This window comes from Puma concolor, chromosome D3 (assembly GCF_028749965.1).
Source record: "Puma concolor isolate L17-30 chromosome D3, mPumCon1.1.hap2, whole genome shotgun sequence".
Classification (NCBI taxonomy): Eukaryota; Metazoa; Chordata; class Mammalia; order Carnivora; family Felidae; genus Puma; species Puma concolor.
In genome coordinates, this window is record NC_141678.1 from 7,605,066 (window position 1) to 8,100,986 (window position 495,921).

The 495,921-nt window shown below is 48.1% G+C and overlaps 12 protein-coding genes, 10 long non-coding RNA genes and 1 other non-coding gene across 45 annotated transcripts; 10 read left to right on the top strand and 13 right to left on the bottom strand.

Moving 5' to 3' along the window:
- Positions 1-10,242: 10,242 nt before the first annotated feature.
- Positions 10,243-79,302, bottom strand: CFAP251 (cilia and flagella associated protein 251). Of its 5 annotated transcripts, XM_025933215.2 has the most exons (22): positions 79,150-79,302; positions 77,612-78,228; positions 76,544-76,927; positions 71,550-71,690; positions 69,424-69,533; positions 61,906-62,017; positions 61,568-61,648; positions 56,043-56,120; positions 54,479-54,529; positions 51,849-52,063; positions 49,271-49,465; positions 48,290-48,540; positions 47,791-47,942; positions 45,987-46,160; positions 44,601-44,785; positions 38,403-38,517; positions 37,386-37,549; positions 32,499-32,589; positions 32,146-32,289; positions 13,341-13,569; positions 11,831-11,932; positions 10,243-10,511 (listed from the first exon to the last, which is right to left on the bottom strand). In XM_025933215.2, the coding sequence occupies exons 2-22, from the start codon at positions 78,206-78,208 to the stop codon at positions 10,375-10,377; spliced, it is 3,708 nt and encodes a 1,235-aa protein (XP_025789000.2). In that variant the 5' UTR covers positions 78,209-78,228; positions 79,150-79,302; the 3' UTR covers positions 10,243-10,374. The 5 variants fall into 5 exon arrangements, with proteins under 5 accessions (XP_025789000.2, XP_086537733.1, XP_086537734.1 ...); XM_086681607.1 differs by lacking the exon at positions 11,831-11,932; XM_086681608.1 differs by lacking the exons at positions 10,243-10,511; positions 11,831-11,932; positions 13,341-13,569 and adding an exon at positions 27,264-28,619.
- A 706-nt stretch (positions 79,303-80,008) lies between these two features.
- Positions 80,009-101,337, bottom strand: PSMD9 (proteasome 26S subunit, non-ATPase 9). Its single transcript, XM_086681630.1, has 6 exons — positions 101,200-101,337; positions 96,438-96,540; positions 92,159-92,370; positions 89,914-90,015; positions 82,580-82,668; positions 80,009-81,631 (listed from the first exon to the last, which is right to left on the bottom strand). The coding sequence occupies exons 1-6, from the start codon at positions 101,335-101,337 to the stop codon at positions 81,604-81,606; spliced, it is 672 nt and encodes a 223-aa protein (XP_086537756.1). The 3' UTR covers positions 80,009-81,603.
- A 120-nt stretch (positions 101,338-101,457) lies between these two features.
- On the top strand, positions 101,458-123,128 carry LOC147575275 (uncharacterized). The gene is made up of 3 exons (XR_015242210.1): positions 101,458-101,625; positions 105,226-105,270; positions 122,781-123,128. It is a non-coding gene; the product is annotated as an uncharacterized LOC147575275 (long non-coding RNA).
- Positions 123,129-124,035: 907 nt separating this feature from the next.
- Positions 124,036-135,320, bottom strand: LOC147575276 (uncharacterized). The gene is made up of 2 exons (XR_015242207.1): positions 133,407-135,320; positions 124,036-124,279 (listed from the first exon to the last, which is right to left on the bottom strand). It is a non-coding gene; the product is annotated as an uncharacterized LOC147575276 (long non-coding RNA).
- On the top strand, positions 132,550-143,576 carry HPD (4-hydroxyphenylpyruvate dioxygenase). Its single transcript, XM_025933361.2, has 14 exons — positions 132,550-132,659; positions 132,777-132,803; positions 133,446-133,508; positions 133,864-133,968; positions 134,547-134,589; positions 134,787-134,869; positions 135,814-135,903; positions 136,922-137,025; positions 137,452-137,529; positions 138,097-138,259; positions 138,393-138,464; positions 140,586-140,708; positions 143,029-143,145; positions 143,237-143,576. Exons 1-14 carry the CDS (start codon positions 132,657-132,659, stop codon positions 143,345-143,347), a joined length of 1,182 nt encoding a protein of 393 aa, XP_025789146.2. The 5' UTR covers positions 132,550-132,656; the 3' UTR covers positions 143,348-143,576.
- LOC147575277 (uncharacterized) lies at positions 140,716-141,827 on the top strand. The gene is made up of 2 exons (XR_015242208.1): positions 140,716-141,368; positions 141,604-141,827. It is a non-coding gene; the product is annotated as an uncharacterized LOC147575277 (long non-coding RNA).
- A 4,387-nt stretch (positions 143,577-147,963) lies between the features above and the next one.
- Positions 147,964-173,553, bottom strand: SETD1B (SET domain containing 1B, histone lysine methyltransferase). The gene is given in 18 exon segments (XM_086681611.1): positions 147,964-150,651; positions 153,242-153,379; positions 153,458-153,577; positions 153,663-153,794; positions 156,065-156,231; positions 157,105-158,364; positions 159,720-160,217; positions 161,264-161,369; positions 161,463-161,827; positions 161,906-162,167; positions 162,555-163,133; positions 163,135-163,383; positions 166,923-168,161; positions 169,057-169,169; positions 171,477-171,747; positions 172,382-172,480; positions 172,738-172,925; positions 173,433-173,553. Coding segments are annotated over 17 exon segments (5,946 nt in total). The 5' UTR covers positions 172,912-172,925; positions 173,433-173,553; the 3' UTR covers positions 147,964-150,477.
- LOC147575278 (uncharacterized) lies at positions 173,095-177,996 on the top strand (the record flags this gene model as incomplete). The annotated part of the gene is made up of 3 exons (XM_086683331.1): positions 173,095-174,042; positions 175,908-176,013; positions 177,964-177,996. Coding segments are annotated over 2 exons (1,035 nt in total), but the record flags the coding sequence as incomplete, so codon positions are not given.
- A 1,953-nt stretch (positions 177,997-179,949) lies between these two features.
- LOC147575279 (uncharacterized) lies at positions 179,950-187,023 on the top strand. Its single transcript, XM_086681629.1, has 3 exons — positions 179,950-180,761; positions 182,387-182,496; positions 183,085-187,023. Exons 1-3 carry the CDS (start codon positions 180,068-180,070, stop codon positions 183,184-183,186), a joined length of 906 nt encoding a protein of 301 aa, XP_086537755.1. The 5' UTR covers positions 179,950-180,067; the 3' UTR covers positions 183,187-187,023.
- Positions 187,024-192,063: 5,040 nt separating this feature from the next.
- Positions 192,064-204,543, top strand: RHOF (ras homolog family member F, filopodia associated). The gene is made up of 5 exons (XM_086681633.1): positions 192,064-192,464; positions 192,743-192,830; positions 201,780-201,889; positions 201,977-202,111; positions 202,933-204,543. Exons 1-5 carry the CDS (start codon positions 192,339-192,341, stop codon positions 203,095-203,097), a joined length of 624 nt encoding a protein of 207 aa, XP_086537759.1. The 5' UTR covers positions 192,064-192,338; the 3' UTR covers positions 203,098-204,543.
- Positions 195,190-202,040, bottom strand: LOC147575280 (uncharacterized). Its single transcript, XR_015242203.1, has 3 exons — positions 201,917-202,040; positions 198,061-198,169; positions 195,190-197,595 (listed from the first exon to the last, which is right to left on the bottom strand). It is a non-coding gene; the product is annotated as an uncharacterized LOC147575280 (long non-coding RNA).
- On the bottom strand, positions 202,493-247,299 carry TMEM120B (transmembrane protein 120B). The gene is made up of 12 exons (XM_086681628.1): positions 247,098-247,299; positions 229,808-229,926; positions 228,012-228,128; positions 224,198-224,257; positions 223,440-223,535; positions 218,042-218,131; positions 210,156-210,221; positions 209,597-209,658; positions 208,326-208,418; positions 207,142-207,206; positions 206,725-206,793; positions 202,493-206,200 (listed from the first exon to the last, which is right to left on the bottom strand). Exons 1-12 carry the CDS (start codon positions 247,164-247,166, stop codon positions 206,087-206,089), a joined length of 1,020 nt encoding a protein of 339 aa, XP_086537754.1. The 5' UTR covers positions 247,167-247,299; the 3' UTR covers positions 202,493-206,086.
- Positions 247,300-256,000: 8,701 nt separating this feature from the next.
- LOC147575281 (uncharacterized) lies at positions 256,001-257,890 on the bottom strand. The gene is made up of 3 exons (XR_015242693.1): positions 257,775-257,890; positions 257,101-257,538; positions 256,001-256,501 (listed from the first exon to the last, which is right to left on the bottom strand). It is a non-coding gene; the product is annotated as an uncharacterized LOC147575281 (long non-coding RNA).
- Positions 257,891-259,204: 1,314 nt separating this feature from the next.
- Positions 259,205-263,493, bottom strand: LOC147575282 (uncharacterized). Of its 2 annotated transcripts, none has more exons than XR_015242197.1 (4): positions 263,359-263,493; positions 262,978-263,157; positions 262,513-262,597; positions 259,205-259,461 (listed from the first exon to the last, which is right to left on the bottom strand). It is a non-coding gene; the product is annotated as an uncharacterized LOC147575282 (long non-coding RNA). The 2 variants fall into 2 exon arrangements; XR_015242196.1 differs by having other exon boundaries at positions 263,276-263,492.
- A 6,188-nt stretch (positions 263,494-269,681) lies between these two features.
- On the top strand, positions 269,682-285,970 carry MORN3 (MORN repeat containing 3). Of its 3 annotated transcripts, none has more exons than XM_025933484.2 (7): positions 269,682-269,796; positions 272,178-272,350; positions 277,327-277,484; positions 279,268-279,427; positions 282,254-282,438; positions 282,740-282,823; positions 283,153-283,389. In XM_025933484.2, exons 2-6 carry the CDS (start codon positions 272,206-272,208, stop codon positions 282,815-282,817), a joined length of 726 nt encoding a protein of 241 aa, XP_025789269.1. In that variant the 5' UTR covers positions 269,682-269,796; positions 272,178-272,205; the 3' UTR covers positions 282,818-282,823; positions 283,153-283,389. The 3 variants fall into 3 exon arrangements, with proteins under 3 accessions (XP_025789269.1, XP_086537758.1, XP_086537757.1); XM_086681632.1 differs by having other exon boundaries at positions 269,685-269,782; XM_086681631.1 differs by lacking the exons at positions 269,682-269,796; positions 283,153-283,389 and adding an exon at positions 285,790-285,970 and having other exon boundaries at positions 272,018-272,350.
- On the bottom strand, positions 285,060-301,413 carry LOC112870113 (calcium release-activated calcium channel protein 1). Its single transcript, XM_025933192.2, has 2 exons — positions 300,872-301,413; positions 285,060-288,422 (listed from the first exon to the last, which is right to left on the bottom strand). The coding sequence occupies exons 1-2, from the start codon at positions 301,169-301,171 to the stop codon at positions 287,817-287,819; spliced, it is 906 nt and encodes a 301-aa protein (XP_025788977.1). The 5' UTR covers positions 301,172-301,413; the 3' UTR covers positions 285,060-287,816.
- Positions 301,414-301,638: 225 nt separating this feature from the next.
- Positions 301,639-454,127, top strand: KDM2B (lysine demethylase 2B). 14 transcript variants are annotated; one of them, XM_086681620.1, is made up of 23 exons: positions 301,639-301,787; positions 329,854-329,998; positions 332,990-333,068; positions 334,355-334,401; positions 358,744-358,922; positions 359,136-359,242; positions 369,888-369,981; positions 370,955-371,108; positions 379,660-379,775; positions 385,430-385,556; positions 388,148-388,632; positions 406,375-406,461; positions 434,704-434,928; positions 440,270-440,413; positions 441,815-441,901; positions 442,064-442,333; positions 442,540-442,653; positions 443,321-443,359; positions 443,479-444,158; positions 444,865-445,028; positions 445,114-445,275; positions 445,951-446,169; positions 452,834-454,127. In XM_086681620.1, the coding sequence occupies exons 2-23, from the start codon at positions 329,986-329,988 to the stop codon at positions 453,013-453,015; spliced, it is 3,774 nt and encodes a 1,257-aa protein (XP_086537746.1). In that variant the 5' UTR covers positions 301,639-301,787; positions 329,854-329,985; the 3' UTR covers positions 453,016-454,127. The 14 variants fall into 14 exon arrangements, with proteins under 14 accessions (XP_086537746.1, XP_086537744.1, XP_086537739.1 ...); XM_086681618.1 differs by lacking the exon at positions 301,639-301,787 and adding an exon at positions 327,695-327,834; XM_086681613.1 differs by lacking the exon at positions 301,639-301,787 and adding an exon at positions 328,471-328,825.
- On the top strand, positions 315,643-315,754 carry LOC112870536 (U6 spliceosomal RNA). The gene has a single exon (XR_003224491.2). It is a non-coding gene; the product is annotated as a U6 spliceosomal RNA (small nuclear RNA).
- LOC147575283 (uncharacterized) lies at positions 316,143-327,660 on the bottom strand. The gene is made up of 4 exons (XR_015242209.1): positions 327,528-327,660; positions 321,821-321,951; positions 319,542-319,627; positions 316,143-318,215 (listed from the first exon to the last, which is right to left on the bottom strand). It is a non-coding gene; the product is annotated as an uncharacterized LOC147575283 (long non-coding RNA).
- Positions 386,133-396,264, bottom strand: LOC147575284 (uncharacterized). Of its 2 annotated transcripts, none has more exons than XR_015242204.1 (5): positions 396,040-396,264; positions 395,457-395,518; positions 390,258-390,391; positions 389,525-389,868; positions 386,133-386,985 (listed from the first exon to the last, which is right to left on the bottom strand). It is a non-coding gene; the product is annotated as an uncharacterized LOC147575284 (long non-coding RNA). The 2 variants fall into 2 exon arrangements; XR_015242205.1 differs by having other exon boundaries at positions 386,133-386,988.
- LOC147575285 (uncharacterized) lies at positions 409,803-417,665 on the top strand. Its single transcript, XR_015242211.1, has 2 exons — positions 409,803-413,570; positions 417,193-417,665. It is a non-coding gene; the product is annotated as an uncharacterized LOC147575285 (long non-coding RNA).
- LOC147575286 (uncharacterized) lies at positions 423,455-424,458 on the bottom strand. The gene is made up of 2 exons (XR_015242213.1): positions 424,031-424,458; positions 423,455-423,866 (listed from the first exon to the last, which is right to left on the bottom strand). It is a non-coding gene; the product is annotated as an uncharacterized LOC147575286 (long non-coding RNA).
- Positions 454,128-457,287: 3,160 nt separating the features above from the next.
- On the bottom strand, positions 457,288-475,693 carry RNF34 (ring finger protein 34). Of its 2 annotated transcripts, XM_086681627.1 has the most exons (7): positions 475,541-475,648; positions 471,912-472,042; positions 464,647-464,865; positions 462,434-462,841; positions 460,812-460,946; positions 460,329-460,530; positions 457,288-458,250 (listed from the first exon to the last, which is right to left on the bottom strand). In XM_086681627.1, exons 3-7 carry the CDS (start codon positions 464,848-464,850, stop codon positions 458,060-458,062), a joined length of 1,140 nt encoding a protein of 379 aa, XP_086537753.1. In that variant the 5' UTR covers positions 464,851-464,865; positions 471,912-472,042; positions 475,541-475,648; the 3' UTR covers positions 457,288-458,059. The 2 variants fall into 2 exon arrangements, with proteins under 2 accessions (XP_086537753.1, XP_025789022.2); XM_025933237.2 differs by lacking the exon at positions 471,912-472,042 and having other exon boundaries at positions 475,541-475,693.
- Between the last annotated feature and the right edge of the window lie 20,228 nt (positions 475,694-495,921).

Consider the following 495,921-nt stretch of genomic DNA (forward strand, 5'->3'; position numbering starts at 1 on the left):
GGTAACAATCAGCTGGAACTGAGGAGCCCTGTGCCTCTCAAAGCTCTTCAGGTCACCAATGTGTCACCAGGTCACTTTACTCATTGGCATTATCAGATGGCCCCTGAAGGTATTTGTGTTCTTGATCTCTGATTAAACTATAAAGCTTTCTACAAATGTTCTTTATAAATCTAGTATGTCACTTTTTATAGTTCCCTGTCCCCTGCAGATATTTTTAACCTTTCTTTCAACAAAGCACAGTTGTGGTGTAGTCTGTGGTAATTCTAACATTTGAAGTACCTGAGGGTCTGTTTCTCCTAGTTCTTGCTCATGGTGTCCTATTTCCTTGTGATCTGTCTGGTTCTCTTTGACCATGCTGGACACTGTATTTTAAAATTTATTTAGAGGAATAATTTGAGGCCTAGGATGAAGTTACCTTCCTCCACAGATGATTTACATTTCCTCCTGCCAGGCTCCCGAGGGCACTGCTATTCCAGGACTATCTAAGTTCAGGGCTCATGGGTCCCTGGACCACCCTGATGATGCAAATATATGCTGCCCTATTGAGCAAGTCTGGTTTGCTTATTGTACCCTGGGGGGTGGGGGGGTGGGTGTCAGTGACATAAGCAGCTGGCTAACAGATCTGCACTTCCCAACTCTGAGTTCAGTGACCCTGTGTTGATGGTTTGAAATCAACTGTGGCAGGAGTATTTACACTTATGGAAGTTGGCAAATTCTGTATATAAGGATCCTTTCCTCAACCCCACCCAGAGCTGGTTGGTGAACATTTACCAGAATACCACTGGTGGAGCTCAGTAGGGTCTCAAATTATTGTGGGGGAAAGTCTCGTCTCCCACCTGGACTTTTATTTTTGGCCTCTTGCCTCAAAAAACCACTCACACTGGGGTTCGAATATGCTAGACTTGACAAATCTCTGCAGGGTTAAATGGCTTCTTTGCTGGGTTCTCCTCCAGGGTTCTCTTCTTCCTTCCATTTCAGCTACTCCTTACTATTTAGACTATTCCTTATTTTTAGATTGAGAGTTCATCTGAATACCTACCTAGTTACCAGAAACTGGATGTCGGGCTGTCTCTGAATATTAGTTATTATTCTAGAGATGTTAAAAAAGAGATCATACGGTTACAGAAGTGAGTTATTTAGTTATGGCTTGTGTCTTAGCCTCTCTTTGCCTCATCTGTAAAATGGGATGAAAAGAACACCACCTGCCTCATGGAGCTGTCATGAGAATTAAACACAGTATCTGTCAAGCACATAGAACAGTGCTTGGCACATAGTAAGTGCTAGAGACCGGAGAGTATTTGTTAAATAAAGGACCTGGGTGATCCTTTGCACCTTTATGACCTATACTAGGAACTGAAGTCCAGCTACCCCTCTTTCTGGGCTGCCAAATTCAACCCTTAATCCACTGTTGCACAGGGAGGAGGTTGGAGGAGGTTTCCACCTCTGGAGGGTGATACGAAATTGTGAGTGCAGGCCCGGCTCTTGCTTCTTGGCAGCTTTGGTCCTCACCTAGCAACTTGCAGGAGCAGGTTGTTTTCATAAACAGAGGTGCTTTGGTGTTTGGGGAGCAGGCCATTAGCAAAACCCAGCAAAGGGGGAGAACTGAAGAGAATGCTCCAACCACAGAATGGTTCCTCAGAGACAGGAGCCAAAGGGTGTGCTGCAGGGTATGAAACCTCCCTCCTATTATAGAAAAGGACACGAAAACTCAGAAGCCACACAGCCAGTTAGCAAGCAGGGTTCTGGCCAGAACCCTGCTCTCGTATTGTGGTCTCTGGGATTCCCCACTCCACATCCATCATAAAGTTGGTAGTTGGAAATCAACATGGCAGGAATGTTGACACGATGGAAACTGGCAAGTGCTTTTCATCAGGACCCTCCTGTCCCTCCTCTTTCCAGAGCTGGTTGGTGAACATTTACCAGCCTACCACTGGTAGAGCCTAATGGGGTCTCAAATGATCGTGGGGGAGATCTCCCCTATAGTGTGGGCCTTATGATAGACTGGGGAGACCTTGGAAAAAAAATTTGTTTTGACAAACCAGATGCTGCAATCTGCCTCTCCGTGTCTTTCTTCCCTAAAACTACAACTGTAAAAATTGTCACCAGCTCAGACACTAGTGAATCGGCAGTTTGCATATCCATCCATGCAGCCATTGGCTTGCCCAGAAGCTGAGTCACTTGAGGTCGCATAAAAATAAAGAGATAGTGGACATGAAGTGCTTTGAAACATTCATGTGTTCAAAGGTGAGTCAGTGTAGGCCAGACGCTCTTCTAACAACAAGTGATTAAACACAGGATGTCTGCTGAGGACCCAGTGACTCGGAACAAAGTTAGAGATCTGTCCACAAACAGGCTTGGTGAGTTCTCAGGTCAGGAATCTAGAAGGCTGCCCAGATGCCTTTTGCCTCCTTCCTGCATGCTGCCCAGCTTCTGAATATCCTTCCCAGTTTTGGGTGAGCCTTTGGGGGTGAAGGCCAACCCCTCCCCAGAAGCTGTCTTCCTCTTCTCCCAAGGTGTTAGGTCCTGGGCATGGGTTGCAACCTTAGACTGGTGGATGGTTTAGCCAGTTGGTGTTTTTTTTTTTTTTTCTCTTTTTTTTTCCCTATGTTTGTTTGTTTGTTTACTTTGAAAGAGAAATAGTGTGGGCAGGGGAGGGACAGAAAGAGAGAGAGAATCCGAAGCGGGCTCTGCACTGACAGCAGAGAGCCTGATGCAGGGCCTTGAACCCATGAACCCATGAGATCATGACCTGAGCCAAAGTTGGATGCTCAACCGACTGAGCCACCCAGCCGCGTCTAGCCAGTTGGTTTTTTAAAATATTAGTTTTATGGAAATATAATTAGCATGCCATAAAATTCACCCTTTTAAAGTGGTTTTTAGTATGTTTGTACAGAGTTGTGAAACCATCACCACAGTTATTTTTAGAACATTTTTGTCATCTGAAAAAGAGATCCTCTCTCCACCCAAGGTTAGAGGCAGTTACAGAAAGCCACAAATCTACTTCTTGCCCCTGTGGATTTGCCTATTCTGGGCATTTCACACAAATGGAACATGCGATGCGTCCTTTTGTGTTTGGTGTCTTAGCGTATTTTCAAGGTTCATTCGTGTTGTAGCGTATGTACTAATATACTTCATTCCTTTTTATGGCTCAATAATATTCCATTGCATGTGTGGATTTACCACATTTTGGTTATCTAGGCATTCACCGATGAACGCTGGGATGTTTCTTCCACTGTTTGGCTCTTGCGAACACGGTTACTATGAAAATTACCATACAGGTCTTTGTACAGATGTGTCTCTTGCCTGTGTATACCGAGGAGTAGAACTGCAGGGCCATATGGTAACTCTGTGTTTAACATTTTGAGCAGCTGGCAGACTGTTTTCCACAGCAGCGGTGCCATTTTATGTTCCCACCAGCAATAGACTAAGGTTCCAACTTCTCCACATCCTTGCCAACACTTGTTTTTTTCTTTTTTCTTTTAGCCATCCTAGTGGGTGTGGAGTGGATCTCACTGTGGTTTTTTTTTTTTTTTTTTTTATTGTTGAGGGAGTGTAGGGGCCGTGGAAAAATGACTTACAGCAAAAGTGGCCCCTGTAGAGCCCCAGAGGATTGGAGGCACTGAGCTCACACATCTGGCCTTTTTTTCGTTCTTAAAAAAAAAAAAAAAAAATGATTACTTTTTAATTTTTTTAATGTTTATTTTTAAGAGAGACAGAGCATGAGTGGGGGAGGGGCAGAGAGTGAGGGAGACAGAATCTGAAGCAGGCTGCAGGCTCTGAGCTGTCAGCACAGAGCCGGACTCAGGGCTCGAACTCACAAACCAGCTAAGTCGGCTGCTTAACCGACTGAGCCACCCAGGTGCCCCTGGCCTTCTTTGGTTCTTGCTCATTTCAGAACTTGCTCATCTTCCACTAAAGCTAACCAGCTTCTGATACGCTGCAAATCAAAGATCATGACTGATAGCATACTGAGGTTGCCCCTTAGTCTTTACACTTCTTTATGCTTCTGAATTGCGTCTTGTTGCAATCCTTTCCTTCTCCCCCAAATACCAGAATACTCTCCTTGCTGTTGTCCCTTTGCCCAGCCATCCCCTCCTGCCCATCACCCAGTCCTACCTCTCCAACATGCAAATGTAATCCATTTCTCCTCCTTTACTTTAATCTTCAAGTTTAACCTCCTTGTGCAAGGCCATCCCTAATGTAACCATTGCTTTCTCTGGGTTGCTCTCCTGCCCCCACTCCCAGAGACCCCTCAGATTGGCTTAGAGTGCCTCATTTATGTAATTTCTCCTCTACCTACCCTGATCTCCTCCTCCTTCCCATCCCATCTGCTCCGATGCCCCTATATCACGTCACAAAATACTGTCATTATCATTGGCATGTCTGTTTCCCTCACTACAATGTAACCTTCTTAAGGGCAAGAACCATGCTTTGTGCTACAGTGTATCCAGGGCTTAGCATGCTGCGTTGACCCTGGGGTCGCTTAGTGAGGATCTGCAGGCTGCAAGTTATTGCCATCCCAGCGTTTAGTCTACAAAAGTGGAAAAGGTAGAGGTGGCCAACAGGACACAGGAAGGGGTAAGTGGCATGCATTTGCTGATGCTTTACTGCATAGCAGGCTGCCTTCGGGCAGTTGCCAGCGACTAGGGGAATGTATAGTTCAACATGATTGTTGATGAAGGAACAAGATCACTGAGAAAACTGTGGTCATGTTTAAAAAAAATATTGAGGGGTGCCCGGGTGGCTCAGTCGGTTAAGCGTCCGACTTTGGCTCAGGTCATGATTTCACAGTCTGTGGGTTCGAGCCCCGCATCGGGCTCTGTGCTGACGGCACAGAGCCTGGAGCCTGCTTCCGATTCTGTGTCTCCCTCTCTCTCTGCCCCTCTCCTGTTCATGCTCTGTCTCTCTCTGTCGCAAAAATAAATAAAAACATTAAAAAAAATTTTTTTTAAATATTGAAATCTCTGGAAAACTAAGGAAGATGAAGAGATGCCAACTCGGGACATGAGGTTTAGGAAGCCAAAGCCCACAGTCAGCATTCCTACCTTTGGCCTGTGTCATGTGAAAGAATACGTCAGCTTCAGGGCTGGCTCCACGCGTGACCTCGTTCTGGTCTTCCCTGGGATCGTCTATCCCACATCGAGACTCTGGATAAAAGAAATGAGAGTGGCCAGATCTTCCATCTGGAAGAGTCGACTAGCCTCCTTCCTCCTGCGGCTTGTTCACATGAAAACGTTCCTCCTCCGGCTCCCAAGGAAGACCCACGTAATGGTAGCACTGAAGGAATACTAGAGATCCTTCTAGACCCCTGAGGACCTCGTCTCGAGCCCACATCCCCCTCTGTGTTCCCACCACACAAACCTTGGCTCCACTGAATGCTTCTGGCTTTGGTGCACACTGTCCTCTCTGTCTGGGATGTTCTCTCCTGTCTCTTTCCATGACTGGCTCTCAACATCGATGTCTCCTCTTTGGAGAGACCCTCCCTGACCACCCTAACTAAAGCACATCCCCCTCTTGGTATTCTATGTCACAGAGTCTGGGCCTTGTCTTTAAGACTCTGAGCATAATTTGCAATGACATATTTACGTGCTTGTGTAACATGAGCTCCCTAAAGACAACGGCCGTGCCTGTCTTGTTTACAACGGCACACCCAGTGCCAAAGCAGTGCTAGCATGCAGGAACTATTTGCTCAATTCATGAATGGACAAACGGATGCACGAAGCCCATCTGTGAAGAAATCAGGCGCTCACAGAGGAGAAGCGAGGCAGCAGCCAGTCCCTTAGATGGGACTCTGGGTTTGCCACAGCCCCACGTCTCCCCCATGTTGGAGCCGGTGCTCAGGGTGTCCTCTGTGCTTCAGACCCCAGGACCACGGTACCACCCAGTACTCCCTTTTCCGGGGCAGGTGTGCTGGTGGGCTGGGGGAACTCGCACCTTGCAACGCACACTTCTGCCATGTTGGAAGGGCTGGCAAAGGAGCATGAACTAGTTCCGAGGAACCAAACCTGCTCCCCTCCCAGAGAGAACACCCCCACTTGCTCTAAAGAGTAAGATTTAGAGGGGCGTCTGGGTGGCTCAGTTGGTGGAGCGTCTGACTTGGGCTCAGGTCATGATCTCAGGGTTTGTGGGTTCGAGCCCCACGTCGGGCTCTGTGCTGACAGCTCAGAGCCTGGAGCTTGCTTTGGATTCTGTGTCTCCCTCTCTCTCTCCGCCCCTCCCCTGCTCACACACTCTCTCTCTCTCTCTTTCAAAAATGAATAAACTTAAAAAAAAAGTAATCTCTTCCCCCAATGTAGGGCTCAAACTCATGACCCCAAGATCAAGAGTCACAGGCTCTACTGACTGAGCCAGCCAAGCGTCCCAGAGTGTTTGGTTGTTATTGTTGTTGTTTTGTTTGTTTTCCTTTAAGCTAAGCTAGCAGAGGGTAGTTCTTTTTAAAAAAATTTTTTTTTAACTTTTTATTTTTTGAGAGTCAGAGAGAGACAGCATGAGCGGGGGCGGGGCAGAGAGAGAGAGGGAGACACAGAATCCGAATCAGGCTCCAGGCTCTGAGCGGTCAGCACAGAGCGCGATGCGGGGCTGGAACCCACAAACCGTGATATCGTGACCTGAGCTGAAGTTGGACTCTCAACCGACTGAGCCACCCAGGCGCCCCAGGACACAGATCTTTCCAAAAAGACCCTTCTTGTCTGTAGTGCCTGGAAGCACAGCAGAGGCTCATGGCCACAGAGGATGGACAGCAAGAGGTAACACAAAAGCAACCAGCCCTGACTGGCTTCGGGAGTGTTTGCTTGGGAACAGAGAGGCGTAGGGCAGAGCACGGAAACCATTCCGGGGCGACTGACTCAGAGAGGTGGGGTGTGTGTGTGTGTGTGTGTGTGTGTATACACACATATATTTAACTTTTAATTTTGAGATAATTTTAGATTTACAGGGGAGTTGCAAAGGTAGGACAGAGTTCCCACGAGCCCTTTGCCAGTTTCCCAGGTGTGTACCCCCATGTAACCACCATATAGTGATCAAAACGAAGACATTAACATTGCTCCAATGCCGTTAACTCATCTACAGACCTCACCTGGAGTGCACGGTTTCCCCGTGTCGCCTCCTGTCCCGGACATCCCTTCCGGGGTCCCATTTTGCACTTCTCCACCATGTCTCCTTAGTCTCCTCCCATCGGAGGAGACTTGCTCGTCTTGACCTTGACGGGATTGGAGAGCATGTCGGTTTGGTCTGGTTGTTTGTATGGATGCACTGTATTTGTAAAACTCTGTTGGGATGAGGGATCCTGGCCTAGGGGTACGGCAGATGGAGTTTTCACTGCAGGTTAAGAATGGTTTTCACATTTTTAAATGGTTGAAAAAAAATCGAAAGAAGGTGATTTTGTGATAGGTGGAGATGATCGTAAAATCCAAATTTCAGTGTCCATTAAGTAAACTTGGTTGGAACACAGCCACAATCATTCTTTTCTGGATGGTCTGTCATTGCCTTTGTATTCCGATGGGCAAGTCAAGGAGTTGTGACAGAGCCATAAGGCCTGCAGAGCCTTGACATTTACCCTCTGGCCCTTTACAGAGAAAGACCCCAGTGGAGAGAGCCTGGCAGGACCTGGAGCTCACCTTTGCTCTAAAGCAAAGCCAGCTATTATTAAAGAGCTGTGAGTTCATCCATCCAGTCATTCCACGGATACTTACTGAGGGCCCATTGTCAAAACCAGCAGGCACCCCTATTCAGGCAGGTGCTAACAAAGCTAAAACTTCGGAACTGGAGGAGGTTAATGCTCATCAATCATCTGCCCAGGTCTCAGGTGCAGGTGTCCTGTAATAATAACAAGTCACTGCCCCATTTTGAGCTCTGCCTTATGCTGGTAACACTTTCCTTGCACCCTCTCCTTTAATCCTCTCAACCACCCAGGAGAATTCCAGGAGGAAACTGAGGTTTAAGAGATTAGATTAGCCACACCCAAGGGTGCATAGGGAGCCACTAAATGGCAGGAGCAGCAAATGAGCCCAGTCAAGCCCCTGGGCTTCCAGAGCAGATGGTGTCCAAACAAAACCCTCACCATGCTTGGGAAGAGCCTCGGGGTCTGGAGCAGAGGGAGTGGGGTGGGGAGGCTGCTGGTGGTTCCTGAACTCTAGAAGCAACAAACCAGGATGGTTTGGTTGGTCAGTAGCCAGAGACCCCATCTGAAATAGCGTTCTTCCCAAAGAGCATAACAATCTTCAGTCTTGATGTTCAAGCCCAACGATTATCCTTCTTTGGTCTTTTCCTCGCTCTTCTTCTGGCGTCGCTGCTCTGCCATGCACACCGCGGGAGAGTCTGGGTGCTCTGCTCACTTGGCAGGGAGGCTGTCCTCCACTCCCTTCCCTGAGTGGGGACACTGATGTCCTACATCCCATGTGGCCAGTAGGTGGGGCCTGCCAGGAATGGGAGGCAAAGGGCCTCCTGGTGCTGAAAGGCGCACAGGTCCTCTCCGTGTGGGTCAAACGGGTTGAGAGACACCCAAACAAAAGCACTTGCAGAAAGGGGCCCTGACGGTGAGAAGGGCGCCCCCTGGCCAAGCTGGGCTGGGAGCGGTTGGGAACACTATTGACATGAATGCTGCTGTCCCCTGGGGTTCTGGCCTTCCTGGGTGAACGTCAGAGCCAGGGCCTCACCCCCCCACCCCCACCCCGCCCCCCGTACTGACCTGGAGACGCAGGAAGCCGGATCGACACAGCGTGATGGTGGTTCCAGCTCACGGGTCCAGCCACAGTGGGTCCTCCTGGTCACTGGCCAGTTCTGCTCCAGACAGTGATGCCAGTACATGTAGTCGATCAGAACGAAATCAGTGTGCCGGATTTAATGAAAGAAGCCCTGGCTGGTGTCCGGACAGCATCCCATTCTGAGTAATTTTTTTGAAGAGAACAGTCATCTGAGAGTTTCCTGTTCCCTAAAATGTCCCCAGGAACTTTTTAACTGGCTTGGTAATATGTCTCCTAAGCCTTTAGCAGCTGCAAAATTGATTCATAAAGCATGTTTGGTTTTTTCTTCGGTCTTGTTTTATTTCGCCTTTTTTTTTTAAAAAAAAAAAGAACAAAATGTAAACCAGGTTGCAAAGCCCTGGCCACACAACCTGACGAGAAGGCGCCTGTGGGACCCTGGCCCACGCCGCCCGTCCCAAGGTCATGGTGACGCAGCCGGGTTTGGGGTAGATGGTTCTGTTCTATGTTCCCAGGCGTTCCAAAGACTCACTGAGGCCACGTCTCCAAGAGGACCCCACGCAGCAGGGAGGACGAAGCTACTGCCATTTACTTCTCTTGCATACACTGTGGTCCTTAGCAAGAAGGGCCTTTAGGGGGTCAGAGATGTCATCTCACGTGCCAGCGCCTGTGGGGAAGGGCCCGGTTTGGGTGGGAGGGTGCGATGGGCTCAGCGTGCGTACAGAACAACACCTGGCACTTGTATCTGAATGAGAACTCATCGCTGATAACAAATCTCTAAAATCAGACCATAACTTTCATCTGTTTGCACAATGATGATACTCTATTCTCAAGGTCAGAACACTGCTGAAAACTTAGCAGCGTGTCTTAAATGTCCCCCGAGCTGGGGAGCTGGGCCCCGTTTGTGCCCACTACGTGCTTGGGAGCCCTGTGGAGGGGGCGTAAGGCAGCGGCCGATCATCCAGGCCTGTGGGAGGGGTGTGGGGGGGAGGGGAGGCTCACAGACTCCAGTTGGCGAGTTCTGCCCCCACCCCGCAGGCCTGGCCGGTGGTTTCTGGTCCAGGTGCTGCACACACACCGGGCCCCAGGGGTGCTTTTTTGCATTCTCTCTGGCAGTTGCCACCGGGGTTAGGCATGGCCGGTGAAGCTCTCCATAACGGCCGCACACAACTGCTTAGTTGTTTTGCTGATGAGAAGGCACGAGCGGGAACTCTCAGGAGCTCAGAACACCCAGCAACCCCCCCGCCGGTCAAACAGCAGGCAGGGGCGATCCCCATTAGACCATATGATGCCAAGGGTCCGGGGAGGGGGAGGGAATAAGGCCGCACGTGTCCCTAGGAAGGCCTACGGCAGCTGGAACCCTTCTCTGCCCCCCAGGGACCAGCCACCTGCCTGTCCTGTTCAACCCCACTCAGGCAGCACTGCCTTGGACAGAGCAGACAGCCATCATTCTCCAGCCACCATTCACATCCAGCTGCCAGTGTGTTTTTTGCCTCCACCCACTCTTCTGTTTGAGAAACAGTGGAATGTCCAACTTCGTGAATTCCGTTGCTTAACCGAAATTTCCTTTTAATGTCTAAATGTTCCAAAGATTAGGGTGGGGGCAGGGAAATACAGGGAAGCAGTGCCTCTTGGGGGGGGGGGGGGGACCCGCACACACAAAGTCCTTTGTGCCTCAAACATTCCTCACAACTTCACTGACCAGAGGATCTTGTGTGAAATCTTGTGAAATGGTTAGGCCAAGAATGTCAGTCGTGAATATTTCTGCAGTGATTTCGTCTGGAAGTTGTTCTTCAAAGCAGATTTCTGAACCTAGCCAAACAAGAAAACAAAACAGATGCCTTCATAATGATGAGGTTTCTAACTCAGAAGCACGTTCCAAAAATACAAGGAACCGATACTGAACAAAAGTGAGAGGCGCTTTGTGCCCCGGTTTGTCTGGGAGTCCTTCAAAAGCCCCGGGTCGGTTTGGAGCACTCTCACCGAATCTCTGCAAACTTCATGGGAAAGCCTTAAACCACACGGTGTGGTTGATATACTGTTTGGAGACACCGAGGAACACAGCGTAAGTTACAGTCTGATGTCCTGAGGACACAGGGAATGGGGGAGGGGAGCTTGGAGGCTCGAAACGACCCCCTGGATACTGGAGTCTAGAACTGTCTGAGATCAAGAACTCTGTTTAATGTGACACTGGGATGGGCAATAACAGGAGAGGGAGAAGGAAGCCTGGAGGGGGGGGGTCTTTGCTCGTGACCCCAGTCTCGGTACCGGTGACGGGCTTTGACCACCAAGGGGCATCAGGCAGCGTCCTGGGCCTGGCAGTGGAGACACCCCCTCGGGCCCAGGAGAGCTGTTTACACTGGTTCCTCCAGAGCTTAAATTCCCAGCCTAACTTCAGGTCCATTTTCCTCCCTCCGGGGGACTAGAGAAGGAGGTGAGCAATCCTTAGGCAGGAAAGGAGGACGAGCTTTAAAAACTTCCAAGCACTGGGGCGCCTGGGTGGCTCAGTCGGTTAAGCATCCGACTTCGGCTCAGGTCACGATCTCACGGTCCGCGAGTTCGAGCCCCGCGTCGGGCTCTGGGCTGACGGCTCAGAGCCTGGAGCCTGCTTCCGATTCTGTGTCTCCCTCTCTCTCTGCCCCTCCCCCGTTCATGCTGTGTCTCTCTCTGTCTCAAAAATAAATAAACGATAAAAAAAAATTTTTTTTTAAAAAAGAAAAAAAAAAAAAAAACAACTTCCAAGCACTAGCAGCTCGAAGCTGGGCTTGTGCCTGTTTGTAGCCCTGTCCTTCTCTAAGTCTCTGACAACACGTCTCCTGAAACACCTTCCAAGCTGTACCTTCTCCCAGCGGCCAGTAGGCACGCACCCAAGCCGAAAAGATGCAGACCGGTCAGTGGAATAAAGGGCGGAAATAAGGCCAGAAGACACAGGATGGACAGCACACGGCAAACAAACGTGACCGCGCTCACTGGTCCTTCCTTGCTCGCGCTGGGGCCCCGGCAGACTTGCTTCGTTGTGGGCACAGTATGAAGGAGGATGGTTTGCACCAGTCAGGAGAGAGAAATACGCTTAAGTCTACGACAAATTAGTGAGCTCCGGCTGCAAGCCCGGGCAGGGTCAGGAACGGTACCTTTGATGGAGGAGGCTGCGGGCTCGGATTTCCACCCCTCGGGATTCAGTCCAAACAGCGTAGCAAAGCAGTCACACATCTCCTCCTCAGTCATGTGCTCACCTGAGTATCGTAAAACGAAAGAGCGTCCACTCCCACCCTTGGGGCTCCGCATAATGTCAGAGCTTAGCATCGTCATTCTGAGGTCTTAAAAGAGAATTATTCCACGATTTCCTTTCCTTGAGACACAAAAACAATCTACAGAGTCCCGTGTTAGACATATCCTTCCTTACACGGTGTTAGGACTAGTGTTGCTCATACAGAGAATAAGACAACTTTCTTTTTATTTTTAAGTTTATTTATTTATTTTGAGAGAGACAAGACAGCATGAGTGGGGGAGGGGCAGAGAGAGAGAGAGAGAGAGAGAGAGAGAGAGAGAGATTCCTAAGCAGGCTCCACATTGCCAGCGCAGAGCCCAATGCAGGACTCGAACTCATGAAACCGCAAGATCATGACCTGAGCCGAAACCAAGAGTCAGACACTTAACCGAAACCGACTGAGCCACCCAGGCACCCCAAAGACAACTTTATGATCAAGACTGTGCTCTGCTTCGTTTCATGTTCCCTCACACTAGAACCACCAGTTTGATGAAGAGGAAACTGTCACCCGAAGAGAAAGCCTACTTGACTTCCTCACATGCAATATTGAGGAAAACAGCAGGTAAAGAGGAAAAATCTTACACTGGTGTGGTTTTTATCTCACAATCACATCCCAGTGTCATAATAGCCCTGTGACATTGGTGGCTAGCACTTTCATTCATAAGTGAGGACACCGACTCAAGAGGTTCAGCAAGTTGGAACACAAATCAGAGTCTTAGGGGACCCGGGATGGCGCCCTTCCCATCACCCCGTGTTTGCCAGCTCTGTGGGTCAGCAGGTGGCATCCCTCATGGTTGAAGCCCCCGTCTGATTAAAGATGCCAGGGGGTCCAGGCACCTGGGTGGCTCAGTTAAGCATTGGACTTCAGCTCAGGTCATGATCTCATGGCCCGTGGGTTCGAGCCCCATGTGGGGCTCTGTGCTGACAGCTCAGAGCCTGGAGCCTGTTTCAGATTCCATGTCTCCCTCACTCTCTACACCTCCCCCACTCACACACTGTCTCTCTCTCTCTCTCTTAAAAATAAATAAACATTAAAAAAAAAAAAAAAAAGAGGGGCACCTGGGTGGCGCAGTCAGTTAAGCATCTGACTTCAGCTCAGGTCATGATCTCACAGTTCATGGGTGCGAGCCCCGCATCGGGCTCTGTGTTGACAGCTCAGAGCCTGGAGCCTGCTTCAGATTCTGTGTATCCCTCTCTCTCTGCCCCTCCCCAACTAGTGCTCTGTCTCTGTCTCTAAAAATAAACAAATAAATAAATAAATAAACGTTAAAAAAAAAAAAAAAAGATGCCAGGGGTCTGCCTCCCCAAACACAGTTCTCTCCAGTGGAAATGGCCCAAGAATGTGACAAGATATTCCCTATTTATGGATTTACCTTTCGTTAGAAGCAGTTTTAGGAAATCTTCTCTTCGTATAACCTTCTCTCCTTTTGAATTGGTAAAACCAAGGATGTCAAAGCTATGCTGAATGTCACGCATGGTGTTCCCGAAAGGTGGTCTGTGATTAAGGTAAACTTTGAAGAAATCTGGTAAGTTGATTTTGTCAATTAGCTTTCCAGTGTCTACATACTCACTAAATCTGATTTCATTAAACATATCTTCAATCTAGGGAAGAGATTGGAAAAAAAAAAAAAAAAAAGACCATGGTTAGCAGAAAAGACACTTTGACATACTTCTAAAAATTGAACAGTAACAGACAAATGTTTACAGTTAGCTGAAAACATATCTGTTAAGGGTTGATTATACCCCCAAGAAAGAGATGTTGAAGTCCTAACCCCCAGGACCTCAGACTGTGACCTCATTTAGAAAAAGGGCCGTGGCAGATGCAGTTAGTTAAGATGAGATCATACTGGAGTGGGACGGGTCTTTAGTCCATTGTGAATGGTGTCCTTATAAGAAGAGGAGAGAGACACACAGGGAGGGGATGGCCATGTGATGATGGAAACAGAGAGTGAAAAGATGTGGTTCAAGCCCAGGGCTGCTGGTAACCACCAGAAGCCAGAGGAAGTGAGGGAGGAAGGGTTCTCCCCTAAAGGTTTCACAGAGAATGTGGCCCTGCTGACAGCTGGCTTTATTCTGTGAGAGAATAAATTTCTGTTGGTTTAAGCCACCCAGTTGGTGATGTTTTGTTGCAGCAACACTAATATAGTGGTCAGTTTTTCAATACTATTAGCACGGCTACATTATTATCACCTCTTTCTCGCTTTGTGAGACAGATGTTAGTTTCGTTTAGAATTTAGAATCCTCACGGATTTGGAAATTAGCTCATAAGAATAAGCAGGGGCGTCTGGGTGGCTCAGTTAGTTAAGCGTACGACTCTTGATTTTGGCTCAGGTCATGATCTCAGTTTGCGGGATCGAGCCCAGCCTGGGGCTCCACGCTGACAGCGCACAGCCTGCTTGGGATTCTTGGTCTCTCTCTCTCTCTGCCCCTCCCCAGCTTGCTCTCTCTCTCTCTCTCTCTCTCTCTCTCTCTCAAAATAAATAAACCTTAAAAAAAGGAATAAGCAAATAATTCAACATGAAACTCAAATATAGGACCAATGGCCCTAATAAATTTCTTAAGACAATTAGCTGCACCATGATTTCAGTTTTTCACCATGTTTTTCCTTTTTCTCTTTTCCATTTTTATATATACAAAAGACTGTATGTAACTTATGGGGTATAATTAAAAAGTGAATACCTAAGAAGCAACCATTCATTGAAAAGATCAACAAAACTGATCAATCTTTAGCTAGAATAACCAAGAAAAAAAGAGAAAAGACTCAAATTACTAATATCAGAACTGAGAGAACACTAGTACCAACCTCTCAGAAATAAAAAGTATGAACAGCATGTTCAATTATAGTTCATTTCTATATATCTGTAACTGATGATGTTATAATGAGATAACTTAGATGAAACGAACACATTTGTAGAAAGACACAAATGACCAAAACTGACTCAAGAAGAAATAGAAACTCTGAACAGACCTATAACAAGTAAAGAGATTTAAAACTTCCACAAAGAAAAGCCAAGGACCAGAAGGCTTCCCTGGTGAATTCTACCAAATATTTTTTTAAAATACCAATTTTCCACAAACTCTCCCCCCAAAAAAAACAAAAACAAAACAAAAAAAAAAAAAAAAAACAGGAGAAAAGGGAACACGTCCCAATTCATTCTATGAGGACTGCTTTCTGATTTGGAAATTCATTGTGTATTTTCCAAATTTTCTAGGATGACAAAGAGTGCTGTCATGTCTGTGGATTCAAACAGAAATGTGGTGACCATTAATGTGGTCTCCACATCGGTCTCCTTATGTAACTGCCAGAACAAAAGACAGGGAGAAATATAAAAACAAATAAAACCACTCCTCACTGCCATCCATCTCTCTCTGTGCAGTATTTTTGTACCATGCACGTTGCAGGTGGCTGAAATTCAGAAACCCAAATTATACCTGGCAAAGGGCTAGAAGTGAGTAATTTATTTTAATATCTACATTAAAAAATTTTTTAACGTTTATTTATTTTTGAGAGAGACAGAGACAGAGCACGAGAAGAGGAGGGGCAGAGAGAAAGAGGGAGACACAGAATCCAAAGCAGGCTCCAGGCTCTGAGTTGTCAGCACAGAGCGTGACTTGGGGCTTGAGCCCATGGACTTCGAGATCATGACCTGAGCTGAAGTTGGATGCTTAACCAACTGAGCCACACAGGTGCCCCTTTAATATCTACATTTTATTAAAAAAAATTTTTTTTCAACATTTATTTATTTTTGGGACAGAGAGAGACAGAGCATGAACAGGGGAAGGGCAGAGAAAGAGGGAGACACAGAATCTGAAATGGGCACCAGGCTCCGAGCTGTCAGCACAGAGCCCGACGCGGGGCTTGAACTCACAGACTGTGAGATCATGACCTGAGCCAAAGTCGGACGCTTAACCGACTGAGCCACCCAGGTGCCTCTGTCTACATTTTAAACTAATATGTGTCCTAACAAGTTGTAGGGCTTGGAATTTTACAAAGAGAGAGAATAAGAGCCACAGAAAAGTAGGAAATAATTTTTTTTTTCCAGAACATGAACTCTGCTTTCATCTGTAGGAATGAATCAGGAATTGAATCTATACTTGTACACAATATTTATCAATAGGTAACCAATTTCTCCCTGTCCAATAAATTACATAGAAAAAAATCAGAAGAGCACCAGTTTGAAGAAACACCAAATATCAGACTGTCTGGGGCACCCTCATGTCTTGGTCTGGCCCCAACTATCAATAAGAAAATAAAAATCTTTTGCAGTCCAACCATCCAACCATAATTTCTATGAAAGATCTGAGGCACTTTCCATTTTTCCCCCATGGGTATAAAATATATATGTATATGTTTTGCAAAATTCTTATCATATATGTATATAATTTTGTATCCTGCTTCCCCCCCCCCCCCTTTAACACTGTATCTGAGTAATCACCTAGTATTTTCAAAGAAGCCATATATTTTCAATGCAACATTCCAGGAATGATCCTTAGACATAATATCATTGGTTACAGATACACATGAATTACAATCGATACTACGTACGTAGCTTTAAATTGTAACATCTTCCTATGGAATATTTATTGAGTTTATATTACGTACAGTTGCAAGTTAAATTATGTATAATTTTAGTTATAAATAAAACATGATCCACTACATATTATTTATACTTTGTACTATGTAATTTTAGTAGTATTATTATAAACATGTGCTACTATTTACTATGAGTCTCTACTCTGAGTAGAGACTAGGGCTAGAAGTATGACCTTTGATGATAGACCTAGGTTCCTAAATTCTGGTGTTCCCATTTTCTATGTGACCTTCTCAACTTCCTTATCTTGGAAAAGGGGGTAAGGGAGTTTTGAAGTTTATTGCAACAATATATTTAAGGTGCTAAACATAATGCCTAATACACAGTAAGCTCTCAACAGGCAGTAACTATTCTTATGATTATTATACTTTCTATGCCTTTGCTAATTACAATACATATAATTATAATATAAATTATAATTTATAGCTATAAATTACAAATTATATGTATAATCTATAATCACATAAATAATATAAACGATATATACAAATTATAAACGTAACATAACGATTTAACTCAATTCAGAACTATAAGGCTAACCCAAAGATACCAAAAAGTAACTCAAAAGTGGGAGTTACTCATACCCAGAGCGTTCCAAAGATCTCAGGGAACATTCTCAGCACAAACCATTGAGTAGGTGATTCACCTCTTACTCTCTTTTCCCATATGACTGATCAAGAATCATAGCTCGATGGGGCGCCTGGGTGGCTCAGTCAGTTGGGCACCAGACTGTGGCTCAGGTCATGGTCTTACAGTTCGTGGGTTCAAACCCCGCGTCGGGCTCTGTGCTGCCAGCTCAGAGCCTGGAGCCTGCTTCGGATTCTGTGTCTCCCTCTCTCTCTGCCCCTCCCGCACTCTCTCTCTCTCCCTCTCAAAAATAAACATTGAAAAGAAGAAGAAGAAAGAAAGAATCACAACTCGAAAAACAAAGTTGGCAGCTTCGGCATCATTGACATTTCTTTCCTGAGCCTCCTTTGCAAGTGTTGGTTGAAAAGGCACGTCTAAACAAAGTTCACGCTTGGGAGAGGAGCCTTGGAGATGGACTAGAACGCCGAGAGCCTTCCCTACGCTCCAGTGTGAAGCCGACCCCGCTGCCCTGCCTCTGCTTGGCTTCAGCCAGCCCTTTGTTGGCATTCTCACGCCGGCCCTCCCTCCACTAAGGCAGTGTTTCATTTGGGTCACTCGGGGACCTTTAAACATTCTGAGCCCCAGACCCTGTTCCCAGAGATCCTAAATGAATTCGTCTGGGGTAGAGTATGAGCAGTCATATTTTATAAAAGCTCCTCAGGGGATCTGAATGTATGGCCAGGGTTGAGAAGCATGGCTTTAAGGCAGGGGTTCTCAACTTTGTCGGGGGTCAAAATGACCAGGAGGGCTTATTAAAACAGATGGCTGGTCCCGCCCCCAGACTGATTCAGTGGGTCTGGGATGGAGGGGGAGGGGGGCAGCTGAGAATGTGCATTTCTTATAGGTCTTCAGGTGATGCCAATGCCCCTGGTCTGGGGGCCACATCATGGAGAACCACTGCTCTTAGACCACATCGCTTCTGCAGAGGTGATACTCGTGCCAAAAAGCCTTGTGATTTTCACTGGAGAGGAGTGGTGGCGGGCAGCTGTGAACTTGTTCTTGCTTTGGGCCCACACCTCTCTCCTCCATTAAGCTGTAGTGATCATTTTCGTGTCTATTTCCTCAGCAGCTTCAGAGCCTGGCAGTTGTAGGGACCAGAGAAATAAGAAAGAAAACAAAACAAAACAAAACAAACAATGCAGGCACGAGTGAGATCATGGGAAAATTTTTCTTTTTTTTTTTTTTAATTTTTTTTTTCAACGTTTATTTATTTTTGGGACAGAGAGAGACAGAGCATGAACGGGCGAGGGGCAGAGAGAGAGGGAGACACAGAATCGGAAACAGGCTCCAGGCTCTGAGCCATCAGCCCCAGAGCCCGACGCGGGGCTCGAACTCACGGACCGCGAGATCGTGACCTGGCTGAAGTCGGACGCTTAACCGACTGCGCCACGAGGCGCCCTGGGAAAATTTTTCTTAAAATATGCCAAAGGCTGGGGCGCCTGGGTGGCTCAGTCGGTTCAGCGTCTTGACTTCAACTCAGGTCATGATCTCTTGCGGTTTGTAAGTTCGAGCCCCACGCTGGGCTCTGTGCTGACAGCTCAGAGCCTGGAGCCTGCTTCGGATGCCGTCTCCCTCTCTCTCTCTCTCTGCCCTTCCCCTGCTTGCATGCTTGCTCTCCCTCTCTCTGTCTCTCTCAAAAATAAACATTAAAAAAACCAAAATATACAAAAGGCTTATTTAGAATAACCAGTTACTGCTCTTGTTAGTGCAATTTACTAGAAGTTACCGAGCATTTGGTTTAGTGCTAGGTGAATGAAAGGCAAGACACTTAGTGATTCCAGGATAGCCCTACACTCTAGGACTTTATGGTCAGCAAATATCTATTAAGCACCTGCTAGGTGCCAAGCACCGGTCTGGGCCCTGTGAAGAGACACGCAAGAGATCTTAGAATCTTGTTTCAGCATCGTGTTTTATAAATTATGCTTTCTAACCTCCCTGTTAGGCGGTGAGGAACATAATACATTGGAACCGAGGCCTTCCTCACTGTACAAGCGGGCTCCCGGTGTGGGTCAGTGTCTTTTGTGCTGGTTTTATAGGCTCGCAGGCTGGGAGGCCTCTCCCTGCTCCACGCGCCTGCCTCCCGACGCAGGGTGCTCTCTAGAACCTCCTCTGCAGGTGAGGAGCCTGTCTCATCACAGCGCACGTCTTCTCCTCTCCCGGGACCCCTTCGAGTGCTTCCACACTGCCCTGGGCAGGGAAGGAGGGGCACAGAGGAGTAGGGTTCAGGGCTGGGCAGCCTCACTGCACAGTCACATCTGGAGACACTCCTGCTATTTATGAATTGCTCCGTGACTCACAGCTGCCCCCCGCTTCCTCCAGGAACTATATTTGGACGACAGCTGCCTTTCTCCAGGAGTAGGACATGCCACACCCACTGGATGCAGTCCCAGGCCATCCCTTGGTGCGCGGCCACCACGCTTTCTCCCTGCTGTCTGGGGTGAGGTGACCCAGAAATGAGAACACCACCCATTCCAGGGCCCTTTATGGTGGTGACCTTCACTGAGCCCCTCATCGGAGCCCAGGTGTCAAACACTTCCAGGCACTGACTCCAGGAAATGGTTTTAAAGGCTTTCCAATCTAGATGACACTTTCTCCAGCTCATCCCAAACCTACAGTGAGGGCTTGTCAGCTAAGCGCTCACAGCTCTTCAAAGTCCTGCTTCCTTGTAGCTGTGCCCAGAAACAGGGGATAGGTCCTGGTTCCAGTCAAGAAATAGCATAGATGGAAACCAATCTGGCAGTCCTCAAACATAGGGTTATTGGCACAGCAATTCTACTCCTAGGGACGTACGCGAGAGAAAATAAAACATAGCTCTACACAAAACCTTGTGCACAAATATTCATAGCAGTATTATGCGTAACAGCCAAAATGTGGAAACAACCAAATGCCCATCATTTGATGAGTGCAAAAATAAAACGTGGCACATCCATACAAACGAACAGAATATTAATCAGTTATAAAAAGGAGTGAAATGCGGACACCTGTTACCACATGGGTGAACCCTGAAAACATGATGCTCAGTGAAAGAAGCCAGTCACAGAAGACCACATAGTATGATTCCACTGATATGAAACATCCAGAACAGACAAACCCATAGGGACAGGAAGGAGATTGGTGGGTGCCAGGAGCTGAGGATGGGGGGGGGGGCGGAGTGACTATTCACGGGTCACTGCATTAAGTGTGCTGATGGGTATGAGGTTTCTTTTTAGGGTGATAACCATGCTGTGGGATTAGATGGTGGTGATGGTTGCACAACTCTGTGAACAAACTAAAAGCCCCTGAATTGTACACTTTAAATGCATGAATTGTATGGTATGGGATATATCTCAATAAAGTCGTTAAAAGGAAAGAAAAATACGGGCGCCTAGGTGGCTCAGGTGGTTGGGTGTCTGACTCTTGATTTCAGCTCGGACCATGATCTCACAGTCTGTGGGACCGAGCCCCATGTTGGGCTCTGAGCTGATGGCGCGGAGCCTGCTTGGGATTCCTCTTCTCCTCTCTCTGCCCCTCCCCTACTCTCTCTCTCTCTCTCTCTCAAAATAAATAAACATTTTTAAAAATCTTAAAAAAAAAAGAAAGAAAAATAATACGAGGTGAAGTCATGGCAAAGGCAAGTAACAAAGTAAGTATTTTTTTAAAATATATTTTCTACCATCACTATGTTCTAACCTGTTCTAATCATAAAACCAGTAAAGATAGGATATGCTTGTTATAAAAAATTTAAGCAATGGAGATAGGGAAATGAAGTGCCCTATAATTCCCCATCTCTCAGCAATAGCCAGTGTTTGATGTCCCAGCTTTTAGGGTTTCTTCCTTGTTTGCACTACAGCACATGTGTAGAAACAGAACATGGGGTCTGGGCCCGGCCAGCTGGGGCGCAGACGCAGCTCTACCCTCAGGGGCTGTGACTGGGAAAGCTTCCTCACCTCCCTAAGCCTCACTTCCCCATCTGTGACACTGAGACAATAAAAGCATCTCCCCACTGTGGGAGGGAGGACTGAAGGACGGTGGGGTTAGCCCAGAACCTGGCACAGGGTGAGAGCCCCAGAGAGAAGAGCCTGGTTGGTGCTGTTGCCAGTGTTATTACGGTATTATGGTCACCTCCATTCTTTCTTGGTGGCTGCGTGGCATTTCAGGATTTCTTTCTTTAAATGCATTAAAGTGTGAACAATAGAAATCATTTTGTCTTGCCCTCATCTCTCTGAAGGAGAGACACCCTGCTCACTGGTGTAGGGACTCAGCTGACCGGGAAGGCCTCCCCACAACAGTGGGCCACGGGAAACAGCTCCTGACATTCCGGCTTCAGAGCAAATCCAACACAGTGACGGCTTCTTTTCAAAGTGCAAATCACCAAATTCCCACTGGGGTCTTTATCAGAGCAGAAATTGTGCCTATGACCACTGGCTCAGATTTCTCCTCCTTGTATGGGGAAGGCTGTGCTGCTTGGCCACAGTCCCTCCATCCCAGCTGGGACCATGGTTTAGCCACAAGATTAGCACAAACGGCTTTGGGAGGATTTGTTTGTTTATCTTTCTGGGTTTTGTTCTAGATACAAAAGCAACACAAGCTACATGCTTGCAGCTAAGAAAAATTAGAATAAATTAGAATACTACAGAAGTGTATGTATGAGTCCCCGCCCCCACCCCATATATAACCACAACTGTCTTCTGAGGAGGGTACGAGCCACTAAATAGGAAGTTTTTTCATTTATAGACCCTTGAGATGGGCTTATATTGCAGGTTTGGAAACCAGCTAAGAGCCCAACTGCCACGGCTGGCAGAGGGAGAACGTGGAGTTCCTGGGGGCGCACCAGGAAAGAGGGGGAACAGAGCACGGAATTCAGCATGGGGCCAGCAAGGAAGCCCCCGTCCGGGTCCTTGTCAGGACTGGGAAGAAGGTCTCAAAGCAGTTTCAGGTAAATTGCTGTGAAATGTGCTTACGTGTGACTCTTTCTGACGATGCCCAAATTTTCAAGAAAGTTGTCTTGTGTGTGCGGGCTTTTTGTTTTTGCGGAAACCAAGGAAAGAGCTGAGAGTATCAGGTCTGGAATGATGTGGGCTAGACAGAGTCCACACACACACACGTGGACGCCCCCCCACCCCCAGGGTAGCCCCAAAACTCTGGAACCAGAGCCAGGTTCCATCTGGTACCAGGGGCCTCTGTGGACATGGGGTTACGTGTACAGAGTGGGAAGTAAAAGTTCTCCCAGATCCCAGCCCTCAGAAATCAATGTCATTGAGCGTTTGGAGCATGTTCTTTCAGAGTTTTGCTAGGAGTGTACGAATATATAAATTATCATTAATGAGATGAGATTATGCTTTACATACTGTTTTTCCCTTTTCCGTTTAAATTTTTTTAATGTTTATTTTTGAGAGAGAGAGAGAGAGAGAGAGAGTGTGTGTGCGTGAGTGGGGGAGGGGCAGAGAGAGAGGGAGACACAGACTCAGAAGCAGGCTCCAGGCCCTGAGCGGTCAGCACAGATCCCGACGCGGGGCTCGAACCCACAGACCATGAGATCATGACCTGAGCCAAAGTCAGATGCTTAATGCTTAACAAGGCCACCCCAGCGCCGCTGCCCTTTTCCATTTAAATAACAAAACCTGAACATTCTTTGAGTCAAGAGATATAGGTCAGTTTCACTTGTTAAGGACTGCTAAGCGTAGGTCTGCCTAGTTCATTTATCCCATCTCTTACCAAGGGACATTAGGGTTGTTTTAACGTTTCATCATCAGGAAAATAAACGACAATTGTCCTTTCATATGCACATCACTCACATTTGTGTGAGTTTTTCTGGAGGACACGCTCCTAAAAGTAGATTAGGTGGGTCCAAAGACACGTAAAAAGTTAAACAATTGTTGGGGCGCCTGGATGGCTCAGTCGGTTAAGCGTCCGACTCTTGGTTTCGGCTCAGGTCATGGTCTCGCGGTTCGTGGGTTCGGGCTCCACATCGGGCTCTGTGCTGACAGTGTGGAGCCTGCTTGGGGTTCTCTCTCTTTCCTTCTCTCTCTGCCCCTCCCCTACTCATACTATCTCTGTCTCTCTCAAAATAAATAAATTAAAACTTTAAAAAAGGAAATAAAAAATCAAAAGTTAAACGATTATTTATTTCTTCTCTAGACACTCCTAAACAACACTTAAGTGCTGTTGTTGAATATACCGAATACTTCAGGGCTACTATTAACTACTCTGAGATCAAATAATAATGGCCAGGATTCTATTTTCCTTGTTGTCTTTGCAGCCACATATGACCAAAGAGTGTCCGTCATTCATTCATTCATTCATTCACTCACTCATCTGACCAATATTCGCTGAGTGTCTATTTATCATGTGAACACTTGCCAGTCACAAACAGACGTCTCTGCCAGGGTTGGCCTTACATTTATCGAACTAAGTGGTTACACTACTGTTAATTCACTGCGAAAACCTACCAGGGTTAAACACCGCTCTGCAAGCTAAATAGAAACGTAGCCACCAGTAACCAGGGAACACATGTGACAGGTGAGCCCTGCCCCAACATGATACTCCAAAGTCCTGGAGGAAAAGAAAACTTCTACAGACAGATGATGAAACTCTGTCTTATGTGAGCTCAACTATAGGAAACAATGACACGTAAGTTTTGGCTCCTTCTGTAACACTATGAACAGTGTTAATCTTTCATTTAAAAAATGAAGATGTGTGGGGCTCCTGGGCGGCTTAGTCGGTTGGGTGTCCGACTTTGGCTCAGATCACGATCTCACGGTTTGTGGGTTCGAGCCCCGGAGCTTGCTTCAGATTCTGTGTCTCCCTCTCTGTCTGCCCCTCCCCCACTTGTGCTCTGTCTGTCTCTCTCTGTCTCTCTCAAAAAAAAAAAAAAAATCTGTAAGAGCAGCCCAGCCCGATGACTTTGGCTGTGTTATGCCCAGGTACAGTGATCTGCAAAGGATGGGAGTGGTGAGGGATTCTTTGGGGAGGGTTATATTCTTGTGTAATTTGGCTTCAATTTACCACACTGACTAGAGTGAAATCCCCAAGCCAGTTAAAATGACATAAGAAAAATATAAATAATGCATAGCTTTGGTTGGGGCGGGAAGGCTGAATCTCTGTGACTGAGTCTTTTATGTAACCAAGTTTAGCCGGGCAGACTTCTTCTTCGTGCAACTTCTCGGGGGAGGGGGAGCAGCTGCGTCTCAATAGGAAATGTTTCATTAACCACGACAAAGACTGGATTTAAAAGTTTCAAAGCCCTGAAAACATTTTTATTGAAACCGCTATAAATCCAATGTGAAAACAAGAGACCAAAAAGCTCTCCCTGTGCAGCTTCAGACATGAACTGACTCATCAGCTAGCAAAGTTTGCACACTCACATGGCCACATCTGGATCGGGGGTCTTCAGAGAACATCGCCAAAGAGTGAGTGTATTTTTCTTTTAGGTGGATTAAAAACCCTGGAGTCCAAGGGATTAATGAAGGCATTCGAGCGGGGCACTGAAAGCCTCCTTTTTAACAGCGGGAGAGATGTATACAACAGCCATTGAAAACCTTGCAATCACCATTTTTATTTCTATTTATGTTTGTAACTAATGCTCGATGTCACTTTGTGACATTTGTTGAAGACTGACGTTTTTTTTCTGGGTACCTTTTACTCATCAACGAGACATGGAGAGGCTGTTAGGCTCTATTACATCTTGCCAATGACCGGGTAACTGCTTATGCCTTAGTGACTGCCCGTCCTTCTGCAGGAAGCAGGGAGAGGCTGGCCACTCTGTGTCCACCCTCCGTCTGTAGCAGTTCATGTGGCCGGTGAGTGATGGTCACTAAGGCTAAACGCCCAGAATTCCCTCACTAACCAGGCACGACTGCAGAGGAGGAGGACACGCTTATATAAGCTCAGGGCTGAAAATCGAGAATCCTGAAAGGAGTGCCTGGCTGGTTCAGTCAGTAGAGCCTGCAACTCTTTTTTTTTTAATTTTTTTTCAACGTGTTTTTAATTTATTTTTGGGACAGAGAGAGACAGAGCATGAACGGGGGAGGGGCAGAGAGAGAGGGAGACACAGAATCGGAAACAGGCTCCAGGCTCTGAGCCATCAGCCCAGAGCCCGACGCGGGGCTCGAACTCATGGACCGCGAGATCGTGACCTGGCTGAAGTCGGACGCTTAACCAACTGCGCCACCCAGGCGCCCCGAGCCTGCAACTCTTGATCTCAGGGTCGTGAGTTCAAGCCCCACACTGGGTGAAGAGCTAAAGAAAGAAAGAAAGAAAGAAAGAAAGAAAGAAAGAAAGAAAGAAAGAAAGAAAGAAAGAAAGAAAGAAGGGAGGGAGGGAGGGAGGGAGGGAGGGAGGGAGGGAGGGAGGGAGGGAGGGAGGAAGGAAGGAAGGAAAGAAAGAGAAAGAAGGAAAGAAAAGAAAAAGAAAGCCCTTAAAAAAAAAAAAAAAAGAAGAAGTCCTGAATGAGAAGCCTGCCATCAGTTTGATGACTTTCAGTCACTTAGCAAAGTGCCCTTACCAGATGAGTCAAGGAAACAATGAACTGGTTTTAGAAAGGAAATTTCGAGCAAAGAACCACACGGTCGGAGGAGTGTTCGTCTACAGGCCTTTCACAATCACACGTCCAGAGATGAGGACTTGAGGATGAAGACAGTAATACTGGATGGTATTTTCCGAAGACTTAACACGTGCCACGTCCTGCGCTACATAGATGCTCATTTAATCGTCCGTCATTCTGGGAGGTGGGCGCCACTACTATCCCAGTTTTACACTCGAGACAGAGACTCGGGAGAGATCCAGGAACTCGACCAACTCTTCACCCCAGAGCCCCTGACGTGGGAGCCTGGGCTCCCAGCAGCTATCGGGTGCTACATCCCAAGTAGGACGGCTTGGATCTGCGACCTTCAGAGAGGCACCGGAATGCTTGCCCACAGCACATAAGTGACCGTGAGCTGGAGACACCCACTGGGGGTGGGGGAGTGGGCAAGGAAGGACCCTCTCCCCAGCTGGACGACTGAGTAAGGGACACCTCAGTTCCAGAGGCTTCTCTGTGAGGTAGGAGTGCCTGGAACCTGCTTCAGAATAGGCCACAGGTGGAGAGGAAGTTGGGGGGTCTGAATGTAATAGGAGTTGATAATTGTTGAAGGTGACTGATGGGTACACAACAGTTTATTACACTATTTTGTCTGCTTTTGTCCATGTTTGGAATTTTCCAAAATAAAGAGTTAAAAATAAGTAAAGAGGGGGCAATCGCATCAACCTCTTAAAAAGAGCACACCATTTCAGGGTGCCCAGCTCAGTTGAGCGTCTGACTTCCACTCAGGTCATGATCTCACAGTTTGTGAGTTTGAGCCCCGTGTCACCCTCTGTGCTGACAGCTCGGAGCCTGGAGCCTGCTTCAGATTCTGTGACTCCCTCTCTCTGTCCTTCCCCTGCTCATGCTCTGTCTCTCTCTCAAGAATAAACAAACAAACAACAAAAAAAAAAGAACACACCATTTTGACAGGAAATACTGAAGTAAGAAGAGGGTCTGAGTAAGCACCTATTCTGTGTCACACTGGATGGGGGGGGGCGCTCCTTGGACTGCTGTCCTCAGGTCCTCATGATGACATACAAGGTCAGAGCTGCTTCCAGCCTCATCTGACAGATGGGGACGCAGGAACTCAGACTATAGTGGAAATGACTTGCCAAGGGAGCCAGTAGGTCAGCCAGGTTCTGCATCCCTGCCCTTCCTACAACATCTGCTTTTCCCTCCTCCTCAGTCTGGAAGTACTAGGCATTATGCCAGCCAATCCCTCGAGAAGATGGGTATTAGCTTAAGATAAATGTTTGGCTAAAAAAAGAAGATGAACCATAGATACAATAGAGAAGATGAAACGCAGAGGGAGTAGAGCCTGAGTGAGAAGTCAAAGGCAATATTTCCAGACTGAACTGAGACAGGTTTCCACAATCAGTCCATTTGGGGGGTGCTATCCTGCACGTATACACCTCACTTCAAGACTCCCAATGTCCAATAAACTTTTATTTTTTATTGTTCTTCAAAGTTTATTTATTTATTTTGAGAGACAGAAAGAGAGCCAGCTCACACACAAGTCGGGGAGGGACAGAGAGGAGGAGAGAGAGAATCCAAAGCAGGCTCCACGCTGTCAGCACGGAGCCCAATATGGGGCTCGAACTTGTGAACCGTGAGATCTCAACCTGAGCCAAGATCAAGAGTCGGACGCTTAACTGACTGAGCCACCCAGGTGCCCCTTCAGTAAACTTTTAGCGCCTCAGAATAATGGACGCATTTTTTTTTTTTCTATGCAGAATTCCATTTGGAGACCACTCCTCTGCCCCAGAATCCTCATGCTCAAGGTGGCTGACCCTGCCTCTGATTCCAGGTGCAGGGAGTATACAGGCCTGGCCAACCTGAGCAGCACCTGCCCAAGGACAGTGGCCAGGAGGCTGGGGGGTAGTCACCAGGGCTCTGGGGTTGTGCATGCTGAACATGGGCCAAGGGACCCCCTGAGAAGAAAGGCAACACGGAGGCAAGTGAGGCCCCGGAGGAAGGACACCCTCTAGGGGCGGTGTGAGTGCCCGGATGAGGTTACACTGGGTGTTACCGCTGCCTCTAGAGTCGGAGTGTGGCGACCCAAAAACTAGTTCGCCTTAGGTTTCTATAACCCGTAACCAAAGGAGAGTCCTGACCAATAATCCTGTTTCGCTGTGCTGAATCGTCCTTCCTCCAGCGTAAGTGGCCTCGGTAAACACCTCAGGGGCCAGTGTGCTAAGGCAGGGGTTTGAAACCTGGTGGGGGGCGGGGGGAATGCAGATTGCCAGGCCGCATACCTGGAGATTCTGATTGGCTAGACCCAGGATGGGCCCAGGAATCTGTCTCCTTAGTAAGTGCTCCACGTAATTCTGATGCAGCCTGCCAGTTTGGGAACCAATAGTCCAAGGAGCGTGCTTTGGAGCTACAGCTCCCAGGAACACTTTCATGTGGGTCGCGTCAGCCTCAACTTTCTCCCTGCCTGCTTCCATTTCCGGGCATGTACTTTTACCAAAACGTACATTGGTCAAAAGACCTTTTGATGGGGCGCCTGGGTGGCTCAGTCGGTTGAGCTTCCGACTTCGGCTCAGGTCACGATCTCACCGTCTGTGAGTTCGAGCCCCGCGTCCGGCTCTGTGCTGACAGCTCAGAGCCTGGAGCCTGCTTCGGATTCTGTGTCTCCCTCTCTCTCTAACCCTCCCCTGCTCATGCTGTGTCTCTCTCTGTCTCAAAAATAAAATAAAACATTAAAAAAAAAAAAAAGACCTTTTGAGGAGCTTGTTAGAATACCTGTTGAGCTTAAGGTGCTCTCCCTGGTCTCTGCATGGTTCTGTGGGCTCGCAGAGCTCATCTTTCCAGATGCCATGTGGAGAATGAAGGTCATCTTCCCGTCACACCCAGAGCACACAAAACAGGTGGTTCTAGGTGGGCCACCAAAGCTAGGAGAAATACCAGGGACCACAGCTTACACCCCTAAAACGCACCAAGCCACCAGTGTGGGCACCACATCTCAGCTGGGTCTCAGGCCTTCTGTATGCCTGACGGCGGGCCGTGAAATGCTACATTTTTGGAAAGCTGTTTGGCAGCACAGCCTTGAAGTTCCTATTCTCTGACCCAGTGATTCCATTTCTAGGACGCTGAGACTGGAAAATAATCAGAGGAGTATGCAAAAACTGCACACAGAGATGCTCATCACAACCATGTCTCTGACAGCCAAACACTTCAAGACAATCTACATGGCTGTCAGCTGGGGACCGGCTCAAGCAAGTACCCAGCCTGTAAAAAGCATGTTGTCTACATCAAACGAAGCTCCCGCCTGGTGGGGTGTCTGGGTGGCTCAGTTGATTGAATGAGCACCCAACTCTTGATTTGGGTTCAGGTCATGATCTCATAGTTCAGGGGATCGAGCCCGACACTGGGCTCCGTGCGGGCAGCATGGAGCCTGCTTGGGATTTCCTCTCTCCCCCACCCTCTCTCTGCCCCTCCCTTGCTTGTGTGTGTACACATGTTCTTTCTTGCTCTTGCTCTCTAAATAAATAAATAAACATTTTTAAAAAGCTTCCGGGGGCGCCTGGGTCACTCAGGTGCCTGAGTGTCCAACTTCAGCTCAGGTCACGATCTCACAGTTTGTGGGGTTGGGCTCTGTGCTGACAGCTCAGAGCCTGGAGCCTGCTTGGGATTCTGTGTTTCTCTCTCTCTTTGCCCCTCCCCTGCTCGTGCTCTGTCTCTCTCTCTCTCTCTCTCTCTCTCTCTCAAAAATAAATAAACATTAAAAAAAATTAAACAGAACATTAAAAAAAAAACTTCTGCACAACAAAAAGAAATTAGTAAAATGAAAAGGTGACCTATGGAATGAGAGAAAATATTTGCAAACCACATATCTGATAAGAGGCTACTCTCTAAAATATATAAGGAAAACATATAACCCAACAGCAAAAAAATAAATAACCCAATTTAAAAATGGGCCAAAGACCTGAACAACCATTTTTCCAAACAAGATATTCAAACGTGAAAAGGTGCACAATGTCACTAATCATCAGGAAAACACAGATCAAAGCCATAATGAGCTGTCACTTCACACCTGTTAGAGTGGCAAAAGGTAACTGGTGACGAGGATGTGGAGAAAAGGGATCCCTTATGCACTGTTGGTGGGAATAAAGAAAGAAAATGTGATTTCTGTATACATCACGGAACACTATTCAACCATAAAAAAGAAGGAAATCCTGCCATTTACAACAACATGGATGAAACTTGAGAGCTTTATGCTAAGTGAAACAAGTCAAAGAAAGACAAATGCATGTATATGGAATCTAAAAAAACAAAACAAAAAAACCACAACACCAAACTCATAGAAAATAGAGAGTGGTTGCCAGGGTACAAACTTCCAGTTATAAGATGAAAAAGTCCCAGGGAGGTAATGTACAGCATGACGACTATAGATTTTGAAAGTTCTCACCACACCAAAAAATTGTAGCTACACGAGGTGGTGGATCTGTTAACTGACCTTACTGTGGTGATCGTTTTTGCAACAACACATATATAAAATTACTAAACTGCATGCCTTAAACTATATAGGTTGTATGTCAATTTTGTCTCAATAAAGCTGGGGGGGAAAAGTATATTGTCAAGGAATTTTTGCCACCACGCTTACAAAACAACAGTTACTGAGAATGTTGACACAGGAGTGCCTGGGTGGCTCAGTCGGTTAAGCATCCGACTTCGGCTCAGGTCATCATCTCGCGGTTTGTGAGTTCGAGCCCCGCATTGGGCTCTGTGCTGACAGTTCAGAGCCCGAAGCCTGCTTCAGATTCTGTGTCTCCCCCTCTCTCTGCCCCGTCTCTGTCTGTCTCTCAATAATAAAGTAACGTTAAAAAAAAATGTAAAAGAATGTTGATACAAATATATACATATATATACACATACACAGATATGCCTATATATTCACACAAATCTGTACATATGTACATGTATATGCACACATCCTCTGTAAACTGTTGATATATATTGTCACAGACACATATAAGCCATATAATGCCAATTCCTTATTTAAAAATATAGATGTATCTATATCCATGCATAAAACAATAGAAGGAAGTCCACTAAAATGTTAACAGTGATTATCTCTGAGTAATTTCTATTTTCTTCTCTATAGTTCTATTTTCTTTAAAAAAAATTTTTTTTTAATGTTTATTTATTTTTGAGACAGAGACAGAGCATGAACGGGGGAGGGGCAGAGAGAGAGGGAGACAGAATCGGAAGCAGGCTCCAGGCTCTGAGCCATCAGCCCAGAGCCCGACGCGGGGTTCGAACTCACGGACCGCGAGATCGTGACCTGAGCTGAAGTCGGACGCTTAACCGACTGAGCCACCCAGGTGCCCCATATAGTTCTATTTTCTAAATCAGGGTAAGTTACAAAATTAAGGCATATCCTTTAAAAATCATGTTTTCAGAGAATTACTAATACATGGAAAATGCTTGTGAAATGACATCAAGAGGAAATATAGGATAAAAATATATATTCAACACAATACCAATTAGGTTTTTAAATTATATATATATATATACATATATATATATATATATGAAATATATATACAAAATTTTATATAGATATCCCGGAAAATACTAAAAACTGTTAAGTCTGTGTAGTGGGATTATTAGTATTTTCTTCATTTCATTTGTGTACCGTTTCCAAGCTTTCTTTCCTTTTTTTTTTCTAAGATTTTTTTTTAAATGTTTATTTACTTTAGAGAGAGAGAAGGGGGGAGGATCCAAAGCTAGCTCTGTGCAGGGCTCAAATTCACAAACTGCGAGATCATGACCTGAGCCGGAGTCGGAGGCTTAACCGACTGAGCTGCCCAGGTGCCCCAAACTTTCTACAATGAGAATGTGTTAACACCTCAAGTCTGAGAGAAAACCCAGTCAGTTGCATCGTAACCACGGTTTCTAAGGGGAGCAGTCTCCCTCGAGAGCTTCTGGTCCCTTGCGGCCGGGCGTGTTGTGTGAGGTCATGAGGAATGACTGTGTCTCCTGAGCCCACAGCACAGGATGAGCACCCACCTCCCAGAGGCGCCCCATTCACACAGGCCAGGTTAACAGCAACTACAAAGTGAAGGTCATCCCAATAACGACCATTTACAGGGCTTTTCCTATGCGCCTGGCCCTGTGCTGAGTGCTTTGTGGGCATTTCTCAGGCATCATCTCCTTGAACTCATCAGGGGCCAGTCTAATTCCAAACCCAGGCTCTTACTGGCATCAAACTCTGGTAAGGAAGAAGTCTTTAAGGACTATCTTTATGGTAAGTCTGTTTCTAAGGAGAGTGTCTGGGATGCCCATAATCTTCTTTTTGATCCGTTTACGTAAGAATAATGTTAAATTTTTACTTTTGACCTATAACTGTTGCTCCCAGAGGTCGTTTTCATGAATAACATGTCCCACTGCGTCTCTTGTTTTCGTTCCGCCTACCTTTTCTTCCGAGGGGTAAAAGCCAACTGCTCTCATGACAAAAGGAAGCTCCGACAGGCAAATGTGTTCCGACACCTTTCTGGTCTCCATTGTATCAATTCCTTGACTACGGAGCTGAGAATAGTAAAAATAGTCTTCCAGCTCCTATGTGCAAATACAATGAAACACAAGACACATTTTGGCTCAAGTCTGCAGCATCCATTAGGACTTCAAGGACATTTTCTAGAAAGTACGTTCAGAGCTCAGTGGGGAAAAGAGCTTTGGGAAAAAGGCAAGAAGGTTCATCCCGGGCTCATTTGTTTCACAAACTTAACTAGATGTTACCAGGAAGTGTTTACTCTGAGGACAATTACCCTGTAGAATTTTCCTTCCCTGCCACCAGCCACCAGACCGTAGAACGGGGTCAAGTCTTCGCCCCCGAGAGAAACTGCAGCCTCCAGAGCACTAGAACGGTGACAGAAACATCGCTGTTAGGGAGCGCTCGCGCCTGAGCACTGGCCAGCCCGAGTCCCGCTGGCACTGCGGACCTCGGCAGGGTGTCACGATGCCCATACAAGTAGGGTCTCGGTAAACTTGTCAGGAAAATTCCTTCTGAAATGAAGCCAAAAACGGAAAATTCAATTTCAATGTAGAACCTGGTGGTACAGGGTACCTGCCTTAATGGTAGTGATATTCTCTCGCCGATGACAGGGCAGGCGCTTGGCAATTTGTGGGCAATCTTCGGGGAGCACGGCTCCTCCCCTGAGGGAGGCAGGGAGGGGGGGAGGGAGGGAGGACCCCTGTGCACTGAAACCACAGTGCATCCCAGTGGAGCCGCGTCCCTCGTGAGATCTGTGTATGACCAGAGCCAAAAACCGGGGTAAGTGCAGGTACACTGCCAACACTAATTGCTTCCATAAAAACTCGGGAGGCCACAAGGGACCCATGCCAGTCAGATAAAAATAACCCTCTGCTCTCTAACATGGGGTCAGGTTTTCTAAAAATAGGCACCGTAAATGGTAAGAAAACCTACTTTTTTGTATGAGACTGACTCTGCCTCGCACGAAATACACGTAATAGGAAATCATTGTAATAGTCCACTAACTGGATTTCTGCTAATCAGGCCATTAGCCTCTTTGTGGAGTTATTAAAACACACTTCGGTGCAGACCACAGCAGGGAAGTGGTTAAGTATCCAGAATCTGGAGTCAGAGGGACACGCGTTGAGTCCTGGCTCTGCCACTCACAAGCAGTGTGGTCACGGGTCAGCGACAGCCTCCCTGGGCCCCAGTTTCCTCATCTATGAAATGGGAATAGTCACAGGTCTGCCTCACAGGGTTGTTTCGAAAATAAAGTGAAGGCACATAAAGGGTTTGACACGAAGCCCTTTGTTTTCCTCCGTGATGAGCGTTTGTTAGGTGTGGTGTTGAATCTGAAAGACCGGATGTGAATCCCAGCCCCACCACTTACTCCAGTGCCTGGGGGGGGGGGGGGGGGGGGGTGTCATTTAGCACCCTGGAGCTAGTTTCCAGATATATGGGGGTACCACCGTGGGGACATTGCCAGTCCCTGCCTCCCAGGATGGCTGTGAGCATGAAATCAGAAAATGGGTGGAGAGCAGTCAGCACAGGGCCCGGCCCAGCGAAGGCTCAGTACGAGGAGCGATTATTACTGTTGAACTGGGCATCACTATTCACCTGCATGGCTCTCCTCTTCAAAGAGTCAGCCACAAAAGCGTGCTGGCCCTCTGTCGCGGGAGCCCGCATAAGCAGGCTACCTTCGGGTCTGGGGGAGCTGGTGTATTCTCCAGGGGGCCTGAGGCCCCTCTCCGGCAGGGCCCAGGCTTCACCCAGCTCTCAGCTCTGGTATTAGCTATCGAGGCAGGTATCCAGCGGACAGGGCTCCTCCTCTGTGGCCTCCAGGCCTTGTCCAGCCCCAATCCCGACAGGCTCTGTGGGAGACCACTTTTAGCCACGTGGCCCTGGAACAGGGCCAGGTAAAGGCCAGAGGCGACACAGAGGAGCCTGTCACTACCAGGAGTGTCTGGGAAAGGCTCACAAGAGCTCCGGATTCTCTGGAAACAGCACTCTGGTGGTCAGGACCGTACTATGCACCCTACTTCCTGCCCGCCGCTGACTGACCCCAGAGAGCGAGAGGGACAGGACTGGCCTGTCCAAGCAGAGCTGGAGAAGGAAACCCACTCCCTCTGCGGTGAGAGCTCCAGTTTGTGAAATCTGAGGACGGTCAGTGGCCATGTTCACTCCGGGTGACAAAATCCACTTGTGCAGAGAATGAAGCCAGTAGCAGAGCCCCACAGAGAGCAAGTGGCGAGGGCACCGCGTGCACACGCAGTCCCTGCACCTCGTGCAGCATGGTTACCTGAGATGCCCATGACCTTCTCATTAATTCCCCTTTGTGCTTCAGTTGGGTTTCGAATACTTGCAATAAAAAAAGGGGGTCATTAGGGCACAAAGGGCAAGGATGCTTATTGCAAACCTACTGTGTGCCGAGCCATACTTCTGGGACATGAGCTCAGTGAGGAGAAGCAGTGAACACTGTAATCAGCACATGGTAAGTTTCAGCAAATGCTCCCTAGGGGAGGAGGCAGGAGAGGAACAGCAGCTGTGGTAATCTCTACCCTCAAAACACTGATGGTATTCCCATTTAACAGATGGAGAAACTGAGACTCAGAAGTTAAGGGACTAGCCTGAGGTCACAGAGCAAGCAGGCAGGAAAGGTGGTATGTGAATCTGGGTCTTTCTGCTCTTGTCTGAGCACAGCAGCAGGACCCCAGGTGGCTATGAGGTGAAGCACAAAAGAGCAATGGGGGATTTAAAAACGGGTGCCAGGGGTGCCTGGGTGGCTCAGTCAGTTGAGCGTCCCACTCTTGATTTTGGCTCAGCTCATGATCCCAGGGTCGTGGGATCGAGCTCTGAGTCAGGCTCCACACTGAACATGGAGCCTGGCTGAAGACCCTCTCTCTCTCTCCCTCTGCCCCACTTCTCCGCTCACTCTATCTAAACAAACAAACAAACAAACAAACAAACCAAACCATCAAAACCAAACAGGTGCCAAACAAGGGGAGGAAAAAGGCAGCATGCCGGCAAAGTCGGGGCAAAGGCACAGCACAGTACGCGTGGAATGAACCCTAGGAGAAGATGAAGGGAAGGGGTCTGCCCAGGAGAAGGTCAATGTGCTGCAGTGATCGTATTTGGGCCCAGAAGCACCCTGATTACAATCACGGGAACGTGAGCGGACTTAACATCTGTACTTCACCCTACGACTCACCGTCGTTAGACCAGCAGGGAATTTTGTTTGTTTATTTGTTTAGGGTTGTTACATTTCTTCCCATTAGTGAAGCACTGAACATATTAAGACACCAGAAACAGCAATGAAGTGCTAATTAGCTTATAATGATCCTTTGTCCCCACAACAGATTAAATTGAAATTCTCGGAAGCCTGGACTCTGGCCAGGCACCGGGAAGCCATTGGAAAGCGGGTGCCGTTTTTCACCCTCTAATCTCTACCATGATTATCGAGAAGAAGACAAAAATGAAAAGGTGTGTGTGGGGGGCGGATTCTGTTCTCTCAGCAGGGTGTGGCTCGCCTCCACTGTTCCAGGGACTGGCCACACACTCAGGAAGTACTTTTCTTTTTTTTTTTTTTTTTTTTCCAACGTTTATTTATTTTTGGGATAGAGAGAGACAGAGCATGAACGGGGGAGGGTCAGAGAGAGAGGGAGACACAGAATCGGAAACAGGCTCCAGGCTCCGAGCCATCAGCCCAGAGCCTGACGCGGGACTCGAACTCACGGACCGCGAGATCGTGACCTGCCTGAAGTCGGACGCTCAACCGACTGCGCCACCCAGGCGCCCCAGGAAGTACTTTTCAATGTGAGAGCTCACCTCTAGCTTCGGAATTCCCAAATTCCCACCATCTGCCCTTAGGTGAAGGCAGAGGTGAAGGTCAGAGTGACAACCGCAGTCTGAAGCCAGCGAGGATCCAGAGCAGACTTACCTGGCGAGTTTTGCTTATATTCAGGTTAAGGGAAGAAGCTTCGATGTCTGCCATAAAAGAAAGATGTACGCTTGGCAGATGACAGGGGGTACACTTTCACTGGGAGCCAGGAATCGGAGGAAGGTAGGATTCTTTAAGAGGGAAGGTGCCGCTGAGCTGTCTATACCCAGCTCTTCAACGGGACGCTGCCGGGCAGGAGGCCATCTGAGAGGCAGGGGCTGGGAGAAGGTGTTGAGGGACAGGCACTGGCTCTGCCCTGTGGCAGCTCAGTGAATCGGAGTAGATGAGAGGATTACTGTAGTACTTGCCCCCCTTTTCGGGAAAGCTCTTTAATAAGACCTTCACAAGGAAGAACACAGGAGAGGAAATAATGTACCGAGCCCTTAGCTCTGTGCTGGATGCCTTCCCTATATTAACCTACTCAATCCTTCTTACAAGGATCCTATTAAAGTCCCTATCATTACCCTCCTTCCCCCCACCGTTTCACAGACAAGGAGTCTGAAGATCAGAGATGGTAAGAAGCATGCCCTGGGTGTCACAGCCAGCAGAAAGGAGGCTCCACATCCAAACCCATGTCTCTTGGGCCCCCAGGTGCAGGTACTGTCTGATCCTCGACCCGGATTTTTCCAGCCTCGCCCAAGGTAGAGCGTCTCAGCTCAGGGCAGGCGGGTGTGAAGAGCAGAGTGGACACACATGTTTCAATAAGACTCCTACTATTTCTGTTACACGTGCTTGGGAGATTTGGGCAAGATCTTTGTAGCTGGTGCGAGTTTGCAGATGACAGAGTGGGAAGTATTTCAGGGGCCGCACCAAACAAAGTGGAATCACGCTGCCTTCGCTGCAAATAGTAGTGAATAGTAACCTTTTATCCGCACATCAGTATGGACAGATGTCATGGGGAGGAACCTGAACGCCAGGCTGTAGGGGGTTAACACCCGTCTGCTGTTACTAGTTAAGAAAAGAGGGTCTGGGGGCACCTGAGTGGCTCAGTCGGTTGAGTATCCGACTTCGGCTCAGGTCATGATCTCGTGGTTCATGAGTTCGAGCCCTGCGTCAGGCTCTGTGCTAACAGATCCTGGAGGCTGCTTCAGATTCTGTGTCTCCCTCTCTCTCTCTGTCCCTCCCATGCTCTCTCTCTCTCTCTCTCTCTCTCTCTCTCTCTCTCAAAAATTAATAAACATTAAGGAAAAGGCGTCTACACTTGACACCTTCTTTGTGGGGGTAGGTTCTTGCCTCAACACATACCTTAAGTTGATTTCCCATTGCACCACCGATCGATCATGTCCTCCTGCCGTGAAGGCATAGCAGCCGTCATAGGAAACGGTCATTCCAGCCACCCCGCTTGGGTGGCATATAATAGCAGATGTCTTATGTGGATTGCCATCAACAGGTAAGATCTGAAGTCCAACCTAGGGAGGAATATGTAATTGGAAATTCAGATTCAGACAACTGGGGCCTGGGCTAGGACCTCGCACATTCACGTGTTACCTCCGGTTCTGTTTACTGGAAGGACGTGTGCATCTGGAGCTACCCCACACATTTCACGTGGCCAGGGGCTCACATACACTGACCCCTGTGGGGCGTTCCCTTAGGAGAGAGATGCCAGGTCCCGGTAGAGACCCAGGAAGGATTTCACTGGTCTTCAGAGTCAGATATCCAAGGTTTTCCAGAATAATTCTGGAATCCCATGATTTTACGCTTTTCAATAGATTATTTAAGAAAATTTTTTTGAAATATTTATTTATTTCTGAGAGAGACAGAGACAGAATATGAGTGGGTTAGGGGCAGAGAGAGGGAGACACAGAATCCGAAGCAGGCTCCTGGCCCTGAGCTGTCAGCACAGAGCCCGACGCGGGGCTCGAACCCACAGGCCGTGAGGTCATGACCTGAGCCGAAGCCAGACGCTCAACTGACTGAGCTACCCAGGCGCCCCTCGATTATTTATTAAATGTAGGACTAAGTGCAACGAGTTTGCATGTCTTTATAAGTTTTTTTCCATGTAAATAAATCAGAGAGAAAACATCCTTTGGTGACAATGTGTCTTCGCACGGGTACAGAAAATATAGTTAACTCCGCTCAAAAATGCCTCCGAAGACCCATTTCCACTCATTTATGGCAAATTTCAGTATCACTGTGGACAGGGACAGAAGTCAGGGGCTGGGCTATGACACCCAGCATCCTAGAGTCTGATCCTACTTGGGGCTGACTGCCACTCAAAACCCACAGAGTCATCTCACAGAGGCAGAGAGCAGAGGCTCATACCTTGTCTCTGTTAATAAACACCATGTAGCGTTTCTGCAGTTCCAAGGTGCTCTTCACTGGGAGGATTTGTACCTGTTCAATGGAAGAACCATAAACTGGCCCAAGAAGCGTCTTTCTGCATGAGAAAAAAAAAAGAAACATTTTTTTTTCAGTTCCACAAATCTGAATGCAGTTTTCCTGACTAGCTACGTTTCATGATGCTGTATACATTTTAAATTCTGAATTTCCTGACCTGTCACTTGGCTAAGAACCTCGCTCTCAACTGCGGCTAACAGCTGCCATAAATAAGGGGCACAGCCTCAAACGGTAAATGCTCCAGGAAAGTCAGACTGTGAAGGATGCTTTCTGCGTGGAGGTTCTGACTTTCCTTCCTGACGGCTGAGTGAAGGGAACATTATGCCTCGAGGATGTGTACGGGAACAGGGGATGTGAAAAAGGCGGTGAATGAGAGGCACGCGTGGGCAGGAAGCAGGAAAACACCCCTTCCTCAGTGGTCGGCCAAGAGATTAGATGACGTGATACCTGTTGCTACAGACGCCTGACGCGCGGGTCCAAGTGCAACACACAGACTTCCGAAAAAACTGTCTGTGACTCAGACTGTAATGAATTGTACCTCCACAATGGTCAGACTTCTTTAACTCAGACTCTGTTAGGAATCTGATCTGAGGCGAGGAATTGACGGGATGTTACCCTGAGCCCGGAGCAGGACATTTCCTGAAGCTGGAAAATGGTAGCTTCAGGACTCTGGCTCACACAGGCATCTTCTGAGGCCTAGGAGGAGTCCTGGTGTGTTTTAGTCTTAATTATATACCCCCTTTTTTTTAACAGTGCCCACAAATCCTAACACACTTCATACCTCGCAAAACCTGGATCTGTCCCTGTGAGGCGAGTAGCTATTACAATCTTATTATAAGTCCCTTGTTGTTTGGATGTGTTTTCTCCCTGTGTCCCCTGTCCCCAGCCCATGTCTAGTGGGGACAGTACATACTCCATGTACGTGCACTGAACAAAGTACAAATCCATTAAACAGCCTTTTTTAAGGACCTTCTGTGCCAGGCACTGTGCGAGGTGCTCGGACCCAGACGTGAGCTCACAGCCTGGCAGGGACGACAGGCACGGGAGCACCGTGAGGGCAGAGGCATGGGAACAGGCAGGTTCAGGGCTCCGAGACAGCTCTGAGGAAGGAGACCTGTGAGCTGGGTGTGCAATGGTGAGTTGGAAAGGTGGAGAAGAATATGGAGGTGACAGAACAGGCAGTGGAAACAGGGGGTGCAAGTGCATGGAAGATGGACTGTTGGTGGAAAACTGCGGAAGGAAAATTCAAGGGGGAAGGAGTGGGAGGTGGAGGGCGGTGAGCTGAGCAGGGGAGCAGGGGCCAGTTGTGAGGGCAGATGCTGGCCGGGCTGCAGGATGCTGCAGGGGGCCGGGGGTGGGGGGGATCAGGTTGGATGATCCATGGTCAGGTTCATACACATGGAGACTTAGGTGAAATGTCAGAAATGCTAAACAGCCACCTGAGGGACCACACGTTGGTTAGCCACAAGTCACCCTGTGTGGGGATGTCCGAGGACCTTCCCCCAGTATCCCTGAGTGGACAGAGGTGGGGAGACCATGGCTAAGAGAAGACTGATTTGAATCCCACGTGGAGGACGTGGGGCTGTCACACACCACTGGTGGGAACGTGAGCGGGTGGCACTGTTTGGTAACCAGTCTGGCAGCTCCTCATCATGGTTAAACAGTTACTATGTGATCTGGCACTTCTACTCCCAGGTCTCTACCCAAGAGAAACAGGACACGTATCTGCATGGAAACCTACACACAAATGTTCATAAGAGCCCAACACAGAGACAACACCGATGTCCACCAACAGGTGAATGAATAGACAGATGAGGTAGACATTTTCTTTATGTTTATTTATTTTTGAAAGAGAGACAGAGCGTGAGCAGGGGAGGGTCAGAGAGAGATGGAGACAGAATTGGAAACAGGCTCCAGGCTCTGAGCTGTCAGCACAGAGCCCAATGCAGGGCTCAAGCTCACGAACTAAATGTGAGATCATGACCTGAGCCGGAGTCAGGCACTTAACCGACTGAGCCACCCAGGTGCCCCCAAATGGGATACATCTATAAAATGGAGTATTATTCAGCCATAAAAATGAACACTGAAACATGCCACACCACAGATGAACCCTGAAAACAGGATGCTGAGTGAAAGAAGCCAGACACAAAATGTCACACAGGCATAATTCCATACACACGAAATATCCATAATAGATAAATGCACAGAGACAGATGCAGATTGGTGGCTGTCAGGAGTGGGGCAGGAGTTGGGGAAGGAAGGAAGGAGGGTATGGGGGGTGGCTGCTAATGGGTGCAGGGTTTGTTTTTGGGGTGATGAAAATGCTCTTGGATTAGACAGTGGTGATGATTGCACAACTTTGTAAATATAGTAAAAACCACTGAAAAGGGGTAAATTTTATGATATGTAAAACGTATCTTGGTTTAAATTATAAGTAAGCAAAAAAAAAAAAAAAAAAAGGTCGAACTATTCAGCCTCCCGATGCTTCCACTTCCTCAACAGTAAATGGGGACAATGACAATGACAGCACCTGCCCCAGGAGTCAGTGGTAAACATTAAGTAGGTTAATATACATAAAGCACTTGGAACAATTTCTGGCACATAGTAGGAGCCAGACAATGTAACTGTCACCATTGTTAAGCATATCTGACAATTTCATAAAGTTAGCATCTTTTGCTTCTAATTAAAAAAGTATTACATATTCATTGTAAACAATTTCACACACTTAGACATGCATAAGATAGACAGTCTACCTAGACTCCCACATTGCTGCACTCTTTCATCCCGAGATAATTGTGGGTAACAGTCTGGTGTCTGAGACTTGAGAATTTCTTTTATGTATTCTAACCTATGTAATTATAATTTTATGTGAAAATTATATAAATTATGGAAACACCATTGTATATGAAAATATAGTATGTCATAGGGATAGTTGCATGATACTACACAGAAAGCTGATTTTTTTCTTTCTTTTTTTTAAGTAGGCTTCATACGTAGCACAGAGCTCAGTGTGGGGCTTGAACTCATGACCCTGAGCTCAAGACCTGAGCTGATCAAGACAAATGCTTAACCCAGCCACCCAGATGCCCCTCTTTTTTTCTTTTCTACAAGCAGTATCATGTTTCAGCGTAGTAACAAGCCATCATTTAACCAATCCCCTATTAATGGACATCTGGATTGTTTCCACTTTTGAAAATATTTTCAAACAAGACATCCTTTTACTTATGTCTTGGCATACTGGGTGAGGACGTCTGTGGGCTACATTCCTAGACATCAGACAACATGATGCAAATTAACAGCGGGCAACAATTGCTCTCCCAAAGGATGCCCCAGTTTCCACATCTCCCCAGCAGGCAGAGAGTGCCCACCCCCCTACACCTTTGCCAACACTGTGCACTGTTGGTCAACTTTATCTTTGCTAATCTGGTTCGTGAAAAATGATGTCTTGCTTTCATTTACATCTTTGATACACTAGTGAACATCTGCTCATAGGTTTATTGGCCTTTTTCTGCGAACTGCCTTTTTAAGGTCTAGATATTTTTTAATGCATTTTAAAATTGTTTTGGATTTATCATGAAAAGGCACTTCTTACCCAAGTAAGTGTGGTTATGAGGCCTTATTATTCCTACAACTTAAAAGATGCTTTATGCAAAGGGCTTTACTTTGGAGTGATGGAGATGTTTTGGAATTAGATACAGGTGGTTGTTGCATGACATTGTTAATGCATTAAATGCCAGTGAATTGTTCATGTTAAAATGGTTAGTTTTGGGGTGCCTAGGTGGCTCAGTCAGTTAAGAATCTGACTTTGGCTCATGCCATGATCTCACAGTTCGTGAGTTCAAGCCCCATGTTGGGCTCCGCGTTGATGGCTCGGAACCTGGAGCCTGCTTTAGATTCTCTGTCTCCCTTTCTCTCTCTGCCCCTCCCCGGCTTGTGCTCACTCTCTCTCTCTCTCTTTCAAAAATAAACAAACATTAACAAAATTAAAAAATAAAATGGTTAGTTTTTATGTTTTTTTAAATGTTTATTTTTTTGAGAGAGAGACAGAGCTGAAGTCAGACACTTAACCGATTGAGCCACCCAGGTGACCCTAGTTTTTATATTTTGTGTTATTGAATTTCACTTCGATAAATTATTTTTTAAGGGACACCTGGGTGGCTCAGTTGGTTAAATGTCCAACTCGTGATTTCAGGTCAGGTCGTGGTCTTGGGGTCATGAGATCAAGCCCCACTTTGGACTCCACACTCAGCATGGAGCTTGCCTGACATTCTCTCTCTCTCTCTCTCTCCCCTCTCCCCCTCCCTGCTCAGGCTGTCTCTCTGAAAAAAATAGTAAAAGATGTTTTATGAAAAGAAATTTTTAAATAAAAATAAAAAGATGCCTTATGCTAATTTCCAACTGATTATCAATGGCAGAAACTCCTCTAACTGTGTGGCTCTAGGTCTCTGCTTAGTAATTATTAGCAGGAACTTCGAGCCTGGGGGCCCTCCATGCCCAATCTATCTGCTTGGCAAAGTCAGATTTTCTCAGGACTTTCATATCTATGGGATAGTCCATGTCCAAAAGGTTTGTTTCCATTAAAGATCATGTACGAAGATTCCAGGATCGCCTAAAATTCTTTTGCCATGTATCTTTCAAATGTCTCCTTCCCAGTGTTTTAACATTAAAAAAAAGTTGTGCTGGATTTCTCTCCTATTCATGCCACATGACATAGCATTTCTCAGTCATTTTTCCTTGTACCCTTCTGGAAACAAATGTTTAAAAAAGGAAGAAGAAGAATATGATGGTGATCCTCTGAGGACCTATCTTACTGAGAAACATTTCAAAACGATGATCTTCCTCAAGCATAGGACCAGCTGCTATTGGCCAGTTTTCTCACTTCTTTCTCCCAGGTGAGGTCACTAATGAGTTCTCACCTCTGTGTTTCTCCAGCCTCCACGCCTCTGATCTTGCCAGCCATACCACAAGGCAGCCAAACCACAGGCAGAGAGGGGATGCACCCAAAGCAAGGGCTGCACCGGCACTCAGTGGTGTGAAGTAGAGGACAGAGTCAGAACTAGGTTCAAGGATTAAGTCTCATCCTTTCCTGAGCAGCAATTTCTGTTGCATGTCAGAACCTCAGTGGGATAATACTTGGGAGCGTTGTTGAAGAAGAGTGCAGAGCCCTGATGCAGGGACGGTGCACCATAATCTGTATCTATCAGGGGGAGCAAACCCTGGGGGCCGGGCCTAGCAGCACAAGTGCCAAGCACAGATGTAGACCTACTTCAGGATGGAGAGGCTGCTGCTCTGAAAGGCTCAGCTTTGAAGATGCCCTGGGCTTGGTCCTTTGGCCGCTCCTCTATACACTTTTCCCTTCTGGAATCTTCTCTCATCTCATGGCTTTAAAGCACCATGAGCTCCTGACCTCAAACATGGACCCGGCCCAGAACTCCCATGAACTCCACTCCCCCTCCAAGATGCAAATTCCATGGTGGCAGGAACAATGCTGTTTGCATCTCCACCTTCAGCACCTCGGACAGAACCTGGCTCAGGTAGGGGCTGGGTGAATACTGCGGGAACACACGAATGCCTTCAGGTAAACTGAAAAACTCCTTTAGGAACCAAGAGTAAGAAAAATTGCACAATTAGGGGCATCTGGCTGGCTCAGTCGGTAGAACATGTGATTCTTGATCTCGGGGTTGTGAGTTTGAGCCCTACGTTGGGTGCAGAGATTACTTAAAAAATAATAATAAAATCTTTTTTTAAAAATCACACAATTGGTAGTATTCAAGTGAAAATATCTGTTGTTATCCATGAGGGAAGGATAGGAGAGTTTATAAAGCATCAGCAACTTCTTGGGTTCCTTCACAGGGTCTCAGGCACTGAGCTCTGGGTCCCTCATCTCTGTGCAGGGCTGGGCTCAGAAGAGGGCTCTGGATTTGCATCCTGCCTCTGGCAACTTCCCAGCCACGTGACCCTGGATGAGAATTTCTCAACTTTTCCATGCCTTTCTTTCCTCCTCTGCAAAGTGAGTGTGAGTAAAGGTAGCCAAGCTGCTCATGGGTCCATGAGCTGGGACGTGAAATAAGCTGGGGGCTGAGGAACTGATTTCTGCATCAATGGGAGGCTCCTGCTGCTTACCTGCACATTTTCGTGGTGGAATTAAAAAGTTTCACTTTGTAGCCACTGTTGCAAATGAGCAGGAAGAGTTCCCTGGTGAGTGGTGGGTACCAGACCATACAGGTAGGGTAGTTGCCCTGATCGGTTCGGTGAATGTCCAGGACTTCCAGGTGGTCTTTGGAGCTCTTAAGAAGATTATACTCAATCTGCAGAGGAGCCCAGATATTCACACATGAGGACTGAGCCAAATGAAGTAAACCCACAGTCTTATTCTGGGGGAAACAACGTTGGGCCTCTTAAGAGAAGACTTGCTTAGACCCTTGCTCCTAATAAGCTGCCATTATGGAGCATTCCTTATGGGCAAAGACAGTGAGCTAAGCACCTTAAAAACATGATGCCATTTAACACTCATGACTTCCCTGTCAAGTCGTACCATTGTGCCCATTTTACAGATTAGAAAACCTGTTCAGAGTGGTTCAGTGGCTTGCCCAAGGTCACACAGCTAAGAACTGGTAGGGTGAGAATTCAAATTTAGGTTCCAACTGACTCCAAAACCTGAACTCTCACAGTTATGTTATACTGTCTCCCTTAACATTATCTTGGGAACTCTTTGAGGGTGGGAACTAATTCATATCTAAATCTCAGCACTTGACCATGATAAATTAGCAGCTTGCTGAATTTCACCCATAGGTAGATTTTGGTGGCCAGGCCAGGATGAATGAATGGATGGGTGGCCATAATAAAGGAGACAAAGGGATGGAGGAAAGGGAGGGAGCGAGGAAGGAAGTTAAGATGGATAGAAACAGAACTTCTTTGACTCACGAGGGGGTTACATCCCAATAAACCTATCGTAAGTCAAAAATGCATTTAACACACCTACCCTAGGGAACACCGCAGCCTAGCCTGGCCCGCCTTAGACATGCTCAGAACATGGACATGAGCCTCCAGTTGGGCACAGTCATCCACCACAAAGCCTGTTTCATAATGAGGTGTTGACTATTGCATGTAATTTACTGAATCCTGTACTAAAAGTGACAAATGTAACAGCCGTGTGGGTGCAGGTGGCTGTCCGTGTACCACCCGTTGACCCTCCCGACCGTGTGGCTGCCTGGGAGCTGCTGCGGCCTCTGTCCAGCATCGCGGGAGAGGGTGGGGCCACAGGTCGCTAGCCTGGGACAGGATCCAGATTCAACCTTTCAAACACAGCTTCTACTGAAGGAGCATTGCTTTTGCACATCCTTGAGACCAAGCATCGACCCAGAGATGTTTATGCTACTATGTTATGCTGTACACTCATTTTCTCCAACATGCACTGTGGGCCCAGTGCTATACCAGATGCCAGAGACACAACAAGAATGAAATACACACAGTCCCAGTGGTGAGATAAATGGACACTGAACGGCTTACCAAGAGCCTGTCTTTCCCGAGGCTCAGCAGTCTCGGCTCATTGCTGTCCAGATGAACCCCAAACAGGAGACTGCAAATGCTTTTGCGATGAGAACGAAGTCTTGCCAGATATTCCCAGACCCTGTGTCCATTTCTGACTACCACCACATAAACAGACACGGTAAAACATACATCCTGAATAGGAGCAAAAGAGTACAAGTCATTCCTTGCTAGGTTTTGTAACTTGAAAATCATCATCATGTTTTTCATACTAATGTTGCCGTTAGAATATTTTATCCAAGAGGCACCCGGGTGGCTCAGTCGGTTGAGCATTCAACTCTTGATTTGAGCTCAGGTCATGATCCTAGGGTTGTGAGATCAAGCCCTATGTCAGGCTCTGTGATGACAGCATGGAACCTGCTTGAGATTCTCTCTTTCTCTCTCCCTCTGCCCACCCCCCACTCTTGTCTGTGCTGTATCTCTAAAACAATAAAAAGAATAATAAAGAAGACTATTTTATCCAAAAATAAATTTTAGTCTATCAGACTAAATAATAAATAATTATTTATTTATTATATACAGTAATAAAATAACACCCATTTGGGGTGCCTGGGTGGCTCAGTCAGTTGAGCGTCCAACTTCAGCTCAGGTCATGATCTCTCAGTTCGTGAGTTCAAGCCCCGTGTCGGGCTCTGTGCTGACAGCTCGGAGCCTGGAGCCTGCTTCACATTCTGTGTCTCCCTCTCTCTGCCCCTTCCCCACTCATGCTCTGTCCCTCTCTATCTCTCAAAAATGAATAAACGTTAAATTTAAAAAAAAACAACAATACCCATTTTACAGAGGAACATATTAAGGTTAACAGTAGATAACCCACGAAGGTAATTGTTGGGGAGAGAGACACTGACACTGTGGCCTTACCCTTCTTTCTGGTCCCCACCTCTTTCTGTGTGGAAAAAGGAAACCCTGACTCTTTTGCCTTTGTCCTCCCTTCTCTGTATCCAGCTACACAAAACTTAAAACATGTAAGTTCTAAATAGTATCATGGCTGAGAGTGAACTGGGTAGGAGAGTGTGTGAGAGCAGCCTGAGGGAAGGGGGCGCCAAAGTCAGGTGCTGCAGGGGTGCGGAGGCTCAGCTTTGGGCCTGTACAGGCAGGAACAGAGGAGGGGCCGGGCACAGAGGCAGGGGTGGGAGAGCATCGGGGACATGGTGGCTCTTACTCCTCACCCCACATCAAGGCAAGACTTGCGCATTGCAGACCAGGAGAGCTGGCAGGAAGGGAGAGGTTAAAGGTCTCGGAAAATCTTTACTGAGCTTAAGAGCCCTATTCACAGAGGGAAGGAACAGAATCCAAAACACCAGGGAAGACTGTGCTTTGAGATGAATGAGAATGTCATCTTGTCAAAAATCAAAGAGAAAGATGAAAGGATGGATGCCGAGAAAGGGGTCCAGAAACCAACACACCGAAATGAGCTGTCAGGATGGCCAAATCCCAGTCCGCAGGTCCTGAGGCCCGGTCTCGTTTTCGAGTGAGAGTCTCCCCCACCCCCTTTACAGCGGCTTTGTGGAGATACAGTTCACACTCCACACAATTCACACCTTTAAAGTGTGCAACTCCATGGTTTTTAGTGTACTCACAGAGCTCTGCCCCATGCCACAATTTTAGAGCATTTACATGACCCCTCAAAGAACCCCGAACCCATCAGCAGTCACTCGCCAGCGATCCCCGCCCACTCCCCCCAACCCCTCCCCCCCCAGTCCTCTCTCCCTTTTGGTCGTAAACAAGGCTGCTAGACCACTGGATGGCACACAGTGGAAACACTTACAGCAGTTGCCATGTACTGGGAGTCATGCGAGAAGCTGACGTGAGTCACGCTGGTTCTGGAATATTTGAAAGGCTCCGGGATTTGGTTTTCTAAGGACATTGCATCGAGGATGTAAACTGTCCCTTCGGTGAAGCCGGCTCCAAGAAGGACTCCTGAAATCACAGGCCAGAGAACAATGCTGGAAAAGTACTTCACTCATTCAAGAAACATGGACTCCGGGCCAGGCCTTGTTCTAGGTGCTGAGGAGACAGCAATGAACATGACGGACAAGGACCCTGGATGGAGAAATAGACTGAAAAGCAGGAGTCTCTGGGATGAGTGCTCAGAGACTACTAGGCACCGAACGCTGCAGGGTCCAGAGGGACAAGGTGCGTCCTCTGGCCTGCTGGGGGGGAGTGCGGTCAAGGTGAACTTCCTGGAGCTGTTACAGCCAAGGGCTGCAGCCATTTGGGTCTGTTTTTGATTTGGAGACTAAGACAGGCTGATGAAATGAAAATACCTTCAGGGTTATAGGTTAGACTCTGGATGCCGAGCCCCTTCTCAAAGACCCTGCTGAAAAGGTATTTTTTCTTTTCATAATCCCACACTTTGATCATCCCACAGAGACTCCCAATGGCGAGGAGGGGTTGATACGGGTGGCAGGAGATGGCACAAATGGCATCCTTGGGCTCCACGAATAACTTCTCAAGTTTGGTCCCGTCTGTTGTTAAGTGGTACACTGTAGCGTCAGATGTTCCAATGATAAGATTCCTGTTTGCCAGGGAGAGACCAGACACTATCAGCGTTTGCAGGGAACGGGGCACGCCAGCTATTCTGCTTCTAATTGCACATGAAACGCCTCTGTCGTCTGTAATTTAGTGACATTATTAACCCACCATCTCCAAAAATATACTACCAATACCCAACAGCTTCCATTTGCAAGTGAAAAAGCCCACATTTCTACATGTAAATTGAGTCATTAAGTATGCAGATGGACAGTCAGTTGTACAATTAGCTAATCTGCACATGCAAATATTCATTTGTGTATGCAAATATGGAGTTTGGTGCACACATACAGATGTGCCTGCAAATACGGCAAGGGTAATTAAGCAGACTCGCACATAATTCAGTCTCGAAATGTTATGGCTATTAATTATCAAATGCCTTTAACCGCAGCGCTAGGGCAAACTCGGCCTGGAGAAGAGACACCAAGCTACAGCGAGGGACTCCAAACACAACAGAGATTAGAACTCAGGGATAAGCCCTTTCCAGCTTCCAGTCGCTGAAGAGTCTTAATACGAAAATAATGCCTCATTTTAAAAAATGATTAAATAGGGATGATAATCAGCCTTGGAGATCCATCTTCGAGCCCTGCAAAGGACTGAGCGATCCTGTTCTATCACATATGCTAGGAACAAGGTGAACATTCCACCGCATGCCAACTATAAGACATCAATCATTTTTTTGGCCACTCAAATGACTAGATTCATTAACAACTTACCTTACGATGAAAAGGTCACCTTTTAAAGTGCAGTCTGGAGGATAGTTTGATTTTTCGGTAGGCGGAGCTGCTGGGGTCTTTGAAAAGGACAGGGTCCTTATGGAGCTCAGTTTGAAGTGGCTGTACCAGTTAACAATGGACAGGGTGCGATCGTAGAACTTAATGTTACCTCTAATATCACCTGTGACAATATAGCTGAAATGGAGAAAAACGTGAGTTTGTTAGCTAACTGTAGTAAGGACCGGATATCTATTGAACAGCTAATCACATGTCAGGCTCTAGACTCTGGGAATTGTCAAAACTTGACTTCATACTACCATCCAAGGCTGATTTTACTGTTATTCCACTTTACATCTAGGAAACTCAGGCTCAGAGAAGTTGAGAAATTTGCTCAAGGCCTGGGTTTGCCAGATTTAGCAAATAGAAATGGAGGTTGCCCAATTAAATTTGAATTTCAGTTAAACAATGAGTAATCTTCTAGCTTAAGTATGTCCCAAATAACGTACGGGACATACTTATACAAGGCAACCCTATCAGGCCCTGTGGCTAGACTATGCAGGTGTACCTAATGCAAAATCGGTGCTCTTGCTTTACTCTCCCTGCCTTCCCAGATCAGCCATGTGCAGCGGCAATGGGCAGTGATTTACATTCTCTGCTGTGAAACCGTCTACCAGCCCTCCGATATCACCCAGCCTGGCAATAGGACACAAGCTGCTTTACAAGAAGGCACTGTTGTTAGAGCCATCGTAAAACCCTGTCCAGTCATCACAGCCAAAGGCAGTGCCGCGTGACAAAATGGCTTTTATTTCCAGTCCTCAGATCCATTCCAAATGGGCTTTTTTTTAAAAAAAGCCTCTAGGGGCGCCTGGGTGGCGCAGTCGGTTGAGCGTCCGACTTCAGCCAGGTCACGATCTCGCGGTCCGTGAGTTCGAGCCCCGCGTCAGGCTCTGGGCTGATGGCTCAGAGCCTGGAGCCTGTTTCCGATTCTGTGTCTCCCTCTCTCTCTGCCCCTCCCCCGTTCATGCTCTGTCTCTCTCTGTCCCAAAAATAAATAAACGTTGAAAAAAAAATTAAAAAAAAAAAAAAGCCTCTAACTTAATTCTAATTGTGGGGGGGGGGCAGGGGGATGAATTTCCTCTCATATATGCAAAGTGATTAAATGAGGTTTCTGATTAATAAGCGAGGCAGGTGGGCAGAGTAATTGGCTAGAACACCTTTCACTGCCCTCTGCTGGACAGAAAAGGCAAAACAAGCCAAGTATTTTCAAGACCTTTCCCTTCATGGGCTCCCTGGTCCCGTCTGGGTTTTATTTAACACGGAGAGAGGGGAACAGAGGGCTGGTCTTCACTGGCCCTAACCCCCAAGTAATTAAAGGTTGGTTCATCAGCAGCAGCAATTCCATCACTGTCTTCTCCACACCACTACGTGAAGACGGCAATTCACATTTCTCTTTGAAAAGCCATGCCAGACCCTCACTGCTCCCTTTATTAAAAGAAATGAAAATGAAAGCAGGGCTTTTGGAAAGCAGATGGCACAGTGGCTCCAATTATATGGTCATGGTCCTTGTCATTTGGCAATTTTCTCCATCACTTTTGGGAACTTCTCTAGCATACTAACTTTTTCACCTAGGGCTCCCTTGTGCCAGATGATGTGTTACAAGTTTTACATGCCTTGTCTCACAAAATCCCCATAAAATCACTCTGAGAGAGATAGTATTGTTATGCCCATTTTACAGATGGAAAGATGGAGGCTCAGCAAAGTCCCTTGCCCAGGGTCCCTCAGCAGGGAACAGATGCACCTAGGATGTGAACCCCTTTCTATCTGAGACTAAGGCTTTTAATGATCCTCTCTGAGCCCCCACAACCTCTCAAGTCAGTGAACTTCATAAAGGTCTGTTGTATTTCATCTTTTCATAATGGGTGAGTGTTATTTATTTATTTGTTTACTTATTTACTTATTTATTTATTCTGAGAGGGGTGGGGGGAAGAGAACCAGTGGGGAAGGGGCAGAAAGAGGGAGACAGAGGATCTGAAGCAGGCTCTGTGTTGACAAGAGAGAGCCATACACGGGACTTGAATTCACAGACTGTGAGATCATGACCTGAGCCGAAGTCAGGGTCCCTGAGTGGTTCAACCAACTGAGTCACTCAGGGACCCTGGTAAGTGTTACTTTGTAATCAGACAAAAACCCCAACATAGTTATTCACGTTATTTTCTTAAAATTAAAGTATGTAAAATTTAGGGTGCAAAATAAAGTCTAATTAGTGTGGAAGAAAAAACAAGTTACTTTATGTTTCACCAACACAAAGGGATTTTTAAAAGTAATATATGCCCATGATTAAAAAAATAATAATAAAAGCAAACCAATTAGTACAAATGAGACTATAAAAAGAGGTGAATCTAACCCCCACCCTGATCCTACTTCTCCATTCTTTTCCTCAGAGGCAACAAACATTCCCAGTTAATAACGAATTTCCCCAGAAATATTCTATGCATATACAAAATACATGTATACATCCAAAAGGGTTTTAAAATACTTTTGTAATCCTTGATAGCTACTTTTTAATTAAGTTAATTACCTATCAACTGTAGTAAGCACAGTGATGCCCTCTTTCTGCAAATGAACCAATTTACAAGGTTTGATATGAGGAAAGTCCAGAGAGGCGGAGGCAGATGATGGGGGGCGGTATATGTCCCAGACAACCAGCTTCCCTTCCATTGTTGCTGAGAGTATTTGTGTTAAATTCAAATGAAAGACTGACTGGGTTAATTTTCCCACGAGCTTGTTGAACGTCTGCATTTCAAAAGACAGATTACAAGTTACCGTTGGTAATACATATAAAACAAAACATTTATCAATATGACATTTTATAATATTACACTGAAATACAGTAGGAAAAAGATAAAATTTAAACAAAACAATCACTAACAAATCTCTCCCTCGTGGATTGCCGGGGTGCAGGCAGTTCTGAGCCTCTGAAGGTTTGCTCAGAGCCAAGTGAAGGGTTATGTACTGTGCTAATTAAACTGTTTGCTTAAATCAAATGAAAGAGTGGTTAATCACTTGTTTATACCTGTTCAACTTCTCTTACTTTCAGAGTAAGGGGTTTCAGAGACTGATAAAGAGACTAATGTCTGTCGTGAGCATGCTCCAGTTGTAAGATATCATAAAGTAATTATCCCAGTCTCATAATTATAGCCTTTTTTCCCATCAGTAGAAATTAAGTACCATACAGTACAGAAATGCCCCTGACTCCTTATGAAATGTGTGCTACAAAAAATAAGGCACTAGGCCATCTCTCTTAGGCAACATCTTAGAGATGAAGTATAGAAAGAACCCAGAGCAGTGAGTGGAGCCCCACAGTGAATATTTAACAAATGAGTAAATCAAAGAAACTCCACATTTTGTCATGCAAGACAGCATGTCTGCTGCCCGGTTCTCCCAACTACACAGACAAGACTCTACGGTTTACCTCTATTGCCCTGAACACAAGAGGGTCGGGAAAACAATAGCTGGTTAAGCAAGGGCGTCAAGTTCTTTCTAAGAGCAGCTCTGATTCAATACAAGGCATTTTCATCATTTCAAACTACAGACAATCCTCATTGTGGGTTCTGTATCTGCAAATTCACCTCCTTGCTGAAATTTATTTATAACCCAAATCAATCCTTGTGGGACTTTCAATGATCATTTGCGGACGTGCACATGTGCAGAGAGGCAAAAACACTGGCCTCTCCCTAGGCGCACGTTCTTAGCTGAGGTCAAGCAAGGATGCGCTCTGCCGTACTTCAGCTCTCAAATTGTAAACAAGTGTCCTTTTCGTGGTCTGTTGAGTGCCATGTTGTTTGCAGTTATGAGGTGCTTTTTGTTGGCGATTTCAGTACTTAAACTGGCCCCAAACAAGATACTGAAATGCTGTGTAGCGTTCCTGAGTGCAGGAAGGCTACGATGTGCCTTCCAGGGGACAGACCTGAGTTAGATAAACTTCATTCAGGCATATGTTCCAGAGTTGTTGGTTGTGAGTCAAAGTTAATGAATCAACATTACATATTAAATATGGTGTCTTTAGGGGCGCCTGGGTGGCGCAGTCGGTTAAGCGTCCGACTTCAGCCAGGTCACGATCTCGCGGTCCGTGAGTTCGAGCCCCGCGTCAGGCTCTGGGCTGATGGCTCAGAGCCTGGAGCCTGTTTCTGATTCTGTGTCTCCCTCTCTCTCTGCCCCTCCCCCGTTCATGCTCTGTCTCTCTCTGTCCCAAAAATAAAAATAAACGTTGAAAAAAAAAAAATTAAAAAAAAAATAAATATGGTGTCTTTAAACAAAAACATAACGAGGTTATGCATCTATCTGTTGACGAAAATGTTAATGACCAGAGGCCAGCAGGAACCTAATCGTGTATTTCACCTAGGAGCAATGACTTCGTATTCACTATCTGAGGTCTGCAGAGACTTGATCCAACGTAACTGCCATGAACAACGAGAACTGACTTTATTTTGCGAAAACTTTGATTTATGAAAAAGAGCTTGCAGACAGAATATTCTCTCCTTGTATTCATCCATCTCATATTTTTTTTTTGGCATGCCCTCTTAAAAAATAAGTTCCTATAAATCATAACAAGAGTGAAGAATGAAAGAAGAAACATCATAAGATGCTCGCTGGGGGCAAGTGACATGGGTGTCAAATGCAGAAAATGCTGTAGGAGACAGGACCCCAGTTCCACCTTGGACAGGACAGCTGGAGGCGAGCAGGCAAGACAAACAGTTTCCTCCAACCCCTGCTGCACTGCCTTCCCCCTGGTTCTTAAACCTCCCAATACCCCACATCAGGTTTTATTGCTCTGAAAACCGGGTGGCTTAAAAAGGATCCACTCATGTTCAACTATTATATCACTCCAAATTAATTTTCATTCTGTGTCTCTCACACACACACACACACACACACACACACACACACACTCACATTAGTAAATCTATCACTCTTTTGGATATTTTCTCAGGGTAGTCACCTATCATTTCCATAATATTTTATTTTGAACAAAAGTCCATTATTTTCAGCTGGCAATTCAATATGGTGAAGGACCCAAGTAAAAAATTCAAATGATTTCCCAGTGGTTTAATATCAAGACACCAAGAGTAGCCCAAAGCGACTAAGCTCACACATACATATTTACTCTGCACAAACTCTGACATATAAAAGTGGAACAGGCATACTCACTTTTTCTGTTAAATGTGGGGCACTGTGAGCAAGTATATCTCTCTCTTCACACTGTTAAGTACAGAAAAAATAATCACTACTAAAAAAAAAGACCTGGTTTCCAAAAGAAGAATATAACCACAAAATCAAAACAAATGCATCTAAACAGGCCCAGAGCTTTGCAATCTCTATAGATAAGGGAGCCTGCTGCCTCCAGGAACATCTGAAAACATTCTGAAAGAAAAGCAAATACATAAAAAAAAAAATGCCACAAATGGTTGTGACTTTAAATGGGAATGAATGCAAATCTGAATTCTACATTTGTAAGGCATTAAAGCTACAATAAATACTGGAAGTAATGACTACCACTGAAAAATCAGTGATTCATTCAATCAGTGTTTTCGTTTTGCATTTTTAACTGAGGTAAAACCCACATAACATAAAATTAACCATTTACCATTTTAAAGTGTGTAATCCAGTGACATTTAGTACATTAATAATGCTGTGCAGCCATCACCTCTCCTAGTCCCAGAACACTTTTATCACCCCGAAAGAAAGCCCCCTCTCCATGAAGCAGTCCCATGTGCGGCTCCCGGAGCCCCCAACAACCACCATTCTGTACTTTGTCCCCTGGATTCTCCTGGTCTGGACATTTCATATCAGTGCAATCATACAGCATGTGGTTTGCTGTGTCTGGCTTCCTTCATTTAGCACCATCACCATGCTTTCGAGATTCACCCACATTGCAGCAGGTGTCAGTGCCTCGTTCTTTTTTTATCGCTGAATCATATTCCATTGTATGGATTTGCCACATTGTGTCTGCATTCATGAGCTGATGGACAGTTGGCTTGCTTCTACCTCTTGGTTATTGCAAATAATGCTGCCCTATGAACATCTGTATGTGAGTATTTGTTGGCTTGCCTGTTTTACATTCTCTTGCATTTAGGAATTCCTGAGTCCTGTGGTAAGTTTATATTTAACTTTCGATGTTTTTTTAATCTCATGATTCCACCCTGTATCAGTATTGCTGATCTGTTTGCTAATTCCTATCTATAAAAACCAAGGTCTTGAAAAACCCTGCATTTTAAACCTGTTAAGTACATTTAAATGAATATTTGACTCATTACTTTAAAAAATTAAATGAGGGGCGCCTGGGTGGCTCAGTCGGTTGGGCGTCCGACTTCAGCTCAGGTCGTGATCTCGTGGTTCGTGGGTTCGAGCCCCGCATCAGGCTCTGTGCTGACAGCTCAGAGCCTGGAGCCTGTTTCGGATTCTGTGTCTCCCTCTCTCTGCCCCTTCTCCGCTCATGCTCTGTCTCTGTCTCTCAAAGATGAATAAACGTTAAAAAAAAAAAAATTAAAAAAAAAATAAATTAAATTAAATTTAAATTATCTGCTTCTGACTTAATACACTAATTTCCAGTGGGGCTAAAATAAAAACTGTAATTACATAAAAAAACATTTCAATACATATTTATTGCTTCCTAAGTAGACACTATATTGTTACATTACCAATATATCTGTACTCAGAGAATGAACACATACTTGTCCCCATATTTAAGACAAACAAAAATATTTCTACTTACCCACAAATAATATATTGCCTGTGTTTTACTATTGCTCACCAATTCTTTATTATTTGTTGGATTAAAAATAAGGTAGTTCTGAAATATAAAGCATGGAAATATATTACATTACAATAAATTTTCTGTTTCTCTCTGGCTAAACTAACTGTTAAAATTAAATAATATTTTTATTATAATAAATAGCTGGATAGGAATATAAAACAGAAAAGACATGGCATTTTGTAAACAATAGGAATATAATCTAAACATCGAGTGTTAAAATTAATGGTCTCAAATTGAAAGGGCGGGCCTACACCAGCCGACTCCATCTTGTTCTGTGTCCTTCACCTTGACCACACCTCCTCCCCTTGAGTAACCCCCCCTCACCTGCCTAACAGGACTCGGACCCTTCCCCAGGACCCTTCCCCAGCCAATCGGCTGAGGCCACAGCCATTACCTCACCAACTGCCCCTAGGCCCCAATAAAACCTTTGTCCTTTTGAAACTCGCTCTCTTTCCCTGGTATCTCACCGCTGCCTCGGTGCAGGTAGGGGATTGAGCTCGAGCCAGCTCAAATAAAGGCTCTTTGCTTTTGCATCGGACTCGGCTCCCTGGTGGTCTTTGGGGATCACGAATTCTGGGCATGACAAAATGTGTTCCCTTTCTCATTTAGTCTTATTTATTATAACTCATCATCTGTAAATTGGAACGAGCAAAAGTCGAACAATATTCACTAATAACCTTTACTCTGTGTCCTTTTGGACAAAAACTGCTGCATACACATTTCTAAATTTGACAAGGCCACAAGGTAACTTGGAATGAATGCCAAATACTGGAAGGAGTTTCTGATTCCTGCCAAGGCAGCGAATAGCACGGGTTGCCTGGCTCTCTTCCCAAAGAGCCCTGCAGCAACTATGGAAGCGAGGAAACCATGAAATGCAGGAACTAAATCAAACAGCAACAACACGGCAGAGATCCCCCGGGAGACTTAGGCACATGTCCTGCCAGGGTATGTATGTGGAGGGGGGAGGGGCTGGCTGCAACCTGGGGTGAAGGGCTGCAGCCGGTAGCCCTGGAAAACAGGTTCCAGAAACACATCTTAGGGGCACCTGAGCGGGTGGCTCAGTCCGTTGAGCGTCCGACTTCGGCTCAGGTCACGATCTTGCAGTCCTTGAGTTCAAGCCCCACGTTGGGCTCTGTGCTGACAGCTCAGAGCCTGGAGCCTGCTTTGGATTCTGTCTCCCTCTCTGTCTGCCCTTCCCCCCTCACTCTCTCTCTCTCTCTCTCTCTCTCTCTCTCTCTCTCTCTCTCTTTCTCTCTCTCTTAAAAATAAACATTAAAAAAATTTTAATATATTTTTTAAAAATTACAAAAAACAAAAAAAAAGCCAACTGTTGAAAACTAACAGAAAATCAAAAAAGCATCCAGAGTGGGGCAGGAGGGGAAGGAAAGACACATAACTTTCAAAAGAAGGAACAATAAGATTGATAGCTGACTTCTCAATAGAAATGGTGTAAGTCTGAAGACAGTGGAATAATATCCTGAAAGTATTGAAAGAAGATAACTACCAACCTAAAATCCTATAGTTAGGGAGAACAACCTTCAAAAACAAAGATAATTACCAGAAGAAACGGAAGCATATATCCCTACAAAGACTCGTGCATGAAAGTTCATGCAGCTTTGTTTTCAACAGCCAGAGATAGAAAACAATGCAAATGTCTTTCAACAGTGAATAGATAAACAAATTGTGTCATATCCACTCAATACACGACTACCATTCAGCATTAACTCAATAAAGGACACAAAGAATAATATAAAGGAATAAACATGTAACAACATGGATGAATCTCAAAAATTAAATTGAGTGAAAGAAGCCAGAGTCCTCCACAAAGAGTCCATTCCTGTACAATTCTAGGGTATGGAAACTAATAAAACATTAATAAACAGGAGGATAGATGTTGGGAGACAGGTGGAGGGGGAGTTTAAGTTTATTTCCATGCCAATGGGAAGTCACTGAAAGATTTTAAGAGAGGGATATAATTTGTTTGGCTTAAGAACTACTGCTCTGGGGGCGCCTGGATGGCTCAGTGGGCTAAGTGTCCGGCTTTGGCTCAGGTCATGATCTCAGGGTTGGTGAGTTCAAGCCCCTCATCAGGCTCTGTGTTGACAGCTCAGAGCCCGGAGCCTGCTTCAGATTCTGTATCTCCCTCTCTCTGCCCCTTCCCCGCTCGTGCTCTGTCTCTGTCTCTCAAAAACAAGTAAATGGTAAAGAAAAGAAAAGAAAAGAAAAGAAAAATAAAAACTGCCTGCTCTGGCTGCCACAGGAAGGCTGGTAGGAGTGTATCAAAACCGAACCCAGATCAGATGGGAAGATGTTGTAGTCATGCAGGTGGATGTGATGGCTGTAGAAACAGAGAAGGGAGGCAGGATTTCGGGATGTACCTGGGGGGTACACAGTACTTAAAAGCCATGGCAATGGATGAGAACAGCCAGGAAGAAGATGTAGCAAGAGGAGGAGCTCCCACAACTAAACCCTGATGACCGCCAACACGTAGAAGGTAGGCAGTGAACGAGGAAGAGCCCACAGAAGAGCCTGGGAAAGAAGGCCAGTGAGAGAGCCGGAAATGCCCACAGGCAGGGATGCACCTGAGGACTTAATAGTGCTCATCTGACCTGGAAGTACCAGCAACTGTGATAAGGACAGTTTCGGTAGATCCGTGGGTGGGCGGAAGACAGATGAAAAACACCAAAATCTTCATCAACTGTACGATAAATGAGCTGTATTGTACTCAAATGAGGAGAAACTACACAGCAGTGAGAACTGATGAATTACAGCTCAATAATCAACATGGATGAATCTCAGAAACAAGGCGGAGAGAATGAAGCAGTTATGAACTCCAAATATGTACAGATTAAAACAGGTGAAACAAAATAGGATAGTACGGAGGGCTACGTACATTGCTGGGGAAAAGTGTAAAGGCAAGCAAGGGAATGTGTAACACAAAACCTGGGACACTGGTTAAGTTGGGAAGCAACGCTGGAGATGAGATTGGGGAAGGGGGACAAAGGGACTCAGGGTTTGGATGATGTCCTCTTACTTGACCCATCAGTGAGCACACAGGTACATTTCGTTCTCTTCCTTAAAATGTACACATTTTACACGGACACCTTATTTAGCAATGAAAACATAAAGAGACCAAATGTTTGGGGCACAAAAAAGATGAAGGAAGAAAGCAAGTGCGGACAGTCATTCTCAGACGTTTTACTGTGAAGAGGCGCAGCGGGCGAGAGCTGGAGGGACATGAACCGTCAGAGGCGGCTTCTTCTCCAAAGAAGAGTGACACTGAAGCCCGTGTGTTTGTGGAGGGGGTAACCACCCAGCAGAGGGAGAGCTGATCACTGCAGGTGAGGGCCGCGTGAGTGGGGAGGGATCCAGTGCACCCGGATCTCAAGCAGAGAGAGGGATAAGAGAAGGTGGTAGGTTGAAGGCAGGTTGTAGGCCTGGGGGTGAGAGCAGGCCAGTGTTTGTATCCAATGGCTCTCAGTTTCTCAATGAAAAATGAGAGAAACCATCAGCTGAGAGTAAAGAGAAAGGACCAAAGAGGAAGGAGGAGACGATGTGAGACTGTTGTCTCTAGAAACCAAAAAGACAGCCTACTAGAATGGCCAGGCAGTGCTGAGAGCTCCCTCCACATTTGTGACTCGATGCCAAGTAAAAGGAATCGGCTTAGTTGGGTGGTTCTCTCCAGCCACGTCCAGCCTGCTCAGTCAGGACGCAGAGCAGGCTGTCGGGGGAGTCCATCCAGGCCTAGGGCTATCTGCAATGCTGTCCGATAGCACTTTACCTTAAGATGGAGACGTTCGATAATCTGCGCCGTCGAAAGCGGCAGCCACCAGCCACATGTGGCTAATGAGTACTTGGAATGTAGTGACACTGAGGAAATGAATTTGTAGTTTTCTTTCATTTCATTTGACTTAAACTTAAGTAGCCGCATGTATTCAGCAAAGTTTCAGGACACAAAATAAGCTGAGTTTCTATACACAGGACTAGCAATGAGGAATCCGAGAAGGAGATTAAGAAAATAAATGGATCCACGGGGGCGCCCGGCGGGGGCTCAGTCAGCTGAGCATCCAACTTCAGCTCTGGTCACAATCTCCCGGTTCGTGGGTTCAAACCCCACATCAGGCTCTGTGCCGACAGCTCAGAGCCTCGAGCCTGCTTCGGGTTCTGTGTCTCACTCTCTCTCTGCCCCTCCCCTGCTCATGCTCTACCTCTCAAAAATAAATAAACATTAAAAAAAATTTTTTTTTAAAGAAAAAGAAAATGGACCCACTTACAATAGCATAAAAATACTTCGGAATAAATTGAGGTGAAAGATTTGTACACTGCAAACTATAAAACACTGCTGAAGGAAATTCAAGAAGACATAAGTAAATGGAAACACATCTCGTGCCCGTGGATTGTTCTGAGAACAGTAACTACCCAAAGCGATCTACAGATTCCTTGCAGTCTCTATCAAAATCTCAGAGGCATTTTTTGCCCCAAGTGAGAAACCCACATAGGGGTGGCAGCTACCCTATCAGCTCAGCTTAGAAAACATGTAAAGAAGTTTTTTCACATAAGGGAAGGGAAACAAAAATAATATAAAAACAGGGAGGGGGAAAAACCAGAAGAGGCTCGTAACTATGGAGAACAAACTGAGGGTTGCTGGAAGGGGTGTGGGAGGGGGGATGGGCTGAATGGGGAAGGGGCATTAAGGAACCTACTCCTGAAATCATTGTTGCACTATATGCTACATGCTAACTAATTTGGATGTAAATTTTTAAAAATAAAAAAATAAAAAATAAATTTTAAAAAAAGGAAGTTTTTTCCAGGGAAGCGGAGGAAAGTTGGGGGGTTGGGCAGAAGGAGAGAAATGGACATAAGGCTGCGGTATGGTGTGTGCCTGGCTGAGCCTAGTCACCCAGACCCTCTGACTGGGTTCCAGGTCCTGCAAGCCAGGTAGGCGGCTTACACAGTGTCTGGTGCATAGTAGGCCCTCAGCAAGCGTGCAATGAATGAAGGATGCAATATGAGTAAGACAATGCAGCACAGCAGGGTAAACTTTGTGGGTGCCCTTGGCAAGTCACTTCAAGCAAACCGAGATTAATAACAACTCCTGGATATGAAGAGCAGCTAAGAGCATGCCTCTAGAGTAAGAATGGCTGCTAGCTGGTGACTTCAGACAAATTATCTAACAATAGTAGCATTCCACAGGCGTTACTAAAGTAACAACTCTGACGCAGCATGTTTGCATGGATTGTATTCTGACGCAGCATGTTTGCATGGATTGTATGTAAAGAACTTGGCAGAATCTGGCACGTAACAAGTGCTCAGAAAAATACTGCCACTAGCCTCAAAAATAAAAGGAGATCATGAAGATGAAAGTGTTTTGTTTTGTTTCTTTACGACCTCTAGTGCACTGTAACAAAAGTAGTAAAACAGAAAGTAGGTTTTGACCTGGGCTCAGCTGCGGGCAGAGCTTTACAGACTTCAATTGAGCTCACCTGAAACCCATACTCTTTGGGAAGGTCAAGAGTACACGCTGGCGTTTCCACTGCTAACGTCCACCTCCAGATGCAAACTTTCTGTAACAGCAGATAGAGGAGAATGAGAAAGTTCCTGAAGGCTGCTGAAGTACTCCACACCTCCCGTGGTAACCCTGTAACTTCGGTGAACTGAGGACGGCACTGTGAGCCGAGCCACAGGCAGAGAGCCCCTGACAAGGGGCCACGGAGTCCGGTCACGAGAGCATCACACACGCCGTGTGGCCTGAGCAGAGCTGCCCACCGGGACGCACGACAGGCCAGCCAGCCCGCCAAGGCCGACCCGAAGGGCCTTGTACCTGGATTTCAGCATCTGAGATGGTTGCCAGGTACTTGGCGTCCCGGGTGATGGCTATGGCCCCGATGCCGTTGCCTTCTGGGCAGCTGTCAAATATCGTGTGCACAGGAATGCTGCAAAACAGGACCGGGGAACGAGCATTTGCTGAGGTCTGCCATGCTTCCCAGACGGACTCATTTCAAAAGCATAACAGCTATGGAGAAACGAAATGTGGTCCAGGCATACAATGGACGGTGACTCGGCCCTAAAAAGGCCTGGTGCACTGACGCAAGTGTACCATGAGTGAGCCCCAAAAGCATCCTGCGACGTGCGAGAAGCCGGTCACAAAGACCATATATTGTATGAGTCCATTAATATGAAATGTCCACAATTAGAAAATCCATAGGGACAGAAAGCAGATCGGTGGCTGCTGGGGCGTGGGGAGGGGGGAACGGGCTTCCCTTTGTTGGGGGATGGAAATATTTTGGAGCCAGATACAGGTGGTGGTAGCACAACACTGTAAATGTGCTAAGTGCCAGTGGATTGCACACTTAAAATTTTTTTTAATGTTTGTTTATTTTTGAGAGAGAGAGAGAGAGAGAGACAGAGAGTGAGCGAAGGAGGGGCAGAGAGAGAGGGAGACACAGAATCCGAAGCAGGCTCCAGGCTCTGAGCTGTCAGCACAGAGCCTGACACGGGGCTCAAACTCATAAGCTGTGAGATCATGACCTGAGCTGAAGTCAGACGCTTAACTGACTGCGCCACCCAGGCGCCCCTGGATTTGCACTTTAAAATGGTTAATTTTAGGTGTGCCTAAGTGACTCAGTTGAGCATTCAACTCTTGATTTTGGCTCAAGTCATGATCCTAGGGTTGTGGGATCAAGCCCCGTATCGGGCTCCGAGCTGAGCATGGAGCCTGCTCAAGATTCTCTCTCTCTCTCTCTCTCTCTCTCTCTCTCTCTCTCTCTCTCTCTGCCCCTCCCCCCGCATGTGCATTCTCTCTCTAAAATAATAAAAAATGACAAAATAAAATGGCTAATTTTACATTATGTGAATTTTACCTCAAGTAAAAAAAATGAAGAAATAAAACTAACTCATCATCACGTAAATGTGCTATTTGCTGTTTTCATGAAGTTATTGAGCGCTGATTCTGTGCCAGGCACAAAGGATGAAAATATGGGGAAAGATGCCTGTGACAATCCCAGGCTCCCAGGAAAACGCGTGTCCTCCTACCTAAGTGGGAATGTAAATCAGCAAGCTTTTGGGATGGCAGTTTCACCACATCTATCAAAATTTTAAATGTATATGCACTAGGACCCAACAATTTCCCTGCTATGGCTTTTTCCCAGAAAAATAATAGCAAAAGTAAACAGAGATAAATATACACTCATGTTCACTGTGGCATGGCTTTAATGGCAAAAAAAAAAAAAAAAAAAAAAAAAAAAAAAAAAAAATCTGGAAACAACACCAATATCCATGGATGTAGAAATTGTTTAAAAATATTATGACAGGTGGGGCAGGGGGCGCCTGGGTGACTCAGTCGGTTAAGCTTCTGACTCTTGATTTTGGCTCCGGTCATGATCTCACTCTACATGAGCTAGAGCCCTGCATCGGGCTCTGCACTGACAGTGCGGAGCCTGCCTGGGATTCTCTCTCTCTGCTTCTCTGCCCTTCCCCTGCTCGTGCTCTCTCTCTCTCTCTCTCTCTCTCTTTCAAAATAAGTAAATAAATAAAATACAAAAATAAAATAAATTAAAAAGTATATTATGACATAACCGCATAATGAAAAACTATGCTACTTTTAAAAAGAATGAGGTAGGGGCACCTGGGTGGCGCAGTCGGTTAAGCGTCCGACTTCAGCCAGGTCACGATCTCGCGGTCCGTGAGTTCGAGCCCCGTGTCAGGCTCTGGGCTGATGGCTCAGAGCCTGGGGCCCGTTTCCGATTCTGTGTCTCCCTCTCTCTCTGACCCTCCCCTGTTCATGCTCTGTCTCTCTCTGTCCCAAAAATAAATAAACGTTGGAAAAAAAAATTTTTTAAAAATAAAAATAAAAAGAATGAGGCAGATGTGGGAAGGTGTCCAGGTTTTGCAAGAAAAAAAAAAAAAAAGCTAATTGTGAAACAGCATACGGAGCATCATCCTAAGTGAGGGAGGGAGAGTGTGCGTGCATTTATGTGCACAGAAAAGTCTGGAGGAATGGACTCCCAACTACACACGGGTGACTCTGAAGGTGTGTTTGGGTGAGGAGGGACTTCGTCTGTTTTTCCTCACTCACTTCTGCCATGTGTCACTGGCAAGACCGCAGAAGTGTAGGCAGCAGGCAAAGGCCTGTCACAAGCGGAATTTAATTAGATACTTAAATATGAGAGAGAGCCAAAGAAATGTAGGAGACAGCAGAAGCAAGGATGGGAGTGATGTAAGTGAGGGGCAGTCAGGGCTGGGGGGGGTCCCTGACTTGCCCTAGAGGTGAAGAGCAGGTGGTAGGGACAGGGACTAATGGTTCCCCATTGTTTTTCATTATAGAGCCCTTGTCACCCAACTGGCTGGGACCAAGTGTCTGCCCCGGCTGAGGACCTGGCCGCTTCCCTGTCACTCAAGATTTCCTCATCCTGGGAAGTACCCCCCAAATTCACTTGGGAGGCAGTCCTGTTATTACTACAAATGGCACGGCGATGCCCTTAGTGGGGAAAAGCGTCTTGTCCCTGTGGATATTCAGAATTCAACCTAGGGACGATGATGTTGGTCGGGCCTGTACCACAAACGTATCGGTGGTAAGAGAGTTTGGTCATTTTGTTTAGGAATGGGTGATGTTTAGGAGAACTTAACATCTCAGAGTCTCTGATGGATTAGATTTGTGATTCTAATTTAAGGTCTGTAGTTGATTTAGACTTACGATTTCAAATTCAAATCGCACTGGGTTTATAAACAATATTAGACTACTTATGGGAACTTAAAATTTGCCACAGTTATGTCTAATTTATTAGACTTATAAGAATTACTTAAGTACGGGTGAAGGGTTTATTTTTTAGTCAGACTACTAAAGAACTTAAAGATAAAACCAAATATATTCAATTTCTAAGTGCAGTTTAAAAATGCTTAAAAGGAGTTAATAATCAAATTTGTGAGTGGGGCCAAACATTAATCAAAACCCCCTTAAAGGCAGTTGCAAAAATGTGCTAGATTTATAAAAGGAGTAAGATGTATAAGTTGAGCAAAAGGCTTAAGGAAAAACTGTGGTTTTTAGTTTATAACTTTAATAAAGTGAACATTAACCCTAAAACCAAATAATCTTTTCTGGGCCCCAAAGTCATCATTTCCTATATCATAAACTCATATCGACATACTGAATTGCTAAGCACAGATGCACTTTACTTTGTAACTGGGAGAAAATATCGCTGCCAGAGCCGCCCCCAGTCTGGTGGGGGAGACAGCTTTGCAAGCAAGAGAGAAGCAAAGAATAAACACTGTCTAAGGGGCCAGCGGTGCCTGGGGAAGGGGAGCCGTGAGCAACGGCTTCAGAGAAGAGACAGCCACGAGGGGCCCCCCTCCTACCTGCGGACTCTCTCTCACGGGTTATAATAACGCTCCCTCGTGTGTTAAGGCAGATGTCCCAGTACTTGCAGCTCAAAGGATGTGACAGCCAGTCATACAGACGGGGAATTTCACTTTCTGGGGGACCTGTTCCCATGGCTATGAAATCAAGGTGCGTATTCCCTGTGACACAGGCTGGGCCGGCAATGGCCGGCCTCTGAATGGTTTTAAGCAGGCGAGAAACACAATCAGATTCTGTGTTTGGGAAAAGATCACACTCAAAATGCTATGGAGCCAGGGCACCTGGGTGGCTCAGTTGGTTGAGCATCTGACTCTTGATTTTGGCTCGGATATGACCCCAGGGTCGTGGGATTGAGCCCCACATCAGGCTCCATACTGAGCTTAGAGCCTGCTTAAGACTCTCTCTCTCTCTTTCTTTCTCTCTCTCTCTCCCTCTGCCATTCTCCCCAGCTCATGCTCTCTCTTTAAAAAAAAAAAAAAAAAAAAAGGAGGAGGTGCCCGGGAGGCTCAGTGGGTTAAGCATCTGACTCTTGACTTTGGCTCGGTCATGATCTTGCGGTTCATGAGTTCAAGCCCCGTGTCAGACTCTGTGCTGACAGCGCAGAGTCTGCTTGGGATTCTGTCTTCTCATTTTCTGCCCCTCCCCCACTTGTGTTTGCTCTCTCTCTCTCAAAATAAATAAACTTTTTTTAAAAAGGGGAAAAAAAGGGGTGCCTGGGTGGCTCAGTCAGTTAAGCGTCCGACTTCGGCTCAGGTCATGATCTCACAGCTCGTGAGTTCGAGCCCCGCGTCGGGCTCTGTGCTGACAGCTCAGAGCCTGGAGCCTGCTTCACATTCTGTGTCTCCCTCTCTCTCTGCCCCTTCCCTGCTCATGCTGTGTCTCTCTCTGTCTCAAAAATAAATAAACATTAAAAAAAAATAAAAAAATAAATAAATAAAATAAAAAAAAATAAAAAAGGAAAAAAAATGCCGTGGAGAAAAACCACATGATGATACATGATGATATCCGTATATGTGTATTTAAGACAATGGCAAATGTTCTGGAAGGAAACACACCAAACTGACTACCTCTAAGAAGAGGACTAAGATTGGAGATGTAGCCAAAGGAGATGTTAGCTTTCAATTAAAATGATTTTTAGGGGGGTGCCTGGGTGGCTCAGTTGGGTGTCTGACTTCAGCTCAGATCATGATCTCGTCGTTCGTGAGTTTGAGCCCCGCATCGGGCTGTGTGCTGACAGCTCAGAGCCTGGAGCCTGCTTCAGATTCTGTGTCTCCCTCTCTCTCCTCCACTCCTCCACTCCACTCCTCCTCCACTCATGCTCTGTCTCTGTCTCTGTCTCTCTCTCTCTCTCAAAAATAAATAAACATTAAAAAAATGTTTTTTTTAATAAAATGATTTTTAAGAGTGCCAGGGTAGCTCAGTCACTGGCTGTGTCTGACTCTTGATTTTGGCTCAGGTCATGACCTCATGGTTCATGAGCTCCAGCCTCGCATTGGGCTCTGTGCTGACAGTGTGGAGCCTGCTTGAGATTCTCTTGCTCTTTCTCCTTCTGCCCCTCCCCTGCTCACTCTCTCTCTAAAAAATAAATAAATAACCATCTAAGAAATATAAATGAAGTGATTTTTAAAAATCAACAGGTGAACAAATAAGCAAAACTGGTATATCCATGCAACAGAATCTTGAGCAGCTAGAAAAAGAAAGGAAGCATTGGGTCAAGCTACCACACGGCAGAACTTTGGAAACACGCTGAGAGAGAGAAGGCAGATGCAAAAAGCCACAGACAAGTCCACTGACACGAACTAGCAACAGGCAAATCTATGGAGACAGGAGGCAGATCAGGGGCTGTTGGGAGGGAGAAGGGGGAGCTCACTGGCACAGAGTTTCTGTTTGCGGGGGGTGATGAAAATGTTCTGGAAATGGTGGTGATGGGTGCATAACACTGTGAATGCAATTAATGTCACTGAATTATACATTTAAAAATCATTAGGATGGTCAATGTTATGTTATGTATTTTTACTACAATAAGACAAAATCAGTGTCCCGGAGGCTGGACTGCAGAGTGAAGCTGGAGAGGAGGAGGCTGGCCGGGCCAGAGAGGGTGGGCAGGGGCACCGGGGGAAGAGATACAACAGGGCTTGGGGACATTTTAGCAGGAGATACCCAGGGGATATCCAGGTGGAATGTTCTCCGGCAGCTTCCTCATCAGTGAAAACAGGAAGTATTGAGGTGGTTATTTTTTAAAATTTTTTTTTTCAACGTTTATTTATTTATTTGGGACAGAGAGAGACAGAGCATGAACGGGGGAGGGGCAGAGAGAGAGGGAGACACAGAATCGGAAACAGACTCCAGGCTCTGAGCCATCAGCCCAGAGCCTGACGCGGGGCTCGAACTCACGGACCGCGAGATCATGACCTGACTGAAGTCGGACGCTTAACCGACTGCGCCACCCAGGCGCCCCGAGGTGGTTATTTTTTAATGCTTATTCATTTTTGAGAGAGAGAGGTAGTGGGGGAAGTTCAGAGAGAGGGGGGGACAGAGGATCTGAAGGGGGCTCTGCGTTGGGAGCAGACAGCCCGACGCGAGGCTCGAACTCACAAATCCTGAGATCATGACATGAGCCGAAGTCAGACGCTTATCTGACGGAGCCACCCAGGTGCCCCAATATTGAGGTGGCATTGAGATGAAGACAGTGTGGTTTCAAGTCCCAGGTCTGCTGCTTCCTGGTTGGGGAACAATACCAAAGCATCCTCAGGCCGTGGCCAAGGAAAGGCCAGAGGAAGTGAGACTCAGAAGAGTCTGAGAAGGAAGAGGCAGTAAGTCAGATGAGAACCAGAGGACGTGGTATCAGAGAAGCCAAGGAAATGAAGAGTGTCAAATGCCACTGAGATGTCCAGTAAGATGAGGACCAGGGTTGAGTAACATGGCCCTATCCAGGTCACCAGTCACCTGGGGACCTGTGTCTTAGAAGATCCAATATAACTTTCCAGAACACTCCAGAGCATTAAACACACCTTCTTCCTAATCTAGCCCAACTGGACTCGTCCACTCCCAACCAGAGCTTTACAATCTTGTCAACTAATCCCGCACTGCTCTCTGCCTCTAGGACCAGGAATTAAGAAAGAAAACTCACGTATAAGCATCCGTCATGGGCCAGGTACCGTGCTCTACTGGCCTCTATGACAGTCCTGTAAGGTAAGTGTAGTGGGTTGAAGGGCCCCCTTCAAAAGTCATGTCCACCCAGAACCTCAGAATGTGAGCGTTATGTGGGATAGGGTCTTAGCAGGGGTAGTTTGTTAAGATGAAGTCCTACTGGATTAGGATGAACCCTAAATTCAATGACTGCTGAACTCACAGAAGAGAAGACACAAAGAGATACACCGGGGAAAATGCCATGTGAAGACAGAGGCAGAGACTAGAGGGATCAGTCTACCAGCCAAGGACTGCCAAGGGCTGCCAGCCACCACCAGCAGCTGGGAGACAGGCCTGGAACAGATTCTCCTTCGGAGGCCCAGAAGGGACCACCCTTGCAGGCACCCTGGTTTCAGACTTCCAGCCTCATGAACTGTGAGGGAGTAACTTGCTGTTATTTTAGGCCCCTCAGTGTGTGGTAATTTCTTAGAGCATCCCAAGAAAACTAAAACAGTAGGTATGATTAGCCTCTTCCTTTTGCAGGTGGGGAAGGTCACTTCACTTCTCTGGGCCTCCAAGCTGGGTTTGTGTGAGTTAACCTCCCTCAGCCCCGTCTACTCTGGGACACCGCCAAACCAAGTTTCTGGGCCTCGGGAGCCAAGAATCGTAAACGGGAAATTCACCAAGGTAATGTCACTCAAGGCAACAAGATGGCCAGCCTCCCCCAGGTCCCCTAGCCCCTCACCCTGCATCCCATCACTGGTTTCTGCACGCCCAGGCCGGATTGCTCGTCCGTCCTGCCCACAGTGGCAGACACAGGACACTAAGTAGGAGAAAGCATGGTGGCACCAAGCCTACCCTGTGAAGGAGTCCCATATAATTATCAGGCAGTTGGGCCCTTTGTCGGCCGTGGCAATCCACCGCCTATCTTCACTGATGCAGAGGCAGGAGATCACATTGGGGTGGCCCTGCAGAAATGGAGAGAAAATGTTTTGAAACCTCAAGGACACGGCCCAGGCTTGGCACTGGTAGGAGTGACTGGGGCCCCAGAGAGAACGGAGCTCCCCTTCCAGGTTCATCTGGCTGAAAATTCCATGCCCACTGGCTTTCCCTGGCATTTCTCCATAGCCAGTGGTGTTCAAATTTGCTCCCCCTCGAAACACCTGGATAAGCCCCACTGCCCACAAGAACAGGGGTGTCCTACAGGTATAGGCATGTCCCCCACTCTGAACCCAGGTTGAGAATAAATGTTGGGGTTCTGCCTAGTCCCCTAGAAGCTCCCTGCCGGCCTCATTGCCCTAAAACAGTGTCCACATCAGGTCACTGAGCAGCTCTGGAGCAAAAGGTTCCTCACTGGTCTATCTGCTTTCATTCCCAGCCCCCTATAATCCTTTCCCAGTAACTCAGGAATCTTCTGGAAACACAGAAAAAACGGTAGTGCTCCCTGCCAGGAAATAGCCTATTTCCACCCTTCTTCATTTTCCCTCGCTCACTCTGCACCAGCCATACTGGCCTCCTTTCTGGGCCCCACGCACAGGCCTGCAAACAGTCTAGAATGCTCCTCCCCAACCTGTCCCTGGTTGATTCATTTTCATCAGTCAGATCTCGGCATGAAGGGCATGTCTGCATTCCCAGGCAACCCAATCTGAGGTCCGGCTCTCACTCTTGACCTCTCCCCTATAGCATTCCCACATTTCCTTTGGAGTGCTTGTTATAACTCATAGTTACGTATTTACGAGACTATAAGCTCCATGAGGTGGGGGGGACTGGATCTGTTTTGTTCATGACTACAGACCCAGAATCTGCAACAGATGTTATGAGAAATATCTGTGAAATGAATGAATGAATGAATGAATGAATGGTCAAGGTCTTTCCCAGCCAGCTCACTCTGACCTGCCTGGCATTGTCCCCATTTCTCAGCCCCTCTGCCCACTCTTGCCTCTTCCTGACTCTGCAGACACCAGCTCTCCCTTCTCCCTGTGCCATTACCACTGTGTGCAGTCCCACACACTCAACTGAGCTCCGCAGAGTGGTGCTGGCTGGTTTCGTGTGTATTCCTGGCCTTCTAGAGAGCAACTTTTTCCAGCTGCACCCACATGGCTTGGATCCCTGGCACAATGGACTATGGGAAAATCCTTTGTGATGTTTTTGACCTAGGTATTGATTAAAGAAGGTCCTTATTAAAATATATGTCCATTGAAAAGGGTAACATGGAACTGTTCATCGGGTTAACGAGTGGAAAGTCAGAGAAGTCCAAGAAAGGAGGACATTTGGTCAGGTAAATGATGAAAATGTCAGGAACAGAGGAAGCAGAGTGGTGTGGGGAAGGCAGGCATGTGGGACACTTGGGGAGGCACAGAGGGCGCTGAAAACAAATAAAGGTGTTCAAGGCGGGGGGGGGGGGGGGGACAGGATAGGACAAAACCAACCTACTCAATACTTTCAAGTCAGGGGACCTGGATTCAAGACCTGGCTTCATGTGCAGGCTCAGGCAAGTCAGTTAACCTGCTCTGAGCCTTTGTTTTTTCTTCTGTACAATGGGAATATTAACACCCACTTCTCAGCATGATTGTAAGGATCAACGAATGCCCTTTTAAACCTGCAAAGGGTTAAAATCCCTGCTGAAGCCTTTTGTGTTCCCCCCGGATGTGTGGAGACAACATGATCTATCCTGACCACATTTTTAGGGAAATGCAGGAAAAAAAAATACAAATGCTTTAAATTCTTGTTGCTATAAAATTAAAATCAATTGCTATTTGTTAATTGATTCTGATTAGGATCAGACAGACAGTGAGTAATAAAATGGGTTTCTAAAGACAAGATTTGCTATAGTTCAGAAGAGAGGTAGGAAAACACGATGGTGATATAATGAAGTCAGCCCTTGCAACAAAAAACAAAATGCTGTAGTCTAGTGAAAAACAACCTCTTTTACTTGTGGTAAAAACAAAACAAAACGAAAAACAAAAACCGAAAACCTTGCGTACCTGAAGATGGTGCTGATTATTATTGAAAACGTTGTAGATGACCGCGGTGTGAGCACAGACATACAGAAGAACTCTCTGGTTTTCATCTCGAATATAGTAAACAGGAAGAGAACTGTTCCAGCCGAAAGACCAGGTCAAGGTCTGGAAGACAAAGGTAAAACCAGCAAGACACTAAGTGTGCCGAGGCCAGAGCTAGGATGCTAGGCGCTCCTGGCACAGTCTCTGGAGGAGAAAGATTTCACATCATCAGTCCAAAGAGGAGAAATCACTTCAAGAAAGTCCTCAGCCACGTGCTACAGTGTGGATGACCCTTGAAGCCATGACTCTGAAAGAGGCCAGACACACAGGTCCGCAGAGTGTGTGACTCCATCCACAGAGACAGAAGGTAGATGAGCGGCTGCGGGGCAGCTGGAAGAGGGGGTGGGGAGTGACTGCTAAGGGGGATGGATTTCTCTTGGGGGGGATGAAAACGTTCTGGAATTGCATAGTGGTAATGGTTGCACACCCTTGTGAACAGGCTAAAGACCAATGAACTGTACACTTAAAAGGTAAATTCTGGGGTGCCTGAGTGGCTCAGTCGGTTAAGCGTCCGACTCTTGGTTTCGGCTCAAGTCACGATCTCACAGCTCGTGGGTTTGAGCGCTGATGGTGCAAAGCCTGCTTGGGATTCTCTCTCTCTCTAACCCTACCCTGCTTGCTCTCTCTCTCAAAATAAATAAAAAAACTTAACAAAAAATACTTGAGGGTAAATTTCATGAGGATGTAGAGGAATCGGAACCATGGTGCACTCCTGGTGGGAACGTGAAATGGTGCAGCTGCTACGGACACACCAAGGGGACTCCTCAAAAACTTGAAAACAGAATTACCACATAATGCAGCAATCACACTTCTGGGCACGCACCTAAAAGAACTGAAAGCAGGGTCTCAAAGAGACATTCATACACCCAGGTTCATAGCAGCATCTTTCACAAAAGCCAAAAGGTAGGGCACCTGGGTGGCTCAGTTGGTTAAGCAACCGACTTTGGCTCAGGTCATGATCTCATGGTCTGTGAGTTCGAGCCCCATCGGGCCATGTGCTGACAGCTCAGAACCTGGAGCCTGCTTCAGATTCTGTGTCTCCCTCTCTCTCTCTGCCCCTCCCTGGCTTGTACTCTGTCTCTCTCTCTCTCAAAACTAAGTAAACATTAAAAAAAAAAAAAAAAAAGCCAAGCCACCCAAGTGTCCATTGACAGATGAACGGACAAACAAAATGTGAATATTATTCAGTCTTCAAAAGGAACGAGTTTCTGACACACTCTACGACATGGATGAACCTTGAGGACACCGTGTAAGTGAAATCCACCAGTCACACCAAGACAAATACTGTAGGATTCCACTTACATGAGGTCCCTAGAGGAGGAGTCAGAGCCACAGAGACAGAAAGTAGAATGGCGATTACCAGGGGCTGGGCTGGGGAATGGGGAGTTGTTGTCCAATGGGTAGCGAGTTTCAGTTTTGCAAGATGAGCTCCAGGCACTGGTTGCACCTCAGTGTGAAAGTACTTACTACTACACTGTATACTTAAAAATGGTTAAGATGGGGGGCTCAGTGGATTAAGCAGCTGACTCTTGATTTCGGCTCAGGCCGTGGTCTTACCATTCGTGAGTTTGAGCCCCGTGTCAGGCTCTGCGTGGACAGTGTGGAGCCTGCTTGGGATTCTCTCTCTCCCTCTCTCTCTCTCTGCCCTTCCCCCGCTCACTTGCTCTGTCTCTCTCTTGCTCTCTCTCCCTCTCTCAAAATAAATAAATAAACATTAAAAAAATAACAACAACAGATCAATATCGGCTCATCAACTGTGACAAATGTCCCATGCTAATGCAAGATATTAATGAAAGGAGAACCTAGGCATGGAGGAGGCACAAGGGAGTAGAAGGGAATTCTATTTTTCATTCGGTTTGCTATAAACCTAAACTCCTCAAAAATATAGTCCATTTAGGGGTGCCCGGTGGCTCAGTCGGTAGAGTGTGCAACTCTTGATCTCAGGGTCATGAGTTCCAGCCCCACACTGGGTGTAGAGATTACTTAAAAAAAAAAAAAAAAAAAAAAAAAAAACCAGTCCATTTAAAAAATTTGCTAACACCAGGCGCCTGGGTGGCTCAGTTGGTTAAGCATCCAACTCTTGATTTCGGCTCAGATCATGATCTCATAGTTTGTGGGATTGAGCCCCGGGTCCAGCTCTGTGCTGACAGCTCGGAGTCTTTGGGATTCTCTCTCTCTCTCTGTCTCTCTCTCTGCCCCTCCCCAGCTCACATGCGCTCTCTCAAAATAAGTAAGCTTAAAAAAAATTAACTAAGGCCAATTAATCGAATGTGGTGTTGTCTAAAGCGATGGCTAAGTGATTAGAGATTTTTAGTAACTCGTTCATTCGGTATTAACAGAACTTCCTTGTCAAGCAGTAGTCACATTAATTGAAACCACACAGTACAGTATTCATTGCATTTTGCACTCATGGTGACCAATCACGCAGATAGCCATCTCTTATGGCAATCTTTTCCTGTAAAACATGAAAACAAAACGTTATTGTCAAAACCAGATTTCACTACATTTGACAGTCACAAGATCCCCTGTCATAAATGCAGGATACCCTTCTTTCTTGGCTGGAGACAGTGTCCACGAGCCCCATGAGCCACTCCAGGCCTTTGGGATGAGGCAGGGGACCCCAAAGGAAACGGAGGGTGCCACGGGCACAGAGAGAGATTCAGAAGCACGCTCACTGAAGCACCTCTAGTGAGAACACGAAATCAGAAGGAACATAAATGGTCATCAATAATAGGGAAATGCCTGAATTTAAAATGAAGAAATGGGGGCAGGCACCTGGGTGGCTCAGTTGGTTAAGCGTTCAACTTCGGCTCAGGACATGATCTCACATTTCTTGAGTTCCAGCCTCTGTGCTGACAGCTCAGAGCCTGGAGCCTGCTTCGGATTCTGTGTCTCCCTCTCTCTCTGTCCCTCACCCAATCATGCTCTGTCTCTCTCTCTCTCTCTCTCTCAAAAATAAATAGACATTAAAAAACATTTTTTTAGGGGCACCTGGGTGGCTCAGTCGGTGGAGTGTCCGACTTCGGCTCAGGTCATGATCTCACCATTCATGAGTTCAAGCCCTGTGTCTGGCTCTGTGCTGACAGCTCGGAGCCTGGGGCCTGTTTCCGATTCTGTGTCTCCCTCTCTCCCTGCCCTTCACCCACTGTCTCTCCCTGTCTCTCAAAAATGAATAAACATTTAAAAAAATTAAAACAAATTTTTAACGAGGAAATGGATCTACATTCACTGATATAAAACAAAATCCTCCAAGATATATGAAGTAGAAAAATACTCTGCAGACATGCAGAATCTGTCACTGGTAAAGAGAACAAAAACTAATGGGTGTCATGGTGTGTGTGTGCACACACTCACGGGAGTACACAGCTAACAGGTCTGTAGATGCACAGAACAAGGTCTGGAAAGATCTACAGTTATACCAAACCGTAACAGTGGTCACCCCAGGGAACTGGGATGGGCGTGGTCAGTGTAAGAAGGGGAATCTGCTTTGTTTAATTTTTTTTTTTTTTTTAATATATGGAGCACCTAGTAATTTTAACAGAAAGGAAAAACAATACAGGAACGGGAAAAGAAAGAAGGTATACTCAAAGCGCTAAACAAGTTTGTAGAGAGAGGTCTGGTTCTGCGGTGAGCCCAAGGTTAACAGGAGACCCAAACCCCTGGCACAAAGGTCACTTGGTCTCATTAGTGATATTACATGATGTCTTATTAGCTGGCTAAATAAGACAAAAGTCTTCAAGGGCTCTAAAACTTACTTATTCTTTCTTTTGGACAGAATAATCGCAAGCTTTGACCTTGAACTCCACTGCTCAAAGTAAGCCAAATGTACAGAAAGGAGGCTGTCAGTTGTCTGCCCTTCTCGCTAGACATTTCCCATCATCCTCATCGGCATTATCACCACCACTGCCATCTAGCTATTGACGCTCAAGTGTGCCCTATATGTTCTGAACTACATTAAACGCTTTATATACATTCAGTTGCTTACAAATCTTCCAAAGGCCAGCTCTGCAGGGAAAAAAGAAAAACAGGAGATGAATCCTAGGAGGCAATTGTCAGAAGCAGATGGAGGAAGAAGGGGGAAAAAAACTTTCCTCTCCCTTCTCTTGGTAAATGATAATATTTTTATTCCTCGCAGATGGTGCCTCCCTGGAATACTGTCAGTGGCAGCAAAGGCAGATTCCTTTGGACTGCCTGGTGCTTTTCACAGTGGCTTTCACTTTTTTTCCATACCTTTCACTTTTTCTTAATTTTTTTTTAACGTTTACTTTTGAGAGAGAGAGAGAAGAAGGGCAGAGAGAGAGGGAGACACAGAATCTGAAGTAGGATCCAGGCTCCGAGCTGTCAGCACAGAGCCTGACGCGGGGCTTAGACTCACAGACCTGGAGATCGAGACCTGAGGCTTAACCGACTGAGCCACCCAGGTGCCCCAGTCCACACCCTTCACTTTCTGACCCATCTTGGTAATGGATAGTTTTAGGAGCCTGTAATGGTTTTAGGAGCTGGTAAAGCTATCAAGCAAGCTAAGGCAGAAGAGGTGAGGAGAGGGGGGAGAGGGGGAAGGAATGGAGAAGGAGGAGCACAAAGTGAGAAAACGGAGAGGGGAAGGGGAGGGGGAGGGAGGAGGAGAGATGGAGCTTGAGTCTCCCACCAAAACCAGCACCCCATGCAACAGACAAACCACGTCCGGAATTTCCTGCCTGCCGAGCAACACTATTGGACCCAGATGCGGCGTTCCTGTCCATAGTCTGTCATGCGTGTCCAGCTGGAGCGCTAAACTGAACTTTAAAACACACAAGTCTATTGTTAGTTTCAAAAGGACATTTCTGGTGGTATTTTTTTTTCCATGTGCATAAAACTCCCCTATTTCACAATGCTCTCCGAGCGTTGGAGGAAATCAAAAAGCACGTGACACTCACCAAAGGGTACACATTGGCTCTGTCATCCTTTTGAAACAAAATGTCCTCACTGGTGGCCACCAGTGAATCCTCTGGGATCTCTGTTTGGGGCTGGAATTCTTTTCCTTTTTCTTCACTTAAGTTTGATAGTCTTTTGTCTTGTATCCCTTCTCCCTTTTCTGCTTCCAAATCTGTCCCTTCTTGTCCCGATTCATCTTGGGGCATCTGGTGGATTTTCTGCCCAAGCTTGCTAGAGGGCTGTGAGTCAGGGGAACTAATCTGTAGTTCCTCAGAACTGATTTGCTCCAAATCAAGAAATCTTCGTTGTGAGCTCAAGTCTCTAAAAAGCTCATTTGTTTCTGAATGCTCTGATGCACGCTTTGACTCATCACCACTATGGGTTTTCTTAAAAAAGAAAGAAAAGAAGATTGTGATTCCAGTTACAGTATGTGCTGCCGTATTCCCTCATAAATTTTCCTTTCTATTCCTAATCAGCCAGTCAGCGTTAGCCTCACATGGGAAACATGAAGCACTTTAAAGAGGAGCCTGGGACGTTTTGTACTTAAGTGAGTCATGGGTGTGCCAGGTTTATTCCTGGCCTACCAGCAGAACCACACAGCAGAACCATTCTTCTAAGTGGCACTGGTCCTCTCCGAGGACAGACTCGGCACAGAGTCACTTCTCCTTGGACCACAGCTGAGTTCTCTTCCAGGATGAGTCTGTGGAAAGCCTCCATTACTATAATCACACTGACTCTGTTCTAAAACAAGCACACTCCAGCTAATCCCTAGCCCCTCTTTACATCAGCTCTGGTGCACACCTCCTCCAGGAAGCTTCCCCTGACCATCCTCCTAGCTGGGTTAAGTGTCCCTGTTTTTCTTGTTTTGTTTTTTAAATGTCTCCCTTGCATCTTTCAATCACTGCATTTATCATATTGTTTTATAGAGTTCAGGTCTGCCTCCTGATACTCCCTAGAATTCCTTAAGAGAATGGATTGTATCTTATTTGTATCTCCATAGCCTGGTATACAGTAAGCAGTCATTTAATGATTATGAATGAACGAATGAATGATTTACAATTACTACTTACTAGAAAAGTTCCCGACATGACTGACTGGGAATCAGTCAATGTAAGTTTCTCCAAACTGATCTTGGACTTGGTGATTTCTTGGGGCTTCACTGTGGTTTCTTCCTGTACTCCTGCAGCTACCTCCTCCCGTGCTGCTGCAGCCTTTTCCTCCGTTTTTTCTCTCACAGCCTCCTCCTTCCCACCTTCTCCCCCTTCTTCCTCTTCCTCCCCTTTCTCCTCCACTCCTTCCTCCTTCTCCCATTCTTCCTCCCCCTCCTCTCCTTTCTTCTCTTTCTCTCCCACTCCTCCCCCCTCCTCCCCCTGCTCCTCTTCCTCTTCCTCCACTCTTTCCTCCTCCTCCCAGTCCTTTCCCCCTTCCTCTCCCTTCTCCCATTTCTCCTCCACCCTGTCCTTCTCTTCCCCTTCCTCCTCTCCTTCCTCTTCCTCCTCCTGCTCCCCCTCCTCCCGAGGCTGTCTCCATACTAATATATCATCTTCCTTTAATTTCTGTGGCATACTTTCTACCTCTCTATAATATGAATTATAATCTTCTTCTTCCATTTCTGGTTCTCCATCTTCTTCTGTTTCTTCTCGTGGGTCTTCCCCTGCGTCTGACATTCCTCTTTGTGGAGTTTTCTCTAGAGAAATTTTGACCATAACAATCAGCAGTTCCCATTTTAATTTCCTGGTGCACTAACCTATCGATGAAATGTGCAATGCTGGCCCTGGTTCCTTTCCACAGCAATAAAAATAATTTCATACTCCTGGGAAAGCCTGTCCCAAATCTTCAACACATTGATCCCAGGGCCTCTCGCCTTTCTAGGAATAACTTTAGAGCCCTTTAACTCACTTTATATATATTCATATTCCCTCAGGCAGCAAAATGATAACCCCGACATTAACGACAATACTAATAATGTAAATAAGGGCAGAAGCAGTGTGCTTAGTGGTTAAAAGCCGGCTTTGCAACCGGCCTCTCCTAGCACTGAACCCTACCTGGTTCCACCACTCACTTGCTCTGTGACCTTGGGCAAGTCACTATACCCCTCAGAGTCCAAATTTGCTCACGGGCAAAATAAAAATGAGAGCCCTAAATTCTGGGGTTGAGATGCCATGTCAAATGCTCAACGCAGCTGCAGCAGAGTGGCTGAGAAAGGTGGCAACTGTTTACAAAGTTTAAACGCCTTCTAGCATAGTCTCTGGTTTATTCCTTCCGCCAAACTTGAGTGTGAGGCTCTGGGAGTTGAAGGGACTTATTCAGATCACACCGCTAGAAAGAAGCAGACCTCCCTGACGCTTGGTTCCTGCATCTCAAAAATCATTACTATGATTTCCAGCAAGGGGCCCTCAGCACGAGGCCTGCGTCCACTGCAAACTTTGCCAGCGCATCTTGATGCGCGGCTTCGGGGGAGGGGCGGAAGGAAGGTGTGGGGGCCTGTTGGGGGCACAACGCGCAGCTCAGGTCTCTCCGAGGCCGCCCCAGGCCCGGCCGGGGTGCGGCGAGCGCCCCCCGCGGGGCACCGGGCCCTCCCACGCCAGGGCCCCCGCCCCCGACTCACAGAGCGCGCCCTCCGTGGGCCTCAGTGGCCGGGCCGTCCCGCCGCCTGGACCCCTCTGTCACCTCCCCGCCTCCAGCGGCCCTGGCTTTCTGCACCGCGAGCTCCTTAGTTACCGTTGCCACGCAAGCCCCGTCCCCAAGGTAACCGCCGCCTCGGCGACGGGCCGTAAAGCGGGAGGGCTGGACGGTGGTCACGTGCCCAAGGCTCTGCCGTAAGCGGGCCGGCACGCCCCCTGGCGGTCCCCGGGGAACGGGCGCGGCCGCCACTCGGGCAGCGAAATTGGCCTTCTTCCTGGCCGTTTCTTTCCTCCTGTTCCTCCCCCAACTTTTTCCCCCAGGCGCCGAAGTCTAAAAAGCTGCAGCGGTGGATGCTTGCACTTTTGACTTTCTCAAGGCTTGACGAGATGAAGTGAAGAAGTATGAGCTGTTTGGCAAAATTCTCTTTGCCAAAAGCAAACTAAATTTCCCGGTTTCACAGACGCAGCACACAGATCTGCCCTCCACACTTTCTCTACGTGTTGTGTGCAGTGTTTTAGCTGGCTGGGATTACACGTTATATAGGTTATATGATCTTGCTGTTCTGATCACAAAATGTTTCTGCAAAACCTGCTTCGTTGAATCTACTGGGATCACTTCAAAGTGACTCTCAGAATCTCAAAGAGACAGCACACGTGGCCATCCTGAGGTTTCTAAAAGGAGACTTGGCAGGAAACCAGCCAAAGGCACTGAGGCAGAAAACTCTTTGGTGCTCTCATTTTAGGACAGTGTGAATGATGCTCCCTATCCCCCACCCCCAGGCCCCACCCAATGCTGGTTGATTAATAAGCATACATCTCAAAAAAAAAAAAAGGGGATCAAACTGATGGTACAACCTGTGTTTATTATAAACTAGGATTTATAAAAAGAGATTGGAAAACACACTTGAAATCAGAACACACAATTTAAACAGCAAACACTGGTAAGCGTGGCATGTTCTGTGCCTACAAGGGGGGAACACATGTGGAGGTACAGCTAGAATACAGTTTGGGGCAAGAACTCAACAGGAAGGCTTTCCAGTTGAGCGATGAGAATCCATGCCTCGAAGTACTGCCCCAGTACTGACTCCTGTCAAGGCAAGCTGGTTTCTGTATCCAACCCAAGCAAATCCACTCCCAAGGAACACAGGCATGCCAACAGAATGGGCCACACCTGACCTCTGAAACAAAGTGGTCTGCAAGAACTATGGAGATAAACGTGGTGATAAGGTGAAGAAAGAAAGACACAGGGTCACTAAGAATCACCGAACCCCGTGCTGTCACGTGGAAGAGAGAAAATAAAAGGAAGGAGGCTGATTCAAGAAGTCAGATTGGCACACACTGGTTCCCCTTAGCCATTGAGCACACCTTGGCAGTTTACAAGCTACTCTTGATCTGAGCGGATGACCAGGAGGTTCAATTATAAAAAGTCAAATCAGAAGATAATTTGCAAGGTTTTTTTTATTCAAGAAACAAAGGGAGCTTGCTGCCCTCTGGTGGGTTACAGAAAAGGAAGCCGACACCATGGTGGGCTACCTGGGGAGCCTCCTGGCTTTCCCTGTTCTTCCAGGGAGCAATTTTGGCCCCGGATGTCCAACTGCTGGTCCATCTGCCAAGGATGCAATTTCTGTATCCAGAGCAGCAATGCCACAATGCAAATACAGATGGTGCAGCCTGAGTGTTTGGAAACCTCAGTCACTAAGGATGACATTCCTGAAGTACTGTTGGCCTAATCTTGACTTCAGCACCACTGTTGGTTTGTTTTGTCCAACCCCGGTTTTTGTTTTGTTTTAAAGTAAGCCGTGTGCCCTATGTGGGGCTTAAACTCAGAACCCCAAGACCAAGAGTCGCATGTTCTACCGACCTAGCCAGCCAGGTGCCCCTGTTCTGTCCACTTTCTTTTTTTTTTTTTTTAAGTAATCTCTATACCCAACGTGGGGCTTGAACCTACAACCCTGCAATCAAGAACTGCACGCTCCACTGACTGAGCCAGCCAGGCGCTCCTGTCTTTCTAAAATAATGTTCTAATTTCTGTCTGAGCTTTGGTTTGGGAGGTTCATAAGAAATTCAGTTAGGGTGATAACATGGGTCATATCAGCACTGTAAACCTGTGTTTATTTGGGGGAAAAAAATCCTAAAAGAATAAAGACATATTGGCACCTGCCAGAATAATTCCAGCCCACTTGCCCACAATCCAGATGGCTCCCGCATAGGGCCATGGCCTAATATGCAAAAGATGCCAACGACAAACCAAGTTAACAATGTCTTAATCCCAAGAGATTACACTGGGAGGCCATAGTATTTCCACTACCCAGAAGTTCAGGCTTCCAGCCTCTTCCAGATGCTTAAGCTTCAGGGAGAGAAAAGAAGGAAGAAATCCCCACCAGATCCAAGTCCCGGGCCAGGGAAGATGTCTTCCTATTACTGTTCCCCAGAGGCAATCATCTTTGCAAAGGAATAATGTTGCAGCTGGAAGAAAAGAAAAAGGAACAACGTAAGTTTGGCAACTCCATTTAGCAAGATCAGAAAGTGAGCCGTCTGAGTGTTTCATCCACATTCTTTAATTCTTTTATTTAAAAAAAAAAAATTTTTTTTTTTAATGTTTACTTATTTTTGAGACAGAGGGAGACAGAACATGAGTTGGGGAGGGGCATAGAGAGAGGGAGACACAGAATCTGAAACAGGCTCCGGGCTCTGAGCTGTTAGCACAGAGCCCGATGCGGGGCTCGAACCCACGAACTGTGAGATCATGACCTGAGCCGAAGTCGGACGCTTAACCGACTGAGCCACCCAGGCGCCCCTCTTTAATTCTTTTAAAGCACATGCCCAGTTCTCTGCACCGACAGCACAGAGCCTGCTTCAGAGTCTCTGTCTCCCCCTCTCTCTGCCCCTCACCTCCTCACACTCTCTCTCTCAAAAATAAATACATAAATATTTAAAAATTAGGGGCGCCTGGGTGGCGCAGTCAGTTAAGCGTCCGACTTCAGCCAGGTCACGATCCCGCGGTCCGTGAGTTCGAGCCCCGCGTCGGGCTCTGGGCTGATGGCTCAGAGCCTGGAGCCTGTTTCCGATTCTGTGTCTCCCTCTCTCTCTGCCCCTCCCCCGTTCATGCTCTGTCTCTCTCTGTCCCAAAAATAAATAAACGTTGAAAAAAAAAAAAATTTAAAAAAAAAAAATTAAAATTAAAATAAAGCAAATGCCCAGTTAATGAAAGAACCAGAGAGACCAGGGTTCCCTCTGCCTCCAGATCTGCAATCTCATTCCTGCCACAAGCATTTATCAAGAGTTTCTGCAGGCAATCTGGGGAATGCCATCATTTCCCAGTGGCCCCCACCTCCTCCCCACAGCTTTATATCCAGCAAACACCCAGGTGACAACCGACAGTTGCCTTATGAATAAACAGAAATGATACTTTACCCCAGCAGTCCTTTTCCTGCCCAGCGGGTTGGGACAAGTCTAAGCTGGTGTTTCTCCCCTCTGCGGATCACGGTCACATTCAGGGGCTTCTGAAAGGACAATAAGCTCATATATTCAACCTGTTCAGAATCCAAAGAGATTCAGACTAAAATGCCGAGATACTGATTTTTGCACATCAGGTTGGTAAGGTGCTTATATGAAGTATAACCTGGCAGTTGTCAAGAGTGTGGGGGACATGGCGCTCTTGGGCGGCTAATGGGGCTGCAGATTGGCACCATCTTCCTGGACAAACACGTCTCCCCACGAAAAAAAAAAACCTTTAAAAGGTGCCTACAAGATACATTTTGCAAAAGTACAAGATGATATATGAACAAAGTGTTCATTCTAGGACTGTTTATAAATTCAAAAACTGAAAACACCCAAAATATCCCTCAATAAGGTATTATTCAAATACAGCAGAGTGAATTAAGCAGTTTTGGTAAAAACAAAACAAAATGAGCAAAACATGAACCCATGTGAATACATGTTTTTTATTTTTTTACTTTTATTTTTTTCAAGGAGGCTCCATTCCCAATGTGGGGCTCGAACTCACGACCCTGAGATAAAGAGTCACATGCTTTACGGACTGAGCCAGCCAGGCGCCCCTCAATATGCGTTCTAAAAGGACATAAAGATTGCTTCATGCATACAAAGGTTTCTGGAAGATATACGAAAAAACTGTTAACAGTAATTACTTGCAGAAGAAGCACTAGGAGTTTGGAGTGAAAGACGACATTTGCTTTTATATCTTTCCATTCAATTAATTTGTTTTTATTATGTGTATGTATTACTTTAGTGTGAAAAATTAAAATAGCATACCAAGGAAACTTACGAATTACAACAAAGTGCATCAAAATCTAGAACTTTTGTGCATCAAAGGACACTACTGACAGAGTCAAAAGTAACTCACAGAATGGGAGAAAATACTGGCACATCATATATCTGATAAGGGATTAATATCCAGAATAAACAAAGGACTCCTACAACTCACAATAACAGCAAACAACCTGATTAAAAATTAAGCAAAAAAACCTGAGTAGACATTTCTCCAAAAAAAGATAAACAAATGGCCAAAGAGCACATGAAAAGATGCTCCACGTCACTAATCATTAAACAAATGCAAATCAAAACCACAATGAGGTGTCACTGCACATCCATTAGGATGGCTACTATCCAAAACCAGAAAATGACAAGAGTTGGTGAGGATGTGGAAAAATCGAAACCCGTGTGCACAGCTGCAAGAGAATGTAAAATGGTGTCGCTGCCGTGGAAAACAGGGTGACTGTTCCTCAGAAAACTGGAAGTAGAATTACTACATCATGGGAATGCAAGCGGGTGCAGCCACTCTGGAAAACCGTATGGAGGTTCCTCGAAAAACTAAAAGTAGAACTACCCTATGACCCAGCAATTGCACTACTAGGCATTTATCCACGAGATACAGGTGTTGAAGGAATAAAGAAAATGTGGTCTATCCGTACAATACAGTTTCATTCAGCCTTAAAGAGTAAGGAAATTCTGACACACACAACAACAATACGGGTGGACCATGAAGACATGATGCTAAGTGAAATCCACCAGCCACAAAAGAAGAAATATCGTCTGGTTCCACTGATAGGTGCAGAGGCATAGAGACAGAAAGCAGATTAGTGATCACCAGAGGCGTGGGGAGAGGAGAATGGAAAGTTAGTGTTTAACAGGTATAGAGTTTCGGTTTGGAAAGATGAAACAGTTCTGGAGATGGATGGAGGGGATGGCTGCAGAACAACACGGATGTACTTAAATGCCAGAGAGCTGCGCACTTAGAAATGGTTAAAATGGGTTGAGTGTCCGACTTTGGCCCAGGTCATGATCTCATGGTTCCTGAGTTAGAGCCCCACATCGGGCTCACTGCTGTCAGCCTGTCAGCACAGAGTCTGCTTCAGATCCTCTGTTCCCCTCCCTCTGTCTCTCCCCCGCTTGCACTCTCCCCAAAAATAGTATTAAAAAAAAAAAAGAAATGGTTAAAATGGTAAATTTTATGGTATGTATATTTTACCACAATTTTTTTAAATTAGGGCAGATCTATCAATGTAATCTCTGAAATGTGACAAAATAGAGCATGAAGACAAAAACCAAAAAGATGCCATTTTTCACTCAGATGGTCAAAGAATGAGACTGCCAATAAATAACACAGGGGAGAGGGGTCAAGAAGCAAGCCCTCACATACACTATTCAAGAAAATGTGAACTAATCCAAGCTTTTTGGAGGACACTGTGACATCTATGAAATCTATAAATGGGCATTGCCTTTGACCCAGTAATTCCACTTCTAGAAATCTCTCGGACAGAAACCCTCCCACAAGACAAGAATATTCACGACACCATTGTTGCTGATGGTGAAACCCTGGGAACAACCTAAATGTTCTGTGTGGAGGGATGGTCAAATAAAAGGTGGTAGACCAAGCAATGGAATATGGTGAAGGTAGGTACGTACCCACACGGAAATCCCCTCAAAGGGTAGGGGGAAATCCAGAACAGTATGTACGGTAGGTCTTGTTTGTCTTCTTTTTCTAAATCTTTTTTTCATGTTTATTTTTGAGAGGGGAGGGGAAGGAGAGGGGCAGAGAGAGGGAGACACAGAATCCAAAGCAGGCTCCAGGCTTTGTGCCTGGACCGAACCGAATCGGATCATGACCTGAACCGAAGTCGGACACATAACCGACTGAGCCACCCAGGTGCCCGTCTTCTTTTTCAAAAAGCAATCACTATGGACATATTCATTCGCACTTAGGAAATATATGAGAGATACACTGAGTGCTTTGGTTCTAGAAACAATACCCCTAGACAAACTAGAAACCCAGAGGTCATCCTTGACATGGGCTAGGTGTCATATTAAAGCCTATGTACTTCCATCCTAAAGGTCTCCTAGATTTGTCCACTTCCTTCCACCTCCAGCCCATTCACCAAAGCCACCATCACCTCTTGACCAGGCTGCTAAGACTGTCAGCCCTCCAATCAGCTCTCTACCTAGCATCTGGAGAAATCTTTCTAAGACACAAAGCTGCTTACATCTGTTCCTCTCAGCTTGCAAGTGTGCGTATGGCTCTCTACTGCTCCTCAGGAAAAAAGAACTACATCTTGACTAGGGACCACAGGGCCTCATGCATTCTGGCCCCTGCCAACCTCCCAGACCTGCCTCCTCCTCCCTTCCTCTCTCCCCCTTGCTCTGGTCTCCAACCATCTCCTCCAGCCCTCCCACCTCAGGGCCATGACCCTGCTGGAAAACTCCTCTCCCCGCCAGTCTCTAGCCTTGAACAACTTCTAACACTCACAGGTCACGTCCTCGGGAACCTTATCCTAACCCCCGTCGTTGCTCTCCAGCCTCCTCAATCTTTTCCTTCATAATACTCATGACAGTATAGAATTACCTTGGATTAATGCTGGTCTCTCCCACCAAAGCGTCCCCGAGGCAAGAGCCTTCTGTTTACCTTTGTTGTTCCCGCTTTAGCACCCGCACCTTGTCCAGCACTCAAACAGAGCAGGGAGGGTCCTCGGGAGGGAGAGACTCAGGACTTTTATCCTTTCCTCAAAACCTTTTGCATTAAAAGTGCATTATTTTTGGGGCGCCTGGGTGGCTCAGTCGGTTAAGCGTCCGACTTTGGCCCAGGTCATGATCTCACGATTCGTGGGTTCAGGCCCCACGTCGGGCTCTGTGCTGACAGTTTGGCGCCTGGAGCCTGCTTCAGATTCGTGTCTCCCTCTCTCTCCGCCCCTCCCTAGCTCACACTTGCTCTCTTTGTCAAAAATAAATAAACTTTAGGGGCGCCTGGGTGGCGCAGTCGGTTAAGCGTCCCACTTCAGCCAGGTTACGATCTCACGGTCCGTGAGTTCGAGCCCCGCGTCGGGCTCTGGGCTGATGGCTCAGAGCCTGGAGCCTGTTTCCGATTCTGTGTCTCCCTCTCTCTCTGCCCCTCCCCCGTTCATGCTCTGTCTCTCTCTGTCCCAAAAATAAATAAACGTTGGAAAAAAAAAAAAAAGTTAAAAAAAATAAATAAATAAATAAATAAACTTTAAAAAAAAATTTTTTAAGTGCATTGTTTTTATTTATGTGAGATATAATTCATATACCATAAAATGCATTTCAAAGTATACAATACAGTGCATTTTAGTATATTCAGAGATTCGTACAACCACTCCCACTATCAATTCCAAGACATTTTCATCCCTCAAAAGGACCCCAGTACCTATTAGCAGTCTCTCCCGATGCCCTCCTCCACTCAGCCTCTGGCAACCACCAACCGGCTTCCTGTCTCCGTCCATCTGCCTGTTCTGGACACTTCACATAAATGGAATTCTCAGATACGCAGCCCTCTGTGCCTGGCTTCTTTCACTTACCACAAATCCTTTCAAGGTTCATCCATATTACAGCAGGCCAGCACTCCATTCCTTTCCACAGCTCAATAAAATAAACGTTGTTTATACTAAAGATGACTTTTTTTTTAAATTTCAGATTTGTTTTCCTTTGAAAATACATGCATTTGATCCAGAAAGGCAGCTTTAGGAAGTTATCAAAAGAAACAGAGATAGAGATTGGTCTACAAGAGTGTTCATTTCTAGGTTTCCCTAAAATTGGAAACCACCTAAATGTCTAATAACAGAATATAGTGTTTTTTTGGTTTCTTCATCATTTTTCTACGGACACAGAGTGGACCCTTGATTCTCACGTCGGGATTCTGGTTCCAGGAGGATCCAGGGCCCTGAGGGGGGTGAGGTGTTCCAACCCCAGCAGCTCAGCGTTTTTTATCTATTTGATATATTGGAATTCCCCGAGAAATTTCATTTGAAGAAAAGGTTCTGTCGCTTAAAAATGTTCAATGACTACTTTTGTAAGGAAGGATTTATAGCGTTATTAACTATAGTCAACATGCTGTGCATTACAGTACATAGTAATGTTGTATAGCATATTTGAAAGTTGCTATGAGAGTAAATCTTAAAAGTTCTCATCACAAGAAAAAAATATATAACTATGGTGATGGATGTTAACTACACTTATGATGATCATTTTGAAACATATACAAAAATGGAATCATTACGCTGTATACCCAAAACTAATATAATGTTATATGTCGATCATACCTCAGTAAAGAAGAAAAAAGGGGGGGGGGGCTCACAGATCTATGAAGAGCTTAAGAATATATTTAACTAGAAAAGACAGACTCAAAACCAGTAGCTGTTATCACTAATCACCAAAATTGGAAACAACCTAAATGTCCCTCACTGGTAAATGGGTAGGCAATCTGGCGTTCACCTACACGGTGCAGCACTACTGAGCAACAAACAGGAGTGACTACACGCACGCACGACGGCGTATGAATGAATGAATCACAGACGCATGATGCAGAGTGAGAAGAAGCCAGACTTAAAGGGCCCTATATACTGGGCAGTTCCATTGACAAGCCATTCTAGAAAGGGTGAAACTACAGGGCTGGAGCACAGCTGAGCGGTTGCGTGGGGTGGGGGCTGGGGGAGGGGTTCGTCACCAAAGGACATGGGGCCGTTTCGGGGAGGATGACAGAATTGCTCTGTATCTTCATTACGGCGGCAGTTACCAAACTAGGTACGTGTGTCAAAACTCACAGCACCGCACAATGAAAAGGGTAAATTTGGCTGTAGGTAAATTACACCTTAATCAAGATAACCAGGAGCTCTATATGCTGGTATATGAACAGACTGACCCTGGAAGGACACACAGCTGGAAAGTGGCTACTTCCGGAGGAGAGGGAGATTCTCCATCATGTGTTCTTTGGTTCTGCCTTAAACTCAGGTTATGTATTACCTCTTCGAGAAAAAAAAAAGGCATATTTACAAAACAAACCAGTAACAATGATCCCAGACACCTGCAAGTTTTGAAGTATGTGCACCAAGGTGTGCAAGAGACATGAGTAAACCATAACACGAGGAAACTCCAGGGAAAAGGAGTGAAAGATCAAGAGAGACTCTGGGTAAACATAACAGAATGAAACTACACCTGCACCACTTCCAGGAGCCTCACTGGCAAGACAGGACAGCAAAGGGACAGCAGAGGGACACGACCACAGGACAAATAGAACGGAAGGAGACGGTACGGAAAGAGACGGCACCAAAATGAAAAGCTAACAAACTAGACAAGTGGTCACTGAGCAAGTACAGAAAACACAAACCCTGTTTAATTTACCCCTGTAAATTAAAGAAAAAAAACACTTTCCAGTAATCAAAATCACCATAAACTAAGTTAAAAGACCAGGAGCTAACAGGAGAAACATATGTAATGTGAAAACAGGCAAAGGTTTAATATCTGTTATGTTAAAAAAATTCCTGGGGCGCCTGGATGGCTCAGTTGGTTAAGCATCCGACTTCGGCTCAGGTCACAATCTCACTGTCCATGAGTTCGAGCCCCGCGTCGGGCTCTGTGCTGACTGCTCAGAGCCCGGAGCCTGTTTCAGATTCTGTGTCTCGCTCTCTCTCTGACCCTCCCCCGTTCATGCTCTGTCTCTATCTCAAAAATAAATAAACGTTAAAAAAAAAATTAAAAAAAAAAAATTCCTACAAATCACTTTTTTAAAGGGACGAATACCCCAGTGAGAAAAAAATATATAAACAACCCACAGAAATCAAAATATGACCATTAATTCACGTAAAAAATAAGGACACTCAACCTCACTGGTAACCAGGAAAATACAAATGAAAATAAGATGCCACTTTCGCAAAAACGTTAAAAGTAATAGAGAGTTCTGTTGATGACGTGATGCTCTCAGGCACTGCTGATCAGGGTACAAATTAGTAAAACTTCTTCAGATTATCTACTGTAACTGTGTATAATACACTGAGAGCCTGTAAGTACTTTCCGGTATCAATGTCAAGAAATAGCACATGAACAAGAATGTATGACCGTTCGTGCTGGTAAAAAACCGGCAATCACCAAAATGTCCACTGATAAGGCAGGGGGTGGACAAACTGGAGTCCACTCACACAACGGACTGCTGTGCAACAGTGTAAAACAGCAAGGTGTGTGGAAATGAAAAGACTTCCAAGAAACACTGCTGAATGAAAGCAGGGATAGGAAGGAGGAAGGGGTATTTACATAGGGTGGCTGCAAAGGTCTTATACAGGTGTCATCTGTACAAGATGAGGGATGGGCCTAAGGGAGAAAAAAACACTCCAGCAAGTGCAAAGGCGCTGGGCCTGAGCAACATCTCTCTGAAGGCAGTAAAGACCCCAGCGACGATTCCTGGCCCTAGCGATTCCAGGGTTACTGACCGGATGTGACTTCCAACTCACCCCCTCACTGTGTTGCACCACGTTGCCAATGTTATGCAGAGACTGGAAGTTTTGGGTGTTCACAGAGCCAAACTCCACAATCTCATCATCCACTTGCAGACCCTAGACAGAGAAGAGAAAATAGAAAACGAGGGTAGAGGTTAAATGTGCTTCTGGTTTCTTTACCCTTCCACATCCAACTTTAACATCCAGGCCAAGAACGTGTTTTCTACAGGGGAGAATGGCAGGCACAAAGCAAAGAGGTCAGGGGTTTAGCTACTGCACACGGGAGAGGGTGGTGGATAACTGGGCCACCTCCCCCTGCAGGTTCCTTCTGGGACAGATCTAGTGAAAGGGGGCCACATCTGCCCAATATCTGATAAAAGCTGGGGTTGTACAGGCCTTCAAGAATGAGGGGAAAAACCAAATGCTGCCTTCTGGGGTCCCGACCCAGGTTCAGGGGCAAGAAGAGGCAGAGCAATCTGAGCTTATTTTGTTCAGGGGTCAGAATTTAGACCAATTTGCCCTAAAGGTCCCCAGACAAGCAGCCACAGGCGCAAGGCTGACCCAGGGCTAGTGTGACCCTTTCATTCCAAGAACACAGATCAGGATTCATTCACTCCTTCAACTTATATTTGTCGCGGGCCAACTACAGCCTGTGCTCGACGCTGTGGATAGAGTAATGAGTACAACGAAGCTTCTGTGTAACTTAACGTCTTGTGACCATTAAAGATGGTTGGCAGGCCCTGGCTCCAGGACCTGGTTCCATAACTGAGGAGCAATGTGTCCTGGCACAAGTTACTTCAGAGCTCAGGGGCTTTTTTTCATGGGCAAAATGGGGGTAAAGATTACTGCCTATCCCAGAAGGTGGCTGTGGGATTAAAGATTAAATATGCAACCACATAAAAACTTGAACATGATGTTCAGAGTAGCATTCTTAATAATTGCCAAAAAAATGGAAAAAAAACAAATGTTAACTGGTGAATGGATAAAAACAATGTGATGCAGCCATACAATAGAATATTAATCAGCCATAAAAAGGAAAGAAGGGGGTGCCCGGGGGGCTCAGTTGGTTGAACATCTGACTTTGCTCAGGTCGTGATCTCAGTTTGTGGGTTCGAGCCCACATCGGGGTCTGTGCTGGCAGCTCAGAGCCTGGAACCTGCTTCGGAGTCTGTGTCTCCCTCTCTCTCTGCCCTTCCCCTGCTCATGCTGTCTCTCTCAAAAACAAATAAACATTAAAAAATTTTTAATAAATAAATAAAAAAGGAAACAAATAGGGATACATGTTCCATCAGGGATGAACCTTGAAAACATGATACTAAGTGGACAAAGCCAATCATAAAGCATCATACATTATATGATTTCATTTACATAAAGTATTCAAAATAGGCAAATTCATAGAGACAGAAAGCAGACTTGTGGTTCCAAGAGGCTAGGGGAGATGGGGCTAGGGGGTACAGGGTTTCTTTCTAGAATAATGAAAATATTCTAAAATTGATTGCAGTGATAGATACATAGCTCTGTGAATACACTAAAAGCCATGGAATTGCATACTTTTTTTTTTTTAACTTTATTTATTTTTGAGAGAGAATACAAGCGGAGGAGGGGCATGGAGAGAGGGAGACACAGAATCTGAAGCAGGATCCAGGCTCTGAGCTGTCATCACAGAGCCTGATGTGGGGCTTGAACTCACAAAGTGCAAGATCATGAGCTAAGCCACAGTCGGACGTTTAACTGACTAAGCCACCCAGGTGCCCCGGGAAATCATATACTTTAAGTGAGTAAATTTTACAGTGTGTGAACTGTATCCCAGTAAAGCTATTTAAAACTTTCAAAAATACACCAGGTAAGATCTGTAACTCATTCGGCAGGACAGCCAGTGCCCAGCAAGGATTCAGTAAATTGTGGCTACCGTTGTCATTCTCGTGTCTATTACTCACAGCCCAGCTAAAATACGCCCAACAAGAGATCCTCTTTCCCTCTCTAGCAATATTTATCACCTTCTGCCTTGTGTCCCAGGCCTCTCCCTGACCAGTCTGGTGGGAAGCTGGGACTGACTCCTCTCGAAACCCTGGCCCCAGCACAGGGCCGGGCCCCCAGGCCTTGGCCAGTGCTTGCCAAGTGAGTGGGTAAAGTGAAGCCGCAGCATGGAGAGATGACGAGTCTGTGTCCACAGTCCCAACCGGCCCGCACCCCCACCCCAAGGCTACCTGACCCACGGCGCTCTCTGGCTATGGATTTCCGTGGCCGGGTTCTGGCTTACCGCGATGCTGGCCGGGGAGCCAGGGCTGATGCTGTTCACTTTGGCGAAGGCCTGAGGGGGGCTGAGGCCCTCGCTCTGGTCCAGGTTGCGGCTCATGGCCTCTTTGTGGGCCTCAGCCATGTCCCGGGCCTGCTTCTCCTTGTCCCGAGCATGCAGCTGGTGCAGGGCTTCCTCCACCTGCTTCATGACCGCCTTGTGATCATTCTGCAGGCCTGGGAGGAGAATGCCGTATCAGGGGACAAGGAAGACGGCGGAGGACATGAGACTCCCACATTCATTCCCTGAATATTCAACAAGCACCTCCTACATGCCAGACACTGGACTAGGGGCTGAGGATAAACGTGTGGCCGAGACAGGGGACTACCCTCACGAAGCTCAGTCTAGCAAGGGAGGCAGCCACAGAACAAGTAAATTACAGTCACATCTGATGACTGTGATGAGGGCTGGCCAGCCAGGACCTGACCTTTTTAGTCTAGGAGATGAGGGGAGACTTCCCCAAGGCAGCGCCGTTTCAACTGAGACTTGAAAGGTGAGCAGAGGAATCGTCCCGCTTTACTTCTCACCTAATTCCTCCGGAACGAAAAATGATGCCTAAGTCTACTAATACACGGCAAGTGATGTTCGGTCTGAGACCTAACAGGACAAATGCTGGACATGAGGAACCGTGGGGTAAAACCCTCTGATTTTTTTCAGTACTGATGGCTAATTCAAAATGTTGCACAATAGGGCGCCTGGCTGGTTCAGTCAGAAGAGGCTCTTGATCTCTGGGGTTGTGAATTCAAGCCCCACGTTGGCTGTAGAGATTACCAAAAAAAAAAAAGATGTTGTGAACCACGATGCCAGTGAGTGAGTCACCGCAGCAGGCCAGTGCAGCACTGGCCTGGTTGGCAGCATTTTGATAACTTTCTAAACCTAAAAACAATTTCCTCTATTTCCTTCATTCAAGCCAGCTCACTCCCAAGGTTCCCTCTGAGGAGTTTCAGAGGCCAGAGCCGCCAACCAGCACTGCCCGCCAATCCACGTCCAGCATCTGTGGGTCACGGACTTTCAGACTTTCCAGATGCCCTCGACTGGAAGCACACATGGCCACCTGACCTGGTTCCTCTGCCTCCGTCACTTCGAGGGAAGGGGAGGCCCTCAGGCATAATGGGACTCTGGGACCCAACCCACAGGAGCAGACACAAGAAAAGAACCCAGATTTGAATAAGTAGAGACATATACGTGGGCAGGGACTTAAAACAGTGTCAACATATAATATGTGGTCACTGTCTGACTAGAAAAGACCCCCTGGGCAGTAAGCTCCACAAGGACCCCCAGAACCTTCAGCAGTGCCTGGCACACGGTAAGTACTCCATATATAGCTGCCGGGTGATGGAATGGATAACTTCACTTATAATCTATTGCAATTCTAATCAGAATTCCAAAAAAAGTTATTCTCTTGGACAAAATGTTTCCAAGGCCTAGTTCAAAAAAATAAATTTGCAACTATAACAAACTCAGTATACTAAGATGTTAATAATAGGGAAAGCTGGGGACTGCATGGGACCTCTCTGTTAATATGTTTCCAATCTTTCTGTAAATCTAAAACTGTTCTAAAAAATAGAATCCATTTTTATTTTTTCTTTTTTTTAATGTTCATTTAGAGAAAGAGAGAGAGGGCAAGCATGCATGAGCAGGGAAGGTGCAGAGAGAGAGTGAAAGGGAGAATCCCAAGCAGGCTCCACGCTGTCAGGGCAGAGCCCTTCTCGGGACTTTATCTCACAAACCATGAGATCATGACTTGAGCCAAAATCAAGAGTCCGACACTTAACCGACTAAGCCGTACATACAGCCCCCACCTCCCCTCCCCAAATCCATTTTTAAAAATACAAGAGGAGCACATGACTGGTTCAGTTGGTGGAGCATGTGGCCTGATCTCAGGGTTGTGAGTTCAAGCCCCATGTTGGGTATAGAGTTTAGAGTTTACACACACACACACACACACACACACACACACACACACACACAAAACAAGAAACTTCTGAGAATAATTTTTCAAAAGATTGATCAGCATTGCTTAACCAGATTCCTTTTTTTTTTTTTTTTAATGTTTATTCAGTTTTTGAGAGACAGAGTGCAAGCAAGGGAGGGACAGAGAAAGAGGGAGACACAGAATCTGAAGTAGGCTCCAGGCTCTGCGCTGTCAGCACAGAGCCCAACACAGGGTTTGAACTCATGAACTGTGAGATCATGACCTGAGCCGAAGTCTGACGCTTAACCAACTGAGCCACCCAGGCGCCCCACAAGCAGATTCTTAAATACAATAAAGTCATTAAGACAGTGTGACACCGGGGAGCTTGGCTGGCTCACTCAGAAGAGCATGTGACTCTTGATCTCAGAGTCATGAGTTCAAGCCCCAAGTTGGGTGTAGAGATTACTAAAGAAATAAACTTAAAAAGACAGTGTGATATTAGCAAAGAGATATATCAACAGAACAGTGCAAAAAACTTGAGACCTAAATATGTCTAAAAATTCTCTATGTAATACTGCTAGCATTTCAAATGAATGGCGAAAGAATAGGCTATTTAATAAATGGTGTTGGAACATCCGGGTAACCACCCGGAAACAAATAAGTCAGTGCCCTCTCTCACACCATAGGCTCCGCTTCTCAAATTTCCCCCAGAATCCTAAGTGCCGAGGAAAGCAGGCCACATCCCTGGGGAGTCTGAGGGTTTAGCCAAAAGCCCCAAATTTCCCTCAGTCTGATCGTCTTAATATGGCTTTTCCCTACCCTGTATCTTCCCTTTGTTTCAATACAAAGATGGCGTGCTTCTTTCCCCCAAATCTTCGAGGCAAAGTGACACTCTAAGAAGCTGTTCTGGGATCACACTGCAGCTTTGAGGAATGGTCGGCACCTTGAGCGGTGTCTCCTGCGGTTACTCGCGACCCCAGTGAGCAGCTCAGCTTTATACCACGACGTGCTGAGGACGGAGTTGAGGTTCACGCACATAAAACGGAGGTCCCTGAGTGAAAAATGTGCACGACAAGTTCCCCTCTAACAGGACTTTGTGGCAGAGGCTGCTGGTTGCCTGCCTGTGACGGGGTGAATAATGGCCCCCAAAGGTGCTCTCATCCTTGTCCCCAGAAGCTGCCCAATATGTTACTTTCCTTGCCCAAGGGGGCTTTTTCCAGAGGTGGTTAAGTTCAGGACACTGAATGGGGAGATCATCCTGGACTACCCAGATGGGGGGCCCAGTGTGACCACGAGGGTCATAAGTGAAAGAGGAAGGCAGAGAGTGACAGAAGGAGGTGGGACGGTGGGACCAGAAGCTGGGGGATGACCTTGCTGGCTTTGACGATGGAAGGAGCTATGAGCCACAGGACACAGGCACCTCCAGAAGCTGGAGAAGATAAGGAAATGGGCTCTTCCCAAGAGCCTCCAGAAGGAACACAGCCCTGCCAACACCTCCACCTTAGACCAGTGACACCCATTTGGACACCTTATTATTGTAAGAGTAAATCTGTGCCATTTGAAGCCACTAAGTCTGAGAATTTATTCCAGCAGAAAACAGAGAACTGATACACTATCCAAACACTTCTCTCCACTTGTTCCTCAACCACGAACAAATACATGATTTTATTTAGGATCGTGAGATGCCCACCATGGGGTACATCCCCCAACATGTCTTGCCGGCAGAGGGGCCTAGGAGGCGAAACAGAAGTCACTGCAGCAAGGTGGGGGTGGGCCCCCAGGACAGATCTTTGAGGGGAGGGTGCTGGCTGGCTAAGGACCTTTCGTCCTCCTTACTTTCTTCCTTCCCTCCCTTCCTGCTTGGCGCACGGACACGGTGACCCTAAAGCTAGACATGTCCTAAGGATGGCAGAGCCAGGGATGTGGCGGCCAGCCCTGCACTGCCGACCTCCAAACGTCCGTACCGAAGGACTGAGCGCTTCTGTGTGAGTGACCACAGCCAGGTCACTATCCTTACCAGCTCATACATAACTGCTTTGATTAGGATGGTGAGCAATATTTGACTTGGGCTTCTATTATCATTTCAAAAAAGTTTCCAGAGTGAAGCAAAGTCCTTAAAAACGAAATGAAAAACGAAACCATAAATTTAGAACCCTAGAGGCCAAACCATTTCCTCCGTTCTGAGTCCCTCGATGGGGGGGGGGGGGGCGGGGAATGGTAAGAGAATCGCATCAGGGCAGAAGAGGGGGAAGCAGATTACTATGGAAGAAGGAGATTTCACTTGTGTGCCTTCAGCCTCGGGAAGGGCCCTGCACGCGCACCACTCACAGACGATGTTGTGCCTTGCGGTCCGGACTTGGTACAGGTCCACATCTGAGCGGGGGTACCCCTCGCAGTCCACCAGCGGCTCACTCATGCCAACGCCTTTTTGCTGGAGGGAAGACACATGGTTAAGATTTCACAGGTGTGAAGTCCTCCAGACCTCCTTCCCTGTGCGGCCTTCATAAAGGTGACAGTAACAAAAGCCGCCACATGCTGATCGCTTAGCACAGGCCACGTACTTTCCCCACATGCTCCCTCAACCACCCTCAAAGTGGGGGGTGGGGGGGGTGGGGGCACTATATTTTTTTACTGATTTCTAATAACACAAGAAATGCAGGAATCCAGTCTCCTCTTTTGAAGTCAGAACAGTGCAGGTTAAAGCTTTGCAGCTCATCCCCAAGGCCAGCCTCTTGACTCCTCCAAACACTCCTTCCTACAGCAGCTGATACCTGGCTGGTGGCCTTGGAAGCTGGAGGGGAGTGAAAACCCCAAAGGACATCCAGCTGTGGCAGGCCCTCGGTTCTTTCTGAAAGCAAAAAGAGATCTGAAAGGGATTTCAAAAGGTTTTTCATCCCTCAAGGACACACTGACATCAATTGCCTCTGGGGAAAGGAATTGGGTGGGTGGCTGGGGGACAGGGAGGGAAGAGGGACTTTTCATTTTATACCCTTTGGTAGACTCTGAGTTTTGACCATGGACGTATATTCCCTATTCAAAACAATACATTTTAACATTTTAAAGACTTTTCCTGCGTAAATCAGAGCATAGCGCACAAAGGCAATGCAAAGTGTCGTGTTGTGTGATAGAGGGTAGAGATTTTGCAGTCAGACTTTGATTTTTTTTACTTTTTTTTTTTTTAATGTTTATTTATTTTTGAGAGAGACAGAGACAGAGTGTGAGTCGGGGAGGGGCAGAGAGAGAGGGAGACACAGAATCCAAAGCAGGCTCCAGGCTCTGAGCTGTCAGCACAGAGCCTGATGTGGGGCTCGAACCCACAAACCGTGAGAGCATGACCTGAGCTGAAGTCAGATGCTTAAACGACTGAGCCACTCAGGTGTCCCAGTCAGACTTTGATCCGAATCCCAGTTTTGCCGTGTACAATCTGGGTGCCCTTGGTTAAGACTCCTCTCCAAGCCTCAGCCTCCTCGCTTATCAAATGGGAATAATGGCACTCACCTCCCTTCCCACTCGCGATGAGAATTAATGAGTTGACCTGTGTGGACAGCTTAGCACAGTGCTAGGTGCACCCACAGTGGGGTGAATAGTGGCCCCCAAAAGATATGCCCCAACTCCTAAACCCCCAGAACCTGTATATGTGACTTTATTTGGAAAAAGGATTTGGAGATGTAATTAAGGCTCTTGAGATGAGACTGTCTTAGATTCAGGGTGGGCTCCAAATCCAATGACAGGTATCCCTGTAGAAAAGGAAGGGAGATCCAGGACAGGGGATCGTGTGACCAGGGGCAGAGACTGGCGTTATCCAACTGTAAGCCAGGGACGGCTGGCAGCCACCAGGAAGTAGGACAGGGACATGACATGGAACAGATCCTCCCTCCGAGCCCCCAGAAGAAACCAACCCTGCTGACATCTTGATTTCAGACTTCTGGTCTCCACAACTGTGAAAGACTAAATGTGTCATTTTAAGTCACCCTGTTTGTGGTAATTTGTTACTGCAGCCCTAGGAAATTAATACGCATAAAAGTAACAAGTCACAGCTGTAATTATGGCAGCAGCAGAAAAGGTGCCCAGGATACATATGTGCAGGACGAAAGATTCCATTCACTTCTCTATCTGGAAGCCACTGGGTTACACCTACTGTTTCCTGTTACTAACTGAAGTCCATAGTTTACCTCAGCCTTCACTCTTAGTGTCTTACATTCTATGAGTTTGGACCAATGTTTAATGAATGTACCCATCATCACAGTGTTACACAGGGTATTTTCACTGCCCTAAAAATCCTCTGTCTTCCACCTATTCATCCCCACCACTACCCCTGATCCCTGGCAACCCCTGATCTTTTTACTGTCTCCACAGTTTTGCTTTTTCCAGATTCTGGTTGGAATCCTACAGATGTAGTCTTTTCAGACCGGCTTCTTTCAGTCGGTAATATGCAATTAGGGTTCCTACACATCTTTTCAGATCTTGCTAGCTTATTTAGTTTTAGCACTTAGTAACATTCCATTGTTTTGAGATACCACAATTTATTTATCTATTCACCTATGTAAAGACCTCTTGGTTGGGACCCCTGGGTGGCTCAGTCGGTGAAGCATCCGACTCTTGGTTTTGGCTCAGGTCATGATCTTGAGGTTGGTGGGATCAAACCCTGCGTCAGGCTCTATGCTGACAGCATGGAGCCTGCTTGGGATTCTCTCTCTTTCTCTACGTTCTCTGCCCCTCCTCCACTTGTGTTCACTCACTCTCTCTCTCAAAATAAATAAATAAACTTAAAAAACAACAACACCTCTTGGTTGCTTCAAGTTTTGGCAACGGTGAAAAAAGCAGCTATGAACATCAGGAAGGTTTTCGTGTCAACATGTTTTCAACCCCTTTGGGTAAACAGGATGGAGCACAACTGCTGGATGGGTGGTAAGAGAATGTGGAGCTTTGTAAGAAACTGCCCTACCTTTGCATCCCTATCAGCACGGGATGAGAGTTCCTCCACACCCTCACCAGCATCTGAAGGTGGAAATTCTGACACATACACAGTACATAGTAGCACCTCGCGGGTGTTTTAATTTGTATTCTCTGATGATTTAGGACGTGATGCATCTTTCTATATGCTTCTTTGCCATCTGTAGATCTTCTGTGGTGAGGAGTCTGTTAAGGTCTTTGGCCAATTTTTTTTTTAATGTTTTTTACTTATTTTTCAGAGACAGAGAGACAGAGCACGAGCTAGGGCGGGGCAGAGAGAGAGAGAGAGAGAGAGAGACAGACAGACAGACAGACAGACAGAATCCAAAGCAGGCTCCAGGCTCTGAGCTGTCAGCACAGAGCCCGATATGGGGCTTGAAACCACAAACTGTGAGATCATGACCTGAGCCAAAGTTGGATGCTTAACCGACTGAGCCACCCAGGTGCCCCCTTTGGCTGATTTTTTAATCAAGTTATTGTCTTTTTAGTATTGAGTTGGAAGAGTTCTTCATATTTTCTGGATCCCTTGTTAGGTAACTGCAAATATTTTCTCCCATTTGGTGAACTGCCTTTTCCCTTTCTTGACTGTGTCTTTGGAAACACACATTTTAAATCCTGATAAAGTCCAATTTATCTACTTTTTCTTTTGTTGCTGGTGCTTTTGGCATCACATCTGAGAAAGCTTTGCCTGATCCAAGGTCACAAAAGTTTATTCCTAGGCTTTATTCTAAGAGATTTATAGTTTTTGCTGTCTCTTTTTGAAAACAAACATAGAGCAGGGCTTCAAGCTTCAAGCTTTTAGCCAGTGATGGTAGCTAATGACAAGGAATGAACATATTATAGCACCGATACGTATTTTTATTTTATATTAAAGGGAAAAAAATCCCATTTTCCCCCATATGCTGTAGAGCTATAAATTTTTCATTTAAACTAAATCAAGTAAAAAAGTGGATCAACTTAAAGAAAAATACCAAGGGAACAACAGTACAGGAGGTATATGGATACAGCATCTGCTTGAGGTAGAAAGTAACTAAAGTTTGGGAAACTGTTAGCATAATGTTGAAAACACAAGTTCTGGATTGAACAGGCTTGATATCTGAATCTCACTTTGAGACTTTAAGTAAGTGACTTCCCCTTTCTGAGCTTCAGGGTAACATCCTAACTTCACAGGGTGGTTGTGTGGATTTCATGATCTAACACACACATAAACCAACACTCTTCAGGCATATAATCAGCACCAATAAAATGGTACCCTGGCCTCCGTATGATGCCTCTATCTTACTCCCATCACCTAAAATCCACCCTACATAAGATGTCTTTTATTCTTCCTCTGCAAATTGATTTGTGGCTTTACACTAAGTGACATAAGAAAAACTATCAGTTTGGTAGCCAGACGACCAGGGAACTAGACCCACCACTGCCACTTCCCAGCTACATGACCCTAGACTAGGGTTTGCCTCACCCTGGGCCTCAGTTCCCTCCCTATACAATAATGATAAAGAGCCTTACCTGTCACTCAAAGCTCGGTCTTTAGACCAGCAGCATCAGCAGCGCTGGGAATTTGCTAGAAACACAGCATCTGCACCTGCACTCCCGAGCTCATCAGAAACTGAAATTTTAACAAGATCCCCAGTGCTTGCCAAACACACGAAAGCTTAGGAAGCTCTGACGTGAGCGGGTTAGCAAAGCACAGATCTTCTGGTACACGGTCAACAAGGACTGACGATGCTGGTGACATCTGAAAATTTATTAGCTCTGTGACCCGAGGCACGTTTAAGTAACGCCTCTGTTTCCTCATCGCTAAAATGGGGAGAGTAACAGCCTCAAAAGGTTGCTGTGACGGTTAAATGAGCTCATCAACGTAAAGCAATTAAAACAGCGCCCGGCACACGGTACGCGCTCCATAAACCCATGCTAAGGCACCAACACCGATTATTCTTAATTGCTAATATTACTTGCCTCCTGCCGACAGAGGCCGCAGTTGCCGCGCCTTGGGCTTCCCAGGGAGGGAGAGATACACAGTTGAGAGCTCAAGCACAGGCCTCCCCTGCCTCCCAGTCCTCCCAGAACCGGGTGCCAGGTCAAGAGGCCCCGGGCTCCTCCTACTCCCGCCAGGGAACCCCGAGCCCACACTCACGCTCTCCAGCACGTCATAATTGGCTTTGATCTGCGCCTCGATCTCCTCCTTGCGCCGTATCAGCTCCTGGATGTCGCTGACAGTCACTCCACCAGCCTGAGAGGAGCCTTCGCTCTGCCCGGTTTGCTCCTCCGACATCCTGGACCTCCGCGCGGTATCCTGGACTCCAGGCTTCCCGGCTTCCTGGCTGCGGACGCCTGAGGGGACTAGGGCTACGGATCCGCCCGCGGGCCAAACTTCCTCGGACATCAGCAAGCGCGAGGATGGGCAAGGGGCGTGGTTTGCGGGAGGGCGGGGTCGCCGGAAGCCACACCCTTCTGGAAAAAAAATTGGTCTGGTGACTAGCAAGGACCACTACGGGGAGAAAAGGATTCCAGGTCATTCACACGCGCTGTCACCAGCCGGAACAGGATGATCTCTTTCTAGGTGACCCATTTGCTTTCTACATTCATTCAACAGACATCTATTGAGTGCCTACCACGTGTTTGTGCTAGAGCACTGTACAAGGCTATCTTCAGTTCAGCTCTTCACATCTACCCAGCCCTGAGCTTTTGCAAAACACCTTCAAGCTTTATCCCCCATTTAAAAAAAAGATTTTAGGGGCTCCTGGGTGGCGCAGTCGGTTAAGCGTCCGACTTCAGCCAGGTCACGATCTCACGGTCTGTGAGTTCGAGCCCCGCGTCGGGCTCTGGGCTGATGGCTCAGAGCCTGGAGCCTGTTTCTGATTCTGTGTCTCTCTCTCTGCCCCTCCCCCGTTCATGCTCTGTTTCTCTCTGTCCCAAAAATAAATAAACGTTGAAAAAAAAATTAAAAAAAAAAAAAAAGATTTTATTTTGGGGGTGCCTGGGTGGCTCAATCGGTTTAGCGTCTGACTCTTGATTTCGGTTCAGGGCATGATCTCACTGAGTTCAAGCCCCACGTGGGGCTCTGTAATGACAGCATGGAACCTGCTTCGGAATCTCTCCCTCCCTCTGCCCCTCCCCCGGTGGTGTACATGCGCTCTCTGTCTCAAAAGAAGCTTTTTAAATTTTTTTTTTTTTTTTTTTTTTTTGAGACAGAGAAGGACAGAGCATAAGCAGGGGAGGGGCAGAGAGAGAGGGAGACACAGAATCTGAAGCAGGTTCCCGGCTCTGAGCTGTCAGCACAGAGCCCAGTGGCGGGGCTCAAACTCACGGACTGTGAGATCATGACCTGAGCTGAAGTCAGTCGCCCAACCCACTGAGCCACCTAGGTGCCCCTCTCAAAATAAACTTTAATAAAAAAAAAAAAAAAAAGGAAAAAAGATTTTATTTTTAAGTAATCTCTACATCCAATGTAGGGCTCAAATTTGCCACCCCGAGATCAAGAGTTGCACACTCCACCAGCTGAGCCAGCCAACTGTTCCCCACCTTATCCCACATTTTACAAACCCTACAAGCTTAGGTTCACATCCGGTTCTTGCCACTCACTGTAATGTGCATGACCTTAGGTAAATTACTTCACTGCTCTGAACCTGTTTGCTCATCTCTAAAATGGTTGCATAGTGACAGTAATATATCTCAAAGAGCTGCCATTTGCCAACAAATATTTATTAAATGTCATCTATATGCCATACACTGTCCCAGGAGCTAGAAAAGTAAAGAATTGAGTTACAACTCAGTACCTCTTACATATTAAGGCCTCTATTGGGGTGCATGGGTGGCTCAGTCAGTTAAGCCTCTGACTTCGGCTCAGATCATGATCTCACAGCTTGTGAGTTTGAGCCCCGCGTTGGGCTCTGTGCTGGCAGCTCAAAGCCTGGAGCCTGCTTCCGATTCTGTGTTTCCCTCTCTCCCTCTGCCCCTCCCCCATTCATGCACGCACGCGCGCGCGCGCGCTCTCTCTGTCTCTCAAAAATAAATACACATTTTTTTAAGAATTTTAAAAAGGCCTCTATAAACTTTGATAAAAATAGTGATGATAATAATAATTTATCAAATACTTACAATGTGCCAGGCACTGTTCTAAGTGCTTTACATGTATCAATTCAACAACCTTGTGAAACCTGGGTCATTATTGTCCTCATTTGACAACTGAGAAAACCCTTTCAATAACCAACTTGTCCAAACAGCAGAATAAACTTCCAAATTTTCAACCTGGCTTAACCAAATGATAAAACTTAACATCTAAACATGTGCCCCCTAATATTTTGCACTCAAAAGGCCATACCATTACTAATGTAGCATTCAAACATTTTCCCCTGAATCTAATCCTGGCCAATAAACACAAATCCAAATTAAAGAACATTCTTCAAAACAAGTGGCCTGAACTCTTCAAAAAAGGTCAATGTTGTGAAATACACATACACAAGCTAAGCAATCTTGGAGTTTAAACAGACACAATAATTAAATTCAATGTGTGATCCTGGATTGGATCCCAGTTCTCTTAAAAAAAAAAAAAAAAACAAACTATAAAGGGCATTCTTGCAACAATTAGAGAAGTTTAAATATGGATAGTATAGTATCAATGTGAAATTTCCTGATTTTGGTACTAGTACTGTGGTTACATAAGACAATGTCCTTAGAAATTGTACCCCGTGGTATTTAGGGGCAAGAGAGGCAATTTACTTTCAAATTGTTCACAAAAAAAGTACAAACATATATTTGTAGACAAGAGAATGGTAAGGTAAATGTGATAAAGTAAATAATTGGTGATTCTGAGTAAAACACATACTAACATTCTTCTTACCATCTTTGCAACTTTTCTGTAACTTTGAAATTCTTTCAAAATAAAAAGTTACAAAAATAATCTTTATAGAGAAAAAAGTAGGATTGATTGCATTTGGACTCCTTTATTGTGTTCAATTATCTTCTTTAAATAAACTAACATTTCGGGGCACCTGGGTGGCTCAATCGGTTAAGTGTCCGACTTCAGCTCAGGTCAGGATCTCGTGGTTCGTGAGTTTGAGCCCACGTGGGGCTCTGTGCTGACAGCTCGGAGCCTGGAGCTTGCTTCGGATTCTGTGTCTCCCTCTCTTTGTCCCTCCCCTGCTCATGTTCTGTCTCTCTCTCCTTCGAAAATAAACATTTAAATAAATAAATAAGTAAACTAACATTTCTAACCCTGACCCCTCCCACCAAAAAAAAAAAAAAAAAAAAAAAAAAAAAAGAAAGGAAGGAAGGAAGAAAAGGAAAGGAAGAAAAGAGAGACCTGATAACTAAATACAATGTACAATCTCCAATTGGATATGAGATTTTTTTTTAAATACTAAGCAGCAGCTTTAAAAGATATTATTGGGAAAACTTGAAAATTTTAATATGAACTTTATATTAGATTATAGTATTGCATCAATGTTCTATTTCTCTTGCTAAAATACTGGTGTTCTAGGGGCACCTGGGTGGCTCAGTTGGTTAAGTGTCTTGAGTTCATCTCAGGTCATGATCTCCCAGTTCATGGGTTTGAGCCCTGTGTTGGGCTCTGTGCTGATGGCTCAGAGCCTGGAGCCTGCTTCGGATTCTGTGTCTCCCTCTCTCTCTCTGCCCTTCTCCCGCTGCTGCTCTGTCTCTGTCTCTCTCAAAAATGAATAAACATTTTTTAAAAAAATTTTTAAAGGGGCACCTGGGTGGCTCAGTCGGTTAAGCATCTGACTTCGGCTCAGGTCATGATTTCTTTCTTTTTTTTTTTTTTTAATTTTTTTTTTAACGTTTATTTATTTTTGAGACAGAGAGAGACAGAGCATGAACAGGGGAGGGTCAGAGAGAGGGAGACACAGAATCCAAAACAGGCTCCAGGCTCTGAGCCATCAGCACAGAGCCTGACTCGGGGCTTGAACTCATGGACCGAGAGATCATGACCTGAGCCGAAGTCGGCCGCTTAACCGACTGAGCCACCCAGGCGCCCTGACAGGTCATGATTTCATGGTTTGAGCCCCGCATCAAGCTCTGTGCTGACAGCTCAGAGCCTGGAAGCTGATTCAGATTCTGTGTCTCCCTCTCTCTTTGCCCCTCCCTCCTTTGCTCTCTTTCTCAAATGCTAAACATTAAAACAATTTTTTTAATTTTTTTACAGGTATTGGTATTCTAATTATCTAAGAGAATCCTCTTATTCAAGGAGGTGAGCGCTGAAGTATTTAGAGATATGGTATCATAATTACTACAACTAACTTGTAAGTGGTTTAGAAAAAAAAGCTGTACAGGGGCGCCTGGGTGGCGCAGTCGGTTAAGCGTCCGACTTCAGCCAGGTCACAATCTCGCGGTCCGTGAGTTCGAGCCCCGCGTGGGGCTCTGGGCTGGTGGCTCGGAGCCTGGAGCCTGTTTCCGATTCTGTGTCTCCCTCTCTCTCTGCCCCTCCCCCGTTCATGCTCTGTCTCTCTCTGTCCCAAAAATAAATAAAAACGTTGAAAAAAAAATTAAAAAAAAAGAAAAAAAGAAAAAAAGCTGTACATAAACACGCCTAAATATTAAAGGCATGGGGGGGGGGGGGCGTTGGAGAATAGAGAGGGAGAGAGAGAGATTAAGGGAAAGGCAAAATGTAACAACAGGTAAGTGAAGGATATATGGGTGTTGGCAGAAACTATCTTGGAATTCCTGAGGTTTGAAATTTTTCCAAATAAAAAGGGCAGAGTGGAGATTCCTACCCTTGCCTCTTGTGCTGCCTGTGTGGGAAGATTTCCACTCATCTGAAACCAGAGCTATTTTTGTTGTTGTTGTCGAAACCAGAGCTATTGTTTAAGTCACTGTATGATGTTATTGTCCATATTATCATTATAATAAACCTAGATCCAGTACCTTCTACTGCCTTCATAGCTCTCAAATCCATCCGTTAACTCCTCTTTCACCCACATCCCAATACCCCAATCTTTTTCCGGATCACAGCGGCCTCTGACCTGCTCTCAGCTTCTAGGTTGCCCCTTACATCCATTCTCCACGTAATAGCCAGAAGAACCCTACCCTAAGAATAACACTGTCATTCAGCTGCTTAAAAGCTTTCAATGGCTTTCCAGTGCTCTTCTCTCGGCTTTCATGACCCTTCTAACCCCTGCTTGCCTTTGGATACACACACACACACACACACACACACACACACACCCCACTTATTTTCCAGCCACACTGAACATCTAGCAGTTTCTGACACATTCATTGCTCAGTCTCTCTCAGCACTGGGTCTTAGCACCCTCCTCTGGAACACCATGTCAGGCCAGGCTGATTCCAACTCCTCCTTCAAGATCCAACTCAAACACTACCTCCCTTGGAAATCCTTCTGTGACCCACCCCAAAGCTAGGGTTGATGTTTACTGTACTTTCCACATGTGTTATAAATGCATATTTACCTGTGTGTCCCATGCACTAAGGATTCTTAGAGGATGTGGGCTGAAGCTTGTTTATCTTCAAATGTTTGTAAGTGAGTGTTTAATAGAGGACGCAAAGGAGACAGGCTGAGAGAACAGTCTGCTCCTCCCCCATTCCTGTCGTTCTGGTTCTTCTTACCTGCAGTGGCCTCGGACAGCCAGCAGATCCTTTGTTTTAGAAAGCTGCCACGATCTAGGAGAACCTAAACCGGTTACCTCTTTTTATTCCACAACAAGAAGGGAGCCAAGAGATAAGGAATGGGGAAACGGAGGCAGGACGCTAGAGCCACACCAGGAAGACATGGTTGGACATACTTCATATGGCCTGGCTGCAAATTTTCCTTGTTTTCCCTCCTGCCCCCAGGAGTCAGACCTACTGGCAAGACAATTACCTTTAGTCCTGCGGCTCTAAACCAAGGGGTTGGCCTCCAAGGCCCAAATAGTGTGAGTTGGTTCACTAAGTGTTTGAGAGAGTGACAGAGAGAGAGAGAGAGAGAGAGAGAGAATATATATATATATATATATATGTATATATATATATATACACATTCCACACGTAATGTAATCTCCACACATAATGTGGGACTTGAACTCACAACTCCAAGATCAAGAGCCACGTACACTATTGACTGGGCCAGCCAGACACCCTGGTACCCTAAGAGTTGTAAAGAATTTTATTTTATTTTTTAAAGTTTATTTATTTATTTGGAAAGAGATAGAGAGTAAGTGGTTGAGGGGCAGAGATGGGGGGTGGAGTGGGGTTGGACAGAGGATCTGATCCCAAGCGGGCTCTGTGCTGACAGCAGAGAGATAGGGGGCTCGAACTCACAAACCGTGAGATCATGACCTGAGCCAGAAACCAAGAGTCGGACGCTGAGGATTTTAAGTTAGTTACTGGAACAGCTGCCATACTCAGAAGGCTATTTAAGAGGCATTTAATGGAAGGCCTACTTACAGAGTCACGGACAAACTTAAGGGAGCAAATAAGGGATAATGAAACTCTCTGGGACCAGCAACATGGGGTCAGTTACCACCCCAGACCCGAAGGGGCAAGGAGAGGGAACAGTTTCCAAAGCTAGAGAGGGTGTAGCCACCCAGCGGGAGTGTGGTGGTCAGCAGAACACAGCTGCACTAGAACATCTAAGGTAAATACGTCTCCTCTCCCTCCTGCTGCCTCCTGCAGGAGCCTCTGGGAAGCTGAGGACAAAGGGGTAAGGGATAAAGAGTTAGGGAGAGAAGAGACTTAGAGGGGCAAAGGAATATCCAGCACAATTGCCAATATTTAAACATTTGGGAAAGAAAGATGCAGAGCCCCACATAGTGTACGATCCTAGTTTTACACAACAAAGTCAACTCTCCCACATATGTATAGATAATTGCTTATGATTGCATGAGAAGGGAGAGAGGTGTGGGATTATACCTGTGAGAGTGTTAGGATTTAGTACCTGGACAGGGTGTGGGGCAGGGGAGAAGACAATAGAAAAAATAGGATATTTATTAATATGAATTCAGAGTCATTTAACAAAGAAAATAATTGCTAAAGAAACTGCACATTCAAGTAAGATAGATCATTGTAGATGCTGTTTCTAATGACAAGATTTTGTTTGTTTCTAGGGGTTGGGTAAAGTAATTATGATACAGCCTTTCAGTGACACACACACACACACACAAACACACACACACACACTGAACATAGGTGTTTACAATCATGAAAAGTGTTTACAAAGCATATATTTAAGAAATCGTTACAGGGGCGCCTGGGTGGCTCAGTCGGTTGAGCTTCCGACTTCGGCTCAGGTCGTGATCTCACGGTCTGTGAGTTCAAGCCCCATGGCGGGCTCTTTGCTGACAGCTTGGAGCCTGGAGCCTGCTTCCGATTCTGTGTCTTCCTCTCTCTCTGCCCCTCCCCCGTTCATGCTCTGTCTCTCTCTGTCTCAAAAATAAACAAACATTTAAAAAATTGAAAATAAATAAATATAAAAAAATAAAAATTGTTACAGGAAAGCATATCTGTACTCATATCCACACCTATCTATGTACCTATGTATATTTCAGTGGTTGTGTCTAAATCAGTCATGGTGGTTGTTTATAGTCTATAGATGAAGGAGGATAAATGGTGGGTTTGTCTTCTGTATTTCTTTCTCTCTCTCTTTTTTTTTCTTAGAGAGAGAGAGAACGAGTGGAGAGAGTGGAAGAGGGGCAGAGGGAGAAAGAGAAGGAATCTCAAGTAGGCTCCATGCTCAGCATGGAGACCGACACAGGGCTCGATCCCACAACCCTGGATCATGACCTGAGCCAAAATCAAGAGTTGGCTGCTCAACTGACTGAGCCACCCAGGCGCCCCTTTCTTTACTTTTAATTAGATGTATTTTCTCCTTTTTTCCCTAAATTAACTTGCATTAATTCTGTTATAAAGAATAAAATACGCGGTGCCTGGGTGGCTCAGTCAGTTAAGCGTCTGACGTCAGCTCAGGTCATGATCTCACCGTTCATGAGTTCGAGCTCAGCATCGGGCTCTGTGTTGACAGCTCAGCTCCTGGAGCCTGCTTTGGATTCTGTGCCTCCCTTTCTCTCTGCCCCACCTCTCTCTCTCTCTCTCTCAAATAAACATTAAAATTTTTTTTTTATTTTTTTTTTTCAACATTTATTTATTTATTTTTGGGACAGAGAGAGACAGAGCATGAACAGGGGAGGGGCAGAGAGAGAGGGAAACACAGAATCGGAAACAGGCTCCAGGCTCCGAGCCATCAGCCCAGAGCCTGACGCGGGGCTCGAACTCCCGGACCGCGAGATCGTGACCTGGCTAAAGTCGGACGCTTAACCGACTGCGCCACCCAGGCGCCCCTAAAATTTTTTTTTTAAGAATAAAATAAAACACACCTCTGAGCCGGTTAAACATGTATTCACTTTGTGAAAATTCAGAGAGCTTTATACTTTTTCACTTTTCCATGTATATTAGTCTTCAATAAAAATACTACTTTTCAGTATCAAAACAATGCACAAAATCAAAAAGAAAATTCGAGAACCACCACAATGTTTTAATTGAGGTGAGAGTCACATAACATAAAATTTTGGAGGTGAACAGTTCAGTGGCATTTAGAACATTTAGGATGTTGTGTAACCACTCCCTAACAGAACACTAGACACGGAATCACGCCTATCCCTGTAGGTATTAGAGACTCATAACACCTCTTCCTACCATTCAGAAATGGGAAAAGAGGGTTCAAAGAGGTTAAGCAGCAACTCGTAAGCCAAAGCTGACTCACCCATCGCCCCTGTGAAGAATGAGAGTCAATAGTCTGAACCGAAGGGTGGGCCATGTTCAAAAGCTTGGGGACTTTGGATGATGAGGACACAGGTTCAGTACAGAAGGGACCATTGGTTGACCTTGAGTAATCGGGCCCTCCGATTATGCAATGATCAAGCTACTGACGTGATGGCGGTTTCACCTGAGAGGAAAGAGAAACCCCCCTTTGACCTGCCCTTGGCCTCAATCCCATACATAGCAGATGCTCCCTGTGCAGGCCAAGGCTCTCTTTGCCACTCCCCAGTCGTGACCTCTGGCAATCAGAGCAGTGGAGGAACTCCTACAGGCTCAGGAAACCCATTTGTGGACCCTTCAGGAAGTTTGCAAACCATTTTTTTTTTAAACACCAGCATCACTTAAATTGTACTAAAAAGTAAATTTTAAAACTGCAAACATTTAGGGGCGCCTGGGTGGCTCATTCGGTTAAGCATCCGACTTCGGCTCTGGTCATGATCTCACGGTTCGTGGGTTCGAGCCCCACGTCGGGCTCTGTGCTGACAGCTCGGAGCCTGGAGCCTGTTTCGGATTCTGTGTCTCCCTCTCTCTGACCCTCCCCTGTTCACGCTCTGTCTCAAAAATAAATAAACATTAAAAAAAATTAAAAAAAAAACTGCAAACATTTAAATAATAAACTTACAACTAAAGCTGCATTTAAAACAAAGGTAACAGGGGTGCCTGGGTGGCACAGTCGGTTAAGCAGCCGACTTCAGCCAGGTCATGATCTCGCGGTCTGTGAGTTCAAGCCCCACGTCAGGCTCTGGGCTGATGGCTCAGAGCCTGGAGCCTGTCTCTGATTCTGTGTCTCCCTCTCTCTCTGCCCCTCCCCCGTTCATGCTCTGTCTCTCTCTGTCCCAAAAATAAATAAAAAACGTTGAAAAAAAAATTTTTTTTAATAAAACAAAGGTAACAAATGCTCAGTTGTCACTACTTCCTAAATCTTTTACTATGTTTTAGTTTTACCTGTGCTTTTGAGGCTCTTTCTATTACAGCTGTGTGATGTGTTGTTGCACCTGCCCATTCTCAATTCCAGGTGTCTGTGACCTCACACTGGTAGTTTGAAATTGGCCACAGGACATACATACGCCACAGAATTCATCAACTGCTACAAATTAGGACTTGCTTTATTGTTTTATTGATTGGCAGGGCAGGAGTGAACAATCTACAGCCCCTGGTCCAAATCTGGACCACTGTTTTTTTCCCCCCCCTCACTGCCTGTTTTTGTAATAAAGTTTCATTGGCACACAGAGGTACCAATTCATTTACAAACCATCTATGGCTGCTTTCACGTACAACAGCAGAGTTAAATAGCTATGGCAGAGGCCATATGGCCTGCAAAGCCTGAAATATATACTATCTAGCTGTTTACAGAAAATGCTTGCCAGGATCTACTCTAGACTTTTAAAAGAGCAAAAGAGGGGCGCCTGGGTGGCTCAGTTGGTTAAGTGTCCGACTTCAGCTCAGGTCATGATCTCAGGGTCCGTGAGTTCGAGCCCCCGCATCGGGCTCTGTGCTGACCGCTCAGAGCCTGGAGCCTGTTTCAGATTCTGTGTCTCCCTCTTTCTCTGACCCTCCCCTGTTCATGCTCTCTCTCTCTCTCTCTCTGTCTCAAAAATAAATAAATGTTAAAAAAAAATTTTTAAAAAAAGAGCAAAAGACTATTGCATATTTGAAAGTTGCTAAATGAGTAGATCATAAAAGTCCTCATCACAAGAAAGAAAATTATTTTTTTAATTTTTTAAAGTTTATTTATTTATTTTGAGAGAGAGACAGAGGGAAAGAGAGAATCCCAAGCAGGCTCTGCACTATCAGATGTGGGGCCCAGATGTGCGGCCTGAGCTGAAATCAAGAGCTAAATGCCCAACCAACTAACTGAGCCACCCAGGTGCCCCAGGAAAGAAAATTCTGTTAACTATCTATGTATGGTACAGATGTGAACTTGACTTATTGTGGTGATCATTTTACATTGTATACACATATTGAGTTCGTTACATTGTACACCTGAAACTAATATAATGTTATTTGTCAATTATACCTCAATAAAAAGAATTTTTTATTGTTATTAAAAAAATGTTTTAATGTTTATTTATTTTTGAGAGAGAGAAAGACTGAGCAGAGGAGGGGCAGAAAGAGAGAGAGAGACACGGAATCCTAGGCAGGCTCCAGGCTCTGAGCTGTCAGCACAGAGCCCGATGCGGGACTCGAACCCACAAACCATAAGATCACGACCTGAGCCGAAGTCAACACTTTAACTGACTGAGCCACTCAGGTGCCCCAATAAAAACAAATTTTTCTTTTCTTTTTTTTTTTTTAAGATTTTTTTTAATGTTCATTTTATTTTTGAGACAGAGACAGAGAGAGTGTGTGCAGGCTGGGGAGGGGCAGAGAGAGGAAGACAGAGGATCTGAAGTGGGCTCCACAATGGCAGCACAGAGTCTGATGTGGGGCTTGAACTCATGAACCGTGAAATCATGACCTGAGCCGAAATCAGATGCTTAACCAACTGAGCTACCCAGGTGCCCCAAAATTTTTTGAAAGAAATCTCTGCTCCCAATGTGGGACTCAAACTCATGCCCCTGAGACCAAGAGTGGCATACTCTACCCACTGAGCCAGCCAGAAGTCCCCTGGCTTGGCATTTTCTTTCTTTCTTTCTTTCTTTCAATTTCTTTAAGGTTTATTTATTCTTGAGACAGAGACAGAGTTCAAGCAGGGGAGGGGCAGAGAGACAGGGAGACACAGAATCCGAAGCAGGCTCCAGGCTCTGAGCCATCAGCACAGAGCCCGACAGGGGGCTCGAACCCACAAACTGTGAGATCGTGTCCTGAGCTGAAGTCAGACGCTCAACCGACTAAGCTACCCAGGCGCCCCTTGGCATTTTCTAACCGAAGCAGACAAGTGATTTGTGCCAGTCTTCATCTTCCTGAGTCTCGATTTCCTTATCTGTAACACAGAAGAAATAACACCGAGAGGACAAGTCAGGTACAATGCCCAGAAGCACAGACCAGGCGCAGTAGAGGGGCCGGTACAGTGAGGGCGTCACGGGATGGGTTCTCCAAAAGCAGAGGCTGAGACAGAGCTTGGGGTGCAAGAAGTTTTTAGGGCTCCACCTTGCTGAAAGGAGGGGGGAAACGAGATTGAGAAGAAGGAGTGGTCGGTGGGGGAGGAGGCCACAGGCCTTGGCCAACCCCACCGGGGGCTCCGGAGACAGACTTACCCATCGGTTTTCCCCATTGGGCTGAAATGACCTGACCTTTCAACTGCTACTGTGCTCAGTCACAGCCGCTTTGGGAAAAGTCTGCAGCAGCAGATCCTGTGGGAGTGTCCAGCCTGCCAGTGTCCCTGCACCTGGGCAGCAATTACTGCCTCGAAGGCAGATGGGGCAGCAGGTCGTTGTCCCTACCACAGGGGTGCACTGTCTTTAAAGCATTTAAAAATAATATGGGGCACCTGCATGGCTCAGTTGGTTAAGCATCCGACTTCAGCTCAGGTCACCATCTCACGGCTCATGGGTTCGAGCCCCAGGTCGGGCTCTGGGCTGACAGCTCAGGGCCTGGAGCCTGCTTCGGATTCTGTGTCTCCCTCTCTCTCTGCCCGCCTCTCACTCGCTTGTGCACATGCGCACTCTCTCTCTCTCTCTCTCTCTCAAAAATAAGTAAACATGAAAATAATTTTTAAAAAGAATTTTAAAAAATAATAAAAACTGCTGAAGTCCGTCAACGTTATTTTATCATTTTGTGCCAGCAACTTGAAACAACATCAATGCCAGTTGCTACAGCAGACAAACCCCGCCCCCCTCCACCACCACCTTGGCGCCTGACGTTGGATAAGTGCTCCTGGACAGCGTTGTTGCTGCTATGATTATGATTGTTCTCCTAGTATGCCAGAATCAATGGTTGTAAAGGCCAGAAACCCATCTCAAACTAGCTGAAGCAGAAGAGGGAGAATTCGGGCTCACCCAGAAGCATGCCTGGAACAAGATGCTCAGATATTAGGAATCTGTTTCTTTCCCGTCCCTGCTTTCCCTGTGCTGGCTTCATACACAGGCACATTTACCCCGCATGGAAGCAGACGTGGCCAGCAAAGCACCGTGCGGTCAGCTGAACAAATACAGAGCTCAGAGAGACGCTCTTTCTCAAACAAAAGTCCCAGGGCAAACCCACATTGGCTGGCTCTGGGCCAGGCTCCCATCCCTGAAGCAATCACAGTGTTTTCTCACTGGCTGGTCCCGGCTGGCCTGCCCTTAAAACCACGTGGACAGGGAGGGGAAGGGATGGTTTCGCAAAGGAAAAGAGATGCTGTAACAACAGGGTAGGAGTGGATGCTGGCAGCAAATATTCAGGACATTCCTCTGTGCTCCCAGCAAATATCCAGGACGTTCCTCTGTGCTCCCAGCAAATATCCAGGACATTCCGTAGTGCTCCCAGAGCCAAGCCGGGAGGACATCCCTCAGAACACATCAGAGGCAGGGCACTCATTGCTTGCACAGTTTGAAACACTGAGACTCCGAGAGGAGCTGGGAGTAGCCCAAGTTCACAGTCTCCAGAGCCCAGGGATCCTGTATCCCAGGCCAACAACTCTCTTGACCCTCCAGGCCATCACTGATGCCTGGTGATATGGCTGCCAGTCCCCTCAAAGCTCAGGCCTGTGGGCTCTGTGCCCGGAGAGATACAGAATAGCCACGCCCCACTGGCCCCGCCCCACTGCACTACCCTGATAACAGCCCAGCCCCCTGGCCAGCCCACACCTTCTCCCTAACTTCGGTGTGCCCTTGTGGGGAAGGCTGTGGGGCGCAGGGCAGGGTGGGGGAAATTCTATCCCTGGGCTGGTGCCTTTGAATCCTCATTCCTTCTTTTTGGGGCTCTGTAGCTGTAGATTCTAGGAAGCAGAACACAAGACTGTTTGGCTGTTTTTAGGTCCAATTCTAAAATGTAACTAAAGCCTTTGGTTTATTTATGTTCTCTGAATATAATGAAGAATCACAAATAGGCCACTGGGCCACTCCAGTCCCAGCACAGCACCTATGAACAGCTGGGTTTTCTGCTCAGCTCTCTTTCCTACGACCTTGAAGGGAGGAGCCTTTAAAGTCATGATGATGTTGCACTTATAAAACTCTGAACAGCCCCCCACTGCCTCAGAGATAAAACCCAAGTACCATAACCCAATATTCGAGAACCTCCCACATTCCTTATAACAATCGACATAATTGGTAACCATTAACTGAGTCTTACTAAGGGCCAGACTTCAAGCAAAGCATCCTACCTTCATTAGATCAGATGATCCTCAGACGACCCTATGAAGGAGGTGCTATGATAATTCCCCATTTACAGAAGAGGAAACTGTAGAGGCTGCTTTTAGGGAACAGGCTTAAGCAATGGAAACTTGACCAAGGCGTGGGGCGCCTGGGTGTCTCAGTTGGTTAAGCGTCCGACTTTGGCTCAGGTCATGATCTCACGGTTCGTGGGTTCGAGCCCCGTGTTGGACTCTGTGCTGACAGCTCAGAGCCTAGAGCCTGCTTTGGATTCTGTGACTCCTTCTCTCTCTGATCCCGCTCATGCTCTGTCTCTGTCAAAAAAATAAATAAATAAAAGTTAAGAAGCTTGAGCAAAGCAGTGACCACCTGGCTGAATGCAAGCGGGCTCATTAAGCAACCCCCCTTTGAAATAGCCATAGGCCTTAATTAACCAATAGGCTACTTACAAACAGCCCGTTACCAAAAAAAAAGGAAAATTCCGTACGTTCCCATACCTCCTCAACCACCCTACGCGTGTGGCCCCTCAGCACCACTTTGTGGCAGACAGTCTGTGCTTTGCTGTCCTGCCCGGCCGCCCCCTTGCAATGTATTCACTCATCTTCTGTGTTCTGCCTTGGGTGAGCTCTTGCACTGCCACGACCGCTGCCCCCACCCCGGGACGCCCCACATTTGGTGGCCCATATGGGGAACCTCTGCTGGCCTGGGACGCTCCCTGGATTGTCGGGGAATTTCTCAGGACTTTCCCTGGGTGGACAGACTCTAGTTATTTCTTGGGGAACTGATGACCTCCAGTTCAGGTTAGTCCTCAGCAAGGATCCAGAGCCCCGCAGGGAACCTGCTAGATGGCCCTTGCCTGAAAGGGTGAGGAATTTACCCTCTTGCCCATCAGAGGGATCCTCTCCTCCCTCTCCTTTCTCTTTTTGGCCCTTTGGTGGCCTAACCTTGGTGTTGCTCAGACAGCTGAAGGTCTCTGGCCAGGGTGGCTGCCCAGTGTGGTCTGAAGGTCTGAGGGCGAACAGGTCAGACTGTCCGCTCCTGTGAGGGCGAAGGACCCCTTCATCTCCTTTCCCATTCCCTCTGCAGCTCATCCAGGGTAAATTTGCATGATACAGACTCAGTTGGGACCCTTTACTGATGCTGGCTGACTGTCAGCTGCCTAGCTTCTTTCAGGAACCCCCTCCTTTTCCTTTGTTTCCGAGGAAACAGCCGCCATCTTGATCTATAGGCAAAACACATTCCCATGCATCTGAGTGGTGACCCCCCCACCTCCTTCTTCTGACCTGGTTTGGTCACCCGCTGTCTGGCTTTCCTGTCGTAGGGGATGCTCCAATAGGGATTGCTAGTGCCATTTGCCATGACCCTCTCCTTGGGGGGGGGCACATCCCAGTACACTCAGTCACCCCATATAAGGTCTGGCCCTTTTTTAGACCAGCGATGATGTGGAGCCGCGAGTAAATGGTCAAGGAGGAATTCTTGAGATGTTTTCGGTGCAAAAAGGTCCTTTTATTATAGCATGGGGACAGGACCCATGGGTAGAAAGAGCTGCCCTGGGATTGTGAGGAGTGACTGATGATAGACTTTTTAGTGAGTGAGGGTTAGGGATAGTGTAAATCTCTAAGGAATCTGTGCATGTTAAAAGCAAGGTCCCCAGGTTCTTGGAGGGCTGCTATTGTTAAAATAAAGTTGCTTTAATTGTTTAGTAAAACATTAGTCACAAAACCCTTCAAATGTATATCAGTGGGCCATACTGTTTGAAAGGCGATTGCTAACGTATATCTTGGTGTGGAGGGGTTACCATTATCGGAAGAAAGTAACACTAACCAGAGCAAACATTAAAGAAGTCCTTGAGGGAGCCGTAGGAATGTTACAATCCGTATGCCTCAGGAATCCTGCTTAGAGACTAGGAGCTACAGCAAAGTTCTTTTTCTCTGATCGGGTGGGGAGCTTTGACTAAAATCAAGACCACTAGTCAAAGCTCCATTCCCCTTAGTGGGACGCCCCTTTGGAAACCAGCAGCCGGTCTTCATAATCCCCTCTATGCCTCCGGACTCACCCTGGGGCTGTATTTTTTTTTTTTTTTTTTTAATGGAACAAACGTGGGGGCGCCTGCGTGGCTCAGTCGGTTGAGCGTCCGACTTCGGCTCAGGTCATGATCTCACAGCTTGTGGGTGTGAGACCCGCGTCGGGCTCTGTGCTGACAGCTCGGAGCCTGGAGTCTGCTTCAGATTTTGTGTCTCCCTCTCTCTCTACCCCTAACCCACTCGAATTCTGTCTCAAAAATAAATAAACATTAAAAAATAGCAATAATTTAAAAATGGAACAAACATGATCCCCAAGGCCTGAGGAAAAACTTCTCATCTTTTTATGTAATGTTTCCCAGCCTCGGTACAAATTCCCAAATCAAGAGGTATGACCTCTCCATGGAACTCTTTCTTATAATACTATTTTCCAGCTTGACCTCTTTTGCCAGAACTCCAAATGGTCAGAGGTCTCATGTGCAAGCCTTCATGTCACTGTCCCCAAGGTCCCAAGCTCCACAAAAACTGTCTTGCTGGGTCTCATGGCCCATCTGACCTTGTGGACATTCTAGATGACTGCTCTTTTGTTCCAGCCCATCGTCTTTCCCTTTCCCCTGAAGGCCCGGGGGCTCCCTAGATTGAAATTCTGCTTTACCCTCTGTTAAAAAGACAAAGTTTTCTTGCATTGTTGGTCTGCTCTTGATAAGAAAGTGCAAATCAAGAGTCGGATGTTTAACTGACTGAGCCACCGAGGCGTCCCTTTAAAACTTTCTAAGTCTAGGGGCACCTGGGTGGCTCAGTCAGTTGAGTGTCTGACTCTTGATTTTGGGTCAGGTCACGGTCTCACGGTTTGAGCCCCACATCTGGCTCTGCGCTGTGCGTGAGCCTGCTTGGGATTCTCGCTGCATACACACGCCCCCGCCGCCCTCAAAAAAACGAGTAAGTTTTGAAAAAAAATTTAAAAAAACCCAAAACTTTCTGAATCTAAAACTGCCCACTTTAGATTTTCCCACAGGTACCTCAGATAAAAATTGACAATGGGGAACACACTGATTGACTTTTAATGGACATAGGTGGAATATACTCAGTATTAAAGCTAATTTAAGTTTGTTGGTTTAATTACATATATCTTCAGAGTTATCAGCATTAAATATAAAACTCTTATTCTACCAAGGTTTACTAAAGTCGAATAAGCTCACATTATATCTGTGGCAATTGGTCAGCAAAAGGATGGCTTAAAATGATGGTTACTTTTATAAATAAATAAATAAACTTAAAAAGGGGGGTGACGCCTGGCTGGCTCAGTCAGTGGAGCATGTGACCCTTGATCTTGGGGTCGTGAGTTCCAGCCCCATATTGAGGGTCAAGATTACTAAAAATAAATAAACAAATAAACTTTAAAAAATTATGGTCAATTGTGTCTGCCTCATAAAGTTCTCAAGGGTAATTCTTAAAATAGCTTTCAAAATCTTCGCTAACCTGAAACTTTAAAGTTTTGCTAAGTTAAATTCTAAATTAAGTTGAATTCATTGGCTATCTAAGTCTTTTCCAAATAAAATACTTCGACATTAATTACTAAACACAAGGTTTACCAGCTTTTGGCTTCTTTGCAGAGAAATTAAAGCTATTTGGGTCTGTTGGAAAACATGGCTTTGTGCCTTACTGAAAGATTATACAATGAAAAACTATGACATGTATTTATAAATTTGCCAACCTAAAGAATCCTGCTGTAATACAGTTCACAATTGGTTACTAGTTTTCCCTAGAGACTAAGGTTTCTAAGAGTTAAAATTCTGCTAAATGTAATTAAGACTGATAGAAATGATAAGGAAAGCAACTCTGTATGTAGGACAGTAGGAGATGTGTAAGAAGAATATAAGAGGTGAGAATATATTTTGTTGAGGGAAAAAGAAAGTAACATTGTCCTAAAGTGAGACTAGCTATTTAGAGAAAAGGCGTAGGACAAAATCTGAATGCAAAAGAAAGCTGTAAGTTTGTGAAGGGAAAGCTTAGAGAAGAATTTTATGTGTGGTCAGGACAGACTAAGCTTGAAACTAATGGATTTTAAAAGTACACCTGGGGGCCGCCTGGGTGGCCCAGTCAGTTAAGCGTCAGACTTTGGCTTAGGTCATGATGTCACAGTTCCTGAGTTCAAGCCCAGTGTCGGGCTCTGTGCTGACAGCTCAGAGCCTGGGGCCTGCTTCGGATTCTGTCCCCCTCTCCCTGCCCCTCCCCCACTCACACTCTGTCTCCCTGTCTCTCTCTCTCAAAAATAAATAAACATATAAATAAATAAAGTATACCTAGTATAAGATTGAAATTCTACCATACTCTGTTAAAAAGACAAAGTTTTCTTGGATTGTTGGTCTGCTCTTGATAAGAAAGTGTAAACAAAGGTGTTTTTTGTTTTTTTTTTATCTGCCCAGAAAACAAAAGTTTCTATGTTTTGTCTTTATCAGGTCTTTGACTAAAGTTAAAACTTCTCAAAATTTATAATGATCTGTAATCCTATTTAGATAGGTGTTTTAAAACTTTCTAAGGTTTCTAACAAACGTCCCTGAGATTTGAATTGTCAATGAAGCCTTTTTGACTCATTGGGCTTGTTGATTTGGTCTGTTAAATTACTTGGGAAGCACCATCAAACTCATAGTAATTAGCCTTAGGTTGTATTGTATGGGTAAATGCTATAACTGCTTTAGAAATTACATACAGTCCCTAGGGTTTTAATATGTTTTGATATAAGGTCATCACTTGACATTCTAATCATTAAAATGCTAGGTGTTGGGGCACCTGGGTGGCTCTGTGCTGACAACTCGGAGCCTGGAGCCTGCTTCGTTTCTGTGTGTCCCTCTCTCTCTGCCCCTCCCTCGCTCACACTATCTCTCTCTCTCTCAAAATAAAATTAAAAGAAAAACATAAAAATTTTAAAAAATAGGGGCGCCTGGGTGGCGCAGTCGGTTGGGCGTCTGACTTCAGCTCAGGTCACGATCTCGAGGTCCGTGAGTTCGAGCCCCGCGTCGGGCTCTGGGCTGATGGCTCAGAGCCTGGAGCCTGTTTCCGATTCTGTGTCTCCCTCTCTCTCTGCCCCTCCCCCGTTCATGCTCTGTCTCTCTCTGTCTCAAAAATAAATAAATGTTAAAAAAAATTTTTTTTTTAATAAAATAAAATGCTAGGTGTCACAGAAATAACTGGATTTCCTTGTCAGCTACATTATAATGAACTTTACTATCAGATCTTTAACCATGTCCGTTTCTGAGGGTTTTTTTTTTGTCATTTATAGCTACTGTTCCGATGCTCTTGCAAAACGAGTTTTGTCTTCAAGGAGATTCATGAAAAGGACGGGTTTTTTTGTTTTTGTTTTTGACAAATACGGGTAATTGGTATCTTTAAGATCATAAAACTGAACCGGGTAAGAATTTCCAGAACTAATGGGAAAGCTTCGTTCAAACAGAACAAAAATTAATAATGTAGAACTGAATGAATTAAAGAAGATGACTATAGTTTTATGACTCTGGTTTGAAACATTGCTGGTTCTCTAATGTTTGCTTTTTCAGATTAAGGAAACTTTCTCTTAAGATATCCATGACTTACAGAAATATGATAAAGTATTCTTTTATGAGCAAATTGAAACATTTAACTTTTCTCCCTACCTGAACCCTCTAAAATTCAGAAAATCTCAGTGAGTATTCTTTCTTCCTTGGCAATTACAATTATTTGCATAAGTTCAACAAGAATCTGTCCTTGTTTTTTTTTTTTTTTTTTTTAAGTTTATATATTTATTTTGAGGCTGGGAGGGGTAGAGAGAGAGGAGAGAGAATCCCAAGCCAGCTCCACAGTCAGCACAGAGCCCGACTCGTGGCTCGAACCCATGAACCATGAGACCATGCCCTAAGCCGAAATCAAGAGTCGGACACCCAACCAAATGAGCCACCCAGGCACCCCGAGAATCTGTTCTCCTTGTAACAGGACCCATTAGAAACTTTCATTATTTTACCAAGGCTTTGACTGGAACGTCCTATTTGAGAGAGACGTGCATAGACTCAGATGGGACCAGACAGCTCTAAGGAACTAAGGTTGACTATGGAGCCAATGAAGCTCCTTGGAAATGTTGGCCTGATACCTTGCTTACAGAGTTTCCAGCAGCCTTACCTGGTGAGTAAAGAACATCACTTCCTGGCAGGTGCAGAAACCTCAGGATATTTTGGGGATCCCGAGAAGAGAAATTCACCCGCATCTACAGGTATTGCAGGCATGTCTAATGGCAGGTATTTGGATTGGCTTCTGGCCTCAAGAGGCTATTAAAAGTTCAATCTAGGAGGCACCTGGGTGGCTCCGGTGGCTGGGCATCTGACTCTTGATTTGGCTCAGGTCATGATCTCACAGTTTGTGAGTTGGAGCAGCCCCCGCATCGGGCTCTGTGCTGATAGCACGGAGCCTGCTTGGAATTATTGCCCTCTCTCTGCCTCTGCCCCTGCCGCTGCTCATGCTCTCTCTCCCTCTCTCTCAAAATAAAAATAAACAAAGAAACATTAAAAAAGAATAAGTTAGTCTTGATTTGACTATCTCTGGAAGGTGAATTTAGAGAAAAATTATGTTTCAATAACACACCTTCGTGGATGTTAAATTCTAGTTCTGATTGTCTTTGAATGTTGTTTGCTTAGCTAGACAACTTGGAAACCAGAGAAATTGCCACAATGGCTCATATGTAGACAATCTCTGTGCTTGTTACTCTGTGGGGATAATAAGCAGACCCCATGGGCATATGATTATTTGAACAGCTGGAAAACAGGATGGACTCAACAATTGTATAACTCAACTATCACCTTGACCAATTCTGTGTGGCTGGGATGACACAGTCATTCCTAAAGGCCAGAGCCTACCCTCCTCCACAGGGTCAACTCTGGACTTGTGGAGATCATAGATGGCCCCACTTTCCTTCTGACTGCATAGAGGATGCCCTTGGGATGGCCTTATCCCCCAGAGGAGTCTTCCCCCATTTGCCAGCAATTTCTCATAATTAGGATATTGTTAAGGCTCGATACCAAACAAAGAGGGCTTCCTGATGGTTTTATCTCTTAACGGTATTTGTCCCAGGAGCTGCATCATTCATGTCAAATTGCAAGTAGAGGCTTTACCCAAGCATGTAGCCGCCACCTTTAATCAAGCCCAGCATGCAGTCACCCACAAATTTAAAGGGAGCCCTCCAAAACTCAATGGCCCCTGATATCCCAACTGCAGCTCAAGAAGGAACCTACGCTTTATTAAAATAGAATGTTACAGGGCTACTGGGTGGCCCAGTCTGTTAAGCATCTGACTCTTGATTTCGGCTCAAGTCATGCATGATCTCATGGTTTGTGAGTTCGAGTCCTACATCAGGCTCGGCGCTGACAGCATGGAGCCTACTTGGGATTCTCTCTCTCTCTCTCTCTCTCTCTCTCTCTGTTCCTCCCCCCCACTGTGCTCTCGCTCTCTCAAAATAATAATAAGCAAACTTAAAAAAAAAAAACCCAGAGTGTTATATATATACTCCAGATAACCACAAAAATTACTGAGATGAATACTACCCAAATTGGCATGTTAAAGTCTCCCTCCCACTCCATTCATGATTGGTTAAACTCCTGGACTGGAGGAGGATTTGGGTCAAAAGTTGTTTAATTAGGGCTTCTCTTTTTCATCCTAATAATCATCAGCTTATTTTCCAGATCTCTCTCCGCCTGGTGCCGAGATTCCTTCACGGCCACATGTTTGAGCTGACAGATGATCCTTTCCACTCGGGAAAATCCACACGTGCTATCTGCCTTGGATACAGCTGCCTCTGCCTTTCATAATCCCAACATATAAATTCCCAACCGACCAATGTTGATCCATACGTAGGGACATCTCTACACCCCTCGTTCAGCAGGAAGAAGCCGTTGAAGATGAGACTTCCACTCAAATGCCAAGGATTTGTCATTGCCGACCTGTCGGGGTGGGGGGATGATCAGGGCCACTTTTAGGCAACAGGCTTGAGCAGTGGAAACCTGAGTGAGGTAAATTAGCCCACAGCCACCGCCCCCCCCCCCCCCCATGAAGTAGGCTCATTAGGCAACTCTTCTTAAAATTGCCACAGGCCTTAACTAACCAATGGGCCATTTACACAGTTACCAAAAAAAAAAAAAAAAAAAGTTCCCATACGTTCCCATATCTCCTCCTCCCACCCTGTAACCCTGGCCCCACAATACCGCCTGGTGGCAGACCAGGCAGACAGTCTCTCCTTTGCTGTCCTGCCCGCTGCTCTCTTGCAGTGTATTCAATAAATCTCCATCTCCTTTGTTCTGACTTGGGTGAATTCTTTCACCACCCATGCCAGCCCCCACTCCATCGGGACGCCACGGAAACTGAGGTTCAGAGAGAAGTGACTTACCGAAGGTTGCTCAGTGACGGGGCACCCACCTCTGCCTGAACAAAGCCTTCCTCTCCAGCCCGCCAACGGAGCCCCTGCGCATGCCCACCAGGTCTCCTAGCTCCCTCCTGGGCCCACCCTGGCCTCCTGCCACGCCTGCCCTTCCCACTCTGCCAGAGGCCAAATGAAGAGGAACTTCTCCAGGTCTTAATGAGTACAACCAGGAGACTGGATTTTTGTTTGTTTGTTTGTTTGTTTGTTTTTTCCTGCTGCTTGAAAATGGGCTCAGAGGTCATTCCCAAAGCATTTCCCAAAATATCTGAGTAATGACAGCATGGCTGGAAGTGGCTAGCTTGTAGGCTTTGGAGAGAGTCAGGCCTGGTTCATTTCTCAGTTCTGTCACTTTTTCGCTGTGCTCAGACACCTCTCTGAGCCTCTGTTTTCTAATCTGTAAAATGGGGATGTTGATAGCACTTACCTCTGAGGGTTATTTGGGGATTTAATGAGTAAAGAGCACAATATATAATGTGCTTAGCACAGTGCCTGGCACATAAATCAGTGACCAGAAAATCAGCGTTTTTGTTATTATTATTATTATTATTATTTTAAGGTGCTCTGCCTTCCAAGGTGACAACTTGGAGACAGATCCCATTCCCTCGGCTAAAGATCTTTTCTTAAGTTAAAAACTCAGTCTCAGGGTGCCTGGGTATCTCAAGCAGTTAAGCATCAGACTTCAGTTCAGGTCATGATCTCACAGTTCGCGAGTTCGAGCCCCGTGTCGGTCTCTCTGCTGTCAGCACAGAGCCTGAAAAATAAAATCTTAAAAAGAAAAAAATAGAAACAAGTCAGTGTCTCTTCTTCGATACACACAAAATACACAGATGACTAATACAAAGTAGATAAATTGGGCTTCATCAAAATTACAACTTTTGTGTTGCAAATGACACCATCAAGAAAGTGCAAAGAACCCACAGGACGGGAACAATTATTGCAAGTCATATATCTGAGAAGGGACTCGATTCTAGAATATAGGAGGAACTCTTACAATTCAATAATTAAAAGGCAAGTAATACAATTTAAAAATAGGCAGAGGGGGCGCCTGGGTGGCGCAGTCGGTTAAGCGTCCGACTTCAGCCAGGTCACGATCTCGCGGTCCGTGAGTTCGAGCCCCGCATCAGGCTCTGGGCTGATGGCTCAGAGCCTGGAGCCTGTTTCCAATTCTGTGTCTCCCTCTCTCTCTGCCCCTCCCCCGTTCATGCTCTGTCTCTCTCTGTCCCAAAAATAAATAAACGTTGAAAAAAAAATTAAAAAAAAAAAAAATAGGCAGAGAGGGGCACTGGTAGCTCAGTCGGTTAAGTGTCTGATTCTTGATTTCAGCTCAGGTCATGATCTCTAGGTTCGTGAGATCGAGCCCTGCTTGGGGCTCTGAGCTGACAACACGGAGCCTGCTAGGGATTCTCTCCCTCTCTCTGCCCTTCCCCCACTCGCCCACACGCCTGCACACACACACACTCTCTCTCTCTAAATAAACTTTAAAAAATAAAAATAGGCAAAGGATATGCATAGAGATTTCTCCAAAGAGGATATGCAAATTGGCAATAAGCACATAAAAATCAACATTACTAGTCATTAGGGAAATGCAAATCAAAACCACAATGAAGCATCACTTCAAGGAAAGATGAAATCTCTAGAATCAAAATGGATGGCCAACAACTGTTAGTGAGGATGGGGAGGAATTGGAACCCTCCTGCATTTCTGGTGAGAATGTAAACGGCTCAGCCACCATGGAAAAGAGTTTGGCAGTGCTCTAAATTTTTTAAAAATGTTTATTTTTGAAAGAGAGAGACAGAGACAGACAGAGACAGAGACAGAGAGAGCACAAGTGGGGGAGAGGCAGAAAAAGAGGGAGACACAGAATCCGAAACAGGCTTTAGGCTCTGAGCTGTCCACCCAGAGCCCGACGCAGGGCTCGAACCCACGAAGCCCAAGATCATGACCTGAGCTGAAGTCGGCTGCTTAACTGACTGAGCCACCCAAGCATCCCTATGTTCTGTCTTGTAACCAAGACTCCCACTTTGATTCGTCAATAAGTGGATTATAGAGGTTAATGAGAAATGCTAACAAACCCTGGTGCACCCATTCAAAGAAACTGGAACCCTCCCCAAATCCACATTTTCAGATGCCAGCCAAGGGCCAACCTTATAAGCACGCCTTTCTAGAACTGCTAGGTTAACTCTTTTCTGCACGTGCCCTTTGTCTTGGGCCAAGGCATCTTGAGAACAAAACATCAGTAGGACCCCACGCAGCTGGGTGAGACCAGCATATATCACTGAACTTGGTTATGCCATACTGAGATCTTGGACCCAGGTGAAATGAAACCCACGAATCACAAAGGTTTATCTTAGACAAGGAAATGGCTTCTTAACATTTCTGTACGAGCCTTTCTTTACCTGAGCAGAGGCGCAAGGATTCAGCACAGCACAACTGTGGCCAGTAAGTTGAAGCTGCTTTGAACACCTTCCGGGGCACAGGCAATGAATATCATGATGTCCAGGGGACTCACAGAAGAAGTACAGTCCCAGAGGCCAAACCTGCCCCCCCACCTGAAACAGAGTTTACAGTGTCAGGGCCCCCCTAGGAGGGCGTGTATTTGTCTGAAAGTCTAGGTATCAGGACTCCCCAGATGGGACCTCCTATCCTAGGGTTCTGGCTGCGGTCCAAATAATTCCCTTGAGTTATTACCTTAAGAGGGACTACTTGAGGCCATCAGTTCCAAGCCAGAACAGTTCTGAAAAGCCAAGATCAGTGATGCTCTCTCCTCTTATCCCCTGAGCCTCCCAGGTACTGGGATTTTGTTTTTCTCTGTTGTTAAAAAGTCACTATGTCCCACTCAGTAATTAAAACTTTAATTCTTGCGGTGCCTGGGTGGCTCAGTTGGTTAAGTGTCCGACTTCAGCTTAGATCATGATCTCATGGTCTGTGAGTTCAAACCCCGCGTTGGGTTCTATGCTGATAGCACAGAGCCTGCTTTGGATCCTCTCTCTCTCTCTCTCTCTCTCTCTCTCTCTCTCTCTCTGTCTCTCTCTCTCTTCTTTCTTCCTTCTTCTCTCTCTCTCTCAAAACCAGAGAATCAGACTATCAGTCAGTTCATTGATGGAAACTACAACTAGTGGAAAAGTCAAATGCAACAATCCATAGCCATGAGATGTCTCCCATCTGCCAGGAGTGGGTGGGAGGGTCACGGTCCTTGTGACATGCCCTCGCCCAACCTGCTGCTTTGGGCAGGAATCACAGTTAGGAAGGCAACGAGTCTGCACCAGAAATAGCCGATCAGCAGCTGAGTTTTAACTTGTGCCATCAGAAAGCAAACCCTTCATCGTGGACATCTGCACAACCAGACGGTCCGGCAGCACCCGTAATGTTTTCACAGCGGCCGCTCCGCAGAGGGGTGTCCCAAATCTGGCCAGCTCATCGAGTGGAGTGATTTCACCTGATTTTCATTCCACACAGCTCGTGATGGGGCTGAAATGGCTCGCAGCAGACAACAGCAGGTGTCAGCCCAGAGTCGGAGCCAGGCAACCAGGCTCTGTGAATTCAGGATTCCAAAAGTCAGTGGCAAAAAAATAAAAAAGGTAACTATGTAATCTGATGGATGAGTTCATTAGCTTCATCGTGGTAAATATTTCACAATGTACGCGTATTTCGTATTTCGTACATTGCATAGCAGGAAACCACATTGTAGACCTTAATTATGGGCAATTTTTTCTAGGGAATTTTTATTTGCCGGTTACACTTCAATAAAGCTGAGGGGGAAATGGCACTGGGTTTTCTTTTGCTGCAGCCAAGCCAGAAGGCTTTCCTAACTCTTTCTGTCATGTTGGTCTTAGAGCCCAGGTAGGTGACCTCAAAAGTACACACGTCATCTGGAGTATCATCAGCCTCTAACGGTCAGACAGGCAATTTCACAAGAACTCATTAGCAACCTCAAACTGCCTTTTAAAAAATTTTTTTAAATGTTTATTTAAAGAGAGAGAGAGAGACAGAATGCAAATGAGGGAGGGACAGAGAGAGAGGGAGACACAGAATCCGAAGCAGGCTCCAGGCTCTGAGCTGTCTGCACAGAGCCTGATGCAGGGCTCGAACTCACAAACCATGATATCATGACCTGAGCTGAAGTCAGGCATTCAACCAACTGAGCCACTCAGGTGCCCCTGAAACTGCTTTTTATAAACCTCAAAAGTGTATCTCCATTTAGAGATTGCTTCTCTTTTTCAGTTCTCGCTCTCTTTTTTTTTTCCTTAGAATTTCCAAAGGGCGAAAATCATAGTAAGAATCATCAGTTACAGATGATTGTTCTGTTTCCAATACTCGTAAGATTTCAAATTCCAGGCCACCCACGTGGCAAAATACAACAAAGTTGCATCCCAGTGACTTTTATTTTTTTATTTTTTTGCAACTCTCTCTAATTGGGATGATCCCTCTGGCACTTATGAAATTACAGGCATATAACAGTTTACATCAATTTTAACCATACATCCAGATGCAATAGCTGTAAAATACAAAGGCATTTTAAAAGTTCCTTCTCCTTCATTTTCATTGCAAATTTACTTAAACCCCTAGCAGTAAATTCAGTATTTATGGGGGGGTTGTGGCAGCAGCACCAGCTGGAGCCCCCCCTCTTTTCCTTCCCCCCTGATTTGCCTGAAGCTTTGCTCCAGCTCTGAGAACTGATTTAACTTTTTCCTTCCCGCTTGGAGGAGAGAATAATATAAACTTCCAACGTTTTTGGTCCAACCAAAGGCCACCATTGGAAATGTTTGGGCTCTTTCTCCTCCTGCCTTGAGGAGGGAACAAAAACCAAAGACATCACCCCCTGAGATTTCCCCCTTTCATTTTAGCCAGCGCACCCAAAAGAGGCCAAGGGATCCGGCTCCTCAACTCTCCTGGGCTCCTTCTATCACTGTCAGATCCCAGAGGTAATCTGTGTTTCTTACAGCAGATTCGGCTGTGGCTCAAACAGCTCTTGCAAAAACCACGGGTAACTGCAGAGCCACCCACGCACCAAAGGATGGCTGACCATTCCGGGAGGCCACGCAGGCCACCCCAGGGCCCCTGGGCAGGTACCGAGCACTCAGCAAGGGCTTCAGAAAAGAGCTCAGGGCCAAGGCCGCCTGGGTCACGGTCACAAAGGAAGAAGACAGCCAGTGCTTATACAGCTAGGAATCTCATGCTCATATCTTAGCAAGGATGTCCCTTTTCCTTCACCCTTCCTTTCCCCAGACAATGCTTGTACCGCATTCCACTTGAGTCAGGATCCATCGAGCACGTCCTATCGCCGCCAGCACGGGTTGGGGGTTCCCAAGGCCACCACCAGGTTTGTTAACGTGCTAGGAAGAGTACAGGCCCCAGCCTATGGCCATACCCACGCCTCAGATGTGTTACAGCCAAAGGACACAGGGCCAAACCAGCCCAGGGAAAAGGCACGTAGTTGGAGTCCAGAGGAAACCAGGTACAAGCTGCCAAGGGCCCTCTCCCGGGGAGGGGGGGGGTGTCCCATGGGATGCACTGCTTTCCTCCAGCAAGGGGTTTGTGAAATGTTGTCTACAAAGGAACCTTGCCTGAGCCTCGGATACCAGGGTTTTTACTGGGGGCCGGTCATATGGGCACCCCGCTCCACAGCACAAACCAAAATCCCAGACTCCCAGAAAGAAAGAAAGCAGGTGTTTGCTGTAAAGCACATGGCTTATGCAAACAGTTTACACACAAGGAACTACTCTGATCATTTCTGGGGATGGTGGGGACCTTCCTGAAATTCAAGTTTCTCAGTGCCAACCAAGGCTCAACCGTGAAAGCCGGCCTCTCTCCTCAAGCCTGCTGGGTTTACTCTTTTCTGCACACCAGGGCATAGTGGAAGATGAGCCTTCATAGTCCCTCTGGAGAGAAGACTCCATGAGCGAGGCTTCTAGAACCCAGCTCCCAGCTCATATTGGGCAGAAGGAGACAACTCAGAAACAAAGAGCAGAGACGGCCATAACCCAGCCACTGCTGATGCGTTATCCAACTGGGCCCAGCCTGCGAAGGAGAGTCTGGGAGGGAACGTGGGGGCTACAGAAACTGAGCCCTGTGGGCTCTCCCTCCCCAGCCCCGGCGTGCAGCTGAAAGAGGCACCTAGCAGTATATCCAGAGTGTGACTGAGATCCACAGTGTTTCTGGAAGCAAAGTCCAGAGGGTAGGACAAAGCCACCAGCCCTGGCCAGCTGAGCCAGACATCTGCCTCCAGCCCTCTGCTGCTGATAATCTGCTCCCTTGATCTGGTAAACATTGACTTGTGCCTAGGACACCAGTCAGGCCAAGCTCCAGGAGTAGAGGTTCCAGTTGGCCACTCTGCGCACGGGGACGGGATGTTCCGCCTCGGCTGGGGGGCCGAGAGGGCTGCACTGAGGCCCTTCTCCCTTGGTGGAAACTTCTGGCCTGTGAGCTCCACTCTGGGCTCCCTCCACACCATTTTTCTCAGTTAGAAACCTAGACCCAGAGGGCTGAGGTAGACACTGGGGGCAGGCTCACAAGGCACCCCCAGAAGGGGCAGAACAAGGAGGTAGGATCACCTTGCCAGTCTCCAGACTTGCCCAGAAAGCAGAAGAGAGAAGTTGGGAAACGATGTCTGGACTGGTGGAATGAGATCCAATCCCAGAAGCAAATAGGCCAGGGTTTGGATCTCTATTCTTTTTTTTTTAATTGTTTAAGTGTTTATTTTATTTTTGAAGAGAGTGAGAGAGAGCACAATAGGGGGGCAGGGCAGGGAGAGAAGGGGACAGAGGATCCATAGCAGGCTCCGTGTTGACAGTAGGGAACCCCATGTGGGTCTTGAACTCACAAACTGTGAGATCATGTCCTGAGCAGAAGTCAGACGCTTAACCCACTGAGCCACCCAGGCACCCTAATCCCTATTCCTACCAGCTCTGAGACCTTGCAGACACATGTTCCTTCTCTGGGCTTCAGTTTCCCCATCCTTCTAGTGGGAATACCAACATCTCCTATTTGTATGGAAGGCAATGCAGGAATTAAAAGTGCAGGCTGCAAGGGCCCCTTGGGTGGCTCAGTCGGTTAAGTGTCTGACTTCAACTCAGGTCACGATTTGGCAGTTTGTGGGTTCAAGCCCTGCGTCAGGCTCTATGTTGACAGCTCGGAGCCCAGAGCCTGCTTCAGATTCTGTGTCTCCCTCTCTCTCTGCTCCTCCCCCACTCATGCTCTGTCTGTCTCTCTCTCAAAAATAAATGAACATTAAAACATTTTTTTTAATTAAAAGAAAAAAGTGTAGGCTGTGGCATCAGAATAACCCATTTCATATTCCAGCTGTACCGTGCCCCTTGCTAACTGCATGACTTGGGAAAGTTCTCTAATTGTCCTGGACCCCACCTGAGGGCTGCTGGCTAAGGCTGACCCGTGGCAGGGCTTAGCTAAACCTCAGACCTGGGTCTGGTGAGTTCTTAGAGGGCTTCCTGGAGAAGGTGGCCACTTGAGAACAGCCCATTGGGAGGGGGGAGCTGATAGGGTTTGCTGAGGAAGGCGGAAGGGGGGCTCCTCCCTGGCACAAGCCACTCTCTGCTCCCCAGTGAGGAGAGAAAGGCATGGGAGGGAAGAAGGAAAGAGGAGAGTAGCCTCCAGCACTTTCTTACTGTTAGTTTCTCACCTGAAATATGGTAATGTTGGATCAAATGATCCTTAAAGGCATTACCACTCACGCTGATTTGTTTTTACATACTGAAAAGAAAAAGAGGGGGGCTCCTGGGTGGCTCAGTTGGTTGAGCGTTGGACTTCGGCTCAAGTCATGATCTTGCGGTCCATGAGTTCGAGCCCCACATCGGGCTCTGTGCTGATAGCTCAGAGCCTGGAGCCTATTTCAGATTCTGTGTCTCCCTCTCTCTCTCTCTCTCTCTCTGCCCCTCCCCCACGCATGCTCTGTCTCTCTCTCTCTCTCTGTCAAAAATAAACTTAAAAAAAGAAAACAAAAGAAAGAGGGGAAAAAAGGCTTGATGCAGGACATTTGGGGAGCCCAAATGCAAGAGGGCAGGGGGTCACAACACAGTCATGAGCCAAGACCGTAAGCATGAGAGACTAGAAAAAGTTTCCAGGCAATGAGGATAGTTGAAAAGTAAGTTCCCTGAGAAAAGGGAAGGATGGCTCAGCAACAGAGGTTCTGGGGACTGGGGTGGAACGAGAGGCGGCAGGCTGTCCTGGGACCCTCAGGTGAATGCCATGGCTGGCCAGCAGCCACCATTCCATCTTTCAGGAAAGTGAGACCTGAGACCTGAGCAGGCGTGGGGCTGCTTAGGAGGGTCCTGGCATTCCTCCTCCGAGAGCCATTAGCTCCACCTTCCCACCAGTCTGCAGATATTGCGAACCTGGGGCAGGGGGCAGGACCATAACCTCTTTCCCAATACTCAGGCTGTGGCAACGCCAAGGCCCCCTATTCTCCATCAGTTGCCGAGAGCCCTAAAGGAACATAAGTAATTATGACCAGCGCTAACAAGTGACCTTTCCGCACGCCAGGCGCTATTTCAAAAACTTATGCTTTATCTCACTTAATCCCAACCATACTATTATGGCTTCCATTTTACACACGGGGAGACTGAGGCTCAGAGGGGTTCCATGACTTTCCCCAGTCACATAGTTTGTAGCAGGGCCAGGATCCAAACCCCATACCCATGCCTCTAACCACCATGGAGTATGACCCTTTTACCTAATTATAAACCATGTACTCGCTATGCATTCAGGGCTTCAAGACCAGCCCCTATCCCCCCTCAAATTCTCCCTAAACAAGAATTCTGGAGCGACCACTGCACTCCATCTGGCCTTGACTTCTGAGCTTTCTATTCTGATGGACAGAGAAAACAGTCCCAGCCTGGGGTACTGGAGTGTGCCCTTGGCTCTTTGCTGTGGCCCTGCGCTGCTGGCTATTGGCCTTGGGGGTCACACCCCTTCTCTGGGCCCGACAGCATCACCCTGTCCAATGAGGCTGCGGCTAGATCAGAGGCTCCCAGGCCTAGGTGCTTCCAGCACTGGGATCAGCTCCCGCCCACCCCTAGGAAGGCCAGGAGCCCAGGGGCGGGACCTGTTCGGAGTTAAATACTTGTGAACAGCACTCCACTGGCCTCTTGTCTCAGTCTTAGAGCAGGAAGTTTGACCTCGATTAATCATGGTAAGTGCCTGCCGGCGGCCATGGCAGCCTCCCCCTGGTGACATCTGCGGTGAGACTTCCAGACACGTGCCTTGTATCTGAGCCTCCGAGTCTTAATGTCCTTTTCTTTCTCCTCAGACGACTTACAGCAACAAAGGAGAGAAGGTAAGCAGGAGGGGAGATGTGGGGTCAGGGCCCCGGGAGACTGGGATGTCAGCAAAGAGCAGGAAGGGAACTTCGGTGGGTGTGTGACGTCCAAGATGCTTGCTCAGGTTCATCTCTGCCCGTCCCTGTCCCCCAAAGACTTAGCAGGACTCAGCCTGGCCTTGCTAAGAAAAATTTTACCTCTTCTTCTTAAATTTCTACCAATCTATTAATCCTGTCTAGAAGTTCTTTCTAGATTTTTTTTTTTTTAAATATAATCTCTCGCCCGACATGGGGCTCAAACTTATGACCCTGAGATCAAGAGTCATATGCTTTTCCGACTGAGCCAGCCAGCCAGCCCTGGAAGTTCTTTCTAAGGTCTAACTTAAATCCGTGTGGCTGTAGCAAACGGCAGCTCCCCTCTGGGAGACCTGGGCGGGGCTCCTGTGGGGGCTTTCTGATCCTAACCCCCAGGAGCTCAATCTCTACCAGTCTCTACGTGAGAAACGTCTCTTGAGGCTTGGCAAGGCTGCAGGGTGTTTGGTTTCTCGGTTTTGGAATTAAGGGCCGGCACAAGGAAAGTGATTAGACGACACCTCTCCATCCGCACTTTTCTAGACCCACCTCCAGAGACTTAGCCTCTCCCCTTCTCTCCTTCTGCAGCCTGCGAGGGGCCGATTCCTCCATTTCCACTCCGTGACCTTCTGGGTTGGCAATGCCAAGCAGGTAAAAGCTGGGGCCGGGAACTGGAGAGGGCAGAGGGCAGGCAAGAGAGCCTCCTGGACAAGGGCGGGCCTCCAGTAGGGCCTGTGATTGGCCCCTGGGTGGGGAGGATCAGGGCCAGTGTTGGGACCATCCCAGGAAAGACAGACACTCTTTGGATCCTAATTACACAATCAGGGCCTCAGACCCCAGCAGGAAACTTATCTGACATCAGAATGGGCCAGGCAGTGGCCTTTCTTCGCAGAACGGACTCTGTGCCTGGGGCAACAGGGCAGACAGTCTTAGGGGGACTGGAGGCTCTCAGCTGGGGGCCCCCCAGGCTGGCCCTCAGGAACCCGGTTGTAACTCTGTGATTTAGGCTGCGTCATTCTACTGTAACAAGATGGGCTTTGAACCTCTGGCCTACAAGGGCCTGGAAACGGGTTCCCGGGAGGTGGTCAGCCACGTGATCAAGCAAGGCAAGGTGAGTCGCCACCCCAGGACCCCACTCACCCAGGAGGCTCCCACTTGCCTTCTCTGCCCCTGCTGGTCTCTGAGTCTCCTTAGGGCTCTGGCCTCTGGGTGAAGTAGACCAGGAGGCCCTTTCCCCAGGCCCACCCGGTTCTCTCCCAGGACATCTGGTGGGGCTAAGGGAACATGGGCTGAGAGCCCCCACTCTCCCCTCCACGGGCACCTTTGTACAACTTGCAACACGGATGTTAGTTTCATCTCCTTGGCCTGGCCCAACGCTGGCCTCACAGATGTTCCCGATAAGTTGGCAGAGGCCTCAGACATCAGAACTGAAAGTCCGAGCAGTGCCCTGGTCCCTGGGACCCCTGGGGATTCCCTCCCCTGGGGGGGGCCAGAGCCAAGAGCTCAGCTCAGGGAGAAGCTAAGGCAGAGACGGAGCTGGAACCCAGGGTTAAGGAATCCTGCCCGGCTGGGAGGGGTGATGTGGTCCTGGGGTGTCTCCCAGGTGGGCAGGGAGGAGGGGATGGTAATACATCGCCAGGTGCTCTCCTGAGCCACCAGCTACCCCTCCTTTCTCCTCTGTGTTGTTAGATCGTGTTTGTCTTCTCCTCCGCCCTCAACCCCTGGAATAAAGGTAAGGAGGCCCCGGGGGCTCAGGGTACCAGGGGGTGAAGACAAGCTATTGTGGGGGAAGGGTAAGGAACAAAGGAGTGGGTCCAGTTCAGGGAGGGTTCCCCAGCCTAGAAGGAGATGGAACCCCGGGACTGACAGTAGAGGGGAGGGGGGAGGGGGCCATGGCTCTAGCGCCATGACCTCCCCTACCGGCCACAGAGATGGGCGACCACCTGGTAAAACACGGCGATGGAGTGAAGGACATCGCATTTGAGGTGGAAGACTGTGACTACATCGTGCAGGTGAGACGGCTTCTGGGCTGCCCTTGGTCTGTCACAGGGTCCCCTGTAGGTCAGGGCCGGAGGACCTGCCGTGTTGGGGTGACAACCCCAGACACTGCTGTGATGCACACCTGAGCTCCACCTTGCCAGCCGCATGTCGTCTCCCCGAGCCTCAGTTTCCACATCTGTAAAATGGGGACAATCAGAGCACCTACCTCACTGAGGTTTACCCCGAGGAAATGAGATCATAATTACGACTTCTCGAGCGTGACTCTGAACCAAACACCCTATTCGAGAAGCAGCTTGGAGGTTCAGAGCATAGACTCCAGAGCCAGACTGCCCAGGTCTGAATCTTATTATCTGTGAGACTTTGGGCAAGTGACTTAACTTCTCTGCGCCTCTGTTTCCTCAACCATAAGATGGAGACAATCACAGTACCTTTCCTGTAATGTTGCTGTGAGGGTGGAAGAGGTTACTACCTTCACTGATGCCTGACATGTGATAAGCACAGCTATGCAGTCAGGTTTTGCTAAATAAATGCAGGAGTCATGCATGTAAGGGTGCCTGGCAAGGGTCTGACACAGGTGCTCGATAAATGCCCGTCAGATTCTTCCTATCCAATCGCCTGTTTTACAGATGGGGAAGCTGAGGACTGGAGAGGGGGAAGGGCCACAGAGTGGGTTAGCAGAGGTGGGACACACCCCCACCCCCACCTGGTTTGTCTCTCGTAGCCCCAACCCTGGGCCTGGGTCTCAGTTTCCCTATTTGCCAGACGGGCACAAGGCATGGGTGTCAGGGGCGGTAGCTGAAGCTGGCTGTAGTTCCCGCCCGGGGCTGGAAAAACCGGAGGAGCCTGTGGCAGGACGAGGTGGGGAAGTCCCGCAGAGGCTGGACCCCAGGGGAGCCGGCAAGGGCTCTGGGAGGGTCCAGCACTTAACCGCCTCCCTGACCCATCTCCTCTGCAGAAAGCCCGGGAACGGGGCGCCAAAATCGTGCGGGAGCCCTGGATAGAGCAAGATAAATTCGGGAGGGTGAAATTGGCTGTGCTGCAGACGGTGAGTTAACTTCGGTGCCCCTACCCCTCCTGCTGTCCGCTCCCCTGAGATGCCAGGATTCCCCACACCATCCTCGCCCCCCCCACCCCACCCCCACCCCCCGCTCCATCCTACCCTTGTGCCCCTTGTGCCTCGACGCAGACGTTCTCCCTCAAGTCTGACTGCCTGCAAGGCTTGGCCAGCGGCTCATGGGAGCAACCGGTCCCCCCCCACCTCCAGCTTCCTCCCTTCCTCCCCTGCGGGGTGGGGAGGGAGATGGCAGTGATGACAATGGGATGTAAACGAAAGGCAGGGGCTCTGCAGAAGGGAGTGAGTGGGGTCTGGGGAAGCCCCGCCCTCTTCCAGCTGTGTGACTTTGGACAAAGCACACCACCTCTCTGACTCGGTCTGCAGGGCCTGCAGCTGGACCGCGTGTGTGACGCGCGACAGGCTACTTAACTCTTCTGTGCCTCCAGTGTCTTCAACTATAACCCCGGCCAGGGTCATTGCGAGGCTCAGATGAGCTCATTTGTGCACAGCATTTCGAACAACAGTGCCTGGCATGTCGCACACACTCAGCAAAGATTTCCAAGGCTGTGTTACTGTCGCACAGAGACAATCACAGATCCCATCACCTCAAGGTTAAATGCAGCTTAAAGATTGTTAAGATGACTGAAAGAACCCTTGGGTACAATTTGATCCAATGCCCTCATCATTCTCACTTAGCCAACATATTTTTCTTGAGCCCCCACTACTTGCCAGGCACTGCCCTAGGTGCTGAGGATACTATGATGAGCCAAACTGCGGCCTTGCCCTCACAGATCCTGGGCCCAGGGGGCGGGGAGGTGGGGGGGTGGGGCAGGCAGACCGTTAAAGTCCCGAACACATGGCAGGTGGCAATTCGTTTCAGAAAGGGGGAGGTGACCATATTGAGCTGGGGTCAGACCCAGGCGGAAGCTGTGTTGGCATCATGACATGTGGCCCAGCCTCAGTGGGGATGAGGGCTCAGGGGCCAAGCTGCGCTGTTTTCCACCCATAGTACGGGGACACGACACACACCCTGGTGGAAAAGATGAACTATACCGGCCGGTTCTTGCCTGGATTCGAGGCCCCAGCATTCGTGGACCCCCTACTTTCCAAGCTGTGCGTACGCCTCAGGCCCGGGAGAGGGGAGTAGAAAAGGGGGGGGGGGTGGAAAGCACTTCCCTGATCCTCCATGCAGACGGGGCTTCTCTGAGGGGACAGAGCGTCTGGGAGCCTGCCGGGGAACTCCCGAGGGTCCCCAAGGGTGGCTTGAAGGGGTAGCACCGAGGCTAAGAACATAGGCTCTGGACGTAACTGCCTGGGTTCAAACCGTGGCTCTGTCATTTTACAGCCATTTGACCTCAGCAGTTACTTCGTTTCCCTCTGCCTCAGTTCCCCATTTGTCAAATGGGGCTAGTAAGAGTGTGTGAGCTGACACGAACGGCTGCCTCTGGTAGTCCTATGTCACAGCGAGCTATTACAGTGGGAACGGGGAGACTGAGGAAATAGCCCCATCCTCACCGCCTAATGGCTTCCTTCCCCCAGGCCCAGCTGCAGTCTGGAGATTATCGACCACATTGTGGGAAACCAGCCTGATCAGGAGATGGAGTCTGCCTCAGACTGGTGAGTCCCGGCCCAACCCCTCCGCGCAAAGGAGTCAGGCCCGCCCCCCAGTTCTTGCCTCAACACACTAAAGTGGGAAATGGGGCCACAAGGGCGCAGGAGCCTAGCCTTATGTCACCGAGGCATCTTCTCCCTGTAAAGCCATCACCGTGGAGTCCAGGGGCTTTGTGGCTCAAAGTGATGGAAAGGTCTTCTCTCTGACGAACCTTGGGGAACCTCGGCACAGAGGGGGTCATGGTCCTGGGAGACCTGGAGGCAGTCTGCCACTCCCCAAACAGTGCCCTTGTGCAAATTAGGAGCAAGTGCCCTTCTCAAAGCACTTCTATCTGTTGGACCTTTGCCATACTACACGGGTGTTGTTACAAGACACTTCACTTCCATCCGAAAGAAAATTGTCATAATAAAGGTACAGGTCTATGATGTATATGATGTAAGTGAACAGTGGTTCCTTTTTGGAGCCTGCTCGGGGTGGGGCGGGGGGTATTGTGGAAGGTGGAAATAGAGACAGGGAGCCAGTCCCCGGCTGGCGCTCAGAGCCAGTGGGTCCATAATTATGCCACCCCGCAGGTACCTGAAGAATCTGCAGTTCCATCGTTTCTGGTCTGTGGACGACACACAGGTGCACACAGAATACAGCTCTCTGCGCTCAATCGTGGTGGCCAATTATGAGGAGTCCATCAAGATGCCCATTAATGAGCCAGCACCGGGCAAGAAGAAGTCCCAGATCCAGGTGGGGCCTTCCCTGGACCCCGGGGGCCTGGTTGGGGAAAAAGAAAGCAAGAAAGAGGTTTCAAGGCTCTTGCAGGGGCTGGGGTGTGGGTGACAGGGGCCAATGACAGTGTTTTCCTTGTTTCCTCCCACAGGAATATGTGGACTATAATGGGGGCCCTGGGGTACAGCACATTGCTCTCAAGACCCAAGACATCATCACAGCGGTTAGAAGCTCATTCCTGGTCCTAATTCAGCTCCAGAGCCAATCTCTGCAAAATGGAGGAGAGCATGGGGGGCGGGTAGTAGCAATCCTAGGGCGTCTTCACCGGCCCAGATGGCTGGCCCGGCTCCCTGACTGATTGCTGCCACTCCCGTGCAGGCACATCCCCACCCCAGAGAGCTCAGGTTCTCTGCAGAACAGTTTCTCTGCTGGCTTTAAAAGTAGCAGGTGCCAGAGGAAGGAGGTGCCTTCCAAAAGAGGAAGCCTGGATTCTAGTCTTAGTTCTGCAAGTGACTTGCTGTGTGTCCCTGGGGGACACAACCCCCTCTCTGGGCTTCAGTTGCCTCACCTTGAAAATGAAGATATTAGGCTACAAGGTGGATCAGGTCCTTTGAGCCAAATTAAATGTGCCGAGTCTGTGGAACCAGCCCTTGGAGAGACTGGGCCCTACCTATTCCCTACGTGGCAGTACATCAGAGTGGACAGGAGCCTGAACTGCCCCATTCCATCCTGGCCTAACCAGGAATTCACTGTATGACCTTGGCAACTTTGTTCATTTGTTCATTCATTCCCCCATCCAATAGATGTGTACTGGGCACCTATTATATGCCAAGCACCCTTTTAGGTACTTAGGATACATCAGTCAACAAAACAATAGTCTCTGCCCTTATGGAGACAACAAGTAAAATACATATATTAGATGGTGAGAGTGCTGTGGAGAACAAAGCAGGGCAATAGGAGAGGGAGGGGGAAGGACACTGCACATTTGATAGGGCGGTCGTGAAAGGCCACACTGAGAAGGAGGCATCTGAGAACACAGGCTTGTAAGAAGGGAAGCCTGTGGACACCTGGGAAAAGTGCCCCAAGCAGAAGGGACAAGCAGGGCAGAGGAAGGTTGAAGGCACAGCCAGGAGATCAGTGCGGCTAGAACAGAAAGAGCAAGGGAGAGGAGGTAGGAGATGAGGTCAGAAGGTGGAATTGAGGGCAGATGGTGAGGGCTTTGAACTTGACTCTGAGGACATCACTGTGAGGTAAGCAGAGAAGTGACACGATTTCACCTGTATTTTTAATTTATTTTTTTTTATTTTTTAAAGTTATTTATTTATTTTGAGAGAGAGAGAGAGAGCATGAGCAGAAAAGGGACAGAGACAGAGAGAGAATCCCAAGCAGGGAATCCCAAGCCCCGATGTGGGGCTTGATCTCATGAACCGTGAGAGCATGACCTGAGATGAAATCAAGAGTTGGACGCTTAACCGACAGCCACCTAGGCACCCCTAACTTGTATTTTTTAATTTTTTTAAACTTTATTTTACTTTATTTTATTTTATTTTATTTTTGAGAAAGAGAGACAGAGTGTGAGCAGGGGAAGGTCAGAGAGAGAGGGAGACACAGAATCCAAAGCAGGCTCCAGGAGCTGAGCTGTCAGCACAGAGCCTGACACGAGGCTCAAACTCAACGCCCGTGAGATCATGACCTGAGCCGAAGTCGGACGCTCAACCAACTAAGCCACCCAGGCACCTCCTAACTTGTATTTTTTAATAAAATCACTCTGACTACTATGTTGAGAATAGATATTTAATCTCTCAATGCCTCAGTGTCCCCAGCTATGAAATAGGGATAATTGTTTGGATACCTCAAAAACTTACTGCATGGACATAATGAGGCAACACACAGAAAGTGCTTGAGATAGATACATAATGAGAATTCCATAAATGTTAGTGATTGCTGTTCTTTTTTAACAAGTTTTTTTAATGTTTATTTATTTTTGAGAGAGAGAAAGAAACAGAGTGTGAGCAGGGGAGGGGCAGAGAGAGAGAGAGACAGAGAATCCGAAGCAGGCTCCAGCTCTGAGCTGTCAGCACAGAGCCCAATGCGGGGCTCGAACCCACAAACCATGAGATCATGACATGGGCTGAAGTCGGGCTCTCAACCGACTGAGTCACCCAGGTGCCCTGCGATTGCTGTGGTTCTAACAGGGCCTACAAGGTCCAGAAGGGGAGGGGCATGAGGTCACAGGGATGCATCCTGGCAGGTAGGGGAAGCTAGGATAGGGACTCTGCCTCCTCCTGGCTAGGGGTGTTGAGCATGGAGAGAGGAGACTGACCTTGACCCTACTCTGAGACAGATTCGCCACTTGAGAGAGAGAGGCATGGAGTTCTTGGGTGTTCCATCAACATACTACAAACAACTGCGGGAGAAGCTCAAGTCTGCCAAGATCCGAGTGAAGGAGAACATTGATGTCCTGGAGGTGAGGCGAGTGCAGGATCCTTGAGTTTGAGATGGGGAGAATGAGCCCTGAGTTTCATCTTGCCTCACAAATATTGTCTAAGCCTCTACCCTGCATCAGGCACTGGGACACAAGAGGAAAACCAGACTGGGTCCCTGCCATCATGGGACTTGCAGTCTAGCGGGGAGACAGATAACAAACAAGTAATAACACAAACACCATCAGAGAGAGAGTTGGTGCTGTGTAGAAAGTTAAAACAGGCTACGACAGAGAATGATCTGGGGCTACTGCACCAGAGGTGATCTAGGAGGGCCTCTCTGAGGAGGTGACATTTCAGTGAACTCGAAACAATAAGCAGGAGATGGCTGTGTGAAGGGCTAGGGGAAGAGCAAGCACAAAGGTCGTGAGTCAGGAGCAAGTTCCAAGTGTCTGAGGAATGGAAATAAGGCAAGAACGGATGAAAGGAAGTGTTTGAGGACTGGCCTAGGTCATAGAGGTAGGCTGGGGCTGATTCCTCTTGTAGATTCTTTAGGAGTTTGGATCTTGTTCTTCTATGGCCAGAAACCAATGGAGGGTTTGGAGGGTTTGGGGGTTTTGTTTGTTTGTTTGTTTTTGTGTGTGTTTGTTTGTTTGGTTTGTTTTTAACAGCCTTATCCATATATAGGTCACATAACATATAAGGCACTCTTTTTTTTTTTTTAATTTTTTTTTCAACGTTTATTTATTTTTGGGACAGAGAGAGACAGAGCATGAACAGGGGAGGGGCAGAGAGAGAGGGAGACACAGAATCGGAAACAGGCTCCAGGCTCTGAGCCATCAGCCCAGAGCCCGACGCGGGGCTCGAACTCACGGACCGCGAGATCGTGACCTGGCTGAAGTCGGACGCTTAACCGACTGCGCCACCCAGGCGCCCCAGGCACTCTTTAAAAGTATACAATTCAGTGGTTTTTTAACTACCCACTATGTTGTGTAGCTATCATCAAAGTCAATTTCAGGGCGTTTTTCATCACCCTAAAAAGAAACCTCACACCCCTCATCACCTTCCTCCCTGCAGCCCTAGGCAAGCACTCACCCATCTTCTGTCTCACTGGATTTGCCTCTTCTGGACATGTCATATAAATGGCATCGTACAATATGTGATCTTTTGTGTCTGGCTTCTTTCACTCAGCATTATGTTTTCAGGGTTCATCTGTGTGGTAGCAGGTGTCAGTGCTTCTGCCTTTTCGTGGCTGAATCGTAGTCCATTATATGGATATATCACATTTTTCTTATCTGTTCATCAGTTGATGGACATTGGCATGTTTCCACTTTGGGGCCATTGTAAGTAATGCTGCTGTGATCATTCTCATACGAATTTTTGTGTGGACATGTTTTTCATTCTCTTGGGTTTATACCTAGGACTGAAATTGCTGGGTTATATGGTAACCCTATGTTTAACCTTCTGAGGAATCCGCAGTTTTCCATAAAGGCTGCACTATTTTACATTCCCACCAAGCAACATATGAGAGTTCTGACTTCCACTGGAGGATTTTAAACAGGGGAATGACACCATCCAGTTTTTTAAATTATTTTTTATGTTTATTTATTTTGGGGAGGGAGAGACACACACAGCATGAGCAGGGGAGGGCCAGAGAGAGAGGGAGACACAGCAAGCTTCAGGCTCCACACTGTCAGCACAGAGCCAGACGCAGGGCTGGGAACCCATAAATTGTGAAGATTATGACCTGAGCTGAAGTTGGTTGCCTAGCCGACTGAGCCACCCAGGCGCCCTGACACCATCTGATTTTTGAAAGATCCCTTGGATGTCTGTGGGGAGGATGGATTGCAAGAAAGCAAGAGGGAAACATGAGGACCTGTGTAGAGGTGAGGCGACTGGGGTGGTCCAGGACAGCCTTGATGGTGGCTGGCATAGGGACTGAGGCAGGTGGGTGGTAATAGGACAATTTAGGGATCTATTTGGAAGTGTCTGGAACAGCGGGAGAATGGGGTCTTTTCTTGGCTTTCAGGTGCAGGAGCTCTTATGGACTTTCTTTTTTTGGTTTTTATTTTTTAAATGTTTATTTACTTTGAGAGAAAGAGAGGGAGAGAGAGAGAGGTGGGGAGGAGGAGGGAGACAGGGAGAGAGAGAATCCCAAGCAGGCTCTGTGCTATCAGCTCAGGCCCGGAGGCGGGGCTCGATCCTACAAACCATGAGGTCATGCCCTGAGCAGAAATCAAGTCAGATGCTTATCCCACTGAGCCACCCAGGCATCCCCTTAGGGACTTTCTAAAGACCCCACCGTGCCACATTAGACGGGTGAGCCAGCCGCCCCCCTAACCCTGCCCCCTGTCTCCTACCTAGGAGCTGAAAATCCTGGTAGACTACGATGAGAAAGGCTACCTCTTGCAGATCTTCACCAAGCCCGTGCAGGATCGTCCCACGCTCTTCCTGGAAGTCATCCAGCGCCACAACCACCAGGTACCACCTGTCTCCGACAGCCCTCGGGAGCATGCAGGGTAGCATGGCTGGCTTTCTGGGCCCGCAGCTCACCTTCTCTCTCCCGCTCCAGGGTTTTGGAGCCGGCAACTTCAACTCACTGTTCAAGGCTTTCGAAGAGGAGCAGAACCTGCGGGGCAACCTTACCGACTTAGAAAACAACGGGATAGTGCCGGGCATGTAGGCCGCGGGTGGACCTAGCGAGGCCCCGCCCACCTGCGGGCGCCCGGTGGGCCACGCCCCCAGACCTGGAACACGCCCACCCCACCACGTACCCTGAACTGCAAGCCCTCCTTACTGGCCACTCCCTTAGGCCCCGCCCACCAACCCGAAGCACCAGGCTCTGACCACGCCCCCTCGGTCGGACAGCTCCTTGCTCCCGCCCTCGGAATAAAGCGGACCGGGGTCCCGTGCGGGGTCGTGGTGTTTGTGCCTGGCTGGAGCAGTGACGCCCTTTGGCCTGCAGGGGGTGCTCAGGGCGTCAGCACTGCCGGAGGCGTCTGCGTTCTAGCTTCGCAGCCCAGAGCAAGCGAGGAAGGCACGGTGCAAGCGTTTTGCTAAGAGAGACCTTGCAGGCCAGGGAGAATTCTGGAACCGAGGAGGGCAGAGGGCTGACACTCTAGAGGGGAAGACAGTATCATTTCATAGAGTGGTAAATACTATGAAGATAAAGCGGGTGATGATGAGATTGAGCAGAGGTAAAGCTGGGAGGGGGTACTAATTTCAACCGAGAGAAAGCCCTTCTGGAGAGGTGACATTTGGGAGCCAGCCATGGGGAAATCTGGGGAAAGAGCATTCCAGGGAGAGGGAAAAACAAGGGTGGAGGCCTTGAGGTGAAACCGCGCTGGACAGCGTCCTATCTGATGGCTTTACGATCTCTGTCCCAGGTTTCCTGCCCTGTGCCCAAACTTACGGACCTCAGAGAGAGGAGGATGTTAGCCAAGGGACTCCCGCTCAGCAACCTAGAGACATGGTTCCCAGCCTGAGAAGTAAAGCAGGTGGGAAGGATCGGAGCCCCTCAGCTTCTGCCCTCCGGTTTTAAAAACCAGAGAAAGGGGCGCCTGGGTGGCTCAGTCGGTTAAGCGTCCGACTTCAGCCAGGTCACGATCTCGCGGTCCGGGAGTTCGAGCCCGGCGTCAGGCTCTGGGCTGATGGCTCAGAGCCTGGAGCCTGTTTCCGATTCTGTGTCTCCCTCTCTCTCTGCCCCTCCCCCGTTCATGCTCTGTCTCTCTCTGTCCCAAAAATAAATAAACGTTGAAAAAAAAAATTAAAAAAAAAAAAAAACAGAGAAAGGAGGAGCACCTGGGTAGCTCAGTTGGTTGAGCACCTGACTTTGGCTCAGGTCATGATCTCCCAGTTCAGGAGTTCGAGCCCCACATCTGGCTGGCTGCTGTCAGCCTGTCAGCGCAGAGCCCAGCTTCAGATCCTCTGTCCCCCTCTCTTTGCCCCTCCCCTGCTTGCGCTTTCCCCACAAATAAATAAACATTTAAAAGAGAGAGAGAGAGAAAATAAAAACCAGAGAAAGGAAGATGATAGAAGTCAGGGCTTCTGGGATCATGAACTTCAGAAATGAAAAGAACAACACTGAGAAGCCAGAGGAACAATGGCAGCCCCAGGCCCATGCTGCTAGTTAAAAACTATCCTCCCTCTATTTTCCTGTGGCTTATGCAAAGCGGAGAAATTCTGTATCTCAGAAGTTTACAAAATGGTGGCTCATGGGCCAAATCTGGCTCACAGATGTATTTTATTTTGTCTGTATAGTTATACATTTTCTCAATTTTTTATTGTAGAGAGAGAGAGTGCACTCGAGTGGGGAGAGGGGCAGAGAGAGAGAGAGAGAGCAAGAAAGAGAGAGCGAGAGAGAGAATCTTAAGTAGGCTCCACACTCAACGTGGAGCCCAGTGTGGGGCTAGAGCCCATGACTCTGGGATCATGACTCTGAGCTGAAATTAAGAATCGGACGCTCAACTGATGGAACCACCCAGATGCCCCTGTCAGTATAGTTTTAAATAAATTTGAATCATTTCGGAAAGTAGGATTATTTCACACATAAATTCTAGGATTCTGTTTCTTCTCGGAACAACTAGGCAGTTCTGGGCTTGCCTTCCTATGCAATAATCAACTAGTGCCAAGTGGTGCATGCCTCCTTGGACGGGACATGGGCCGACAGACCCTCATCGGCTGAGCACAGACTAGGAAGTGGGTTTGCCCAGGTTCACACTCCAGATCGGCTACGTGTTAGCTCTGTGACCTTGGGCAAGCTACGTGACCTCTCAGTGCCTCAATTTTTCTCATCTTAAACAATACCCACCTCCTAGCACTGCTGTACGTTTAGTATCAGGCTTTTAAAAGAGTGCCTGGTGTGGTGCCGGGGCTATAAGTTTGCTGTTGTTATTTTGAGAGAGGGGCCTGGGTGAAGGGTCTTGCCCAAGTCTACCTGGCACCTCCCCTCCCCCACTCCACCCTGGTCTGCATGGAGATGGCTCAAGTTGGGACTCCCTTTCTGGTCCCCACAGCGGGACCAGAGAAGAAAGGACTTGTCCTTTGGGACTGAGAGGCAGAGAGGTGAATGGATTTGAAGAATAAGGGAGGAGAACTGTCCCACATGGTAGTGGAGGGAAAAGAAGTCCAGGGTTTTTCAGATTTGAGTTTAGCAACAATCCGCAGCAGTGGTGGGTGGAGGGGAGGAACAGAAGTGCCATGGACTAAGGTGGAAATTATGGCAAGAGAGGCAGGTGCAAGAGGAGAGATGAAGGAGACTCAGATTTGGATGTGTTTCCATTCTGTGCCTTGAGCCACATGCCCTGGGTTGTCCTCAGGCTGCCCTGCAAGGCCCTACAGCATTGGTCCCCCCTCTCCCCAGTGGGGTACCAGCCAGACCTCGTCTCCTCTACTCCCCCTTCCTTCATTCAGCAGAAGCTCCACAGATCTGCTGGTCCCCAAATGCCCTAGGAAGCATTAGCCTCAGGACCTTTGCACTCATGGTTCCTTCTGCCTGGAATACCCTCCCTCCAGGTGTCCACTGTATTTAAAATCCCCCCCGCCCCAACTGATCTCCCCTTTCTGTAGCTGTTTTTCTCCTTTATCATGGCATTTATTTTTTTTTTAAGTTTACTTGAGAGAGAGGGAGAGAGAGAAAGAGAGAGACAGAAGGAGTGGTAGTGGGGCAGGGAGAGAGAATCCCAAGCAGGCTTTGCACTCTCGGCGTGGAACCCGATGTGGGGCTCAAACTCACAAACTGCGAGATCGTGATCTGAGCCGAAATCAAGAGTTGGACGCTTAACTGAGCCACCCAGACACCACCACCACATTTATTCTTTATGTCTGCTTGGATCACTCGCAAGAACACGATCACATAAAGACAGGGAATGTGTTTTCTTCGCTCCTATACCCCCAGCACTTAGAGGACTGTCTGACACATAGTAGGTGCTCAGTGATGCCGGTGAATGAACAGAAGAATGGCCAGCAGGTGCTCTTTTCCTTTCCTGGCTCAGTTCCGCCCTCAGCCTTTTCCATCCCCCCCCCCGCCAAGTCCACCTTCAGTGGTGCTCACCTGTCCGGATGTACATTTCCGAAAAACAGCCCGCCACCGAGGACCCCTCCCCCGCCTTCGTTTCTTCTGCTCACGAGTGAGGCTGCAAAGAACATTCTTGTACATATTGTTGTCTGCTTGTGGCTTTCAGGCGCAATTGCAGACAGTGGAACATTTGTGCAGGTTTATGTGCACTTTGAAGCTGGTTGTATCTGATTTTTCCTCCTAAACTTTGCGGCAATTTAAGCTTACACTAATGGTGCACGAATGACCCCTGCCCCGGCCTCGCCAACATTGACCGTTTCGTGGTATTGTTTGCATTTCTCTAGTAAAGAGTGAGGTGTGGCATTTTTTCAGTCGTGCTGCTTACTGCTGAGGTTTTGCATCCGTCCTTCTCCCAGGTAAGTGGATATCGTCTAACAAACTCTCCACGGGCCCCTGGGCTACCCCCCCACTGGATCAGGCAGGGTTGAGACCCACGGGGCACAGAAGATCTGGGATACCATAACACTGGCTACACTTCATGCTGCTCAGCTTGTGACTATTTTATTAGTTCCTTTCCCCTCAAATGCAAATTAGAGGGCTATCTCCTTAAAGGGAGCATTACACGTTTTTGAGATACCTACCAGTTTTCCAATTAGCAATAGGATATTTGAGCTTGTTTCCTAATTGCAAACCTTTAGCAGTGTCAGATACCTAAGGTTTTTAAAGTTCTAGAAACAAAACTTGAAGGCAAAACAAAAACAAAAAGCAAACACACACACGCGCACACACGCACACACACGCACACACACACACACACACACACACACACACACACACACAAAACAACTTGGGGCGCCTGGGTGGCTCAGTTGGCCAAGCGTCTGACTTGATTTCGACTCAGGTCATGATCCCAAGGTTCGTGAGTTCAAGCCCCGCATTGGGCTCTGCGCTGACAGTGCGGAGCCTACTTGGGATTCTCTCTCTCCCTCTTTCTGCTCCTCCCTGGCTCATGCTTTCTCTCTCAAAATAAATAAATAATCTGAAAAACAAACAAACAAACCGACAAAGCATTAAAAGTTCTGGTCTGACTATAACTTGGCCCAGTTCACAGAATCCACCTAACAGGCTCGGAGTTTAAGAACCACGGGTCTGACTGGACCACACCACGCTTAGCTCCTTGTACCTCGTGAGCCCAGCCAGCCCACCTCCGTGTGAGCAGGGTGTACCTAACCAGAAAGGAAGGAGGAGGAGCAGAGGGAGAGAGGAGAGCAAGAGAGACGGCGTATCTGTAAGAAAAGTCAGTATATTTATGGTTTGCTTTATAAAAGTTACTATAATACAATGGTACATAGTATTGAATTCACAAAAATATGAACAAATATTTACAACAAGACACACCCACAACGGAAACACTTCTCTTCAAAACAAGTTACGTACGGATGACAGAGTCTATATGCACAAACATCCCTAAAACTTATGGGTTCTCTTCTTTGCAGGAGGAGAGAGGCAGAGAGGGAGGGACAAGAAAAAAAAAAAAAAAAAGTAGGAACCCCCAGCTTTTCAAAAGCAAAGATTTGTTCAATGAAAATGAAGGCATCGAAAGAAAAACGAGCCACGTTTCTGGATATGGCCAACCATTTTTGGGGTGGGGCGGGGGGTTCCCGGGTACCGGTGAGGGTGCAGCCCCTGGCCCATTGGGCAAGGTGAGGCCAGGGTGAGGGACGAGGGTGGCCCCCAAGCCTGGTTTCCTCACATCCCCCTCCACTTCTATGGGAAGAAGGGAGAGAATGAAGGCAGCCCCTTGGGGGCCGCACAAGTAACTTAAATCAACCATCTCTACAAACTACACATTTCCTCATGTGAAAAATAAATATTTTCTCAGTTGCACAATTAGGCAGAAAACCGCAAACGGAAGAGAAGGTCACCGCTGTGCCCAGGTCCCTCCTCTGTGTCTTAATGCCCCCGATTTCATCGACCTCGACCTTGAAACTGGTGGGCACAATCTCAAACAGAGAGGGCATGGGGTAAAGAAATTAAAAAAAAAAAAAAAAAAAGAACACAACAAAACCACCAACGACAAAAAAAAAGAGAGAGAGAGAGAGAAATAACAATTCTTTGTACAGAATTTACATGATAACAAGCTTGACACAAGCTGAGATACCAGAGGCTCCGGGCCTGCATCCATCCGCAGGGTGGGGGCTTCCCCGCTGGGAGCTCTCCCGTCTTGGTGAGGACTCCTGGTCACAACAGTCACTTTCCAGAAATTATTTACATGCCTGCTCTGCTTTCTGGGGTGCGAGGGACTTGCTTTTGTGTGTGTGTGTGTGTGTGTGTGTGTGTGAGAGAGAGAGAGAGAGAGAGAGAGAAAGAGAGAGAGAGAGAGAGAGATTTTTGGAAATACAAAGAAATGAGCAAAAAAGTCTCCCCACATGTTTCTACAAGAAACAATGTTCCCGAGAAAAAGTCCTTTATGGCAGCCTATATACAGAAGTTGGTTCTGAACTTCAAAAACCTATTTCTTCCCTTCGTTTTGATTTTATACACGCACAAGAAAAAAAAAATCTATGGAAATAAACCCTGAAGAGGATGATGGGGAAGAGGGTAAAAGGAGTTAAAAAATAAAAAACAAAAAACTGTCAGACTTAGATCTGAGCTTTAAAAATCTTCTCCAAGATTTTCCTTTCTCTGGGAGAATAATCTCACTCTGAAAATAAATATACTCTTGCTTCCTTGGGATGAGGGGGCTGCTGGCAGGGTGAGTTCGGGTGTGGGCCAGGGGCAAGCGGGTGAAGCTTATAGACAAAAAAAAAAAAAAAAAAAATGCCACACGCATCTGGTCAGAGACCCGAAGTGGCGGGACTAGGGGACCCGCCTGCCCTGGGAGGCCCTCCTCCTGCCCTGGGGGGGAGGTGAGAGCAGGAGAGAGTAGACAGGACCCTTCCCAGTGCCCCCACGCCCACATTGGGGCCTCCGGGAGGCTCCCTCATTGCTGGCATTCGAATGAGAAAGTAAACATTGAACCCAAGATTTTGGGGGTGGCAGGGTGTGGGGTGGCAGGGAGAGCCCAGAGGGGAAATTCCTGCCTGGGACCAGCTTGGCTCCACCAGGGTCTGCTAGGGGAAATGGCGCCCCCAGGCTGCTGGGGAAGGAACAGAAGGGGGGGGTGTCTTCTCCTCACTGAGTCGCTGCCAGCAGAGAGGGGGCCTTGCGTAGTGTTCTGAGGTCACAGCCTGGGGCTGACCCCCCTCCTCTCTGCAGCACCTGGCCCAGCGCCCTGGCCCGGGGGTTCCGGGACGCGGGCCGACACACCACCATACCGAGGCCTCTGCAGCCCCCGCCAGGGGTCCCCGCTCTCTGATTCTGCCTTCACATTTCAACGGTTAAAATGTCTTTTCTTACGACGAGGAAGAGAGTAAAGAGAAGACAAAACAACATAGCAGCATTCGTGGATAGAGGCTGACCGGGAAAGAGAAGGACAGAGACAGAGACGGAGAGCGAGAGACACAGACAGAGAGAAGTTTACGCTGGAGTTGAACAAAAATCCTGAAGGGAGCATTTTAAAAAAACCAAAGAGACATGGGCCGAGAGACACAGAAGCCCTTTCCCACTGAGGGGCTGGAGCTGCGCTGGGTTCTGGGGGTAGTGTTGGGGGCGCCAGGCCCTGACATGGCCGCTGGGTAGGGGACAGCACCTGAAATGGGGGTGGGAGGTGGGGCTGGGCCCCGGGGGCCAGGGGCTCCACGCGCAGGAGCCCCAGGGCAGCACGGGCGGCCTTCTGCGGGGCGCCGGTGCGGGGCCTAGTTGAGGGTCCCCCGGCAGTTCTCGGAGCCGCACAGGCAGGGGATCTTGACGTCCTCGATGGGGAACTTGTAGTCGTAGGTGATCTCCTCATTGACGTTGATGTGCTGCTTTGAGTAGATGACGATCTTCTTCTGCGACTCCACCGTGATCACCTTGGCATAGCAGTTGGGCTGTGGGTGAGGCGGGAGGGGAGGGTGAGCCAATGACCCACCAGGCACCCGACCCGGGCCCCCCAAACCCGACCACGCTCCATGCTCAAAGCCTGACTAACTTGCTTCTTGCCCCCCATTTCCACTGGCCACCTGCTCCAGGCCCCCGGCTCCCCTGTCTGGGTGACAGGGACCCTTGCCTCTGATAATAAATAAGAATGATGACAATGGTGATGATACTAAATTATTCTCCAGGGCTGCGATTTCCATTTACACTACAGGCGACTTCCAAGTTTTTGTATTTCTAGCTCAGGCCTCACTTCTGAGCTCCAGAGAAGGGGTCAGCCAACCCCGGCCGGCAGCTGCCTGTTACTGCAAGTCGAGTCTTCCTGGCACACAGCCACACCCATTCATTTACACACTGTCTACAGGCTGCTTTTGTTACAATGGCAGTTAAGGAGTTGCTAAGAAGAGATTGTCTGGGCCACAAAGCCAAAAATATTTACTATCAGGCCTTTTAAAGAAAAGGATTGCTGGACCCTGCTCCAGACCCAGAAATCCAAGTGTCTGCTTGATATCCGCCTTCGGCAGCTCCTGGAGACGTTTTTGACTCAGTAAGCTCAAACCTCAACTGTAGGGCGCCCAGGCCTCCAAGCAGCCGGCTCCCACACCTCCTTCTTACACCGAGGCTGGCTCTGGCCCACTGCTGTGCCCAGAGGGTTCTCCCTCCAAAGGACCTACTGATTCTGCCTACTGCCCTTTACCTCCACTGCCGCAGCCCCAGCCAGGTCTCTCTCATCACTCGGCTGGACCTCAGCAGCTCCCGCTACCTCGCTGTCCCCTGAGATAATCTACTCCTGACCCAGCAGCCAGGGAAATCTTCCCAAAGGAAGAGCAGCGCCGGTGGTCTCATGGCTCGAAACCTGACAGTGGCCCGCTGGCTTGGCTTTTAGAGAAACTTCTCAGCCCGGCCTGCAAGGCTGAGTGATCTGGCCACCCCAAGCCTGCCAACCTCATTCTCTTACCCGCCCTCTCAACCCCTACTCCGTCCCTACTGTCCGCTTTGCTGTCCCTTCAGGGCCTCATTGAATGGAGCACTTGCCCCACTCACTACCACCTGGGTGATCCCCTCCTAACCCTCAGGTGCCACAGGGAGGCAAGAGGAAGTCCCTACCGGCCCCAGTGATGCTCCAGTCACAGTCGTGAGAGCTAGCTGTGTCCGCTGTGTCAAAGGGAGCTCATTGGGGCGCCTGGGTGGCTCAGTCGGTTGAGCGTCCGACTTCAGCTCAGGTCATGATCTCACGGTTTGTGAGTTCGAGCCCCGCACTGGGATCTGTGCTGACGGCGCAGAGCCTGGCACCTGTTTCGGTTTCTGTGTCTCCCTCTTCCTCTCTGCCCTCCCTCCCTTGCTCGAGCTCTGTCTCTCTCTCTCTCAAAAATAGATAAACATTTTAAAAAGAGAGAGAATTCACTGGTTCTCCCAACAACCTACAAGGAGGGACCATTACCATCCCTGTTTTACAGATCAGGAAACCGAGGCACTGAGACGTTAACTAACTAGCCTACAGTCACTTGCTAAGTAGCAAGGTCATGACTCGAAACAAGAGTTGGGCATATTTGCTCTGGAACTAGCCTGTCCCCTGTTTGAAGCTCCCTGTGCCTGTCTTCGGCGTGAGAACCCCCCTTGTTGTCAACACTCACTGCCCCCTGGACCAGTGCCATCCACCACTGTCACCACTAGCCACGTGAGACTATTTAAGTTAAAATTAAACTCAATTAAATTAAAAACTCAGTTCCTCAGGGGGCGCCTGGGTGGCTCAGTCGGTTGAGCGTCTGACTTCAGCTCAGGCCATGATCTCCCAGTTCACGGGTTCGGGCCCTGCGTGGAGCTCAGTGCTGACAGCTCAGGGCCTGGAGCCTGCTTCCGATTCTGCGTCTCCCTCTCTCTCTGCCCCTCCCCTGCTCCCACTCTGTCTCTGTCTCTCTCAAAAATAAACAAACATTAAAAAATAAGTTAAAAAAAAAACCCAAAACCAAAAGTCAGTTCCTCAGTGGCAGGGGTCACATTTTAAGTGCTCAACCCCACGAGCAGCCGGTAACCACAACAGTGGCCACTACGGATGCTGTGCCGCTCACAGAGTTCCGCCGGACAGCACCGCCCCGGGACCGAAGGCCTCTGAGGGCCGAGCCTGACCGCCGGCAGCACAGCAAAAGGCCAGCACGGGGGAGGAACTGGGTAAACGTGAACTGAGCGGACTACTTCCGGAGTGAACTGAGGGTACTACTTCCGGAGTGAACTGAGAGGACTACTTCCGGAGTGAACTGAGGGGGACTACTTCCGGAGTGAACTGAGGGGGACTACTTCCGGAGTGAACTGAGGGGGACTACTTTCGGAGCACCTCGAGTCTCGTGATGCCGTTTTGCAGAAGGGAAAACTGAAGCTCAGGGGAGCAAAACGCGGTGTACGAACGAGGCCTCCCCCCCACCCTGCCTCCATCACCCTCGGGCAACCAGAGCTTGGGACGGAGGCCGTGCCGATTCCGTGCCAGAAGCTTCTGGGTCCTTCGGGCACAGAGGCAGGGGCAGCAGCGGCCTCCGGACAGGCACTCACGTTGCAGCTGTGGTTGATGAAGCGCGCGAAGTTGCCGCACTTGGTGGCGTCGATGATGGTGTCGTGGTCCACCCGGAACATGTAGCTGCTGCCAATGCCCTCGTCCTCATAACGCTTTTCCCGCATGTCCGCGATCACCTGGCCGGGAGCAGGCCTCAGTCGGGGCTGGCCCGGCCCGCTCCCACCCCTGCTCCCAGCCTGCCCGGCGGTGCCTACCTGGCGGATGTTCTGGCCCACGTACTCAATGACCATCTCGTCAGCCGCGATGGGCTCCATGGCGAACAGGCCCCAGTCGTGAATGTGGCTCTTGCAGAATTTGAGCTTCTTCTTCCGGAACTGGGGGAGGGAAGGAGCTGAGAGGTGAGAGGCCTGGCCTCAGCCCCGCTGCCACCCGGGGGCTCTGGGTGGGGCCCGGCCTCACCTTGAGCTGGTTGAACTTGAGCAGGTCACTGTCACAGCTGCCAGTGAAGGAGGACAGGAGGCGGCGCTGTTCAGAACGCCGCTCCGAGCCGGCCCGAGTGGAGGCGTGTGGCTGTGCCGGGATGCTCATGCCCTGTGAGGGGGCCGGGGGGACGGATCAGGAGGGGTGGGACCGCCCTGCTCACCGTGGCACCGGGACCGGGGTCCCTGTCACACCCTAAGCCCCGGGTTCCTGTCGTCCCACCTTCTCAGCCTCCTTGCTCTGGGCTTGGCCGTGCCTGTCCCATCCCTACGTGTCCCCTCTCCTCTTCCCTGGTCCTTCCTGCCAGAATGTGAACGTCCTCAACGGCCTCCGGTCAGAGAACAACACAACTTTCCCTTCACACTTGCCGTCTCTCCTGTCCCCGCCAGAAGACTTGGAAAGAACTCCACTTCCGGGAGGCAAGATGGTGCGTGTCCCTCCACCCTGTCCCCCGTGGCTCTCACCACGGGCCCTCCGACCTCCCCAGGCTTTCGAGATCATGGCTCTTTCCTTGGCACCCTTCCTTCTCTTCCTTCCCTCGGCCACCCTCGTCCTCTGCCCTCCTGCCCTCACGCCCTCTCCCTGGGTGAGCGCTTCCTTGCCGTGACCTCCCATGAACATTTCCATCCCGATGACTGGAAGTCTCTCCCCTGCCCCAAGTTCTCTACTGCACCCGTATATCGAACTGCCTAAAAGACCTCACTCCCTGGATGTTCCACAACCCCCAAAACGCAAGCTTCCCACCTCAGAGCTTGGCATCCAGCTCCCTAGTTCCCCAAGCCAGGCCCAGCTGCATCCCAGCCAGGTCCTTGGTCTCCTCCAGCCAATCCAGCCCCCAGTGCTGTCCTTTTGGCTTCCCGATATCCCACTGTTCCTGCTATTCTTTCAAAAACATCCACTTTTTTCTCACAGCAAATCAAGTTGAACCTACCCAAATGACTGGACTGGGAAATGTAGCAGCTGTGCACGGTCTCCCCTGTGGACCCTTGGGGTCAACTCTCCACACAGCAGCCAGCATAAGCTTTGAATATCGTGGGCCGAGCCACGTCACCCTCACCCTCTCTCTGGAAGCCCTCATGTGGCTGTCACACACAGAATACAAATCTCACCTCATCACCACAGCCTCCAGGGCCCTGAGGACTTGTTGTTCTGTCTCTGGTCTCAGCTAGTCTTTCCTTTCCTTTCTCACACCGCTGAGATCCGCCCCCCCCCCCCCTCAGGGCCTTTGCACATCCTGTTCACTCTGTGCATGACTTCAAGCCATTCTTGAAAAGCATGACTTCCAGACTTAGTGACCCCTCTCCTGTCTTGTTTTGTTTTGAAGTAGGCTTCATGCCCAGCGTGGAGCCCAATGCAGGGCTTGAACTCATGACCTGGAGATCAAGACCTGAGCTGAGACCAAGAGTCAGATGTTCAACTAAGCCATGCAGGCACCCCATCCCCCCTCCTGTTTTAACTTTAAAAGAACGTGTTTTTTTTTTTTAATGTTTATTTATTTTTGAGAGAGACAGACAGACAGACAGCATGAGCAGGGGAGGGGCAGAGAAAGAGGGAGACCCAGAATCCGAAGCAGGCTCCAGGCTCCGAGCTATCAACACAGAGCCTGATGCGGGACTCAAACCCACGAGCCATGAGATCATGACCTGAGCCGAAGTCGGACGCCTAACCGACTGAGTGAGCCATCCAGGCCCCTAACCTTTATTATTATTTTTTTAATAAAGTAGGCTCTACACCTAACATGGGGCTTGAACTCAAAACCCTGAGATCAAGAACTGCACACTCTACTGACTTGAGCCAGCCAGGCTCCCCTCCTGTTTTAACTTTTTATTGAAGCCTTTTTCTACTTCTCTGTGGTCTCTCCCAGTTATTCACGTGGCTCATTTCTTTACTTCATTCAGGTCTGGCTCAACTGTCACCTTCTGTGACCCCCCTGACTCCCCAGTCCCTAACCTCCTCTCCTGTTTTCCCCACCTGGAATTCTATGTTTATTTGTTCGCTTGATCATTTCCCACCTCCCTGCTAAAATGGAAGTTCTGTGAGGGAAAGGATTTTGTTTTGTTCACTGCTGTAGACCCAGAACAGTGCCTGGAACACAGCAGGCACTCAGGAGACGTTTGCTGAATTTAAAGAGGAGAGAAGGAAACTTCTGGAAACACAACTCCACTCTGCTCACATCCCTGATGAAAATCTCAGAGGCTCCCACTTCCCAGCCTCGCCTCACCTTTCCAACCAGGGTACCCGGGTGAATTAACACCTAACGCCCCCTGTGCCAGCCCCTCTGACCCCACAACCCCTCATGCCGCCTGGTACGCCCCCCTCCAGAAGGTCCCCACCCATGGCAGCCTGGGAGGCTCCAGTGTCCAGGCACCTGAGGGCAGTACCTGGGTGTCTGTCGGGGGCTCATCGGTGCTGGCGCGGCTGCTGTTGAGGTATCTGAGCTTGTCCTTCTTGTCGATGGTGTAGAAACCCTCGCTGCGGGCACAGCCCGTCACGTGCTCACGGATGCCATCGTCCCGTTTCTTTTTCTTAGCTGAAGAGAGGCTGGTGGGTGGGTGTGGGTCAAGGGCCACATGGACATTCTTGAAAAGCCCCTCCCAGTCCTTCCAGAGACAGCCCCACTGGGCCTGGCCTCTCTACCCTCAGGCTAATTTCCAGGAGGTTCCACCCCCCACACCTACACCACCTCCACTGAGGGTCAGAACTCTTGTCAGGGGTACCTGACTGCACGGTCCTGGGTGTATTTCTTATCTGCTTCCTGCCTCAGTTTCCCACCTGCGCACTGGGGCAATAACAAGGCTTCTCTGAATGATTACACACGTTCAGGTGCTTAGCAGACTTCCTGGAACAGAGGAACTGCTCAGTAAACTAGTTTGGTATAAGGGGTATAAAGACAGCTCCAACTTGATAGTTCTGTCTGTGCTGGTAACACAACTATCAGGATTAGCATCATGGTTAAGAGCCCAGACTCTGGAACCAGATTTGCCTGGGTTCAAATCCCAACTCTGCTATGTCATAGCTGTGTGACTTTGGGCAGGTCGCTTAACCTCTCTGAGCCTTGGTTTCCATATAAGTGAAATGGGAAGAATAGCTCCCACCTCACTGACCTGTTGGGAAGATCAAATTAGGTGATGGGGGACGGGGGGCCAGGAGGAGTTGGCCCTCCGTCAGCCTCTGCTACTCTGATGTTGTGCGATCACGCCGCTACGTTTGGCCCCGAGACCCGCTAACTCTGGGGGTGAGACGGGCCTGGCACAGAAAAGGTGTTTTAAAAGTGCCAGTGAGGACTCCACATGGAGCCTGGCACGGTGCCAGCAGACGCCACTCAGTAGGTGGTGGGGAGTCGGGCGACTGCCTTCGTGGGTGTCGTGGGAGACAGGGCCCAGAGAGGCGGGCAAGGACCCCACCGCGTCGTCTAGGATATAGGGATGGTAGACCCAGAGTGTGTCGTTGAGCCAGTCCATGCCATTGTCCTGCTGTAGCAGCCGCTCGTAAGTGACACACAGGAAGCGGATGTCCTCCTCGTCGATGCCACCGTTCCAGATGTCGTACAGGATGGTCATCTCCTCAAACTCCGACCGGGGCCGGAAGAGGGGCTGCGGTGGTGAGAGCTCGGGCGAGGCTGAGGCCACCAGGTCCTCGTGGCGTTTTTTAGGCGGCCGGCGCCAGGGCCCCCGAACCTTAGCCAGGTCCATGAACTCCTCGGTGACCTCATCGCGCCCACGGGGGCCTGGAGGGATGGCCTCGGAGGGCCACTGGTTCTCTAGCTCCTTAAAGGGCAGCTTGGTAGGCTCAACAGGGGGTGGAGGTGGGGGCGGAGGAGGCTGGGGGGGCAGAGGGGGAGGGGGGGCCGGGATCCCCGCGTTCCGGAAGTCCAGGGTCACGGCCCGGGGGTCATGGGTGCTGGGGAAGACAGGGGTCTGTGGCTGGCCTGGCAGGAGCAGGAGGTCTCTGCCGAGGGTGGCCCCCCCTGGTGGCCGGACCAAGGGCCCATCCAAGGAGAGCACAGCCGGCGGGGATCGCCGGGGCCTGCCCGGCTTCCTCTTGATAGGGGGTGGGCAGGGGGCCAGGGGCGCAGGCAGCAGGGGCGGCAGCTGGGTGGGGGCCCGCGTCTGGGCCCGCAGGACAGGGACGGGCAATGCCAGGGGCAGGGGCAAGGGCAAGGGCAGGGGGAGAGGCAGGCCCGTCTCCAGGAGCACCGGGGAGGTCAGGGGGCCAGACCGCTCATCGCGCCGGCCAGCTGGGAGGGGACAGACAGGCAGGAGCAGAGGTCCGCCGGGCTCAGGGAAGGTGGGCTTGAAGGTGAAGTCCCGACCAGGTGTCCTCGGGAGGCCCCCACTGCTCAAGCTGGGGGACTGGGATGGGTAGGAGAAGGGGCTGCCAGGCACCTGCGGGGAGCTCAGTGACAGGCCACTGCTACCCCCTGACAGCGGGGGCTCCCCGCTTGGCGTGGCCGGCACCGTCTCTGTGCTCTGTGACTTGGCCAGGCTGCCACAGAGACCCGGAGTACGCGGGGGCTGCTCCTCGGGAGGCGGCTCCAGAGGGACGGGTGGGTGTGGGGGCTCTGGGGTCTCGGGCTCTGGCGGTGGGCTAGGCGGCCGGGGTGGTCGAGGGGGTGGCAATGGCGGCTGCAGTGGTAAGGAGAGCAGCGTAGGGGACTCGGGCGCCACTTCCAGGTCATCCTCTGCAGAGAGGTGGGCAGAAACCAGACCGTTATTACTGGAGTCAAACATCTCGTGGTGCCCTATTTATGCTGCCCTACTCTGTGCTTGATACCCGACCTCACACCCCTCTGGGCCCCCTGGCATTCTGTGAGTGTGGGGACCGTCCCCCCACAACTAAACCACTCAAGGCTTCTTAGTGCCCAGTCCGATGTCTGGCACACAGTGGGTGCTTGATAAGCTAAAGAGGTAGGAGATATGGTTCTTAGCCTTTGGCATTATGTCCTTAGAATGGTGTTCTTGTGAACAGGGAACGTCCCATGGATCCAGAAAATGGGCTCTGCTATTGAGTAAAATTCAACAAGTCCCTTTTCTGCAGGACTTGTCAGTGCCTTCCTCCCAGCATTTATCTCCATCATCATATAATATATTTTCTAGCTTATCTACTGTCATTTATCACCCTGTCTTCGAATGTAAGCTCCATGAAGGCAGATACTTTTGTCTGTTTGGCCACTGTTGTATTGTCAGTGCCTAAAACAGTACTGGGGACACAACATAGGCTTAATACATACCTATGGCAATATTCAAAGACCTGAGGTTCTGTAGCCAAACAATACAGAATTAAACAAAGTATAATAGGTTTCTTTCCCGAAGGATGTATTCGAGGATCGAACTGACCACACAGTGGCTACATAAGTTTAAGTTAATTAAATAACATTACAAATTCAGCTCGGCAGGAGGCACTTGCCACATTTCAAGTGCTCTTAGCAACATTGTATTTAATGGCTATGATATTGGAGAGAGCAGATAAAGAACGTTTCTATCACTGCAGAAAGTTCCACTGGACAGTATGTTACAGCCTTTAATATGCTTTGTGTGGCTCCATCAAGGTGGCAGAGAATGCTGTGTCCATGGCCCTTCTCACCTGGCCCAACACCCCAGGCCTCCCCCACCTGCCCGTCACTAAAATGACCATATACACCTGCTCCCCACCCCTGCCACACCTTTCTGAGTGCGTCTCATAGGACTAATGGTCCAAGGAGCAAACGGTGGGGAAATGTGGCACTGAGGAATGGTGACAGGAGCAGTTCTCTCAGGCAGCTATCTGAAGTTCCGGCTGGGTGCCAGGCTCCGTGCTGGCACATTATGTCATCTCACTCTGCCCTCCCGCACGACCTCATGGGGGACATACCACTGATCCCACATTACAGATGGGGAAACTGAAGCTTGGGAAGGTTACACGAATTACCCAAAGGAGCCTGGGCTCATTCTGCCGGTGAGGACATCCTGCCTCCATCCCCACCACCTCAACCGGGGTGGGGGGGGGAGGGGAGAAGGTGGGGGGGTGGGGGGACGGGCTGCGGGCTGCAGGTGTTACCTGGGGCAGGTTCCGGGGAAGGCGGGGGCCGGGCCTCCGTCTCTCCAGCAGGGGGCTCTGGAGACAGCAACCTGGCCCCTTCTTGCTTCAGGCACGGCTCCTCCGAGGGCTCCTTGCAGCCTGCCAGCTCTTCCACACACACAGGCAAGGGGGGCTCTTCCAGCACGGAAGTCCGCTCCTCGGGAGCTCCGTCCTCAGCCTCGATGTCCACCTCCCCTTCCATGACCGAGGACTCTGTCACAGGTGCCCCCGTGGCCACATCCTCCTCAAAGTCCTCATCGGGAGCAGCAGGAGCCATACTCTCGTCTGCTGCTGCGGTCTCCTCCTCCTGCTCCTCCTCCTCCTCCTCTTCCTCCTCCTCCTCCCTTGCCACCAGCTCCTCTTCATCCTCTGAGGATGACGACGAGGACTCGGAGCTTGACTCGAACTCAGAAGACTCAGAACTCTCGCTGGAGGACCCAGCTCCCGCCTTGGACGTGGCGATGCTCACCGTCTCCTCTGGGCAGGGGACACGGGAGACACAGGCATGAGCCCTTCAGCGTCTGCTGTGCGCTCCGGCTAGATGCTTCCCCAAACATCTCAGACTGATGGCGCCCAGGCTGAACGCGGCCCTGATATCTCGGCGGGGGGGGGGGGGGGGGGGGGGGGGGGCGCCTGCGTGTTAACTAGTCAGCATTTAAAAAAAAACGGAGGTGGGGCGCCTGGGTGGCTTGGTCGGTTAAACGTCCGACTTCGGCTCAGGTCATGATCTCTCGGTCCGTGAGTTCGAGCCCCGCGTCAGGCTCTGTGCTGACAGCTCAGAGCCTGGAGCCTGTTTCGGATTCTGTGTCTCCCTCTCTCTCTGCTCCTCCCCTGTTCATGCTCTGTCTCTCTCTGTCTCAAAAAAATAAACGTTAAAAAAAAATTAAAAAAAAAAAAAAAAAAACGGAGGCGAGGGGTGCCTGGGTGGCTCAGTCGGTCAAGCATCCGACCTCGGCTCAGGTCATGATCTCACAGTCCGTGAGTTCGAGCCCCGCGTTGGGCTCTGTGCTGACAGCTCAGAGCCTGGAGCCTGCTTCGGATTCTTTGTCTCCCTCTCTCTCTGACCCTCCCCCGTTCATGCTCTGTCTCTCTCTGTCTCAAAAATAAATAAACATTAAAAAAAAAAATTAAAAAAAAAATAAAACAGAGGTGAAATCCGCATAGCATAAAACGAACCATTTTAAAGTGAATAAGTCAGTGGTATTTAGTACATTACAACTATCTCTAGTTCCAAAACACTCTCATGAGCTCAAGAAGAGACCCAACACCTTTAGCTATCGCCCCTCCAGCCTCCCATCCCCAGACCCAAGCAACCACTAGCTTACTTTCTGTCTCTGTGGAGGGACCTGTTCTGGACGTTGCGTACAAATGGAATCGTAGGGCGAGTCCTGTGCATGTTTTAATGAGCTCACGTTTCAAAGACAAGAAATCTTGCCCCAAAAATACTGCTGAAAGTTGCTCGGGCTCTGGTCTCTGCACGGGGGCCCTGGGGCAGACCAGGTGCCTCGGCCCACACCGCTCACCTCCGTCCGAGTCCCCTTCTTCCTTCTCACTCGCCTCTGACAGGGCTATGTCCTCGTCCTCATTCTCAGACTCCTCCTGCTCATCACTGTCTTCAGCGTCATCATCCTGGGGGAGGGGGAGGGAGAGGGGAGGTCAGGCTGAGCAGAAGGGCCCCCCTCACCTGGCCCAGCACCCCAGGCCTCCCCAACCCGAAGGTACCTTATCTGATGTGGATGAGGTCGAGGAGGAGGAGACCTGGCTCCTGGGGCCTTCCTCCTCCTCCTCCTCTTCCTCCTCTTCATCCTCCTCCTCCTCCTCCTCCTCCCCCTCCTCTTCCTCCTCAGTGCTTTCCCGCTCCTCCTTGTCAGAGGCCGAGGATGAGGGTGAGGTCGTGGAGGAGCCCGAGGATGAGGACGCCGATGACGATGAGGACACCGACAGTGACTCCTTCTCATCCTCCTCCCCGCCACTGTCCAGCTCCAGCGGCCGGGCTGGCCGGCGCCGCACGCCCACGCCCTTGGGGTCCCGCTTGGCAAGCTCACAAGGGGCGTCCGCCATATCCCGGTCCCGTTCTCGCTCTGACTCTGAGGGGAGAGAGGGGTGTCCGAACTGGGCTGGGGAAACACGGGAGAGCCCAGCGCCACGTGAGGGGGCACACATACCTTCATCTTCCTCGTCCACAGAGGTTGAGGGCCGCAGGCGCTTCTGGTCACCAGAAGAGGCTGTGTCCGGCGGCTCCTTCCTCTTGACCTTGAAGGAGGGCAGGCGGATGGCCCCGCGCAGCCCGATGCCCAGGCCGAGGCCCTCATAGCCCAGGCCCTCGCCCTTGCCCCACGACTCCAGCAGGCACGAGGCGATGCGGTCCTTGGGCTTTGGCCTGTCCTCGTCCTTGTGCTCGCCTGACTTCACTGGGGTCAGAGAGGCCTGGGGTGTGAGAGAGGAGGGGACTGTCACCATGGTTACGGTGCTGCCGGTGGACCCCCACCTCCCCAGTGGGTGGCCCTCCCTAAGCAGCCTGCCTTCCCTCAACAGTGACAGCCACACAGTAACTGGCACTTCCTTCCCACCAAGTCGGCTGGGCTTCATGCCCGCCGGACATTCCCAGCGCCCAACTCCGTCTCACTGAACTTCAACCTCCTTGCCTGCAGAGCAGGCTACATGCGGCAAGGACACATCCGCGTCATGGACCCACAAGCTTTAGAAGGTAACACTCACGCTTTCCTACTTGGGGGTTACGGGGATCAGGGTCCCTCGGGGGAAGAGAGCGTGCCTGCCGCCCGCCCGGGGGCACCCCGCACACTCGTTGCCTACCTTGGCCATCCGTTCCTTCTTGTCCCACCACTCGTCGAAGGCGCGGAAAGCCACCACCTCCACCATCTTGCGGTTCAGGTCACGCTTCATGATGGCCTTCAGCTCTTTGAGCACCACCAGCAGGACGCCATCCACAGTGGCCTTGTGTGGGTCCTCCTGGCGTGGCACGTAGCCTGGTGGCGGCACTGATGGGTCAAACTTGGGTAGCGGTGGCCAGGGCTGCCCGCGGCCCGGTCCGCTGTTGCTCAGGGAGAACGGGCCCCGGTAGGGCGGCAGGTTGACAAACTGCAGCCCGGCTGAGGCGGCCGCGGCAGCAGCGGCCATGAAGGGCGGGTAGGGGCAGGCGCCCTGGCCAGTCATCAGACGGCTCAGCATCTGCGTTTGCATCTGGAAGGACATGGGCATGCCGCCCCACTGGCCACCCAGCACGTGGCTCATGTCCACCTGCATCACGGGAAACAGCCCTGGAGGGAAGGGCGGCAGCGGTGGTAGGATGGGTGGGGGTGGGACACCAGGGGGGGGCGCTGGCAGGGGTGGGGGGGGCACCGTCACAGCCGGGTGGGCGGGGGGTGGGGGGGGGCGGGGGAGGCGGCAGAGGCGGGGGCATGGGGAAGCCTGGCTGTGGTGGGGGCGGCGGCGGGGGTGGGGGCAGCGGCGGGAAGCCGGGGGGCGGGGGCAGCGGCAGCGTCGGAGCCAGCACAGAGGGGGCTGCCACAGCTGCCGCCCCGGGGGTCACCACCATGGGTTTGGGGCAGTCGGCGCTGGTGATGGGGGCTGAGGGCATCTCATCGTCCGAGATTTCCATGTCCTCGCCCGAGGACTGCTGGCCCTGTGGGGAGAGCCGGGGAGAGCGGTGAGGCTGTGCCTGGGAGGCCAAGCTGGCTCCTAGAGCCCCTTCCAAACACCAGAAAGCTCGAGAAGCCTTTTGCAAGACTAATGAGCAAAACGGATTCTGCAGTTTGGGTCCTAGTCCCCTCCCTTCTGGACCATGTGGCTTTGGGACCATGTGGCTTTGGGGAGTCACTTAACCTTGCTAAGCCTCAGTTTCCCCATTTGCATTATGGGCATCTTAATACCTGCCAGTTGGTTTAGGAGGATTCATTCATTCATTCATTCATTCATTCAGTAAACACTTGCTTAGCACCTGCTGTGTGCCAGGCACTGTCCTAGGTGCTGGGGACACAGCATTGAACAAGACAGACACAATTCTTGCTCTTGTGGAGCTAAGTTTCTAGAGGGAAGAGACACAGGAAAACCAGGATGAAGAGGAGAAATATAGAGCCCACCTTAGAGGAAAAGAAAGCTGGGGAGGGGGACAGGGTGTAAAGAGGGAAACAGATTCCATGTCAGCTTGAGAGATTCTATTTCAATTTGTAATTGGAGAATACTAATAATTAACACTTCTATAGTGCTTCCTACGTGCTCGTGCTCGGTATCTTTCTAAGGCCGTTCTTTTACCAAGGAAATTGGAGCACAGAAAGCTTAAGTAACTTGCCCAAGGCCACAGAGCCAATAAGAGATGGAGTCAGGATTCAAACCAGTTAGGCTCCCAGTCAGCCTGCTGTCCTCACTGCTGCAAAGAGGGCCTGGTGGCAAGGGCGACATTTGAGCAAGGAGAGTTAGCAGTTTTAAGGCTGCATAAATAGGAGGTATGTCTTTTTATTTTCCTTAGTTAATCTTTCATCTGGTCTTGAGACTGCACAACACCTTGTTTCACATCAGCACTGTAGCCTTGCAAGGTGGGGCTCTACTCCAATCCCTTCTGACAAGTGAGGAAACAGAGCCAAAAGCCACAGGCCCAGGAGGCACAGCCGGTCAGAAATAAGGCTGGGACTCAAGCTCAGGATGCCTGCCGAGTGGAATCCAGGAACACTCACTGTACCAGGCAAACAGTGGGGAAGCCAAGGATGACCCCAGCTCTGAAATGGGCAAGGGCCCCTTTACATTGGGACACAGGCCTGGAACTGGAAGGAGGCATTGGGGTGTACCTGGTAGGGTTGGAGTGAGAAGGCAGAGCAGGGGTGGGGAGAGGAGAGTTACGTCACCCCCAGGCTTTTGTGTCCGGACAAGAGGTGAGAAGGTGGCTCAGGCCCTGCCCTAGAAGATCTCGGTAAGGTGACAAGAGCGTTTGTAGGCTGCCACAGACAGGGAATGCAGTTGAAGGCTGAGGGGGCGCGGTCTGTACAGGCTGTAAGGTCAGAGGTCAGATCTTCAGGTGAGGGAGTCCTCAAAGGGAAATGGGGGGGAGCGCCCGCGGGGAGAAGAGGAATACTAAACTTTCAGCAGCAGTAGGAAGCTCAGGATTTTGCTAGACCCCCACTACACACACACACACACACACACACACACACACACACACACACTCTCTCTCTCTCTCTCTCTCTCTCTCTCTCTAAAGGTCCGCACGCACATGCAGCAGGAGACACTGGCAGGCTCAGCCCAATACTCCGGGACAGCGCCCGGGAGATCAGTCCCGGACAGCGCCCAGCGAGGCGAGCGCAGCACATAGAGGGTTAACCCGGCATCGCGGCCAGCCAATCACAAGGAGACCCGGGATCCTGCGCTCCAGCCCTCGGCCCTGCCCTTCCCTCCGCCCCTCCGGCGCCAGGGGGTGGGGGTGAGAACCAGCGGGAAGTAGCCGAGCGCACACTGCTCAGCACCAGCCCGCGCGCGCGGTGCCGGGAGCTTCCCTTGCGGGCACCTCAGTTAAGCCGAAGACCGTGTGAGGCAGGTACTTTCACCGTCCCATTTCACAGGCGATGAAACTGAGACTCAGAGAAGGAAAGTGCCTTACCCAAGGTCACATAACCAGTAAGCGACAGAGCTGGGTTTCCAGGCTCACGGACTGGAGCCTGAACTTTTAACCACCAGCTTCTGTGAAGAAAGGGAATCTCCCTCAGTGGTGCCCCTGCTCTGTCTCCGGAGTCTTCAGCCTGAGCTAGCTGGGACTCCCTCCAGGTTCAGTCTGGAGGAGTCCGGGTGCTGCTCTCCAGGCTGCCGGCAGGGGGCTCCCGAGGGCCAGCCTGGAGGTTATCTGTACTTTGGTCTTCCTACCGCTAAGATCTAGGGGCATCCCGACCCCATCTCTCTTAGGCTTCAGTCTCCCGCTTCCCTACAGTGACATGATGGGAGAGCCCAGTCCCTCCGTCTACCCTGGGATTCCCAGTCCCGGACCATTCTGTCAGCATGGTAAACATCCCCCAAGCCCAGGCAGCAGAGAGGAAGGGAAGAAAAGATGGCAGGGCTGCCAGCCCCCCACCTCTGCACAGCTGTCAACTCCTCCTGCCCGGACCCCTTGGCACCAGAAACCACTTCCCCAGAACTGCCTGGAGGCCCCCTGGAGCCCTGGCCACCTGCAGTCCCCTCCAGGGCAGGCCAAGTTCCTCTCTGTTCCTCCCCGAGGCAGCCAAACCTGCCTAATCAAAGGGCCTGGGAAGGGGGGACCCTCCCTCCTGCCGCCCACAAGGGCACAGAGCTCTGTCTAAGCCCCTGGCTGCTCATGCCCGCTGGGCACGCAGGTTCCAACACAGGTCTTCAGGAGGACCAGGACAGGTGCCTGGACCAGGAGTGGGGAGGAGCAGAGCCAAGGAAGATGACCTAATCCATCCCTCCAAGGGATTGTAGCACACAGCAGCCCCCACCCCAACCCAGAGGCTGGAGATTTGGGTAATAAGACCCCAGATAAAGATCTATGGCTGAGGAGAGGCTGGAGAATGGTCAGTTTTGCCTGTTTCTGGCTGTGGCCTTCCCCCTAGGCTAACCCTTAAGTCCCGACTCCTGGAAACAGAGGAAAAGCTAAGGGAAAATTCAATGCCCTCCCTGCCCACCATGGCTTCCTCTCTTCAGAGGGCACCAGGTTCTAGGAGGCAGTGCTCCAGAGCTCCCATCTGGCCTAGCCTAGCAGAATGCTCTGGCTAATCCCTCCCCCCAAATATGCCTGAGTGTCAGGATCAGCCCTGATCACCCTCAGGCGACCCAACAGACAAGGGGATCCAGAACCATTACCATAGTCCATACTATCTGGGGTCTCGGCAAACTCCTACCAAAGAAGCTCAAGTCAGAATTGATCCCTAGGAAAAGTCTTAACTTCCCATACCTAACAGGAGAGCAACAGAACCAAGTCATGTTTCCCTTCTCTCTATGGCTGCTAGGTTGCTCAGAGCCAAAGCAGCTGCTCAGTCACAGCCCCTGGTGCTTTTTGCGTTGGCTTTTTATTCTCTGTATTTGACTGGTTATTTTAGCTGCCCTAACCCTGTTACTTCTGTGTTTTAGCTAATTGTCCTGAGGGGATAACGTTTCAAAGGAGGAAAGGGAGACACAAGATAGACAAAACCAATCCAAGACAGAGGTGGACAGACATGGTGGTACCTCATCCATCTTCTCTGAGGTTGGGGTCCTGTCTCCAGCCAGGTCCAAGGCTACCTCAGTTGTCTGGCCCAGAAGACCAGAAGGGTCCGGGGGGCCTGGCTCCGGAGGGGGGCGGGGCCCCACGCCCAGGTCAAGCTCATCATCCTCGTCTGAGTCGGGTAGCGGCGTGGGGCTGATATCCTCCAGGCCGGTGCTGGAGGGGCGTGAGGAGGGTGGCGTGGGGCCTCGAAAGCCTGGCTGGGAGTTGGTGCCAAAGGGGGCCAGTGGGGAGAGCTGGGAGGAGGAGGAGGAGATGGGGCTGCCCTCCATCTGCAGCTCCGTATCCGAGTCCTGCTCTCGAAGGAAGGGCAGCTTGGTGCGCTGTTCCTTCAGCAGCATCTCTATGCGTGAATCCAGGCTGTCGTGGGGCTTCTCCAGCCCTGCAGGTGAGGACTCCAGCGTAGGTGTGCCTGGACTGTCACAAGGCTCAGGGCTCCAGCCAAAGGTCGGCCGGCCACCCAGCTCCATGCTGTTGGCATCAGGGGGCGGTGGGCCGGGCGGTGTGCCTGGCTTCTCCTTGGTCAGGGGTTCGGTGGGTGGCAGGGGTGGGGGCACAGGTGCTCTCCGGAATTCCCCACTCTCACGGGCCCCAAAGGTGGTTGTGGTGGTGGGCTCCTCAGGGGGTGGGGGGAAAGGGGGCACAGGGGTCTGATACGGAGAGAAAGCCGACTTGAACGTGACTCCAGGAGCGGGGGTTGCTTGGGCAGGCGGTGGAGTGTGGGCGAACGTGGCCGAATCCTGTGGTTGGGCCTTGAATGGAGGGCCACTGCTGCCCCCACTGCTGCTGACTGCCCCAAACGGGAGGTCCACGGAGCCCCTGAAGGCAGCTGGGGCCCCGGCCACTGCGGTGACCGCACAGGAGTTGTGGACATAATGATGCTCGTGGCGGCGGTTGTAGGCATCTGTGAACTTGCTTTCGTGGCGCCGGGCCTTGAAGGTCACCGTGGGGTCCTGGCTGAAGAGGTAGGAGGGTGTGGGCTGGCGGCTGGAGTAGCTGGAGTCCTGCGAGAAGGGGGTGCCCAGACGTGGCGTGAGCGGTGTGCCCTGTCCGTAGGAGTTGGGGGTGTCCAGGCGGCTGCTGGAGTACGCCGTGTCCTGCGAGAAGGGTGTCCCACCACTATTGGGGGTGACCGAGGAGGAGCCGGAGCCACAGCCTGCAGACAGACTACCATCCTTGAGGCGCTTCAGAGCATCTGACAGCTAGAGAGAGAGAGGGAGAGACAAGTGAGGTTGCTGAAGGGGGCTGCATGCAATGGATGGGGGCTGTTTTCCCTCTACACTCTGGGGATCTCAGAGCCAAGCTGGTCACTCTAGAACTGCAGCATGGTGGAAGAAGGGGGGGGGGGGGGGGAGAGGTAGGAGATCGAAGAGGAGCTTCTGGATTGTCCTAACTTTTCTCTAATCATAGAATAGCCAGCTATCCCCAAAGAACCTTGAGGGTTTTTTCTAATCCTTAAAGCAGAGAGAAGAGAAGATCCTGACGTCTTGATTTAAACTGGGATTTCCTTCCCATCTCAGACTGTCAGAAATCAAGGATCTTCCAGCAGGGAGAACTATAGTTTGGGGAGTGAGGGGGTGGCCAAGGGTCCTGTTCCCTCTGGTCTCCCAATGTTTTAGGAGTTAAGTCGTGTGACACTTAGTTAGGTAAAAGTGCCTAATGAAAAACCTAGCTGACCAGCAAGTCGGTGAAGGCTGCGTTCTGGAAAAGCTACTCCTGAGGGTAGGTGAGTTGATGCCAGGGAAGGGTTGGATTGAGAATCTCCCTGTGTGAGGGTGGCCTAGGTAGGAGGCAGTGGTTGGGTAAGGAGTCACGTCAGTCTCGCTCTGGGAATGGGGACCACTGAGGTCTGCTTTCTGGGGGCAGGGCTAGAGCAGTGCCCAGGACATCAGACACAGCAATGTTTCAGCATTAACACGAAGCCCTAAGTAGGCTGTGGGTCTGTGGGAATCCCAGGCTGGACAAGGCCAGGCTCCTCTGCCTCCTAGGCTCTGGCGTCCAACGCTAGAGATGGTGAATGGGGGCGAAGGGCCCATCAGAAGCTGGTGATGAGTGTGAGTATGTGGGGGGGAGGGTACTGAATGGTAATAAACCCACCTGCAGGGTCTCATTCACGATCGGAGAGACAGCATCCAGCTCACCCACTGGGAGGGTCTGGGGTGTGTATCGGCCCGTGACCAACAGTTCGTAGAACCGCATGCGGGTTTCCCCTGTGGGAAGGGCAAGGGAGGGAGGATTGAGGGAGGCTCCAGGATGGGGCAGACCCCACAGGTTGGCTTATGGGCCCCTGGCGCCTGACACCCCCAAGCCTGAGAAGCTTTGTGACCCTGACCGGGGAACCACCTCTCTGTACCTCACTGAGGAGTCCGATCTGTTCAACCAAGCTGCTCACCTGTATGATTTTTCTGACCCTAAGATTCAGAATTTTTTTTAAATCTTTTTTTTTTTTTTATTTATTTTTGGGACAGAGAGAGACAGAGCATGAACGGGGGAGGGGCAGAGAGAGAGGGAGACACAGAATCGGAAACAGGCTCCAGGCTCTGAGCCATCAGCCCAGAGCCCGACGCGGGGCTCGAACTCACGGACCGCAAGATCGTGACCTGGCTGAAGTCGGACGCTTAACCGACTGCGCCACCCAGGCGCCCCGCTAAGATTCAGAATTTAATCCTCTGTGGGGCCAGGACTCCCCCCAAAACAGAAACACCACCCCCAACACAGAGCCTCTCCCTGTCACTTGAGCCATAGCACCTGAAAAAAGTCAGGTTTTCCCACTTAACAGCCAGAGCCTGTAGCAGGTGGAGAGACCCAGTGACACAGAGGTGACAGTTCACTTTATTGTTAACTATCTGAGGCCAGGTGACCAGCAGAGTTTGTAAAACACAGTCTAGTACCACGTTACTGTGAACTCCATGGGCCTCCTCCGCTGACCTGGCTGACCAGGCCTCCCCAGCTCTGCCGGGCTGGTCCCACTGGGCCCTGTCTGGTAACCCTCCCCCATCAGCAGAGAGAGGCCTCTATAGACCCTGGGGCCCCAGATTATTGATATTTATAGAGCCCTCTGAGGCAGCTGCTTACATATGCAAAGGAGGCACATTCCTTGAGCTACACTTTACACTTTGCTGGTCTCTTTCTTGAAATACAAAGTTAGTTGGCAGTCTCTGAGGGCCTCTCACTTTTTTTTTTTTTTCTTCCTTTTTTTCAGAAATGAAATTTTGGGAAGAGCTGGCTGCTCCTTAAAATGGGCATGTGACAGGGAAGAAGGTTCCACATTCAGTTCTCAGGGAGAAATGAGACTGCAGCCACACAAGGGATGTGTAGAGTTTGAAGGGTCTGTACTCCCCTGACAGAGACAGGAACCCAGGCTTGTGCCCTGAGGAAACTCAGAACTAGATATGGGCTTGGCAAGAGTTTGTGGGATAACGGTGCCCACCCAGTTCCAGCATCCCTCCACAGCCCCCAGCAAGGTCTTAGAGACCTAGTCAATATGTATTCATCGTTGAAAGCACAAGAAAGGTTTAGATTTTCCTGTTTGGGTTTGGTGTGCCATTTGCCTCTAAACACCATGCTCACAAAACTCCTGGAAGCTGGCCACCTAAGCTTTCCCAGACAGTGTCTCCCAGAAAACCTCAAGAAGCACCGGACCCAACAGTGCCTGCCCAGTCACAGGGCAGGTTGGTCCTGGGGCACCCAGCACCTTCTTTCATATGGGTGGGAACTTCCCTAGAGAGGCCACAGGCAAACTTTGGGGGATGCCCTAGAGTCTTGCAAGCCCCTCCATCCAGTCGAGAAGAAGCCTCCCAGGAATGTAAGGAAGGAAGGGTGACTTCCCCAGCCCCACTCTGCCAGCAGTGAGCTCAGAGTGAGCACATAGCGGGATTCCCGGCGCATGGGAGGTGCTGCTGTCTCTTTAAGAGAGAGGAGGGAAGGCACAGTGTCAACCCTTGAGCACCCACAGCAGCCCGCCCAGCTCTATCAGAACATTATCAATGAAACCACACTCTGAGCCCAGATTGGTTCCCACTCCAGAAGGAAGGGGCAGCATGGGGGAGGGGGGGGACCCTGGATCCTTGGAGGATTCCCTTTTTAGCTGAAGGACCTACTCTATATGTATTTAAAGGCATTCTAGTGGCTCCCTCTCAGCTCCCACAAATAAACAAACCCTGCCTCTTCCCCTAACACAGATGGCATCACTGGAGACTGCCTAAACCCAGGCCACTAGGGCTCCAGGAGGGGCCCGCAGGGGTGTCAGTGGTGGGGAAGCCTCTGGGTGGTCCCTAGGGGTACATGCAGTAGCCAAGGACAGCACATTTGGTAAATTATAGCCTGTCTCCTAGCAACAGACAACACATTTAGCTCCATGTGACTCTATCCTCAGGGGGGGGGCAAAAAAAAAAAAAAAAGGGGGCTGTTGGGGGGGTCCCTAACACTGCAAGAGGGGCTCTGGGAGGGAAAGGAGTCGTAGTGACAGGTCTCACTGCCCCTCCATCGCAGTTTGTCCCAAGTGGGTCTCCACTCACCTTTAGTGTCCAGCTCCACGTGGATGATATTGCCCATGACCGAAGTGCTATGCAGGTGCTGAACCGCCTCTTTGGCTCCCCTGACCGTGGCAAAGACCACCTTGGCAATGCCCAAGTGCTTCTTGGTCTTAGGGTTGTACAAAATCTCCACCTCCTCCACCTCCCCATACTTCTTGCACATGTCCCTCAGGAAGTTTTCTCGGATGTTATCATTCAGCTTGGCAAATGTCACCTGCTTCGGAGGCACCGGGCCCACGTAGAACTCATCGATCTGGCAGGGACGAGGGGGAAGGGAGTTTGGAGAACATTGAAACCGAAGGGAAACACAACATTCCCCACTCGCGTGCCCGATGAAAACAATGAAGGTTAAAAAATATTTTTTTTTTTGAAAAAAAAAAAATGCACGCGGGCGGGCCCGGGAAGCGGAGGATTAAATCGTCTGGAACGTGGAAGTCCTCTGGGTTCGAAAGGAAAGGGGAAAAAGAAACAGTTTCTCTTTCCCCACCCCCCCATTCTGGCCTCCTCTCCCTGCAGCCGGGTCAGGGGCGAACCCTTGGTCTATGAAGTTGTCCCCTCTTAAGCCACAAGACTGAGAAGGGGCGTGGGTCCCTAGGCCAAGCTTCGGGGGCTAGCAGGAGCCAGGTGGGGACCCGGAGCCCCCAGCTGGGCCGGCAGGACACTGTATCAGATCCTTGATTACAGTTTCACTGAATGTTATTCTGTTTACAGTAGCTGAGAGAGGACACCCCTCTCGCTGCCATCTCCCCCTCCCCGCCAAAACTTCCCTGGCCATGGACGGCGGGAACTCAGAACCAGGCTAGGCTCCGGCAGAACTGGCGTTATTTTCGAACTCGGGGACTGGGGAGGCGGGGAGAGACCGTGGGGTCGGGGGGGAGGGGTCCTACCTTGAATTTGGGCACCGACAGCTCCAGCTCCTTGTTTTTGGTCCAGATCCCAACGACCCGGGGATCTTCGACAATTTCCACCGGGCGGTTGCTGGACATCTGTGGGGAGAAATGGGGGGGGGGGGGGGGGCGGGGCGGAATGGGAGGGCTGGTCCCACTCCCCAGGGGCAGAGGCAGACGCACCCCCCCCCCCCCCCTTCTCCAGGCACTTGTCAAACTCCAGGACTGGGGACCCGGCTGACAGTTGGCCCGGTGGTCGGAAGGGGGGGTCCCTGGGCAGCTCGGACCCCTTTCCCTCCGCCCCGGGCACGGCTGGTGGTGGGTGGGGGCGGCGGGGAGGCGCGCCGGCTACTCACCGCCAGGCTGAAATGCTGCCCATCGTAGCGGTACAGTTTATGATGCCCCTTTTTCAGAGCCGGGTCAATCATCAACTTGTAACTTCTCCAATGGTGGTTCCTCCTCTCGCCCGAAGGGCCGGGCTGCGGCGGGGGCTGCTGGTGGTGGTGGTGGGGGGGGTGACTGTTCTCCATGCCGTTAACCCAACCTGAAAACGAGCAAGTTGTTGTCGTCTCCGCCGCGGCGGCGGCGGCGGCGGCGGCGGCCGCTTCTACACACACGCGAAAGAATCAAATCGTCCAGCCCCCACCCCCTCCCACCTTACCAGCGCGCCCCAAAAGGAGCTGTCTCGCTGGCTCCCCCCAAAATAAGAATAGAGCGAGAGAATAACCCTTCCGGGAGAATTAGGCGCCCGCCCGCTCGGCCACCGTCTCGGGGCGGCAGCGAGGGGCTCCCGGGGGCCCCCGGTGCGTGCTGGCGGGGCCCGGGGCGTCCGGAGGACACGGGCTCCGGCCCATGGTGCCCGTCCTGCCTCCCGGCCGCCCGGCGTGGCGCTCGCTCGCTCGCTCGGCCCGGCTCGCGCGCTGGGCTCGCGGCAGGCCTGGCGCCGCCCGCCCGCCCGCCCGCTCGGCCGGAGCCCGGGCCGGGGCCGGGGCCGGGGGCTCGGGCCGCCCGGCTGCCGACCGCGGCCTCTCCCTCCCCGAGCCGCGCTTACATCCCCGCCGGGCGCCGGCCTCCCTGCGCCGCCAGCCAGTACATGGTGTCCCCCGCGGGAGCCGAGGCCGGGGCGGCCGGACGGGGGGCCGGGAGGGGGGGGCGCCGCCGCCGCGGCTGCCGGGCCCGGAGCTGCTGCCGCCGCCGCCGCCGCCGCTGCTGCTGCTGCTGCTGCTGCTGCTGCCCGGGAGGCGGCTGGCGGCGGAGGCTCGGCTCCCAGTAGCCGCACATCCCACAATACACCGCTAAGGAGCCCGACCCGAGCGCTCACCCTCCTCCTCTTCCTCCTCCTCCTCCTCTTCCTCCTCCCCTCTCCTTCCTCGCCGCTTCCCCAGGCACTCTCCCGGCGGCGGCAGCTGCGCCGCCAAAGCCCCGGGCCCCAGCGGCCCCCCACCCCTCACTCGCGCGCTCCCACACTGCCTCCCCCCTCCCCGGGGGAAGGCCTTTTAATTTATTTATTCTGCTGGGACTTAGGTGGGGGGCTTGGCTGGCGGGGGAGGGGGGGTCTCCCCGGGCTCTACCTCCCGCGGCTGGGGCTACCCTCCGAGCCGCGGCGGCCGCGGCGTGCGCCTGGGGCCTCCAAAACTGTTTCCAAACTGCCAAGACCGGAGGTGGGCTCGTGGGGGCTGGGGGAAAGGGCTGGGTTTTTTGAGGGGTGTGTGTGTATGATTGTGTGTTTAGATGCTGGGAACCGTGGGGGGAGGCAAGACGACTCGAGACGAGTTGCAATCGAGGTATCTTCGCTCCGGCTTCCTCCTTCTGCCCCGAGACCCCCCTCCCCCGTGGTGCTGAGCTAGGGAGGGGAAACCAGGATTTTAACCAAATTAGCATTCACATTCCTGGGAGGATGTAGCCCTCGCCTGGACCTGGGTGATAGAAGCTTTTTGCTCTGTTTTTATTTTTGGAGAGGAGCGCCCTGTAATTGTCCTAAACACATGCTTCTCTCTCCACCCCCCCCCCCTTCTTCCTCCAGCCACCAACGGAGGAGAGAGTCCCCCTTTTTTGCATTTATCTTTTCCTTCCCCTTTCTTTATTAAAGGTCCGGGAGTGGCGGCGCCCAATCAGCGCGCGGCTTCCATTTTGTGAGTTCAACTCCGAGGCTCCCGGGCTTCGCGAGGACGCGTTCGCAGCCCCCTCTGCCTGTCCTCTCGGGCGGCCGAGGCGAAGGAGCCGCCTTTCTGGGGCTTCGTGGTGGTGTATTTCATATTGGGGCTCTTTTCGGGGTTTGTAATTTGGCCGTGGGTAGGTAATTGGCTGGAGCAGGGCGGCAGGGCGCGGCAGCCAATCAGCGCGCGGCTTCTATAGGGCTTGAGTTATTAGACGCTGATCTCAAAACATCGTTCATCAGACACCAAGGAGAGGCCAACAGATGAGGGGAGCCATTTTTCTGCAATGGAATTAAATGGCCAAGTGGGTTTTTCCTTTGTTGCAAATGGGGAATGCTTTTCCTTTGACTCCACCATCCAGTTCAGGACGCCTCAGTGTTGTGTTTAACATTTGTCAACAGGCTAAAGGACTCACAATTGGAAGAATGAAGAAGACTTTTTAAAAAGATCTGGATTTTTCCTTATGACTTGGAATCCATCTTTGTCTTGTATAACTAGGTCATAGCACACCATTAATGTCAGCAGTTAACAATTTTGAATTCCAAAAAACCTAAGTAAATGACATATTTAATTTTTTTCCTCTTTTTTTTCTTGGGTGGGTGGGGGGAGCTTGGAGCTGTCTTAATCTGTATTCTCTTGACTGAACAATAAATTTTTAAATATATATAGTTTCCTCTATTAAACACTTAAACCTGGCCATCTTATTAACTCCTTCTGCTCTCTTTTTAACAAGGTAATGTTTTAAATGTATAGTTTTAGGACTAGCGAAATGGCAGCAACAAAAAATTGTAAGCAGTTGTTACTTTTAAGCTTTTAAAAAACCTTTTACGTTGTAAGTACCCAATCCATTCTGTCCTTACGCAGTGCAGTTTTCATGTTAATGTTGCTGAGATGTCCTTAATTTTCTGAACCTTCATCTGCATGTATGTCTTTGTCGCTCTTGTCTAATATAAGCCAGTTAAAATGCTTTTAGACGATTTTGCTTTTATAAAGCTAAGGTTTTTTAGCTTTAAGCTTTTGAAAATGTTTAAAGCAATAAATGCTAGTCAGCTTTCTTCCCAGTAACATGTACACGTTCTTTGAAAATCGATCTATTTGAAGAAAAACAGCTCTGTTTTTCTCGTCTTGGTAGGGGGGTGGGTGAGGGAAAGGAAGACCTTCTCTTTGTGTACAGAGTCTAAAGCCGTCACAGGAAACTAGATTAAAACTGGAAAACAAGTCCTAGCTGGTTCGAGCCAAACACCAACGTTAACTCGCGGGTATTTTCTATGGTGGTTGGGATGGCCGTGCGTCTTTTGCCTTTTGTTTGATTTGACTGTGTATTTTCGCCTTTTGTCTCTTAATGACGATCACACCATTGCTATATCCAGAGCAGTAAACAGTCCTCAGCGAAGCCGCCTTTTGCCAACCCAACCCTGGAAAGTTTGCAGAAGTGGAAGGAGCAGAAAATGCCATGAGAGTGTAACTTACAAAAAGGTAACAACAAGAAAGACACCACCATTCCCCCAATAATCCTAACTAAACAATCCCCCCCCCCTCCGCCGCCAAAAGATGTTTTTTACATAACACGTCCAAAACCTCCGCCCAGCTTGATCTTCCAGACTCCATGGCACCGGGCAGAGCCGGTAAGTTAAAAAAAAAAAAAAAAAAAAAAAAAAAAAAGTGCCTTTTGCCCCTTCGAGGAAATCTTTTTTCTAGCAGGCCAAGGGCTGCAGATGTTTGGGAGCTGAAGGGAGAAGGTTTCTGGAGCTTTATATTTGGCAGCCAGATGGGGAGGGGTGGGGGGACGAGGACTCCTCAGACCTTTTTGCCCCTTCTGCCCCGGAGGCGTGGGGAGGGTCTCCCCAGCGAGCTCGGGCATCCATGGAGCCGCCTGCGTTCATCCCCTTCGCTTTTCTAGGTCTGAGCCTTCCTGGGGAGGAGAAAGTTGAAGTGTTTTGGAGATTGGGGGGGGGCTCGAAAAACGAGGAAAGCTCCCCACTCGGCCTAGGGCCTCTCTCTCTTTTGATTGTCGGGCTCGCACTCTGAAGCCGGCTTTTCGGGGCTCCTGGGCGGGCCTGCGCTTCCTAAGCAAAAAAAGGACAAAAGGCCGGCGTCCATGTTGGCACCATGACGCAGCATCTCTCCCGCCTGCCACCAAGCGCTGCCTGTTCTCCCGACCGCGCTCGCTCCTCCCTCCCAAACACGAGTTTTATTTTCAGGTTCAGAGCAGAGCCGCAGGCCGGGGCCAGGGCCGGGGTCGGCCGGCGGGCGGGCCGGGCTGCGGGTGGCTAATGGCGGCCGCCCTCCTCCTCCTTCCTCCCTCCTTCCCCGGTTGTCGTTGGGGGCCCGGGGCTGACGGCGGCCCCTCGCTGGGCGGGCCCGAGAACCCGCCAGGGCACAGCGCCCCACGCCGGAGGGTGGTCGCGGAGACTGTTGCGGGGGCCGTGGGCCTGGGGGCGTCACGCGCCCCGGCTCCCACTGTCGCCTCCGCCGGGCGAGGCGGCCAGACGGGCGCCATTTCGCGCGCCGCCCGCGGCTCGGGCGGTGGCGGCTGCTGCGCGCCAGGCGGGAGGAGGGAAGGAGGCGGCGGGGCCGGGGGGGAGGGGAGGCCGGCGCGCCGCCGCCCGCGTTTCAGGCCGCCGCCCGCGTGGACGCCCCTGGCCGGGGGAGGCCTCGACGACGAGCGCGGGCTCCGCAGCCGCCCCGGACCCCGCGCCCGACTCCGGGGAGGGGGTGGGGGGCACGAGGAGACCTCGTTCCGAGCCCGGGGAGCGGGAGCCAGTAGCAAAGGGCCACGGGGACGGTGGGGGCCTCGAGGCTTCCCCTGACACCGCCCGGCGCCTCCGGAGGCGGCGGAAGCCTCCCTCGCGGCCCGACCCTGATCCTAGGCCGACTCCCGCTGCCTACCCGGGTCTCGGCGACCTTGTCTGGCTCTCAACGCCCGTAACAGCTGAGCCCGAGGGGTAGCTCCCTCCCCCACTTTGTCCCCACTTTGGGCTCGAGGCCTTCACGGAAGCCACTGATCTAGTCGTGCAGGGCACACCCCCCAACCCTGAGCTCTAGAGGCCGGGTGGGGGGGGGGTGGGGGTGAGGGAGGATTGTGGCCTGGGAAAGCCGAGCGGGCCTTCCCCGGGATCCCCTGAGGCGGAGGGCTCCAGGGTAAGCCCTCACATCTCCGGCCCATTCTCGGGGAGGGGACGTGGACGGGGCGGGGACGTGGACGGGGCGGGCCTTTGGAAATGCAGATGAGTCGCCTCCTGCTGCTAGTCGCCCTGGCTGAACCTTCCTGACTCAGCCGCCCCCCACCCCCATCCTTTCCAGAGTGAGGGCCCCCTGGGCAGATGGGAAAGGGGGGCTTTTGTAAGGCTCCCTTTCCCTCAAGGAGACCCTACCCGGTTTGTGGCTATCAACACCCTGAGAAACCATCCGACTTTTCCCCGCCAGGCTCTTGGCTGGAGAAAGGGCGACGGCCAGGTATTTATCCCCAGGGTGAACCATCTTCCTTTGGACAGCAGGATCAGGCCTAATTTCACTCTGACAATACTCTAAGGTAGGTGTGAGTCTTTTCCCAGTCTGAGAGGAAGATTTGGGGGGCTTGGGCCTGGAGCCCAGGGAGGGCGGGCACCCCAAACCCGCTAGGCTGGTTCTGCAGCCCCTCCCCCCCACAGATGTGTGGGACTGTTGTGTGTGAAACCGGCTGCCTGCTGGGCCTGCTTGGTCCATCCATCCCCGCCTGTCAGCTTCTGTTGTCAAGAGTTTGGGGCGTGCAATTCTCTGCAGTGTTGAGCAGCATAGGAGAGGCTGAACTTGCAAGTATTTCCCAGTTGTGTGTTTCGGGGTGGGCGGGGTAGGGCCATGGATGCCTCTTCTGAAAGGTAGTCTGTTGCCAGGAAGCTCAGCCCTGCTCTGGCCCTCCCTTCCGGCCCTAGTGGGGGCGTGTGGGGTGACCGTGAGCTGGTCTCTTGCCCTCTGATGTCTGGCTGCTTCAGAGGTGAACACAAGTACCTGAGATCTGGGCCAGCTTCCTCCGAGAAAGAGGCTTCTGGATTCTTCTCCCCCTTCTTGGGAATTCTCACGATTTTCTGCACCCCCCCAGGCCCCCCCCCCAAGAGTCCTGGTTCTAAAATGAGACAAACTGGGATTTGAAACCTGGCTAGCCATTTATGTGCTGTGACTTTGCATGAGCTGCTGAGTCTCTGAGCCCATTTCCCCATCTGCACAATGGGGCTGGGTCACTGATCCCTAGTCTAGAGTGTGCACCGGAGTCATACAGGTGGCTCATTAGAACATACTGCTGGGGCCCAGTCCTCAAGTTTCTGATTCGGTAGGTGGGGCCCGAGACCTTGCATTTCTACCAAGTTCCCAGGTGATGCCGATGCTGCAATCTGAAGATATGTTTTGAGAGCCTTTGGGTGAGAGACTAAGAGAAAAATTACCAGGGGTACCCACAACTGCAAAGAAAAGACCCCCCCCCCTCCCGGTACCGGAACCAGCCAGGGCATGCCCGGTTGTGGTTTGACCTAAAGGCGGGAACCAGTCAAGTTTTGCTGAGTGTTCAAATTTAAATATCAACCAATAACAGCTCTGTAACCGTGGAAGATCCCTAACTTCCCCATAACTTGTTTGTGCCTGTCTATAAAAAGGCTGTAAAAACCTCACTCGGGCACTCTTAGCGTCACTGACAACGGGTGCGTGGAGGTCTGGGTTCGAACCTGCAATAAACGGCCCTTGCCGCTTGGCTTTGACTCTGGACTCTGGTGGTTTGTTCTTGAGGGTCACCCGAATTTGGGCATATCATTTGGGGGCTCATCTGGGATACCTCTAAGCCCTCCAGACCCCAAGTCGACGGGTCGTCCCTGAAGCTGATCGGTAAGTGAGCCGGCTCTGTCCGTTTCTGTCTGTATATCGTCTGTTCATTTCTGGCTCTCTCCCGCGCGGGATCTGTATCGGGGACTGACACAGCCCTGGCAGACGCGCTATAGGGCAGTCAGTCGGGACCAGTAGGAGACGTCCTCTGGCACCCGTCTGGGGCACCATTTTGGCCCATTGGAGCTTTTCTGTTCGGGTTACGGACACCCGAAACGCGCTAGCGACCTATGTTTCATGTTCTCTATTCTATAACCTTTAAGCGTTGAACCCCTTCTCTTTCACAGGTGACCTGGCCTGGCGCAACCAGAAATCCTCATAACTTTACTGTTTCTCCTTTTAATCCTTTTCTCCACCTCCAGGATACAGATGGGCCAATCTCAAAGCACTCCTCTTTCTCTCCTTGTTGCTAACTTCAGGGATGTTAGAACCAGAGGACAGAATTTGAGTCTAGACATCCGGAGGGGAAAATTAATAACCCTCTGCCGCTCCGCATGGCCAACCTTCGGCGTTGGATGGCCAACCGGAGGAACTTTCTGCCTCCCTATAATTGCTAAGGTGAAGTCAAAGATTTTTCTACCGGGTCGCGAGGGACACCCGGATCAGATTCCCTTACATTCTAGTATGGCAAGATTTGGTGGAAAATCCACCCCCTTGGTTGGCCCCCTTCCTGTCCTCAGGAATGTGTAAGGTCCTTGCCATGCGGACTGCAGATCCCCCAAAACCAAAGACGCCATCTGCGCCCTTGTATCCCATATTGCCTGATAGTCAGGATCTACTATCCCTACACCCTCCACCCTATCATCCCCCTCCCCTCGTACCCCAGGCCCTACCAGCACCAGCCGCCCCACCAGCCTCCCCGCTAGTTGCCCCCCTAGGGGAACCGGGAGGACGGGAGGCTATAGCTGCACCGGGCCCCATTGAAAACGAAACTGACCCTGAGGGGCCAGCCGGCCGAACCCGTGGGCGCACCCAGCGTGAGCTAAACCCTCGCCTCCCCGACTCCACTGTGGCCCTACCCCTGCGGGCAATAGGACCCCCAGATGAAACAGGCAACCCCCGACTCCAGTATTGGCCCTTTTCCACCAGTGACCTTTACAACTGGAAAACACAGAACGCTCGATTCTCTGATAACCCTAAAGACCTAATAGCTCTTTTAGACAGTGTCACGTTCACCCACCAGCCCACCTGGGACGACTGTCAGCAGCTCCTCCGCATCCTGTTCACTACAGAGGAGCGAGAGAGGATCCAATTAGAAGCAAGAAAGCTGGTTCCCGGAGACGACGGTCAGCCGACATCTAACCCTGACCTCATTAATGCGGCTTTCCCCCTAACCAGACCTCCACAGGACGAATGGGACTACAACACTGCAGAAGGTAGGGGAAGGCTACTCATTTATCGCCAGACTCTGATGGCGGGTCTCCGGGCTGCGGCTCGCAAGCCCACCAATTTGGCTAAGGTATATTCGGTCGTACAGGGAAAGACAGAGAGTCCAGCTGCTTACTTAGACTAATGGAAGCCTTTAGACAGTTTACCCCCATGGATCCAGAAGTCCCTGAGAACCAGGCTGCTGTCGTTTTGTCCTTTGTAAATCAAGCAGCTCCTGACATTAAGAAAAAACTCCAAAGGCTAGAGGATTTAGAAGGTAAACAGATCCAGGATCTGCTCCGTATAGCACAACGGGTCTACAACAACAGGGACGCCCCAGAAGAGAGACAGATCAAGGCCAGAGAAAATGACTAAAGTCCTGGCCGCTATAGTCCAGAAAGAACAGCCACCCCCAGAAGGCACTCAAACAACACGCCCTCCCAGGCGGCCCTTAGATAAAGATCAGTGCGCCTATTGTAAAGAAAAAGGCCATTGGGCACCAGAATGCCCCAAAAAGAAACAACCCCGCCCCAGCCAAGGACAATGGCAGCCTAAAACAGCCCCCATACTGTTTACCCAAGATACAGAATAGGGAGGACAGGGTTCAGATCCCCTCCCCGAACCTAGGGTAACATTGCAAGTGGAGGGGACCCCGGTCCAGTTCCTAGTTGATACCGGGGCACAGCACTCAGTTCTGGTCAAGCCCCATGGAAAAGTATCTGAAAAATCTTCCTGGGTACAAGGAGCCACCGGAATAAAAAAGTACCCCTGGACAACTCAGAGGACTGTGGACTTGGGAACTGGGAAGGTAACCCACTCCTTCCTGGTTATTCCCGACAGCCCCTGCCCCCTGTTGGGGAGGGATTTGCTTACCAAAATGGGGGCCCAAATTCATTTCCAACTGGGAGGACCCACAGTGACTGACTTTCACAACCAACCCATATCTGTACTCACTGTGAGACTAGAAGATGAATACAGGCTCCATCAGAAACCCACTCCTCTGGACCAGGGCACCGAGCCCTGGCTTCAACGCTTCCCAGACGCGTGGGCAGAAACGGGTGGTATGGGGCTAGCAAAACATCGCCCAGCCCTATTTATAGAGGTCAAGCCCGGGAGGGACCCCGTCCGCGTGCGCCAATACCCTATGCCCGTGGAAGCCAAAAATGGCATCACACCGCATATCCGCCGCTTCCTTGACCTCGGGGTCCTACGCACCTGCCACTCAGCATGGAATACCCCCCTGCTGCCCGTGCGCAAACCCAACAGCGGGGAATACAGACCAGTGCAGGACCTGAGAGAAGTCAATAAGCGGGTGATGGACATACATCCAACCATTCCTAACCCCTATACTCTCTTGAGCGCCTTCAGCCCAGAAAAACAATGGTATACTGTTCTGGATCTAAAAGATGCTTTTTTCAGCCTACCACTAGCGCCTAAAAGTCAGGAGCTATTTGCATTCGAGTGGACAGATCCAGACAGGGGCATAAATGGCCAACTCACTTGGACCAGACTGCCACAGGATTCAAAAACTCTCCGACCCTGTTGGACGAGGCTCTACACGAAGATTTAAGTGAGTACAGACAACAACACCCTAATATAACTCTCCTGCAGTATGTTGATGATCTCTTAATAGCTGCCGAGATGTCCGAAGCCTGCATCCAGGGAACCGAAGGTCTCCTGCGAACTCTGGGAACCTTAGGCTACCGCGCCTCATCAAAGAAGGCTCAGACCTGCAAGTCAGAGGTAACTTACCTGGGTTACTTACTGAAAGGGAGGCAACGCTGGCTAACGGATGCCCGGAAGGAGACCGTCCTTCGTATTCCCAGACCGCAGACACCACGACAGGTGAGGGAATTCCTGGGGTCGGCTGGGTTCTGCAGACTATGGATACCAGGGTTTGCTGAATTAGCAAAGCCTTTATACCAGGCAACAAAGGACCAACAGCCCTATAGTTGGACGGAAGAAGCCAAACAGGCCTTCCAACGAATTAAAACTGCTCTGCTATCAGCACCTGCTCTGGGACTCCCCGATGTCTCCAAACCCTTCCACCTGTGTGTAGATGAAAACCGAGGCATAGCTAAGGCGGTGCTAACCCAGCATTTAGGCCCTTGGCACAGGCCAGTAGCCTATCTGTCTAAAAAGCTAGATCCAGTGGCCGCCGGATGGCCACCCTGTCTCCGGATGATTGCAGCCACTGCCCTAATGGTAAAGGACGCTGATAAGCTGACCATGGGCCAAGAGCTACAAGTCACCACCCCGCATGCCATCGAGGGCATCCTCAAGCAGCCGCCTGACCGACGGTTGAGCAATGCCCGACTCACTCATTACCAGGGACTGCTGCTGAACCCCCTCAGGGTCATCTTCACCCCCCCCAACGGCCCTGAACCCAGCATCACTGCTGCCAGACCCAGACATGGGAACCCCACTTCATGACTGCGCCGACACACTGGCTCAAGTTTACGGGGGAGGACTTGCAGGCCCAACCATTATCGGATGCGGACGCCATCTGGTTCACCGATGGAAGCCGCTCCGTTCACCAGGGACAAAGGTATGCGGGGGCGGCCGTAACTTCAGAAACTGAGGTGGTTTGGGCAGAAGCCCTACCCCCCGGAACCTCGGCCCAAAAGGCTGAACTAATAGCCTTAACCCAGGCCCTAAAATTAGGAAGAGACCGCAAGCTAACCGTGTACACTGATAGCTGATAGATATGCCTTCGCCACTGCTCATGTACATGGGGCGATATACAGAGAACGGGGGCTCCTCACAGCTGAAGGGAAAGACATCAAAAATAAAGAAGAGATTCTAGCCCTGCTAGCAGCCTTATGGGAACCCAAAAAGCTAGCGATTGTGCATTGCCCAGGACACCAGAAGGCAACCGACCCAGTTTCCCGGGGCAACAATTTGGCCGATTGGACTGCAAAAGACATAGCTCGGCCCCCAGCGCAATTACTGACCCTACAGCTGCCAGACCCCGGACCCTGGGAATTGCCCCCCAGCCCTGAGTATTCAGAAAGCGATATTCAACGGATGAGTAAACTTCCTATGACCCGAGTCAAAGATGGCTGGTGGAGAGACTCCAAAAGCAGCATTATACTCCCAGATAAACTAGGGTGGCAGGTTCTAGAGCGGATCCATCACAGCACCCACTTAGGTTCCCGGCGAATGTTGGACTTACTGAGACAGACTGGACTAAAAATCAGAAATGTCTCCAATAAAGTCGATCAAGTAGTCACTAAATGTACACTGTGCCAACTCAACAATGCAAATAGCAATCCTCAGGCAACAGGGGTAAGACAAAGAGGGAGCAGACCGGGGACCTATTGGGAAGTAGATTTCACTGAGGTAAAACCAGGAAAATATGGATATAAGTATTTGCTGGTTTTTGTAGATACCTTTTTAGGATGGACTGAAGCCTTTCCAACCAAGAATGAAACAGCGCAGATTGTAGCCAAAAAGATCCTGGAAGAAATCCTGCCCAGGTATGGTTTTCCAGTAATGATAGGGTCAGACAATGGACCTGCATTCGTCTCTAAGGTAAGTCAGGAACTGGCTTCCATACTTGGGGCTGATTGGAAATTACATTGTGCATACCGACCCCAAAGCTCAGGACAGGTAGAGAGAATGAACAGAACATTAAAGGAGACCCTAACCAAATTGACCATGGAGACTGGCGTTAACTGGGTGGTCCTTCTCCCCTACGCTCTGTTCAGGGTGCATAATTCCCCATACAAACTGGGACTCACACCCTATGAAATAATGCATGGTAGACCACCCCGTATCATTCCTAACCTAAAAGATAACCTTGTCAAAGCTGAGAACGATAATAGTCTTGAATTCTGGTTCTCCCTACAAGCCTTGCAGAGGGTCCATGAAGATGTATGGCCCAAATTAAAGGAACTCTATGAGACTGGACCCCCGCCTATTCCACATCAATTCCAGCCAGGGGATTGGGTCCTCGTCAAACGTCATCAGCAGGAAAATCTGGAACCCAGGTGGAAAGGACCCTTCCAGGTCATCCTGACAACACCTACGGCCATCAAAGTAGACGGAATCGCCACCTGGATTCATTGCACCCACGCCAAGCCTGTACACCCATTCTCAGACCTCATCGGACCTCCAGCGAAAGGAACAACCTGGACAATCAACCGGAGTAAGGACAATCCCCTAAAAATCACCCTGCGCCGCAAACCACCCAAGCCATAGCCATGATAATCATTCTGTTCTTTGTAACCTCTTTTATTTTACAAACCCCCTTTGTGAGCGGAGGCCTCGAACCTCCAGCTAAGGAGGCAATACTACATAACTTATATGGAAAACCATGTGAATGTAGAGGGGGAAAGTCTGAATCCCCAGTAGTACCCGAGCGGTACACCTACACACAGGATTGTGGAGAAACAACCGCCTATTTAGTTCAGAATTATGGAGCAATGGGGGGCTCTCAATCATGGAAATGTGTTCCTAAACCTAAAACTCTCCCCCCTAGCTCTAGATGCCCCTGTAGCACTTACCAAGACTCCATGCACAGTGCTTGCTATACTGCTGTCTAGCAGTGTATAGGACAGGATAACAAAGCCTACTTCACCGCAGTATTGCAGCGTGCCAGGACTGCCGCGGTAACGGGAGAAAATGAATATATGCAGGCAGGATGCCGGGGCACAGTAGGAACTCGTGTGCTGGAATACCAAAGCCCCGGTACACATTTCAGACGGGGGTGGGCCCCAAGATACGGTCCGACAAATTGAAACCCGGAAGAAACTTGAAAAAAATATTTCAGGGGATGTATCCCCAACTTAATTACCACCCACTAATTCTGCCTGAAAATAGCCATTCCGACCTGGACCCTCAGACTATGGATATAATTAAGGCTACCTTTGCACTCCTAAATGCCTCCAACCCCGCTCTAGCCCAAGACTGCTGGCTATGTCTCCCTCAGGGGCAGCCCAGACCTATAGCAATCCCTCCCACCCTAAGCCTCGATAGCACTGATGACTGTCATCCCTTAAACCCTGTCGACCCCTTCCCCATGCAATCTCTCATTGTATTCAATATCTCATGTCTTGTTAAAAATCACACAGACCCTAACGACAGTATTGATTTAGGGGAAGTCTCTTTTGGTGACTGTACCAACTATACAGTAATCAACTCCTCACTATGTAGCTCCAACACCACTGTATTTATATGTGGGGGCAATCTCGCTCACACTTACCCCCAAATTGGACAGGAATCTGCGTCCCAGCAACCCTCCTTCCGGATGTAGACCTGGTTCCAGGGGATTCCCCGATGCCTATACCTAGCTTAGACTATCTACCAGGGAGAGCCAAGAGAGCAGTGGCAGTCATCCCCCTATTAGTAGGGTTAGGAATAACAGGAGCTGTAACAGCTGGATCGGCGGGCTTAGGTGTATCTGTCCACACATACCATCAACTTTCACGACAGCTAATAGAAGATGTACAGGCCCTGTCCGGAACCATCCAAGACTTACAGGATCAACTTGATTCCCTAGCCGAGGTAGTATTACAGAATAGAAGGGGACTAGACCTGTTAACTGCAGAGCAAGGTGGGATATGTTTAGCCCTCCAAGAAAAATGTTGCTTTTGTGCTAACAAGTCAGGAATAGTAAGAACAAAAATCAACTCCAAGAAGATTTAGCCCACCATCGGAAAGAATTAGCTGACAACCCTTTATGGTTCGGACTCAACGGCTTCCTCCCATACCTCCTCCCCCTCTTAGGGCCATTGCTAAGCTTGCTACTTCTCCTCACAATAGGGCCATGTATCATAAACAAAATGTTAGCTTTTATCAAAGAAAGAGTCAATACTATTCAACTGATGGTCCTCAGAACCCAATAGCAACCTATCGTTAATGAAACATTTGAGTCAAACACGTAAGATCCAAGATTGGCTCTTAAGGCACCAAAGAAAGGGGGGAATGAGAGACTAAGAGAAAAGTTACCAGGGGTACCCACAACTGCAAAGAAAAGACCCCCCCCCCCCCCCCCCCCGCCGGTCCCAGAACCAGCCAGGGCGTGCCAGGTTGTGGTTTGACCTAAAGGCGGGAACCAGTCAAGTTTTGCTGAGTGTTCAAATTTAAATATCAACCAATAACAGCTCTGTAACAGTGGAAGATCCCTAACTTCCCCATAACTTGTTTGTGCCTGTCTATAAAAAGGCTGTAAAAACCTCGCTCGGGGCCTCTTAGCGTCACTGACAACGAGTGCGCGGAGGTCCGGGTTCGAACCTGCAATAAACGGCCCTTGCCGCTTGGCTTTGACTCTGGACTCTGGTGGTTTGTTCTTGGGGGTCACCCAAATTTGGGCATATCATGGGCTGGGTAACACCTGGGGGTGTTGTGAGGAGGACGTGAACTAGTGCTTTTGAAACCGAGGCGTTTGCTTCATAATAATGGCAACTCTCCTTACTCTCCTAACACAAGCTGACTGGCTCCTGGTGTCCCACTGTCTCCAGGAAGCTCCACAGCTGGAGATGGTGTGGCCCTTGATCTCTGACCCCTCCCCCATGCGGTCTCTAGTTAGGGATTACTTTGATGAACCATTTGGGTCCCAGGTGCCACTGATCTGCACCACTCCCCCATCTGGGCTGAAGTTTGGCTTCCTCGGGGTCGGCCCTGCCCACTCACTATAAGGCTAAACTGAGGTTTTAGGGGAGCCGGTAGGGCTTGACCTGGAGATTTTGAGAGCATCTTGGCGCTCGGTCAAGAGAGGCTTTAAGTCAGGCGGCTGTGCTGGTGACCTTGGGCGAGTCTCCTGTGTGAAATGATAATAAAGCCCGCTGGAAACGGGAATGGGGGGAATTAAGTGTGACTAAGGGGGCTTGGCCTCACGTTCTGACTTCACACTAGCTGGCCTCCATTCCCTTTTGGCTGCAAGGAGTGGGGGCTGGGCTGGCTGTGAGCTCCTCCCCCACTGACCCACCCCTGAAGCACGTGGCACTGCCTCAGGGCCAAGGGGAAGACTGGCTTTCCGTAGGCAGGGAGCCAGCTCTGTTTTTCCTCCGTGTGGTTGGAGTCCGAGCGGTGGCCTGCCCCCAGCTTCACAGGCTGTTCAATGGTCGGGTCATGATTTAGGGTCACTCCCCCCAAACCCAGAGATAAGTGACTCACCCAAGGTCACGAGGCCACCACTGGCAGCCAGTATGGGCTTCCAGGTGTCCTGACTTCAGCCTCTCGCCTGTGGCCATGGCACCCCCACCCCAGCTGTCTGGGTTATTTCGGGCTCCCTCCCATGCCAGCTGTCTGCTTGAAAGTAACCAGCATGGTGCTCTTGGCTCTTTCTGGGCCCCTTCCCTTGGCCCCATGAGGGTCTCCAGTCCCAGATAAGTTGGGTTTGGTCCATCTTGTCCTTTGGTGGGGAAAGGAGGTTCACTCCACTGTCCCTAGCACCAGAGCCCCTTCCCCCTATCCAGGGTGAGGGGAGAGGGGGAAGCACTTGGTAGAAGTTGAGGAGGCTCACGTTTTTATCCCATGGGCCTGTTCCGTTCTGGCCCCAAACACGAGGTTTAAACTCGGTAGTCATTGAATTGCTCATTGAACCCCTTTGATCCTTGCGAGACTGGCTCGATGCCTAAGGGTGTCCTGCATCCCTTTGGATAGAGTCCTTAGGGCTCCCGGATACAGGGGTCTTTATATCCCAAGGGCGTCGGATGATTAAATAATTGACTTAAACTTCGCCCCCCAGCCACAGCCTGAAGGGCTGAAGCCAGCTCCTCCAGTCCCGCCCTAGGAACAATTAGGGAGCAATTAGGTGCTAAACTGTGGTCTGGGTGTGATTCTCAGAAGGGTGAGGTGTCCCTGTGACCTGTAAGAGTCATACCCCCTCCCCACTACCATTTCTTCTTTACTTCTTTCTACTTTCTTTGCCCCTGCCACCTCCTGGGGGCAGGGAGAGACTGAGCAGCCCGTCTGTCCTCTGGCTGTATGTAGTTCCTCCGGGCTTAGAGGTTGGCCCCGCCCCCGGTCACCAAGCGAGCTCGGGGCGGGGCTGCTCCTGGGGCCAATCCGGTGGGGCCAGCCTGGAGAGGGCCACGCCAGCGGAAAGGCGGCCCAAGGCTGGGAGGTGGCTGGACCTGCCTCGCTACTGGACACTAGGGTCCCTCCTCTTCCGGCCCATCCGCCTGGAGCCCCAGCCTGGATACGACCTTTTGGACCCTCTGGGTGGAGACTGCCTCTGCCTGGACTGTGGAAAGAGGCACCCCGCCATCTTGGAGGCTGCCTGGATCCAGCGCGATCTCCAACTGGCCAGTGACCTCAGCAAGTCCCCGCCCCACTGGGAGCTGAGGGCTCCCCGTGTGAACCTGAAGGAGGAAGGTGGATGATGACTTTTTGAGATGTTTTTAATTCTGGCTTTGTGAGGGGAGCTTTTTGTGTTCCAGTGTGACCTCCCCACCAGCGCCACCAAGTGCTGCGACCTGGACAGAGTCCTGGGCTCCCAGGCCATTCCTGGCCACCTCCCATCTCTGGGACGTCAAAGAATAGCTCAGTTTTTTCTGCCTCATCTGGGGTGGATGACCCTTCGGGTGTGAGGTGAACTCTCAGGATGTGCAGAAGTGCCAGGGAAGTGGAGGCTGTAAGAATTGTCATTAACTTCCCCATCCTGTCCTGTGCTGGCCCGACTTTGCCCTGACAAGACAAGTGGATCTGGCCCTTATTCTCTCCTGAGCTCAGCCGGCCTGCTCCCCTAGCTTCTGTTCTGTGCCCATCAGCTCTATGGCAAGAACCAACTTAAAGAATCTTTCTTGCTCTCCTAAACCTCTCCAGGAATTCCCGGTGAATAGAAGGTGAATGACTTGGGCCCCTCAGCACATGTCACAGGTAAGGGAGCAGGGTTCCCCCATGCGAGTGCGCCTGCCCAGCTCCTCAGCTGGCCGGGTCTGGCCCAGCTGCCTCTGAGGAAGCTCTCGGCAGCTGGCCTGGCTCCTGGGTATTTTTAGGTACAGATCCATCCCCTACACCACCACTGGAGCTGGGTCCAGCTGAAACACACTCCAGGCTGGGTGGGGCTGGGGTGCTGCCAGCCCCTTGGCCAGGCAGGGGGTGGGCAGGCGGTCTGGGGCCAGCGTCAGCTGTTGTGCCTTGCTGCAGGCTGGCCCGGGAAGTCTCGCTCTTCCTCTCCTCCTCCCCCTGCCCCTCTGTATTGTGGAAGCCATTTGATCTGCCTCAGTTGGGACTGTAGCCCTGTTTCTCAGGTGGAGAAAATAGAAACCGAGGTCTGAGGATTTTGAGGAAAGTCAGGAGGTGTGATTAACTCCCCGGTGACAGTTTGCTCAGAGTGGGATGACCCTCCTAAGCGCATTCTGCCCCTAGCCCCTCCTCTCCTTCCCTTCCTGTCTCTCCCCAGGCTTCAGGGGCCCTGATTCAGGGTCAGGTCCAGGGCTGGCTGCAAAGGTAAGTGGTCTTCCCCTCACTCAAAGGCTTCTTCCAGCCTCCGTCTCCCCGAGTGATAGTAACCTGGTCCTTTCCTGCCAGCCTCAAGCTGCCACTGTGGAAAGATGACCCTCAGTCCTGCCTCACCAGCCAATCCCAGCTCCTCCATGGTCACCAGAGAGAGCTTGAGGGCCTGGCTTTGGCTGGGCTCCTGTTCTGTTCAGGAGTCTCCTGTCTGACACCCCCCCGCCCCTTGAGCCTGGCAGCAAGGCCCTCCATGATCTAACCCCGGTTACCTCGACAACCATGTCTGGCCTCCCTCCTCACTCCCCAGGCACTGCAGAATCTGATGGGGTTTTCCAGCCACCGTTCATTTGTCCAGGGTACCCATCTTGCTCCCGTTGGTCTGCCCTCCCAACACTGCCAAGCTTAGGCTCAGCCTTCGCTGAGCCCTACAGGGGTCTGGTCTCTAAAGCGTTGACATCTCCCGGACCCCTTAAAGAGGCTTCCCCTAAGACAGCTCCCTCCAGGCAGGAACACAATTGCCTCTCAATAAACTTGCGTGGTAAAAAAGGAATGAATGAGTTGCTGTAAATTTGTGTGTGTGTGTGGGGGGGGGGGTGCTTGACCTAGCAGGTGGCTCTCTGACCGGCTGCCTAAAGCTTGGGACTTTCACATAATAGCGTGGAACTAGGGGGGGCCTTACCTCCTTTTCCCAGCTATAGGCTTTTTTGTAAGCTCTCACGAGCGGTCGCTGCTCCCCTCTGGTGGTCAGACCTGCCTTGCATCCTCTGAGAACGGACGGGGCACTTAACAAAATTGCCAGGTTGGCAATTTCCTCCCTGAAGTAAAATTTACTTGGTCTTTACTGAGAACTTGGAAATTCAGAATCTTCCCGGGGATGCGGTGGGGGTGGGGCAAGAAGATCCTGAGTCCTGCCTAGCCCTCTCTGAGGAACCTACCAGAGATCCAACCCCAGCTGGTTGGACCCCTCTCCCTCACTTAGCCATGCTTCAATGCCTGCTTGCCACACACGGGCTCTAGGGGTCTCCTGCCTCTCCTGACCACTAGCCTGGCTTTTGCGAAGGACTGTTGCAGGGAGGGAAGGGTTGGGTGGTCTCAGCCAGCAACCCCCGTGTTATCCTGCACATAGTGCTTAATAAATAGTTGTTTTAATCAAGGGGCGTGGGAGGATTGATGAGACTGCCTGGCTTGTGGCCTTAAGATAGGTGGCTAATGGCTGGAGAGCGCTTAATCAAATCAAATTTAAGGGTGGGGTGGAAGTTATCAATGGGCCCAGCTTCTCACAACTAGATCTGTCCTAGCTTTCCCCATCCCTTCCTCGACGGTGTCTTCCTCGGTTCACGCCTCTGGCCCCTGCTAGAAAGAGGCTTCCGCCCGCGTGGTTTGGGGCCAACCCCCAAAGGAAATTGTTCCCGGAGTTCACCTGCCTTCCAAGCCGTCCGCCCCAAGATGACTGCCCGCCAGAGGGCGCCAGACGCCCACCTTGCGCTCTTAGGGAAGTGGGAGGGGTAGGTGAGGGGAACCGCTCTTCCCCACCCCCAACCTGCACCCACACTGGCGCCGGTAGGGCTGGGCTAGGTGGGCAGGCACGCCCCCTGTGCTAGCATCTTTCCTGGCTCGACCAACCTACCTAGTGGGGAAACTGAGGTCGGAAGCCGACTTGCCCCAGGCCACACAGCTGGGGCGGGGCAAAGCGAGGGGGCTTTTCCCAGAGCTGGAGACCCAGTCTCCTGAACTCTGGTGCTGGGGCAACGGTCCGCCAATCAAAGAGTCTCTGTCAGATGGGGGAGGCCGAGTCGACCAATCAGAGGGGCCCTGCCAGAAGGCGGAGCCTGCCAATCAGGGGTGCCCAGCGAGGTACCGCGGAAACCATCGAATCTTGCGGGTGGGGGGCGCGCCGTGACGTGCAGGGGAGCGAGTGGGAGCCGCGCTTCAGGCTGAGCTCCTGTTTCTCAGCTGCCTCAGTTTCTCTGGGAATGACAGGTGAACGCACCGGGCTAGGACCCTAACGAGAAGGAAAACGGGTTGGGAGGTGGGCTTGGGTGGCTGCCTGGCGGAGGTGATGCCTGCACAAAGTGGGAGGGGCTTCTCTAGCTCCGCCCCTGGATCCCGCCCCCGCCCCCGATCTCTCAGCCCCAGCGGTCTGTCCCGCGCGCTGTTGCCAGTGCCGCCGGCTCCCGGCTATGGACGCCCCCGGGGCCCCGGGCCCGGACCCGGGCAGGAAAGAGCTGAAGATTGTGATCGTGGGTGACGGCGGCTGCGGCAAGACATCATTGCTCATGGTGTACAGCCAGGGCTCCTTCCCTGAGGTGAGGCCCACCGGGGGGGTGGGGGGGTGGTGAGGGTTAGGCTACGGGGGAAATGGGCTTGGGGCCATCGGGGGCGACGGACGGCCTTCAGCCTGGATCCCGGCTCCCCGGCGTCCAGCGCGCGGAGAGGCAGCCGCCACCCCGGGGCTCTTCCTCGGGAATTCCAGAGCCCATCAGAGTGAGGGGAGGTGAGCTGGATGGGGAGAAGGCGGGCGGTGCAGCCGTACCCGGGCCTCCGTCGCACCCCTTAAGAACCAGCCCGACCCCTTCTCCGACAGCACTACGCCCCATCCGTGTTCGAGAAGTACACGGCCAGAGTGAATGTGGGCAGCAAGGAGGTGACCCTGAACCTATACGATACCGCTGGTGAGTGCGCCTGCGCGCCGAGGGTCCCGGGTGTCCGAAGGGTTTCCCCCGCCCGGGTATCCCCCTCCGGGCATCCCCCCACCCCCACCAGCCTCTTTGGGCCCTGACATCCTGTCACTCCTGAAGGCTGCGGAGGGGCGCTGGCAGGGTGGCCCTGGAGGCTCAGAGGGCCTCAGTCGCCCCTTTGAAAGGAGGGTCTTTGAATGACATGAGCTCCTCCGCCACCTTCCTAGCGCTGATAATGCTGAGAACCCACGGCTTCGTTCCTCTCCTGTGGTTCTAGAAAACCGTGGGCATCACTTCTGCACCCCATGGTTCCAGGATTTCATGTGTTGCATGCTGTGGTCTCTTTAAGACTCTGTGGGCTGCAGGTTTGAGTCCACTGATGCTGGGATTCTGTGGGCTGAATTTCTGGGTCGGGTCTATAATATTCCATGCTACAGATCAGAGCCTGTGACTCCGGGATTCTGTGGTTGACAGTCCTGAGGCTCCAGGGTCCTGTGGATATTGAATCTGAGTTCCACACTCCTGGGATTCCATAGGCTACAATACACAGCTCTGGAATTCTGTGGTCTACAGTTCTGAGCCTGTGGTTCTAGGATTTTGTGGCTACAGTTTTCTGTGTCTTCCTGGTTCCCTACGAATAAACCAAGCACTGAGGAAGGAACAGAGCTATAGGGAACGTAAGTCCAAAATAAGGTTCTCTCTGCCACCTGCAGCTCCTAAAGCAAGTGGATTTATGCGAATCTGAGTCAGTTTTTAGAGTCCCTGTTGTTGGGAGCTGCAGGGAGGGGGTGGGGGGTCTGCCCCCAAGGAGCTTGCATCCTGCCCTCAGTCCCCCTCTGAGCTGAGCCAACACTGGGGGACAAAGGTCAGGTTCCCCGGATAGAACCTCACCCAACCTCTGTGACTCAGTGTTTAGTGATCTGCTTGGAACCATGTCATCAGGTGCCCTTTTCCCTGCCAGCCAAGCCTTATATGTGTAAGGGGAGGTCTTCCCTGGCCCGGGACAGGACGGAGCCCAAACCCAGACATGCCCCACCCCAAGCCTGTCAATGGATCTCTCATGCCACCCTGGAGAGAATCAGAAAAGGGACTGTCTGGCCCCCAGACCCCTCCTCCATTCCTGACTTCATCAGTCTTTACTGTATGGTGGCTCCTGCCCGTAACGGCTTCTAAGGAGCCCCATTTTGTTGGACGAGGACCCCGAAGGGCTACCCCCAGGGCAGGGCCGTGCTTCCAGCCCTGTGAACTGAGAAAGCCAAAGGTTGTCGAGGAATTCCCAGGGACATAGCTCTAGGAACAGTAAAAATCATGGTGTGGCTGGAACACTTTTAGTTTCACATGCTTCCTGTTGGGGACCCAGGGAGGGGCAGGTCCATTAGCCCCACTTTGTGGGTGGGGTGCTGGTGCAACAGGGAGAGTCAGAGGGGAGTGGTCATTCCTTCCTCTGACCTCAGGGCCTCTCCTATCAGATTCCTGGGGTTCACTGTTCGTGGAAGCCTCCCCCATCAGACCCAACACAGGGACCACTTCTGGTCATCGTGGCCTTGCCCAGAGAAAGATGTTCAAAGAACATGTCAGGACAGATTGTGGTGTGGGGGTTCTGGAAGTTTCTGCTTGGTGTAAAGAAGGATTTGCGCTAACAGGTGCTGCGGGAGGGATGGCGGAGCTTCAGGCCCAGTCATCAGAGGCACCAGGGCGGCCACCAGGGCAACGACGATCTTCCTGCCACATGCTTTGGAATCAGACCTGGGCTTTGTTGACACTGGCTCCTTGGCTGTGTGTCATCGGGGACACCTGGACCTCAGGTTCCTCCTCTGTAATCAGGGCTAAAACAGTCTTGAGGAGTAAATTAGATCCATGTGATGTATAACACAGGGGCTGGCTCTTAGGAAGGGCTCACTAAGTGTTGTGAGTTTTTAAGCACCACCCCCCCACACCACCATCATTCAGGCTCAGACCCAAACCCAACCTGTTCTGAATCCGTGGCCTGCAGAGATCTGTGCTGGCCCCCCGCCCTGCCCTCCCAGCAAGGTTCTCCCAAGCAGCAGAAAAACAGAGCTGGGGTTTGAACCTCTCAGTGGAGTCCTGGGGGAGTAGAATGGCTTCAGAGTCAGCAGGACGGCCCAAGGAGGAATACTCAGGGAGAAAGAAACATGGGTGTTTCTTCAAGGGTGTCCTACCGTGACCCAGGAAGCCCTGTTGCGAGGAACATGAAGGAGAGACTGGGTCATTCCTCTTCTACACACCAAGTGCCCAGCACAGCGCTTATGGAATGAATGAAGAAGAAATCTGAGGAGCGCCTGGGTGGATCATTTGGTTAAGCGAGCCCCGCATCTGGCTCTTGTGCTGACAGCTTAGAGCCTGGAGCCTGCTTCAGATTCTGTGTCTCCCTCTCTCTCTGCCCCTCCACTGCTCGTGCTCTTTCTCTCTCTCTCAAAAATTTATAAGCATTGAAAAAAAAAAAAAAAAGAAAGAATAGAAAGAATAAATCTGGATTCAGAGACACCCTTGGAGAAGGTCCTGTGTAATAAAGGCAGTGAGATCCTCTCTACCTGTGGGGTAGATGGATATCAAAAATAAACAGCAGAAAAGGGTGGCCAGGTGACCTACTAGAGAAAGATAGAGACTAAGGGGGTGAAGGGAATGACTATACTGGAGATGAGTCTAGTAAAAGTTATTGTAGAAGGTTCTGGAACCTGATGAGCTAAACCCTACGGTGGGGCGGTGGAGGGGAGTGCAGAGTAGCATCTTTCTGACCAACCACTGGTTGATCAGCCAGAGCTGTGGGCTCGGGGTGGCCTCTGAGAGGTTGAATTTCTCCACACCCAGGACCTTGGCCACAGGGGAGGCCAGTCTGTGGGAGTCACGTGGGAGGCCAGTCTGGCTGTGCGTCTCCATCCTGCGGAAGCAGATACAGACACAGTGGCTTGAGGGTGGTTGAGGGGAGGTGGAGCTCTTAGTGCTGACAGGTGAAGGGGAGACGGGCTCCCCTGCCCCCACCCCCCACCCCGCCCTGACACTGTCAGAGGCAGGAAGCTGTGGTGTGGTCTGAAGTTTCCTGGACAGAAGGGAGGTGGGGACGAGGTGGGCTGTTAAGACACCAACTAGAGATGGAGCTATGCGGGCCTTGGGGTGGGCCCCGGGGTGAGGGTGTCACAGAATGGAATGGGGGTTGCCCGGGGAGGTGGGGGGCTGTGGTCCCCTTCCCAGCCTGAGATGGCAACAATAGGAAAAGTTGGGGGCAAAGGAGTTGTGAGACAGGGAATCGGGGACAAGAGGGGTATCTAGGGGCGAGGAGCCCTGGAGGCTTGAAGAGCTGAAGCCAAGGGCCGGTCAGAATGTGGCCTCAGCTCCAGGCTGGGGCTGCCCCGGCCCGGCTCCTCCTGCCTGGGGAGGAAGCACAGGTGGGCGGGCCCCAGTAGCAATACACGGGTTCCTCTTCTGGTAGCTTCCCCTTCTCATGCTGCCTGCACCCCTCCCCTGACCGACGTCCTGGCTGGAGCTGGGAACCACCTGCTCTGGTAGGTCCAGAATATTTGGGGACCACTGTGGCCCAGTGACACCCTCTCTCCTCAACCGGGCTCCGGGCCTTAGAGATCCCTGCCCCTGCAGAGATGACTGACACAGCAAAGCTCCTTCCCACAAAGGAAATACCCTCGTGCTAGGCGAGAGCCTCACTTCCTCCCCACCCCACTGGCACTGCCAGCTTCAGGAAGATGGGCCACTTCAAGGGGAGCTGGGGCCCAGAAGACCTTTCCTCTTCAGAAACAAATGCGTCCTTTTGCACATGACTCCGTGCAAGCTCATCTGCAGAGGCCAGAGTGGAAGCCCGGTGTGCCTCTGGACAGGTGACTTGGCCCCTTTAAGCCCTGGCATCAGTGTGGGTAGATGGGGAGGGTATTAGTATCGCCTTGTGGCTGGAGGGCCCCCTAAAACTTCTGGGTCCAAAGATCCAGGGTTAGAACCCTCGCCCAGCCCCCCCACCCCAGAAGTTTCTGGTTCAATAGTAACCATAGTAACAGTCCTTCCCCTTTGTCCGACATTGCTTAGCCTCCCAGTCCTTTATTTCCAGTATCAGGGGCAGGGTTATCACCCCCTTTGCCAGATAAGGAAACTGAGGTCCAGGGAGGGAAGGCACCCGAGTCACGGAATGAGAGTCGGAGTGTAGCCTGGCTCTCCTGACTCATAGAGGAGAGGTGTCAGGACACTCCACACCTCCCGAGAGGACATGAGGCCAACAGCACGCGGGAGTCCATTGTTTGTTGGCCTGGTCCCCATGTGGAGGTCCACACTGAATCTTGGGAAAGTTGAGCCAGGCACAGTCAAGCCAGGAAGGCAACCTGGAGGAGGGAGCTGGAAGCTGGGCTGGCTGCCCATCCCCTCCCAGAACCCCTCTGTCTTGAGATACCTGTGTTGGCAGTCTTTGCCTTATTTGGTTGGGCCTGGGGCTTGTAGGGTGAAGACAGCTCCCTACCCTCTCGAGTGGACTGAGAGAGGCACCCCCAGTAGTCTCACCTACGGCCCTCTGTCTTTTACAGAGTGTCCCCTTAGCTGTGTGACCTTAAGGCAACTCGCTTCACCTCTCTGTGCTACACTTTCTTGCATCTCTAAAATGGGGATAACTACAGCCCTACCTTGTTGGCATCGTGATGAGGTAGTGTAGGCCACGGGCTTCAAATGAAGCCATGAGAGAGCACAACGAGCCTTCGTCATGAGTGAGCACTGCCGAGGTGTGTTGTTTCACAGGTCAGGAGACCATCTGTGAGGAAACAAGGTCCAGAGGTCAATTCCCAGTCGGGATCTTGGGGAAGGCTCCCTGAGAGAATTTTTGGCCATTTTCGAGCAGCGCGGCAGGCAGCTGACCTTGGAGTTAGGGACTGAGCTGGCTCTCCAGCTCACAGGGAACCTGTCTATGACCTTGCAAAAGGCACCCCCCCCAGCCACATGGGCTCCTAACAGGAAGAACTTTCTCCGCCCAGCTTACCTCCCAGGGTGGCTGCTTAAATTAACACAGGTGATCGAGGTGAAATGCCCTTGCTGACAGCCGGGGAGATTATCGTTACACCTACTCACCCACTCATTCGTTCGTTCACTCACCACACGTTTATTGCGTGCGCCTGCATCCCAGGGGATGACAGAGATGGCCCCTGTCCTCCGGGGCAAGTGTGCTCATGGTGGGGAGACAAAGCCAAACCCAAACCAAACGTCAGGAAGTGATACGTACTCAGAAGAATAATAAAGCCATGGTCGGACATGGGACAGACTGGGTCGAAGGCTTTGTCTCCGAGCAGTCAGGAAAGCTGCCCCCGAGGAGGTGACATTTCTGCAGAGACCTGAAGGAAAGGAGGGAGCAAGCCTTGCTGCTACCTGGGGAAGAACCTTCTAGAAACAGCAAGGGCAGAGGCCCCCAAAGGGGAGCAGGCTAGGTCTGGCTTCCTCCTTCAACCCACGGCTGCCCGACTTCTGCCCTCATCAGCTCTGCTGAAATCCTCACAGGCCGTAATTGCTAAACCCCCTGGCACGTCGCGGCCCTGGTCTCTGCTGCATCTGACAAGAGCTGAACAGCGTCAGCCAACAACCAGCCAGTCTTGACTGGACGCCTGCCGGGCGCCAGGGGTTATTTGCGAGGACAGACATGGTCCCTGCCCCCAAGGTGCTTACAGTCCATGGGGAGACAGGCAGTAAGCCAGTGTCTGAGCACAGATTGTGGACACCCAGGGTGGGGGAGACTCTGTGTGGTGAGAGACGAGGGACGGCCTCTCTTGAGGGGCCAGCCAGTCAGGATGAGGGAAGCCGTTGGAGCACAAGAGGCCTGTTTTACAACTACTTGTCCACTCCGGCCCTATTTTTTTTTTTTAATGTTTATTTTTTTTTGAGAGACAGAATTTAAGTGGGGGAGGGGCAGAAGAGAGGGAGACAAGGATCCAAAGCGGGCTCCAGCCTCTGAGCTGTCAGCACAGAACCCGACGTGGGGCTCAAACTCAGGAACCGCGAGATCATGACCTGAGCTGAAGTCGGACGCTTAACCGACTGAGCCATCCAGGTGCCCCTACTCCTGCCATATTTCTAACAGGGAATGGATATGTATGTTATGCCAGAATTAGGAAACATCATTAAATCATGGAGGACCAGAACCTATTTTTGCACAATGCAAAGCAGAATAGAGCCTTGCTGGTATCACCAGAAGGAATGCTTGACCCAGAACTTGATAAACTGGGGTTGCGTCCTGCCTGGCTCACTGATGACCTCGGGCAGGTCACTTTGAGCTCAGTGTACATGGGAGTATTCTTAACTTCTTGACTAGCATATCGGGTGGTAGCTGTAAGGATTTCTTAACTGTCCCTAGCCAAAAGCACTCTAAGAAGTGTCTAAAGCAGGGTGTCTGGGTGCCCCAGCGTGTTAAGCGTCTGACTCTTGATTTTGGCTCAGGTCATGATTTCACGGTTCATGAAGTTGAGCAGTGACAGTGCGGAGCCTGCTTGGGATTCTCTTTCTCCCTCTCTCTGCCCCTCCCCTGCACTGTCTCTCAAAATAAATAAAAAACATTAAAACAAAAAAAAAGTGGGGCACCTGGGTGGCTCGGTCAGTTGGGTATCCAACTTTGGCTCAGGTCATAATCTTGTGGTTCATGAGTTTGAGCCCCCCATTGGGCTCACTACTGTCAGCGTAGAGCCCGCTTAGGATCCTCTATGCCCCTCTCTCTGCCCCTCCCCCGCTTGCACTCTCAAAAATAAACATTAAAAAAATAATAAAAAGCATATAAAGCATAAGGGGGTATCAATGTGAAGAAGTAGAGAGGAGACAATTATCCTAGAAAAGGAAATAACGTGGACTGTCAGTCTGAATATTTTTAAATAATGCTAAAAAGAAAATGTGAAAAAAAAAATTCTTTAAAGCATTCCAGGTGTGGGAAGACAGCAAGTACAAAGGCTCTGAGGCACCAGAGCTTGGTGGGTTTGGAAACAGTGTGGGGGGGAGGAGGGGGGAGGGAGATAAGGTCAGGGTCCGTGGGTTCAGGTCATGTGGACACTGGGAGATGTTTGGATTTAGTACAAAAGGCAATAGAGAGCTATTGAAGATATATATTTTTTAAGTTTATTCATTTTGAGAGAGAGAGACAGAGTGAGCAGGGGAAGGGCAGGGAGAGACAGAATCCCAAGCAGGCTCCGTGCAGACTCAGGACTGGGACTCACGAGCTGTGAGAATGTGGCCTCAGCCAAGACCAAAAAGTTAGACACTTAACTGACTGAGCCATGCAGGTGCCCTTATTGAAGATGTTTTTCCTTTGACGGGAGAGAGGCAGGATTTCACTCGTGTTTTAGATTCATCCAGCTGCTGGGTGGAGGGAGAGTGGATTGTTAAGAGGCAGCAGATCATGGGCGACCAGCTGTGGCTTGGATGGTGCCATGCTACCCAACAGAACTTTTCTTCAGTGATACAGGTCCTGCACCTGAGCTGCCCGTTTACGGCAGCCGCTAGCCCTGTGTGGCGATGAATCACTTGAAATGTAGCTAGTGCAATGGAGAACCTGAATTTTTAATGTTAATTAACTTAAATAGCCACATGGGGCTAGTGACTACCCTATGGGACAGCACAGGTCTAGAAGGACATGGACAAAGATTAGGAGAGGGGACAGTTTGGAGATGAGCTGAAGCAGCATCCTGGCCTGTTTCCCACCATTGTACAAGGATTTCTCCAGCTTTGTGGTGATAAGGACAGAAGAATCTGAGTCGGCCGGGCCCTGACAGTGTCGGGGGGACTCGGGCTGAATGGCTGCATGGAGTCCTCCTGGCCCAGCCACTGTCATAGCTGTGGCTGCTGTTCACTGCACGCCCTCAGGGGTCCTGGATTGAGGGAGAACCAGTGGGAAGGGAGAAGGTGGCAGTATCCTGGCAGCAGCTGGGGGGCGGGAGCAGGATGTGGTCTGTCCGCCTTCAGTGGAAAGGCCAACTTTGGCAGGGAGGGAGCCAGAGGGTAGGCTGGCGCCTCGCCGGGGTAGGGGCAGGGGATTCCTGGGCCTCTGCGTCCCAAGTAATGGAAGGAGGTCACCTTTGTGCCTTTAAGAACACTAGGGCATATGGTGACCAAGTGCAGGGCATAACCCTGGGCCTGCTTCTGGACCACGGCAACCCCCCCTACGGGACATCACCGGTGACACCTGAGTCAGCCTGTGGGTTTGGCTAGAGAACAGTGTCAGTTGCTCACGTGAGTGGTTGCTCACGTTTGATACCTGTACTATGGGAGGTGATATAGAATGTGCTCGTTCTTAGAAATCCGCGGGGCACTATCCTGGGGTGAAGAAGCAGGATGCCGGCCATTACTGTGGCGTGGCTCACGTGTTTACATATAGAAAGGGCAAGTGGAGCAAAGTGTAAACACCTGGAGATCTGAGGGCGTTCTTGGCACCCTTTTTGCAACTTTTAAGTTTGAACTTGTCAATAGAAAAAATTACTAAAAACATTAAAAAGCCACACTCAGCCTTGGCCTCGGATTCAGTCTGTGCTGGGGGAGGGGTGTTCAGTCTCCCCACGTGAGTCTGAGTGTGGTGAGCTTGACAGCAGCTGTGCTGGTTGCCTGCCCGGCCCCACAGTGGCCTGGGCCCCACCAGCCCCTGAGCCTTCAGGGAGGGGAGGGATTCAGCCTCTCTCTCTCTCTAACCTGGGTGCCAGGGCAAGGGGGCAGCGGTAATGGTCACGGGCAAAATCACTAGCAAGTTTCTCCAGTTTCTCCTGAGCGCCCTGTAATCAGGCCGTTCTGGGCACTGCACGGGTTTCGTCTCGTGTAATCTTTGCTACCGGGGGTTGCCACCTCTGTTTTGCAGACGAGGAAACTGAGGCCTTAGAGACAGAGTCACCAACCCCTTGCCCATCTGAGCCCAGACAGGGGAGTCAGGTGGACAAGGAAGTGGTGCCTCCCTGACCCCTACCTACCCTCCGGTTTCAGGGCAGGAAGATTATGACCGGCTGCGACCCCTGTCCTACCAGAACACCCACCTCGTGCTCATCTGCTATGATGTCATGAACCCCACCAGCTATGAAAACGTCCTCATCAAGGTGAGGCCCGCGACCCAGCCAGCCTACCTCAGGGGTGGGGACCACGGATCTGGCCTCAGCCCTGATGCCTGCCTTCTCCCTCCACAGTGGTTCCCTGAGGTCACACATTTCTGCCGTGGGACCCCCACGGTGCTCATTGGCTGCAAGACAGACCTGAGGAAGGACAAGGAGCAGCTGCGGAAGCTCAGGGCGGCCCAGCTGGAGCCCATCACCTACATGCAGGTCGGTAGGGGGTCTCCCCTCTCTCCCCCTCCATTTCCCTCCTCTCCGCCCTCTTCTTCCCTTTGTCCTTTAATCCTTATAACGCTGAGGCGTGTTCTGTTGGCATCCCCTATTTTGTGGGAGAGAAGTGGAGACCCAGAGAGGTTAAGTGGAGGTTAAGAGCCACACAGCTAACCTGCAGCAGATCGCCAGGATCCTGCCCCAGTCACTCTGGCTCCGGAGTCTGGGTCCTTAACCACCATCCTGTCCTGTCTGCCAGAGGGAACTGGAGAGGCAGGCCTTGTTCAAAAGCAGGGTTCCCCTACCCACGAGAGTCACGGGCAAAACCAAACCCTGCGGCTTTCTGGGTGAGGCACGGGACGATAAAAGGAACGCAAAGAACACTGGTAAGAAAGTTTAATAAAAAGAAGCATTAATAAAAGCAAATGTTAGAAGAGAGAGTTTTTACTCTCCTAGCAAGCCGTTTCCTTAGTTGTGCTCTGGAGAAGAGGAGAGAGGCGAGTAGGAAGCCCTTTGTGTCTGGGGGCCCCTAGCTCTTCAGAGGCCTGGCAGACACAGTTGTCGGGATCCGGCCCCCTCTCTGCCTGAAGGTGGACAGGACGCTTCTCTCAGCAGCCGCAGCCCTCAGGCCACACCAGACAGGCCTTTATGTCCCATCCACCCACACTGGTGGGGGCTGGGCCCGGGATAGGGAGAAGGGGGCTCCCGCCCCGGGGGGCCCCCCAGAGCCAGATCCAAGTCCCCAGATCCATGAGGGGGTGTCAGGAGGTGCCCCATGCTCCAGGCCCCTCATCTAATGCCAGCCCCTCCCGCCCACCCAGGGTCAGAGCGCCTGCGAACAGATCCGAGCCGCCCTCTACCTAGAATGTTCTGCCAAGTTTCGGGAGAATGTGGAGGACGTTTTCCGAGAGGCCGCCAAGGTTGCCCTCAGTGCTCTGAAGAAAGCACAGCGGCAGAAACAACACCGGTTGTGCCTGCTGCTCTGACCCCTCTGGGTAGGGCACAAAGCCCTCAGGGCAAGACTGACAGGGGCCAGGCCACCAGCCCCGGATTATACCCCGAGATCCTGCCCCATCCCCAGCTTTCCAAGGGCACCTGGAGGTGGGTGTCTCCTTGTGTCTGGAGCCTCTGGTTAGACTCTTAGAACATTCTGGAGATCTCTTATTTCCCAGCTGCGGCTCTGACCATGAACTCACCTTTGGGTTCACACTGGAGCTGTGGCCCGCATGGAGGTGGGTGAGGGTGCTGGACTCAGTCCCTCTGTACCTGGAACCGGCATATGTCCCCAGGACTCAGGAGTACGTGGCCTCCCCCCAGCCACGTGTAGCCCCCTTTGCACACCCAATAGGTCCTCAAAACCCATGCTTAAAACAAAGAACTACATCTGGTACGTGGATAAGTGTGGATTCGTCAGCGTTCCACACGGCCCCCCCCAAGACCGCTGCTCCCATGTCACCCGCCTCCCTGGGCTCTGGAGATAGGCACGGCTGCACTCTCCAGCTCCTCACTTCCTTCCTCCAGGAGCTCGGGGACCACGATGGGATAGGGGCCTATCGGGACAACACAGGCACCAGCCCCGGACACGGGGGCCAACAGCGGCCCCAGCCCCCCCCCCCCCCCGCCAGAGGACTCCAGTCTCAGCCTTTGGCTGGGCCACCATCTTTGCAGAGCCGGCACACATGCCCAAGGGGGACAAGAAACTCTCTCAAAAAGCAAAAAGTACCCTGGACCACACATCCAGCCCCTGCTCAGGGGCTCCTCACCTGCAACCCCCCAGTGCCAGGAACTTGAGATGAAAGTGACATTGGCTCCGAGTGACCTTGGGCAAGTCACTCCTCTCTGTGGACTATCTCCCTATCTGCAAAAGGACGGCACTGGCTCATTTTAATAGTCATCAAGTTTCCTCTGTCCCTCACAGCCTCCACTTCTGCCAGGATGTGGAGTTCTGGAGCTGAGACCCCCTTGACCTCCTGTGAAAACACACTTAACCCCCAGCTGCAGATCCACTGAACCTCCTCCTGGAAGGTCTGCAGTCACTTCCGGGAGCTTTTAAACAAGTGCCCCAGGTGATTCTAATGCCCCACAGATTGAGAGCTGCTTGCCTCCTGAGTGAGCCAGGAGTCAGCCTTACTGAACGCGGCATAACGGCTTCAGGTGCCTCCTGCCCTCCCCGGGATCTCCTGCCTCAGCCCCACTAAGCCTGAGCCTCTCTGAAGTCAATTGCTAGGGAAAGAGACTTCTGTATTCCACCCACCTCACACAGGTTCCCCAAGGCCCTGCCATGACCTGGGGAGTCAAGAGCGTCGTCAATCCAAGTCCTCATGGACAAATGATAAATGATATAGGACGGAGGTCCACAAACCGTACAGTCTGTGGACCAAATCTGGCAGCTGCCTGTTTTTGTAAATAAAGTTTTGTTGGGACACAGCCACGCTCATTTATGTATGCATTAGCTGCTTTTGCCCTACAACTGCAGGCTAAGGTAGTTGTAACAGATTATCTGGCCCTCAAATATTTCCTTACCATCTGGCCCTTTACAGAAAAAGTTTACCGACTCCTAGTCTAAGGAAAACTCAAGTGCCTTAGGGCCAGATGGAGGTGCGAACGAGTGAAACAGGACAGGTACAAAAGGGAGTGGTGGGTCTGTGGCATATACTAGAAAGCAAGCGCCCCATCCTAGGCAGGCAGCTCAGCCCAGCCAAGAACTGCCCTGTGCGAATGTTGACAGATCTTTCCATTTTTCTAGGGAAAGTAGAAATCTGGGTTTTTATATGGACTCCTACTGGGGTGGAGGGGAAATTTCACATTTTAAAAATGTAACAATTAAAAAAGAAGCTTAAACTCCTCTGAGAGCCAAAGCATGACTGCGATGCCAGCCCTGAACTCTGGTCAGAGGGGATTTGTAGGGAAATAGTTAAAGGCAGCTGAGGCTCGCGTGTGGGAGAAGGCGCCGAACATTCAACCAAACCTGCTAGCTTCTTCATCCTCCCCACAAGCATTCAAGTACAGAATCCGACACAAGGTGACCAGCGGACTTGTCCTGGCTTCCAAGTGCCACCTCCCAGAAGTGAGCCTGCTCAGACTCTCCCCACCAACATTCTAGAACCTGACGGGGAGGGTGGGTGAGCTCTGTGATGGCTTAAGTCCCAGCCAGCGCTGAAAGTAAGGGTCCCACTCACTGCGAGAATTCAGGAAAGTGGGCTGAGGGGTGGGGGTCAGGAAGCCAAAATTTCAAATTCAAAAAAACCCAACACCAAACTATCTCAAACCACCCAAGTGATGCCAAGGCTGGGGCGCCCTCTGGTGGTAGCAGCACGACCCCTCGCCTCAGGCCCACCCCAGGGACCAGGCCCTCTGGGAGGCAGGGCACTTCTCCCCAGGTGGCCAGCGGAGGGAGAGGAAGCACAAAGAGCACCAGGCACAGACAGACAGTGATTCTCTGAGAACTTAAATACCCCACCACGGAGCAGCGGAGGCCGGGAGAGCTTACAGCGGAAGCGCTTTGCCGGTTTGCCCCGGGGAGGGAGGCTCCACAGGACGCCGAGGGGTTTCCTTCCACCTGCTGGGGACTCAGTAAGTAGCAGGTCGGCACTCCAGCGAGGCACATCCAAACCCCAACCTGAGGGGCTCCCTGAGGCTTTAGGCCCCCGCCCAGGAAGACTGACCCAGTCTCAGCCGTGAGAGGGCAGCGAGGGAAGACTGCGGATTCTAGGGCAGTCGGGAGGACCCCGTGTTAAATATGTCATAAATAGGGAGGCTGAGCAGGCTAACATTGTGCAGACGGGCAGGGGCCACATTCCTCTTGTCCACCGGGGACCAGGGCCTTGGCCCTTCTACCAGTGATGCGCTGGCCCCTGAGGTGGCTGCTGCAGTGGCCAAGGACACTGTGGGGAGGAAATCAGGTGCGGCCAGGTGCCAGCTGGAACCCCCTGCAGTCTTGAACCCCAGGGGCTGGGGGTGCACAGGTCCCTTGGCTCACAGCTTCTTCCCTTTGTTTCTGTTCTTCTGAAGTTTCGCGTGCACGACTTTGAGTGTGGTCAGGAAATTGCCAAGGAAGAGGACGAGGAAAGTGAGCGCCAACACGAACACCTGGGCAGGGGCAGAGGCGTGCGGGAAGACAGGGGAAGGCCCAGCACGGGGGAGGGGAAAGGAGGAAAAGGTTGAGCCAGCTCAGATCGGCTCCCGGCTGAGATGCCCACTCTGCCTCCGTGACCTCGCGACCCCCTTAGCATAAGCTGCCAGAAAACTGCAGGGTTCCACCAGCAGAAAGCAGAGATCTGGGCCAACTGTGTGAAGGCTGTGAATCTTCAGGGTCACGGAGGGTTGGAGATGGCTTCTCTCTTGCCCCTGCCCCTCCCCACCCATAGCATTCAATAGGGCTCTCAGACCACTTAGGGGTTCCGCGGCTTCCCGAGTTCCCTCCCAGTCTCCCAGGCCCCAGTAGCAGGGAGCTCTGAGCACAGGGCCCCATGGTGGGGAATCAAGGGGTAGCTGAGGAAAGAATTCTCTCCAAGCTGGCCCAGCCTTATGCAGGACACCCTCTGCCACCCACCAACACACACGCACACGCGCGCGCACGCGCACACACACACACGCACACACACACCCCATACCTGCCATTCTCTGCATTCCTCGTGGCTGGAGAGCTCAAACAACGTGACGGCATTGTAGAGCTGCCAGAACTGGAGAGAGGGAGGCAGGCGCCGCTTGCCCCAACAGACTCCCCTGGAGTCCCACATGGGGAACCCCAGGGAATGGGCCAGGCTCCCCCAAGGTTCTGGTATCACCTATCCCAAGACACTGAGAACCCCCCAAAATGAAACTGGGGCCACCCTACGCCAGAACAGCCTGAAGATGTGGGAATCAGCATGCTGGTGCTGAGGGCCACTTCTGTCTCTTGCCTTTGGCATGCCAGGACCCTGTAGGGCCCAGCCCGGGGATGGCTGGTGAATGTGGGAGAGGCCTGAAGACCTCCCGTTCCCAGGGTCAGCCCAGAGCAGGGGACACCCACAAACTCCAGGGGGACTCACATGGCCACAGAACAGGAAAGGCAGGAGGAAGGTGAGGCCCCGCCACATCCAGGACTGGAACCCTTCTGTGGAGAGGAAGGAGGAAGCCAAGGGCCCATGTGAGGGGGTTCAGTTGCCCCCACAGCCCCACCAGGCGCCTGCGGCCTAGCCACACCAGTCACCCCGAGACTAGCCACACGGGGCAGGGAGGACAACCCTCTCCTCTCGTGGATGGGTGAGCACTCAGCTATGAAAATCACCCAGAGAACATGCAGAACACCTGACACCAGGCCTGACTGCTCTCAGGCCTCAAGTCACCAAGAACTCCTAGAGCTGGATGACACTTGCAGAAAGCTGACATGGCAGGCACTGTGTTTTAATAAGTTCTTTAATTTGCACAGAATTTTGCATTTTATAATGGACTTTTGCATGCATCACTTCAACTGAGTCCTGACAAAGTAGGGCCTACGTTGCAGAGTAATTCAATGAAAATGACCATCTCAAAAGATGGCAGAATTTTATGAGTTTCCTGTGAAAGTTGAAACAAGAGTTCTCAAGCTCTTCTGACTGGGCAATCGCCCCATGAGTTAAAAAAAAAAAAGAAGCGCCTGGGTAGCCCAGTCGGTTAAGCGTCCGACTTCGGCTCAGGTCATGATCTCATGGTTCATGAGTTCAAGCCCCGTGTCAGGTTCTGTGGTGACAGCTAAAAGCCTGCAGCCTGCTTCAGATTCTTGTCCCCCCTCTCTCTCTGCCTCTCCCCCACTCTCTCTTTCTCTCTCAAAAATAAACATTAAAAGAGAATTTTAAAAAATTTTTAAAAATTAAGCACACCTTCCCAATGTATATACATATATGTGTCTATATATATTTATATATAGGTATATTATACACAAATTATACATGCACAACACTAGGCTAGCATTATAATATAAAACACAGATTAAAAGAAATAGACACTTGGTAACACAGAAGCATGCATCAAGGCCTGGCACACAGCTGGCCTCAAGCTTGTCAGCTGAAACAGAATTCATGATGAATTATGAAAAGCAACTTAGGCAAGAGGCCAGCAGCCCTGGTCTTGTGTGTGGTAGGTCTTATTATGTTTTTATTGGTCTGTGCTCCCAGTGTAGGAAATTAGGGGTGAGGTCTGGGGGAGCAAGGAGGGGCCAGTACTCGTCTACCTACCCCCAGGCTGGGCTACTTACCCACCGTGAGGTCCAGATGATTCCTCTCTCCCAGAGCCCGCAGCCTGTAGAGGCAGCCCCTCTGGTAATAATATTGCAGGAACTGGACACAGCCTGCAGGGGGAGCACAGCACCAGGCTCAGAGCCTGCAGGACCGGGCACCAGCTCTGTGCAGACCCAGGGGTCTTCACTGCCCAGAGGGCAACCCCCTCCCATTCCCAACACACACACACACACACACACACACACACACACACACACACACACACACACTCAGCCTGAACCCACTTTATCCCTTATCCAGAATACAATGGGAGCAGGTTATCTGAAGACCCAGCTAAGCACCAATTAGACTAGAAACTTCTAGAGCTTTCCTAAGCATGCAGTGGGCACTCAATAGATACTTGTTGGAATGGTGGCATCATGCTGGGAGCTGTGTGTAATGCTAAGACAGCAAGAGACATTTTCATACAATGAGATACTTAGTAGTTACTAAAAATGAAGAGATAGCCTTCTCTGTATTGACACAGAAAAATACCCACCATGGGGCACCTGGGTGGCTCAGTCCGTTAAGTATCTGATTCCTGCTTTGGGCTCAGGTCATGATCTCACAGTTCGTGAGTTTGAGCCCCATATCTGAGCCCCGTATCTGTATCTGGCTGTCTGCTGTCAGCACAGAGTCTGCTTCGGATCCTCTGTCCCCCTCTCTGCCTCCCCCCTGCTCACGTGCTTTCTCTCTCTCAAAAATAAACAAACATTAAAAATAAATTTTAAAAAATCAAATTGTATTGTTTTAATTGGCAATACGCACACACTATAAAATTCAAAGGGAACAAACAGGTACTGGATGAAAAAGAGAACTCTCTATTGCTATTCCCAACTATCCAAGCTTCCAATTCCCAGAGGTGACCTCTGGGACCAGTTCACTGTACATAAATCCAGAGCTATTCTTAAATGAGAAAAAGAACATATACTCTATTTCCATTTTGAGTTGTGCCTTCAACACCACTCAGTTCACAAAAGTCACAACTAGTCCAGTTGTGACGTGTGGAAGAAAAGGCAGTGGTGAGGGATTCTAGGGGTGAGGGTGGTCAGGCTGCCCCTACCCCAGGATGGGGCAGTGATCTGGGAGGAGATGCCTCTTTCCTGGATTTCTGGGATCCTCCCCTGCCTGGAGCTCCCTTCCACACCAGACACACTCCTCACAAGCGAGGAGGGATGACAGGGGCCTCATCAGTGAAAGCCACAGGAAACCATGCCCCCTCCCCCCAATCTAGGCAAGAGACACTCACTCTGAAAAATGGAAAACGCTAAAAACTGATTACGAAACTTCTGATAAATTAATCCGTTAGGCCTGCAGAGAAGTGGGGAAAAGCAAAGGTGAGGCATGCTGTGAAATCAGACATTCATCCTTGTCCCTCTCTGTTCCAACTAAGAGAGAAAAGCTTTTAAAATTAAACGGAGGTCCCTGATTTCTGCCCTTCTTCAGCACCAGTGTCTCTCAGGCTGGACCAGATTACTTCCATCATTGCTTTAAGCCCGTTCTACAACCTGGGGACACATTATCATCATTCTGAAGCCTAAGTTCTTATTGATTCCCACTCCCTCCATCTGTCTCCTTTGGAGCCTCATCCGTGTGCTCTATCTGTCACTCCCTGTTACCTCTGCCTCAGCCAGCAGGCCATTGGGACCTCCCCAGAAACCTCCCAGTGGGCCTGGGGGATCCCTGCGGCCTGGCTATAAGCTCACGCTTTCCTTCTTGGCCCAAAAGTCAGCCCAGGCCAGGAGCCCCAAAGGTGCCCCCTTGCCTACCGCCAGCTCCCCCCATTCATGGACCCCCATGAGACTCACCAGGTCAGCATCACTCCAGAGAGGAACGTGGACACGTAGTGGTGAGACACCCACCAGCCTTTAATTCTTGGAGAGAGGAGAAGGAAAAGGAGCTCAGGTGGGGAAGGAAACACAGGTGGCTCTTGTTCTCAGACTTGGGGGGGTGGGTTTGCTACTCTGCGGCCCAGAAACAGCCATGAAATAGACCCAAGCCATGACTCTGTGCTTTTCTCCTACAGAAATGCACAATCACACATAAACCACTCACAGATTGGCCATGAGACCCACAGAAGGACTCGGGCCCCCAGTGGCTTCCCACTACCCTAAGAACACATCCCTAATCACACCCCAGCTTCAAGCCCTGTCTCCCTGTCCTCTCCTTGAACCTGCCAAGCCCATTGCTACCTCAGGTCCTGTTAGAGGCTGAATTGTGTCTCTCAAATTCCTATGTCGCAGCCCTAACCCCCAGTACCTTAGAATGTGACTGGTTTTGGAGATAGGAACTTTATTTAAGTAATCTCCATACCCAACATGGGGCTCAAATTCACGACCCAGGTATCGAGTCACATGCTCCACTGACTGAGCCAGCCAAGGACCCCTGGAAGTAGGAACTTTAAAGAGTTAATTAAGGTTTAAAAAAAGGTGATGGGGGAGTGCCTGGGTGGCACAGTCGGTTAAACACCCGATTCTTGGGGCACCTGGGTGGCTCAGTCGGTTAAGCGTCCGACTTCAGCTCGGGTCATGATCTCACAGTCTGTGAGTTCGAGCTTCGCGTCGGGCTCTGTGCTGACAGCTCGGAGCCTGGAGCCTACTTCAGATTCTGTGTCTCCCTCTCTCTCTGCCCCTCCTCTGCTCATGCTCTGTCTCAAAAATAAAAATATTTTAAAAAATTAAAAATCAAACAACACCCGATTCTTGATCTCAGGTCAGGTCGTGATCTCAGTTTGTGGGTTTGAGCCCCACATCAGGTTCTGTGCTGATGACACAAAGCCTGCTTGGGATTCTGTCCCTCCTTTTCTCTGCCCCTCTCCCACTTGTGCACTCGGTCTTTCTCTCAAAATAAATAAATAAACTTAAAATAAAATTTTAAAAAAGGGCACCTGGGTGGCTCAGTTGGTTAAGTGTCAGACTCTTGACCTCAGAGCTCAGAGTTCAAGCCCCCAAAGGCCACATGAAGCCATGGTGACCATGTGTAAGCCAGGGACAGGCCTTAGGGGAAACCAATCCTGCTGGCACCTCACCTTGATTTTGGACTTCGAGCCTCCAGAACTATAAGAAAATAGATTTCTGTTGCTTAAACCACCCAGCCTGTGGTATTTTGTCTAATAGGGACTTTGTACTTGCTGTTCTCTCTGCTCCAAGAACTTGGCCTGCCTGGCTCCTGATCCAAATTCAAGTTTTGGACCAACTGTCACCTCCCCCAAAAGGCCTCCGGCTACCTTATCTAAAACAGCCAGGCAGCCCCACTTTACATGACATCACCCTGTTTCATTTTCTTCACGGTGCTTACCACTATCTGAAATTACTCATTTTTTCCCCTTGTTTGTTCTCTGAACCCTCTTCCCCAAATGTAAACATGAGAAAAGCAGCAATTTTGTCTGTCTTCTTCATGGATGTATCTGTGACACCTGGCTCAGAGCAGGTGCTCAGTGTGTTGAATAAACACAGCGCACGCACGCACACACACTTACAGAGAGCTGGAGCTACCTACGTTATCCCACGCAGACACAGAGAAATGACAGACTGTCCACACAGCATCTCACATCGTCCCAGACAGTTTCTCCCTGGGAGCCCATGCCCTGGGCTCATCTACTCCTCCATCTACAGCAGGGCCTTGACCAGCCCTGGACTTCCTGTGTCCAGTCCAGAAGCTGTGGGAACCCTGTTTTCAGAACCCAGTGCTCCCCCAACTGAGGGCTCTCACTCCACAGGACGGGAGGGAGCCTGTCAATCGCTCCTCAGTGTCAATGTTCCAGCCTAGGATGAAAGCTGGACCCTCAAACCTTTTAACCTTCGAAGTCCTTGAATCTTGTCTCTGGCCTCTGATCTTCTCCAGCCTCTAAGAGCTCAGTTACCTGAACACAATGTGGCAATGATTTGCTTTGCCAAATGCAGCCTGGGAGCAGCTGGGCTCCTTCCTCCCAAGGACTGGCCAGTAGAAATTTGGTTCCCCAAACCCTCACCAATGCTGGATTCCAAGTTTTAAAATTTCTTACTAGGTGAAAATTACTGTGTCATTGAGGTTTTAACTTGCATTGTCTTAGTAAGTGGGTTTGAGTTGTCTTAAAACCTTCTAATCAGATGCAGACATCCTACAAGCAGGGACTGGATCTTATTCATCTTTCCTCTTTACAATCCCACAATAGACCTGGACATAAATTAGGGGCTCAGGCATGGCCTGTGGATACCTCAAGGGTTATGGTTAGGAACAAGGTGGAACAAGGTCTTAGGTGACTCTTTATGCCTAGCACTAATAGCACCTGGTAAACAGTAGGCACTCAATAGATGCTGAAACGAATGAAGTGATGTCCAGGAGGTATGGCCGATGAAGCAGCAGCTGGTCTAGACGCCACCAGCATGCAGGTGCAGGACGAGACATCCACCCACTTCTTTGTGCCCAGACTCCCCCTCCCAATGTCCCTGTATTGCCTGTCAGAGTCTACAAGGACCCCTGGCTCTAATTTTCTGATAGAAAAGGCAGTTAGCCCCATCCGCAGACTTTCAGCTTGCAGAGCACCCAAGAAGCCTCTCCGGAACCACTTCTCCCCAAGTTCTCTGCAGAGCCACACACACAAGCCCTTAAGGCTTGGCAAACCCAGTGCCCCTTTGTCTTCCTCCCCAACCCACCCCCCCCCACCCCGAGAATGCCCCCTCCCGGTGTGGGAGCAGCCAGAGACGCAGGATGTATGCAGCAAGCCTGGCTGGGCAGCAGCTCTCAGTCCACAGCTCACAGTGCCCAAAGCCCAGCTCTGACAGGTGCCCCCAATAAGTAAGCACCGCTCAGATGCACTAGGAAAGGCTAGAAACTGCTTCTTCCCTGGCATGGCGTTCACGAGCCCCCTCATCTATCTGCACTCTCCAGGGTGCTGGGCTGGTTTTGTGCCGTGTGTGTGTGTGTGTGCAACTGCTTTATTGTGATTCAATTCAGATTATCATACACGTCATCCACTTAGTGGATCCACAAGTCAGTGGTTTTCAGGACATTCACACAGCTGCACAACCATGACTACAATCAGTTTTAGGACATTTTTATCACCCCAAAAGAAACCTGCACCCATTACTCACTCTTTGGGCCTATTTTGCCACAGAAATAAAGTTTGGAGGGGTTAATGGGCTTTTTAATGTACAGACAGTAGATACCCAATGAAGAGTGGTATACACATAGCCACAATGTAGGAATAGCGTGGCCCAGTGTCTGGGGATGGTGCCCGAGGAGACCACAGTCCTCTCTTTAGGACCTCAGCCATATTTACATGTGTGCACAATCTACAGGCACCAGCAATTATTCAATCACAGGCTGTTTCTGGCTTTGAGCTTGGGTCATGTGGGCAGTCAGGGGAAATAGCTAGCTTCCACTCTGAGGATCCCTCCCTCCTGGCCACCCCTAGTCTTTATCCTAGGAAAGGCCCCTACAACAGCCAATTGGAACCAAGCACCCATGGGCCGGCTGGCCAAGAAAGCTAACACGATCCCTGATTCATTACTTATTCTGGCCCAGAACTAACTATAGAGGACATCTGCTGTTTTGCCTCTCTGTCAATCACCACCCCCCAACCCCCTGCACACCCCCATCCTCCCTGCATGCTGGCTTCACGCCAGGCCCTTCCTTTGGTGAACCACCTCATCCCCACACTCCATCTGGGTGGTTGAAAGGGAGCTGAGGGATATAACTGGGCACATGACTCACAGCCAGGCAATTGGGACTCTACATCCCTTCAGCCACAGTGATTGGCTCAAGGATGAGCATATGACTTCAGCCCAGCCAATCAGAAATCAGTCTCAAAATTACAACTGGATCTTCTGAGGAAAGAGCTCTTTCCTGTGAGATTGTTGATTTGTTGTGATGCTGGCCAGTGCAGCAGCAGAACAGAATGGAGAGAAGGACTGTTAACACTGAGCCAGTTTTAACACCTTGAACTATTAATACACAGGCATACTTCAGAGAGATTGTGGGTACACTTTCAGGCCACTGCAACAAAGCAAATGTCACAATAAAGCAAGTCAAGTGAAGTTTTTGGTTTCCCAGTACCTATAGAAGTTATGTTTACACTGTACTGTAGTCTAGTTAAGTGTGCAATAGCAGGTCTAAAAAAACAATGCACAGGGGCTCCCGGGTGACTCAGACAGTTGGTCAAGCACCCAACTCTTGATTTTGCTCAGGTGACAATCTCAGGGTTGTTGAGATCGAGCCCTGTGTCAGGCTCTGTGCTGACCGTGAAGCTGCTTAAGATTCTCTATCTCCCTCTGCCCCTCTCCCCTGCTCACACTCTAAAATTAAAAAAATTTTAAATAAAAAAAAAACAAAAACAAAAACAATGTATATACCCTCATTTAAAAATATATTGTGGGGCTCCTGGGTGGCTCAGTCGGTTAAACGTCCGGCTTCAGCTCAGGTCACGATCTCACAGCTTAAGTTTGAGCCCCACATTGGGCTCTGTGCTCACAGCTTGGAGCCTGGAGCTTGCTTCAGATTCTGTGTCTCCCTCTCTCTCTGCCCCTACCCTGCTTGTGCTCTCTCTCTCATAAATGAATAAATGTTTAAAAAAAAAAATTAGGGGCGCCTGGGTGGCTCAGTCAGTTAAGCATCTGGCTTCGGCTCAGGTCATGATCTCACAGTTCGTGGGTTCAAGCCCCATGTCGGGCTCTGTGCTGATAGCCCAGAGCCTGGAGCCTGCTTTGGATTCTGTGTCTCCCTCTCTCTCTGCCCCTCCCCTGCTCTCACTCTGTCCCTGTGTCTCTCAAAAATAAATAAACATTAAAAAAAATTTTTTTAATAAAAAATTAATTTAAAAAATATATATTGCTAAAAAAATACCATCATCTGAGCTTTCAGCAAATTTTAATTACTGATCACAGATCACTATAACAAATATAATAATAATGAAAAAAGTTTTAAATACTGAAAGAATTAGCAAAATGTGACAGAGACACCAAATGAGCGAATGCTGTTGGAAAAATGATGCCGATAGACCTACTCGGCACAAGGTTGTCACAAATCTTCAATTTATAAAAAAACACTATGTTTGAGAAGTGCAATTAGACAAGGTATGCTTATATATGTTCCCCCCTCAGGTTTACTCCTATCTGGTGGTTTTCCCTCATTTGCAGGATTTGCAAAGGAACTTGATTTGCTTATTGCACTAACTGAGCTAATGAACCACAGCTCCAAAGTCATTCCAGAAGATAAAGCACCAAACCCACCCCACCCATTCCAGATCCCAGCCCCCACCACATCCAAACCCCTGCCCCAGGCCACAGCAGAAGAGAGGCCCAGAAGAACAGTCCCATTACAACTTGAGATACCTGCTGAAGTGTTAGGCGAATGAGGCTTGGCTTTGGAACCCCACTTCTACCCCCCTGTGTCCCCCTCCCCACTTTCCTGGTGTGACCCACACTTGCAGGGACCTCCACTCAGTCCTGTTCCTTTCTCTCTGGTAACGCCTCTCCCCCGCCCCATCCACAGCTTGTCACACTAGATAAAGAGGTGACCAGAGTAACTCTTACTAAAGTGTTAGTGACTGTTAGAGATGTAGCATGCCTCTGAAGACTCTTAGAGTCCATCAGAAGGATAAAACCGTAAGACTGACAGCAAGCCCATGACAACAGAAAGAGAATTCATGACCAAGAAGACTTTGCCACTTGCCCCGGCCCCCTTTCCCCACTATCTACCACCCTGGCTCCCCTCCAATGACACCCAAAAGCAGAAAGATACTATTCACTACAATTAAGGAAGACTATGAGTGTTATTTATTTGGTGAGATTTTTCACTTCAGTGTTTCCCAAAGCTTGGGGCGTGTATTTCAAGTTTTAGATGACACCTGAGTGTCGCACTAGATGCTACTGAACTGTGTGGGGAAAGGGCATCTCTTTAGTTCTCTTTGTTCTCCTGAGTAAGTCCGGGAGAGTCTCTTTAATGCCTCTCAGGTCCAAAAATCTCCCTTTTCACACTCATGTACACACACGAAGAGAGAGATGGCAGGCCTCAGGCTCAGAGCCTTCCGGAAGCAAAAATAATTGACTTCAATAACTTATACAAGGAAAACAAAAGGATATTTTTACACTACTTCCTCCTTCCTGCGACTGATGCTGGTTTTCCATGTATGGTGATGAAATAAAATTTCCTTCTAAAATAAACTAATATTTATTGAAGTTTAAAAACAAAGGAGAGGTTGATTTAAAATGTGAACAGTATCAACCAGATGATACATGGAAAAGGCAAAAATGGAGAGGGTGGGTAAAAAACAAGTGTGGTTTGAGAAACACTGATCTTTTTTTCTAAAGGGCTACATGCTGCAGGGCTGTATACCTAAAACTCGCTGTTCCCCTGCTCCTTACCTCTGGCCTCTACATGCAGGCTAAGGCCCGGCAGGGCAGGGATCTGCCATAAGAGACCACTGGGCAGAAAGTGAAAGGTGGCAAATTATTTAGGAGTTTGCAGACACCCCCCCGCCCCAATCTGAAATACACAGTTCATGACAGTTCCTTAGTAGTGTCCAGAGGGAAAGAAGCAGGGAGGGGTTGGGCGGTTGTTACTTCCTGTTTCAGGGGAAAATAGGGGCAAGCATGGCACACAGAGATGAAAACGGCCATCCCAAAAAGGAATCGACCTGTGGAAAATGGGTCCTGCAGGTGGCAAGTCGTGGTCTCAGCTCAGAGACAGGTGGGGGTAGGAAGGAGAATGAGAAAATAGCAGGGCTCCTGGCATAGAAGGCCCTCAGTGATGGGGAGCCCCAAGTGTCTTGATTCACTCAGCAACCCTGAGACACACTCCCCCAGGGGGCTGTGAAATAGCCCAGAGAGTGGCCATCAGTTGCCCAGGGTCACAGAGCTGCTCAGGAATAGCACTGGGACTAGGACTCTGGAACCTTCACTCCCAGCCTGACTGTCTTCCTCCTCAGCACCAGCTGGGTAACAAAGCAGGTTTGAACCAAGGCCGTTACCACATGTTCTCCATCCTCCCTATCTCCCTGGGGGGGGGGGGGGGGGGGGGGACCAGTCACTCCTGTCACCAGAATCCATTCATCCTCATGGTGACAGTATCCCAATTTTCCTCTGGGGAACCACTCCCCTCCTGACACTCAGCTCCTAAGCTGTAGGGGCAGGCATGAGGCTCAAGCCTGGCCAATCACAGCCATGCATTCTCTGGCCACAGTGATTGGTGCAGAGACAGGCACATGATTCAGCAAGTGCCAATGGGACCCAGTGAGGCTCTTGGAAAAAAAGTGATGTGCCCTATTTTGCTGAGAATGCTAGAAACAAAGACTTGAGCCTGGAGCTCCCAGGTGCTTCTACATGGAGACTGAGAATGAAAACATCCTACTAGAAGGCAGAGGTGAAGGGTGGAGAGAAAGTGGGTCCTGATAACATTGTCTAAGTACCTGGATTAAGCTTGACCTGAAGTCAGCCCCAACAGACCTGTTCCTTGATACGAGAAAATAAACTTCTTGTTGTGTTAAACCCGTTTGAGTTAGTTTTTTGTAAGCAAGAGACTGACCATGGCAAGTGACGCTGCACCAGCAGACATGTTTTCCCTCCTCCCTGGATCTGAACAGTCACAGACAACCCCCCGCCCCCTCTGAGGAGGAAGGGAATACAGGCTGGGGGTGACAGCCCTCCCCTGCATCCGTTCCAGATCTCCCTTTGGCTCCCCCTACGCCCCCCCCCCCCAAAGCCAGGTCCCCTGTTACCTCGAGCCATTGCTGATGAGAATGCTCTCCCGGATTGTCAGGGTGCAGTAATACCACACCAGCAGGAAGTTAAAAACTTCGTCAGTCACCCTGGTGGAAAGAAACAACCCCGGGGAGGGAGAGCAGGCATGAGAACCGGGCACAGATCTCCCACCCGCGCTGCAATAGAACAAGCACACCAGGATGAGCGCTGCCTACCAGGCGTGCCTCTGGAAACTTGTGCTGATCCTGGGCAAGGCAGAGGAAGCCTGGCCTCCACCTGGAGTGCCTGTCTCCCTCACCTTTCTACCGAAATCCAACCCACCTTTAGGGCTCCAGCTGGTTTCCTCTCCCTCCCTGAGCACTCGGCCTAGGGCACCCTCTCTCCTTTCTAAATTCTCACTGTCTGATGTGAAATTTTTGGTGGAATGGCAACAGGACTCTAAGTAGAAAACCTAATAGTTTATTAAAAAAATTTTTTTTTAATTTATTTATTTTTGAGAGACAGAGCACAAGCGGGGGATGGGCAGAGAGAGGAGGAGACACAGAATCCGAAGCAGGCTCCAAGCCGTCAGCACAGAGCCCGACACGGGGCTCGAACTCACAAACCGTGAGATCATGACCTGAGTCGACGTCGGACGCTCAACCGAGTGAGCCACCCAGGCGCCCCTCTAATATTTTATTTTTAGACTGTCTACAGCCTCAAAATGTAAATTCCCTCTGTCCCCTTAAACCATCTTTAAACTTCGTTGTACTTACAAAACAGTTCTTACGGCCTGAATCTCATCTGTAAGATGAACTTAAGAACTCCCCGCCTCCTCTGTGGTACCAGAGCTGGGCAGAGTAAGTCTTCAAGGTGGACAGAACAGAGTGGCTGGAGCCGCTGCTGTGCCCTGGTCAGGGTGGAGAGCTTGCAGACATGCTGTGTGTGACCCTGTCAGAGACCTGCCCGGCCTCAGCTCTGCTGTCTGTAAAATGCAAAGGCCGACCCCCTACCTGAACATTCCTGGGTGAAGGGTCCTGGGACAGAGCCGGCAACAGACAGCCCCTTGGAGGGCTCCCCTGCCCCTGATGCTAATGAAGGCTTTATCTTCCACCCCAAAGGGAAGCGCCTCAGTAGATGCCAGTGCCCTCCACATCCATTCAGCGTGGGAACAGAAGTGACTGTATGGGGCACCATCCATCTGCACATGGGAGGGAGAACACTTCCAATCTCCTCCATTCCTGTCTCTGACAACTATGGGGACAACTATGATAACCCCAGGAGGGAAATGGAAGAGTGTGACTCCAACAATAAGTAGAAGTTGGAAGGTGTCTTTCAAGCTATGTGACCCTGTTTTGTGGTCACAGATGACAGACTTTCCACCCCAAGCCCTCCTGAACCATCGTCTGCAGAGGCGGTCTCAGGAGGGCCAGGAGCACACTCTGGAAACTCAGGGCCTGAGTTCAAATCCCAGCTCTGCCTCTTTCCCACTGTGGGACCGGGGGCACATTGGTAATCCCCCCCCCACCGTGCCATCACTGCCCCCCCTGGAGCGGGGAGAGTACCAGCAGCTCCCGTGTAGGCCGCTATCAGCATCGGCTGAGTTTCACACATGCAGGGTGTAGAACAGTGCCTGAGGCATAGGAAGGGCTACATACGTTCCCGGTTATAATTTTGGAAGTATCACAGAGTACCCAAAGGCTGAGAAATGAGTCTCAGATGCTTAACTCCGAGGAAATCAAAGGCTTACTCGAACAGGGTGTTGGGGTGGGGTCGGCCTCCCCAGTGCAGAGTCACTTAGATACTGACTTCTGAGCTCGCCTCCAAACAAGAGGCAGGCCCAGGAGTGAGTCCGGGTTACCAGGATATTTTTCATTGGTCCTTTCCTATATCTTATCAGTAAAGAAAAGAATGGAGTAAAGTTTTATGGCCCCACCACGTTAGGGACATGCTTGAGGTGCTGGCCTCGGCCTGCTCTGACAAAATGTATGAGCTTCCTGTTGCTGCTGTAACAAATGACCACAAACCTAGTGGCTTAAAGCAACATACATTTATTTCCTTATAGTTCTGGAGGTCAGAAGTCTGCAATGGGTCAGCAGGGCTGGGCTCCTTCTGGAGGCTGTAGGGGAGGATCCATTTCCTTACCTTTTCCAGCTTCTTGAGGCACCTGCATTCCTTGTTTTGTGGCACTGCATCACTGACCTCCGCTTCTGACTCGGACCCTCCTATCTCCCTCTTCTAAGGACTCTTGTACTTACATTGGGGCCACTGAATAACCCAGGATAATCTCTTCCCAAGATCCTTAGCTTAACCTATCTGCAAAGATGTTTTGCCATGTAAGGTAATATATTTGCAGATTCTGAGGATTAGAACGTGCACGCCTTCAGGCTGCCACACCAGGCCAGCACTAATTACTGGGAACTTGCAATGGGGCAGGCACTTGACATGGATGACCTGTCTGTGTCTTCGAACAGCCCTACGGGACTGCTTCTTGTGCAGGTGCATTTACTGCGTCTGTGCCCGTCTACAGAACTCCCAACAGCCAGAACCTGCAACTCCTGGCATGCCTGGGCTCAGAGCTCACTCTGCTGATTCGAGAGGCAGATCAGGAGGGAAGGGGAATTATCACCCTCTGGAAGCAGTCCTCAACTCCCCTGACCAACAGCAGCAGGAAGAAAAATACCCTTGCTCCTTCGCCCCTCAAGTGGGATAACTGAGGCATGTTCCATGCTGTCCCCAGTTCTCCAGCAGCACTGGAGTCCAGATGCCCACAGGTAGCCCCTCCTGTCTCACTTCCCATTCCCCTACCAATGTTCCCTGGGATCACCTCCCAAATAAACTGCTGGCACTCAAATGCTTGAGTGCTTGGGTTACTTCTGGGGGAACACAAACTAAGATGGTACAACTTCCCATTTTATAGATGAGGAAACTGAGATTGAGAGAGAGGAAATGAACTGCCCAGGAGTGAAATCCAAACCCTAGCCCAACCAACCCAAGCTTAATCCCAACCACCTCTTTCCTACCAGCTTCAAAACCCAATCCTGATAGAGGACAATTCTAACTAGACACAGCCTCTTGGCCTGAAGGCAGAAGAAGGAGACATCACACTCTCCAGCAGCCTCACCAAAGCCTCCCAAAGGCCCGGCAACATGGGCAGATGTCCTCTGGTCATGGGGAAGACGAGGAAGCACGCACAGAGAGATCAAGGGCTCTACTCAAGGTCACACGATCTGTGAGTGGCAGAGCTGGACCTAGAACCCATGGTTCTGAGGGACGTTAGCCATGCCCAGCTCCAGACTTAGAGGTACCACGGAAGGGCCTTTGGGTGGGGCACCCAGCAAGGAAACTACCTCAAGGGGGCAAGAGTAAGGAAAGAAAATCCTGCTCTTTGGGCACTGGATATTAAGCTGTGATCTCCTCCAGCACAAAAGATGGCAGCAATCACAACTGCTCACACTTAGGCAGCACTTATGTGCCAGGCACTAAACACTGCAGATATAACCTATCCAGTCCTCTCAACCATTCTACCATGTAGCTCTCACTATCTTCATTTTCTGTGTGGCGAGAGGTTAGGTCATTTGCCCAAGGTTAAACAGCAGGGCAAGCTTCCCTGAGGGCAAAAGAAGAGAGATAAGCTGCCTGCCCAGCCCCCCTCCCTGGTCCTATTTGTAACCCAAAGAAGGTATACTAGGTTGAATAGAGTTCCCTCAAAATTCACATCCACCCAGGACCTCAGAATATGACCTTATTTGGAAATAGGGGTCTTTGCAAATGTAATTAATTAAGATAAGGTCGGTCATACTGGGTTAGGGTGGACCCTGACTGCAGAGACGGGCGTCCTCATAAGAAGGCCATAAGAGAAACACAGGGACATACAGGGAAGGAGGCTACAGGACAAGGTTGAGGCACATGAAGCTGAGAATGGAAGGGAACAGCTTTCTTTAAGTCAGGAACGCCAAGGAAGCAGGCACCACCAGAAACTGGAAGAGTCAAGGCAGGATTCTCCCCTAGAGCCTTCAGAGTGGTTCTGCCCACACCTTGATTTCAGACTTCTGGCCTCTAGAACTGTGAGAAAATAGATTTCTGTTGTTCTAAGCTATCCTGTTCGAGGCACTGTTACTACAGCCCCAGGAAATGCACACAGAAAGGGATGGGGAGAAGACTGAATTTTAGAACTTGACAACATACGACTGGTGTGCCCTTTTGAGGGCCCTAGATGTCCCAGTGCAAGGGAATCTGGTTGCACATCAAGTACTTGTATCCTTTCCAGAATGGCATGTGAGCAGGCAGTACTGATGTGTGCAGCCTCTACCCTCCGGGGAACCTGGCCAGCCCCGAGGCGGCAGGCAGGCACGGGCCCAGGACCTCAAAGGGCCTTTGTTTGGACATTCAAGTGGCCAGACCAGCAACCGGACTCCCAGCCAAGCGCTTGCCAGGAAATAAACCCCTGACACGGGGCCAAATGCCCAAGTTGTGCTTGGCTACCTCCCCTCAGGGCAGAAAAGCCAGGGCAGGGGAGAGGGGAATGAAACCCCATGAGGTAGTGCAGCCTGAGCCGCCAGGCCGCAGCCTCTCAGAGCAGCATGGCTTTCACCTGCTCCAAAAGCAGCGGCTGAACACTCTCACCGGCATCACTGGTGCCAGGCAGTGGGCAGAGCCCTCCACACGCAGCTCGCACAGCCTGGTGTCCCCACCCCCCCCCCATTTTACAGATGGGGAGACTGAGGCTCCCAGAGGGAACGTGCTCACGGTAACAGCCAGTTAGTCCCAAAGCCAGGATTCAAACCCAGGCAGTCTGTGATATTTTCCTTTTTCTTTCCTTTCTTCCCTTCTTTCCTGTTTTCTCTTTCTGTTCATAATTGATATATAATTCACATACCATAAAATTCACCCTTCCGAAGCATACAGTTCATTAGGTTTTAGTATATTCAGAGGGTTGCACATTCATGACTTCCATCTAATTCTGGAACCTTCTCATCACTCCAAAAGAAACCCTATACCCATCAACAGTACCCTCCCCCATTTCCCCTCCGCCCTGCTCCTGACCACTGATCTGCTTTCTGCCTCTCTAGATGTGCCTGTTCTAGACATTTCATATAAATGGAATCATACAATATGTGGCCTTTTCTAACTTCACTGGGCATAACGTTTTCAAGGGTCATCCATGTCGAAGCACGTGTCAGTACTTCATTCCTATTTATGGCCAAATAACATTCCACAATGTCAGTGTGCCACTGGGCTCTTTCCTATCTACTAGTTATAAGGCCTCTTCCAGTAGCTGTTCAGTAGATATTTGTTGAATGGATGTAGGGTGGACATGGCTGCCATTTCCCATGAGAAACAGCTCTTCTCTACCTACAATCTACCAAACGTTGCAGATGCAGGAGAGACGCCCCACCAACTCCATGCCTACACACACCACCACCTTCCCGTTACCTGTAGTGAAGGACAAATCGACACGCCACAGCACCTAGGAGCAGGATGATGGTCAGGTAGAGCTTGAACTTCTCGTACTCATCCTTGTAAGCAAATCTGCATTGATAGACACCCCCAGAAAAGGTCACACAACTATTACTATAGTTATAGTAATATAACTATATCCCATCTGGGGGCAGAATCCTCAGCCCCATCAGATCCTTCATCTACCACTACCCACAGCCCACAAGGACCTTCTGATCCCACCAAAGGAAAGCTCTGGTCTTGAATTAATAGTGATGATCAATTACAGAAAGGGGGCCAATGCGCAAAGCTCCCATGTCGCTAGACTCTCAGGTAGGTCTCTGGGCCTGTGATAGGGATGGGCAGGGGGTGGACACAGGTTCCTTCCCAACCAGCTACCGCAAGAGAAACACCATGGCTGCACTGCCCCTGGGACTGACTGATTTCAGGTGACAGTACTGCCTGCTTCCCAGGAGAACTGTGTGTGATAAGGAGTGGAATGGGGCAGGGGCCATTTCTCATGGGGAAGTGGCACTTCTGTTCACCCAGTGTATTGACTGCGTGAAAAGAGGGAAAGAACCTTCCCAGGATGGTCCCCCAACGAGGAGGAGAGTGTCAGAAAGACCAAGAGCCAGAGCCCCAACTATTAATATTTCTTTATTTACGCAAAAATTCTAGCTTCGTTCATTTCTCCTGAGTTGAAAGAACAAAATGCCTGGCTTCCCTAATGCCAGCTGGGAATCTGAGATACTTACTTGGCCTGGTTGCTGAGAAGGGTCACATTCACATTGCCAAGGACCAGGTTTAAGTAGAGCCTGGAAGGAAAATACCTGTGAGGGCCACCGTGTTCCTTAACAGCCCTGGGAGGGGGCCCCAACCAAAACCATTCAAACTCAGTAAGCACACACGGAGCACTGGTGGTAGAAAACAGGGTGCTAAGCTCATTGGTAAAATTCTCACATGGAATGGGAATGATGATCACCTAAAGAAGGTGAAAACTGTGACACACAACAGTCATGACAAACTCATTGTCCCCCCATTTTAGCTGGCTGACAGACCACATTTCCCAGGCTCCCTTGCAGCCAATGTGAGCATATGACTAAGTTCCAGCCAATATGGTGAAGGCATGTATACAATCTCTAGGTCAATTTAAAAAGGGCTCTTTTTATTTATTTTTTTTTCAACTTTTTTTTTTTTTAATTAATTTATTTTTTATTTTTTATTTTTGGGACAGAGAGAGACAGAGCATGAACAGGGGAGGGGCAGAGAGAGAGAGGGAGACACAGAATCGGAAGCAGGCTCCAGGCTCCGAGCCATCAGCCCAGAGCCTGACGCGGGGCTCGAACTCACGGACCGCGAGATCGTGACCTGGCTGAAGTCGGACGCTTAACCGACTGCGCCACCCAGGCGCCCCAAAAAGGGCTCTTTTTAAAACTGAGGTATAACCTTCAGTATATTTATGCCTGGCTTCTTTCCCTCCATATTATGTCTGTGAGATTCATCCATGTTGTCTATACATAGTATTCCAGTGACTGGAGATACCACAACGTATTTATTCATTCTGCTACTGATGAACACTCAGGTTGTTTTCAGTTTTTGGCTAATAGAAATACAGCTGCTCTGAACATTCTTTTTTTTTTTTTAATTGAGATGTAATTCACATACCATAACGTCACCCTTTTTTTGTTAAGGTTTTATGTATTTAAGTGATCTCTACCCCCTCCACGTGGGGCTCAAACTCACAACCCTGAGATCATAAGTCACAAGGTCTTCTGACTTAGCCAGGCAGGCACCCCCATTACATCACCCTTTTACAGTTTTTTTTTTTTTTAAGTAATCTTTACACTTCACGTGGGGCTCGAACTCACAACCCCAGGATCAAGAGTCATATGCTCCTCTGACTGAGCCAGTCAGGCACCCCAATAACATCCTCCTTTTAAAGTACACAATTTAATGATTTACAGTATATTCCCAACATTGTAGGACCATCACTATTACCTAATTCTAGAACATGTTCATCATCCCCAAAGAAAGCCCGGACTCCCTTTCCTCCCTCCCCTGCCAGCAGTCACTCCCTTTCCTCCCTCCCCTGCCAGCATGTGGCAACCACTAACCTACTTTACATCTATGGATTTGCCTGTTCTGGACATTTCATATAAAAAGACTCGTGTGGGGGTGCCTGGGTGGCTCAGTTGGTTAAGCGTTCAACTTCAGCTCAGGTCATGATCTCACCGTTCATGAGTCCGAGCCCCACGTCGGGCTCTGTGCTCACAGCTCAGAGCCTGGAGCCTGCTTCAGATTCTGTCTGTCTGTCTGTCTCTCTCTCTCAAAAATAAACACTAAAAAAAAAAAAAAAAAGATTTCTAAAAAGACTTGTGTAATATGTAGCCTTTGTGTCTGGCGTCTTTGTTGTCAACACTCTTATACGTGTCTTTTGGAGGACAGAAATGCTCACTTCCATTGGCTATGCAGACAGGAGCGGAATTTCTGGGTTACTGAATATCTATGTTTTTGGCTCCACTGGGAAATGGCAAATATTGTTTGTTTTGTTTTGTTTTGTTTTGTTTTTTGTATAAAGTTATCTGCTTGCCCTCTACTCCCTGACTCTTCCCCACTTCCTGAGGATGTGATGGTGCGAGCCAGCTCTGCTCATGCAGATGAGGACAACTCTCTGAAGGGTGGTGAAGCAGTGAGTTGGTGCTGGAAAGACCCTGAGTCCCTAGATGACCCCACGAGCCCACCACTCTTGGCCCACTCACCTCTGGACTGTTATGTTTGAGACAGAAACCTCCAGCTTGTTTGAGCTCTTGTATCATTGGGCTTTTGTTACAAAATAGCCTGCACTCTAATGCACCAATAAAAGTGTAAATAAAAGGTTATGTATGAAATCTCATAAGGGTTAATTCCGCAGAGGGAGAGGGGGTTTTAGAAAGGCTTCACTGAGGTGATTAACATCTGAACTGGGCTTTGAAGGATGAGTAGAAGGCTGAGAGGAGAAAAGAGAAAAGAGGAGTCTTCTTTCTAGCTATGAGTAAGTGCTAGGGGGCATTTCCAGTCTGGTGTAACTGAAGCAGAAATGTGAAAAGAACATCTGTTGTTTTTTGCCTAGCAATATAGTCCCTACTTCCTCCCAGACCCTAAGGTAAGGCACATGAGCCAGGCTTAGCCGATCAAAGCAGTGCATCCCCGATTGGGTCAATAATGGTCATGGGACACACTGGTCACAGGCCAATAAGACTCGGTCCTGGGATTTTTTCCCAGAACTACTAAGAAACAAAGATGCTTTCTTTACTGGGATTGCTAAGCAGGCAGAATGCAAACCCAGAGCAACCCCGGCCAGCTAAACACACTGGCAGAGAGAGTAAAATGAAAGCTCACTGAGAGAGAGAGAGAGCCTAACAGTATCATTTGAGCAGCAGGATCTGGCCAGACCCACGGCAACATCTGGACCTTTTAGTTACATGAGCCAATAAATCCCCTATTTTTTCTTAAGCACTTTGAGTTGGGTTTTCGGACATTTGTAATCCAAAGATTGCCAACTGGTGTAAAATGCACGGAGGACTGAGGAGACTGGAGCTTGGAAAGACGATCTGAGCCACATTGTAAAAGAGGGTCATGCTGTTTCATTCTATGGAAAATTATCACCATCCAACTTAGGGAGATTTTCACCAAATTTGGCACCAAAAAAAGAAAAAAAAAAAAAAAGCCAAGAAGAATGACTTCAAATGTGAAAGGGCTAGTAGTCTCCTCACAGGGGCTCTGACTTTGTGTTAGGCCAAACCAGGAAAAAGGGCAGAGGGAAGTGATGGGAGCACACTTGGGAGCCCGCATCAGGTTTTGATACAACGCTGTTCGATCTCGCTCGCTCTGGAACAGGTGGGAGTGATGTCACTTGAGGGAGGAGATGGGACTTCTCCGAAGAAGGAAGACAGAAAGAACACAAGCTCTGGAGTCAGGGTATTCACATCCAAACCTGGGCTGCGCCACCTGAGCAAAACACCCGCTATGTCTCTGAACCTTGTAGAATTCAGATATCTGGGTCCAACTCACCAAGCTGTAGACAATTCAAGAGCCCCCAGCACAATGCCAGGCATACAGCAGGCACTCAATAAATGTTTGTTCTCAAAGGAAAAAAGAGAGAGAGAGAGAGAAACCAAGAAACAGACTCTTAACTACAGAGAAAAAAAACTAATGGTTACCAGAGGGGGGGTGGGGAATAGGTAAGGGGATTAAGGGCGCACTTGTGGTGATGAGCACTGGGTGATGTATGGAATTAAATCACTATACCGTATACCTGAAACTAATACAATGCTGTCTGTTAACTATACTGAAATTTAAAATAAAAATAAATAAATAAATGTTTGTTTTTTGGGAGAAAACTTTCCTATGGACCTTGGGTGGCCCCAGGCATGCGGCCAGTACTAGAAACGAGATCTTACATCTAGTTCCTTGCCAAAGCCCTCCCAGGAAGTTCACTCTGAGATCCCCGCCCGTTCCATGGAGGAACACATAAGGAAGCTTCCTTTTCTTTGTTGCCCTGCAGGGGTGGGATATGTTTCCAGTTCCTACCCATTCTTCTTGGGCAGGTAGGCCTCCATGTCGAAGAAGACATTCTGCCGCTCCTTGATGTTGGCACTCATCTGCTGGATGAGCTCTGCCTCCTCCTGACTCGCATGGTGCTTGTACCTGTTTGGTCAGAAGTGTGGGCATAGGAGAAGCAGCCGTGTTACTCAGACTGGAGGAAGAATCCGGGAGCTCTGGGCACTGCCCTCCCATCTTTCTATCTCAATGCTTCTTGTAACCTCAATTCTCCCTCTGCACCCTGTGGGTTTGACACTGGGTCCCTGCTAGTCTCGTGACCTTGGGAAAGTTCTTTAACCTCCCTGCCTTATTTTCCATACCTGAAAATCAGGAGTAGCATCAGGCCTACCTCATGGACAATACTGTTGTGAGGATTAAGTGAGCACAAGCAAAGCAACACATTTAGAATGGCCCTTGATACTCAAGCATGAGCTCGATGGACCTCTACAGGCAATACCATACTTCTTACTATTCTAGAAGAATAGCCTGATTATGAGAAGGGCAGACAGGAAAGTGCTTTAAATGTAAAAGCAGCTAAATGATCATTGTCTGTTATTCTTTGGTGATATTTAACTCATAAAACTAGAAAAACAAGTCAGTGGACACACTCTCAGAACAGTAGGCACCCTCATGGGTCAACCTTCTAACCCAATGGTTCTCATGGGTCCCATGGGTTCTCTAACCCAATGGAAACACTTGGCAATGTCTAGGAATATTTTGTTTGTCAAACAGGGATAGAGGCCAGGGATGCTGCTAAACATCCCATAATGCACAGGACAGACCCTGCAGCAGAACGGTCAACAGTGCCAAGGTTGAAAAATCCTAGCCTGATGAAGACTATTGAATCTTACCATCAGTAAGATGTGTTTTTCCAAGAGTGGTGATATCATTACATGGAACCATCCATACTCTACTCCATGACTAATGGGCCTCCATTTCCAAAATGGTCAGCCAAGGCTAGAGATATAACCAGCAACCTTTGCAAAAACCGTCCACAAGGGAAGGGAAAAATGGACCAGGAGTTACACACTATGATATGGAGTCCCAGCTAAGTATACTGGGATAAGCCACTCAGAGCCTCAGTCTCCCTGCCTGCCTGGGGATCACAGCATTCACTGGGCTCCTTCACCTATGAGGGATGAGAGCAATTTCCAAACCATGAGGACGTGAGGATCAATCGGAAAGTGGACACATGATCCTGGCCTCAAGAACTGAACTAAATCATGAGCTTAAGTATGTCCCCCCGGGGATACCAGATTTCCCACCACCTACACCAGAGACCTATAACAACTTTCCTCTAGGGAACTCTCTCTCATCCTCTTTCCCCTTCCATATAGTTCAAGTAAGGCTGTCTCATTCCCCAGGTCCATAAACTAAGCCTATGACCTAGTCTTGTCTAAACAGAGTCTCAGTGATTAGTTCACAAATGGGCACGTGACCAATTCCAGCTAATGAGGATCACATCCAGAACTCTTGCTGGAAAAACAAGTTATTCTGCTGGGGTAACCAAACCAATAGGAAGTATGGCTGGAAGACACAAGTCTGGCACTGCTGGTGGCCACCTCGGTGACCATAATGGGACAGTCGGCCTGAGAGTGAAGCCAATCTAGAGGAAGGCAGAATTCAGAGGGGGGGAAAAATCCTAAAAACATCTTTTGACCCATGGATCCAGTGATGTCTGAAATTACTCCTGGGATTTTTCCACTAAAATTTCCATTCTCTGCTCAAGACAGCGGAGTTGGGTTTCTAGCCCTTAAAACCAGGGGCGCTGAAGCCTCACCTACCTCTGGAGTGTGTGCTTCAAGTCCTTTAGTCGCGTCTTCTGCTTGTTGATAGAGCCACTACATAAAGTCTGGAGTGAAGTCAGCTCCTCCAGCTTCTGCCTGTAGATCCTGTGGGTTTCCTGAGGGATAGAGACCCCAAGCAGGGTGTATGGGAGAACATGAATGGGACGTTTTTCATAGTTTGTATCATAGGACATGACTACGGAAGTCAGTTTGGCAGCTGAGATGATACAACTACCACTATCAGAGATGTGGCTTACAAAACTGGGGCTGGAATTAGGAAAGGCAGCATGGCACAGCACTTGTGTAAGGAACCAATGTTTTGTTTTGTTTTGTTTTTCCCTAGATAGGTTCTATCCTTCCTAATGGTAAAGGCAACCAAGTAATGCCTTTGAGAGGCCATCTCTTGTCAATTCTTGGTCGAGTTAGTTTGACTAGAGCTAAGAGTCTCCATGCCGGGAGCAGTCATGTGACCTAGGTCTGGCCAATCAGTATCCTCCAATCCCCTGGCCACTGACTGGCTCAGAGGCAGACACGTGGCGTATTTGGGCCAATGAGGTTAGTCTGGGGACTTTGGCTGAAGTATTGGTTTAGAAATGCCCTCCTCCTGGGTTTGCTAATCTGGTAGAAAGTACACCTGGGGCTGCAGAGCAAATGAAGCCAAACACAAATATAATTGCAACAGGGTACAAGACAGCATTCTCACAGCATCATTTCAGCCCTTAGATTTAACCAGGTCTGAATGTAATGCTCTTCATTATATGAATTAATAAATTCCTTTTCACCTAGGCCAATCTGAGTTGGGTTTCTGATCCTAGCAATGAAGAGAGTTCTTGCTAAGTCAACTAAAAGGACATACCTCTTCCCGTAAAGCTAGCCCTCCCTACCCCAGTATCTGGAAATAAACATTCAGGGCCATAAGGCCAGGGGAAATACAAGAGACTTCCCAGTGCAGGGAGAATGAACACAGTAACTTCTCCATCACACTGCCACAGGGCACCTCCCCCAACATTACACCCCAACATATCAGAGAAACAACCCTTTCCCTCTAGAGTTCTGATAATCTAAGACAAACACCAACAATTTGGAGGAAACTATTAGGGACAGGGACCATGACACTAAAAAAACAATAACCCAATGAACATATTTAAAGCATCTGTTTTCTTGGGTGGTGGTGAAATGTATTTAGCAGAGGGAGAGAAAAAGGGGACAGTTAAAGGATGAGGCCAGAGCCCAAACTCTCACATCTGCCAAGTGGGGTCTCTAGACATGACAGTTAAGCCAGAAAATAAGGAAGAAGTGAAGGCAGTGAAGTGAACAAATAACAGTGAGGAACAGTGTTAAAGAACACTATGAGCAAGTCTCCCTTGGCCCTGAGATGAGAGGGTTTGTTCCCCCGAATTTACACAGTATCCTCAACCTCTCCTTCCTGGGCCCCCCAGGGAGGAAAATCATGCTGTTTATTTAACTTTTTATTTTATTTTAAACATTTTCTTGTTTTTAATTTATTTTTTTGAGAGAGAGAGAGCACTCGAGCAGGAGAAGGGCAAAGAAAGAGGGAGAGAGAAGATTCCAAGCAGGCTCCACACTGACAGTACAGAACCTGACATGGGGCCCGAATCCACAAACTATGAGATCATGACCTGAGCTGAAACCAAGAGTCGGGCACTCAACGACTGAGTCACCCAGGTGCCCCTAACTTTTTACTTTAAAATAATTCCAAACTTGCTAAAGAACTGTAAGAAGAATAAAAAGAACTCCCCTGTACCCTTCACCCAGATTTACGGTTAGCATTATGCCATTCGTATTTGCTTTATCGTGTGTGTGTGCGTTCTTCTTCTATTTCAGGCATCAGTGAACTACAACCCACAGGCCGAATCCAGCCACCAGATTTTGTATGGGCAGGAAGCTAGAATGATTTTTGCCTGGCTGAAAAAACTCAAAAGAAGAATGCTTCATGACACGTGAAAAGTATATGAAATTGAAATTTCACTATCCATAAATAAACTTTATTGGAGCACAGCCACACCCGTTCATTTACATATTGTCGTGGCTACTCTGGCGCTACATCAGCAGAGCGAGTTGTTGTGACACAGACCATATGGCCCGCCACAGCCTAGAATCCTCATTACCTAGCCTTTCTGCCAAAAAAGTTTGCCTACTCCTTTCTAAACCATTTGGGAGTTGACTGTAGACAACATGCTTCTTTACTCTTAAATACTTCAGTGCATATTTCCTAAGAACACGACATTCTCTTACACATTCACAGTACAATGATCAAATCATTGTATCTCGTTAGACTCCTTCAGTCTACAACAGCTCCTCAACTTTCCTTTGTCTTTCATGACATGAACATTTTAAAAGGGTTCAGTCCAGTTGTTTTGAAGAATGTCCCCCCATCTGAGTTTGTCAGGTATTTCCTCATGAATGGATTTTGGTTATGCATTTGGGACAGAAATGCCATTAGAGTGACTCTGTGTCCTCAGTGTCTCCTATCAGAAGGGACACAGTGTCTGTGATGTTAACTTTGCCTGGGAAAGTCTCTGTCCACTTCTTTCTCCACTTACAGTGACCAGCTTCCTATCTGTAATGAACAAGTAATCTATACAGAAGGAGGCTGTAATTTATTCACTTTTGAATTCCTCAGTGCCCAAACAGCCCTCTACGTTCAACTAATCTGCTAGTAACAAAGGAAACCCTCTAGAACTGGACAGGAAGGATGGGGGCAGAAATACCCCAAATAGAGTACACAGATTTTGAGAATGTGGGGCCTCTGAACCAAAAGTCCCCTGAAACACCAGCTGAGTCTTCTGAGAGATTAAGGGCCATGCTACCTCCTGGCTCTCTTTGGTGCTGGGTCCCACTACGGAAAGATAAGACCAAGACTGCAACATCAGCAGCCAGATGCTCACCAGGCCCTTCTGGGCTTAAATTAATATTTAATTTCAAAGTAAAACATGAAGACATCATCCTCGTTAAAAATTAAAACACTACAGCTACAGCCAGCTATGAATATCCCCCATCCTGTCTTCTCCCCCTTCTCCAGAGGTAACTACTGTTACTAGTTTCTTCTAGACCTTTTTCTATGTATTCTTTCAGACTGCAGTCTATTTATCTATGTATTTCTGCATTCTACATAGGCCTATTTCTATACATATGCACACACATATATATACATATTTATGAAAAATACACGCTGTTGCAAAAATTAATTGTTCCTAATACGCATTCTCCTTTACTTCCTTTAGTAACAGGACGACACTGAGTTGTAGCTGGGCACGTAGCTGCTCAGTAACAGACATTTCCCAGCCTCCCTTGTGGCTGTGTGTAGCAGCAGGACTAAGAGTTAGCCAAAGGGATGCAGGTAGAAGTGACGTATACAAGTTCTGAACCACCTTTTTATAAGGAGATGCTTGCCCTCCACTGTCCCTTTCCCTGGCTGGGATATGACAACAGGTGCAGTTACCTTGAAACCAGAAATGGAAGCCACATGTCAATGGCAAAGCCCAATGTCCCTTCCCCAGCCAAACCAACCTTGGGTGACCTCATGTGACAGAGCTTCTCACCTGTGATGGTTTTAAAACAGAATGCCCACCCCTTGGCACTCCTCACATAAAGAGGTGGGATCTCTGTTCCCTCCTCTTAAATACAAACAGGCTTGTGGCTGGTTTGACCGATAAAATATGGCAGGGGCAACATGACAGTTTCTGAGAATACATATGGAAGGCCATGTGGCTTCTGCCTTTTTTGCTGGAACATCTGCTTTTAGAGCAAACAGTTCAACTACTCTGAGGCCACCATGTTGTATGGAAATCCTAACCACATAGAGAAATCACATGTAGGCACTCTGAGCAATAGTCCCAACTAAGACAAAGGTTCTTGTCATTCCAGCTCAGGCATTTAGATGCACGGGTAAAGAAACCTCCAGATGATTCTAGCCACAGCCATGTAAGTTACTCCCAGCCATTCAAGTCTTCCCAGCTAAAGCCTCTGACATCATAGAGCACAGTCAAGCCACTCCATGGCCCTGTCTAAACTCCTGAGCCACAGACTCCATAAGCAAAATGTAATCACTGCTGTTTCATATAGCAACACAAAACTGAACACCACTTACCCTGGACCACACTCCCTTTGGACTGTTAGGTGAGAAAGAAGCTACCTCATTTAAGCCTTTTTTTTTCTTCTTCTAAATTTGGGGATCTCTTTGTTACAGCAGCATAGCTTAGACCCTAACACACATACTTTTGATTTTTAAAAATATAATAAAAGCATCAGAATATAGATACAATTCCACAACTTTCTTTTCTCACTCCACAATATGTCTTGAAGCTCTACCAACATAAGAATATATGGATACACATACTTCATTCTTTTTAGTGCTATGCTATGGACATGCTACAGTTTATTGAGCCACTCTCCTATCGCTGGATATGTAGGTCATTTGTAGTCTCTGCCTATAACCAACAATGCAACACTGAATAACATCTTTGCGCTGCCTCCCTGGGCATATACACAAGCATCTCTCACTAGGGCAGAGAAGAAGGATTGCTGGGTCAGAGTGTACAGCCTTGGTTTTAGTTTTAATAGATCTTGGCAAACTGCCCACAGAGTGGCTCTACCAATTTACACTCCCATCCACAGTGTATGACAGTTGTCCACACCTCAACAACACTCAATGACATCTACTTTTCTACAGGCACTTGTCTAAAGCTCTGCTGGTGATATTTTCTGCTCAATGCTATGGCATCAGACTGGGTAGGGATAGGAAGTCGGCGAGCCTTCCCACAATTTTGTCCCCAGGCATATGGAGTCACTCCTGCTCCCCTCTGGTTCGTTCTCTCTCTCTCTCTCTCTCTCTCTCTCTCTCTCTCTGCCATCAGCTAGAACCACTTCCCAGGGGAGATCCGATATTCGAGACCATACATCTGGTCTACTCTTGTCTCTAGCTCCAGGCTCAGGATTTGCCAGCTACGAGGAGGAAAACATGGGGTGGGGGGAAGGGGAGGAGGGAGTCAGAAACAAGGCCCTTAGTGTGACACATGCTCCACTCCCAGGGCATTCCTCGCCCATGCTCAGACTCTGCTGATTCTTTCTACCCTCATGCCAGTCCCACAAGCAGTAGGAACATTTACCAATTCATCTCTTGGATCCTAATTTTCCTCCAGAAACCTGCCTCTTTCTCTCTTTAACTGCAGTAGAATATATATAACATAAAATTTACCACTTTAACCATTAAAATTTTTAAAAAATTTTCTGATTTATATAAGACACATCTTAAAAATTACCCTCTTAATTATTTTAAGTGTAGGGGCGCCTGGGTGGTTCAGTCGGTTAAGCTTCGGACTTCAGCTCAGGTCCGAAGTCGGGCTCACATCTCACAGTTTGTGGGTTTAAGCCCCATGTCAGGTTTTGTGCTGACAGCTCAGAGCCTGGAGCCTGCTTTGGATTCTGTGTCTCCCTCTCTCTCCCCTTTCCCCGCTCATGCTCTCTCCCAAAAATAAATAAAAATATTAAAAAAAATTTTTAATTAAAAAAAACTATTAATCACTTTAAGTGTACAATTTGGTGGCGTTAGATATGTTCACATCATTGGGCAGCCATCCCCACCATCCATCTCCAGAACTTTTTCATCATCCCCACTGAAATTCCAAACCCATAAAACAATAACTCCATTTTCTATTTCCCCAGACCCTGGCAACCACCATCCTACTTTCTCTATAAATCTGACTCCCCCAGGGGCGCCTGGGTGGCTCAGTCGGTTGGGCGACCAACTTCGGCTCAGGTCATGATCTCACAGTCCGTGAGTTCGAGCCCCGCGTCGGGCTCTGTGCTGACAGCTCAGAGCCTGGAGCCCGTTTCAGATTCTATGTCTCCCTCTCTCTCTGCCCTTCCCCTGTTCATGCTCCGTCTCTCTCTGTCTCAAAAATAACTAAACGTTAAAAAAAAAAATTTTTTTTTAATTAAAAAAAAATAAATTTTACTCTCCCAGATACCTTAGATAAGTAGAACCATATACGGTCCTTAACAAACAAACAAACAAACAAACAAACAAACAAACAAACAAACAAACAGGTGCCTGGGTGTTTCAGTCAGTTGAGCGGCTGACTTCAGCTCAGGTCATGATCTCGCAGTTCGTGGGTTCAAGCCCCGCGTCAGGCTCTGTGCTGACGGCTCAGAGCCTGGAGCCTGCTTTGGATTCTGCGTCTACCTCTTGCTCTGCCCCTAACCCACTCGCATTTTGTTTCTGTCTCTCTCAAAAATAAATAAACATTAAAAAAAAATTAAAAAAAAAAAAAAAAAAAAAAGAACCGGATAAGTTTAACTGAATCATACATGTGGACCCTTCTAGTTCTTCATAATTTAGGTCTGACGTCTCAGAAACACTTTGGGGGAAAAAATGCAGGGTTTTTGGGGGGATGGGGGGAATACATGATTACATTTTTAAAAATTCCAGTTACTTAATGTAGAGTATTCTATTAGTTTCAGGTGTACAATATAGTGATCCAACAATTCCATACATCACCCAGTGCCATCACAAGCGCACTACTTAATCCCCATCACCTATTTAACCCATCCCCCCCACTCCCTCCCCCTCTGGCAACCATCAGTTTGTTCTCTAATAATTAAGAGTTTGTTTCTTGATTTCTCTTTTTTTCCCTTTGCTCATTCATTTTGTTTCTTAAATTCTACATGAGTGAAAGCATGTGGTATATTTCTTTGACAGACCTATTTCACTTAGCATTATACTCTCTAGCTCCATCCAATTGGTGCAAATGGCAACATTTCATTCTTTTATGGCTGAGTAATATTCCATTGTGTGTGTGTGTGCGCGCACGTGAGAGAGAGAGAGAGAGGGAGGCAGAAAGTGTATATATATATATATATAATGTTACTATGAACATGGGTATATAAGCATCTGTTTTGAGTCCCTGTTTTCAATTCTTTTGGGTATATACCCAGAAGTGGGTTTGCTAGACCAAATAGTAATTTATTTAATATATTTTTTAGGAACTACCATACCATTTTCCACAGCAGCTACACCATTTCCTAACAGCTGTCTCTTGATGCATTGTCCACAGAGTGGTTCTGGGAGGTCAGATGGTGGGATGTAACTCTTGTCCTCCCTTGGAATCCCTAGCTGTCCTCTGCACCTGTCTCCAGAAAACCCTCGATTAAACCTGTGCTTTCAGATGCTTTTTCCAGGAACAAGATGAACCACAATGCAGCAATCCAATCTCCAAACCTGCCTTTCATCCAGTCAACCCTGAACCTGTGGCCTCAAATAGAACTGGTCACCATATGGAAGCTTTCTGTTGTTTTTGCCAACTACGCAGCTATTCCCCTTCTGGTTAATGTCTCCACAGTTTCTTTGGAGATCTATCCCTCCCCCACACTCAGTTATTGAAATGTGACTAGGAATGAGGTTGAACCTGTCCCAGGTTTCAGGGCATATGACCCAGGCTGGCCAATCAGAACATTAGCCTCCTGACCCAAGCAGGCTGATTCAGAGACAGGCATTCAAAACCAGCAAAACTCAGTTGGGGGGGTGGGGAGGGGGATTTCATCAGAACTGCTGAACAAGAGTTCTTCCTCCACTAGTTTGAAGGAAGAAGAGCTAATTTGAGCCCAGAGCGAATGGGGCCGTCTTGCTTCAGCACGGATCCAACTGATGGGAAAACAGGGCAGAGAGGTAGAAGAAAGCTGAGCCCCAAGGGTTCATTTATTTGAGCCCCTAGATGGTCAGTTTACCTTTGACCTCCCAATTACATATGCAAACAAATCGTGTTTTAGTCTGTTTAGCTTTGCCAGTTTGAATTGAATGTCTTCATTTCAGAAGCAAATGTCAGAATCTAGATTAAAATGCCTAAGAACAGGGGTATCTGGGTGGTTCAGTCCGTTAAGTATACGACTCTTGATTTCGGCTCAGGTTGTGATCTCACAAGGTTTGGGAGTTCGAGCCGTGCACTGGGCTCTGTGCTGATGGCACAGAGCCTGCTTGGGATTCTCTCCTTTTCCCTCTCTCTCTGCCCCTCCCCTGCTCGTCTGCTCATGTTCTCTCTCTCTCTCTCTCTCTCTCTCTCTCTCTCTCCCCCTCCCTCACACACACACACACACACACACACACACACACACACACACACTAAACACTCTCTCACGCACACACACACAAAATAAGTAAACAAACAAAAATGCATAAGAACAGAGTTTTCCTTCTGGGCAAAGTTAACCATACAAGGTAAGAAGAGAAGCCACAAATCTCTGGACTCATGATTACCAGCCTCTTGCCCTGGGCACTATCATCATCCTAAAGATGCTAAAAACAAGACCTGGAGCCTCATTGAATGAATCCTTCATCAAGCCAGTAGCTAAATGGGCACCTAAAAATGCAGATCTCTGAACAGTCAAATTGCGTGTTTTTCTACCAAACCAAGAATTTGGTAGAAATAGATAAACCATCCTTTTTTAACAACTTTACTGAAGTATGATTCACATATCATAAAACTCACTCATTTTACATGTACAATTCAGTGATTTTTATACATTTACCAAGTTATGCAACTATCATCACATCCAGCTTAAGGACATTTCCACCACCCAGTAAGATCCCTCATGTCTATGACAGCAGTCACTCCCCACTGGCAACCACTAACCCACCTTCTGTCCCTACAGATTTGTCTTTTCTGGATATTTCATATAAATGGAATCATACAATATGTCGTCTTGTGTCTGGCTTCTTTTACTCAGCATCACGTTTCTGAGGTTTATTTACATTGTAGCACACACAAGTATCTCTGTCTCATTTCGTTACTGCTTTTATGAAAGACCTCTGTTAGTAAAGTAATGGCTTTTTTTTTTTTTTCCATAAAAGTGAAATTCCTCCTCAGATTTCTTTTGGTTAGCGAAAACAGGTACTAATGGAGGTCTGTTGTAAAAGCAAAGTGGTGTAACTCAAACTTTCAGAAAACAAGGGATACTCTCTGCTTTACGCCAGTTTGGCTTATGAAAGGTTTCGCAGGATGGTTGTACTTATGGACAATAGGCAGAAGCACGTATTACTTTGTTTCTATTGCTACTTAACAATAAAAATTTGGTACACATGCACCACATTTTGTTTATCCATTCACCTGTCATTGGACATTTCGGTTATTTCCACTCTTTTGCCATTATAAATAATACTTCCATGAATATGTACAAATCTTTCTGCAAAGATAGATTTTCATTTCTCTTGGGTAGATACCCAGGAATGGAATTGCTGGTCATATGGTAAATGTATGTTTAACTTCTAAAGAAAATGACAAACTGCCAAATCACTATTTTTGTTTCTAAACTTGGCTGCAGTGGATTGGAACATGGGAAACACCAAACACTGTGAGTCCGCTCTCAGCATAGGGTGCAGGGAATACCAGCTTATTAAATGTGATTGACTCCCACATCAAGTTGCAACCTCTAAAAATAACCCAGAATGCTGGGGGCACCAAAGCAGACAAGCAGCTGCAGAAGAAAGTACTCCATTTGGGAGTACAAAGCAAACCCCCACCCCCTAACTGTCTAGTTCAAGGCCAAAGAAAAGAAACACATTTGACAGACTATCTAAGGATGGAGCTTTAAAGGAGAAAAAAGAGAATAATTATAGCAAACATTGCCAGTAAAGAATCAAATGCTAACTATATAAATTTAATCAAAATATCTAAAAGAGAAAATACAAGCATAGTACAATAATCAATTCAGCAGTAAATAATATTTGCATGGTCATGATCATGTAAGTGACTGACAGTGAACCTATAGAGCTGTTTTTCCCTTTTTTTTTTTTTTAAGTTTTATTTATTTAATCTCTACACCCAACATGGGGCTTGAACTCACAGCCCTGATATCAAAAATTGTATGCTCTTCTGAATGAGTCAGTCAGACACCCCAGAGCTGCTTTTCTTTATAAGCCTTTTGGTACTGTTGGGTTACTTTTTGGTCTCCTGCTTATTTACTATGAAATATTTCAGGCATACAAAAAAAGAAAGAAAATCATATAATTAGAAAATAAACATGAACACCCACATTCTCACCCTCAGTTTAAGAAATAATAGTTGGGGGAGGGGCACCTGGGTGGCTCAGTTGGTTAAGCAGCCGACTTCACCTCAGGTCATGATTTCATGGTTTTTGGGTTCAAGCCCCACATTGGGCTCTGTGCTGACAGCTCTAAGCCTGCTTCAGATCCCATGTCTCTCACTCTCTCTCTTCCCTCCCCCAACTCACACACTCTTTCTGTCAAAAATAAATGAATAGGGGTGCCTGGGTGGCATAGTTAAGCATCTGACTTCGGCTCAGGTCATGATCTCACAGCCTGTGTGTGAGTCCAAGCCCCACATCGGGTTCTGTGCTGACAGCTCGGAGCCTGGAACCTGCTTCAGATTCTGTCTCCCTCTTAATCTGCCCCTCCCCTGCTCATGCTGGCTCGCTCTCTCTCTCTCTCAAAAATAAATAAACATTAAAAAAATTTTTAAATAAATGAATAAACATTAAAAAAAAAGACAGAAATAATAGTTGGGGCACCCAGGTGACTCAGTTGGTTAAGCATCTGATTTTGGTTCAGATCATGATCTCACCATGGCTTGTGAGTTTGATTGCCTTGTCAGGCTCTCTGCTGTCAGATCCCCTGTCCCCCTCTCTCTGCCCCTCCCTCCCTCAAAAATAAACATTAGCAAAAGGAAATAATAGTGCAAGAGAGTTAAAAGCACCTATGTATACTTTCTATATAGTATCCCTATCCTCTGCCCTCAAACAGGGGGACCCCTCTGCTGGTTATTTCTGCCCCCATGCCCACCCCAGATCAATCCTGTCTTTCTCTGTGCCCTACGAGGCTGACCCCTACGGACTGCATCTCCCAGACTCCCTTGCCCTGCCTCCTACTTGGGTTTAGCCAATGGATGCACAGTGGGAGGAGAGAGAAACTGGGGTATTTATTCCTTCTGCCTCCTTTCTGCTTTACTGCAGCCTTCAACCATCACAGCTTCTGTCCTGCAGCATCTCTTCCCCAGCAACAGACTTTGGCCGAGCTCTGGTGATGGTCCCCCCTTCCCTCTGCCCCTTTAGGAACAGGACTGGCCCCAGCTCTAGGGGCCTCACTCTTAAACCACCACACCTCTGTAAACAGCCCCTTCCTTAAACTTCTTTCAGTGACACCCTTCAAGGAGAGTCATTTGCTTCTCACCAGCCCCCCTCCCCCAATCTCCACCCTACTGAATCTGGCCCATATCACTCCCTTGTACTATATATATGTATCAGCAAGCAATACATGGTATTGTTCTGAATGCTTTTTAACTTTATCATACACGTCATACTATATGTACGTCTCTGCAACTTTCCATTCAATGTTGCTCTTCTTTTAAAAACATTTATCCCTGTTGACACATGTAGTTCCAGTTTATTCAGTCTGCTCATTGCACCTTACTCTATGGATGTTCAGTGGAATAATCCATTCTGAAGAACATTTAGGTTTCCAGCGTTTAGCTGTTATAAACAAGTTTTCTGAGAACTCTTGTACATCTCTTTGAATTTTTAACTTGGTGGATATGTATTGCTTCTAAACATGTAGAATGGATTAAAAGAGAGAGAGAAGCACTAACATTGGCTCTACGAGCTGGAATGCCTATACCTTCTTTCCTACACAGTAATTACCATCCTTTTAAACCACGTATAGGAGACAAACAAGCGAGTTTCCATTGGAGGCGTAGGCAATCTGCTGCCTTTCCTGTTCTCTGAGGCCCCAAGCTCTGCCCCAGTGGGAAGATGAGGTTAATGACTCCAAGTCCCAGCATGGTTGTGAAACATCTGGAAATGCCTGATTAACACAGCGTGGCTGAATCGTAAGATCCAGAACTGGGAAGTCACAACCCAAGCCAGCATTTATTGCAAGAATTGCCAGCAATGGAACCTCATGGCATTTTCAGATAGAGCTCCGGCCCAGGAGCATTGCGAGTTGGTGGGCAACCCAGTACATTGCAACAGAGCCACGGCCACCACCAAAATGTGGTGCCTGATAGCTGTGCTTCTCTCTAGTGGTAAGCTTTTGAGAGATTACTTTCATATGGTTTTCTTTCCAAGGAATCCAGTTCAAATAAAGATTTCTGGATGCTGAGTATACCTACATAAGACTCATCACCATGAAAACACTAAGGATGGCAAGAGGACTTCACCTACACTGCGTCAATTCTATACTGGAAAATATTCCAAGTCACATGCCAAGATGTCACATGCCAGGATTGATTAGTGATGTCTGATATAGGAGCAGTAAGTGAGAGTACTAGACATGTGTGTCAGACGGTTGGGAGTCCGGAGAGCCTAACTCTTCATATCCAGAGTCTGCCACTTCTTAGCTAAGTTATGTAATCTCTTTGTACCTCAGTTTCCTCAGCTGTGAAAGGGTTAGGAGATGAGATATATGTGGGGTGCCCAGGTGGCTCAGTCAGTTAAGTGTCCAACTTTGGCTCAGGTCATGATCTAATGGTTTGTGAGTTTGAGCCCCACATTGGGCTCTACAATAACAGTGCGGAGCCTACTTGGGATTCTCTCTCCCTCTCTCTTTGCCCCTCCCCCATTTGTGCTCTCTAAATAAATAAACTTTAAAAAAAAAAAAAAAAGCAGGTATATGTAACAGGCCATGTACTGTTTTTTTAAAATCAGTTTTATTGAGGTATAATTTACATATCAATTCATCAATTTTCAGTTATACAACTCAATGAATTCTGGCAAATATATACAATTGTGTAAACACCACCACAATCAGGACATAAATCAAAGGTTCACAAACTTTGCTGGTTCACCACGCTCTTGATGTCTCAGTAAACTTTTCACAGTCCTCAGGCCAAATAATTGAAAAGTATTTATGCCCTAACAACTTAGTAGCCTTTTGGGGAAAAAAAAAGAATACTCAGAAACTGACAAATCTTTTTTATTTCATTCTGAAATAACCAAAATTATTTACGAATGGAATGTGTGTGCCTATTGGGCTCTGCACAAATTCTCAACCTTTGGAAATGGATTGGACACTCTCACCCTCATTTTGTGTTCCACACTGATTTTCACATAATACTTGATTTTAATCACAGACCGCTAAAAACCTAACTACACAAAGATATGACATCATTAATAAGAATGTAGCATGGGGCACCTGGGTGGCTCAGTTGGTTGAGCATCTGACTTCGGCTCATGACTTCATGATCTCACAGTTTGTGAGTTCAAGCCCCGTGTCGGGCTCTGGGCTGACAGCTCGGAGCCTAGAGCTTGCTTCAGATTCTGTGTCTCCCTCTCTCTCTGCCCCTCCCCAGCTTGCACTCTGTCTCTCTCTCTCTCAAAAATAAATAAACATTAAAAAAAATTAAAAAATAAATAAGAATGTAGTGTGATTTAACGTGCAGGTGTGAACTATCCCAAGTTAGTTTAAGCGGTATATGACAGATGTCACTGTGTTTCCCTTAAAGATTTAAATTATCTTGGGGGGACTGGGTGGCTCAGTCGATTAAACCTCTGACTTCGGCTCAGGGCATGATCGCACAGTTTGTGAGTTCAAGCCCCGCATTGGGCTGTATGCTGACAGCTCAGAGCCTGGAGCCTACTTTGGATTCTCTGTCTCCCTCTTTCTCTGCCCCTTCCCTGCTCATGCTCTCTCTCTCAAAAATAACAACAACAACAACAACAGTTTAAAAAAAAAAAAAAGAGTATAGACTCTGATATTCAGCAGCCTGGGTTTGAATCCTGACTCCAGTACTTATAAGACATGTGACTTTGGGTATATGATTTTCCCTCTGTAAAATGGGATAAAAGGATCTACTTCATAGGGCTTTGATAAAATAATACTGGCCTTTTTGCATCTATCCCGTCTCTCTCATGTCTATTCTATACACAGCAGCCAGAGGGATGCCCATTTCATTGGTAGAAAAAAAACAAAAATCTTTACAGTGGCCTAGCAGGCCCCTGTATTTCTGTGAGGTCAGGTTTAGGGAGAGGCCTCTTCAGGCTACCTCCTTCCTGGACGGGGAAGGATGGGGTCAGGTTTCCAGTGATGCAAGGCAGGAAATGTTTATTAAATCACCTGCCATGGTGTCTGTAAGTGACCTTCTGTGGTCACACCACAGGCCACAGGGCCAAACGAGTTGGTCTCAGACCAATGCTCAATTCACCAGCATAGCTGAAACCCTAACGAGCCAAACCAAAAACAAATCCCCATAACCACTTGACCTTGCCCCTGAGTCTAGTGAGGCCCTGGCAGAGGCAAATCACAGTCAAAAGAAAACAGATCCTTTCCTCTAGAAAGTCCCAGAGATGATAACTTTTTTTTTAGTGGAGGAGGGGGAATTCCAAAGACCTTTCAAATCCTCTGGGGTCTGACAATTAGGTTTCCTCTTTCCTGCCTTCATTTGAAAAAGGTAAGGAGAGGTGAAACACAGAAACTTTAGCTATGACCCCAAGAAAGACAGAATCAAAGAGACACAAACATGAAACCCCAAAATCCCAGATTCTAAGGCAAATATAGGAAAATTAAGATAGAAAGGAATTTTCTAGTAAAAAAAAATCTATATATCTATATATCTCCTTCCTTTCTAGTTCCAATCTGTCCACCTGACTACCTGTTGTGACCTCCTTTTTCGCCAATAAATGTCTCATATCTGAGGGTCTGTCCAGCATATACACAATGACAATATACACCCTACTTTTTTAAAAATGCGTTCTCCAGGGGCGCCTGGGTGGCGCAGTCGGTTGAGCGTCCGACTTCAGCCAGGTCACGATCTCGCGGTCCGGGAGTTCGAGCCCCGCGTCAGGCTCTGGGCTGATGGCTCAGAGCCTGGAGCCTGTTTCCGATTCTGTGTCTCCCTCTCTCTCTGCCCCTCCCCCGTTCATGCTCTCTCTCTGTCCCAAAAATAAATAAACGTTGAAAAAAAAAAATTAAAAAAAAAAATGCGTTCTCCTTTATTATTATTTTTTTAATGTTTATTTATTTTTGAGAGAGAGAGAGAGAGAGACAGAGCACAAGCAGGGGCAGAGAGAGAGGGAGACACTGAATCCGAAGCAGGCTTCAGGTTCCAAGCTGTCAGCACAGAGCCTAACGCAGGGCTCGAAACCACGAACTGCGATAAAGTGACCTGAACTGAAGCTGGATGCCCAACCGACCGAGCCACCCAGGCGCCCCTATACCCTACTTACTATCCTCAAATCCCATTGACTTCCAGCTCAGGAGTTCAAAGCTGTCGAATTCATTATGGGGGATGTGGAGGTGAGGAGAGAGAGAGGGACTCCCAGCACACTGATAGACATCGGAACTAAGCATTTAAAGCACGAAGTTCTAGTGTCAGCTTTACCACTAAAAGAGCTGTGTGACCCCAGTTGAGTCCATTAGCATTCCCAAGCTTCAGCTTCCTCATCTATGAACTGAAGTTATAGACAGTGCTTTTGCTCTATGACCTTGACCCATGCTGCTGGGGACTCTGTGGCTTTCCATCCATCACTGACCTCTGACCCAGCAGTGGTCCACCAAAGCCTGAAGCCAGCAAGGTCCCTCTTCCCCAAAGGCTCTGTCGATTCCAATTCCTCCACTGCTGAAGAACTGAGTAGGTGACATCACAGTTTCCCCTTATACAACCCTTGCTGTGCACCACGGGACAAAATCCAGAATCCCCAACTCCTCTCTGTCTCTCACACAACTGAACCCCAACGATACCAAGTAAGAACACAACAACAAATCAAACGTCTCCTTTGCAAGCTCTGCCTGCCAAGACTAGTTATCTAATTGCTGTTGATTGCATTAATTGCATGGCTCTGAAGTGTTGAGACAACTCCGTGTAGTGTAAGGCAGGGCAAGGGAAAGGAATTCATGAACAAAACGGTACAGTAAAACTCTTCTCCTACTCCAGACCCTAACGCCCCTTCCATGGCTCCAAGGCTGAATGTGACTTGAGAGCCCAGTAGGACAAAATATTAAGAAGCAGCTGAATCTTCTCGATGGGACAGGAGCTAGAAGGATCCACTGGGAACTGGGTGGGCCCCAAGCCCTGGACTTAAGGGGAGGGCACCACCCCACACATGATGCACAGGCCAAGAACAGCATACTGGTTCTGGATACCCTATCCTCTGCTCATGCCTGAAACGGAGCCCCCCACCCCCACCCCTCATCTTCCTGCTCAGTCTCTTCAGGACCCTCCTCTTTAAACACTGGGGCCTACTGCCACATGTCTAGAAGACCCATCACAGACAATCTCCTCTTCCCTCCTCTAGATACTATAAGAGGCCAACCAACTGCAGACAAGAGCTACATGGACAGGGAAAATGTCATTGCTCCAGAATAGGAAGAAGTGGGGTGGGGCTGTGCAATGATTTCAGGCAAACAGAGCCCAACTCCAGAGAAGTACCTGGAGAGGAAAAAGCCCCATCTCCAAAAATGATCCAGGAGTCCCTCTCGGCCAACCCCAAGGTTTCAAAGGAGGTGTCTCTAGTCACCTCAGTAGGTAGCTGAGACCTCTCTGAACCTCCTTTGGATTAACTCCTCCGGCCAGGCTCCCACAGGGGCAATACCATTCTCTCAAGAGGCCTTGCTTACATCTGCCCTCACCCCACCCCGGGTAAGGTTCTGGGCCAGATGGGGGAGGGCGGGGAGCAGTCTCTATCACCGAGGGAGGCAACCCAGCTGTCAGAACTGACAGATGTCATCCAGAACGCCAAACTCAGCCTGCAGCAGCGGCAGAGAGGAGGTCACAGACACCAGAGCCCCAAAGACGCAGAACAAGGGTCCCCAATCCCTGAGCAAAGCCTAAGGGTTCAAGGTGAACGGCTCCCAAGCACATCTCTTAAAATGTAGTTGCAGAAGAGAGGGCTGCCCCACCAGAATAGGAGTTGAGCTGCCGAGAGTGGGGTTAGGAGAGACCCCTGCGGAGGTGGGGGCTGGGCTGTTCTCTGAATCCCAGCACATATCTGTGCCCACAGGCTTCCCTTACATGACACACCTGGAACTTCCCCTCAGAGACCACAGACCAACTTTCTGCAGAGGAGGAGGTGCGCGGGAGCAAAGAGCCGGTGCGAAGGCGGGATAATGGGGGGCTACGACAGGGCGCCCCAAGTGGGTGAAGAATTGAAGTGCTGGAAGATAGGAGGATGCTGGCCCACGCGGACGACCAACTCCCAGGGCCTAGCCAGGGGCACCCCCCCACCCCGACCCTGACGGGCCCCACCGCCCCGGCTGGGGAAGCAGGAAGGGAAAGGCACTGCACCGCAGGTAGCAGAGCTGCCCAACCAGGTGGCCCGGCCCTACCTGCAGTTCCTGAAATTCTCCCTCCAGCTCATGCCACTCGCGCTCGCAACGCTCCAGCTGGCCGGACATGGTGCGGCGGTGCGAGGCGGCGGCGGCGGCTCCCGCAGCGTGGCGCGACTGGCCGCCAGCACCACAGCCCGTCCGCTCGCCGGCCGCCTTCGGAGACACCAGCTGTTCCTGCGCAGCCGGAGCCACGCGCGCACCTGACGTCACAGCCCCCGCCCCGGCGGCCGCCCCACCCCCTCACCGGGGAGGCAGGCCCCGCGCATGCGCACGCACTTCCCCCCGGCTCCGCCCCCGCGCGCCGGCTGGGGGACTGCTGTAGTTCTGCAGGTCTTGGCGGGTCTGTTGCTGCCCCCTTGAGAGTGCTTATGCTTTTCCAGAATCTCTCCTAGTTGGGCTAGGGGCTAGGGAGCTTGTCCTAAAACTGCATTTGCCAAACTTATTTTACTTAGATTGTGTTTATTTGGGGTGACTGAGTCGGGAGGGAGGAAGATTTTGAGGAGGTGAAAGCTCACCACCTCTTGGCATTGCCTGACCGGAGCCAAAGCCAACGGCCCAGAATGCTAGAACTGACATTGACCATCCAACAAGGTCGCCAGGCAAGGCCGAGGAGGGCCCCGTCGTCTCACGGTGTCGTTATTTACTGCAACTAATTCATCCTAGATTCCTGCCCTCTAAGACTCTAGGTGACTCTTTTGACAGCTGTTTCTGTCGCTCAAATGACACAATTGCATCCCCTCCCCTTCATGGTCCTACAAGATCTATCCCTGCCTAACTTCCCAGTCACATCTCCTATCTCACCTCCCTGGATCAGTACTTCCCAGCCAGTTTCTTCTCTTCCTGCCCTTGCATGGAACATTCCCTCTAAATCTTCACATGGTTGCCTTTTTCTCATCATTCAAGCCTTAATTCAATGACACCTGTATTAATTTCCTAGGGCTGCGGCAGCACGTGGCTGACTCAATCCATACAGCATGCAACTCTTGATCTCAGGGTTATGAGTTCAAGCCCCACATTGATCTCCCAGCCTACTTAAATTACAAAAGAAAAAAGAAAAAAAAATTCAGGGCACCTGGGTAGCTTAGCCTGTTAAGCGTTGGACTCTTAATTTCAGCTCGGGTCATGATCTCATGGTTCATGGTATCTAGCCCATAGACAGGCTCCCTGCTGTCAGTGCAGAGCCTGCTTGGGATTCTCTCTCCCTCTCTTTCTGCCCCTCCCCACTCGCCCTCGCTCTCAAAATAAATAAACATTTTAAAAAAATTCCTAGGGCTGCCTTTTACCATAAATTGCACTGTTTAGATACCACAAACTGAGTGGCTTAAACAATAGAAATCTATTCTCTCACAGTTCTGGAGGCTAGAAGTATGAAATCAAGGTGTCAGCAAAGACATGCTCCAACCCTGTGTAAAATCTTTCCTTGCTTCTTCCTGGCTTGTGGTGGCACTCAGTCCTTAGCATTCCTTGCCTTGTAGTTCATCCCTCCATTCTCTGCCTCTGTCGTTACGTGACCTTCCCTGCGTGTCCTCTCCTAAGGACACCATTTTTTAAAAATACGTATTTTTGAGAGACAGCGTGCCAGTGGGGGAGGGACAGAGAGAGAGGGAGAGGGAGAATCCCAAACTCTGCTGATAGCTCAGAGCCGGACACGGGGCTCAACCTCACAAATCGTGAGATCATGACCTGAACCCAAATCACGAGTCAGATGCTCAATGAACTGAGCCACCCAGGTGCCCCTCTAAAGGACACCAATCTTATTAGGTTCAAGGGTCCATCCCACTCCAGAATGACTTCATCTAAGCTTAACTAATTACATCTGCAAAGACCACTTCCAAATAACATCACATTCTGAGGTAGTGGGTATTAGAACTTCAGCATATCTTTCTGGAGGATACAATTTAAACTGTAACAACACCTCTGAAAAAAAGACCTTTCCTGAATATCCAGAGCTTCATGCCTCCTCCCAGTGATTCATATGTCACCTGTCTTATTTCCTTCATAAAAGTGTTTGTCTCCATGTTAGTTGTATGCATCCCTCCGTGGGTATATAATCTGCACGAGATCTCAGGGATCATGTCTTTGTCTTGGTCATCATCGTATTCCCAGAGCTTGGCACATAGTAGGCCCTTAATAAATATACGCTGAAGGAACAAACATGAAAGATGCAAAGCCTCTCAACTTTTGGGGCTCAGAGACCACTCTAAGAACTCCGAATGGGAAATATACACATAAACACATAGAGAAATATTTGGAATTCTTTTTTTTAATGTGTATTTATTGTTTAGAGAGACAGAATGCAAGCAGAAGAGGAGCAGAGAGAGGAGACACAGAATCCAAAGCAGGCTCCAGGCTCTGAGCTGTCAGCACAGAGCCCCACACGGGGCTCAAACTTATGAACCAGGAAATCGTGACCTGAGCCAAAGTCAGACGCTTAGCCCACTGAGCTACCCAGGTGCCTCCAAATGTTTGGAATTCTTAACTAAGGCCTGAAGAACAGTGTGACTTAAGATTCCCAGATAATTAGTGATGGACTTTGAATTATATTCTCATCCTTGAGGGTTGGAACTTCAATATATCTTTGGGAGCCACAATTCAATTCATAACGCCTCTCAATAAAGGTGAAACAAGTCTTGTTCGTGTGCCTGGCTATTATTGATTGGGCTGATTATGAATAAAACCACTATAAACATTTATGTAATTTTTTTAATTAAGAAAAAGATGATTTTACATTAAAATCAAAACTTTTAAATTTAATTTAATCTTTTAGAGTAATCTCTACGCCCAACCTGGGGCTCAAATTTACAACCCCAAGATCGAGAGTCGCAGACTCTACTGACTGAACCAGTCAAGCACCCCTAAAATCCTAACTTTTATTTTGCAAAATGGGGAAATCTGGCCATTCCAGTTGGGCTCACATTCCTGCATGGTAATGGGCTGGAACAGAATAAAGATATCTCCTTCACAATGGGCTGGCCAGTGGCCACAGTCCTCACCATGCTCAACTATATTGCCCCGACTACTTCACGTATTTTTGTAAACTGTAGTCCTCAGACATTTGAATTTGGGACTCCCGATATAATATGTCATGAGGATTGCAAAACCATATAAATCACTTAAATGGTGAAAAAAAAAAAAAAACGGAAAAAGGTTTATTTAATTGGGATTAGTGGAATCAAAAAGGAAACATAGGGCCTTGAAGGATGAGTAAAGTGTCACCAAGCAGAGAATTGGGGAAGATGCCCTTTCACTTCGGCTTGCAGCGACTCAATCCAAGCAGGTCCACCTGCCCCAGGCTGCCTGTGGGCAGGAGAGGCTGGTTTCTGCTCGCCAGGGAATCTGGGCAGGTGCACCTTATCTGCAGGCTGGCCAGCGGTCAGGCTGCAAATCTAAGCGACTGTTTTCTCTGTGGGGTCAGGACTCAGAATGCATTATTCACGAGCCCTTTTGTAGATGGCAGGGGCTGGCCACCCCACTCGGTGTAGCCAGTGGGTGCCAGAAGTATCAGATCTTACCCGACTGCCACTCTGTCCTGGTTCCTACCCAAAGTGCTTTCAGATTCACTTGTCAGTTCCTTGGAATTGGATCTGGCTCTACTTATGGACTTTGATCATGAGGGGTGAGAAAGTGTGTTATCCTCCTCATCCCTGCCCACGCCACCAAGGGGAAATCTCTATTTGTTCTCTTTAAGACACTCTACTTAGGAACCTGGCAGTCTGAGACATTGTACAACCAGCTGGGAAGAGCCATAAAAGTAGCAAACACAGGGGCACCTGGGTGGCTCAGTCGGTTAAGCGTCTGACTTTGGCTCGGGTCATGATCTCACAGTTTGTGAGTTCGAGCCCCACATCGGGCTCTGTGCTGACAGCTCGGAGCCTGGAGCCTGCTTTGGATTCTGTGCCTCCTCCTCTCTCTGCCCCTCCCCTGCTCATGCTCTGTCTCTCTCTGTCTCTCAATAATAAATAAAGGTTAAAAAAAAAAAAAAAGAAGAGGAAGTGTTTATTTTTTTTAATGTTTTATTTATTTTTGAGACAGAGAGAGACAGAGCATGAACAGGGGAGGGGCAGAGAGAAAGGGAGACACAGAATCCGAAGCAGGCTCCAGGCTCTGAGCCATCAGCACAGAGCCCGATGAGGGGCTCGAACTCACGAACCGTGAGATCGTGACCTGAGCCGAAGTCGGACGCTTAACCGACTGAGCCACCCAGGTGCCCAGAAGAGGAAGTGTTTAAAAAAAAAAAGTAGCAAACGCATAGAAAGCACTATGTGTCTAGTGCTCTTGTATACACTTTATGTATATGCCTTAATGCATTAAGTCTTCACAACAGCTTGAGGAAGGACCTCTATTCTCCCTGTTTGACAGGTAAATATTCTAAGGCATAGTTTCTCCAACTTAAAAAAAAAAGTTATTTATTTTGAGAGAGAGAGAGAATTCATGAGTGGGGGAAGGACAGAGAGAGAGAGAGGGAGAGAATCCCAAGCAGTCTCCATGCTGTCAGCATACAACCAGTTCAGAGCTTGATCTCAGGAACCATGAGATCATGACCTGAGCCGAAACCAAGAGTCAGATGTTTAACTGACTGAGACACACAGGCACCCCAGTTTCTTCAACTTTTGATATGACCAAGAACTACCTTTTGAAAATCTCGTTAAATGCAGATTCTGATTCAGTAGGCTCTAGGAAGGGCCAGAGGTCCTGTAATTCTACGAGCTCCCAGCCAATGTCACTGGTCCAAGGACATTTTAAATAGCAAGTGTCCAAGTTGCAGAGAGGTGAAGGAACTTACCCAAGATCATCCAGCTACTGGTAGCTGTGTTATGTACACATTACAAGACGCCAAGAGCTAATTCTAAAAAAAGTCCAAGGAGAACTGAAAATTCCAGGGACTTTTCCTTCATCTGCTTCCCACAAATGCCCTTGCTCAAAATAGTCCCAAAGATTTTAACAAGCAACTTGTGCAAAGATGTTTATAGCAGCACTTTTTAGATCATCCACGCACTGGAAACATCCCAAATGCCCCACAACAGAGAAACGGTGAAGTAAGCTATAGTCTAGTTCATGCAATAATATATAGCTATTGAGATGATCGCTATGGGACTAAATGAATGCCTATAAACAAGTATATTAAATCGTGATAAGTAAAAAAGTATATCCCAGGGGCGCCTGGGTGGCTCAGTCAGTTAAGTGTCCAACTTCGGCTCAGATCTCATGGTTTGTGAGTTTGACACCCTCATCGGGCTCTGTGCTGACAGCTCAGAGCCTGGAGCCCGCTTTGGATTCTGTGTCTCCCTCTCTCTCTCTGCCCCTCCCCAGCTTGTGCTCTCTCTCTCTCTCTCTCAAAAATAAACCTTAAAAAAAAAAAAAAAGTAGAGCCCAAAATAATGTGTATATACTGATTAAAGGCACATGGTCATTTGTGCACCCTAAAAAAGACTGGGTGAATTTAGTGTAAGAGAAACACTTGATCACATAAATTGATGGGATTTTTTTTCCTGAAATCTTTTTCACTGTTTGATAAATTTTAAGCCCCTATCTTTCTGTTCACAGGTTTATAATGAAACAGCAAACATGAGTATTAAATTACATTTATTTAATATTTACTCTTCAGGTATCAAAATACCCTTTCTGTCCTTATTCAGTTATTTGCATTACTGGACCTACCTAGGGCTAAAAGTCCTGGGGCTTGATGGGGGTGTGATTTATTTGGCCCAGCCAGACAAACATGAGTTCAAATTCCAGCTCTCGCATTTGCCAGATGCATGACCCTGAGTCCATAATTCATTTTCTCTATGAACTGGGGGTTGCTCTCTTAGGACTGTTGTGAGGATTAATGCATTGACATAAAGTGCCCAACACTATGTAAGTACCAGAAATTACTGACTATAGATTTGGGTTTTTTAAAAAATTAAACATTAAAAAATAAATAAAAAATAAATTTAAAAGTAAGCATTTTATTTTGGTATAATCTTAGATTTGCAAAGCTGCAAAGATAGTACAGAGAGTTCCTATGTACTCTTCACTCAGTTTTCCCTCTTGCTGACAATTTACATAACCATGGCAGCTTTATCAAAACCAAGAAATTAACACAGGCAATTATTATAAACTAAATCCCAGACTTTGTTCAGATTTTTCCAGTTTTTCCATTGATGTCCTTTTCCTGTTCCAGAATTCAACCTGACGTTGAATTTAGGCATCGTGTCTCCAGAGTCTCCTCTCCTCTGTGATAGTAACTCAGTGCTTCCTTGGTTTTCAGGACCTTGACAGTTTTGAATAGTATATATTGTTGTTCTTGTTGTTTTTAAGTAATCTCTACACCCAGCGTGGGACTCAAATTCACAACCCCAAGATCAAGAGTCACATGCTCCACCAACTGAGCCAGCCAGGTGCCCCTATATATTGTTTTAACAATAGCTTTATTGAGATATTGTGATGGTTAATTTCATATGTCAACTTGACTAGGCCACACTTTAAAGTTTTTTTGAGAGAGAGGGAGGCAGAGAGGGAGCGAGTGCATGCAGGGGAGGGGCAGAGAGAGAGAGGGAGAGACTCCCAAGCACTGATAGTGTGGAGCCCGACTCAGGGCTGGAACTCATGAACCATGAGATCATGACCTGATCCAAAGTCAGACGCTTAACCGACAGAGCCACCCAGGCGCCCCAGGTCTTGTCTCTTCTCTTGGTATCACCAAGGAGTGGAATTGCTGAGTCAGATGGTAATTGCTTTTAACATTTTGAAGCACGGCCAAACCTTTTTCCAAAGGTGCCCCACCATTTCACACCCTCACTGGCAATGCACAAAGACTCCAATTTCTCTACATCCTTGTCAACACTTGTTATTGACTGTCATTTTAGTCATCCTTGCAGTTTTGTGTGAAGTGTATCTCACTGTGGCTTTGATTTTGTGTTTTCCTAATCACTAAAAATGTTGAGTGTCTTTTCATGTGTTTGTGGACCGCTAGTATATCTTCTTTTGGAGAAATGTCTGTTCTAATCTTTTGCTCATTTTAAAATGGGATTATTTCCCTTTTTATTGTTGACTTGTAAGGGTTCTTTATATATTCTGGATACAAGTCCCTTATATACACAATTGCAAATATTTTCTCCCTTTCTGTGAGTTGATTATACTTCTATATAAAAATGTTTTAACTTATTCAACAATCTCAAACTTAAAGAAAAGCTGCAAGTACAGTACAAAGAACTTTTTTTCCAGGCCCATTTTAGATTGCTGATCTGCTTTGCTGCTTTGCTTTGCCCTATCACTCCTGAATATGTTAGTGAGCATTTCCCATAATCGAGAACATTCTCCTCAGGGCACCTGGGTGGCTCAGTCAGTTAAGTGTCCAACTTCAGCTCAGGTCATGATCTCGCAATTTGTGAGTTCAAGCCCCACGTTGGGCTGTGCTGACAGCCCAGAGCCTGGGGCCTGCCCGGGATTCTGTGTCTCCCTCTCTCTGCCCCTCCCCTGCTCATGCTCTGTCTCTCTCTGTCTCAAAAATAAATAATCATTAAAAAAATTTTTTTTAATTTTAATGTTTACTTATTTTTGAGAGAGACAGAGTGTGAGCAGGGGGAGGGGCAGAGAGAGAGGAAGACACAGAATCTGAGGCAGACTCCAGGCTCTGAGCTGTCAGCACAGAGCCCGATGCAGGGCTTGAACTCACAAACTGCAAGATCATGACCTGAGCCGAAGTCAGCCACTTAACCGACTGAACCACCCAGGCACCCTAAAAAATGTATCCTGATGAAAGGTATGATGACCAAGGTGATCCCTTTTTTGGCTTAGTCTCCAGATTAAAATGTGTTTTTTCTCTTTATACTTTCTATTACTAATTTTCTAGTGAAATTTTCCCCAACCTCCAATGGCTGTTATCAACCAGAGATAAGTGGAAAGAAGTGCTTGATAAAGGTTTAGAAACTGAACACTTCCTAATTCACCTCGAAAGCCGAAAGCCACCTAAGAATATTTGAGGAATGTATTTATTACTATTATTTTTTGCAGACACAAAAGCCCTATATGAGTCCCAGCCGATCCTATTCTTTTGAAGACCCTCAGTAGAAACAAACGATAGAAATCACTCAGTGTCTATGTTTTTCTCTTTGTTCAAAGCATTTGAAGAATCAGGTCTGACAGTTCCCCAGTGAAACCGTAAGTATCAGATTCTTTTGCATGATGGCAGATACTGGAGGAAGATTGTAGATAGTAGGAAATTCGCAAAAAAAAAAATGTTTTCCAGTGACCAAGTGGAGTGTTGGCTGCTTTTCATGTTTTTGTTTTGGTTTGCTTTTTAGGCTGTAACTCTTGTTTCATTGCACCACCTGCTGGTGACTTCTCAGAATTTGTTTCTTCCAACAAAAGGCAAAAAGTTTGTTTAACCAAGATTTAACAGATATTCCTTTTCCTCCCACCTAAAAAACTATCATTCCCAAAGCTTACGTGGTAGAAATATTTCAGTGCTCTTCATCTTTAATAAAACAAAATACTGATTCCAAATTTTCAACACTGAGAACATTTTTTTATTGTGACATATATTCAGAAAAGTGCATATATATTTTTGTATATAGTTTAAATAATAATCATAAATATAATCTGTGCAACTAAGACCGACATCAAGAATAAGATTGCCATCACCTGGATAACCCCATGTTCCTCTTCCCTGATCATTTTTTTTTTTTCAACGTTTTTAATTTTATTTTTGGGACAGAGAGAGACAGAGCATGAACGGGGGAGGGGCAGAGAGAGAGGGAGACACAGAATCGGAAGCAGGCTCCAGGCTCTGAGCCATCAGCCCAGAGCCCGACGCAGGGCTCGAACTCACGGACCGCGAGATGGTGACCTGGCTGAAGTCGGACGCTTAACCGACTACGCCACCCAGGCGCCCCTCCTCTTCCCTGATCATGCATAACTTTCTCCCTCCCTCCCCACAAAGGTAACCACTATTTCGATCGTCATTTCAGCATGTACTACTTTTGTAATAAGAAAACAATTCAAGTACTAATTTAAAAAACCAGTGTAAAAATTTGATGCAGCTACTTAAACTGGAAATTTCCATGATTATCCCTGCATTTAACAAATATCTACTGAGTTCAACATTATTACAGTCATTATGAATAAAAGTCAAATGATGAGATACCATTTAACACCCACTAGGATGGCTAAAGTCAAAAAGACGGACAATACCAGGAACTGGCTCAGTCAAGGGAGTGTGTGACTCAATCTCAGGTTTGTGAGTTTGAGCCCCACTTTGCATGTGGAGTTACCTGAAAAAATTTTTTTAATTTTTAAAATTTATTTTAAACAAACAAACAAACAAATAAACAAGGGCACCTGGCTGGCTCAGTCAGTAAAGCATGCGACTCTTGATGTCAGGGACGAGAGTTCCAGCCCCATGTTGGGCGTGGAGCCTACTAAAAAAAAAAAAAAATTAGTCACCATCTGTCCCTATACAACATTATTCCAATATTATTGACTATTCATAATTCTTTGTTAAGCTATACATGTTTTTTGCATTTTCCTATATGCAGATTTCACAAGTAAAAACCTTCCCTCCTTCCTTTGTTCTTTCTTTTGAAATTTCCCAAAATAAAATAAAAAGCAGAAAAAAATCAAACATCTTTGTAATGTGATGCTTTCATCTTTTCCATTCTATACTCAAGGGCTCTCTTCCCTTGTTAGTTACCCTCACGGTACGGTGTAGGGGGCAGGCATCACCTTTACTTCCTTTCATTGAGAAAGGAGATTTGAAGCCTTGTTTTGTCATAACAACAATGCTACAAGGCAGAAAAACTGAGAAGTGTTGTGTTACGAATCAGGACTGCCCTCCCTTTGAAGATCTTCCAAGATCTTTTGTGTGATGCAGTATTTAACATGACATACACTACATGTAAGTAGGAGCTCTGTCTAGCTTTGCTCATTTTTGCAATCCCAGCGCCAGGCACAGTGCTTGGCACACAGCAGGCAAAAACATACATTATTTATAACAAGTTTTAAGATGTGAGTCACTTACCATAAAATTCACTCTTTAAAGTGCACAATTCAGGGGGCGCCTGGGTGGTTCAGTCAGTTGACTTTGGCTCAGGTCATGATCTCAAGGTTCTGGGTTCAAGCCCTGCATCGGGCTTGCTGCGGTCACAGCACAGAAACTGCTTTGGACCCACTGTCTCCCCCTCTCTCTCTGACCCTCCCCCACTCATGCTCGCTCTCTCCCAAAAATAAATACACATTTTTTAAAAACCAATGCACAATTCAGTGGTTTTTAGTATACTCAAAGACTCGTGCAGCCATCAGTACTAATTCCAGAACATTTTCATCACCCCAAAAAGAAACCTCACATCTTTAGCAGCCAGTCTCTTCCCCCTCATCCCCATTCTCTGACCATCACTAATGTACTTTTTGTTTCTATGGATTTGCCTATTCGGGACATTTTTAAAAATTTATTTATTACCTATTTTATTTATTTATTTATTTATTTATTTATTTATTTATTTATTTAGGGACAGAGAGAAACAGAGCATGAACGGGGGAGGGGCTGAGAGAGAGGGAGATACAGCATCGGAAACAGGCTCCAAGCTCCGAGCCATCAGCCCAGAGCCTGACGCGGGGCTCGAACTCACGGACCGCGAGATCGTGACCTGGCTGAAGTCGGACGCTTAACCGACTGCGCCACCCAGGCGCCCCTACCTATTTTATTTTTTTGAGAGAGGAGGAGAGAGCGTGAGCCAGGGAAGAGGGGGAGAGGCGCCCCAATGGTAACTACATTTATCACGGTGAGCATTGAGTAATGAATAGAAGGACTGACTCGAGGGGCGCCTGGGTGGCTCAGTCAGTTAAGCGGCTGACTTTGGCTCAGGTCATGATCTCGCGGTCCGTGAGTTCAAGCCCCGCGTCGGGCTCTGTGCTGACAGCTCAGAGCCTGGAGCCCGTTTCGGATTCTGTGTCTCCCTCTCTCTGACCCTCCCCCATTCATGCTCTGTCTCTCTCTGTCTCAAAAATGGATAAACATTTAAAAAAAAAAAAAAAGCAGCACTGACTCAATATGTTGTACACCTGTAATATAACACAGTATGTCAATTGTACTTCAATACATTTTTTAACTAAAAAAAAAAAGGAAAGAATATATTCGCCTAAGGCAAGGTTACTCATACTTTCAATTTCACCAGATCATACCAAAGTGTCTTCCAAAGTGGTTCATACTCCCTAAGAGTTCAAACCTTCTGCCTTTTTGAAGTACCTTTGAAAAGTGTGTTGATGGTTTACAAAAAATCTAAGTGGGTTTTCACGAAAGCTGCTTTTGGGCTATTTGAAATGGGGAGATAGTGCCACCTGACAGAAAAAGCACTTGAAAAAATTTACCAACTGCTCAGCACCTCCCAGCTCTCTACTTGGGTTGACGACAGGGCAAACATCACCATGTATACATTTTCCAGCAGCGCCTGGCTGGCTCAGTCAGAAGACCATGCAATTCTTGATCTCAGGGTCATCGGTTCGAGTCCCACTTTGGGTTGTAAGATTACTTAAAAAAATAAAACTTGGGGCGCCTGGGTGGCTCAGTCGGTTGAGCGTCCGACTTCGGCTCAGGTCATGATCTTGCGGTCTGTGAGTTCAAGCCCCGCGTCGGGCTCTGTACTGACAGGTCAGAGCCTGGAGCCTGCTTCCAATTCTGTGTCTTCCTCTCTCTGTCGCCCCCCGCCCCCTCCTCGCCCTGCTCATGCTCTGTCTCTCTCTCTCTCTGTCAAAAATAAAAATTAATTGGGGCGCCTGGGTGGCGCAGTCGGTTAAGCGTCCGACTTCAGCTCAGGGAACGATCTCGCGGTCCGTGAGTTCGAGCCCCGCGCCGGGCTCTGGGCTGATGGCTCAGAGCCTGGAGCCTGTTTCCGATTCTGTGTCTCCCTCTCTCTCTGCCCCTCCCCCGTTCATGCTCTGTCTCTCTCTGTCCCAAAAATAAATAAACGTTGAAAAAAAAATTAAAAAAAATAAATAAAAATTAAGAAAAAATTTAAAAAAAATAAAACTTAAAAAAATACATTTTCCACACACCTTCGATGTGGACAGGTGTTAACTGTTTACAATGCACTTTCACAAACATTTTCATTTAATCATCATAACAATCCTGAGAGGTAAATGTTTTTATTGTGTATTTTATGGATGAGGAAACTGAGATTCAGAGAGTGAAAGATGTCCAGGGGCGCCTGGGTGGCTCAGTTGGTTAAGCATCTGACTTCAGCTCAGGTCATGATCTCACAGTTCTTGAGTTTGAGCCCCATGTTGTCTGCACTGACAGCTTGGAGCCTGGGGCCTGCTTCAGGTTCTGTATCTCCCTCTTTCTCTGCCCCTTCCTCGCTTGCTTGCATGCTCTCAATCTCTCTCTCTCTCTTGAAAATAAATAAAACAATGAGAAAAAAAAAAAGGAAAGAAAGCTGTCCAGATTATCCAGTAAATTACAGTGCAGGGGCTTGTCCCAGGTTTCTTTTTGTTTTTGTTTTTCATCACACCATTGCTACGAATCTGACAAAGTAGCTTGTATAGAAAATTTTGTTGTAGGGGCGCCTGGGTGGCTCAGTCGGTTAAGCAGCCGACTTCGGCTCAGGTCATGATCTCACGGTCCGTGAGTTCAAGCCCCGTGTCAGGCTCTGTGCTGACAGCTCAGAGCCTGGAGCCTGTTTCGGATTCTGTGTCTCCCTCTCTCTGACCCTCCCCTGTTCATGCTCTGTCTCTCCCTGTCTCAAAAATAAATAAAACGTTAAAAAAAAAAAAAAAAAAAAAAGATATTTAAAAAAGAAAATTTTGTTGTAAAGGACTCATTGTAACCAGATCAACAGAGCACTCACTCCACACTCCCTAGGCAGAGTGTACTTCCTATACTTCATTTGAGATTTGGTCATGTAGCTTGTTTTGTCCGTTACCAAAGATTTAAAAAGCATTTGAACGAATAGGCTTGCTCTCTCACACTCCTGCCATTGCAGTTAAAGTATTTCTGAGCTGCCCATTGATCCCAGAGGGACAATGAGAGACACTTGGTGCAGAACTGCCTTAACGAAGGCCAGCCTGGACCAGCAAAACTGAATAAGCTACAGAAATGTTCTTTGCTGGATGCCACTGAGAAACAGGTTGCTGTTTGTTTTACCACAAAAACTAACATAACTATCTGGGATACAGGAATAGATTTGTAATACCGAACTCTTCCTTGGAAAGGTACCTAAGATCAGGAGATTTTCTTTTTGTATTTTAAATTTTTTTAAGTCTATTTATTTATTTTTGAGAGAGACAGAGACAGCATGAACAGGGGAAGGGCAGAGAGAGGGAGAGAGAAAGAGAATCCCAAGCAGGTTCCACACTGTCAGCGCAGGCCTGAAGCGGGGCTCGAACCCACGAAACCATGAGATCATGACCTGAGCTGAAACTGAGTCGGATGCATAATCAACTGAGCCACCCAGACACCCCATGAGATTTTCTTATTAATAATTTATATTTAGGGCCTGCTATGGCCTAAATGCTTGTGTCCCCCCAAATTCACATGTTGGAATTCCAGTGCCCAATGTGCTGGTATTAGGAAGTAGGGCCTTTGGGAGGTGATTAGGCCATGAGAGTGGAGCCTCACTAATGGGATTAGTGTCCTTATAAAAGAGATCCCACAGAGCTCCCTAGCCCCTTCTACCATGTGAGGAAACAAGTCTGTAATCTGGAAGAGGGCATTTACCTGACCAGGCTGGACTTCCAGCCTCTAGACTGTGAGATATAAAATTCTGTTGTTTATAAGCCACTCAGCCTATGGTATTTTGTCACAGAAGCCTGAATGAACTAAAGCAGAGCCTAACGTTTTGAGTTTTGAATGAGGTCCATATCATTTATAACACAATCTCAATTTCATTCAACATTTTAGAAATATAGTTATATATTGTTGCCTTTAAACATCTGACCTTTAAAGCCAAAAAATATTTACTATGTTTACAGAAAAGACTTGCTCAATGATAATTTACCCCCTGGCTCTGGGAGGTGGGGGTCACCCTCCCTGAACAAGAGGGAAGCTCATACATTTGGAGATGTGCCATCAAGAAGGAAAGGGGATCAAATTTCAGTAGCAACCAATAGGGTCTACTGCAGGGAACCACAGCCACCCACTCTACCCGCCCATATTATCACGGTCCAGTACATGTGTGAGACACAGGACAAAGTCAGTATCAAATGCAGTGATTATAAAATGGGAGAAAATGAAGTAGGTTGTGGAAAGGACCAGTTTTTCAACCATTCACTGGAGTTAAAGGGATAGTGAGGTGCCTGGCTGGCTCAGTCAGTAGAGCACGAGACTCTTGATCTCAGGATCATGAATTTAAGCCCCACAATGGCCATGGAGACTGCTTTAAAAAAAAGAAAAAAGGGGAGTTATTACCTTGATAGGTTTGTCATCTTTTAAAGAGCCAGAGACAATACAATTATACTTTATTCATCAATCCATTTATTCATCAAGTCGTTTTTTAAGGACCTATGGGAAACTATTCACTTCCTAGGGCTGTTGTAACACAGTTTCACAAACTAGGGGCCTTTAACAACAGAAATGTCTGGTCTCTGGGGCACCCAGATGGCTCAGTTGGTTGAGTGTCCAACTTCAGCTCAGGTCATGATCTCACAGTTCGTGGGTTCATGTCCCATGTCGGGCTTTGCGCTGACAGCAAGAAGCCTGCTTCGGATTCTCTCTCTCCCTCTCTCGGTCTCTCTCTGCTCCTCCCAGGCTCACTCATGCTCTCTCTCAAAATAAATAAAATATTTAAAATTTTTTAAAGAAATTAAGAATTTCAAAATGGTGACAGCAAAGCATTAAGCCAAACACAAAGCCCTTCTTAGCATGAGGCCTGTGTGAATCCTCTAAGGGGAAAATGGTACTAATGGGGTATATTTTGAGTCAATTTAAGGTTTGTTTGCTTTTTCACTATTTTTCTGTGTTCCTTGCAAGGCATTTATGAAGCAGTTCATTTCTACAGCAGGTGCATTCTTGGGTTAGGACCCTTCTTCTTTTTTTTTTTTAATGTTTTATTTATTTTTGAGAGAGAGAGAGACAGAGAGAGCGTGTGCGCGTGCGGGGGAGGGGCAGGGAGATTCAGAGACAATCTGAGGCAGGCTCCAGGCTCTGAGCTGTCAGCACAGAGCCCAACAAAGGGTTTGAACCCATGAGCCAAAGCCAGATGCTTAACCAACTGAGCCACCCAGGAGCCCTGACTTAGGACCCTTCTAAGATCCAATCTCTCAAGGAGGAGATAGTTTAAGGAGATGGTAGTTATCCAAAAGGGAAAATCTTTTCTCCCCAGCTCCATAGAATGTCTGAGTAACTTCATCAGAATACCCAAGAATCACTTTTCCTTTCCCTTCAGTTTTTGGGTCCTTGATTAGGATTTATAACTCTTGGCATGGAGGTTTCTCTGCTCACCAGCTTGAGACGTTCTTAGAGTTTTCCAGCTTCTCCCTGTTTAACCGGGTCACTGTGGTCCAAAAGTCACCTTCTGCCTCATCCCCTGTATCAAAGGAAGTTCAAGAAAACACACAGGTTCCTGACCACTGGCGTCTAATCTCCTCTCCCCCCAGGCTACCCCACTTTGTTCATAGGACACCGTCTGCCATCTTGAGGTCAAGACAGTCTTCAGAGTCACTTTGCACTATCATACCCACTTTCAAGACCTTGCCCAGGGGGAGTCCTATCCCTGAGCCCCACAGTGTGAACTCTTCAAGGATAGAGGTTGAATTGTTATATTCATCTTTGAATCTCTAGTATCCAGTAAGGTGCACACGTATGAAACATAATATGCTTTCCACAAATGGTTATGGAATAAAGTTGATGAACTGACACAAGGGACCTTCAAAACATTTACAGTTTTAACGACACAAAATCACTTACCTTGATGCAGATTTCTTTCTTTTCCGGCTCTTATTTAATGTATCTTCCTAATGGTTTCCTGACTAGGGACGAACGTTTCTGTGGTTGAGAACATACTCTGGTTTTTTGTTTTTGGCCAGAATACTTGTTCTCCAACTGGGCATATAGGCATTCAAATATCTCTTTGACTCCTTAAGTCTTCTAGAAATGTAAGAATTCGGGGGGGGGGGTGGCGGTGGGGAAGGAAATTTAGGGGAAATCCTCCCTTTCCTTAAAATCTTCATTTAACACACATGTAAACACAATAATCTTGTAAAACCTTTTTAAAATCGAAAAGTAAGTTCTCTCTGACCATATTCTGGTCTTTACATTTCTAGGCTCAGTAGTTCTGCAGCAGGGCACCTGAGACAGTGTCCGGATTCAGCGTTCCATTCAGCAACACAGATCTTTGCCGCGCTTTCTCCCTCCGCCCTTTAGGCTTTGGAACACGGTCCGCCCACTTCCGGCAGGGAGGTCTATAGCGCAGGCGCAACTCCACAGCCTCTCAACAACCCACGGGTCTAGTACTGATGTACGCGCATGTGCAAAAGGGGGCGGGCTGGTTAATAGCGCGGGAGAATCTGGCTCACCGAACTCACGCGACTGTCTCCGCCCACCTAAGTAGGCGGGCGGAGCCGACACCCCCCGCCCCACACACCCAGGTTCAGGCAGCGCACGCGCACTTGAGTGAAGGAACGTGGCGAGGGAAGAAGAGTTTTAACGCATGCTCATTTAAATGTGGCATGAAGCTTTTTACGTAAGCTTCGTACACCTCCTCCTTTGCTGTCTTAACCCGCCTCTGACTTTTTAAAGGGCCAGAGCACTTAAAAAAATTTTTTTTTGCTTAATGTTTTTATTTTTGAGACAGAGAGAGACAGAGCATGAGCAGGGAAGGAGCAGAGAGAGAGGGAGACACAGAATCGGAAGCAGGCTCCAGGCTCTGAGCCATCAGCACAGTGCCTGACGCGGAACTCGAACTCACAGACTGTGAGATCATGACCTGAGCCGAAGTCGGAGGCTCAACCGACTGAGCCACCCAGGCACCCCAGGGCCAGAGCACTTTTTCACCCAATCGCTTGCTTTTATCTATTTATTTATTTATTTATTTATTTATTTTATTTTTTTAAACTTAGCACCTTTCATACTGAGACATTTTATTTTATTTTATTTTATTTTTTAATTTTTTTTAACGTTTATTTATTTTTGAGACAGGGAGAGACACAGCATGAACAGGGGAGGGTTAGAGAGAGGGAGACACAGAATCTGAAACAGGCTCCAGGCTCTGAGCTGTCAGCACAGAGCCCGACGTGGGGCTAGAACTCAGGGACCATGAGATCATGACCTAAGCCGAAGTCGGCCGCTTAACCGACTGAGCCACCCAGGCGCCCCACCCAATCGCTTTTTTAAAAAATTAAGCATTTATGGAGAGCCTAGTATGTGCTGGGCCCAACTTACATTGTCTCCTGTATGCATTTTCCAGTTTTTCCTTTTGCAATAATTACATTAGTTAGTATTTACATGTTTGAGTAAATTTCTTCCCTTGTCCCAGTTGTGCTATTGCCTTGGAGGCAATTCTTCGAAATGAGAGGCAATGTGATGTTCTGGACAGGCCTTCCTAGGTCAAGAGGTCTGAGATTGAATCCTGGCTCAGCCACTTCCTTGGTCTTTTAACTCTGGATAGGTATCTAACTTGTGAACCTGAAGTTGATTTTTTTAAGTGAAGATAAGAATTCCTACCTGTCTTAGAGGATTGTTGTGAAAAGTATTTTCTTTTTTTAAAGAATGTAACAAGTTCTATGCCTCACACCAGCTACCTGTTACATAAATAATGGTCATTAAGTGGAATCAGAAAATAGTTTTATAGTTTCTGTAAGATAATTCCAAATGGTTTTTCAAGAGCATTTACCTAATTGCCTGGATGGCTAGCAGTATGTAATGGTGCCTCTTTCCCCACAGTGCTGCCAATATCACAGTCTATCATTTTTACACATTTTTCCTAGTCTAGACAGTATGTAATGGTATGGCAGGATTATTTTAACTTTCATTTCTTTAATTGCTGGTGAGACTGTGCATTTTTCTTTGAGATGATTTATTAGCTGTGTTTGTTTGCTGAACAACTGTTTTCAAACCCTGTAATTTCCACTGGCTTACCCCTGCAGACATTATGTTAGGTTCTGACAGAGAATTTTGCTGATAGATTAAAAAGAAAAAAAAAAAAAAAAAAGGATTTGGCAGAGAGAGAGAAATGAAACTTTCCAAGGAAGGGTTAGAGGCAAGAGATGAGCTCATCCCAAAAGCAGCACTTTCCAGTAGAACTTTCTATGATAAAGGAAATGTTCTGTATCTTCAATGTCCCATATAGTAGCCAGTTGCCACACATGCCTACTAAATACTTGGAATATGACTAGTGGGACTGAGGAATTGTTATTTTTATTTAACTTAAATTTCCATATAAATAGCCACCTCGTTGATAGAGTAACCCTAGAGATTAGGGAAAAAGGAGAGAAAGGAGGGAGAAAGAGGGGCCCTACAGAGTCACTCCTCAGAAGTGGCCTCATGTTTATGGAGGGACTCAAATTTGGACTTTAGGCACTGTTCCCCAGAAGACAGTTCCAGAGACTGCCAGTCTGACAAGAAGGCTATGTTCAGTTTAAAAAATCTATCAAGCGGGGCGCCTGGGTGGCGCAGTCGGTTGAGCGTCCGACTTCAACCAGGTCACGATCTCGCGGTCCGTGAGTTCGAGCCCCGCGTCGGGCTCTGGGCTGATGGCTCAGAGCCTGGAGCCTGTTTCCGATTCTGTGTCTCCCTCCCTCTCTGCCCCTCCCCCGTTCATGCTCTGTCTCTCTCTGTCCCAAAAATAAATAAACTTTAAAAAAAAAAAAAAAAAAATCTATCAAGCTATACATTGATGATATTTCCACTTTTCTATATATATTTTACACTTCAACAAAAAGTTAAACAACATGTGCTGCACTTTGTATTACCCTCTGTAGGCATTTCTCTCTCTGATTTTTAAAAAAAATTTTTTTTCCCAACGTTTTTATTTATTTTTGGGACAGAGAGAGACAGAGCATGAACGGGGGAGGGGCAGAGAGAGAGGGAGACACAGAATCGGAAACAGGCTCCAGGCTCTGAGCCATCAGCCCAGAGCCCGACGCGGGGCTCGAACTCACAGACCGCGAGATCGTGACCTGGCTGAAGTCGGACGCTCAACCGACTGCGCCACCCAGGCGCCCCTCTCTCTCTGATTTTTAATTTAACAGAATTTAAACTGAAAAGTGGCCTGTGACTCACTCTGGTCATCTGAAAACCCCTAGAGGGCGCTCATCCTGCATCAGAGACTTTGTGAAAAAACTATTGAGAGAATTCAGGAATCCTACAACTCACCCATTTAAAGAGTACCATTCAATGGTTTTCAGTATGTTCACAGAGTTGTGCAGCCATCATCCCAGTCAGTTTTAGAATATTTTCATTACCCCTGAAAGAAAGCTCAAGCCCTTAACTATCACCTTCCTAACTTCTCATCTTCCATTCTAGGTAACCACTAATTTACTTTCTGTCTCTGTAGATTTGCTTATTCTGACATTTCCATTCACATGACCTTTTGTGTCTGGCTTCTTTCACTTAGCAAAATGTTTTCGAGGTTCATCCATGCTTCAGCATGTATCCGTGTTTCATTCCTTTTTATGGCCGAATAATATTCCATTAGATGGACAGATGACATTTTGTTTATCCATTCATATTTAAAAAAAAATTTTTTTAAGTTTATCTATTTTGAGAGAGAGAACACAAGCAGGGGAGGAACAGAGAGAAGGAGAGAGAATCCCAAAAAGGCCCTGTATTAATGCAGCTCTCAAACTCATAAACCATGAGATCATGATGTGAGCCAAAATCAAGAGTTGGACGCTCAACCGACTGAGCCACCCAGGCACCCCATCCATTCATCTTTTAATAGACATTTGAGTTCTCTCCATCTTTTGTCTATTATGTACACCAGAGAGTTTTGCTGGTCCTCACAGGTGGGTCCTTCCTGCCACTTCTGGGAAGCCTGAGGCCCAGGTTACTCAGCATCAGAAGGCTCCTTCTCATTTTATGCAGATGGTCCTCTCAGGAGTGGATTTCAGTGTGAATGGACCCCCTAGGATTGATAACTCAGCAACAATTGGGTGAAATCTGCAAGGATTTCTGGAGAGGACAGAGTCTCCAGGCTTTCAGCCAAAGCTTTGTGCTCAGGAAAGCATAAGTAGGAGCATGTCTCCTCAAGGGGATGTTTATCTGTGGGTGCATAGAGGAGCCCCTCTGACTCCAGACCACACAGGAGAGCTCTCTTCACCCCAGGCTTTACAAAAGATCCTTGGGAGGAGCCCAGCTAAATTCTAGCCACTCAAGTCTGGCAAGTAATTATCAGAAGGGTCTTGGGAACGGAGCCCTCTTGGCACTTCAGTATTGGGAAGGGGCCAGTCCATAGAGCCTACTTAGGAGTTTGAGAATAATGCTACCAGATTCTGACCCCATAGGAAGAATGATGTCATAGATTTGTAACCTGCCTGTCCAGCTGGCCTGTGGATGCAGGTAAACCTTAACCTGCTCCACATTCTTCTCCAGGGGACAGTTCTAGCTTCCCTGAGCCAGGACCTTTATTAGAGGCCATCAAAGGGCTCCTTGCAGTGGTGGGACTGTGACTCGGGCCTTGGGAGAGGGAGAGAGGAGATTCTAGACCATGAGGCACCACTCAGTGGGTGGCAGGGTGGTTCTGGATAAAGTCACAAGCCAAGGACAGTTTGTACTAGGGTAAAGCCTGCTGGACCTGTGGGCCAGGCATCTGAGGAGGAGAGGAGAATGTCATGAGAAGAACCACAGCATTAGTAATTATGACTGGCCAGGGGCAGACTCCAGACCCTACCTGGGCCACTCATGAATTTGGGATTGGAATTCAAAAAGAGCCAATTCATTGTGAGTGGTTATATAACCAAGGTATATAAAAGGCAGCTCTTTTCCACCACAAGCATGAGAAAGCTGAGTGAAGGAGACACAGAGAGATGGAGAGACCAAGTGAGACGAAGAGGATGGCTTTGCTGTTAACAGCTTTCCAACACTCTTGTATCATTAATAAATTTCCTTTATGAGGTAGTACGAGATGGTGTCTCTACTTGCAACCAAAGGGAACCTTGGATGAGGCAAGAATTTACACAGAGCAGTTACCCTCTGCTGAGAGGAAGACACACACCCAACAAATTAACTATAAGTGATGCAATGAGTGTGGAAATCAGAGCAAAAGTCCCATTCCAAAATAAACCAAAAAACCAAAACCAAAGCAAACAAGCAAACAAAAAAGTTCCATTCCAATTGGAATGAAGAACAAAGCAATGAAGGAGAGTCTACTGATGACCAGAGAAAAGGCCATCAAAACAAGATTTTGGGGGGCACCTGGGTGGCCCAGTTGGTTAAGCATCTGACTTTGGCTCAGGTCATGATCTCACAGTTGGTGGGTTTGAGCTCCCCACCAGGCTTTCTGTTGTCAGCACAGAGCTCTCTTCAGATCCTCAGTTCCTCTCTTTCTCTGCCCCTTCCCTGCTTATGCACGTGCCCCCCCACCTCTGTCAAAAACAAAAACAAAAACACCTGAAGGAGAGGAAGGAATGATGAATGATCTAGGCTGATATCTGTAGGAACAGATATCCTGGCAGAAGGCACAGAAGAGGCAAAGCCCCTGAGGCAGGAACATGCCCAGCCTTTTCCAGGAACAGCAAGGGAGCACGTGTGTGGCCGGAGCAGAGTGAGACTGACTGGGTGCCAGAAGTAGGGGACAGGTTCAGAGAGGAAAGGGGAGGTGGGTGTGCAGATGACAGGGAACTTTGGAGGGACTGTGGCTTTTACTGAGTGACCAGGGAGCCACTTCAAGGATGTGAACTGAGGAGGGAGAAGTGACTGGGGCTGACTTGTGTCCATGTAAAATACACGCATATTCAAGGGGTGGAGGGTCTGTACAGCTTCCATCAGATTCTTTTTTTTTTTTTTTTTTTTTATGTTTATTTTTTAAGAGACAGAGCACCAGCAGGGAAGGGGCAGAGAGAGAGAGAGGGGGGGAGACACAGAATCCGAAGCAGGCCCCAGGCTCTGAGCTGTCAGCACAGAGCCCATGCGGGGCTCCAACCCAGGAACCCTGAGATCATGACCTGAGCGGAATTCAGAAGTCAGATGCTTAACCAACTGAGCCACCCAGGCGCCCCAGCTTCCCTCAGATTCTTCAAGGTGTCTAGTAGACCCCTGATGAGACTCAGAACCGGTGTGATGTTGGTTTTCCCTTCAAATTTTGCCTCTTTGTCTTCGAAACGTGGCACAAAAGGCTTTAACCTTTTTCTGTCTGCTTAGGGTTTTGTATTTGCCCAGAGGACCCCAGGTAGGAGAGGGGCGCCGCATGGCAAGGGCAGTAGCCTCCTGGGACACACTGGGGCCCACACTCCGCGGTTATCGGCTGTGGGGTCTTCGGGCTCGCCCACCAGCCTTTGGCCACGAGGCCTATGTACCAATGGCCCTCGACCTCCACAGGCCCTAAAACATCCTTCCCCACGCCTGCGGATCTGCACCCTTCCGGCTGCTCAGCGAGCGCAGTCTCCGCAGGAAGGGGCGGGCACTGCCGGTGGCTTTGCTAGGGCCCCGCGTTGCCATAGCGACCCCAGCCGGGCCAGGGACGCCTAGGCGCGAGCTGCACTCGGCGACTGAAGCTGGAGGCTGAGACCCCACCGCTCTCGCCCCCGGGGCTGAGGATCCAGGTTCCGCCTCGCAGGTGAGCTGGCGCAGGTGAGTGGGGTGGGTGCTCGGGACGGACCCTCAGCCATCTGGGCGCCGCCCCTCCACCTTCCGTTGTAGTTTATTGCGATTTAGTATACAAACTACGGGGCAGAGTCCGCGCACCGCCTCATAAGGCTTCCTTCCCCTGTCAGTGGCTCACATATTAAGACCGCAACCTCCTCTTGAGTTGAACCTGTGTTCCCGAGAAAGTGTGGGACAGAGGATGATTTTATACTACACTGATGTGGCATTAAGTAACACCCAGTGACATCGTAAAAAAGTTATTAGGTTCTAGGTTCTCTTACACTTCTGAGTAAGCCAAGGAGAAAGTGTCAGTTTGGGGGTAATATGACACTACCAACTTTCTGAACATTTGCTAAACTCAACTTCAGTAAGCCACAATATCTAGCTAAGACTTAAGTTGGTTTCTTTATAGTATTTCAATTTTTACAGTACCTTCCCCTTAGGGTATCTGACGCTCCTTTTCCATTTATAGTAATGACATGTGAAGTCTCTTTCTTCACATGATAAATACATTGATTTTTAAAAGTGAATTAATTTACATGTAAAAATCCATCATCATACAGGTGGTACTAGGAAATGGGAGGGGGAAAAACACATTAAATTTAAGGCCTGAGACTGTTTACTCCCTCCCAGCTTTTGCCCTTGCTGTTTTCTTTACCAGGAGGGACTTACCCTGTTCCTAGGCACGATTGTCAAAATAAATGCCAGCCTGTGTGCTTAGTCAGCCTGGTCAGACTCCTGGAGACCCTGCTGTAGCCCAACAGAAGGAACTTCTTGATGTGTGGGCCCAGTGCAAAATGGAAAAGGGGGCCCTCACCCACAAAATATTAAGAATTAAAAAACAGTGGGGCACCTGGGTGGCTCAGTCGGTTGGGTGACCGACTTCGGCTCAGGTCATGATCTCACAGTTTGTGAGTTCAAGCCCCGCGACGGGCTCTGTGCTGACAGCTCGGAGCCTGGAGCCTGCTTTGGATTCTGTGTCTCCCCCTCTCTCTACCTCTCCCCTGCTCACACTCTGTCTCTCTGTATCTCAATAATAAATAAACGTTTAAAAAAATTTTTTTAAATAGAATTAAAAAACAGTGACATCAAAGGAATAAACCAAGCACAGGCCCTTCTAAGGGTGGGCCCTGTTCGACTGCACAGGTTGCATACCCACAGGTTGCTGGCTGTGGGTGGTTGGATGCTTGAGATACCATGACCTCCTGAAACCTGCTCAGCCCAGAGGTCATTCTAATTGGTCAGTACCTATCAGGATATTGGTTAAATATTTCACTCTAGCCCCTTCTGCCAGCTCCACTGGCACGTGTGAGTATTGCCCAAACCCATGGAGCAGGATAGATGGTATTTGCTGAGGGGAAACAGATCCCCTGATTGGGAGGAGACCATCTTTATCACCTTGCACAAGCTGCGCCGAGACGCACAGATAGACATGAATGTCCTCACTGGAGATCTTGAGGACATGAAGAGCACAGGTGGCGGGGTCCCAGACTACAGAGAGACCTTAGACCACCCAGAGATTCCCTGCAACCCCATCAGGCGTGGCAGGAAGGAGAGCCCTGGTCTGATGGGAAAACCTAAGCAGGTAATAAGGCAGACAAGTAGAATATCCGGGCAGAGGGCAGAGGTCATAGATAAAAGGATGACCATCCATCCTGGTGTGCCTGGGATCAGCCCAGTTTTGGCACTGAAATCCAAATTCCTAGGAAACCCCGCAATCCTAGGCAAACCCGGACAGTTGGTCACCCGAGATGTAGTATCCTTAGTTGGTGGGCTTTCCTGACCACTTCAAAAGCCAGGCCCTGAGCCTTTCCAGTACCTGCTAACAGATAAGGCAGGACCAAAAGAACTACAGTATTGGGTGCTGGGTGCAGAGAAGGTGTCCCTGTGGGCTCTGCTACAGCATCTGTCTGCCAGCCCAGAGTGGCCTGGCTAGCTCTTCTCCCCCCAACTCTCCCTGAGTGAATCCCACTGCTCACCACTGGGAGCTCCAGGCCAGGCTCTAGACTTAGGACCAGCATCCACTCTGACTGGTCATATTGGTTATTAAATATGTGACTTTCAACCATCGGTGGGGGACAGCTTTGTCATCACAAACCCCCCTGCTCTACTGGTTTCCCTGGGTTCCCAAGCAATTGTGCCATCAGACCCACCTCAGGGAGGCCCTAGAGATGCAAAGGAGATGACAGACACAGGCCAGTCTAGTGCAGAAGGATCCCCCCCAAATGGCTGCTCATCTGCCCGGGGACTCCAAATACACATGACTCACACCATTTGGGCTCAGACAAGTGCCTCCTCAGGAAGCCCCGGGATCCTGGCATTACTAGGGACACACTGAGCCCCTGATGTCCCTAACCCTTTGCCAGCACCTCTGGTCCCACAGAAGCAGCCAACATGCCTAACTCCAAGTGCCTGCAAAAGTCGGAGCCCCTGTGGAAGGAGTGGGACCAGAAGGCCCAAAAGAATGGACTGAGGCACCAGGTGAATGCTGTCAATGGTGACTGCTATGTGGGCCAATGGAAGGACAACATGAAACATGGTGAGTGGGGGATCTTCAGGGGCTTGGGAGTATGGAGTCTGGGCCATGGTGGGTGATGGGGGCCAAGGAAGTAGCTGGCAGAGCTTGTCAGGGACGTAAGATATCATAAGACATGTCACCAAGGCTCCCCCAGGGAGTAAATGCTGCTGACCTGGACCAGCTGGGGGCCTCCACAGCTTGGGGCTCTGGAACCAAACTCAACCCTGACTTTAGATGACCAGGGACCAGCGCGGGACAAAGTGGTCTTGAGATACCAACCATAACCACAGCCTGGGTTCTAGGAACTCCAGCATAGTCCTTACCCTCTGAGACCTGGGCTAAGTTGGGCCTGGTTAGCAGGAGGAAAAGGAGCCCCCCAAACCACTTGCAGTGGCGATTCAAAGAGCTCTGATGTGGGGGTCTGACCAGTAATGAGTGAGAGAGGACACACACACACAAGCACATACACACACAACTAGCTGGGGCTTCAAATTTAACTGTAGCTTTAACCAGCAAACAGCATGGGGGTCCTTGTGGTACAAAATCAGCCCTGAAGAAAATCAAGTGTTTTTAAGTTTTATTTATTTAGGGGCACCTAGATGGTTCAGTTGGTAGAGCATGTGACTCTTTTTTTTTTTTTTTTTAAGTTTATTTATTTATTTTGAGAGAGAGATAGAGTGAGCAGGGGAGGGGCAGAGAGAGAGGGAGAGAATCCCAAGCAGGCTCCATACTGTCAGTGTGAAGCCTGATGCGGGGCTTGAACTCATGAACCATGAGATCATGGCCTGAGCTGAAACCAAGAGTTGGACACTTAACCGACTGAGCCACCCACGTGCCCCAAGCATGTGACTCTTGATCTTGGGGTCATGAGTTCAAACTCTTGTAATCTCTACACCCAACATGAAGTTCAAACTCATGGCCTCAAGGTCAAGAGTCACATGCTCTTCTGACAGAGCCAGCCAGGCACCCCCCAAAAAACAAATTTTTATTCTAAACAGATGGTATGGCTTCTCACTCAGGACTTGAAATCCAGATGCTATGTTCTTAACCACTTTTCTGTCCTGCCTTCCTGAGCTAAGCACTTTGGAGTCCATAAAGCTGGGTCAGAATCTCAGCTTCACCAACTCTGGCCTTGAGGAACTAATTACCCCACTCTGAGCCTCAGTGTTCCAATCTGTAAAGTGGGAAAATACTTATCAGTAAAGATAAAAGATGACGTCTATCAAGTGTGTAGCCCAGGGTCTGTATAGAAGGGGAACTTCTTGAGTGTTCTTTGAGGGCTGAGCGTGGCAGGGATCACCACTCCTGAGAACTTTCCTTGTCCGGAAGCACTCCAAAGCTCACCCCACCCAATGTGCGACACAACACCACCACTCAGCACTGACTTAAAGGCCAGACTTTATGCAGCTACTCCGGGCTTTGTGTGCAGTTAAAGATGCCTGTTTGTGTGCTTTAGTCCCTGTGGGCAGTAGGTGAGGTGGACAAGGCCCTAAACTAGGAATCAGGATCCCGAAGTTCTGACCCTGGCTCTACCACTGAACAGCTGTGTGATTTCGGGTAAGCCATCTCCCATTCTCTGGATCTCAGCTGTCCCACCTGTGATATGAACTCATGGGTTGACAAGGCCCTCTGAGCCCTTCTTCTGTGTGAGTCCTGCCTCCCCTAGGACCCTGGAGGCATAGAGCTGATTGGGCTGGGGCTCCAGAAAATGGACCTGTCAGAGAATCCAGACCCAGCCTCCCCTCTCTTCAAGACGTGCCTTTGACCACGCTGACAGGGGATTGCTGTGGTGTAAGCAGCCTGGAAGCAGTCAAAAGTCATCATCATTCAGGGCAAGGATTGGAGTGGCTAGTGCTTCCCCAGCCTGTTCATTCGTTCACTCTGCTAACACCCATTGCACTCCTAGTCCATGCCAGGCCCTGTACTGGGCATCTGCTTAATGCCAGCCCCCAGGGAGCTCCAGTCTCACAGAGAAGCCACACAGTAAGTAATATCCCATTTTAGAGAAGAGGAAATTGGGACTCGGAGAGAAGAAATTATTTACTGAGGGTCACATACCTATGTGCTAAATGACCTGGAGGCAGAAGCCAGCCTCCCAGAAAAAAAAAGGAAACATGCTGTCTCGAAAACTCAGTGACTATGTATGCTACATGGTGGAGAACCATGGGGATGACTATAAAGCTATGGCCTAAGATGAGGAGGATTACTGTCAAGATATCCCAAAACAGATTCAGAGTAAGACCAATGTCTATAAGCATTTTTACCCAGCAGAGTGGCAATCCTTCCTTGATTCTTTGCAGAAGAATAAGATAGAAGTTGAGTGATTGAGGGGCGCCTGGGTGGCTCAGTTGGTTAACCATCTGATTCTTGATTTCAGTTCAGGTCATGATCTCATGGTTTGTGAGTTCAAGCTCCTCATTGGACTCTGTGCTGACAGCACAGAGCCTGCTTGGGATTCTCCCTCTCCTTCTCTCTTTGCCCCTGCCCTGCTCATGCTCTCTCTCTCTCTCAAAATAAATAAATAACTTAAAAAAAAAAAAGAAGTTGAGTGATTGGCTTATGCCTGCCCCAGGCTGAGACCTCCTCCTGGACCAGAGAAGCTGGAGCCAAAGTGTAAGATTTTAGGCAAGGAGAAGCATGTGGCTAGATCGATCTCTCTCTCTCTCTCTCTCTCTCTCTCTCTCTCTCTCTCTCACACACACACACACACACACACACACACACACTCCTCTCTGGGGAAGGAACTGTCTCCCAGACGCTTCTGAGGGCCCTGGGAAAAGCCAGAACCTACTGTTTTCAGAGTGGGTGATTTGTTTATACATAGTCTGTACATAATAAAACAAGGTTATTTTGCATCAAAAAAATAAAAATAAAAGTGTGGCATCAGGATGTGAAGAGCGCCAGAGAGGAGACACAGAGGCAGCCATGAGAACACAGAGAGGTGATGTTTGAGCTGAGTGCAAAAGGATAAGGATTCACTTGGTAGAAGAGCATATCTTCTAGATGGTGGAATCAGAATGGAAGGCTTTGGGCTGTATTAAGTCTTGTTCAGTCTTGTTTTTGGAACTGACTGGAAGCCCATGTGCCCAGAGCAGAGAGAGTCAGGAGAAAGAGCAGGCAGGACAAGGGTTCCAACCACAAAGGACCTTATTGGGGCGCATGGGGGGCTCAGTTCATTGAGCATCTGCTCTTGGTTTCCGCTAGGGTCATGATCTCTCATGGTTTGTGGGTTTGAGCCCCGCCTAGGGCTCCACACTGCCAGTACAGAGCCTGCTTGGAATTCTCTCTCTCTCCCTCTCTCTCTGCCACTCCTGCACTCTCTCTTGCTCAAAATAAGTAAATAAACTAAAAAAAAAAAAAAAAAAAAAAGGACCTTTGAGGAGGTGGTAAATTTGCCGTCATCCCAGAGGCAAACAGTCTCATTAGACCAACTTGAATCACATGCCCTTCATTGAACCAATCACAGTGGCCTGGGCTGATTGGCTAGCCTTGCCAGGGGGAGGAGTCTGATCCATACAAACCTTAGGGATTGAGAGTTTGGGAGGTGCTGGTTCCCCAAAAGGAATAAAATTAGAAGGAGGACAGGTATAGACAACCCAGTGAGAGCTCTACCTCAAGGGCAAAAATAATTGCTAACATCTTTCCTATTTGCAGGCACTGTTCTAAGTGCTTTCCATACGGTAATGAATTTAGTGATAGAACAACCCCATGAGATTCTCTCATCTCCCTTTTACTGATGAGGAGCTTAATAACATTGAGGCACTTAATAACATTAAGTTATTTGTGCAAGATCAGAAAGCTCACAGGGACAATGTTGGATTTGTTCCTGAGCTACCAAGGACCAAGACATGAATTGGCCCATATAGGTACTCCACAAATATTTTATTCGTCCTTTTGTTCAACAAATGTCTTTGTTCAGCATGTATTTGTCTCCTGCAACTTGCCAGGCACTGTTCCTCGGTGCTGGGAATAGAGCGGTGAGCAGAACGGACCAAAGTCTGTGTCCTCAGAGAGTGCACATTCTCCTCATGGAGAGCTAGACAATAGACAATAAATGATAAGTGAGTGAATTGTCTGTTAGGTTAGGAGTTGATAAGGGATATGGAAAGAAACAGAGCAGGGTAAGAGAGGAAGATAGGCTTGTGATTTTACAGGGGTTGGTCAGGGTAAGCCTCGCTGAGAAAGATTTGAACAGAGACTTGCAGGAGGTAGGGAGTGAGTGAATATTTGGAGAAGAGCATTCTAGGCCAAAGGATAAGCAGGTATAAAGGCCCTGAGGCAGAAGCATATCTGGCGGGATCCAGGAACAGCAGGGAGGCCATAGTGGTTGGAGAGCAGTCTGGAAGGCGGGAGTGGAAGACACAGACGAAGCAGGAGTGGTAGGAGAGGGTCCCCATGTGTGTTCTGGAGAACTGAAGAAATATGCAGAATATTTTCTAGAAATTCTGGCCATCTGGCATAATCATTCAGTATTATGAATAGATAAAGCTAGGGGCACCTGGGTGGCTCAGTCGCTTAAGTGTCTGACTTCGGCTCAGGTCATGATTTCATGGTTCATGAGTTCGAGCCCCGAGTCGGGCTCTGTGCTGACAGCTCCGAAGCCTGGAGCCTGCTTCGGATTCTGTGTCTCCCTCTCTCTCTCTGCCCCTCCCCCGCTCACATTCTGTCTCTGTCTCTCTCAAAAATAAATCAACATTAAAAATATTAAAATAGAAAAAAAGAGACAAAGCTTATTATTAAGAGAAAAAGAAGTGGCAGATTTCTACTTGGGATTTGTTAGAGGAATCTGGTTTCAGAGCAAAGGACTGGAGAACTGCTATTTGTAGAAATGGAACTTTCTTGGTGTTTTCCCTACTGGTGGGTGTCTAGGGGCACAGACCCTGGCCCAGCCCTTGAGAACACCAAGGCAGCCCCTGAGGCCAAGGCAGACACAGCATCTGCCCCTCCAGCCCCATGGCTGCCGTGTCTGCAATCTTGGCCCGTCTCTGTGTCATCAGGAAAAGGAACACAGATCTGGAAGAAAAAAGGAGCCATCTATGAGGGAGACTGGAAGTTTGGGAAGCGAGATGGCTATGGCACCCTCAGCAATCCTGACCAAGAGAAGGGAAAGTATAGGAAAGTATACTCTGGCTGGTGGAAAGATGATAAAAAATCGGTGAGTGGTTCCCATCATGCTCTGGGGTGTGGGCCGGGCTGAAAGCAGGCTGTGTGTGTGTGTGTGTGTGTGTGTGTGTGTGTGCAGGGGGAGCAGTCAGAGAGGCCTGGGAGAAAAGGGGGGAAGGGTTGAGGGAAGGAGGACAAGGGCACTGTGTGCGTGGGAGAAGGAAGGGGTGGGGCATCATCAAGGGTTCTCAGAACAAAACCCAGGAAACAGGAAGCAAGAGGAGAGGGCCCAGGGAGGAGCCCATGAAACCCTGTGGCTACAAAAAGCCAGCCAGGCTGTGTGGGGGCCAAGTCTCCTCCCCCATCTCCCCCACTCATTTCCTGGCTTTCTTTTCCCTGGGCATTCCTTTCTAAGAATCCCCCTTCTGTTGGGCCTGAACAAGAAGGGGGTAGGAAAAGTGGGAGCAAGAAAGCAAAGGCCACACCCTTGGCCACAGAACAAGAAAGGAAGGTCCTGGAGGTAGAAGCCAGCCAGAGGCATATCCTCAACCCATAAGTGCCTGACCCCTCACCATAGGCCATAGAGACAGGTAATAACACAGTGCTGCTATTGAACAACTGCTATTGCGATGCCAGAGTCACAGCATATGATGCTTCAGCTAACTCACAATATCGTCATCATCTCATCACTCATTTTATTCATAAGGAAACAAGCTCAGAGAGGTGAAGTGCCTTACCTGGGGTCACACACTGCTGGCAAGTGGTAGAGCTCAGGATTTCATGATCTCTGCTCTGAAACTGTTTACTGACCAGTAGGGAGAGAGATCCCAAAATAAACAATTCACATTTAATATGGCGTTAGGATAGAGGTTTTCACAGGGAGCCCACAGGAATTGAGAATTCAGGGCAGGCTTCCTGCAGGAGGTGATGCCAAAAGGTACAAAGACTTAAACGGAGGGAAAAAAGGAGAAGAGGAAGTAGCAAAGTGGAAGGAGCAAAGAATGTGTCAAACAGCAAGGTGTGTGTGCCCACAGGTAGGAGTGAGGGGGGAGGGGTAGGCGGGGGCCTTGAAGGCTATGTGCAGAATCAGGATTTTGAGGGGTAGACGGGCTGCTTAACCCAACTTCCTTAGGTGTGATCTGTGGGGAGTCCATGATTCTCTGTAGTTGTGGTGTTCATTTTTCTGGGGAGAAAGTCCATAACTGATCGGATTCTCTCAGAAGCATCTGTGACTTTAAAAAAAAAAAAATTTTTTTTTTTCAACGTTTATTTATTTTTGGGACAGAGAGAGACAGAGCATGAACGGGGGAGGAGCAGAGAGAGAGGGAGACACAGAATGGGAAACAGGCTCCAGGCTCTGAGCCATCAGCCCAGAGCCTGATGCGGGGCTCGAACTCACGGACCGCGAGATCGTGACCTGGCTGAAGTCGGACGCTTAACCGACTGCGCCACCCAGGCGCCCCAAGCATCTGTGACTTTTAATAGGGTCAAATCAAAGCTGAGGAGAGGGGGCAAACATGATCAGATGTGCGATGTAAAGATCTGTCTAGCTGCTTACTGGGGGATGCATGAGGAGGGGAGAATGGGAGAGTTGGAGGAAGGGGACCCGTGAGGAGCAGAGACGAGATACTGGGCTGCATGAAGGTGACAGCATAGGGGTGGAGGGCAATGGGACAACCCGGGGAGCTTTTTCAATTCACGACCATGAGCTTGGGATGTAGGGCTGAGGGAGGAAACAGGGAAGTAGCCAGGGTGTGGCTTGGGTGCCAGGGAAGATGGGGGTGACTTTCCTGGTGTTGGGGACGCCATGAACAGGGACACCTTCGTGCTTTCAGGGCTATGGGATTCAGTTTTTCGGACCCAAGGAGTATTACGAGGGTGAGTGGTGTGGCGACCAGCGCAGCGGGTGGGGCCGCATGTACTACAGTAACGGCGACATCTACGAGGGCCAGTGGTTGAAGGACAAGCCGAATGGGGAGGGCATGTTGCGCCTGAGTAAGTGCCCCGCCCCAATAGCCTGCTGGCCACGCCCCACCCACAACCCTTTCTCCAGCTCCAGCTAAGATGAACGACGGGACCAGATCCCTGCCCTCAAAGAATTTATATTCCTTTTTTCTTTTTTTAAGTTTATTTATTTATTTTGAGACAGGGTGGGGGAGGGGCAGAGAGAGAGGGAGAGAGAGAATCACAAATGGTCTCCAAGCTGACAGCACAGAGCCTGACCCAGCCTCAATTTCACCAACGGTGAGATCATGACCAGAGCTAAAATCAAGAATCTGACTCTCAACCGACTGAGCCACCCAGATGCCCTCCTGGGAGCTTATATTCGAAAGGGGGAGCCTAACAATAAACATCAACAATTAAGACATTTTCTTATGGTCCTAATAATCATAGTCTATGCTCACACAGCACTGAGCTCACTTAATCCTCGCTATGGTCCTATAAGATAGATACTCTTAGCCCGATTTTACAGATGAACTACTGAGGTACAGAGAGGTTAAGTGACTTGCTCAAGGTCAATGCAGTCTGTTAGTCGTTAGATCCAAAGTGCTAAGGAATATCCCTTGAAAATAGAAAGGTGTGTTGGATGACAAAGGAGTTGTGGACAGGAGCGATTTAGATTGACTTATGGTCAGGGAATGTCTCCCTCAAGAGGTGACATTTGAACAGAAGACTTGAAGGAAGAGAAGGAACCTGATAGGCATTGAGCTGGGAAAGAACAGAGGAAAGAGTAATCAGTCAAGTAAACTGCCTTAGCGTCAGGACTTAACCCATTCCCTACATAGCAACCAGCATGAATTTTTTACAGATTGGACCTGGTGGCTGCCCTGCTTTCAACCATCCGTGGGCAGCACCATCTGGCCCTCCTCACCTAATTGTGCTTCCCACGTCTTCCTCTGGGAATCCCTTCATTTCAGCCAGACTCACGTTCTTCCAGTTCCTCCCACGCTTTCTGCCTCAGGGCCCTTGCACTGCAGTTCTCTCTTCCCCGCAATAGAAAGAAGATCCTCCAGGTCTTTGCACTGTCTCCTCCTCAGAGAGGCCTTCCCTGTTCACTCCACTAAAGCACATTCTCCTCAGCACCTGCTTGCTTCTTTTCCTTTTTAGCGCTAGGTGTATAACCTTGGGCAAGTTTCTTTCTGTCGGTGCCTCAGTTACCTCACCTGTAAAATGGGAGTGATAGTAGTACCCACTTTGTAGGTGCTACGAACACGTCTGGCACATAGTAGGCTATCTATAAAGCTAGTGCCATTGTCTCTCCAGACTGTGAGCTGGATAAGGACCTGGACTGCGTATTTATTTTGTTCCCCACTGTTTCCCCAATGCCTGGCACATAGTAAGTGCTCTTAGTGAGGACACAGACCAGAGCTCAGTCTCCTGAAAACTCAAGATTCCAACTTCCAGTGAGATTTGGCCAAACTGAGGCATTGGGGCCACTGAGGAGGGTTTAATCCAGTCACTTCTGTCTGTCGTCCTCAATCCCCCAGGCACCCAGTGCTGTGCCTGCTTTCAGTGAGCATCTGATAGCCTGCATTTAGTGAGCACCTGCTGCGGCCACACATAGTGTAAGGGTTCTAAGTGCATCATTTCTAGTGGCCCAGACTCTGGAGACAGCTTGCCTGGGTTCAAATCCCACCTCAAGCTCTTACTACCTACGTGACCTCGGGCAATTTGCTTAAACTCTCGCGCTTTGGTTTTCTCATCTGTAAAGTAAGGATAAAAATAAAACTTAAGTAGGGTATTGTGAAGGTTCACTGAGGTTTGTGGAGTGCTTAGCATGGTGCCTGACACGTAACAGTAAGTGTTCAACAATATTAGAGCTCATACTTGGAGGTAGCAGGTGTCAGCAAATTACAATCCTTGAACCAAATCCAAATCCAGCTCCACGTACGTTTTGGTAAGTAAAGTTTTATTGGCACGCTGACTTGCTCATACATTTACACATTGTCCATGCTGCTTTCATGATTCGATGGCAGAGTTGAGTGGCTGTGACACACAAAGCAGAAAATACCGTCTGCCCCTTCACAGAAAAAGTCTGCTGACCTCTGACCTAGAGTTTATCCAGTATCCTTCTAAGCCCTTTCTGTGTTTTGACTTATTTAATCTCCACCGCAATCCTGTGAGGTAGGTGTTACTGTTATTCCCATTTTACAAATGAGGAAATGAGACAGAATGGTCGAGTGATTTGCCCGAGACCACATGGCTGCGAGCGTCTCAGCGGAGAAGTGCTAGCTTTATTATTACTCCTTTTGCAGCACCACCACCATCCGTTGAGCAGGAGAGTTAATTCATGATTAAGAGCATGGTCTCCTGGGATGAACAGCCCTTGGCTTCAAATCTTGTCTCTGACACTTCCTAGCTCTGTGACCTTGAGCACGTCAGTCAAACTCCCTGAGCTTTCAAGCTCCATCTGTAAAAATGGAGTCCGTTATCCTTCATAGAACTGTTTTTGTGAGGAGCGCGTGAGGTCAGAAACATAGCAAAGAACCATGCGCAGAATGAGTGCTGGAAAAACATTGCCTCTTCATGTCAGTAGCTACATTTTGTATAAATAGGAAACGATGTTGCTCATCCAAATTCAGGCAAGTAGTGGAGGCAAGACTTGGACCGGCTCTGATTCCGGAAGCCATTGACACCCCTAGGCTCTGACGTTTATAGTTCGGGCCTCCCAGACTCCAGGCAGCCCAGCCCAGGGCACTCTCAACATCTTGGTCTCCTTCTGGCTTCCCTGTGGGCACAGTGGCATGGGGAGTGGCCAACGTGGTAGTGGGGCCTGGTCAGGTGTGTCCAGCACCCAAGTGACCCTGTCCTTTCCCCCAGAGAACAGGAACCGCTACGAGGGCTACTGGCAGAGGGGCATGAAGAATGGGTCGGGCCGTTTCTTCCACCTGGACCACGGTCAGCTGTTTGAAGGCTTCTGGGTGGACGACGTGGCCAAGTGTGGCACAATGATTGACTTTGGCCGCGATGAGGCCCCTGAGCCCACCCAGTTCCCCATTCCTAAGGTGGGCAGCACCCACCAGGGCCCTGTGGCCACACCCAGAGAGTCAGAAAACAGTACCTCCCCCCCAACCGCCCACACACACCCAGGCACATCCAGCCTGGCCAGGCCTAGCCCAGCCCAGCCCAGCCAGGGAACAGACCAGATTTTGTTTTCAGTCGGGGCATCCCCACGGAGACTGGCAGCGCCCAAGGCAGATAGCACTTCCAGAGTCGGCAGCACCCCACAAGGTGGGCAGCACCCCACAGGATGGCGGCCTGGGCCTTCCATGCTCCCCAATCCAACCCCTTACTGCTTCCCTCCAGATCGAAATTCTAGACCCTAATGGTGTGCTGGAGGAAGCCTTGGCCATGTTCAAGAAGACAGAGGAAGATGAAGATTGATGCCAGGTGAGGGATGGGCATACTTTCCCCCCTCGGATGTGGTTGAGAAAGCTCCTGGGGTCTCCTTTGGCCAAGGGGCTCAGGGGCAGGACCAGAGGGTGGGTTTCTTTCCTCCTGCAATCCAGCTGGTTCTTTTTGGTTCCTCCCCTTCAAAACTCATTTCCTCAAAGACCAGGTCCCTCCTGAAAGCCCTTGAGTAAGGTAGTTTGCCCCAGGCCTGCACTTGCGCATCTGTCCTAGCCCCTCCTCGTGTGGGTGTTAAGTGGGGTTCCAGGAGAGGGTGATGGTACAGCATCTTTGGGTCGCCAGCTGCCACCAGCCCCTTGCCCCTGCAGAGAACACACCAGAGCTTCTGGAGAAATTCAAGCCTGTCGCCCAACTGCTCAAACCGGTGCGGCTTCTGCAGAAGTGAGTGGTGACTCGGGCACACCCTTGGCACCCTCAGAGGGCACCTCACTCCTCCCAGCACTGGATCATCCTCTCCCCAGCTGGCTTTGGGGATCCTCTTGTTACAACTTTCATTCTGGGCCCCCATTCCTGAGCACGGGAGTATAAAGAACCTGGTGGCTTCAGCCCAGGGCTTGCGGTGTGTGATTGTGGGTGGGGTGGAGAGGGTGGAGTTCTGGGAAGGACTTTAGGTGAGGAAGACAGACGTCCCCACGGGCTGCATGGATTTACCCAGGGGGAGAAAGAAGTGTCTCTAGGTCTCTGACCTTTGAGATACTCCAGGGAGAAGAGCCGGTGTCTGGTCACATTGGCCACTAAGATTTGGGGTTGAGACAGAACCTGGCTTCTCAACCTAACACAGGAACACTCAACCTTAGGATCCTGCAGGAGCTTTAAAAGCTACAGACACCCAGGTCTCACATTCAGACTCTGGTCTGTCTGGGGTGAGGCCTGGCCTTCAGAAAGTTCCCCAGATGACTCTAACATGCAGCCGGGGCCATGAACCCCTGACTTACTGGTTTTGTGACCCTAAGTGACCTCAGCTGCCCCATTTGTAAAATGGCACTTAGGAGATCTCACAGGGGTGTTTTTGAGGATTTGCTAACAGATGTAATAATAACAAATAAGTTGTATTGAGGTTAATTGTGAAGCTGAGATCCAGGAAGAGCTTTGCAGAATTCTAGACAACATTCTGCAAGATATAAGGGACCCTTACATAATGGGTAGGAACATGAGCTCAGCAGTCAGACTGCCTGGGTGTGAATCCCAACAGTGATTTATGAGCGGTGTGTTCTTGGACATGGCACCCAACCTCTCTGTTCTCTAGGTTCCCTCCCCTCAGACCCGGACAATAACAGTCCTTACCACCCAGGTTACCGTGGTTAACATGAGGATGAAATAAGGTGTGGTTCTAATCTGAGGGTGCTGTTGTCTCCCTTCCCTGCTGGGGGACACTTGGCAATGTCTGGAGGCATTTTTGGTTGTCACAACTGGCAGGGAAAGATATTACTGGCAACTAGTGGGTAGAGGTTGAGGATCCTGCTAAACACACTATAATATACTCTAGGGGCTCCCGACTTCAGCTCAGGTCATGATCTCAGGGTTTGTGGGTTCGAGCCCCACATCGAGCTCTGTGCTGACAGCTCAGAGCCTGGAGCCTGCTTCAGATTCTGTGTCTCCCTCGCTCTCTACCCCTCCCCTGCTTACACTCTTTCAAAAATAAACATTAAAAAAATAAACATTCTACAATAGTTTTCCAGCCCAATGTCCGAAGTATAACCCTGTAACCCCGTGTTCATAAAGCCCTCAGCAAGTGCCAGATATAAAGATTCAATAAGCAGGGACACTATTGATGTTCTTTCTGCCGTCTAAATCATAAGCAGGGTGGCCTGACCCTCGGTATGGTTCTCACACCAGGAAGCTGAGCCTGGCCCACTTGGGACACAGAACATTCACTCAGTGCCAGGCCCTGTGCTGATATGTGTCTCCTCCCATGACCCCTCAACAACCTATGAGGTGTCCTGCTATTATTAGTACCTTCTCAGAGGAGGAAACAGGTTCAGGGATGTTCACCAGTCACAAAGCTAGAAAGGAACTGTACTTAAACTTAGATCTGTCTGCTCTGAAGGCACAGAACAGTGGCAGAGCATATATAAGGCCAGCTTTTTTTCTTTTTCCACCAGAAAAAGTAGGGTGTGTTCTAGTTTATGTATAAAAATCTCTCTAGATAGGAACACAATAAATACACTGGCAACAATGGATGTCTCTGGAGAGAACTGGGAACCAGGGAGGAAGGGCAACTTTTCACTGTTGTATTTGGAACTTGTGAATGTATTATGTATCCAAAATATAAATAAAGCTGAAATTAAAGACTGTTCTTTAACTACCAGTGTTTTCCTGAGTTGCCTGGAGCACCTGGGGTGCTTGTTAAAAATACAGATTCTAGATCTACACAGACCAACTTGAATTGGAACCTCTAGGGGAAACGCTTGGAAAGCTACATTTTACAAGCCAATCTGGTGATTTTTTGACTTAGGAAAGAAAATAAACCTAAGGGGCGCCTGGCTGGCTCAGTCGCTGGAGCGTGTGAGTCTTGACCTCGGGGTTGTGGGTCTCAGCCCCACATTGGGTGTGGAGATTACTTAAACATAATACTGAAAGAAAGAAAGAAAACAAAGAGGGGAGGGGAAAGGCGAGGAGGGAAGGGAAGACCTAAGACTGGAGTCGTAGCCCAGAAGTTAGTGCAGCCAGCTCCCAAGTCTTTGCAGAAGCAAAGAGGTGGCCAGGTGACGAGGCTGCATGGAAGATGGCCAGGTCTTCTCTGGGGAGCAACGGAGAGCTTTACACAGGGGGCCCTGCTCCCCACTACTCAGTCCCAGTCAGAAGGCTGTCCAAGGACAGGGTCTGAGAGTAGGTCCTGGTGCGTGAGGTGCAGGAGAGAGGCAAGAAGCTGCAACAGGAAAAAGGAGCGCCCCTGCCCCACTCAGCCCACAAAACTGCTCTTATCGCATCTGTTTGCACAGAAGGACAAGAACCTGAAGCCACGCTTTGCCCCAACGAACTCTGACTTCACTCAGAGGACTTTGTTTTTATAAAATCCCATCTTGTATTGTGTTTCTGGGACCCACAGAGGTCTCAAACTCAAAGGCCCATGGTGGGGAGCCAGGCAAGTAACATAAACAAGGCTGGCCTGGTGTGAGACAAGAAGGAGAGGTGGGGTCTGTGGCAAACACATCACCTGGGGAAGAAGGCGGCTGCAACTCAGTTCCTTCTCACTGATGCTCTGCAAGAAGGTGGGACCAGTCCTCCTGCTGCTGCTGGATCTACCAAGTTCTTAAGCAAAGCCAGAATCCACATATATGATTTTTGTGAGAGGCTGGGCTCTGAGCCAGACTTTCTAGGTTCGAATTCTAGCCAATTACACTTAACCTCTTTGGGCATCAACTTTTGTCATCTGCAAAATGGAGATAAACATTCCTGCCAAAACATCCTGATTGTAATAACGGGAAAACGTCGGGGAAGCCAGGCTGAGGCGGCATTCTACAAAACCACAGGCCCAGACTCCAAAAATGTCGATGTCATAAAGGACAAGAAAAGGCTGTTCCAAATTTAAAAGCAACTAAAGAGACGTGACAGCTCAATGCAACACCCAGGTAAAATCACTGCTAGAAAGGACGTGATGAGGACACGTGGAGAAGTCAACATACATGTCGTTATTAAACAGTACTGCGTCAATATCAAATTTCCTTCATTTGATCACTGAACTGAGGTTATGTAGGAGAAATGTCCTTGGTTTTAGAAGGAAGTATCTAAGCATGAAGGGTGGTATCTGCAACCAATGCACATGGCTCAGGGGAGAAACATTCAGTTTCAGCATCTGGGCACCTGCCTCCTTGCTGAGGTCAAACGGCACTGTTCTGTCTTCTTGTTTCAGCTTTCCTAAACGAGTGTTCTTTTCATGTCGTCTATTTAGTGCCACGTTGTTCACATTCGGTGCTTTTCGTTGGCGATTTTGCTACTAATAAACTGTTAAGAATTTTTTAACTTTTATTTTAAGTAGGCTTTGTGCCAATGTGGGGCTTGAACTCACAACCCCAAGATCAAGAGCTGCATGCTCCACCAATGGAGGCAGCCAGGTGCCCCGGTGATTTTGCTATTTAAAAAGAAGGCGGTAGGGTGCCTGGCTGGCTCCATCAGTGAAGCACGCAATTCTTGATCTCGGGGTTGCGAATTCGAGCCCCATGTTGGGTGTAGAGATTGTTTAAAAATAAAAATCTTTAAACAAACAAACAACCCAGAAACACATAAAACAAGATTAACCTATTGAACGGCTGACAAAATATTGTGACCAGAGCCTCATAGGAACCACAGGAGCAATGGTTCAATACTAATTCAGTGTTCATGATGACTTTGTAGAACACAACTGCTATGAATGACAAGAATTGACTGTATATGTATTTCAGTTGCTATTCTTGCAACTTTTTTGTAGGTTTTTAAATTTTCAAAATAAAATGTTAACATAATTTCTCACTTAGAGGCTCACCTGACTGGGGTGCCAGAATTCATACCAGGCAGTCCAGACCCAACAAAGACAGACACAAGAGGTGTCCCTTATGAGTATATTTATGTGTATACAGACACACACACACACACACACACACACACACACACACACACACACACACGACACTGAATGGGGAGGGGGATCAAGACAGAAAAAACAAGAAGCATCCAAGTGGCACTGGCACAGGGGAGGAGGGGGGACAAAGGGAGCATTTGTCCCCACTGTGGCTCCCACCGGCGGCCTCCTAACAGGAGGTAAACCCAAAGCTGGAAGAACAGGAAGTGCTTATTCTCTTAGAGGAAAGTTTCAAAGTGCAGTCATTTCTCTTAAAAAAAAAAAAATAAAGAAGAAGAAGCCTCTTCCCTCCACTCTCTGCCCCCCTGAAAAAAGCCCAATCCCTGGAGCTGGCTGTCCTTAAGGCTGGGGCAGGACGAGGTCGTGGGGAGCGGCGTAAGGCCAAAGATCTCAAGTGCCCAGGCCCAGAAGGGCTTATGCATAGTGGCTGCCGGGCGTCAGGGGGTGATCCCCTCTGTGGTCCAGCTGGTCCTGCAAGCGGGCAAACTCGGCCAGCTCGTTGAGCTCCTGGAACTGTCGGTCCGTCTTATGGCTGACCAATGAGCGGTAGAAGTGGACGGCAAAGACGATGAAGACCAGGCCAAAAGGGACCATGATGGTGGTGGAGGCGATGGCGGCGGCTTGGCCCGGAGTGATGCCACCAGTGCTGCTGACGTTGGCGACTGCATCGCTGGCCGGGGGCTTGCTGGTGGGCCGCAGCTGCCCGGGCTGCTTCTTGAGAGGCAAGAACTTGACCCAGCAGAGCAGCACCACTTCAGCCAGGAAGAGCAGCGTGCCGATGACCGTGGAAAAGGCCCAGGCCAGCTCGATGTGGCGGTGCATGCGCTCATGGGGTGACTCCTTGACCGAGTTGAGGTTATGCACGTTGCTCACCGCCTCGATGTTGGGCAGGATGCAGGTGCTGATCATAAGTGCAAACAGGTGCACGGCCACCAGCACCGTGGTGCATGCACTAAAGGCGATGAGCAGCCCGGGAGGGTAGTCATGGTCGGCATCTAGCTGTACCTCCACCATCGCCACCTAGGGGCAGGGGAGAGGCAGGCTGAGTGCCAGGATTGTCATGGCCCACAGAACCACACTCAAATCCTGGCTCCCCTCCCATCAAGCTCTCGGACCCTGGGCAAATCAACCTGGCCTCTCCAAGCCTCGGTTTCCTGATCTATATAACGGGGGTAAGAGCACCCCCTCACTTAGGGTTGAGAAAGTACTAGTGAAGATAGCAGGTTTGGAGCCCAGGCTGCCTGGATGTGAATCTCAGTTCTGCTATTCGCGGGCCACATGTCCTTGGGAAAGCCACTGAGCCTCAACTTCTTTATTTGTGAAACAGAGATATCACAGTAGTTCACAGGATTATTTTAACAATGAAGTCAGCAATGAACAAAGCATCCAGCTTTGGCTCAGGTCATGATCTCACGGTTTGTGAGTTCAAGCCCCGTGTCGGGCTCTGCGCTGACAGCTCAAAGCCTGGAGCCTGTTTCAGATTTTGTGTCTCCCTCTCTCACTGCTCCTCCCCTGCTCATGCTCTCTCTCTCAAAAATAAATAAACATTAAAAAAAAAATTAAAAAAAAAAATGAAATCAGAGTCCCTGGTACATGGTAAACATCTCCCAAATAGTATCCACTGCTCCTACCAACCAGCCAGGTATTAAAAGCCAAACCACAAACGGTTAAAATGGTAAGTTTGAGGGGCGCCTGCCTGGGTGGCTCAGTTAAGCGTCTGACTTTGGCTCAGGTCATGATCTCGTGGTTTGTGAGTTCGAGCCCTGCATCTGGCTCTCTGCTGTCAGCGCAGAGCGCTTTGGATTCTGTGATTCCAGAGCTCTCTGCCCCTCCCCCGCTCATGCTCTGCTTCTCAAAAAATAAACAAACTTAAAAAAAAAAGATGGTATGTTTGATGTATATTTTACTATGATACAGTTTGCATTAAAAAAAAAAAAAAAAAGCACAACCACCAAACCACCAGCGGCCCTCTCTGTTGGCCTAACATATGTTCCCAAGCACAGGCCTCTCCTTTACTCCCCGCTCCAGGGAGAAGGAGAAGGGTGGGGTAGAGAGATGAAGGCCCTCCCAGGCCAGGCCCAGCCCTTTCTAAGGACACAGTGCACCAACCAACGAGGAACGTGAAGCTTCCTCAAAGAGACTGAGCCAGGCTCTGTTGCAGTGTGATTGGCAAGCCCTGGGGCCATCTCCTGCCCTCGCCCCAGCTCTGGGCCCCACGGCTGACGCACTAGCTGCTCCCCAGTTCCTGGAGACCTGTGGACCCAGGGTCACCAGGGGCACGTTCTGGGCCTGCCACCTGCTGCTTCTCACTTGGGCCTTGCAAATCACCCCCATGTGAAGATGCCAGCTCATCAGATCTGGACCAGGAACAGCGAGCAGTGGGCACACTGCCAGGGTCTGCCTGCCAGGCTGGAGGGACTGGGGCAGCAAACGCCAATGGCAATACCATTAAGGATAGTGAGTGGCCTTTCATAAAATGTTTGCTATGTGGGTACCAGGCTCAGAGAGGGGAGGTCCAATGCTGAAATGTATCCACTAGCCCCATACCAGGTGACCCTGACCCCTCCTTACCCCGGAGGCGGGGGGTCGGGCTCTTTCTTTCCCCACTAGCTCTCCTGCCTGTTTGCCTGGCCCTGCTTGCTTTCATTTCTCATCTCTCTCTCTACCCTTCCTTTGACCAGGAAAGGCAGTGTGGGGCATTGGTCAGGATCACGGGCTCTAGAGCCAGGCTGCCTGGCTTTGAACCCTGACTCCTCTGCCCTTTATTCAGCTGTGATTCTAGCAAGCTCCTTCAACTTTCTGGGCCTCAGTTTCCTTATCTGTAAAATGGGAATAATAGTACATGACTCAGAGCATTGTTGTGAGGACCGAGTTAATCCCATGTAAAATACTTAGTGCCTGGCAGAAAGTAAACACTCAATAAAAGTGAGCTTTATTATCATTTTTTCAGTTTAGAAACTTTCATCCCCAAACCCACTATCTCTATATGGAATTGTCTGGGGTTTCTACTCTCCACTGGAAGGGTGTACCTGGGCTGAAAGAACACCAAGGCCAAAGTGAGGGGCCTGAGTCTGGCTCCAGAACCACCTTCCTTATTTGACCTTGGTCAAAACCTTCCCCTCTTGTCTGTAAAAGGAGGGAACATGGCAAGATTAAGGTCACAGGCTAAAGCTAATTTGGGGTCTGACACCTTGAGAATCTGATGAAAATAATGGATATCCTCCTTCGAACATCCAGGCATATATATTCACAGGGCTTTTCAGACAATTTCAACGAGATTCACAGACTTGCCCCAGTTGATGACTGTATGAACTGTTCAGCCCAGGAGTTTACAAAATGTTTCAAACTCATATAAATCTGGGGCAGTGCCATCAGGATTTCAACTGTTTTTTAAGATCACTGGTGGCCTAATGCCAATCCTGAGAATTCTTAGTACACACGGGTGAGGGCAGGCCATCAGGGCCCAGTGAGTTAAGGGACACAGTTAAGGGACACATCCCAGGGACCCCTGTTCTCAGCCACCAAGCCTGCCCACGCTGGAAACGGAGGGGGACACCCTCCAGCAATGCATGCCTTCTGCCACCACCTCCCCACCCCCAGCACTTCCTCTTCCTGTTTTTGGCCTGTTGCCCCGGAACCTGAAACTGGAGAAGGGACAAGCAGGAGAGCCCGCTGGCTGCTTGGCTGCCTCAGGTCCACTGGCTATTTATTCACTCACTGGAAATATCCAGACCCATGAGGTACATCAGGCTGAACTGAATGCTGGGGTATATTCCAGGGGGACATATACAGGTATCTAATCTGTTCCCTTACCTGGTGTCTCCCCTTCTATGTAGCCATTAAGGATGAATTGGCTTCTCCACTTACAAAGCTGGTGACCTTGGATAAGTATTTCAACCTCTCTGTGTCACATCAATAAAACAGGGGCCCACTTCTTATGGTTGTTATGACCATTTAATGAGCTAATGAATATAAAGCCCTTGGAACAGGAGCTGGCATACAGTAAGCTTAACAAAGTATCAACGATTATGAGCAACATCATTATTCTTTTACAAATGAGGAAAAATGGGCTCAGAGAGGCGAGGTCAGACTGCTTCTAAGTGGGAGCTCTGAACTCAGATCCATGTGGCTTTAAAGCCCATGTGCAAAGTGGATAATAGAAGCTCTTTCTCATCTGGGTGCCCCTACAAACTGAATGCTTCTGTTCCCTCTAAATTCTCACCTTGAAACCCTAATCCCCAGTGTAATAGTAGTAGGAGGTGGGGCCTTTGGGAGATGATTAGGTCAGGAGGGTGGAGCCCTCGCAACAGGTTAGTGTCCCTACAAAAGAGAGCCCAGGGGCACCTGGGTGGCTCAGTGGGTTAAGCATCCACTCTTGATTTCGGGTCAGGTCATGATCTCACTGTTGCTGAGATGGAGCCCTGCGGAGCCTGCCTGGGATTCTCTCTCCCTCTCTCTCTGCCCCTCCCCTGCTTGTGCTCTCTCTCTCAAAATAAATATATAAATTAAAAAAAAAGGGGGGGGGTGTATGTGTTTATGCATGGAACCTGCTTAGGATTCCCTCTCTCTCTCTCTGTCGTTCTCCCCCGATCACACTATCTAAAAGAAAAAGAACAAAAAGAGTGAGAGAGCCCAGAGAGCCCCTTGCAACTCCAGCCATGGGAGGGCAGAGTGAGGACAGCAGCTTTGAATCAGGAAGCCAGCCCCTCCACAGATTCCGAATCTGCTGACACCTTGATCTTGGATGTCCAGTCTCCAGAACTGTGAGGAAATAAATGTCTGTTGTTTATAAGCCACCCAGTTTGTTATTCTGGTACAGCGGCCCAGATGGACTAAGACAGTTGCTGAGGAGACTAAATAAGGTCTTGACATGTAAGCATTTACCACAGGGCCAGGCTACAGGAGGTGCACAATAAATTTTAGTTAAAAAGAAAAACATGGGGCTTGAAGCAGAAGAGAAATAGCCCAGGGGTGCCTGGTTGGCTCCGTGGGTAGAGTATGCGGCTCTTGATCTTGGGGTCATGAGTTCGAGCCTCATGTTGGGTGTTGAGATTGCTTAAATAAACTTTAACAAAGAGAGAGAGAGAGAGAGAGAGAGAGAGAGAGAGAGAGAGAGAGAGAGAAAGAAATAGCCCCTGGACACCCTCAGCTGATCCCATGAGAGAACTGATCCCATGAGCCAAGGTTCTACCCCCTGGGGTGGGTGAGAGGGTCAGATCCCCACCCTGGGCCTCATCTGCCCAAGTTCCAAACCTGGGGCATAAAGGGAAAGTCTGCCCCAAACCACACGGTGCCAGATGGCTACCTCAGCAGGACAGAGACCACGCTTTCCACACCATTTGTCATACTCACAGGATCCAGGACCAGAAATCACAGCTGTTGGAACGGACCTGACCTGGGGACACCAGAACTGGCCAGCTCTCCCAGAGGTCTTGAGCTGGGGAGAGGCTGGCAGCAAAGCCTGAAACGCTGGGCACTTTGAGGAAGAGGAAAAGCCCTGCTCCCAAGCTCTGGAAGAAACCCCATTACCCTCACCAGCCCCTACAATTCCTGGGGCTTTGACCATGCAGGCTGGCTGTATGTACTGTTCCCACACTAGGGGCAGAGTTCAGTGCCATGGGGCTGCGGAAAGAATAATGTGGACTGAGAAGGAAAGGGTGGCACGCGTCTTGGATCCTGATGAAAACCATTCACAGGAATACAAGCCACTGTTTTTTCCAGAACGCTTCCCGCTTGGGAAATCTCCCCACAGATAGCAAGAGTAAAGTCAAGGGGGCCTCGCGGAATCTGGCAGGCGACTCCCAGGGCCCCAGCTCAGTCCCAGAGAGATCAGATCAGATCAGATTGCAAGCAACTTCACAAGGTAAATATAGCCAGAGTGCTGGGCCTGTTAACCCAAAATAAACAGCTCCCAGCCAGCCAAGGGCCTGCTTGAACCTGGCCACATGGGGCCTAAAGGGATAGGAAGGACGAGAGACTGCCAGCCCCACCTCACACTGGTCCGTGGATCCCGCACGGTGAACACTGGGATGCCAATTTTCAAGTTATGAGACAAGAAGATGACCATAGGACTCTACAAAGGGTGGGGCCTGGCTGGCTTTGCCAGGCATGTACCCGCTACGCCCGAATGCCAACCATCATTCCTTGCCCCTGCTGGGCTCCATGGAGACCCCTGCCACCTGGTGACTCGAAGTCCAGGCCCTTCTGAGACAGTCCTCCCATGCCTGGCCCAACCCCAGCACCCACAGTTGGGAGAGCCAACTGTCCTTTTTCTAAGCCGAAGCTTCACTGTTCACTCCTTAAGGAGGGTGGGTGGCTGGGCCTGGAACAGGAGGGCCACCAAGCATAGCCACCCAGGTCATCCAGAGTTGTCTGAGCCTGCCGCACTACCTCAAATGCAAACCATTTATTAAGAAAGAATTGAGGCCTTGTCTAGTGGTTTATAAACTCTTTTGACCACTTCAGTCCAGTACTCCAAATGTTTCCATAAAGAGAAACACATTTGTAACAGAAACAAAAGTTTCCCCAAACAATACTTTTTTTTTTTAATTTTTTTTTTTTAACGTTTATTCATCTTTGAGAGACAGAGAGAGACAGAGCATGAGCAGGGAAGGGAGACACAGAATCTGAAGCAGGCTCCAGGCTCTGAGCTGTCAGCACAGAGCCCGACGTGGGGCTCGAACCCACGAACTGTGAGATCATGACCTGAACCGAAGTCGGACGCTCAACCGACTGAGCCACCCAGGTGCCCTACAATACTTCTTCTTAAAGGAAGGTAATATAGCCTATCCTTACAACACCCAATGCATGCTATTTCATTTCATTCTTATTTCATTTGAAAACAACAACAACAAGAACAAAACAAAAAACAAAAACCTGGTGGTGATTCACTAAATATAGGTCATAAGCTAAATTTGTTGAACTTGCTGGTTGGGGGAAGGACAGGCCTAGGCTCTTTCTTTCTTTTTTAAATTAAAAAAAAATATATTTATTTGGGGGGAGGGGCAGAGGGAGAGAGAGACACAGAATCCAAAGCAGGCTCCAGGCTCTGAGCTGTCAGCCCAGAGCCTGATGGAGGGCTTGAACTCATGAACCCTGAGATCATAACCTGAGCCAAAGTCAGAAGCTCAACCAACTGAGCCACCTAGGCACCCCTGGGCTTTCTCTTGATCTAGCTAATTCCAATTCCTTGGTTTTACCTTCCAAGTCACCCCTGTTCTGTGGCCTCTCAGGAGAGGATGAGACCATTCACCCACTTATGGGAAATATGTATTGAGAGCTTACTATGTGCCTGGAGGACCTTGTGGCTCCGAGAAAGTGCAGGAACTAGGACAGCAAAATCTCTGCCCCAGCGAGCATGGCAGGCACTGAATATTTAGGCAAAATAAGTATTTTCAGATTGTGGTAAATGTCCTTCAATCCACACTCTCCTGCTACTACACTTATCAAACATGTCCTAAAGACGTAACTATATGACTTGCTTCCTCCACTATACTCTTATTTCCTGTTTCCCCAGGATCCAGCACTGTTCCTCTTCCCTCTAGGGGCCATGGTAAAACACTGTTGAAGAAATAAATCAGGGACACCTGGGTGGCTCAGTTGGTTAAGCGTCCAACTTCGGCTCGGTTCGTGATCTCGCAGTTCAAGCCCCGTGTCAGGCTCTGTGCTGACAGCTCAGAGCCTGTAGCCTGCTTCGGATTCTGTGTCTCCCTCTCTCTCTGCCCCTCCCTCACTTGCACTCTGTCTCTCTCTGTCTCTCAAAAATAAATAAACATTAAAAAAAAAAAAAAAAAAGCTACCCAGAAGTCCCATTAGAGAGAAACCTGCTGGCTTTTACTTAAACTTTCTCAGCTTTAGTTCTCCAAGGGACCCCACCCAGCCCCAAACATTGATTACTATCATGCCATCTTAAGAAACCCTAGAGTTCTCTCCTTCACCAGACCTGGACCCAACAACTGGCAGAACTCAATACAAATCCCAGCTGAAAATTCCAGAAATGCAGGACAGACACTTGTGAAGTTTTACAAAAGGCTTCTCTGCGAGGCAGGGAGCACCCTCCCCTTGGGGCATTAGACAAATTTCCATTTATAAACAGCCTGGAGTGCAGAACCCTACATCTGGAAGGATTCAAAGGCCCAGCTATCAACCAGCTACAGCAGCCAGAGGGCAGTTAAGTAGAAATGGCTCCAAGTCAGACCTACCAGTCCATGAATTTTACTAGCTGGGTATCTTAACTTCTATGTTTCTAAGAGCCTTAGTTTTTCTATCTATAGTAAATATCTTTTAGAGTTGGTCTGAGGAGGGGGGCCTGGGTGGCTCAGTTGGGTTAAGTGTCTGACTCTTGATTTTGGTTCTGGTCATGATCTCATGGTTCATGGCTAGGGAGTTTGAGCCCAGCACTGATAGCTAGAGATTCTCTCTCTGCCCCTCCCCCACTCGAGCTCTTTCTCTCTCTCTCTCTTTCAAAAATAAATAAACTTAGGGGCGCCTGGGTGGCGCAGTCGGTTAAGCGTCCGACTTCAGCCAGGTCACGATCTCGCGGTCTGTGAGTTCGAGCCCCGCGTCAGGCTCTGGGCTGATGGCTCGGAGCCTGGAGCCTGTTTCCGATTCTGTGTCTCCCTCTCTCTCTGCCCCTCCCCCGTTCATGCTCTGTCTCTCTCTGTCCCAAAAATAAATAAACGTTGAAAAAATAAATAAATAAATAAATAAATAAACTTAAAAAAAAAAAAGAGTTGATCTGAGGATAAAATAAGAATGAAAGAAAAGGGTCCAGGGTCATTCATATCTAGTGGTTAGTAAATAGTAGTAACATCATCAAGATTATTCTAGAATTCATCACACAACTCCTCTCCTCCAAAACCTTAATGCCTCCTACTGCCTACACAAGAATTCAGATTTCCGAAACAGCCAGTCAAAGCCAAGCAACACCTTACCTGACTAGATTCACCTTTCTCAACTGCTCCCTACACACCCTCAACTCCAGCCACACCTGCCCCGCCACCTTTCCCTGAGACCCTAAATTTCCCATTTTGTAACTTTGCTCCCAACACTTCCTCTGATAGGAGGGTTCTTCCCGAGCTCTGACTCTATCACCTCTGGAATCACACTCTTTGGAATCAGTTCACCCCTGGGGCGCCTGGCTGGCTGGCTCAGTGGGTAGAGCGTTCAACTCTTGATGGTGGGGTTGTAAGTTCAAGCCCCACGTTGGGTATAGAGATAACTTAAAAAAAAAAAAAAGAAAAAGAAATCAGTTAACCCTTACCAAAGTAGTCCCATGGGAACAAGGGTGAGCGAGATTCTTGAAAACCTGGGCCAGGTATGTTCTAAGTGCTTTGCAAGTACTAACACAATGAACCCTCACACCAACTCTGTGAGGCAGGTACTGCCATTATCCTCATTTTACAGGTAAGGAAGCGAAGGCCCCGAGACATTAAGTGACTTCCCCAGGACCTCACAGTTGTAAGCGGTAAAGCCGGGATTTAAACCCAAGTTGTCTGGCTCCAGAGTCCTTGTTCTTTCTTTGCTCTGCCGTATTCGGGCCTCGAGCTCTGTCCTCCTACCACTCCCGGTGTTTCCCCCTAGCGATGGGGCCACCCCAGGGTCACAGGGCTCTGCAGCTCACCAGCCAAGCAATCCCAGCCAAATTATCCACCTTGGACAAAAGCACCTGCCCTCGCCTGCCCTCCACAGATCGTGTGAAGATCACAAGAGATGGTGCAAATAAAACACTTAGCACAACGCCTGGCCTACTGCAAGAGCCCAATCAACAAAAGCAATGATTACTATTTAGTAATTAGCACTATGAGTAGTAACAATTATTGTTACTCCATGCCCCCCTGAACTCTGAACAACGTATCCCAGAGGCTCAATGTCTTATGATTTCAGCCCTTCCTTCCAACTCATTTTCACAGACATTCCAAGCAACTTCTGAACCCGTTCTGGGACCTGGGAACAAAAGGGTGCTGGCTGGCAGAGAACTTGAGGAGGCAGATAATCCAAAAATAATTGATCCCAGGTTGTGGAAAGCATTTTGTTTACGGCAGCAAGCTGACCTTCCCAATTATCTTCTGCTTAGGCTAACGTTACAGCCTGCCCTCCGCAGCAAACCAAGATTGCCAGTGTGCTTGCCATGGTCCCGCAAGGCACAGGGTCAGGCCGAGGGGGCTGCCTCTCACTTAGATAAACTGAGGCACAGGTGACTTGAGTCATACCCTCATCTCCAGGAGCTCCTGCAGGATGCTGATCATGTGCTATGTATCCAGGGCCCCTGGTTTAGGGAGTCCGGATGCTGAGCCTAGCAAAGGCATGTTGTTTCTAGAAACGCTGTCAGGAGTAGGATTCTTGTTTGCAGATGAGAGAGGGTCCAGCTACGGTATGTACAATCAGATTCTGACAATTCCTCAACATCTGGTGGGCTCAGTCAGGACTCATAACGAATCCTCATGCAAGACGAGAGCAGGATAGGTACCCGTTTTGTCCACATGAGGAAACTGGCTTCAAAGAATATAAGCCGCTTATCTGAGATCCTGCAGCCTATCTCCCCAGCACATCAGGGCACCTGGCCAGGCTCTTCGGCCCACAAGGGGGGGAGTCTCTCAATCCCCTCCGGGCTCTTCAGAGACCCTCCCTCAATCTCACCTGCTGAGCAGGTGAGCCTGGTAGCCTTGCCAACTCTCCTACCTTTGGAGATCGGAGGTCACATCAGTGCCTCTGGTTTTCCATGTCTCTAGGAAGGAAGCCCTCTGGGGGCAGGAAGTTGGTTGTGCTGACTCACGGGCCAAGGGAGAGTAGTCCAGGAAACTTGCCACTGTTTCCATGGTGCCGGGCTGTGTGGCACCCCTTCCTCTCAGAGGCTCACTCACAAGGCTGGGTGTCTGTAGTGGGGAGTGGAGCAAGGTAGACCTGCCTGCCTCTTCGATCTGTCTGTCCAGGCCAACTCCATTTCTCCCATAGATTTACAGACTCACAACAGTTGCCCCCTTGTAACCACTGTCCCAGAACACAGGCTGTGATGGGGCTCACCCCTCCCTGTCAGAAGAACTTTGGGGAGTTCATCTGTGGAGCCAGGAAGCCTTCTCCACCCTGACCAGGGAAAATATAAAGATTTTTCTTTTGTAGTTTTTTTTTTTAAAGTAATCTTTACACTTAACATGGGGCTTGAACTCACAACCCCGAGATCAAGAGTGGCATGCTCTTCCAACTGAGCCAGCCAGGCACCCCCTGACCAGGGAAATACAGGTCCCCAAGATATAGTCTGGATGAGCCAAGGCCCACCCAATGCCACTGGCTGCCCTGCTTCCTGACTTCCTGCACCATATTCTTAGCAGGAGGAAGAGGAAGGTGCCATCTGATTGAGAGGCTAGGTTCTCCAGGCTTAACAGGACTCCAGAGGGCAGGAAAGTGCTACCCATTAGATCCTCAGTTCTCCCGAAGTGGGAAGGGGGGCTGGGCAGTTATGAATTTATGACCCCAAGAAAAAGGGGAACAGGTATGCCACCATCTTAAATCCAGTGCACAGCTGTGAGAAGCTAATGGTGTCACGCCCTGCCCCCAAACTGTAACGTTTTTATTTTGCTTAGAAGAAACTTTCCTGCTCTATTTCCCATCTCCCAGGAGTCCTGGTCGAACATGTCCCTGGCTGGACGTTGGTCAGAACTCCACATACCCACAAAAGGCACAAGTGCCCAAGACAGTTCTGAGCCTGCAGACTCAGGTTCAAATCCTGCTCTAGTAGAGTACCGTATCACCTTGGGAAAGTTCCGTGGCAAAACCACCTGAAAGGGTAGTTGAGGAATTAGTGTGGAAGTTTAGGGAACCTACAGGATGCCTAGTACAGGGTGAGTGATTGGTAAATGTCAGCTAGTCTTAAAGATTCTTCAGGCAAAAGGCTCAGACTTGTCTCCAAGGATCTGGGAATGACAGAACAGAATTCCATCATATGACCTAAACTAAACACTAGGGTGCCACTCCCTCACACAAACACACACATTCTCTCATCTCCTCTCAAGGGCTTCCTCGATTTAATTCTTTTTTTTTTCTTTTTAATTTTTAAAAATGTTTATTCATTATAAACACAAACAGAGCACAAGTGGGGGAGGGGCAGAGAGAGAGGGAGACACAGAATCCGAAGCAGGTTCCAGGCTCTGAGCTGTCAGCACAGAGGGCGACAAGGGGCTGCGACTCGTGAGCGGAGCCGTGAGATATGACCTGAGCTGAAGTCGGACGCCCAACCGACTGAGCCACCCAGGCACCCCTAATTCTTCGAGATACTTCTAAATAGCAGCCTTCATTTACTGATTCAGAAATCAAGATCCAGAGAGAAATGTGTCTCAGGTCACCCAGGCAGTGGCAGACCTAGGGAGAGCTCTTCCCCACCGGACTACCTGGCTTTTCCACTGAGGCTCCGTGTGCTCTGGGCTTGCTCAGGGCTTCTAAAAAGTTCAGGCTCCATTGCGTCGGCCCACTTGTTTGTGGAACACAGGGAGAGTACCAGACACACTCCCAAGAAAACACGAGGGTGCAGCCACTCCCTCCCTCAAGGCCAAGAGCTTAGCTCACTCACTGGGGAGGCGGGAGTGCTCTGGGCTAGGGACCTTGTTGGGGGGGGGGAGACCCCACTCACACCGGTTGATGTCACACAGTGATAATCAGGAATTGTTCTGTAGGCCCCGCCCTGGGAGACTCCAGGCCTGAAGGCATCCTCAGGGCCACTTCTTGGTCCAACCTGCAGCCTCACCTACACCGGCTCTCAGAGGCTTCTCGCTGCAGCCCAGCCTGGCATGGGAAGAGGAAACTATGCCTGACCCCCCAGATCAGCTGAAAGCCCATTCATGGGCAATATGTCCCACCGGCCTCCCCCACACCCAGTGACTCAGTGGCAAGTTTCTGAAGAGTAGACTGAGGGTGGAGAGCGGTTGTCAAAACCCCAGGCTGAGGCTCTCGGAAAATGCAGTGAGAGAAAGGTTGTCAGGAAATCCCCTCCAGTAGGTGATAAAAGGACATGGCCAATACCTTTTGGCCTCAAGTATGAGGTCACGTGAGAGACAGCTCGAGGGTCCCTCTCCACCTCTTGACACCTGCTCCCAAGGAGATCACACCCTTTCCGTCCTTCCTTTCCCCCTGAACATATGTGGGACTGTCTTCTTACAGATCCACTTCTAAGATACTGCTCTTTCCTCCCTACTTGCTGCATCAAACTTGCCCATTTGAAGGCACCTGAGCCCCCCAACCCTGGACAATTTCTATGACACCCAATCTACCACACCAGGTGTCACTTGTCGCCCACTTTTCCTCACGTCCAGCACTCTGGACTTCCCACCCCCCAGCGTCCACAACACCTTTCTCCCAGATCTTTCCCGCATCCCCTGCCCTCCCGGCCCGCCCAGTTTGCTCCCTGTGGGCACCGTCGGGGCTGCGGGCGGGAGCGGCCAGGACAGGAGAGGGGGCAGGGCAGGGCGGCCCGAGCTCACCATGGCGAAGCCGGAGAGCAGAGCAGAGGTCCGGCTAGAGGCTTTGAGCTTGGCACGGCTCAAGTAAAGCTTGCGCCAGGACAGCGCCTGCATCGAGTGCTCGTTGAGGCTCATCACCTCGGAGTAACTCTGGCCGATCCAGTCCGGGTAGGTGACGGCGGCTGGCGGCGGCGACGACCCCGGGGTCTCCCCGTCCCCGCTGCGGCGGCGGCTCCGGCGGCTGCCGCTGGTGGTGCTGCCGCCGCTGAGGGGAAGCTCGGGGCTGTTGTTGTTCGGGGGCGGGGCGGGCTCCGGATGCATGGAGCACCGTGCAAAGGCGCGGGCCGGCCCGGGCGCCTGCGAAGGCAGCGGCCCCCACCCTCCGCCGCACCTCCGCCTCCGCCTGAGGCAGCCGCCGCCTGCCCCCCGCGCGGGCCGGGCCTGACCCAGACGGCCGCCAAGCACGAGAGGCAGGTCGAGGAAGCTGCTGCAGCCCCAACTCGCAGGCCCGCCGCGCCGCTTGCAAAAGCCCGGGGCGGCCCCGACGCGAGCCTGCGCGCTAGCCGGCGTCCAAGATCCTTGGTCCGGACCCTCGGCGCGCGCCGCGATTGGTCGCCCCCTTGGGCTCATTAGCATGGCCCCCGCCCATTCCTGACACCCCGCCCACGAGGAGGTGGGAGGTACCGGCGCAAGTCATGTGACTCGTGCCCTCCGACGGCACCGCCCACCGTCTCCGACGCGGGCTACAAGCCTTTGCTCCTCTTTCTGGCAGCTCTCCAGGCCCTCAGGGCCGTGTCGAGCTCTCGCTGCCCGCGCCTCCCGTCTCAGCTGCCCCGATGGCCCCTCGCCCAGAGCTCGGACTCCTGGGTCGGGCCACCTGAGGTCACCTCTCGGCACCTCCTGAGGCCCGTTCCCCCTTGGAACTAAGTGGCTCAAGGTCTGTAGGAAAAAGCTGGCTGAGGTCTAGAGTTCATTCGGTCTTTACTTACTGAGCACCTACCAGGTGCCAACTTGTTTAGTCGCTCAGGGGTGAACAACATGGACAAAATCCCCTGCCTTCGTGGCGCTTATATTACAGAGGGAAGACACACAAACACCAAGGAGTAAAATTATGATAGTTTAGAGGGTGATAAATGTATCCGGGGGAAAAAAAAAAAAGCAGGGTAAAGGGGATGAGTAGTGCCCGGGTTGCAATTTTTATTTAAGAATGCTGTGGTCGGGGAGTTTTGGTCTGTTTTGTTCAATCAATCCGTTCACTTGACGGGTCACCAGCGTCTGATGTGTAGTAGGTTGGCTGGCACCCGATAAATATTTTTTGAATGAATGAATGCTCAAACCCATTCAGAAACTGTTTACTGAGCGCCTAGTAAGTGCGAGACTGAGGGATTCCAGGAAAATGGTAACCTTACTGGAATCATATTTTAGTGGGGACAACAGGCAATAAATTAATAAGTTTACACTTTTCTGACTTGGTCACATTTGAAATGAGACCTGAGCCAGCGATGCAAAAAGCCAGGAGCCTGTATTCAGGGGACAATAGCAAGTGCAAAGACCCTGAAGTGGAGGCAGAGGTGAGGTGGGGTTAGAGGTCTAGGCTCTGGGAGGACAGGGACATTTACTGTCGGGTTCACAAGTGTACCCCAGTATCTAGAATAGCACTAGGCACGTAGGTGGCGCTCAGTAAGTATCTGTTGAATGAATAGATGTGGGAGAGACAGTGATGAGTGAAGCTCATAATTAGCCCAGTCAAATCACAGGCATGTGGCATTCCAGGTCAGCGATGATGAAATTTAACTATTGTCACCACTAGAGGGCGCTCCTCCACACCCCCCCACATTATGGGATAAACCTTAAGGCCCCTTCCTCCCCAAAGTCTCTGGGATTCCTCAGAGGCCTTTCTGGGCGTTTTCTTGAAGACTAGGCAAGTTGGAATTTGAAATCTCACCTCACTGGGCTTGTTTCTTTGATGGTTTTTGTACTTGTTACTCCTTCTTACCATCTGTGTTCAAATGCCACCTCCCAAGACAGACCTTTCCTTTCTGTCTAAAGTAGCCCCTATCTCATATTCCATCATCTCACCCTACTTTATTTCTTTTGGAATTCTGATTACTACAGTATCTGAAATCACCTAGTTTGTTTATGTATTGACCTGTTTGTCCTTGTCCCCACCCCAGCCAATGAGCACCCTGAGAGCAAAGTTGGTGTCTGTTTAAGTCACTTTGTCAACACCCCAGGGACTCTCACGGGATTAGGTGCACAGGAAACTCCTATTTGAAGCATGTTTAATGAATAAGATGTGCTTGGGTCTGAAGAATCCTTGCTCAGACAGAATTGGGTACACACAACATTTGGAAGCTGGTGGGGCCTGAGGGAGGCCACGTCTGAAAGGGGAAGAGGCTGGAAGCTGGAAGGAGAGATTTGCTGATTTAGAAGGAACAATGGGATCTGGGAGTGGCAGTTTAGCAGGGGGCTTTGGAGTTGGGATGAGGCCACGTTTCCTTCCTCCAACTCCTCCATCATGCCCCTCCCCCCTCCTTCTAATTCTCTGCAGTTTGAATCCTACCACATGCACAGAGCAGAAAAAATAAAAATATTATCCAGACTTGGAGGGGAGGCATCTGGGCAATCCCTGCTTCCGGCCCTAGGTCCTATAGCCCTGAAGGGCCTGTGGTTAGTAACTTTTCCCCACCAGCTGGGACCTGAGATGCACCAACTCCATCCCAGACTAACCATTAGAGAGAGAATCCTGTTTGAAACCCAAGCTGCCCAGCCCGGCAGTGCTTCCATACTCCACGCGTAGCTCCCCCTAGGGGCCAGGGACGTGTGCTCTCAGCCTTTGGGAGTTTATATAAAAAAAAAAATCCAAATAGAATTTTTTCAGTCAACTCTGTGCGTGAGCCTATAGAGCTCCAACTGAAAATGTTGCTGCACCCTCCCGCTGTGGCTGTGGGCACAGCCCAGGGCTGACCAAAGATGGCCCAAGCTGCCCTTGGAGATCGGGTAGCAAGCTCCTGGTAAGATGGAGTGAAAAAAAGCTAATGCTTAAGTAGTGCTTACTAATGACAAGTGCTATTTTAAACCCTTTATTATTAAGTAATTTATATATTGTAAATAAGTACATAATATACAAATATAACATGTATGATTTAATATATATTACATATAATTGATATATTTTATTAAAATTGTTATATACTCATTATATATTTAAGTTTTTTATTTTAAGATTCTTTAAAAATTTATTTACTTTTTAAATTTAATTTTCTTTTTTTTTTAAATGTTTATTTATTTTTGAGAGAGAGAGAGAGATAGAACATGAGCTGCGGAGGGGCAGAGAGAGAGGGAATCACAGAATCCGAAGCAGGCTATAGGCTGTCAGCACAGAGCCTGACACGGGGATCAAATACACAGACTGTGAAATACTGACCTGAGCCAAAATCCAGTGCTTAACTGGTGGAGTCACGTAGGCACCCCTATTTTATTTTTTTAAATATTTCTTCTTTTTAATTTGAGAGAAAGAGATTGAGAGCAGGGGAGAGGGACAGAGGGAGAGATAGAGAATCTCAAGCAGGCTCCATGCTCAGCGTGGAACCCAATGTGGGGCTCCATCCCATGACCCTGGGATCATGACCTGAGCCGAAATCAAGAGTCCAACGCTTAACCAACTGAGCCACCCAGGTGCTCCTAAATATTGTTTTAAGTAGGCTCCATGGCCATCATGGGGGTTGAACTCATGACCCTGAGATTAAGAGTCATATGCTCTACTGACTGAGCCAGCCAGGCGCCCCTTAAAATTTTATTTTTAAGTAATCTCTATACTCAACATGGGGCCTAAACCCACAACCCAAGATCAAGAGTTGCATGCTCCACAGACTGAATCAGCCAGGGCCCCCCATATTATAGGTTATATTAAATATGTGAAATGATTTCATTGTTTATTATTTTATTATATTGAATATATTGTATTCAACTCAAGAGTTTTTTACAACTCATGCTATTAATATCACCATTTTCCAGATGGAAAATCAGAAAACTAATGAGTATAGTAAGTACTACAGGACATTAAACCTTAGAGTGGGACTCTAGGATCTGGGGCTTCACCACCATCAAACTCACACCTGCCTGCATCTCCAGAGGTATTTTGTTAACGTGTAAGTTACTAAAAACCACCCAAGCAGTTTAGTTTTAGCTTGTTCTTAGGGCAAAGTTTGAGAACCACTGAACTAGATGGGCTTTAGTTTTTAAGTACTTTCAGTGTTTTACAATGGTTGGGGTTGGCTGTTCCCTTGTCTACTCAGTTGCAATGTGACCTTGGGCAAATTACTTAACCTCTCTGAGCCCCCAGTCCTCTTAGCAAAAATGGAGGTATTAGAAATATCTATTCATGGACCCTGAGTGTGGACACCTAGTCACCTCTCTCAGGCAGATTAATAGGAGAGGTATATTTGATGCCCAGCTGAAGAGGAACCTTCTTGCCACTTCCTGTTCAATAAAAGCTCAAAGAATTTTCACTTTTAAAAAGAGAGTACTTTGGGGCGCCTGGGGTGGCTCATTCAATTGAGCTTCCGACTTTGGCTCAGGTCATGATCTCACTGTTTGTGGGTTCAAGGCCTGCATCGGGCTCACTGCTGTCAGGGAGGAGCCCATTTTGGATCCTCTGTCCCCTCTCTCTCTGCCCCTCCCCTGCTCTTGCTCTCTTTCTCAGAAATAAATAAAACATTTAAATAAATAAATAAAGAGAGAGAGAGAGAGAGAGAGAGAGAGAACTTTGTTGGAGCCCATCGTAATCTGATCCCTTGCTTCTGTTTACTTCCTTCTCCCATCTATGCCTCCCCCTCTGCTCTTAGGTTTAAAACCCCTAAATTAGGAGTGCCTAACTGGCTCAGTCTGAAGAACCTATGACTCAAGAGTCATCTAGGTGTCATGAGTTTGAGCCTTGTGTTGGGTATACAGATTACTAAAAATAAATAAATGTTTAAAAAACACCCTAAATTAATAATCATAAAAACAACCACCATTTCTTGAACTCATGCCTCTATAGAACAGGGCTTGTATACCTCTGGTAATATGAAGCTCACTCCTTCCAGAAGCCATGCATTTCCGTAATGGTTATTTTTAACAGTTGTATGGAATTGGTATAGGCCTCCCTGTGACTCCCACTGTGTGCCACACAGAATGTGTGAAATCCCTCTGCTGCCTGGCCCTGATGCCAACTCCACAAGACATCTGGAAGGCAGCTTTAGTGAATGATCCAGAAGTCTTTCAGAATGGAAGAAGTGGGTAAAGAAAGCTGGAAACAAAGTTAGGTAACTGTCAGGGGAGAGGTTGTAAAATTCAGAATTAGGATTTGTGGACTTCACTGTTGATCTCCAAATCATTCTCTGGGCCTGGAGCTCAGAGAGCATGTTGGGGAGTCCCTGCTCTTCCTCCCTGGTCTCCACTTCCTGGGCTTGTGGGGCTCACTCCTCCCCCCTGGTCAGGAGCCATTGCTGGGTCCATGTGTTTGTGCCTATGCCTTTTATGGGTAGTGTTTTTTCTGTCCTGGCTAAGAAACCATTGCCAACCCCAAGGTCGTGAAGATATTCACCTGTTTTAAAACTTTAAAACATGGATTAAAAAAAAAAGATCTAGAGGTATTATTGTATGTTTAGGCATATGATCCATCTCAAACTGATTTTTTTTTTTTTAACTTTTAATTATAAGTAATCTCTATACCCACGTGGGGCTTGAACTCACAACCCTGAGATCGAGTCATATGCTCCACTGACTGAGCCAGCCAGGTCACCTTCAAACTGATTTTTAAGTGAAGTAAGGTTTCTCTGTTAAAATGTGAGGACAGTTTTGTCAAAAACCAAGTCCCTGCATATGTGAGGGTCTGTTTCTGGCCCCCCCACCTCTATTTCATTGCTCACTTTGTCTATCCTTTTGCCAGTATATCCTGTCTTGATTAGTCTAGCTTTATTTATTTATTTTTTAAAGACATTTGAGTCGTTTCCAGTTTTGTTTTGGTTTTTTTTTTGCAATTATAGGCAATGTTGGTATGAATGTTTTTTTTTTTTTTAACGTTTATTTATTTTTGGGACAGAGAGAGACAGAGCATGAACGGGGGAGGGTCAGAGAGAGAGGGAGACACAGAATCTGAAACACACTCCAGGCTCTGAGTTGTCAGCACAGAGCCCGATGGGGGGCTCAAAGTCACGGACTGCGAGATTATGACCTGAGTCAAAGTCGGATGCTTAACTGACTGAGCCACCCAGGTGCCCCGATTAGTCTAGCTTTAAAGTAAGTCTTGGGGTACCTGAGTGGCTCAGTCGGTTAAGTGTCTGACTCTTGATTTCAGCTCAGGTCATGATCTCATAGTTTGTGGGATTGAGCCCTGTGCCAGGCTCTGTGCTGACAGCCTGGAGCCTGCTAGGATTCTCTCTCTGCCCCTCTCCAGCTCGTTCTCTCTCTCTTTCAATAAATAAATAAACATTAAAAAAAATAAGTCTTGAAGTCAACTAAATTAAGCCTTCCAACTTTGTTCTCCTTTTTCAAAATTGGTGTGGCCACACAAGGTGCTTTACGTCTCTCTCTATATTTTGGAGTAAAATGGGATAAATGTTGTCAATGCATACATGATTTGGGACTCAATGCATCTCTTCAAGGGGCAGGGTGTCAGAGAATTAAACATCTTCCTGGATGATCTAACATCTTCCCTGGCAAAACAGGACCAACTAGGCCACACTCTAGAGACTCAGCACCGGAGATCAGGGAGGACTGTATGGGCTGAATTGTGTCCTTGCAAAAGGATACCTTGTAATCCTAACTCCTAGTGCTACAGAACATGATCTTATTTGGAGATAGAATCTTTATAGAGGTAATCAAGTGAAATGAAGTCATTAGGGTAGGTCCTAATCCGATATGAGTAGTGTCCTTATAAAATGGGGAAATTAGAACACACACAGACGTACCCAGAGGGAAGATGATTTGAAGAGACTCAGGGAGACGATGGCCATCCACAAGTCAAGGAATGCCTGATGCTACCAGAAGCTAGCAGAGAGGCCTGGACCAGATCTTTCTATAGAGACTTCAGAAATACATCTCGATTTCCAATTTCTGGCCATCAGAGCTGTGAGACAATACATTTCTGTTGTTCTCACTCATCTTGGCTGTGGTACTTTGCTGCAGCTGTCTAGGAACCGAATATAAGTACCCCAGAGTGAGCTGAGGTGGGGTCTTCCAGTCAGCCAGGGGAGTTGAGCTCATCAGAGGGCTGCAAGTGTATTCAAGATGTCAACAGAGATTAGAAAAAGATACAGACTTCGGAGCTAGGTACACCTGGATTTGAATCCCAGCTTTGTCAGTTTGTAACTGTGTCACTTTGGGCAAGCAACCCAACCTCCCTGAGTCCCATCTGTCAAATGGGAATAGCAGTGGGTCTTGGCAGAAAGGTTTGTTATGAGTGTTCCACGAAAGAACATTTGTGTGGCAATTAGCACAATGCTTAGTAAACTGTGGTTACTATTTTCCCTCTTGTGGGATGTGCTGTTCTCAATGAAAGGGGATTGTCTCATTCCAAATCTAATGAATTGGGTAATCTGTGAGTATCTACTAAAGGCAGAATATCAGTGAGAATCCAATGGGAAAAACCAGACACCAGAGGAGGGGAATGGCTTTGTAGGCAGTGGGAGAGCTACGGAAGAAGACAGACCGGGGAGGGAGAAGCAAGCGCAGATTAGCAACAGTAGGAGGGCCTTGATCACCTCTGGGGTTGAAGCCACTGGGGGAGGAGCTGGGGTTTCTGGGATGCAGGAGGGACTGGAGTCACCAGGTAGTAGCTGGACCCACAGAAGGCCTGCCTGGTGGGAGGTGGAGACACAGGAAATGTGGCTGCTGCTGGAGATAACTGCCTGAGGCAGATAGAAAGGGAGAACCATCCTGGCTTCTCCCTTCCTCCCACCCACCTGGTTCCTATCACTGCCTCCCACTGGCCAATCTGGCGGAAGCCAGCCGATCTGGCAGCTTGCTGGTGTTGGCCTGCCTGTGCTACAGAGCAAAGCAGAGTGAGGGCAAAGCATGGAGTTGAAGGCAGATAGGCCCAGGCTCAGCATAAGGGAGCGGGGGTCACGTTTCAACTCCATGAGCCGGATTCCCTTTCTAGAAAATGGGGATAACAGTAGTATGGTAGTCTCTCCGCATAGAATAGTTGAGTGCGTACAGTAAGATAACACGAGTTAACAGTTTAACCCAGTTCCTGGCACACAGTAGGAAGTACTCTATAAATGTGAAGAACGATCTAGTTAGCCATTTTCTGCTCAGAGGATGGAAGGAGGGAGGAGGACAGAGGCCTGGGTATAAATTCACGGCACAGGAACGGTCTTGGTGCTGGTGATATTTTTATCTCAGACACGTGCCCATCTGTCCCCTCTCCATTCTAAGCTGGTGACTCTGTCAGTCTCCTTTTAGAAACCCTGAGTCAGGGCTGACCGCACTGAGTTCAGGGGAATTGGGAGTTTGGTCTCCATGCTCCTTCAAAAGGATTTCAAATCCTCTTGACTTTTAGCTGGTGTCTCTGCCTCCCTCTGGTGCCAAAGCCTCCTGGCTTCCCCCAGCCTGGGGCTGAGCCACCTCCACTCTCTCTCTTTGTATAATTAAGAAGAAAAATAGAACAGCTGATGTTGCCAAACATGTATTTAACGTGACACCCTGGGTTCAGGGAGAGAAAAATGAAAATGTTAAGGTTTAGAGTAAAAGTCTCCATGCTCAGCTGTCTTCTGACCCTGGGATTTCTCCTCAGCCTGACTGCCTTTAATCCTCTGCCCTGGCTTGTAAAAACCTTTCAGGCTGAAGGCATGTATTTCCCAGAGAAGTGTTCCAGCCTAATCATGCAAAAATGCCCAGCATCCCAGGAATAGCCTGTCAAGTGTGATGTGGTTCCGTGAGGCCCCGGGGAGGGTGGGGACGTTGGGGGTGGTGGTGGTGATGAGTTCTTGCTTTCCTTTACCGAGCCCTTCCCTTACAACATCCAATCCATCAGAAAACCCAGTTGACTATATCTGAGCTCTCCCATCCGGCATCATCTCTCCCATTTTATCCAGACCACCACCATTGCTCGCTCAGAAGTTTGCAGTAACCTCCCTGGTGTCTCTGCTTCTACTTTTAATCCTCCTAAAGCCATTCTGTAACAGCAAACAGAAAAATCTTTCTAAAACAAGTCTGATCCTGTTCCTTGTCCAGTTGATTAGCTTTATTATTATTTTAATGTTTATTTATTTATTTTTGAGAGAGAGGGATAGAAACCGAGCAGGGGAGGGGCAGAGAGAGAAAGAGAGAGAGAGAGAGAGAGGGAGACAGAATCCCAAGCAGGCTCTGCACTGTCAGCATAGAGCCCAATGTGGGGCTGGAACTCACGAACTGTGAGATCACGACCTGAGCCCAAACGAGGAGTCGGGTGCTCAACCGACTGAGCCACCCAGGCGCCCTTCATTATTATTATTTACTTATTTTGAGAGCAACAGAAAGCATGAATGGGGGAAGGGCAGAGAGAGAGGGAGAAAGAGAGAGAGAGAATCCCAAGCAAGCTCCACACTGTCAGCGCAGAGCTTGAACCCATGAAACACGAGATCGTGACCTGAGCCAAAGTTGGATTCTTAACTGACTGAGCCACCCAGGTGCCCTCTTTTTTTATTATTACTCAAAATTTTATTTTGAGTAATCTCTACACCCAATGTGGGACTCAAATTCACGACCTTAGGGTCAAGAGTCACATGCTCCACCTTCGAAGCCAGCCAGGCGCCCTTGGTTGATTAGTTTCCTGTTGCTGCTGCAAGAAGTTACCACAAATTTAGTGGCTTAAAATCATACCAATTTATTCTCTTACAGTTCGGGAGGCCAGAAGTCCAAAATGAATTATGAGAGGCTAAGATTAAGGTGCTGGCAGGGCTGGTTCCTTCTGGAAGCTCTGAGAAATGCATTTCTCTGCTTTTTCCAGCGTCTAGTGGAAGCCCATATTCCTTGGCTTGTGGCTCCTTCCTCCTTCTTCAAAGCACATTTATCCAATCTCTTCTGTTGCCACATCTCCGGTTCTTTTTGACCCTCCTTTCTATCTCTGATAAGGACCCTTGTGTTTACATTCAGTCAATCTGGATAATCTGGGATAATCTCCCCATCTCCAGATCCTGGACTTGGTCAGATCTGCAAAGCCCCTTCTGCCATATGCAGTAATATACTCACAGGTTCAAGGAATAAGAATGTGGACATCTTTGGAGGTTCATTGTTCAGGCTACCCCACAGTGCTTAAAGCCCTCCAATGGCTTTGCATCTGAGTTAGAATAAAACCCAAGCTCCTTACTGTTAATGGGAATGCCTTCTGTGATCTAACCCATTCCTATCTGTCCCGCCCTCCCCTTGGCTCAGTTGCATAGGAACCTACTTGCTTCTCACTGTTCTTTCCACAGTCCGACTCCGTTCTTGCCTCAAAGCCTCTGCATATGCTGTTCCGTCTGCCTAAACGCTCTTTCCCCAGATCTTCATATGGCTGGCTGGCTGTTTCTTCCTTTTCAGACTTCTCCAACGTCCGCTTCTCAGAGGTCTTTCCCTGATTAATCTCTCTCACCCACTCCTCTCACCTCCCTGCAGTCCTTCACATCACTTGGGTTTACTTAATGTCACCGGGGTTTACTTACTGTTACTTTTTTTTTTTTTTTTAATTATTAACTTATTTACTGTCTTTCTCCTCCATCAGAATGTGAGCAAATGAGAGAAAAACACTTGCTTGTTCACTGCTATATCCCCAGGGATTGGCAAACAGTAGATCCTTGATAAATGCTTGTTAAATGGATGAATGGATGGATGATGATCAGCACATCCAATCTGGTCTTTGGGCTTCCATGTCCAGGATTCAGGCTCAGGACGGAGGTAGGTCAGACAGGCAGGAGGGTGCGACATTTAACGAGTACTTCCAGTGTGCTATTCCTTCCTTCATGCAATTCAACATTTACTGAATACCTGCTGTATGCCGGGCCTTGTGCAAATTATTTATTCATGCATTGTTTATTCAATTCAAAGAGCATTTATTGAATGCCTACTGAATGCTAGGCAATGTACATTTATCAAACATTTATTGTATACCAGCTGTCGCAAATCAGTGCCTAGGTACACAGTACTATTCAGTAAATACCTGAATCAATGAATGTCCTCAAGGAGCCCCCAGTCTTCCTGCTAAAATGGCCTGTAAATAAATAACTCTAACATACAAAGATAAGGCAGTAATGTGGGTGTGTTCAGACTGCAGAGGGGCCCCTTATCAACTTGTACTGGCAGGTACCTTTCTGAGTCTTATCTTCTTACCTGGGAACCAGCTCTTTGAAGGTCAGATAGACTCTCCTCTCATTCACTTGCATATCCATCCCCTGGGCACCCAGGAAGGACCTGGCCTGTAGCACACGCTCAGTCAGTGCCTGTTATCTGGTTACTGCTGCTTCCCCTATGGACAGTTGTTCATTCATACACCAGGCAAGAGGGCAATAGCTGGGTCCTCACGCTGGTGCTGCTGGCCAGGAGCCGGGAGCCTCTGACAGGCTGCCCAACCTCCGTTTGGCTTGATTCTTCCAGCAATAAATGAGGGATTAAGTCCTCCTCCTTTGGTGCAACCCCTTGACTGGACTTCTATGTAATCTATTCTTGTAAAAACTGAGGCAATGCACAGAAATTGTTAAAGACTTGGGCCACCTGGGTGGCTCAGTTGGTTAAGCTTCCCACTCTTGATTTTGGCTCAGGTCATGATCTCATGGTTCGTGAGTTTAAGCCTCAAGTAGGCATCTGTGCTGACAGCGTGGAGCCTGCTTGATTCTCTCTCTCTCTCTCTCTCTCTCTCTCTCTCTCTCTCTATCTCTCTCTCTCTCTCCCTCTTCCCCTCTGGGTGTGTGCTGTCTCTCAAAATAAATAAATAAACATTAAAAAAATAAAAAGAAATTGTTGAGACTCAAATATTCACTGCAGTCATCAGGTTTTGCCTGATCTGACACTTTCCTTCCTTCCTTCTTTCCCTTCTTTTTTAATTGTGGTAAAATACATACAACATAAAATTACCATTTTAACTATTTCATTTTATTTATTTATTTTTAAACGTTTCTTTCTTTCTTTCTTTCTTTCTTTCTTTCTTTCTTTCTTTCTTTCTTTCGAGAGAGAAAGAGAGAGTGTGTGCAAGCAGGGGGAGGGACAGAGAGAGAGGGGGACAGAGGATCTGAAGTGGGTTCCGTGCTGAGAGCAGCGAGCCCAAAACGGGGCTTAAACTCATGAACCGTGAGGTCATGACCTGAGCTGGAGTCTGATGCTCAACTGACTGAACCACCCCCTTTCCTTTAAGTTATCTCTACCCCCAACATGGGGCTCAATCTCATGATCCCGAGATCAAGAGTTGCGTGCTCCACTGACTGAGCCAGCCAGGTGCTCCCTTTTATTTTTAATTAATAAAAAAATTAACTCATTTATTTGTTACCTTTTACTGGGGTCTTCTATTTAATGATCAGGTTGTTTAGAACATTTACAAAGATAACTTTAATAATATACCAATTATTTTGATAAGAAATGGCAAATACTGAGTTTGTCATAGTAAAACCGAGTCATTAAATTACTTTTTGGAGGTACTTACTGTCATGCAAAATAATGAAGACAGTGCCACTGTGGACCAGTTTAGTAATAAAGAATCATATTATGCAGTTCTAAACTTTAAAAATAGGAAACAAACATACATGTGGCTTAAAAATAATTATATATTTGGGGCGCCTGGGTGGCTCAGTTGGTTAGGCGTCCGACTTCAGCTCAGGTCATGATCTCACACTCTGTGAGTTCGAGCCCCGCGTCAGGCTCTGTGCTGACAGCTCAGAGCCTGGAGCCTGCTTCAGATTCTGTGTCTCCCTCTCTTTCTGCCCCTCCCCCGCTCATGCTCTGTTTCTCTCTGTCTCAAAAATAAATAAAAACATTTCAAAAATTAAAAAAAAATTATATATTATTATCATGATCAACTTAAGAAACAAAAATTCACCACTTTTATAGCAGCATTATTCACAATAGCCAAAAGGTAGAAACAACTCAAATGTCAATCAGCAGATGAATGGGAAAACAAAATGTGCTATATACATACTATGGATTATTATGTAGCCTTAAAAAGGAAGGAAATTCTTTTTTTTTTTTTTATGTTTATTTATTTATTTAGAGAGAACGAGCAGGGGAGGGGCAGAGAGAGAGAATCCCAAGCAGGCTCCATGCTGTCAGCGCAGAGTCTGACTTGGGGCTCAATCCCACGAACCATGAGATCATGACTTGAGCTGAAGTCAAGAGTTGGATGCTTAATGACTGAGCCAGCCAGGTGCCCCCAAAAAGGAAGAAATTCTAACACACGCTACAATATGAATGAACACTGAAGACATTACGCGAAATGAAACAGACCAGATACTAAAGGACAAATATGGTATTATTCCTCTTATAGGAAGTCCCTAGAGTAGACAAATTCATGGAGACAGAAAATAGAATAGTGGATGCCAGGCGCTGCCTGGAGAGGGAATTTTGGGGAGTTAGTTATTCAGTAGGTGTAGAGTTTCTGTTTGGGATTGTTATAGGCTGATATTCCTAAAACTCATATGTTGAAACCCTGACCCCCAGCGTAATGGTGTTTGGAGGTGGAACCTTTGGGAGATGATTACGTTTACATTTTAGAGGTCAGGAGAGAGGGGCCCTCTTGATGGGATTAGTGCCCTTATAAGAGGGAGAGAGAGAAATCTCTCTCCACACACGCTCCAAGGAAAGGCATGTGAGCACACAGGGAAAAAGCGGCTAGCTACAAACCAAGAAGTGGGCTTTCACCCTTATGATTGGGATTAATGCCCTTATAAAAGAAACTGTAGAGTGCCCCCTTCCCTCATGTGAGGTTACAGTGAGGAGACCATCTGTGAGGAAGATGGCCCCCATTGGACACCAAATCTGCTGGCAACTTGACCTTGAACTTCCCAGCCTCCAGAGCTGTAATAAAGAAATGACTGTTGTTTAAGCCACCCTGTGGATGCATTTTGTTAGAGTAGCCCAAGCTATCCAAGAGTGGGATGAAGGAAAGATTCTAGAGTTGGATGGTAGTGATGGTTGCACAACGTGAATGTGAATATACTTAATGCCACTGAACTGTACCCTTAAAAATTAGTTAAATGAAGGGGTGCCTGCCTGGCTCGGTGGGTGGAGCAGGCGACTCTTGATCTCGGGGTTGTGGGTTTGAGCCCCACGGTGGGTGTAGAGATTACTTAAAAATATAATCTTTTGGGTGCCTTGGTGGCTCAGTCGATTGAGCAGCCGACTGAGGCTCAGGTCATGATTTCATGGTTTGTGAGTTCGAGCACCATGTGGGGCTTTGCACTGACAGTGTTGAGCCTGCTTTGGACTCTGTGACTCCCTCTCTCTGCCACCCCCGTGCTCATGTGCACATGCGCGCGCACTCTCTCTCTCAAAAATAAATAAGTGTTTTAAAAAAGTTATGAGACTGACATGCTGCCCGTTGTGCTAAGAGGGCTGTAAACATTTAAAAAATTAAAAATAAATAAAAATAAAAATATAACCTTTAAGAAAATGACTTAGAGATGCAGAGGTGGCTCAGTTGGTTAAGCATCCGACCCTTGATCTCAGCTCAAGTCTTAATTTCAGGGTCTTGAGTTCAAGCCCTGCATTGAGCTCCAACCTGGGTGTGAAGCCTACTTAAAAAAAATTTTTTTTTTAATTAAAGATTTAAATGATAAACCCTGTGTGGTATTTGCTGCAATTAAAAAACCCTCCTCACTTCATCAGGGTATATACTAAAATTGGGACAATTCAGAGAAGATTAGCATGGTTCATGCATAATGATGACACATGTAAACGTGTGAAGTGTTCCATATTGAAAATAACAACAACAGAGAGGTGGCTCAGTCGGTTAAGTGTCTGACTTCAGCTCAGGTGATGATCTCACAGTTCATGGGTTCAAACCCCCATGTTGGGCTCTGTGCTGACAGCTCAGAGCCTGGAGCCTACTTCAGATTCTGTGTCCCCCTCTCTCTCTGCCTCTCCCCGGCTCGTGCTCTGCCTCTCTCTCTCTCTCTCTCTCTCTCTCTCAAAAATAAATAAACATTAAAAAAAAAATGACAACAACAAAAACACAGTAGCAACAACAAAACCCCCAACATCACCAGCATTTTCTCTGGAATTCTCCATGGCCTCATAACAATTTCCTCCTAACTCCCCAGAAGCAACTAGTAGCCTCAATTTTGGATTTATCTGTTACTATTCCACTGCTTTTTTATACATGTTGTCTACACTGGCTTCTTTTTGAACTTTATATAAATAAACTTTACCTTGTACCTTCTTCTGCAACTTGCCTTTCAACTCAACATTGTTTGGCTAGTCTTCATGTGCACGTACGCAGCTATACGTCTCTTTCACTGCTGTATACTATTTGGTATTACATCACATACGTCACAGGCCTCCTCCGCTCTTCTCAGCCTGCCTTCTCAGACAATCTCCCTTGGTGACCTGTTCCATCCTGACCCTTACACGGTGACTGACTCTGTGTGGGCTCTGGCCAACTAGATTCCATCTCGGGCTTCTCCTTGTGGCAGACATGTGCAGCACTAAGGGGCGTCCGAGGTGCTTACACATGGGTAATCTCCAAGTAGGGGGTGGTTTACACCCCACGGGGCAAACGTTGGACCAGGAGCCAGCAGATAATTCTCTTCCCTTCTTCCGACCCCCAGAACTGTCCAAGATGCTGTGGTAAATATGGCCATTCCTTGGTACCCTCATACTGACTCACCCTCTTTCCCTGTCTCACTGTCCCTTTTCCTCTCTCTTGCTTCCTCAGGACTGCATTCTCCGATAAAGGGAGTACTACACTAACTTTTGGTGCAGACTGCTTTCTGAGGAACCCAAGGAAAACATTCTGCAATTTGTCCATTCTCCTGTTGATGAACATTTGGGTTGTTTCACTGTTTTTTTGAGACTGCATACAATGCGGCTAGGGCTAACTTCCTTGTTCATGCTTCCCAGTGCACTCGTGGCTGTTTCTCTAGAATGTTCCTAGAGTTGGAATTGCTGGATCATAGGTTGTGCACTCTTTCAGCTTTACCACACATTGCCCAATTAATTTCCAAAGTGCCGACTTCTATTTCCAGTTTATTTCACCCCTGTCCCTTGCCATCGGCTCACTACATTGGGATCATCCAGGCTTTCTTTCAGTTCCTTTAGTACATGGACTCCCCCATCATAAGGCCTCTACCTCTGCTATTTTTTCTGCTGAGAACACTTCCCCTACCCTCAGCCTAGCCAAGACCTCTTCTTTCCACGGGGCTCAGCTCTATGCTGAGAGAAGCTCCTTGACTTCCTCCTCAACCCAAGACCAGGTCAACCCCATCCTCTCCATGCCCACATTCTATATGTCAGAGCCTCCTATACCTCCTTGTCATGATACACTTAGTTGCAATGTTCCATCTGTCTGTGCAATTATTGGAACAAAGTCTGTCAACTCTGCTAAGTTTCACTAGCCTGAAAGTCATAGCCACAATGTTTGTTTGAGCTCATTGCCTTATCTCCAGCAACCAACATTGTGCCTGGTGCATAGTAGGACGTTGGTATTCTTATTATTCTAGTAGCTCTTCCATGTTCTCACTGATATTTGAGTCCAGAATGTAATTTTTCCAGCACGTCTTCATATATCTACTGTAGGCCAAGATCATGACAATGTAAACACAATCTCTTTCCTTGAGGAGCTCACAGATCGAGGTCAATAAACATTAATTAAGCCTGCTAGACCCTGACATATTTGAGTGCTTAGCAATGGTTTAATTGACTTAGACATCACCTCTCATCTGAGTATTACTAAAATGAATAATGATGATCACTGTTTATTGAGCACTTACTATATACCAGACACTCTACTAAATGCTTTACATTACCATCTTATCCTATCTTCACATCCTACCAGGGAGGTGCTATTATTACCTCCATTTTACAGATGAGAAAACTGAGCCTTACTTAGGAAAGCAAAGTCACTTGTACCAGATTACACAGCTAGTAAATGATGCACACAGGATTTCTCAGCTTGAGTGCCAACATCCTATCGTGATGCTAAATTTCTCCTGCCTCAATTATTCCGCTTTCAGTTAGATTCCAGAGACTGAGTGCTTAATCACAATGGTAAACTAGCGATCATTATGGGGCACTTACCAAGTGCTAATCACTTTGCATCCATCCATTCATTTATTCAACAAATATTTATCGAGAATCTCACGGGTTCAGTTCTATTTGACAGGTGTGGGGGTACAGAGGTGGACAGAAAAGATTAAAATTGCCGCTTTGTGGAGTTGACATCCTAGTGGGAGGAGAAAAACAACAAATAAATAAAAGATCTGATAGACGGTGATCAGTGCTAGAGAAAATGAAAGCAGAAAAGGGAACTAGGTCGTGTGATGACTGGGGTTTCTGTGGTTTCATTTCATTCTCCCAAACATCTGTTATTTTCCCATTGTAGAAATGATAATGAGATTAAGAGGGGTGAAGTCACTTACCCACAGGCACACAACTTACAGGCTAAGAAGTGGGGCCTTGGAAGGACTGAGGATTCTACTCTTTGCTGTGCCTCTACTGAGTGCCTAGGATTGTGGTGTAAACAAAAGGAGCATCAAACTTTCTTCTAAGAGTTTATAACTGGAGGTGGGTAAGTTGACCCAGGTGAGTGGAGGACTCACAGAACTCTGCTGAAGCGTCCTTGCCACGCCCAGGGCAGACATTAAGCATGATCCCCTGTGGGAGATGCGGACGCAGGGGCTGAAGTCAAGGCTCAGGCAGATGAATGGATTCCAGAGATCAGGAGCAGAGGTCTAAGGCCCGCTAGGTCATTCTGGGGCTGCTGTTGACCCAGAGGCACTACCAGCCCCAGCCCTGCCCCCACAGCAGGCTCTGTGCCACTCTCCCTTCCGCCCAGGGTCTCCAGACTCCAGGCCATCAAGCCGGGAGACCAAGTGGCTAGTGACCAGTGATAAAACCCCTGCATCGCCCTGGGGAAGCCATGCTCACATGCAAAGAGCGGCTTCCCCTCTCCCCACCCAGCATCAGCAACTCCAGGGGCCTCTCAGACCAGGGGGTTCGCAGGCCTCAGCTGCCTGCGATGACAGCTGGTTCCCTGCCCCCTGTCTCCCCTCCCCTCACCCCTTGGCCCTGCGACTCAATTTCTGCCCAGGAGATCTCATGAGATGGCCAGGCAGTCTGGGATGGAGTGGAGGAGAGCCTGGGCTTTGGAGCTAGAAAGGGGTACCACCTCCCCAGGCACACCACCTTGTCTGTTGCACTTTCAGAGAACCTCTTAGAACTTTGCATCTTCAAAGAGGTATAGTTTAAGATTTAGTGAAGCTGAAAATAGAGATTTTATGAACCAAGCCCTAGGGACTGAGGATAAGTAGTGAACTAAGACCAAGGTCAGTCTCCTCAGAGTCTTCTATCTATGTATCTATCTATGTATCTACCTACCTATCTTAACATTTATTTTTGAGAGAGAGAGAGAGAGAGAGAGAGAGAGAGAGAGAGAGAGAGACAAGAGCATGAGCAGGGGAGGGGCAGAGAAAGGAGACACAGAATACAAAGCAGGCTCCAGGCTCTGAGCTGTCAGCACAGAGCCAGCCCCATGCGGGCTTGAACTCACCAACGAACTTTGAGATCATAGATCATGACCTGAGCCAAAGTTGGAAGCTTAACCGACTGAGCCATCCAGGGGCCCCGGGACATTTCCTTTAAAAGAGAGAGCCAGACAATAGACTGTTCACACATGAGTATTTTATTATAATTATGACAAGTATTCTGAATGGAAAGAGCTTTGTGCTAGGGTAAGCTGGGCAAACTTACCTGCTCTCAGTTTGCAAGGGGTGGTCTCTGAGATCCCTCTCTTTGGGTTGGGGTAAGAGCCAACTGCCCATTCCATTTCAGAGCATCCTGGCCTCACCAGGGTGAAAGGCCTGCTCTGTGCCATGAATAGGTGCTATAGGGTGAAGAGCAGGCTTTCCTACAAAGGCTGCTCTGTGTAGGAATCTAGGAGGCACTCAATAAGTAATTGGTGAATTAATGAAGTGCATTTCAAAGCGAGTTAAAAAGCCACTGACTCCATTTGCAAAGGATGTTGTAATATGGCTAACCAGGACAAGAGAAAAATCTCAGTACTGTTACTCCTAGATTTCTGGAAGGGTGAGAAATTTGGGGACTAAGGGAGGCACAGTAGGGGTGCTGGACTTTCATTGGACGGGTACTTTTTTTTTCTTTTTTTTAAGTAGGCTCCACACCCAACATAGGGCTTGAACTCACCACCCCAAGACCAAGAGTTGCATGCTCTACTGACTGAGCCAGCCCAGGTACGCTTAGATATGTACTTTCAGAGTAGGTGTTGGCACTGTGCTAGGCAGGAGATACGTCCATGCATGAGGCAGACAGGGGCCTTACAGCCCCAGGGTTCCCAGTGTGCTGACAGCATAGGCAACACTAAGAAAATGTGATAAGTATTATGAGGGGGACAGGAAAGAGAAGATATCAAAGCTGGTTCCAAGAGGATAAGTAAGAGCTATGGAGAGGATGGCTGGCAGGAGAGACAACTCCTGGTGCACAGATCAGCAAATGCAAAGGTCTGGAGGAGAGAAAGCAGCTCTATTCAAAGAACCCAAAACAGTTGAGTGCGATCAGACTTTGAAGCCTTGTTGGGGAGAGAAGGTCGACTTCATTTTAATGAAGACACACGCCATGACCACCACCCTGTTACAGAACACTGGTTCATTCAATCCTCCTGTAGCTCTTATACGTTTGATATTATGACCCCCATTTTACAGATGGGATAACTGAGGCTCAGTTTGGGCACCTTGTGTGAGGTCATATAGCTCACTGGATTTGGGAATTTAGAATGTTCCTTTATGTAAATGCTCTTGTTCTAGCAGTTCCTTTTTACCCGAGGTAACGCGTGTAAAAGGTTTTTTCTGTAACAGACCCATGTCCACACGAGGCTTTTTAGTCCTCTTGCAGGGCTTCTGGCTCCATCCAGTTCAGCCTGCAGCATTCAGGGAGCCCAGGAAGGGGCAGTAATGAAAGCCAAAAGGCCCAATGGCCTCTCTTAAAATTCCCCTGTGTCTATTCTGGTTCCCTCTCTGGGGGCACCTCCAGATATTATCTTCTGCTAAATAGAGAGTTTGATTCTCAGAAGTTCCAAGACGTGGGAGGTTTAAAAAAAAAAATTGGCAAAATCAACAACTACAAAAACCCCTGCAGCAGCCTGAGCACAAAGAGTTTGAGTTTTGAACAAAGGGCAGGGTGAGACCCGAAAGTAAATGCTGACACATCCTCTCTCCAGCTGTGAACTGGGGGGGTCTGAGGGCTGCTGCAAAGGTCATCGGTCTCTACATCTTTGGGGCAGGAAATGCAATTCAATCCTCTCAGTGACTGATTGCTCTGCAAGATTAATGGAATTGGCTCCAACACTGGTCGCTGTTCTGACAGCACAAAAAGTGAATCAGACTTCTCCCTTCCCTTCTCCTCCCACTAAGCAAGATCAGCTGATTCCCAATTTTAAAAGTTCAAAACTTTTCTCCAGGAAATTTGTCCCAGGGTGTTCCTTTGTGGGCCGAAACTCTACCTGCTGGGCTGAGATCCAAAACGGACACTTGAAGTTCCGGGGAATCTTTCTAGGCTTTTCACCCGTCCCTACTTCATCTTTCAAAATAAAATTGATGTTAAGGGCAAGATCGTCCCTGAAAGGGTTAACTGCCAGCCGGGCTGTCAGGCCCTCAGGGATTGGCAACCAACGACAATTTAGCATGATGAAGTAATGCTTGGAGTTTGATTTCCATTGGTTAATACACTTGTCCATCAATCCAAAGATGCAAGTTTTGAAAGTATCTTTGAACTTTTAGGACTCGCCTCCTGGAGTTAACCCCTTAATTAACTCACCTGTTATTTCCAAGTTTCCTTCAGATCCTCGCTCAGGGAGATGTAGAACTCTCGCAAAGTCTTCCCCAAATGCCCAAAGCCAGACGCTCAGGCTGTATGTAAGCTGCCCTGATACTTCAATCTACACGGGACTGGGTGGGGGGGGGGGGGGGGGAGAAAAAAGAGAAAAGGTCTTTGGGAACTCCACTCACTTGAACAGAAAAAGTACAGTATGCTGTTCCCCAAAGTATTTTTTAAATTGCGAAAGCAATACAAAATATGACAAAAATCCAGGATTTGGCAAAGTAGGAGGTGGATACACAAGTCCTTGTTATATTTGGTATATTTATCTTCTATGCCTTTTTGTTTAAAATGTTTGATAAATTTACAAGGGCAAATAATATATGAGATAGTCCCTATTATCACTCCCTCAAAGTTTTCTCCCCCCTTGGAAGTGATCAAATGTAATGGCTTGTTGCTCCATTCAAGCTCTTTCTTCTTCTTTTTTAACTTAAAAGGGATCATAGCATATATGATATCCTGACTTTTTTATTTCTTAACCAATCTTGAACTGTTTCTGAATCACGACATTCAGATTTACTTCATCCTTAGCTAATATTTTAGAATGATGCAGTTCTCCAGACAATATATGGAAAGATCTCCAGATCATATTAAATGCAAAAGGAAAGAGGACAATGGGTAATATTTATGTGACATAATAATAATAATAATAACAACAACAGAAAAAGTATATAGAAGTGTGTAAATGAATAAACTATTTCTGCTAGTATACCCAAGAGACATGCTAACAAGTTTTCTGGGGATGGGAGTATGGACAGGAGAAACTGGGTAGATGGGTGGGGATGGGGGAGAAAGACTTAAAGCCATTTAAAAAAATTATTTTATTTTTAAGTAATCTCTACACCCAACATGGGGCTCGAATTCATAACCCTGAGATCAAGAGTCACATGCTCCACCCCCCAGAGCCAGCCAGGTACCCTTAGACTTGAAGCAATTTTAAAACAGTTGTTATTAAAAAAATTTTTTTGAATGTTTATTTTTGAGAGAAAGAGAAAGAAACAGAGCGTGAGTGCGTGAGGGGTGGAGAGAGGGGGAGACACAGAATCTGAAGCAGGCTCCAGGCTCTGAGCTGTCAGCACAGAGCCCAACGTGGGGCTCGAACCCACGATCTGCAAGATCCTGACCTGAGCTGAAGTCAGATGCTTAACTGAATGAGCCACCCAGGTGCCCCCAAACAATTTTTAGATTGTGGAATATTTCATAAGTACAATCATATTTGTAAAATTTTAAAGAATACACTCAGGTGTTCACCATCCATATTAAGAAACAGGAAATCACCAGCACTTCTCCCTGTTCAGAGTTGAGTCTCTTCCTGCATTTTGTGTTAATCACTCATTTGCTTTTATTTATGCCTTACTGCTTATGTATATATGCCTAAACAATATTTATTTGGCTTAGATTTGCCAGATTTTGAACTTTATTGTCTTAAAAGATGAACAAAATGAAACTCCTGGGGCACCTGGGGGGCTCAGTCCAACTCTTGATTTCGTCTCGGGTCATGATCTCATGGTTTGTGGGACTGAGCCCCATGTCGGGCTCTGCCCTGACAGTGTGGAACCTGCTTGAGATTTTCTCTCTCCTTTTCCCTCAAAATAAATAAATAAACTTAAAAAAAAAAATAAAATGAAAGTCCTGCCTGAGTAGGTATTATGGATACTACAACACAGAAAGTGAAATTGAATCTGTAAGATCTCAAATCAGGCAACTCTAATGCATACATGTGGTAAAAATGAAATGCTGTACCAAAGAATACATTTTCTTCTCTTTTCCAGGTTCTTTCCCCCATTTTTTGATTATATTTATTTCCAAAGAAAATCCTGTACATACGAAAGAATAAATGTAGATATAGATTAGTTCCCTTTGGTTGACATAGTGGTCAGCACAATTTGGTCAGCACAATTTGGTATTCCACATCTCATTGTTTCATGTTTAGGATGTCATGAAATCCTCCCACATCAGTATATGTAGAACTACTTTGTTCTTCTTAATGTTTTGATAACATTTCATTGCACAGAAAAATGGTCCAAGGATTATTTAATCAGCTCCCTTAGATCATATTCAGTCTTTTTCTTTTTAAAAAATTTTAATGTTTATTTTTGAGAGAGATAGAACGCAAGAGCGAGAGTGCAGTGGGTGAGGGGCAGAGAGAGACACACACTCAGAATCCCAAGCAGGCTCCAGGCTCTGAGCTGCCAGCACAGAGCCCAACGTGGGGCTCGAACTCAGGAGCTGTGAGATCATGACCTAAGCTGAAGTCGGAAGCTTAACCAACTGAGCCACCCAGGCGCTCCATATTCAGTCCTTTTCTGTTGCAAACAGGGTTACAATGGATTGCATCTTTGTGTTCCTGTCTATCAGCATGATACATATCAGGAAGTGGTTACCCATTTCTAAGGCTTCCTGCCCCATCACCAATTATCTGTCCTTGAGAAGTTTATTTGTCAGATCTGGGCAGGTGGGACAATCTTATACCCAACTGGCATCCCCAGGCAGGCACGCAGAGTGACTGGTTGAAGGGCTAACACTCCAAACATTCACAATGTACCAGATGGCCCCTTCTAGGAAACCTTTGCAGACATCCCTTGTCCTCTTCCCCCACCTCATCATTCCAATAGTTCATTTTCTCAGGGTCCCTTCGTTCATTCCACAAATATTTCCAGAAGGTTGATTATGGAGACCCAGAGCCAAATCAGACTGTGAGGCAGCTTGGTAGGTGAGTTAAGACAAATTCTGGAAAACACTAAGATTGCACAGTCCAATAATGGTAGACACAGCTACATACATAGTTATTTATATTTTAATTAAAATTAAAAAATAATTGGGGCGCCTGGGTGGCGCAGTCGGTTAAGCGTCCGACTTCAGCCAGGTCACGATCTCGCGGTCCGTGAGTTCGAGCCCCGTGTCGGGCTCTGGGCTGATGGCTCGGAGCCTGGAGCCTGTTTCCAATTCTGTGTCTCCCTCTCTCTCTGCCCCTCCCCCGTTCATGCTCTGTCTCTCTCTGTCCCAAAAGTAAATAAACGTTGAAAAAAAAAAAAATTAAAATTAAAAAATAATTTAACATTCACTTCCTCAATCTCACTACCTACATTTCAAGTGCTCAGTAGCCACATGCAGCTAGAGGCTGCTGTATTGGACAGCGCAGACATAGAATATTTCCATGACCATGTCCTAGGGCACAGCCCTGCAGAGAGGTATAGTAAATGGTAAAGGCTGTGAGCTCCGGGTTCCTATAAGCCCTGGATGCAAATCTTGTCTCTGTTATTTTACAGCTGTAAAATTTGGGCAAGTAACCATAAGGTGGCAAATTCTAGACTCTCCCTCATTAGGGTTTAGATTCAAATAGCAACTGTGAGTACCTTTGCTTAAAGACATAGTAAGCATTCAAAAATCAGGAGTTCTTGGGGCGCCTGGGTGGCTCAGTCGGTTGGGCGGCCGACTTCGGCTCGGGTCATGATCTCGCAGTCTGTGAGTTCGAGCCCCGCGTCGGGCTCTGTGCTGACAGCTCGGAGCCTGAAGCCTGTTTCAGATTCTGTGTCTCCCTCTCTCTGACCCTCCCCCGTTCATGCTCTGTCTCTCCCTGTCTCAAAAATAAATAAAATGTTAAAAAAAAAAAAATCAGGAGTTCTTATAAAATCATGTATGAGTGTGAAAACAGCTTCAGTTTCTAACAGTTTGAAAATCTAAATTCTGGGGATTCCTAATTCCCTTTGGAGCTGTCTGTCCACTCCCTGCACAGCCTGGAGTATGTCTACAATCAGAGCTGGTTCTTCTGTATCCCCTCTGTCTTGAAGCACAGAGCTACTCAATCAACCTTTGATGAATGAAGAAATGAATGAATGAGGCCAACACAGCCAGGATTTGACTGGGCCTTTTGTAAGAATGAGAAGGAGGGTCCGGGAAGTCATTATTACTAAGTTTCAAATACAACTGGCCTGCTCTTTTTTTCCTGTAAGAAAAAGTACTTCTCTTGGAGAAGCACCTTAATCTTCCCTTCCCTCTCTCACCTACCTCCGGCTCCTCTGGGACAATTAGCCAACACCAGGAGCTCAAGGGTCTTGGCCCTTCCCCCTTTGGCCCAAAATAACCTCCTCCCCCACTTTGAGCAAATGCCTGGAATTCTTTCAAGGGGAGGACAAAGCCTTTCATCTGCCAATTACTGATAAAGGGAAAATGCAAATATGCTGGGGAAGGTGATCCATCAAGGACCCAACATTTATTGAGTGACCACTTAGGACCAGGCGGTAGGGTAGGCTTTCTGGGGGAGTCCAAGGGGAACAAACCCAGGCTGGCCCATTCTTCTTTCTGGTCTGTAGTTTCCTTATGGTTTGTAAAGGGAAGGGATTAAATTAGGTGACTACTCAACCCCTTTCCATTCTGACAGGCGAGGACCTCCCCTTTGGGGTGATATATGGACTTAACTGTTTTTGCAGTGAGGTGCCTGCCATCGGATCTTTTCCTGACACCAGACTTTGGGGACACCATGAGGCCACATGGAGAGAGAGAGAAGGGTCTATGGGAGGAAAGGAGAATCAGGATCAAGCATTCTATTTCGCTTTTACCTTATTGCACTTAACTTCCTTTTCTTGACCCTCCAGCCCAGACACCCTCCTTTGAACATGTTCATTTCATTATGTGGGAGCAAGGAAGGTGGTCAATATCCAAAAAACCATGAGATGGCAGAACCAGGCTCTGGTTTGAGCCCCGCCAACTACATTTACAAGCTTGTGAGCTTGGGTGAGTGGTTTTGCCTTTCTGAGACTCAGTTTTTCTTTGTAATGTGAGGAATAACCAGACTATTACCCTTCAAGGGGTCTTGTGTGAAAGAGAAGCAGATAAATTGGTTCCTGGTTCTTGACAGGGGCTGAAGGCTAACCCCTTCTCACTCACACTGAGCTAACCTGGGCGATTTCAGTCTGGAAACAAATTTTGATATTTGCCATATAGTGGACTGGGATTAAAACAAACTTCAAAGAGCAGTTTTTGGGGGTGGGTAGAAAAGAATATAGAAAGCTAGGACAGGAAACTTTAAGGTGAGTGAGGGGGAAGCTATCTCTTAGGGTGACCAATCCAGGGCTGATAGTTCACATCCGATCTCTGAAGGGGAAGCCACTTCCTCTCCACACCTCTCTGTCTGAATGGAGTGTTGACTGGGGACCATATGGGGGCAGAGGAAATCATCCAGATTGATAATTTTTCTGAGCCTCAGTTTTTCAAAATTACTTGCTCCAACTATCCTACAGGGGCTAATGGCAGAAATAAAAAATATGGGAAGTTGTTTTTTTTTTTTTTTTTTTGGCAGAGCCTGCTATGAGCATCTGTAATGTTCCTTTATTGTAGCCCTGGTGCCATGTGGTTACCCCAAAGATCAGGCCTAGTTGGGCTAGAGAAATGTTTAGGGCCAGCTTTTCTCATCATCAAAGTCTAACTGACTATTACTGTTCATAATGGAATTACAGGACAGCACATTTAGGATTACAGTTTTGGGGGTGGCCATGGCCAACCAGGTATATTGACAGAAAGCAGGAGAGTGCCAGTACCTCTGCCAAGAATCTCTACAGGATTAACCGAGGGGCTCCCCAAGTTCCCCACGCCCCATCCCAGAGCTTTCCACCGACTTTTCTCTTATAATCGGCCAATGAGGGCTTACCCTTCGCCTGCTTGCCAGCTGCGTTAGGAGGCGCCAGATCCGATTCTCTCGGTATTTCACTCCTGAGCATCTATTTCCTTCTCTTGGCGAGCGCAGGGACCTTTAAAAACTGTCCAACTTGTGTTCCAGGGCTCGTCGCCTAGTAAAGGACTCCACAGACGCGGGCAGGATGAATGAATGAAATGCAACGTCTTCCGGTCAGCTCGGGTCTGAAAAGGCTCTGGTCTGGCTGTTATTTCCTGTACCTGCGTGTGTGTGGGTCCGTATCTTTGAGTCCGGGAGTTTAAAAGTTATGCAGTCCGTACAGGTATGGAGCTGCGCTAATTTCTTCCTGAGCCCCCAAATGCCTCCTCCACATGGCAGGTCCGCATATGGGGGTCTGGAGAGGATCGCCACCCCCGGCACCCCCCCCCCCCAAAAAAAACAAGACATGCAGCAGAAAAAACAATTATATATACAAAGCTCTTTGAATTTGGGTCGGCCACGTAGGTAATGGGGTGGGGTGGATGAAGGAAGAGGAAGAGGGGTGGCCCATGGGGGCCGTGGGCAATGGGGGCAGGAATTGAGGTGGGGGGTCGTTTTGGGGGGTGCCAGGCCTCGGGGGCTTTCTAGCCAGCAAGCTCGGCTTGCATTTCCGCGCCTCCCGCTGAGGCCAGCCGTGCAAATCTGCACCTCCCTCCCCACCCCCTCCTCCTTCCCTCCCTCCCTGCCCCGCCATCTCCGGGATGCGCCCGCCGCCTGCAACTCAGCCCTCCAAAAGTCAGCTCTGCACACAACTCCCGGGCGGCGGCGGCGCCTGCGTGCAAGGCGCACTCGTGACCCAACAACAAAACAGCGATGCCAGGGCGCTAACGGCGCCCGGTGCCTCCCGGGCGCCCTCCCCGCCCCTCACCTCCTCGGGCAGCCGCCCCCGCCCCCCCCCATCCCGGGCCGACTGCCCCCTCCACTAGCCCGGCCGCGGGCTCAGAGCGCGATCGGCAACAATGTTTACGTTCCGGGGATTATGACGTCGACGCCTCCCCCCCCACAACTGCTGAAAATGGTTTCCTAGGACTTTGCAAACGGATCTGCTTAAGTGTTGGTGCAAAACTTTGTAGATCTCGGCTCTGGCTTGCTTTATTTATTTATTTTTTGGTTTGTTTTCTTTGGTCTTCCCTCCTTCCCCCCTCCGCCAAAATGCAGGGGGCAGGAGTGTTGACAATTAATTGGTGAACTCTCCTAAAAAAATGGAGGCAGAGAAAGACTCTGGAAGAAGATTGGTGTGTAGCTTTTTTTTTTTTTTTCCAAATCTGTATCTGGTAATGATAGATCTATTTTTTTTTGTTGTTGTTGTTTCTTGCTGCCTTTTCTTTCCTTTTCTGTATTTTGCAAGAGGACCGGAAAAAAAATATAATAAATTGCATGCAAAAGGAAGCAAGCAGCTTACTCCTCCAGTCCCTTGTGAGGCTCAGAGTCTCAGACACTTAAGTGGGGAGGTGGTAGAGGGGAAAGGCGTGGAGAGGGACTGAGCGGGCTCGGGGTTCGCCCGGAATCTGGGGGGCTGCAGGGCCCGGCGCTGGGCGGTCGAGGGAGGAGGCAGGGGATGCGGGGAGTGGTGGGGGAGTCTCCTTAGGAAGTGAGTGTGCGCGCGCGCTTGTGGGGAGATGAGGCAGCTGCTGGTGCGTTTTGGGGTCTACGATGGGAGCTTTGTGGCGGGCCGTCTGCCTCTCCCCCTCCCAAGCCCCGACCTCCCCCTCCACCTCTTCTTCTAGCATTGGCGGGCGGTCGGCGGGGGTGGCTGGGGTCTCAGCCCTTCCATTTCAGCTTTCCAGCTTCCCGAGTAGCTCGGGGGCGGCTCCAGTCTTAGAAATGCCGCCGGCCCCCGGTTCCGGCTTCCCGGCTCTGCCGCCGCGGCCGCCCGGGCTGCTGTTAGCGCCGAGCGGGGCGCTGCGGCGGCTCCTCCCGGGGCCTACAAATGCCCCGCCAGCCCGTGCGCGGAGCCCCCTTCGCGGGTTACATAACCAGGCTCCCGGCCGAGTGGGCAAAACTCAACACCTATCGGGGGTGGGGGGGGCCAAGGGAGAGCCCCCCAGATGTCCTTTCCATGGCCTCCAAAGATGCAGGAGGGGAGTGCCCTGTACAGGGCACCGCCGGTCCCCGGGGGTGCGGGCCCCTCTCGTTATCCCGATTTTCAGCATCTTTGGCATTTGCGCAAAGTTGCTCGGGTCGCAATGGTGGGGTGCGGGGGGCGCGCGACTCCTGCACCTGCTTGAGCTGGGCCTAGGGTAAGAGACGACCCCCAGTCCCCCCAATAATGCCTCGGGCTCTCTGGTTTGGGTCCCTGCAGCGCCCGATTGACCGCCAGAGATACGACGAGAACGAGGACTTGTCGGACGTGGAGGAGATCGTCAGCGTCCGCGGCTTCAGCCTGGAGGAGAAGCTGCGCAGTCAGCTGTACCAGGGGGACTTCGTGCACGCCATGGAGGGCAAAGGTGAGGCGCCCCCTCCTCGGGCCGCGCTCCGCGCCGCGGGCCGAGCGCACGTGGGGAGGGAGCTGCCGGTGGCTGGGTTCGTATTTCGCGCCCGCGTCCCCCATTCCAGGGGATCCGGTGACGAAACGAGGCCGAGCACTGGGGGGGTGGGGTGGGGTGGCGAAGGAGGAGGGCAGGCGGGAACGGGAGCCGGGCGTGGGCCTAGACCCGGCCCGCGCCCACAGTGGGCCCCAGGGTGGGCAGAGCCAGGGGACTGGTGGTCAGAGGGACCTGGGGACTGACGGGTGGGCCGAGGGAGGGCGGGTGCGCGGCATTCTACCCCTCCCAGAGCCAGCTCAGCTCCTTGTAGCTGCGTGAGGTGCGGCTGCCTGTCTGGGAGAGGGGCTGGGGTGTCCCAGGGACATTGTGATGAGAGTCCCCCTAGGCCCGAAGCCTCCCAAACCCCGTCCTATTTCGGGCCGTGCCGGTTAGGAGCTGGTGCTGGGGATGCTCTGGTTGCTGAATGATGCTTCCTCAGCCCCTGGGATCTGCAGAACCCCATAACCTTCTGGTCTCTGCCAGATTTGAGCAGAGGCTGGGTCAGTTCAGAGCTGTTGTCTGGAGCCCCCAGTTATGTTTGAGGCCTCTGGCCCTTCAGCCTTGACAGTTTGAAGTGGGGACGGGGGGTAAGAGAGTTCTACCCCCTCAGGCTTCAGGCTGAGATCCCTGACCACCGGAGTTTGAAGTGAAAACTTGGGGTAGCCCTCTGGGGAACCAAGTCTCTTCTTAGACTGAGACTTCGAGAGTTCTGTCCCTTGTAGGCCCTGCCAGTCTAGAGGAGAAGTTGGGGAAGCCTCTGGGGTTTTGGGGTGCCACCCTGAGATCTTCACGGCCTGAGTTTCTCCCTGGCTCTAGTATTAGAAAGGTGTCTGTGGTGTCCCGCCAAGGTTGGGGTGATGCTCTAGCTTGGTCTGAGACTTCCAGAGGCCCTGTGTGACCTCTGGCTCTGCCTGTGGGGTTGGGGCTTTGGAGATACCCCTGCCTACCTAGGTATTTCCCTATGCTGTCTGGGGTTTCTAAGTTTGGTTTTTTCCTCTCAGATACTCAAGTTTCCTTTATAATACACCATTTCCATTTTGTTGCCCCCCCCCCCCCCATCCACCTTGGAAAACCCTTCCATCCCTCAGTGAGCTGATAACAGGGGAAGGGCCTCCCCCTCCAGGTTCTGGTTGAGTGGCTGGGGCTGTAGGTTAGCCCCCAGATGAGACAGTCCTGGCTTTGCATTTTTGAAGTTTCTCCTTTGTGCCCACTGCTTCCTGGGGTTCAGTGGTAGGGGGTAGTTGTTGGGGGAGGGAAGAAGAACTTTCTTCCAGCCTGCCAAGTCTTAAGAGCATTGCATATGCAGGCAGACAGTCTGGGGGGGGGGGGGGGGGCGGGGGGTGGAGAACTAGTCTCAACTACATTTAAATTTCCTTAGCACAAATGGGATTTTACACAAATCCTCTCACAAATCCTTAGCACAAATTCCTCTCGTTTCCTTCTCATTTTGAGTTTGGTGAATCCTATGAGAAAACGACATGCAAACTCTTCCTAGTTATTTGTGAAGAATTCTCAGCCCCAAATCTGAGTGTTTTCTCAAGCTCTTTTGAGGAAGTTGAAGCTGAGGAGGGGGGGGTGGTTGGAGCTGGGTTTTGGGTGTGGGCGTGTAGGGGGTGGATTCCAGCTAGGGAGAGTCCTTAAATCTGCTGTCCAGGCTCTTTTCAAAGGAGAGGGTCCTTGCGTTTTGGTAGTTAATTCAGATCTGGCCCCAAAATTCGAGGGAGGAGCTGAGAAACAGAAGGAGCCCTTAGCCTGGATTCAAAGTAGAAGCTTCTTAAACTTCTCTGCCTTTAAATCCTTAGGAATCCCCATTCACTGTGAGCCCCTGGGGATCTGAGCTGCTAAGGTCAGGGCTTTCCCCAGCTCTGGTTTTGTTCTCTCCCTCTGCTCTGAGCAGGGTTGCCTTGGCCTCCTCCCCCACCAAGCTGCCCTGGTGAACCATTTGCCTGGGGCAGGGGCTTCAGTGGCCTGTGATCTCTCTTCTGACTGGCCAGGGAGGGCTTGTGCCCTTGTGGAGTGCCTTGGTTCACCTGAGGCTTTGGGGATGTGATGGTTTATCTGCGCTTCCCTCAACTCCCTATTTAGGGATAGGGAAGGTTGGGTCAGATCCCCTGGTTTTGGAACTCGAAGAACATAGAAACTAAGGCCTCCTTCATTCTCCAGGGCTTTCGTTAAGGGTTTTGGGGTCTACTCTAGACAAACCCGGGACAGAAAACTACCTTGTGAATTTTCTTTGGGCCTCAGTGTGCCCTCTTCACACAGCCTTCACCTGGGGAGCATTCTTCTCTGTTACCCAGTTGAAGCAAGTATTGTGATAGCTGCAGCAGAATTTCACTATTAAGACAACAAAGCTGTGCCCAGTTCTCTAGTTATTTTGGCACCAAATACACAGTTTCCAGGGAAACCAGCTTCCCCCCCCTCCCCTTCACTATGCAGGATATTACAATAAGATCTTCCCTGATGCTCAGCTACAATGAGAACTCTCCTCCCAGCCTCCTCTCTGGGGCTTCAGATCCTCCCAGGTGGTATTCTTCAATTTTGCACTGCCTTTACTTTCTGAGCTCAGCTTGGGGTGCGTTTCTCTGTCCCTCTTTCTCAGCGATCTGGGGCCTTTTTCTGTGCGGGGCTCTTTCATGAATCTCCCTCCCCACCCTCCCTGGCCTTGGGCTGCTCATTGACAAGTTCTGACCCGTGGGGCATGCAGGGAATGACTGAGTAGGCAGAGGAGCTGATAGTTGGCCTGGCTTCTCCTGGGCTGTGCCTGCTCCATTTCCTTGTCATTTTACGGGGAGCTTTGCCCTAGAGCTGGTGCCTGCATCGAATATAACCATGTCTTTCCTCTGACCAACTGATCGTGGTTCATTTGCTCCCTCATGACTTAACCAACCTGTTTTAATTCCAATATCCAAACAGATTTCAACTATGAGTACGTGCAGAGAGAAGCTCTCAGGGTTCCCCTGATATTTCGAGAAAAGGATGGACTGGGGATTAAGTAAGTTGCTGAAACTAATTGCTTCTTCCCATGTCTCACTCCCTTACAGTTTATAGTTTGGGATGGATTTCCTGAGCCCTCCTCCCCACCTCTCATCACAGAGAAGGATCTTTCTTCACTACCTGGGGATAGAATCTCTTTGTTCAAAGCCTGAAAAAGGGGAAAAACTCTCCAAAGACTGATCTTTTTCAGGGAATTTGGGCAGAGACGACAGAGGGTACTTGAACAGTGTTCACTTCTTTCCCTGACCCATCACAGTTAACGTCCAGCGACTCTCTAAAGAGAACATAGTACTCCCCAAATTAGGAAACTGAGGCAGGGCCTGAGCTGTGAAGGGAGTGGCCAGTCTCTAACTCCAGAGGCAGGGTACCTAGATACATATTTTTCTACTCTGGACTCCCACTACGTGGGAAATTGGTCCTTTTCTGTGGAGGGCATATTTCCTAGGTTGCCAGGCTCCTTGCCTCCTCTTTCTCTGCCCCAGCACCTGCCTCCCCAACTGTGTGTTGTTTGGTTTCCATTCTCTTTGGGATCTGTCAGAGCTCCAGGTGGGGTGGGGGAGACATCCGACATCCGGGAGGAAGGCTGGAAGAACAGGTTTCCGCCCCTTGGGCTGGGGTGGAGAGGAGGCTGTGGGTGGCATCCCAGCTTGCCTCCCTCTCCAGCATCTACTGCCAGGCTCGCTCAAGAGTCTCATTCCCAGGGTAGAAATCAAACCTCTGGCGTCACTGTGAATTAATAGTGAATGTCAGCACAGTCATTATGGCCTATGTTACCAAATGCCCGGAATTGGAATGATGTGTGTCTTTTTTTTTCCCCTTTGAACTTAAAGGGATCCCTCCAACCCTCCATAGAGCTCCTTTTTATGGAGATTGTTTGCTAGGGGAAGAGACAAAGAGAGGGCTGCTGACCCTAAAAGAAAGCAGGTGTTTGAATGCCTAGCTCTAGGACTTACCTTTGACACCACAATTCAGTCTTTCCCTGAAAAGTGGGGTGGACAGTGGATGTCTCATCCACTTTTCTGTGGCAGTGCTGAATTCCTACTGGGGAGAGTGAGAGGGTTTGGTTTGCCTACTGAAGTGAGGAAAGGGCTCGATGGTTGGAGAGTGACCCTCTCTGGGGGCACTCACTGGTCTATCCCCCTCCCTCTGGATTATCTCATTCTGGGTTCCCCAACTGAGAGCCAGGGAACCCTCTTGGAAAAATGGTTTCCCCCTGCCCCAGAGTTGGGTCTAACTCTGTTGTTTCTGGCTTCTCAGCAAATATCTGTGCTTCTCTTTTTCCAGGATGCCTGACCCTGATTTCACAGTCCGAGATGTCAAACTCCTAGTGGGTAAGTTGCTCACTGTGTGTGCAGCTCAGAGATGCCGAAGTTGGGGGGGGGGGAGGGACAAGAGGCAGAGGTCTTCGCCACCCTCCTGTTTAGATTTTTAACTGCCTTTGAAAAGAAAGTCCCCGTGGGAGGAGGCAGGAGCAGGTGTGAGCTGCAACCGTCTCATTCCGGAGAACAGGTCAGATTGCAAAGTCGTAAGAAGCTGTGTGAGAGGGTGTTGGCCAGTGCGCAGTTTTATGAGGGCTGATTTGGACCCTAGCCTCCATCACAACACAATCTTAGATTTCTCCTTTGCATTGTTTGGGGCTTGCTGGGTAAACACTGGGTGCTTTGTGACCCCTGAAAGACTTTCAGACTTTGGAGGGGAGGGATCCTGCTTCCTGCTTCCTCAGGGTTCTAGACAGGTCTAGGGTGGGGTTTGCCACTGAGTACCCAGCATATGCTTATTAACTCCCCGAGCACCTGCCGAGTGTGCTCTGCAGAGTGATCACTTAGTGCTCCAGACTCCTGACCTGGCATTTCAGATGTTACAGGACGTCCTTCAATAAATCCGTTCTTTCCAGAAGTGTTTCTCAAGTAGCTCCTTCATGGCAGGCAAGTTCAGAGCTGTGAACATGACAGACAAGATCCCTGTCCTCTTGGTTGGAGCGATAGGCAACAGACAAGTAAATAGTTTTTAAAAATCGATACCTTTTTGGAAGATGATAAGGCCTATGAAGAAACAAGGCAGGGTAATGGGCTGTGTCTTAGATGGGCTGGTCAGAGAGGGCCTGGGGTGTGTGTGTGTGTGTGTGTGTGTGTGTGTGTGTGTACATATGGACAGCCTGACTGATGAGAAGCCAGCTGTGGGAAAGAACATTTCAGATTGAGGGATAGGCCAGGTCAAAGGCCAGGAGGTGGGGGACGAGTGGAGTGAGCAAGGGGGAAAAGAGAAAAGGGGAGAGGTCACAGGGCCAGAGCCATGTAGGGCATTACAGGCCCTGGTGGGGAGTTTGGGTTTGGCTCCCAGTGTGGTGGGAAGCCCTGGGGAGTTTTAAAGTGGGGTGAAGGGGGTAGACATGCAATCTGATCACTCTCTTTGGGAGAGGTTTAAAAACACTTTTTTAATTGACATAAAATTCATAGGCCGTAAAATTCACTATTTAACCACTTTGGAGTGTACAACTCAGTGCTTTTAGTACGTTCACAAGGTTGTGCAGCCATCGCCACGATATGATTTCAGAATCCTATCACCTCTAAAGTCAGCCCTGTACCTCCCAGTTCTCTGCTTTCAACTCCCAACAACCAGGGATGTGCTTTTTGCCTCCGTGGGTTTGTCTGTTCTGGACATTTCGTGGAAGTGGAATCATATAATATGTGGCCTTTTGTGATTGGCTTCTTTCACTTAGCATCGTGTGTTTGAGGTTCATCCATGTTGTAGCAGGTGTCAGTGCTTCATTCCTTTTTTTTTTTTTAATTTATTTTTGAGAGAGAGAGAGAGGGAGAGAGAATGAGTGGGGGAGGGGCAGACAAAGGGGGACAGAGGATCTGAAGTGGGCTCTCTGCTGTCAGCACAGCAGACATGGGGCTCCAACCCACAGACCCACAAACCTGGAGATCATGATCTAAGCTGAACTTGGACACTTAACTGACTGAGCCACCCAGGCGCCCCAGTGCTTGGTTCCTTTTTATGGCTGAATATGATTCCAGTGGACGTGTGTGCATAGACCACATTTTGTTTATCCATTCATCAGTTGCTGGACATTTTGCTTGTTTCTCTCTCTGTTATAGATAATGCTGCCATGAATATTTGTGTACAAGTTTTTGTGTGAACACATGTTTTCATTTCTCTTGGGTCTACACCTAGTTAATTGGGTCATATGTTAACTTTATTTAACCCGAGGAACTGCCAGACTTTTTCAAAGCAGCTGCACCACTTTACATTCCCATTAGGAATGCAGGAGGGCTCCAATTTCTCCACATCCTCGCCAAACCTTGTTATTGCCTGTCCTTTTTTTTTTCTGTTTTAATTTTTTTTTTTTTAAGTTTAAGTAGGCTCTATGCCCAACATGGAGCCCAAAATGGGGCTCAAACTCAAGACTCTGAGATCGAGACCTGAGCTGAGCTTAAGAATCGAACATTTGGGGCACATGAGTGGCTCAAGTTGTTTAAGTGTCCGACTTGAGCTCGGGTCATGATTTTATGGTTCGTGGGTTCCCACATTGGCCTGCTTCAGTTTCTGTGTCTCCCTCTCTCTCTGCCCCTCTCCTGCTCATACTCCATTTCTCTCTGTGTCTCAAAAATAAACAAACATTAAAAAAAAAAAAAAAGAGTCGGATGCTTAATAGACTGAGCAACCCAGGCATCCCTGCCTGTCTTTTTTTTTTTTTTTTTTTTTTTTTAATGTTCATTCATTTTTGAGAGACAGAGCGGAGGCAGGGGTGGGGCAGAGAGAGAGAGAGAGAGAGGGAGACACAGAATCCAAAGCAGACTCCAGGCTCTGAGCAGTCAGCATAGAGCCTGACGTGGGGCTCGAACCCACAAACTGCGAGATCATGACCTGAGCCGGAGTTGGACGCTTAACCAACTGAGCCACCCAGGCACCCTAGGACATAATTTTTTTTAAAGCTGGATTCTAGAAATGCTGAAGGAAGTGAATATCACAGCAGAAGCAGCAGACTTTCTGACCCTGTGCGGAAGATGGCATGATGGACCCCCAAAATTAAGTCTTGGCACATACGACTCATTCTGGGGCCGCAACCCCACCCTACCCTTTGCTGCTGGACAACCTTAGTTTGAGGCCCACCTCTGCCAGTTGACTGATTTGGGGCATGCTGCTTAATCGACCTAAGCCTCTGTTCCCTCATCTGCAAAATAGATCTAGTAGCAGAATCTGCCTCAGTGGAGGATTCTAGAAGAGAATGAATGAATGCTTGGCATTTTGTTGGCAGATGAGTGCTTGATGAATGGTCCCTGTTATTATTTATCATAAAAGAAGGCCATGGATGTGATAAAATTCTCTTTTTTATTTTATTTTATTTTTTGAGAGAGAGAGAGAGAGAGCAGGGGAGGGGCAGAGAGAGAGGGAGAGCAAGAATCCTAAGCAGGCTCCACACTGTCAGCGCAGAGCCCGATGTGGGCTCTAACTCATGAACCATGAGATCATGACCTGAGCCGAAATCAAGAGTTGGATGCTTAACTGAATGAGCCACCTAGGAGCCCCGATAAAATTCTCTTTATGAGCAAGGATGAAAGCTAGATTCTCAAGTCTGAGGTTCAGGCGACATCAGAGTCTTAGTAATGTTGCTCTTGGCCCTTTTGAGGAACTTAAAAGCCCTTTGCAGTTTTATTTTGCTCTAGTCATTTCCAGGCTTCTACTGCTTTCTTTGCACCTCATTTGTCTGGTTGTTGAAGCAAGAGGACTCAATTAGATGGTCCTCATGTCCTTGCCAGCTCTCGAAAAGTCTGGGATGGCAAAGAAGGCAGGAATAGTGATACCTACACCCTATCTCTCTTGGCATTTCTGTGATGATCAAATGGATTGATGGGTATTGAAGTGCTTTGTGAAGATATAGTGTGTTCCATGCAGTTAGCATGGGGTATTATGCCCATTTTAATCTCTGAGAGTGCACGCAGGCTTCCGGGGAGCAGCAAAAGGGCACATACTTCACAGTGACATAAATGGCAAATGTAACTCAAGCTGGCCTAAGCAAAACAGAATTCACTGGCTTACATAATAGGTTTAGAGTGTGACCTTCAGGCACGTCTACATCTAGGTGTTCCAAGAAGATCTTGAGAGGTTGACTCTTATTTTTCCTTTCTGCTTCCCTCTTTGGCTTCCTCTTTCTGCTTCATTCTTGGGCAAAGCTTCTCCCCATGTGGTGGCAAAGATGGTGAGCCAGCAGCTCCGGCTTTATCCTGCCAGCTCAGGTTCTCCTTCCTGACCCGCCAGTCGTTCCATCAAATGTCTCTGGATTGGCTCTGATGGCTTTAGCAGCACCCCATCCCTGGAACTGGTGGCTGGGGTCAGCTGCGGCACAAGCAAGTGATCTGGGAGTGGGGAAGGGGTGATTATCCAGGGTTGCTGGGCGACATTAACATGTCCCAAACGTAAATAGGAGTTCTGCCTTGGAAGGTAGGGTATGGGGAAGGCTGCGCCAACCCTGTCAGTGTGGGATCTCACCCTCTGTCTTCTAGACTCTTGCCCCCTCCCCAGGCCTCGTACCTTGGGAGGCAACTGTTCTAGAAGGGGCCAGCTATTGAGGCACCGGTTGCAGCCACAGATTCTTCTCTAATGCCGTAAATCAGGCTTTGATCTATCAGCCCCATTTATATGCCTTCTGGGAATTCAGATACCTGGTCTCCATTCCTAACTCCTTGCCTTTAAAAACAAAAAAGTCACTTTGCATTTTTAGGACACGGTACACTTTAAAAAAAAAAAAAAGGCTTTTTATTGAAGTATAATGTACATATAGAAAAGTGCACGTATGAGAACCATACATCTTGATTAATTTTGACAAATTGAACGTACTATGGTCACTGGCACTCCAACGTTTATTTATTTTTGGGACAGAGAGAGACAGAGCATGAACGGGGGAGGGGCAGAGAGAGAGGGAGACACAGAATCGGAAACAGGCTCCAGGCTCTGAGCCATCAGCCCAGAGCCCGACGCGGGGCTCGAACTCACGGACCGCGAGATCGTGACCTGGCTGAAGTCGGACGCTTAACCGACTGCGCCACCCAGGCGCCCCCTGGTCACTGGCACTCCAGAATCAACCCCTGTGTCCCTATCCAGTCACTGCCCTCCATTGTCATCCTGACTTCTAGCAGCGTGGATGAATTTCGCCTGTGTTCATCATACTTTATGACAGTGGAATCAGGCAGGCGTCCACTTTTACTTTCAACTTCTTTTGCTCAGCTTGGTGTTTATAAGACTCATCGATACTGTTGTGTATAGTTGTAGGTGGTTTATTTTCATTGCCGTAGTTTTCTGTTGTGTGACTATTTCCCTATGTATGTATTCATCCTATTATTATTATTGTTGTTTATTTTTTGTAAGTAGGCTTCACGCCCAGCACAGAGCCCAATGCGGGGCTTGAACTCATGACTCTGAGTTCATGACCTGAGTTGAGATCCAGAGTCAGATGCTTCACTCACTGAGCCACTCAGGTGCCCCTATTCATTCTCTTATTAATGGGCACTCTGATAGCTGCCAGTTTAAGGCTGCTGTGAACACCCCAGGACATGACTTTTGGTGAACAGATGGGTGCATTTCAGTTGGGCATATACCTAAGAGTGGAACTGTTTGGGTCACAGGGTATGAGCATGTGTTTAGTTTTAGTAGACACTGTCAGTAACCGTCCACAGGGCTTGGTCTGCTTCTCATTGCTCTGCATCCTCACCAAGAGTTCATGTTTCCATCCTTTTTTTTTTTTTTTTTAAAGTAGGCTCTACACCCATCACGGAGTCCAATTCGGGACTTGTACTCACGACCCTGAGATCAAGACCTACCTGAAATCAAGAGTCAGACAGTTAACCAACTGAGCAACCTAGGCTCCGCTTTCCATCCTTTTCATTTTTTTTTTTTTTTTTTTTGAGAGACAGAGAGTGCAAGTGAGCAAGGAGAAGAGAGAAAGAGAGAGAGAGAGTCCCACGAGGGGAGAGAGAGAGAAAGAGAAGCGGGGCTCACCCTGGGCTTGTGTTTTACCTGAAGCAGGGCTCCAGCTTACCCGATGTGGGACTTGAACTCACGAACTGTGAGATCATGACCTGAGCTGAAGTCAGATGCTTAAGGACTGAGCCACCCAGGTGCCCCATCCTTTTAATTTTAGTCACACTTCTGTGCTGGAGGGAGTATAGTTTTATCACATGGTGGTTTTAATTTGCATTTCTTTAATAACTAATGAAATTGCACTCTGTTTCATATGTTTATGTGAGCTGTCTGATCAAGTCTTTTCTCCATTATTTTGAAGGGTTGTCTCTTGTTGATTGTAAGAAGTATTAGTTTGCAAGGGCCGCCATGACGAAGTACCATAGACTGGATGATTTAAATAACAGAACATTTTTTTTAAGTTTTTAGATGTTTATTTACTTATTTTGAGAGAGAGAGAGAGAGAGAGAGAGAGAGAGAGAGGGAGCAAGCATGAACAGGGGAGGGGCAGAGAGGGAGGGAGAGCTAGAATCCCCAGCAGGCTCCGTGCTGTCAACACAGAGCCCAACACAGGGCTCAAACCATGAGCTGTGAGATTGTGACTTGAGCCAACATTAAGAGTCTCACGCTTAGCTGACTGAGCCATCCAGGCACCCTGCAGAAATTTATTTTCTCACAATTACGGAGCTAGAAGTCCAAGATGGAAGTGTTTGTTGTGGGGCTGGTTTCTCTGAAGACCTCTCTCCTTGGTTTGTAGATGACTGTCTTCTCCCTGTGTCTTCATATGGTCTTCCTTCTGTTTCTGTGAACTAATCTCTTTTTATATCAGTCTTGGGGCGCCTGGGGGGCTCAGTTGGTTAAGCATCTGATTCTTGATTTCAGCTCAGGTCATGATCTCAACAGTTCATGAGATCGATCCCTACATTGGGCTGTGCGCTGACAGCACAGAGCCTTCTTGGGATTCTCTCTCTCCATCTTTCTCTGCCCCTCCCTCACTCATGCGCAGGCTCTCTCTCTCTCAAAATAAATAAATAAGCTTAAAAAAAGGGGGACATCAGTCTTGTTCAATTAGGGCCCACCCTAAAGGTCTTATTTTAACTTAATTACCTCTTTAAAGACTGTTCTCAAACATGATTACATTTTGAGATCCTGGGGGTTAGGAGCTCAACACATAAATGTTAGGGGACACAATTCAGCCCACAACATAAAGTTTCTTGATCTATTCTGGATATGATTATACATTCCAAAATCTCTTACTTTGTGGATTGTGTTGCCTTTTCACACCCCTAAAGGTGTCTTTGAATGAACAGACAGACATTCTTTATTTTAACATAGACCGTTTAGCACTTCTTGGTCTATTACTTATTTTGTGTTTTGTTTCAGAAATATTTGCATACTGCAGGGTTGGAGGATCTTCATGTGTTTTTCTCAAAAAAAAGCTTTATCGTTCAGACTTTCACGTTTAGGTCTGTAGTTTATGTGGAATTGATTCTTGTGTTTGGTGCACAATAAGGGTCACGATCCCTTTTCTCCTGCGTGTATATCCAGTTAATCCAGTACCGTGATTGAAAAAGCATCCTCTCCCCACGGCAATGAAGTATTGTCTTTGTCGTAAATCAGGTGACTACTTTTGCATGCGTCTGTTTCTGGATGCTCCAGTGTGTCCCCTGAGCAGCTGCCCGCATCCTGCAAATAACGGGCTCAATCCCAGATAATCCATTTAAGAAGAATGGGATATTTTCACATATGTGGGTTGGGAGTTGGGGGGATAGGGAGACTGGGAAGGAATTCTAGTTGCCTCTGAAGATGCTTTAAACTTTCTGAGAAAACATATCCATAAAGTGCTGGGTCCCCACTCACTCTCTACCAATTGTGTCGCTGATTGTGTCCTGCATATTATCTTACTGTATTTCTCTCTAAAGAGGATATCCTAGCTCACCGATGTTTTCTTTGACCCCTTTTCTTGAAAAATATTCATGACAAATCACCTCATTCAGTATTTATTTATCCAATTATAGAAATAATCTCCTGTCTTTTACTGTCTGTTTACCAAATGACCTCATTTTGTCCTCACCAATAATCATATAAATTGTTACCGTTCACTCTCCCGATGGGGATCCGAGGCTCAGGGGGAACAACCCACATGGCCCGTGGATGGGCGATCTACATGGGACCTGAACTCAGCTCTGGGTGCTTCTCACACTTTTGCTTCATGACTTTCTCCTCCATTCATTCTTCCTTCGTAGTGTTACTGGTGTCTGCATTGTGTCTGGTGAAGGAGACTCACCAGACTTGGATGTGCCCTTGACAGGTTGTGCTTAGTAAATTCTCACACTTTAGAAATCAAAGATAGCTGGGGCGCCTGGGTGGCTCAGTCGGTTGAGCATCCAACTTCAGCTCAGGTCATGATCTTGAGGTTTGTGAGTTCAAGCTCCGCATTGGGCTCTCTGCTGTCAGAGCGGAGCGTAGAGCCTGCTTTGGATCCTCTGTCCCTCCCTCTCTCTGCCCCTTTCCCACTTGTGCTCTCTGAAAAATGAATAAATACTAAAAAAAAAAAAAAAAAAAAAAAAAAGTCAAAGATAGCTGACTTGCCTCCAGACTTTTCTTTTCTTTTTTTTTTTTTTAAGTTGGTTTAAAATCATAGACACTTTACATTTGAAACTCTAGAAGAGTTTGTTTTTGTTTTTGTTTTTGTTTTAATGTTTATTTTTGAGAGAGAGAGAGAGAGAGAGAGAGAGAGATCATGACTTGAGCCGAAGTCAGACGCTTCACCGACTGAACCACCCAGGTGCCCCTCTGGAAGAGCTCTTAGAATTCCTCTAGTCTTGCTTTCCCCTTACACAGGTGGGAAAAACTGAGGCCTGGAGACAAGTGACTTGCAAGTTGCCCAGACAGCAGATGGCATATCAGATTCAAACATGGGTTTGAATTTCAGTGATTGGGAGAAGATGATGCTTGTAATGGAAACCCAGAGGAAAAGTAGACTTGTGCAGGGGGTGTGGATGGGCTCAGTTCTGGCCACATTGAATGGAGCTCAGGAGAGAAATCCAGGGTGGACAGATGGCACGGGAGGCATCCACCTGGCAGAACAGATAGAAACTCAAGCAGAGGAAGGTGCATGAAGTCAGGAAGGCTGAGACTCCTGAGTGCCAAGGAAGGAGAGTTTCAGAGGAGTTCGGTTATAGTTCTTTTTTTTTCCTTTTTTCTTTTTTGTTTTTTTGTTAAATAAGTTTTAAAAATTAATTTATTTTTTTAATTTTAATTTTATTTTTAAAATATTTATTTTTGGGAGAGTGCAAGCGGGAGAGGGGCAGGGAGAGGAGGACAGAGGATTTTGAAGTGGGCTCTATGCTCGCAGGCTGACAGCAGTGAGCCCCATGTGGGGCTCAAACTCATGAACCTCAAGATCATAACTTGAGCCAAAGTCAGACACTCAACCAACTGAGCCACCCAGGTGCCCCTATTTCTTTCTTTTCTTTAATGTTTATTTATTTTTGAGAAAGAGAGAGACAGAGTGTGAGCTGGGGAGGGGCAGAGAGAGAGGGAGACACAGAATCCGAAGCAGGCTCCAGGCTCCGAGCTGTCAGCACAGAGCCCGACATGGGGCTCGAACTCAAGAACTGTGAGCTCATGACCTGAGCCAGAGTCAGATGCTTAACTGACTGAGCCACCCAGGCACCCCTTTTTTTCTTTAAGACGAGCCCCAGCTCACTGGTTTGTCCTATTTCCCTTTCCTTGGAATGCCAGTGTTCTGAAATCAAAATCTTGACTGTACCTGGGCCTTGGGGAGCTAAACTTGCTTCTGCCCACTGTTTACCTAATAGAAATCACTCCCCTGTGGGTAGCTCCTTAGACTGGAACTACTCGCATTAGCTGTTGCTTCCTGAGATCTTAGAAGCCAGGAACCTCTGCTGTATTTTTTCGTCTGATCCACATAAAACTGTATTTGCCACTATCCCCATTCCATAGATGTCAAATTGAGGCTCAGAGTGATTTGTCCACAAATAGCTAGTGTGTGGAGTTGCTGATTTGTGCCCATATCCATTTGACTAAGGAGCTGTTCTCTTAACTTCTGCACAGTACTGTGGCTGGCTCTTGGTGTCCCATAATCCAGAGCTCTGTAGCATTTTTGGCTTGAGTGTCTATTTGGATTTTCTTGGCTGATTGGGTTTCACCCTGATTTGTTAGCCTGGGTTTGTATCTTCTTCCGTTTTTTTTTTTTTTTTTTAAGTTTATTTGTTTTTGAGAGTGTGCACAGAGAGAGGGGACAGAGGATCTCAAGCAGGCTCTGTGCTGGCAGCGGTGAGCCCAACATGGGGCTCGAACTCATGAACTGTGAGATCATGACCTGAGCCGAAGTCAGACGCTCAACCAGCCGAGCCACCCAGGTGCCCCTGGTTTATATCTTACGCTCATCTGTCTGTGAGGGTCGGGATCTTGCACCCGGGGCACAGAGGACATTCTGGTATTGGATCTGTGCTGGAGATAATTTTATTTATTTATCTTTTTTTTTTATAAATTTTTTTAATAATGTTTTTATTTATTTTTGAGACAGAGAGAGACAGAGCATGAATGGGGGAGGGTCAGAGAGAGAGGGAGACACAGAATCAGAAACAGGCTCCAGGCTCTGAGCTGTCAGCCCAGAGCCTGACACGGGGCTCGAACTCACGGACCGCGAGATCATGACCTGAGCCGAAGTCGGCTGCTTAACCGACTGAGCCACCCAGGCGCCCCTGGAGATAATTTTTAAAGGTGCAGAGGTGAGGAGCCAGAAGATATCAGTGCTTAGGGAGAACTTAAGGACCTTTGTAAGCACCTTATTTCACTGAAGCCTAGACCCTACAATAGATCTGTCCCAGGTGGTGCAGATAGTGTCTGCTCTGGGCCCTCCCCTTTCCCTCATACCTTCAGTTTGGGAGAGTGTCCTCAAAAGGACTCCTGCCTTTAAGTTTACAAAGTGCTCTCAGTAATCATGTCAGAAGGTCCTATTCTCTTCACTTTACAGATGAAGAAACAGAGACCCAGAGAACTTCAGGGATATACATACCAAAGGCTTCACCGCTAGGAAAGAGTGAGATTTGAACTGTGGCCAGTGCTTTTGCTAATAAACACTACCTCTGTGAAATGGATGAGGAGACACTTTCAAGGAGCAGAATAAAAAACCATTTGAGAAACTTGAGGAAGATAGAGAGGGTTCCAGAACGACGATGGAGGACAGTTGTGGGCACTCTCAGGAGGAGTTTGGGGTCAGTGCCTGTGTATACTTTATATTAGTGTTCAAGGTGACTTTCAGCAGCCTCTTCCCGGCTCTGAGCCCGTGGCTCTTGGAACTGACTGATGGGGCCTTCAAAGCAAGGGCCATGGGGCTACGGATTAATTTCTGCAGCTGGAATTTGTTGGATGTGTGTGTAGCCTGTGAGCCCAGAGAACCAATGAGAATGGGGGGGCGGGGAGGAGAGAGAAAAGGAGGGGGGTTGAGCTGCTGGCCTACTTAGGGACGCCAGACACTGCTCAACGTGGAAAATTTTCCCTGTAACCCGTTGACTTCAGAAGCCGGAGAGTTCCATTGCTCTGGGTCCCTTGCAGGATCCAAAGGGCAGCTTGTCCCTGTCACCTGCTCCAGAGGTGGCTGCTCCCAACGCTTGGAGGGCCACATTCCATTGTTAGCACTGATCTGTCCCTTCTTCTGTCCCTTGGGGGCACACGTCTCTTCCCCCGGTACTGAGCTTCCTGCTCAGAGACCTGGCATTTACAGCCAGCTCTCCTTTGCCATCAGCAGCAGACCAGACTGGGAACCTGAGAAGATGGAGGGCTGATTCTTAATCTCCCAGCTCAGACTGAAGAGGACAGGCAGGCCTCACAGGCCCCAGTGTCCCCAGTGACCCCTGGGGCAAGCCTGTGGGTCTCATCCCCCACATGCTTCTCTCCGGTTCATGTTTAAGGGATCTGATCTATTTAAGAAGTAGGCTAAAAATCAGTGTGTCGGTCCTAGAAGAGGACCTGAAAAGACCTAACCCAGTGGTTTTCAAAGGGAAATCCCCAGAATCTGGGTCTGAGTTCTCAGCGCACCCCCCCCCCCCTTCCTGCTTTAACCTGAGCTGCTTGTTTTTATTTATGCCTTTGGCTCTTGTCAGAGCTTCTGTTTGAAGAAGGAGTTCTATGGCGGTAAAAACAGAAGTGTAAAGGTCATTCTTCCTGCCTTTGCACATGAGGCAACTGAGGCCTGGAGCAGGGTCAGTTAGGGTTGCTGGGACTGGAACTCAGCCCAGGGCTCTTGACACTGTTCCAGGTGCCCTGGAGGCATCTACCGCTCTTTGCGTGGCCTCCTGTGGGAGGAGCCAAAAAACCAGGCACCCTTGCCTCCAGTGTGGTTCTTCATGTGAGAATAAAAGAGCCTGTTACGGGGCTGTGTCTTCAGGGTTAAAATCGCGGGGCCTAAGAAGACCACATATGAGGCAGGGGCAGGAGCTCCCTTTCCCCCATCTGTCTGATTGGGACACCTCCTCATTTCCTATTCAAAACATCAGGACCCAGACCAGCTCTGTGGCTAGTGGCTAAGTGCATTGTACACCCTACCATGTGCCAGACATTGTGTTAGTTTCTCTTACATCAACGGGCCCCTTTTACAAATGAACACCCTTCCAATTCTAGAAAGGGTAAATGAGTCCCCTGAAACCACAGAGCTAGGAACAGAGCTGGGATTTGCTGGAGAGAATTTAAAAAAGTAATGAGGAGAGGGGTGCCTGTGTGGCTCAGTCAGTTAAGTGTCAGACTCTTGATTTCAGCTCAGGTCATGATCTCATGGTTCATGAGTTTGAGCCCCACCTCAGGCTTCGTGCTCACAGGGCAGAGCCTGCTTGGGATTCTCTCTCTCTCCCTCTTTTTCCATCTCTCCCCTGCTCTCTCTCCCTCTCAAAATAAGTAAATAAGCTTTGAAAAATAAAATAAATAAAACCTTAGTCATAATAGCATTATCACACCTAATCTTTTTAAAAACAACAATTCCTGGGATGCCTGGGTGGCTCAGTTAGTTAAGTGTCCGACTTTGGCTCAGGTCATGATCTCGCAGTTGGTGAGTTCAAGCCCCGTGTCGGGCTCTGTGCTGACAGTTTGGAGCCTGGAACCTGCTCTGGATTCTGTGTCTCCCTCTCTCTCTGTCCCTCCCCCACTCACACTCTGTCTCTCTCTCTCTCAAGAAATAAACATTAAAAAATAAATAAATAAATAAAAATAAAAAAATAAAAACAATAATTCCTTAAAATGAGTAAATATCAGAGGTACCTGGCTGGCCCAGTCAGTAGAGTGTGCACCTTTTGATCTTGGGGTGTGAGTTCAAGCCCCACATTGGGCATAGAGCTTACTTAAAAAAATAAAATAATTAATTTAAAAAATAAATAAAATATGTAAATATCTATATTTATTGTTCAAACTCCCAGTTTCATGTTACCATATATATCACTTCTTTGTTTGGTTTTGTTTTGTTTTGCCAGTTCTATGAGTCAAAAGGTAAATAATGTCCTTATATTGTGATTGGTTGTGATGCCTTTTAAGTCTCTTATTTATAATCTCTAGGCCCTCCTACCATCTCACACCAGTCTGAAGAAGTTGGATTGTTTGACCTGTAGAGTTTTCATGATCTGGATTTTGCCAATAGCATACCCTTGGAGTAGCTTGTGTTCTTTCTTGTGTAGTTTCCGTAAATTGGCAGTTGGATGTAGACTCCTGATCAGGTTCAGGTTCATTTCTGTCTCTCCGCACAGAAATGTACTCATTCATTCATTCATTCATTCATTCATATTTTCTGGCAACACTGCTTCACAGATGATGTTCTGTTCTTCCATCAGGAGGCACATAATGTCAGGTCATCTCTCTCTCTCTCTCTCTCTGTCTGATGTTGGCAGGCATTGATGTTTGATGTCTAGCTTCATTATCGTGTTGGGGCTACAAGGCTGGTGACGGTCTAGTTTGATCATCCTTTGTCATTTGTTGACTGGAAGACACTTGGAGAGACACTTCCCCTATTCTGCTGTTTGTTTCAGCCTAGCCCTTATCTTAGACTCAAGCCCATGGTCACTTCTCCCCACCTCTTTCTGCCTCCCTTGAAAGTGTGCTATCATTTCTGCACTTCTCCCTATCCTCTGGGGGCCGGAACCCGGCAGAGTTGAATTTTCTAGGTCTTCGCGTTTCCCTGGGGGTTTATGTTTATGGAGCCCAGGCACCTAAAAGAACTGACTTCCCTCCTCCCTTTCTTCCTGCTTCAAGCCCTCCCACAGACTGTGGTTTCCAGGACACCTGGGGAGCTGGATGGAGCTCCTCTGCACACCAAGGAAACTATTCTTAGAACCAGTGTCTCGACCTTCCGCTCCAGACCCAGTCACTCAGCCTCTCACACCCTCGGGCCTCTTTCCTGCATACCCTTACTCCCCTGTCAGCCCCAGCTGCTCCTCACTGCTCCCATCCCTCCAGGTCCTGACTTCCCTTTTCATCAGAGGGTGGGGGCCGGCTGAGGTGGGGTCAGCTGGGGCCTGCACCTGGCTAAGAGCAGAGGGAAGTGAGGATGCGTTGAGAGCCCTGGGGATTGTGATGAGGGTGATGGGAGCCTGGTGTGTGTTCAAAAAAGAAAAAACGGGCCTCTCCCACCCACATCCTTCTGTGTTCAGGGACAGTTGTCGCACTGGTGGGGCTCCTGGTTGCTCACGATTTCCAGATGTTTTTCAGGTTGGGGGGCTTCATCTCTAGCGTGGAGAGGGTTACACATACCCACCTTGAGGCACCCCCAGGCCATTTCTCAGTTTGACTGTTACTTATATGTGAGATCATATGTCATATGCTGGGCAGAACATATCACTAGAAAACACCAACATTATTTGTTCATTCCACAAGTATTTTTACTGAGTTCTTGTTATGGGCCAGGCTCTCTGTTCTAGATGTGTGGGATAGAGTAGTGAGCAAGACAGACAAGACTGCTGCCCTCATGTTGTTTACAGAGTAGTAGGGGAGAGAGACAAGAAACAAGCTGACAAAGAATTAGCATCTAGGATTAAGTGGTAGGATGTCATTGGTGGATGACATTTTCTCTTTTCGAAGCTTCTAGTCAACTACGTTTAGTTACAGGGTATGTCTGTCCTGTAACGCCTAGGACAGTGGTGGGGGTGGGGGGGGTGCGGTGGGGGAGGCCAGGGGGGCAGAATAGCCCTTCTCTGCCTTCGGGGATATTTATGGAACCCTGTGGGGTTACCCTGTCATTCTCTCGCCCTGCTTTTGGTTTGCTGAGGCTCCCATGGCACCACACCCTACGTGCTTAAAACCACAGAAGTGTATTCCCCCACAGTTCTGGAGACCAAAAGTCTGAGATCAAGGTGTTGGCAGGGCCAGGCTTCCTGGGAAGTCTCTAGGCGAGAATTCTCCAGAGATTCCTCCAGCTTCTGGCAGTTGCTGGCTTCTTTGGTGTTCACACATTGGCTTGTGTCTGCATGATTTCAATGTCTGCCTCCATCTTTATGTCGCTGTGTCCCCTCTGTGTGTGTCCAAATTTTCCGTGTCTTATAAGGACATTGGTATTGGCTAAGGGCCCACTCTCATCCACTCTGACCTCATTTTAGCTTGATCACAAATGCAAAGACCCCATTTCCAAATAGGGTCCATTTACAGGTGTCCAGGGTTAGGACTTGAACATCTCTTTTTGGGGACACAATTCAACCATAGGAGACCGCAGGGTAAGCTGGTTAGTGGGATAGTGGACACTAAGGTTAGGCCCAGGAGAGGAGGGAGCCAACACCGGGCTGTGCCTTTCATACCTCCAGCATTTTGTATGGGCCACCTCAGTTGACTCCACACTTTTTTTTTTTTAAGTTTATCTATTTATTTTGAGAGAGAGAGAACAAGCGGGCGAGGGGTGGAGAAAGGGAGAGAGAGAATCCCAAGTAGGCTGAGATGTCAGTGCAGAGCCCAATGTGGGGCTTGATGTCACAAACTGTGAGAATGTGACCTGAGCCAAAATCAAGAGTCGGACACTTATCCAACTGAGCCACCCAGGTGCCCCTAGTTTTATTATTTTTTAAAATACCTTGGGGCACCTGGGTGCCTCAGTCAGTTGAGTGTCTGACTTTGGCTCAAGTCACGATCTTGAGGTTTGTGAGCTCGAAGCCTGGAGCTTGCTTTGGATTCTGTCTCCCTCTCTGCCTCTCTCTCTCTCGCTCTCAAAAAATGAATAAACATTAAAAAATAAATAAATAAAATACCTTGACGTATGCAGGGAAATAACATTTTTAGTGGGTCATGGCACAGTTTTGGAAATTATTGCACCCTTGTAAGTAAATGATACTATTGAACTAGATTACTTTAAAGCTGCAAAAGTCATAGTTTATAGGTTAATATATGTGTGTCTGTTGTGGGGGCTCTGTATAGATGGAAATAAACAGGATGTAAGTGTTGCATAAAATATCTTACAAAAGGCAAGTGTCATGGTGTATGCAAGGCACATACATATTTGAAAACACACTTGTGCCCACAATTTACTCACAGTTACATGTGGATATGAATGTCCTGTAAGGAAGGTGTTACGTGTTTTAAAAAAACCACTAATTTTGGGGCACCTGGGTGGCTTAGTAGGTTAAGCGTCCGACTTCGGCTCAGGTCATGATCTCATGGTTTGTGAGTTCGAGCCCCGTGTCAGGCTCTGTGCTGACAGCTCGGAGTCTGGAGCCTGCTTCGGATTCAGTGTCTCCCTCTCTCACTGCCCCTTTCTCTTCCCCGCTCTGTTTTTCTGTCTGTCTGTCTCTCTCGAAAATAAACATAAAAAAAAAATTACCACTAATTTCAAGAGGTGAAGGGGAGTGGAAGGTACAGGCTTCTACTTACGGAATGAATAAGTCATGGGGATGAAAGGCACAACATAGGGAGTACAGGCAGGAGTTGTCCCAGTGTCATGTGGTTTCAGGTGGTAGCTCCAATTAGTGCTGAGCATAACATGACACAGAGACTTGTCAAATCACTGTTGTACACTTGAAACTGATGTAACATTGTGTGGCAGATGAACTGCAATGAAATATATATGTGTATCAGCAACTTGTACATTACGATGTACATACCATGAATAACTGAATATACAACATCTAATTTATTTTAGAGTTTTTCTAATGTAAATATGTGTGTACATTATGATACATGTACATGTTAATGTATATCTATATTATTGTTTACATATGTGACATATTTATACACACATGCCTATTACATGCATTATGTGTATATCATATGTGTGTACATATAATATGTGCTCACAAAAATGGATAAATTTACCCAGTTTTAAGAGGATTTTTTTTAGAACCAGATTTGGGTTGTTATGTTTTTTGACATCTTTTTATTATAGTCTTTGATTTTCGTTGTATATAAGTTGGCATCATACATAATACTGACTTGATAGAATAGTATTGATATGATGACCTACTATTTTAGAGTTGTCAAAATTGTACATTTATTGTGCAAGTTTGGGACTCAGGTTAATGAGTCAGAAGTATTCTGAAAGAGAAGGGGTTGATATGTACATTCTTGTCATTTTATTTTATTTTATTAATTTAATTTAATTTAATTTAATTTAATTTATTTTAATTATTTTGAGAGAGAGAGTGTGCATGCGTGTGTGAGCAGTGGTGGGGGGTGAGGAGCAGAGGGAGAGTGAGAGAGAGAATCTTAAGCAGGCTCCACGCTCAGCTCTCAAACCGTGAGGTTGTGACCTGAGCCGAAATCGAGAGTCAGATGCTTAACTGAGCCACCCAGGTGCTTGTCATTTTAGATTGGCAGGGACAGGAAGCTGTGAGTTGCATATACAAATCTTTAGTTTTTTTTTTTTTTTTTTTTTTAATGTTTATTTTTTTTTGAGAGTGCAAGCCGGAGAGGGGCAGAGAAGGGGGGGATAGAGGATCTGAGGCAGGCTCTGCACTGACAACATAGAGCCCGATGCAGGGCTTGAACTCACAAACTGAGAGATCACGACCCAAGCTGAAGTCAGACTTTCATCTGACTGAGCTGCCCAGGTGCCCCCAAATCTTTAGCTTGTATGCAGTGAGATGCCATAGCACATTTGGTACCTTTAAGAGCCTTTCATTTGCCTCCAGCATTAATTGTCTGAATGTGAAACAAAAATTTTTTAATTAAAAAAATGAAATTTTATTTTATTTTATTTTATTTTATTTTATTTATTTATTTTTTATTTATTTTTGGGACAGAGAGAGACAGAGCATGAACGGGGGAGGGGCAGAGAGAGAGGGAGACACAGAATCGGAAACAGGCTCCAGGCTCCGAGCCATCAGCCCAGAGCCCGACGCGGGGCTCGAACTCACGGACCGCGAGATCGTGACCTGGCTGAAGTCGGATGCCTAACCGACTGCGCCACCCAGGCGCCCCCAAAAAATGAAATTTTAAATTACATCTAATTAATTAAATTTTTAATTAAAAATGTTTTTTTCACAACTGTTTTTTGAGGTAGGTGGTCTTATCTCTGTTGTAGATGAGGACATTGGGGTACTTTGTTTAAAGATCTTATGCTCTGAGGAAAGACAGGAACCTGAAACATGAGTCCTTTGATCCATTTTTGCATGTGGAATGTATTATATATGCTGAAAAGTTAAAAAGAAAATTCTAAAACGAACGCCTGCCACCCAGGTTAGGAAGGATTGTAATTCCTTACATGTTCCTGTGAGACCCTCCCGCCCCAGAGGTGCCTGTTGTCTTGTGTTCTGGGGCTGCCATAACAAAGTACCACAAACCGAGTGGGTTAAAACCACAGAAATTTATTCTCTCAGTTTTAGAAGCCAAAGTCCAAAATTGAGGTGTTGACTGCATTGGTTCCTTCTAGAGTTTCTGAAGGAAACTCCTGCTTTGCCTTTTCCTGCTTTTGGTAACTCCAGGCATTGCTTGGCTTATAGATAACATTATTTCACACTCTCCTCCATCTTTCACTTGACCTTGACCTTCTTCTAAAGACACTAGTGATGGGATTTAGGACCCACTCTCAGTCCAGGACAATCTCCTCTTGAGATCCTTACACTAATTACCTCTAAAAGACCCTTTTTCCAAATAAGGTCCTATTCAAAAGTTCTGGGTAAATCCTTTGGAGGGTCACCATTCCACTACCATCTTGAATTTTGTTTATCATTTCCTGGTCTCAATTTAGGGTTTCCCACCTCTGCCTGCATCCCTAAGCCCTGTTAAGTTGTGAAGAACTGAGCCCATGCATACACCTCGTGCCTCCCTAGAGGAGGGAAGGGCATTGTGGGCGGTTTGTGAAGCCTCTGCAGAGAGAGAAGCTGAAATAGTGCATGGCCCAAGCTCTTGGTCCATGATGAAGGGAGACTCACAAGAAACAATTAGGTAAAAGGAGACAGAGAGAGAGAGGAAGAAATGAAGTTCTTGTTCTTGTCAGGTTGGAGGAAGTATATGAGATTTAAATTCATATCTTACATTGCTTTGAAAAATAATTTATTGTGGGTGCTTGGGTGGCTCTGTTGGTTAAGTGTCTGACTTCGGCTCATGGTTTGTGAGTTCGAGCCCTGTGTCGGGCTCCATAATGACAGCGCAGAGCCTGCTTGGGATCCTCTCACTCTGTGCCCCTCCCCCACTCGCGCTTTCTCTCTCTCTCTCTCTCTCTCAAAATAAATAAAACCTAAAAAAAAAAAAAAGAATTTATGAGGTGAAATTCACATAACATAAAATTAACCATTTTAAGGTACACAATTCAATGGCATTTGTTACATTCACAATGTTGTGCAACCATTACTTCTCTGTTGGTTCCAAAACGTTTTCATCACCCTGAAAGGAAACGCATAGCCATTAACACTCATTCCTCATTCCTATCCCCCAGCCCCTGGCACCCACTAAGCTACTTCTAGTCTCTGTGGACTTACCTTTTCTGTACATGTTATATAAATGGCTTCATGAAATATGTGACCACTGGTGGGGCGCCTGGGTGGCTCAGTCAGTTAAGCGTCTGACTTTGGCTCATGATCTCATGGTTTGTGGGTTCGAGCTCTGTGTTGGGCTCTCTGCTGACAGCTCAGAGCCTGGAGCCTGACTCCCATTCTCATTCTCTTTCTGCCCCTCCCCCGCTTGTGCTCTGTCTCTCAAAAATAAATAAATGTAAAAAAAAAAAATGTGACCATTGGTGTCTGGCTTCTTTCACTGAGTATCATGTTTTTGTTTTTGTTTTTTTCCAAGTTTATTTATTTATTTTGAGAGAGAGTGAGCAAGCAGGTGAAGTGCAGAGAGAGGGGCCAGGGGAGAGAATCCCAAGCAGGCTCTGAGCTGTCAGTGCAGAGCCCGATGTGGGGCTCTATCTCACGAACCGTGAGATCGTGACCTCAGCTGAAATCGAGAGTTGGATGTTCAACCTGCTGAGCCATGCAGGTGACCCGTTTCGAGACTTTTGAAAGAAAAAAGTTACTTTTAGAATAACCAACTTTGTTGGTCATTTAGTGCCTGAGTTGTTTTGTTTAATAACATTTTTATTGAGGTATCATTCACATGCCCTACAATTCAACTATTTAAAGTGTCCAATTCAGTGGCTTTTCATCTGTCCACAGAGCTGTGCAAACATCGCCACAGTCAGTTTTAGGACATTGTTATCACCCGCCATAAAAACCTCACACCTGTTAGTCATCCCTGTTATGTTTTAGGATCTGAAGTAGTCAGTCCATTGGACTGTCTGGCAGAGATTTAAGTGGCTCTGACTTTGTACTGCTTAATTTTCTCCACCTGTAATTATAGATGAACTTGGCCAATTAGGTAACAATACCTATCTTTAGGCACTTTATGGAAGTGTTTCATGTGCATTATCTCCCTTAAGGCTCAGATCAACCTGTGGGCAAGCTGCCATTTTTGTCCCCATGTTACAGATGGGGAAACTGATAGAGAAACTAAGAGGCCCAACGTCCAGCTGGTTTTTGATCCATGAAGTCTTTCCTTAATTTGTTGTGCTGATAGAGGCGACTGAGCTCCAGTCTTCAGTGCTGACTTGCATGAGCCTCTAGGTCTGTGATTGTTATCTACCTGCCCAGCAGTCCTTCCACAGCGGGCTTCGCAGAAATGACCTTGTGCAAAGTTCGGAAGGAGAGGCTGCGGGAGGTGGGAGGCTGGCCAGAGACGGGGGAGGATTTGGGTGCCTGTTTTTCTTTCAACTCCCCTGCTGTCATAGCAGCCTCTCTGCCAAGTGGGCTTCCCAGAAAAGCTGAGCAGAGCCTACCTGCTCCAGGAGCCCCGGGTAAGGTAGGAGCCAGCACTGTCCAGAGCAGGCCAGAATTTCCAGCAAAGTTCAGGGATGCCCCCTGGTGGATCTGCACTCCTGAAGCAAAGACAACACTGTTTTCCGAGTCTTCTCAGGATCTGTGGGGTCAGGAGCCAGTCCCTGAAGGCAGAGATCATTTTTCAACCATAGCATGTGATCTGGATTCAGTATTGCATAGGACAGGAACAGGAGTCGGGGGACAGGAGCCTGGGCACCGGATTAGATTGAATTGGCATCACATTGCAGTTCTGCTGCTTATTAACTGCTGCTCATTTTGGGTCTAGTTAGTTGTCTGAGCCTCGGTTTCTCATCTATCAAATGGGTATAAGTGAAGTTCTACCTCCCAGAACCATAATGAACTTAAGATAACCTGTGGAGAGAGTTTACCTGTGCTCAGTAAATATTGACTATTCTAATTGGTAGAGTATGTTCTGGACAACGAGCCGATCCCATCGTCTGTAGACATTAGCTTCCTCATTTATTTATTATTATTATTATTATTTTTTTAATTTATTAATGTTTATTTTTGAGAGAGAGACAGAGCGTAAGCAGGGGAGGGGCAGAGAGAGAGAGAGAGAGAGAGAGAGAGAGAGAGACAGAATTTAAAGCAGGTTCCAGGCTCTGAGCTGTGAGCACAGAGCCCAGTATGGGGCTCAAACTCACAGACCATGAGATCATGACCTGAGCCGAAGTCAGATGCTAAACCGACTGAGCCACCCAGGCACCCCTAGTTTCCTCATTTATAAGACAAGGACAGTCCTACCTAGCATCTGGGGTGGTTATGAAAAATAAGATATTGAACCCAAAAGATAGCAACACCCAAGTTCTCATATGTGCCTATGGGATTATTTTTATTATTCAGTTCCTATTATGTGAAATGCACTGTGTATTAATTCAGCAAATACTGAACTTGGGCCTCTTATAAGGCAGGCTCTGTGCACAGAGCTGGGTATATAGCACTGAACTAGATGGGAATAGTAGTCACATCAGCATGTAAGTTCCATGAGGGTTTTGTCTAGTTCAAGGGTTGGCAAGCTTTCTCTGTAAAGATCTAGAGCGTCAGTGTTTTGGGCTTTGCCGGCCATTTAGTCTGTGTCAGCTACTTAGCTTATCCCTTGCAGTATGGACACAGCCAGAGACATTGTGTGAACCAGAGTGTGGCTGTATGCTAATAAAACTTTATATATGGACCCAGAAATTTGAGTTTTGTAGTATTTTCATATCACAAAATATTCTTCCGGAGGGGCACCTGGGTGGCTCAGTTGGTTAAGTGACTTCAGCTCAGGTCATGAACTCCCGGTTCATGGGTTCGAGCCACTTGGGCTCTGTGCTGGCAGTGTGGAGCCTGCTTGGGGTTCTCTTTCTCTCTCTCCCTCCCAGATAAATAAATTTAAAAAATATTCTTTTGATTTTTCCCCCCTCCCTCATCACTTAAGAATGTAAAAACTGTTCATAGCCCGTGGGCCAGGTTTGCCCACGGGTTGTCATTTGCTGCTTTCTTTGCTCTTCTGTCTTGGAGTGGCTTTGAACAAGGTGATCTCCTGCTTCTTGTTCTTTTCTTTCTTTCTTAATTCCACTGGTTTATACATTTCTAAGTTCCCATGGACCATGTATTTGTCACTGAGCTAATGGGGAATTGAGGTCTTTCCTTAACAGATGGTGGGCTCCTCATTCCAGTCCTGATGCTTGTTTTGTGTCCTGACAGATAGGAGGGGCTAGCTTTCATCCTCAATCACCATGAATTTGGCAATCTGCTGTGTGTCTGTTTTCTCACTGCTCACAGCGCTTACTTTGGTTGTTCCTTCTATGTTGACTGAAGGTCTGGAGCCATTATTATTCCCATCTTACAGATGGGGAAGTAGAGTCCCCGGAAGGGTTGTGGTTTCCTTGAAGCTCTGTTCGTTGCTATTGGTCCCAGCGCTAGTGCTGACCGCTCCTGTCTCCCAGTCCTGAGCTTGTTCCTTTGTCTCTGGGAAGCAGTGGGAGGTGGCTCAGCTCACTCCTGAGATGAGAAGTGGGACTTTCCTGAGGAGGGGCGCCCCTCATTCCTTTCAGTTCAGTGGTGGTTCCTACGAGAAGTCGTACGTCACATGTTGCATGGGACAGCCAATATTCCTCACTTACTTGTTCCATAAATATGTACTGAGCTCCCGCCATGTGCCAGGCTCTGTTCTAGATACTTGGGGTAAAGTAGTGAGCAAGGCAGACAGGACTTCTCTCCTGGCAACGATTACAGAACAGTAGGGAAGAAAGACAACAAAGCCAACAAAACATATTTAGGAATTGTGATTAGTCCCAGGAATAAGGGGGAGACCCATGCATTTCAGTACCAGGTACTGTGCCTAGTAGTTCTGTGAGCATCATCTGATTTAATCCTCACAGTTAGCCTATGAAAAGAGATGGCAGGGCCACCCAAGTGGCTCAGTTGGTTACGCGTCTGACTTTGGCTCAGGTCATGATCTCACCGTTTACAAGTTTGAGCCCCACGTCAGGCTCTGTGATGACAGTTCAGAGCCTGGAGCCTGCTTCGGATTCTGTGTCTCCCTCTCTCTCTGCCCCTCCCCGCTCCCCAACAAAAAACATTAAAAAAGATTAAAAAAATTAGAGATGGCAGGATGAAGATACAGAGGTTCAGAGAAGTCAAGTAACTCCTGGCTTCACAGACCAGGGAGGGAGACTACCAAACAGCTAATTTTCTATAGAAATAAGTACTATCCGGGGCGCCTGGGTGGCTCAGTCGGTTGAGCGTCCGACTTTGGCTCAGGTCATGATCTTGCGGTTTGTGGGTTCGAGCCCCGTGTCGGGCTCTGTGCTTGACAGCAGAGCCTGGAGCCTGTTTCAGATTCTGTGTCTCCCTCTCTCTCTGCCCCGCCCCACCCCCCCACTCTGTCTCTTTCTCCTTCAAAAATAAATAAACATTAAAAAAAAAAAAAAAGAAAGAAGTACTATCCTAGTGCTGTGAATAAACAGAAAGGCCTTGAGTGCCATGCTAAGAGATTCTTTAGTAGGCAGTGTGGAGCATTGAAGGTTTTGAGCAGAGAGAGAGTGTCCATGGGCAGGTCTCTGTTTTAGAAAGCTCACGCTGGCAGCACTGTAGAGGATGGACAGGAGGGGGTAGTTTGGAGACCTTTTAGGATGTTCTGGACGGGATGGGGGGAGTCCGGAGACTGCTTAGGATGTTCTGGACGGGAGGAGAGCGTCTGGAGACCGCTTTGGAGGTTGTCTTGAAGACTAGTAAGGGTGGACTGGACCAGTGTGGAGGCCATGCTGGTGCAGGGAAGCAGTGGAGAGAGATTCAGTGAGGAAAACCAAGTGGATGAGGTGACAGAGCAGACATGGCATATGGAAGAGGCAGGTTTTGTTCATGGGGACCCCAAGTGGGATCCGGGCCCCAAGCTGTCAGGAGCCGCCAGCACGTGCACTCTGCCCCCAGGCGGCCGTCGGCTGGTGGACGTGATGGATGTGAACACGCAGAAGGGCGCGGAAATGAGCATGTCCCAGTTTGTGCGGTACTACGAGACTCCTGAGGCTCAGCGGGACAAGCTGTACAATGTCATCAGCCTTGAGTTCAGCCACACCAAGCTGGAGCACCTGGTCAAGCGTCCGACTGTGGTAGGTCCCCGGCCGCCGTCCCTCTCCTTGACGCCTCCCTCCCGCCTCCTCTCCTTGCCCAGCCTCACTTGCTTCAGGCTTGAGGCCAGCCAGTGTCAGCCCCAGGGAAGGACAGGAGGGGCGTGGGGAGCACGGGGAAGGGTGGAGGTGGTGAGGAAGCCCAGTGGAAGGGCACCCCAAGACAGGAAGTGCTGACAGCGATCTGGCTTTCAGGTAGACCTGGTGGACTGGGTGGACAACATGTGGCCCCAGCATCTGAAGGAGAAGCAGACAGAAGCCACGAACGCCATTGCAGAGATGAAATACCCGAAAGTGAAGAAGTAAGACTGCCTGGCTAGTGGCGGGAGCTTGGGGTGGGGGTGTCTCCTAGCCCAACAGGGTGCTGCTGGGATGTAAGGGATGGGGGTCCTTGGCGTGAGCAGGTTGGCGCCTTGGAACACAGGGGCTCTGCATTCCCCATCCAGATGGTCCTTCTTGGCCTCCTTGCCAGCTCTCCCTCGGGGCCTGTGATCTGAGTGGAGGGGAGGAATACTGGGGACCGTCTCTCTGTACTTGTGTGCTCGCCAGACCTTTATCTACTCCTGCCAAGTGACTGCAAGCCCTGGGAGTGGGCAGACCGTGGACACGTTGCTTTTGCCAAGGGCTGGGAAGGGATCTGGTGTTCTTTTGCTGCTTGCTGTTGAGATGCAGGGCCTCTGATCCAGAACTTTTCCCGATCAAAGCCCAAGGGCTACTTACTCACTAAACACTCCTTAGCTGGTGTCTCGAAGCGGCAGGTCGGCTCTGGGCCGAGAAGATGGCCACGTCTAATTGCAGGGACATCACTACATATGGACCAGTAAGTCCTGAGACTAGTCGTTAAACATGGGCAGAGGCACCTATGATCCCTCCCACGTTCTAGAATTTCGGTAACGGACCCTGGGGACCCTTGGGGCTATTGGGGCTCTCTCCACCTCAGACCGTCTGTGTTTCCATCTCCAAAATGGGAAGGAGATGCTGGCTGTCCCAGGCATGACCGCTGCTCTGGGCTTCCTAGAAGAGTTGGCTCTGGCAGCTCTGAATCCATTAATATCTTTCTGCTCAGCCCTGCTGCCAGGAGTGCCCCCAGGAGCGTGAAGGCTGTGAGCTGTTCATTCACTCCACCCTGAATGAAGGGTAGAGTGAATGTAGATTCGGTGCCAGCTTTGTAAGAGAGGCCAGCACTCTGGCCCTGGCTTCTCAAGGCTTTGCTTTCAAGCTCTCTCTTTCTTTAATTATTTCTCAGGCATTTTTCCTCCCCTTGAAGCTGAAGCTCTTTACACCCCTTAGATTTGGGCTGCGTCAAACACAAAGAATGAGCTCAAGGTGGGGAGGGAAGAAGGGTTTCAGTTCTGTTCCTGTCCCGTTCGATCACAGCAAAATTTCTGGAGCCCCTTGGGTGGGGAAGTAAGATGAATGAGACTAAGAGCCCCTACCCTCTGGAGAATGTGTCGTATAACGCATGGGGTAAGGTGCCATCTCATCCTAGGTAGAGTGAAACCAGTTCTGGGGACGGGACAGGGAGAGGAGGAATCCTCTTTGGCTGGTGGCAGTGGGAAGTCCTCTCAGAGGGCACACTGCACCTAGGCTTTAAAAGAAGAGGAGAAAACCAATTTGACAATAAATTTCATATATAAATTAAAAAAAAAATGTATGGAAACCAATTTGACAATACATTTCATATATAAATAAAAAAAATAAATAAATAAATAAAAGAAGAGGAGATGGGAGGGACTTGGAGGGGGGTGGTGGAGGAAGGGAAGTGCCAGGGACCTTGATGGAATCATGAGGGTAGAGCTGGAGGAAAGAGTGTGGGGCTCAGAGACTAGTTAGGGGTGGATCACAGCTCTGATCGATTGATTGGGTGATTCAGTCAGCATATGTATTAAACATCTGATTGGTGCTGGGCACTGAGAATGCAGAAAGGAGAAAACCAGGTGAGCTCCCTGCCCTCACGGAGCTTGTAGTCTATCCGGAGACAGATGTTCATCCAACAATCAGAGAAACAAATGGAAATTTGCAGCTCTGTCGAGACCATAAGGCAGAGATCCACAGTGCTCCAGGATTGTGTACCAGGGCACTCTCAGTCACGGAGGGCAGGGCCGTCGTCCCCAGGGTGGGGTCTCGGGGAAGTGGGGTTACTTAGGTGAAGAGGGCTGGCTGTGTGCAGAGAGCCTGGTGGGATGGCTAGGAAGGTCAGGAAGACAGGGGCAGGTGGACCTGTGGAAGGAAGGTTAGTGAGGCTGGAGCAAAGTGAGGGAAGTGGGTGGGGGGTGCGGGACGGTGGGTGGGCCAGGCTGCTCAGGGCCTGATGCGCCAGGATGAAGGGTCTGTGTTTCTCCTAAGAGCAGTCAGAAGCCTCTCTGAGATCTTAAGCAGAGAGGGATGTGTGCAGATATGTGTGCCACAAGTTGTGCTGCCGCCGTGTGGATTGAAGGAAGTGGGGTGGAGTGAGAGCGGAAAGCAGTGCATCGCCTCCATAGGGCAAATGCTGGGCCAGGAGGGAGCAGGGACTTGGATGGGACATGTGTCTAGGAAGGGAAAATAGCACTGGGGGACCTAGATTTCAACTGCCTTGCCCCCTTTAGATGCTTGGTATATTCACCTGATAGAAAAATTCCTCTGAATAGTAAGTTCTAGTAATACCTTGAGAATCCTATCGAATTACCAAAAAGAGCCCCATGCACTATTTTCTAGAACCATGTGTCTTTGACTCATTGGTTGGATTGTGTGGCAAATACATTTACAAACTCTGTCAGTGGCCTTGGGAACTTGTTACAGGATTTGAACCTTGTGAGGAAGGAAGTTGTCACTTTGGGAATCTTCCATTGGTTTGGCTGTAAAGAATGCTGATTTCAGTTAATCAGCAAGGTAAAAATCCCGCAATGATGAAGTCCTCTGGGACCACAGAATGGTTCTGTGGAATTTAATTAAAATGACACTGTTTCTAGAAGTCAGAGCTCCCATGCTGACAGGTCACCTGATATAAGGTTTGCAGGAGGGAAGAGAGAAGTGTTACAGACCCATCATTGCCTTCTCCCCGGCTCTAGGGTTTGTGCAGTTTGATCGTGGAGGGGGGGATTTCAGAATTTTAATGGGTTCTGGTTGAGATACTTAAGGCTAGGGGTACTGGCGGTTGTCAAGGGGGTGGCTGTAACTTTGTGGGAGACAAAAGATGTAAAGGATATGTTAGTGTATCAGTTATCTATTGCTGTGTTAACTGACTGCCCGTAAATGCAAGACTCTAGTCTAAGTAATTGGTAGGCTACAGTGAATAAAGCAAAGTTCCTGTACTCAGGGGGCTTATATTCAGGTGGTGAAAAGAGATGGGCAAGTAAACAAGTGAATAATATAATTCAGGAGGTGATAAGTGTTGGGAGGAAACCTAAAGCAAGGTAAAGGGAGGCTCCTTGCTGGCTGAGTTGGTAGAGCATGCGACTCGATCTCAGGGTCATGAGTTTGAGCCCCACATTGGGCGTAAAGATTACTATAGAAAAAAAAAAAGCAAGATAAAAGGAAAAAGAGGATGACAGGGCAGGCTGAAGGAACATCAGCTGCCCCGTGCACATCCGCCATTGCCTGCCCTCCATCTCTACCCTGCAGGGATGTTTTGGCCATCCAGAATTATTTGTCTTGGAAAATTCCTCATAATCGGATAAACTGACAACTATTTGGGAGTACCCCTTGTATTAGTTGTTTGTTGATGCATAACATTTTCCTAAAACCTTGTAGCGTAAAAAAAGACATCTTAGCAGCTTAGAACAACATTACCTCACACTTTCTGTGGGTCAGGAATCTGAGAGTGGCTCATAGTTGCTCTTGGGCTTGTCTTGACTGGGGCTAGAGCGCCCACTTCCACGATGGTGCACTCACACCGCTGTTGGCAAGAGGCCTGAGTTCTTCACCTTGTGGGCCTCTCCATAGGGCTGCTCAAGAGTCCCTGTGACATGGCAGCTGGTACTCCCCCACCCCAAATAGTGGGGGAAGAGAGAGCAAGGAAGAAGCCACAGTGCCTATTATGCCCAATTTTGAAAAATCACATGCTATTTACTTCTATCATATTCTATTAAATTAAAGTGAGGTACTACGTCTAGCCCACACACCAAGGGGAGGGGAATTTGGCTCTATCTCTGAAAAAGGGAGTCTCAAGGACTAGTGGGCATGTTTTAAAGCCTCCACAATCTCCTAGGTCTCTGGCATGGGCGTACCTTTCTCACTTAGGACCACTGGGTATTATAATGCCTTCCAGAGGGAAATTAACAAATCTTTTCTCTCCTCACATGCTGCTTGCAGAAATGAGGTTTGCGGCTTAATGGAGACAGGCTGTGAACTGACAAGCAGTGAAAGGAAGGGGGACCCCACATAAAGCATATATTCGGCTCCCAAATAATTGGGAGTGAACCGCATTTCCTCCCTGCACCTTATGGGGGTGGCAGGAAGAACTGGGGAAAAAATTGGATGTGAAGCTGAAACCCAGACAGGGTGCAGCTGGGTGCCGGGATGAGCAAGGTTCAAGGGCTGCCCCTGGCACTTTCTGGTGGCTGCAGGAAGTCTTTCATCTCCTCTTAGGGACTCAGTTTCCCCTTCTACAAAGTGGGGATCCTGTCATCCCTGCCCCACCTCCCAACCATGCTACAGGGAAGATGGAGCCTACAGTGGATGTGACATGTGGGTAGGACAAGATGTTTGTCTTTGTGGCCTCGTGTAGATACAAGTCTCCAACTGCCGTCGGAATCCTTGGCTTTCCGATCTGTTCTCTCACAGTTGCACTGGGCTTTTATCTCGGCAATGCTCATTTACTTTCAGCTCTCCTCATCCACGTTTGCTGGTATTAGAAGTGGTCATCTCTGTGTAATATATCACACAGGGAATCTGACCTAGAGAGGCTGTTGACGTCACACAGGCATAGAACTGTGTGGGCCACACACCCACATCCCAGGCTTCTGGATTTCTGGCTTTTCCTCTCTACATCCACACCTTTATAAGAGGAACAAAGAAGCCCAGCCTTTCTGTGCTGCCATGTATAGATGCAGACACTGTGTTAAACACTTAGCATGCACATCTTAATGGTACTGGAAGCAGGTGTTACTCTCTTCATTTTACAGACAAGGAAACTGAAATTCATATGCTTCAGTGCAGGTAACAGGTGCAGCAGCTGAATGTAAGACGGTAGGGGCTGGTGTGGATGTGGATAACTTCAAAAATTCATTCATTCATTCATTCATTCATTCATTCATTTTGAGAGAGAGAGAGAGAGAGGGAGGGAGGGAGGGAATCCCATGCAGGCTCTGTGATGTCAGCACACAGCCCGACACGGGGCTTGAACTCATGGACCATGAGATTATGACCTGAGCCAAAATCAAGAGCTGGACGCTTAGCTGGCTGAGCCACCCAGGTTCCCCCCAAAATTCTTCTTAAGAAACAAAACAAAAAAACAAAACAGAGCTGGCCAAACCAAGCACATCGACGGTCTGGTTTGACCCATGAGGGCCACCAGTTAGAGGCCCCTGATCAGTTAAACAAATGGGAATGCTGAGTTCCAGGAGGGGGAAACATTTAGTCCAATGTCACACAGTTGGTTAGAATAATTATAGGGCTGTATTGGTGGGTGCTATACTTAACACAGATAAATCTGATGTGATCCCTGCTGGGGCTTAAGCTGAGGCATTTGTGACTAAAAAAGTAATAATAATTTTCCCGTGGGGACAGCCTGGTCCAGCTGTCAGGGCCTTCTCTCAGCTCATTTAACTCCATCTATATTTTGTGTGTGTCAAAGACCTTGCTCAAGAACACCCACTCAATGACTGGTGCTCAGATCCAAGGTGAGAGATATTTCTTGTCATACAATTTTTTCTTTTAAATAGACAGAACATACATATGGTGAAAAAATCAGCCAGTTGCAAAAAAGTTCACAGTATAAGCTCGTAGCAGGCCATTGGAGAGGTACTAATAGGCGGGCCATCCTGTAAATGACACCGGGGAGCAAAACCCTGGCCCAGGGAGTTGACCACCTTGAAATGGCTTCAATGCTCACTTCCCTAAAATGGGGATTATAGGGTTGTCTTATTTATTTATTTATTTATTTATTTATTTATTTATTTATATTTTATTTATTATTTTTTGAAGATTTTATATTTTTAAGTAATCTCTACACCCGATGTGGGACTTGAACTTACAATCCTGAGGTCAAGAGTCGCGTGCTCCGCTGACTGAGCCAGCCGGGGAGGCCCCATGGTTGTTTTAAAGGTGTAACGATACCATGCATATAAGTAGCTGTTAGTATTAGCACTTGATAATTAGAGTCTATTAATTAACATTGGTGGAGAGCCCCAGGAGATGGGGTTTGGCCAAAGACTTAAGAAGCTTGATTTCTGACCCTGCAGAGGTGTCCTGCCCCCTTGGGGTTTAGGGGAAGGGTGTGGGGACAGAATGGGAGGAGGGCTGTGGCCCTGGTGAGCATGCCCTGGAGGGTAGGACTTCTGATTTGAGCTGGACCATCTCCTGCAGCCGGAAGTCAGTGGTTGAGTTTGACTGTAACCTGCAGACACTGCTTCTTTGAGAGTCTTGGGATTTGCCAGGTTAGACTGGGAGGAGGCCTGAGAAACTCTGAGACAGGCTGCCTGGGTAAGCATCATCACTGACTACGATAGAGACCTGGGTGGGTGAGCCTCTGCTTTCTCATCTGTAAAATGGGGACAATCTTGGGAATGACCTCAGAGGGTTGTGAAAATTGATTTAATAACCAAAGTATCATAGTGCCAGGTACTGTGTTAACATGTATATATCTCAGTGAATTCCTACAGTGATTCTATGATGCACGGTTACACAGCTACTAAGAGGGCAGGTAAGGGACATCTTAGAATGGAGAGTTGAACTTCAGGTCACCTCCCTGCCATTAGGATGAGAAAACCTGCTCAGGGAGGGAAAGTAAGTTGCCCAAGGTCACAGAGATAATCTGTTTTAGGGCCAGAGCAGCATAACCTGGTCTCCGAGCTGCCTGCCAGACCTGGGATCTGACACTCCCTCCAACCCCTAGCCGTGCCCCAATGGACACATGTAAGGAAGGTGGCTTTGCTGGGTGGTCACCTCCAGTAGCAGGACGGCGTCCACACTCCCTGAAAACGGGGGTACAGGCGTTCCTGAGCGCCCGCCTGCAGAGCTACCCTCGTGCCCCCACCCAGCCGAGGCGAGGGGGCGGCCGTGGGCGGCGGCGGCCTCCCCTGGCGCTGGCCGGCTAGCTTCCCTGTCGCCGCCGCGGCCTCCCTCCTCCTTCCTGGCGGCCGCCGCGCCGCGCGGGTGTTCAGTTTCAGCGCGGGGATGAGCGCAGGCTGCGCCCAGCTCCCCGAGGAAGGAAGGAAGAGAGAGAGGGCTGCACAGTCCTCGGCCGGGCCCTGGCAGCGCCGTGGAGGGGGCTCGGCTCCGGTCTCCGGGGCTGGGCGCGCGTCCATCCTGCGCTGCCGAAGGGGACGCCCGGGAGCCGCGCTGCCGCTGCCGCCGCCGCCGCCGCCGCCGCCGCCGAGGGTAACCGCGGACGCGCCGGGCGGGGCCGGGCGGGCGTCCCTGCGCTGCGCCCCGCGGGCCCGGGGCTACCCCGGGAGCCACCGCTCCTATGGGGCGCGCCGGGGCGGGGTGTGGGTCGCCTCCAGCCCGCGGGCTGCGCGGCCGGCGTCGCGGAGCAGCTCTTTGTGTCTCCCGGGGCTGCGTGTAAGTGTGTAGTGTGTGTGCGCGCGCGATCGGCGCCTCCAGCCCCGTCACCCGGTGCCAGCTTTTCCCAGGTTTCCCCCGCCAAGACCTTTGCCCGAAGGGATGCCGCCTGAGCCGCCCGGGGAGTTTCGCTAAGTTGGAGGGAAAAGGGCGGGGTGGGGTCGCCCGGCTTCCCCGGATCCCAGGCAGTGCCCCAAAGTTGGTGCTGCAGGTGCAGCGCCCCCTCCCATCACGCTCCTCCCCAGCCTGCGCGGGCCTTGGGAGGCGGGAACCCCCCAGAGGCTTAGCTCGGGGGCTCCTGATTCTCATCCCCCAACTTGGAGGGTGCGCTCCTGCACAGAAGCCACCGGGGCGGTGGGGGGTGGGGGGTGTTAAGGGGCGCGGCTTTCCGGGCAAGGGGCAGCCGAGGCGGAAGCCAGGCTGGCTGGCCGGCGGGGAGAGCTTAGCGGCCGTGGCACAGAGCCGGGGTGCCCATGTGACTGCGGTGTGCTTTGGAAGAGGAAGCTGTAGAGGTCAGTGCAAAGGCGTCACGCCAGAGCGAGCGGGAGCAGGAGTGAGGGGGGAGACCCGGAATGAGCGCGGGGCAGCTGGGAGGGCGGGGGTGGCGGCTGCAGGGGCCCCCTGGACAAAGCCGCCCTGTCACAGCCACCCTGGCCGCTCCAACGCACGCAATTGCCCGGCGGGAGGGGCGGCCCGGCCTAGCGGCCAGGAAATGAGGGACGTGGGAGGAGGGGCCTCTCTAGGAGAGGCGGGTCCTGGAAGTGGCGCCCCCAAGCTCCGAAGGGCCCCAGAGGATGCTGAAGGGTGACTGGGAGGGCAAATCAGACCCGAGCACAACTTGGAGAACTTTCCTCGCACATAGCTGCCGCAGCTCGTAGTGATTCTGTCCACGCGTGCTGGGGACGTTGGGGCCTGGGGGGGGGGGGGGGAGGGGGGCGGGGGCGGTGCGGGAGGTTGGGGGGTGGGTGACCGGTGTGGCCAGGCTAGCCTGGGGCCTGGTGCCCAAGAGACACGCTCCTCTCCTCTCCTCGCGGGCACCTGGGTTGCTATCCAGCTGCAACTGAAGGAAGCACATCTCCCACAAACACTTAAATTGTTTTCACGAGGCTGTTTTCTGCTGAGGCCCCGAGGGGGTGGAAACCAAGGTTAGATTAAAAAAAGAAAAGAAGAAAAGCCAGACATAGAGGTGGTTTTAGGAAAATGAGGACTAATATTTTGAGGTGGTTTTTGGAGGGCAGGCCGGTGTGTCCGTGGGGGTGGGGTGGGTTAGGGCTTCACCCCCACTCCCCACCCCCATTTCCTTGGAGAGTAGAGGATCACTGGGGTCTTCAGAGTGGAGACCTGGCCGGGCGGTGCTGGGCGGAGGTGGGAGGGTGCAGAGCCCCAGCCGAGCTGGGACTTTAACAACCCCAGCGCCAGCCCCGCAGCCCGCGCCTGTCTTCGTGACAGGGCTGCGTCCTGTGCTGTCAACTACACCCCTCCGATGGGGTTGCTAGGCAGCAGGGCTCTGATGTGCGGGAAGGCCTTCTGATTTGTCAGCCTCCTGCAGACACATGGTTAAGGCTCCTTCCAGCCTATCCGGAGGAGGGACGCGGGGCACGCTGCCTGCATACTGCTGAGCCCCGGGTCCACCTGAATGTGAGGTGCAAAAGGCAGCTAGAGGGAGGGGGGCACCTGGAGCCCACCAGCCTCCTAACCAGCTCAGCCCCTAACCGCCCCCACCCCCATTATCTCCACTGGGGCTTGCTGCTGGCTCCTCCCTGCCAGTCCTTGCCCCATTCCTCCCCTCTTCCCCAAACCATGGAAAAGCAAAGTGCAGCGGGGAAAAGAGGTCAGTGGGGTAAGCATGTGTGTGTGGGCCTCCGGAGATGCCAAGGTGCATGAGCATGGGCCGTGGGGAGGCTGCCCCATCCGTGCTGCCGGTGGCTCTTGTGGGAAGGGGTGGGAGGGGAAGAGGGGGCCCTGGCATCACTGACTGCCAGGCCTGGACTTGGAAGCCTGCTCTGCCCCCCCCCCCCCCCCCACTTAAGCTCTGCCCTCCCCCAGGAGGGCAGCATGGCAAGGGAGGAGGGAGGAGACTGGTGAGTTCCTGTAAGGAAGGGTGGGCTATCTGGCTGCTGCTGGAGCTCAGAGGAGGGGCTGCTGGCAGGTTCCTTCTTCCGAATTCACTTCCTTCACCCAAGTCTCTGAAGCCCAGGTTCTCCCCTCTGCCTGTCCACCACCTAACCCCAGCATCTGTTAATCTCTTCCCCCACCTTTTTTTTAGCAGCTATATGGAGATATAATTCATGTACGATTCATCCATTTAAAGTGTACAATTCAGTGGTTCTTATGTTTACAGAGTTGTGCATTCACAGTCCATTTTGGGACGTTTTTATCACCCTAAAGTGAAACCCTGTACCCATTAGCAGTCACTCTCCATCCCTGCTCCTCCCCCCCCCCCCCCCCCCCCCCCAGGCCCTGGCCACTAATCTACTCTCTCTGTAGATTTGCCTACTCTGTCCATTTCATATATGTGGAATCCTACACTGTGATCTTTTCGTGGCTGGTACCACGTACTTTGAGCTGCATTGCTCACTTCTCAGTCCCCTGCAGTTTGTCTTGCGATTTAACTTTTCCTGTGCAGTGCTCCATCAAGAGTGTGCCGTCCTGAAGGGCAGGTGTCTTAGGCATTCTTATGCCTTTCTCTAAGTGCCATGCCTAGGTCTGGGCTGGGCCGTGGGTTGGCTCTCAGTGATTGTTGAACGAATGAGGAGATGAATGGGGACTGGTAATTGGCAAGCCACGCAGGTGGTTTACAATGGAATTCCAGGGGGTCCAGCTGCTGCAAAGGGGACTGGCAGCTCAGGAGAGCTGCAGGTACAGGAAGGAGCTGGAAGGAGCAGAAAGGAAGCCTCTCACTGGGGTAGGAGTGGGGGCGGGGCCAGAGTAGAACTGTCTGTCAGGAAGGAACCAAGTGGCCTGTGGGTTGTCAGCTCTCTCCTGGGAACCTGAAAACAAAAATGCCTCCCCCAGCCTTGGGGGCAGGTGGCCAATGCTTGAGATTCATCATCTGATCACAGGGGCTTCCCCCATGGGGAACTCCGATTAGAACTGGGTTTAAAAAGAAAAGAAAAGAAAAAAAATCCCCCAGTGTTAGCATTTGCAAAAGGGCAGCAGGTCAAGCATCTCTGAAGCTGTTCACTCACCTCCTGTGATTCAGGCGTTGAACTGTTTTTCTGCTCCCCTGCTTCTGTGCTGCAGATACTGTCTGATGAGCGTCAAAGGTTGTTTCACTGACTTCCACATCGACTTTGGAGGCACTTCTGTTTGGTACCATGTTTTCCGGGGTGGGAAGGTGAGTCGAACTGAGTTTCTTCAACTTCTGTATGTTCCTGACTGTTTCTTCCTGGAGGGGCTCGCTCCCCTCACCCATGCCCAGCCAGCCCTTGTCCTGTGACTGCTTTCAGGGCCACCTCCTCACTCTCTGTCTTCTCCTGGGGAGAAGGATCAAGGGTCAACTCTTCTGCATCACGTCTAGTGACCTGTTCACACCTGCCCACCCAGTCCAGTGTTCTAAGCATCTCAGGCCAGATTAGAACTCCAGCTTTGGGTCCCAAGATTTGCCAGCATTCATTTTGCCCACTGTAGTTTTTAGCTCCAGTACTGAGAACATTTAACGTAAAAAGTCTAGTTGCCAGCACCACCTGCGTTCACGAACATTTTACATGAGGGACAGGCGTCACCCAGAGAGAGGAGGTGGGGCGTGCATTCGGGATGCTCCCGCTGTGCTCGGCTCTGCATGTACCCTGCGCGGGTGTGGGTGCCTGAGAGTATGTGTGCCGTCCTGCTCGTCTGGGGCTGTGTGTAGGTTCGTTTTAACCAAACATGTTGGAAGAAAATCTGGGTAGGAAGTCATCCTGCCCGGTTCCAGATGTTTTCCTCCTTCTCCAGAGTGAACACAAGCTGGGTTTATTTATTGGGCCATTTGATCAGACAACTTAGGAAATTCCCTTCCTCTCCTTTCCTTACCTCCTCAACAAGCCTGTGGCTTAGGAGAAAGAATGTTCCTCTCAGTCCAGGAAGTCTACCCACCCTGGTTTTGCAGTGGGAATGGAGATTTCCTAAAGGCAGGCCAAGGGTGTCCCAGGACGGTGGCACAGCCCCCCTGCCACCTCAGAGACCCTTAGGGGCCCGGTCCTGGAGGCGGTGCCCTGTCTTCCCCCCACTCCCAGGCAGGTGGGGCTGTCTCTTTGGGTTGTGGCACAGCCTGGAAGGAATCCAGGACTTTGGCCCGGATCTTCAGCTGATTGCCTCCTTTTCCTCCCAAGATCTTTTGGCTGATTCCTCCAACCCTACACAATTTGGCACTGTACGAGGAGTGGGTGCTATCAGGCAAACAGAGTGACATCTTCCTGGGAGACCGCGTGGAGCGATGCCAAAGAATTGAGCTGAAACAGGGCTACACGTTTTTCATCCCTTCCGGTAGGTTCCGGCCAAGGCTGGCGCTGGGCTCTCCCTCGGCGCCTGGCTCTCCCAGCACTGGGAGAAGGCTCCCGCATCCCTGGGGCCTCAGCCAGGGTTTCGGGCCAAGGAACGGGGTTCTGTGGGCCTCGTGGCATTTGGCAGTCCCTGACAGGAGTAGGCCTCAGGCTGTAGGGAAAAACAGCCCCCTTTCTCTCTCACATCTAACCTGTGTCTCCCCGCCTGTGGGCTAGAATTCACTCCTGGGAAAAAGCATAGGGCCCTCCCTCAGGGGAAGTGTGAATGGTTTCCCTAGGACTTCCTGTGGAAATTTCCGTGTGAGGGGATGACAGTGGCACTGTGGGGAGGGGGTAGGTTCACCCCCTTGAAGGAGGAATTGGGTTGTTTATCCAAGGAAGCAAAGTATGGAGGTTGCAGTCCAAGGCAGGTTCTGGGAAAGGGCAGACCCCAGGGCCGGGAGCTTTACGGGGGTGCCTGAAAGCCTAGGGAATGGACAGAGGGCAATGTGGCATTGGGGAAGGACCTGGTGTGGCAGCCTCCTTCCAGCAGAAGTAGGTGAAATGTAATTGAGGTCAGTGTCAGCTCTTGTACTTGGACTACCCCTGCCTCCAAAAGAAAAATTAAGAAGAAAAAAGAAAAAGAAATTAACACTGCAAGTATAGTAGAGGGCAGTCATTAAGAGCACTGGCCCTGGAGCCAGACTGCACGGCCTTAGTTTAATTTTCAGATGTACTGCTTTTAAGTTGTGGCTTTATGGAAGTGACTTAACCTCTCTGAGCCTTGGTGTTCCTGTCTGTAAAATGGGAGTGAGACTTCCCAGGGTGGTAGTGAGGACTGGAGTGAGCTAAGACCTACATGCCTCAGCTCTTTGGAGAGCCTATAGTTCTTGGACAGTTACAGGGTGAGTCACCAGTGAGTATGACAGATGCCCTAGGGGTCAGGGAGTGCAGTCTTTGGCTGCATTAATGGAAACATTTTACCCAGGATGAGGGAGGTGACAGTCCCACTGTATAGAGTAAGGGAGTCAGGTCACATATAGGAGGTAAGTCGACCTAAAGAGTCTGGATACCATACCAGGTGAGATGAATTTGCCTTTTTTTTTTAAGTGTATTTATTTATTTTGAAAGAGAGTGAGAGAGACAGAAAGAGAGAGAGAGCACGAGTGGGGAGGGGCAGAGAGAGAGACACACACAGATTCTGAAGCAGACTCTAGACTCCAAGCTGTAAGCACAGAGCCCAATGCAGGGCTCTAACTCACAAACCGTGAGATCGTGACTTGAACCGAAATCAAGAGTTGAATGCTTAACCCACTGAGCCACCCAGGGGCCCCCAGGTGAGATAAATTTGAAGGAGGAATTGTGTGGTTTTACCCAGGGGAGTAAAGGTGTAAGGGAACAGCAGTCAGCTAGTTGTTGTCTTCTGTAAGAAGAGGTATAGCCAAGTGGTGTTGGAATGACTTGCTCAGCTAGGTAGTGAGCTCCCTGTCACTGGATATATACGAGTAGAAGCTCTATATATGGCTGTGCCAAGGAGGCTGCAGGAAATTTGCCACTGAGTGGAGGCTTGAACCTTAGGAGTATCCTTTGAAGCGCTTAAGATCCATTGGAGGGAGAAGCTGGTCACACTTAAGTTTCTGAAAGTTGGGTTGGAAGCTGGTCTTGGGTCTGGACATCAAGTGCTAGTGGCAAGTGAGGAGGGGGCCGTTATGGTAGCAGCTCCCACTGAGGGGATAGGGCCTGCACACTTGGGCTCTTCTAGAAAGTTGGGCAGAAAGTAGAGATTTCACTATTCGGGAAATTGGGGATTTGGAAATGGTAGGGTTTAGTGGGGGTGACTTTGTCACCATGGACCCAGGTCCATCCTCAGACTTGGGGGAGGGGAGGGACCCCTGTTTGGGACAGGAATGGGTTGCAGTTGGTGGGCAGCATTTATGGTACATACCCTGGCAGATGTGGCATGGAGAATCGGGAAGGAAGCGGTACCCTTCTAAGATGTGTTCAAGCCACTTGTAGGTATTGGAGGATAAGCTGTGATGATTCAGGGGAACCCAAAGGAACTTTGGGCTGGTCTCTGCCCCTGTCTGCGCCTCAACTGTCCAATCTCTTCAATGGGAGTCAGTGGGCTAAACTGTGAAACCCTCAAGGTGCTTCCAACCCAGCCCCCCTGAGTGCAGGCCTCCTAATCTCTCTGGGAAGACTGGCCTTCTTTCCTCAGGGCCGTTGTCAGAGTTGGGAGGTGGTTCATTGGTTTCCCTCAGTCTGGGATGGGAAGGGTGTGTGTTTTGGGGGCTTAGCGAGTTGGAAAAGGTCTTGAGAAGCAGAGGTGTGAGTGTTTGTTGACGGCAAGAGTGGGATTTGAAGTACAGTTAGCAGATGTTGAGTTAGATCCCAGCCAAGACTCCTGGGCACTGAAGGTTGTGAGTGAGACATTAGGATGTTTGGGAAGGAAAAAAGGGACAGTTAGAATTTGTCACTTTCTCAGACGCTGGGGGTACACGTGGTTCCCAAGCATTGATTTCAGTGACCGTTAGGAGGAGGAGGAGTTGGGAGCTTATAGTTACAAACTTGTAGTTTTCCTAAAGATGGATGTTAATGAAAAAAAAAAAAAAAAAACCAAGGGTGCCTGGGTGAATCAGTTAGTTAAGCGTCCGCCTTTAGCTCAGGTCATGATCTCACAGTCCGTGAGTTTGAGCCCCACATTAGGCTCTGTACTGACAGCTCACAGCCTGGAGCCAGCTTTGGATTCTGTGTCTCCCTCTCTCTCTGCCCCTTCCCTGCTCATGTTCTGTCTCTCTCTGTCTCAAAAATAAATAAAAACATTAAAAAAATTTTTTTTCTTTTTAAAAAGTACCAAAACACCCAGGGGGCACCTGGGTGATTCAGTCGGTTAAGCATCTGACTCTCGGTATCAGCTCAGGTCATGATCTCATAGTTTCATGTGTTCAAGCCCTGCATTGGGCTCTGCACTGACAGCAAGGAGCCTGCTTGGGATTCTCTCTCTGCCCCTCCCCCATTCATGCTGTCTCTGTCTCTCTCAAAAATAAATAAATAAACGTAAAAAAAATAAAAACAGGGGCACCTGGGTGGCTCAGTAGGTTAAGTGTCTGACTTTGGCTCAGGTCACGCTCTCACAGTTCATGGGTTCGAGTCCCGTGTTGGGCTCTGTGCTGACAGCTCAGAGCCTGGAGCCTGCTTCAGATTCTGTGTCTCCTTCTCTTTCTGCCCCTTCCCTGCTCTCTCTCTTTCACTCTCAAAAATAAATAAATGTTAAAAAAAAATTTAAAAAAAAAAGAACAAAAACCAAACACCTGGCATCTACTAGTGCTGATTTTCATGAATGGGAGATGATTCTGACACTAAAAATTCAGAAGTATGTAATTTCAGAATAATGGCCAGTACTTTAAATTTGATAGTTTTGAGTTTATGAAAATGTATACCATCTTCATTTTCCTCATTGTGTTGCCAGCCAGTGAAAATTGAAGGACCAGAGTTTTGTGGTCACTGAGGTAGACGGCCACCTGGGGATTCTTCCCAGCACCCACGCCCCCTGAGCTGTGTGCAGACACACATCTGAGAGTTACGGTGGTTGGGGTGTGGCTTTGGGTGGAGAGTTGGAGAGACAGCCGTGGGCAACACAGCCCCCTGCATGTGGGTTTTCTGTATCGGGAGTAGAAAATCTAATTCTGGCATTTCTCATCTCTGACGTGGGTTTTTGTCCCCACAGTGTGACTTTAGACACGTGACCTCTTACCTGATGCTGGCTTCACGTCTGCCCATGGGTCGTTCAGCAAGTCTTCAACTCAACGCTAATGGGAGGCTACTGGCATGGGGGGGTTTTAAATGTTACAGTGTTTGTGAGACGTGCTTTCACTCTTTTCTTCTTGTGTCTGGAGTGAAGAGGTTGGGTATTGGCTGTGCTGTGGGTGTGGGTGGTTCTCAGGCCTCATTCCTGGGTGGTCCAGGAAAGCTGCCTGGAAGAGGCAGACCTGAAGGTGGCTGAAGAGTGAGATGATCTCAAGAAAGGGGCCTGGGTTTGTCCTGTTGATGAGGCAGAGGCAGTGGGAATACAGTTGCCTCCCCAAGGTACACAGTCAGGGTCAGAGTGGCCAGCGAGTTACCCAGATTCAGCCTAATCATTAGGTGGAAGGAAAGCTTGAGGTGGAAATCATCCCCAAGGAGCAGGAAGTCAGAGAGACCCGGTGACCTCTTTTTCCTGTGTGTGAGGGGACCTGTGGCCAATGCCTTGACCACGTTGCTGGGCTCAGCCTCTTCCTCTGGCTGCACCAGCTTAATGAACTATAGCTAATGGTAATAGTAACTCACATTACTGAGCAGCATTTTACATTTATTACTTACCTTTTTGTGAGCATGTAGGGAGCAACTTATTTTCCCTCTGCCTTTTAAGTAACAAAGGTTCCTGGGGCCCAGAGAGGTGAATAGACTGGTCCAAGCTCACACAGTTAATAAGCAACAGACCAGGGCAAGAACCCAAGTGTGTCTAGTTTCAGAGCCGACCTCGTCCTCCTTTAGCCTGGGAGTCAGCAGACTTGGGATCTGGTCTTCCTTCTCGGCCATGAGACTTTGGGAAAATTATTTGCTCATTTAACAAACTTTCTTAAGGGCCCACTGGCAGTGTGGAAGGTGGTAGGGAAGCTGTAAGATAGATTCTGTCTGTCCTGAATGTATGTCCAGCCAGGTAGCAGCCAGAATGGTGGAGCCCAAGTATAGGGACCTGGGAAGGGCCCTGGGGTCAGTGGCTTGGACTGACCTGAAAGTATTTCCCATCTTTGCTTTGTAGTAAGAATCACCCATGATCCAGAATTCACAGGCAGCCCTAGGTATTTCTTAGACTTGGGCCAGTCTGAGAAAAAGTAACCCGAAGCTACTTAATAGCGTAATGTAGCTTGGGCCTCAGATGACCCACCTATAAAATGGGTACAGAGCAGGGAGAGAGGGTGGAAGTGAAGAAGGCTGGATGTGAGATAGAGGGTGGTTGTGCTCAGGGAAATGAGATAACTGCTGCTCACCTCCAGCCAGTTAAAGATGAGAATGGCCTGTGGGGCCATCTTCCTATTTTTCTAGAGAAGGAAACAATTCAGCTTGTCTTGAGAAATTTCCCCATTACTTTTTTTTTTTTTTTTTTAACGTTTATTTATTATTGAGAGACAGAGAGCGTGAGCAGGGGAGGGGCAGAGACAGGGGGAGACACAGAATCCGAAGCAGGCTCCAGGCTCTGAGCTGTCAGCACAGAGCCCAATGCGGGGCTCGAACTCACAAGCCGTGAGACCATGACCTGAGCCGAAGTTGGACACTCAACCTACTGAGCCACCCAGGTGCCCCTGGAAATTTCCCCATTTCTGTAACACATGTGGGTCAAACTAAGCACGCTCCTGAGTCTGCTGCAGCCTGTGACCTGCCAGTTTGGGACCCTGGTACCAACTATGAGGTCCTAGAAAGGAAAGGGCATTCTTGCTTCATCTTGGCAGCTGCACTGCCCAGCCTGGGACCTGGCCTAGCTCAGCGAAGGAAGCAGGTCATGGCCCTCTGTGAGATGCCCCCAAGTTCTGTGATTTTTGGGTTTACCCCTACGGCAGCCACAAAGAGAGACAAGTGTGGATGGGGCGGGTGGGCTTTGGTTTCTGAATCCCGAGTGTTTGGGTTGTGGGCAAGACTCCATGTGCCCCACTGTCCCTCAGGTCCCAGGGAACCACCCGTCGGTAGGTTTTATGGGTCGCCTGCTTTTCTTCCACGATTGATCTGTCCCTTGTCGCTTGGCCTGAATAGTCTCCATTATTGCCTTCATGTTGTTGGTGACTCTGGCCTGGAAGCAAGAGACAGATGCCAGCCTCCACAGCCCAGTCACCAGCTTGGGATACCTGCTCTCTCATGCTTCCTGGGATGCAGCCAAGGAGATGCCATCGGGAGAGTGGGGATGGATGGGGCCTATGAATACTGTTATTCCTCCTTGGTTCTTCCTGAGGGGAGTATGAAAGTCATGGGGTAGTTTGGAGGAAGGCTGGGGGAGGCAGTGCCTAATCCATTTGAGGCTGCCTGACCCACCTGTGAGGCCCTGGCTTGGGGACAAGAGGAGAGTCGGTAGAAGCTTCTAAAACCCCTTGAAATTCCCTGCCGCTCCACTTGAAACAGAACCTCTCTTCTGTTTCCCTCTTTTGCTCACATGGCAGGGTAGCAGGTGTACATCAGGTGTGTCTGCATTTCCACCTGATAGGACGGAAGGGAGACTCCAGGGCTGATAAATGCAGATATACGTGGGCATCACTGTTTGCAAAGCCCTGGAGATGGATGAGACTACCATGAATATCAGTGGCAGTTGCTTCCATGGACTGAGCTCTTGCTCACCAGATTCCCTGCAAGGGAGGCAATGATCTCCCTCATTTAACGTGGGCAGGTGAAGGCCAGGAGAGGGGTGGTCAAGAGTCCGACATCACATGGTGAGTTGGCCATGGGACAGTTTCCAGCCGAGGTCCCGGGACTTGGGCTTTCTGTAGGGTGCTGGGTGGGTGTGTGAAGAGCATAGGAACAAGACCCAGGAATCTTTGCCCCATTCAGGCTTCACCCCACCGTGTGCATTTACCTGACCCTGGCGGTCCTAGGTCCCAGTCTTAGGAAGTGATGCTTAAATAACATTGATGGTGGTAACAGGAACAATAATAGCGTAGTGCTGCTCGACAAAGATACAAAAATGGACAGCTGAGAAAATCAGCTGGTACCCAGCTGAGGTCGAGAGGCTGAAGTAGATGTGGAAACTGAGGCTTTAAAGGCAGCAGCTGTACTTGTCCTGCACAGAGGTGTGAAGGTGGTGGGGAAGATGTCCACAAGGGCCGGAGATGTGGGAAGCTCACAGCAGCACCGGGTTTCAGAGAGCCTTCGTTCCCATGCTCTTGGCTGTCGGTTTTCTCTGCCCACCTCGGGGACCCCCAGCTCATCCCACCCTGTGCCCAGCAAGGGAGGACCAGCACCCCGAGTGTCCTACAGATGGCAGCAGTGGCCTCCCAGCTCTCTTCCCAGGTGGCACCTTTGCTTCTGGCAGCTGTGGCCACCGGTGGCTGCCTGTGACTCAGGGCTGGCGTGTTTTGGGTGCATGGTAGGGGAGGTCTCTGTAATTTTCCTCCGAGCAAACAAATTATGCATATAGGTCGGAGAAGAGGGGTCAGAGAAGAGGAGATGTGGGCACCTGGACTTGGGAATCTCAGGGCTTGGGCTGCCCTTTCTGTCCTCTTTCCCCTCTGCTGATCCCGTCTTTCACTGGGAGTCTGTCTACCTCTATCTGTCCTTGTCTCACCTCTGTCTCTCTTGTTTCTCTCTGCGTGTCTCTTTTTGCCTTCCCAGAATGTTTGCAGGCCCCGTCTCCTGGGGCCTGCACGCCTGGTGCTAAGCCTGTGATAGAGAGATGGTGCATCGCGGTTAAGAACGGAGGTGCTAGCTCTTGCCAGCTGTGACTTCATTCAGCAAGTGACTTACCTTCTCTTAGCCTTGGTTTCAGCATCTGTAAATGGGAGTGGAATACTTCCTGTCCCCTAGCCTCGCACTGTTACAGTAGGCTAGAGGTGCATGTGGGTCTGTTGAGCACCTGAAACGTGTGTTAGTTACTTGGGGAGGGAATTGTGGGGTTTGATTTGTCTGGCCTTCAAGGACCAAGTGAGGCTGACTCCCTGGGTTCCAAACCTTATAGGTGACTTCACTTCTCTGTGCCTCAGTCTTCTTTGCTGTAAGTTGGGGGTGAATGTAGTATATATTTCTTAAGGATTTTGTGAGCATTAAGTGAGATAAGTTCTGTAAAGGCTTTAGCCCAATGCCTGGCACAGGGGCAGCCTTCAGTTTTATCCCCAGGATTACTAGGCCAGGCTTGCTTGGAGCTCAGGGGGACGAAAAAGCCGTGTCCCAGGCCATTAAAAGGGCTGCGTTCAGCAGGAGAAAGACTTGTCAGCAGCTGTAGGGCAGAGCAGAAGCAGAATTGATGTGGGGGCACAGGTGTCGTGTGGCTAAGATGACCACCTGGAAACGGGCCTTGGGGGATTTTAGTGGCAGGAGGTGGCCTCAGGCAGGAAAGTGTCTGGGTTCTGCAGTTTTTGCAAGGTGTCATTCCTGCATTGTGGCCCCAAGCAATCCTTTGTGACTCCCCCCGAGATGAGTGGTCACTGGGATGCTGAGGAAGAGGCTCAGGAGCTATGAGCAGCCTTGAACGAGGGGTGTCCCACTCTCTGGAAGGGGCACAGGGCCTGCCTCTTTTGGCTGCTGCGGCCTGGTCCACAACAACATGGCGAAGCCTTTGTCAAGGCCCTCAAGCTGCCAGCCACCCATCTTGAGCCGACCAGGAGTTACTACCTGCAGAAGTCCATCGGGGCTGTGTATGTGAGTCCTCTCAGCCAGCCAGGAACCTTGCCTTCCGCATCAGGCAGCCTGAGCATCCCCGATTCTAGCCCTGGGTGCTCCCCTGGGCCTCCTGTGATCTTCTGCATGCTTCCATAGGGTGACCCTCCCAGTGGTCCAGGAGCCAGTGGCTGACCCTCTCTGTACCCTCCTCACCCCAGGTTGGATCCACGCAGTCTACACTCCTGTAGACTCTCTGGTATTTGGTGGAAACATCCTGCACAGCTTTAACGTGCCCATGCAGCTGCGGATCTACGAGATTGAGGACAGAACACGGGTAAGGTGGCTTCCTTCTCTCCTCGTGGGATTGCCCAGCTCCTGAGCTCTGCCTGGCGCTTGGGGTGTGTGGGACGAGTCGTTCCACAGTCCTCCGTGGTTCCCCCTTCCCTGCTGCTCCCTGCCTCAAGTGGGGGCCTTGGTCCTTGCTGGGGGCTGTCTGCAAGAGCCCCACCCAGAGCCCCTGGAGTTTCTGTTCACCTCCAGGCCAGTGGCAGCCAAAACCCCCTTGTCAAAGAGGAAGTATCTGTTGAGAAAGCACCGTGAGATATCGGGAACGTTGCTTCTTCTTCTCACGTGTAGAGAGGGATGCAAGGGCGTTGGGAGGGATTTTATGGTTGTTCCTGCTGTGGTTTGGAGGGGGGCTGGGACCTTGGAAAGGTCAGCTCTTGACCTTGTGTCTCCTCTACCCACGGACCCCAAATGTGATGTAGTGCCCCAAGGAAGCCAGTATCTGTGGGTCCCCCGGGTATTGTCTCTAAGCTCTGCCTCTGTTTGCTTACAGAGTTGGCGGGGCGGAGGGTGGGGTTCATTTTCTTCTTGAGAGTAACGGTTTCTCAGACATAGGGAATCCCCGCCCTCCACCCCCCAGGACCAAGGGCTGAGGCTTAAACACCTGACATGTGCCCTCTGCTCTGCTCAGTGAGTTTCCTCTGGAAAGCACTGGCTGCTTGCATGCACCCTCTCTCCCATTGTGGAACTCGGCCAAGAGTCCCAAGGCATCTGAGACAGGTCTGAGGTTGGGCAACTGGGACCAAGAGGACCCATTCCTTCTTCTTTCCTCTTATAGTTGTTCAAATATTCGTTTCTTTTCTCTATTGAGATTCATTCCACGTACCATAAAACTCACCAGTTATGGTGCACAATTCAGTGGCATTTAGCGTATTCACCATGTTGTGCGGCTACCACCTCTAATTCAAGGACATTTTCATCACCCCAGAAAGAAAACGCTACTCATTAGCAGTCACCTTCCATCATCTCCCCCGCCCGGCCTGTGGCAACCAACAGCCTGCTTTCTGTCTCTACAGATTTGCCTGTTTTGGACGTTTCATAGACATGGAATCCTATATCGTGTCCTTGTGTGATTGGCTCCTTTCACTTTGCATGATGTTTTAGGGTTCATCCACGTCGAAGCAGATGTCGGTGCTATGTTCCTTTTTTATGGCTGACTCATATTCCGTTGTATGGCTTGACCACACCATGTCTTCTTGGGCTTTGCCTCAGAGGTGACTTTTTTGCCCCAGAGAGGTAATGTCATGTCTGGACACTAAAGAAGCATCAACTTGAGGCAGATGCTCTGAGCCTGGGGTCCCTGCCTTTCTTGGTCTTGTTTTTAGGCCCTGGTCTGCACGGAATCGTGTAAGTGAGCCAAAATCTTAGCTACTATGTGTGTATTTGGCCTCTCTAACAGTCCCGACATTGAGGGACCTTGTCCAGGGCTTTCCGGGGAGTAGCATTGAGCTCTATGCAGTGGTCAGGTGTGCCTCATCTCCAGATTGGCGGGTTTGCTGCTGGGAGGCCTGGGTCTGCGGAATTTGGGTCTTGTTTTGTGGATTTTCATGCCTCTTTTCTCTGTCCTCTGCCCACCATCCCTTTCCCGGTCTGGAGGATGCTGCCCCGTGGCATTCTGGAAAAAGGCACCATTTGGGTGTGAGTGGTGATCTCGTAGTCTGGGTCAAGTGCTGTCTGGGGCTTCGGCCAACTGTTCTTTGGCCAGCCCTGAAGAATGGGCTAGTTTGTGTGTTAGCTGACTAGGGAGGCGTGGGATAGAAAAGGAGAAATCTAGAAGTGAGGCCCGCGACTTTCCAGCCAATTCCTGAAAGCCAGAGTCAGGCTGGGATTTCTAAAGGCTTTGGCAACTTGCTTGGCAGCTGTCCTCTCCCCCAGGGAATCCGAATTGCACATCTCAGTGGATTTGGGCCCCATCATTCCATTAGGAGCCCAGCTCTTCTCCCCTGCTGGGTGGGAGGCTGGAGGGAGGGTAATAGTGCGGAACCCCCAGCGTCACGCCAAGTTCCTGTAGAATGTCATGCCCACATTGAGATGAGTGTGGCGGGGTCTCCTCCCCCAAGGCCCACTGTCCCTGTCATCTGAGTGGGCACCCCATCTGGTTTCCCTGAAGCAGGGTGATGGGCGGGGGGCTGGCGGGCAGTCTGGGCTGGAAGCAGCGGCAGGCTGTTTAATCTGCTTTGATTTCTGGTCTTTGGAGAGGGCTTGGCTACAAGGCCCAATTGTTTATGTCTTAGGAGCCAAAGCAGACAAAAGATGCTGGGGAGAGAGCACGGGAATCCAGATAAAATGCCAGGGCTCCTTGTCAGCTCGCTACAGCTTAATTCTTTACATCCCTGTGAGCTTTCTTAAGAAGGTTATGGTCATTTAAAAATAGTTTTTCAAGAGTCCCTAAAAGAGGGCTTTGCTTGGAAACCAAAGGCAGGGGGTGGGACAGGAAACTGTCAATCTTTAAGCCCCATGGTGTGGATTTGTCTAAGAAAAAGAATTTGCCTTTGTGGCCCAACGTGGGGAAACCCCCTCCCATCCAGACCAGGGGAACCCCAAGGTTCTCCTATGTCTAGGAAGCCATGTCTCTCTCACTAGGATTTTAATTTGGGGAGAGGGGTTCATAGGCGGCTTGACCCTGCTGCCCATGAGGCCTTACCCTGCAAGGACCTGGTGGTCTGCATGTGTAGAAACCCACATGCATGCCCCCCCCACCCCCGTGTGGATTAAATCCTCTTGTTCTAAAGATGCAGGGAGTCAAAGAACTACAAAGAACGGGTGTGTTGCATGTTTATTATTTGAAGATAACGTCTCAACAACTATCGCTACGTATTTTTAACTCCAGTTAGGTTCATCAGGGACAGGGATGGTCCAGTTGGTCATTCATTAAACTGCCGTCTCTCTTATGTTTATCTTTTTTTTTTTTCCCCCCTAATGGCTCTAGTGAAAGCAGCTTTCTCAGGAAAGGTAACACACACACTCCATTCCCTCTCAGCCAGTGAATCTATTTGGAAATTGCAAATAATTTTCCCTTCCTCTCCTCTTTCCTCTACCATTGGATTTTTTTTTCCATTGACTTTTTTTTTTTTTTTTTTCCAGGAGAAAAACAAATTTTAAGACACTTCCACCCACCCTCATATTTTAGTTTTTCAAGTCCCTTGAAACCCGGGAGTTCTAGATGCACCGAAACACCTTTGGTTCTGATCTCCTGAGGTCACTCAGCTCTAAGAGGAAGGGCTAAGGCCGAGTGCTACTCGCATGGGCCTTTGGGAACTCAAAGCTACCCCTTGAGATCCGCTGATAGATTGATTACCCCCCAGGCTAGGAGCGCTGCATGCTTTCTGACTGCCTTGCCTTTCGGTGAACAACTCAATTTGGTGAGGCTCGGAATTTGTCAACAAGTAATGTTGAGCAATCGTGTGTTTAATGTTCCCAGGCATGTGGCTGAAACCTTTTGAAGGCGAAGGGTGGAAGGCGACAACCCGTTTGTAAGTCAATTCTTTGCAAATTTTGTTTCCTGCGGTGCTCTCTTGGAAAAAAAAAAATAAAAATAAAATGAAAAAATTTGAATTCCTTCATCAGCATTTATTTGTTTTCACCCAGCCGGTTTCCCTTGGGTTCAGCAACAATGAGGGGAGACTTCTCTTCCTCTCCTGAAATACAGCCAAAAAATAGATTTTTTTTTTCCTGATCTAGAAAGATTCTCAGGTGCCATGGTGCCCTTCAATGCAGAGCGGCTCGGCTCGGACGGTTTCCCAAAATTTGAAAGGTCAATTGCAACTTCAGAGTTTTACCGATCAAACCTGAAGTCGGGAGATGTGAGTGGGGGTCTGAGAAGAGGTGAGCCTGCCTGTCCTCAGCCTGCTCCGTAGGTACTGGCAATTGGTTTCAAAGTCTCTTGGTCCTCCCTCTGGAGCAGGGGTGGGGTTGAGGCTCCCAGACCCTTCTTTACAGGAGGAGGTCAGGGTCTGTCTCAGTCAGAAGTGCCCCTCTCCTTTTTAAACTCCGAAGGGCACTGATCCGGTGACAGTGAAAAAGGATTAATACTATCCCAGCATTAAAACCAGGGTTCTTGGGAAAGTAGCTGGAGCCAAGGAAACCGCTAGATGATGTTCCCAACTCCATGCATCCCCTGGAGGAGCTCAAAAGCATGCGGCGGCCAGGATCTCATTCTCACATACCATCCACCAGAGGTGGGGAGGTCAAATGGACCCACTAAGCAGATGGGAGAAGTGAGGTCCCCAACATGGGAAAAGGGCCTCGCTGTTGAACACTGAGTCAGCGGGGCCTGGGGTGGCCCGGGGACTGAGCTGGGACTCTCAGGGCAGAGCTGAGGCCTTTTGCAGGTGGGCACTGTGAGAGAGGCAGCAAAATGGTATTTTAGGGCAAACGGGGGAGCTAAGTGTGCTTGTCTTTGCCTTCATCTCACATGTAGAACGTTGCCTGTACACTATTGCAGAAAAAGGTGGGAGCGTGTTCTTGCTTAACATCCAACTCCCTGAGTTTCTGGAAGATAGTAGAGGTGAAGAGGGGTCTGGTCCCTTGAGGCAGACACACTGTTGGTGAGAGGGCAAGAGAGCAGGCTGGGAGTGAGCCTGGACATACAGGATCTATGTGTAGCCTTGGAAGAGAGGGCTCAGCCCCCTGGGGTGGGGGCAGGAGGGAGCCAGGGACCACCTTCTCACCACCCTCATTCCTCACTAACCCTCTCAGGATGAAGTTTCCAGAAGGTTCATCTGTGCAAGGCCATCAGTGGTATTGCTTCCTTCCCATCTTCCTCTGCCATCTCGTCCATATAGACCCATCAGAATCCTCCTGGAGCCCAGGCCTTTTCATAATTCTGATACACAAAGCTGTCTGCACCTACACTTCCTCCCCTATAAGAAACTGCCAAAAGGGAATCTCCATCTGGTCTCCTGCACCAGACCCTGGTGTTAGAGTGGTCCCAGGTCACCGTGGGGACTTGGGTCTAGGGAGTCCTTCTGGAATATGGGCTGGGCAGTGCCAGGTGGTTGTCGGGGAGGAGCAGGAGGTGGGCCCCTCTGAGGCCCCGCCCCTGGCGGTAGGACAGGCCACACCCCCTCCCTCCTCATTGGTCCGCCTCCGTGTTGCCTCCTTCCCAGAGTGCAGGAGATGCTTGATAGCCCGTCTGCAAATGGGTAAGGTTTGGGGGTCGATTTCTGCCTTTCAAGGGGCAGGGAGGGATAGCAGAGTCTGTGTAAGAATTTTTTGAGAACAAGGAGGAGCCTGTGTTTGTTGTAGCTGGAATCAGGATCACATCCGCAGGTACCCGCACCCTCCGTCAGTAGGTCAGGGGACAACTCTTGTTTCTCTGCATCTCACAGAAGCACAAAGCGGACCCCATCCGCCTTTCCCTGGCGGCATGCAGCTCAGGGAGCTTTGAAATGATGCTGTCACATAGGCCTCTTTCTCCCCTCTTCCTCCTCATTTGTGCATGCTACTGGTATCTTGCCCCTTCCAGCGCCTCTCTCCTGCCTTCCGGCCCGCCTCCCCCATTTTTCCCCTCACACCATTTGTGCTCTTGCTTAAGATGGTGAAAATAACTCCCACCTGCAGAAACCCCCTCCTCCTAGTTTCCTCCCTGTTTCTCCTTTGCCCTCCAGAAACTGACTTCTACTCCTGGGTCTTTGCTTTCAGGTGCAGCCCAAATTCCGTTACCCCTTCTACTATGAGATGTGCTGGTATGTCTTGGAGAGATACGTATACTGTGTGACCCAGCGGTCCTACCTCACTCAGGAATACCAGAGAGAATCCATGCTTATTGGTGAGTGAAATGCGGACTGGCCGCCTCCACTGCTCAGCTGGGCAGGAAGAATTTTTTCAGTGTGGCCCCCGAGAGTCCCTGGGTTTCTGGAATTCTTTTGAACCAAAGTGTCGGATAGATTCCTAGAGACCCCTTAGGAAGGGGAAGCCATCCTTGTTGACCTTCCATTTGGAATACAGGGTCCAAGAAAATGAAATTGTGACCCCCCCCCCCCCCCACCAAAGAGTCCCACTGGTGGCCTCCAGGTCTCGCTGGTGACCGTTTAGGTGTGAGGAGAATCCAGTCCAGGCATGGTTGCTGAGACAGGACCCCCACGGAGCAAATAATCCTGGTTGTTTTATTTCTCCGTGGCCACCAGCTGATCCCCCTATCCTCACCCCTCTGCTGCACCTAGGGGTTGGTTTTTGTCTATATGGGAGCGGGCCCGCGAGGTACAGCCAGTCCTCAAAATCTGAGGCCAGCTTTGAGCCAGCGGGAGGGGTGACCAGGGCTGGAGACACAAGCTTGCCAGAGCAGTGGGTGGTTCTGACAGAGGCTGGGAGAGAGCGTTTATAGCCACAGCTGCGGAGCCCTGCCTTACTTCCTTTATTTAAAGGGACATCACCCCCCAAATGGCTCAGTCCTTGAATCTTGACTCATAGGTGCCCGCCTGAAGTTGCCTCTAGCTGTGACAGTGAGCCCCCAGGAGCAATCTGGAGGAACACCCATCTTCCCTCTGTCCCTGCCTCTGAGCTGTTACTGCTGAGGGGTTTCCTGGATGCAAAGTCTGCTGAGCCTCATTCATGGTTTCTGTCTCATCACAGGATAGAAAAATACGATCGGTCTGTCTCCTTTAGGGTTTGCACTGTTTCTTTCTCTTGCAATCGCCAGGATTTTTAGATTCCCTATTTTTTTTTTTTTTTTTTCTCACTGCAAAAAGCCTTCTTCCCTCCTTCCCTTGACTTTCATCCTCGGTGACTTCTGGGGGTTTCATGCTGGGCATATGATGGGGAACAAATGTTTCTGCTGGGGTCTTTATTGGGAAGTGCTTCTTTACCTCCTAGAGGTTCAGTTTTGTCTGGGGAGTCTGTTGTGAGTCTCAAACATGTCAGATGATGTAATATTCAGGTGTGGAAAAGTCTGAGACCCCACAGCCTGCTCTTTGGAAGCTCCCAGCTTGGTAGGAATTAGGAAATGATTCTGAAATAATGAGATAACCCCTGTGGTTGTAGTAGCTCCACGTTCCTGTGGGGACCGGTCGGTTGATTTTGTGGCAGTCCTCAGGACCAGCAAACAGGAGGTCACATCTCTCATTTGTGTATTTAGGGCTATAGGAGAACATCCCCGATTCCATTTGCAGGCATAAGACAAAATCTTGAGGCGGCATTTGGGTCATTGGTGCCTGATTTTTTCTTAAAATTTCTTGTCTTTGTTTCTCATTGTCTCAGCACTCCTCCCACAAAAGAAAAGGGGGAGATGTTAGGCAGTTGCCTCATTTATCAAATGCTGGTTGTGCACCAGGACCCATGCTTAGTGATGCCTTACTGAATCCTCACCATAAGTGTTCAGAGGAAGCATTTTGTGCCATATATATATATATATATATATATATATATATATATATATATATTTAAATTTATTTATTTTGAGATAGAGAAAGCGTGAGTTGGGGAGAGGCAGAGAGAGAGAGAGAGAGGGAGACTGAGAGGATCTGAAGCGGGCTTTACACTGTCAGTGCAGAGCCTGAGGCAAGGCTTGAACTCACGAGCTGTGAGATCATGACCTGAGCCAGTCAGATGCTTAACTGACTGAGCCACCCAGGTACCGCGTGTGCCTTACATTTTTAAAAACATGTAGTTCACATATCCTACAAGGTAATGTGTACAACTCAGTGGTTTTTAGTATATTCCCAGAGCTGTGCAATCATCACCAGTCAATTTTGGGGTTGGTTTCTTTACCCCAGAAAGAAACCTGTACCCTTGAGTTATCTCCTTATCTCCCCCTACCCCAGCCTAGGCAGTCACTAATCTACTTTCTGTCTCCATAGACTTCCCCCTGTTCTGGATATTTCATATGAATCGTTATATGTATTTTTTTGGTCTCATTTTTATATGTTGAAAAGTAAAATGCCAGGTGTATTCAGAGAGGTAAAGCAACCTGAATGGGAACACACAGCTAGGAAGAAACAGAGAGCTGGGATTTGAACCAACGTCTGACTGACCCCTACCTTTCTAGAGGCTGAGGGAGGCATAGACCATTAGAACTGTCAAAAGAAGCGGGGCACCTGGGTGGCTCAGTTAAGCGTCCGACTTCGGCTCAGGTCACGATCTCACAGCTTGTGAATTCGAGCCCTGTGTTGGGCTCTGTGCTGACAGCTCAGAGCCTGGAGCCTGCTTCTGATTCTGTGTCTCCCTCTCTTTCTACCCCTGCTCCTCTCATGCTCTGTCTCTCTCTGTCTCAAAAATAAACATTAAAAAAAAAATTAAAAAAAAAAAAAGAAGCCCGGTCTCCTGAGTAAAGGGGAGGCATAGTAAGTGGAGGCTCCAGGGACTTCCAGCAGGGAGTTTGGGCCATTCATCTCAGTCTTCTGCTGACCCTCCTGCTCCCTGTAGATGCCCCAAGAAAACCCAGCATAGACGGCTTCTCATCTGATTCCTGGCTGGAGATGGAGGAGGAGTCCTGTGAGCAGCAGCCTCAGGAGGAGGAGAAGGAGGAGGAGGAGGAAGAGGAGGAGGAGGAGGGTGCAGATAAGGTGCCCAAACTTCCGGCTGATGGTCCTGCCTCGCCCACCAGCACCCCTTCAGAGGACCAGGAGGCCCCCGGGAAGAAGCCCAAAGCACCTGCCATGCGGTTCCTCCAAAGGACTTTGTCTAACGAGTCGGAGGAGAGTGTGAAGTCCACGACGGTGCCCACAGACTACCCCAAGACGCCCACTGGCTCTCCAGCCACGGGGGTCTCTGCCAAGTGGACCCACCTCACCGAGTTTGAGCTGAAGGGCCTGAAAGCGCTGGTGGAGAAACTGGAATCTCTCCCAGAGAACAAGAAGTGTGTCCCCGAGGGCATCGAGGACCCCCAGGCACTCCTGGAGGGTGTGAAGGTGGGCAGGGGGTCGCATCTGGACCTGGGCGGCTGAGAAGGGCCTGGCAGTTCCCAGGGGCAGCTCAGCACAGGGTGGCTTGGTGCAGACTGTCCTGGGGGTATGTCTATGCATGGAAAGGGGCTTCTGGTCCAAGCAAGCCCTTGTAGGGCCCCTGAGCTGAGGCCACCATTGAGCTATATAGGGGGAGCTGCCTCTGTGGTTGGCAAGGACTTATTCTCAGCACTTATTGAAAATCTGGCAGGCTTTGCTGGCATTAGACATCATGGGTGTGCCCACAGTGCTGTTGTTAGGTTTGGGGACAGACCCCTCCATCCTGTTCAGCAAGACTCTGGGCTGGCTTCTCCCAGAGCATGCATCTGTTTCATATGACCAGTTGTGCCTCCTGGTGGTCCTCTAGGTGGCCTGCTGAGGTAGCCACCTGGGGTTCAGAGGTCTTTAAGCAGAGCCTAATTATTGAGCAAATATTCATTAAGCACCATCTGGGCTAACCACTGGGGAAACAGAAAGCAGGAAGGCATTGGTAGCTTACCTATTAGCAGGGAAGTAGAAAGGAGAAAAAGTCAGGACATAGGGAATTAAGTTGCCTGTGGCATGCTGTGTGTACCCAGGGCATAGAAGTGAGGTGAAGAACACTCATCAGCCACACCAGGTGCCAGGGCTCTGAGACAGTTACGCAGAGGGCATTTGGCTTGGGCCTTAGAGGTTGCATAGGAGTTCTCTGGAAGGGGAAGGCTGTTACAGGCACAGTGCACACAGGCAGTGTGTGTATTTCCTAGGACATACCCTGAGAGGCCTTACCCTGTAGTAATCATCATCATACCATTTGTGGAAAACTGGCTACCTGTCAGGTACCAGTGCTAGGCAAGCTACCTCAACTATCTGCACTTACCAGATACGGAAGTAGGTTCAGAGAGGGTAAAGGATGTGCCTGAGGTGACAGAGCAGGTAAATGAGGGGAGCTGGGATGAGGACCTGGGAGTGGCTTAAGAGCTCTCGAGTGTATACCACTATGCAGAACCACCTCTTTTTTCAACATCGGTCAGGCTTTTTGCTGTGAGGCCTCGGAGGCATTTAGGCTTCCTCTTCCAGTGTCTGATTCCCCAGTGAGTCCAGCTGCCTGCTGCTGGGGTTGGAAGCAATTTAAGTCTCTTTTTTGATGGCTGGAGACGATACCCAGGTCTTGTAAACTAGTTCATGCGTTCACTGATTCATTTAGGAAACAGGTGCCAGGGCCTGCAATACAGAAATATTAATAAGATCCTGTCCTCAAGATGCTCAGTGATCTGGGGGCTGAACTCTTATTGGAGTGAGACCCCAGGGCAGGCAGAGGGGCACCACCCGCAAAGGGAGAGGGTGTTCAAAATCATTAATCCAGTTATATTTCACTTCATATAGAAGGTGTGTTCCTCCAGGTGCCATGAAATGAAAATCTTATAAACTGGAGGAAATTGCCTGGTAAAAGAACTCTGTGGTGACCATCCCTATAAAGCAAATCTTTACTTGCTTTGGGTCTTTTTTATTGACTCTTGACTTTTTTATAGGTTGCTGACCTCACCTGAGGGTTTTATATAAATTTGCTTATACACACAAAATTTTGCATGCCAGGTCAGGGGACTCCTAACCTGTTGGATTCCTGAGCCTGTTCCTGGACCCTGGGTTAAGAATCCTTAATCTCTCGGTATGGAGTTTTATCTATTGGGTTTCCCAAAGAAACCTTAGCATTCTTTCATGAGGCTCCTTTTTTTCTTCTGAGGTCCTTTAAAGTAAAAAAAAAAAAACAACAAGGAATTTTCATCAGTCATAAGACCATTAATAGTATTGGGGCCCCTACATATTGTGAGTTAAAAACACATTCATCTTATAAGGAAATGTTGTTCTGTGCTTGTGGAAAGCCCTTTTTTTACTTTAGATTTTTTTTATTTTTGAGAGAGAAACAGAGCATGAGAGGAGGAGGGGCAGAGAGAGAGAGGGAGACACAGAATCCAAAGCAAGCTCCAGGTTCTAAACTGTCAGCACAGAGCCCGATGTGGGGCTCGAACCCACAAACTGGGAGATCATGACCTGAGCCGAAGCTGGACACTTAACCGACTGAGCCATCCAGGCACCCCTCCGTTTTTTACTTGAAATGCATCTTTGTGTCTCTGATCTGTTTGTGTAGTGTTCCTGGTTCCTCAGTTGGTCAGATTTCTTTCTCGGGGTGAGACTTGGCCCCTCCTGTCTCTCACGTGTACTCAGATGGGCATCTGAGACTGGATTCAGCCTAGGCTGGTCGATGGTATGGAGGAGGCCTGGGGGAGGGGTTTAGGTAAATTTTAAGGAGCCCAGCCTCCTCCCTCCTATCCCCACCATGGGGTTCAATGGCAGGTTGTGATAATGTGTGATAATGCATCTCAATTGCGATGTGCTCTTATAGGGGTTTTCCATATATAAACTCATTTAAACCTCCCAACAACCCTCAGTAGTATTTTTACTAGCCTCATTTTGCAGATGAGAAAATTGAGGTACTGATAGGTTAAGTGATTTGCCCAAGACCACAATGGGGGAGTCCTTGTGTTTACCCCCTACACCATACTGCGTTGTAGAGAAATTCTCTCCCCTCTCAGAGGCCATTCTGCATTTAGGGAGAAGGTAGTAAGGGGACTGCTTGGGCTTTCTTTACAGAAGCAATGGGTCAGGCCCTGGAACAGGTTATAAATCAGCAGTCCCTGGCCAAATCCAGCCTCTTGGCATTATGTTTGGCCTGCACAGTATGAAATATATTTTTGTAATTACTTGCCAACATTAAAATATCAGAAAAGTCATAAAAAAAATATCCTAGCTCTCCTGGCCTGTGTTCCAGACTGGCTACCATTAGTAGGAAGTGAGTAGCAGCACCCCACTCCCCACCACTCCCTACTGCCTCCCTGAGTGTGTATTTATTATTAGGCTCTCACATCTTTTTTTCATATAATCTAGTCACTTAGCTCACTTATTGAACTTGCCTCTCTCTCTCTCTCTTTTTTTTACTAAAATAGCAGAAGAGATGATTGATTGTATACATGTTCCAAATGAAAACAGAATTAGTCCCGAAAGTCACAGGTCCAGGGCAAAGGACCAAAAGGGAGTGTTTTTTGGTCTGAACAAGCTATGTCTCTCAAAGGTGGTCATTGTGATCAGATGGTGCTGGATGTTTTAGATCCACTGAATCAAGTTCTAGAAAGTAGCTGTGCAGTTCAGGAACTCGTACTCGTGTCCCTGGCCTCTGGCTTTCCTTATTTCTGCTCCTGTGGCTTCCGTGGTTGCATAAGCTAGTGGTTTACTTGGACCTGTGTCCCATCTTTCTTTTTCTCCTTAGCCTGTGCTTTTGCTTCTTCCTCCACTTGGCTCTCATGGCGCAGAGGTTTCCAGGAAGATGGCAACTGAGGCCGAGAGAGCTTGAATTGCCTATCTTTGGAGATATTTATGTTCTTGAGCCTTGTCTGGGGAGGCCTTTTGCAGCTTGAAGAGCTCGTAAATTGGGTAGACAGGTCTCCTTAGAGCCTCAGGAAAACTGGAGCAGCTGCTGGTGTCTAAGTGCTGTGTGGCCAGGAGTCTGTACAGGGAAGTGGGCCAAACATCTCTTCCAGAACAGGGGAGTTCTTGGCTGTCCAGCCAAGCCATTAGCCCCTCACGGTCCCTGGAGACCCAGAAAAGATGTGGCATCCAAGAGTGACCTTCAGAGCGAGAGTGTTGTTACGGACACTGGCTGCACACACTTCGGTGCCTTTGTTCTCTGTCCTCAGATATTGAGCTTTCGTTTGTGCTGGCTGAGAAATCAAACACAGGTCAGGAATGTGGGTCCCGTGCCTATGGGTATCCCTACCATTGAATGATTCGTGTCTCTGGCCAATGGTGGTTCCCACTTGGTGACTGACCAGTTATGATCTTTGGCTGTGTTGCAAAAAGACAACATTTTTCCTTCTGTCCTTTTCTCCGGGGCCTCAGAGATTGCTGCTGATGGTGGTTCATGGTAACCAGAGGACCCTGGGATTGGAGACGGTCCCAAAACAACTCGGTCTCCAGATGGCTAGGTTTTGGCTTTTATCAAAAACCCATTTTTGGGGGGCGCCTGGGTGGCTCAGTCGATTAAACATCCGACTTTGGCCCAGGTCATGATCTCACAGTTTGTGAGTTCAAGCCCCACATTGGGCTCTGTGCTGACAGCTCGGAGCCTAGAGCCTGCTTCAGATTCTGTCTCCCTCTCTCTCTGCCCCTCCCCTGCTTGCACTCTGGCTCTCTCTCTCAAAAATAAATAGACATTTAAAAAATTAAAAAAAAAAACGTTTTTTTCATTAAAAAATTAAAAAAAATTTTTTTTAATTTTAATGTTTATTTATTTTTGAGAGAGAGCAAGAGGGAGCATGCATGCACAAACGGGGAGGGGCAGAGAGAGGGATACAGAGGATCTGAAGGAGGCTCCACGCTAACAGCAGAGTCCGAGGTGGAGCTCAAACCCACGAACCGCGAGATCATGACCTGAGCTGAAGTCAGATGCTTAACAAACTGAGCCACCCAGGCGCCCCCCCACCCCCGCCAATTTTTTATTTAGATTCTAGTTAGTTAACATACAGTGCAGTATTGGGAAAACTCATTTTTTTCTTTCATTTGTAATGTATTTATTAAATTTTTTTTTTAATTATTGAGAGACAGACACAGAGTGTGAGCAGGGGAGGGGAAGAGAGAGGGGAAGACACAGAATCTGAAGCAGGCTCCAGGCTCTGAGCTGTCAGCACAGAGCCCGACGCGGGGCTCGAACTCACAAACCACCAGATCATGACCTGAGCCAAAGTTACTCAGGCACCCCTGTAATGTGTTTTTTTTAATTGTGGTAAAATACACATGACACTATTTTGTCTTAAAATGTTTTCTTTTTTGGGGTGTCTCAGTGGCTCAGTCAGTTGAGCATCCGACTTTGGCTCAGGTCATGATCTTGAGGGTTGTGGTTTTGAACTCCATGTCAGATTCTGTGCTGACAGCTTGGAACCTGGAGCCTGCTTTGGATTCTGTGTCTCCCTCTCTCCCTGCCCCTCCCCCACTTGCACTCTGTCTCTCTCTCAAAAATAAATAAACATTAATTTTTTTTCTTTTTTACTTACTAGATCACTACTTTAGAATCTTCCAAAATGTTCAAGAATTGGGGCACCTGGGTGGCTCAGTCGGTTGAGCATCCCACTCTTGATTTTGACTTAGGTCGTGATCCCAAGGTCATGGGATCGAGCCCTATGTCAGGCTCTGTGCTGAATGTGGAGCCTGCTTGAGATTCTTTCTCTCTCTCTCTCTCTCTCTCTCCCCCCCTCTCTCCCCCGCTGCCCCTTTCTCCTGCTCCTGTTCTCTCTCCAAAAAAAAAAAGAATAATGGAATACTAAAAAAATCTTCAAGAATTTACCATCTTAACCATTTTATTTTATTAAAATACTTATTTTAATTTTTAAATTTATTTTATTATTATTATTTTAATATTTATTTATTTATTTATTTATTTATTTATTTATTTATTTATTTTTTGAGAGAGAGAGAGAGAGAGACAGAGTGTGAACTGGGGAGGAGCAAAGAGAGAGGGAGACACAGAATCTGAAGTAGTCTCCAGGTTGGAGCGCTTGGGTAGCTCAGTTGGTTGGGCGTCCAGCTTCGGCTCTGGTCATAATCTCTTGGTTCGTGGGTTCCAGCCCCATGTCCGGCTCTGTGCTGATGGCTCAGAGCCTGGAGCCTGCTTCAGATTGTGTCTCCCTTACTCTTTCCCCCTCCTCCACTCAGGCCCTCTCTCTCTCTCCCTCTCTCTCTCTCTCAAAAATAAATAAACATTAAAAGAAACTAAAAACAAAAAATGAAGTAGGTTCCAGGCTCTGAGCTGTCAGCACAGAGCCCGACGCAGCACAGAGCCGACGCGAGGCTCAAATTCATGAAACGTGAGATCATGACCTGAGCTGAAGTTGGATGCTTAACTGATTGAGCCACCCAGGCGCCCCAATATTGTTTTAATTTTTTTATTTTTAAGTAATCTCTACACCCAATGTGGGGCTCAAACTCACGGCCCCCAGATCGAGTCACATGCTCCACTGACTGAACCAGCCAGGCGCTCAATCTTAACCATTTTCAAGTGTATAGTTTAGTGACTTTAAGTACATTCACAATGTTGTGCAACCACCACCTGTGTGTAGTTCAGAACATTTTTAACATCCCAGACAGAATCCTGTCCCTACTAGCAGTCAATCCCCATTTTCCCCCTCCCCTTGTCTGCTTTCTGTCTTTATGGGTTTACCTATTCTGGATATTTCTTTTCTGTAAAAGTTTCAAGTGTTCCATGATCAATGTAAGAAAAATTAAACATTGTAGGCTGGAGGCTAGAAAAAATGTCCTCCTCCTCAGCTTTCCCAATTGGAGGTAACCCCCTGTTACTCATCTGCTAAATATATTTCTGGGGCTTTCCCGTCGTCCCCACGTATACATCATTTTTAAAAAATTGGATTGCAAGTTGCAAAAGCAACTTGCTTTTGTCCCTTAAAGAAGCTTTTTTTGTGTTTATCTTCCTGTAAGTCTAGCTTATACTCTTTTGGGGGGCAGAACTTTCGAAAGGTGAGTTTGTCCTTGCTGTGACCCTGTGGTTTCAGTAGTTCCCAGTGAGCTCATTTGTACCTTGAAAACTTGCCTTGAGAGGGTCTGGATTTAGATGCAAACCAAAACGACCACCCTGACTTCATTTATATTGTGAAAAGAAAGATTCAAGCGTCTTGTAAAAATCGAACTGAGAAAGCCATTTCCTTTCCCTGTGTTTGTGAAATCCTTGGGGTTTGGCACTGAGATACCTTTAGCAACTTCCTTCTTTCAGAGCACTTCTGCTGGAGGAGTGTAGGATATTGGCCTGTACCTAATGGGGAGAATAGGAAATCAGGACACGAGACCCTTGAGTTCTATTTCCGTTTGTTCTTTGCCGCGTGCTGTGTGGTCAAGTCATTCCACCCATCTGTTCACCTGCACGTAAAACAAGACTTTGGGACTAGCTGTGCTTTGTCTTGGTGGGAACCAGATTCGGTAGGTCCTTGGCTGTTCTGAAGGGCTTCACCAGTTGAAACCTGAGTGTCTTCACTGTAAAACGGGGCTAACAACAGGGACCTATGTCCCTGAAGTATTTTGAGTGACAATGAGGTAAGGAATGCCTAGCGCTCCTAGTTAAACCTGTGGAGAATAATTAGATATTCATAGGTGACAGCCCAAGGAGAGCCAGCCTGGCCTGGCCAGCTCCCCACCCTTCCCCAGCTCTGTCCCATCTCTTAGCTTCCCCCACATCCATCTTCCAGGTTAATGATTGCCATCTGGGTGAGTTTCCTAGGGCCTGCCATAACAAAGAACCACAGACTGTCTTAAGACAACAGAAACTTATTCTCTCACAGTTCTGGAGGCTGGAAGTCTGAAATCAAAGCCGTGCTTTTGCTCTGAAGACTCGAGGGGAGGAAGGAACCTTCCTTGTCTTTTCCAGTTTCTTGTGATTGCCAGCAATCTTTGGCATTCCTTGGCTTGTCCCTAGATCACTTCAATCTCTGCCTCTGTCTTTGCATGGTTGTCTTTTCCATGTGTCTTCTTCTCTTCTGAGGACATCAGTCATTGGATTAGGTCCCACCCTCATCCACTATGACCTCATCTTAACATGATTACATCTACAAAGACCCCATAACTTAGTAAGGTCACATTCTGAGGTTTTGCACATGAATTTTGAGGGCCACGCTATTCAACGCACTGCATCATCTTTTTTCTCTTCCATCTTGGATTTCCAACAGTAAGATGGGAGTTGCCCTGGATGCTGTTCCTTCTAGAAGAATCTGTACTTTCAACTAGAACTCAGGGAGAGAGAGATCTGGTTCCTGTCGGGAGGAAAGGGAGGCATGATGCTGTTTTGGGGGCAGGTCTACTCAAATTGACCGTAAATGACTCGAAAATTACCAGTGCATTGCAAGGTTGTGAGGGTTTGGGTCTAAGTGGGTGGTGACCAGTGAGGTTGGAGATGGGAGGATCTTTGTCAATTACCCCATTGCAAGGTTATTCTGCAGCTGTTTTTGTTAGTTAAAGTAATACCAGACTCCCCTGGCTGCCAGACTGTCAACTTGGATGACAAAGGCCAGCTCACCACAGACAACCACCTTTCTTGTTGCTTGGAATTGTGGGGTTGCATGGAATTACGGTGCTGGAAGAGCCAGCGAGGGGCCATTGTTTTCAGGTGTTTTTTATGTATATATATATATTTTTTTTTCAACATAAAAGAAAGAAATCAATTCTATTGTTCTTTCATTGAAACCCAAATATCATAGGAAAGAAAATGATTGTAAATTAAGAGTACATTATCCAAATATGTATTATCTTTTAAGACCAAAGTTTCTGGAGTCAGGCTGAATCCCATGTGCCATCCATTAACCAGCTGAATGCTCTTGGGGAACGTGATAAAATTCAGTGAGGCAACATGCATAAAGCTTTACTTAGCACAGGCCTTTAAGTGCTCAGTAACCTGGAGCTGTTTTATTATCATTACTATTATTGTTATTATTATTACTATTATTATTTCAGACACCGTGGAATGAAAACAGGCCCATTTAGGGATGAGTGTGAGAGTTTGTGAAACCCATGACCGTGGAACGTTTATACAGCTTTTCTCTCAGGGGGTCATCAGCCCTCACCTCGGAACACACCTGCTTGTTTAAGCCCCTCCCCCGCCTTGGTGTTGTGCAAAATAGTAAGGTGTAGAGCCCAGACCTCTGGAACTATTGGTTTTTTAATTTATCACCACCACCACCACACCTGCTTCAGAAGAGCCAAAAAGCAGGAAGCCAGTGGGAGGTCTGCAGCCCGGCTCCCTCCCGCCCCGGAGGATGGCCCAGAGCATAGAGAAGGTACCGCACAGATTGAGTGGGGCTGGGGGTCTGGCCTCCAGTAGTTGCTCAGGCTCTCCTGTTGGGGGCTGGATGTAATATTGAGCCGTGTGTTTTGTATTTTTGCTGGGCAGGGAGGGGATAGAGGGTTGACACAAAGGTGAGTGAGACAGGCCTAACCATCTACTATGACGACAAACCATGCATACTCCGAGTTCTCTGCCTGCACCACCTCAAGGGAACGGAGGAGGACCGCCAAGGGCCAGAGATCTGAGTTCCAGACATCTGGGCAAACCCTAGACCTGAAAAATGGATAGATTGTCCATGTCAGCTGGAGCTTTTTTTTAGCCTAAAATTAACTTGTGGGCGTTATTCTCTCTCCTAGTTAGGCAGCTCAGTCAGCTTTTAGACTGCCCTTCCAACTAAATAAACTTTTACATTTCCCTGTGCTTAGAACTTTTGAAGTAGTGGAATTCTGCAGACAGAGGACAGGGACAGTGTATTCCAGCAGGAAATGTGACATAAGCCACAAGAGATCGGCCAAAAGTTGTTGAACATTTACTGTGTACCTGGTACCTTCCATGCATTGTGATCCTTGCCACAACCTGGCGAGGTGGAGACTATTATCATCCCATTTCTTAGATGGAGAAACTGAGACTCAGAGAGATGTAGCGACTTGCCCAAATCATGCAGCTAAGAGGCTTTTAGCCACAGTATGCTACGGCAAGTTTGTGCTAGTTGCCTGTCACTGCCATAACAAATTAATTACAAACTTGGTGACTTTTTAAAATGTTCGTTTGTTTGTTTGTTTTTTAGAGAAAGAGAGAGAGCATGAATAGGGGCAGGGCAGAGAGAGGGAGACAGACAATCCTAAGCAGGCTCTGCGCTGTCAGCACAGAGCTCAGTGTGGGGCTCGAACTCCCGAACCGTGAGATCATGACCTGAGCCAAAATCAAGAGTCGGACGTCTAACCGACTGAGCCACCCAGGAGCCCCAAACTTGGTGGCTTAGGACAACAGAAATTTCTTCTCTCACAGTCTGGTCTGCATCCTGAGAAGGCTCTAGGGGGGCATTCTTTGCTCTTCCAGCTTCTAGTTGTTCCTGATGTTGCTTGGCTTGTGGCTGCATCCCTGCAGTCCCTGCCTCTGTCTTCCCACAGCCTTCTTCCTTGTGTCTCTGTTCACATCCCCCTCTTCTTTCTCTTATGAAGACACCAGTCATAGGATTTAGGGTGCACCCTAAATCTAGGATTATTTCATCTGGATAGCCTTAAACAATTACATGTGCAAAGAACCTGTTTCCAAGTAAGGTCACATTCACAGGTACCAGGGATTAGGATTTGAACATACCTATCTGGGAGATATGGTGCACCCCAGTACAGATGGGTTTTTACAGGCGGGCACATGGTGGTTGGGCTGGGGCAGAGGCAGAGAACTTGAGAGGCCCAAAGTGCATTGAAATCCAGTTCCTGTGGCAAGCAGAGGACCCCTTAGTCTGCTAGGTTCCTCAGAGCAGCATCGGAGCTGCTCCAGGCCTTGTGACCTTGTTACCTTCCTTTTTACCCATTGATTCTTTCCTGATGCCTGCCTCTGCTTTATTATCATTATTATTAACACCCCACCCTAGGGAATGGTGGGGCCTGAATCTATTGTTAACCAATTAAACTCTCTGAGAGAGTTAGAGTAACAGGGAACAGAGGCCCAGCACATCCGTTGTCTGTGGTCATCTTGTTGGGTCAAAAGCAGGGCAGTTTCCAGCAGAAACAGCCTCTAGTGTCCTGAATCTCTCTCTCTCTCTCTCTCTCTCTCTCTCTCTCTCTCTCTCTCTCTTTTTCTCAAATTTTTAAATGTTTATTTTTGAGAGACAGAGAGAGACAGAGTATGAGCAGAAGGGCAGAGAGAGAGACACACAGAATCCAAAGTAGGCTCCAGGCTCTGAGCTGTCAGCACAGAGCCTGATGCGTGGCTCAAACCCATGGACATGGAGATCATAACCTGAGCTGAAGTTGGACACTCAACTGACTGAGCCACCCAGGAGCCTCAATCTTTCTCTTATTTACTTACTTACTTATTTATAGCATGCACAGATGCACAAGTGAGGGGAGAGAGAGAGAGGGGAGAGAGTCCCAAGCAGGCTCCATGCTTAGCACAGAGCCTGATGCAGGGCTCAATCCCACAACCCTGGGATCATGACTTGAGCCGAAATTAAGAGTTGGGTGCTCAACTGACTGAGCCACCCAGGCACCCCCCAATCTTTCTCTTTTAGAAAGTCTGCCCGAGGCTTTCTAATTGGGAAGGTTTATAGGATGTAACCCAAAGGCCCCTGGGCTCGTATTACCTAGTCTCTGCTTCCTAGAGCCCCAAGGAGTGTATAAATTCTGCAGAGCCCAGGGAAGCCAGTGACAGGAGTTTCTTCAGCACAATTTATTTCTCAGAGAATCTCCAGTTTGAATAATCTCCTTTTTCTGTAGCCTGTCACATACTAATGAAAATACTTCTCTGCGGGACAGAACCCTGAGCGCCCCCTGGTGGCCAGTGAGGTCCATGGGGGAACTGCTTCCTACAGTGAGTGTGTGTGAGGTGCCCCACTCTAGGGTACTTGGGGAGGTCTCTATTAATTTTTGATTATTATTTATTGTTACTAATGTATTTTTAGTTATTAATAATACTTACACCTCCAGTAATAGCTTTTTGTAACCAGACAGTCCTCTAAAGCGGCCTCACCTTGCTTGTGAGTGATGGACTCCAGCTTGATACTGAAATAATAGGAAATCTTGAGACAGTTCAGAAAGAAACTCCAAGAAAACCAAGGTGAATGGACTTTATTTTCAATCTTACACAGAGTAGCATTTGTATACTGGTGGCCCTTGGGCTAAACTGGCCTACAGATCTTGTTGGGCTCACAATTGTTTTTTTATTTTTGTTTTTGTTCTATTATTATTATTTTTTTTTTCAACGTTTATTTATTTTTGGGACAGAGAGAGACAGAGCATGAACGGGGGAGGGGCAGAGAGAGAGGGAGACACGGAATCGGAAACAGGCTCCAGGCTCTGAGCCATCAGCCCAGAGCCTGACGCGGGGCTCGAACTCACGGACTGCGAGATTGTGACCTGGCTGAAGTCGGATGCTTAACCGACTGTGCCACCCAGGCGCCCCTATTAGTATTATTTAAAAATTTTTTTAATCAGTTGTCAACATTTAAGTGATTTCAGATAAAACTCTGGATCTTTGATTTCTTCTGGAAAATCAAAGATCTGGTGGGGCTTTCATGTCCACAAGAGGTTAGTAGGTTGGAACTGAGTAGCATTTGCCCTCTTTAAACTGGGCCTGTGCCTTCTAGTTTGCATAGACCACACCACTGTCTAGTGCTCTCATTTGTTGATATCTTGCATTTTATCTGCTTGGTTCCTGGAAGCATTTGAGTTTGTCATCCCAGCCTGGAGTTTGCAATTAGGGTAAGGGGGCAGGAAGCCCTGTGGAAGTAATGGGCCCCCTGCTGCAACCATATGGTAAGATAGGTATATATATATCATTCCAATATATATTGGAATATATAATATATATCCACACATATATTGAAAGGTTTTGCCTAAACACAGAGCATCTTACTTGACAATCTTTTTTTTTTTTTTACCTTTTTTTGGGGGGGGTAGGGAAATATTCTTAAAAAACCCCACAGAACTCTGATGTATGGTGTAGCAGGTTGTGAAATTCCTAGGATTATTATTTTTCTTTAAGTTTATTTCTTTATTTTGAGGGAGAGAGTATGCATGTGTGAGGGAGGGGCAGAGGGAAAGAATCCCAGGAAGGCTTACTTGTTGTCAGTGCGGAACCCAGTGTGGAGCCTGACCCCACAAACCATGAGATCATGACCTGAGCCGAAATCAAGAGTCAGAGGCTCAACTGACTCAGCCACCCGGGAGCCCCTCATAGGATTATTAAGAACCATGAAATGTCAGCGAAACTTTGTGCTTATGCGGACCCATATTGGGCCTCGTGCCTCTTCTGTGACTGGGGCAAAGTTTGAAAAATGCTTTGTAGAGGGGGTAGTGGCTGAATTAGTTCTTGGTCTTAACTTGCAAGGAATAGGCAAGGATAACTCACTTCTGTATTTGTTAATCGAATGGTAAATATGAGCCCAGATTGTCTCCTAGGCGTCACATTTTTCAATAATGAGGAATAGGTCAGCTGTAGAGGTTGCTGGAATGGTCTCTGGAGTCTTTATCACCACTATTAATGCCTGGGCTTGTAGTTAGATGGGCCTGGTCAGTGTCAGGTTCTATCACCTCCCAACTGTGTGACCTTGGGCAAGTCACTTGACTTCTCTGTACTTAAGTTTCTGCTTTTGTGAAATGGGCAAGATCGGCCCTATCCCCCAGAGAAGATTAGTCTGGAGCAAGCACTTAACAAATGCTCCTAGAAATGGTAGCAAAACCACATCTAGCTTCATGGCATAAAATCAACATTAGATATCACTGTTCTAAGCTGTGGCTTCCTCAAGGTCACACAGTCCGATGTTGTAGAACTTGAACCCAGATCTTCTGACTCTAGAACCAGTGTTGTTGCAGGCATAATAGCAGCAGCTTAACTAGCAAAATATTAGGTCCCCTATGTGTACTTTCTAGAACCTCCGAATCCATTCCTTAGGGAGGGACTGCTTTGTCCCATTCTCTCCTCCCCTTTTAAAAAAATTGTGGGGCACCTGGGTGGCTCAGTCAGTTAAGCGCCCAACTTTGGCTCAGGTCATAGTCTCACGCTTTGTGGGTTCAGCCCCACATTCAACAGCATGGAGCCTGCTTTGAATCCTCCATCACCCGCTCTCTCTCTCTTAAAAATGAATAGACACTTAGAAAAAAATAATTAAGACATTTTTAGAAATAAATCAATAATTTTGGTAGGGGCGCCTGGCTGGCTCAGTTGGAAGAGTGGGCAACTCTTGATCTTAAGGTTGTGAGTTCGAGCTCCATGTTGGGTGTAGAGATTACTTAAATAAAAATAAGACATTGCAAAAAGTTTTAAATTGTGGTAAGTTATACATAACATAAAATATACCATTTTAATCATTTTTCAAAGTGTCCAGTTCAGTGGCATTAAGTTCATTCACACTGCTGTAGAGCCGTCACGACTATGCATTAAGCAACACCCTGCTTCTCCCTCCCTCAGCCCCTGGCAACCACCGCTCTATTTTATGCTTGTATGAATTTGACTACTTTAGGCACCTCATGGAAGTAGAATTATGTACTATTTGGCTTTTTGTGTCTGGCTTATTTCACTCAGCAGAATATTGTGGCATGTGTCGCAATTTCCTTCCTTTTTTCAGGCTGAATAATATTCCATGGTATGGATAGACCACATATCATTTATTCATCCATCCCTTGATGGACACTTGGGTTGTTTCCAAGTGTCCTTTGGCTGTTACGAGTAATGCTGCTAGGTTCGTGGCCCCCCTCTTTTGTTTAAGGATAGGTTGAGTAATACCGTGGTTAGAGCACAGGTTGTAGAGTGGAGGGTCTCCACCTCTTACTGGTTGAGTGGTCTTGGGCCGTTCCTTCACCCCCTACACCCTGGTATTCTCATCTGCAAATGATTGTGGTCCGTCTCCCAGTGCGGTCAAGCAGTTGGATGACCGAGTGGATATGGCATGTTTATTACAGTGCCCAACACAGAGCAAACACTCAATACATCTTATTCTCCTACATCCATTCAGCAAAACATGTGGTACCTGCCTCCTGATGTTTCCATTTTACCCCTCACCTAGCCAGTCCCACCTACCCCAAGCAGTGGGTCAAGGCAGAGAAGGGGCAGCGGGAATGACCCACTAAGGCCCGTGTAGTAAAGGGTGCAGTGTCTGCAGTCTATTTAATTAAAAACCAAAACTGATCAAAAATTGGTCTGCTTTTTATCATCATTGGGAACTGGCGATTCTAAACAACGTCACTGATGAAATGCTCCTCCCCCAAGGCACGGATCGTTCCCACTGCCCCCAACCTTCCATAGCCTCTTTCATGCCCCTTGTGAGGTCCACATGTGTGTTGAATAATGCTGTGTTCTTGGTTCCCTTCTGTTCTATTTCTTTTTTCTTTTTAATGTTTATTGATTTTTGAAACAGAGAGGGAGACGGAGCACAAGCGGGGAGGGGCAGAGAGACACCCACACAGAATCTGAAGCAAGCTCCAGGCTTTGAGCTGTCAGCACAGAGCCCAACGCGGAGCTTGAATCCACAAACTGCAAGATCATGACCTAAGCCGAAGCCAGATGCTTAACTGACCGAGCCACTCAGGCGCCCCTTCTTCTTTTTTTAAATTTTTTTAATGTTTATTTATTTTTGAGAGAGAAAGAGAGACAGAGCCAGAGTGCAGGAGGGGCAGAGGGAGAGGGAGACACAGAACCCGAAGGAGGCTCCAGGTTCTGAAGAGTCAGCACAGAGTCCAACGCGGGGCTTGAACTCACAGACCAAGATATCATGACCTGAGCCAAAGTCAGATGCTTAACTGACTGAGCCATGCAGGCGCCCTGTATTTTTTTTTTTTTTAAGATTTTATTTTTAAGTAATCCCTACACCCAGCATGGTGCTCGAACTTACAACCCCAAGATCAAGAGTTTCACGCTCTGCTGGCAGCCAGCCAGGTGTCCCTGTTGTATTTCTTTTTAAATACTCTGCATACATGTTAGAAAGCTTGGCAGCCTAATTATCCTGTTTTCCTTTACGGTAGCTGTTACTACTGTCTGGCATTTTAAAGATTGCTTTTTATGATAGGACTTTCTGTTACAGAATGGCGTCAGATTGACAGAAAAACTCAGCAGGTAGTATAGAGAGTTTCCGTTTACTAGACCCCCCCCCCCCATCCCATCCAGTTTCCTCTGTTATTAACATGGTACGTCTGCAGAGTACATTGGTTACAATTAAAACCAGTATCTGTACATTATTCCTAACTAAAGTCTATAGTTTTTTCACGTTTCCTCAATTTTTACCAAATGTCCTTTATTTCAGGATCCCACCCAGGATACCTCTATCTTTGTAACTGTCATGTCTCAGGCTCCTCTCAGCTGTGACGGTTTCTCAGATTTTGGGGGGCTTTTTTTTTGTTGACCTTGACAGATGTGAGGAGTGCTGGTCAGGGATTGAGTAGAAAGTCCCTCTTTGGGGATTTGTAGCTTCATTTATTTATTTTTTAAGTTATTTACTGGAGGGTTACTGTAAGTCATTGTGCAAGGCTAGGGATATAACAGTGAAACAAAACATTTATAAACAGCATTTATAGGGGCGCCTGGGTGGCTCAGTCGGTTAAGTGTTTGACTTCGGCTCAGGTCATGATCTCACGGTTCGTGGGTTTGAGCCCTGCATCAGGCTCTGTGCTGACAGCTCAGAGCCTGGAGCCTGCTTTGGATTCTGTGTCTCCCTCGCTCTCTGCCCCTCCCCCACCTGCACTCTGTCTCTGTCTCTCAAAAAAATGAATAAACATTAAAAAATTTTAAAAAACCCAGCATTTATAAATCAGTGACATTGACGCTAGGCTTGGAGAAGGCTGCAGGGGCTGAGAATTGAACCCAGGCAGCCCCGAGTCTGACCCTTGATCACTGTCCTGTTTGCCACCTCCCATGGGCAGAGGAGGTGGATTTGGGATGTTAGGTAAATTTTGAAAAATCTGGCAACCAAAGGAACACGAGGAAAACTAAGACAGTAGATGGAATAAATTACAAGTGAGTTGGATTCATTTCCAGTGGGTAGATGAGGAAAGTGAGTTAAAATACTCTTTCCCTACATTTCTCTTTTGAGCTCTTCTGTTCTTCTTAAGTTCTCCTGTGCAACTTTCTCTGCTTTTAAATGTCCCTGCAGGAATGCTTTTGCACAACACAAAAATTAATGGTCAAGGTCGGAAGAGGCCAGTGACAGATCTGTGTCTGTCCCTAAAGGCTAATGGTGCATTGCGGATGCAACTAAAAAACCCATGTGTGGAGTGGTCTTGGGCTGGGAAGTCTGGACCCAGAAAGTGAGTTCAGGGGCTCTGCCCTTCTGGTCTGGGGCAGCATCCGAGGCCTTTGAATCTTTCTGAGCCTTGATTCCTGTGCCTATAAGTTAGGGATAATTCAGTAGAGTAGCATCTTGCACCTGGATGAGGTTCTCAAATCAGTCACCGCCTAAGGCCGAAAGCTGGTAGAGTCAGAATTACCTTTGAAAAGCCTTCAGATGACATACAAAGATGTGAACACAGCGTGCCACGTGGGAGACCCTTGCCCAGCCTGGATGTATGTCTATCACAGCCCACTTTTCTGCTGGCATTTGCGGCCATATGAACTCCATCCTTGGTCAAACCAGATTAAGTATCTACCAGTGTTTATGAAGCCCATGTTGTAATAAACAGTGACATGTCTTTACACACGGGGAATAGAATACGCATGACTTACCGGCTGAGTCAGGTCTCACAGGTGTCAAGACCTCGTGGTTAGTGTTGTTTTTTTGTTTCTCTGCATCCATAGTTGAGTTTTTGTACATTGGAGTATTTTAGTGCACTGCCCAGCCCACTCCCGGGGTACTTGGTAAGGATTGAATGAGGTTGTGTGTGAGTCCCTGGTGCTGGAGATAAATATTTAAATATTTGGCACATTATAAATATGATCAGTGAGTGATACTTTCATGGAAGTCATAGGGAGGTGAGTGATTTACTCTTTAAACATTTTTTGGAAAGGAGGATGTTGTGTGTCTTGTGGTCTCTGACGGACCCTGGTGACTTGGTTTCTACTGAGTGTGTGGGTGGTGGGTGACTGCAGAGGCCTATCAGTCTTTCACTGGGTTAGGTCCAGTCTTAGCCCCCTTCAGAGACCTTCCCTCTACTCTGGGCTAATATGGCTCCTTTGTTTGGCCACAGAATGTCCTGAAGGAGCATGCAGACGACGACCCCAGTCTGGCCGTCACTGGGGTCCCTGTAGTCACTTGGCCAAAGAAGACTCCAAAGGTAAGACGCAGATTGCCCGCAGCTGAGGGACCATTTCCGCTGCCTTTCACATCTCCTGTAAGATGAGTGTGGGCAACTTTTCAGTGGGGACTCCCGGCCTAGGGCACCCCAGTTAAGATGAATGATTTTGGTGATTTGTCTATTGCAAATTTTTGTTTTTTGAAAGGAATCATTTTCCCTAGCTGTGGAAACTGCAGGCAGTGGTGGCCACCTGGTGGCCACTCAGAAAACCGTGGGGAAATGATGGCTCACTTTTCCCCTTCTTTAGGTGACTTCTTTCCCTTCCTCCCTCCCTCTCTTCCTTCCTTCCTTCCTTCCTTCCTTCCTTCCTTTCTTCCTTCCTTCCTTCCTTCCTTCCTTCTTTTTTTCCTCCAGTTGCTTCAAGGACTCTTTCCTCTCTTTTGAAAGTAACTTTTTTTTTGTCTTTGTAAACCTGATTGATGCTCACCATGAAAAAGTCTATTCAAATAGGAAAGGACCAAGACCCTAGGGAGAATGACAGTAATGTCACTGAGGGCTTACCAGGAGCAGGTTGCTTTGCCTCATCCCCTGCATCCCTTATCTTCTTTAGATTCCCAGCAGCCCTGTGGGGCAGACACTTGTGACTCTCATTTTACAGATGAGGAAACTGAGGTTTAGAAAGGTAAGGTCACTTGTGAGGGCACCTGGCAGAACCGAGGGCAAGGCGATCGGTCTGACAGCAGAGACTAGACTGTTAACCAGTGTCTACCTCAAAGTCCATTCTGCAGAGAAAACCAGTAACATTTTGGTGTGTCTTCTTCCAAAGTCTGTGCTGGGGTAGGACACGTATGTATCAGCCCATCTGCCGACACTCAGCTCACCACTTTCTTGAGCAGGTTATAGATGCTCCCTGGGCCCTTACTTTCCTCATCTGTAAAAAAGGGTTATACCAGCACCTACTCAAATGGTTGTTGTGACGACTAGATGAGATAATGCATTGTTGAATTTGTTTCTGGTTAACTATTAAAAAAAAAAAAGGAATAATGTATGCAAAGTTCTTAGGACAAGGAGTGACCAGTGGTTAGTGCTCTTTAAATGTCAGTTGTGACTTCAGCAGCCTCTTTGTTGATGTGTATTTTGCCAATTTCTGGGTTTTTTTTTTTTTTTCTCTTATAAGAAACATTTAGAGGAATATTCTAGATCTGTGTTGTCCAAAATGGTAGCTGCTAGCTGTATGGCTATTGAACACTTGAAATATGACAAGCTCAAATTGAGATGTGTCAGAAGTATAAAATACACAACAGATTTCAAAGACTTAGTGCAAAAAGAACACTGTAAAATTACTCATTAATTTGTTTTTTATATTGATTGCATGTTGAAATTAGGGTTGCCAGATTTTAGAAAGGATCCCCATTTAAATTTGAATTTCAGGTAAACAACAAATAAAACTTTAAGTGTAAATATAGCCCACATATCACATATACTTACACTAAAAAAGATTATTCATTGTTCATCTGAAATTTAACTGGGTGTACTGTATTTTTATTTGTTAAATCTGGCAACTCTAGTTGAAATGATAATATTTTGAATATATGGATTATTAATGTTAATTTCACCTTTTTCTTTTTTCCTCTTTAAATGTGGTTACGAAAAGTATATAAAAGTATATGTGTGGCTCACTTTACATTTCTATTGGTCAGTGATGTTCTTAGGTCATTCTTTCCACTTTTGTTTGATTATCTCCTTAGGGTATATTCCTAAATGTAGAATTGCTGGGGAAGATGGCCCCTATTACTTGTAGGTATTGAATTCTAATTCTCTTTGAAGCTTAGTGGGAATTTAGGTGGCAGTAGAAATGAAAAAGGATTCACTTTCATAGCTTCTGCCATTAGTTTCCCGATCCATGGAAGTGAGTGGGGTTTTAATGTTCACTTTCCCCTACATGGGCAATAAACACAACCACCATTGCTCAGACCACAAACTGTACCTGCAAACATAGCGCCTTGCAACAACCTAGCCGGGCCCCACGGCTGCTCTGAACTTGAAGAGGAAATGGTGGCTTTGCCTCACTGCCTGCTCCCCTCCCAGCTAAGGAATTGCTTTGGGGGAGGGATTGGGGTTTACAGAACATGGGCTTTGAAAAAACAAACTTGCCATGACCCATTGTAATCTCAGAATTAATGGAGGGGTCCAAACGAACTTCTCTGGGGGAAAGCACTTCAGGATTACTGATGTGTCCTGTCCTTTGTGCCTCAGACCCTCAGTTTACTCCTGAGAGGCTTATAGGCATTAAAAAAAAAAAAAAATCAACCCTCTGCCCTTTTCCTCCAAAGGGCTTGAAACAGGAAGCAGGCTTCTGGGGGGAGTAGCCCTTATCTAAGATTTTTGTGGAAGATTGGTGTATAAGCACGGGTCTATACACAAGGTCACGTGGCTAATATCAAATCTGGGGGTGGGGGAGAGACTGAAGCCCTTCGGCTGGTTAGAGAGTGAAGAGAGAACATTCGAGATTTAACAATACTAAACCAAACAATACTTTGGGGGTACCGGTCTTTTTTTTTTTTTAAACACCTTATAATGAAACAGATACAACTTGCTTACCATACAGTTCTCCCGCTAAAAGTGTACAACTCACTTTTTAGTATAATTGGGATATTCAGAGAGTTGGACAGCTATCTCCACAGTCTAATTTTAGAACGTTTTCATTCCCTCTGAAAGAAAGCCCATCAGCAACCAGTCCCCAACCCCTAAATCTTCCCCTCCCACAGCCCCTGACAACCACTAATCTGCTTTCTGTCTCTATGCATTTGCCCGTTCTGGACATGTAAATGGAATTATCCAATACTTGACCTTTTGTGACTAGCTTTTTCACTTAGTATAATATTTTTAAGCTTCACCCACATAGTGGCGTCTGTCAGTATTTCATTCCTTTTTATGGCTGAATAATATTCCATTGTGTTTGTAGACCATACTTTGTTCATCCCTTGTCCAGTTGCTGGACCTTTGGGCTGTCCCTATCTTTTGGCTATTGTGAATAATGATGCCCTGAACATTCTTGCACAAGTTTTTGTGTGGATACATGTTTTCATATCTCTTGGGTAGATGCCTAGGAGTGGAGTTGACTGGTCACATGGTAACTCTGTGTTTAACTTTTAAAAAAAATTTTTTTTTTCAACGTTTATTTATTTTTGGGACAGAGAGAGACAGAGCATGAACGGGGGAGGGGCAGAGAGAGAGGGAGACACAGAATCGGAAACAGGCTCCAGGCTCTGAGCCATCAGCCCAGAGCCCGACGCGGGGCTCGAACTCACGGACCGCGAGATCGTGACCTGGCTGAAGTCGGACGCTTAACCGACTGCGCCACCCAGGCGCCCCTGTGTTTAACTTTTTGAAGAATGGCTAGACTGTTTTCCAGAGTGGCTACACCCTTTTACACTCCCACTGGCAATGTATGAGAGTTTCAGTTTAACCCACATCTTCACCAACACTTATGATCCATCTTTTATATTTTTAAAAAAATTTTTTTAATGTTTATTTTTGAGAGAGAGAGAGACAGACTGCGAGCAGGGGGAGGGGCAGAGAGCGAGAAAGAGACACAGAATCAAGCAGGCTCCAGGCTCCGAGCTGTCTCCACAGAGCCCGACACAGAACTCAAACCCACGAACCTTGAGATCATGACCTGAGCGGAAGTTGGACGCTCAACAGACTGAGCCACCCAGGCGCCCTTATCCATCTTTTTGATTTGAGCCATACTAGTACTGTCTCTTTCATTTTCATTCAGCTTATGGTTTCTACAACTCATTTGAGGTTTATTGTGTGAGTTTGCAAGGGCTGCAGAAACTGTGTGCGTGGCTTAGAGGACAGACGTTCATTTTCTTACAGTTCTGGAGGCCAGAAGTCAGTTGGCAGGATGCATTTCTTCTGGGGACTCTCTCCTGGGCTTGTCGATAGCTGTTGTCTCTCTGTGTTATCACGTGGTCTGCCCTCTGTGTGTGTGCCTGTGTCCTAATCTCTTCTTATAAGGACGTCAGTCTTGCTGAATTGGGACCCACCCGAATGACCCCATTTTAACTTAGTTACTTCCTGAAAGACTTTATCTCCAGGTAGTCACATTCTGAGGCACTGGGGTTAGGGCTTCAACATAAGAATTTGGGGTGCAGGGGGGGACACAATTCAACCTGTAGCATTTATCATACATTATTTCAGAGCCACAAAAAAAGATGTAAGTAATATAATAATGAACTCCATGGCCCCCACTCAGCTCTAGAAATAAATTATTGCCAGTACAGCCCCAACCCCCTGTAGTTTCCTACACAATGTATGGACCAATCTTTAGAGGTCTTTTTTACATCTTGTTTAATCCTTACAACGAGGCTGGGAGGTGTGGATAGTGTTATCTCTGTGCGTGCAGTTGAAACCGGGGTCTCAGAGAGGGATGCCGGTATGCCTTGGGCCACACAGCTTGTGAATGGAGAGGCGTTAGTGCCCAGATCTGAGGAACTCGTGCAGTGTGGTGGAGAAGCGGGGGCGGGGAAGCCCGCTGCCCTGTGTATGCATTTCCTGGCTGGTGGGGTTAAAAAGTTCACAGGAAAAGGAGAAGTAACTGAACGACTGACTGCCTGGGCCGCCCGGGGTCTGTCCGTTCCCAGGTTTGCAGTCCGCTTGCTCCCAATTTGATGCAGGTTGGGTTGAAAGATCAAGGGTGTTCGTTGAGGCTGTCAGGATGCGAGGTAGGGAGCGGTATTGGGTCTGGGTCAGGTTACTTAACAAGTAATTAATGCTAAATGATGATTAGCAAGAAATGCTTTGATCTCCCACCTTGTCTCCTGGAGAACAAAGTCCCTTTCTGGAACTGATTAGGTGCTGTGAGGTCATTTCTGATGTCGTGTCTTTCAAATCAAAGATGCTACTGAATCACCATCCGTCACCATTCCCCCGATTGGCTGTTCCCACCAGCGGTGATGGATTTGTTTTGATCCGTCTACACTCTGGCTGCTCCCTTTTATGACCAGGTGGCAGGATTTTGGGGGCCTGTCTGTGACCTTGGAACCAAGCCAGGAGAACTGAGCTTCTTTGAGGCTTGACCTCTGACCTCAGTCTTATTAGCAAGTTGACCTTCGGCTCACCAGCCAGACACTTCTACCCAGCTAGCTTGCCGGTGCTTTCACATGGAGGGAAACTGAGGAAGGAGGGGAGACTGAGCCACAGCTGTCTGCATCTTAACCCATCAGCTTGAGTGGCCAAACTGGGCTGCCACGTGAATTTCAATTATTGACAGTTTTTCTGGAGTTAGGAGCAGACAGGCTGGAGTGTGTATGCACAAGTACCCTGACAGGGGACATGGGACAGCCCTTTTCAGTTATTGGATTGGCTTCCTTATGGGGACGTTACAGGGCCACGCAGGAACCACGGCAGGAAGTGACACACACACACACCTGATGTCTGTGTTACTCTTGGTTCCCCTTTGTTTCTCTTCCCCTTCCTCTGCAGTTGGTCATTTAGATCTGGGAGGCTTGATAAGTGTGGGGTCCCTCTGGTGTGACACATAGCCCTTACCTGAAAGAGAGGCACATAATTCAATAAAAAGAGGCCCCGTGTACTTCCTGTTCTTTTTCTGCCCTGCTGTCGATTCCTGTCACCCCCGGAGTAATTAAATTGATGACGAGGAGAAGGAGGATGACGATAAGGCCTGCCTTTTATTGTTGCCTACTCGGGGCCAGGTAGTTTCCCAGAAAGGCATTGCGGTCTAATGAGAGCCAGTCTTCAGGCTGCTGGCATCAGCTTTACCTGGGGAACTTGTAAAAAAAAAAAAAAAAAAATACAGCTTCCTGGGCCTGGTCTGGGACATTGAGATTTAGTAGGTTTGCGGTGGGGCCTGGGAGGTCTACACTTTCTTGACACTTTGCAGGCAATTCTCATGCGTGACTAGGGTGGGCTCTGGGGTCAGATGCATCTGGGAATTGAACCCAGGCTTTGCCACCAACTGTGTGGTTGTAGGCAAGTCTGAGCCTCAGTTTACTCATCTGTAAAAAGGGCTAATAGTGCCTTTCCTGTAGAGTTGCTGTGAGATGCCGTCTGTAAAATACCTCGACAGTAGGCTATCAGTCAGTGATAGTTAATGTGATTTTTTGCAATTATGGCTTATAAGTAATTGACACCCCTGAATTTGCCTTCCAGAAGGCTGGTGATGGTCTCTATGGAAATAGCGGATATGGAAGGAATGGCATGGAGCAGGGGAAGGGGGTGAAGAGTTTAGAGACATTTCCCATCCTTCAGTTACCATTGGCTGGTGCAAACACTTAATCTCAAGCAAAGACCCTAGTGACTTCATTCTCCCCCAAGTAGTCATGGCTTTTCTGAAATGGCCGGCATACCCTTACGGGGGAGCTGGTTTAAAAAAGTGGTTCTCCTCCTTTATCCCTTCCTCACTCCCCCGAAAGGAGAAGTCCCGGGTGCTGTGGGTGACTGTTGCCTTAGACTGTGCCCCTGAGGGTTTGAGGCTGTTGAGGCCACAGGCTTTGCTTCTGGGTCAGGGTAGGAGGCGAGGGTGCCCAGCCTTTCCAGCTTCCTGAGAGCAGACTCCAAGAGCCGGTGGGTGTAATGCTCACGGGCCTGGAGGAAGCCAGCAGTGAAAGAGCCCTGGCACCAGGAGAGCAGAGAAAGGCAAGAGAAACCAGTGGATGGTGGGTAGGCTGCAGCGAGGGGAAGCAAATGGAAAACAATCTGGGGCCCCTCGTCTGGAATCCCCAGGGTTTTCCTCAGTGACAGCTGAGTCATCTGTGAAGTCCAGCAGGTTCCCAGGAGTGCAGCAGAAACCTGTGATGAAAGAGTACCCACAAAAATAGCCTGCTTATTCTGGAGAGTGTTGCACACAACATCAACAAGTAGAAAAATCCAGTTGGAAGAAAATCATCGGTGGTGAACGGAGAAGCTGGGGCTCAGGCCTCTGGACCAGTTTTTGTGAGCTCCGATTCCAAATCGGTTTGTGGCTGAACTCACATGGTTTTGCGAGCCGGATGACAGGGATTTCATCAGAACCCTCCCTTTTTGGTGGAGTGAACCGAAGCCGGAGGGTAGAAGCTTCTAGAGCACACCACATGAGACCTAGGCAGGACAGAACTGTGTCTTTGCCTGCTGACTTTTTGTAGGTAAGCGTCCTGTCTTCTCCCTGTGTCTTCACATTGTCCCCCCTCTGTACGTGTCTGTGTCCAAATTTCCTCCTTCTATAAGGACACCAGTCATACTGAATTAGGGCCCTAATAGCTTGATTTTAACTAAATCACCTCTGTAAAGACTCGATGTCATATTCTGACACATTAGGGTGGGTAAGACTTCACTATATGAATTTTGGGGCAGGTAAGATTCAGCCTATAGGGGCACCTGGGTGGCTCAGTCGGTTAAGCACCAGACTTTGGCTCAGGTCATGATCTCACGGTTTGTGGGTTCAAGCCCTAGGTCAGGCTCTGTGCTGACAACTCAGAGCCTGGAGCCTGCTTCGGTTTCTGTGTCTCCCTCTCTTTCTCTGCCCCTCCCCTGCTCACACGCTGTCTCTCTCTCTCAACAATAAATAAACATTAAAAAAAAAAAAAAGATTCAGCCTATAAACTTGTCAAGCCTTCCATCTTTAAATCATCTCCCAAATCCTTGACCCGGTCCCAAGTGCCCAAGTCTTCACTTGTGTTTCTGCCATGGAATCTCATGATTTTCTCTCATCTCCTCAACATTGTAGGGGAACTGAATTACTCCATATTTTCCATTTAGTTGCCTTGGTCTTTGCTCACACTATTCCCCTTCTGGAAATGCCCTTCTTATTTCCCCATGTACAAAATTTCCACCTCTAAGCCCAGCCAAACTTCTTCACCAGGAAGCTTCCTGGGCTGGATGTTTTCTATTTGTACCTTCAGAGCCCCTCTCCAGCCTTCTCCCACCTGCTCCAAAAGTGGGCTCCGTCAAAGGGCTTTCTTGCCTTCTCTGGCTTCTGGTTGGGCTCAGCCAATGGGAAGTACCAGCATGAGATGGAAATGTGGGAGGAGAAAGAGGCTGGGGTATTTATTCCCCCAGCTTCCTCCCCATGGGATCATTGAAGGTTGGCTGTTTCCTTCTTTTGAAGGCCACGATTCCTGTTTTGTGGCCTTCTCCAACTTTTTTCTCTGCATTTCCAGTCCAGTAACTGTTCCCTCTCATAGCCCATCAGCCAAAGGGAGGTAATGTCTCATGGCCGTTGCTAGGCTTGAGGTGCAACACTGTGCCTTGTAGATTTCCCTAACCCTACTTACCCTCTGCAAACCGAGTCTCTGTTAAACTCTCCCACATGACCTGGTATGAGGGTGCCAGGGTACCATCCATTTCCTGCCAAGATCCTGACGGCTGTACTTCCCCAGTCTCTCTTTCCACTGGACGTCTATATTCTACTCTGCATTTTATGGCCTTCACCAGCTTCCTGAGACTGGAGCTCATCTTATTAATTTTTTCCTTCTCCATTTTTATCCTGTCATGCACGATTTCTCCCAGATAGCAAGGACCCAGGAAATGTCTGTTGAGTAAATGAACTCGATCACAGGTTTTCGCAGCATTTCTAAAAGATGAAATTGGACTCCATCCGTTTCAGGCTCTTGGCTGTCTTTCTTCTACCTATGTCTCTTTGGTGAGAATGTGGATCTCTCCTTACTGCAACTTTTATGTCCCAGCCCCAGCCAACTGTGAAAGAATGCTAAATGGAATGTTCATTGCTCATGGGTACTTTTGGACCCTTTTTTTGTCCCTCAGATTTAAACAACCTTCTTTATCCCACTGGACTTAGAAATCACCTGGAATTTCTCAGCCATCGTCTGTGTCATTTTAGAACTGCTTTATTGAACTTTAAGTCAGCGTTCAGCTAAAATAACCTGTAATTAAAGTCTGCAGCCGAGGATTTCTTTCTTAGTCTGATAACCTGCTCAGCTGTCTGTGTTAATAACGCCAAAGACAAATTCTTGGAAAGCAATTGAAATATTGCGGGCTCCTGCCTTTGGTGGGGTAATTAGAAAGCCAGGCAGGCACTGTAAGTGATTGCCTGCCATTATCCTTGTTTTATTTCTGGAACAATGGCCTATCCTTCAGACTTTTCTTTTTTCTTTTTTTTTAATTAAAAAAAATTTTTTTAACGTGTATTTGTTCTTGAGAGACAGAGAGACAGTGCGAGCAGGGGAGGGGCAGAAAGAGAGGGAGACACAGAACCCGAAGCAGGCTCCAGGCTCCAAGCTGTCAGCACAAGCCCGACACGGGCCTCGAACTCAGGAACCATGAGATCATGACCTGAGCCAAAGTCAGCCATCCAATTGACTGAGACATCCAGGTGCCCCTCCTTGGACTTTTCTTATTGTCAAATGTCATCATATATTTCCCATGTTAAAGGAGGACACTTGATCATTGACATGGGGAATAAGTTATCATGTTCTTCTGCGCCCCCCCCCATCATTTGGCTTTTTAATATTTATTGATTGATTGATGGATTGATTGATTGAGGAGGGGGGCAGAGAGAGAGGGAAACACAGAATCTGAAGCAGGCTCCAGGCTCTGAGCTGTTGGCACAGAGCCTGACATGGGGCTTGATCTCACGGACTGTGAGATCATGACCTGAGCTGAAGTCAGATGCTTAACCAACTGAGCCACCCAGGCGCTGTTCATTTGGCTTTTTTAGAAGGATGGATATGTGTGTGATCGCATGATGTTGCCAGGTAATGTGTTCTCCAAATTTAGGTGATCTAGAGAAAAAAAAGGCACGAGTAGGTGAACACAGGTGAGGTATTTACATCGTTTAACTTTGCTTTTTTGTTATAAAGGTGACAAGGGCAAGTGTATTTGTTGAGATGAGGGGAACTTTAATCACACATGAAGAAAGCAGGTGAGAAGGGACAGCTGGAGTAACACCTACTCTGAACCACTGGAGTTCTCCACCAGTGTGTGTAAATAACTAAGCAGCAAAACACTCTGAAGGAGTTGAGACATTTAGATTCATGTCTCCCTTGGTTAATGTTTATGGGACAGGATGGTTCTGTGGAGCAAGGCTTATTGGTTTGAGCATTCCCTATTGATATATCCATTCTCCTGAGGGAGGGTATTTCTTTTATTTCCTTTTCTTTGATTCTTATCATATTTTTTTTAATTGTGGGAAAATAGATATAACGTAAAATTGATTGTTTTAATAACCATTTTATTTATTTGTTTGTTTATTTAAAATATTATCCTCTGGTCCTGTCTGTGAATGGGGGACCTGCCTTCTTCTTTTTTTTCTTTTTAAGTTTTTTTTTTTTTTTTTTGAGAGAGAGAAAACACCAGTGGGGGAGGCACAGAGAGAGAGAAGGAGAGAGAGAGTCCCGAGCAGGCTACACACTGTCAACACAGAGCCTGACCCAGGACTCTATCTCACAAACTGTAAGATCATGACCTGAGCTGAAATTATGAATCAGATGCTTAATCAACTGAGCCACCCAAGCACCCCTTCAACTTGCTTTAGTTTTTATGCTGAAGTATTCTTTAGAAAGTTACAGACATCATGGCATTCTACTCCTAAATACTTAGGGCTTAGTTTACATCTCTGAAAAAGAAAAATATTTTTCTACACAGCTAAAATCATGTGGGTTACACCTACCAGAATTTATAATTCCTTAATACCACTTAGTGCCTGGTTATAGTGAGATTTCCCAAATTATCCTTTGCAGATGCTTTATCTAAACCAGGCTCCAATCCAGGACGGTACATTGAATCTATTTTCATTCTATTTCAATCTAGACCTTTCTCAGGACATTGATTTGTAAAGAAGATGGAACCATGTGTCCTCCAGAGGATCCCTTCACTATGTGAATTTTTCTGATTGCTTCCCTGTGGTGTCACGGAACTTTCCCCCTAGCTCTTGTAATTTCTGTAAACTGGAAATGAGATCTAAAGGCTTGGTTAAAGTTAAATATCATAAATGGTGGATTAAGGTGATGGTGGTCTGTTACCCCATTATTCAGTTATGGTTGTCCCTCTTTCTTCCAGAGAACAATCTGGAAGGGGATCCATTGGCCCCCTGGTTCCCTGCTTCCCTCCATCATTCACTTATGGTTTTAGTACCAGTTGTTCATTCTTTCCTGTGTCAATAATTGTATCAAAAGATGAAAATGGAACTTTAGTTTATCATGCTCTCCCTTGTGAATTAGCTGGCATACCCTCCCCCAAATTTTATTGAGAAATAAATCACTGATATAAATTGTTGAGAATTACATCACGGACTTGGCTTTTTTCCCTACAGTTTTCCCTCATCAGTTAGGGCCACCCTTAAATATAGTTCCTCCTGAAAAGACCATATACATGCTCAATTTTCCCCTTTTAAATACCAATTTTCAAAATAAGGAGTTGGTTTAATGGCCATTTCAAATGGTGACAGATGAGTTTGTCAGGCTTTTTCTATGTTGAGTGTCGTGATAAACTCATGGAATTTCTTAGATCCAGGGGGCTTTTCAAGGCAAATTGACCTGCTGGAGATGAGCCATTTTTAAAGAAAAGCAAGAATGGTAAATGAAGAGAGGGCTATGGCTGCAGCCAAAGTGTGTGTGTGTGTGTGTGTGTGTGTGTGTGTGTGAGAGAGAGAGAGAGAGAGAGAAGGAGTGTTCCCCCATCCCTACTCCCAGCCACACCAACCACTGTACATTTGCATTTGTCAGGCTTCCCTAAAGTCTTTAAAGCACCATCAGAGCCCAACAGACCACCACAGTGCCTGTTAGCAGCTCATTTAAGAGGTGATTCAACTATCTCTTTGGTTTGGTTAGTTTCAACAGGGTTTAGGGCCTACATTTCCTAACCAGGTTACCTTTCAGGAATAGGAATTAAGATCACTCTCAATGATGGTGGGTAAAAAAAAAATATGTATTACATTGCATGGATATGCCACATTTTGGCTATTGTAAACAGCTGCTAATCAGTGATGAACTTAATTTTACTCCTGTTTTGCCTCTTGTCTATGTTATCATCCCATCTTAAGTAATCTTGGGATTTAGTCTTTTTCCTTTGAAAACTTTGAAAATGCAGAACTTTTTATGCTGATTCTGTAAGGTGTTTCTCTGGAGGATGGGGAGATACATAATGGGATGGGTGTCCATTAGGAAAGCAACGAAGGGGGGAGATTTGGTCTTGTTAAGAAGAAATATTTTTAAAGTACAGAAGTCTTGGTTGTAGGCCAGAATTATGCTGGCATTTTAGTATTTTTAGCCCCTCCTATTTTCCGGAGCCCCAGGGGAGAGGGGTTTGTAAAGTGAACTCATTTATTTCGTCCAAATTGAGTGTTCAGCCTTAGCCTGGATTTTTGTAGGGCAATGAGTAGAGAAGGGAAGTAACTTCCTAAGGTCAGCGAATGAACTGGAAATGGGGTGGATGGCGGGAAAACATTTCTCAGATCAATGCCGGTCACCTGTTAAATTAGTTAATCTTTAAAAAATCCTGTGCCCGGTCACAAATCTTCCAGTGAATGTAAATATTTGTTGGTTGATTTTGGTAACGTAAGGAGACATTATTAGGCGAGGAACCCCATTTAAAAGAAAGCTCAGTCTGTTTAAAGGACCCATATGACAAATATACATGGTTTTTAAATGCTTGTGGAATGAATGACTCTCCAGGGGGAAAATAGAAAGCAATTAAATAACATTATTATTTCCTCGGCAGAAATCACTGCAGCCCTTGGCTGGTCATACAGACACTCTTTGAACTGTAGTTTCATCCAGGCAACCCTGGAATCAGTCCTAAGTTGCTATGTGACACAATGTAAAAAATCCTCTGATTTACATTTTATTAAAAAAATAACTCTCCAAGAGACCGCCTTTTGCTGTTAAGGGGGAAAAAAACCTATTGAAAAACAGAGACAAAGGTAAAATATAGTAAAATAACTGAAGCACGCATTCCCTGGTGCTTGTTAAGTATAAATTATTACTTGTGCTGGGAAGCTACCCCTTCGTGTGCCTGTTCTGTCATTTCTGTTCCCTCCTTAGGGGCATGTTTACAAATGGGGTCCATTGGCTTAGGACTGTGCCAGCCCGTTACTGGTCTGGACAGAGAATCCATTCTCTTTCCCTGCCTTGATCCTCTGGAAAATAATGTTCCCAAGCTTTAGCCATGCCCTTTGTGACATGGGCACAAGGAAAGGGGCCACACATAGGAGAAACCCTTGTCCTAGGGAAGTCCAGAGTCTAGCGGGCAACTTGTCCCTGTTCCTGGAAATGGGGATAGAGAAGATGGCTCCCCTCCTTTAACCTAATAAGCTCAGGGCTTGTGCCTGCACTGGGGACAGCCTGCAGTGTCCTTAGGTGGCTAATTCTGGGCACAATCTCTCAGCATATAGGGGTCATTCCTGGTATCTCATGATCTGATAGGCAGACCAGAAAATTAAATGACAGAGAGAAAACAGGGAAGTGGGTGCCGACTGTGACCAAGGCTGATTCGGCTCCCATCTGTTTTTTGTTTATTTCTTCCCTGCTTGGTGGAAGTTCTGGTCCTCCTGGCTCAGGGCAAGCACCAACTGCTCGGGTGGCATCAGCTTTGGGAAGCTCTTTCTAAGAATATAAGCCTTGCCTAAGTGGAGCTGGGAGAGCATTCAGCTCTGAGGGTCAAAGATGAGGCAAAGATGAGGGAGGGAGAAAGGATAAGCCTAGAAGCACAATGTAAACACTAAATTTTCAGGTGGCAATTCTGCTGGTCCCGGGCTAGCATAATGTATTTCTGAATACATTTTTTCTTAAAATTTTTAATGTTTATTTATTTTTAAGAGCAAGAGACAGAGTGAGAGCAGGGGAGGGGCAGAGAGAGAGAGAGAGAGAGAGATACAGATTCTGAAGCAGACTGTAGACTCCAAGCTGTCAGCACAGAGCCCGATGCGGGGCTCGAACTCATAAACTGCGAGATCATGACCTGAGCTGAAGTTGGATGCTTAACCGACTGAGCTACCCAAGCACCCCTTAATCGTTTTTAAAGTTTATTTTTATTTATTTTGAGAGAGAGATAGCAAGGGGGTAGGGGCAGAGAGAGAGGGAGACAGATCCCAAGCAGGCTCTGCACTGTCAGTGCAGAGCCCGATGCAGGGCTCAAACTCATGAACCATGAGATCATAACTTGAGCCGAAGTCAAGAATTGGATGCTTAACCGACTGATCCACCAAGGTGCCCCTAGCATAATGTATTTTATATACAGCCCAGCACGCTTTTAATACAAAACAAATGTTGGATAATTGTGTGTGCCAATTAGCTAAAGGAAACTTGACCGAGAGGAGGAGTAAGAAGTTCTTTGCAAGTGTCAAAAGAGGAATTAGAAAAAAAAATTGTTAATGTTTTATTTATTTATGAGAGAGAGAGAGACAGAGTGTGAGCGGGGGAAGGGCAGAGAGAGAGGGACACACAGAATCGGAAGTAAGCTCCAGGCTCCGAGCTGACAGCACAGAGCCCGACGTGTGGCTCGGGCTCACAAACCGTGAGATCGTGACCTGAACCAAAGTTGACGCTTAACTGACTGAGCCACCCAGGCACCCTTCAAAAGAGGAATTTTGAAGAGGTGTTAGGATAGCGGCTGGCAGGAGCCTTCTTACTGTTTGGAGAGGATCCACTGCATTATCATGTCTCACTCCTGATTTCCTACTTCCAGACCTGGCCCCTGACAGATGATTGATCAGACAGCAGTTTGGTTACGAAAACCATACCTATCTGCCTTGAAATTGAATTTGAACCAAGAATACAGAATTTGCAAAATTTAATAAGGGATAGTTGATTTAATTCTACAGAAGTCTGAGTTTTTCACTTGGATGCTTGTATCGATCTCATTTGGCATCCTCTTTTGGCTCTGGCATGAGGGATCGGAGCTGTGTGATTAACAGCCCAAGCCCCAGGCTCTCGGCTCTAGGCTCCAGCTGCCTGCGGAGTCAGATCCAGGTGCTTTCATTTCCTAGCAGCAATATGCCTCAGTTTCCTCATCTATAAAATGGGTGAACAATGGTACATACCTGATAGGGCTGTTTAATGGGATAAATAAGGACCTCAGTCAGTTAAGTGTCCGGACTCTTAATTTCGGTTCAGTTCATGATCTCACGGTCTGCATTGACAGCGAGGAGCCTGCTTGGGATTTTTTCTCTCCTTCTCTCTCTGCCTCTCCCCCAGTTATGCATTCTGTCTCCCTGAAAGAAAATGAACAAACAAACAAAAAGGCATAGGACATCTGGGTGGCTCTATCTAAGTGTCCAATTCTTGATTTCAGCTCAGGTCATGATCTCGAGGTCAGTGAGTTTAAGCCCCACATCTGGCTCCGTACTGACAGTGCAGAGCCTGCTTGGGATTCTCTCTCTCCCTCTCTCTCTCTGCCCCTCCCCCACTTGTGTGCATGTGCTCTCCCTCAAAATAAATAAATGAACTTAAAAAATAAATAGAGGTAGGGGCATCTGGGTGGCTCAGTCAGTTAAGCATCTGACTTTGGCTCAGGTCATGATTTCATGGTTGGTGAATTTGAGCCCTGCATTGGGGGAGCTCAAACCCCGCTTCGGGTGAGCCCCGCTTCTCTCTCCCTCCCTCTCTCTCTCTCTGCCCCTTGTGGGATTCTCTCTCTTCTCTCTTTCCCTCTCTCTCTCTCTGCCCCTTCTACCCTTGCCTCACTCACTTGCACCCTCTCTTTCAAAAAAGTATACGGAATAATGAGATAATGTCTATAAGACACTTACCACTGGCTCTAGCCCTGCAATCATGCTTTAGTAAATATTAGCTGCTGTTATTGTCTGGACCCCTGAAGGATGGGGGTCTCTGGGTGGTGTTATATAAGGGACCCTGGGCTTGAGAGTATTTCCTAATTTTCTTTGGGTCTCCATTTCCTCATTTGTGAAGTGAGGGGGTCTGGTGAGGCCCCTTCTAGTTCAGAAATGGTGTGGTGGAAGGAAGTTTGTGTTAGCTACAGCTTCTGTTTATCAACATTTTCTCCTTCTCTTCTTTGTGCCATGATAAATGGGAACCGTGTCTTTTTACTTCCTTAAATACAGAAAAGAGCTTTTGAGAGTTCAAAAGAAATCGCCCGAAGACAAGTCTAGGTGATCTTGCATTCCTGATAAGCAATGGGAGAGACCTTCAAGAAAAAGTCCCACTTCCTTACCTTTGCAGTTCTGACCACAATGAATGACAATGAAGTAAAAGCATGATTAGCATATTATCAGCCCCTCCCCTTTATTTTAAGGGGCTTCCTAATGGGTAGAATGGCCCCTAAGAGGTCATCAGATACAGACTTAGGTCCATCACTGTAGATTTTTAAAAGCTGAGATCTTTGGGGATGGAGTAAGGTAGAGGAGGGGGATATTCTTTTGCATTTTGTTTTTGCTAACCTTGAGTGGCTTGTGGAAACTATAAAGAAACTATAAGGAAGAAGGCAGGAAGGAAACGCAGAATAAATATGTTTCAGTAAAGAGCAAGTCTGTTGGGATTTTTCCCCCATAGTGTCAGTGGGTGTATAAATTTCCTACAGACTTCAGAATCCACTCAGTAAAACTGACATTCCTGCTTACCCACTCCTGCTGACTCCCTGCTGGAAGCTCCTGAGTTTTACTTACAAGGTCTCTGCCACATACATTCTGCCTTCCTTGAAAGCCCAGGCCGTGACCTGCCTGTGGGTCCCTTCTGTTCTCACAGTGGATTTCATGGCCAGTGGCCTGGGCATGAATAACAGTTGGACAACACTGCAGAGTTGATTACGAGATTTCACAGCTAATAAGCTTTTTCTTGGGAAAGCCTTTGATCTCTGCAGAAGGTTGCTCATCCCTGGGTTGGGCATACCTTCCCATTTTACAGATGAAGAAACTGAGCACACACAGGTATGCATGTTTAGCGTCATATTGGACATTCCTAGTTAGACGATAAGTATGCCAGCTGCCCAGCTAAGTCATCTGCGCCTTGTCTTGAGTTTAACTGTGGTTTTGATGCTTATAACAAACAGCATTGATTACTCTAGCTAATGGTCAGAGCTCCTCTTCGGAATAAGGGCAGGGGGAGGAAAGTGTCCCATAGACATTTTTTAATTTTTTTAATGAATCTCAATCTGGATTTCCAGTAACAATTTTCTGCAGGACTGGGCTGCTTTTGGATTAAGCATTAAGAGTTACAGTTTAAATTCTTTACAGTTTAAGAATTTAGAACCCATTCCTTCTGGGCCAGGCTCAGACACTGCCAATCTCATAGGAGGACTGGGTTCTGGCCTGCAAGTGCCCTGCCCCTTCTGAGATCGCTTCCAGGGCATATCACCTCCAGGGTACCACTGGAAGGAGGGTTTCTGTCCAAGACGGTGGGGCGCCCAACTCGGGGCAGAGTGCATTCAGGGCGTTCTCTCTGGGAGCGTCCAACTCCGGCATCTCTGTGGGAACTCCCGCCTGCACCACGGTACGTTTCACGTGGACTCCCTCTTGATCTGGAAAGGCAAACCTGAGAGCAGAGAGGGCAGCGTCAGGGTACCTGCCCAACCCAACTGCCCGCTTCCGGGGGAACTGAGCCCCCACGCCGTATGCAAGCCAGTGGGCCTAAAAGCTCCGGGTACGGGACTCCCGTATTCGCGGGCATCAGGTCCTGGTCCCAAAGCATGTGCAAACCTGGGAGCCTGTGTGCCCGCTGCCGGGGGCACAGGGAGTCTTGCTTGGCGTCGCGTGCAGGGCCGCCCCCCGTGGCCGGTGCGCCCCGGGGCTCCTGCCAGACGCCCCGCAGGACCACACAAAAGACCCCACCCCAGGTCGGGCGTGCATTTCCTGTTAGAGCGGCGGCGGCGTGCAGCCACCCATGTGCATCCCGCGGCGCGCGGGCCGGGCGGGCCGCGGGGCACGCCCCCACGCAGTCCCAGTCCCCGCGCGCCGGCCGCGAGGGGCCGCCCTCGGCGGGCCCGCCCCCATGTCACCGCAGGCCGGGCTCCCTTTGTGTGCGGCCCGAGCGCCGCGGCCGCGCCATTGGCCCGCCGGCCCGGGGGGCCAGCCCCTTCCTGGCTCGCTTCATGCATATGCATGAGCGCCCCGGCCCTCCCCGCGCCGGCCCCTCCCCGCCCCCTCCCGCGCGGGCGTGCGAGGCGCGCGGCGCGGCTCCCTCCTCGCGGCAGCAGGCGCCCGAGCCCGAGCCCGAGCCCGAGCCCGAGCCAGGGCGAGCCGAGCCTGCTCCGGGCGGGCGGCGGCGGCGGCGCCGCTCCAGCCATGTCAGCGCGCGCGAGCCTGGGCCCACCATGAGCCATGGCCATGTCCGTGAGCGCCGAGGACGACGACTATGAATCGGAGCCGGACCAGGTCGGCGGCCCGGGGTGGGGCTGAGGGAGGGACCCGCCGCCCGCCCGCCCGCCGATCTCCCGACCGACCGACTGACGCGCCCCGGGCGGCAGCGACGCCGCGGCCGCCGCGATGAGGAGAAAGTTTTGCAGCCGCCGCCGGCGGGGCCGCCAGGGCCGGGCCCGAGCGGGGCGTGGAGGAGCTCGGCAGGCCGGCGGCCGCCGGGGCGCCGCGGGCCCCGCAGCCGGCCCGGGCAGGGGGCGTGTGCGAGCGGCTGTGCGCGAGGGTGGCCGGCAGTGCCGCGGGGACAATGTGGGCCTCGCCGTCGGGCGGGCCCTGCCGGGCGCGGGCCACGGCCCGCGGGCAAGTTGCGGGCGCCGGCGCTGGCGGCCAGGGCGCGCCTCGCCCTCCCCTCGAGCCCTCGCCCGCGGCCCACGCGCGTGCCGGCCGCCCTGGGCGCACCCGGACCTGCGGCCGCCTGCGCCTCCCTCTTTTCTGTTTGCAAAGTTGCACCGGGACCCTCGGCCTCTGGGCTGGAGGACGCCGCGGCCCGGGGCCCGTGGGCCCGACGGCCGGAGCTTTTGTCTGGGCGCCGCGCGCCCGCCGCCCGCCGTGGGCAGACGGAGACAGGAAGGGGTGCGAGCCGCGGGCCGGCGCGGGGAATCCGGAACCCGGCGAGTGCGCTCCGCCACGGCGGGGCGGAGGAAGCCGTGACCCCAGATGGCAGTATTTGGCCTGGGTTGGATTTAGAAGGGAAAGCAACCTCTCTTGGGACGAGGGGGGAGAAATCTGTGTATAAAACAAAGCCCTGGGTGTGTTTACGGCGTGAATTTGCTCCGGGAACATTCGTGTTTAGGAAGCGGGGGAAGAAAGTTGAGGTTTTACGGAGTGCAGTCTGCACAAAATGTTTGAAACAGGACACAGGCTAGGTGGACTTGTGCGAGGAATTAAGCATGGGGTGGGTTAAGTTATCATGTGGGCATGGGACCAGGTGAATAAGATGCTTATTTATAATCCTGGGTGCATTTCCTCAGTGGAATAAAGATGTTTTGGAATGTTCAGGCCGAGATGTAGGAACGACTTTCTCGTCCGTTGGGGGCGATTGAGGAAACGCTGTATATGCTGCGCTTAAATTGTATCAGACACATCATTAAGTGGTTTTATCTAACAGACGAAGTTAAATCTTATTGTTTAGTTGCATTTTACTGTTTTCTGAGTTTTGCTGGAATATTTTTCAGGCACATGCACCTTATGAGACGTTCCTGAATCTCGCTAGTCTTAGGCATTGGGTTAACCCAGAGACAACCCAAGTGGTTTTTGTCTTGGAACTTTTATCAAGTCAGCAGCACAGTGTGTGAATGGTTCTCACTTCTTGCTTCTTGGTTCACACCAAATCTTGGTTTGAAAAATTTTCAGTTCAGTTTGGGTCTGCTTAATTCCTGCCAGCAGGTTACTCTTTCTGCATCTGCTTATTCACAAGAAGACACTGGTAGCCAGCCTGGACTGTGCTTTGGTGTTTCTGGATTGAGGTTCCTGTTACTTGCTTTTGTTTTGGTTTTTTAATTTGGCCACACCCTGTGGCCTATGGTAGATGCAATCTTTGACAAGGTATGAAACAAGATTTCATGTGTCTCTGGGCTAAAAACCACGGTTTTCAGGTCTGCCACTCCTGAGAGAGCCTTCCTTCAGGAGAGGACCTGTGCTCCCGGTAGCCAGACTGCTTTCCCCCTCCTGAGGATAGTCAGCCCTGTGTGGCCCTTCTGGAGCTGTCAGCAACAGAAGTTCTTGAGCTTCACTTTAAGGCGGTCTGTTTCACTCAGGTGTATTGAGCTGACCCCTAAGCCAGGTCAGTGGGCAGCAGGTTTTTCGCATATTCCCGGCAGAGAAGAAGATTGTCCGTGAAGGACCGCACGCCTGCGGAAGCTCCAGGCTGTAACTCCCTGCTGTTGGCCTCCTCTAGCCCTTCCTCACTAGGTTTTTCAGCCTTTCTCAGCCTCAGGATTTCTTGGGCCTGAGAACAGTGGCTTCCTCTACGGATCTCGAAAGCATTTGCGTCTTTCCACCGGAGAGTGAGTCTCTGGGCTCTAGACCCCACTCTTCTGTAAAGTGTCCTCCAGGGAGGAGTGGGCACGCAGGTACACTCACGAAGAGACTGGCGGAGGCCCTGTCGGGAATTGCTCTTGCCCAGTTACCCCCAGCAGCTGCACCTGGCCCCTCCCACACCCACCCCGCATCAGAATTTTGCCTGTTCCACTTTAAAAGTCCGTGCCCATCTCTAGTGCCCACCTGAGGCTGGTGTCCGGTCCTGGGCGGCATCAGGCTTCCTTAGGTGTGTCTGCCCTGTGGCTTCCCCCAGCAGCCTGGGTTTTCTCCCCCTGCTCCCAGTGTGGGGTGGGGGCGAGGTGGTGATGGTGGGCAGGAGGAGACCCCTTGCCTGCTCTTTGCCAGTGCTCACTCTTGGCTGGGCCTTCTCCCCTGGACTTGATTTGCTTCTCCAGTGCAGAATGTGTCAGAAAATTCTTTAGCTGTGTTCAGTTTGAGGAGATGCCCCCCAAAAAAGGGCTGTTAATGAGAATATGTGTTCCATCTTTTTTTTTTTAACCCCTGAAGTGAAAATAGCTTTGTTCCTTTTCTTAAACTAAAAGTGATTGTTGTTTTAAAAAAGTAAAAATAATAGAAAATTATGGAGAGGAAAATCTCTCAGAAGTTTATGCAGCCATAACTACTGTATTACTCATTGTAGCTTCTTATGAAATTTTAAGACAGGGGTCCCTGAACCTTCCTGAAATAATATCAAAGGTTTGTGACTTTGTGTGCATTTTTCTGGGAAAAGGTCCTTAGCTTTCCTCAGATTCTCCAGAGGTCCTCGCATCCCCTGGGTTTCCGGTAGCTCTCGTGTTTTTATTCTCTTGCTCCTTACCCTCAGTATATAAACAAACCAAAGCCCTCCCTGGAGTCTACAGGTGTGTGTTAAGGGGCCCCACACTGCTGCTAACATCCAGCTTTTCCTGGGATGTCCATTATGCATGAAGATTTGGGAACAGACATATGTTGAGGTGAATCTATGTTATGCAGTAGAATACAGCATTAGCATGACAGATGTGGGGGGGGTCATCACTACCCCTCGTGGGGCTGAGGGTCAATGTGCTGCTGTTGGGGGTAGCTTGCTGGGAAATATACAACGGTCTTCACTGTAAAACCACACAGCCACATTTCACTGTTTTTCTCACTGACTCCTCTGGACAGTCGTCCCTTCTTGAAACTCTTCCCTGGCTCAGGGATGACCCAACCGCCTGCTGCTTTGCCTGCCTTTCCGGCCGTTCCTCCGCGGGCTGGTCTTTCTCACTGGCCCTTGAATGTCCGTAGTCTTGGAGGTAGTGTCCAGGACCCTCTTTTCACTCTGCCCGTCCTCCCTGGGCAGCCTTGTGGACTTAACTAGTTTAACAGTATGTGATGCTGACTCCCGGCTATGGATCCACTCTGGTCCCTCCTGCTGCCGGCCAGCTTCCTTGAATGTCCTGTGGCTCCTCAGATTCTGTGTGTCCACGGTGGAGTCACTGATCTTTCCTTCCTCTCCTAGGCCCCTTGTTCTCCTGTTGCTCAAGCTATAAACCTCAGAGCTTTCCAGGGCTCTTTCTGCTTGTATGCCCCATGTTCAGGCAGCCTCTGGGGTCTTCTAAAACCAGGTCTGCTTCTAAAACATGTCCTGAATCATCCCCTCCCTGTCAACGCTTCTGTGGCTTCTGCTCATGCCTTCATCATCTTCAGCCTGGACTGCTGTCGTCATACCCTTCTCAACTCCTCTCCCCGCCTGTCATCTTGCTCACTGTCCAGAAAGTCACTCCTCACATTTGTGCATGTTGCTCCTGAGCGTAAAGTCCTTTCACTGCTCTTTCAGGGGACACCGTATTTCTGTGTCCTATGAGGCCCTACAAGATTGGGCTTCTGACATCTCAAGTAGTTGTGTCAGGCTATTGAATATGTCATGTCACTTCACGTCTCTATCTTATTACTCTTCTTTCTGCCTAGAATATCTGCTCCCTACCCCCATCCCTACCCTCGGCCTGAAGATGTGGCTTGTTCTCCCTTAAGACCCACCTTAGTCGCCACCTCCTCTGTCTGTGGCCCTTTTCCCATTATCCCTTCCCAGTGAGATGAGGCATTTCTTCTGGGTCAGCATGCCAGGGGCCATGCTTTAGAGTCACTGCTGAGGCTCACATCTCAGCTTCTCATTCATTGGCAGTGTGACATTAGGTAGATGACTTTGCTGTGCCTCGGTTTCCTCACTTTTTTTTTTCTTTCAGTTTCCTCCTGAATGGAGATCATAATTCCTGTCTCATAGGTTACTGATGCGAATATTGAAAGGAATGATTACTTCAGACAGCGTTACTTGTAATATCATTATCATCACCATCACATTGCATTGCATTTACGTGGTTGTTTGTTTTTCTCACCCTAGACTCTAATGCCTTTGAGAGTATGGGATGCATCTTATTCATCTCTGTATTCCCAGCACTTACCATTGAATCTGGTACAGAATTCTCAGCCAGAAAACACTTGAGTAGGCAGGTGGGTGAACCTGTGATTCATTAATGAATGAGTCTCCAGTGCAGATTACATACTCTTGTTGGCTAGTAATGTTAAGCATCTTTCCATGTGCTTGTTCCCCATTTGTATGTATGTTTTTGAAAATATACCTATTTAAATCCTTTGTCCACTTTTTAATTTAAAAAAAAATTTTTTTTTAATGTTTATCTTTGTTTTTGAGACAGAGAGAGACAGAGCATGAGTGGGGGAGAGGCAGAGAGAGAGGGAGACACAGAATCTGAAGCAGGCTCCAAGTTCTGAGCTGTCAGCACAGAGCCCGATGTGGGGCTGGAACTTGTCAACCGCAAGATTGTGACCTGAGCTGAAGTCAGATGCTCAACCGACTGAGCCACCCAGGCGCCCCTAAATCCTTTGTCCATTTTAAAATTGGGATGTTTGTCTTTTTATTGTTGAGTCATTAGAGTTCTTTATATATTTTAGATACTAGTCCCTTACCAGATGTATTATTTGCAATGTGTTCTCCCACTCTCTGGGCTTTTTCACCTGATTGTGCCCCTTTTGAGCACAAAAATTTTCAGTTTTGAAGTTTAGTCCATCTCTTTTCTTTTGTTGCCTCTGCTTTTGGTGTCCTATCCAAGAAGTCATTGCCTAATCCAGGGTCATGAAGGCTTACCCTTTTGTTTTCTTCTAAGAGTTTTATAGTTTTAGCTCTTACATTTAGGTAAGAGGTAATTTGAGGTAATATTTTACAAATAGTGTGAGGTAGGGGATCAACTTCATTGTTTTTGCATGTCCCTGCATCATGTGTTGAAAAGACTATTCTCTTCCCCGACTAAATCATCTTGACACACTTGCCAAACATCACTTGGTCTCAAAATTCATTTTGTCGTAAATATTGTGAGGGTTTATTTCTGGATTCTCAATTCTGTTGATCAATATGTCTGTCCTTATACCAGCATCACATAGTCTTGTTTACTGGAGCTTTGTAGTAAGTTTTGAAATCAAGAAGTATTTATCCTCCAACTTTGCTCTTCATTTTCAAGCTTGTTTTGGCCTTTCCAGGTCCCTGGCATTTCCACATGAATTTTAAGGTCAGCTTGTTGATTTCTGCAAAAAAAAGAAAAAAAAAAAAACAAACAGCTGGGACTTTCACAGGGATTGCATAGAATTTATAGATCACTTTGGGGAGTATTGCCATCATGACAATATTAAGTCTCTCAATCCATGAACATGGGATGTCTTTTCATTAATTTAAGTTAATCCAAGTAATTTTAATCCCAGTATTTTAGACATGAGGGATTGAAGAGGTTCTGCCCAAGAATATTCAGGAGAAGAGGATCTGATGGATAGGATGCACTGTTAATATTTGTGGAATGAATGAACAAGTGAATGAAAGAACTACCAAAATACTATTGCTGTTAAGGAAAATGCTTAGGAGTAACTGATGGAGAAGAGGTGTCAGAATACTATGTTTTGTGTGGGGGACAGTTATGGACGCTAGATGTCCTTAACAGGTGGAGCTGGGCTGATAAAATCAACAAGTGGCCTTGGGGTTGAGGAGGCCGGTTTGTAAAGTGAAAGTCAGTGGATACCATCACTCCATTTTGCTGAGAATAGTTCATGCTGAAATTAACAAAGATGCATTCTGGGTTACTTGAACAAATAGAGGCAAAGGTAGGATAGAGTGGAATTTAGAATTGGTTTTGAACTTTTAAGTGTTTTTAAATTTAGTTTTGAGAGAGACAGGGTGCAAGGTGGGGGAGGGGCAGAGAGTGAGGGAGACACAGAATCTGAAGCAGGTTCCAGTCTGTGAGCTGTCAGCAGAGCCAGACGTGGGGCTTGAACTCACAAACCGCAAGTTCATGACCTGAGTCAAAGTCGGACACTTAACTGACTGAGCCACCCAGGCACCCTGAGTTTTGAACCTTTAGGTATCACGCAGAAGAGATTAGGACAGAAGTTTCATGCCAGAATGACAGGGCTTTGACTTGTTTACCTTCCTTAATAGAGACCCTCCACTGTCTTTTTCACCTGTTGATTTTCTGGGTGGTCTTTCTTAGGTGCCTGCATTTCAAGTGTTGCTCAGCTGACTCCTAACAAGCCAGCTGGTGTCCACTGCCCGCAAAAACTGGCCATGAGGCTGTAGGTGGCAGCAGCTTTTCTAGCTTGACTTGGCAGCTGGCTAGAGAGGGCCTGAGTCAAGGTCTTCAGAAACAGAGCCTCCTCACACCTCTTCTTCCAGGACATCGTCTCTCGTTTGCCCTGTCATTTTCCGGGATGTCTCAGCTGCCATTGGGATCCTGAAGAATTTGGGTTTTTTTCATGGGTTGGAAAAGTGCCTCTCTGGAGAGGAATGTACTTTGGAAAGCACTGGAAGGTAGACTTGTTTCACAGTCACTTATGAGCTCTGTGACCCTGGCTGGATTGGCCTAACTTTTGACTTCAGAGGGACACTGTCCCCATGGCCAGTAAGGACAGAGGTGCCCAGCAGCTATTGATACCTGACGCTCCTGAGTGGAAGAAGAGAACCGTGTTTGGACCCCAGGAATGTTTTCAGTCCTTCACCAAAGCGGCTAGTCCTTAGAATCTCCTGCTGTGGGAGTCAGAGTTTGAGCCCTTCCCCTCTGGTTTGTCCTTGGAGGTTGGACTGTGTGCACTGCCCTCACATCTGTACCTGACTTGAGGCTCGGCACTGTCTGCCTCATTGCCAGGGTTTGAGGACTGAGTCACTTAGAGGACATGTGCTCTTTATAGGGGTAGAATCTTAGTCGCATTGGCTGTGACGGGAGGGAGAAACCTTCCTGGTTTCCACTTCTCTGGCAGTGAATGTGCTTCTGTGTACTTTCTTTTGGCACCTGTCCTACTATGGGCGTGAAGGCACTAACCAGGGGCCTCTTCCAAGGGTGTGTGCTCACCTCCAGTGGACTCCCGCCCTGCTGTGCCTGCCCGTGTGCTGTAATTCGTAGTGCTCAGAGCACAGTCTGGGTGTGTGCTCATCCTCTACTGGCTCTGTCACCTTGGGCAAGCCACTTATCCTCCCTCTCCAGTCCCCTCATCTGAGAAATGGCATCTCTCATAGGGTCATTATTGGAAAAATAAGGTAATATGCAAAAAGATGATCACAGTAGCAAGCATTCGGCAAATATCCACCATCACTGCTGTCACCGTCCTTGTCATCAGCTGCTTCTGCCTGGCACACTTGCTGCTCTCTGGTCAGCTGCTTAGTGTTCAGGTCCGTGGCTCCTTATGTACCATTCTCATCTCCAAAGCCTCTGAAAACTCATCTTTTTTTTTTTTTTTTTCCCCTTTACTACTTATCTGGCAGCAATACCTGACATGAATGTCCATGTATGACGTGTGGGCCGATTTATCCCTCTTCTGGTGTTAGGGCTGCCAAGCTTCTCCTGTGTGTGACAAGGGGCACTCGAGACCTCGTTGGGGTGCAGTGTAAGGACTGGGGGGGAGGGGGCCGCGAGACCTTCGCTAGGGGAAGGCAGAGTAGCTTGTGTGGGAGCAGCCCCTTCCCCGAGGCAGCTGGTGGTGACAGGCCCATCTGTGGGTCTCCCTGGTGACAGGGCCGCTGTCCGGGCCACCTCACAGCTCAGGGTGGCCGTGACCGAGTGAGCGTGGAGTGGCTCTGTGGCAGCGGCAGGGTCAGGATGGGGTTGATGAGGACCAATGGGCCACTAGAGCCAGGTCTGGTGTCTCCCTTTTCCCTTTGGAGCTCAGGGCAAGCTGCGGGGGATAAAGATCAGAGGAGCAGCACTTCCAAGGTGAGCACCTCAGCCGTCAGACGGCTTTGCAGTTCCCTTGAATGTTGCAGGCTGCTAGGAAGATGAATTGGAGGGAAGGGACCACTTAGGTGTCGGTACTGAAGTGGGGTGCGTGTGTGAGATCTTCATTCTGCGCAGGGACCACTGCACTGGAGAAGAGACGGATGAAAGGTGGACGGTGTTTCCTTCTGATGTGGCTGTTTCTAGATAGCCCCTGTGGTCTTGGGGGAAGGTGGTCCCTGGAAGGAGGACCCTTTGCACTGTTGTGATACATAGTAACCACACTTCTGGGCCCCCAGAACTGACCAGAGGAGCTAATTTTCTTAGGGATCCGGGTGTGGCAAGCGAGTGAAATTAAAAGGCTGGGACTGGACTGGAGATTAATTGGCTGCAAAGGGTGTTAAGCATTTGAGGCCAATTCGATCCGATGGTTTGGGGTAAGGAGTGTCTCCCTGACAGATGAACCATTTTTCAGCAAACTCTCCTGCTACTTGGAAATGCGCTTCAGACAATGCAGGCTACATCCTGGTCCCTCCCACTTTTAGTCCCAGGTGCACAGGGCCCCTCAGACTCTGTCCTCCAGCGGTTGGCCCAGGAACTCCACCACGGATCCTGGTTTGCAAGAGGCTCTGAGACTGCTGGCTGGGATATAAGGACCCCTGAACAGGACCTGTGGCTGGCTGGTTCACTCTTTCACATTTTTGCACTGCTTTCTGTTCATTTCCCTTCTGTTCTTCCTCTGAGTCACAGGGAAAGAAGCATTTGGAGCCCATTTAGAGAAGATCTTGAAGTCGGGGTCCTTAGGGTTACTGTCTCATTCCACCTGGGTTTGTTTGGTTTATTGAGCACATCTGGTGTGCCAGGCCATCTTGTGAAAGGACAGTGGTGACAAGACTTTTGATAACCGCTTTCCTGAGTCTGCCTCATGGGGGAAGGCGCCCTGAACACAGGACAGGGAGGCTGCCAGAAGAAAGCAGTTGTAAACTGGGGCCTGCAGAAGAGTAGGCATTAGCCAAGCGGAGTGGGGAAGGGAGTCTGTGTTCCTGGCAGAGGGGACAGAGGCCTCCCGTGTGGCGGTGTACGGCCTCTCTCGGGAAGCACACGTAGTGGGACCTGGCCTGAGGCGGCCAGGGGCCTCTGCCGAGGCGTGGGGGCCCAGAAGGGTCTTGAGCCAGGACACGCTCTCAGAAGCAGGGTGTCCTCCTTTTACTTTCAGGGGCTGCCATAATAAACTACCCAAAACTGGGACACTTAACAGAAACTGACTCTCTCTCAGTTCTGAAGGCCAGAAGTCTCAAATCAAGGTGTTAACAGGACCATGCTTGCTCTGAAGGCTCTAAGGGAGGATCCTGCCTTGTCTATTCCAACTTTTGGTGGAGCCTTTGGTGGCCGCGGACTTCCTTGGCTTATAGACCCATTACTCCAGTCACATGGCCATCTTCCTGTGTCTCCACATGTGTTCCCTCTGTGCCTGTGTCCAGACTTCCCCTTTCATAAGGATGCCAGTTGTACTGGATTAGGGCCCACCCTAATGACCTTATTTTAATTGGATCGCCTCTGTACAGGCTCTGTTTCTAAATAAGGTCGGAGCCTGAGGTCCTGGGGTTGGGACCTGAACACATCAGCCTCAGAGGCCCTGCGGTGGGGGTCCGGCCAGCCCTGCGGCCCATCTCACCGGCCCTGTGTGCTCTCCCGCAGAACCGGGCGGTAGGTCGGCCCAAGGGGAAGCTGGGCCCGGCCTCCGCTGTGAAGTTGGCCGCCAACCGGACGACGGCGGGAGCTCGCCGGCGCCGGACGCGATGCCGCAAGTGCGAGGCCTGCCTGCGGACCGAGTGCGGAGAGTGTCACTTCTGCAAGGACATGAAGAAGTTCGGGGGCCCCGGGCGGATGAAGCAGAGCTGTATCATGCGGCAGTGCATCGCGGTGAGTGCGGCGGCTGCGGCCACGCGGGGAGGCCCCTGGGGGCCTCTCCCCACACGCCCAGAGCAGAGCAGAGGTGGTGGCCCTGGCCCTCCTCTGAATCCAGACCCCACCTTCCTGGCTTGTTCTTCTGCTTGTTGGTCTGCCTCTTTTCTCCCTTAAAAGAGAATGTTGCAGCTGCAGAAACCCCTAGGAGGGGCTCCCTTGTGGGAAGAAAGGGGGCTCTGACCAGTGCCGTTTCAGATTCCACATCGCAGGACTTGGGGGCAGACTTACCTTGCTGGGCCCCTCTTTCTTCACAGGCTGATGGCCTTAGAACTGCTTCCTTCCCTAGATGACCGAGTACTTTGAAGTGTCTGCCATTAAAGATGTCAGCCTGTCCTGTCTGTGACCCCATTGCCAACATTTATGGTCCAGTTCATGAAGGTTCTGGGCCCTCCCTTCCTTCCTGTCCTGCCTTCAAAGTCAGAGGTCCAGGTGGAAGGTCAGTGCCCCGCCTGAGGGGACTGCCCCAGATAAAGACGGCTGATTTATGGTGCCCAGGAGCCGGGCTGCTGCAGAGCCTGGCCGGCCCCTCCACACTGCCTCACCTGCCCCAGCCTTGCTCCAGGACGGGCCAATGGCACAGACCCTGGCAAAACATGGTCTGGGGGTCTGTCCCTGGATCCCTACAGCACACACCCCACCTTCTGCAGGGTGCTGCTCCCAGGTCCTCGTGGTCCTCCCTGTGGGAACGGTGATCTCTCTGCTCCCGTGGGAAAGCAGGCTCAGCAGGAGGGACAGGATTCCTGGGAGAGCTGCTCTGAAGGCCCAGCCTGGCATTGGGTGCACCTTTCTCTCCGGCTGCTGCTGCCCCTCTGAGCCCAGGGACTCCTTCCCCTTCTCCCTCCACACATACTGCCTGCGTTTTTGTTTTTGTTTTAGTTTAGTGTTTTGTTTTTATTTTTTGTTTTCTTTCTTACCGTCAAAAACACAAAGAATTTACCATCTTAACCGTTTTTAAGTGTCCAGTATAGTCATAATACCTACATACTCGTTGTGCAAGCTGATCTCTAGAACCTTTTCATCTTGCCAAATGGAAACCCTATATCCATCCAACAACTCCATTTCCCCTCCCCCAGCCCCTGGCAACCATCTTTCTACTGTCTAAGTGTGCCTGCTTTAGATCCCTCATATAAATGGTATTTCTCCTTCGGCGACTGGCTCATTTCACTGAACATCATGTTCTCAAGGTTCATCTACGTAGTGGCATGGGTCAGGATCGATCTTTCTTTTCTTTCTTTTCTTTCTTTCATAAATTCTGTGCCCAACGTGAGGCTTGAACTCACAACCCCGAGATCAAGAGTTGCATGCTCTACCAACTGAGCCAGACAGGCACCCCAGGATTTCCTTCTTTTTAAAGACTGAATAGTATTCCATCATTTGTATGTGCTGTGTTTTCTTTATCTGTTCCTCTGTTGATGGACATTTAAGTTGCTTCTGCATCTCTTGGCTCTTGGGCACCGTGGGGGTGTCCAGTAACTCTCTGAGATCCTGTTTTGAATTCCCTTGGGTATATACCTGGAAGTAGGATTGTTGGATCATACGATAGCTCTACTTTTATTGGTTTCAGGGACCGCCATACTGTTTTCCGTAGAGGCTGCTCCATCGTACATTCCCACCAATGGTGTACAAGGGTTCCATTTTCTCCACATCCTCGCCAGCACTTGAGATTTACTGTTGTTTTGATAAGCAGTTGCCTGGATGGAAGTGAGGTGGTACTTCGTGGTGGTTTTGATCTGCATTTCCCTGATGATTGGTGATGTTGAGCATCTTTTCATATTTTGTTGGCCGTAGCTTTTTTGGAGAAATGTTTAAGTCCTTTGGCCATTTTTAAATTGGATTGTCTGTGTTTTTGTTGTTGAATTGGAATTCTTCATGTGCCCTAGATACTAACGCATCATCACATACATTCGTGGGTTGCCTTTTCACTCTGTTGGTTGTTTTTCCTTTTGCTGTGCAGTTTTTGTTGGGTTACTTGTGTTTTTAATTGTTACCTCTACCCAGGTCATTTCCGTGGATTTCAGGAATGTTGGGAGTCCCCTTGAAATTAAATACAGGTTTTTGTCTGTGTGCCTACCTCTAGGTACATTTTTCTGGAGTGAGGGTCCATGTGGCCCATCGCATGCTGTCAGGATTTACGATTTTGAGAATAGTGTCCCCTAAACACAGCATGTTGGCAGTGATCCAGCACTGTCTCTTCCTCTTCAGCCCTCCCCCGTCCCTGCCCTGTGTCCCAGGGCCAGTTATGGGACCTGCCTCTGATGTTACCTGTGCTTTGCAGCCATGGTGCCTGCCACTGTGAGTGTTGGTTGAAGGAAACCTCAATTTTGTGTGTGTCTCTCCAACCTGATGTGGCTTTCGGAACTAATAGCAAGTGTCGTCTTGGCCTGACCATTAGGGTCCTCTTTACTCTTCTTCCAACTTTTCCACGTTGCTGGGGCTCTTCCTGCCATGGTTTACCTGCCTCTGACACATGCAGGCCACCTCTCCTCCCTTTCCAGGCTCTTCTTTCTTGATGTGCTGCTGTCTCTCTCCTCCCTGCGAGGCTCCATCCCTTCGCACCGTCCAGCACCATCTCCCTGCTGGCTCGGGCCTGGGTTCCCCTTGTCAGTCTCTGCGGTAGCTTTGCCTGTGGTTCTGCCTGCCAGTTTCAGACTCAGTCCCCTACCCTCGCCCATCCCATCACAGACCGTCTTCTGGCCACCAGGTGCTCCTCACCCGGCACCCCAGCTTTGGGCTCTCCGCACTCCCCTGCCCCCGGTGGCCTGGCCTGCTCCCAGTGGCTGAGCGCATCTGGCTCTTGCTTCTTTGTCCTCTTTCGCCTGGGTTGGCGGTCCCTTTTCCTTTTCCTGCTCCTCACTTCTCTGCGCCTGCAGGAGCCCACATTCTCTGTCCTGGGAGTCCTCCGGAAGTCAGCCTCTTGCTGCTCCCATAGCACTTGCACATGACTTTCCCATGTCTTCCTAGGATTTCAGCATGTTCTGTCTTCATCTTCCCAAACAGCTCGGGGGAGCAGCTGCCTTCCTCATCACTGTTCCCCTTTTGGTTGCTTGCTTCAGGCTTCAGCAGATGTTTATTAAGTATTTGTTGAACAAATGATGGCTCTTTTGCCTTCAGTGTTCTATTTATTTGAACTCAAATGTTTGTGCCATTTTATAGACTTTTCACTTAGTAGTGGAGCCTATATCGCCTTTTTGAAGCTCTGTTAATTCAGTGTGATAAAAATTGACTGTGTGCTTCGTCTGGATCCCAGGTACAGGGAGGGTGGGTGTGTAAAGGGGGGAGAGTGTAAGTGGCTCGACTCTGTCTGCAAAGGGTTTATGGTTTAGCACATCAGTTCTCAAACGTTGTGGTTTTGGGAATTCTGTACCCTCTTAAAAATTATGAGCCCCCCCCCCCGCAAAAGCTTTATTTATGTGGGTTATTTATTATTATTCAAAATTAAAATGGAGAAGTTTTAAAAATACTTGGAATTCATTTAAAAAGAACAAACTTGGGGCACCTGGCTGGCTCAGTTGGAAGAGTGTGCTACTCTCGATCCCATGGTCATGAGTTTGAGCCCCATGTTGAGTGTAGAGATTACTTAAATAAATAAAACTTTAAATAAAAAATAAAAAGAACAAACCCACTACATGTTAACATAAATGACATTTTTATGAGAACTAGCTACGTTTTCCAAAACAAAAGTGATTAATAGGAAGGATGGCGTTGTTTTATGTTTGTGTAAATCTTTTCTTTTATGTTTGGTTCATTAGACAAGATTTGCATTTTCATATATATGTCTGTCTTCATTCTGTCGCAATACATTGTTTTGGAGCAACTATGTGAGGAAAATGTGGCCTGGTACAGATCCCTAGTTGGAAAGGGGAGGAGTATTTTAGCAGTCTTCCCAGTAGGGGTGGGTACTCCACCAGAACGCAACAGGTGGCAGTTTCTTAAAGGTTAGTTGCATTGTGGAATCTGAAACTGTATCAATGAACTTGTCATGCTGTTACATTAAAATTCATTAGTCTTTCCTTGCCCCCTGGAAAAGCTCATTTGTTCATGCATGATGTTACAACATCACACGTGGGGTCATTTGGAAAAACTGGCTCACTGAGTTATACAGATTTTCCAAATAGGGGCAAACAGTGTTATACTATGTAAAACAACAACAACAACAAAAAAAAAAACCCCACACATTTGTTGACACGCCGCCAGTCTCCTCTGAAGAGTCTTTAAGTGTGATTAGGAAGCTGCCCAGTTCATGGTGGCTAGTGTAGGTTTTCCAAAATTCTAATTTTTGTTTTTAAAGTTTGAATTTTATCATCTGCAACGGATGCTGTAAGTTTGTTTTTCTGGACGTGACCGGCTCATTTCATCTTTGAGAAACTTGCCAGTACTTTTTTTTTTTTTTTTTTTTTTAAATTCAGTTGCTCTGTCAAGTAGAATGATGTTCTATGCAGAAAATGACCAAGTCAGGTCACAACTTAGTCACGAGTGCTTTTCCTTTAGATAACCATCATCCTTTGGTATGCAGCAGGGGCACCTGATGCACACTTCCTATTTTGTCGTACAGAATATTAAAAGGTTATGTTTTCAAGGGTCAAAGATTTCATAAAATTAGTAATTTTTTACTGCTTCATCAAAGACCTTCTTCAGTGAAGCCGGTGGTCTTTGTAATAAGCGTGTGGCAGGGACAAACTCAGTACTGCCCCGACGAGGACCGGCAATGTCCCTTACCAGTGCAAATGTCAGCATAGTTGAAAAAGGCAGATAGCATCTTAGTGTTACCCTGAAGATAGTTTTGACCCTGCGGACCTCCCTGTAAAGGTTGTGGGGACCCTGGAGTCCTTGGACATGCTTTGATGGCCACCGGTGGTGCACAGCCTCAGTCCCCCACAGGCTTGGGCTCAGTTCACACCCCACCTCCTCCTTCGGGTCTTGACTCGCATGGGACACTGTCCCTGACCTCCATGTTCCGAATGAGCCCCTTCCACCCCTCACCTGGCCCTCCTTGCTGTATGTTTCTCCATGTCCCTTGTCACAGCATATCCTGTTGGTTTTCATTTGTCTGCCCCCCTCCATGAAAATGTAAGCTCAGGATGGCAGAGATATTTATTTGTCTTGTCCAGTGCCATTCCCAGCATTTAGTATCTGGCACAAAGAGATAGTAGCCTGATGAGTATTTGAACGAATGAACGAATCAATGAATGAATGACAGGCAGTGGCTGAGCCAGTTCTCTGCTGCCTCCTGGCCTTGGACCTGCTCCCCACGGTTCTGGCCCCTGCTGACTTCGCTGTGCTCTCTCCGGCTCTTCAGCCAGTGCTGCCCCACACCGCCGTGTGCCTGGTGTGTGGCGAGGCAGGGAAAGAAGACACAGTGGAAGAGGAAGAAGGAAAGTTTAATCTCATGCTAATGGAGTGCTCTATCTGCAACGAAATCATCCACCCCGGATGCCTTAAGGTGAGCGGTCCCGGGGGGGTCTGGCTGTGCTGCTCGGCACCCCCATTGAGCACCTCTGGTGGTGCTGATGCTGGGGGACAGTGAGCTTCCTTCCCCAGAGGACCTCTGAGTCTGGGGGGGTTCTGAGTGTCAGATAACAAGCCGAGGGCAAGAAGGGTCTGCAGTAGCTCAGACCTCCCACCTGTGGCTTCGAGGGAATGAATACATACCCCCCCACACCCCCCACCCCCCAATAAGACAAAGCCAGAGAGAGTTCCCAGAGTCTTGCACTGAGACCAGAGGGAGAGACTGGGTGGTTGTGCTGCTCGCTGGAATCCTGGCTCCGGGCTTCTGGGAGAACGAAGCCTGGGCCTGGGAGGGCGGACCCTGTGACGACAGGTGGTTGCACCAGTGTCCCTTTGTGCCGAGAACCTGCTCCCTTGGTGTGCCCAGGGCAGGGCTGCCTTCTTGTGGGGACCACTGTGCTGTGCCTGCCTGTCTTAGGCAACAGGTTCTACCTCTGCAAGGAGGAGACTGCTCTGGGCTTGTCCCCAGAGAATGTCGTCAGCCCTCTCAGCCCAGGTGTCAGCCTCAGTGTATCTGTGTGTGTGTGTTTGTTTTAATGTTTATTTATTTTGAGAAAGAGAGAATGTGAGCAAGGGGGGAGGGGAGAGAGAGAGGGAGAATCCCAAGCAAGCTTCCCGCTCCGCACAGAGCTGGACGTGGGGCTCAATCTCACAACCAGGAGATCATGACCTGAGCCGAAATTAAAAGTCGGACGCTTAACTGACTGAGCCGCTTAGGTGCCCCTATGTGTGTGTTTTAGAAAGATTGAGGTGGGCTTGCCCCGAATACTGCCTCAGCTCTGAAATGTCTCTTTTCTTCGGTGGCAGTAGTGGGGGCTTGTTGCAAGGCTCATCCTCCTGCACACACGTCACAGTCTGAAGGGGGCACTGTGATTGTTCCCTGGCTTTGGAAGTCAGACTTCATGTTTTAGTTGCCTGGTTACTTCTGTCTCCCAGATCAGAAGCTCCTCAAGGGCAGGGACAGCACCTCTGTGTTGCTCACACCTAGCACCCAGTGCTACTAAGTGACTGAACAGGCCCTGGGCCCATTGCTTTCCCTAGGTTATCTTACTGAATTGTTGCAGAACAGTGGTGAGACAGGTACATTCCATTCCATGATGGGGGGCACTGGCCCACAGAGATGGAGTGATTTGCCCGGGATCACTGAGCTAGTAAGAGGCAAAGTTAGGATTTGACCCCTGGCCTGGATCCAGAGCCACCTGTCTTAACCACCTTTGTTTTGTCTTGGTCAAGGATGGGATAGAAGTGACATCTGGGAGGGGGCTGTTGGTGTTCCTGGCAGGTGTGGCATCTTCTGCCCCCTCCCTGCTTGCTGACTGGCGTGTGCCCTTCGCAGATTAAGGAGTCAGAGGGCGTGGTCAACGATGAGCTTCCAAACTGCTGGGAGTGTCCAAAGTGTAACCACGCCGGCAAGACCGGGAAAGTGAGTGCCGGGCTCCAAGTCCCAGGGGTCAGCCCGGGAGGGGCAGACCTTGGCCTTGTCAGATGCGGCCTGTCGTGCGCTGTGGGCCAGCGGGGTGCCGCGGGTTCCTGGAGGGGGGCAAGTCCAAAGATATACAGTTTGTTTGTTCCTTCTCTCTTTTTGGCCTACAAGCAAAAGCGTGGCCCTGGCTTTAAGTATGCCTCCAACCTGCCCGGCTCCCTGCTCAAGGAGCAGAAGATGAACCGGGACAACAAGGAAGGGCAGGAGCCTGCCAAGCGGAGGAGTGAGTGCGAGGAGGCGCCTCGGCGCAGGTCAGATGAGCACCCCAAGAAGGTGCCCCCGGATGGCATCCTGCGCCGAAAGTCAGACGACGTGCACCTGAGGAGGAAGCGGAAATACGAGAAGCCCCAAGAGCTGAGTGGACGCAAGCGAGTACGGAGCGGGAGGAGCGGGCAGCGAGGGGTGGCCTGGCCGGTCCCGGGTGCAGGGCGCACAGGCGGGGGCGGGGACGGGCAGCGGGGAGAACTCGGGGTCCTGGCCTCTGGCTGCCCTGAGCAGGTCACATAAGTCCCGAGAGAGCCCGGCCCAAAAGAAAGGAGGGGAAAACCAGCGAGTCACTCCTCTTCCCACCCCTTTAGGCCTCGACGCTTCAAACGTCCCCCGGTTCCTCCTCTCACCTCTCGCCGAGGCCCCCTCTAGGCAGCAGCCTCAACCCCTGGTGGAGATCCAGTCTCACTTACTTCCAGCAGCAGGTGCTCCCACGTCGCCCCGCCCTCCTGAGGCCCTGGGGACTTGCGAGCCCCGGGCCGCCCCCCCCCCCCCCCCCCCCCCCCCGCCCCTGCGGTCTTCCAGCCCATTGCCGCAGCCGCTCCGAGGCATCTGTGCGCCGCAGCTTCCCGGGCCCCAGTCCCGGATCACTGGCTGGTGGTTCTGGCGTGGGGCCTGAGAAGCTGAAGCTGCCGCGGGGAAGCCCTGTGGATCTGGAAACCTCGGAGGATCCTGGCAGCCCCGCTTCGCCCAGCGGCTCTTCCCGCTTCGGCCACGAGGTGGCGCCTGGTTGTCGTTTCCCAGCTCCAGCCATTAAGGCTCCGCTGGGAACCCTGCAGGCCCCGCCTCCAGGACCGGCTCCCAGAGCCAAGTCCAACCTCAGTGGGCGAGTGCACACCTCAGGGTCTGGCCGAGGGTGGGAGGTCAGTTGGGTGGGAACAGTTGGACCACACTTCTCCCCTTCCAACGTCTAAAAGCAGCAGGCAGGGACCACCGTGTTTCAGCCTCAGTGGAGGAGATGGGATTTGTGGGAAAGGTGGCCCTCCAGCCCCTACTCCAGAGACTGTGGACTTGTGGTGGGGCAGAGTGTAGAGGGGACCGAATCCCACGAACCCTGGGAGCAAGCTCTGCATGCTTTCTTTCCTGTGACAGCTAAAACCTGGCAAAGAAGATAAGCTTTTCAGGAAAAAGGTACCGTCTCCCCCCCCCCCCCCACGCCTGCTCCTGGGTCATTGGGTCCCTGTGGGAGGATGGGGAGGCAGCCCCGAGCCGAGGGGCTGAGCTGCCCTCGCTCCCCCCTCCTCCCTCAGCGGCGGTCCTGGAAGAACGCCGAGGACCGGATGGCCCTTGCCAACAAGCCTCTCCGGCGCTTCAAGCAGGAGCCAGAGGATGACCTGCCCGAGGCGCCCCCCACCGCCCGGGAAAGCGACCACTCCCGTTCAAGCTCCCCTACCGCCGGGCCCAGCACCGAGGGGGCAGAGGGCCCTGAGGAGAAGAAGAAGGTGAAGATGCGCCGGAAAAGGCGGCTTCCCACCAAGGAGCTGAGCAAGGAGCTGAGCAAGGAGCTGAACCAAGAGATCCAGAAGACCGAGAACAGCCTGGCCAATGAGAACCACCAGCCCATCAAGTCAGAGCCCGAGAGCGAGAGCGAGGAGCCCAAGCGGCCCCTGGGCCTCTGCGAGCGCCCCCACCGTTTCAGCAAGGGGCTCACCGGCCCCCCTCGGGAGTTGCGGCACCAGCTGGGGCCCGGCCTGCGGAGCCCACCCCGTGTCATCTCCCGGCCCCCTCCCTCCGTGTCCCCGCCCAAGTGCATCCAGATGGAGCGACATGTGATCCGGCCGCCCCCCATCAGCCCCCCGCCTGACTCACTGCCCCTGGACGATGGGGCGGCCCACGTCATGCACAGGGAGGTGTGGATGGCCGTCTTCAGCTACCTCAGCCACCAAGACTTGTGTGTCTGCATGCGGGTCTGCAGGACCTGGAACCGCTGGTGAGGGGCTGAGCTTGGACGGGGAGGCGGCCAGGGACTGGCGCCGTGTTGGGCTCCAGGCTAAGGCTTAGACTAGACCAGGAATGGCACATGCGTGGTATGTGTCTCCACAAGTCACTCATGGTCGTCTTTCCTTCCTTCTAAGCTCAGTCCAGCTTAATTATTCTTCTCAAAGAGTTCCAGGTGGCTACAGCAATCTGGTCACGCTGGTCTTGTCAGAAGAGGTGAACCCTATTTGATTGCTTGATTCGGCCCTTGGAAGATGAACTGGGGACCAGGTGGAGTCCTTGTCCTTAAAGAGGTAGTCCAGGTTAAAAGCAAGTGTTCCAGTTACTGATCTTAATTTCAGCTTCGATGTTTCCTAGCTCTCTGGCCTTTGCCAGGTGACTTACCTTTATCTGTAAAAGGGCATGATACGGTGTCTGCCTGGAGTGTTCTTGTGAGAAGTGGTGTGTAGGGGGTGTGGTAGAGGCCCCAGTAAATACTTAATGAAGAGCAGGTACTGGCACCTTCCATGGGGGCCTGGGGCCATCAGAGGAAAGGTGCCCAGGTGTGGGCAGGACAGGAGTGAAACGGAGAAGGATCCAGAGGGCGGAGTTAAGGAGCTCCCCCTCCTCCGAACGTGGCAGTGGGGTGAGCTGCCACGGCAGTGCAGGGGGCCAGCTTCAAGTCTGATGACACCCCCTCTACTGGACCTGGCCCCCAGGTGCTGCGATAAGCGGTTATGGACCCGCATCGATCTGAACCACTGCAAGTCCATCACGCCCCTGATGCTGAGTGGCATCATCCGGCGGCAGCCTGTCTCCCTGGACCTCAGCTGGACCAATATCTCCAAGAAACAGCTGAGCTGGCTCATCAACCGGTTGCCTGGTGAGCACTGGGCCAGGGACCCTGGAGGTGCAGTGGTGGGGGCTGGGTGCATCGCCTGACCTGCCAGTCCTCCCCTGTCCCCCAGGGCTCCGAGACTTGGTGCTGTCGGGCTGCTCGTGGATCGCCGTCTCAGCTCTCTGTAGCTCCAGCTGTCCTTTGCTCCGGACCCTGGATGTCCAGTGGGTGGAAGGACTAAAGGATGCCCAGATGCGGGATCTCCTGTCCCCGCCCACAGATAACAGGCCAGGTGAGTGGCCGGGCCCAAGGGGGTCGACGCGGAGGCAGTCTGACCAGGCTCTGCCGTTGGATCTGGTTTTCACTACAGGCCCCACCCGGTGCACGGGTTCTCAAGCCTTCTCTGGTCCCAGCCCTTTCCGGAGGATGCTGTTATGTTCTCACTCAGCTTCAGGCAGAGAAGGGACCACTGAGAGCAGAGGCTTCTTTGCGCACCCAGGACTTCACTGTGGGGGCTTTGCATGCGTCTGACTACTTCTCTGTTAATTTGTCCTTCGTTGGCTTCAAGCTTCCGTGAGCACGGGGGTCAGTGTAGTTGGAGATGAGCTCACAAGATGGAACCTTCCTGGCTTGGGTTGTGAGGGTCATTGCTCCCTGCCTGTAGCTCAAATGAGGAAACCCTGGTGATCAGAGATGCTGTGCAGTCTCTGCTCTAGTTGGCTGAGGACTGCTGGGTAGAATGTGGGCTGTGTTTCTAGACGTCCTGATTTTTCAGGAATCCAGAAGTGGGAGAGTTGATGTGGAACCCTTATATTTTTAAACGTGGGAACCAGTTTGGGGAAACAATGGCTAAGTGAAACTGAAGTGTGACATGTGGCCAGTGGGCCCTCTAGAGTGTTAGGTCATTGTGACCACATCTCCCCGGTCAGGCTGACATGGCTGCCTCTCTCCTTCCTGCCCCCCTCAGGTCAGATGGACAATCGGAGCAAGCTCCGGAACATTGTGGAACTGCGTCTAGCAGGCCTGGACATCACAGATGCCTCCCTGCGGCTCATCATACGCCACATGCCCCTGCTGTCCAAGCTCCACCTCAGTTACTGTAACCACGTTACCGACCAGTCCATCAACCTGCTCACCGCTGTGGGCACCACCACCCGAGACTCCTTAACCGAAATCAACCTATCAGGTCAGTCAGAGGCACCCAGCAGGCTCTGCCTGGGACCCTGGGGGACAGGCTGGAAATTTCACCTTTGTGGGGAAATCCGCTGTGTGCCTGCTGTTACAGGGTCACAGATCAGGGCTGGGACGTACCTGAAAACAAGACAGACAGCCTGGGCTGGTGGAGAAACCTTGAACACAGGAGTTATCACTGGATTGGTAATGATTGCTGCCAAAAGATTAGTGCTGGTGGCAGCGAGAGCACGCGCCAGTGGTTCCTGACCCACAATACGGGCTGGAGGAACTGCTCCCCGGTGGTGCACACAAGCCGGCTCCCGCAGGGGAGCCGCGGGCTGTGAGGCCAGGCAGGCTTTGATCCCTGAGGTAGCTCAGCGTCTGCTGGGGTTATGTATGTGTCCTCGCTTATGTGACCCTGCTAGCAAGGGGCCCGTCGGAGAGAAGGAAGCCCCACAGCTGGTGTCGCTGCGGTCCTGTGTCTGCAGAGCCCGCGCTCCCTCTACTTGCCCGTGGGGCCGGAGTCGGGTTTTAAGGCCCTGGGGGTGACTGACAGTAATGGGTCAGGCTGTGGATGTAAGATTTACACAAACCCTCAAAAAATGCTTTTTTCTCCAGAAATTAGCAACTAATAAAGGCCACCTTCACCTCACGCTTAGTAGCTCAACAGCTTCCTGTCAGCTGTGCCACATTTGAGGAGGAATGGGGAAGTTGGTGGTACGAGAGAATTCTGTACCGAGGAAGCCATCCCTGCTCCTCCTCGGGGAGTCGCGGCAAGGGCCGTCCCGCCCCCGTGTTGGCAGAGAGGAGAGAGCCAGGCAGGGCTGACCATCCCGACTCCAGGCTCCACTCGAGGTCTTACACGGATGCCGGGGCTGTCCTGCGGACGAGGGCCTGGGTGTGCCTTGGTGTTACAGCGACTCTGTTTACTGTCGGTTGCCCTGCATGTGGAGCAGAGATTCCCCTGCAATGCCGTCGTGTGCAAACGCGCTTCTGTGTTTTTCCACGAAGCTCACCCCTTGGCCTCAGTACATAGAGGTGTCTCGAGTTCCTGTTCAGAGCCATGCCGGACGGGAAGGCAAACCTTGAGACCCAGTCTCTTTTAGGTTCATTGCTTTTTAAAAAGTTTTCCCTTGCCATCAGGATAACTAGTTAATGGTAAAAAGTCTGGCACAACAAAGAGGACAGTTGACCTGTTTCAGGACCTATGAACGTGAAGCATATGGTCTAGAGACAAAGTCAAGTCACAGTTGTCTAGCTTTCATTATTAGGCTGCGTGTTCCTCTAGATTACTTATTTGGGTGCTCACTACCCACGCCCCCCCCCCCCCCCCCGCCCGGCCAGGCAACCACCTTAAATTCTTTCTCCCAGTGTCTGTCTCCGTACTTGCACACCTTGATTTTTTTTTTCCACTCAGGCATTCTGTACTTACTGGCTTGCTGTGTAGAACACAGGATTGCTGCTCTTACATCGTCTCTCCCCTTATCTTTCCGATTCGTGGTTAAGTCTCTTTCTGTGGCCGCATAAGTATCGTCCACTGTTGAACTAAATAGTGCATTATGAGTACATTTCCCTTGTATAAATTTTCTTTTTCCTAGAGTTAATAATTGCGTCTTTTTTTGTTTGCTTAGTCTCTAAGCAGACCCTACAACAGACCTGAATACCGTTCTTCCCTCACACACAAACTCCTCTCTGTGGCCCCAGCCAGTTGTGGGTTTTTTGGTTTTTGTTTTTTAATGTCTATTTTTGAGAGAGCGTGCGGGCAGGGGAGGGGTAGGGAGAGAAAGGTAGAGGACCCAAAGCAGGCTCTGTGCGACTCGTGGGGCTCGAACTCAGGAACCTCGAGATCATGACCGGAGCCAAAGTCACTTAACTGGCTGAGCCCCCCAGGCACCCCGGGCCCCGACCAGTGTTTGGCGGGAGCCCTTTCTCCTGGACTCCCTTCCTGTCTGTTTTCTCCTCCTAGACTTCTACCTGCTGCCCAGCTGCCAGCCTAGAAATTTTCTTGGTCTCTGTCTTGTGTAGGGTCCCTATTTTCCTTGACCCCATGTTTCTTCTTGTCTCTCTGATTTCGCGGAGGACATCTAGACTTGGTACGTCCGAAAATGGTTTTATTATCCCTCACATTGAACTGATAGCTGGATCTGGCAACTGTGATGTTTCAGAAAGTGGGCGCTTCCTTCTCTGCATTCAGAGTCCAAATCCAAAACCATTTGATTCTTCTTCCTTCAGTGAATATTTTCTCTAATCAAAAGTTTGTTAGTTTCTAGTTTTCTGTAATTGTTGAGTCTTGCTTTGAATCTGTTTTCATCCACCACACTCATGAGCCCTTTCGATTTTTCAACCTAGAAACAAATGTCCTTCAGTTCTAGGAAACTTCATTGAATTATTTCTCAATTTCCTTTTCTTCTGTTTTCCACCTGTAGGTCTTCTCATTTTTCTGAGAGTTTCTACTTTATCACACAATTCATATACCGAGTTTTTTACTGTTGTTTATGTAGGTCAAACACCGTGAAAACATGGGCAGTTTCATATGGTTCAACTGATAATTTTAAAAAGCTTTTTTAATGTGTATTTTTTAGAGACCGCACACAAGCAGCGGTGGGGCAGAGAGGGAGACACAGAATCTAAAGCAGGTTCCAGGCTCCGAGCTGTCAGCACAGAGCCTTATGCAGGGCTCGAACTCAAGAACTGCGAGATCATGACCTGAGCTGAAGTCAGATACTTAACTGACTGAGCCACCCCTCAACTGATATTTTTTAATATTACAGCTGTATCTTACTCTCTGAACTCCCCCCCCCCCCCCACCACCATCCTACTGTCCTCTCCCCTTTCTGTTATCTGAGCTTTTTTTTTTTTTTTTTTAAGACTTTATTTTTAAGTACTCTCTACACCCAACGCGGGGGTCAAACTCACAACCCCCGACTAGGCCAGCCAGGTGCTCCCCTTCTCTGAACCTCGGTAGAGTAGCCTGAGGATATTGACAGCTTTATTTTCTTCTCCAGGCTTACATGGTTTCCTTCAAACATAGTCAGTGCCCTCATAAGAGATCTTCCTTGGATTTAGTGTCAACACGGGGTTGTCCACACTAAGGTGATCAGAGGCTGGCGACACACGTTGGAGCAGTCAGTCATTGTGTGGTCAGTATAGGTGGTTTCTTTGGGGAAACCAAGACGTGAGATCTTTGAGAGGTTTCTCTTGAGCTGGTCAGGGTTGCCAAAAGGATTCTCCTTGACCTCCCAACTGGAGGGTGCAAGCCAGACTGCCCAGTGTCCTGGGGCCTGGCAGGGGAAGGAAGCCGGGGATGTCAACAGCAGGTAAGTTTCCCCCCTAGACCCTGATTTTGAATGGGTGTCCCAGCCTGGTGCTCAGACCAGAGACTTTCTCTCTCTTATGTCAACATCTAGGGAGGGAATCAAACAGCCACCAATCTAGCCCCTTCATTAGCTCCACTTCCAGTGTGCCTGTTTTTTTGTTTGTTTGTTTGTTTGCTTGCTTTACATTTTATTTATTTTTGAGAGACAGAGACAGAGCATGAGCTGGGGAGGGGCAGAGAGAGAGGGAGACACAGAATCCGAAGCAGGCTCCAGGCTCCGAGCTGCCAGCACAGAGCCCGACATGGGGCTCGAACCCACAGACCGCGAGATTGTGACCTGAGCTGAAGTCAGCTGCCCAGCCGACTGAGCCACCCAGGTGCCCCTCAAGTGACCTGTTCTTTCTCCTACCTGAACCTTTGGGGGTGTTTTACAGAATGAATCTGCTTCTCTGCTTTCCTTTCAGCCTATTTAGGTTAAGCTTTCTCAAATCTATGTTATCTCTTCTCCAACTTACAGAATTAAAAAAATTATGGTAAAATACATAAAATTTACTGTTTAAGTATACAGTTCACTAGCATATAAGTTCATTTACATTGTGTGCAAACTGCCCCCCCCACCCCTCTCCAGAAATTTCTCTTTACCCCATCAGAAACTCTGTATCCACAAACTAACTCCCCATTCCTCTTTCCCCCAGCCCCTGACAATCTCCATGCCGTCTCTGTGAACTTGACTTTTTTAGGGACCTTATGTAAGTGGAATTATATAACAGTGTTTTTTTGTGTGTGACTGGCTTGTTTTAATGAGCATAATGTCCTCAAGGTTCATCCGTGTTATATCAGGTGTCAGAATTTCCTGCCTTTTTAAAGTCGAATAGTATTCCATTGTATGTATAGACTCAGTTTTATTTATTTGTCCATCTGGACAGTTGGGTGGCTTCCACCTTTTGGCTGTTATGAATAATGCTGCTGGGAACATGGATGTACAAATATTTGTTCGAGTCCCTGCTTGCAGTTCTTTTTGGTATATACCCAGACATGGCCTAGCAGAATCACATGGTAATTCTAGGTTTAATTTTTTGAGGGACCACCATATTGTTTGCTGTAGCAGCTGCACAATTTTACATTCCTAATGTAATAGGACACAAAGTTCTCATTTTTCTCCACATCTTTGCTAAACTTTATTTTTTATAGCTATTCTAGTGGTATGAAGTGATATCTCAATGTAGTTTTGAAATACTTTTTTTTTTTAAAGTAATCTCTACATCCAACATTGGGCTCAAACTCACAACCCCAAGATCAACAGTCACATGCTCTACCAACTGAGCCAGCCAGGTGCCCCTCAACGTAGTTTTGTCTTGGGGAGTTAGCATTTTCATCGTGATTAGTGGTGTTGAGCATCTTTTTGTTGATGGTGTATCATCTTTGGGAAATGTCTATTCATGTCCTTTTCCTGTTTTTTAATCAGGGTGTTTGTGGATTTTTTTGTTGTTGAATTGTAGGAGTTCTTCATATATTCTGGGTAGTAGTAATCCCTTGCCAGGATCCATGATTTGCAAATATTTTCACCCATTCTGCGTGTCTTTTCACCGTCTTGATAATGTCCTTTGCACAAATGTTTTTAACTTTGTGCTTTTGGTGTCATCTTTAAGAAACCATTGACAAATTCAAAGATTTTCCTATTTCCTTCTAAGAGTTTGGTAGTTTCAGCCCCTATATTTAGGTCTAAAGAATTTTGAGTTAAATTTGTATATGGTGTGAGGTAGAAGGTTCAGCTTCATTTGTTTGCATATGGATATCTAATTTTCCCAGCACCATTTGTTGGAAAATTTTGTCTTTTTCCCTCTAAGTGGTTGTAGCACCTTGTCAAAAATCATTTGAACATTCAAGGGTTTAAATTCTAGGCTGTCAGTTATAGTCTGTTGGTTAGTCTGTATGTCGTCCTTAATGCATTAACACTATTCTGTGGCTTTGTAGTAAGTTTTGAAATCCAGAAGTGTGAGTCCTCCAATTTTGTGTTCAAGACTACTTTGGCAGTTCAGGATCTCTTATACTTCTGCATTAATTTTAGGATGATTTTTCTATTTTTGCAGAAAACACTGTTGGTATTTTATAGCAACTTCATTGAATCTGTAGATTGCTTTGAGTTGTGTGGCCATTTTAACAATATTAAGTCTTCCCATGAGCCAGGGAAATCTCTCCATTTATATCTTTAATTTCTTGTAGCAGTGTTCTTAAGTATTCAGTGTACAAGTCTTTCACTTCCTTGGTTACCTTTATTCCTAAGTATTTTACTCTGTTTTACTCTGTTTGATGCTATTGTAAATGGAATTGCTCATTTTCTTTCAGATTGTTCATTGCTAGTGTATAAAAATGCAACTGATTTTTGTGTGTTGATTTCGTGTCCTGCAACTTGGCTGAACTTTTTTACTTCTTTATGCCACCTCTAAACCTGGGACTTCAGTACCACAGCGCTAGCACAGGGCTCCTGATTGTATTTGCAGTTTGCCTTTACTGTTTTCATTCCTACTTAACGGAAAAATGCAAATGCAGAACTAGTGATGACAGGCCTCGAGATGAAGGCCACTCAGATGAAGGAAATCATCAGGCCAGAGGGGGGATCTCTGAGCCTCAGTTGGATGCTCACTGGCATCGAAGCCAGAGAACTGTGGATTCAGTTCTCACACAAAAGAGGGTGATAAAAGCAACGTACCAATCAATAGAATATGGGGTAGAGAAGTGTGTCTATAGTGGAGGGGGTGATGACGGATTCTGAATTCTGGTTTGCTCACTGTAGACAGCATCTCGTCAGCCCTTGTAGCACCTTGGGGTTTTCTGCACTTAGTAAGGGGGCTCCCAAGCATGCTGTACCTCACTTCAAAGCACTGGTGCCCACACGAGGGAAAAGGATCCTCAGACGACCACAGAGATGGTCCAGAACGTATCTGAAGGGAATAAGCAGATAAGCGCACAGTAATGGAGACGGGGAGGTGTTTTTCAACAGTAGATGGGAAAGGCAAGCTGTTTGATATATAGTGTGGCCCCATCTTTATTAAACAACAAAGACAGGGGACCTATTTATGTGAGAACATATACATGTAAAGAAGCAATGGTAAGATTCTAAGTGATTCCACTTGAAATGGTCTGAACGCTTTTCAGGCCTATACTAACCTTTACAATTTGGTAGATGGAACCTTTCCCCGTTTAGAGAGAGCTTTCAAGCAAGTGCAGTTTTCCCCAGGGCACGAGGGGCTGGAATATGCTCACGGGCCCTGTCCCGTTTCTTCATGGCTGAGGGCGGGGGTGGCGGGGGGCTCTGGGCCTCTGCGATTCCTCCACCTCACGTGTCCCCTCTTCTTTGCAGACTGCAATAAGGTGACTGACCAGTGCCTGTCCTTCTTCAAACGCTGTGGAAATATCTGTCATATTGACCTGAGGTACTGCAAGCAGGTCACCAAGGAGGGCTGTGAGCAGTTCATAGCTGAAATGTCTGTGAGTGTCCAGTTTGGGCAAGTGGAAGAAAAACTCCTACAGAAACTGAGTTAGTCCGAGGACAAGTATGTAAATAAGGGATGGGTGGGGAGAGGGGACACGGCCGAGGAGGGAAAAGACTTTAAAAAAAAAAAAAAAAAAAAGGAGGGCTTTGATTTTCAATTTGGAACTTGGACAACAGACCACAGAACGTTCCATCTGCAAGTCTTGCCGAGGGAGAAGCTGTTCTGCCGCCTGTCTGGGGCTGAATGAGCCGGACCCTTTCCTTTGGTCTGAATTCTAGCCGCACTGCTTTCTGGACCATTTCTAAGGCGGCCTTTACCAAGAAGACATTCCCGCCGGAGGAGGATGGACTCTGGAGAAATTCTCTTGCTGAAGAGCGAGCTTAGGAGTTTTTGCTGGTGGTGGTGTTTTGTCTTGGACGCCTCAGTCCTCGCAACCCCGGGGCTGGTGTCGACATACAGTGGGCCACACACCGCCTCTGCTGCCATCTTGACATTTTGTTTGGTTGGTTTTGTTACATCTTACATTATGCAGAACTATTTTTGTACAAATTGTTTAAAAGTTATTTATGCAAGGTTTGAATGCATACCTGTGTTTTTATTGTTTGAAGATTGCCAACTTTCCTGGTTTCCCTGAGGTAGGAGAGAACTTGACCTGTACTTCATCAACACAGATGCCCCATCTACACACGTGCCCAGATCTGGCAGAGCAGGCCAAGACCTTCCCGTTAAAAGCATGTTTAACTGGAAGTTGAGAGCCCGCTTTGGACGTCAAGAATTACCTAAGCATGTGGATCTATGTTAATTCTAGTCGAAGTAAGACACTCTGTACAGAATTCACCTATTTCTCAAAATTTTAAAATTCAGACTTCAGCCTTTGCACTCAGGAGGGTTTTGCGGCCAGCGCATGAGCTGTTGTACCTACACAGATTAATTTATACAGTGAGTCAAGTAGAATAAATGATCCAACATAGCCTTTCTTTTCCTTTTTTCTCTCCTTTGAGGTGAGTTGAGTTCTCGTTCAAGGTTTATAACATGGCTATTTCCTAGTTGTAAAGTTATGCCTCCATAAGTGCCATTCTTGTAAGGTGTTGTTTTCCTAGACCTTCCTCAAAGCGGTTTTACCTTTGTTGAATTTGTATAAACAATTGTACAAAAAAAGCACCCTTGGACTTTGAGAGTTTCTGTTCTAGGAGTGGACTAGAAATTCGATTAAAAGATCCAGAGGCAGTAGTCTCGACATTGGCATAACACAAGCTGTAATTTCGTATTCCCCAGAGAAAAGCTGTGGCCCCCTGGTCCATGTTTTTCCTGGCTTCAGAGAGAACTGGTTTAGGACTCCTGAAGGCAGGGGGAGGAATTCGGTACAAACTGCCATAGGGGCGAGGCGGCTTACCTGTTTGGGTGGCGCTGACCCCTTCCGTGGCCGCAGGGGAGCAGGCGGGGGACATCCACCTCCTCAGCCTCTCCCTAGAGGCAGCTCATGGAGGCCACACACTGCTCGGTGGCTGAAGGCACAAGGATAGGAGGTGACTATCCCAGCTAGCAGACACAGAAACCAGTAGGAAGTAATTTTCGATCATAGAAAAAAATTTTTTTTTTAAACAGGGCCCTGCAAGTTCATACTTCCATAGAAAAATGCTCTAGTGAATCTGAAAATGGAGAAAATAACCCAACTTCCTTCCTTGGTAGTTTATTGCTCCCCTTTTTTTTTTTTTTTTTTTTTTTGGCCACAGCAAAATGGTTTTAGATCCCATCTGGTCTCCTGCCTTCTGTTAGTTAAAACCTAGAGATCCTTTGACTCAAACTGGTGTACACCAGAATTTAACTCAGGAGATGCACTTTACAGAGGTAAGATTAGCTTAACACTACAGTTTGTTTATAAAAACGCGGCTTACCTTTGCAAGCCTGTTCATTCATCATGGAACACCTGCACAGGAGGCCAAGTTTCCATTTTCTGGGAGCTGGTTCTCTGAACTTCCGAATATGTGTTACCCTGATGTCCAGTGAAGGCATCTTCTTCCTTGGGAATTGCTTGAAGGGTAACAGTGTTCTCCAGGTGAACAGTCCCTGGGGTTAGAGGGCCCTGTTTCTATGTTTCCGGGAGGATGCAGGCCTGCCGAGCGGAGGAGGGGCCTGCCGGCGCTGGGGAGCCACAGCTACCATAGGGACACCTCAGAACCAAGACAGCAGTCTCCGTAGGCTTGAGGCAGACTACAGTCCTGTGATGGTTGCTCAGGGGCTCTCCCAAGTGTACAGAACTGGTTAAGGTTATAGCCCAGGACAGTTTCTCTACAGACCTGTTATTTTTAAAAATGAGCTGTAGATGAGGCCAGCCTGAGTTAAATGCTTGTAAATTGCTGCTCTGAATCCATAGACCATAACGGATGAAGCGGACAGGACCATAAGCCAGAGGCAGTGCTTTGTGGATTAGGTCACAGCTTCCTATCCTAGAAAATAGGCTCTATCTCCCCTCCTTCCAGGGAACCTGAGGTTTACAAAGGATAATACCATGGCATGTCCAAAGCATCGAATGTTCTCCTTCCGTATTGTGAGGATAGGGGCCAAGAGACATCCTTGTATTCTGTAGACCTTCAGACTTTTATGCATCCATCACCTGTTCAAAAAAATTAGAGGCGGCACATGCCAGCTAGAAAATGGACATTGCAGAGAGAAATACCCTCTGCCTAACAAGTCTGTACCTAGCAAGGTGTGGTTATTTCAGTTTCAAGCTTGCTAGACTAAATATTTCTGTTGGCTATTCACTAAACCAAGATTACCTCACACTACCTTTTAATTTTTAAAAAATTTTTATTTTTGTTGGGGGGGGGGGGCGGGCAGAGAGAGGAAGACACAGAATCCGAAACAGGCTCCAGGCTGTCAGCACAGAGCCCCATGCAAGGCTCAAACTCACGAACCATGAGATCACGACCTGAGCCAAAATTGGGACACTCAACCGAGCCACCCAGGTGCCCCTCAAAACACTACTTTAAAAAAAATCCACCATTAAGACTTTTTATCCTCTTGCTAAAAATAAGTACCCAAGACAACTTCTATAAATCCAAGAGGAAACATCAAACAAGCTGTTTGAAGCTGAGATCATATGCAAATAAATCTCAGTTTTCTAATTTAAGACAAACCACCCGCTGCTTAGTTTCTATCTGTCTGTTTACTATCACCTGCCAGCCTGTATTTGAAGACTTCTTTCAACCAAATTAGGGATTTGTGGACGAGGTTGAATTTCTGGAGTTCATGGTCTGATGAAAGGTACAGGGTAAGTGCTCCTACAGCTTCAGCAGGGGTTGGGCTTTCACTGGTTCTGTGGTGTGGTAATGATCTGCTCAGGCTGCTTACTGTGAATTATGGTTAACACCAACCCTGGGCTCTGTAGGCCAACAGGAGAGAAGGGTGTCTGAAATATCCACGAGGCTTTGGTTTGTATGCTTTGACCCTAAAATCCAGAAAAGGGGGGAAGGTAGGTTTTTCTTCACAACTAGGCCAACTTTCCTCTCTATCTGCCCCCACTTGTGGATCCTGAGCACTTAAAGGCAGGTGTGCTACCCACTGCAGAATCAAAAAATAAAACCCAACAGGACTCAGCTGAGAAGTCAGGCATTTCTTACAAACACACCTGCCCACTACCAGTGGGAATGAGTCCACAGCTGGTCTCAACACCACCTTGGTTAGAGTTAGACATAAAAGAAAAGCAATTTCAGATCATTCGTGTCCCAGGAACCTTTCTGCATAAGCTCGGGTCAGGTTTCTCATTTGCTGGGGGGTAGTAGAAGAGTTTAAGATCAGACCTAGTTCAAATTCTGACATTAGCCGCTTCCTTTTTTTTTTTTTTTCCAAGTATCAAATATTTTATTATCACTTTTTTGGTAACAGCTCTATTAAGAGACATTCACATCCCAAAAAATTCACCCACTTTTTAAGTAAGCTCTACTCCCAACATGGAGCTTGAACTCATGACCCAAAGATCTAGAGTCCCATGCTCTTCTAACTGAGCCAGCCAGGCGTCCTGGCTACTTTTTAAGATCTTAGACAAGTTCTTTAACTTCTCAGTTTCTCCATTTGCAAAGCAAGGCAACATCTATTTCAGAATGCTAGAGAACACTAGAAAGCACTCGGCACAATACCTGGTCATAGTCAACAGCAAATCTGTAGTTAACCTTACTGGGGAGTCAGCAGCAAAGGTAGATCACTGCAAGGCTTTGAAGGTGCTCCTGTCCCCATGTGAAGAAAGGTACTACACCAGGCGCAGACACCCATTCATGCTGTACCCAAGTGAATTAGAAACTGGCTAGGACAATGTAAGCAAAAGCATTTTTTAAAATCTAATTTTATTCCTAAAGTTCAAATTAGCTAGCAGTAGCACTGAAAATACACTTTCACTATACAAAACAGTGTAAACTGATTACACGTGAATAAAGATTTTAACACACACACTTCTCTAATGAACGAAGCTAGAGGCAGCCCTTACTCTAAAAAGCTGTACCTGAACAGAAATGGACATGTTGAATCTAAGGCCCTGGCAGTTGACTATAGAATGTCCTTTGTTCCCAATTACGTTTAAACGCAGAAATAGCAACAATGTGGAAACTTACATTCATCAAATAGTAGCATTTAAAATATACATGACTAATAAAGTGAACATTAGAGAGGACACTGCTCAGCGTGTACCGTGTTGGCCACTTGTGGACAGTGATCTCATCCAAAGAACAGAAGTTTCAAACATCTGAGTAGTTTAAGTTAAAAATAGGATGAAGGAGAAATAAGAGAACAGGATAAGTGTTCTCCAAAGGGAGCAGTAGCTGACGCTGTAAGCAGTCTGACTTCGTCAGCAATTAGTGATCATGGACATGGGATGAAACCCAGCAAAACCTGGGAAACGGCTTGTCCACAGGCTGATAGGTGCATGGCATGGACCAATGTTGCCACAACTTAGGATCGAATCTTTCTGTCCCCAGTTAGTAGTGAAAATAATCTTTAAAAATAGTCTCAGCCTCTGAACAGTAAGTTTCCAGTCCCTTCTGTGCATTGAAATGTCTGGGATCAAGCGTGGGGCGAGCGTCCTGTCGGGAAGAACCTGGACTTCAGGACTTGAACACATGCACGGCGCGCACCACGTACTGCCGGCAGATGGGACACTCGCTCATGCGCTTGCCGCACTTGGTGCAGGTGACCATGTGCCCACACTCGAGCAGGACACAGTCGATGACGGCGTCCATGCAGATACGGCACAGGCTGTCATCTTCCTCATCCTGCAGCTGCAGCCGCTCACCATCTGAAAGGCAACAGACAGCTGGGGCTGCAGGCACCGCGCTGCCCGACGGGCGCTCAGCAGGCATCTGGGGTGACCGCAGCGGCCGTCGAATGAGCCCAGGGTTGTAACTTCTCTGCACCTCAGTTCCCTCTGCTGGAAATGGCAGTGATAATAATGTCTGTACCTCGTATTGTGGAGAATAAGTGAGAAATGCTTAAGGCCAGGTATGAAATGCCCAACAAATGTTACCTACTGATTTCTGTTTTTTATCTGTATGTAACTCCAAGTGTTTGCGATAAGGATAAATTACTTCTGTAAGTGAAAATGAGGAGACCCAATGTTGTCCTACTAATGGGCCTCAGAGAGCACGACTGGAATTTCCAACCCAACTGTGTGGCCTTGGGAAAAGTCAGTGTCCAGAGCTTCATCTCAGTAGGAACTTTATTTCCACACTGATAGAAAAGTTATGAAGTACATCAAGCAGCCTGTACTTGGGGGAAAGTTTAGAAGTATCTCAAAAACCAACTGTATTCCTGGCCACCCAGGTACATTTGGAGTCTCTCTAACTTGAAATGGATAAGCCATCCTTGCTGTGTGGCCCAGGTTGGGTTCTGAGAAAATCCAACCTGGGGTAAGAAAAGTGCTGAATGAATTTTAAAAAGTTCACCTCAGCCTGAGATTTGTCGATGGAGCTATGGACACTGAGGCTTCCCTTTCTACAGCTTGTAGAGGGGATCAATATATCACGAATACAGTTAGAAAAGAAGAGGAATTCAACCTTCAAGGGCCAGTAGTCTCTGGATTTAAGAGAAATAACAATGCCACAATCAGGAGATTCTTGTAAACCAGGGGCTGGGGACAAAGGATGGATGGGATGAGCCAATGGAGAAGACACTAGAGGGCTACTGAATAAATCAGAGTCTAGGCTTTGGTCCCCTCTCCTACATGGAACTTTCTTTCCAACTCTTACAAGTTCTGAGCATAAAGCAGAGGAGCCAGGGTCTGTCAAGGGTATTAGGTAAGACTGTCGGGGTGAGTCTCAACCTAAGTGGCTTCAGCCAGTCAAAATAGGGAAGATTCCAGCTGTGCTCAAAACAAAATGAGTATTCCACAAACCTGGAGATTGGGCCAGGGAAAGGGTAAGCAGTGAATCAACTGAAAAAGGCACTTTGGCAAACGCGCACGTCACGGCTTCCTCTACCATAAACTCCTGGGGGGGTAGGTGTGAGGATGGCTACGCATGACCACTGTTCACCGTACGCAGCTGGCACTTACACTTGCTAAGTAAACGGGCTTCTCCCCTCACTGCGAGGATTCCATTTCCCAGCCAAGGCCTGGGACCTCTGAAGGCTCTGAGGATTAAGATCTGTGTATCTGCCACTGTGGCATCACCTTAGCAATAGGGATGCCATAACACTGAGTATTCTGGGCATAAACCTGTTTATCAATAATTGCTGTATTATAAGCAGATTTAAAGACAAAAAACTCAAGATGGAAAAGTTAGTGATGGGAGGGCTGTTTAGATAGAAATAGTATTTGTCGGTCTAAACACCACTAAAATCTTTTCTCTTGCCTATAAACGCTCTATGGCTTGGCCCTGTTACTGGCTGAGAATTTCTGCTCCACGCTTCATCAGTCAATAGTTGAAGAATTCTTAACCTCAGCTTTTCACAACTTACACAGAAACCTGATGCTTGATGCTAAGAACTACTTAACATCTTGGCTGTAGAGAATTTCTTTTTCCCAGTTAGGATTTAAAAGCTACCGAGCTAACCGAAGTATTGGCCTGCCAGAGGGGTCAGTGAGAAAACACGCATTTTTAGAGAGACAACAAATTTCATCAGACTTCTCACAAATTATGGCGAAGAAAACGAGACTGACAAACGATTATCTAACTCACCTGCCATTAGTGATCTCAGAGCCAACATCACATAATAAACTTACTACTTAACAGATCAACAAACAGGTTCCTACATCTAATTCGCTCAATAAAAGGGTAGTTTTCGCCAAAAACGTGCCTTCACTGTGGCAAAAACAGCCAGTTTTTAAAAGCCAAAAGAAGGCTACCAGAGAGGCAAAAAAGAAAAAAAGAAACCTACATGACTTTTGGTTTTCTTCATTCTCTTTGTATAACCGGTTTACTTTCTCTACCAGCTCCCATTTCTCACAACAGCCAGAATAGTTGACAAAATTCCGAGCCAGGATCTCCTTCAGCTGCCGCACGCTCATCCCTTCCACCTCGTCAAGGCTCGACAGGTCAGAGAGCGAAGCTCTCACTCGCTTCTTGGAGAGGCCGGGCATCTGCAATCACAGAGGGCTTCCTGAGCTCCATTCCTGCAAACACAGACCTCCCACAGCCAGGCGACTGCATGCGCCCCTCACCCCGCAGTCCCACTGCCCCCCCACCCCCGGCCCTGGTGTTCTTCCCAGACGTCGCGTCAGTTCTTGAAGTGTCTTCTAGATGATGCTACATTCAAACCAGAAGAAACATCCTGGGCTAATGTGGCACATGGCCGCATGGGCACTCTACCTGCCTGCCAGGTTCCCCTGTCAAGGAGACCAAATTTGACAGGAGCTCTCACCCGCTCCTCCAAGTTTTCTTCATCGTCATCATCCTCATCATCTTCGTCATCTTCATCATCATCATCATCATCATCTTCTTCTTCTTCTTCTTCTTCTTCTTCTTCTGTGTTTGCTGAAGCTATTTCACTTTGTACCTACACACATAATCGATCTCATCAGGTTAGGAATCCTATTATCCTAACGGCATCCACCCTGTTTGTCAATACTTATCACTGGAGAAAACCTTTCCCACAGATCCTCCCCAAGAATGACCCCAACACCTGGCATACTCCACAGTGACCTTGGGCTCCAAAGAGTTGGGCCCTACATAACTTCATAAACAACTTACCTTCCATAAAGTTATCTCAAAACCCATATTCCTTTGTGTGTGTGAATTTGTAAAACCTCACCAGAGTATTAACTCCCTGAGAAAGGTCCTGTCATGAAATGCCAAAGCCATAAGTATATGTAACTGCACCGCACTGTTCTCAAAGGACCTGCCAAGGCTGGTCTGAGACACAGAGACAAACTAAAGTTCCAGGTCCACCCCAAGCGGCAGGGCCAATTGATTTTAAAGACTTCAATCCCACTACATCAAACTTAGACATTTTGACTCCAAAGAATGGTTTTTAGATTTCCTCACCGATGCCTGTTGCTGGTTCTAGTTTTCAGAAATGCCTCCACAATCAGAGGTACTCTTCTTCAGGAAGAGCACAGAGACCTTCAGCATGGGTTACGTGCCATCTTTCCTATCTTTCTCTTCAGACTTGATTTTGGCCATAGCTCTACAATACTCTAGGTCAGTTCCCAGCTTCAAACATTCCACCCCACTCACTGGTTCACACGCACCATGTCACAGCACCCAAAGACCCACACCTCCCAAGTGGGGTCCTATAACCAAAAATGGCACAAAAGTCAGAGGTGTCGTATGTTTGCATCATTATTATGCCAGCTCTCATTTGGAAAATAAAATTCCTAGCTTGGACTTCTCTACTTTATGACTATTTAGAGGTAGGTAGGCCCGATTTCCCTCTGCTTTTAACTGCTTTCTTCAGAGAAGAAAATTAAATGTGGAGAGAAGTGTTGAAAACAATCCATTCAGTATTTTGGAGTCATTCATACGTACAAACTGAATATTAATTACAAGCCCTTGCAGGTTATTCAAGCAGAATGCCCAAGGACCCCACTGGGACAATATTCTACCATGGCATTTCTCTGAAATTAGTAAATAATCACATCCTTTGACTAATTCAGATGGCTTTTTCCCATTATCTAAATTAGAATTAGAGCAATTTTACTGTCGCAAGGCAACGGGGCATTAGGTTAACTTACTGTATCGTGTACGTGGTCCCTGACAAATGAGCCTACAAACATTTATGCACTACTTTTCAGTCATTAGTTTAACAGCATTTCACGTCTTGGGAAACTGAAGCAACCTGAGTCAAGAGACTGCTGAGCTTCAGACAGCTGACTCTGGGGCTCCCTGCCACCGAGGCTCTGTGCCCCCCAGGAGAGCCCGTGTGCACAGGAGTCAGAGGTGTGTGCAATCTCTGCTCCCACAGGGGCTCATGAAGCCGTAAAGACCCCACCACATACGGCCGAGCAGACACGCCAGGCCCTTGGGGGGATCCCAGCCTCGTACCTGTGCCAGCGCTCCAGATGCCAAGGTCCGGTCTCCACCCATAAGCTCTCCCTGAAACGAAGACACGGTAGCAGAAGGGGCTGTGTAGTTTGAAAAAAATGAATGTGTGAAAAAGCTAGAAGTCTGGGACTGTGAGGAATTCAGACTGCTCGTGTCCAAGTCGTCCTCAGAGCCCAGCCCGCGGTGGCAGAGAACGAGATCTACCAAGTCTTCCTTCTCTCGACAGGTGTCAATGGGGATGTTTCGAAGAATGAGATACTGCCGGAGATCCTTGACTTTTAGTCGCATTAACTGTGGGCGCTGAAAGGCCGTCTCTTGTAGTAAGTGACAAGTGGAACATCTACGGAGATTGTCTTGTAAGACTGAACAGACGGAGCAAAAATCCTTCTTGCAGTCACAGCACACATGCTGGAGAAACAGAGACAAGAAGCAGTCAATGACAGCCACCTACAGGCCCCTGGGAAAGCACTAGTTTTCTTCCCGCCTTCTATAAAATTCAATTTTAGTTCTTCTAGAGTCTCCCATGGCACCTGGCTACTCTCATAGCCACTTCCGTGTTCCGAGGCCATGAAAATCGAAACACTCCCTGCTCAGGCAGTTTGGATTCACAGAAGTTCAAAAACAGCCCTTTAAGAAAAACACATACTTTTGTGTTAATGAATTAAAACCTTTCCACCCCTTGGTGCAAACATGTAATTAGCAGAACAGAGCTGACTCGAACCACGTGGAGCAGAAAGCACCACCACAAACTCTTCCTGCTCTTTTCCTATGTGAAATTCCCCATTTAAAGACAAGGTGGGCAGGGGACCCAACACAGGGAAAGGGAAAGAGAAAGACAAATGATCTCTCAAGGTTGTTCCAAGCAAACAGAGGATCTCACTATTCTAGTCACCTGTACCCTGCCGAGGCCTAATCACACTCAAAGCCACTGCACAAGCAAAGCTTAGGGACGACGTGAAGATGTGACCCTTTCTACTTGCTGCACTGTTCCCACCAGCTAACACCTTGTTCCCGAAGTGTTTCAGAGGACTGAACTGACGATCAAAGACTGAGATGGCCTCGCAATATGATGGTGCTCAGAAAAAAGGACTTTCCGTCCTAGAGAAAATAAGTGTTGTAGCCCAACTGTTTCATGTTGAACCTCCACACAGTAGTTACCTTACACTTATTTCTTCACTTGAGTGAAGAATGTGGATAGGAATACATTTTTTGGAACACAAGGTCAGTTACAGTAAATCACCTCTGAACAAAACTGCAGACTAATGAAATCCCTTGCTCCAGAACATAAGCATCATCAGGAGGAATAAAGTTTACAGAGCTCAGAAGATGCCTGAGTAACGTGAGAACAATACCTCATCAGGACACTTGAGCAGTAATACAGTCCATTCAACTGAGCACTTAAAAAAAAAATTTTTTTTTAATGTTTTATTTATTTTTGAGACAGAGAGAGACAGAGCATGAGCAGGGGAGGGCCAGAAGACACAGAATCTGAAGCATGCTCCAGGCTCTGAGCTGTCAGCACAGAGCCCGACGCGGGGCTTGAAATCACAAACTGCGCGATCGTGACGTGAGCCGAAGTCAGACGCTCAACCGACTGAGCCACCCAGGCGCCCCTGAGCACTTTTTTTAAAGAGAGTGCGAGAGCACACTCTTGAGAGTAGAGGAGAGAGGCAGAGAGAGAGAGAGAGAGAGAGAGAGAGAGAGAGAGAGAGAGAAGGAGCATCTTAAGCAGGCTCCATCCTCAGCACAGAGCCCAACACGAGGCTTGATCCCACGACCCTGGGATCATGACCTGAGCTGAAACTGAGTCAGAGGCTCAACTGAGTTACCCAGGCACCCCTCAGGTTAATAAGAATTTTTTATATTTTTAGGGTGCCTGGGTGGCTCAGTCAGTCAAGCATCTGACTCTTGGTTTCGGCTCAGATCATAATCTCGTGGTTGTGAGTTCGAGCCTCACACCAGGCTCTGCACTGACAGCATGGAGCCTGCTTGGCATTCTCTCTCTCCCTCTTCTCTGCCCCTCCCCATCTCATGCTCTCTCTCAAAATATATAAAAAAAAAAAAATTTTTTTTAAGGTGGGAATGCTTTACATAAGGTAATAGTAAAAACTTAAAAAGTTTTCATATTTTTCACAAAAAGATTCACTAGTATTCAAAATAACATACAATCAAGAATTGTGATGTTTCTATAGATAACATTTCATCCAACTCACCTTCTTTCTAAAGACTGAAAATGAAAGTCCACAGGCTTTGCAAACTATATTAGGCCCTTCCGTAGGTGCTGGTGGGTAAGTGGAAAAATCAGAGTTTGGTGCAAATCTGAATGGACCGGTGCCTCCTGCAAATCCTGACTGCTGGCCCCGGACAGCTCCAGTTCCCATGACTTCATTCAGCAGCCCACAGCATGAAGCCCACATAGACGTGGCACCCGCCTGGAAAGGGACACAAGTAGAGACCACAGTTGAAAGCTGAGTGGAACCTGGGCTCTCTAGGAACTTCCGGGAATGCCATTCTGGAGAGGCTCATTTGCCCTGAGTAACTTCGAGATTATTCTTTTAATTGAGGCAAAATTGGTATATAATGAATTTTGGATGTACACAATTTAATACCTGGATGCACTAGAAAGCGATCACAAGTCCGGTTACCATCCATCACCATACAACTGAGCTGCTTCACCCATTTCGCCCATCCTCTTACCACCCTCCCCCCCCCCACCCCCGCCGCCAGTAACCAGCAGTCTGTTCTCTGTGTATCTGTGAGTGTGTCCGTTTGTTTTGTTTTTTAAATTCCACATGTAAGTAAAATCATACAGTGTTTGTCTTTCTCTGCCTGACTTATTTCCCTTAGCATAATTCCCTCAAGGTCCAACTGTGTTGTTACAAATGGGAAGATTTCCTTCTTTTTTACAGCTGAGTAGTATTCCATTGTATGCATTAACCACATAATATCCATCATTCACCAATGGACACTTAGGTTGTTTTCCTATGTTGGTTATTGTGATAATGCTGCAGTGAACATAGGGGTTGCACAGATCTTTTTGAATTAGTGTTTTCATATTCTCCAAATCAATACCCAGAAGTGGAATAGCTGGATTATGGTATTTCTAATTTTTCAAGGACTCTCCATACTGTTTTCCATAGTGGCTGCACTAATTTACATTCCCGCCAACAGTGTACTAAGGTTTCCTTTCCTTCACATGCTCTCCAACACATATTTCTTGTCTTTTTGATAATAGCAATTCTAGTAAGTGGGAGGCAAGATCTCACTGTGGTTTTGAAAGATCATTCTTTTAAGCATCACAAATTTAAGCTCTTTGGAAAGAGATCATTTTTTGGTGTTTTCAAAGAATACTTGGCAATGGGTAAAATCATGACACATCATTAAACAAAAGGAAAAGATACAACATATACCCAATTTTGTAAAAAAAAAACAAAAACCAAAAAACAAACTCCACACACGCTGAAACAGATACACGTGCATGCACACACATGAATGACTGAACAGAACTACAGGCTGTGTGACACGTGGGATATGCTTACAACAAAACAACTGCTTGTTGCTTATCTGAAATTCAAACTTAACTGAGCATCCTGTCTTCCATCTGGCAACCTTCAACTGGTGACCACTGCACTAGATAGCACAGCAGAACGGCTAAACGTCCAACTTCGGCTCAGGTCATGACCTTGCAGTTTGCGAGTTTGAGCCCCACATTGGGCTCTCTGCTGTCAGCGCAGAGCTCACTTCAGATCCTCTGTCCCCCTCTCTGTCCCTCCCCCACTTGCATGCATGCTCTCTTTCTCTCAAACATAAACATTTTTTTTAATATATAAATTCAAATTACTTAATTTCGTTACACTTCTGTTCTCACTCACAGCCATGCCTAATAAACTATGGCATATAAAATTTTTTAATTTTTTTTAAATGACTGGGAAAAACATCAAAATGCCAACTGAAGCTCTGGTTTTTAATGTAATTTGTATACATTTATTTTCTCCAGTTTTTCTCTACTTTCCAAACTCTTTAAAAAGAATACATTGCTTTGACATTAAAAATATATTTTTATAAAAGCAGTGATCCTATCTTTTCAAACGGAAAATACTAAACACAATTTCTGATGACTGGATAACCATCATGACCTTCCACGGTGTAAGGATTATTTGTCACTCCATTGAATGTCCTGATATTAACGTATTGCCTTTTGGGTTTTTCTCTAGTCTCTTCCTTTTCTGAGAGGCACCACTGCTAACATTATACTCACCTCCAACAACCCCCTTTATTACTGCAGACTCACAAAGCTGATAGCCAAGCATGTCAGAAGTATATATGAAAATATATTTTCAGTGAGGCTCAAGGTACTTTCCCAAACAAAAGTATAAAAGCTGTAGTGTTTGGAACCAATGAACTTTTTGCCCCTTGTCCTAATTCTTAAGCATATTCTAGACTCTAGATAATGTGATAGGTAATGGAAGTCCAGGTGGATGAGATCTGATTAGTTAAAATGGCCACATAGTTCCATATTTTATTATCTAACTCTATCAAACATTTGTTATTTGTCCAACAAGCTCTTAAAAATGTTTTTTCTAAACAACCTCAAAAGGCTATTTAGAATGCTACAGAAGGATCATGCTATTCTTGCTACTTCCCACAAGTAATGCTACATTAAATATAGGGAAAGGAGAAGGTAAAGCAATAGGAAACCACAATACAGGGTTCAAACAGTCTCAAGTAGCAGGGTCACTGACGTGAGTATTATATGGCTTCACACCCTATAATTCTAGAGAAACAGTGATGCCTTTAAAAGTCAGGTTAATGGGGCGCCTGGGTGGCTCAGTCAGTTAAGCATCCGACTTCAGCTCAGGTCATGATCTCGCGGTCCATGAGTTCGAGCCCTGCATCGGGCTCTGTGCTGACAGCTAAGAGCCTAGAGCCTGTTTCGGATTCTGTGTCTCCCTCTCTCTCTGACCCTCCCCCATTCATGCTCTGTCTCTCTGTCTCATAAATAAATGTTAAAAACAATAAAAATAAAAAAATAAATAAAAGTCAGGTTAAATTATAATTAATAGTTCATACCTTTAAACAAATATATACCTCAGGCTTGAGAGCCACAGTATGTTTAAACATAAAAATATGAAAATCCAGGGGCGCCTGGGTGGCTCAGTCGGTTAAGCCTCTGACTTCAGCTTAGGTCACGATCTCGCGGTCCGTGAGTTCGAGCCCCGCGTCGGGCTCTGGGCTGATGGCTCAGAGCCTGGAGCCTGCTTCCGATTCTGTGTCTCCCTCTCTCTGTGCCCCTCCCCCGTTCATGCTCTGTCTCTGTCTCAAAAATAAATAAACGTTAAAAAAAAAATGAAAAAAAAAATGAAAATCCGGATTTATTAAGTTCACTGAAAGTGAGTGTTCTTTTCTGTGGGGAGCACAGCACAGTGTATAGAGGTGACAAGTCCATCTAGTTACCGTGCTACAAACCTGAACCTAATGTAACATTGCAGGTCAATATCAATAAAACTGTAAAAACACATTTTAAATGAAGCATTCTTTTAGCAAAAGATTTATCCTCAGTGCTTTAAACAATGAGCTCTTGGGGTGCCTGGCTAACTCACTTGGTAGAGGATAGGACTCTTGATCTCCGGGTTGTGAGTTTGAGCCCTACACTGGGCACAGAGATTACTTAGAACACACACACACACACACACACACACACACACACACACACACACACACGAGTTCTAAAAACTGAAAATGTTTTTAAAAATTCAATTTGCAGTATGCCTGAAACTAATATAATACTGTGTTAATCATAATGAAATTAAAAATACATAAAATAATTGTTTTCAAGTTTACCATTGGGGGGATAAATATAATTTGCACGTAACATTTTTGGGAAGGAAATACCTCAATTGCAGAAAGCACCACTGGGATAAACTCTTCTTCATTCCAGGAGTTTAAAGAAATAAAGTTCTCAGTAAGCTTCTGCTTCCTGCTGACCTAGCTACAATAGTTAAACAGCTGTGTTGGCTTTTATCCATAACCCTTCTGATTCTTGGTGATGTGCCTCCGCAAACAACTGCAAGTTCCTTGTGGACATGACTCCCTCCTTGCACAACATCTAGCTCCACCACGACTGATAAGAAAATAACCGTGTAGAAGGTTTCTTCATATTACCTCTTTAAAGGCAATGTAATATTACATTTTGCATGCTACCCAGAAAGATCCAATTGCATCTTTTTGAGAAAGTATTAAAGGTAAGAAGGACTCTAACCTAGCAGGCACGAAATCTCAGATGTGAGCTCAATAAAAAGCAGCACTGTCACATTTTGTTCCTTCTACCAGAAAGCAGTTTTACAAGAGTTAAGGAAGGATACACACTTTCAAACCATATAAATGAGTAGAATCATCACAATTCTAGGCTGCAAATATTCACAGCTCTTATGAATAGAAGGATTTATTTTGGGAAAACAGGTAGAATCCCTATACGTATATCAATATTGGGAGTAACAACTTTCTCCTACTCCTCATTTCTATAAAGGGGAGGGAATTTCCTCTTCATTCCCCAGAAGGGAAAAGAATGAAAAGAACACTCCTATCTTCTTTTGGTCATCACACTACAAAATAAAAAAGCTCAAGCCAACCCCCAAAGTGTTGTCCCAGGCAAAAATATGTTGCTACAACCTAATATTTAGTATAATTCAGCCAAAGACCATAGGAGAGGGAAAGAAGAAACACCAAAAAGAACTAGGTCTCAGCCTCATCAGCAGAGAACTTAGACAAAATTTCCCAATAATACTCACACTTCAGGGTGACCCTACCTACTTAGACTATTATCTTCTGACAATAGCATTTGCAATACTCCAGCCTTCTTCAAAGTTCAGAGATTTGCAATCATGGAATCCCAGGCACTAATTTTACTTGAAGGACCTTTCTTTCCCATCCAGCGTATTTTTAAAAATTAACTTCCATTTCCCCCTTAAACCCCACGTTTTCTGGCACCCCAGTGCTGAAGTGCAGATGATCTCTCTTCAGTGATTCGATCTCCCCAACTTCTTGGGAGTGGGGATTTTTAGTTCTGTTCCAGGGGGCTGCTGCCTTGGTCTCCTGCTAGCAAACTGCACAGGCCTATGACATGGCCCTGAAAACAGTGGTTGGACTCAACAGGGGAACCTTAAAAAAATACCGATGCCTGGGTCCCAGCCCAAGATTCTTAACTGGTCTGGGTATAGCCTGACGCATCAGAATTTTTTTAAAGATTTATTATTATTTTTTAAGTAATTTCTACCCCCAACTTACGGCTTGAACTCACAACCCAGAAACTAAGAGTCACATGCTCCCCTGAGCCAGCCAGCCCCCCCACCCCCAGAATTTTTTTTAAGTTCCCCACTTGATTCAAATTACAGCAAAGGTTACAAGGTTAACACCTGCTCAGTTTAGGCCATTTCTGTTTCCTATCTACAGGGTTTCAGCTGGAAAACCGCTCTCAGCAGAGTGCTGACGAAAAGAGGCTGTGGTTATTTCCAAAGCCTGTACCTCTCCAGTTCCAGGACCAAGACCTCAGCCAAATGCTCCTCATAATCTGTGGATAATTTTTCCCTGCAGGAGTAGGACATGCCTCCCCTGTTTCCTCTCCCTCTATGGTCTCCCCTAGTCCCTTCACAAAGGATCGGCTGAGTTTTTAACAATTTTATCTAATTGTTATATTAGTTCCTTTCCACATATTGGCCTGGAACTTTTGTTGAAATTTGGTGCCTTCTTTCATTTTTAATTTATTCCGTCATTTTATTTACTCTTTGCTTTTTGGCCCCAACTTTTTATTTCCCAAAGTACTCCTCTCCATATTTTCTTGTGTAAAATCCCCAACACTGGGAGAAAGAAAATGATTTCTGGGTCAAAAGCAGCCCTTGTTCAAACTCTTTTTGTCCTTCACCTGCAAGTTGAAGAATCCATCCAGAAGGTGAATCCCCCCCAGGCTTGTTGAACTCCATTTCCTTGACCCCTTTAGTATGTTTCATCTTCCAGCACTTTCCCTTAACATCCCAATTTCCTCAATATTTTCTGCACGTCCCCTCAGGGCACAGGCATTCCTACCTCACAACTGTCACCTTGACGTTCACCTAATAATGCTTGAAGTGTCCTGCACCAATTTTTCCCCTCTCAAATCTGTCCAGATTTTACTACTTGGGGTAACAGTCCCAATTTTTGAGTGACAGAATCTATAAAAGCAATTAGGGAAGTATTTCAGAGAGCACTTTCCCAAGTTTACTGAATGTGGGCTCTTGAAGGGGGGGGTGTGGAGGGGAACATGCCAAATGATCCTCTGAGCTCTTGACTCTGCCTCTATGTCCCTGGAGCCCAGTTCCCGTGTCTCATAAGATATCAGCCAAAGAGCTTCCCTCTTTTTGCATCTTCCCTTTAAAAGCTTTAGATTTAGAGACCCAGGCTCATGTTCTTTCCCACAGTCTTCCCTATCCTTTAAGATCTTCCACCAGTTTAAGCAGCCTGCATTCCCTTATTTTTCCTTTATTCATTCTCTGTTCACCTTTTGGTAGTAAGACTGAAGCATATTTTCCAAACTATTCCACTTCCTCCTAGATTTTCTGAGCAAACCTAATTCCTAGACAGCATACAAGGCACAGCCCTTTGGCTTTTAAATTTGCATTAAATTCACTGAGTTGTTACTCTGCCCCCATTCCAAAAAGGTGTGATATTTACACCTTTTTTATGCCATTCATCTTTTGCTTATTAAAACAATATTTAATATTTAATATTTACGCCATTCATCTTTTGCTTATTAAAACAAAAAGCTACCCTTCCGTGAGTGAAGCCAAAGTCTGGATTTCTGAAAACTACAGCTATGATCTGGGCTTATGTGACTAACAATTCTAAATCCTACTTGGGACCATGGCTAAGAGCAAGACTCTACAGGCTGAACTACATGAATCCGAGAGGTTGGAAGGAACAATCTGTAAAGATGGCAACATTTCTTCCCTGGACCATAAATGTAGTTCAGAAATGGAGACTAACTGAACAAAACAACTATCTACCTATGCCTGGCACAAAACTTACTCAGGGAATTTAACTGTGTTTGCAGTTTATTTTCTACTCCTCAATGACTAGCGAAAATAAATGATTTTCATGATAATCTAAGCCCTTTCCTACATACCCCCTTAGGCCAAAATTGCTCCTGAATAGAATACTCATGGGACATGGCCTGCCTGGCTTGTATTAGCTAAGAACTAGGTATCATACTAAAAACTTACATGCTCTGTGGTAAAAAAAAAAAAATCAAATTCTAAAGCCTCCTCTGAACTGGCCCAGACACCTAGATCTCATGTTATTCTGGTATCCAATGCCAGTTTTTGTGTTTTTTCCAAAGCCAGTACACCAAGATTTGGGGGTGAAGGGGGGCAATAATGACTTTTTTCACTCCCAATTTGGAACTAATTAAGAAATAATACAAACAAATTTAAACGTTTGCTTTACTTACACCAATTTGAAAGCATGACTTTAGCTCTGTTGCCTATTGGTCTTGTTAACAGGCCAGTCACCAGCACAGCAGACCAACAGTTGCTTGTCGTCTAGTTGACCACAATGCCACCACCCCATAGGAAGACAGATCTGAGAAAGTTCCAGAAAGTACCGTTTGGTTCCTGTGCTAAAACTTACCTACATAAAAGTTCTCCTCTTTCTCTGATAGCATAAATCCTGAAAGTGTTTGTCTTATATTGTTCCTTCTAGAGGATGAGTTAGAAAGTATCTTCCCTCTGTAGGAGTACAGAGGAGGGGAGTGTATCCACAAATCTAAACAATTTGCATGCAAGTGGGACTGAGTTTCCAGTGCTCTGACATTTATTTCCATGAGACACCACCAATTTTATAAGCACTCTCTCAGATTCCTCAGATTCACACAATATAAGCCCACTCTGAATCATCATTTCAGTCAACAAAAGCAAGAGGAAACATGCTGTATCTTTGCAAAACCAAAAGCCCAGCCTTTTTTCTGGCAGAGTGCCAGAGTTTTCAAATGGCTTCAAGGTTCAACCATCTTTGATTGAGAGAGAAAGAGAAAGAAAAAGAGAAAGAGAAAGAGAGAGAGATCTAATGTGCTTTTAGAATCCCTGCGGAGGTAAAATAATTCCAAAATGCTCAATTAAAAAATGTTTGCTGCAAATTTTGAATCCTATTCTAAACCACATCAGGATGTGATCCCTTTTAATGATTCCACCAAATATAATAGTAACTAGGCAAACTAGAATGAAGAATTTAAAAAGCCATGCTGGTTTCCATGAAGACTAAATGACAGCCAATGAGAGAGAAAGTTGATGGATTTGAAAATAGCAGAAAACTAACGATCATAGTCTAAATCATTTTTTCTAAATAAGCTCTATGCCCGTCATGGGGATTGAACTCACGACTCTAAGAGTTGCATGTTCCACCAACTAAACCAGCCAGGCACCCCTTTATCATTTGCTTTTGATTAAAATAGGTAAAGAGCAATAATAATGCCATCTCCTAGGAGTTGCTTGCCATAACTCTCAATTAAATACATTATACAGTTACCTCCAGGTTTCAGACTGAAGAATATTAATTTTCTTGGATGTTGTATGAAGCTAACTAGGACCAAGCAGGAATTCAATTCTTCCACCAAGGAATGTTTTGTCAGAGAATTCACTCACCATATGTGTTGTTTTCAACTCCCAACAATTTTGTTTGCTAAAACTCAATGTCCTTGTGTTAAACAACACGAAAAGATATTTCAAACCTCACCACTAGTGATGTAAAATAAGTTTTACAGTTTCCTATAGAACTTAGGACTACCAGAAGAAACAAAGCAAAGCAGAAGAAACAGTTGAGATAATTATCAAAAATCTTTAACCTATTTAGAGCCACATGAGAAGAACATGCTCCTTAAAATGTGGGAAGATTTCTTATGGAAACTGCAACTGAAATAAAATTTGCAGAAATTCTGCCTTTTTAATTAGCAACTAATCAGACCATACACCACAAAGGAGGAAATTCTACATCCTAAATTCTGATAGTCTAAATAGACTGGTGTCTATTTAGGTCTCCATTTTGCTTCAAAAAATATCTATCTTTGCTACATTTTTACCTACCACCAAACCTTGTTTCTAAAATTTCGATTCAGCAGTATCTTCCACTTCAATTGATTTTAAAGAACTTGATTAAAAAGTTCAATACTGGACCTGTCCTTACTTCTTTTCCTTCCACATCTAGTTCACTGATGGGCCACAAATTTAATACTCCTCAAGATACCGACATTCTTTGAGAATATCTACACACACACACACACCCCTATTTTGTTTCTGAATCTTAACAGAGCAAGATGATAATTTTCAGGGAAGATAGCTAGTTTTAGGTATTTTAATAGGCATTCTAAGTTAAAATATTTTATAACTATACCAGGAAGTTAAAAATAAGGTGTTAGGGACACCTGGGTGGCTCAGTCGGTTGGGCATCCAACTCCTGATTTCAGCTCAGGTCATGATCTCACGATTTGTGGGTTTGGGCAGTGAGGAGTCTGCTTGGGATTCGCTTTCTCCCTCGCGCTGCCCCTTCCCTGCTCATGCTCTCTCTCCCTCTCAAATCAAATAAATTAAAACAAAAATGTGAATAAAAAAGGTCTTCCAATATCTTCATACTTTCACACACTGTTCGCAAAGTTATCTATTTCTGGGCACCTGGGTGGCTCAGCCGGTTAAGCATCTGACTTCGGCTCAGGTCATGATCTCGCGGTTAGAGAGTTTGAGCCCCCTCGTTGGGCTCTGTGCTGACAGCTGGGAGCCTGGAGCCTGCTTCGGATTCTGTGTCTCCCTCTCTCTCTGTCCCTCCCCTGCTCATTCTTTCTCTCTCTCCCTCTCAAAAATAAACATTAAAAAAAAAAAAAGTTCTCTATTTCCAAAAATCTTCCTTATTTCCTGAGGCCAGAAACATCCTTTCTTGCTCCAGAGCATTTAGGGTTTGACACCTTCCATCATACTCTGCTTTGTAATGTGGTTGAGAAGGTCTTTTCTCTCTAGATTGGCAAACTCCTCAAAGGTGGACTGCATTTTCAATTACTCCAACTCAGCAAGTCTCCCTCGTACCAACACACAATATTTGCTGAAATTTCTCTAGCCGCCTGACACTCCCTATCAATCTTCCACGGTCCATCTTTGAGGTTTTTTTGGTGAAGGTTCTGTTTGAAGCCAGCAGTTCCCGGTTATTTTCCTTACCCACAACGAGCACGCCTCTTCACTGGGATTAATGAAATCGTCTAGGTCTGAAACAGGATCACCTTACCCCACGTGGTTGGAGTTCAGCTAACGAATCAATACCTGGACTGACTGTCGTACACAGAGCTCTGTAGAACTCTCGGCGATCAAGTTGAGAAAATCAGCTCCCAAAAGTAGGCCAGAGTCTCCCCGCTTCCCCTTTTCCTTAAACTTCTCACTCACTAATGTTCCCACGCTCTCACACCCACCTTGAAGAACTCAAGCTGTCAAATTACTTGCTGCGTACCTAGTGGCGAAGCAGACACATCCAGTTTGCTAGCGCTCTAGGTCACGGCCCCAAAGATAAGCCTGAAATCCCTCGGAAGGGCGCCCCGAGGCGTTTCTAACCTGTTAGCCTGGCCCCAGCCTCACGACTCCCCACACTAACTCCTTTTCCCTTCGTCCTGCAGTTCGCATCCTGCGACGGTCCCGTCGTGTTCCCGACATCTGGGTTAGTTCAAGGACTCGGGACGGGAGAGGGCACGCTGTGGGCAAAAGCATGGAGGGCTGAGGCGGGAACTAGGGGGTCTGCCTCGGGCCCCCGAGGGAGAGGACAGGGCCAGGAGCAAAGACGGGCCCACCAGGCTTGAGCGCGGGGGCCTCCCGGCCTCTCCCCCCTCCTCAGGCTCGCTGCAGGGAGGCGCTGTGGGAGCCGGAGAGGTCCCAGAGCCCAGGATCTCCGCTCCGGGCCGGGCAGGGCCCGGACGCCGGCCCGGGACGCCCCTCAGCGGAGCTCTCCGAGGTGCCGGCGGGGTTCACCTCTGAGGCTAAAGGAAGGCACTTCAGGCGTCCCGGCCAGTTAGGAGAGGCGAGGAGGAACTGCCCGGCCCCACCGGCCTCTCACCTTCATGGCCGCGACCGCCGCGTCTCGGTCGGCTCTGCCGGGGAACTAAGCACCATAGCAGCTCCTCGCACAGCCGCCCTCCTTCCTTCTGGGCGGCGATTACGGCGCCTCCCGCGGCGACCTAGCGTCCCGACGTCAGGGGCGTAGTCGCGCCCGCCTCACGCCCCCAGGAAGAGCGCCGAGCGGCGGCGGAGTCGGCCAATCCGGATCCAGTCCTCGGGGGGCCGGTCACCAGAGCCAATGAAGTGGCGGGAGCGGGGCGGGGCCTCTGGCCTGCCGGGTAGGCGGAGGAAGACTCCATTCCGCCCGGAGCTGAGCTGGGCGGGTCTGGGCGTTGGCGGGCGGTACCCGCCGGGGCGGATTTCTTGGCTGGGTCGTTGAAATAGGAGTCAGCGTCCCCTGAGGAACCTGTGTAAGCGGAGATTTAGCTTTGGGGCTAGGTGATGAAGTCTCCAGGGCTGAGAAGGCAGGAAGGGGCGTGGTAAATTTGAAAGTAGGTTTGAAGGCTTTTTTTTTTTTTTTTTAATAGCAGTCAGAGCAGCACCTCTGGATTTCCTCCCGGGACGTTGAAGCCTCTCACACTCGGTAATGACCTTAGGTCTCGGGAGGGTCTGGTGAGCAGAGCGGCAAGCCGCGCAAAGACGCGGCTTTAAAAGCAAGGTTTTATTGAAAACACTTGAACCAACGGTTCTCAAATCCCAGCTGCTCTTTTAGAGCGACGTTCAAAATAACCAAATCCGAACACAATGAGAGAATTCAGACGAGCCCTTGGAGTTGACTTTATTTAGAGAAAATTGAGGTTGTAAAATAAAGTATCGGTTTTTTCAGTCCGACTTGGTGACATTCCGTTTGTTTTCCCACACTTCCTCTCCCCTCGAACTCCACCGTATTTAAAGAAAAATACAGGATGATGTCAATTCACTCACCTCTCAAGAGGACCAAAACTGTTGTATTTCTTTTAAACAGATTTGCTTATATGCACCATGTGGGATTTAACACAAAGGCACGCCACTTCCTCAGGCTGCAAGAATACTTATTTTTTAGCTTCTATTTTAGCGTCCTTCTTTTTCTTCAAGCACTGCTGAGATAATGTCATTTAACTTCTTACGCAGTTCTGTCCCGAGGTTTCTTCTTTGGGAAAAAATGCAAAGAAAGCCTTTCATTCACCACGTTGGAGCAGCAGCCGAGCTTCGCTGGAAAAGAGAGTATTAATTTATTCTTCTAATGATCTAGGCACAAAGAAACTCAATAAAAACTCACTGGTAGTACAAAGCCATAATTCTCCCTCATAAGAAGGAAATCTGGCAGGCCTGCCTCAAAGTTAACGAAGAAGCACATGAAAAGATGCTCAATGTCATTAGCCATTAGGGAAATGCAAATCGAAACCACAATGAGATTCCACCTCACACCCATTAGGATGGCTAAAATCAAACAGATGATTAGTGTTGAAAGGATGTGGAGAAATCGGAGCCTTAGTATATTGCTGTTAGGACTGTAAAATGGTGCAGGTGCTTTGGAAAACAATCTGGCAGTTCCTCAAAATGTTAAACGTCGAGTTACCATACGACCCAGCAATTCCAGTCCTATGCATAAACCCGGGAGAGATAAAAACATATGTCTGTAAACAAACAAAAAACACCACCTCTTGTAAATGAATGTTTACAGCAGTACAATCATCAGAGCCCAAAAGTGGACAAATGTAAAATGTCCACTATTTGATGAATGGATTAAAAATGTCATCCATATAGCAGAATATTATTTAGCCAAAATAGGAGTGAAGTAGTGACACATGCAACAACATGGATGAGCTTTGAAAAAACAAAAATGATGCTAAGTGAAAGAAGGCAGTCACACAAGGTCACATATTGTTTGATTCCACTGATATGAAATGTCCCTCTTAGGCAAATTTATAGAGACAGGAAGTAGAGTAGTAGTTGCCAGAGGTTGAATGGGTTAGAGAGGAATGGAGTGACAGCTAGTGGGCAGTTTCTTTTGGGGCAATGAAAATATTTTAAAAGTTAACTGTGGTGGGGGCACTTGGCTGGCTCAGTTGGTGGAGATGTGACTCTTGATCTCTCGGTGATGAGTTGAAGTCCCACAAAGGGCATAGAGTTTACATTTAAAATAATAAATTAAGTAAAATTAACTGTGGTGATAGTTGCACAACTGAGTAAATACACTAAAAACTATTAAATTTTACTATTTAAATGAGTAAATTGTATGGTAGGTGAGTTAAATCTCAATAAAGCTTTGATAATAATAGAGATGTTGGGGGTGCCTGGGTGGCTCAGTTGGTTTAGCATCCAACTTCAGCTCAGGTCATGATCTCACAGCTCATGAGCTCGAATCCCTGACCCGCATCAAGCTCTCTGCTGTCAGCGCAGAGCCTGCTTTAGATCCTTTGTCGCCCTCTCTCTATCTCTCTCAAAAATGAATAAACATTTAAATAATAACAACAACACTAATAAAGATGTGGAGTAAAAACACACCAAAAAAGAGTTTATAAAACTGGAGAGTAGCCAGAGGAAGGTAATGAAAACAGCCAAGGGTACACCTGAAATGAACACTATGTTAACTATACTGGAATTAAAATAAAAACAAATAAATGAAACAACAACAACCACGGGTAGAGAACATTTTTTTTAAATGTTTATTTTTCAGAGAGAGGGAGTACAAGCAGGGAGGAGGAGCAGAGAGAAAGGAAGACACAAAATTCAAAGCAGGCTCCAGGCTCTGAGCTGTCGGTAGAGCTCAAACTCACGAACCCACGAGATCATGACATGAGCCAAAGTCCGACACTTAACTGACTTAGCTGCCCAGGTGCTCCAAGTATTGGAGAACATTTTAAAACTATAACTCTTGAGGCAAACTTATTTTGTGCCTAGCAAAAAGTAAGCTCCCAACAAACGTTTGAGTGAATTCTTTCTTCTGTAAGACTAAGAAGGAATAGGATATTGACAAAAAAACCCCACAAAAACAAAACCCAAAAAAACCCAAAAAACAAAAAACCTCACCCATTAGGGAGTAAATAAGGTACACACTCTCTAAATAAGTTCACTCTCTCATAAGTTCACACTTTCTAAATACTTTAAGTTGGGACCTCCTGAAGCTTGAGAGGCATTTTCTGGTTAAACATCATACTTTTTCAATAAATGAGATAAATTATGTGATTAATTTTTTTCTTTGTTTCAAACTTTATATGACACCTTTCTTTCAATTGTGTACTAATTGTACCAATTGTGGTTCAGGAAAATGTGGTCTGATTGCTAAGGTAATCATAACAGCCTAATACTTTGTATTTCAGAGTCAAAAGGTATTACCCAGGCACGTGAGATATTTATTGCAGTTCAATTACTTGCTTAGGATGTCATTAGAATGTTATCTGAGTTGGGTTTTTTTAATTCCCCCCAAAATTTTATTGAATTCAAAATGGGCTATGTCAAATAATTTCAAAACTTGTCTCAAATTCAAGAAGTAGCAAATGTTTTGTTGTCTACATTTTTTAAAAACCTACTGAATAATCTATTTCTTTCAACATCATGTGTATTCATAAGACAATAGGGTAGAAAGCTAGCTATTTTTATTCTAGCAATGGATTCTCTCAAAGATAAAAAGTCATAGAAGACCATATGAGCCTTTTTGCAAAGTTGGTTAGCAACTTGCTATACTAAGCTATTTCCTATTTTGGAAATTTTCAAACATATAGGAAGTAAAGAGAAGTGAGTGATGAACTCCTTGTATCCATCACCCACTTTTCACAATTCTCTACCTTCTACCATTGTCTCATATCCAGCATTTGTATCTCTGCCCCCACTCCCCACCCATCCCCCATCAGAGTTATGTCACATCATTAGATTAGTGCATGACTGGTTGCCTGGATATGAGCCAGATGAAGGTATCTGAAAATTGGGTCTGATTTGCTTGTTGGGTCACCTTCACAAATGTAACTATTTTACCCAATGTAATTCATCTTCTTTGTGGCTGTTGCTTAAATTTCATGACTTAGAAGACTGAAGGGTTCTCTAACGATCCTCAATTAACCTGTGTTTGCAAATACCAAAGCTGTAGATAGGGCATAAAATCTACTCACCAGTAGAATGAAAAATCATCTCTTCATTGGATTGCTTGAGCCAGGTCTTATCTGAATCCCAGATGTCTGATTGACTTCTGCTATGGTAAAAATAGTTTCAACAATGCTTACTGCATTTTATAGAACTGTCTATGCAGCTGGAGAACAGATGGTTCCACAGAATCATTTTGTCCGGGACTCAGAATCTTTTTGGAATTCTGCTGGTGAATTATTTTGCCAACCTGAACATATAACCCTCTTCTACCTTAAGTATCTCCATCTGTAAAATGGAGATAATGATTATTAACTAGCAGCTTATGTCTTACACTTTGCCGAATGGTTGAAGAATCTGGATGCTATACGTGAAACAGAACTTTGAACTGTTTTCTACAGAGTAAAACAAACAATGTGGGGCCATTTTATAATTCTCTAAAGTAAAGTTGGAGCATTTTACGGGCTTTCCTCCTCCCCCTTGATCCCCATGAGTAGGCAGAAAGGGGACAGGGTTTTCTTTTCAAGCCTTGGGAAACTGAGCCACAGAAGGGAGCCTTGGTGCCTGCGGCAAAGTGAGGCAGCAATGAAAACGGGACCAGCTGCCAAATCTTCTACATCCAGCCCAGTATTATGCTCGCCTATATTACTACTCCTAACAAAGGCGCAGACCTTGTAAAACTAGTTACCTCTTGTCCATTAGATCCACATTCACATATAGACTCTATGGATATTATATACAGCATTGGGGAGACAATTCGTCTACCACTGAAATGTGGAGTCAGTACAATTTCCGCCTCGTATTGATATATCATTCGAGTGTATTAAGCACCCACTATGTGATGCCAAGCACCAAAAAAGAGGGCACATCCCCTCTCCTCATGGAGCTTAAATGGTCAGAATAAAAGAAAATGTCGGAAGTGGTACATTGGTTTCCTGCGGCTGCCATAATCAAGTAACCACAAATTTGATGGCTTAAAACAACAGGACTTATTCTCTCACGGCTTTGGAGACCAGAAGTCCTAAATGAAGGTGTTGGCAGGATTGGGCTTCCACCAAAGCCTCTAAGGGAGTCCTTCTTTGCCTCTTCTGGCTTCAGGAAGAAGCCTCTACAGACGGTTCCTTGGTTGTGGTAGAATCCCTCCAGTCTCTGCCTCCCCGTCTTCATACAGCCTCCTGTTTATGTATTCTTTCTCCCCCCCCCAGGTTTACTGAGATGTAATTGATACATAACATTGTATTAGTTTTATGTGTACAATATCTCTTCTTATGAGGACACTGGTTATTGGGGTGGGGGATGGATGAAATGGGTGAAGGTGGCCAAAAGGTACAAACTTCCAGTTATAAAATAAATAAGTCCTGGAGAAAAAAACAAAATAAATAAATAAATAAATAAATAAATAAATAAATAAATAAATAAATAAGTGAGTCATGGGGATATAATATACAGCATGACAACTATAGTTAAAAGTACTGTATTGAGGGGTGCCTGAGTGGCTGAGTGAGTTAAGCGTCTGCCTTTGGCTAAGGTCATGATCTGACGGTTTGTGAGATTGAGCCCTGCACCAGACGGCACTGACATCATGGAGCCTGCTTGGGATTCTCTCTCTCCCAGTCTCTCAGCTCCTCGCCCCCAATAAATGAATAAACAAATAAATAAACAAACAAATAAACATTTTAAAAAATTACCATCACAAGAAAAAAAGATCTGTAACTGTATGTGGTGACAGATGTTGGCTAGCCTTACTGTGATGATCATTTTGCAATATATACAAATATCAAATCATGTTGTATACCTGAAAGAAACATATCGTATGTCAATTATACTTCAATTAAAAAAAAAAAAAGGCAGAGCAGTCATTGGATTTACGGCCCACCCATATAATCCAGGACGATTTCATCTTGAGATCCCTAACTTAATTGTAATGACCTTTTTCCCAAGTAAAGATTTGCAGATTCTGGGTGGACATGTCCTTCCGAGGGCCACCATTCCACCTACTACAAGTGGCAAGACTGCTAAAGAAAGATAAATGTATATTCAGTATTCTACCTTCTCATTCCCCAGTTTTAGGACAAAATTCTACCAAATTGAAGTAATTTTATTCATCATGCCTATGTTAAAATACACTTGAGTGGCTGAGGTAGTTGAGCATCTGACTTTGGCTCAGGTCATGATCTCATGGTTCATGAGTTCAAGCCCCACATTGGGCTCTGTGCTGTCAGCGTGGAGCCCCCCTTCAGATCCTCTGTCTTTCTCTCTGCCCCTTCCCCACTGGCGCTCTCTATCTCAAAAATAAATAAACATTAAAAAAAAATACACTCCTCTCTCTCTCTCTCAAAAATAAACATTAAAAAAATTTTAAAAATACATTCATGGGGAGCCTGGGTGGCGTCTGACTCTTGATTTTGGCTCAGGTCATGATTTTGCGGTTCCTGAGTTCAAGCCCCACCAATGGGCTCTGTGGTGACAGTGCAGAGCCTGCTTGAGATTCTCTTTCTCCCTCTCTCTCTGCCCCTACCCCCTCACATACTCTCTCTCTCAAAATAAATAAATAAATAAATAAAAATACACTCATATATATTTATCTTTTTTTATTGAGATGTATTTGATCTACAATATTGTATAAGTTTAAGGTGTACAACATATTGATTTGATACATTTACATCGTAATGATTGTTATTGTAGCATTAGCTAACAACTCTGTCAAATACTTATCATTTCTTCTAGTCTTGCGAACAATTAAGACCTAGCCTCTTACCAAGTTTAATGTTTATAATACTGTCATTGTCTATAATCATTGTGTTGTGTTTTGGTTCTCTTGGACTTATTTATCTGCTAGTTGCCAGTATATACATTTAAATAACATTTCAGGGCAACTGGGTGGCTCAGTTGGTTGGCGTCGAACTTTGACTCGGGTCATGATCTCATGGTTCATGAGTTCGAGCCCCATGTCCAGCTTTGCACTGGCAGTGCTGATCCTGCTTGGGATTCTCTCTTTCTCCCTCTCTCTCTGCCTGTCACCTGTCCTCTCTCTCTCAAAAATAAATAAACATTAAAAAAATTTTTTTAATAAATAAAGAACATTTCTCCCATTCCCCTACCTCCCATCCCTGGTAAACATCATTTGACTCTCTGCTCTTATGATTATTTTTAATTCCACATATGAGAGGTATCATACAGTATTTGTCTTTCTTTCTCTGACTTATCTCACTTAGCATAATGTCCTCAAGGTCCATCCATGTTGTTACAAATGTCTTTTCTAGTTAAAAAAAAAAAAACTCCATCTCTCTACTCCAAAATCAGCCTACAGAAACAACCTCTCTTTTTCATCACTGTGACCTAGGGAGGTGAATCCACTACCACAGTTAGAGACTTCAACACCCCTCTCTCAGAAATGGACAGATCCAGCAGGCAGAAAATCAGTATCAGACATGGTTGAACTCAATAACATCATTAACTAACTGGATGTAATTGACATCTATAGACTACTTTTCCGACAACAGCAGAATATACATTTTTTCTCAAGCTCACATGGAACATTCACCAACACAAACAACATTCTGGGCCATAAAACACACCTTAACAAATTTAAAGAATAGCAATCATACAGTGTCAGTGGAATTAAACTAGAAACCAGTTAAAAAAAAAAAAGATAACAAACCTCCAGCTTTTCTGGTGACCAGCTCCATCACTAGGTGATCGAGGGCCCCACCTAAGTCATTCATTAATATAAACTCAGATGTGCTCAGAAGGGGCCCCTTAAAAATAACAAAATACAGGGGCACCTGGGTGGCTCAGTGGGTTAAGCATCCAACTTCCGCTCAGGTCATAATCTCATGGCTCATGAGGTCAAGCCCTGTGTTGGGCTCTGTGCTAACAACTCAGAGCCTGAAGCCCGCTTTGGATTCTGTGTCTCCCTCTTTCTCTGCCCTTCTCCTGCTCATGTTCTGTCTCTCTCTTCAAAAACAAATAAACATTAAAAATTTTTTTTAAATAACAAAATACATTCCTATCAGGAAATTCCACTGGCTTGGCTCTGTGCCAGGAACCAGGGACAAAAACCAAGTATATTTCTTATTGTACCACACAGACATTTACCAGTAGACATTAGCAATAGGCCTCAGCTATCTCATTCTGCATATGCTCCTAGGCTAACAACATATGAAAAGTAGATCAAGTCAACTTTTCCCATCCTTTTGAGAACGGATGGCAGGTACTAAGCCTCTTTCCAAAGGTCAGAATAAATGCCTTTATTAAATCCCTCATTGTGTGTGGTGTTATGCCATGCTAACTGATTTCAGAGAAAATTAGCTAAACCTTGTCCCTTCTCTAACAGTTTACAATCCAGGGCAGACAGGCTGAAGCTCATTCACACTTACAGACAAACTGGACAGACACAATGGAATACACACATTAAGTCAACTCATGAATGAACAAGATAAACATTTAGAGATGGAGATATCCAGATGGTTGAGATAAAAATAGTTGTCTTGAAATATTCCAATTTCAGGCTATGCAACATAAAAAGTTTTTGTCTTCTCCATCACCACATTCATGTACCATATAAGAATGTATGTGCTGGGGGTGCCTGGGTTAGTCAGTTAAGCGACTGACTCCTGATTTAAGCTCAGGTCCTGATCTCATGGTTTGTGGGTTTGAGCCCTGTGTCAGGCTCTGCACTGATAGCGCAGAGCTTTCTTGGGATTCTCTCTCTCCCTCTCTCTCTCTCTGCCACTCCTCCTGCTCACAACATTGTGAATGTACTAAGTGCCACTGAATTGGTCACTTTAAAATGTTTTTAAGTGAGCTGTATGCCCAATGTGGGGCTTGAACTCATGATCCCAAGATCAAGAGTCACATGTTCTACCAACTGAGCAGATCAGGAGCTCCTTCAACTCAATTTTTTAAAAAATAAAATAAACAGGGGCGCCTGGGTGGCTCAGTCAGTTAAGCGTCCGACTTCGGCTCAGGTCACAATCTCGTGGTCCGTGAGTCTAAGCCCCACGTTGGGCTCTCTGCTGACAGCTCAGAGCCTGGAGCCTGTTTTGGATTCTGTGTCTCCCTCTCTCTGACCCTCCCCCGTTCATGCTCTGTCTCTCTCTGTCTCAAAAACAAACAAATGTTAAAAAAAAAAAAAGTGTTAGATAGGTATATTAAAAAATAATAATAAAATAAAATAAAATAAAATAAAATAAAATAAAATAAAATAAATAAAAAAGTCTTTCCTTTCATTCTGGCCTTGTCTAAAGTTTGATAAGCTCTTCATTACAGTATTATAGTATAGTATACATCCAAACTGCTTTTCCCTAATATATTTCTACTCTCAATGCTTATCTACATGTAGAAAATTATTAGCATAATGTTTCCAATTTAATTTCCTCCTTAATGCTTTCTCTGGAAAAAAAAAAGTGAACTGTAATTTATGTTCTTAGGATAATTTGTACTTGGAAAGTAAGAATCAGATCCAGAAGCTTACCATTTTTTTCTCTATTACCTTAGAGTGGCTGTAGTGAAGAGGTTAGTTGAAAATTTACATTCCAAATGGATTCATTATCAAGAGGGGAAAAAAATGAGATGTTCAATTTTCTCTCCAAGGCTTGTGCTTGGCACCTGTTTCCCAATAGTATTTTTCTGTTTTAATATTTATACTGAGATTTTTGGAGGGGGAAGGAAAGGCAGGAGTGTTTTTCATTTGTGCAAAAGATATTAAGAATCAGGTATATAGTTTTGAAGGTAATCCTAAATCTATGGGGGGAAAGCCCCTAGGTTTTGGAGTTAGTCTCCACTTTCTCCTTGTCTGCCTACCCTACCCACTCCTTGCCCATTCCTCAAATCTGGTCTATTCCCTTTTCTGCCTGAATGATCCCAGACAAAGAGCATTCAGGAAATATGTTGGAATGAATGAATGAATGAATGAATGAATGAATGAATGAATGTAGATGTGCCAAATGAGTGTTGAAGACTGTTGCTCCATCAATTCTGGGGAGGAAGAAATCATTCCAGCTGGGGAGGTCAGGCAAAGCTTCAACTCCAGTATGTCTAGGCTTTGGACCTTGATTTAACCTGACCCATGTGCTTGTCATTTTAGTTGTCCTTGTGGCTTCTCCTGCAACACTGAGACAAAGTCACACTTCAGGTAAAACCAGAGAAACTAACCGCCTTCCAAACTAATATCAGACCCCTAGGTTTAAGTATGGGAGTTATTTAACATTCTTCTTGATCAACACTAACTCTTTTGTAATATCTTCCTTCAAAATATCTTCAGGAGAGCCCTCTTTCTTTCCATTTCTGTCTTTTAAAGGTGATTGATATAAATACTGACTGCTGTTTGTACAAATTTGGAAAACACACACAAATATATATATATGTGCTATAGACTGAATGTGCCCCCCCCCCCATTCATATATTGAAGTCCTAAAGCCTCAATGTGACTGTATTTGGGATAGGGCTTTTAGGGAGTAATTAAGGTTAAACGAAGTCATAAGGGTGAGGCCCTAATCTGATATGAATGATGGCTGAAGAAGAAGAAGAAGAAGAAGAAGAAGAAGAAGAAGAAGAAGAAGAAGAAGAAAGAGGAGGAGGAGGAAGAGGAGGAGGAGGAAGAGGAGAGATACCCCCATCCCCATCTCGGGCCATGTGAGGAAAGCAAGAAGGCAGCTAGCTGCAAAGCAGGAAGAGTGCTTTCACCAGAGACTCAGTCAGCTGGCACCTTGATCTTGGACTTGCCAGTGTTCAGAACTGTGAGAAAATAAATTCCTATTGTTTAAGCCACTGAGTTTATGGTATTTTGTTATGGCAGCCAGAGCTAATACAACATGTAAGAAGATCTGTATTATTCCAGAATCTTCTTTTTTAAATATTTGTTTATTCTTGAGAGAGAGAGAGAGAGAGAGAGAGAGAGAGAGAGAGAGAGAATGCGTGGGGGAGGAGCACAGAGAGAGGGGGACACAGAATCCAAAGAAGGCTCCAAGCTCTGCACTGACAGCAATGAGCCTGATGCAGGGCTCGAACTCATGAGCCCTGAGATCATGACCTGAGTCAAAGTCAGACCCTTAACCAACTGAGCCACCCAGGAGCCCCTTATTCCAGAATCTTTTAACCCAAAGGATAACTGGTAACACCATTTCTTTCCAGTTTTTCTTTTCCTTTCTCACCCAACGGCTACCTTTCCCTTTCTTCCCAAATTACAGCTCTTTTATTGGACTTAAAATGTTTTCATTGATCAAATTCACCCAACTCTGCCTATACTCAAGGTCTTTCCCGTCTGGATTCCTTTAGCACGAGGTCAGAAATCTTCTTGTTCAGATCCCTGCAAGAGCATAAATCCACACCAGTAAATTTTGATATAAAATAAAGTTGCAACAATTTGTGTTGATTAGGAAAATGCCTAAATTAGTGAAAAGTCTGAATTATGATAATTTGAAAGAGATGTGATTTCAGCACATTCGAGTTTGTGCAACAGTTCTGAATAAGTCAAAATTCAGGAAAATGGGAAATTCGTGGAAATTTGCTTTTATGAGTAAGTAAATATGATTTCCCTTGGATTCAATAAAAAGTTTATGTTTGGACAGTGCTTTAGTGTTTCAAAAATGCTTTGCCTTTATTATTTATTTTGATACTCAGTCTCAGAAGCAGGGGAGGCATGTATTATATTTTCCATTGTAGAGGTAATAAGAAAGCTAGTGACTGACTTGGAAAGTGTCAAAAGTCACCCAGCTTATCAGTTTTTTTTTAAATTTTTATTGTATTTTAATTTTTTAATTTTAATTTTTTAAGTTTATTTATTTATTGAGAGAGAGAGAGAGAGAGAGAGAGAGAGAGAGAGAATGCATACTCATGTAGGGGAGAGGCAAAGAATCCTGACACAGAGCCTGACGTGGGGCTCGAACTCACAAACCATGAGACCATAACCAGAGCTGAAATCAAGAATCAGACACTTAACCAACTGAGCCACCCAGTCACCCTATTAAATGCAATAATAATAACAGCTAATATTTATTATGGTTTACTAAGTCCTAGGCACTATTCTAGGCACTGTATATGTGTCTTATAATAACCCCTGTGGTTTGTACTGTTTTTATTCCCATTTTATGGACAAGAAAATGGAGGCACAGAGGATTAAGTGACTCACCCAAAGCCCCATGATATTTATTAAGTAGTGGGGCCGGCTTCCAACCTAGGCCATCTGAGTACAGAGCCCACATTTCTAACCAGTTCTGAAATGTGGTAGGCTCACCACAGATATTTCAGAAGGTCAGAGATGTTTGTTATACTTCACACAGATTAGGAGGAACCTATTATGGCCTGGTTTGCATGGTTCATTTACCTAGAATTGCATCTCATGCAGGAAGAGAAGAATCCTCAGAACTGATTGTCCAAATAAATGCAGGATCTACGTATTCTTTGTTACTGATGTTTGGCTGTACTCCATTCGTACTTACTCTGCATTTCTGATAGCCCACTTGCACTCATGTGACAATTTTGTTTTCCCAGTTAGATTGCAAGCATCGAGGTGCAGATCTTTTTTTAAAATTTTTAAACGTTTATTCATTTTTGAGAGACAGCATGTGAGTGGGGGAGCGGTAGAGAGAGAGAGGGAGACCCAGAATCCGAAGCAGGCTCCAGGCTCTGAGCTGTCAGCACAGAGCGCAATGCAGGGCTCGAACTGTGAGATCACGACCTGAGCCAAAGTCGGACGCTTAACCAACTGAGTCACCTGGGCACCCTGAGGTGCAGATCTTAATGTCTGGTTTCTTGCAATCCAATATATTGCTGTGTTTAAAATTGTTTTTTTACCCTATTGGTTGAGAGCAAACAAGGTAGGAATTAGGAAATCAAGAATGTGGGCTGTATTCTGCCACCAAATAGCTGAGTGACCTCCAGGCCTTGGTTTCAGCATCCTCTAGGTCTCAAGTTAATTTTGAGAAGATCATCAGCAAGTAGCTTTTGTTAGAAAATGCAGAGCCCATACACTTTTTTTATTGTGGTAAAATTCACATAAGGTTCACTTTTTTTAAAAGCCATTTTAAAATGCACAATTCAGTGACATTTAGTATATTCACAGTATTGGGCAGCCATCACCACTGTCTAGGTCCAGAACATTTTCTTTTCTTTTCTTTTCTTTTTTTTTTAGGTTTATTTAAGTAATCTCTATGCCCAATGTGGGGCTCTAACTCACAACTCTGAGATCAAGAGTCACATGCTTTTTCTTTAAAAAAAAAAAAAGTTTGGCTTTTTTTTTTTTTTTAAGTTTCTTTACTTTGAGAGAGAGAGAGAGAGCCCAATCAGGGGAGGGCCAGAGAGAGAGAGAGAGAGAGAATGCCAAGCAGGTGCAATGCTGTCAGCACAGAGCCCACCTCAGGGCTTGCTCCATCCCACAAACCGTGAGATCATGACTTGAGCTGAAATCAAGAGTTGGACACTTAACCTACTGAGCCACCCAGGTGCCCCTGGAGTCACATGCTTTTCTGACTGAGCCAGGCAGGCACCCTTGTCCAGAACATTTTCACCTGGATATGGAACATCCAGAAAGTAGATTCGTGGATGGCAGGGATGTGCAAGAGGGGGGGAATGAGGAGTGACTAATTAATGAGCATAAGATTTCCTTTTGGGGTGATGAAAATGTCATTGAACTACACACTTAAAATGGTTAATTCCAGGGGTGTCTGGGTGGCTCAATCTGTTCAGTGTCTGACTCTTGATTTCAGCTCAAGTCATGATCCCAGAATCAGGGGATTGAGCCCCCGTGTTGGGGTATGCACTAAACATGGAGCCTGCTTGAGATTCTCTCTCTCTCTCTCTCTCTCTCTCTCTGTCTCTCTTTCTCTCTCCCTCTGCCCCTCTCCCCCACTCACATGCACTCTCTCTTTCAAATAAAAAGAAGTGGTTAATTTCATGTGATACGAATCTCACCTCAATTTTTTTAAAGGAGAGAAATTAAATGTAGCCTTATCCGATCAGTGGCAAAGCACTTCAAATGTAGACAGAGATGATTTAGATCAGTTAATGGGACAGACTCTATATGAGACACAGCCTGATGCCCCTGTTATATTTACCACACTGTACCCTGAGTTTTTAATAGCGGAGACCAGTCAGGCCATTCATCAGCTTTGTGCGATGGGACCTTACTTCTCAAAGTGTGGTCAGAGGACCACCAGTCTTAGCATCACGTGGGAATTTGTGTGTCTTTCAGAATCCTGGATTGCTTCCAACCACCTGAATCAGAATCTGTTTTTTACTGAGATTTTCAGGTCATTTGGATGCACCTTAACGTTTCAGAAGCACTGCTATTGGAACACTGGGGTGGTTCAAACTAGCCTACTTTTGGCAACTCAATAGATATAATTTGACTTTTCTTCTGAAGACGCATTGAGGCATGATTATTTGCTGAACGAGCTCTCAGCAGTCTTTCATTAGCGTTCTCCCCTTAAGGCATTGGAAAATTTATTCGCCATCAAAAGACTTACCCATTACTTTTGATGAACTTAGCTTTGGGAAAGAATAAGTCTTGACATTCCAAATCACCTACCAGGGGCTAGAAAAAGTTAGTGTAGCTTCCAAATCAGCAAGGGAGATTGCCTTTGTATGTGAGATGTGGCTGAGTATATTCAAGGAGTGACATGTTTTGGAGTCCCACTTCTTTTTTTTAATTATTATTACATTTATTTATTTTTGAGAGACAGAGAGAGACAGAGCACAAGTTGGGGAGGGGCAGGGAGAGAAGGAGACACAGAATCCGAAGCAGGCTCCAGGCTCTGAGCTGTCAGCACAGGGCCTGACTCGGGGCTCAAACCCACAAACTGCGAGATCATGACCTGAGCTGAAGTTGGATGCTCAGCCAACTGAGCCATCTAGGTGCCCCTAGAGTCCCACTCCTGGAGTGGATTCTAATTGGGTGGTTTTAAAGGTGCTGTTCCTTGGCCTGACGTACCCTGCCTCTCCTCTGTGATTTGGATCTGTCTGTAGCATTTGCTCAGTATTCTACACTTGAAAATCAAAAGATACAAAGTCAACACAATGACAACCATATTCTTCTCTTTTTTTTAATGTTTATTTATTTTTGAGAGAGACACAGAGAGAGAGAGAGAGAGAGAGAGAGAGAGAGAGAGAGAGACAGAGTGTCAGCAGGGGAGGGGCAGAGAGAGAGAGGGAGACCCAGAATCCAAAGCAGGCTCCAGGCTCTGAGCTGTCAGCACAGAGCCCGATGCGGGGCTCGAACTCATGAACCGTGAGGTCATGACCTGAGCCGAAGTCTGATGCTCAACTGACTGAGCCACCCAGGCACCTCACAGCCATATTCTTCTGACTAATTTTATGGAAAAATTTGCTTGATTTAACTTTCTGTCAACAAAGACCCAATCATTAACATATTTGACAAATATTTATTATATGCCAATTACATATATATATGCATATAATTCTGTATATGTATAAATTGTGTGTGTGTGTGTGTGTGTGTGTGTGTGTGTGTGTGTGTGTGTATCTATCTCAGATGCTGCTATGCAGCCATGACCAAAATAAGGGAAATATGCCCAAGTGACATAGAAGTTATCACTGGTTGTGAAATGATAGCCAATTTTATTTCTTCTATTTTGTCCTTCTTATGTTTTTCAAGTTTTCTACAATCATGTATTATTTTTATAATCTGAAAAAAATATATAGTTATGTAAACTTAAAAAAAATAAATCCAGGGACATGTCAATTCAATATCAGTTCAATTTGAAGGCGGGATAGTGATGTTTAAAGCTGTTAAACTATTATGCTTTTGTTAAAGTTTTTTTATTGCAAAAACTACTTCAGTACTATATATCCTGATCAGGCTAACAAGGTGAGGTATAAATACGTACCTGACAAGACAATTAAAAGTGGAGATTGACCCAGGGTGCCTGGGCAGCTTAGTTGGTTAAGCGTCTGACTCTTGGTTTCAGCTCAGGTCATGATCTCATCATGTTCATGGGCTGGAGCCCCACGTGGGATTGAACTCTGTGCTGACAGCTGGTAGCCTCCTTGGGATTCTCTCTCCCTCTTCCTCGGCCTGTTCAGGGGTGCTCTCTAAATTAATAAATAAATGAATAAACATGTTGAAAAAATTGGAAATTGATCTTATGGCTCTTCCCTGTGTGTGCAACACGGAACTAGGGACAGATTTTTCATGTGTGCCTTATGGAACCCAGCCCACTTAATTTGCAATAACAACACACCTGTATAAATACACAGATATGCAGTCAAAATGATTGCAAAATTAAATAAGATACACTTCTGAAAAATTAAACGCGAATGATTTTAAAAATCTTTTAGGGACGCCTGGGCGGCTCAATTGGTTGAGTATGTGACTTCGGCTCGGGTCATGATCTTACAGTTTGTGAGTTCAAGCCCCACCTTGGGCTCTGTGCTGGTAGCTTGGATCCTGGAGTTTGCTTTGGATTCTGTGTCTCCCTTTCTCTCTGCCCCTCCCCTGCTCATGCTCTGTCTCTCTCTCCAAAATAAGTAAACATTAAAAATTTTTTTGATTAAAAAAAAAAAGAATAGATAGCCACTGTTCTTTATTTCTAGTCCTCCTAGACATCTCCTTTGGTATCCACCAGTTTTTGCCAGGACTGGTCAGAAGCATCAGTAAACATAATGCGCCTGATAAAAAGGATGATGTTAAAAGTGTTAAAATTCCCAAATCCAGTTTTCATTTCCTTATACTAATGTGAATACCAGTTTAGGGAGAATTCTAAATTTTCTTCTGCTGATTGAAGACTTATCAATAATGCTGTTGTCTATGAGATATTGATTGGGTTGAACAACAGCTTTCCTGAATGCCTGTCCCAAGGGCCATACCTTTGTAGAGGCTGATAGTGGATAGCCAGTCTATAAACACGTCCCATAGATCAGTCTACTTTTCATATACTCTCTGAACAGATTAATCTCATCATTTCTCTAGGATATTGGCTTTCTTCTCTGAAACCTTTCTCTCTCCTTAAAGATGTTCATTCTTTAATTCATTAATTGACAAAATGAAAATACTGAAGAAGTGTTTCCTTCCTCTCTCTCCTTACACATGCAGTGAATAAAATACCTGTTCAAAGAACTTCAGATGAACAGGATATTAGAAACTTTCTCTGGCAACTTAATTGCTTTTGTGGTTCAAGGCCATTAAGAGCCTGAAAATGAAGATTGAAAGAATCATGCAGGTTTTAAGATTGAATGAGTAATGCTCAGAAGTTCCAGAAGCTTATGGGAAAGATGACCTCCAAAGCTTTGGCTGGGAAGCATGAAACCACTTTGAATTTTCCAACAAACCTGGCTTGACAAAGACTAGCTAATCATTCCTTCAAACTTTAGATCAAGTACACACTATATCCTGAACTCTAGTAGAAATCAGTGTCTTCTATGCTATGGATATGTTTCCAATTTGTTCTGATCAATCTCTGAAACTCCAAAATTAAGTTCTACTTTGATTTCTAATATTAGAACTTTAAAATTTTTTTAATGTTTATTTATATTTGAGAGAGAGAGAGAGAGAGAGAGAAAGAGAGAGACAAAATACAAGTGGGGTGGGGCAGAGAGAGAGGGAGACACAGAATCCCAAGCAGGCTCCAGGCTCTGAGCTGTCACCACAGAGCCCGAGGCTGAGCTCAAACTCATGAACTGTGAGATCATTACCTAAACTGAAGTCCGATGCTTAACAGACTGAGCCACCCAGGCACCCTCTTATGTTAGGACTTTAAAAAAAAAAAAAAAAAAGTTTATTTATTTATTTATTTTTGAGAGAGAAAAATAGCGAGCAGGGTAGGCGCAGATACAGAGGGAGATAGAATCCCAGGCAGATTTGGGCTGTCAGCACAGAGCCCGACACAGGGCTTGAACTCACAAACTGTGAGATCATGACGCCAGCCGAAACCAAGCGTTGGACTCTTAACTGACTGAGCCATCCAGGCAACCCTAAGATTAGGACGTTTTATTCACAGCTGGTCACAATGTGAAGTGAGATGTATTTGGAGGAAAGGATTAAAAAGGAATGAAGATACTAAGATTACTAAACTTAGGTCATGCTATGGACTAAATTGTGTGCCCCCCAAATTTACATGTGGATGCTTTAACACCCAATGTGAAAGTATTTGGAAGTAATCCAGATTAGATGAGGTCATGAGGGTGGAGCCTCACGAAAGGATAAGATCCTTATAAGAGGAGACACCAGAGAGCTCTCCCTAGTTCTGCCGTATGGAGGACATACTGAGAAGGTGGCCATCTGCAAGCCACGAAGAGAGCTCTCACCAGACACTGAATCAGCTGGCACTTTGGTCTTGGGCTTCCCGACTTCTCGAACTCTGAGAAAAAGAATCTTGTTTAAACCACCTGTCTATGGCATTTTGTTATGGCAGCCTGAGCAAACTAAGACAGCTCGTACATCTTTTTATACAACTGGTTGGTAAGATTGAAAACATAAAAAATCAGATCCATTCTTCTTGGACACAATTTTCCCTTTTGCCTAAATAAACTGAGGTCCAAGGATGTTCTTCTCAAGGGGATGAGAAGGGACTGCTTCTAGTCGATAGCACTTTGGCCCCGATTCTTTACTGCCCCCTGTACCCACGCTTGTCACCATGTGACTTTGCAGCTTCTCTTGCTAAAGAGGTAGAGCCTATTTCCCTGACCTGGGCTAGTCTTATGCTTTAGCTAATAGAATGTGGCAGAGATACTGCTGTGTGTCCCCATGGAGCTGAGGACTCTAGGAGGGACTTGTCTCTACTTTCTTACACACAGGAGAACATTCTCTGGCGTAGCCTGCCAGAAGAGGAGAGACACACAGAGCCACACTCCAGGGGTCCCAGTCACGGCCATTCCAGATACCCAGTCAGCCAGCCCCCAGATCTATGATGGAGCTCCACCAGGGTTAGCAGAGCTCAGCATTATTGCTGCAGTAGGGAACTACCTTGCCGCTGTTTGGCACTAGATGTTCATTAAATGTCAGAGATCCAGAAACCCCTGCAAACTAAAATGTATGCAATTTTTACAAACCAAGGCATTAACATCCTGCAAAGAAGAAAAAGCAATGAACAAATATAGTTTCCGTTTCTGTTACTGAAAGCAGCCGTTTCTGGAAACTGCCATCTAGTCAAGTATTGAGAGAGAGTCAGGGTATCCTCAAAGAAATGAAAATGATGTGCAAAATGTACCCATATGCTTGTGAAAATTATGTAATGCATATTATCTCCCGCTTATTAGCACTAAGAGATATGCGAAGTGGTTCAAGCACACAAATGATGAGAGTTGACAGAAGTGTAAACTCCAACCCCAGTTAATTCATTTGTTCATTGATCCTTCCAGTTGTGGATGGTGAGGTTTCCTTTAGATGAAATAAGAGGTCCAGAGACAACAAGGAGAGTTTCTTTCCCCAGGGAGCGAAGTCAATTCAGGTCATGAGCTTCGAGAAGCTGGAATGTTACCTTGGGTCTGGAAATACTTAGTGATGCTTGTCAGGCTAGAGATCAAGTTTCCCCAGCAGCTCAGTTAATTACCCAGAACTTTCTGTATTAATTGAGCTCTGAGACTCTACGTGACTCTCTCAAAGTCGGGGCTCATTTTATTTAATAGGAGTTATTTTCTTTTCTCTCAGCTGGATTTTCCTGGATTATCAAAAGAGATTGTTTATGCATGTATGCAGGAGACCTGGTTCACACATTACATTTTCCTTGCTCAGGGCAATCCAAGCAATTATATGTGTCCTCTAACAAGATGCTTAGAATTGCACAAAAACCACGGTTAGGGGTTGTCATTTTCAGAAGTTTTGGAACCCATCAGCAGGTAAAGCATGTGCTCGGTGACACCACTGGCTTTCCCATCTGTTCTGGGACGTGCAGATGATGTGCCAGCACTTAGCTGCTGGAAAGCTACTGTCTAATGAGCAATGGGGAAAGCTGGTTCTATTTGGCGTACTTCTACTTGCGAGAGTATGGTGTGCAGAGATACAGAAAATCATGAGTACAGTCATCCATTACTCAGAAAAACTTAAAACACCTCGATAATTACTCAGTTCTTTCATAATCATGACATTGCTAATTATGACTCCTGATTAAATAGCAGGCTGGGTTCCTGATGTTCTTTAAAATGTAGAGGCCACCCTCGTTCATTGCTGCTGGGAATGTGAAATGGTGCACCTACAGAAAAGAGTCTGGCAATTCCTAAAAAAGTTAAACATGGAGTTACTGTATGACCCAGAAATTCCGCTCATAGGAATATACCCAAAAGAGTGGAAGATATATGTTCCCACAAAAATGTGTGCATGAATGTGTGCATGGCTTCACAAGAGCCAAATGATAGTGTAGTCTATCC

Coding starts and splice junctions, on each gene's coding strand:
- CFAP251 (XM_025933215.2), bottom strand. CDS start 78,208: ATGTCAGACGCAGGGGAAGACCCACGAGAAGAAACAGAAGAAGATGGA. Junction 49,466..51,848: donor GTGCTTACTACAGTTGATAG/GTAATTAACTTA, acceptor TCTCCATTTCAG/CTATATTGTCACAGGTGATA. Junction 48,541..49,270: donor GGTGACCTTTTCATCGTAAG/GTAAGTTGTTAA, acceptor CCTGGCAAACAG/GAATCTTATCATTGGAACAT.
- PSMD9 (XM_086681630.1), bottom strand. CDS start 101,337: ATGTCGGAGGAGCAAACCGGGCAGAGCGAAGGCTCCTCTCAGGCTGGT. Junction 90,016..92,158: donor GCTCCCCGGCCAGCATCGCG/GTAAGCCAGAAC, acceptor TTCTCTGTCTAG/GGTCTGCAAGTGGATGATGA. Junction 81,632..82,579: donor GCAGGAAAAGGACTGCTGGG/GTAAAGTATCAT, acceptor CTTTTCTTCCAG/CTGCAACATTATTCCTTTGC.
- HPD (XM_025933361.2), top strand. Junction 133,969..134,546: donor ACGTGATCAAGCAAGGCAAG/GTGAGTCGCCAC, acceptor CTGTGTTGTTAG/ATCGTGTTTGTCTTCTCCTC. Junction 137,530..138,096: donor ATGGAGTCTGCCTCAGACTG/GTGAGTCCCGGC, acceptor GCCACCCCGCAG/GTACCTGAAGAATCTGCAGT.
- LOC147575279 (XM_086681629.1), top strand. CDS start 180,068: ATGTGTAAGGTCCTTGCCATGCGGACTGCAGATCCCCCAAAACCAAAG. Junction 180,762..182,386: donor GGACTACAACACTGCAGAAG/GTAGGGGAAGGC, acceptor ATCTCTTAATAG/CTGCCGAGATGTCCGAAGCC. Junction 182,497..183,084: donor CTCAGACCTGCAAGTCAGAG/GTAACTTACCTG, acceptor ACTCATTACCAG/GGACTGCTGCTGAACCCCCT.
- RHOF (XM_086681633.1), top strand. CDS start 192,339: ATGGACGCCCCCGGGGCCCCGGGCCCGGACCCGGGCAGGAAAGAGCTG. Junction 192,831..201,779: donor GAACCTATACGATACCGCTG/GTGAGTGCGCCT, acceptor CTCCGGTTTCAG/GGCAGGAAGATTATGACCGG. Junction 202,112..202,932: donor AGCCCATCACCTACATGCAG/GTCGGTAGGGGG, acceptor CCGCCCACCCAG/GGTCAGAGCGCCTGCGAACA.
- TMEM120B (XM_086681628.1), bottom strand. CDS start 247,166: ATGTCCGGCCAGCTGGAGCGTTGCGAGCGCGAGTGGCATGAGCTGGAG. Junction 229,927..247,097: donor GAGAATTTCAGGAACTGCAG/GTAGGGCCGGGC, acceptor TCTATCCCTCAG/GAAACCCACAGGATCTACAG. Junction 206,794..207,141: donor CTTTCCTGTTCTGTGGCCAT/GTGAGTCCCCCT, acceptor CCCTCTCTCCAG/TTCTGGCAGCTCTACAATGC.
- MORN3 (XM_025933484.2), top strand. CDS start 272,206: ATGCCTAACTCCAAGTGCCTGCAAAAGTCGGAGCCCCTGTGGAAGGAG. Junction 279,428..282,253: donor GGAGGGCATGTTGCGCCTGA/GTAAGTGCCCCG, acceptor CCTTTCCCCCAG/AGAACAGGAACCGCTACGAG. Junction 282,439..282,739: donor CCCAGTTCCCCATTCCTAAG/GTGGGCAGCACC, acceptor GCTTCCCTCCAG/ATCGAAATTCTAGACCCTAA.
- LOC112870113 (XM_025933192.2), bottom strand. CDS start 301,171: ATGCATCCGGAGCCCGCCCCGCCCCCGAACAACAACAGCCCCGAGCTT. Junction 288,423..300,871: donor TGCTCTCCGGCTTCGCCATG/GTGAGCTCGGGC, acceptor CCCTGCCCCTAG/GTGGCGATGGTGGAGGTACA.
- KDM2B (XM_086681612.1), top strand. CDS start 329,376: ATGCCGCCGGCCCCCGGTTCCGGCTTCCCGGCTCTGCCGCCGCGGCCG. Junction 359,243..369,887: donor AAATACCCGAAAGTGAAGAA/GTAAGACTGCCT, acceptor TCTGTGCTGCAG/ATACTGTCTGATGAGCGTCA. Junction 385,557..388,147: donor GAGAGAATCCATGCTTATTG/GTGAGTGAAATG, acceptor TGCTCCCTGTAG/ATGCCCCAAGAAAACCCAGC.
- RNF34 (XM_025933237.2), bottom strand. Junction 462,842..464,646: donor TTTCAGTCTTTAGAAAGAAG/GTGAGTTGGATG, acceptor CTGTTTCTCCAG/CATGTGTGCTGTGACTGCAA. Junction 460,531..460,811: donor AAGAAAACTTGGAGGAGCGG/GTGAGAGCTCCT, acceptor CTGTGATTGCAG/ATGCCCGGCCTCTCCAAGAA.